The 576,716-nt window shown below is 40.9% G+C and overlaps 11 protein-coding genes, 1 long non-coding RNA gene and 1 other non-coding gene across 22 annotated transcripts in view; 3 read left to right on the forward strand and 10 right to left on the reverse strand.

Moving 5' to 3' along the window:
• Positions 1-837: 837 nt before the first annotated feature.
• LOC141465882 (uncharacterized) lies at positions 838-7,102 on the reverse strand. Its single transcript, XM_074149567.1, has 7 exons — positions 6,862-7,102; positions 5,982-6,246; positions 5,194-5,609; positions 4,956-5,002; positions 1,366-1,385; positions 1,242-1,265; positions 838-1,029 (listed from the first exon to the last, which is right to left on the reverse strand). Exons 1-7 carry the CDS (start codon positions 7,089-7,091, stop codon positions 838-840), a joined length of 1,194 nt encoding a protein of 397 aa, XP_074005668.1. The 5' UTR covers positions 7,092-7,102.
• A 3,360-nt stretch (positions 7,103-10,462) lies between these two features.
• On the reverse strand, positions 10,463-16,925 carry LOC141465883 (uncharacterized). Its single transcript, XM_074149568.1, has 7 exons — positions 16,787-16,925; positions 16,384-16,574; positions 15,504-15,768; positions 14,788-15,131; positions 13,097-13,157; positions 10,867-10,890; positions 10,463-10,654 (listed from the first exon to the last, which is right to left on the reverse strand). Exons 1-7 carry the CDS (start codon positions 16,919-16,921, stop codon positions 10,463-10,465), a joined length of 1,212 nt encoding a protein of 403 aa, XP_074005669.1. The 5' UTR covers positions 16,922-16,925.
• A 3,059-nt stretch (positions 16,926-19,984) lies between these two features.
• LOC141465884 (uncharacterized) lies at positions 19,985-28,444 on the reverse strand. The gene is made up of 11 exons (XM_074149569.1): positions 28,314-28,444; positions 27,386-28,121; positions 26,871-27,031; positions 26,306-26,449; positions 25,903-26,093; positions 25,023-25,287; positions 24,307-24,650; positions 24,073-24,119; positions 20,513-20,532; positions 20,389-20,412; positions 19,985-20,176 (listed from the first exon to the last, which is right to left on the reverse strand). The coding sequence occupies exons 4-11, from the start codon at positions 26,438-26,440 to the stop codon at positions 19,985-19,987; spliced, it is 1,218 nt and encodes a 405-aa protein (XP_074005670.1). The 5' UTR covers positions 26,441-26,449; positions 26,871-27,031; positions 27,386-28,121; positions 28,314-28,444.
• A 3,992-nt stretch (positions 28,445-32,436) lies between these two features.
• LOC141465885 (uncharacterized) lies at positions 32,437-37,996 on the reverse strand. Its single transcript, XM_074149571.1, has 9 exons — positions 37,866-37,996; positions 36,938-37,673; positions 36,423-36,583; positions 35,858-36,001; positions 35,455-35,645; positions 34,575-34,839; positions 33,859-34,202; positions 33,621-33,667; positions 32,437-32,609 (listed from the first exon to the last, which is right to left on the reverse strand). Exons 4-9 carry the CDS (start codon positions 35,990-35,992, stop codon positions 32,437-32,439), a joined length of 1,155 nt encoding a protein of 384 aa, XP_074005672.1. The 5' UTR covers positions 35,993-36,001; positions 36,423-36,583; positions 36,938-37,673; positions 37,866-37,996.
• A 3,991-nt stretch (positions 37,997-41,987) lies between these two features.
• LOC141465886 (uncharacterized) lies at positions 41,988-47,546 on the reverse strand. The gene is made up of 9 exons (XM_074149572.1): positions 47,416-47,546; positions 46,488-47,223; positions 45,974-46,134; positions 45,409-45,552; positions 45,006-45,196; positions 44,126-44,390; positions 43,410-43,753; positions 43,172-43,218; positions 41,988-42,160 (listed from the first exon to the last, which is right to left on the reverse strand). The coding sequence occupies exons 4-9, from the start codon at positions 45,541-45,543 to the stop codon at positions 41,988-41,990; spliced, it is 1,155 nt and encodes a 384-aa protein (XP_074005673.1). The 5' UTR covers positions 45,544-45,552; positions 45,974-46,134; positions 46,488-47,223; positions 47,416-47,546.
• A 4,003-nt stretch (positions 47,547-51,549) lies between these two features.
• LOC141465887 (uncharacterized) lies at positions 51,550-57,074 on the reverse strand. Its single transcript, XM_074149573.1, has 9 exons — positions 56,944-57,074; positions 56,016-56,751; positions 55,501-55,661; positions 54,936-55,079; positions 54,533-54,723; positions 53,653-53,917; positions 52,937-53,280; positions 52,703-52,749; positions 51,550-51,722 (listed from the first exon to the last, which is right to left on the reverse strand). The coding sequence occupies exons 4-9, from the start codon at positions 55,068-55,070 to the stop codon at positions 51,550-51,552; spliced, it is 1,155 nt and encodes a 384-aa protein (XP_074005674.1). The 5' UTR covers positions 55,071-55,079; positions 55,501-55,661; positions 56,016-56,751; positions 56,944-57,074.
• Positions 57,075-61,064: 3,990 nt separating this feature from the next.
• LOC141465888 (uncharacterized) lies at positions 61,065-67,067 on the reverse strand. Its single transcript, XM_074149574.1, has 9 exons — positions 66,493-67,067; positions 65,565-66,300; positions 65,051-65,211; positions 64,486-64,629; positions 64,083-64,273; positions 63,203-63,467; positions 62,487-62,830; positions 62,249-62,295; positions 61,065-61,237 (listed from the first exon to the last, which is right to left on the reverse strand). The coding sequence occupies exons 4-9, from the start codon at positions 64,618-64,620 to the stop codon at positions 61,065-61,067; spliced, it is 1,155 nt and encodes a 384-aa protein (XP_074005675.1). The 5' UTR covers positions 64,621-64,629; positions 65,051-65,211; positions 65,565-66,300; positions 66,493-67,067.
• A 6,474-nt stretch (positions 67,068-73,541) lies between these two features.
• GPHN (gephyrin) lies at positions 73,542-361,100 on the reverse strand. Of its 8 annotated transcripts, XM_074149774.1 has the most exons (25): positions 361,016-361,079; positions 270,552-270,630; positions 237,186-237,243; positions 209,074-209,166; positions 198,820-198,858; positions 182,501-182,595; positions 178,202-178,268; positions 175,454-175,726; positions 168,617-168,751; positions 148,375-148,431; positions 126,531-126,593; positions 124,134-124,176; positions 122,164-122,301; positions 118,766-118,858; positions 115,293-115,348; positions 110,148-110,267; positions 105,817-105,875; positions 105,444-105,597; positions 103,346-103,467; positions 84,088-84,175; positions 81,930-82,003; positions 79,159-79,223; positions 77,770-77,873; positions 76,497-76,593; positions 73,542-74,555 (listed from the first exon to the last, which is right to left on the reverse strand). In XM_074149774.1, the coding sequence occupies exons 1-25, from the start codon at positions 361,077-361,079 to the stop codon at positions 74,422-74,424; spliced, it is 2,370 nt and encodes a 789-aa protein (XP_074005875.1). In that variant the 3' UTR covers positions 73,542-74,421. The 8 variants fall into 8 exon arrangements, with proteins under 8 accessions (XP_074005875.1, XP_074005877.1, XP_074005876.1 ...); XM_074149776.1 differs by lacking the exon at positions 198,820-198,858; XM_074149775.1 differs by lacking the exons at positions 126,531-126,593; positions 198,820-198,858 and adding an exon at positions 146,274-146,345.
• Positions 361,101-379,594: 18,494 nt separating this feature from the next.
• On the forward strand, positions 379,595-388,274 carry LOC141466132 (uncharacterized). The gene is made up of 3 exons (XR_012463291.1): positions 379,595-379,827; positions 383,894-384,082; positions 384,566-388,274. It is a non-coding gene; the product is annotated as an uncharacterized lncRNA (long non-coding RNA).
• Positions 388,275-464,656: 76,382 nt separating this feature from the next.
• BMF (Bcl2 modifying factor) lies at positions 464,657-479,373 on the forward strand. 2 transcript variants are annotated; one of them, XM_074149724.1, is made up of 3 exons: positions 464,657-464,972; positions 465,929-466,092; positions 479,272-479,373. In XM_074149724.1, exons 1-3 carry the CDS (start codon positions 464,657-464,659, stop codon positions 479,371-479,373), a joined length of 582 nt encoding a protein of 193 aa, XP_074005825.1. The 2 variants fall into 2 exon arrangements, with proteins under 2 accessions (XP_074005825.1, XP_074005826.1); XM_074149725.1 differs by having other exon boundaries at positions 464,657-464,747.
• A 40,409-nt stretch (positions 479,374-519,782) lies between these two features.
• On the reverse strand, positions 519,783-519,898 carry LOC141466265 (U6atac minor spliceosomal RNA). The gene has a single exon (XR_012463301.1). It is a non-coding gene; the product is annotated as a U6atac minor spliceosomal RNA (small nuclear RNA).
• Positions 519,899-539,031: 19,133 nt separating this feature from the next.
• Positions 539,032-548,845, forward strand: SRP14 (signal recognition particle 14). Of its 2 annotated transcripts, XR_012463289.1 has the most exons (6): positions 539,190-539,232; positions 539,734-539,806; positions 540,426-540,538; positions 542,336-542,368; positions 542,721-542,863; positions 547,725-548,845. XR_012463289.1 is itself a non-coding variant. In XM_074149834.1 (5 exons), the coding sequence occupies exons 1-5, from the start codon at positions 539,209-539,211 to the stop codon at positions 542,808-542,810; spliced, it is 333 nt and encodes a 110-aa protein (XP_074005935.1). In that variant the 5' UTR covers positions 539,032-539,208; the 3' UTR covers positions 542,811-548,845. The 2 variants fall into 2 exon arrangements, 1 of the variants encoding a protein (XP_074005935.1); XM_074149834.1 differs by having other exon boundaries at positions 539,032-539,232; positions 542,721-548,845.
• EIF2AK4 (eukaryotic translation initiation factor 2 alpha kinase 4) overlaps positions 544,360-576,716 on the reverse strand; it is a 41,673-nt gene continuing 9,316 nt past the window's right edge. Inside the window, exons 7-39 of the mRNA XM_074149833.1 lie at positions 575,515-575,630; positions 574,337-574,494; positions 573,362-573,897; positions 572,871-572,980; positions 572,150-572,307; positions 571,396-571,808; positions 570,628-570,697; positions 569,467-569,550; positions 568,331-568,453; positions 567,755-567,859; positions 567,477-567,534; positions 566,690-566,769; positions 565,886-565,987; positions 565,334-565,384; positions 564,111-564,347; positions 563,409-563,484; positions 561,649-561,770; positions 560,445-560,494; positions 560,183-560,351; positions 559,589-559,705; positions 558,825-558,890; positions 558,111-558,281; positions 557,381-557,515; positions 557,143-557,250; positions 556,258-556,386; positions 554,580-554,666; positions 552,310-552,422; positions 550,676-550,734; positions 548,992-549,089; positions 547,689-547,757; positions 547,031-547,075; positions 546,166-546,290; positions 544,360-544,951 (exon numbers count right to left, since the gene is read on the reverse strand). Coding sequence (XP_074005934.1) covers positions 544,897-544,951; positions 546,166-546,290; positions 547,031-547,075; positions 547,689-547,757; positions 548,992-549,089; positions 550,676-550,734; positions 552,310-552,422; positions 554,580-554,666; positions 556,258-556,386; positions 557,143-557,250; positions 557,381-557,515; positions 558,111-558,281; positions 558,825-558,890; positions 559,589-559,705; positions 560,183-560,351; positions 560,445-560,494; positions 561,649-561,770; positions 563,409-563,484; positions 564,111-564,347; positions 565,334-565,384; positions 565,886-565,987; positions 566,690-566,769; positions 567,477-567,534; positions 567,755-567,859; positions 568,331-568,453; positions 569,467-569,550; positions 570,628-570,697; positions 571,396-571,808; positions 572,150-572,307; positions 572,871-572,980; positions 573,362-573,897; positions 574,337-574,494; positions 575,515-575,630 — 4,195 coding nt within the window. The 3' untranslated portion in view covers positions 544,360-544,896. The remainder of the gene's footprint in view (positions 544,952-546,165; positions 546,291-547,030; positions 547,076-547,688; positions 547,758-548,991; positions 549,090-550,675; positions 550,735-552,309; positions 552,423-554,579; positions 554,667-556,257; positions 556,387-557,142; positions 557,251-557,380; positions 557,516-558,110; positions 558,282-558,824; positions 558,891-559,588; positions 559,706-560,182; positions 560,352-560,444; positions 560,495-561,648; positions 561,771-563,408; positions 563,485-564,110; positions 564,348-565,333; positions 565,385-565,885; positions 565,988-566,689; positions 566,770-567,476; positions 567,535-567,754; positions 567,860-568,330; positions 568,454-569,466; positions 569,551-570,627; positions 570,698-571,395; positions 571,809-572,149; positions 572,308-572,870; positions 572,981-573,361; positions 573,898-574,336; positions 574,495-575,514; positions 575,631-576,716) is intronic.

Below are 576,716 nucleotides of genomic sequence, written 5' to 3' on the forward strand. Positions count from 1 at the left end.
TGGGGTTTTTCTGGTGACTGTTCCCGTTTCTCTCTCACAGAGACCAGAGTATGTCTCTACCAGTCTCTTTCTTTCTTACGCTCCCTGCCGACGCTCCGTAGCCTTTCTGCTTCCTCTTTCAGCTCTGCCAACAGGCCGAGTAGATGACCCACCTGCTCACTCCTCACACAGCTGTCCACAGCTGTGGACAGAGAGCTCCACAAACTCCAAGGGGAGGACCCTGTAAAAAACCAAGGGAAACTCACGATTGAGCACAAGCGAGGGAGATTCCTCTCACAGGAGAACTTGTGTCTGTCAGACCTACAGACAGAGCAAGAGTACACGTGAGAAACCGGACTGGGAAGCAGCTGCCGAGCGGATCTGGACACTCTTCTTCCGAGCGCCTCTAGCCGCTTGTGGAAGAAACGCTGGGCAGCAGCGCACAGAACGGAGGCCGAGGAAGTCGGCCTCTCTACGGTGCCTTTATTCCACTGCCTTATTCCCCAACAATCCTGCACCCGCAAGCTTCTTACCGGCTTCCTGCTTCTGCTCTGGTGTTTAGAAAAAGGGTTATTAAGCATTCCTAGTTATCCTCTATCTATACGCCTGTGCGCAGCGGTGGTGGCCCGAAGCCGTGGCCGGAGTGGGACCTGAAGGGGTGTACTTCCACTGAAGGCATTCTCCTACCTTTGCCGTGCTAGTGCTGGGACAAAAAGTCAGTGCAAATACGAGGTCTCTTAATATTAAAAGTGACCCCCAAAAGGAGGAGAACGCTATATGGAAACGGGAAAGACTATTTCCTATTTCGTACTTACTCTCCAAAGAAATAGTTAGCCCCTCTCAGAGTTAACTGACCTGCTAAGTTCTAGCTGTTGAGATGGCTGCTCTGAGAGACGCTGGAAGTTTGCCGTCGTTTCCTGTGGGCACACGGGCACCTCGCGGGCTACCAGCATTGATTGCACTGGGCACTTCTGAACCGACAGCACAGATGCCGATGGTCACGCAGCTGGCTCGGTTATGGACAGAAATTGGATCTCCTCTTTCATTAACCTGGACGACAACAACAAAAAGCCCCGTCAACACTCCCATTTGCCGTACGATCTCTCCGAGAATATGCTACCAGTACATTTCATGCTCGTCTGGCTTGGGGGCCCTACGGCTTAGGTACTGCGTTGTGGCATAACCATTATCCCACTGTGAATGTGCATGAATACCTGTTGAGCTGAGGGAGCAAAAAAAACCAAAAAGGAATGACTTCTTACCTCGACAAACTTGCTCTCAAAGACCTGAGCAGAGGCAAAAGGAGGATATTCTCCTTGCCGAAGAAATCTCTGCAGATCACCCTCAACGGGTGCCTGACTCGAACAGACGCTCTTAAAATCGCACTTGGGATTCATTTTGCCTATCTACAACATAGATAAATCAATAAAAAACGAATTAAAGGGCGTAGATGCTTAAAAGGCTGATACGTTTAAAAAACCCAACTAACCAGCCAACCCCTGGTGATTACGAAAAGAAGCAAACATCATCCTTCCCGGTAGGTTTTATTATTCTGCTAAAGAGCAGAGTATCTCCCCCCCCCAGAACAGACGTCTTTAACAACATGCGCTCTCAGGTGCAAAGGGGAACCTAGTAAGGCTCTCTCACAGCTCTTGACTCCCTTTTTACTATTTCTTTAAGGAAAAGGGGCCTGTGAATCCATAAACGCTAGCTTTTCTCTACTTCAGTCTGTTCTGTGTCACCCACAACTACAACCCGCTGCTTCTTCCTCGCGGAGGTGGGTGTTAAAATGAGGGTAGCCCTTTCTGGTCCTGGCAACTCCTCGGGTGTAGCCAGACCCTCCTCCCCATCACCCGTGAGCTGGCCTACCTCCTCAAGAGCCTCATGCCTATCGTACAGAGGCACCCGCTGAGGGGAGGCGGGCAAGGAGGGCGTTCGCGTGCTGCCCCTCGCAGGGACTTGTCTCCACTCAAAGCTCTCCTTTTGGCCACTGCCCTCAGCCTGGCAGGCTTTAACTTGGGGTTTTTCTGGTGACTGTTCCCGTTTCTCTCTCACAGAGACCAGAGTATGACTCTACCAGTCTCTTTCTTTCTTACGCTCCCTGCCGACGCTCCGTAGCCTTTCTGCTTCCTCTTTCAGCTCTGCCAACAGGCCGAGTAGATGACCCACCTGCTCACTCCTCACACAGCTGTCACCCCTCCTGCCATCCCTCAGGGGCTGTGCCACTCCCTGCAGCCGGAGACCCGGGTGGCCGCACGTTTCCCCGGGGAGCTCTCTCCGTGTGCTTACCCCCGCTCCGGCCAGCGCAGAGCACGCAGCTTTCTGCCGGGCACAGGCCGCGGCTGAGGCCCCTCTCACCGGCTGAGCTCCTCTGGAGAGCTTCCCGCGCGCCCTTCCCGCGCGCCTATTCCGCGCGCGCAGCCGCGCCACGCCCCCTTCGCCCGTCCCGCTCGCTCGCTCGCTCGCGCTCCCTGGGGCCGCCCGTTAAAGGGGCGGGGTGGGGCTGCTGGCGGCCCCGCCCCCTCAGCCGCCCTCGCGTCAGCTGCCGGCTCCCTCACGGTCCCCGCCCCGCCCGGGCCTTCCCCCGCCTCAGAAAAGTCGGGGAAAAAGCCTTTTTTCGCCGTTCAGTAGCCGAAGCAGAAGTCCAGTTTGAACAAAAGCCACCAAAAGTTCCATAGAAGAAAACAGGGGAGAAACAACCCTGTGGATTTCTTCACTCTGAGCCGAGAAGGGCGCCCAACCCCTTCAGGAGCGACAGTTATTAGCGATCATGCTCTTCATCATGAGGTTAAGGCACTTCATGGCAACATACTACCCAAACACTGCTACGGGAAACTGTACCTCGTCTCTGTTCAACAGCTTGCTGCTTTAACCATCATCAGCTCCCGCAACCGTTCCCCCACTGCAAATCCTTTTTTTTTTTTTTTTTTAAATCAATACCTTGGCCACCCTGTCGGCCTTTACTGGAAACGTCTCTGCTTTCTTTGACAACATGCATAAATGCCCTTCCCTGTCTCGCCCGTTCTGCTAAAATTCATCCCTTTCATGGGAACGCCAGCTGACTTTAGCTTCAGGAAGGAGACTACCTCTGGACAACAGCACATCATAAAGCGTGTATCATTCAAGTACTCACTGTCCCTGGAGCGGAAAATACGCTGGACAAACATCTTCTCAGGGACGACGGAGTCTCATCCTTGTGCAACAAGGGTGTCCTGTCAAAAATACCGCTCCCTATCCCAAGAGGACAGCAAGGCTCACAGTGTCTACATAGTAACAACAGTAACACAACAATGCCAAACCCTCAGATAGAGGGCCTCATGAGGACAGGGCAAGGCAAATGTCAAGAGAGGGCTGGCTGCCCTCCTTCTACCAATGAAGTGGCTGAGGAACGAAAGGAAAAAGGATTTGCCCACATTCACCTAGAAGTTCACTGGCAGAAATAAAACCTGTGCTAGTACGATTCTGTGCCCGCTCCATTACACCGCTCTCTACCCCTTGTTCCCCTGCAACGTTCTCCAAGCTGCTTGCACCAGCAGCTTTCCTGACCCACCCCCTAGAAAAGCGTAAGCCACACCTGGGCATTATAGCCTTCATTTCCAGCGTATTTCTTTGCCTTCTGCTGCAAACTACCAGCCCTCTCCCTGAAGAGTTGCGTTGCCTCAGTCACCCAAGAAAAATGTAGATTCGGCTGCCCAGGATCAACATTTAGTTGTTGTTGCCAGTTGTGAGCGAACACAGAGGAATACGCTTTGTCTTTCAGTAGAATTTAATTCATTTTACAAGAGGAGGAGGCTACGAACAGAACTTAAGCCAGCGGGGTAGCCTCTTCTGCCGCGTGTCCGTCTTCTCCTTGTCCACCTGCACCTGAGGACCGGGATCCTTGGCTTTCTTTTCTTTCCTTCCTTCCCACCGACGAATCACCGGGGACAGTATCCGAAGCAGCCTACTGCCGCTCTTGCCATCTCCTGAAAAGGACCGTGATGAGCATGAGGCAAAGAGCGCGGGAAAGCAGGGAATGAAAAGAAGCACAAGGCATCAGAGAGAGAAGGGGACACAGAAGACAAACAGACACCAAGAACCACAAAGGAAGAAACAGCGACCAGAGGGAACCGATTTGCCTTGGTGGGGAATTCACCAGACTTTGTGCTCTGTAGTCCCAACTGGCCTTTCCCCAGTCTCTCCCACGCTCTTCTCCTCCGGTCCCTCTTCCAAGCTGTCTCACCTACTCAGACTCACAGCAGAAATCATCTTTAGTCCCTGCAGAACACCTGAGAGCTCTTGAGCACATACTAATTCACATCTCCTCACAGCCCACCGCTCTCTGCCCATCCCCCCCATTTCTAAAGGAATGGCTGTTAGGAGAGGAAGAGAGTGAAAAAGAACGTACCAAGGGCATATCAAAAAGGATTCACGTACCAAAGCGCCCACAGAGCAAGGGGCAAAAAGCCTTTCAGACAGACAGCCTGGCTACAACCAGAGTTGTTTCTTACCAGGCAGCCGGTCGGTATCTTCCGAGCAGAGACCAAAAATTGTCTCTTGCTGAATTCCGACCAGTGTCATTTCGTTCTGCAGTAGGAGAGCTCCCAGCCCTGCCTTCGACGATTCCCCCTTTGGACTAACGAGTGTCTAGTCTCATTTTGTTTGTTGGTCTGCTTTGGCAGTGAAGTTGCCAAATTGGTCTGATTGTTGGTCTGATTTTGCAAGGGCTGCCATCAGCCAAACAGGTCCAACATCAATACCTTTTCCAGAAGGAAGCTAACACCGAACCCTGGAAGCTGGGACGTGATCACAGCAGGGAACGGGCACAGGATACACGCTCGTAACCTGGCCATACAAGTGCTGATCTATCAGCAACGTGGGCATAGGAACATCTGTTCTAAAGAACTCCCCGGGCATTGGGTTTCAGCTTCTGCCATCAGTTACTGAAGCAGGACTAGCGATGGGGAAGCCGGTCACTATGAGAAAAACCCTCATACCTGAACTCTGCGGTTTTTCTTCATTTTTTTGCTTCATCGTAGTTTTCCTAAAAAAACAAAAAAGTTCAGGAAAAAACCATTATGCCACCAAACTCAGGAAAACGTCTTCCCTTTCACAGTAATGCTGAAAAGGGGTTGCAGGAATCTATTATCCAAGGACAAAAAAAAGGACACATTTTCCTTCTCAAATCAGCAGTGGAAACCGAGTCTATCCGATTTGTTTTCCAAACAGACTTACCTAGTCTTGCTCTCCCCTTTCCTTTTTTCTGTCCTCGGACTTTTTTCCTTGTTGGGACTTTTGTCCGTCCTCGGACTTTTCTCCTTCTTTGGACTTTTGTCCGTCCGCAGAGTTTTGTCCTTCTTTGGACTTTTTTCTGTCCTCGGATTTTTCTCTTTCTTTGGACTTTTGTCCTTCCTTGGACTTTTGGCTGTCCTCGGACTTTTCCCCTTCTTTGTGTCCCCTGGACGTTCTTTCTTTGGCTGCTTGGTGTTAACTTCCCTGGCTGGTTTTGGGAAGTTGTGGGAGTCTTCGCTCTTCCTTCCCCTCTCTTCTGTGGGACTCCCTGTTTGTGAGAGGGGACCTTGGTGGGAGGAGGTGTGTTTTGTACATTCTTCCTCTTGTTTGGGGTTTGGCGCATCTTCTGGGTTGTTGCCCTTGAAGGAAAGAGAAGAAAGGTGAGCAACGGCCATTAAAAAGAGCTCTGCACAGGGCTGATCAGCACAACTGGAAATGTCGATCATTTCCTATGTAGCAGCGCCCGATACACTGAACGTTGCCTATCAAGTGTCGTCACAGATCACCCACAAGAAACGTCAGCTATTTAGCTAGGAGACCACTGTTGCTCCTGCATTATCAACCTGTTGGCGACTGTTGGCCTAGAGCTTTGGCTAGAGCAGACTAGGCAGTCCCTCCAGGGATCACAGGTCCCAAAGCTTTGACTTGAGAGACAGTAAAGGACATTGGGACAAGTGATCCTTTTGGACTGGTCAGCTTCAACTTTTCATATCCGTTTGCTAAAGACTCACTTTTTCAGGTGGGGCGTTTGGGCTGGGAGCTCTCTTGCGATCCACGCCGGAATCCCTGTATTTCACAGCGCCTCCAGTATTGCTGGTCTTCTCCGGGTCTTCCAGGAGAGAGATGAGCTGCTGCCACTGAAGGAACTGGTGGTCTTGCCGTTCCGGTGGGGCACAGAGCTCCAGGTAATAGCAGCGGCCACTTGCTAATTTTAACTGGAGGTGGTGCTTCTCTGTGCTGTGGACAGAGAGCTCCACAAACTCCAAGGGGAGGACCCTGTAAAAAACCAAGAGAAACTCACGATTGAGCACAAGCGAGGGAGATTCCTCTCACAGGAGAACTTGTGTCTGTCAGACCTACAGACAGAGCAAGAGTACACGTGAGAAACCGGACTGGGAAACAGCTGCCGAGCGGATCTGGACACTCTTCTTCCGAGCGCCTCTAGCCGCTTGTGGAAGAAACGCTGGGCAGCAGCGCACAGAACGGAGGCCGAGGAAGTCGGCCTCTTTACGGTGGCCTTTATTCCACTGCCTTATTCCCCAACAATCCTGCACCCGCAAGCTTCTTACCGGCTTCCTGCTTCTGCTCTGGTGTTTAGAAAAAGGGTTATTAAGCATTCCTAGTTATCCTCTATCTATACGCCTGTGCGCAGCGGTGGTGGCCCGAAGCCGTGGCCGGAGCGGGGCCTGAAGGGGTGTACTTCCACTGAAGGCATTCTCCTACCTTTGCCGTGCTAGTGCTGGGACAAAAAGTCAGTGCAAATACGAGGTCTCTTAATATTAAAAGTGACCCCCAAAAGGAGGAGAACGCTATATGGAAACGGGAAAGACTATTTCCTATTTCGTACTTACTCTCCAAAGAAATAGTTAGCCCCTCTCAGAGTTAACTGACCTGCTAAGTTCTAGCTGTTGAGATGGCTGCTCTGAGAGACGCTGGAAGTTTGCCGTCGTTTCCTGTGGGCACACGGGCACCTCACGGGCTACCAGCATTGCACTGGGCACTTCTGAACCGACAGCACAGATGCCGATGGTCACGCAGCTGGCTCGGTTATGGACAGAAATTGGATCTCCTCTTTCATTAACCTGGACGACAACAACAAAAAGCCCCATCAACACTCCCATTTGCCGTACAATCTCTCCGAGAATATGCTACCAGTACATTTCATGCTCGTCTGGCTTGGGGGCCCTACGGCTTAGGTACTGCGTTGTGGCATAACCATTATCCCACTGTGAATGTGCATGAATACCTGTTGAGCTGAGGGAGCAAAAAAAACCAAAAAGGAATGACTTCTTACCTCGACAAACTTGCTCTCAAAGACCTGAGCAGAGGCAAAAGGAGGATATTCTCCTTGCCGAAGAAATCTCTGCAGATCACCCTCAACGGGTGCCTGACTCGAACAGACGCTCTTAAAATCACACTTGGGATTCATTTTGCCTATCTACAACATAGATAAATCAATAAAAAACGAATTAAAGGGTGTAGATGCTTAAAAGGCTGATACGTTTAAAAAACCCAACTAACCAGCCAACCCCTGGTTTGCTTCTTTTCGTAATCACATCATCCTTCCCGGTAGGTTTTATTATTCTGCTAAAGAGCAGAGCATCTCCCCCCCGAAACACACGTCTTTAACAACATGCGCTCTCAGGTGCAAAGGGGAACCTAGTAAGGCTCTCTCACGGCTCTTGACTCCCTTTTTACTATTTCTTTAAGGAAAAGGGGCCTGTGAATCCATAAACGCTAGCTTTTCTCTACTTCAGTCTGTTCTTCTTCTTGATAAGGACTCTTGTACATCTTTGCCAACGCTAAGATAATATTGGTTTACTGGTGTACTTTTCACCCGAGCCTAGTGACATACTTACCGGGCAAGTAAGAGCAGAACCCCTTGGGCTGGCCTCAGTGCTGGATGGTGACTTCTATCTTTGTCTCTCTTGCCTCAGGAGTCAAGAGGAGGACAGCACTTGGGAGACCTTCCGAAGTAACAAGTCTCCAGCAGGAGAGCAGGCTGACTTTCACACCAAAGCTGAGGAGAAGTAACATAGGATTGATTCATTCAGCGATGGGAAGAAAAAAATCAAGGCTGCTCATTAATTACATTTCGTAAGTCTTCACTACACAGACCTCATTTCTGTTAACCCAAGTAGGGACCAAAGTCAGATGATTTGTTCACAGTTGCTTGCTAAGTCTCTTCTTCTAAGAAGAAGAGAAATACCCTGCTGCTGGGTGTATTAAAAAAAAAACCCCACAAACCCACAACAAAGCACCCACCGATGCAGCAAACTTCTACTTCCCATTCCTAGCTTGCTTCCCTTCGGTCAGTCCATTTCCTACAGAGGAGCACGGCGAAGGAAAGGGGGGACACGAGTGCGCTAGTACCTTGTGTGGAGCCCGCTGGAATTCTCCTGGCACAGTCTTGGCGATAGGGTTTCCCTGCTCGTGTTCTCTCCAAGGAGCGCTAACACGAAGAGGAGCCGCTCGCAAACACACACACACACGTGAGGCAGCAAGCGGTTTTATAGCAGGCGGGCAGGGTGGTCCGGCAGAACTCAGCCTCATCACTGCTGACATCACAATGGTCACCTGCTTTGTGCTCTCACCACGCCTGGCAACGATTCCGTTGCTCGGCTGCACCGGGGCACGGTGGAAACAGGCAACATGGATTCACCTGTGAGGCAAGCACACAAAGGGCACGACAACTTGTGAGATTTGTGCACAGGTAGCGTCCCCGCGGCGCAGGCTGCCAGGGAACAGCAACATTCCGTCTGCTCCACGAGGGATGATGAGCTGGGAGCCAGGGATGACCTCGGCAGAGGCATCGCCTTCAACAGCCAAGGCCTAGGCCTTCTGCCCTGCACGAGTCCAAGCAAATGGGCTGAGCACGATGGCGGTAACAGGGCCCCCTGGCAGGCACAGGCAAGAAAAGGTGCAGCTCTGGATTCCATGCTGAGACTCTGTTCCAGGAGTTTGATTCCAGGAGACGATTCCCCCTTTGGACCAACGTACGTCTAGTCTAATTTTGTGTGTTGGTCTGATTTGGCAGTGAAGTTGCAATGGCTGCCATCAGCCAAACAGGTCCAGTTATTCTTCACCTTGTTCTTTCCTCGTAGTTGTTCTAAAAACCAAAAAAGTTCAGGAAAAAACCATTATGCCACCAAACTCAGGAAAACGTCTTCCCTTTCACAGTAATGCTAAAAAGGGGTTGCAGGAATCTATTCTCCAAAGACAAAAAAAAAAGGACACATTTTCCTTTTCAAATCAGCAGTGGAAACAGAGTCTATCCGATTTGTTTTTCAAACAGACTTACCTAGTTTTTCTCTCCCCTTTCCTTCTGTCCGTCCGCAGAGTTTTCCCCTTCTTTGGGATTTTGTCCGTCCGCGGACTTTTCCCCTTCTTTGGCCTTTCGTCTGCCCGCGGACTTGTCCCCTTCTTTGTGTCCCCTGGATGTTCGTTCCTTGGCTGCTGGGCGTTTCCTTCCCAGGCTGGTTTTGGGAAGTTGTGGGAGGCTTCGCTCTTCCCTCCCCTCTCTTCTGTGGGACTCCCTGTTTGTGAGAGGGGACCTTGGTGGGAGGAGGTGTGTTCGCTTGCTGCCCCTCGCAGGGACTTGTCTCCACTCAAAGCTCTCCTTTTGGCCACTGCCCTCAGCCTGGCAGGCTTTAACTGGGGTTTTTCTGGTGACTGTTCCCGTTTCTCTCTCACAGAGACCAGAGTATGTCTCTACCAGTCTCTTTCTTTCTTACGCTCCCTGCCGACGCTCCGTAGCCTTTCTGCTTCCTCTTTCAGCTCTGCCAACAGGCCGAGTAGATGACCCACCTGCTCACTCCTCACACAGCTGTCCACAGCTGTGGACAGAGAGCTCCACAAACTCCAAGGGGAGGACCCTGTAAAAAACCAAGGGAAACTCACGATTGAGCACAAGCGAGGGAGATTCCTCTCACAGGAGAACTTGTGTCTGTCAGACCTACAGACAGAGCAAGAGTACACGTGAGAAACCGGACTGGGAAGCAGCTGCCGAGCGGATCTGGACACTCTTCTTCCGAGCGCCTCTAGCCGCTTGTGGAAGAAACGCTGGGCAGCAGCGCACAGAACGGAGGCCGAGGAAGTCGGCCTCTCTACGGTGCCTTTATTCCACTGCCTTATTCCCCAACAATCCTGCACCCGCAAGCTTCTTACCGGCTTCCTGCTTCTGCTCTGGTGTTTAGAAAAAGGGTTATTAAGCATTCCTAGTTATCCTCTATCTATACGCCTGTGCGCAGCGGTGGTGGCCCGAAGCCGTGGCCGGAGTGGGACCTGAAGGGGTGTACTTCCACTGAAGGCATTCTCCTACCTTTGCCGTGCTAGTGCTGGGACAAAAAGTCAGTGCAAATACGAGGTCTCTTAATATTAAAAGTGACCCCCAAAAGGAGGAGAACGCTATATGGAAACGGGAAAGACTATTTCCTATTTCGTACTTACTCTCCAAAGAAATAGTTAGCCCCTCTCAGAGTTAACTGACCTGCTAAGTTCTAGCTGTTGAGATGGCTGCTCTGAGAGACGCTGGAAGTTTGCCGTCGTTTCCTGTGGGCACACGGGCACCTCGCGGGCTACCAGCATTGATTGCACTGGGCACTTCTGAACCGACAGCACAGATGCCGATGGTCACGCAGCTGGCTCGGTTATGGACAGAAATTGGATCCCCTCTTTCATTAACCTGGACGACAACAACAAAAAGCCCCGTCAACACTCCCATTTGCCGTACGATCTCTCCGAGAATATGCTACCAGTACATTTCATGCTCGTCTGGCTTGGGGGCCCTACGGCTTAGGTACTGCGTTGTGGCATAACCATTATCCCACTGTGAATGTGCATGAATACCTGTTGAGCTGAGGGAGCAAAAAAAACCAAAAAGGAATGACTTCTTACCTCGACAAACTTGCTCTCAAAGACCTGAGCAGAGGCAAAAGGAGGATATTCTCCTTGCCGAAGAAATCTCTGCAGATCACCCTCAACGGGTGCCTGACTCGAACAGACGCTCTTAAAATCGCACTTGGGATTCATTTTGCCTATCTACAACATAGATAAATCAATAAAAAACGAATTAAAGGGCGTAGATGCTTAAAAGGCTGATACGTTTAAAAAACCCAACTAACCAGCCAACCCCTGGTGATTACGAAAAGAAGCAAACATCATCCTTCCCGGTAGGTTTTATTATTCTGCTAAAGAGCAGAGTATCTCCCCCCCCCAGAACAGACGTCTTTAACAACATGCGCTCTCAGGTGCAAAGGGGAACCTAGTAAGGCTCTCTCACAGCTCTTGACTCCCTTTTTACTATTTCTTTAAGGAAAAGGGGCCTGTGAATCCATAAACGCTAGCTTTTCTCTACTTCAGTCTGTTCTGTGTCACCCACAACTACAACCCGCTGCTTCTTCCTCGCGGAGGTGGGTGTTAAAATGAGGGTAGCCCTTTCTGGTCCTGGCAACTCCTCGGGTGTAGCCAGACCCTCTTCCCCATCACCCGTGAGCTGGCCTACCTCCTCAAGAGCCTCATGCCTATCGTACAGAGGCACCCGCTGAGGGGAGGCGGGCAAGGAGGGCGTTCGCTTGCTGCCCCTCGCAGGGACTTGTCTCCACTCAAAGCTCTCCTTTTGGCCACTGCCCTCAGCCTGGCAGGCTTTAACTTGGGGTTTTTCTGGTGACTGTTCCCGTTTCTCTCTCACAGAGACCAGAGTATGACTCTACCAGTCTCTTTCTTTCTTACGCTCCCTGCCGACGCTCCGTAGCCTTTCTGCTTCCTCTTTCAGCTCTGCCAACAGGCCGAGTAGATGACCCACCTGCTCACTCCTCACACAGCTGTCACCCCTCCTGCCATCCCTCAGGGGCTGTGCCACTCCCTGCAGCCGGAGACCCGGGTGGCCGCACGTTTCCCCGGGGAGCTCTCTCCGTGTGCTTACCCCCGCTCCGGCCAGCGCAGAGCACGCAGCTTTCTGCCGGGCACAGGCCGCGGCTGAGGCCCCTCTCACCGGCTGAGCTCCTCTGGAGAGCTTCCCGCGCGCCCTTCCCGCGCGCCTATTCCGCGCGCGCAGCCGCGCCACGCCCCCTTCGCCCGTCCCGCTCGCTCGCTCGCTCGCGCTCCCTGGGGCCGCCCGTTAAAGGGGCGGGGTGGGGCTGCTGGCGGCCCCGCCCCCTCAGCCGCCCTCGCGTCAGCTGCCGGCTCCCTCACGGTCCCCGCCCCGCCCGGGCCTTCCCCCGCCTCAGAAAAGTCGGGGAAAAAGCCTTTTTTCGCCGTTCAGTAGCCGAAGCAGAAGTCCAGTTTGAACAAAAGCCACCAAAAGTTCCATAGAAGAAAACAGGGGAGAAACAACCCTGTGGATTTCTTCACTCTGAGCCGAGAAGGGCGCCCAACCCCTTCAGGAGCGACAGTTATTAGCGATCATGCTCTTCATCATGAGGTTAAGGCACTTCATGGCAACATACTACCCAAACACTGCTACGGGAAACTGTACCTCGTCTCTGTTCAACAGCTTGCTGCTTTAACCATCATCAGCTCCCGCAACCGTTCCCCCACTGCAAATCCTTTTTTTTTTTTTTTTTTAAATCAATACCTTGGCCACCCTGTCGGCCTTTACTGGAAACGTCTCTGCTTTCTTTGACAACATGCATAAATGCCCTTCCCTGTCTCGCCCGTTCTGCTAAAATTCATCCCTTTCATGGGAACGCCAGCTGACTTTAGCTTCAGGAAGGAGACTACCTCTGGACAACAGCACATCATAAAGCGTGTATCATTCAAGTACTCACTGTCCCTGGAGCGGAAAATACGCTGGACAAACATCTTCTCAGGGACGACGGAGTCTCATCCTTGTGCAACAAGGGTGTCCTGTCAAAAATACCGCTCCCTATCCCAAGAGGACAGCAAGGCTCACAGTGTCTACATAGTAACAACAGTAACACAACAATGCCAAACCCTCAGATAGAGGGCCTCATGAGGACAGGGCAAGGCAAATGTCAAGAGAGGGCTGGCTGCCCTCCTTCTACCAATGAAGTGGCTGAGGAACGAAAGGAAAAAGGATTTGCCCACATTCACCTAGAAGTTCACTGGCAGAAATAAAACCTGTGCTAGTACGATTCTGTGCCCGCTCCATTACACCGCTCTCTACCCCTTGTTCCCCTGCAACGTTCTCCAAGCTGCTTGCACCAGCAGCTTTCCTGACCCACCCCCTAGAAAAGCGTAAGCCACACCTGGGCATTATAGCCTTCATTTCCAGCGTATTTCTTTGCCTTCTGCTGCAAACTACCAGCCCTCTCCCTGAAGAGTTGCGTTGCCTCAGTCACCCAAGAAAAATGTAGATTCGGCTGCCCAGGATCAACATTTAGTTGTTGTTGCCAGTTGTGAGCGAACACAGAGGAATACGCTTTGTCTTTCAGTAGAATTTAATTCATTTTACAAGAGGAGGAGGCTACGAACAGAACTTAAGCCAGCGGGGTAGCCTCTTCTGCCGCGTGTCCGTCTTCTCCTTGTCCGCCTGCACCTGAGGACCGGGATCCTTGGCTTTCTTTTCTTTCCTTCCTTCCCACCGACGAATCACCGGGGACAGTATCCGAAGCAGCCTACTGCCGCTCTTGCCATCTCCTGAAAAGGACCGTGATGAGCATGAGGCAAAGAGCGCGGGAAAGCAGGGAATGAAAAGAAGCACAAGGCATCAGAGAGAGAAGGGGACACAGAAGACAAACAGACACCAAGAACCACAAAGGAAGAAACAGCGACCAGAGGGAACCGATTTGCCTTGGTGGGGAATTCACCAGACTTTGTGCTCTGTAGTCCCAACTGGCCTTTCCCCAGTCTCTCCCACGCTCTTCTCCTCCGGTCCCTCTTCCAAGCTGTCTCACCTACTCAGACTCACAGCAGAAATCATCTTTAGTCCCTGCAGAACACCTGAGAGCTCTTGAGCACATACTAATTCACATCTCCTCACAGCCCACCGCTCTCTGCCCATCCCCCCCATTTCTAAAGGAATGGCTGTTAGGAGAGGAAGAGAGTGAAAAAGAACGTACCAAGGGCATATCAAAAAGGATTCACGTACCAAAGCGCCCACAGAGCAAGGGGCAAAAAGCCTTTCAGACAGACAGCCTGGCTACAACCAGAGTTGTTTCTTACCAGGCAGCCGGTCGGTATCTTCCGAGCAGAGACCAAAAATTGTCTCTTGCTGAATTCCGACCAGTGTCATTTCGTTCTGCAGTAGGAGAGCTCCCAGCCCTGCCTTCGACGATTCCCCCTTTGGACTAACGAGTGTCTAGTCTCATTTTGTTTGTTGGTCTGCTTTGGCAGTGAAGTTGCAATGGCTGCCGTCAGCCAAACAGGTCCAACATCAATACCTTTTCCAGAAGGAAGCTGACACCGAACCCTGGAAGCTGGGACGTGATCACAGCAGGGAACGGGCACAGGATACACGCTCGTAACCTGGCCATACAAGTGCTGATCTATCAGCAACGTGGGCATAGGAACATCTGTTCTAAAGAACTCCCCGGGCATTGGGTTTCAGCTTCTGCCATCAGTTACTGAAGCAGGACTAGCGATGGGGAAGCCGGTCACTATGAGAAAAACCCTCATACCTGAACTCTGCGGTTTTTCTTCATTTTTTTGCTTCATCGTAGTTTTCCTAAAAAAACAAAAAAGTTCAGGAAAAAACCATTATGCCACCAAACTCAGGAAAACGTCTTCCCTTTCACAGTAATGCTGAAAAGGGGTTGCAGGAATCTATTATCCAAGGACAAAAAAAAGGACACATTTTCCTTCTCAAATCAGCAGTGGAAACCGAGTCTATCCGATTTGTTTTCCAAACAGACTTACCTAGTCTTGCTCTCCCCTTTCCTTTTTTCTGTCCTCGGACTTTTTTCCTTGTTGGGACTTTTGTCCATCCTCGGATTTTTCTCTTTCTTTGGACTTTTGTCCTTCCTTGGACTTTTGGCTGTCCTCGGACTTTTCCCCTTCTTTGTGTCCCCTGGACGTTCTTTCTTTGGCTGCTTGGTGTTAACTTCCCTGGCTGGTTTTGGGAAGTTGTGGGAGTCTTCGCTCTTCCTTCCCCTCTCTTCTGTGGGACTCCCTGTTTGTGAGAGGGGACCTTGGTGGGAGGAGGTGTGTTTTGTACATTCTTCCTCTTGTTTGGGGTTTGGCGCATCTTCTGGGTTGTTGCCCTTGAAGGAAAGAGAAGAAAGGTGAGCAACGGCCATTAAAAAGAGCTCTGCACAGGGCTGATCAGCACAACTGGAAATGTCGATCATTTCCTATGTAGCAGCGCCCGATACACTGAACGTTGCCTATCAAGTGTCATCACAGATCACCCACAAGAAACGTCAGCTATTTAGCTAGGAGACCACTGTTGCTCCTGCATTATCAACCTGTTGGCGACTGTTGGCCTAGAGCTTTGGCTAGAGCAGACTAGGCAGTCCCTCCAGGGATCACAGGTCCCAAAGCTTTGACTTGAGAGACAGTAAAGGACATTGGGACAAGTGATCCTTTTGGACTGGTCAGCTTCAACTTTTCATATCCGTTTGCTAAAGACTCACTTTTTCAGGTGGGGCGTTTGGGCTGGGAGCTCTCTTGCGATCCACGCCGGAATCCCTGTATTTCACAGCGCCTCCAGTATTGCTGGTCTTCTCCGGGTCTTCCAGGAGAGAGATGAGCTGCTGCCACTGAAGGAACTGGTGGTCTTGCCGTTCCGGTGGGGCACAGAGCTCCAGGTAATAGCAGCGGCCACTTGCTAATTTTAACTGGAGGTGGTGCTTCTCTGTGCTGTGGACAGAGAGCTCCACAAACTCCAAGGGGAGGACCCTGTAAAAAACCAAGAGAAACTCACGATTGAGCACAAGCGAGGGAGATTCCTCTCACAGGAGAACTTGTGTCTGTCAGACCTACAGACAGAGCAAGAGTACACGTGAGAAACCGGACTGGGAAACAGCTGCCGAGCGGATCTGGACACTCTTCTTCCGAGCGCCTCTAGCCGCTTGTGGAAGAAACGCTGGGCAGCAGCGCACAGAACGGAGGCCGAGGAAGTCGGCCTCTTTACGGTGGCCTTTATTCCACTGCCTTATTCCCCAACAATCCTGCACCCGCAAGCTTCTTACCGGCTTCCTGCTTCTGCTCTGGTGTTTAGAAAAAGGGTTATTAAGCATTCCTAGTTATCCTCTATCTATACGCCTGTGCGCAGCGGTGGTGGCCCGAAGCCGTGGCCGGAGCGGGGCCTGAAGGGGTGTACTTCCACTGAAGGCATTCTCCTACCTTTGCCGTGCTAGTGCTGGGACAAAAAGTCAGTGCAAATACGAGGTCTCTTAATATTAAAAGTGACCCCCAAAAGGAGGAGAACGCTATATGGAAACGGGAAAGACTATTTCCTATTTCGTACTTACTCTCCAAAGAAATAGTTAGCCCCTCTCAGAGTTAACTGACCTGCTAAGTTCTAGCTGTTGAGATGGCTGCTCTGAGAGACGCTGGAAGTTTGCCGTCGTTTCCTGTGGGCACACGGGCACCTCGCGGGCTACCAGCATTGCACTGGGCACTTCTGAACCGACAGCACAGATGCCGATGGTCACGCAGCTGGCTCGGTTATGGACAGAAATTGGATCTCCTCTTTCATTAACCTGGACGACAACAACAAAAAGCCCCATCAACACTCCCATTTGCCGTACGATCTCTCCGAGAATATGCTACCAGTACATTTCATGCTCGTCTGGCTTGGGGGCCCTACGGCTTAGGTACTGCGTTGTGGCATAACCATTATCCCACTGTGAATGTGCATGAATACCTGTTGAGCTGAGGGAGCAAAAAAAACCAAAAAGGAATGACTTCTTACCTCGACAAACTTGCTCTCAAAGACCTGAGCAGAGGCAAAAGGAGGATATTCTCCTTGCCGAAGAAATCTCTGCAGATCACCCTCAACGGGTGCCTGACTCGAACAGACGCTCTTAAAATCACACTTGGGATTCATTTTGCCTATCTACAACATAGATAAATCAATAAAAAACGAATTAAAGGGTGTAGATGCTTAAAAGGCTGATACGTTTAAAAAACCCAACTAACCAGCCAACCCCTGGTTTGCTTCTTTTCGTAATCACATCATCCTTCCCGGTAGGTTTTATTATTCTGCTAAAGAGCAGAGCATCTCCCCCCCGAAACACACGTCTTTAACAACATGCGCTCTCAGGTGCAAAGGGGAACCTAGTAAGGCTCTCTCACGGCTCTTGACTCCCTTTTTACTATTTCTTTAAGGAAAAGGGGCCTGTGAATCCATAAACGCTAGCTTTTCTCTACTTCAGTCTGTTCTTCTTCTTGATAAGGACTCTTGTACATCTTTGCCAACGCTAAGATAATATTGGTTTACTGGTGTACTTTTCACCCGAGCCTAGTGACATACTTACCGGGCAAGTAAGAGCAGAACCCCTTGGGCTGGCCTCAGTGCTGGATGGTGACTTCTATCTTTGTCTCTCTTGCCTCAGGAGTCAAGAGGAGGACAGCACTTGGGAGACCTTCCGAAGTAACAAGTCTCCAGCAGGAGAGCAGGCTGACTTTCACACCAAAGCTGAGGAGAAGTAACATAGGATTGATTCATTCAGCGATGGGAAGAAAAAAATCAAGGCTGCTCATTAATTACATTTCGTAAGTCTTCACTACACAGACCTCATTTCTGTTAACCCAAGTAGGGACCAAAGTCAGATGATTTGTTCACAGTTGCTTGCTAAGTCTCTTCTTCTAAGAAGAAGAGAAATACCCCGCTGCTGGGTGTATTAAAAAAAAAACCCCACAAACCCACAACAAAGCACCCACCGATGCAGCAAACTTCTACTTCCCATTCCTAGCTTGCTTCCCTTCGGTCAGTCCATTTCCTACAGAGGAGCACGGCGAAGGAAAGGGGGGACACGAGTGCGCTAGTACCTTGTGTGGAGCCCGCTGGAATTCTCCTGGCACAGTCTTGGCGATAGGGTTTCCCTGCTCGTGTTCTCTCCAAGGAGCGCTAACACGAAGAGGAGCCGCTCGCAAACACACACACACACGTGAGGCAGCAAGCGGTTTTATAGCAGGCGGGCAGGGTGGTCCGGCAGAACTCAGCCTCATCACTGCTGACATCACAATGGTCACCTGCTTTGTGCTCTCACCACGCCTGGCAACGATTCCGTTGCTCGGCTGCACCGGGGCACGGTGGAAACAGGCAACATGGATTCACCTGTGAGGCAAGCACACAAAGGGCACGACAACTTGTGAGATTTGTGCACAGGTAGCGTCCCCGCGGCGCAGGCTGCCAGGGAACAGCAACATTCCGTCTGCTCCACGAGGGATGATGAGCTGGGAGCCAGGGATGACCTCGGCAGAGGCATCGCCTTCAACAGCCAAGGCCTAGGCCTTCTGCCCTGCACGAGTCCAAGCAAATGGGCTGAGCACGATGGCGGTAACAGGGCCCCCTGGCAGGCACAGGCAAGAAAAGGTGCAGCTCTGGATTCCATGCTGAGACTCTGTTCCAGGAGTTTGATTCCAGGAGACGATTCCCCCTTTGGACCAACGTACGTCTAGTCTAATTTTGTGTGTTGGTCTGATTTGGCAGTGAAGTTGCAATGGCTGCCATCAGCCAAACAGGTCCAGTTATTCTTCACCTTGTTCTTTCCTCGTAGTTGTTCTAAAAACCAAAAAAGTTCAGGAAAAAACCATTATGCCACCAAACTCAGGAAAACGTCTTCCCTTTCACAGTAATGCTGAAAAGGGGTTGCAGGAATCTATTCTCCAAAGACAAAAAAAAAAGGACACATTTTCCTTTTCAAATCAGCAGTGGAAACAGAGTCTATCCGATTTGTTTTTCAAACAGACTTACCTAGTTTTTCTCTCCCCTTTCCTTCTGTCCGTCCGCAGAGTTTTCCCCTTCTTTGGGATTTTGTCCGTCCGCGGACTTTTCCCCTTCTTTGGCCTTTCGTCTGCCCGCGGACTTGTCCCCTTCTTTGTGTCCCCTGGATGTTCGTTCCTTGGCTGCTGGGCGTTTCCTTCCCAGGCTGGTTTTGGGAAGTTGTGGGAGGCTTCGCTCTTCCCTCCCCTCTCTTCTGTGGGACTCCCTGTTTGTGAGAGGGGACCTTGGTGGGAGGAGGTGTGTTCGCTTGCTGCCCCTCGCAGGGACTTGTCTCCACTCAAAGCTCTCCTTTTGGCCACTGCCCTCAGCCTGGCAGGCTTTAACTGGGGTTTTTCTGGTGACTGTTCCCGTTTCTCTCTCACAGAGACCAGAGTATGTCTCTACCAGTCTCTTTCTTTCTTACGCTCCCTGCCGACGCTCCGTAGCCTTTCTGCTTCCTCTTTCAGCTCTGCCAACAGGCCGAGTAGATGACCCACCTGCTCACTCCTCACACAGCTGTCCACAGCTGTGGACAGAGAGCTCCACAAACTCCAAGGGGAGGACCCTGTAAAAAACCAAGGGAAACTCACGATTGAGCACAAGCGAGGGAGATTCCTCTCACAGGAGAACTTGTGTCTGTCAGACCTACAGACAGAGCAAGAGTACACGTGAGAAACCGGACTGGGAAGCAGCTGCCGAGCGGATCTGGACACTCTTCTTCCGAGCGCCTCTAGCCGCTTGTGGAAGAAACGCTGGGCAGCAGCGCACAGAACGGAGGCCGAGGAAGTCGGCCTCTCTACGGTGCCTTTATTCCACTGCCTTATTCCCCAACAATCCTGCACCCGCAAGCTTCTTACCGGCTTCCTGCTTCTGCTCTGGTGTTTAGAAAAAGGGTTATTAAGCATTCCTAGTTATCCTCTATCTATACGCCTGTGCGCAGCGGTGGTGGCCCGAAGCCGTGGCCGGAGTGGGACCTGAAGGGGTGTACTTCCACTGAAGGCATTCTCCTACCTTTGCCGTGCTAGTGCTGGGACAAAAAGTCAGTGCAAATACGAGGTCTCTTAATATTAAAAGTGACCCCCAAAAGGAGGAGAACGCTATATGGAAACGGGAAAGACTATTTCCTATTTCGTACTTACTCTCCAAAGAAATAGTTAGCCCCTCTCAGAGTTAACTGACCTGCTAAGTTCTAGCTGTTGAGATGGCTGCTCTGAGAGACGCTGGAAGTTTGCCGTCGTTTCCTGTGGGCACACGGGCACCTCGCGGGCTACCAGCATTGATTGCACTGGGCACTTCTGAACCGACAGCACAGATGCCGATGGTCATGCAGCTGGCTCGGTTATGGACAGAAATTGGATCCCCTCTTTCATTAACCTGGACGACAACAACAAAAAGCCCCGTCAACACTCCCATTTGCCGTACGATCTCTCCGAGAATATGCTACCAGTACATTTCATGCTCGTCTGGCTTGGGGGCCCTACGGCTTAGGTACTGCGTTGTGGCATAACCATTATCCCACTGTGAATGTGCATGAATACCTGTTGAGCTGAGGGAGCAAAAAAAACCAAAAAGGAATGACTTCTTACCTCGACAAACTTGCTCTCAAAGACCTGAGCAGAGGCAAAAGGAGGATATTCTCCTTGCCGAAGAAATCTCTGCAGATCACCCTCAACGGGTGCCTGACTCGAACAGACGCTCTTAAAATCGCACTTGGGATTCATTTTGCCTATCTACAACATAGATAAATCAATAAAAAACGAATTAAAGGGCGTAGATGCTTAAAAGGCTGATACGTTTAAAAAACCCAACTAACCAGCCAACCCCTGGTGATTACGAAAAGAAGCAAACATCATCCTTCCCGGTAGGTTTTATTATTCTGCTAAAGAGCAGAGTATCTCCCCCCCCCAGAACAGACGTCTTTAACAACATGCGCTCTCAGGTGCAAAGGGGAACCTAGTAAGGCTCTCTCACAGCTCTTGACTCCCTTTTTACTATTTCTTTAAGGAAAAGGGGCCTGTGAATCCATAAACGCTAGCTTTTCTCTACTTCAGTCTGTTCTGTGTCACCCACAACTACAACCCGCTGCTTCTTCCTCGCGGAGGTGGGTGTTAAAATGAGGGTAGCCCTTTCTGGTCCTGGCAACTCCTCGGGTGTAGCCAGACCCTCTTCCCCATCACCCGTGAGCTGGCCTACCTCCTCAAGAGCCTCATGCCTATCGTACAGAGGCACCCGCTGAGGGGAGGCGGGCAAGGAGGGCGTTCGCTTGCTGCCCCTCGCAGGGACTTGTCTCCACTCAAAGCTCTCCTTTTGGCCACTGCCCTCAGCCTGGCAGGCTTTAACTTGGGGTTTTTCTGGTGACTGTTCCCGTTTCTCTCTCACAGAGACCAGAGTATGACTCTACCAGTCTCTTTCTTTCTTACGCTCCCTGCCGACGCTCCGTAGCCTTTCTGCTTCCTCTTTCAGCTCTGCCAACAGGCCGAGTAGATGACCCACCTGCTCACTCCTCACACAGCTGTCACCCCTCCTGCCATCCCTCAGGGGCTGTGCCACTCCCTGCAGCCGGAGACCCGGGTGGCCGCACGTTTCCCCGGGGAGCTCTCTCCGTGTGCTTACCCCCGCTCCGGCCAGCGCAGAGCACGCAGCTTTCTGCCGGGCACAGGCCGCGGCTGAGGCCCCTCTCACCGGCTGAGCTCCTCTGGAGAGCTTCCCGCGCGCCCTTCCCGCGCGCCTATTCCGCGCGCGCAGCCGCGCCACGCCCCCTTCGCCCGTCCCGCTCGCTCGCTCGCTCGCGCTCCCTGGGGCCGCCCGTTAAAGGGGCGGGGTGGGGCTGCTGGCGGCCCCGCCCCCTCAGCCGCCCTCGCGTCAGCTGCCGGCTCCCTCACGGTCCCCGCCCCGCCCGGGCCTTCCCCCGCCTCAGAAAAGTCGGGGAAAAAGCCTTTTTTCGCCGTTCAGTAGCCGAAGCAGAAGTCCAGTTTGAACAAAAGCCACCAAAAGTTCCATAGAAGAAAACAGGGGAGAAACAACCCTGTGGATTTCTTCACTCTGAGCCGAGAAGGGCGCCCAACCCCTTCAGGAGCGACAGTTATTAGCGATCATGCTCTTCATCATGAGGTTAAGGCACTTCATGGCAACATACTACCCAAACACTGCTACGGGAAACTGTACCTCGTCTCTGTTCAACAGCTTGCTGCTTTAACCATCATCAGCTCCCGCAACCGTTCCCCCACTGCAAATCCTTTTTTTTTTTTTTTTTTAAATCAATACCTTGGCCACCCTGTCGGCCTTTACTGGAAACGTCTCTGCTTTCTTTGACAACATGCATAAATGCCCTTCCCTGTCTCGCCCGTTCTGCTAAAATTCATCCCTTTCATGGGAACGCCAGCTGACTTTAGCTTCAGGAAGGAGACTACCTCTGGACAACAGCACGTCATAAAGCGTGTATCATTCAAGTACTCACTGTCCCTGGAGCGGAAAATACGCTGGACAAACATCTTCTCAGGGACGACGGAGTCTCATCCTTGTGCAACAAGGGTGTCCTGTCAAAAATACCGCTCCCTATCCCAAGAGGACAGCAAGGCTCACAGTGTCTACATAGTAACAACAGTAACACAACAATGCCAAACCCTCAGATAGAGGGCCTCATGAGGACAGGGCAAGGCAAATGTCAAGAGAGGGCTGGCTGCCCTCCTTCTACCAATGAAGTGGCTGAGGAACGAAAAGGAAAAAGGATTTGCCCACATTCACCTAGAAGTTCACTGGCAGAAATAAAACCTGTGCTAGTACGATTCTGTGCCCGCTCCATTACACCGCTCTCTACCCCTTGTTCCCCTGCAACGTTCTCCAAGCTGCTTGCACCAGCAGCTTTCCTGACCCACCCCCTAGAAAAGCGTAAGCCACACCTGGGCATTATAGCCTTCATTTCCAGCGTATTTCTTTGCCTTCTGCTGCAAACTACCAGCCCTCTCCCTGAAGAGTTGCGTTGCCTCAGTCACCCAAGAAAAATGTAGATTCGGCTGCCCAGGATCAACATTTAGTCGTTGTTGCCAGTTGTGAGCGAACACAGAGGAATACGCTTTGTCTTTCAGTAGAATTTAATTCATTTTACAAGAGGAGGAGGCTACGAACAGAACTTAAGCCAGCGGGGTAGCCTCTTCTGCCGTGTGTCCGTCTTCTCCTTGTCCGCCTGCACCTGAGGACCGGGATCCTTGGCTTTCTTTTCTTTCCTTCCTTCCCACCGACGAATCACCGGGGACAGTATCCGAAGCAGCCTACTGCCGCTCTTGCCATCTCCTGAAAAGGACCGTGATGAGCATGAGGCAAAGAGCGCGGGAAAGCAGGGAATGAAAAGAAGCACAAGGCATCAGAGAGAGAAGGGGACACAGAAGACAAACAGACACCAAGAACCACAAAGGAAGAAACAGCGACCAGAGGGAACCGATTTGCCTTGGTGGGGAATTCACCAGACTTTGTGCTCTGTAGTCCCAACTGGCCTTTCCCCAGTCTCTCCCACGCTCTTCTCCTCCGGTCCCTCTTCCAAGCTGTCTCACCTACTCAGACTCACAGCAGAAATCATCTTTAGTCCCTGCAGAACACCTGAGAGCTCTTGAGCACATACTAATTCACATCTCCTCACAGCCCACCGCTCTCTGCCCATCCCCCCCATTTCTAAAGGAATGGCTGTTAGGAGAGGAAGAGAGTGAAAAAGAACGTACCAAGGGCATATCAAAAAGGATTCACGTACCAAAGCGCCCACAGAGCAAGGGGCAAAAAGCCTTTCAGACAGACAGCCTGGCTACAACCAGAGTTGTTTCTTACCAGGCAGCCGGTCGGTATCTTCCGAGCAGAGACCAAAAATTGTCTCTTGCTGAATTCCGACCAGTGTCATTTCGTTCTGCAGTAGGAGAGCTCCCAGCCCTGCCTTCGACGATTCCCCCTTTGGACTAACGAGTGTCTAGTCTCATTTTGTTTGTTGGTCTGCTTTGGCAGTGAAGTTGCAATGGCTGCCGTCAGCCAAACAGGTCCAACATCAATACCTTTTCCAGAAGGAAGCTGACACCGAACCCTGGAAGCTGGGACGTGATCACAGCAGGGAACGGGCACAGGATACACGCTCGTAACCTGGCCATACAAGTGCTGATCTATCAGCAACATGGGCATAGGAACATCTGTTCTAAAGAACTCCCCGGGCATTGGGTTTCAGCTTCTGCCATCAGTTACTGAAGCAGGACTAGCGATGGGGAAGCCGGTCACTATGAGAAAAACCCTCATACCTGAACTCTGTGGTTTTTCTTCACTTTTTTGTTTCATCGTAGTTGTCCTAAAAAAACAAAGTTCAGGAAAAAACCATTATGCCACCAAAGTCAGGAAAACGTCTTCCCTTTCACAGTAATGCTGAAAAGGGGTTGCAGGAATCTATTTTCCAAAGACCAAAAAAGGACACATTTTCCTTCTCAAATCAGCAGTGGAAACTGAATCTATCCGATTTGTTTTCCAAACAGACTTACCTAGTCTTGCTCTCCCCTTTCCTTTTTTCTGTCCTCGGACTTTTTTCCTTGTTGGGACTTTTGTCCGTCCTCGGATTTTTCTCTTTCTTTGGACTTTTGTCCTTCCTTGGACTTTTGGCTGTCCTCGGACTTTTCCCCTTCTTTGTGTCCCCTGGACGTTCTTTCTTTGGCTGCTTGGTGTTAACTTCCCTGGCTGGTTTTGGGAAGTTGTGGGAGTCTTCGCTCTTCCTTCCCCTCTCTTCTGTGGGACTCCCTGTTTGTGAGAGGGGACCTTGGTGGGAGGAGGTGTGTTTTGTACATTCTTCCTCTTGTTTGGGGTTTGGCGCATCTTCTGGGTTGTTGCCCTTGAAGGAAAGAGAAGAAAGGTGAGCAACGGCCATTAAAAAGAGCTCTGCACAGGGCTGATCAGCACAACTGGAAATGTCGATCATTTCCTATGTAGCAGCGCCCGATACACTGAACGTTGCCTATCAAGTGTCGTCACAGATCACCCACAAGAAACGTCAGCTATTTAGCTAGGAGACCACTGTTGCTCCTGCATTATCAACCTGTTGGCGACTGTTGGCCTAGAGCTTTGGCTAGAGCAGACTAGGCAGTCCCTCCAGGGATCACAGGTCCCAAAGCTTTGACTTGGGAGACAGTAAAGGACATTGGGACAAGTGATCCTTTTGGACTGGTCAGCTTCAACTTTTCATATCCGTTTGCTAAAGACTCACTTTTTCAGGTGGGGCGTTTGGGCTGGGAGCTCTCTTGCGATCCACGCCGGAATCCCTGTATTTCACAGCGCCTCCAGTATTGCTGGTCTTCTCCGGGTCTTCCAGGAGAGAGATGAGCTGCTGCCACTGAAGGAACTGGTGGTCTTGCCGTTCCGGTGGGGCACAGAGCTCCAGGTAATAGCAACGGCCACTTGCTAATTTTAACTGGAGGTGGTGCTTCTCTGTGCTGTGGACGGAGAGCTCCACAAACTCCAAGGGGAGGACCCTGTAAAAAACCAAGAGAAACTCACGATTGAGCACAAGCGAGGGAGATTCCTCTCACAGGAGAACTTGTGTCTGTCAGACCTACAGACAGAGCAAGAGTACACGTGAGAAACCGGACTGGGAAGCAGCTGCCGAGCGGATCTGGACACTCTTCTTCCGAGCGCCTCTAGCCGCTTGTGGAAGAAACGCTGGGCAGCAGCGCACAGAACGGAGGCCGAGGAAGTCGGCCTCTTTACGGTGGCCTTTATTCCACTGCCTTATTCCCCAACAATCCTGCACCCGCAAGCTTCTTACCGGCTTCCTGCTTCTGCTCTGGTGTTTAGAAAAAGGGTTATTAAGCATTCCTAGTTATCCTCTATCTATACGCCTGTGCGCAGCGGTGGTGGCCCGAAGCCGTGGCCGGAGTGGGGCCTGAAGGGGTGTACTTCCACTGAAGGCATTCTCCTACCTTTGCCGTGCTAGTGCTGGGACAAAAAGTCAGTGCAAATACGAGGTCTCTTAATATTAAAAGTGACCCCCAAAAGGAGGAGAACGCTATATGGAAACGGGAAAGACTATTTCCTATTTCGTACTTACTCTCCAAAGAAATAGTTAGCCCCTCTCAGAGTTAACTGACCTGCTAAGTTCTAGCTGTTGAGATGGCTGCTCTGAGAGACGCTGGAAGTTTGCCGTCGTTTCCTGTGGGCACACGGGCACCTCGCGGGCTACCAGCATTGCACTGGGCACTTCTGAACCGACAGCACAGATGCCGATGGTCACGCAGCTGGCTCGGTTATGGACAGAAATTGGATCTCCTCTTTCATTAACCTGGACGACAACAACAAAAAGCCCCATCAACACTCCCATTTGCCGTACGATCTCTCCGAGAATATGCTACCAGTACATTTCATGCTCGTCTGGCTTGGGGGCCCTACGGCTTAGGTACTGCGTTGTGGCATAACCATTATCCCACTGTGAATGTGCATGAATACCTGTTGAGCTGAGGGAGCAAAAAAAACCAAAAAGGAATGACTTCTTACCTCGACAAACTTGCTCTCAAAGACCTGAGCAGAGGCAAAAGGAGGATATTCTCCTTGCCGAAGAAATCTCTGCAGATCACCCTCAACGGGTGCCTGACTCGAACAGACGCTCTTAAAATCACACTTGGGATTCATTTTGCCTATCTACAACATAGATAAATCAATAAAAAACGAATTAAAGGGCGTAGATGCTTAAAAGGCTGATACGTTTAAAAAACCCAACTAACCAGCCAACCCCTGGTTTGCTTCTTTTCGTAATCACATCATCCTTCCCGGTAGGTTTTATTATTCTGCTAAAGAGCAGAGCATCTCCCCCCCGAAACACACGTCTTTAACAACATGCGCTCTCAGGTGCAAAGGGGAACCTAGTAAGGCTCTCTCACGGCTCTTGACTCCCTTTTTACTATTTCTTTAAGGAAAAGGGGCCTGTGAATCCATAAACGCTAGCTTTTCTCTACTTCAGTCTGTTCTTCTTCTTGATAAGGACTCTTGTACATCTTTGCCAACGCTAAGATAATATTGGTTTACTGGTGTACTTTTCACCCGAGCCTAGTGACATACTTACCGGGCAAGTAAGAGCAGAACCCCTTGGGCTGGCCTCAGTGCTGGATGGTGACTTCTATCTTTGTCTCTCTTGCCTCAGGAGTCAAGAGGAGGACAGCACTTGGGAGACCTTCCGAAGTAACAAGTCTCCAGCAGGAGAGCAGGCTGACTTTCACACCAAAGCTGAGGAGAAGTAACATACGATTGATTCATTCAGCGATGGGAAGAAAAAAAATCAAGGCTGCTCATTAATTACATTTCGTAAGTCTTCACTACACAGACCTCATTTCTGTTAACCCAAGTAGGGACCAAAGTCAGATGATTTGTTCACAGTTGCTTGCTAAGTCTCTTCTTCTAAGAAGAAGAGAAATACCCCGCTGCTGGGTGTATTAAAAAAAAAACCCCACAAACCCACAACAAAGCACCCACCGATGCAGCAAACTTCTACTTCCCATTCCTAGCTTGCTTCCCTTCGGTCAGTCCATTTCCTACAGAGGAGCACGGCGAAGGAAAGGGGGGACACGAGTGCGCTAGTACCTTGTGTGGAGCCCGCTGGAATTCTCCTGGCACAGTCTTGGCGATAGGGTTTCCCTGCTCGTGTTCTCTCCAAGGAGCGCTAACACGAAGAGGAGCCGCTCGCGAACACACACACACACGTGAGGCAGCAAGCGGTTTTATAGCAGGCGGGCAGGGTGGTCCGGCAGAACTCAGCCTCATCACTGCTGACATCACAATGGTCACCTGCTTTGTGCTCTCACCACGCCTGGCAACGATTCCGTTGCTCGGCTGCACCGGGGCACGGTGGAAACAGGCAACATGGATTCACCTGTGAGGCAAGCACACAAAGGGCACGACAACTTGTGAGATTTGTGCACAGGTAGCGTCCCCGCGGCGCAGGCTGCCAGGGAACAGCAACATTCCGTCTGCTCCACGAGGGATGATGAGCTGGGAGCCAGGGATGACCTCGGCAGAGGCATCGCCTTCAACAGCCAAGGCCTAGGCCTTCTGCCCTGCACGAGTCCAAGCAAATGGGCTGAGCACGATGGCGGTAACAGGGCCCCCTGACAGGCACAGGCAAGAAAAGGTGCAGCTCTGGATTCCATGCTGAGACTCTGTTCCAGGAGTTTGATTCCAGGAGACGATTCCCCCTTTGGACCAACGTACGTCTAGTCTAATTTTGTGTGTTGGTCTGATTTGGCAGTGAAGTTGCAATGGCTGCCATCAGCCAAACAGGTCCAGTTATTCTTCACCTTGTTCTTTCCTCGTAGTTGTTCTAAAAACCAAAAAAGTTCAGGAAAAAACCATTATGCCACCAAACTCAGGAAAACGTCTTCCCTTTCACAGTAATGCTAAAAAGGGGTTGCAGGAATCTATTCTCCAAAGACAAAAAAAAAAGGACACATTTTCCTTTTCAAATCAGCAGTGGAAACAGAGTCTATCCGATTTGTTTTTCAAACAGACTTACCTAGTTTTTCTCTCCCCTTTCCTTCTGTCCGTCCGCAGAGTTTTCCCCTTCTTTGGGATTTTGTCCGTCCGCGGACTTTTCCCCTTCTTTGGCCTTTCGTCTGCCCGCGGACTTGTCCCCTTCTTTGTGTCCCCTGGATGTTCGTTCCTTGGCTGCTGGGCGTTTCCTTCCCAGGCTGGTTTTGGGAAGTTGTGGGAGGCTTCGCTCTTCCCTCCCCTCTCTTCTGTGGGACTCCCTGTTTGTGAGAGGGGACCTTGGTGGGAGGAGGTGTGTTCGCTTGCTGCCCCTCGCAGGGACTTGTCTCCACTCAAAGCTCTCCTTTTGGCCACTGCCCTCAGCCTGGCAGGCTTTAACTGGGGTTTTTCTGGTGACTGTTCCCGTTTCTCTCTCACAGAGACCAGAGTATGTCTCTACCAGTCTCTTTCTTTCTTACGCTCCCTGCCGACGCTCCGTAGCCTTTCTGCTTCCTCTTTCAGCTCTGCCAACAGGCCGAGTAGATGACCCAACCTGCTCACTCCTCACACAGCTGTCCACAGCTGTGGACAGAGAGCTCCACAAACTCCAAGGGGAGGACCCTGTAAAAAACCAAGGGAAACTCACGATTGAGCACAAGCGAGGGAGATTCCTCTCACAGGAGAACTTGTGTCTGTCAGACCTACAGACAGAGCAAGAGTACACGTGAGAAACCGGACTGGGAAGCAGCTGCCGAGCGGATCTGGACACTCTTCTTCCGAGCGCCTCTAGCCGCTTGTGGAAGAAACGCTGGGCAGCAGCGCACAGAACGGAGGCCGAGGAAGTCGGCCTCTCTACGGTGCCTTTATTCCACTGCCTTATTCCCCAACAATCCTGCACCCGCAAGCTTCTTACCGGCTTCCTGCTTCTGCTCTGGTGTTTAGAAAAAGGGTTATTAAGTATTCCTAGTTATCCTCTATCTATACGCCTGTGCGCAGCGGTGGTGGCCCGAAGCCGTGGCCGGAGTGGGACCTGAAGGGGTGTACTTCCACTGAAGGCATTCTCCTACCTTTGCCGTGCTAGTGCTGGGACAAAAAGTCAGTGCAAATACGAGGTCTCTTAATATTAAAAGTGACCCCCAAAAGGAGGAGAACGCTATATGGAAACGGGAAAGACTATTTCCTATTTCGTACTTACTCTCCAAAGAAATAGTTAGCCCCTCTCAGAGTTAACTGACCTGCTAAGTTCTAGCTGTTGAGATGGCTGCTCTGAGAGACGCTGGAAGTTTGCCGTCGTTTCCTGTGGGCACACGGGCACCTCGCGGGCTACCAGCATTGCACTGGGCACTTCTGAACCGACAGCACAGATGCCGATGGTCACGCAGCTGGCTCGGTTATGGACAGAAATTGGATCCCCTCTTTCATTAACCTGGACGACAACAACAAAAAGCCCCGTCAACACTCCCATTTGCCGTACGATCTCTCCGAGAATATGCTACCAGTACATTTCATGCTCGTCTGGCTTGGGGGCCCTACGGCTTAGGTACTGCGTTGTGGCATAACCATTATCCCACTGTGAATGTGCATGAATACCTGTTGAGCTGAGGGAGCAAAAAAACCAAAAAGGAATGACTTCTTACCTCGACAAACTTGCTCTCAAAGACCTGAGCAGAGGCAAAAGGAGGATATTCTCCTTGCCGAAGAAAATCTCTGCAGATCACCCTCAACGGGTGCCTGACTCGAACAGACGCTCTTAAAATCGCACTTGGGATTCATTTTGCCTATCTACAACATAGATAAATCAATAAAAAACGAATTAAAGGGCGTAGATGCTTAAAAGGCTGATACGTTTAAAAAACCCAACTAACCAGCCAACCCCTGGTGATTACGAAAAGAAGCAAACATCATCCTTCCCGGTAGGTTTTATTATTCTGCTAAAGAGCAGAGTATCTCCCCCCCCCAGAACAGACGTCTTTAACAACATGCGCTCTCAGGTGCAAAGGGGAACCTAGTAAGGCTCTCTCACAGCTCTTGACTCCCTTTTTACTATTTCTTTAAGGAAAAGGGGCCTGTGAATCCATAAACGCTAGCTTTTCTCTACTTCAGTCTGTTCTGTGTCACCCACAACTACAACCCGCTGCTTCTTCCTCGCGGAGGTGGGTGTTAAAATGAGGGTAGCCCTTTCTGGTCCTGGCAACTCCTCGGGTGTAGCCAGACCCTCTTCCCCATCACCCGTGAGCTGGCCTACCTCCTCAAGAGCCTCATGCCTATCGTACAGAGGCACCCGCTGAGGGGAGGCGGGCAAGGAGGGCGTTCGCTTGCTGCCCCTCGCAGGGACTTGTCTCCACTCAAAGCTCTCCTTTTGGCCACTGCCCTCAGCCTGGCAGGCTTTAACTTGGGGTTTTTCTGGTGACTGTTCCCGTTTCTCTCTCACAGAGACCAGAGTATGACTCTACCAGTCTCTTTCTTTCTTACGCTCCCTGCCGACGCTCCGTAGCCTTTCTGCTTCCTCTTTCAGCTCTGCCAACAGGCCGAGTAGATGACCCACCTGCTCACTCCTCACACAGCTGTCACCCCTCCTGCCATCCCTCAGGGGCTGTGCCACTCCCTGCAGCCGGAGACCCGGGTGGCCGCACGTTTCCCCGGGGAGCTCTCTCCGTGTGCTTACCCCCGCTCCGGCCAGCGCAGAGCACGCAGCTTTCTGCCGGGCACAGGCCGCGGCTGAGGCCCCTCTCACCGGCTGAGCTCCTCTGGAGAGCTTCCCGCGCGCCTATTCCGCGCGCGCAGCCGCGCCACGCCCCCTTCGCCCGTCCCGCTCGCTCGCTCGCGCTCCCTGGGGCCGCCCGTTAAAGGGGCGGGGTGGGGCTGCTGGCGGCCCCGCCCCCTCAGCCGCCCTCGCGTCAGCTGCCGGCTCCCTCACGGTCCCCGCCCCGCCCGGGCCTTCCCCCGCCTCAGAAAAGTCGGGGAAAAACCCTTTTTTCGCCGTTCAGTAGCCGAAGCAGAAGTCCAGTTTGAACAAAAGCCACCAAAAGTTCCATAGAAGAAAACAGGGGAGAAACAACCCTGTGGATTTCTTCACTCTGAGCCGAGAAGGGCGCCCAACCCCTTCAGGAGCGACAGTTATTAGCGATCATGCTCTTCATCATGAGGTTAAGGCACTTCATGGCAACATACTACCCAAACACTGCTACGGGAAACTGTACCTCGTCTCTGTTCAACAGCTTGCTGCTTTAACCATCATCAGCTCCCGCAACCGTTCCCCCACTGCAAATCCTTTTTTTTTTTTTTTTTTTTTTTTTTTTTTTTTTTAAATCAATACCTTGGCCACCCTGTCGGCCTTTACTGGAAACGTCTCTGCTTTCTTTGACAACATGCATAAATGCCCTTCCCTGTCTCGCCCGTTCTGCTAAAATTCATCCCTTTCATGGGAACGCCAGCTGACTTTAGCTTCAGGAAGGAGACTACCTCTGGACAACAGCACGTCATAAAGCGTGTATCATTCAAGTACTCACTGTCCCTGGAGCGGAAAATACGCTGGACAAACATCTTCTCAGGGACGACGGAGTCTCATCCTTGTGCAACAAGGGTGTCCTGTCAAAAATACCGCTCCCTATCCCAAGAGGACAGCAAGGCTCACAGTGTCTACATAGTAACAACAGTAACACAACAATGCCAAACCCTCAGATAGAGGGCCTCATGAGGACAGGGCAAGGCAAATGTCAAGAGAGGGCTGGCTGCCCTCCTTCTACCAATGAAGTGGCTGAGGAACGAAAAGGAAAAAGGATTTGCCCACATTCACCTAGAAGTTCACTGGCAGAAATAAAACCTGTGCTAGTACGATTCTGTGCCCGCTCCATTACACCGCTCTCTACCCCTTGTTCCCCTGCAACGTTCTCCAAGCTGCTTGCACCAGCAGCTTTCCTGACCCACCCCCTAGAAAAGCGTAAGCCACACCTGGGCATTATAGCCTTCATTTCCAGCGTATTTCTTTGCCTTCTGCTGCAAACTACCAGCCCTCTCCCTGAAGAGTTGCGTTGCCTCAGTCACCCAAGAAAAATGTAGATTCGGCTGCCCAGGATCAACATTTAGTTGTTGTTGCCAGTTGTGAGCGAACACAGAGGAATACGCTTTGTCTTTCAGTAGAATTTAATTCATTTTACAAGAGGAGGAGGCTACGAACAGAACTTAAGCCAGCGGGGTAGCCTCTTCTGCCGCGTGTCCGTCTTCTCCTTGTCCGCCTGCACCTGAGGACCGGGATCCTTGGCTTTCTTTTCTTTCCTTCCTTCCCACCGACGAATCACCGGGGACAGTATCCGAAGCAGCCTACTGCCGCTCTTGCCATCTCCTGAAAAGGACCGTGATGAGCATGAGGCAAAGAGCGCGGGAAAGCAGGGAATGAAAAGAAGCACAAGGCATCAGAGAGAGAAGGGGACACAGAAGACAAACAGACACCAAGAACCACAAAGGAAGAAACAGCGACCAGAGGGAACCGATTTGCCTTGGTGGGGAATTCACCAGACTTTGCGCTCTGTAGTCCCAACTGGCCTTTCCCCAGTCTCTCCCACGCTCTTCTCCTCCGGTCCCTCTTCCAAGCTGTCTCACCTACTCAGACTCACAGCAGAAATCATCTTTAGTCCCTGCAGAACACCTGAGAGCTCTTGAGCACATACTAATTCACATCTCCTCACAGCCCACCGCTCTCTGCCCATCCCCCCCATTTCTAAAGGAATGGCTGTTAGGAGAGGAAGAGAGTGAAAAAGAACGTACCAAGGGCATATCAAAAAGGATTCACGTACCAAAGCGCCCACAGAGCAAGGGGCAAAAAGCCTTTCAGACAGACAGCCTGGCTACAACCAGAGTTGTTTCTTACCAGGCAGCCGGTCGGTATCTTCCGAGCAGAGACCAAAAATTGTCTCTTGCTGAATTCCGACCAGTGTCATTTCGTTCTGCAGTAGGAGAGCTCCCAGCCCTGCCTTCGACGATTCCCCCTTTGGACTAACGAGTGTCTAGTCTCATTTTGTTTGTTGGTCTGCTTTGGCAGTGAAGTTGCCAAATTGGTCTGATTGTTGGTCTGATTTTGCAAGGGCTGCCATCAGCCAAACAGGTCCAACATCAATACCTTTTCCAGAAGGAAGCTGACACCGAACCCTGGAAGCTGGGACGTGATCACAGCAGGGAACGGGCACAGGATACACGCTCGTAACCTGGCCATACAAGTGCTGATCTATCAGCAACGTGGGCATAGGAACATCTGTTCTAAAGAACTCCCCGGGCATTGGGTTTCAGCTTCTGCCATCAGTTACTGAAGCAGGACTAGCGATGGGGAAGCCGGTCACTATGAGAAAAACCCTCATACCTGAACTCTGCGGTTTTTCTTCACTTTTTTGCTTCATCGTAGTTGTCCTAAAAAAACAAAAAAGTTCAGGAAAAAACCATTATGCCACCAAAGTCAGGAAAACGTCTTCCCTTTCACAGTAATGCTGAAAAGGGGTTGCAGGAATCTATTATCCAAGGACAAAAAAAAGGACACATTTTCCTTCTCAAATCAGCAGTGGAAACCGAGTCTATCCGATTTGTTTTCCAAACAGACTTACCTAGTCTTGCTCTCCCCTTTCCTTTTTTCTGTCCTCGGACTTTTTTCCTTGTTGGGACTTTTGTCCGTCCTCGGATTTTTCTCTTTCTTTGGACTTTTGTCCTTCCTTGGACTTTTGGCTGTCCTCGGACTTTTCCCCTTCTTTGTGTCCCCTGGACGTTCTTTCTTTGGCTGCTTGGTGTTAACTTCCCTGGCTGGTTTTGGGAAGTTGTGGGAGTCTTCGCTCTTCCTTCCCCTCTCTTCTGTGGGACTCCCTGTTTGTGAGAGGGGACCTTGGTGGGAGGAGGTGTGTTTTGTACATTCTTCCTCTTGTTTGGGGTTTGGCGCATCTTCTGGGTTGTTGCCCTTGAAGGAAAGAGAAGAAAGGTGAGCAACGGCCATTAAAAAGAGCTCTGCACAGGGCTGATCAGCACAACTGGAAATGTCGATCATTTCCTATGTAGCAGCGCCCGATACACTGAACGTTGCCTATCAAGTGTCGTCACAGATCACCCACAAGAAACGTCAGCTATTTAGCTAGGAGACCACTGTTGCTCCTGCATTATCAACCTGTTGGTGACTGTTGGCCTAGAGCTTTGGCTAGAGCAGACTAGGCAGTCCCTCCAGGGATCACAGGTCCCAAAGCTTTGACTTGGGAGACAGTAAAGGACATTGGGACAAGTGATCCTTTTGGACTGGTCAGCTTCAACTTTTCATATCCGTTTGCTAAAGACTCACTTTTTCAGGTGGGGCGTTTGGGCTGGGAGCTCTCTTGCGATCCACGCCGGAATCCCTGTATTTCACAGCGCCTCCAGTATTGCTGGTCTTCTCCGGGTCTTCCAGGAGAGAGATGAGCTGCTGCCACTGAAGGAACTGGTGGTCTTGCCGTTCCGGTGGGGCACAGAGCTCCAGGTAATAGCAACGGCCACTTGCTAATTTTAACTGGAGGTGGTGCTTCTCTGTGCTGTGGACGGAGAGCTCCACAAACTCCAAGGGGAGGACCCTGTAAAAAACCAAGAGAAACTCACGATTGAGCACAAGCGAGGGAGATTCCTCTCACAGGAGAACTTGTGTCTGTCAGACCTACAGACAGAGCAAGAGTACACGTGAGAAACCGGACTGGGAAGCAGCTGCCGAGCGGATCTGGACACTCTTCTTCCGAGCGCCTCTAGCCGCTTGTGGAAGAAACGCTGGGCAGCAGCGCACAGAACGGAGGCCGAGGAAGTCGGCCTCTTTACGGTGGCCTTTATTCCACTGCCTTATTCCCCAACAATCCTGCACCCGCAAGCTTCTTACCGGCTTCCTGCTTCTGCTCTGGTGTTTAGAAAAAGGGTTATTAAGCATTCCTAGTTATCCTCTATCTATACGCCTGTGCGCAGCGGTGGTGGCCCGAAGCCGTGGCCGGAGTGGGGCCTGAAGGGGTGTACTTCCACTGAAGGCATTCTCCTACCTTTGCCGTGCTAGTGCTGGGACAAAAAGTCAGTGCAAATACGAGGTCTCTTAATATTAAAAGTGACCCCCAAAAGGAGGAGAACGCTATATGGAAACGGGAAAGACTATTTCCTATTTCGTACTTACTCTCCAAAGAAATAGTTAGCCCCTCTCAGAGTTAACTGACCTGCTAAGTTCTAGCTGTTGAGATGGCTGCTCTGAGAGACGCTGGAAGTTTGCCGTCGTTTCCTGTGGGCACACGGGCACCTCGCGGGCTACCAGCATTGCACTGGGCACTTCTGAACCGACAGCACAGATGCCGATGGTCACGCAGCTGGCTCGGTTATGGACAGAAATTGGATCTCCTCTTTCATTAACCTGGACGACAACAACAAAAAGCCCCATCAACACTCCCATTTGCCGTACGATCTCTCCGAGAATATGCTACCAGTACATTTCATGCTCGTCTGGCTTGGGGGCCCTACGGCTTAGGTACTGCGTTGTGGCATAACCATTATCCCACTGTGAATGTGCATGAATACCTGTTGAGCTGAGGGAGCAAAAAAAACCAAAAAGGAATGACTTCTTACCTCGACAAACTTGCTCTCAAAGACCTGAGCAGAGGCAAAAGGAGGATATTCTCCTTGCCGAAGAAATCTCTGCAGATCACCCTCAACGGGTGCCTGACTCGAACAGACGCTCTTAAAATCACACTTGGGATTCATTTTGCCTATCTACAACATAGATAAATCAATAAAAAACGAATTAAAGGGCGTAGATGCTTAAAAGGCTGATACGTTTAAAAAACCCAACTAACCAGCCAACCCCTGGTTTGCTTCTTTTCGTAATCACATCATCCTTCCCGGTAGGTTTTATTATTCTGCTAAAGAGCAGAGCATCTCCCCCCCGAAACACACGTCTTTAACAACATGCGCTCTCAGGTGCAAAGGGGAACCTAGTAAGGCTCTCTCACGGCTCTTGACTCCCTTTTTACTATTTCTTTAAGGAAAAGGGGCCTGTGAATCCATAAACGCTAGCTTTTCTCTACTTCAGTCTGTTCTTCTTCTTGATAAGGACTCTTGTACATCTTTGCCAACGCTAAGATAATATTGGTTTACTGGTGTACTTTTCACCCGAGCCTAGTGACATACTTACCGGGCAAGTAAGAGCAGAACCCCTTGGGCTGGCCTCAGTGCTGGATGGTGACTTCTATCTTTGTCTCTCTTGCCTCAGGAGTCAAGAGGAGGACAGCACTTGGGAGACCTTCCGAAGTAACAAGTCTCCAGCAGGAGAGCAGGCTGACTTTCACACCAAAGCTGAGGAGAAGTAACATACGATTGATTCATTCAGCGATGGGAAGAAAAAAAATCAAGGCTGCTCATTAATTACATTTCGTAAGTCTTCACTACACAGACCTCATTTCTGTTAACCCAAGTAGGGACCAAAGTCAGATGATTTGTTCACAGTTGCTTGCTAAGTCTCTTCTTCTAAGAAGAAGAGAAATACCCCGCTGCTGGGTGTATTAAAAAAAAAACCCCACAAACCCACAACAAAGCACCCACCGATGCAGCAAACTTCTACTTCCCATTCCTAGCTTGCTTCCCTTCGGTCAGTCCATTTCCTACAGAGGAGCACGGCGAAGGAAAGGGGGGACACGAGTGCGCTAGTACCTTGTGTGGAGCCCGCTGGAATTCTCCTGGCACAGTCTTGGCGATAGGGTTTCCCTGCTCGTGTTCTCTCCAAGGAGCGCTAACACGAAGAGGAGCCGCTCGCGAACACACACACACACGTGAGGCAGCAAGCGGTTTTATAGCAGGCGGGCAGGGTGGTCCGGCAGAACTCAGCCTCATCACTGCTGACATCACAATGGTCACCTGCTTTGTGCTCTCACCACGCCTGGCAACGATTCCGTTGCTCGGCTGCACCGGGGCACGGTGGAAACAGGCAACATGGATTCACCTGTGAGGCAAGCACACAAAGGGCACGACAACTTGTGAGATTTGTGCACAGGTAGCGTCCCCGCGGCGCAGGCTGCCAGGGAACAGCAACATTCCGTCTGCTCCACGAGGGATGATGAGCTGGGAGCCAGGGATGACCTCGGCAGAGGCATCGCCTTCAACAGCCAAGGCCTAGGCCTTCTGCCCTGCACGAGTCCAAGCAAATGGGCTGAGCACGATGGCGGTAACAGGGCCCCCTGACAGGCACAGGCAAGAAAAGGTGCAGCTCTGGATTCCATGCTGAGACTCTGTTCCAGGAGTTTGATTCCAGGAGACGATTCCCCCTTTGGACCAACGTACGTCTAGTCTAATTTTGTGTGTTGGTCTGATTTGGCAGTGAAGTTGCAATGGCTGCCATCAGCCAAACAGGTCCAGTTATTCTTCACCTTGTTCTTTCCTCGTAGTTGTTCTAAAAACCAAAAAAGTTCAGGAAAAAACCATTATGCCACCAAACTCAGGAAAACGTCTTCCCTTTCACAGTAATGCTAAAAAGGGGTTGCAGGAATCTATTCTCCAAAGACAAAAAAAAAAGGACACATTTTCCTTTTCAAATCAGCAGTGGAAACAGAGTCTATCCGATTTGTTTTTCAAACAGACTTACCTAGTTTTTCTCTCCCCTTTCCTTCTGTCCGTCCGCAGAGTTTTCCCCTTCTTTGGGATTTTGTCCGTCCGCGGACTTTTCCCCTTCTTTGGCCTTTCGTCTGCCCGCGGACTTGTCCCCTTCTTTGTGTCCCCTGGATGTTCGTTCCTTGGCTGCTGGGCGTTTCCTTCCCAGGCTGGTTTTGGGAAGTTGTGGGAGGCTTCGCTCTTCCCTCCCCTCTCTTCTGTGGGACTCCCTGTTTGTGAGAGGGGACCTTGGTGGGAGGAGGTGTGTTCGCTTGCTGCCCCTCGCAGGGACTTGTCTCCACTCAAAGCTCTCCTTTTGGCCACTGCCCTCAGCCTGGCAGGCTTTAACTGGGGTTTTTCTGGTGACTGTTCCCGTTTCTCTCTCACAGAGACCAGAGTATGTCTCTACCAGTCTCTTTCTTTCTTACGCTCCCTGCCGACGCTCCGTAGCCTTTCTGCTTCCTCTTTCAGCTCTGCCAACAGGCCGAGTAGATGACCCAACCTGCTCACTCCTCACACAGCTGTCCACAGCTGTGGACAGAGAGCTCCACAAACTCCAAGGGGAGGACCCTGTAAAAAACCAAGGGAAACTCACGATTGAGCACAAGCGAGGGAGATTCCTCTCACAGGAGAACTTGTGTCTGTCAGACCTACAGACAGAGCAAGAGTACACGTGAGAAACCGGACTGGGAAGCAGCTGCCGAGCGGATCTGGACACTCTTCTTCCGAGCGCCTCTAGCCGCTTGTGGAAGAAACGCTGGGCAGCAGCGCACAGAACGGAGGCCGAGGAAGTCGGCCTCTCTACGGTGCCTTTATTCCACTGCCTTATTCCCCAACAATCCTGCACCCGCAAGCTTCTTACCGGCTTCCTGCTTCTGCTCTGGTGTTTAGAAAAAGGGTTATTAAGTATTCCTAGTTATCCTCTATCTATACGCCTGTGCGCAGCGGTGGTGGCCCGAAGCCGTGGCCGGAGTGGGACCTGAAGGGGTGTACTTCCACTGAAGGCATTCTCCTACCTTTGCCGTGCTAGTGCTGGGACAAAAAGTCAGTGCAAATACGAGGTCTCTTAATATTAAAAGTGACCCCCAAAAGGAGGAGAACGCTATATGGAAACGGGAAAGACTATTTCCTATTTCGTACTTACTCTCCAAAGAAATAGTTAGCCCCTCTCAGAGTTAACTGACCTGCTAAGTTCTAGCTGTTGAGATGGCTGCTCTGAGAGACGCTGGAAGTTTGCCGTCGTTTCCTGTGGGCACACGGGCACCTCGCGGGCTACCAGCATTGCACTGGGCACTTCTGAACCGACAGCACAGATGCCGATGGTCACGCAGCTGGCTCGGTTATGGACAGAAATTGGATCCCCTCTTTCATTAACCTGGACGACAACAACAAAAAGCCCCGTCAACACTCCCATTTGCCGTACGATCTCTCCGAGAATATGCTACCAGTACATTTCATGCTCGTCTGGCTTGGGGGCCCTACGGCTTAGGTACTGCGTTGTGGCATAACCATTATCCCACTGTGAATGTGCATGAATACCTGTTGAGCTGAGGGAGCAAAAAAAACCAAAAAGGAATGACTTCTTACCTCGACAAACTTGCTCTCAAAGACCTGAGCAGAGGCAAAAGGAGGATATTCTCCTTGCCGAAGAAATCTCTGCAGATCACCCTCAACGGGTGCCTGACTCGAACAGACGCTCTTAAAATCGCACTTGGGATTCATTTTGCCTATCTACAACATAGATAAATCAATAAAAAACGAATTAAAGGGCGTAGATGCTTAAAAGGCTGATACGTTTAAAAAACCCAACTAACCAGCCAACCCCTGGTGATTACGAAAAGAAGCAAACATCATCCTTCCCGGTAGGTTTTATTATTCTGCTAAAGAGCAGAGTATCTCCCCCCCCCAGAACAGACGTCTTTAACAACATGCGCTCTCAGGTGCAAAGGGGAACCTAGTAAGGCTCTCTCACAGCTCTTGACTCCCTTTTTACTATTTCTTTAAGGAAAAGGGGCCTGTGAATCCATAAACGCTAGCTTTTCTCTACTTCAGTCTGTTCTGTGTCACCCACAACTACAACCCGCTGCTTCTTCCTCGCGGAGGTGGGTGTTAAAATGAGGGTAGCCCTTTCTGGTCCTGGCAACTCCTCGGGTGTAGCCAGACCCTCTTCCCCATCACCCGTGAGCTGGCCTACCTCCTCAAGAGCCTCATGCCTATCGTACAGAGGCACCCGCTGAGGGGAGGCGGGCAAGGAGGGCGTTCGCTTGCTGCCCCTCGCAGGGACTTGTCTCCACTCAAAGCTCTCCTTTTGGCCACTGCCCTCAGCCTGGCAGGCTTTAACTTGGGGTTTTTCTGGTGACTGTTCCCGTTTCTCTCTCACAGAGACCAGAGTATGACTCTACCAGTCTCTTTCTTTCTTACGCTCCCTGCCGACGCTCCGTAGCCTTTCTGCTTCCTCTTTCAGCTCTGCCAACAGGCCGAGTAGATGACCCACCTGCTCACTCCTCACACAGCTGTCACCCCTCCTGCCATCCCTCAGGGGCTGTGCCACTCCCTGCAGCCGGAGACCCGGGTGGCCGCACGTTTCCCCGGGGAGCTCTCTCCGTGTGCTTACCCCCGCTCCGGCCAGCGCAGAGCACGCAGCTTTCTGCCGGGCACAGGCCGCGGCTGAGGCCCCTCTCACCGGCTGAGCTCCTCTGGAGAGCTTCCCGCGCGCCTATTCCGCGCGCGCAGCCGCGCCACGCCCCCTTCGCCCGTCCCGCTCGCTCGCTCGCGCTCCCTGGGGCCGCCCGTTAAAGGGGCGGGGTGGGGCTGCTGGCGGCCCCGCCCCCTCAGCCGCCCTCGCGTCAGCTGCCGGCTCCCTCACGGTCCCCGCCCCGCCCGGGCCTTCCCCCGCCTCAGAAAAGTCGGGGAAAAACCCTTTTTTCGCCGTTCAGTAGCCGAAGCAGAAGTCCAGTTTGAACAAAAGCCACCAAAAGTTCCATAGAAGAAAACAGGGGAGAAACAACCCTGTGGATTTCTTCACTCTGAGCCGAGAAGGGCGCCCAACCCCTTCAGGAGCGACAGTTATTAGCGATCATGCTCTTCATCATGAGGTTAAGGCACTTCATGGCAACATACTACCCAAACACTGCTACGGGAAACTGTACCTCGTCTCTGTTCAACAGCTTGCTGCTTTAACCATCATCAGCTCCCGCAACCGTTCCCCCACTGCAAATCCTTTTTTTTTTTTTTTTTTTTTTTTTTTTTTTTTTAAATCAATACCTTGGCCACCCTGTCGGCCTTTACTGGAAACGTCTCTGCTTTCTTTGACAACATGCATAAATGCCCTTCCCTGTCTCGCCCGTTCTGCTAAAATTCATCCCTTTCATGGGAACGCCAGCTGACTTTAGCTTCAGGAAGGAGACTACCTCTGGACAACAGCACGTCATAAAGCGTGTATCATTCAAGTACTCACTGTCCCTGGAGCGGAAAATACGCTGGACAAACATCTTCTCAGGGACGACGGAGTCTCATCCTTGTGCAACAAGGGTGTCCTGTCAAAAATACCGCTCCCTATCCCAAGAGGACAGCAAGGCTCACAGTGTCTACATAGTAACAACAGTAACACAACAATGCCAAACCCTCAGATAGAGGGCCTCATGAGGACAGGGCAAGGCAAATGTCAAGAGAGGGCTGGCTGCCCTCCTTCTACCAATGAAGTGGCTGAGGAACGAAAAGGAAAAAGGATTTGCCCACATTCACCTAGAAGTTCACTGGCAGAAATAAAACCTGTGCTAGTACGATTCTGTGCCCGCTCCATTACACCGCTCTCTACCCCTTGTTCCCCTGCAACGTTCTCCAAGCTGCTTGCACCAGCAGCTTTCCTGACCCACCCCCTAGAAAAGCGTAAGCCACACCTGGGCATTATAGCCTTCATTTCCAGCGTATTTCTTTGCCTTCTGCTGCAAACTACCAGCCCTCTCCCTGAAGAGTTGCGTTGCCTCAGTCACCCAAGAAAAATGTAGATTCGGCTGCCCAGGATCAACATTTAGTCGTTGTTGCCAGTTGTGAGCGAACACAGAGGAATACGCTTTGTCTTTCAGTAGAATTTAATTCATTTTACAAGAGGAGGAGGCTACGAACAGAACTTAAGCCAGCGGGGTAGCCTCTTCTGCCGCGTGTCCGTCTTCTCCTTGTCCGCCTGCACCTGAGGACCGGGATCCTTGGCTTTCTTTTCTTTCCTTCCTTCCCACCGACGAATCACCGGGGACAGTATCCGAAGCAGCCTACTGCCGCTCTTGCCATCTCCTGAAAAGGACCGTGATGAGCATGAGGCAAAGAGCGCGGGAAAGCAGGGAATGAAAAGAAGCACAAGGCATCAGAGAGAGAAGGGGACACAGAAGACAAACAGACACCAAGAACCACAAAGGAAGAAACAGCGACCAGAGGGAACCGATTTGCCTTGGTGGGGAATTCACCAGACTTTGCGCTCTGTAGTCCCAACTGGCCTTTCCCCAGTCTCTCCCACGCTCTTCTCCTCCGGTCCCTCTTCCAAGCTGTCTCACCTACTCAGACTCACAGCAGAAATCATCTTTAGTCCCTGCAGAACACCTGAGAGCTCTTGAGCACATACTAATTCACATCTCCTCACAGCCCACCGCTCTCTGCCCATCCCCCCCATTTCTAAAGGAATGGCTGTTAGGAGAGGAAGAGAGTGAAAAAGAACGTACCAAGGGCATATCAAAAAGGATTCACGTACCAAAGCGCCCACAGAGCAAGGGGCAAAAAGCCTTTCAGACAGACAGCCTGGCTACAACCAGAGTTGTTTCTTACCAGGCAGCCGGTCGGTATCTTCCGAGCAGAGACCAAAAATTGTCTCTTGCTGAATTCCGACCAGTGTCATTTCGTTCTGCAGTAGGAGAGCTCCCAGCCCTGCCTTCGACGATTCCCCCTTTGGACTAACGAGTGTCTAGTCTCATTTTGTTTGTTGGTCTGCTTTGGCAGTGAAGTTGCCAAATTGGTCTGATTGTTGGTCTGATTTTGCAAGGGCTGCCATCAGCCAAACAGGTCCAACATCAATACCTTTTCCAGAAGGAAGCTGACACCGAACCCTGGAAGCTGGGACGTGATCACAGCAGGGAACGGGCACAGGATACACGCTCGTAACCTGGCCATACAAGTGCTGATCTATCAGCAACGTGGGCATAGGAACATCTGTTCTAAAGAACTCCCCGGGCATTGGGTTTCAGCTTCTGCCATCAGTTACTGAAGCAGGACTAGCGATGGGGAAGCCGGTCACTATGAGAAAAACCCTCATACCTGAACTCTGCGGTTTTTCTTCACTTTTTTGCTTCATCGTAGTTGTCCTAAAAAAACAAAAAAGTTCAGGAAAAAACCATTATGCCACCAAAGTCAGGAAAACGTCTTCCCTTTCACAGTAATGCTGAAAAGGGGTTGCAGGAATCTATTATCCAAGGACAAAAAAAAGGACACATTTTCCTTCTCAAATCAGCAGTGGAAACCGAGTCTATCCGATTTGTTTTCCAAACAGACTTACCTAGTCTTGCTCTCCCCTTTCCTTTTTTCTGTCCTCGGACTTTTTTCCTTGTTGGGACTTTTGTCCGTCCTCGGATTTTTCTCTTTCTTTGGACTTTTGTCCTTCCTTGGACTTTTGGCTGTCCTCGGACTTTTCCCCTTCTTTGTGTCCCCTGGACGTTCTTTCTTTGGCTGCTTGGTGTTAACTTCCCTGGCTGGTTTTGGGAAGTTGTGGGAGTCTTCGCTCTTCCTTCCCCTCTCTTCTGTGGGACTCCCTGTTTGTGAGAGGGGACCTTGGTGGGAGGAGGTGTGTTTTGTACATTCTTCCTCTTGTTTGGGGTTTGGCGCATCTTCTGGGTTGTTGCCCTTGAAGGAAAGAGAAGAAAGGTGAGCAACGGCCATTAAAAAGAGCTCTGCACAGGGCTGATCAGCACAACTGGAAATGTCGATCATTTCCTATGTAGCAGCGCCCGATACACTGAACGTTGCCTATCAAGTGTCGTCACAGATCACCCACAAGAAACGTCAGCTATTTAGCTAGGAGACCACTGTTGCTCCTGCATTATCAACCTGTTGGTGACTGTTGGCCTAGAGCTTTGGCTAGAGCAGACTAGGCAGTCCCTCCAGGGATCACAGGTCCCAAAGCTTTGACTTGGGAGACAGTAAAGGACATTGGGACAAGTGATCCTTTTGGACTGGTCAGCTTCAACTTTTCATATCCGTTTGCTAAAGACTCACTTTTTCAGGTGGGGCGTTTGGGCTGGGAGCTCTCTTGCGATCCACGCCGGAATCCCTGTATTTCACAGCGCCTCCAGTATTGCTGGTCTTCTCCGGGTCTTCCAGGAGAGAGATGAGCTGCTGCCACTGAAGGAACTGGTGGTCTTGCCGTTCCGGTGGGGCACAGAGCTCCAGGTAATAGCAACGGCCACTTGCTAATTTTAACTGGAGGTGGTGCTTCTCTGTGCTGTGGACGGAGAGCTCCACAAACTCCAAGGGGAGGACCCTGTAAAAAACCAAGAGAAACTCACGATTGAGCACAAGCGAGGGAGATTCCTCTCACAGGAGAACTTGTGTCTGTCAGACCTACAGACAGAGCAAGAGTACACGTGAGAAACCGGACTGGGAAGCAGCTGCCGAGCGGATCTGGACACTCTTCTTCCGAGCGCCTCTAGCCGCTTGTGGAAGAAACGCTGGGCAGCAGCGCACAGAACGGAGGCCGAGGAAGTCGGCCTCTTTACGGTGGCCTTTATTCCACTGCCTTATTCCCCAACAATCCTGCACCCGCAAGCTTCTTACCGGCTTCCTGCTTCTGCTCTGGTGTTTAGAAAAAGGGTTATTAAGCATTCCTAGTTATCCTCTATCTATACGCCTGTGCGCAGCGGTGGTGGCCCGAAGCCGTGGCCGGAGTGGGACCTGAAGGGGTGTACTTCCACTGAAGGCATTCTCCTACCTTTGCCGTGCTAGTGCTGGGACAAAAAGTCAGTGCAAATACGAGGTCTCTTAATATTAAAAGTGACCCCCAAAAGGAGGAGAACGCTATATGGAAACGGGAAAGACTATTTCCTATTTCGTACTTACTCTCCAAAGAAATAGTTAGCCCCTCTCAGAGTTAACTGACCTGCTAAGTTCTAGCTGTTGAGATGGCTGCTCTGAGAGACGCTGGAAGTTTGCCGTCGTTTCCTGTGGGCACACGGGCACCTCGCGGGCTACCAGCATTGCACTGGGCACTTCTGAACCGACAGCACAGATGCCGATGGTCACGCAGCTGGCTCGGTTATGGACAGAAATTGGATCTCCTCTTTCATTAACCTGGACGACAACAACAAAAAGCCCCATCAACACTCCCATTTGCCGTACGATCTCTCCGAGAATATGCTACCAGTACATTTCATGCTCGTCTGGCTTGGGGGCCCTACGGCTTAGGTACTGCGTTGTGGCATAACCATTATCCCACTGTGAATGTGCATGAATACCTGTTGAGCTGAGGGAGCAAAAAAAACCAAAAAGGAATGACTTCTTACCTCGACAAACTTGCTCTCAAAGACCTGAGCAGAGGCAAAAGGAGGATATTCTCCTTGCCGAAGAAATCTCTGCAGATCACCCTCAACGGGTGCCTGACTCGAACAGACGCTCTTAAAATCACACTTGGGATTCATTTTGCCTATCTACAACATAGATAAATCAATAAAAAACGAATTAAAGGGCGTAGATGCTTAAAAGGCTGATACGTTTAAAAAACCCAACTAACCAGCCAACCCCTGGTTTGCTTCTTTTCGTAATCACATCATCCTTCCCGGTAGGTTTTATTATTCTGCTAAAGAGCAGAGCATCTCCCCCCCGAAACACACGTCTTTAACAACATGCGCTCTCAGGTGCAAAGGGGAACCTAGTAAGGCTCTCTCACGGCTCTTGACTCCCTTTTTACTATTTCTTTAAGGAAAAGGGGCCTGTGAATCCATAAACGCTAGCTTTTCTCTACTTCAGTCTGTTCTTCTTCTTGATAAGGACTCTTGTACATCTTTGCCAACGCTAAGATAATATTGGTTTACTGGTGTACTTTTCACCCGAGCCTAGTGACATACTTACCGGGCAAGTAAGAGCAGAACCCCTTGGGCTGGCCTCAGTGCTGGATGGTGACTTCTATCTTTGTCTCTCTTGCCTCAGGAGTCAAGAGGAGGACAGCACTTGGGAGACCTTCCGAAGTAACAAGTCTCCAGCAGGAGAGCAGGCTGACTTTCACACCAAAGCTGAGGAGAAGTAACATACGATTGATTCATTCAGCGATGGGAAGAAAAAAATCAAGGCTGCTCATTAATTACATTTCGTAAGTCTTCACTACACAGACCTCATTTCTGTTAACCCAAGTAGGGACCAAAGTCAGATGATTTGTTCACAGTTGCTTGCTAAGTCTCTTCTTCTAAGAAGAAGAGAAATACCCCGCTGCTGGGTGTATTAAAAAAAAAACCCCACAAACCCACAACAAAGCACCCACCGATGCAGCAAACTTCTACTTCCCATTCCTAGCTTGCTTCCCTTCGGTCAGTCCATTTCCTACAGAGGAGCACGGCGAAGGAAAGGGGGGACACGAGTGCGCTAGTACCTTGTGTGGAGCCCGCTGGAATTCTCCTGGCACAGTCTTGGCGATAGGGTTTCCCTGCTCGTGTTCTCTCCAAGGAGCGCTAACACGAAGAGGAGCCGCTCGCGAACACACACACACACGTGAGGCAGCAAGCGGTTTTATAGCAGGCGGGCAGGGTGGTCCGGCAGAACTCAGCCTCATCACTGCTGACATCACAATGGTCACCTGCTTTGTGCTCTCACCACGCCTGGCAACGATTCCGTTGCTCGGCTGCACCGGGGCACGGTGGAAACAGGCAACATGGATTCACCTGTGAGGCAAGCACACAAAGGGCACGACAACTTGTGAGATTTGTGCACAGGTAGCGTCCCCGCGGCGCAGGCTGCCAGGGAACAGCAACATTCCGTCTGCTCCACGAGGGATGATGAGCTGGGAGCCAGGGATGACCTCGGCAGAGGCATCGCCTTCAACAGCCAAGGCCTAGGCCTTCTGCCCTGCACGAGTCCAAGCAAATGGGCTGAGCACGATGGCGGTAACAGGGCCCCCTGACAGGCACAGGCAAGAAAAGGTGCAGCTCTGGATTCCATGCTGAGACTCTGTTCCAGGAGTTTGATTCCAGGAGACGATTCCCCCTTTGGACCAACGTACGTCTAGTCTAATTTTGTGTGTTGGTCTGATTTGGCAGTGAAGTTGCAATGGCTGCCATCAGCCAAACAGGTCCAGTTATTCTTCACCTTGTTCTTTCCTCGTAGTTGTTCTAAAAACCAAAAAAGTTCAGGAAAAAACCATTATGCCACCAAACTCAGGAAAACGTCTTCCCTTTCACAGTAATGCTAAAAAGGGGTTGCAGGAATCTATTCTCCAAAGACAAAAAAAAAAGGACACATTTTCCTTTTCAAATCAGCAGTGGAAACAGAGTCTATCCGATTTGTTTTTCAAACAGACTTACCTAGTTTTTCTCTCCCCTTTCCTTCTGTCCGTCCGCAGAGTTTTCCCCTTCTTTGGGATTTTGTCCGTCCGCGGACTTTTCCCCTTCTTTGGCCTTTCGTCTGCCCGCGGACTTGTCCCCTTCTTTGTGTCCCCTGGATGTTCGTTCCTTGGCTGCTGGGCGTTTCCTTCCCAGGCTGGTTTTGGGAAGTTGTGGGAGGCTTCGCTCTTCCCTCCCCTCTCTTCTGTGGGACTCCCTGTTTGTGAGAGGGGACCTTGGTGGGAGGAGGTGTGTTCGCTTGCTGCCCCTCGCAGGGACTTGTCTCCACTCAAAGCTCTCCTTTTGGCCACTGCCCTCAGCCTGGCAGGCTTTAACTGGGGTTTTTCTGGTGACTGTTCCCGTTTCTCTCTCACAGAGACCAGAGTATGTCTCTACCAGTCTCTTTCTTTCTTACGCTCCCTGCCGACGCTCCGTAGCCTTTCTGCTTCCTCTTTCAGCTCTGCCAACAGGCCGAGTAGATGACCCAACCTGCTCACTCCTCACACAGCTGTCCACAGCTGTGGACAGAGAGCTCCACAAACTCCAAGGGGAGGACCCTGTAAAAAACCAAGGGAAACTCACGATTGAGCACAAGCGAGGGAGATTCCTCTCACAGGAGAACTTGTGTCTGTCAGACCTACAGACAGAGCAAGAGTACACGTGAGAAACCGGACTGGGAAGCAGCTGCCGAGCGGATCTGGACACTCTTCTTCCGAGCGCCTCTAGCCGCTTGTGGAAGAAACGCTGGGCAGCAGCGCACAGAACGGAGGCCGAGGAAGTCGGCCTCTCTACGGTGCCTTTATTCCACTGCCTTATTCCCCAACAATCCTGCACCCGCAAGCTTCTTACCGGCTTCCTGCTTCTGCTCTGGTGTTTAGAAAAAGGGTTATTAAGCATTCCTAGTTATCCTCTATCTATACGCCTGTGCGCAGCGGTGGTGGCCCGAAGCCGTGGCCGGAGTGGGACCTGAAGGGGTGTACTTCCACTGAAGGCATTCTCCTACCTTTGCCGTGCTAGTGCTGGGACAAAAAGTCAGTGCAAATACGAGGTCTCTTAATATTAAAAGTGACCCCCAAAAGGAGGAGAACGCTATATGGAAACGGGAAAGACTATTTCCTATTTCGTACTTACTCTCCAAAGAAATAGTTAGCCCCTCTCAGAGTTAACTGACCTGCTAAGTTCTAGCTGTTGAGATGGCTGCTCTGAGAGACGCTGGAAGTTTGCCGTCGTTTCCTGTGGGCACACGGGCACCTCGCGGGCTACCAGCATTGCACTGGGCACTTCTGAACCGACAGCACAGATGCCGATGGTCACGCAGCTGGCTCGGTTATGGACAGAAATTGGATCCCCTCTTTCATTAACCTGGACGACAACAACAAAAAGCCCCGTCAACACTCCCATTTGCCGTACGATCTCTCCGAGAATATGCTACCAGTACATTTCATGCTCGTCTGGCTTGGGGGCCCTACGGCTTAGGTACTGCGTTGTGGCATAACCATTATCCCACTGTGAATGTGCATGAATACCTGTTGAGCTGAGGGAGCAAAAAAAACCAAAAAGGAATGACTTCTTACCTCGACAAACTTGCTCTCAAAGACCTGAGCAGAGGCAAAAGGAGGATATTCTCCTTGCCGAAGAAATCTCTGCAGATCACCCTCAACGGGTGCCTGACTCGAACAGACGCTCTTAAAATCGCACTTGGGATTCATTTTGCCTATCTACAACATAGATAAATCAATAAAAAACGAATTAAAGGGCGTAGATGCTTAAAAGGCTGATACGTTTAAAAAACCCAACTAACCAGCCAACCCCTGGTGATTACGAAAAGAAGCAAACATCATCCTTCCCGGTAGGTTTTATTATTCTGCTAAAGAGCAGAGTATCTCCCCCCCCCAGAACAGACGTCTTTAACAACATGCGCTCTCAGGTGCAAAGGGGAACCTAGTAAGGCTCTCTCACAGCTCTTGACTCCCTTTTTACTATTTCTTTAAGGAAAAGGGGCCTGTGAATCCATAAACGCTAGCTTTTCTCTACTTCAGTCTGTTCTGTGTCACCCACAACTACAACCCGCTGCTTCTTCCTCGCGGAGGTGGGTGTTAAAATGAGGGTAGCCCTTTCTGGTCCTGGCAACTCCTCGGGTGTAGCCAGACCCTCTTCCCCATCACCCGTGAGCTGGCCTACCTCCTCAAGAGCCTCATGCCTATCGTACAGAGGCACCCGCTGAGGGGAGGCGGGCAAGGAGGGCGTTCGCTTGCTGCCCCTCGCAGGGACTTGTCTCCACTCAAAGCTCTCCTTTTGGCCACTGCCCTCAGCCTGGCAGGCTTTAACTTGGGGTTTTTCTGGTGACTGTTCCCGTTTCTCTCTCACAGAGACCAGAGTATGACTCTACCAGTCTCTTTCTTTCTTACGCTCCCTGCCGACGCTCCGTAGCCTTTCTGCTTCCTCTTTCAGCTCTGCCAACAGGCCGAGTAGATGACCCACCTGCTCACTCCTCACACAGCTGTCACCCCTCCTGCCATCCCTCAGGGGCTGTGCCACTCCCTGCAGCCGGAGACCCGGGTGGCCGCACGTTTCCCCGGGGAGCTCTCTCCGTGTGCTTACCCCCGCTCCGGCCAGCGCAGAGCACGCAGCTTTCTGCCGGGCACAGGCCGCGGCTGAGGCCCCTCTCACCGGCTGAGCTCCTCTGGAGAGCTTCCCGCGCGCCCTTCCCGCGCGCCTATTCCGCGCGCGCAGCCGCGCCACGCCCCCTTCGCCCGTCCCGCTCGCTCGCTCGCGCTCCCTGGGGCCGCCCGTTAAAGGGGCGGGGTGGGGCTGCTGGCGGCCCCGCCCCCTCAGCCGCCCTCGCGTCAGCTGCCGGCTCCCTCACGGTCCCCGCCCCGCCCGGGCCTTCCCCCGCCTCAGAAAAGTCGGGGAAAAACCCTTTTTTCGCCGTTCAGTAGCCGAAGCAGAAGTCCAGTTTGAACAAAAGCCACCAAAAGTTCCATAGAAGAAAACAGGGGAGAAACAACCCTGTGGATTTCTTCACTCTGAGCCGAGAAGGGCGCCCAACCCCTTCAGGAGCGACAGTTATTAGCGATCATGCTCTTCATCATGAGGTTAAGGCACTTCATGGCAACATACTACCCAAACACTGCTACGGGAAACTGTACCTCGTCTCTGTTCAACAGCTTGCTGCTTTAACCATCATCAGCTCCCGCAACCGTTCCCCCACTGCAAATCCTTTTTTTTTTTTTTTTTTTTTTTTTTTTTTTTTAAATCAATACCTTGGCCACCCTGTCGGCCTTTACTGGAAACGTCTCTGCTTTCTTTGACAACATGCATAAATGCCCTTCCCTGTCTCGCCCGTTCTGCTAAAATTCATCCCTTTCATGGGAACGCCAGCTGACTTTAGCTTCAGGAAGGAGACTACCTCTGGACAACAGCACGTCATAAAGCGTGTATCATTCAAGTACTCACTGTCCCTGGAGCGGAAAATACGCTGGACAAACATCTTCTCAGGGACGACGGAGTCTCATCCTTGTGCAACAAGGGTGTCCTGTCAAAAATACCGCTCCCTATCCCAAGAGGACAGCAAGGCTCACAGTGTCTACATAGTAACAACAGTAACACAACAATGCCAAACCCTCAGATAGAGGGCCTCATGAGGACAGGGCAAGGCAAATGTCAAGAGAGGGCTGGCTGCCCTCCTTCTACCAATGAAGTGGCTGAGGAACGAAAAGGAAAAAGGATTTGCCCACATTCACCTAGAAGTTCACTGGCAGAAATAAAACCTGTGCTAGTACGATTCTGTGCCCGCTCCATTACACCGCTCTCTACCCCTTGTTCCCCTGCAACGTTCTCCAAGCTGCTTGCACCAGCAGCTTTCCTGACCCACCCCCTAGAAAAGCGTAAGCCACACCTGGGCATTATAGCCTTCATTTCCAGCGTATTTCTTTGCCTTCTGCTGCAAACTACCAGCCCTCTCCCTGAAGAGTTGCGTTGCCTCAGTCACCCAAGAAAAATGTAGATTCGGCTGCCCAGGATCAACATTTAGTCGTTGTTGCCAGTTGTGAGCGAACACAGAGGAATACGCTTTGTCTTTCAGTAGAATTTAATTCATTTTACAAGAGGAGGAGGCTACGAACAGAACTTAAGCCAGCGGGGTAGCCTCTTCTGCCGCGTGTCCGTCTTCTCCTTGTCCGCCTGCACCTGAGGACCGGGATCCTTGGCTTTCTTTTCTTTCCTTCCTTCCCACCGACGAATCACCGGGGACAGTATCCGAAGCAGCCTACTGCCGCTCTTGCCATCTCCTGAAAAGGACCGTGATGAGCATGAGGCAAAGAGCGCGGGAAAGCAGGGAATGAAAAGAAGCACAAGGCATCAGAGAGAGAAGGGGACACAGAAGACAAACAGACACCAAGAACCACAAAGGAAGAAACAGCGACCAGAGGGAACCGATTTGCCTTGGTGGGGAATTCACCAGACTTTGCGCTCTGTAGTCCCAACTGGCCTTTCCCCAGTCTCTCCCACGCTCTTCTCCTCCGGTCCCTCTTCCAAGCTGTCTCACCTACTCAGACTCACAGCAGAAATCATCTTTAGTCCCTGCAGAACACCTGAGAGCTCTTGAGCACATACTAATTCACATCTCCTCACAGCCCACCGCTCTCTGCCCATCCCCCCCATTTCTAAAGGAATGGCTGTTAGGAGAGGAAGAGAGTGAAAAAGAACGTACCAAGGGCATATCAAAAAGGATTCACGTACCAAAGCGCCCACAGAGCAAGGGGCAAAAAGCCTTTCAGACAGACAGCCTGGCTACAACCAGAGTTGTTTCTTACCAGGCAGCCGGTCGGTATCTTCCGAGCAGAGACCAAAAATTGTCTCTTGCTGAATTCCGACCAGTGTCATTTCGTTCTGCAGTAGGAGAGCTCCCAGCCCTGCCTTCGACGATTCCCCCTTTGGACTAACGAGTGTCTAGTCTCATTTTGTTTGTTGGTCTGCTTTGGCAGTGAAGTTGCAATGGCTGCCGTCAGCCAAACAGGTCCAACATCAATACCTTTTCCAGAAGGAAGCTGACACCGAACCCTGGAAGCTGGGACGTGATCACAGCAGGGAACGGGCACAGGATACACGCTCGTAACCTGGCCATACAAGTGCTGATCTATCAGCAACGTGGGCATAGGAACATCTGTTCTAAAGAACTCCCCGGGCATTGGGTTTCAGCTTCTGCCATCAGTTACTGAAGCAGGACTAGCGATGGGGAAGCCGGTCACTATGAGAAAAACCCTCATACCTGAACTCTGTGGTTTTTCTTCACTTTTTTGTTTCATCGTAGTTGTCCTAAAAAAACAAAGTTCAGGAAAAAACCATTATGCCACCAAAGTCAGGAAAACGTCTTCCCTTTCACAGTAATGCTGAAAAGGGGTTGCAGGAATCTATTTTCCAAAGACCAAAAAAGGACACATTTTCCTTCTCAAATCAGCAGTGGAAACTGAATCTATCCGATTTGTTTTCCAAACAGACTTACCTAGTCTTGCTCTCCCCTTTCCTTTTTTCTGTCCTCGGACTTTTTTCCTTGTTGGGACTTTTGTCCGTCCTCGGATTTTTCTCTTTCTTTGGACTTTTGTCCTTCCTTGGACTTTTGGCTGTCCTCGGACTTTTCCCCTTCTTTGTGTCCCCTGGACGTTCTTTCTTTGGCTGCTTGGTGTTAACTTCCCTGGCTGGTTTTGGGAAGTTGTGGGAGTCTTCGCTCTTCCTTCCCCTCTCTTCTGTGGGACTCCCTGTTTGTGAGAGGGGACCTTGGTGGGAGGAGGTGTGTTTTGTACATTCTTCCTCTTGTTTGGGGTTTGGCGCATCTTCTGGGTTGTTGCCCTTGAAGGAAAGAGAAGAAAGGTGAGCAACGGCCATTAAAAAGAGCTCTGCACAGGGCTGATCAGCACAACTGGAAATGTCGATCATTTCCTATGTAGCAGCGCCCGATACACTGAACGTTGCCTATCAAGTGTCGTCACAGATCACCCACAAGAAACGTCAGCTATTTAGCTAGGAGACCACTGTTGCTCCTGCATTATCAACCTGTTGGCGACTGTTGGCCTAGAGCTTTGGCTAGAGCAGACTAGGCAGTCCCTCCAGGGATCACAGGTCCCAAAGCTTTGACTTGAGAGACAGTAAAGGACATTGGGACAAGTGATCCTTTTGGACTGGTCAGCTTCAACTTTTCATATCCGTTTGCTAAAGACTCACTTTTTCAGGTGGGGCGTTTGGGCTGGGAGCTCTCTTGCGATCCACGCCGGAATCCCTGTATTTCACAGCGCCTCCAGTATTGCTGGTCTTCTCCGGGTCTTCCAGGAGAGAGATGAGCTGCTGCCACTGAAGGAACTGGTGGTCTTGCCGTTCCGGTGGGGCACAGAGCTCCAGGTAATAGCAACGGCCACTTGCTAATTTTAACTGGAGGTGGTGCTTCTCTGTGCTGTGGACGGAGAGCTCCACAAACTCCAAGGGGAGGACCCTGTAAAAAACCAAGAGAAACTCACGATTGAGCACAAGCGAGGGAGATTCCTCTCACAGGAGAACTTGTGTCTGTCAGACCTACAGACAGAGCAAGAGTACACGTGAGAAACCGGACTGGGAAGCAGCTGCCGAGCGGATCTGGACACTCTTCTTCCGAGCGCCTCTAGCCGCTTGTGGAAGAAACGCTGGGCAGCAGCGCACAGAACGGAGGCCGAGGAAGTCGGCCTCTTTACGGTGGCCTTTATTCCACTGCCTTATTCCCCAACAATCCTGCACCCGCAAGCTTCTTACCGGCTTCCTGCTTCTGCTCTGGTGTTTAGAAAAAGGGTTATTAAGCATTCCTAGTTATCCTCTATCTATACGCCTGTGCGCAGCGGTGGTGGCCCGAAGCCGTGGCCGGAGTGGGGCCTGAAGGGGTGTACTTCCACTGAAGGCATTCTCCTACCTTTGCCGTGCTAGTGCTGGGACAAAAAGTCAGTGCAAATACGAGGTCTCTTAATATTAAAAGTGACCCCCAAAAGGAGGAGAACGCTATATGGAAACGGGAAAGACTATTTCCTATTTCGTACTTACTCTCCAAAGAAATAGTTAGCCCCTCTCAGAGTTAACTGACCTGCTAAGTTCTAGCTGTTGAGATGGCTGCTCTGAGAGACGCTGGAAGTTTGCCGTCGTTTCCTGTGGGCACACGGGCACCTCGCGGGCTACCAGCATTGCACTGGGCACTTCTGAACCGACAGCACAGATGCCGATGGTCACGCAGCTGGCTCGGTTATGGACAGAAATTGGATCTCCTCTTTCATTAACCTGGACGACAACAACAAAAAGCCCCATCAACACTCCCATTTGCCGTACGATCTCTCCGAGAATATGCTACCAGTACATTTCATGCTCGTCTGGCTTGGGGGCCCTACGGCTTAGGTACTGCGTTGTGGCATAACCATTATCCCACTGTGAATGTGCATGAATACCTGTTGAGCTGAGGGAGCAAAAAAAACCAAAAAGGAATGACTTCTTACCTCGACAAACTTGCTCTCAAAGACCTGAGCAGAGGCAAAAGGAGGATATTCTCCTTGCCGAAGAAATCTCTGCAGATCACCCTCAACGGGTGCCTGACTCGAACAGACGCTCTTAAAATCACACTTGGGATTCATTTTGCCTATCTACAACATAGATAAATCAATAAAAAACGAATTAAAGGGCGTAGATGCTTAAAAGGCTGATACGTTTAAAAAACCCAACTAACCAGCCAACCCCTGGTTTGCTTCTTTTCGTAATCACATCATCCTTCCCGGTAGGTTTTATTATTCTGCTAAAGAGCAGAGCATCTCCCCCCCGAAACACACGTCTTTAACAACATGCGCTCTCAGGTGCAAAGGGGAACCTAGTAAGGCTCTCTCACGGCTCTTGACTCCCTTTTTACTATTTCTTTAAGGAAAAGGGGCCTGTGAATCCATAAACGCTAGCTTTTCTCTACTTCAGTCTGTTCTTCTTCTTGATAAGGACTCTTGTACATCTTTGCCAACGCTAAGATAATATTGGTTTACTGGTGTACTTTTCACCCGAGCCTAGTGACATACTTACCGGGCAAGTAAGAGCAGAACCCCTTGGGCTGGCCTCAGTGCTGGATGGTGACTTCTATCTTTGTCTCTCTTGCCTCAGGAGTCAAGAGGAGGACAGCACTTGGGAGACCTTCCGAAGTAACAAGTCTCCAGCAGGAGAGCAGGCTGACTTTCACACCAAAGCTGAGGAGAAGTAACATACGATTGATTCATTCAGCGATGGGAAGAAAAAAAATCAAGGCTGCTCATTAATTACATTTCGTAAGTCTTCACTACACAGACCTCATTTCTGTTAACCCAAGTAGGGACCAAAGTCAGATGATTTGTTCACAGTTGCTTGCTAAGTCTCTTCTTCTAAGAAGAAGAGAAATACCCCGCTGCTGGGTGTATTAAAAAAAAAACCCCACAAACCCACAACAAAGCACCCACCGATGCAGCAAACTTCTACTTCCCATTCCTAGCTTGCTTCCCTTCGGTCAGTCCATTTCCTACAGAGGAGCACGGCGAAGGAAAGGGGGGACACGAGTGCGCTAGTACCTTGTGTGGAGCCCGCTGGAATTCTCCTGGCACAGTCTTGGCGATAGGGTTTCCCTGCTCGTGTTCTCTCCAAGGAGCGCTAACACGAAGAGGAGCCGCTCGCGAACACACACACACACGTGAGGCAGCAAGCGGTTTTATAGCAGGCGGGCAGGGTGGTCCGGCAGAACTCAGCCTCATCACTGCTGACATCACAATGGTCACCTGCTTTGTGCTCTCACCACGCCTGGCAACGATTCCGTTGCTCGGCTGCACCGGGGCACGGTGGAAACAGGCAACATGGATTCACCTGTGAGGCAAGCACACAAAGGGCACGACAACTTGTGAGATTTGTGCACAGGTAGCGTCCCCGCGGCGCAGGCTGCCAGGGAACAGCAACATTCCGTCTGCTCCACGAGGGATGATGAGCTGGGAGCCAGGGATGACCTCGGCAGAGGCATCGCCTTCAACAGCCAAGGCCTAGGCCTTCTGCCCTGCACGAGTCCAAGCAAATGGGCTGAGCACGATGGCGGTAACAGGGCCCCCTGACAGGCACAGGCAAGAAAAGGTGCAGCTCTGGATTCCATGCTGAGACTCTGTTCCAGGAGTTTGATTCCAGGAGACGATTCCCCCTTTGGACCAACGTACGTCTAGTCTAATTTTGTGTGTTGGTCTGATTTGGCAGTGAAGTTGCAATGGCTGCCATCAGCCAAACAGGTCCAGTTATTCTTCACCTTGTTCTTTCCTCGTAGTTGTTCTAAAAACCAAAAAAGTTCAGGAAAAAACCATTATGCCACCAAACTCAGGAAAACGTCTTCCCTTTCACAGTAATGCTAAAAAGGGGTTGCAGGAATCTATTCTCCAAAGACAAAAAAAAAAGGACACATTTTCCTTTTCAAATCAGCAGTGGAAACAGAGTCTATCCGATTTGTTTTTCAAACAGACTTACCTAGTTTTTCTCTCCCCTTTCCTTCTGTCCGTCCGCAGAGTTTTCCCCTTCTTTGGGATTTTGTCCGTCCGCGGACTTTTCCCCTTCTTTGGCCTTTCGTCTGCCCGCGGACTTGTCCCCTTCTTTGTGTCCCCTGGATGTTCGTTCCTTGGCTGCTGGGCGTTTCCTTCCCAGGCTGGTTTTGGGAAGTTGTGGGAGGCTTCGCTCTTCCCTCCCCTCTCTTCTGTGGGACTCCCTGTTTGTGAGAGGGGACCTTGGTGGGAGGAGGTGTGTTCGCTTGCTGCCCCTCGCAGGGACTTGTCTCCACTCAAAGCTCTCCTTTTGGCCACTGCCCTCAGCCTGGCAGGCTTTAACTGGGGTTTTTCTGGTGACTGTTCCCGTTTCTCTCTCACAGAGACCAGAGTATGTCTCTACCAGTCTCTTTCTTTCTTACGCTCCCTGCCGACGCTCCGTAGCCTTTCTGCTTCCTCTTTCAGCTCTGCCAACAGGCCGAGTAGATGACCCAACCTGCTCACTCCTCACACAGCTGTCCACAGCTGTGGACAGAGAGCTCCACAAACTCCAAGGGGAGGACCCTGTAAAAAACCAAGGGAAACTCACGATTGAGCACAAGCGAGGGAGATTCCTCTCACAGGAGAACTTGTGTCTGTCAGACCTACAGACAGAGCAAGAGTACACGTGAGAAACCGGACTGGGAAGCAGCTGCCGAGCGGATCTGGACACTCTTCTTCCGAGCGCCTCTAGCCGCTTGTGGAAGAAACGCTGGGCAGCAGCGCACAGAACGGAGGCCGAGGAAGTCGGCCTCTCTACGGTGCCTTTATTCCACTGCCTTATTCCCCAACAATCCTGCACCCGCAAGCTTCTTACCGGCTTCCTGCTTCTGCTCTGGTGTTTAGAAAAAGGGTTATTAAGCATTCCTAGTTATCCTCTATCTATACGCCTGTGCGCAGCGGTGGTGGCCCGAAGCCGTGGCCGGAGTGGGACCTGAAGGGGTGTACTTCCACTGAAGGCATTCTCCTACCTTTGCCGTGCTAGTGCTGGGACAAAAAGTCAGTGCAAATACGAGGTCTCTTAATATTAAAAGTGACCCCCAAAAGGAGGAGAACGCTATATGGAAACGGGAAAGACTATTTCCTATTTCGTACTTACTCTCCAAAGAAATAGTTAGCCCCTCTCAGAGTTAACTGACCTGCTAAGTTCTAGCTGTTGAGATGGCTGCTCTGAGAGACGCTGGAAGTTTGCCGTCGTTTCCTGTGGGCACACGGGCACCTCGCGGGCTACCAGCATTGCACTGGGCACTTCTGAACCGACAGCACAGATGCCGATGGTCACGCAGCTGGCTCGGTTATGGACAGAAATTGGATCCCCTCTTTCATTAACCTGGACGACAACAACAAAAAGCCCCATCAACACTCCCATTTGCCGTACGATCTCTCCGAGAATATGCTACCAGTACATTTCATGCTCGTCTGGCTTGGGGGCCCTACGGCTTAGGTACTGCGTTGTGGCATAACCATTATCCCACTGTGAATGTGCATGAATACCTGTTGAGCTGAGGGAGCAAAAAAAACCAAAAAGGAATGACTTCTTACCTCGACAAACTTGCTCTCAAAGACCTGAGCAGAGGCAAAAGGAGGATATTCTCCTTGCCGAAGAAATCTCTGCAGATCACCCTCAACGGGTGCCTGACTCGAACAGACGCTCTTAAAATCGCACTTGGGATTCATTTTGCCTATCTACAACATAGATAAATCAATAAAAAACGAATTAAAGGGCGTAGATGCTTAAAAGGCTGATACGTTTAAAAAACCCAACTAACCAGCCAACCCCTGGTGATTACGAAAAGAAGCAAACATCATCCTTCCCGGTAGGTTTTATTATTCTGCTAAAGAGCAGAGTATCTCCCCCCCCCAGAACAGACGTCTTTAACAACATGCGCTCTCAGGTGCAAAGGGGAACCTAGTAAGGCTCTCTCACAGCTCTTGACTCCCTTTTTACTATTTCTTTAAGGAAAAGGGGCCTGTGAATCCATAAACGCTAGCTTTTCTCTACTTCAGTCTGTTCTGTGTCACCCACAACTACAACCCGCTGCTTCTTCCTCGCGGAGGTGGGTGTTAAAATGAGGGTAGCCCTTTCTGGTCCTGGCAACTCCTCGGGTGTAGCCAGACCCTCTTCCCCATCACCCGTGAGCTGGCCTACCTCCTCAAGAGCCTCATGCCTATCGTACAGAGGCACCCGCTGAGGGGAGGCGGGCAAGGAGGGCGTTCGCTTGCTGCCCCTCGCAGGGACTTGTCTCCACTCAAAGCTCTCCTTTTGGCCACTGCCCTCAGCCTGGCAGGCTTTAACTTGGGGTTTTTCTGGTGACTGTTCCCGTTTCTCTCTCACAGAGACCAGAGTATGACTCTACCAGTCTCTTTCTTTCTTACGCTCCCTGCCGACGCTCCGTAGCCTTTCTGCTTCCTCTTTCAGCTCTGCCAACAGGCCGAGTAGATGACCCACCTGCTCACTCCTCACACAGCTGTCACCCCTCCTGCCATCCCTCAGGGGCTGTGCCACTCCCTGCAGCCGGAGACCCGGGTGGCCGCACGTTTCCCCGGGGAGCTCTCTCCGTGTGCTTACCCCCGCTCCGGCCAGCGCAGAGCACGCAGCTTTCTGCCGGGCACAGGCCGCGGCTGAGGCCCCTCTCACCGGCTGAGCTCCTCTGGAGAGCTTCCCGCGCGCCTATTCCGCGCGCGCAGCCGCGCCACGCCCCCTTCGCCCGTCCCGCTCGCTCGCTCGCGCTCCCTGGGGCCGCCCGTTAAAGGGGCGGGGTGGGGCTGCTGGCGGCCCCGCCCCCTCAGCCGCCCTCGCGTCAGCTGCCGGCTCCCTCACGGTCCCCGCCCCGCCCGGGCCTTCCCCCGCCTCAGAAAAGTCGGGGAAAAACCCTTTTTTCGCCGTTCAGTAGCCGAAGCAGAAGTCCAGTTTGAACAAAAGCCACCAAAAGTTCCATAGAAGAAAACAGGGGAGAAACAACCCTGTGGATTTCTTCACTCTGAGCCGAGAAGGGCGCCCAACCCCTTCAGGAGCGACAGTTATTAGCGATCATGCTCTTCATCATGAGGTTAAGGCACTTCATGGCAACATACTACCCAAACACTGCTACGGGAAACTGTACCTCGTCTCTGTTCAACAGCTTGCTGCTTTAACCATCATCAGCTCCCGCAACCGTTCCCCCACTGCAAATCCTTTTTTTTTTTTTTTTTTTTTTTTTTTTTTTTTAAATCAATACCTTGGCCACCCTGTCGGCCTTTACTGGAAACGTCTCTGCTTTCTTTGACAACATGCATAAATGCCCTTCCCTGTCTCGCCCGTTCTGCTAAAATTCATCCCTTTCATGGGAACGCCAGCTGACTTTAGCTTCAGGAAGGAGACTACCTCTGGACAACAGCACGTCATAAAGCGTGTATCATTCAAGTACTCACTGTCCCTGGAGCGGAAAATACGCTGGACAAACATCTTCTCAGGGACGACGGAGTCTCATCCTTGTGCAACAAGGGTGTCCTGTCAAAAATACCGCTCCCTATCCCAAGAGGACAGCAAGGCTCACAGTGTCTACATAGTAACAACAGTAACACAACAATGCCAAACCCTCAGATAGAGGGCCTCATGAGGACAGGGCAAGGCAAATGTCAAGAGAGGGCTGGCTGCCCTCCTTCTACCAATGAAGTGGCTGAGGAACGAAAAGGAAAAAGGATTTGCCCACATTCACCTAGAAGTTCACTGGCAGAAATAAAACCTGTGCTAGTACGATTCTGTGCCCGCTCCATTACACCGCTCTCTACCCCTTGTTCCCCTGCAACGTTCTCCAAGCTGCTTGCACCAGCAGCTTTCCTGACCCACCCCCTAGAAAAGCGTAAGCCACACCTGGGCATTATAGCCTTCATTTCCAGCGTATTTCTTTGCCTTCTGCTGCAAACTACCAGCCCTCTCCCTGAAGAGTTGCGTTGCCTCAGTCACCCAAGAAAAATGTAGATTCGGCTGCCCAGGATCAACATTTAGTCGTTGTTGCCAGTTGTGAGCGAACACAGAGGAATACGCTTTGTCTTTCAGTAGAATTTAATTCATTTTACAAGAGGAGGAGGCTACGAACAGAACTTAAGCCAGCGGGGTAGCCTCTTCTGCCGCGTGTCCGTCTTCTCCTTGTCCGCCTGCACCTGAGGACCGGGATCCTTGGCTTTCTTTTCTTTCCTTCCTTCCCACCGACGAATCACCGGGGACAGTATCCGAAGCAGCCTACTGCCGCTCTTGCCATCTCCTGAAAAGGACCGTGATGAGCATGAGGCAAAGAGCGCGGGAAAGCAGGGAATGAAAAGAAGCACAAGGCATCAGAGAGAGAAGGGGACACAGAAGACAAACAGACACCAAGAACCACAAAGGAAGAAACAGCGACCAGAGGGAACCGATTTGCCTTGGTGGGGAATTCACCAGACTTTGCGCTCTGTAGTCCCAACTGGCCTTTCCCCAGTCTCTCCCACGCTCTTCTCCTCCGGTCCCTCTTCCAAGCTGTCTCACCTACTCAGACTCACAGCAGAAATCATCTTTAGTCCCTGCAGAACACCTGAGAGCTCTTGAGCACATACTAATTCACATCTCCTCACAGCCCACCGCTCTCTGCCCATCCCCCCCATTTCTAAAGGAATGGCTGTTAGGAGAGGAAGAGAGTGAAAAAGAACGTACCAAGGGCATATCAAAAAGGATTCACGTACCAAAGCGCCCACAGAGCAAGGGGCAAAAAGCCTTTCAGACAGACAGCCTGGCTACAACCAGAGTTGTTTCTTACCAGGCAGCCGGTCGGTATCTTCCGAGCAGAGACCAAAAATTGTCTCTTGCTGAATTCCGACCAGTGTCATTTCGTTCTGCAGTAGGAGAGCTCCCAGCCCTGCCTTCGACGATTCCCCCTTTGGACTAACGAGTGTCTAGTCTCATTTTGTTTGTTGGTCTGCTTTGGCAGTGAAGTTGCCAAATTGGTCTGATTGTTGGTCTGATTTTGCAAGGGCTGCCATCAGCCAAACAGGTCCAACATCAATACCTTTTCCAGAAGGAAGCTGACACCGAACCCTGGAAGCTGGGACGTGATCACAGCAGGGAACGGGCACAGGATACACGCTCGTAACCTGGCCATACAAGTGCTGATCTATCAGCAACGTGGGCATAGGAACATCTGTTCTAAAGAACTCCCCGGGCATTGGGTTTCAGCTTCTGCCATCAGTTACTGAAGCAGGACTAGCGATGGGGAAGCCGGTCACTATGAGAAAAACCCTCATACCTGAACTCTGCGGTTTTTCTTCACTTTTTTGCTTCATCGTAGTTTTCCTAAAAAAACAAAAAAGTTCAGGAAAAAACCATTATGCCACCAAAGTCAGGAAAACGTCTTCCCTTTCACAGTAATGCTGAAAAGGGGTTGCAGGAATCTATTATCCAAGGACAAAAAAAAGGACACATTTTCCTTCTCAAATCAGCAGTGGAAACCGAGTCTATCCGATTTGTTTTCCAAACAGACTTACCTAGTCTTGCTCTCCCCTTTCCTTTTTTCTGTCCTCGGACTTTTTTCCTTGTTGGGACTTTTGTCCGTCCTCGGATTTTTCTCTTTCTTTGGACTTTTGTCCTTCCTTGGACTTTTGGCTGTCCTCGGACTTTTCCCCTTCTTTGTGTCCCCTGGACGTTCTTTCTTTGGCTGCTTGGTGTTAACTTCCCTGGCTGGTTTTGGGAAGTTGTGGGAGTCTTCGCTCTTCCTTCCCCTCTCTTCTGTGGGACTCCCTGTTTGTGAGAGGGGACCTTGGTGGGAGGAGGTGTGTTTTGTACATTCTTCCTCTTGTTTGGGGTTTGGCGCATCTTCTGGGTTGTTGCCCTTGAAGGAAAGAGAAGAAAGGTGAGCAACGGCCATTAAAAAGAGCTCTGCACAGGGCTGATCAGCACAACTGGAAATGTCGATCATTTCCTATGTAGCAGCGCCCGATACACTGAACGTTGCCTATCAAGTGTCGTCACAGATCACCCACAAGAAACGTCAGCTATTTAGCTAGGAGACCACTGTTGCTCCTGCATTATCAACCTGTTGGTGACTGTTGGCCTAGAGCTTTGGCTAGAGCAGACTAGGCAGTCCCTCCAGGGATCACAGGTCCCAAAGCTTTGACTTGGGAGACAGTAAAGGACATTGGGACAAGTGATCCTTTTGGACTGGTCAGCTTCAACTTTTCATATCCGTTTGCTAAAGACTCACTTTTTCAGGTGGGGCGTTTGGGCTGGGAGCTCTCTTGCGATCCACGCCGGAATCCCTGTATTTCACAGCGCCTCCAGTATTGCTGGTCTTCTCCGGGTCTTCCAGGAGAGAGATGAGCTGCTGCCACTGAAGGAACTGGTGGTCTTGCCGTTCCGGTGGGGCACAGAGCTCCAGGTAATAGCAACGGCCACTTGCTAATTTTAACTGGAGGTGGTGCTTCTCTGTGCTGTGGACGGAGAGCTCCACAAACTCCAAGGGGAGGACCCTGTAAAAAACCAAGAGAAACTCACGATTGAGCACAAGCGAGGGAGATTCCTCTCACAGGAGAACTTGTGTCTGTCAGACCTACAGACAGAGCAAGAGTACACGTGAGAAACCGGACTGGGAAGCAGCTGCCGAGCGGATCTGGACACTCTTCTTCCGAGCGCCTCTAGCCGCTTGTGGAAGAAACGCTGGGCAGCAGCGCACAGAACGGAGGCCGAGGAAGTCGGCCTCTTTACGGTGGCCTTTATTCCACTGCCTTATTCCCCAACAATCCTGCACCCGCAAGCTTCTTACCGGCTTCCTGCTTCTGCTCTGGTGTTTAGAAAAAGGGTTATTAAGCATTCCTAGTTATCCTCTATCTATACGCCTGTGCGCAGCGGTGGTGGCCCGAAGCCGTGGCCGGAGTGGGACCTGAAGGGGTGTACTTCCACTGAAGGCATTCTCCTACCTTTGCCGTGCTAGTGCTGGGACAAAAAGTCAGTGCAAATACGAGGTCTCTTAATATTAAAAGTGACCCCCAAAAGGAGGAGAACGCTATATGGAAACGGGAAAGACTATTTCCTATTTCGTACTTACTCTCCAAAGAAATAGTTAGCCCCTCTCAGAGTTAACTGACCTGCTAAGTTCTAGCTGTTGAGATGGCTGCTCTGAGAGACGCTGGAAGTTTGCCGTCGTTTCCTGTGGGCACACGGGCACCTCGCGGGCTACCAGCATTGCACTGGGCACTTCTGAACCGACAGCACAGATGCCGATGGTCACGCAGCTGGCTCGGTTATGGACAGAAATTGGATCTCCTCTTTCATTAACCTGGACGACAACAACAAAAAGCCCCATCAACACTCCCATTTGCCGTACGATCTCTCCGAGAATATGCTACCAGTACATTTCATGCTCGTCTGGCTTGGGGGCCCTACGGCTTAGGTACTGCGTTGTGGCATAACCATTATCCCACTGTGAATGTGCATGAATACCTGTTGAGCTGAGGGAGCAAAAAAAACCAAAAAGGAATGACTTCTTACCTCGACAAACTTGCTCTCAAAGACCTGAGCAGAGGCAAAAGGAGGATATTCTCCTTGCCGAAGAAATCTCTGCAGATCACCCTCAACGGGTGCCTGACTCGAACAGACGCTCTTAAAATCACACTTGGGATTCATTTTGCCTATCTACAACATAGATAAATCAATAAAAAACGAATTAAAGGGCGTAGATGCTTAAAAGGCTGATACGTTTAAAAAACCCAACTAACCAGCCAACCCCTGGTTTGCTTCTTTTCGTAATCACATCATCCTTCCCGGTAGGTTTTATTATTCTGCTAAAGAGCAGAGCATCTCCCCCCCGAAACACACGTCTTTAACAACATGCGCTCTCAGGTGCAAAGGGGAACCTAGTAAGGCTCTCTCACGGCTCTTGACTCCCTTTTTACTATTTCTTTAAGGAAAAGGGGCCTGTGAATCCATAAACGCTAGCTTTTCTCTACTTCAGTCTGTTCTTCTTCTTGATAAGGACTCTTGTACATCTTTGCCAACGCTAAGATAATATTGGTTTACTGGTGTACTTTTCACCCGAGCCTAGTGACATACTTACCGGGCAAGTAAGAGCAGAACCCCTTGGGCTGGCCTCAGTGCTGGATGGTGACTTCTATCTTTGTCTCTCTTGCCTCAGGAGTCAAGAGGAGGACAGCACTTGGGAGACCTTCCGAAGTAACAAGTCTCCAGCAGGAGAGCAGGCTGACTTTCACACCAAAGCTGAGGAGAAGTAACATACGATTGATTCATTCAGCGATGGGAAGAAAAAAATCAAGGCTGCTCATTAATTACATTTCGTAAGTCTTCACTACACAGACCTCATTTCTGTTAACCCAAGTAGGGACCAAAGTCAGATGATTTGTTCACAGTTGCTTGCTAAGTCTCTTCTTCTAAGAAGAAGAGAAATACCCCGCTGCTGGGTGTATTAAAAAAAAAACCCCACAAACCCACAACAAAGCACCCACCGATGCAGCAAACTTCTACTTCCCATTCCTAGCTTGCTTCCCTTCGGTCAGTCCATTTCCTACAGAGGAGCACGGCGAAGGAAAGGGGGGACACGAGTGCGCTAGTACCTTGTGTGGAGCCCGCTGGAATTCTCCTGGCACAGTCTTGGCGATAGGGTTTCCCTGCTCGTGTTCTCTCCAAGGAGCGCTAACACGAAGAGGAGCCGCTCGCGAACACACACACACACGTGAGGCAGCAAGCGGTTTTATAGCAGGCGGGCAGGGTGGTCCGGCAGAACTCAGCCTCATCACTGCTGACATCACAATGGTCACCTGCTTTGTGCTCTCACCACGCCTGGCAACGATTCCGTTGCTCGGCTGCACCGGGGCACGGTGGAAACAGGCAACATGGATTCACCTGTGAGGCAAGCACACAAAGGGCACGACAACTTGTGAGATTTGTGCACAGGTAGCGTCCCCGCGGCGCAGGCTGCCAGGGAACAGCAACATTCCGTCTGCTCCACGAGGGATGATGAGCTGGGAGCCAGGGATGACCTCGGCAGAGGCATCGCCTTCAACAGCCAAGGCCTAGGCCTTCTGCCCTGCACGAGTCCAAGCAAATGGGCTGAGCACGATGGCGGTAACAGGGCCCCCTGACAGGCACAGGCAAGAAAAGGTGCAGCTCTGGATTCCATGCTGAGACTCTGTTCCAGGAGTTTGATTCCAGGAGACGATTCCCCCTTTGGACCAACGTACGTCTAGTCTAATTTTGTGTGTTGGTCTGATTTGGCAGTGAAGTTGCAATGGCTGCCATCAGCCAAACAGGTCCAGTTATTCTTCACCTTGTTCTTTCCTCGTAGTTGTTCTAAAAACCAAAAAAGTTCAGGAAAAAACCATTATGCCACCAAACTCAGGAAAACGTCTTCCCTTTCACAGTAATGCTAAAAAGGGGTTGCAGGAATCTATTCTCCAAAGACAAAAAAAAAAGGACACATTTTCCTTTTCAAATCAGCAGTGGAAACAGAGTCTATCCGATTTGTTTTTCAAACAGACTTACCTAGTTTTTCTCTCCCCTTTCCTTCTGTCCGTCCGCAGAGTTTTCCCCTTCTTTGGGATTTTGTCCGTCCGCGGACTTTTCCCCTTCTTTGGCCTTTCGTCTGCCCGCGGACTTGTCCCCTTCTTTGTGTCCCCTGGATGTTCGTTCCTTGGCTGCTGGGCGTTTCCTTCCCAGGCTGGTTTTGGGAAGTTGTGGGAGGCTTCGCTCTTCCCTCCCCTCTCTTCTGTGGGACTCCCTGTTTGTGAGAGGGGACCTTGGTGGGAGGAGGTGTGTTCGCTTGCTGCCCCTCGCAGGGACTTGTCTCCACTCAAAGCTCTCCTTTTGGCCACTGCCCTCAGCCTGGCAGGCTTTAACTGGGGTTTTTCTGGTGACTGTTCCCGTTTCTCTCTCACAGAGACCAGAGTATGTCTCTACCAGTCTCTTTCTTTCTTACGCTCCCTGCCGACGCTCCGTAGCCTTTCTGCTTCCTCTTTCAGCTCTGCCAACAGGCCGAGTAGATGACCCAACCTGCTCACTCCTCACACAGCTGTCCACAGCTGTGGACAGAGAGCTCCACAAACTCCAAGGGGAGGACCCTGTAAAAAACCAAGGGAAACTCACGATTGAGCACAAGCGAGGGAGATTCCTCTCACAGGAGAACTTGTGTCTGTCAGACCTACAGACAGAGCAAGAGTACACGTGAGAAACCGGACTGGGAAGCAGCTGCCGAGCGGATCTGGACACTCTTCTTCCGAGCGCCTCTAGCCGCTTGTGGAAGAAACGCTGGGCAGCAGCGCACAGAACGGAGGCCGAGGAAGTCGGCCTCTCTACGGTGCCTTTATTCCACTGCCTTATTCCCCAACAATCCTGCACCCGCAAGCTTCTTACCGGCTTCCTGCTTCTGCTCTGGTGTTTAGAAAAAGGGTTATTAAGCATTCCTAGTTATCCTCTATCTATACGCCTGTGCGCAGCGGTGGTGGCCCGAAGCCGTGGCCGGAGTGGGACCTGAAGGGGTGTACTTCCACTGAAGGCATTCTCCTACCTTTGCCGTGCTAGTGCTGGGACAAAAAGTCAGTGCAAATACGAGGTCTCTTAATATTAAAAGTGACCCCCAAAAGGAGGAGAACGCTATATGGAAACGGGAAAGACTATTTCCTATTTCGTACTTACTCTCCAAAGAAATAGTTAGCCCCTCTCAGAGTTAACTGACCTGCTAAGTTCTAGCTGTTGAGATGGCTGCTCTGAGAGACGCTGGAAGTTTGCCGTCGTTTCCTGTGGGCACACGGGCACCTCGCGGGCTACCAGCATTGATTGCACTGGGCACTTCTGAACCGACAGCACAGATGCCGATGGTCACGCAGCTGGCTCGGTTATGGACAGAAATTGGATCCCCTCTTTCATTAACCTGGACGACAACAACAAAAAGCCCCGTCAACACTCCCATTTGCCGTACGATCTCTCCGAGAATATGCTACCAGTACATTTCATGCTCGTCTGGCTTGGGGGCCCTACGGCTTAGGTACTGCGTTGTGGCATAACCATTATCCCACTGTGAATGTGCATGAATACCTGTTGAGCTGAGGGAGCAAAAAAAACCAAAAAGGAATGACTTCTTACCTCGACAAACTTGCTCTCAAAGACCTGAGCAGAGGCAAAAGGAGGATATTCTCCTTGCCGAAGAAATCTCTGCAGATCACCCTCAACGGGTGCCTGACTCGAACAGACGCTCTTAAAATCGCACTTGGGATTCATTTTGCCTATCTACAACATAGATAAATCAATAAAAAACGAATTAAAGGGCGTAGATGCTTAAAAGGCTGATACGTTTAAAAAACCCAACTAACCAGCCAACCCCTGGTGATTACGAAAAGAAGCAAACATCATCCTTCCCGGTAGGTTTTATTATTCTGCTAAAGAGCAGAGTATCTCCCCCCCCCAGAACAGACGTCTTTAACAACATGCGCTCTCAGGTGCAAAGGGGAACCTAGTAAGGCTCTCTCACAGCTCTTGACTCCCTTTTTACTATTTCTTTAAGGAAAAGGGGCCTGTGAATCCATAAACGCTAGCTTTTCTCTACTTCAGTCTGTTCTGTGTCACCCACAACTACAACCCGCTGCTTCTTCCTCGCGGAGGTGGGTGTTAAAATGAGGGTAGCCCTTTCTGGTCCTGGCAACTCCTCGGGTGTAGCCAGACCCTCTTCCCCATCACCCGTGAGCTGGCCTACCTCCTCAAGAGCCTCATGCCTATCGTACAGAGGCACCCGCTGAGGGGAGGCGGGCAAGGAGGGCGTTCGCTTGCTGCCCCTCGCAGGGACTTGTCTCCACTCAAAGCTCTCCTTTTGGCCACTGCCCTCAGCCTGGCAGGCTTTAACTTGGGGTTTTTCTGGTGACTGTTCCCGTTTCTCTCTCACAGAGACCAGAGTATGACTCTACCAGTCTCTTTCTTTCTTACGCTCCCTGCCGACGCTCCGTAGCCTTTCTGCTTCCTCTTTCAGCTCTGCCAACAGGCCGAGTAGATGACCCACCTGCTCACTCCTCACACAGCTGTCACCCCTCCTGCCATCCCTCAGGGGCTGTGCCACTCCCTGCAGCCGGAGACCCGGGTGGCCGCACGTTTCCCCGGGGAGCTCTCTCCGTGTGCTTACCCCCGCTCCGGCCAGCGCAGAGCACGCAGCTTTCTGCCGGGCACAGGCCGCGGCTGAGGCCCCTCTCACCGGCTGAGCTCCTCTGGAGAGCTTCCCGCGCGCCTATTCCGCGCGCGCAGCCGCGCCACGCCCCCTTCGCCCGTCCCGCTCGCTCGCTCGCTCGCGCTCCCTGGGGCCGCCCGTTAAAGGGGCGGGGTGGGGCTGCTGGCGGCCCCGCCCCCTCAGCCGCCCTCGCGTCAGCTGCCGGCTCCCTCACGGTCCCCGCCCCGCCCGGGCCTTCCCCCGCCTCAGAAAAGTCGGGGAAAAACCCTTTTTTCGCCGTTCAGTAGCCGAAGCAGAAGTCCAGTTTGAACAAAAGCCACCAAAAGTTCCATAGAAGAAAACAGGGGAGAAACAACCCTGTGGATTTCTTCACTCTGAGCCGAGAAGGAAGTTCAGGTGCTGACAGTAGCGTGTACAAGAGGTAACAACGGCTGCGTATTGCCTTCTGACACTGGCTTGGATGTCTTCACTCTGAGCCGAGAAGGGCGCCCAACCCCTTCAGGAGCGACAGTTATTAGCGATCATGTTCTTCATAATGAGGTTAAGGCACTTAATTGCAATGTACTACCCAAATAGTGCTACAGGAAACGATACCTTGTCTCTGTTCAACAGCTTGCTGCTTTAACCATCATCAGCTCCTGCAACCATTCTCCCCACTGCAAATCCTTTCTTTTTTTTACATCGATACTTTGGCCACCTTGTTGGCCTTTACTAGAAATATCTCTGCTTTCTTTGACAACATGCATAAATACCTTTCCCTGTCTTGCCTGCTGTGCTAAATTTCATCTTTTTCATAGGAACACCAGGTGACTTTAGCTTCAGAAAGGAGACTACCATAGATATAAAACATTTAAGCAAATAGTTTCCTACCTGGAATTTTAGGAAATGCGTAAAATAACTTCACAAAAATATATTAGCTTGGAAATATATTCCTGAATTTGTCTGGGATAAAAGTCTATTAAAAACGTTTGGAAAGCATCAGCATAAATGACAATTTTTATGCTTTTTTCTCTGATATTAAAACGAGTTTCAATTTTTCAGCTTAGGAAAAACAGTTTTTGGTAAAATTTTTGCTTGAGCATTTCAACATCTTCCCTTTTCCTTCTTCTTCTTGTCAGGTAAAAGGAAGAGTATAAGGATCATTGCATGTCAGCCCACTCTACTGCTCGATAACGTAGCCTGAGTAGGGCTCCAGCTCCTCATTTGATGCTCTTACACTCTCCCAGCTAGTTCGTCAGGGGAAGTACAAAACTATGTATCCAAATATATGAAATAAATGCATCCAAGAAGTAGACTGTATTTAAAACAACTATTGAACTTGATTGCTGATGAATATTTATGCACTTCCTGAGAGACGCATCTTCAGCATTAATTGATATTTATGGGTTTTTGCCATCTAGCCCTTACTTTGCTTGTCTCCTCTTTGTCAACTGCAAATACCAGTACCTGGACTCAACTCGGTGCTGTTATTGTGCAAGAGAACAAAACTGTGATATGTTCTTTTTGTTTTAATGTGTATTTTTCTTATCTAAAACAAACTCTGGCAAACAGTGCAGGTGATGGTGCTATTTTTGAGAAGCTGAGTATTGGAACATAATTGAGAGCCATGGGAAGTGCTGGGCCGTCTTAGCCTGGCATCTGCTTTCCAAAATAAGATGTCCCACTGCAGCCTCAACTCTCAGCCATAGCTCCTGCTGGCAGAGGTGTCAGCCTGAGGAGCTTTCCTGAGCATGACTTGAGGCAGGCCCTGGACGCGGCTGCCAAAGGAAAGCAACGAGACTGGCATGCGCCATCCCAACACTGACAAACTTGGAACCAAGGCACCTGGAAGGAAAAGGTGGATCCAGTCACTGTACTGGGCACTGCTGTGGTCAGTGCAGGGTATGTGCAGACTGCCTGTGGCCTGAAGACCATCTTTACCAGGCACGAGGCAAGTAGCACGTCTTCTGGACTGAGACACGTCAAAGAAGACAACCTTTAGCTCTTGGTGCAGCACAGCAGGCTGGGGAGGACAAAGATAAAATCTGCAGGGTGATTCCAGTTGTGTATTGTCCTTAAGCAGTATCCATGTTGTAATATGCTCTAAGTACAACCCTTCAGCTCAAGAATCAAAAAGGCTAAGGGCTCCATGTTAATTAATAATCTCTGGAGTCATACAGATCGGTAATAACTACCTACTGATCAAAGACATTTCATGATTATCATATTTTAATATCAAGATAGAATTAACATTGTAAGTTCTGTAATTAAAGTCTTAGTATTTAGTTAGTTAGTATTTGGAAGAGGCCAGTGTATTCTTCTATTTATCTGATTGAATACAGCCCAATTTTGAATGATGTTTCACATCCAGGTGTACAATCAAGGTTTTGGTACCAGGTAGCCAGGATACAAACGTTGCTGTGTGATTTGCAGGTCACTGTAGGATTATCCCAGCTGGATGAATGGGACTCGGAAGGCCCACTGTGAATGATCACTCCTGTGTACGGGTGCGGAAGAAAACGCTGTGAAAAGATGATGACTACAAATGTTGGAATACCAATTTTATCTTCAGTCATTGCTTCTTGTTGTTAAGTAAGTTACTATTTTGGTTGTATTAAAACCTTATCTAGAGAAGTAAAAATAGGGAAAATATTCCTTAAAATGTTTCCGTTTGCAAGTCTCAGTCCTCGAACTAAAGTAACCACATACTTGAAGATCCTTTTGTCCTTGATTTCTTTTCTGAAGCTTCCAACCTTCTCTGGAACCGTCAGTTGTGAATGTCAAAAATAAAAAAGTGACTTGAATTTATCTATTTATATCACATTTATATCCATTTATATGACAACAACCAAGGCAAATTCTTCAGATTTTAGGCTTGATAATTGAGACACAGTTGTAATAATGATTTATTATACTCCTCCCAGAGTTTCCTCTCCAACATGTTGCTACGGCTTTCAGTGTTAACGAAGGCTGGGCTGTGAGCGTCCCTTTCAGAAACTGCAAAGCTTATTTTCTTGCATAAAACTCTGAGCACTGGGCAGAGAGGAGTGCAAAAGACAGTAGAGTGGCTAAAGCAATTTATATTATTGGTGATTTGGAAAAAAATTTATCTTGATTAACCTCTAAATGCTTCATGCGTTACAATGGTAGTTAAGTGTTATGATGTCGAGATACGGTTTACACAGAGCCATGCATTATACACAGCATTTTGCCAACTCTTCTCTGCCACATTTGTTTTGAATAATGGTTTTAATGTAAACGAGACCCAAGATATTTCTGGCTGGGTTTCCTCACATCTCTTTTATCTTTCTCTAGTATCTCCAATTGTATGAACAATCTTCCCTGAGGTTGTTGTTACTCGTGTCCTTTATAAATTTCCAATTTTCCTTACATGCGCTGCCTGTAATAACTCTTAACTATATAATAATCCTTTGGATTATAAAAGGCAGTGTTCTACATTATTTCTCAGAGATGAGTTAACTCTCCTTGCTCTTCTTTCTTCTGTGGTTTACAATATTTGTACAATAAATGCAGGCATTCACGAATTTATTTTGGCACCATCCTGCTGCTACACAGAGAGATCACAAATGTGGACCTGCAGTCCAGAACAAAGAAATATGATTGACAAGTTGTGTTACTATTTTTCTGAAAGATCAGCTCCAGGAGTGCCTTTGAACATGGTGTGTGCCCACCTGCCTTCAACCTTGGCAATGGCTCCTGTGGGGAGTATTCAGGCTGTTGCACAGCAAACAAAGAGTTTGGGCTTAAAACCAGCCTCAGGGATGCCATCTGTGGTTATCACAGAACTACAGCTCTGGTCCACTATGGCAGTCAGGACTTAAACCCAGTTTTCTGTGTCCTCCCTGATTAAGTCTTCAAAAAATACTATAGACAAATGCTCTGGCTTCATGAATGTAGTTGATGGGGTAGAATTTTTAACATGACTCCATGAAGCAAGGTGGTTTAGGGCACTGCTATGGTCTTAATCCCAGATGAAATATAAAATTACCAAAATACATAATCTGATGAGGGTTGAATAGTCCCAGTATCAAAAACAGAATCTCATGAAAAAAAATAATGAATGCTCTATGAAATTCCACACAGTGCAGCACAAGGGCTGTTTGCAACTGCTATGTAATTTAGATGGGAAAAAAAGGTATTCTCCAACTTTGACTAGTCCAATTGTAAACCTCCTACAAATGCTGCTTCCATTTTGTCCCTTGGGAGATAAGTGAAAGAGAGGTCAGTCTGTATTTTCAGTTCACTTGTGATACTGTACATAACGGAAGGCCCTAGATTCCATATACTATTTTCCCTTCCTTCCTGTCCTCTTCCCCCCCCCCCCCCCCCCAATACCCTTTTAAACCACTATTTCTTTTGGTTCAAACAACAAGGCTGAACAGGTGAAATTTTAAATAATGATTGAGGATTTTTTTTATTCATTTAAGTTTCAATATCATTACAGAAAATGTTATGGTACAGAGTTGTTTAACATTAGTTTTATTTCTTTGCTCATTTAATTTCCACACGAATGCTGGTAACACTAATATCTGTACAAGATCAGTCTTTGATTTTTTTTAGTTTTTAGTTCTGTACATTTTTAAATGTATTGGTTAAAAAGGCTGTCAGCACTTAAGGAAGCAATTTTTTTGTTTGTTGAAATAAAAGGTATCCAGTTACTGCCCAAGAGTACTGAGCTGGGTGGCTGCTGGGACAAGAGAGATCCCTGAATGCGCAGCGAGGTGAGGAAACCTCGGGGCTTCATTGGGTTCCCAGTGCAGCCACTCTGCTTTTGGCACTGTGCACATCAACACGAGATACAAGATAAAGAACAAGCAGAAGCTCTCTGTGAAGCGGTTATGAAGCATACTAATAAGGGAAATCCAAGTGTTGTCTACGCTAGTATAAATAAGCAGACAGCCTTGTTTTAAGAGCGTAAGTAGTCGTATCTTAAAGATGAGAAAAAACACAAGTTCTGCAGGCACCTACTGCTGTCTACTAAAAGCTACCGCTATTAGAACTAGCATTGAACACACAAAGCAATTGCAAGGAAAGGAAAAAGTTGCTTTGATATAATCAGAATAAATTTCTTTGTTAAGATTTGTTTTAAAGTTTTTTTTTTTTAAAAGGTATTTATTTAAATTCCATTTGAAATATAATTCAAGATGTTGACTATACTGATCAACTTTTATCCAAATCAGAAAAACTAGCTGTGCCGTTGCATATTACAGGATACAGTCAATGATATGTGGACATGCATCAAAGCTTCGTTCTTGCTGGTGACATCATAGCCTTCCAATGACCATGACATCCACCACCTCCCCCTTGTGAAGCTCCACATACTGCTCTGTCTTTGGAGGTAGCATCAACAGTCCATTGGCACTGCGCATACTCATCAGACGACTGCTCATCTGATTCCCTGTGGGAGAGCGAGAGAAAAATTTCAGTAAGTTTTCAGTTAGTTTCAAATGTTGCAACGCACCATGCGGGAAACACGAGCTGTTCTTACGAAGATGTTCATGTTGTTAACTTATTCATAGAGTTGGGATCTCGCTGTTCCATGGTGGATGGAAACAGAACTCTGTAGAGAATTAGTCAGCCTCTCATTGCTCTGGCTCTCAAAACTCTCATTCCCTTCATTGCTAGCCTTCCTATTCAGCTTTCCACATTATCTGCACCTCATGTCTTGTCATGGTAAGTTGCTTTTCTGTTGGAACTTCTAATCCTATCAAAATTACTTTATTTTTCAATTTGTATACCTAATTCTGATTGTACAAAGGCTAAAACCAGCACAGTCTAGAATGTTTTTAAGATATTGTTATAGAATAAGTTTGATTAACAGTATTCTTCTCTCTGAATAGTCTTGTTTAGCATTAGTAGCTTAGCATTAGTAGCTAAAGTAGACAAAGTCTTAGGCCGCAAGAGCTGATGGAGGCTAAACTTTTTGATAAAAATAATGCTGCTAACACAGAACTAGCTGAATCCGGCAGATGTGAGCAAAATGAAGAAGGACCAAGGAAACAATTCCAAGAGCATGAAGTAACTTCAGAAGGTGGCCAGCCAAGTGACAAAGAAAACCACTAAGAAATCAAGAGACCACCAACCACAATTATATGATTGGACTTGGGAATTGGGTGCTGGGTGCTACAGTTATAATTGGAGGGTGCCGTCTCGGGTAAGAGTCCCTCTCCAGAGGCACCCACATCGAGCTGCAACCTGAGAACTAATAAAAGAGGAACTAGAAACCTTCACTCAGACTTTACATTTTTCAGTAGGAACCTAGGGTCAGACCCTGTTACGGTGGCTGGCTGAGTAAATCTGTAACGTATACCACCTCAAAAGAATGGGTTTCTTTGGGACACTGAGCTTCACAACACATCCTGAAGATAAAGAGTATTCTATTACTAGTACTGATAAAAAAAATGAAAATGCGATGAAAAGTCACGGCCTTTAGCATCTTTTTTTTCAAATTTCCAGATTGACAGAGAAATCATTCCAGGCAGTCTGCTTGCATACGGAAAGAAGTGGTGCACAACAAAACAGAATTAAACCAAATACAGCATTATAGATGTAAGTAATACCTTGACTTACACCTGGAAATACATCAGAGGCTGCGGGATCTTGCGAGTCAATGGTAAGAACTTTCTCTGAGTAAACAATGAAGAGGCATTTGAACAAATGTTTTCCCTGTGGAGACTTGTATATAATGCTTTGTAGTAAACAATTTGGATGTAGCAAAATGACAATTAGTTATTTCAGGGCATGAACCTCTTGAGAAACTGGCAGAATTGGCCTGCTGGCAGTCTACAGCTAAAAAAGTATTCAAATATAATATTTACCTCAACTGCAGCTATGTATCCAGAAGTATCCCTAGGTGGCAAACATGACTAATTAAAGTCTTAGTCTGCTTTAAGAGAACATATAGAGGCTTTGCTATCTCTTCTACTTTTCCAGTTCAGCTAGAATCACACTTCTTTTATTTGTATTGTTCCTACCTATTACCTATTTGTTTAGTAAATGCACAAGAGCAAAAGCAAGCAAATGTGCCTGTGAGTGCAAGTAAGCATGGGTGGATGTTTCTAAAAGGGAATGTGTGCACATACACAACCATACAAGTGTATTTTGCGTGTTTGTGTATAAAGGCAGGCTATTCAGATAAAGGAAGTTTTAATGGTTACGTTGGTAAGTCATGACTGAATTTTATACTAATGTACATGTATGCATGTCCACAAATATGTCAGCAAATCAGTCTGCATAAGGAAGGTTATATAAAAAAAGTGCACATGCTTTTTAGACATCTATGTAGGAAGGCAAGGATGTGTGTGAGTGTGTCTGCCAGTCTGTGTGACAGGGCACTAACCTGTACTCTGTGCCCAAGGTAGTGGTTCTTGGTGATGCCAAGTCAGTATGCACCGATGATATTCTGGGCGGGGGTCCAATTTTACATCACATGATAACTGTAGAAGAAGCAAAGAAAGGATGTCACACATTCAGATTGCACTAAGACAATGGAATCGTCTGCGCAGTTGTTTTTCCGTACAGTCTTTTAAAAACTTGCATTTTGAGGTCTGATGGTGTCTAGTGCAAGATCAAAAGCTGTAGAAGGTAGAGGCTGCAGTATTTAAGGGAAATACAACTGTGATTATAATATCAAAGTGTATGATGGAGTCTATATGCATTAAGTGGAATATTCCAAAGCTGTTCTTTTACTGGAAGTTTAAAGATAGTATTTCTCTGGAAAAAAGCTTTATCGTTTCTGGTCTCTGGATTACGCTGCATAAAAATAAAAATTTTATTAGCATTCAAAATCCTGCTAACTCTGGTAAAAGGGAAATGGCCAGTCTTTGAAATGAAAAGACATATAGGGGATGACTCAAAATGGAATTCAATGGAACACACTGGAAAATTCATGCAGAAGTGAGGGTCACTAAAATTGCTCTCTGTTTTAAAATATTTTAGTTGTGAGATAAAGAAAAATCTAGATGCCTGAGGAAGTGTGAAAGAGTGACACAGGATGAGCAGTAAGAGAAAAGTGCATAGCCAAGAACACAAGGAAAACTATAAAAGGTGTTGTGTTCCTTGGTACTCTATTTGAATCAAAAATGGAAGAGTAATACATTAAAATAACAGGACTTGAATCAATATTAAACAGTTACAACATCCATGATTTCTTATAAGAGTGAAATTAACAGTTTAAGGGATTTATATTGCTTAGTGTGGTCATGTGGGTTACTTATATAAATAACTCAAGAACAGAAAAAGCTTTAAGGTTTGTATTTTCTATTGCTAATACAGAATTATCCAACTCTTTAGGTATTCCCAGATTACTCCGCATTTTTTACCACAGGTTAAAACACGAAAGGTCCTTTCTGCCTGCCTGGCAAATGGCTGCCTCTGCATCTGTATATCTTGCTCCATTAGATGGCTGCTGGCTATCTAACTCTTAGAAGTTATAGCACTGAATATTACTATTAACAGAGATCGAGAATGTACCTCTGTTTTGTGTGAGCTTCCTTCAACTTGCCAGAATTAGTCTAGGGTTCAGATTCCCCAAACAAGACAGCCTTTCATGCCCAAAGCACTGTGCTTCAACATCTTGAGAGAGTTTTTTTAATAGAGGACAAGCTTCTTACCCTGGCTTTGATGATGGTGGGCCGAGGATCCAGGATACCCTGCATTTTCCTCAGTGCAGGAACAACAAAGAGATTGCAGGTGACAACAGCTGATACAGGGTTGCCTGTAGGACAAATAACAGCTGGTGGTGACTCCCTCTTGATTTACTCTGTGAAATTCTGAAAGTGATCTCATGTTTTTATAGGAATTGCACCCTAAAGAACTCTTTAGAGTTTTTCATGCTATGTACTGGAAACACTTCACTTAAGATTGGAGTGGCATGTGGCAAGTATACCTGTTGCAAGCTACAGTCTCTGCCAGATGGTGTGCTGAAATCCTACTCTGGCCAGAACTGCCCCATATTCTTCAGTCACCACCATTTGCCTCAGTTCCTCTATTGCCTTTTGTCTTACACCTAGATTTGTCTGGGGCTAGGGCACAGTTTATTGTGCACAGGTATAGGTCCTAGCTGATAGGGCTCTTGATTCATGATTAAGGTTTCCAAGACCTATGGAAAAATAACTTTCAATTCCCTAACAGAGTGGCAAAATGCTTTAGTACAAATTCTGAGGAGAATTCTACCGCTTTATACTTTTTCTGTTGACTCACAAAAGTGTGTTTGACAGCTGTTGGTCATACACCCAGTTGTCTTACACATCTGGACTTCTCTAGAGGACAGTTTTTAAATAAATACTACGATCAGACAGACATTCCATTGATCTCTCCCCTGAAAGAAAATGTACAGCAGCAACTAAAACAAGAGAGAAAAAAAGTACTAGATATACATCTGAAAACCATCAGCTTATTAAGAACAGGATTCCTTCTGTAGTCAGAAATCCATGTAAAGCCAGAGCAATAAGAATAAAATAAATTCCTCCTGATTTGGAAGGATGGAGATTTGTAGCCAGATCCCTAAGGAAATGTTTATTCCGAACTCGGTGATTTCCCACGGTGATGCAGGCTGCAGGAGGTGCAGTGATACTGCCCTCTTTTGGTTCCATGGTACAATCATGATAAAAAAAAAAATTCCGTGACATGTTCCTTAGCACTTCCTCGTTTTTGTCTCCATTCTCAGTACTTCAGAGTGGATGCACAGAATATTTACTGTGAAAACAGGGAGCTGCAGGAAGAAAACACCCCTATATAGTACCACTTACAAAACCCAAGAAAATTGTTGGATGGAAGAAACCATAAGGCTTCTACACTGGCAAATTCTGAGGACAAGAGCAAGAAAGAACTCCTTAGTATATCCCTATAAGTCTGTCTCTTCTGGAAATTTCTGGGAGAACTTTACAGGTACCTTCCTTAGGGATGCCAACACCAGACATAGGTGCTGTGAAACGCCACTTTTCTATTTCATGTCTGTCATCTATGCACAGCAACAAAAGTTAATCCACAAAACATCTTACCTGGGAGCGCAAAGATTATTTTTCTTACGCCATCAATATCCAGAGTTGCAAAAGTTGTTGGCAGGCTATGGAAAAGGAAAGCTCATTAATATCCGCACTAGATTTTGACTGAACATTATTATATTATTATTTAAAACATTTGGAAAAGAAAACAAAACAGGATCTCTCTCAGCACTTCATTAGCACCTGCTGCTTATTCCATACTGGGGGTATAATCCTCTCTTTGTGATGACAGAACAATTAGTTTTTCTTGGTATTCAGCTATGAAGTTTTAAGAGACAATTTTCGTTCTGGTGAAGAAACATCTAAGAGCAGATGAACTCATAATCAAAAATCTAAATCCTGTCTTCATGCTAGAAGCCAGTTAACAAAGAAGAAATACTGAAATTATGCAATTACAGAGCTGTATTTGTTTTTCATATAAGGCTCTCCAAATTTTTTGTAACAATAGCGACCCCAATTTCCCTTACTTCATTGTCTAGTGATAGTGACAATGCAGAGCAGCCAATGCTGGCAGGTCTGCAGATGAACAAATACAGATACACAGGCAGAGAGCTGTAGTCAGGTAAGACATAGGTCTATCAGTAAAGAGCTCTCTCTGCCTTTCAGAGCTGCTCCTGAGTGATCTTTAGTGACTTCTTATCAGGGCTATTACAGTTACACAAATAGGACAGTAACATGACAGCTCAAGAATGTGGCTGGCAAAGAAAAGGGACTCATCTATTAAAAAAAGTTTTCTGTACACCTATGTTAATATCATCCTTTTAAACATTAGAAATGATACTTTATAGGAGCAATACTTACACTGAGTTCCTTGGCTTCATCTTGAGCTAACAACTATCAACTGGTCAGCAGATGATAGTTGCTGACCAGCAGCAACTTTGGAGATTCGCCACACTTTGATCATTACTACCTAGTTTTGTATCTGCTATGACTACTCAATATCCTGTTTTACCAGGGGAAGTTGGTGTTGGAAGTTTCTCTTTTAAAATTTCTCTAACATAGTGGGAACTATGTGCCAGATCTCCAAATCTTATCTCAGCGAACAAACTGAGGTACAAAAAATCAACTTACTAATTCACCATCTAAACACCATCATTGGTAAAGTCTTCCAGTACTTTCTTCTGGCAGAGCTGCTAGACAAGATACATCCTTACACTAGCTCAGCAACTTTCAGATCAAGTGGAGGAATGGTAAATCCTGGGCATCACTGCAGTCATACAGCACACCAAAATACAGGCATACAAAGCAAATTCTGGCTTCACTCTTGGAACTTACTCATGGGAATTTTTCCCAATATAGTAATCACAATTCATATCTAAGACCTTTTATTTTATTATTTTTTTATTATTATATTATATATTATATATATAATTTTTTTATTATTAATAAAAACTAAGACACAATATTTGCTATTGCATTACAGCCAATAAAAATGAGAGTGCTTACATTCTCAGTAAGATTAGATTACAAAATGGTTTGGTAGCAGTAAGAAATATCTTTCTTACAGCATAAAATGAAACTGAATGTTTTGGGAAAATAAAAATTCTTACACCTTTTCTGGCTGGTTATTAAAAGCTTATTGCTGCAAGTCTACAGAGGGATCACCAGAAGAAAGAATTACATTCACTTTCAGATAAGCTGGAACCAGAATCTAATATTATGAATTCTCTAAATCAGGGTATCCATTCTTGTCAGCAGCAGAGGCTGGAGTGCAGATCCCACTTTTGGGACTTCCTCACATGGGTTGTAGCAGTATGACAGAAGCAGTGAGCAATTTCCATGCCTGGGCTACATCCAGCACAGGAGGAAACATGCTTGCAGCTCACTTGTTCCTTTTATGGAAGGGAGATGGTGGTAGTAGCAGCACAAGCACCAAACCCACATGTAGTTCTTTACTGGATTGTATACAGAGACAGTAAAAGTATTTGTCTGTTTTCACTGCAAACACCCACTTTCTGTTCTGCTCCCTGGCAACAGTTACAGGCTAGAGGGAACCATTCCTCAAAGTTGTACGTGGCCTTGTGTTACTGGACTGTGCCAAACTGGCCTGCAAACAAACTGCACTCCATGGCTAGCGAGGGAGAGCTGTAGACATCTTTCCACTACTGTACTGTGAAAGGGAACTCCCTATTTTCAGTACACATAGTTTTTGTTTTCTCTACAAAGCACACTTCCTGACTCATTAATTAGCAGAGCTGCAGCAAAGGAAAGCAATGCTGAAACAGTTTTCTGAGGCAAATTAAACACATAAAGGATTGTGTTTACTTTAAAATTACTATGCTCAATATGCCAATCAGATAAAACTTCGTAAATTAGCTGTCATTCCACCTCTCTCAAGAAATTGCTTGTTTGTAGGAATATGACTTATGCAAATTTTGAAGTGAAATGAGATGCTTATTAAGCAAACCAGCACTTAAATGACATTATACTTCCTGGTTATTTCATAACAATGTCAATATCTGAGCTCTGTGATCACAGTGAAGACTGTGGCCATGTTTATACCATGCTGGTTTCCTCCCAGTCCCCAAACCTGATTTGCAACAGTTATCAGAGAAAGACCTCCTCCTGATAAAGAGTAATCTCTGTTCCGCTTTATTTCACCCATAAAGATGACAACTAATCTGAATAGGACTGATTTTTCTTCTTTTCCCATATATATCTACCATGTGGTTTATAGTATATTTGGAAAACTGAAATCTACTGAAACACTTATCTTGGGTATATAGCCAATATAGCCTCCATCTATGCTAAATAGAAAGATTTCTTACCCTGGTTTCATAAAAACTCTGCCAAAGTGAATCTGTGCGTGAAGATCAATATCCAGCACCTGTTTAAGATAGTCCTGTTTAAATTCAAAAAAGAAAATCGATTAAGTAACATCAAAGTGGCTTACATCATAAGCATTCAAAGCAATTAATTAATGTTAAGTGAAGATGAAAGACTTTTCATGTCCCAAAAGTGCTACAGTCCAGTGGGGAATTTCCAGTATTTGAAAGAAAGTATTTTCAAAAAGAATAGGTGAAGAACAGACTCATTTTAGGTGCCAAACTTGACTCTATGAGGACATAGTAACATATTTACTTAAAAGTCAGCTGCAGCATCAGAATCTTAGAGGACCCCACAAATACCTACTACTAAAACATTCTCTATGTCAAAGATGGAAAAAAAAGCTTTTATGGTTCAAAGTTAAGACTTAAAATCCTCAAATTATTTAACTTCTGCCATGGAAGATATCTAACAGTAGATTTATAGGTCTCCTAGTACTTTTAAAATCAATACTGTAGAAATCATAGTTTTCCAGGATACTGTAATTACTGTAATTCCTGGGGACACGGTCTAATTCACAGTGGTTGGGTTTAACAGTCCTTAGAAAGGAAAAACTGTGGGTGGCTTCTGCGTTAGTTCAAATTCAATGATTTTGCATAAACAAAATCGATCCAGTTATTAAAACAAATTTAATTACTTGTTTAGTCTTTATTGAAAATTGCTGTGCTCAAAGATGTAGTATACTGTCTGTTGTGTTTAGTGAGACTAAAGACACAGGACATAACAGTTACCTGTGAAATGAGACTATGGAAGCAGTAAATCTGAAGCTCTCTTGCAGTTTTCCCATCTTTCTCTCTCTCTCTTTTTTTTTTTTTTTTTTGGTGTGTTCAAATACTTGGAAAGCATCAACTTCTTTCAGCCAGGCATAAATTCTAAATTATTGGTTGCATTAACCCCATTCTTACTTTCTATTTACTTTTTTGAGGTTCACAGTTATTTCATTAAAACAGTTGAAAGCTAGTGTCAGAGGGCTAACCACCAGTGGAATATAGAGCCTGTTGACTTTATTGCCTCAAATTCAGACTGGGGAGAAATTAGCCAGAAGGCATAAATGCCTGTAAGACCCTTCAGCAGTCTGGTCACGTCCTAGTGTTCCTGTGTCTGCACTATGTTGCCACGTTCCCAATTTACAGACCAGCACTTGTCCTTGATTATTTTTCAAGGAATACCGAGGACAATAATGGGATTGAAAGTAATTGGCACTGGTGTGACTAGTTATCCATTTTCACGATGTATCCAACAATATGATTTCTACTCAGAAAAGTAACAAAACCAGCACTCATGTTTGCCATCTCCTAATGACTGTCTTTGGTGTCTGTTAGTTAAAAGGAGAGATGTTTCTTTTACCTGCCAAACTCACAGATTCAGCCTGGGATCAAAAAGTAATCTGAGTTTTCCTTCGCGTAAGTCATGATTAATAAATGTCCTGCAGGTTCATCTGTGCCCCACCAGCATCTGTGTATCCCTATTTTCTTTGATGGTTTTGGCACAGGGGTTACCAACAGGAACTCAATCAACTCAATCAATTCTGTTAACGATTCAAAAGGCAAATATATCAGCTCACTGTGTCTTGTATGTATTGCTAATAGTCTGTAGGACTATCAGGCGCAAAATGTGATAAAACTATTTTTGTAACAGATACAGCTTTGGTATATTCAGGAAACAGATCTGCTGAGTAAGAAAGAGCTATTTATATACTCGGGTTGCTTTTTGAAGTACTTTCAAAGTAGCTTTATTCTATCTACATTTTACCTGCTCTAAGAATAAAAGGTCTGGTGCCTCCATGTGCTATTAATCAAGCACCTTTCTCATCATAAGTACATAAATCATTCCTTAAATAAAAACAGATTTGCAAATCACTCACATCAAGAATTAAAATCTTCCCTGTTGTACTGTGTCTACCATAGTACAGTAATAAGAACGAAGGGAATGAGGATAGCATTAAAGACTATTTTCTTAATGAATTCACATTTAAGTGTTCCAAAAAAAAGTAAGATCCCTTTTTAGTAAACATTGATACAAAGGTAGAAGCTCTGATGACAGACTCTGGCTTGAAATTCTTACATACATTGTAGGAAGTCATACTTAAATTTAGCATACCTTTTCCCCCATAGATACACCTCCTGATGTAATGATCACATCAGCACGGCTGATACCCTCATTCAGTGCGTTCAGTAAATCATCTGGGCTACAGAAAAGAACAGGCAAGCAGATTAGTGGCATGGAACTATTATGAACTGTAGTGTAAGTCGGTGTCTGTGTGCACACATACAGATGCATATACACACATGTATTTTAAGAAAGAGATACAGCTCTAGAATAATACAAGATCTTTTCCTTCCTAAGACTCCATACTGCTCTTTTCAAGTCAAGAACTGCAATCTCATTAAGTGAACACCACACTTTGTAGGTGTTTGGCACCTTTCTGTCTAAGCTTTGCAACAGCAACAGTGGGATACTTTAGGTTGGGACTGAAGAACATTAATAAAGGTGTCCAAAAGTATGTAATTTGCACAGTAGGTAGCAATACAAATTATGATTTAGATGAACTGACAGGGCTATATAAAGGGATCTGACACATGACAATTACTGGCCACCAAGCAGGCTGCAGTACTACCTGTCTAGCTTATCTGATGTGTGCAAAAATGGGGGTAAGGCTCCATTTCAAACTTTCATCAGTGAAAAATGGGAGTAAATCTTATGTTTATCTTCTCCATTAGAGGGCTCTGCAGCAAATCCAGCTGTACATCCATTTTGCCTTGAAAAAACACAATCCATCCTGTTCAAGTGTTCACCAGAAACAGGGAGCTGTGGTGTTTGTACTCCATACAAAGAGTATAACTGCAAAGGTGAAGGATAGAAGCTGAGTATATTTCAGTTTTGGCGTCTTAACTCTCTTCTATTTTTTTTTTTTAAGATCTAAACTGGAAACTTTGAAGTAGGAATTAGCTATCTAACAGCAGTATTGATGCTAGGACAGTGCTTCAAGGCATGCAGTGGAGAAACTCACATAAGACTAAAGGAATTCAAAAGAATTTCTAATATATTAAATGCATACTTAGCATTTAACGTTTGTGAACTGACCAGAAGCAGACCAATTGCTACAACTGTATGTAATGTTCCTTCAACAGTATGTTTTTACTTTAGTGATCCTGAAAGATTTTCATGGGAGGCTGTTCCTTCCTAGAATGCAATTGAACAAATGGGCAATATACTAGTGGCCGTATAAAGGACTTCACCTGGAATACAGCACCTCAGCTAAATGCCACACTACAACTACAAAACGCCATTATGGGTTATCAAGGCTTTGCAGGCTGCAAACGGCACGTGAGCTATCCTTTGGGAACTCTGACTATATTTCACTACCAGACAGAATCACTGCAGTTTCTCTGGGGTTCAAACTGGAAACAGGAAAACTAGAAATACTAAGCAAGTCCTGGTTGACCTTTCAGAGACTAAAAGAAACTGTATTTCAAAAGGTCTCACAAAGAAAAATTCTTTCCTCTGAGCATCCTGTCTTTGCCCATGTTTAGTGAAATACAAGCAGCAGTTAGCACTACATGGTGCTGTGTGTACTAGAATTTGTGACACAAGACTGCACTCCCTCGCTGAGTAGTCAAGTGCATGCAACCCTGCACGCTCCTCATCTCCTCACCAGATAGCCCTCAAGTGTCCTCTACCCTGGTTAAGACTTACAGGCAGAAAGACTCAAGACCCTTTCTCTACCATGTCCAGTGACTGATGCAGCATCTTCTTTTCCATCACAGTGGGGTTATCCTGCAAAAATTTTCTATTTGTGTTGGGTTACATCCACTCTTTAGGGTCATATTGTTTTGTAAGAGGTAGTCAACAAACTACAGCAGAGAAGGGCAAGATTGCTGGTGCCACAGAGGAGGCTGTAATCCATCAGATAGAATTACACAGTACCGCTTTTTTAAAGGGAACAGTGGCTGCAGGTAACGCGGCATGCCTCCAGAACTGTTGTTTAGGGTACTGGGTGTCTTGGATACTCTAAATTGCCTATAATGAATGGCTGAACTCTTGTTTTCTTTGGGAGAAAATATAAAACATATGGACTCAAGCAAAACCATCTCCTTCTTTGTTCTTTAGGAAACAGAGACATTTTCTCAGTTCGCCCTTCTGAAATCTTAGGATCATTTTATACAAAAACCAGCACAAGTCTTCACTAGTTGTTGCAGGCAAGAGCAAAGAAGGAAGTTTTGTTTTGGCTACTGTCAATGTCTTTTTCAGAACCAACTGTTTCACATTGATTGTCTAAGTAGTAATCTGTATGTAGTAAGATATTGATTATTAGAGAGATTGTAACAGGAAAAGTCTCTCAAGATCTAAGTATTCCTTAATCCTTGCTAATGAGGGTGCAGATTGGAATGCAGCAAGGAATACATATTCATTACACAGGTTGATATAGGCCTTCCTGAAGCTCGATGGCAGTCACTCATGCCACTATTATTAGGCTAAGACTGCTCTCAGTATATTTTCCTCATTAGGTTGTGATGCAGCTAAGGACCTTATCTGGAGCTTGCTCCAGGCTGTTTATTTTGTCTTGCTTAATTATTTAAAAGTTATTGATAGGAAGCAAGACCACCTGTCTGGGAAATTCCTAGTTCTGGATTATGAAGTGTGCTTGCTTTTGGTTGTGGTTTGAGAATAATGGAAGGAACGGTAAAAAGCAAATGAGTCTATTTTTAACTGTTAAACAGAATGAAAGTGCTCCTCCTTACATACAGCATATATGTATGAGTGTGTTTACATATAAAATTACTTAACAAAGGAAAAAAATCCCCAAACCTCAAATAAACCCAAACTCAAACCAGGTGAGGTCTCAGTTCACACCTTTGTTTATGAGGGTAGCATACCACTGAAGTAGATCATTATACAGCTTTTTCATTACATGTTGTATAAAAGGTTGGAGGATTACTGGACTTGGTGCATTTTTTTTTTAGCATTTCCAGCTTTTTTTTTTTTTACCATCTGTATAATGCATGGCATTTAAGAAGTCTACCACAAAAACTTTATCTAACCAATAGCACTGCATATCATCTTTAGATGGTTGCAAAATACATTGAATGAAAGATGTGATAGATATTTTATTGTAATAAGATGAATGATTATGCTAGATTGGATTTTATTCTGAAGAAAGGAGATATTTACAGAATTCGCTCCCTTGCCTTTGCAGAAGGTTTCTCTCTTATCTTGCCTTATTTGGCACATTTCTTTTTGTCACTCAGGTCTGTCTAACTTTCTATCCTACTTCAGGCTGGTAGTTCTATGACTCTACAATTAACACAAAAAAACCTCCTTACAGGAGTTGCCTGCTTTAATCTTCAATCAACACTGTAGCAAACATTTTCCTTGCCTTTAGTGGATTTAATGCAGAGAGTTATCATTCAAATTGAATATTAACACATATTTGACATAATCAGATAATAAGATGCTGCTTCTTGTTTCATTTGTTGCATAACAATGAGCAGCTTCTCCTTTGGATTGATATGGAAAGGGAATAAATAATTGAAGTCTATTAACTTCTGAAAGAATAGACAAAATAACTTTGGCATCTGAGCATAACAGGACAAGATTGTTCTAAAAGGCCTGTGACAAATCACCACGAAGCTGAGAAATAACACTCACTGCCTGAGCAGGTACAAATCAGAAGCTATATTCTGAAGCTCTGGCCATTACTAGGATACTGGATTAGACTAGACTAATGATCTAATTTACTATGATAAATCCTTTAAAATGTCTCGGGAAAGTGCTATTCTTGAGGTAGTTTTTTTTTTCCTTCAGGGACAGAACTGTAACAGGTGCTCAAACATAATGGTGAATACCTTAATCAATGTAAAGTAGATTTTGATGGGAAGTCTCATTTCCAGATGGCAAAACTATTCTGTTTTCATTTGGTGATTTTCAAAGTCAGAGTGACATTGCGCACAAGGATGGAGTGGGCTTTTCTATCAGGCTGCAGTTGATTAAAAAATTATACTCTACGTTTCAGAACACATCCTAGCATCATCTGTAAATATAACTAAGAAAATTTGTTATGTAAGGATTACATAGTTTACGAAAGTATTCATGTAGGTAAGTAAGCAAAAATTTAAACTTTCTCTCAACTGTAGAAATCCCCATCTACAGCAGATTGTGTCTGCACAAATATTATGTGTATTCTACATACATTTTTGAAGCTGCAGACATAATGCTTTGTATAAAGAGTTCATGTACTTTTAAATATATCTTTATATTCCCTGCTAATTTTACCAGTCTGATAAACAGAGCGTCTACTTTACTACCTCAATTTTCTGACCCTCTTTATGAAGTTTCATGGAACAGAACGAGCAGCACAGCCTGGAAATCAGTTGGAGGGGATCTCTCTGCTCTGTACATAGAACCCAGTTGGCAGATGCCTGACATTGTAGTTGACGTGCCCCTTGATTTCATTAATTTGGAGAGGGCTTGCAGGATGGCAGGACAGCACAATATGAACACCTTCTGGATTAATGAAAAATTCTGATTATCAAAGCTAGTTTGTGGAAACCTGTAATGCAGCACTTGATTACTGAACTGTCTTTGAACTGAAAAGATACAGAGGAGCTTGAGAGCTTGAACAAGAAAATGATGCAAAACTCATGAAAATAGACATCAGCCACATAGAAGAGTTTTTTCCTTTCTCTCTCTCAAAAGAAATAGCTACAGGACAGTCAAGACCAAAGGATCCTCTATGTTTTCTGTGCCATTTTGAAATACCCTAAATTACAGTGTCATTTTCTCTTTCAAATAGAAATCAATGCCTGTTAATTCACTTCTGATGATCCTAATAGTGTGCTTCACTGTCATTAATTATAAATCTGTCAGCCTTTTCTGTGGTACAACCCTTAACACCAGCAGTTTGATACATGCAATTAAACTGCTCAGTTTTACAACTTAGAAAACAAATAACAACAAACGGTGATCTGCATGACCTAACACTCTGCAGTAAAATATGGGATCCCTGGAAAATTTAGTTTGGACTGACTTATCAAGCCATTGTCACAGTACAACATCCATAGTTCATTACTCATTTCTAGAACCATTTCCACCAAGTCCTTTGCCACAGTAGTCTCATTCATACAGATTAACCTCGTGACCTGACAGTCATTTTCAGTCCTTGTTGTTCATTGCCATAGACAGCTATTACTCTTGGGTGACTGATAGAAACACTTGTGATTGTTGTACTCTTCTGTGCATCAGCCCAGGCTTTTAGAAACCCAGCTCTTCTCTAAATCTGTACTTGCAACAGTCGTGCATGCAAACCATGACAGTTAGCACCTGAAACCTGCATGCTTTACAGATCTATTGGACACAGGTACAGACACACACCCCAGAATGCACCAAACGCATGCAAAAGGGTTTGCTGCCAGTACAAAAGCAGAGCTGGGTAACCTCTATGGCCAACTGCTTTACTGTATTTCAAAGCATCTCAAGTAGTTCAGCATTTTCTATGCTGAAATAATTACCCCTTCACATGGGATTCCTCACAGTGTCAGAGGAACTACAGATTCCTGGACACACAGGGAAAACCCAAGTGCCAGCAGCGATCCTACACCAGCTCCGCTCCAGACCAAAGTAGAGCAGCTCCTCCTCTAAACTACAGCAGTGGACGGTGACCTGTAAAGGCTGTGCCTTCATAGGTACCCTGAGTTTAGCATAGACGGCCATGCCCACACAAACCGGGCACACTACTCTCTGCTCATTTTGCATCTTAGGAGGTCTCTCTCTGCTAAACACATCTCCCAGAAGAAAAGATTTAACTAAGGTACAAGGACCTGCTACAAAGTCCCCTTGGATACAAAGATCCCAATTAAGCTTCTAGTTCTGCATCAGAAAAAAAAAAAGAAGAAACACCTCCAAAACAACCAAGAATTTCCCAAAGCAAAACTTTAATCAAAATCTAAGAGACTGTACTTACTGTTCTCAGAGATCTCATCAAGTTCAATGACATTTCTGTTTGAGGAAAGATGGGATATGGATTTGATCCATTATGATTAACTCTCATTTTTCTTCTTGTGCTCATTCAGTTGAGGTGACAGATTTCAAAATGAATAGATAAATGCAGCTGGGCATAAAGACAAAGTCTGTCACCCACTTCTCACCTCATGGCCAAGAGGAGTATTTTGCATATCAGTAATTTGCAGGATGCAGAATAGTGAATAGATGCCCTGTTAGGTTTAGCCAACTAAACCCCATCTTCTGTAGAATGTAATATGGAATGTAATTCATTGAATGTATTTCAATGAATTTCAATGAATGTAATAGGAATTCTGCGTTTTGACAAGTATGGCTTTCTAAAGCAGAAGATGATCTGAGTTTGATGATGTATGTAGGAACATATGGGCACTCTTCTGAAGCCGTATTTGTTTCAAAATTCTCCAGTGTATTTCATCATGTTCTCGTAATGTTTCTTCCTTCTACCTTCTGTGGTATTTCCCTGGACCACTTTGCACAGATGCAATATGCTTTCCCTAAGAATATAGGCCAGCTTGTGAGGAAAGCTGGAATAATTACAGTAGCTTTTGGCTTGTTCAACGTGGCTATGCAAGTTTTGTCTATCTGATAACAATATAAAAGTATCTCTTTGTTACTTTTTGCTGCTCCTTTAATTGATTCTGCTGCAAATAAGAACACTATTTTAGAGAGTATTCTTTTTCATGTTACATCTATGAAGTCAGAGACTTTGATTAGAAGAACTCTTTTGCTGAAGTTACCATGAGATCTGCCTAATGCCTTCAACTTTTTCTCTGTATCATGGTTCATGAAAACAGTTTCTCCACTGTTTTCATGAACCGTTTCAGACGACTTTCACTCATACATATGCCAGGATGACAAAAGACCAGAGAGGTAAGAAAAACAGATAGGCATGGGAGTGCAACCGGAAAAGGTCCCATGTTGTATAAGCCAGGTGCTTTTGTACCATGGAGCACATTCTACATGAAGGCATGACATTGTTGATGTATCCCATCTTCTGTGCTGTATGTATGTAGGTATGACGGTCCTGTATCATATTCTTCTCTGCTCCTTCTGTACAATCATCTCTAAGCATTTGCATCTGAATTCTAGTGATTTTTTTCATCAGCGCTGAAAGAACAGGACCAAAGCTTTGATAACAGTTGTTTTCAGGTGCTGTGCCACTGTATTAACCTGGGAGCGCTATCCACTCTAAATCCAGGCTAGTCTGTGTCCACTGAAGAAGCAGCCTTAGAAAGGCTGGTTTCCATTAATTAATAAATTATCCCTGGTTATTTTACTGGCTGAGGACAATGAACCTTATCCCAATACTTACCAGAAATCCATTAGTTTTTCCAATAAGTTGGATGGAATTTCACTGGTAAAGATAATAGATTCTATTTTATCTTCCTTCTTATGAAGGAAGTGAATCTATATGGATTCCCTGGGAAGTTTTCACTTTTGGAGTGGAAAATATTCAACAGTTGTAGCTGGGTTGAAATAATATGACTGAAAATTACCCCACACAAATAATCAATGCCAAAGACATTGCTCATCAGTAGAGATGACAGTGCACTGGTAAGTCTGAAGGGTAAACATGGTTCTGCAGTTATTTCTTTCAGAGCACTCATGAAATATGAGAACTGGCTTATACTGACATAACTGAAAGTAAAACATTACGATTGGTGTAATTAGTGCCAGTTGCTTATATAAAGCAAATAGTATTACAAAATCTCACATGTGGTGACTTGGTATTGTTATCACAGAATTTCTTACCTTTTCATTTTGCTTTAGCTTCAATTTTAAGTAAGAGAAAATTTTAAATAAATTTAAAGTGAATTTTAAGGAAATTCATCCCCTTGTAAACTGGTGTAACTGCTATTGAAGTACAGTACAGATGTCTCTATGACACGTAAAAATGCAGTCCCTAAAGGCAGTGGCTCACAATGAAGGTTTTCTCTGTAAAGCTCCACCTTTTACAGAATCATAACTTAGTCACTTGCAAAAATGTCTGCCTCCAGAAGAAAAATGACTTGGAAGCCACAGGTCAGAGGCAATATAAAATGGCCTTTTAAAATTCCCTGTCATCAGCTATGTCTTAAAACAAATAGTTATTTTTTAGAAAATGTTAAATGAAATATGACATCAATTTTTGTTTACTAAAACATAATACAAATTCTCCAAGAAGACTAAAGTACAGTTTATTAGAAACAAGGAAAGAGAAGGAACAGAAAGAGAAATTTATCTTGTTTGGTACCAGCAATTGAATTTTTTGACAGCTGTTAGTCAATGGAAAGAACTAGAACTTCATTTGTCTCTACAATACTAGACTATATTCCTTCAAGCACAAAGATGTTTTTAATTAAGAAATGCCCACTGCATTTTTACTGCTTCTGGGGGCAGAAGCATTTTCTGGCATTTGCTCATGCTTTGGGTAGCAAGGCTTTATTCTAGGGGCTGTTTTTGGTTGATGTTTGCCCCAGTGCTGCTTAGAAGATCCCAAAGGCTCATTTAACGTGTCCTCTAGATTTAGGCTGTTAGCAATGACTTGTATGAGGTATTCCAAAATGATCACCTGCTGATCACCAAGTTCATTCCAGTTCCTAAGCAATTTCTGATAAAGCGGACAGTCTATATCATGTTCTTCACATTAATCTAAAATGTTTTAAAGATTGCAGGCTCTTGTAAGATAATTGCAGTTAAGTTTTTTGGGATGTGCAAAGTATAGGGTAAGATTCTAGTGGAATTATCTCTTTAGTCAATTTAATGAGGAAAACCTAGATTAATGACAACCTGGCTTCAGCATGAACAACCAATTGCTAAACAAGAACAAGTCTTTTGAAGGCTAAGGATATGGCAGATTGATTCAGTAATGAGTACAGAAACTTGTTTTTCCAGTATACAAAGGGAACATTAAGCTATAACTCAATCCTCCAATCTTTTTTTATAAAAATAGGCCCATTAACCTCAGTGAGGATCCTCACATGACTTAAGTTTTCAGGTACTAGCCTTCAACAGGTTTTTAATTATTTTTCTGCCTATTTTTAATTACTACAAAAATCAAACTGTAGAAACGAATTTTTCTTTTAATGGAGAAAATGACAGGTGGTTTACTCTCCCTGTGTTATAACTCCTGCCCATTAGGCCTGTCTGTGATAGGAGTCAAGTTCTGTAAATTAGTCCATATTATTAAGCCATCCCCCTAAATGAGACCTAGTATCTAATTGTACATGTATTTTGGAAAAAAAATGTGGTGGATAGTTTAGAGATTCCATGAACATTCCACTTGGCCTGCTTTAGAGATGATCAGCATGGTAATGGAGAAACAAGTATGCAGGTATGACTGACGAGTCATAACAGTGACTTTCCTGGAGTTGTACTCTGCTACTACCTTCAAGAAATTTTCTTCCTCATTTGTTCTGTTTTTAGAAGGGAAAAGCCTTGGAGGATAAAGATGTTTGCTGCTACTGATGAGTAATGTCAACATTCTTGGTATTAACAGAATTTTAATTTTATCAACGTTGTGGAGCCATGTATGTCGACAGTGCACCGGTGCATAAGAACTTAACTGACAAGGCAGCGTTATTTAATGGACATAAAAAACCACCATTTGCTTGTATATGTCAAGCATCAGTAGAATCTGTGCTCAAACTCTGCACTGACAGACACCTAGTCAAGCCTGCCTGTGAGCATGCACGTGCCTCAATGTCCCAAGTGTTTTAAAAACAGTGCTCACCAATCTGGGAGGCCTGTCTCCGCAGTGTTCTGGAAGCTCTGTGTCCCTTCTTCTTTAAAAACATCTGGCTTCCTGAGGGCAAAGGAAGCAGAAGGGGTATAATAAAGAGCCAGGGAAGGAGAGAGGCTCCTGGGGTGAAAGGGATGCTCTGTGCCCAGCTGTGTCCCCCTTGGCGGCTCTGAATATTCAAAATCATCATGGAAAATGCTTCCTCCCTGCAGGGCCAGACAACGGGAAAGAAAGGGAGTGCAGGGGAACACCCTTCTGTTATAGCTTGGACAGGCTTCTCACAAAGATGAAGAGTGAAGTTATGAGGGATTCAGGCTCAACTGGGCATGCCAACAATGCGTAGTTCATCTTTCCTTGCAGAGCCTATAAAGAAACTTCTTTACTTTTGACTTCCAGACGAAGCAAAATGACGCATTAAATACCTTGACATTTTGGAAGGAGGACCACAGATAATGAGAAAATACTTGGAGATGGGCCCCACTGAAACATTTTTATTCATACTTTCTATCTTCTTATTTGGGAAATGGGTCTCAAGGCATATTAAATGTCACCTTCTTGACTACAAGGGGGAAACGGCTGTATTTATCCTAATTTTATATCTCCATAGTCAATAAAGATGCCACTTCATTCATGAGAAGCTTCATACCCAGCTGCCCTGCTCCAAGAGGCAGGATTAGAAAAAATGTCCAAAACTGAGAATGTTACTGCTATCAGGACCTTATTTAAAACAATTAATATTTTGCTATGAATTCCTATTTTATGAAGACAGCATTTCCTTTTACATATACTTATTCCAAGTCAGTTTCACTGGGAAGAAATAATTTTTAGATAGTGTCCTTTGTAACAGAAATATGAAATAAGCTGAAATGTGTTTTTATACTCTTAAATGTAGGACAATTAAATGTAAAAAAATCTTCATTTGACATGAAGATTTGTAAATATCTCTCTTAAAAAAGACTGAAATAAGATGTTCAAGGTTGAAATGGACCAGGTCATGAATCATCATTGTGCAACCTTTGAGCTCTTTCTTCTTTTCAGCCGGCTGGACTGTTAAAAATTACAAAGTCAACCTCCCTCCCCAGATTGCTCAGTCGATCTTGCATGTAGCAGCTGCACTCTATCACTGCAAAGGTCACTTCTGGGCACACATGGATCCTGCCTGACTGAGGAAAGTGAGAAGACCGGGCCAGTGCACCTGCACTATTGTTATACCGTTACTCATGCACACAGACACTGCTAGCGTGAAATCTAAAATCCTCTTTATCACCCTGTAAATCCATGCCTGGGTTTTCCTCATAGGTCATCACAGAAAGGGTCTGTCAGATCAGATGCATACTGATGTTGTTTGAAAGTCATGGAAAAATACTAAAACTATTCAGGTTGTAAGTTTAGATGTCCATTTCTTTCTGGCAGTTTTCCCAAGATAGCCATTTCCTAAAATGGCTTCAGTCCCTCATTTGTTCTTCTTTTCGTTACCAGAGAACAAAGTCAGTCTTTGCTGAAACAGGGTCATTGTGTCAGGAAGTGACATACAAAAGACTTTCAGATTTCGTTAAGTGATCCCAGCTTCTGGTTTACTCATCAACCTTGCAGACGGCAGTCTCAAAAACCGAGAACTTTTTCCAGCAAGGTTCTAAACTCTGAGAGTACTCTCGCTCCCACAGCATTCTCCTCCAAGAAGGCAGACTGAAACTACAGATTTTTCTAAATGACACAATGAGTTACAGAGGTAAGGAAATCAAAAGCATCTTGTTGAAATTTCCAGAAAGTTTCAAATTCATTTGAGCATCACATATTAAAATAGTCAAAGCTCTGATTGGCATTCTGTCTTTATAGGTCACTGTTGCTGTGTTATTTCTGCTGGTAATGGTCTTCTGAGTTTGTGCTTCTACTACACATTGTCCATTAATATAACTTCTCTGAAGTAAGAGTTAAGAGATTATTTTGACCAGGAGAAATAATTTTGGTAATTTTGTCTGATTTCGTATCTAATAGTCTGGGAACCTCCCTAAGCTTGCTTCTGTTTAACTGTAGATCACATTTAAATAAATATCCAATCTTGCTTTGAAATGAGTATCTATCAAAGCATTTGATATGGTTTTCTAATGACAATTACTTTCACTGCTAAAATTATGTCTTATTTACAGTTTGAATTAGTCTAACTTTAATATCTAGCCATTGCTGCTGAAATAGGAGCTTTATTCAAAGTTTATTCTCCGGTATTATTGGAATGTAATCAAGTCATCTTGTAAGAATATCTTTGTTGAACTAAACAGCATGAATTCTGATACAGTTGGAGTATATGGTCCATCTTTCAACCACTTAAAAAATTTAATGGTTCTCCTCTGAATTCTCTACAATATACTGTTCATGTCTTGTCCTGGGAATATAAAGGTAAGGTCAAAAATAACCTTCTAATTTTACAGGAGACTTAGCCCTTTATAAATATGCTAGAACTTGTATTTAGCAGATTACTCACTGATTCTCAAATCTTCTCCTAAATCTTTACTTCTCAAGATATAATCCTCCATCGTGTAAATTTTACTTACATTCTTTAGTCCTAGATATGTCAATTCATACTTGGCTGTATTAATAATATACTAATAACCAGTTTTCTAAATGATTCATATTGTTGACACAATGACCCATCTTCAACATTCACCTCTTCTTTCATCTTTCTGTATCTACTGCCTTTATTAGTTCTAATTATTTTCTTCTAGGGTATTAATAGTAAAATTTCAATCCTCAAAAATTTCTCAGTGACCTGGGAACCCAAATTCCTATATATGATCTAGATATGAAGGAGGCTGAAAGTAATTTCACTGAGTATTTTGGCTCCTAGAGGGTGAAGTTCTCTTGTAAACAGAACTTATGTCTCCAAGTATTTTTTAAAAAGTTAACACATGCCTCAATAATAGACTACAGTAGTTTTTATTTCCCTCCAAGAAATACTCTGTTTTGAAATATAGGAGGACTTTCATAATATTCTGTTCTCTTTATTATTTGCTGCTTAGTGTCATGTTCTACTACTGGGCTGTGATTCTATAAATGCTAATTCAGGAAGAAGTCCATACTTGTGTTGAGGACAATTATGAGAATGACACACTGTTGTGCATTAGCTTTGCACCTGTCACCTCTGCAGCATGAAATTTTATTACCTGTCACACTATGTAGTTTGCTACTGGTACAGAAGATCCCCTGGGACTTGCACTGTCCTGCTTCCCAAGTTCTTTTTTTCACCTCTGTTTTGGCTCAAGTGTTTCTGTGTGTTTTCTGAATATGTGCATTAGATGAGATGACTTGTCACATAGGACAACTTATCTGAAGTTTGCCCTAATGATTATCAAGAGTTGTGACAGATATTAAACATTTCTGCTTGAAAGGAGAATATTATTCTTGACAAGGCGCAATGAAAGAGAGGACCTCCATATCTGACTCACCTTCAAACCGTTACCCAGTGTCCCTGGATTCATTAGCCTATGATCACATCTTATAACACCATCATTCTTTGAGCAGGTCTAGAACTGAAGTTACTTTAGCAAAAAACTATTTGATTTTGATAGCTATTGATAAGGCCTTTTCTCTAACAAGCCTTTTTTGTCCGTCACTTGTTAAATGATACTACTACTACTAATTCTGTCCACAGTGTATTTGACTGTACCCAAGTCAGACATTAAACTGGTGCAGGGAGAGGCAAGGATTCTGTGGCTGAATTCTGCCTGTACCTCATATTCTAACTCATATGATGACATATGTCAAGTTGATATTGCATGAGAAATTTTAGAGTTTGAGCAGATTCCCTGGGTCTTCTCCCGCCACTCCAGATGTTCCATCTGAATTATAATACCGATAATTACATGTAACCCACACAAGTTCAAAAGATATAAACCTCTTTTTGGGTGGCAAACATAGAATTCAAGCAGACTAAATCCTTGAAAAAGATCTTGGTATCTCTTCCAAGACATGAAGAACCTTTCAAAACCTTTATTTTCAGGATATATCATACAGTAATGCTCTCACAATAGCAAAGGTGATTTCTAATAGGTTTGTCCAATGTTTGACATAGGAGCTCCGTCAAACAATATGTCATAAAAGACAGGTATAGAAATGAGAAAGTATCACTTCTAATGTAGAAGAGCTCTTAATATGCTGCTGATTTTATAAATATTCTGATAAATTTTTGAAGCAACTGAACAGATAAGGTGAATTTCCTAGATTTTTCTCTGAAATACAGAGAGATTCTTTTTCTCTTCCTTATAAAATCACAGGCTCATAAATGAAAATGCAGCTGGAAGCAAGTAATATTATACATGTCTGAGAAAAATGATAAGGTAGTTAGAAAATAGGGAAAATAATGCAGAGAAGGGGAAAATGCACTCATGTAAACAAAAGAAAAAACAGAGGAAATTGAATTAATTACATATGTGATCAAAATTCTTTAGAAAGTTTAATAAGGGAGTCTCTCATAGAAGGAGAACTGTCAAAATGGAAGATGGCTTTCTAAAACAGAGGCCCAAGCTATAGCAGATTTTCCTAGGGCTAAATTTTACAGCCTTAAATAAACACTGGATACAAAGAACAACACAAATGAAAATCAGACACAAAAATATCCTGATAACTAAATTAATAGAGTTCTACAGATAAGATCAGAAATATAACTCTTGTTTTTATCAATGGTTTCCAAAGGACCAAATAATTTCACAGATTATAAACAAAGGAAATGAAATTAGAAGCCTTTTAAATGTGGTCTTATTGTATGAGACAACACGCAAAAGTACACTGGAATACCAGTTTTAACTGGCCAGTTTTTGCAATTTTTTAGCAAATGATTCTGTGATTCAGACAAAGATGTAAGACACAACAAAAAGAACAACATCAGAAGGGTTCTTCCTTTTTTTTTTTTTGTTTTGCATTTGTTTCTCATGTTTGGAGTAATTCTGGAAATGGGGTACCTTCCATTTCTACCCAGAGATTTGTGCTTTTCAAACAGCTTGGTTTTTACATGCTAAGAACACAAAGAGAGAAAATCTTGGTTTCTAGCCAGACATAACTTCAGCTGTATCACGTTTTCCAGATTTGTTCTTTTCTCCTATTGCTTGCTTGCTTCTAGGATTTTAACTGTAGATTTTATCTATGCGTTTTGGATTTGCTGTCTTTCATGTGAATATTAAGTCATATATAAAATTTGTGAATATAGAAACAAACAATGACAATCTCAGAAATTGTTAAAATGCTCCAAAAAGAAATAAAATACAAATATAGGCTAAGTGAGACTTGAGTGGCCAGTTCAAAATGTAACTTCATGGATGATCAATATGCAAAGGCATTTTTAAAGTGCCTGCTACTACTCTGCAGACATCCACAGACATTCCACATACTTCCCCATCCTTTCACATTCTCTGTTGGGATGTGTTTACGTGTATCACAGTCCTGGGCTTTGAAGCAGCTGGACAAGCTATTTTCTTACTTAAACATCCCTGAGTGATCCACGTACTGAAATGAAATATAGGAATACTTATTTCTAAGTTTGTCTTTGAAAATACTACTCTAAAACAATTCTCATGCCTGAATATTAGCTCTGTATATATGACTGCCAGAATTTCCATGCTTGTTACAAAAACTTGACTCGCTACAGCAACAGTAATACTCAGCTGTGCTCCCCATTAGCTGCTCTCTCAAACTCCATTCAGTGCTTCTGGTATACAGCAAGTGACACTCCCAGTAAAATGGAGCAAAAATTTACCCAATGTAAAATGTATAAACAAAAAGAAATAGGAAAAAAAAAGAATACAAACCCTAAATACAAAGTATGAGAAGGAGAAATATGTTACAATGATGCCTTCAAAGAAAAAGTTACAAGTTTGTAATTCTCTATTCTGAAGAGTATTGTTTGCCAGTATTTTTATTACATCTGTAGGTATTGCAGGCATATAAAATCTTTCCCTTTTTCAATGTCTAGATGCATATTATAGACACAAAATAAACTGCACATATACATGAGCACACACAAACACACAAAATCTATGGTTTAACTCTAGTAAACCATATAACAGACACTGAAGGGTGATTCATCTTTTCTATAAACACATTAACTAAAACATCAAAATTGTACCCTAAGATATCTCTCGTAAGTCTCTTGCATTTGTTCAAGTACCATGGTATTCCATCAAATCAGTCATGTTAGTTTGAAAGATCTATACTGAAATATCCACATGGCAACATTCTCTTTGTAGCTTTATTACATAATTAAATAATACCATACCTATTATCAAACTAATTTACATAATCTGATTTCCCCTTTGACTGAAACAGAACTGCAGATGCATTTTGTTGTAAATATATAGATTGGGCATGTGAGTGTAAGAAGAATGGCAGAAGACTTGCTCAGACAGAATCCTGATATCAGGTGGGGAAGATTCTTGGCTAAGTCAACAGTACTGAATTATTCTTTCAAAACTTACTGCAAAGTACAAAATCACTCTACAGTTGGAGGCTCATTATTTCTATTCTATGAGCTAAAGTAACTACCCTCTGCAGAAATGACTCCCCAAGCATGAAACCGAAAGTTTAAAAAGAACTCTTATTTCCTTTGCCAAGGTAATGCTATCTCAAGACACACAGAACATTTTAATAGTGAGGATTCAGAAGTATCAATCTCTTATAACTGAAAGCAAAGCTTCGGACACCTGTCTACTTTTGACTGATATATATGTGTGCTGCCTGGTTCTCAGCTAGCATCCAACAAGAAAAAAAGGGTCACAAAACATATTTGTAAAAAATATAGAAAAGTAAAATGTAGAAAAGTAAAAAAATTCTCTTAGGCCTTAAACCTCCCCAGAAAGACACTGAGCTGCTGGAGTGTGTCCAGAGAAGGGCAACGAAGGTGAAGGGTCTGGAGAACAAGTCTTGTGAGGAGCGGCTGAGGGAACTGGGGTTATTCAGCCTGGAGAAAAGGAGGCTGAGGGACTTTATCACTCTACAACTACCTGAAAGGAGGCTGTAGCAAGGCAGGGGTTGGTCTCTTTTCGCAAGTAACAAGTGACAGGATGAGAGGAAATGGCCTAAAGTTGTGCCAGGGATTTAGGATGGATATCAGGACAAATTTCTTCACCAAAAGGGGTGTCAAGGATTGGAAGAGGCGGCCCAGGGAAGTGGTTGAGTCACCATCCCTGGAGGTATTTAAAGGATGTGTAGATGTGGTGCTTAGGGACATGGTTTACTGGTGGACTTGACAGTGTTAGGTTTACAGACTCGATGATCTTAAAGGTCTTTTCCAACCTAAATGATTCTATGATTCTAAAATTGTTTACTATTTATTACTGAGAGCTTTCAAGATTAATTATCTTCACAGACACTCCATCCCCAGGAGGTCACAGAAAAAATTCCTGAAGGCAATGGACTACATAGTTACTAGTTTTGCACGGTGACCTTAAGTTAAACTCTCCATTTGATGGTGTTGACTTTACAGCAAATTTGAGACTATACCTATTTGGTTAAGGCAAGGCCATAAAGAACAAACAAGCTTTACACTCTCATTCTGCCAGAGAGGCTACCAGAAAGATGTTTAGGGAAAGGATCTCTTCCATTGGATTAACCCACTGTAAATGACAGTATGTAGGTTGATGTTGACAGTAACACTGATGACAGTATCAGTAACTTTCGGCCATGCAGACGGCAAAAAGTTCCACCTCCAATATTTTGTTGGAGAAAAACCCTGCCAACCCTTCTTTTATATAGAGATGGCTTTCAGGAGCTGATAGCCTTTTTGTGGATGTTTTTTTTTTTTTTCCTCAGATACATAAATCTATGACCTGATCTCTGGATATAATAGTTTTATTTGAGAACTTCACTACCTGTGTTTTAAAGTCTAAAAAGGTCCTTATAATATAGAAAACATTCTAGAGATCCAGGATTTATTTAGATACCATTCCTGGAATGGTCTCATGAGTTTAGACTCTGTTTGCATGAAATCTCCACGTGAAATTGGAAGCATTCCTGGGCAGGTTTTTGATATTTATTGCTATTTGGAACACCAATGGAGTTTCACTAGGCCAGAGAAGCAAAAAGGATGCCTGGATACAGAGAGAGTATCCAGAAGGGTTTGCTTTCCCTAAGATCACAACAACCACTGCATTTCCTGGAGCCACCATTCAGGTTGGTTCACATATTGTAGAACCACGCAGTGGCTGGCCCATTCATATACTTTCTGTCAAGCTAGTGATGTTTTGTATTGAATCCTGCACTAGGGAAGATGGGTTTTGAAATGAGCTATTCCCTAGCAGTAACCTTGTTTCCCTGCTTGGGAATTTTGTCATCAATCCATGTGAAATGTGGGTGCTGAAATCCACTATTTCCTTTTTTTTTTCTTTTTTATCTGGCCTCACTTTTACCTACCCACGAGGAATACCCTTTTTCTCAAACAGGTGGAGGTGAATTTGAACAACTCCCTATCAAACCAAGTCTGTCAGATGGTTTGATACCCAAAATGAGAAACAAGAAAGCCTGTTCGAAGCCTTTGGAGCTCAATAAGCTGAAGAAATATGTTACGCTGAGAAACTCAGGGCATGGATGACAGGCATTGCACTGTCTTACAAAGGACAAAAGACTGAACCCTTCAATCACTTATTCTAGAGCTCTCAACAGGAGACGTGACTTCACTGCCACTGGGAAACAAGAAGCAATCACTGTCAGATGAACAGAAAGACTGATCACAGGGTACTACTCTGTGGCAATCAAATAGGGAGACCAGTAACGGAAACGAAAATAAATTGATTCTTTTAAATTCTTTGACATATTTCTGGAAATGTTGAGCAATATCTAGCAGTCAGGCCTTCCCCAAAAGACTGTCACTTAGAATCTGACAAAACTCTATATTCTAAATTAACTTTAGCATGGAAAATAAACTCTGAGAGAAACTTCTCCCTTTATTGAGTTAGAAAAAAGTATAGTTGCTGTAGAATTGTCTCCTCTTACATAGAATCATAGAATGGTTAGAGTTGGAAGGGACCTTAAAGATCATCGAGTTCCAACCCCCCAACACCTCCCACTAGAGCAGGTTGCTCAAAGCCCCATCCAGCCTGGCCTTAAACACTTCCAGGGATGGGGCATCCACAGCTTCCCTGGGCAACCTGTTCCCGTGCCTCACCACCCTCACAGTAAAGAATTTCTTTCTGGTATCTAATCTAAATCTCCCCTCTTCCAATTTAAAACCATTACCCCTTGTCCTGTCACTACAATTCCTGACAAAGAGTCCTTCTCTGGCTCTCCTGTAGGCTCCCTTCAGATATTGGAGGGCTGACGTATTAAATACGGTGCTTGTGATGATACTGTAGCAATAAATTCAATTTGCAGCAGTAACAATGTTTCAACAAACAGAAGGCAAAACAAAATAAATGCCATTCAATAAAAATTTTATCAAATGATTCCTCTTAATATTAGAATAGACTTATTTAATTTTCTAATGAAAAGGGTAAAATACCTTCTCCAAGATATGCCCTGTCACAACACTCTGACACTTGCACTGAGTGACATTTTCTCTGGTATTTCTTTTTTCCATGGATGCCATAAAGTGCACCGCATGAATATGAAGTGACATCTTTACTAACATGTGGTACTTACTTATCTCCCACAATTCCCAAGTTGATTGTTGGATAGCCATGTTCTTGGATTGTAGCTAGAAGAGTTGAACGGTTACTGTCCCGAATCTTTCCTGGCAAGAGGTCATCTTCAGGATTCAGTAGCTATAAAACCGGAAACACTCTCAGTTAGTCTCCTTGGAATACTGTGCCTTCACACAAGTGTGAATTTTATTCTTCAGACTGGACAGGATATTCTCAGACAACTATCATAAAATATATGTGTAAAGTGATATAGTAAATTTAAATTAATAAGGTATGTAATGTGCTTGTTTAGTGCAATCTCCATGTTGCTTAATTTGTTTCTATTGGTTGATGTCTGCAAAAACCTTCTTTCTCCTTATGAGAGCCTGGCTTCTAATCTCAAACATTAGAAACCAAAACACATTTAAGTTTCCAAGTTATTGCTTCTATTTAAATGGTTTTAAAGGAACTTCATTGATGTTGCTAACCAGATTTAAAGGAATTAAAAGAAATTTTGAAGTTCATTGCCTACTTACCAATAAAGATGTTTTTTAAATACAACAATCTGTATCGGAATAATAGACAGAAGCTTAAAGCTTGGTTCTTGTATCAGTTAGTGTTTTGGATGAAAAAACATTTCTCTAAAGATAGTATCATGGCAATTGCCTTATATGTGTTACGTATTTTGGAAGTTAAACTACACTACATACATATGTAAACATATATTTTACATATATTAGGAATTATTTTCTAGTAGGACACAGAAGGACACCACATTATTGACAGGTGATTAATAATAATATTGATGATGATAAGTATCTGTCAAAATTACAGCGATAGGGTTAGGTAGTAAGGTAAGAATAACCAAAAGTGGAGCATGGCTAAATTTTGATGCTTTGGGTAGCAGCTCTATTTCTGTGAAGATTCCTACAGGATGATTCAGAAACCCACTGTGCAGGATCTTTTTTAACACGATACAAAAGAGAGTGCCCACATCAATAAAGGGCCCTTTAGTGACACCCAAGAACATTCAGTCACATGGAAGACACTATTCAGAAAATCATCACCTGAAATCCCCCTAGCTCTTTAGATTTGTTCTTTGGTTAGCCGTATGTTTCCTGCATGACAGACCTTGTCTATGTTATGAAATCTGGGAAGATTCTGTCCCAGCAAGGCCAGCCTCAGCCAGCAGTCATAGAGTAACTTTCACTGGGGTTGTGGAAGTTGTAAAGACACCGCCAGATGACAAAATTCAACATATTACAGATTTTCAAAATCTTTCAAAATTCAACATATTCAAGCTGTATGAGAATACAGCTATTGGGTTTATGTTTGTGTCTGGAATTCAAAAAGTTTGTCTCAAAGGACAGTCAAAATTATAGGTCAAACTTCACGCTGTCTTTGAACTTCAAACTGACTTTTTCTCAACCCACAAGTTCTTTTGCTCTTCCTGTTCTCTCTCTCTCCCCCTGCAGGAGGGAATGAGTGAGCAGCTGTGTGGGTGCTCAGTTGCTGGCCAGGGTCAACCCACAACATATGTAAAATTAGTAAATTAAATTAATCTAGAACCTCCTTTTTCTGATGTTAAGATAAAGCAATTAGGAAGCTGGTCTGGAGTTCTACCAACAGGAGATTGTCTGGATTTCAACATGTGCTACTAACAAAAAAATACTAAGGCACAATACTACAGCAAGGCATTTGGCAGTACTGTTCAGTTTTCAAAGACGGATTATCTGCCATTTGCACAATAGCTTCAGAGGAGTGGTGCTCAAAAGAAATTACTCTTCCAGTCATGACTGGCAGCATGAATTACAATCCTGACTACCCCACAGGTCCTCCCTGGCTGGCAAGAGGAAAGGAGCTGGCACATGGTCGGATACATTACCAAAATTTTGGCAAAGACAGTGTGTGAGACTTGTGAGAGAGCCCTTGAGGGAGAAAACACAAGCAGCTGATTATGGGTTGATCACTCACAAAAATACCTCATGTCAGCATGAGCTACAGCGCAAAAAGTGAGTCTACTTGGGAATGTGGTGGAAGTCAGTATCCAAAACACTTTACCTGTCCTGAAGAAGATATAGTAATTCAAACCTTGATTCTAAACCTACTTTTCTTACCTCATTCCCTGTTGACATGACTGCAACCACTGGAAACTTGTTAACTTCTACTTCAGTTACTCCAACAGTTGCTAAAAGACCAATCTCAGATGGGCCCATGTGGGTTCCTTTAGCGAGCACACATTCACCTCTTTTAATGTCGTGTCCTATAGGTCTGAAAATTGTAGCACAGAAAGAAAATGAAATAAAAACAGAATGAGATTGAAAGTATCTCTCCTTGATTGGTCCCACTTCAGGTAAGCAGTGTCCAGGGATGTTCAGATTGTCAAAATGTCAGTACTACTTATGGTCAAACAATGACTATAAAAAATCACCAGCCCTTCTATTCCTTACAGAGATATTTTACTGTTTATAAAGTAGGCTGTTTACAGACCTGATATCTTGGCCTGGTCGAGCCTGCACCAGGATTCGAACCTCTAGTTCTTCAGTGCCCTACAAAAACAAGGAGATTAAATATGGTCAGCTGGGCTATTCAAAAAAGATTAATCAGTTTTAATTTCTCAGAAGTCTTCATGGCCTGCAGTACCGATTACACTGAGACATCAGGGTTTAAGAATTATCATTGTTCTCCTGATCTGTGTGTCAAGATTGTAATACGACGTGTGCTAAAACTGAACAGCTTTATAACAAATTCTGTCTTTGATGAGCTCACGAGGGAAGGACAAGCACTGAATGCATCGTCTTACCTTCCTTTTTTTTTTATTATCCCTACATTTCTGTATCTGTCCTATGCTACGTCCTATGTTTGTCTGTTGATCTAGATACTGAGTGGATTCTTTCTACCCCTCTCAGCCAACTTGATCTGCTTGAACAATTTCAAAGATGGCATTTCAAAAAGAACATTAGTCTGACAGACAATATGCCACTACATCCACAGAAAGGCGGGAAGAAGCTGTATGCTCTGTTTCAGGATTTTCATGGTGATTCTGGTAGTGGAAACTCCTACTTGAGAGCTTTGTACATGTCATAAAGAGGCTTATTCACCATATTTACTTACTGTCAACAAGAGACAGTCGCCTGAAAAGTCCAATGCCTACTTTAATATTTGTGTTTACTTTTTCAGAATTTCAATGGTTTGGTGATTCATTCAGTGTCAATAAATGGCGCATGACTTACATTGTTAATATTAAATTTATAAGCCCTGCAAGCGGGTTGATGATATATACACTCAGCTTTGAGATAGTGCCAGCCTGTCAGTACCACTAAATCTACAATGGAACAGATCTTGCTTTTATGTTATCATGTAGCGCTTCATACTTTTAAGTACCTCAAAGTTATAAAAGGGACACTAATATTACAAGACAAACAAGGCATGTCATTGTCATTTGGAATTTTTACAGGAATGATAGTTCTGTATAGAACACTGGGACTTGTCTCTTTTCTTAAAGGCAGTATGGACCGCATTTTCTGAGTTCAAACTAAGTGCTTTAAACTAAAGGCCCCAAACTGAAAGTTAATGAACATGTTGTTACAGACTGTGATCCAGTTGACCTTCTGTGAAAATGGATAAATTTAAACCCTTGAAAAGCAGGAAATGAACAAAAACATCAACCCTGAAAAAACTAATTTCTTACTTTATCGCAGTATTTTCAAAATATGCTGTTAATGCAAATTCTGTTTCTTTTATACCTGCTCCTCTTATATAAAAGGCGAAACTGTTTTTGGCTGCTGGTGTCCAAAGTGGCTGCACTGGTGCCTAGGATGTCCTTTTATCTCCCTTATCCCCATCTGAAGCTGTAAAAGACACCTTAGGCTTGTGATGAAAATCTGGGGCCACAGTTAGTCTAAGAATTATTTTATTTTGATGACACTCTGGGGATGGTTGGCCACTCATGAAGATTTTAATTTTCCACGTATTTGATAACATTTAGAGATAGCTAGGAAGTTTCTAGGGAATGATACATCTGAGTAATAGGAAAGGTCCTATTTAGGAGTCCTGGATTAGGGGAAACGAGGAAAAAGGCTTTTGAGGAATTTGGTAATCCCAGGTTTGAAAAGCACTGTGGGAATTGTGACTGTGAACAGCATGGTGATGTGCAGAGATAGTTATTTATGGAATTGACGGATATCCCCGAACACTTTAGGAATACAAGATAATTCAAGGTGCTAGAGGTGGGGCTTGCAGGGAGGTATGGCATTATGCCAAGAACATCTTCTGTTTGGTGTGTATCAGGCAGTATTCTTCTTGCTATGTATTAATATATTTTGAACTATGTCTGAGTGGATTACTCTGATGGTTGTAACAGCCAGCATCCATACTGATACACTGATGCTTGGTCTTGATGTAGGATCTAACTCTTGTTTTGGATGATCACATCCTTGTTCCTACAAGGTGACATAAAAACTCAAAATGAAAAGGAGGTAGACATGTTTTTGCAAGCATCAGTTTTCCAATGACTGGGTATTTGGCAAGCTGATGAGAATTTTTCTTCCTGCTGGATAGATGTGATTTCTTTCAGGCCTGTGACGACTACAGTCATTTGGGGAATGCTTGCTATGATATTGAAGTACTGCTATCACAACTAGAGGTCAAGGAGCTCCTTTTAAAAGTACTCTCTGTCTTTTCAGAAGAACATATTTCAGATGTTAGAGATTTCATTTCGGTTAAATCCGAGCCCTGAAGGAATTCTTAACACTAAGAAGAAAAATATTCTTGAAATACGTAACCACCCGGGCATGAAAGAGGAGAGAAAAATAACACATTAATTAAACTATACTAATTATTCATGTACAGGACTAGCAGAGTGGCATATTGCAGGACAAGCAGAGACTGAAGAGTTCTAGCTCGCACATATAGGCAGGAAAAGGAAACTGAAGGTGGCTGACCACTCGCTAAAAAATTCAGAGTTTAAGCACATAGCCAAATAATCTGTTCTCATGTGCACAGGAGAACACGCACAGAAAAAGTAGAATCCAGGAAGACAGTCATCCAAAATAGAAGTAGAAAAAAACAGGCTATCATGTATGTTGCTCTGCAATGTGATAGTCCTGTCATGATGAGGTGAGCAATGGCCACAGAAAACTTACTCAGTAAGGCTAATGGAATGATTAACTACAGTGAAGGCAACAGTGTATTTTAAGGGAACATGTAATCTACACGTACACGTCTGTAACCTCAAAGCAGGACTGACTCAACAAATTCTCTGTTAGGAAGAAGGCCAGCCGACACAGCTTGCTGACTTCATCAGATGTAAAAATCTGTGCATTTACAATAATAAGGCATGAGAAAGGATCATGAGAGTATGTTTCTGTTTTTGCTGTCTTCGTCAGCTTTGAACACTAGAATTCATCTGCTTACACCCCAGCTGCAGTGGCAATGCTAGCACGGAGCTGTGGGGAAGTGGAACAGCTTGTCAGAACAGCAGCAGAGGAGCAACGGCTAATTTGAGCAGAGAACCATGTACACACTTCATTCCAAAACTGAACTTGGAAGGTGTGTCAATAAGAGATGTATCTCCTGCCTTAAAGTCTGTCAGATGATGGCAAACGTGATGATGGTGTCCTGAAATCACAGCTGGGTAAGTGAAGGTAATGATTCAGAAGGAATTCTCTGAACACAAAGGAAGAGAGAACAATATTTAGGAAGTCTAAGGTGGACTCTTTGGAATACAATTGTCTACAGACAGCTCCTGTGCTTCATCAAAAACCACGTATTGCTTTGTTAAGACAATTGTGAATATAGAATTAGTACTACAGTACTAATTTTTCCTGTGGTGTTTGGCAGCATCTATTTGATAGGGTGCTAATATGATTTATAGGTATACTGAAAAATCTGTTCAAATTAAACAGAGTTAAGACTATGTTCTGGGGGAAGGTGCACCTTATCCATTTCCTGGCTTTCAGAGGTCTTGAATTCAGTAATCTTCTCATTTTAAAGGAGCACAGAGGTCTATTGAAGAAACTTAGTTGTGGTTTCAAAAATTTTGGGGGGAACTTACTTCCTCTGTTACATAATAAAACCCCTTACTCTAAACATGCATTTATTGCATATTCTCCAAAATCCACCAAATTCACCTTTGCTGAAATGAGATCAACTCTGATAATGCAGAACCATCTTCACAGCATAATCCAAGTCATCCCATAGATTTTGCAGCACTTAAAACTGTTCACTTTCCCATAGAAAATCATATTCAGCTTTAATTACATCAGCAATAATGTTGCACTACAATATTTCTACGTATTATTCTGGGATCACTGTATCTTAAGAATACTTTTCCCCTTCTTACGTGGTGAGTTTAGGAGAACTTTGAAAGTCCTCATCTTGCTGAGTTTCAGGATAATCCTGAAATATGAAGAAAATTGCTCTACTGCTAAATGTGAACTCAGTAGAAAAGAAGGAAATACGATGTCTGATTACCACTACTCTGTATTTTAAAAATGTCCATACTCTAGGCACTGAAATTAGACTGTAGTTATGGATCTCCAGGAGGCATTTGCCTTTCACTCAATCACACTCCCAAATAGTTTGGTGTCAGCATTCAACAACTGTGATGAAAAATCAATGGCAGGACACGTAGGTCTGTGGTACTATTATCACAGCTGAAAAAGCGACTAGAATTGCCACTAGGAACTGACGCAAAAATTCTCAAACTTCTGAGATAACAGAAGCTTCTCTGTAGGACTATCTTTCATATTTACGGGATTGTGTCATGAGCCATTTTCTGCTGCACACAAAAGAAAAATGAGTTTTAACTTGTGACTCACATCATCTGATTCCCTGATGAGCTCTGTATCTTCCACTTGCACCACTGCGTCAGCACCACATGGAATTGGAGCACCAGTTGTAACGCGCATTACCTGACCAGGCATCACAGTCTGAGTCGGCTGAAAAAGAAACAAACAAAAATTAATTTACTAGAAAAGAAAAATCTCAAAACCATTTGAACATTATGGAATTAATCTGAAAGACAAATATTCTTATCTGTGGCATGACTCTTGATATGCTGCTAGTGATATCAACAGGTATAAACTCCAATGTATTTAAAGAGCATTAGGTCATTGCTTCAGATCTGGCATTTCTATATGGTCACAGTGGGTGGCTTCAGATTTTCCCCCATAGATTTCTATCATAAGAATAACTTTCAGGAAAAGCAATACACTGATACTCAGGTCGGCTCAGAAAAATAAGTGACTTAGAAACATAGCAGCGACCTTCTAGAATCTTACATGAGCAAAAATCTAGTAGTTCTCTGTACATAAATATTGTTGCAGAGTACTCTGGTTCCCAGAGTAAAAAAATTCTGTGCTTTGGTTTGATTGGATTTTTATTCTGGTTTTGTTTTAACAGCACACTATATATGGAAAACCAGCAGCTTGTAAGTGAAGTAACGTAACCAGCTGCCTCATTTTTAAGCAGATTTCCTCACAGTGACAGACAGCTCAAGACTAGTTTATCTATCTTTGTGAGCGTCGGTTTAGCAAAGCCTAAAACTGATAATATTCTACAATTCTGTAAAGTCACAGTACGTTACAAAGTTTCAGCAGAAGCAATACAAAGCATAGAAAAAAATCAGAACAACATGATAAAACAAATGACAACTGTTTTAATAAAATTTCTCACCAGGCAGCCTATTTTAATACACATTTTTCAAAATCCAGAGTAAAATTGTAATTTGACCATAACACTTAAGAAATAAATAACTAAAAGAAAAAAATCTTTCTTAAAAAATGGAACTAAAAGAAGCTAGTGTGATGATTGAGATTTCATTGCTGGAATACGAGTGCTTGCTGCCTGCAGCATCCAGTAAGGCCAGCCCATGTAGGCTGCTGGTGAGCATGTGCTACACACAGATCTACACAGCTGTGAACAGACCAACATATTCTGTACGTCACATGTATAGTTCATATGCAGATTGTCTCTATATTCCATATGCAGCATTGGAGTATGTTCAGGACCTCTCAGACTGCGGTTAGCAGGTATGTGACAGTGACCCGCAAGCAGCACTGCCCAAGCACTATGGGCTGCTCCCGCCCGGCCGTCACTTACTCCGTGACTTTTCACTGAATTTCACTGAATTTTTGGCAGGAGGCTGTTTGACTTCTGCAAATTCCAGACCAGCGGCCAACGTTTGAGCTGTGCAGAGCTGTGATTGCCTTGCCCGCTCTTCTACTCTATTTCAGCACGGTCACAACCTCCAAAATGCGAGTATTCCTTCGAAATGTGTGTACTTCAAAGGTGGCTCATTGGGACAGAAGCCCCACGAAGAGTCTGGAAATGGTTTACCACAATATCCCAGTGACCTACGTATCCCAGGAAACAACTGAGCCTGGAGTTGATTGAATCCTGACCCTTTAATAAGGGTAAGAGAAATGTAACTTCCTTTGAGAAGAACATAAACAAAATGCTAAAATAAATTAAAAAAACAGATCACACTTGCCATATGTCGTGGTTAGTGTGTTTTTGGGACAAGATTCATATTATCCTAAAGTAGGTATCTAAACCAGATGACATAAAAGTAATTATTTTTTTACAAAATGTTGTTTATTTCTCACCGCAGACTATGTAAGAAGCTGTGGATGAATAGCTGAGATGCTGCCATTTATACTGAAGATGCTTAAAAGTGAAAATAATCTTGTCTAGTCTGTTATTTTATTTTTATGAAAACAAATATTGCAAAAGGCAAAGCTTATGCGTTGGATTATGTGAGCTCTTTTGCATATTGTTGTAGATATAGTCTATAGGTGCATTACAAATAGGTAATATTGTTCTGAACTCACTAAAGTATTTATGTCTTTAGTGACAATTTTTAGGAGAAATATATTGCATAAAAAAATTCTCCCATTTAAAATGCATTTTTTGGGCCTCAAGAACCACAAAGAATATAAAAAGTCTAGGACTGTGCCAGAAATCAGTACCTACGGTGATAAAATGCACTGTAACTATCCATGCTTTTGGAGTTTAGTACTAGATGAGTTAATTTTTTGAGGTGTAATGATGTGAAACATTTAACAAATTTATGATACGATAACAATTGCTTTTAGAATTGATTGCTCGTATATTTAATTTCCTTTTTGTCCTTTGAGAATTTGATCAGATTAACTTTACGAACAAAAGTCAACTGCCAGATTTGTGTGTGAATCTCCAGGGCTGTGTTCTTCTGTGCTACAGGCTATGAAGAGAAAGAAATTATTCCTTCTCAGAAAGCATATTTATGTACAATGATTTCACAGAAGCTCTTTTAAAGGCCTTTGAGATCTCACACTTACCTGGAATAGGGCAGTACTGGGTTCTGTCCTTTGCCTCCATCACTGATAATCTATCTAATGTTAGTCACTGAATAAAAACCAGAAATAATCTACTGAGCACAGCCCCCATCTCTGGTATTTTCTCTTTCACGTGATTACATCTCTCCTGTGTGACTTACAATGACCCACGCTCCTTTCTGTAAAAAGGCCCAAGTTAATGGAAAAGTGAAAAATGTCTGGTTTCCATCCTATATTACAGGTGGTTAGCCACAGTGCCTCTTAGAAACGCCTTTAGAAAGTCTTCCAGGAAACGCTAAGCTCCAGCTATGCAAGTCTATAGGAAGAAAATCATTGCTCCCCATGGCTGAGTTTTTCATGCAGAGGCCACGTGGATGGCTCAGGACTAGTGCTCTCAAATGTGACTTCACCTCTCCAAAGCAGGATAGTGTCTGAAAGTTTTCCTCAATACAAAAGAAAAAATGGTTGTTAACATAAACATGACCATTGGGAAGTGAAAATCAGAAAATAAACCACAATTTACAAACTGATACAGAAATGTCCAGCTTGGCTATATGGCCTCTGCAATTCTCAGTCCCATTTTCTTCCTCTCTGTGTAGCACTTACATAACCTTTTTCCCTACAGGAGGAGCCAAATCTAAACTTATTTTGAACTCCCTGCTGTGAATCATTCTGTTAATTGGTCTGTAACATGAAAAGCAGAATGCTGCTGCTGAGAGTGACTGAAGGGTGAAATGAGACTGAGGAGCCTTCCAAGGCTATAAATAATTTCTTGGGAAGGAGATGAACCTGAAGATATGTTGGCCCGAGAAAAAAACTTTGACCAATTATTCAGAGGTCAACAGCCTCATTTTTCTAACTCGTCGCTGGTATTTCCAGAATTACTCTCTCACTGCGTGCCTCCTCCCACCCAATTTTTCTTCCTTGCCAGAGAGGTTTCCCATTCCCATTAATCTGGGAGGACAGACTGTCCCTGCAGAGAGACATTTGGGAGCTCTTGTATTTTGTAGGAGGGAAGCAAGGTTCCATTTGCCCTTTTATCCTTTGTACGAACCTGCTGAACCGACTAGGACACTGAAACCCTTTAGACCTGTGGGCAGTCCTCCCCATTAGACACAGCTTCAACAGTACTGTTTTTAAGCATTGCCGTCCTGTAGGATTTTTTAATTTGCAAAACAATGATATTGATGCCAGGTGAATAATGATAGGAGTGATAATTCAGCAGGCTGCTCTGTTGGTTCTTGTTATTTTATAGGGTCCATAAAATGGGATGTAGAAATAGTTGTCAGTCTTTTGGATTCTGGACTAATACTTGAAAATGCAGACAGAAGGGCTGAAAATCCAAGGCAGGTGAAATTCATTAGTTTACTTCCTTTAGTATTTTAATTAATTTTACATATTTTGTGTAACAGTCATTGATCTGAGTTCATGTGAATATCAGTATTGAGATGTCTACTGTACCAAAATACAATTCATGATGATGGATGAGAACTACTGCAAAAATTATTTTCCTAGTTGTCTGTATCTATCATGGTTAGCCAAATTAAATGTCTATTATACGTTTAGAGGCAATTCAACTCCATTTTTTAAAAAATGGAACAATCCTGCAACTGGTGATACTTCTAAAACCTGAAACAACTTTTGAAATGCATCTATTTTATTTGAGACTTTTTTGTTTAGCGGTCAAAATGGCGACACTATAAAATCTTCATTAAAACCGATCAATCCTTTGTTTTGCTAGCTACTTATTCCATTTCTGCATCACTTCCCACACAATACACAGAATTATAAACTGGAACTTGAAATAGCTGGAGAGACATTTTGGATTAACCCATGCTCTCCTGAAAAGAAGGTAGCAGGTACAATTAAATTGACAGAATAAAAAAAGTAGTTGAACACAACTGATTTTTTTCCTATCACCGTAGTATTAGCACAGGAACTTTATCAAATGTACTCTTGAGTTTAAGAGGAAATCCCAAATAGTGTCCATTCACTAATATTTATACAGCGCAGCAGGTCATGAATCGGTGCTGCCCCAACTTGCTCTTAAACACGATCCACGTATCTACTATAAAACACTGTTTTGATTTAACAAACAGAAAAGGGGAAATACTGCAAACTAGGCTGCTGCCAGGCTTCCTCAAGATTGTTCCCATCATTGCCGACCTTTAAAGGCTTCATACAAAATTCTTACGCTTTGTTTTGCAGGTACCAGTGTCAAATATCAAGCAGCTTATAGAAACAGTTATTGGGCTGACGTCCCTTTTAAAAATCTGTCAGCAAGAAGGGGTTACATCTTGCTTTTCTCTGTTTATGAATTGCAATGCCACTAGAAAGCTTAAGTCCTCTAACATTGTACTAGGGCAGACATTACTGTATGCATCCTATTGGACACGTCAGCACAACGCCCTGAAGTATTTTGGGAAATCCTTGTTAGTTCCTTATGTAACCGCACGACCTCGCTTTCTGAAATCACGTCCCCACGGCACACAGCGGGAGGGTAGGTACGGCTGTGCCCTACTTCACGCCACCTCCAAGAATATTCAGTTTTGGAGCACTGGGAAGGCTTGTAAAAATACAAAGCATTATCTTACCAAAAAATACATTAAAAAAAAAAAAAAGAAAGAGAAGATAAATTGTGCTCACCTGCTCACCAGCCTGGGATTCCCCTATGATGAATCGATCTCCTGGGCCATCAGCAGCTGTTAAGGCAGACAATACAAGTGGTAAAGGCTGAACCAAAACAAATGATGGCATTAGAAATTAAGAACAGGAGAACCAAAGACTGACCTAAGATTCAGTTCTTCAGTGTCAACATGACAAACGTTATAGAAGTTTTGCAAAAATTTTAGGTCCTTTTAAGCTGTATTTATTATTTTGAAAATTACAGGTTCTGTAGTACTTTAAACTGAAAATTTTGGGGCAATATGGGAGCAAGTAGAAGATTAGGAGGAATTATGTTAATAACAAAGATTTAAGAGTGTTCATGAGATTATTTTTATAAAAATGTCCACCACGAGCAAATCTATCACATGAAACTAACACAGGAGAATCACATATTTTGTAAGTGTATTACATACCTTTTTACTAGACACCAATGGAATATTGACATTTCTAGACTCTGTCTCTGCCTTTGGAGGCAAATGTGGACAATTGCGTGCAGCGGTTACAGACTGCGTAGATGACCATAGCGGTTTGACATTTTCTGAAGAGCACTAGGGCCGAGATAATGCAGTTTGGACTGCCACGTTAAAAGTCTGGGTTCTGTTCCTTTTTGTAATTTTAGGAGGTAGTACCGAACTAGTTACCTTATACATTTCACTGGAGCCATTCTGAAAATTAAAAGTCAGAGATCATGGATTTAACAAACTCAAAGTCTCCAGGACTTGTCATTTAGCCAAATCTGTATTTTCACAGGGACAGCAAAGGCACCATTACTAATGAAGTTTAAGCTTCTGCCTGCCTCAAAGGTCTTCTGGCAAGTTGCACTAGTGGTACCATAGGCTCTACCATGGTGTAACGCATGTATGGAGGGCAAACAACTCTGCCTGTCCCAGCACCCCAGGCATGCTGTCCAGAGTACTCAGACAAACTGGATCACATTTAATACGTCTTTTTATATTTTTAAATTTGTAACTATCAAAAGCTGATTTCCCAGAAATAAAGTCTAATCAGTGACAATCTTTATCTTAATACCGTCTGTTTTATTTCAAAAGTTCTGAATATACAGCTAGATAACCTCATCACATTGAGAAGAATTGCTTTCAGGAAGGATGCCCATTCAGTCTCTCTAATGATTTATCACATTTGTACTCATATATCAGCTGCAACTCTGCAGATGATGATCTATGGTACTTAGTTATGTTTGAAAATTAATGATTAACTTAACTTTAAAAGCCAACCAAACAGCATCATCCATGATCTTAAGAACAAACTCTAAAATAAGAAAGTGGAAAAGGACTCTTGAACTACTTGTCTTTGAATAATGCATATAATACTACTGAATACAGTTGTCAGTCCTTCACTGAAAAAAAATGCACTGGGATGATCCCGCAAAAGAGGAGAAAAAATCCCTAATGGCTAAATTATTTTAAACCTGATAAAATGCTACAGAATTAATTTTATTCTCCCATTAATAATGATATGAAGACAAAGGTTATAGGTGATGTACAACTGATATAGCTTGAAAAGGTGGACAAGGTTTTGGGCAGACACGTTTATGTGACTGAAAGCTAATCCTTTATTTTTTTGTAAAAGGTATCTGCTAATGTAGTCAATATAATCTCTGCCTACAAGCTTTGTTTCTCATACCCTGAGACAACAGCTCTACAAGAATAATTTAGAACAGAATAGACTAGACTAGACTAGACTAGACTATTTGAGTTGGAAGGGACCTACAACGATTATCTAGTTCAACAGCCTGACCACTTCAGGGCTGACTCAAAAGTTAAAGCAAATTATTAAGCAAGTGCCTCTTAAACACCAAGAGGCTTAGGACATCAACCACCTCTCTAGGAAACTTCTTCCAGTGTTTGACCACCCTCTCAGTAAAGAAATGCTTCCTAATGTCCAATCTAAACCTCCCCCGGTGCAACTTTGAACCATTCCCACGTGTCCTATCCCTGGATACCAGGGAGAAGAGCTCAGCACCTCCCTCTCCTCTTCCCCTCCTCAGCAATAAGGTCACCCCTCAGCCTCCTTTTCTCCAAACTAGAGAAGCCCAAAGTCCTTAGCCACTCCGTATAGGACATTCCTTCTGGCCCTTTCACCAGCCTTGTTGCTCTCCTCTGCACACATTCAAGTACCTTACTGTTACTCTATTTGAATCCACCACCAAAATTAGAGTCCTGTGTGTTGGTTCTGACAGAAATTGTTGAAGACAGCGTTAATGATCATTCTGTTCATTCTGTGTGTTTACTGATATTGCACTTGTGCTTTCCCTTCCCTTGTAGCAACCAGGTAGCACGTGCTTAATCCCAAGGCCCTTGTCAGTCAGCATTCTACTCAGAGCTTCCCCTCTCAGCTTTTCTCAGCTTACGTTACCTGTATTTCTCTGGCTACATCTACGCTCCCTTGCCACTATTACTGGTCATTTTGGTCTGCCTGCCTCTTGCACACATAGATGACAGACAGCTGCAGTGAAGCTCCTCTTGTAGACCTGGAAGTTTATTTTTATATCAAATCCGTGAGAAAACTATTGGACTACATTCATTGCCTGGGTTTGCAGACAGTCTATTTCATGGACAGTTGCTTTCCATTGTTTCAGCTGCCAGTAACAAAAAAGATACTTTAATGTCCCTAGAAGAAAATTGGCTATTGTGTCCAAGTTTCAACATGGTCTTATGATGATTCGACTCTTACCACAATGAAATCACTACTAGCATAATGTTCAATCATATATATTTTCATTTTCCACCATAGATATCTGATGTGAATATGATTAGTCTTTACAAAGGGAAAAACTGATGCACAGAGAAGCAACTTGCTCGAAATCATGCAGCACCTAGTGGCAAAGTAGAGGATGGATTCAGGTCTCCTGCGAAACCACTCACTGCTTGCTCCATAAAGTCATGCTTATACATGACTTTTTATATACAGCAACTGCAATATTTTCAAAATAAAAATGAGTTTTTCTTTTGAGGTGTGTCCACAAGAGTACATTCTGATATGTATTTTTGAAAATTCGTTAATGCAATCATAAAATAATTCACAAGTAGGATGCTGGATCTGTGACAATTCAACAAAGTAACAAGTATGTAAGAAATTCCTGATTAAATCAACAACAGAGGAATAGAATTTCTGTCATTCAGAAGCAGATGTTCTGTTACTCTCTTGAACTCTTTATGTTTCCAAGAAACTCACTAGCAACAGAGGTGCATCTCTATGAGCACACATGGATGTACATTCGCTCATGTACGTATGTATCCAGTCAAAAGATCTGAATTAAACTTTATGATCTTCCTTCAAGTCAGCTGCATTCTACATAACTGTGACTTCAGCAATGATCTGAATCACATCTCAACCAAAATAACCACTATCGGATCCAAAATAGGTGACCTAACAGGCTATAAAGTGGTTTTACAGACACTATACTGCATGTCTACAAAGTGAGTGTTTACCTCTGACAGCGTAGCCGTCTTTTACTGATGCTGGAAATGGTGGTAGATTATCTTTTGCATATACATCTTGAGCAAGGACTCGGCCCATTCCATCTAGAAAAGAGAAAAAAGATGATGCTCCGTGTCATTACAGCTAGTGAAAGGGAAAAAGAAGTGAACAGCAGTGTGCTCCGATAGATGAAGTGTATGTGTATGTGACATGAATAGATCTCTCAGATTTTTGATTTCTGCCTCTACATAAATGAAAAAAGATTGGAGTCGGAAAGTATTGATAAAAGATTTGGTTTTCTCCTGAAATCTCTTAAAAATACATGCTCTCCTGTATTTCAATTTAAAAAAAAATTCTTTTTAAAAAAACTTTTAAAATAACATTTCAAAAGTGTGCAAAAGGTGAGAGTTGATGGATTGAGCCTAGAGGGCTAGAGAAGTTTTGCAATAGATTAGCTTTGCCTAATTGCTGAGAGAATTTCTGCTTAATGGAGGGTGAGTGCACATAAGTGTCAGGATTATTTATGTAAATTTACGCTGTTATAGTTCTAAATATTTTAATAGCTGTTTCAAACATACTCTTTCCCTTCACTTAGCAACTATAACTGATGAGCTGTAATTTGGCTCAGCCTCCCTGTAGAGCCTGGTATGAATTACTTCACCCTCAGTCGAGTGAGTGCTACTGGTTTGCTTTTACGGCACCAGCAAAAGTTTGTTTTTAGTATGATGTGGAACAGAGTGGAACATACGTATCTTATCCCTTCATACAGTGGCAGAGTGAGAAAGATGATTTATTACACGTGTGATTAGATGGACTGCGAAGGAGAACATGGGTCAGAACTACTGAGATCGGATTGATTCCAGTATGTCTAAGTAGAAGAAGAGGAGCTCATCTCCTAATAGAGGCCACCGCTCTTAGGGGTGCATTGTGGCACAGGAAGGCAATATCCAGCTGGAATTATGAAGGAATGAGAGGATGCGTGACTACTTCTGCCAGAAGAATGTGCATGGATATGCACTTTATAGATTATGATCTTTCAGATCAAAAAAGAGAGACGCACATAAAGTGTGTTTCTTGTTTTACAGATAGGGAAATCAATGTGGTTCTGGATTTGCTGGGAAGGCAGAAGACCTAACGTTGCACGCTAAATGGATGGGATGTTAAAAAGTGCACCTGCTTGATTTGAAAATGTTCAGCTCCAGTGAAGTGGTATTATAACTGAGATTATATTTTACTTATTAGCACAAAGTGATTTAGTTAGTAATTAATTATAATAACTATAATAACATTGTGCTCACATCCATATGTATAAAATTTCAGCCTGAGATGAACACTTACGTTGTATTTCTGAAATAGGTCTTGCCATGAAAATACTGATAAAACCTGTTAAAGCAACTTGAAAAGCACCTTTGTGATGGCTATTTATGTCTGCGCATCACTGCCTATCACTGTGATACACAATATAGAAGTTATTAGAAAGCTCATGAAAGCTTGTACACTTGCACTGAAAAAAAGACCGCAGACACAGACATTTAAATTATAGCATAGAAAAAGCAGCTATCAAAGGCCTAGTAAAAACACCCTCTGTTCATAGACGCACAAAATCTCATACAAAAGCAATGCTTCTAATTTTAGCAGGCGTGTTGTGTCTTCATTTTACTTCTTGTCTGCATGCAAAATCACACCAATTAGAGCGCAGTTGAACAGTATGTTCCTGGCATTCTGCCATGCAATATCTGAAGGGAATATACGGCCAGCCAGTAGCAGGAATGAATTTCATTACGGGGAGAAAAATGTAAGAATTATTTGCTGAAGCCTTAGGCATGTAAAATGAAGCAAGTCAGCAACCAAAGGACAATCTGAAGTACTTCTGTACTCTCCCTTATTTGAGCAATTATTTTAGAAATGCACTGTTTGATTAATTGTAATTCAAAAAAGATGTTCTGAAATATTTTGATGTCATCAATCTGCCCCTTGTGATAGCCATAGCTTTCTCATTCTAACACAAAGTGGAGAATTACATTAAACTCACTTTTCAAATTTGGCTATTTTCTAAGGCTGAGCTGGTGAAACTGGTACAGTTCTGTGAAGAATTTTGATTTCTCAGGGTATTAGTACTGGGATGTGAGACAGGTATTGTACTAGAAGTGATGGATTTGCTCCCATTTTGAAAATATTGCCCTGGTGGCACTTCACTGTGCTATGAAAGGGCAATGCTATCAAAATAATCAGCTAGTTCAAAATGAATAAGCAGTGGAAAAAAAAGTCCAATCTCTACAGAAGTTACAGGGCTCTTGGACTAGATCAGAAAAACTGCTCTGTTCTCACGAAGTGTGGATTGATTACTCTGCGTACCTTTAGTATCAATTAAACTTCTGCCTCTACTTAGTTTCAGAGAATTATCATTATCATGCTGTCTAAAAACTTAACCTTATATATCCAGTGAGCAATGTTCAGGTAACTGCATTTAGCTGGAACAGAAGGCTAATTGGGGGCTTCATTCCAGATATTGATGATGGCAGGTGGGAAAGATGCTTCACATGCCTTTGGTTTATGACACTTCTCTAAAAGGTTGTAGGACTTTCCTTTTTTTTTGTTATTTAATATGGAAGAGGCTAAATGATCTATACATTCTAAAAAGGAAAAATAATGCTATAGTACCTTAACAGTACCTTATATAGCAAAATAAACATATGCTGTGCTTATTTTTCAGGGAGGTACATGCTGGAGTTTCATCCTTTATTTCAGGAGGTCAGTGTTGTACACATAGCATCTATTTGGACTAACCGCACCTAACACTGCGGCACAAAGGGCTGTCTTAGCAAAGACATTTAACTGACAGCATTTATGAGAAGAGGAGGCAAATTCTGGAATGACTAGTAGGCCAAGCAGGATCTGGGAAAACAGACTGAGATGAACTCTTAAAGATACGGACATTGAGAAAAGTGACCTGGAATCGATAATCACTTTGATTTGATCATTAATCTCAGATTGGAAAGGGGGTTTAGTGAGAATCTCCCACAGTAAGAGAACAGAGTAAACGGTCACAGTACAACTTGGAGATACTTGGCATCTACAAAAGTCCAGTGTTAAATTAACCACTGAGGCAAATTGCGGTTTCTAAGTTCTAGCTTTGTTGCATATAACACAGATCATAAGAAAATTCATTTATATTTTCAATTAGAGTTCCATTACAGATTCCTTCAGGGAGCAGCACTGAGCTCAACTGACATTCTCCTGACTTTGAAAGGAGACTTCTGCTCCTATTACTGGCATTTCCTAAAGCAGTTTCACCTGGAGAAGGTACTGTCTCAGACACCTCATAACATAAATAAAAGAGCAAGTGCTTAAGGTTGTAAAATAAAGAAGTAATTACTGTAATCCTCAAAAAGAATCCAACTTAAAATACCTCTGTAATTGATGATTTCTGTTCCAAGCACTGGGGTCATCTCCAGAACTGTGATGAAGGCTTTGTCCATAGATGTCAATGGGAATGGAGACATGCGGTGTCTTCTTGCTACCTTGGTAATGTCAACAGCACTGTGACCTGCAACAAGAAAGCACCAAGTTTATGAATGCTACAATGTGTAGATGGCACTTTGGGGCAAGTTAAATTAGTCATCACTTTCGAGCATTTATGTCAGACACTGGGAAGACACTGTATTCAACTAGAATCAAAAGATAGATTTAAAACAAAATGCAGTTTACAGTTGAAAAAGTTCACAAACGGGCATATCCTTACTTGTCATGAAAAACAGACCAGAAATCTTGATGAGCATAAAAGGATCAGTTAAACCCTGCTTAGTAGCACCATAATTCCTGCAGGTCCAGCAGACTCCATACAATGTATGCTAAAGACTTTTTCCTGACACTGTAAATTAAGAAACTATTTTCTTAAAAGGAAAGGTTGGAATAAAATGAAGGAAGATGCTAGGGAAAAATATGTCACAACAGTGAAAGGTGGGGGAACTGTGCGGCAGCAAACAACCTTTATGCTACAGCCAATGCTACAGCCGTTAGATGCTTTTATGTTTGTTTTACTGCTACCTAAAACTCAGTTAGCTACTTCAGAAACCAGTATTTCACATCTTCAACCCTTAAAATGTGAATGAATTCAGAGGCTTTGAATGGTGCCCAGAGTACTATCTTCAGATTTGGAAGTCTGTGTCCACTACACGTCATTTGCTTAAGTCAAAGGCTCTGTTAAAATCTACTGATAAATATGTTTGTCAACATAGTTTTTTGAAAATAGATAAAAATCCCCTAATCTCTGACAATTTTGTTCCAACACCAAAAGTAACACCCATTATTCTGCAAGAGAAGCCAAGAAAATACATACTCAAAAACAGAGCTCCTTCAGCTTTAACACTAGCATGAATAAACTTAATGAATAAAGGAAGAAAGATGCATGTGTAACCACTAACCCTTCTCCCTCCCTATTTCTTCCTACAAACAGATGCTAACTCTTCTTTTAGAGGTATCATATATTTAAACAGACCTGGAGACAAACTAATAATGATTTTTTTTAATTCTAGAATTACTAAGTGGCACTTTTTAATTACAAGTAAACGACATTAAACAACAACTCAGACTTTCCCAAGTTGTCTTTCACTGATGTCAAATGTCAGGTGGCTCTAAAAATAACTATTTACATTAAGCAAAATTTTGTATGATAAAATAATCCTCTAGCTTTGAAACAGGTAAGTCAATTGGTTGCATAGGGCAGAAAATTCCTGACAGCCTTCTCTCTTATCACCAAAACAACTTCCTGTTGCTATATATATAAATATATATATATATATATACACATACACACACACACATAGGGTGGATCAAATTAAAATTTGAGGACTAGGAAAGACTGACATAAAACAAAGGAAAGGCATTGTGCAAATTAAAGAACGGGTCATTTGGATTAAATCTGAATTCTTAACCTTTGCATTTTTGCATTTTTTGCTTTGGTTTGATGTACCCCAACATTCAATTTCACGTTCAGGTATGACAATAAAAATCATATATATTCAACTCGAGAATTTCCATTTTCATTGCCTTCAAGTATTGATTCTTTTTGCCCATAAAACTTGCACACACATGATTACTTCCAACAATACATCACCACAGACAACCTGACCTCCATGTCATTAGAAGAACAACTTGGAAGAAAAAATTAATAATCAACTATACATTAATACATGAACACTATGAGCTATTTACACTTTTATTTTCTCTTTGGACTGAATTTAATTGTCTTCATTTATTAAATTTCTTCTGCAAACCACTTATGTCCCAACCATATCCTTCTCTTCTTGTCCGACTATTGTTTGCTGTCTTCTGAGCAGTCTTAGTTTCTCAATAGAGCTATGAAGTTTCAGTACTTACTTGCTCTGAGGATGTTCTCCTTGCTGCTGCACCTAGACTGGACCTGCAGAGAGAGCACAAAGTCTGTAAGCTACAGAAGTTAACAAGAATGCAAAATAGAGAGATATAATGGGCAAGCTCCTGGGATCTAAGACAGAGGCTATACATGTTTTCAGCAACATTTTTACATACTCTACATGAGGTAAGTGTATTTAAGCAGAAGGGTAGTAGCTGATGGTCAGAATCTGATTCAAGCAACTTGATTCCACACCTCCCCAATAAGAAACAAGATGGCCTAAGGACAGTAATAGAGTGAAAATCAAAGAACACAGTGGTTAAAATCACATGTTAAGCTCCGTTTTTTAAACAGAAACCCCACATTTTCTTATATAATTGTAATTACAGTTACTCTGAATCTAGGTCCTGTTTTATGATTACAAAAAATACTAACATAACTATATTATCATGACTTGCTTTAAAATTCTACTATTGATATTTTCAGATATTATAGAAAGAATTTAAAATACTAAATTTAGATTGTGTTGATTCTGAAGATATTTAATAATAAGACTTCTTTGCAATTGTATAAACAACTCACAATTATATAACCAGCTCCTGGCTGGAGCCAGATAAATTTACTCAGTTGTTTCTGTTTGGTTAAAAGAAATGCTGTGTTCTGTATGAATTTTACATTGCAATTCTACTTTATAAAGTGTGTGAGAATGACAACTGGTTTCTCAACAAACCCTCTTCCTAGATGCTTAGCTGCCACTGTATTATTCCAGAAATATTAGTCTGACCCCAGGGAAACTGGAGGATTCACACTGGTCTAATATTCTAGTAACACTGGGTATTTAGAGTTCCGTCTGTTTACCATGTAGATTTAAAAAAGAATTGTTTTTCAGAAGAGTATCAGTCCTGTAAACACAACACAGTTTAAACTTTATTTATACTGACGCATCAGCTCTTGTTAATTCTTCTCAGGTTTGAAAAGGCAGTACATCATCTGGTAACACTGAAGCTCTAAGTTTTTAGGTGAAATAATTTGAAAAGCAGTCAGTCTATCTTCTGGCAGTTCTGACTGAACTGGTAACATTTGAATAAAAATCTTTTTGTGTGGACAAAACCCCAGCTAAAGTAAACTTCACAGGAAGACGAACCTCTGAGAGAGTATAAATGGAATTCTTTTCTTTTTAACTTTAGTGACAGATGTATTGCTAAATTTCAGCTAGAGGACTAATAAGGTAAAACCGTGTACATGTGGTGAAAGACGTGGAATAGCACAGGTGACGCTGAGGACGTAAGTTCCCTGCAGAACATTAATCTCTGCTGAAAAAGTGGAATGAATCCAGATTATCTTTCAGACTACAGTTTCAATTTGCAGTCACAGAAAAATTGCCTAGAAAGTGAATATGTATGATCTAACAATTGATGAAGAATAATACACACTCAACCTGTCTTCAGAAAGAACAACCATTTAAAGCTGAAAACAACTGTGCCCCAACTTCTAAACCTCTTTCTTCTGTTCCACAGCAGCTTGCCCCAAATGTATATTCACATAAAAAAATTGGATTCTACAGCGCGACACAGTCTACTTATAGTAATGGAATAACTTATGGAAAGTAATGTTGCAACTTAGAGTGGGTTATGGTGTCCTTCCCTGAAAAAAACTGTTGTTTAAAAAAAAACAAACAGAAAAACCCCAAACCCTCCCTCCTTCCCACCAAAAGTACTATACAAGAAATCTGCAAACAAAATATTAATGATGCCCGAATTTGGCCCAGAGTTGTTTTACCAGATTTCAAAGGCATGACAGGAACTCTCTTTGGAATAAGTAAGTATTTTCCTATAATTTACCAAAGGACAATTCTGGACCAAAAATATGGTATAATGGTAGGAAAGAAAGCACAAAAGAGAGAGAGGCACAGATTGAGAGAGAGAAGCAGGATGGACGTGGCAAGGCAGAAGATGGTGTGTGCAAAAAGAGACATGGGCCTATGTGTGTAAGACTACTGTTTAAATGGAAGAGGCTCTCTTATTTCTCACTGAAAACCATATGAAAAGAGAAAATGAGGAATGGGCCTGCTGCAAAATAACCAAGCGATTCAGCAAACTGTGGAATGAAACTCAGTGAGATAACGTAGTCCTAAAGAAAAAGGCAAAAAACCAAAAATACAAAACACAAACATCTGAAACAATCTACTAAAACAAACTAAGTAAAATATGTGATCCAAAGGACACAGATAAAAGCTACTAGAGAAGGAGGAAAAATGTTAGCAGACAAAGACAGTGCTAAAGAAGTAAAATGGAAGTCAAGAGAGAGTCTTCAACAAAGTGGAGGAACAGAAGGAGCCCAAACCCATAGCGCAAAGCAATGTTTGCGAATGGAAAACAGCTCCTTTGAGCAGTAATAGTTACTCTCGAGTTGTAGCCTCTATTCCTCCTCAGTTCATCTTTAAGCCCTTCCAACCTATAGTGGAGCTAGTGTATGGACAAAAACAAGAGATTTATAATGAACAGAGCAGCTGAGATTTGCAGATCAAATCTTCTAATATAAAAAACGTGCTGACAAAGTTTTGCTCTTACAGCATCCAAATGACAATGGTAACAAAAGACAGCTGGCTTCACACACAGCCTCTCACAGGTCAATTTTTTAATTCTGTGCACACAGAGGACTTTAAAGATACTTTTTGATTTCTTACACCCAGCCTATATTTTCCATATTATCACTCACCTGATGGGCAACATATGCAGTATGAGAAATAATTTGCTTCCCACAAATTTTAAAAGCAGCTGTGAAAGAGGAATCCACGCTAATAAAATAAAAGGCTTGATCAGCTAGGCTTGATCTTTTCCCAACCTATGCTCACAGCTGCAGAATACAAACCATGTTTTAACATAGCTGACATCAAAATTATTACATAATACTTCTCTTTGTTTAATATGAATTGCACATTGATACCCTAAATGTTATTTTTAAACAAAATTGCGGTATATGATTTTGAATAAAACCCACCAGTTTTCTAACACATGCAGTTTTAGCAGCAATGGAACTATGTATAAATGGGTCATGTGCTTTAAGTGCCTTTTATCATATTCATTGTTTGTCATATTAATGTTTTACTACTTTGTTATTTATGACGTTTATGAAAAATCTCTATTCTTTTCACAGCTACTGCTAAGTAAAGAATCCATATTACAATGCATATAGTACCACGACTGAGCGGGGCGAGTGATTAGTTCTTTAGTGATTAGATCTTCTCTTACTATAATTCTTCTCATTCACAGGTTGTTACAGAAATAACAACCTATGTCTGTCTCTCCTTTCACAGGGAAAGCATAGATTTATTGTTTGTCCATTCTACAGCCTCTTGGCTCACAATATACCTTGGCAGAAGATACAGCGGGCTACCAGCCAGTACCATTCCCCTGCGTAGTTCAGGCAGAATGTAACCAAACCCAAAGCATTCAATTCACATTATTCTGTTTTTTAAGCAAAGTGGATTTTATGTTCTTTAAGATACAATTTCATCACGCTGGAATGCAGAGTAAGCTTTTCTCCCATAAGCTGAAGCAGTAAATATAATGTGAAATAAAGTACTCAAAAATAAATTACGGGAATGGTAAAATAAAAAGTCCTGCTGCCAATTTCTAACTATCAATCGTGACTGGTCTGAAAAATGAAATACATGACTGTACTAAATTTGATTTATTTAAATCTATATGATATGTTTTGCTGCAAATAAAAATCAGTCCACAAAAAATTTTTTACAAGAAAAATAGAAAAAGACACAAAGAATAGTTCATGCTCCAAGAGAAAAATTAATGTGAAAAATAAAGACAAAAAAAAAATTGAAAATCCCTTTAACACTTCACAATGACTTTTAGGAATGGTTAGAGAAATTACTTACCTTTTCAAAGTCATAACAAGATTAGCACAGAGTATTAAGTCAGCTCTTCATTATGGGAGGTACAATTAAAAGCCACTGGTTATAATAAAACAAATTGCTACACAGAGATGAAGAGGTTCCAGCCCAATATGAAAAGCTAACTCTTACGGGAGTACGTTTCCACTCAATTTTACAACATGAAGAACAATTCAGAACAATGACATCAAAACATGAGTTATCACCAATGGAAAGAGCCCATTTCTCAGGAACGCAGAGCCTGTAGGAGGCTAACCCATAATCTTTGCCATTTATGGGAAAGCACATTGCTCCGCTTTTAGGAAGGCATGCAGAATGTGGAACCACCAGCAGAAACCCAAACATACATACAGACACAGAGGACTAAGGTACAGCAAAGGGAATGAGTTCGCCAAGCTGTAATGAAGGAAGCAGGGTATGCAAAGCACAGCAGCCGTTAACAATTTAAGAACTCTCTTCCTCTACCTGTCTCATAAACACTGGGCAGGACGGCTTATGAGGTATCGCACCCACTACAACTTACTGTGGGTGAGAAAGTGCATAACTCATATAATATCTCCTTGAAACTTCAGCAGTTTTATGAAGACAATTTATTCTGTGTGATGTGGGAAAGTGTGATGCTGCCGCCGCTTTTTTCTACTTATGATTTATTAGTAATTACGTGATCTGAGTTCTGAACAATACACTCTGTGCACAGGAATGGTTTCTGAAATACCTGCCTGGTTTAACTAGATTTCAAGTCACACGCAGTCGGATTTATAACTGTAGGGGCTTGCACGGTGTTTCTTGCCTAAACTACTTCCCCCCCCCCGAGTGCAACATACATTAATCAGTATCTGTAAAGAAATACATAAATTAAAACTAAACCATGAATAACAATGTCTCAAGCTGGTGTAATAATTGTGTAAAAACTGATTTGGCCTGTTATTCTAAGCAATATACATAAGGTTAAACTAGGAGCAAATTGAAAAAGGTAATGAAATGCATTGGTTGGTTTCATTAAAAAAAATGTAAATCTAATCTGAAGAACAGAGACTATTGCTTTGATTGAATTAATATGGAATGTAAAAATGAGATTGTTAAAGAAATTTCAAGGAAAAGTATATCTGGAATTGTGTACTTCACAAAACATTTAACAAACTATTTGAGGACTAAATAATCCTATTGCAAGATGCAATCTTCCTATTTCAGGAACGCACTCTTATTCAAACAGCACTTTTACGCTAAGCTAAATGTGCAAGGTTTGGCCATCGGGATTATGACTAAAGTCAGTTCAAAACTACAGAATAATTTTTTCTTGTACCAGGAACACCTCTGAAAGGGAAAGGAAAGTGAGTTCAAGGAATTCGACAGCAGCAGACATTACACATAAACACATTTTTAAAAAGGAGTAGCACTGTTGGTGGGATTCATCTCACCAAAATTTAAATTTGAATAATGTAGTAGTCTACACACAGAATTACTCATCTGGAGTCAGTGGGAAGAAATAAGCATAAAATCATTTGAAGTCAAAATAATTTTAGGAGCAGATTTTTACCACTTAATCAGTTCCTTTTACAGGAGCAGTATAAAAAAAAAAAAAAAAAAAAAAAAAAAAAGAGATATCACCCAATATTTGGAACAAAATGAAATGAAAAGGCAAAGGGCAGTTTTCTGGGATGCAAATAAGATGCCTTAAGTCATTGTTTCCCAGTGGAAATTGACGTTGTCCTGGAGATACAAAATCAATAAGTTTACCGCCAGAAGAGGGTTCAAACAAAATCTTACACATCAACTAAACTCGCTAACTGAACACCTCGCTGAATGAGAAAAGAGGAAGAACGATGATGTGCAGCAAAAAAGGAGATAAAATAGTAAATCACTGGTCAGAAAGCTAATGGGAAAGCAAACTTGCTACTACAAACTGGCAGCGTAGGCTTGATAGTTGAGAATAAAAAGAGGCAAAGAGAAAAGAAGTGGGTTTTATTTCATCACGGAATTTTAATGAAATGCTTACATTTGTATGAGGAAAAAAATTAGCTGGATTTTGTGTTCTTAAGAGTATGAGACAGCATACAGATATCCCATATGAGTAACACTGGAAAGATGGCAGGTTTCTGTGATATTTTAAGGGCAGTTCAGGGCTTATTCAAGATCATACTGGGATCGTTCAGAGGAGTATTAATTATAATACCCCAATATCGAGAAGACACACATCTTGTGTAAGCTAAAGCACTTATTAAATTAAGACATAAAAAATATTGCCAAATAATTTGTGCACAAGCTCCAACAGATATTTCTAACCTGTGCTAACAGAATCCAATTGGGATTTGTAAGACAAAAGAAATCTCTAGGAACACTGCACTTGGGAAAATCAAAAGTTCTACTACTTATATTATTAGCTGTGAACAAGATCCTTTGTTTGAATAAAAATCTTAATCAATCCCCAAATATCCTGGAAATATTCTCCAGCTTTAGGAGTAGATAGTGTAAACAAAGGCAGAGAGAATGAATTTTCTTTCCAAAGAGATTCCTGGATTCCTGTTGTCCTTGTCGTTTGCCACAGAAATGGGATTTATTTGCCTATTTTCATACAATCTCATACCCCAGTAATTTGACTGTTGGATCACCCTTATAAATATATGCTAGATGCCTGAGTTATATCCTATCTGACCAGCACTAAGACTTTTTAATCTTGTAGTCCATTCCAGCTCCACCAGCTTTGTAAGCTGCTGTCAATCAGATGGACTAAAAATACGTAAGTGATGTATAGAAATTCTTGTCCCCAAGTACATCTCTAACCCTTGATGTATACTAATAAGGCTGACTTTTTAAAATGTTTCATTTCTATTCTAAGTATTTTGCTTTTAAATGAAATTTCAACTATTTTCATATTTTTATTTCTTGACACCCCAACAGCCAATTTCAATGCAGCATTAAAACAACAAAATTTGCACATTACTGCCAAAAATGGAAACTATTTTTCTTGAATGGTGCAACCCTCAAAATCAGATTTTTTAAAATAAATTCTTCATTCAAATATAGTCAAGCAAAATTAGGACACTGAAGTGAAACACAACATTTAGGAAATATCAGATCAATGTTATGTGTGCAACTCTTATTTTTCCTTTGACATGGAAGTATCATGATTTCATCATAATTATTTTCAGCAGGGCTTCTGCATGAGACAAGATAAGGCTATTTCATTTTAATCTCCCCGTTGAAAAACTAGCTTCACATTTTACTTACTAAACATTATTCAAACTCTCCTGAATGACGAATTATTTAGTTCTTTATAGATTTCTCTGTTGTGTTCGGTTCTGCAACATAAAACGTCCTAATACACATGAAGGAATTTTATTTTTACAAAATCTTTGTGAAGCAAAGGGACGAGTTGACTATAGTCACTGATGTACACAGTATTCAGGCAAAATCTCAGACTTCTACACTTTCAAGTATAAAAATGAATACAGCTCTTTTGAGTTAAGATTCAAACTACGGAGCAACAACTAGAAGGAAAATAAAGCTTCAGTCCGTGAATCCATCTGAGCAGTAAATATCTGTATGGTGAACTTACAGTATGAAGAACTAGGTTTCTGCCTTTGAGTTGGGGCATTTGAGCTGTTATGTTACTGATACTGACACTGCTGTGTAGATTTAATTTGTTTTCCATGTGTTAAAACAGACACTGTCCACTAGAGATACATGCAAATTAGACCACACGTATAGCATTTTACATCGATTACTCCAAAAGCCATAAGAGCAGTGTAATAGAAGCTTTGCTCTACTTTAATTTATTACTATTTCAGACTCTAGACTAATTTTCCACAGATACTATTAGTGAAGCTGACTCTGAAGAGTTAGATTGCTTTGGGAGCTGAACCTAGCGAGCAATTGCACTGTGTGTTATTACTAGTGTAACAGAATAAAACTAATGTCTGGTTTCTCAAACAAACTGATTTAAGTAGGAAAACCCAAACAGACACTAAACATTGTACGCTGGTGAGCAGCTTGCTAATGGATTTAAAAAGAAAGCAGTGGTTGTCTAGAAATCTCATGGTTATATCTAATCAAGACAGTTTTGATGCCAGGCAGTCCAAGGTATGGTGCAGCACAAGTAAATGGAAAAAAACCTTTGCTTAAATGATGTAATTCCAGAGAAATGACAAGACTGATTTTGGAAAATGTAAATGTAGATTAAATACATGAGTCTAAACTATAATCAATCAAAAGGAAAATGACATTCATAGCTCTCTGATGTGATCTAATTTGTTTCGTAAAGGATTGCACATCTCTACCATAAGGCAGGGTGAAATGTCTCCCTGTTTTGTGGAAGAAGAAGAAAGGGAAAAATTCAGAGACGGGCATTTAAAATTGAAACAAAAAGACTTGTCTTGAAACAGAAAGCAAAGAACTTTAAAGTTCCAAATGGGGAAGGATAGAAATTACTCTGAATTACTTGATTTTTTAGAACACAGAAAGATATATAACATTATCTGGAAAATAGCTGCAATTTTATCATTCAATTTCTTAGTGCCTATGCTCCTAATAGACACTCCGAATTTTATTTATTCTCTCTCTAATAAATGCAGAGCTGGGAAGTATTTTACCATAATAAAAATCAAGAAAAAATGTATTACAATTTTGATAAGTTGAATAGATAAGATTTAACCCAAAAACTCTGTTATGAAATGAGATGCTATTCAAAATGCCAGTTTTTACCACTCTTCTGAATGATAAGTAGTTCTTCGTAAATCAACCTAGTGCTTGAGCTGAACTTATTAGTAGAGAAAAGAATAAGTGCAAAACATTAATATGAAGGGATAATTTTATTTGACAGAAGTCACAAGGTGAGTACCATACACAGAGAAATTGTAGGATTAAGTAAAATTTTTCTTCTATTTTGAATGTATGAACTAATAACGGATCTAATTTAAGATTTAGTAGTGGGTAAACAAATAAATGGTATGTAAACTACAAATATAGTAACATTTCTTAATGAATTTTTTAAAAATAATTTTATTGTGAATATCTAAGATGTCATTCATCAAAGATATTAATGTATACTGTGATCAGATTATTGCAATAATGCACTCTCCTTCCTGATGTAACTTGAAGTTTTGCCATACTTTCACTCAAGAGCTGTCATGCCTTTCTTGATCTGACATGTAGCTCTTATAGCAAGACCAGTTCTCTGTTCTGGTACGGCAGAGACAATGTTACAGAAGAGACCCTGCAGCTACTAATACCAGTAACAAGAATGAATATAAAGCAAAGCGATTTTCTACAAATAAGAAAACTAGATCACTGAGTTTTCATAAATGTTTGCATTTTAATGTGCACCGAGGGAACCACGTTTCTCTAAAAGATAGAATTTTAATGAATTCATTTTTCTTAAGCCTAGAGTAAGGCAGTACTACTAGCAAAGCAAAATCTGACAGAAAACATTTAATTCTTTAAATGGCAATTGCCAAATAGAAAGCTTTGACCTCTTGTTCATTTCTGAAAGAGAATTTTCTACAAATTCTAATTTTACTTAAAACCTCATTGTTCTATTAGCAACTGCAAAAAAACAACAAAGAAAACCAGTAGGTTGTACCAATATGGTTGGACAAAATCCAAACGATTAGTGGATGCTTACTGGCTCTGTTGTGTTCATTTATTTCTGAACTGTAGATATTACAGATACATAAAGACATTTATTTCTTTTAATCAAGATATTTTTCTGTTTTCAAGCTGAGAAACTTGTTAAGGACATACCTGGCAAGTTAGTTAAAGCCACGTCCATAAGCAATATGAAAACTCCAGCATTCCCTCTTATGGAAAGACACTATTTCAAATTTCAAAGACCATCTCTACAAAGCACATGGAGTTCATAAGGCAATGAAATAGGAAATCTCAATTCAATGTGGCTATTTTTCTTCAATGGATCCATATATTTATGTCAGATGTAAAGAACCAAATTCTCTATCTGCTGGACTTCTGCTTAAAAACAGAGAAGAGAATGGTGAGAAACTGCTTACATTTACTTCATTTTGTCTCTCTAACCAAGGCACAACCTTAATTGCAAAAACTGTAAAAAACAGCAATCGCTGTTTATGCCATGGGAGTGATCTTATGTTAAAGAAAATAAATGCACAGGTCCGCTCTTATTGGTCACGGTCTTCCATCTCCTGAAACACTTTTTCACTTGAATTATGTCACCCTGTGATTTTAAGGGTTGAATGAAACTCTGTATTATAAAAGAAATATCTCCAGATGATATATAGACTGAAAAGTTTACAAAAGAAAAAGTAAAGAAAAAGGAAATCCTGTTCCAGAAATAACTATCTGTGACTAATTTAGTTTGTGCTTTCCCTATTTATGGGATATATTCATATTACAGAAGTGGAAGTTAATTCAGGTAACAAAACATAAACTTTGTACCACTCTAATCAAGTTCGTGCCTAATGTTTTAAAAAATGTACAAGTCAAGGGCATAAATAGTCAGTACAAGACCAGCCCAATAATCTGACCAATAACAAAACCATATAATTCACTCATTATACCTGAAAGTCTAAAGACCACCTACGGTATTTCAAATCTATTTACATTTCTTAGAATCATGTCACACTTTTCTTGCTGTTATTCTAATGATCTTTCAAAACAGTGCTAGAGACAGACCTTTAATAATATGCAATTCAAGTTTCAGACATTGTATATCGATATTCACTTAGGATTTTCCTTTTTACTAAAATACTTCCAATTTCCATAATTATGAAAAACCATACTGACATTAAAGCGTTCTGGGGTGCCCAAGAATTTACTGAAGACCTTTTCATTATTTGATAATTGCGCAGTCAATCATCATGATTAAATTAATTTTTCTAAATTTTTTATCTGGCAAACTGCTTCTGGAAAGTTTTAAGTTACAGTATCAGAATAAACTCACTCAAAATTGCATTAATTGGCCCACTGGTTAGAAATCTAGGGAGAAATACTTCAGATAAAAGAGTAAGAAACCCAATTTAAAAAAAAGATGACAAAGTATAGGGGGTTGCCACATTCTTAAGCCAGCTGGCATACCTTCTTGGAGCCAGAAAATCCTTCTGGAAGTCCTGGATGCAGAATTTGCAGGTAGGTAGCAAATGTTGGGCTTACTGTGCACACATTAAGAATGCTCTTGAATCTGACTGTCAAAAGTAGTCAACAACAACTATCTACAACAAATATCAACAGTGAACTTAACAGCCTGTTCCTAAAATGGAATTCTAGATTCTATGCTGGTGGTAAATACCTGGAAGTTAGAGTAGCAGTTCCCAGTGTTTCAGCACTACCTTCTGTTAACACTAGCCTAAGTAGGAGAAACAGTCTCTTACCTGGCTTTGTTCTAAAGAACAAGATTCAGTTATTTACAAAATTTTGTAATGTATACTATATACAATACTTTAACCTAGAGCACTTAAAAATCTTCCTGCAGTCTCTGAATGGGCTTCTGCAGTCAACTACCTGCAACAGGAAACAGTATTTCCTCTTGTTCTCTGAATACTGCTGATACTTAATTCCCTGTACTGGTCCCTCTGCTCTGTATTATCAGGTCAGATAATACAACTCTTTGTTGTTTTATTAACAATGCTAATTATACAACCAAATCTCACCAATCTGTATGCAGCCAATACATATTCCAAAATGATTTTTACAGAAATAATGTAACTTGTGGAAGAGAAAACTAACATAGAACTTTGCTGATCTTTGATAACACAAGGCATCATGTTCTAACCACTCAATGAGGCTAAATAAAACATATGAAAAGCTACAGACCTCAGTGTCTCCCTCTTTGGAAAATTTTATTTACTTTTTTTAAAAGCAGGAGATAGCACTGCAGTAAACATTTTGCTGCCACTATACTTTCAACAAGCAGATCAACAGGTTTCCTTCATTACGCTTTTAGCCAAACACATAGCGCATGCAGAAGCCAGAGGAGAGGCAGATAAAAAGAGAGAGAGAGAGATTGATGCTGGTAATAAAACGTCTGAGATACAAATGAGGATAAAAAATGGGGCCATTGCATAATACTACCTAAGTGTAATTTTATAAATTAGGAGAATATGGACCTTCATTGGTCAATCCATTAGTTTTATGTTTTGTACAGTATTTTTAAGGCACAAGCTCAAGTCAGAGTGCTTCTAAAAATAACCATCTGATTTAATAACTTCTTCAGTGAAATACTGTTATTAAAAATAAATTACTATGTTTTGTGACAATTGGATAATAAGTAAATTATAGATATATTACACACATACTATACTGCATAACTGCTAAGTCAGCATAATACTGAATTAATATTTCTTCATTCCTAATTAATATTTCTACTTTTAGAAAAATCATTTTAGGAGTCCTGCTAACATTTACAAAAATTACAGGCATGAAGCTAACTGGTTCTCGTAAAGGGGGAAAAACTTTATTGCATATTGTGAAATTCAAAGAGAATATGAATTTATATTTTATTACTATACCATTTTAGAACATTCAAGCTTGACTTCTCTTGCCACAAGGGAATAAATTTTAAAGAAACTCACTTTGATTTCATTTAACTGCAAAGAACCAAAGGCAGCACCTCATTCTAGACAAGTGGAATTGTTAAGGTGCTGACTGGGCCTAAGTAGGTACATCCTACTACTACTCTATAACACTTGGAATTCAACAAACTATGAAAACCTTTCTGTAACTTAAGTAAGTAGAAGTTTTTAAAAACTTTCTGCCCATTCCTCTCACATAGGCATCAGTTCACCACATCCAGTTTCACCAGTGCAATTGGTGACAATAAAAACGAACAGGTGAAAAGAAGCTTTTCCTAATTACCGGACTCTTGAGATGAAAAATAGCCTCGACAAGGAAGTTTTCTATGAAAACAAACAAGCAGCAAATTCTATCTCACATTCTCCACAATGCAGAATACATAGATCCCAAGTTTCTCTTGGAAGATTTTTACTTCTTCAATCAAAGACCTTCCATGTAACAGCGGAAAAAAATCCTTGATAGTACACTCACTTTCCTTTTTGGCAATCTTAGCTCTAGGAGTGCCAATTAATCCAATTCCAGAGCTTTCATCAACAATTAAAATGTTAAAGAAATTTCTTATGATGAATCTACAATTTCTCTTTCTGAAAAACAGATTTCAGAAATTGTATCAGGTTATCTTTCTTGTATCTTTTTTGTACCTTTGTCAGAAGGCATATTCAGCTGGCTTCCCACAGCATTGATTCCATTTCTCTTGTCTCTGTGTTCCTGGTGTCTTCTGAAGATCCAAAGCTATTTGGTGATGATTTGGACATATAAAATTAAGAAGCTCTGAACTCGGTGCTTGAGAATCAGCTTGAGAAAAATATTTTTCTTGGAATAAGAACCACAGAAATAGGTGTAGACACAAGAAATAACCTTGAGATCCTATCAAAAGTGTCCTCTTTTCCCCCAGGATATAAGACATTATGCAATACAACATTACTCCTTTTATTCACCTTGATCAAAACTAATGGCAGGCTTTTGGACTTGATTTAACAATACCTCAGTTTGTGAGATTTTCTGTCATATCATTTAGAGACTAGGATGTTTTTTACTCATAGCAGCCTTTCTCATTTTCCAAACAATAGCAGATGACATTGAGCGTTGCTGGACATGCATCCTAACATTAAGCTGCATTCCTGAATGAAGAGTTTCTTACAAAGTTAAAAACCACATCACAAATGCTTTTTGGACCCCAGAGAATCTCCAATTCCTTGCCTCTTCAAATAGCTACAATTGCAACAGATCTTCAGTTTCAATTGAATTGTCCCTTTGGATCTATCATTGACTCAAGCGGTCTGTTCAAAAATACTCAGGGTGCTATCCTGCCACCAGAGGAGAACGTATCCATATTTTTTTTACACTTTCAGTTTCCAGTTTAAAAGAGGGCAGTCTAGGTCTTGCACTGTATGTTTCATAAGCATGAAATTCTTATCAGCTGGAAATTTTTTAACTGCATCACAAGATCCGGTTCCCCAGGCAGCCAGGTTATCCACATTTCAGATATGAAGATCTTCCCTTCAGATGGAGAATAAAGGACAAATTCCTTGTACAGTCTTGCAGTGCCACATTGATACTTCAGCTAGCAGATTCTGTACTACAAATTGCAAAGCCATCCTTTGTGGATAGTGTTCACTAAGTTTTCATGCACTTAACACTCCAATTTTGTTCGTCAACTGCAGTAGAATCTAACCATCCCAATACCACTAATGGGTACTACAGCCTGATAGCTTTGAAGAAGGCAAAATAGTTTTTGGAATCTGATCAAGCAGGGGACCCATCCATGTTGACCAGTCACCAGCCACAATACCTTGGTTTGTACTTGTTTTGAAGACAATGACCCCTCCAGAACGTGATAAGCATAAATAGCTGAAGTTGCGGGCAAAGCAAGAAGGATCCAGTTTCGCTGCAAGTGACTGACTGACTTCATCATCCGTAAGAGCATGCTCACCATTTTTGCTGATGTGAACTCTCACAGTTGGATTCTTTGGAAACAGTGTGTCATCAAGATGAAATGCCTGTTAATCCAGTGCTTTTTCTTGATTTCATAGAGATCATTCAGAACAATGACTGGTTGAGGGAGGATGGCATTTGTCTTATCTGCAAGCACTAAACCTAATATCTTGCTCCTATATTAGCTTACAAAAAAGTGTCTTTGTATGTGTATGAGTACAGTATTACTAATTTAATCCATATTGATTTTTTGTTGATAAGCATGATAATAAACAGTGGCACTTTCATATAATACAGTAACGAGGCACAACAAATTGCAGAATATATATCAGGTGCTTTTAAGAACACATACTTGATTATCTTTAAAATTACTTGTCTCCTCGTTGAGCCAGACAGCAACTGTTCATCTATGACAGAAAAACAGGTAAGCCTCTTTCTTCTTAAAAACTTTATTAGATCTTTTGCCTAATCATACACTGAAAATGGAAAAAACCCTTTCTATTACTAAGGATAAGGAAGTGCTAGGAATGATTGCTTGAGAAGCTGAAGCTTTTGAGAACAAATTAGGGACAAATCAGCAAGGTATTGCTTACACACAGATCTTCCTGATTAGGGACAAAGTGACTGAGTAGGTGAGCTCCTTATGTTTGCATTTTGTATGGTGCTCATTAATAGAATGTTCACATCCGGTCTAGAACTTGGCCCACAGTGTGAGATAGAGCAAACTCATTTTTCTAAGAGATCTTGTTAACTTTAAGAGATTCTTTTAAAATACAGAATAAATAACTGTATGTGCTCAAGATAGATTCAGTATTGCAGAAAACCTCAAGCCCATCTTTTTAAGTCATCCATTAATCAATTATAATAATATGCTGAAGCCTAATCGTTACATAGTGGGGCATTTGTCAGTATTTTATAAATTCTGTTTTTATCCCATGATGTAGTGAATTCTAGTTTATCTTAACATCTTTCTCCTTTTTTTTCCCCATCCCAATTACAACTGAACGTATTTTCTCAATTCTTGCTAAGATGGTACTATACCTTATTACAGAAGATTATCATGAAGCTGATAGGAAAGTATTTACAACAGTATATGCATTTTGGCAGATCAGAGCTTTGGGAATTAATGAACTTCAGATATCATAAAACAACTTGTATCTACACAGGTAATTAGTAATCATAATGTGATGGCCATCTTTACAGAGTCTTTCCAGTTTCACTGGCTGGAAATGGGTCAGACTAACCAATGAAGCACTTTGCAGCCTGGACAACTGTAAGTTTTTTGTAAGTAATTATTTTTATTTTATTGTAAGAGATAAATAAGGATGCTTTTATTCTATAATTTATGCTCATATGTTATGTAGCAGTTGCCTAACTACACTACACATCATGGTGGTCCCAGACTGGTACAGTGATTTTAAAACCATGCTGAACATGGCTGCAGATTGATCATGCAAAATCTGCCCCCCCCAGCTGATTTTGCCCCACTTGTGCACAGTGCAATGAAAAAAAAAAAAAAAAGTAAATAAAACCAAAAAAGTGTGATGGGCAAGCGGGTCGACTGTGTGAGAGAACACGTGCAAAGTATACCTCAGAAACACTATAGGTGGATGAGCACGAAGGGAGCCGAGCCTGGTTGTGCAGTGGGGAAAAGAAAACATTGTTAAAAAAGAAATGGTGGCACAGTAAGGGTCTCAGAAGGTTTTCTGTATAGGTGGTTCCAGCACTGAGGTAATAGCAGGGGGTTCATTATGTTTCCATGACCAGCTATTTCAGGAAATCCAAATTTATGCCTTTTAAGGTGGAAGCTTCTTAAAAGGAAAAAAAAAGAGTACTCTAATTATAAAATAATTAAAACTAGTGGTGAATCTATCACTCTATCAATCCTCCCTCCTCTAAATAACTGACAACAGTATCCTTAGGACAATAAGGAATTCTAGGATGAAGCTTTAGCAATCTCTTTCATTTACAACTATTAGTTTTATTTTAACTCTGCAAAGGGTACAATGTGAAAAGCCATTAGAGGCCCTATTCTTCCCTATATCACCTTCATGTTTTCAGATGCTCAGAACCAGCATTTTTGACAACGGAGGTTTTTCTTCAACCTCACTGCCCCAAAAACCAGAATAACCTGCCAAGGTAAATGACTAATGGCCAGATATAGGTCAGTAGAAATCTGCAGATTATGTCCCTAAGCAATGTAAAGTGCTGTGATTCTTGAGGGACACTGCTGTTGAAAGCTTTCAGCACAAGCACAAGTTAGTTGGTAACACTACAGTTTTACTTATTGCTTAAACCCTTTTTTACAAGATACCCATTTTTCTATACTATTAATCACTCGGACACAACTATTTATAGTTATTTATAGGATTTCTTTTCTTAACAAATCTGAAAATCCTTTCTTTGGTTGAAAACATTTCAACCAATTGTTTGAAACATTTCATGTTTCAATTATAAAGAGTAGTCTGAGTTCTGTCTTGCCCCTCCCCCCCTTAACTTTGTTAGATTAATAATGATCTGATGACAACTGGCTGTGAAGAAAGAGTAAAAGCAGCCTAATAAATGAAAATTTAAAAGACATGGTTCTTATAAATGCATTAAAAATCTCCTCTTGATTTTTTCTAGTGGTGGAGAAATGAATTCTCAGAAGCCCCAGCAAAACTTCCTTAGAATTCAACCAAATTAGTATCTGTACAGCAGTTTGGATACATTTGTGGTAAAGATGAACCCAGTAAGAATTTCAACATAAATTATTAGTGACCACTTGCTGACTTAGGTATTATGATGGACTGAGCAGAGAACATGGTATTCATAAAAAGTCTTTCATGAATATTCTTCAATCTCAAATGTGTATTTCATAATTCTTCATTGAAATATGAAATATCACTTCCAGGAAAATCTAACAGTCAGATTTCTCTGTGTTCATTTATGTCTCCATTATATACTTCTATAGTCCTGTTCTTTCTTCACGGAAAATTTTTTAATACTCTGAAAATATTTGTGTTCCTTTCTGGCATTGCTCTTCTAGATGACATTACTAAAGAAATCTGAATCACTTCACAACCTCTTAAGTGTTTGCGCACACTCAGCACTTTCTTCACCAGATTAAATGTTTTCTTATAGTGAGATGATTTGCAGAAGGATTAAGTCAAAAATAGAAAATTCCTTCAAATAGAAAGAGTAGAAAATGCAGTTTTAAGAAATCAAGTATTATTCTTAAATAGTCTATTTTGTTAAAAAAAAAAAAGGAAAAAGAAAAAAAGAAAAAAAAGAGAAACCCCCTTCTGAGAGCAAAATCTGTTTCTAGAAACATCACTTTGAAAGCTTTCTAAGAAAGATAAAGTGTGCTGTTGCTCTGAATAGGGGTTCTGCTATTCACCTAAGACTTTCGGATGAGTCTGTAATCAAGATTCTCATAAATAATACCAAACCATTGTTCCCATGGCTTGTCTTGCAACAGCGTGGAAAAAGAAGAACCATTAGCTTCAGTTTTGCAGGTGAGGACCCAAAGAATGCAGTAACAGCAAGAAATATCACAGCAGCAGCTTTTTAAGTATCAGCAACTAAATAAATAGAAACAACGAGGAGGAGGTTTGGAATTGTACTTCACAAAGTTTTGAAGAACGTGGCTCATCTTGTCTACTCCTCACACTAATTTACAAGGGGAATGGCAGACACATGTACTTCTTTAATCTTTTCTTATACAACTAGTGTAAGTAGAATGCTATTACTTTCCTTGTCAAATTATCCTGTGATCTAATTATCCATATTTTCATTAATATCTAAGCTTAACTTACCATTTAACTTCAGCCTTATTCCTATTAGTATGTAATCACTTTAAATAATATTGTATTTTCTTTTTCATAGTTCCAGTTGTACAGAAGCAAATGATAATATTCCCTTCAATAAGATACCTGTATATTTTATTTCTCCCTATGCTCACACACATACAATTTTCCTTAATCTCTTAATTTCACTCACTCCAAATTCTTTTTTTTGTTATTCATACCTGCATAGACTCTCAATTTACCTACGTCATTTTCTCATAATGATGAAATTGAAGGTATGCTCAAGTGTTCCAGTCTCAAGATTATTAATGTTCTTGAAGAAATGACTATACTTATACCGCACTTCTGTACATAGTGATTGCTCTTCGTTTTATTTTCAATAGGATCATGCAATGAGACTGTTTAATCTGCTGCACGCTTACAATTTCCTCATCATTTCTATGTCATTGCTTTCTTGCTAACTAGTCTCCATTTTTGAGCATCTGCCCGATTTCAGCATTTTGTAAGTGTATTGCCTCTGCTTTATTAAGTGTAAATACTTTTCCAAGCTCCTTTGATGATTCTGCAATCTATCACCTATTCTGCTTACAATTTGTTATATGAACTCCAGTGATCGTTTCTTCCAGTTGGAGAGAGGGGGCAGGTATGTGCTACCTGACAACCCCTATATACCTATATTACGTTAGGAGAAGCTAATGTGCTAACATTTGAGCTCTTGGGCTCTTTTCCCCCATGAACATTAATGTTAAGGGCCCATATTGTCAGTCACAGAAATTCCCCACTGTGAGAAAAATTTTAGAAGAGCTATGCCCATTTACACCAACTGCGAATCTCATTCAAAGGCTGCAAGAGCAATTTGTTGTTAGTCTCAGGGCCTCACTGGCTTGACTCAGATCTTTAATAATGGAATATCAAGACCAGGAATAAAAGTCCCGCAAATGTAATCCTTCATCATGATCAAAGGTGGCAGGTACTTAAAGTAAGACAGAACACTGCATGCAGGAGGCTGTAGACTCTGAGAGATCCAGCTCTGTATGAGAAATTATAATCCCACTTTCATTAAACATCATCTATTTGGCATCATTTGGCCTCTGCCATGAATTCTGAGAACATTTTTCTTGAACAAACCCAGAACCTTGGATTTGGAACTATGCTGGTCAAAAGCCACACAAAAATTGTTTTGCATATTACTTGCGAAATCTATACTTAGATTTTATTTTTTTTTTTCTGATGGGCTTTCCTTAGCACTTTTCTGCAGGATTTAAACTTGCATTTAAAATTCTTAGCCTGCACAATTACAAAACAAATGTATCTTCAGAACACAGATTGAAGCAGTATTATTCCGTTGAATCTCAACTGAATTCCACGCTTTCAGGAAGGTATCCATTTTAGCAGGTATTACGAGTTCTAAAATATAAACCAGTCAGCTGTTTCACTGTTGCTCATCTCAGTAGCCAATGCACTTATTTCCTACTCCTGCATTAATCTGAACAGCAGGTGAATGCTAACATGTCCAAGTGATAGAAGACTAATTTTTCTAAAGAATATTTAAATTCAGCTTCAACCACAGGTCCCTGGGAGACATCAAAGAATTAAGCCATGAAAAGAACTGGAATAGCTGCAAGGAAGATGAATGAAGATCTCAAGAAGAAATGGAAAAACAAATCTCAGGTCAGGATAACTTTTATGTAAATGGTTATGCGTTACTGCTGATATTAAAAGTAGTGTTTTAAAATGAAAACTCAAAACCCCAACTGCTTAATAAACTCAATTTTTCATACCTGTTTTCAGGGCAATTTCATTTTAAATATCTGTCAGGCTTTCTAAACTGTTGGTGGAATCTGGGATATTCTGCAGAGTTCCAATGTTCCTACATATTTCCAATGGCCTTTGAATTTAATCTGGAAAGCATGTCTTTGCAATTCATTCTGGAACGAAGGTTCCACCTTAATAGTATACACAATTGTGCAACAGCATTTTATTTTCATTAATGGGGCTGGCCATCAGATACCATATGCTCCCCACCCCACACCATTCAATGCATTTGCCACTTTATAGGAGTATTAACAACGTACATCTAAACCCCTTTCCAAAAGCAGTATGGAAGAGATGAAAATTATTGTAAAGATGAACTTTTAACAGATCCCTCATTATTTTCTTCCCAATTTTCCACTATTTAGTAAGGGTTTTTTCCGTTATTTGATCAGTCATTTGTATATTTTCTTTAAAAATGTTAATTTATCTAAAACATCCATTTTTACAGCAAGAATCAGAGCAGCAGTGACAAAGCAGCAGATTTGTTATCTGTTATTATACTTGCAATGTGTCCTACTTGTTTTAAGAAACTTAAAGGGCATATGCAAAATTTCTTAGTTCACAATCTGACTTCCTTACATTGTGTAAGGTACGGCCACGAAATAACAGATAAAGTGGCACAGAGAAGCAGGACAATTTCATTACAACTAATTTGTGATGGCTAATGTGGTCACAGCTTTTCATTTGAAACCTTTCCTTGTGTGACATTCTGTGAAATAATGTATGATTAGAACACCTTTTTTGTAGTACAAAGTTTCACAGCATCATTTTTTTCTGGCTTTGCATTTATTCACTAGTATTAAATCATGAATTTAAGAGTGAGGAGTCTAAAATGAAGGAACTTGCTTTGTCTTGAATATGACTAATAAATTTGAGATAGCACCAAAACCTGATATATTTTTTTAAAGATTTGCCAGGGAAAAGATACAGTCCTTTAATCAAATTTATTTTATAGAAAGCTGCAATATATTAGCAGCTCAATTTCCTTGTATTTGACCTGCAAAAGATTATAAACTCAGAGACTTCTATTTGACAATGAGCAGAAATCAACTTTATGTCAGATACATAGCTGGATATGCAAACACATCCAAAAGGAGTAATGATCAAATCGTTATCATTACCAAAACTATCTTGCACTATATAACCATAGTGGATTATGCATTAGAATGACAGTGCTGAGAATGATAACAGTCATAGTGTATGGAAGACACAAACAGGACATGAATCTAAATAAATTACTCTGAGAATCTTCACTGGATGGATGTGCAAAGAGATAAGTGGTTACTAACTTTCACATCTACTATGCTCACAACTGTCCCTTTTTTCTAATTTTCATTATACACTAAATTACGCAGCTTCAATTTACTTCTGCAGAAATAATTGCCGAAAAATTGGTCTTAATTTATGAGGTGAACTACTACACATAAGGTATTGCTGCCTGTATTGTTATGTTGGATTTTACTTGCTTTATTAAATAGCTCTGTGAAAAATGGGACAACTTTTTGGGGTGTCATGACTGACATGCTAGATCCTAATCCTTTTCTCAAGATATGTTATTTTCATTAAAGAACAAATCTAATGCATAAGAACTATGCTGCAGAATTTTTTATATTATCCTGCTAAAAAAACAAGCAACAAAATTTGCATAGGTGGCATTCAACCAAGTATTAACCTATTTTCTAGGTACCCAAACAGATTAAAGGCAAATACAGAGGTACATGTGAACCTATATACTTTTGGGTTACCTTATATCAGCCATAGTTTTCAGTTCAGGTAAGGCTATCAATCACTGGCAGAAGATATTTTTATCCTTTAAATTAAGGATATCTATTTTATTTGTTGCTAAGTTTAAAGTTCAGGAACCTTTTAGATATGTAACCTCAATTTTGGAAAGGAATTTTTTTTAGTTGCTGTAAAGCCAAGAAATTTGATTAGCATTCATTAAAATGTAGTAGGATATTCTTTTAAACAAAATCTATCAATTAGGTCAGGTTTCTCAGACACATTAAAATGAAACCCCAGCTAGAAAAGAAAGAAAACACAAAGGGAGAAAGAGAGAGAGAAAGGAAAAAGACGGGGATGAGAGGACAAACCAATCAGATTTGGTGTTACCAGCCAGCGGAAGTTTTAAAAAAACAGATCACCGAGTGAAATCGTACATTTACTCGGAGAGAGCATCCTTTGACATTGCCTTCTAGGTGATCTCTGAGCTCCTCCAGCTTTCGATGGAGCTACATGTAAACATCAGAAAATGAATTGAAAAAGCAACCTGTTCTCTTGTCACACTTTTTTTTTTTTTCTTTTGTTCTTTGTTTTTCTGGTTTTGGGTTTTTTTTAATAAATCATAGCATAACACATTTCTCACTGCCTCTGGCAAAACATTTCAAGACATCAAAGTGCTTTGAATGACATGACACACAAACTCACTAAACTTGGAAACTGGAAATAAGATATTTCTGCTTGATTAATATGGCTCTTTTTTGAATACAGGGAAAAACACTGAAAAATCAACAGACAGATCATTCTAAATCAAATGAATCTCTGCTACATTGTTAATTTATTTATTTATTTGCTTGCTTATTGGCAAGGCTGTGTTCTAGAATTTATTTCCATCAAAAAAAGCTTTTTTGAGGTAAGTTTCCATGTTTGGGAACATCAATTATGATTTCCCATTCATATAAGATTTTGTGTCTAAACATGTATTTTGTACTGTGAAATTAAATCCTAGGCACTCAGACACAGAAATAATAACCCTAAATCAGGTGTCAGTGGATGTTCATAAAAAAAATGGGCATCTATTCATAAAAATGAATCCCGGCACCTAAACAAGCTACATCTTCTGCATATGTATATGCATTATGCATCTAAAATTGTACGTGATGACTCATTAAAATGCACAGGTCACAGTAACTACATACACAATTTTCAAAAACAGCATAGAAACTGTGGCTGTCTTGTATTTTCCTCCATGTGAATTCAGTGGTCCTGAATGTCTCCCACTGCAACAGTGTCTCATTCATGTACAGTGCTCTTCTCATCTCCACTGTAACTAAAACCTCTGCCCAAAACACAAGATTAAAAGATAAAGCCTCACAGACAGTGAGGAATGCTACAGATGCCTCTAGATATAATTTGTATAAACAAATAGCAACTGGCTTCTTTTTCTACACTGGGATCAATTTAAATGGTGGTGTTACTGGAAAGAGGTGCATAACTGATCCTTCCCCTCCCCTTTATGCTCAGTGAAATCACATTTTCACAAAGAGCAGCTGTAGAGCAGTGTTAAAGAACAGAGAGGATGGCTTGTCCTGGAACAAAGGCAATACACTCACATAAAAAACCAGAACAAAAGATCAAAAACCAAGAAGGCAGGAAAGGCAAGAAGAGTGCACAAGAAAAATTAAATAATTAGTGCTTGAGAAAGTGTTAAAAGGAAATAAAGTGGAAAAAAAGTGAAAAACTGGATGGCTGAAAAAGAGGCAACTGTTGACATGGAACCTTAACAGAATAGCCTGGACTGCACATGATCAGCATCTTGGTATAGATTATGTCCCGTGTTTTAAACCATTTATTAGAGTATAACACTATGCATGTGGGTACTGATTTAGACATCTACTTGTTCTGTTAAGTGCTCTATATGTTTTAGTATGTTTGTACAAACATAAAAAAGGCAGAAGGAACTAATGATTACCAAAACAGTGGCTCCATTCTTATAAGCCTCACATGAATCTCTCTCTCATTTCCCCTTTTATTTACTTTGATTTTTTCTGATTTAAAGGCTAGATATACATGAAATAGTCAACTCCCTTGTAATGGTCTTTTACAGAATTAAATGCAAAAAGTGTGAGCACTATAAAAGTTTAATTATGTTTCAAGATGAGAAACAGTAGTCTGAAGATGAGTAAGTCACTTCTCCATGTAACAGGCAGTTAAGAGACAACAAAAAAAACATAGATCAGAGAAGTGGTTTAATCATGATCACCAAATTACAGGCACTTCAAGAAAGCTGTTACTATCACCACTATTTGTGGTGACATTGAAAGCTAACTAACTGGCAGCCTGCCCTCAGTAGGTTGTTCTATGTGTAGCACAGAAACAAACAAAATGTGACCCAACAGCAATAAGAATACTAAAATAAAAATGATGGGATGGTGAGAAATGGAAAAGCCCCTTCCCTCCCTCCCCTCACCTCCCCCTTCAACAGGACAAGTGTAGGCTATAGAAGAAAACTTGCAAAATAAATGTTAGAAACATATTTACTTTGAGGGATCCAACTCTACTAGCAACTCCTTTGCTTTCATCCGGCCGTCTAATTTGCTACAATGGGGGAAGATGGGTAAAAAAGACAGAAGATAAAGAAAAAGTGAACTTAAAAAAATTTCCACACAATCAGTTAGCAGTACATGCAAGACATCAATTTGACTCTCTGAGACACCTCTAGAGGACAAAGACACAGACTCTAATTTCTGGAATAAATGATGCTTTATCACAGCATTTTAAACTTGCTTTGTTGATCATTTTTATTGCAATATATTACCAATCTGGCACAACATGTTGCATGCTGAATTCACTAACATTTTTTAAAGAATAAAAGTTACTTATCTGATTTGGATATGAAGAATAATGAAGTCCTAAAACTCTAACTGAATTAAAAAGCACCCTATACCTTCTACAAATTGTATGATCATAGTATGCTATAACTGGGAGAATCAGGCCTGGCAAGTATCATGATTGATACGTGACAGAATGCAATACAGATTCCTATTGACCCAGGCCTAGAGATTTTAGCCACTGCTATCAAAATTCCCAGTTAAGAATTATGCTGCCCAACCAGAAAATTTTAATGCCAGACCAACATTAGATTTTTATTTTAAATATATCATATATATAACCTCTCCCCAACATCTCCTACCTGATTACTTTTCCTTTATTATATATGTTTTTTTCCTAGATGATGCAGAGGATGAAAGAAACAAATGAAGTAGCTGCTCAAAAGGCTTCATACTGTTAGAAGCACGTAAAATAAAACATTCATTTACAGGAAAAATTCTTTTCAGAATTGCTGAATCCAGTAAATAAACCTATTTTATTGATAAATTAAACTTGTGTCATGTAATTTGAAGTAGAAAGGAAGAACACAATAAAAATGACTTTAGTGATATCCTTCTAGTCTGAGCCAAGACTGAATTGAAAGTTTTTATTATCTGATGGTTGCTTCACAGGTTGTGTAAAACAAAGTCCCATAGAACTGAGGTGAACCCTTTCAAAACACATTGTCTTTTTTAAAAGAAATCTCAGCAAGGAAGCCAAAGACTTAATGAACCATGGAAATCCAACTATGCTTTATGTTCTCTGGAGCACACTCACAAAAGTCCAAGTTAGATTGCCGCTGTTTTGTTTTCACCTGACCCATGGAAAATAGAGAAATTCATATTAAAACACAGTCAACTGAATGTGTTTTTTGTTTTTTTTTTAACTTGTACTAGGTTCTCAAGGAAGTCATGCAACCAAGCAATATATTAAAAATCTAAATATTTAGTTCTGATAGGATGTCCACTAGCAAAATACACTGGAAACATTTATGTAAATTATCGCTTTCCTTCCCTGGTCTTATGGCATGAAAATAGTGTCTATTTTGAACTCTCAAGTGAACCACCCACATTACTACTTTGATGGGACACCAAGAAAACCTCCAAGCAATTATACTATACTGCTCAAGAGAAAACTGTCATTATGAAATAAAATGCCTCCTTTAGAAGACAGATTCAATTAAAATATATGCAGTTTTAACCCAGTTGCTATATTTTTCCTAACAAAAAAAAAAGAAAAAAAAAAAGAAAAAAAAAAAAAAGGAAGCTTCAAGAGGGAAGAAAGGTCCTTATTTGAAAAGAAAACAAAATGAGTTAGAGCAAAGATACTTGGCCCAATACCCTGGTTGACATATTACCAGTCCCAGACAATAAGACATAATCAAGTAGAACCCCAATTCATGTTATTAATTTGAAACTTTTTTTCAAAAATAATATATTCAATTTTGTTTTGAAAAATGAGAAATAAGAAAAAATAAATGCTGATAATCTCACATAATGACATGGAACTAGGACATTCAGGAAACTGCTACATACCACAGAAACTTGGGGAGAAGTTGTGACAGCAGTATGCATCCACCTTCAAGGAAAAAGCTTTCCTTCTATTACTTCCCTATGTGGGTATTGTGGCTGCTCAAGTTATGCTGAAGGTTTTGGATTCAGTCAGAAATGAGATCAGAGGTGCATATAACTGACATTATTTACTCTTTCTTTCTTCAAAAAATATAGATGAATACATATGCAATGCATACATTGCGAGCAATGAAATTATAAATGCTTGAAAATATAAATTACAAGGAGATAACCTAAGGTCAACTCGTTTTGCACCCATAGCACAGTTAATATACATGATAACTTGTTTTCCACAGGAACCTTGCAGAATGCAACTTGGATGCTTCTCAAGGGATGAATAAGAATGATATGAGTATTGTATCAACTATACTGCAGCTGTTCTGGCAATTAATAGGATATTACCAAGAAGGCAAGGGACAGCAGGATTAAAAAATCCATTTTTTTCATAGTCAATGCCACAGAAATGAATTCAGGTATAATCCTTATCTCTCTGGTCAACTCCCATATGATGTTCTAGAAGTTGCCTGATAAACTAACATTTCAGAAAATAGCATGGATTATACGATCCTTGTTTTTCAGAAACTCAGCTAGACACAAGAACCCCATCTAGATGAACACTTGTAGCTAGAAAAGATTAGAAAGGTGTGCACAATCTATCCCCATTGGTCACTTGTGTGATCTATAAATGAGTTCTTTGATTTTTCTATTACCCATTTATAAAATGAAAACAATACTTCCTTCTAAGCAAAACAGGGCTAATAAAAAGAGCCTGAACAGTGAAAATGAAAAAACCCACACGTTGTGCCTCAGGTTTTATGACTTTTTTTAATACCATAACACAAGCTGAATGAGTGGACTAAGAGATGAGGCAGGAGAAACACTAAGTAGTTACTAGCAAAATGTTATCTGAAAGACCTGAGGATACACGTTGTGCCTCAGGTTTTATGACTTTTTTTAATACCATAACACAAGCTGAATGAGTGGACTAAGAGATGAGGCAGGAGAAACACTAAGTAGTTACTAGCAAAATGTTATCTGAAAGACCTGAGGATTTTGGAACATTCTGAAGGAGGAGAATTAAGATATTCAATGTAATGAAGCAAGAAGAGTGTTGTGTAGGGAACATTTCAGGAAACTGTCAGGGTATAATGCACTGACAGTTAAGATAAATGCATTATATTTATATCCCTTTCTTATTCACAAGGGAATAATAGTAGGAGTTAAAAGCTGAAGATTAGCCACAGGTGTTCCTATTCTGATATCTGAAGAACAAGGTGCAGTTACAATGGGAGTAGAATGAGATAGGAAGGATGTGGAAGAAAACTTAGGAAGCAGGGAAACCAGAACCAAACAGTGAGCAATAAGGAGTGCTCAGGTATGCTTAATGGACTTGTTAGAAGATGAATGAAAGGCTTGGGTACCAAAGAACAGACCCTTAATGGTTTCTAAGCAGAAGTCTCCCATGTGGTTTCATTATTATTCCTCTACCTTCCAACAGAGGCCATAAGAAATGTACCTGTTTCAAACCTGATTTTACTCCAGAAAAAAATAATTTAGAAGACCTCACCTTAAAGGTATATAAACCAGCAGTTACACTCATCATAAAGAAAGAACAGCTCTGAAAAACTGGCAAATTTGAGATTCTGGCTTCAGTTGAATTTATTTAAAGGAAGAGATCCACAACAGGAAATAGCCTCAAATACTTAACACCATCCATCTTGAACTCCTTCCCCTTTCTCATGGTTTCAGCTGGGATGGAGTTAACTTTTTTGCTAGCAGCTGGTGTAGTGCTATGTTTTAGATTTGGGATGAGAAATACTGTTGATAGCGCACTGGTGGTTTTAATTTGTTGCTGAATAGTCAAGGCCTTTTCTGCTCCTCTCACTGCTCCACCAGTGAGCAAGATGGGGATGCACAAGAAGTTGGGAGAGGACACAGCTGGGACAGCTGACCCCAGCTGACCAAAGGGATATTCCATGCCATGTGGCATTGCGCTCAGCAATATAAAGCCAGAGGAAGAAGGGGTGGATGTTCAGAGTGATGGTGTTTGTCTTCCCAAGTAATTGTTACACGTGATGGAGCCCTGCTTTCCTGGAGATGGCTGACCACCTGCCTGTCCATGGGAAGCAGTGAATGAATTCCTCGTTTTGCCTTGCTCGCATGCTTGGCTTTTGCTCTACCTATTAAACCATCTTTATCTCAACCCATGAGTTTCTTTTCACTTTTACTCTTCTGATTCTCTCCCCCACTGCAAATGGGGGGAGTGAGCGAGCAGCTGTGTGGTTCTAGCTGCTGGCTGGGCTTAAAACATGACAGTCTTTCTGATAATATACCCTGTTCTTGCTACTCTAAAGTTTCCCTGCTTACTGCTTCTGACAATGAAATTGGAATTTTGCAGGACCTAAAGCTTTCAGAAATGTATTTTCACTTCTACATTCACCAAAAAGCCAAACGTCTGTCGGACTTTTTTCTAAAATCCTGGCTAATACGTACATACAATATATACATATATACAATACATACATACAAGCCTTTTTAATATGATCAAATTACTTAATTCTGAAACTGAGTAAATGCAACACTAACAATGGGAACTCTCTACAGTACTGATTTGAAAAGATGTTAAGTTGGCCTGGGCATGCAGTGTTGGAATCTTGTAAATCAAAAGCAAGAGATTATACTACACATCATCCAAATCAAGTTCAGATTATTTGCTGTACACATAAGAAAAACATAACTGTTCTCCCACTTGACCACTACTGCAGAGATCAATGATGAATAAAACTATTAATATTACTTGCAGAACACCACATCACTCAGTCTGCAAATAAATGTTTTTGCATTTGTGATATGTGTTACCCCACATATCCCTGACAACTGTGCCAACAAACGTGTTCTGTTTTCTTAGACAATAATAGAACAGTTAGTTTCTAGCCATGGCTTCTTGTCATTGCACCTAACTAAAAGTTCCCTTGTGCTCCTGACCTAGTTGCCTCAGGGCATGTGAAGTTAAATGGTGTGAATAACCTCTACTGAATCCTAAATCATGAAACTTGACTGCATCATATTTGTCAATGTTACTACACATTCTGTTAAATGTTTATTGAGTTGTTCCTTTTTAAAGCAGGTTTTGGCTGTGAAACAATGATATTCACAAGTTTGTACATGCTATGGGAAAAGAAGACCTCCCTTGTTTTTCCAGTTTTACCTGTCATTACTTCCTTCCTGTTACTGTTTCATCCCAAAGTGCAAGGCATCATGGTAAGAAAGGGATTATCAGTTTTGGAAATCTAGAGCAACACTGTGCATATGATGCTCCTACTTCGGACCGCTTCCTTCAGCAGAATTCTATAATATACTCCAAATCTAGTCCCCTTCGCCCCACCCCTCAATGGCTGTTCAACCAATCAAGGCAAAATATGGAAGAAGAACAATGGGATAAACCTCTCTCCAATTCAATGTAGCTTAAAGAGATGTTCTGCGAGTCAGTGAAAAGGTAAATGGATGTATAAAAACAACATTTAAATGATCTTAAAGATAAATGTATTGAGAAGACAAAAACATTAAAAGCTTAGAGAAGAGAAACTAAATATAAATCATAATATATTCAAACAGCTCCCACATAACGGGTCTTTGAGAGAATACAATATATTAAGTACAAGGATATTTAGAAGCCATCAGCAATTTGTTATCAAAAGCTTGGAGATTCATCAAGTTGATATAGCGCATTCAACTAAAGAAGAAGGGGATCCAGTTCATGAAGAGAAACCGCCAAAGCCATACTATTCATATTATCACACCATTCTGTTCCAGAAAAATGTTCTTGAAATCTCCAAAGACAATCTCACACAGTTCATATTAACAGATAAATGTATCTCAAAAGTATAAGCCAACTGGCAACGATTTTACATCAGTTGGCCAGGAACAAAAAACTTTATATTGACCAGATCACTAAAGGGAAGTGAATCCAAAGGAGGTTAAATCTTATGATGACGAAAAATGTTTTTTTCTGACCGTCAGCAACATTTGTCAAAGTTCACCGTATAAAACAAACTGGAGACAAGTGAAGGACACTGACATCCAGAAAAAAGGAATAAACTGTAAATATTCTGTGGCTGGCAAGAAGTAATTTAAATTAGTGAAGTAATTACATACTGCTTGTCAACAAATTTGACGCTGGGGACTGTGACTGCCAACTTCCAAATATTATACAATAAAATACTGATACAGGTGATATTTTTACAACCCTTACTTGCCTGATCAACAGTGGAAAATTCTGACACAGAAAACTGAAATCCAACTACAATTCTTTTCTCTAATAAGAACAATGCTCTACATCAAGTGAGCAGTTTCTACTGCAAACAAAAAGCTTAATATATTTTTAATATTGCAGCAAATCAATTTATTTTAAGTTAATAATGCATTATGTATAACTTCTACATTCATGCATGAAAAATATATTTGCGCTTGAAAGTATTTTTACTTCTGCAGTTTTAGGCCAGACAAACACCAATTAGATGGGGCTTCCTCAATACATGAGGAGTATTTTCAAACAAAGGGAATACAAGCTCCTCTAACAAAGACATACATTCTCAACCAATAAACATGCATGCCTATGCATTCTACTGCAGTATGGCATGAATGTTTTATTAGGGTTGCTGCACTTCTTGAAAATGGTAAACCTACAAAAGCATAATGTACATGAATGCTAATGAATGCCAATAAAACATTGTTATCATACCATCATATTTTTTGTTCACACTACCCATTTTTTAATTTTTTTAAATTTTTTTTTTAAAATGGGCAATACTACTCACACTCTTCCATGTGCAGATGAAGGAATAAACACAGTGCAGGTGGACCAATCAGTGGTAAAAAGTAACGCAATTTTCTTGTAGTTTTGGAGTTTAGTACATTAATATCATCACCAGATCAGTGTTCTGTTAACACATGTAATGACAGAGATAATGTAACCATGTCCTTATACAGGAGAGTTTGTAATACACTGGTTATTTTACACCAACATGAGGTAGCCTAGTTCTCCAAAAATATCTGTTGGCTTCTGTAAATTTTAATGGTCAGAAATTAAATCTAAAAGTTGGTAGGTAAAATGCACAGCCAGGGCAAAACAGACTATAATAAATACAAACATTACATATTATGCCATTATTCTTAGTGACTTCCTGTCCTAAATCTCATTTAAACTGGAGCTCTGGGCATATGAGTGTTGGATCCCTACTTTCACTGTACAATTAACAAAATAAACAGGCTTTATGATTCCCAAAATGTGAAGAGATTATAAATGATGAGTAACAAAACCAAATGGCTACTCTTGTCACAGGCATGCCCAGCCCAACAGGGATGGTATGGAAATCACACAAAGAGCTCCCACTGATTGTAAAGAATGCTGGCGATCAGAAGGCTTAATTAGCCTGCACAGAGCTGTGTGCTACTGAGACCAGACTGCTCCAAGCAAACTGATTGAGAACAAGTTCAAATACTTTCTGCTTAACTTTATTCCACAGGGGACACATATGCACAAACATATAGGGACCAAGCTTTACAGTAGGGTTTCCAGACCCAACTTGTCCCAGAGCTTTGAGTCACACAACCCTCCTGTCACACGGTTGAAGTTCCCCAAACCCTTCTACCCACACAAGGCTACCTTTCTGCCAGTCCTTTCTTTTCTAATAAAGCTACGGCTGCCTCCTGCCTCCAAGCTACTTCCTACTCTTCTCCAAACCACTCTGTCCTGGTTTCAGGTGGGATAGAGTTAATTTTCTTTCTAGTGGTTGCTGTGTTTCAGATTTGGTATGAAAGGAATGTCAATAATGCATATTGTTTCAGTTGTTCCTAGGTGATGTTCATACTATTCAAGGAGTTTTTTCAGCTTCCTATAGAAGCTGAGAAGCATAACAGAACAATGGAATAGCCAGTGCAATATTCCATACCATAGGCGTCATGCTCGATATATAAATGGTGGTTGGCCAGGGGTGGGAATCCACGATCACTGCTCAGGACGAGCTGTGCAACCAATTCACTGGGTGGTAAGAGTGCCTTGTGTTGTACTACTTCATCTTGTATATTGTTTTACCATTATTATTATTATTATTATTTTCCTTTTTCTGTTATTTTCTATTAAACGTTCTCTCAACCCACAAGTTTTTTTCCCCTATTTTCCTTTCCCCTCCTCTTCTCCCTCTTCTCCGACCCTTCTGGGAGGCGAAGGGGGAGAACTACCCAGAGTGGCTGCGTGGGCCTGGCTGCCAGCTGGGGTTAAACCACGACACACTCTAAGCCTTGAAGCCTCATCACTCAAGAGCCACAAATACTGCTCTGGTCTATACCAGACCTCTACCACTCAACCTTTAAATCCGATTTCTTCTCAATTCAATACTTTCAGTCCTCTCATTTCAGCCCCACTAGGAACATTTTTTCACTGGCTGCCAGCACATTTTGCCACCCCCTTAGGCCTACAGGCTCATTTATTCTCTGGCTTTCCCCACTAAGGAAAGCAGAATTTGCACCTCACGCTGCTGGTAGAGCTTTTAAAAAAACAAACACCTGTTGCATATATCAAAAATCTGTCTTGGCAAGCAGAGTAGTAGTTCATATTTAAGCAAAAAATAAGAACAGGTTAAGTCCTAGGTGGTGACGTTTTCAAATTTTTGTATATACCTTTCCCAAACTGACAATTCAGTTCTGAATGTGCTGCTCTTTTGCCCTGTTGTCCTAAGCTGAAGTACTAAAAGCTGCTGCATATACAAGGGCTGTTCATATTTCAGTGGAGGACAGTGTCCTTTAAATATTTTTAGACGCTAAGCTAGCTCCTATCGAAGACACCTCAGTGGTCACAGTGAAAGCTGTCGCATCAATGAAGTCACTTAGAAGCGACCTGATGGTGTGACATGTAGGTTTATAAAGAACACCAGCTAAGAGATTTGCTCTCTTTGAGCACTTCTAGCAGCAAAATTAGGGGAGAGATACTTGCATTGGGGCTCAGTGTAACAAGAAAGACCACATGTTTCTGGAAACAGATGGAGCGGTGGGACTTCAAAGGAAAGAGTAAACATCTTTGAGGACAAGTGCATTTAAGGTTTGTTCTCAAGTATTTGTAATATCCTACTTTATCCTTTTGACTAGGCAGGGCTGTGTTTGGAAAATCTGTGTAAAGCTTCTTGTCACATGTATTTCCTCACATCTATGCATCCTGAAGAGTTCAACTGTGAAAAAGAAGTGGAAGGGTCAGTAAGGATACTGGGAAAGGGTGTATCCACTGAAGTTATAGGAAATATAATTAAAGCAGTCAGACAATAACCTCAGAAGATGAAGATAAGGTAGAAAGACCCAAGATTCAATTCACTCTGCAGAAGCTTAAAACAATAGACCTTTAAGTGGCTAGATACTAACAATAACCTGGGAAGTGGCCACGGTCAATCTTTGTCCACGCTGATGGTGCTGTTGAATGAAACCATTGTCCAAGGAAGCTGCCTGTGAACTTCATAAAGCAAACAAAAGTGTTGCAAAGAACCACCATGCCGCTGCATAGAACTCCTTGCTCAAAGGCATTCCTCACATTTTGAAAACTATTTTTAAAAGAAAAAAAAGCAGTCTTAACAAATAAACTGTAATAAATGGTGCAAATTTGAAAGAGAGATTGCCAACCGTTGGTTTGAAATCTTGCCATACTTGTTACTGGTTTTTATGGGATGATTTCTACTGTAGGGCATTCAAGTGGGAGGCCCAGTTTCCAACATAGTCATTGGAGAGAAATATGTTCCAAATGCAAGTGCTTTGAATTTCTCACCTTAAGGATCCCTAATTTGTCATAGATTTTTCCTGTAAATACATTCCCACAGTCATCGCTATTGCTGGTATAAACAAAAAGCTCTTTACTGAAATATATGCAGGTTTCAGTAAATGTAAATATCAATAAATGCCTACAGAAATTCTTGTCCAAGGATATGCAATGCTACTGTGGAAGTGATCAGAAATAGATAAATACCCACTTCCTTTTCTTTCAAACAAGCAAATATACTGTTGAAGCCTAAGTGAAGAAATCAAATTCTGCCTTATTCATAAATGCCCCTTTTAAAGAGATAATATTGTCTTTTTAAATGAAACTAAATTGGTAAGCAAAATAGAGGCAATTCATTTCAGACACTAAAGATAAATTTTGAGTGTAACAAATATGGGGATTCATTTGAATCATTGTCATCACTTTTAATCATATGAACATATTCTATCACCTCATCTTGAGGCATCTGCGAATGGCACAGTATCTTCATGGTCACACAATTTTGAAGTCACATTTTAACAAGTCATCAGAATATTGTCATGATTTGTGCTGCTACAGTTCATTAATTTTACAAATACAGAAATGTAGAAAAAAATAATACTATTTTCTTACACAATGTTATGGTTTGAGGAACTCACAACAATTTATTGTTATTATTCTCTCACCTGATGATCCCTTTCCACCTGGGAAGAGGAATCAGGGAAAAAAACAAAGAAACCCTAGGGTTGAAATATAAACAAATTTAATTAATGTTAATGATCTAGCCTTATTCTATTAAACTAAAGAGCCAATATTGATGTCAATACCAATATAAATTATACAAGGATTGTATTCAGCCAAAAGTGGAACCACACCAAAAGAGCAAGTAAAGCAGCACCGACATAGTGCATGCATCCTCCTCTAGTATGGTTGCACAGCACCTAGGCTCAGCTGTGATAAAAGATTATGCATACACACATACGCACAGATCATTTTTTTTAAAAACAAATCATCCTGAGGAATAGAGAGGCACAGAATGAGGACTACACACATCAATAGGTATAAGTGAGAGCATTAGGCCACATACTAAGCAGGATGAATGTTCTCCTTTTCCAGCCAGAAAATAACACATGGGAACTTGGCAGAAGAACGCTAAAGCATCTTGTACCTTTGTCTCAAAACCTTTGGGGGAAATACTTGCTAAAAACAGCTACAGTTTAAAAACTTGGGTAATAAGTATAATGTAAGAAACTACTTAATGAATTAAACTCTCAAATTCTGATAGCAATTGCTCAGGCTAAGTCCTAAAAGACAACATCTTGTCTTTTCTTTCTTGGAAAGACAAATAGATGAATAACTATACTCATATTTGATGCGTTGCTGTGCTGACCTAGAAATGCAAGGGTAACATGATTCTTTTTGTAAGAGAAAGCCTATCTGCTTGGGCAAAACAGATACCAGAAACAAGACTTTGATATAAAAGAGTTATTACAAAAAATTGTCAAAAGTGAGATATGGTCTATGTCTCCTATGCATTGTAAAAGGTATCTTTTAAGATCCATGCAAAACCAGATAACGACACACACATTCTAGAGCAAATGGTCGATTATGAGCCTTGCATTCAGGCTCAATCTATTTTTTTAGATAACTAACTGACTAACTTCTTGGATAGCTGTTTTTGTTACCACATCAGATCAAGAATGACTTCACAGTTTTATACTATAATGAAATTGCCTAACTGCTTGACTAAATGAAGATAGATTTGCTCTCAAATGAGAAGTATTTTTAATATGGATGCAATAAATCCAAAGTGAACAGGTACTCAATCCAAATAAGACTGATCTTGAAAATTATACTTTTGTGTATCAACAGACAACAGTTCTATCCACCAAGGGAGACCACCTTTCATCAGCCTTTTGCAAAAGTACCATTCTAACTGAAGATACTTCGACAGACTGCCAAAATAAATTCTTGAAATATTTGGCCCTGTTTTGAGTGCAGAAGAACAAAGAACATAAAAGATACTATTTTGTCTAATCTAGAAACTGTTAAATACAAAATGCAGTTAAAGGAATTTGAAATAAGGAGGAAAAGATTCCTTAAACATACAAAGAGAAAAAGAGAAAGTAGAAATGCTATCATTTGATGTTGTGAAGATACCAATGGTAAACTTGGCAATGAAAAATAATTCCTTGCCTGAATTTTGGTTAAGGTTGATAATACATGGTATAGGAACAAAGGCAAAGTAACCAATAAGAATTAGTATAAAGCTGTATTATTCTTGATGAGGCAACTGCTCTTATAAACAGATGAAATGTAGCTCAGGACATACAGAAGTAGAATCACAGGAACATTCATGCCTTGAAATAGCTTTCCTGGTCTAAATTTCAGTTTCAGCTCCTGCAAACACATAACTGCTTGCTGCTGCTAGACTACCACCACTTTTTACAGCACTTCAGGTTGCATGTGCACATGAAATGGAACATTATTATACTGCATACCTGTAGAAACACAATATATTAGGATGTGATATGCAAGTAGCTTGCTTCAATAGCAAGCTAATATAGACTTCTGCATAAGAATACTCCTTGAATATCAGATATATTAAGAGTGGTAGAGAAAAAATGGAAATGTATGGATGTGGAAGCACCAGAAAGCATAGCAGAAGGGATATAAGAAAAATACATTGATGGCACACAAATTAGTAGTTCATTTAGTTCACAGCACTTCATGCAGCTTCTAGGGATACCCAATCAGTAAAACTAGACAACCTAAAATGACTTACAGACCAAAACAAAGAGTTGAGCCACTAGATGAGATATGATGTTGGAATAATAAAAAGTAGGCTTAGATAAGGAGAACACAGGACGGTGAGCGAATCTTACATATTCAAGAGGTAGGACCAGATAGAGAGACAAATATCCCCTTTAACTGTCAGCTCCTGAAGAGTATAAAAGGTACATCCAAACACTGACTTAGTGGATACCAGCGTAAGAAGAAAATTAGTGAAGTTGTAGAGGACTTGATAGCTGGTGCCCCATGTCCTATACATCATTTCAAGGAATCCTGACCAGACCAGGTGGGTACACATATATGGATGCCTTGCTGGACAGACTACTGAATGCATGTATCTTTGTGCTCTTTAGCATGTAGGTATGAAAGTGCAAAGGAAACCGAAACCCATTTTGTTTTAAAATAACATCACCTACCTCTCCTACAATACCTGGCATTGAAATTTTCCACACCATTTTCCACACATAAATTATTTACCATAATAAGAAAGAAACAACTAGAAGAAAGAGGAACATTGTCTATTCTTGCAAATACGTTTTTGAGATTTCTGATCCTTTTATCAAAAAAAGAACACAGCAGTAAGCGATGAGGATTGTTTATTGTGTCAATAATCAGTGAAGGAACAGAAGCAAGCCTGCCCATACCTGAGCTGTTGATTAAGATCAGGTTAATGTACGAATTGCTGAAATTACAGATTAGCAGCAACTGAGATACTAAAATAGAGAGGCAGCGGAAAAACAAATTCCTACAAACAAAACATATAGCTGTATGAAAATTCAGCACATAGATGCAACCATATTTCAAGAAGGAACAAAAACAAATCAGTTGGCACAGGTAATAACAAGTAATATTCCCAGGGAAAAAGGAATGAATGGAGATGGGAAGTCAATATTGCTCCAAGAGGCCAAATCCAGCAGAACATCAAAATGATCACCAGGTACCAACAGTCTCAACAAGCATCAGTGACTAGAGCAGAACTAGATATATTGAGCCAGCAAATTTCTAAATGAAGAAACTGAATGAAAGACAAATGTAACTACATTGCTGTTTGGAAAGACACAAACCAAAAGAAAACCCAAACCCTTCATCTTGTCATGCATCAGAATTCAAACTAGAGATTTATTCTGGATAGGAACTGAAAAGGTACGGATAAGGAAACTAATGTGATCTTTTCTTCTTCTTAAAGTAATGTCAAACTGAAGTTACCACAATTTGAAAGAAAAATTTCAAGAGGAAGTGGTAAGATGATGCAGCATACACATACATAGATCAGAATTCATGCAATGCCTGTGTGAGCTAGGATGTCTGTACTGGAAGATCATTCTCTTCTGGAGGGATACACATGCAGAATAGTTACAATTTGAAAAACTAATTATTTTCAGGAAAAGACTGAGAATCTTATTTTTTACATGTTTGAGAGTTTCACTGGACTCAGGAAAAAAATGGAATTCTGTAGCTTAATAAAACACTAATAGGTTACTAAGAAAGAGAAATGTAGGGAAATTTTGGACATTAGAGCTTCTTCATATTATTCAGTATATAACAGGTCTGAAAAGTATCTGATTCTATGAATTCAATAATTGTTCTGGATGCTTTGGATTGCTATAGGTAGCAAATTCACAACTACTCTAACATCCTTCTTTAGCCCTGCTATAAACAGTTCTTGGGCATAAGACAAGGAAGGGAACTGGATTTTGGCACTGCTGTACTATTTAATACGGGTTCCAGTTACCAATGAATATGGTACGACTTCTAAAACAGATATTCAATAAATAAAATTAAGTCAAATAAGTACCTCTACTGAAATTAAATGTTCAGCTTAAACTTGGCAACAAAAGTCTTTATTCCAGAGACTTGTTGATGAGTCTAAAAACAAACCCCCAAACCCTACCCCTATATTTTTCAACCTTCCTAAAAAGTGAATTTTCCATTTTAGAAAGGATTTTAGAAAACTTTGCTGTTATTATTTACAATGTTTTTGTGTTTTTTTGATATCCCAAGCATACCAAGCTGCTTCTTTCTTAGTTGCAACATCTCACTTCTTAAGCTGTGTCATTTAGTGTTTTTAACTAACAACAATCAGGGTTTTTAACCAAAATGTAAATTAAAAATAAGACTTCTTAGGACTCAGTCATCCACATGTTTTGCCAGGACAATACACTTTAAACAATGAGGATAAAAGGCAATGGTTATAAGGAAAATATTATAGTATCTTAATTAGTAATTGATTTTAAAACCACTGCTACACTTTATTGAGGAGAACCTGGGAGGATACAGTAGACTGACGTACATTAGTAAGCAGGATTCCTCATCTTAAGGCAACCTTTTCTACTTCCTACTCCAATGTACATTCTCTCAGCAACTATTTTCACTAAATACAACCTGGAAACCCTGGGAAGTTCACTGAAAAAAGTTAAGAGGAAATAAAACCCAGAAGTAATCAAGAAAACACTGGAATTTTTAGCAGGATTAAATATGTAACTAAGCCCACGTGGCTACAAACAGCTACCTGTTTTACAACAAAAAGCAAGAAGCCCTTGCAGTGCTCAGAGTGTGATTTCACCCACCTAGATCATCCTAACAATTTAAAACATCCTGTCCACTTTTCCATGCTCTTCAAACATATCACAGCTAAATAGTTGTGCCAAAGCGCTTGCTCATTCCTCAAGCAAGTTCCTAGGTAGAAAAAACTATAGCATATGCAAACTTAATAAATAAATAAGAAAAAAAAAACTTTGCTTGGGAACTTAGTGTATGCATACAAACTTTAAAATACATTCATTTGCTTGCCATATTGTTTTTACTTTAAGAAAGTAAAATGACTACCTTAAGAAGGAATAGTAGGAATCAGGAAAACAAATATAAAATTCAACGCACTCCACGTACACAAAATATCTATCCTATGGACCGAACTACAGTTTGCCAAATCCCCAACAGAATCTTATTATTAACTAAGAATTTCTGGTAAGAAACCTGATCTTTCTTCTACTGATAAATACTGAATATTTCTACTGAAAAACTTGTAACAGTAATTGATACAAAAGCATCTTCCCTAGCCTACCTGCTCCCATCTGCTAATGTCATTACTTCACATAGTAGTTGTATATAAAATGTAACACCACTAGACTGAAAACATAAATCATAATTAGATTTCGTATTAATTTGTAACTCACTAAACCTTGCACTAATATGCACATTCAGTATTAAAGCTATGGTTTATGACAGAAGGTGTTCAAAGCATCATTTTTCATTGGTAGCAAGCATGAGAGATGACTGAGATAAAAAAATATTTTTTGCCAAAGAAATAATTCTCATTAGCCTTTTATTTTTTTCTTAAATAATGTATTTTTCTGGGCTTTTTCAATTCAGAAATTCTCTGCAATTGAAACATTTACATAAATTTCAAGTATACGCTTTACATCAGGAATATTACATCTTTAGGTGAATGTCAACATATGAATAATAAAGATAACACTTCTCAATAGGAGACAGCTATAGAAAGTTACAGAAAGTGATCAACTAGCAGAACTAAATGTACTATGGTACAAAGAAGGTGTGGATGGAGCAGCGGTGGATGGAGGACCGTTTTGCTAGAATCTGAAAAAATTGAAAAGTAGCCTTGCTTGCTCATTTTAGCTGCGAGATAGAGCCTATATACTTTTCTCACGTATGAATTAAAAGCTATCTATCACAACTACAAATATGTAAGGATGTAACACCACCACCAAGGCTTTTGTCTGATTCAGTGTAACTAAAAAATGGTAGCCAGGGAAAGGACAGATAACCAGCATGTAAATTTTCTTACACAGAATACAAGAGTGTCAGGAATGAAGTAACAAGATGGAAAAAGAAAAAAACACTCTCATCTTATAAGTACTATAATTAAGTTCCTTAGGAATCTTCATGATCAAAGATAACACTGAAAGAAACATCGCACATTGAAGTGGAAGAACTGAATATCAATGAGACTTATGATCTTGCAAAGTGAAATACTTTGAACACCTCTTGTCAGTGAAATGTATTCCTGGTGATAATTTAAAACCTGTCCTTGGTCTTCTATATCTGCTTCATTTGACTTTGACACACAACATTGCCAAAAATTAAATATTGATTACGTCATTTATGTATGGGAGAAGTGAAGACTTCAACTTGAAAGCTGTAATTTTCTTTTATACTAATATGATCTCCCTAAGAGTAGAACAAAATTAGAAGTTTGAAGGACTGACTCAGTCATTTGCACTGGATATATTCTTTTAAGTTATCTGAAGTTATAGGACCAAAATTTTATACTGTAAGTTTAACAAAACCCCCAAGCTTCAACATTAATGCAAACATAAAAAAAATTCTACATATTTGTAAAAGGTGTTTTATACTATGTAGTGTATTACTTTTGTACCTGAAAAGAACTTAATGAAAATGCCAACCACAAACATACACAAAAATATAGTAACATCTTAGAATCTGAGCAGCTACTGGAAATGACAAGAAAAACTTGCAAGCCACATTGTGTCACCCTAAACTTTTGTCATGCGAGTATTCAGCAAATTCATCTAACCTTGTTGAGAAAGCAGTAAAACTTTAAAAAGACCAAAACTATACTGTAGAAGATAAAAACATCTGTCACAATCACTATCAACTTTATGGTTGAATCACTGAAAAAAGGAGGACTGTTAGTGCAGTTTTCCCATGAGTAAAACTTAGATTGCCTCTATATCTGAATCCATCTACTATAAATGTGGTTTAAATGCTCTTTGAGCCACAGTCGATCTTGCTTGAAACTCAAGTGCAATTTTAAAACAAGGAAAGATGCTCTACAGAGATTTATTAAAAGCTAACAAAAGCAAGTTTCTGTAGTTTTGGGGATCTACCTAATGATAGACAGAGTAGTCCTAATGGAAATCTGTCTTGAGAAGTTCTGACCTCCCAAGGGGCTACAGCGAAAAATATAATTAGCTCCTTTAGCAGGAAATTAAACTTTTGAGGACTGATTGAAATATACAGGTTCAAACTCAGTATTCATCATTTACTACTTTGTTAGAAACAAAGATTTTCAGAAAATGTGGAAGATAAACATAAACAGTAAGCAAATTTAAAATTAAATGTTGTATTTTGTCTACATGATCTGTCTGTGTATATAAACAACATTAGGTTTTCCAAAATATAATTATGAAAAGGTAAAGAATTCTCCTAGCATATCAATCAGGAGTATTAGTAATGCACTCTCACATACCATCTCTCCAATACCCCCACCACGCGTTAGTAACCTCCTACGTACATTCATTCAATAGAGATGCTCCCGTCATTGCAGAAGCTTGATTTTTTTTTCTGAGATACACACACAACTTTCTGCTATTCAGCAAATTCAGTAAGAGAAATGTAAGGGTTTATGTACATTTAGGACAAAAAAAATGCAACAAGAAAATGATACAACAAAGTAAACTGGAATACGTAGTTGACAAAGAAATACAGTGCTACTAGGTCTACGGCTAGACCACCACTCCAAACAACATGAATAATCAAAGAAAACAAAATCTTTTTTTTTGCTGAAACTTCCTCTCCTTTGTTTCATTTCATATATACATGTTTTGGAGCCCTGAAATGAGTTCTTAAACCAGCAAATGAGAACATTGAAGAAATATACACTTGCAGATTAACGAAAGAAAAAAAACCCACCCTGAAACTGGATGCTGAAGTACAATTTAACTTTATTCTCACTACTGTGCAGACCAAGGGGTGCAGTGTAAATTTAATTCATACTGCAATATTAGAAAGCCAGGATCCAGAAGGAAAAACACAGAAAGTGAAGACGTTTACACATATTGACAATCTTGAAGAATATGGATGAATCGTATTTCTTGACAAATTCAGATGATGTTTGAGAATTTAAGGGTCCTGAAAAGGACTGAACAAAAAGATAATGAGTACATTTTTTTTGTTCTGTTTTATTTTTTAATTTTTTTTTTAAAGTAGTAAGTAAAATGAACTAAGAGTTCTGTAAGTGGCAAAGAAGTTTATACTTTTGTGCAAAATCCAACCTTTAGGTAACAGGAACAGGTAAGACCACCCTTCAAGTTTATTTTCCAGTTGAGCTTTCCTAGATCTTCCCTATATCGGCTTGTACCACCTACTTTTGAAAGATAGCATGGAAAAACTAGACTAGCTAGATGTCAGTTCCTGTTGTAAAAGTGGTGTGATCTCACACATTGTGAACAAAATCTGATTTAGCAGTAATACATGAAAAACAGGGCTTAACATGAAATACCAAAGCATGATCCAATTATGATAAGAGCTCATCTCAACTAATTTCCCAAAGAAGAGTTTCAGATTTTTAATCTGTTCCAAAGTTCTTATAGTTTTCTTCTGTAATCTCTGAATCTTTGAAGTCTAGAGGAGTGCTTTCTGCTTCACAACAGATGAGCTTTACTCCTTTCCATTTTGATAACCTTCCTGAAAATATATAGGCTTCATCTAGAGCTATTTCTTAGCAGTGCTGTCTCTGTTTTTATACCTGGTCTCCTTTGGTTTTCTTTGGACTCTCTTCTTTTGTCAACAGGCATAAAACTCAGTGCAGTTTCTCTGTTTTGTATTGCTCTTCTGCCTAATGAAATAACTCCAACTTGTTATATTTTGAAACCAGAGGAGTGACAATTTTTTAGCAAAAAAATGAAGGAAATGCTTGCAGGTAGAATTCACTGAACATTTTCTTAAGAAAAGTAGACAATATATTGAAGTTGAGTATGCTGTCCATCAGAATAATCTATCACAGCGAAGGTGAGAACTGCATAAAACAATGCCATAGCCTAATCAAAACATTTCTATTGGTGGTTGCCAATAAATCTTGTTTGCTGACAGAAAAGAATGAGACAGCAGGAAAGAAGAAGTAGCAGATGCTGGCAATCACTTTAGCAAGCAGAAAAATCTTCAAGGATCATGAATTAGATGAGGAAGGATGCTATTCTTTGCCATCTGCTACAGGTCTATTAGTATGTCAGCATCTGGTGCCACAGAAAGATCTTTGTGATGTGAACGCACAAAGTGAATTCAGAAAAAGTTCTCTTCTGCTGAAAGGAACCCTGCGGAACGTAAACATTACAGGCCTTGCCACTGGTCAATTCACTTAGTTTTTGATGTATGCTATTTAAAGTTTGATAAAAAAAGAACATAATAGAGTTCACCTCAATGATTAAATAGTACAGCATAATCAGTAAGAACTGAATAATAAACCCACAAGGTTGGCATTAAAACTTTCTTTCTATTCAATTTAGGCTGGTTTTTGTTTACAAATGTCAGGCAGCAAATATCTAAGTTTGAGCAAAACCAGTTGGTTTGAAAGTGTCTTAAACTGAACAATAATAAAGTGGGGCACAGAACTGCCCCAGCCCAGGCTGGTAATTTGCACATACATTTTGTTGACAAAATACTACTTGCTTAATGGTGTTATTCAGTGGCAGGATTATCTATGTTCCTTGGGATTATTAAAGACATTCAATGTGTTAACAACTTCATATTCATGATTGATATTGCAAGAGATAACAAGAAACGTCAGTAACCATAATGTGTTGGTGGACCCACATATTAAATTGTGCAACAGAACACATGGAATGAACTATACTGTCTTGAATTTTATTTATTTTTATATTATTTACTTGCATCTATTACTTAGAATGATACAACCTTTGCATGCGAAACAACCTTGTTCATCAGAGGCAATACATTACTCTGATAGATTATATGTCTGAGCATGGAGCTTGCAAGGCATAAATGTACTTACTTTTGGTGTTGGGCAGGATGCAGTGGAGAGACGAGAGGTGGCCTGGGCACGAGGAGATTCTGAAGGAGTAGTACTGAGGGAGGCTGTATCACGTGGGAGCACCTGAACACCACGAGAGATGATGGAATCTGGAATCTTAAAAAGAAGAGAGATAGAATTAATAATAAAAAAAATACTGTATTTAAAACTTACTCAAAACCTTACAAAACTGTAGGAATATCCCACTACTCAGTCTGCATACCTCCTCACTGCAGTGCTGGCAGTGGTTAATGGCATGTTCTCATCATTTCAGTAATACATGCCGACCAAATACATAAAGCCATATTCTTAATGAAGTAGCATAGAACACACTATTAGTCCTGAAAAACCCATGAATCTGACATACTATGACAGGAAATAATAAGAAAGTAGCATTTTTCCTCTTAAGCCTCTGTCTCAAACCTAACAATGACCAACAGGGATTTCTACTGTGGCCTGAAAGGAGGCAGGCTTCTCATTCTCTAACTAGGCAACAATATTCTGAACAGAAAACCATTTATTAGCAACGACTGAAACCCTCTGAAGAAATGTCATGCAGTGAGAAAACTTCTTTTAAGAAATGTCATGCAGTGAATAAATACTCTTTATTACATGTACTGAAGACAATTTCAGCTACAAAAATTCTCGACGCAAGGTTTGTGCTGCAAAAGCTACAGGCCTCTCCATAGGGAGTACAGGCAAAAGCACTAGAAACCACCATCCAAAGCCAGCACTTGGTTAAAAATGCATTCTGAAGGGAAAAATAAAAATTCAATCTTTTCTTTTTTTTCCCCACATAATGTATTAAGCAGCCAGCTAGGAAAGCAACCCCTCCACCCCCCCACACCCCCCTGACGAACATGACTGGTGAACTGGTAACAACAGACGAGAAGAAAACTAAAGTAGTCAACAACTTTTTTGCCTCAGTTGTCACTGGCAACCTCTTTCCCCACACTTCTCAAATTGATGGACCTCACGGCAGGGACTGGGGGAGCAAAGTCTCTCGCATTGTAAGAGAAGATCAGGTTTGTGACCACCTGGGGAACCTGAAAATACGTAAGTCTATGGGACCTGACAAGATGCATCCCAGAGTCCTGCTAGTTTAATGATTAATTTTTTTGGTTTTTTTTTTTTTTTTTTTTTGTGTAAAATGGTAAGACACATGGTATATAAACGGTATACAAATGATAAACACCTCAGACAATAGAGAACTGAATTCTAACATTAGTTCTACAACACAAAATGCAGCAGATATTCTGCTGTAACATACACTCTACAAAAGCTTATTCTGATTTTATTTTCATGATTTTAACCTCTTCCTTTTTCAGAGGAAAAAGATTTTGAGATCAGATTGCTCTTACTTCCTGCAATTCACTTTTCTATCACAACAGACAAGAAAATGTAGGAATTCAGATCTTTGAAGGAATACATATACACATATTTTAACATCTTTCTCCTCCTTAAGAATTTTTTTGTTCAGCCTGATGTTCAAGTTCCAAGAGAAGCACCAAAAGTACCCCAATGTTTGGGGGAAATGGCATTCGCAGACAATAAAAGGAAGCAAAAAATGAAGATCCAGTGATAAGCCAAACCACTAACACTGGACATTTCCTTTTTTTTTTTTTTTAAATGGAGATGCTGTACCGAGTCTGCATCTAGGCATTTTGAGCATTCTTGCCTAGTAAGGCTCTAGGGCAACCACAAGCTACTGGAAAGTAACTCCTGGCAATAATAAGCTTGAATCCTAGCTTTTAAAATCTGTTGCATCCCTAGGACCAGTGTCAGGATATTAAGACAGCTTTGTTGCTTGTCTGTGTGCAGTTAAAATGACCAATTTTAAGACTCAAGTCTTAAAAAGATCATCGAGTTCCAACCCTCTTGCCATGGGCAGGGACACCTCCCACTAGACCAGGTTGCTCAAAGCCCCATCCAACCTGGCCTTGAACACCTCCAGGGATGAGGCATCCACAGCTTCTCTGGGCAGCCTGTTCCAGTGTCTCACCACCTGCACAGGAAAGAATTTCTTCATAATATCTAATCTAAGTCTACCCTCTTTCAGTTTAAAACCGTTACCTCTCATCCTATTGCTCCACTCCCTGATAAAGAATCCCTCCCCATCTCTCCTGTAGGCCCCCTTCAGGTACTGGAAGGCCATTATAAGGTCTCCCTGGAACCTTCCCTTCTCCAGGCTGAACAACCCCAATTCTCTCAGTGTTCATAGGAGAGGTGCTCCAGCCCCCCTATCATCTTTGTGGCCTTCCTCTGGACTTGCTCCAATGGGTCCATGTCAGAAGCAGCACCATTTCCCTTCCGTTCTCTTTTTCTCCTGAAATCCCGTCATAAATATGTTAAACAAAAAAAGGCTGACATCCTTAAGTTTTATATTGGCACAGCTCCAATACTACCTACAAGTTTTAATACTTCATTTTAATCTACATGACTAAGGACAATACAGTAGAATATTACATTTTGACAAAGTCATAAAATTAAAAAAAACCCCACAATAAAAGAAAGAATAGTTTTAAGGCTTCAAATAAGACACCTTTTCTTTCCCCTCCTCTAATAAAAATCTGCACACATCTTGATATGGTTGTGTATGGGTCCATTACCTCTTTTATATACTCCAAAATCCCACAATACAATACAATATTGCTTTGGTCATGATCCAGTTCTCCCTGGGTTTACTCTGGTTACTCTAGAATAAACAGATATGACATATTGTCTCGTCCCCTTCAGGCAAATATTTGTTTTGGCGATTGGTTTGGTTTTTTCCTATCCACCATATCCATCAATCATTGCTTCTAAAAATTTATCCAATATCACCTTTTTCAGAACAAAAAACTCTTAGTGCAACAAAGTGACTGAGACAATTCCAGTCTCCCTTGAACTGCATGTTAAGTACTAATTTTTTCCTGTGAGAAAAATTAAAATATAAGTAAAACCTCAGCCAGGACATTAATCAGAAAAGAAAGCTGAAGATAAAGGGAAAAGATGGTTACAGGCATTTCATTTCAATGAGAATAATTTCCTAATTACTACTTTTGCAGAAAATACAATAGCCATAAAACAATCCATATATAAACCTATCTAGAACTCTAAGTTTCAGCTTGCTAGCTTTCACAGACACAAAATCTCACTGAGAGAATTAAGTTAGTTCACAGTTACGAATTTTGCTCTTAAGAGGTTTATTTCTCTAACATGACAGCAGAGTGTGTTGTATTGCTAAAACCAGCATTAATATTCTCTTTAAACCCCTACAACCTGCTGATTTCAGAGAAGGTATTAATATGCATACTGCATAAACATAAAAATATAAAAAATATAATGGATATATACTGTTCGTTAAAGTGAAAGGGACAAGAGAATATGATTGGTATTTCTATGCATATATGTTACGTGATATAAAGGTCTCATTTTACTCATTTATATTTATTTTCCTTTTAAAATTAAATTTTGGCAATCTATGTCTCTAATCAAGGCAACTTCTTTAGCAGGGTTAACAAGAAGTTGCTAAACTCATGAGAAATTTCTGTGTTTCCTGGAGCCTGGAAATCTGGAAGGGCAGGAATATTATTGTGTTTTGGATAGATTTATTTTTTTAAACTTTCACAAATTCACACTCTGAGTACTTATGATGTCTCCCCCTAAAATTTTTCAAGTCACTTGCCAGTTTCAAACAAATTTAATAGAGGGTAGACATCTCAAAACTCTAAATGGGGTACAATAAAACTCTAAGTTTGGTGAAAATAGTTTCTGTTTGTACTAGCTGGAGTGGAAAACCTGTTGTAACATACTGTTGGAGAAAGAAATGAATGAGAAATGAATGAAGTGATGGAGGAAGATATCCACCATATCCATCAGTCATTGCTTCTACAAATTTTTATCTGATATGACCTTTTCCAGAAGCACTTTTATATTGGTTTAAATATTTGTGTTTCAGACTAGAGAACTAAGTGCTGACAAGATTCTATGATTCTATGATAAGAAGGAGAAAAAGAAAAATATATGAGCTCTTTATTCTCTTTTGCCCAGGACTGGAACAAAGATTGACAGTGCTGGTGAGGTAGTAAGAAAACAAGTTGTAGATAGTAATAACTATGATTGTTATACATGAGCAAAAATATCTTAAAAACATAGAGAAAGGACAGCTTAAAAAAAAACAACAACTTTTTGAAAAACTAGCCACTTCCTGCTGAGTTTGAAGATCTGATTTGGATTATAGAATGCACAAAGAAATAGCTCAACAGTAATTTACAAAAGGGCATAGAAACCTGGATGACAGCTTAACAGCATGCTTCAGAGAGGCTGAATTCACTGTTTTAATGATACTGAAGAATATGGTGCCAATTCTAGTTTAGCAATCTCAGCTCAAAAAAATTAAACTACTGAAATAAATGTGTGTGTATGTATGTATGTACACATATATAGCTTTATCATCAGGTGTATGAACTTTAAAACCTTCACATTTCCTAAGTGACTTTTCAAGAGACGTGGGCATCATGTTTTAAATACAGAGATGTTAATGCTATTTGATTGATGGCTTACATGACTATTTGCCTAAGGGAACAAGAAATTGCAGCCTCTGGTCATCAAATCTAGTGACATATTTTCCCAAGAACTTACACTCATGTTTGTGGGCTGACAGAATGAATGGGTCAGGCAGCACAGAAGGCCAACTGCCTTCCTCAGGTTTCTCTAACCTACAGTTACGAATACAGTAAATTAAGTTTATTCCTGATGATACTGTAGCCACTATTCTATCTTGATTCAAGCCTAGACTAAACCTTTGGGAGATGGAAAATAAAGCACAGTATTTTCTTAGAGCCCAAGTTATAACCTCTGTGTTATAATAAATGAAGTCCTTTCTACTGTTCATTGAAATAGTTGCCTACTATTCATTAAAATCCAGTAATTTATAGTAAGTCCACTGTATCCTGACTCCTCAAGTCTTTTCTTCTGTTTCTGAGAAATTCTATTTCTAAACAGAATACAAAAATAAGAGAGAAACTGCAAGTGATGAAAGCAAACTATGAACACCAAGGGCAAATGCTGTATTATGTTGACAAACAAACTTGACAGAAAGCAGCAAAGCAAGGCAAATGAAGGGGGAAGAGTTACCAAAATATCATAGCTCTAAAGCAATAATTTTAGGAGATCTTTTTAATTATATTCAATTATTGAGTATATTAGATGATAAAGCTGATGACTAATCAGAGACAGGCTTTATAGCAACGATTATCTCAGCAGTCAAATGATTCAAACTGACAACACACAAACTTTACCTTGTTTAGCCCTTTATCTGTTTTCTGTAGCATGTTCTCTAAAAGCATGTTCTTTGTTAGAAGAAAATAAGTAATACTGTCTGCTCACACAGGAGACTAGGAGGCAGGCAGTGTATTTTTAGCTACTGTTAGTGCAAAAGCCTCTTGGAAGTGTCTCTTACCGGTTCTCCTGCACTGCCTGCTGCGTGATGGCAATAACTGATGAGACCGGGGATGGGCTGTTCACCTTTTGCCATGATAACAGCTGAACTGGTGTAGGGTGGATGCTTCTAATGCACAACACATAACAGCTATGAATACAGTGACAGGAAAACATGAAACTATACAAGCACGTGAGCGAAAGGGAATGAGGTGAAAACAGGCATGACACTGAAACGCCAAGCTCATATGAACACAGCCAGTTTAGATCTCAGGTATTTTCTGCCTTTAAAAATTGCACGTATTATTTATCTTTGCCTATATCAAAATAAATTAATTAATTTAAAATTTGCATTAATAAAAACTGAAACTTGCAAGTCATAATTACCTTAATTCATCCCTGTAAAGATATATGTAATCAGGATTTTCTGCACAAGAGGAGATGATCTCCAGCTGCAGCTGTCTTAGAAATGTCAAGATGTCTCAGAGCTGAATTCACACTTCTGGAGTTAGAATGTTGCTGCTTTGCTTTAGAAATTGTTTAATATAATTTTGAGTTACTTAGACTTTCAATTTGCATAATAAGACCTAAAAGCACAATTTGTGGAGTAAATATAGAACAAAGCAGTTTGGAAAAAAGCCTTTCCAACACATAGGAATACATTGCCTTTCCATTTGAAAACTGAAGACATAAAACTGACGTAAATATTTATATATTGCTTCAAATAACATGATATTTCTTTGGAAAACATTTAAAATTTGAACTGAAAGAATTTGCAAGTGTTATCTAATTTTTTCCTTTTGTAGCCTCAAATTTCTTATTTTGGTTTGAGTAATGTTGATCTATGATTACTGATTAAAGCAAGGCTATAAAGAAAATGTGATGACATTTAGTTTTGCGGCAGAATTTCACATCTCTTATTGCATAAGAAATGCACACTGGAATACAGTAGTCTGGATAGCTTATTACTTAACCTGCTACCTATCTGTCATACTTTTTATCAATATTTTTAGAAACCAACATTTTCCTTTCAAAATAGATATTATGGCTTAGAAAATTTTGTTCCGATTCCTTAATATGCCACCTACTGGACTTCGCATGCTCAGGCGTGTGAGTACTTTGAATTAAAAAAAAAAAAAGCTAAAAATTTCCGTCACATAGAACAGTATCATAAAAATGCATGTTATCATCAAGATAATAAACAATCTCCCACTGAAATTTGAGATCACCTATGGAAACAGGATTAATATATTTTCATGAAGTTACATTTCTACAAAATGTATCTAAAATACATCTGTTTGATGACACAATGCATAGTCTTCACATGCAAATGAACATTGGTGGAAAGTACCTGAGATAGAAACTAAAGGGTCTCTTAGGGAAACAAGCCAGACTCACCTTAGCTGCAATGGCTGCTGCCGTTATATGTGAAGAAGAACTGTCCTCTGTTGAGGCAACTCCACTATCCTTCTTCTCTTCCTCCTCTTCCTCACACTGTACTCCTTTGTCTTCTGTCTGCTTGTGAGGGCTGGTGGTTGGAGGAGGAGAAAGAGGAGGTGGTGGTGAAGGTAGATCTTCAAGCTCGTCATGTACCTCCTTTACTTTTACAATGGCATCCCGCAAAAGATCAATGGCGTGAGGTAGGGCTGGCAGTATAAACTGAAAGCATTCCTATGCACAACAAGAAGAGAAATGACTATGAAAAGTCACCTGCAGAAGTAAATAGGGATTTTTCAGATTTACTCTTAAAAGATATTCAGGATTTAGATACATCTTTTCACCCGACAATAAATAAAACCTTAAATGCCTTACGCTCACAGAACGTAGAAAAACAAACTCAGAACTATAACTGGGGACTATACATTTTTTTCATGCAAATATAGGAAGTTGTACAACAGGGCTACTGTAATTAAGTTAATATTGGACTAAAACTTCAGGAAACAAGAGTTAAATTTTAACGAATACATAATACGGAAACCATTTCACAGCAGTTGGCAGAATGCTACAAAATGCAGAATAAAAACATTAACTCTATCCCTACAGGCATATTAGCTTCAAGTCATTCCTACTGTGTTCCTTCAAAATTAGAGAACAATTCATAAAGGTTTCCATAATTATACTTTTATATAATTATATCCTTTTTTATTCATGGACTTATCCTGTATACTGTAAGAATCACAAACTACATGGAATTCATGATAATTTTATGTAACTCAAAGTTTTTTTCATAAATAATCTATTTTTCAATCCTCTCCTTTCTCTATGATCTTAAAAACAATTGGAAACCTTATGTTATGTGGCTGGAGAAAGCAAAAATGCAGACACCATGTAACTGTTCTTGTTCCATAATGGGCATACACATACATAGCTAACTCTGCTGCTAAAATATGCTAGTATTTCATCAAATGAAAGAGGAACCTAAGGATGTCACACAGTGCAGGCTCCTGCTCAGATCAAGGTCAGTGTGAAATTCAGACAGGTTTCTTTTGTTCAGTAAAGTCTTGAAAAAATCCAAGAACAGAGACTTCACAAATCTTCTTGACAATTACCCTCGAAGTGATTTTTTTTTTTTCTTTTCTCTTTATCCAGCTGGAAGCTACTCTCTTCAATTTATAACTACTGTCTCTCATTCTTCTTGCAGGCACCTCAATAATGTCATTTAAGCAGAATGCATATAAATAATAAATTATTGGAAAATGATGGCAGGGTCAGAAGACTGAATTGAGGAACCTGGTCTAGTAGGAGGTATCTCTGCCCATGGCAGGGGGGTTGGAACTCGATGATCTTTAAGGTCCCTTCCAACTCTAACCATTCTAGGATTCTATGTACATACATATGACTTCCCACTCATAAGTGGAAGACTTTCAAGTAGGTATATTCCTGCCCCACCATCCTCCAATGCTTGTTGCATGTTTTGAAGGCTTTCAAACTTTTCAATTACAGACTCTCTCTCATTAGATTTTCTAAAAAGGCTCGAAGGAATGGCAGAATCATAGAAGGGCTGAGTCCATGAACTGAAACACACAGACAATGTACCTGAAAACCTGGCTGCTTAAGATAATGGTATTCAAAACATTTCCTCTTCAACTTCCAGGTGACAGCCCACATAAACATTCTTTATTTATCTCCAGACATAAGTCTTTCAAGCAACAGTGACTTCAGGGCTGTGCTGCCAAACACATTAGTACTGTCTCCTCTGTGATCAGGTACTACTGGTTCAGAAGACGCTCATAAACCACCAGGTATGCATTTGTTAGAGGCCAGAGGTAAAGATATTTTTTAACAAGGCCACTGACATAGTCTGAGCCTGGAGAAGTACATTCTCGTGATGGATGGGGGATCTACTTTGGCAGCTTTGTATCAGGTTGTACAGCCCACTATTCGCTTAGCATTATTTATGTGGAGAAGGCTGCTTTTCTGGATCTATCAGCCAACTGCACAGAAAGAGTGAGCACTGGAAAGATCCAGCCTTACTAACACAAACACACACACACACACACACACACACACACACACAAAAATCCTCCTGATGTTTAATTGTGTTTCTCTCAGCTCTACCATCAGGCTTTATGTTTCTATTAATGCTTGCTTTCTGACTTCCCTGTCAAAACTGAGTAAAATGCAGGAAGAAAAAAAATGTCTAAAGGGTGAAAACTCTGATACTCATAACCAAAAGATTTAAAAAATCCTCAAACTCTTAAGAATTATGTTCCTTTTTTTACCTCTTTACCAAAAATTGGGAATAGTCTTCATACTCTATGAAGTTCTACCACACACTAGGCCTTCCTATTACTTCTGTGTGAAAAAGAATTCTTTCTTGGAAGTTGTAGGCAACACAGGGATGAGGTACAAGCTGACCAGAGAGGAAGGAGGAAGTGTAAGAGACCATTAGACTCTTCATTTGCTCTGCCTACTACAGTGAGGGCTCTCTTGCATCACATGTAATTCTGTCCTGGTCACACAGTACTTTCAATCAGATGGGAACTGTATCACCCCCAACTGAGAGTGATGGTGTGTTCAGTTATATGAATATGCATTTCAATTCACTTTTGTAAAATTTGTTGTAGTGGGTACTTTCTACGTTCAGAACAAAGGGAGGTACTCATCACGGGTCCTCAGTAGCAGATCAGTAAGAACATTTCTTACCTGTGACCCTTTCTTGCTACCTGGCAGATTAATTATGAGAGTTTTCCCTCTGATTCCACACACAGGTCTGAAAAGAAAGAAACCCAGAGTGAATATTCTTGCATGCAACCTTCTCCAGTGTAGAAACAAGAACAGAGCATTTAAGATAAATTCTATTATTTATCAGAATTTAAGCTCAATTTCCAACATCTAAAAAGATTTGCTGATTATGTTCTCATATAACAGGTCAGCAGAAGCTGAGCTGACAGAGCCTAACATTTAATTGATAGCATAAACATTGGCTAGATTTCCATCTTTTTAGATCTGTATAGGTTCCTTCATACTATTATTTACTTCCATCCACATAGTCCCTATTTGCTCATACACATAGTTCCTTTGTAATGTAATTGATGGTGTCAAACACTATTTCCCTTGCCAGGTAAAAATAATAAGTCATGCTGGTTGCATTAATTCTAATATGTCGTCTTTTTTTTTTTTTTAAAGATGCAACATAAGAAAAGCACAGAGGGAAGTAATTCTCAAGTGAAAATTGCACTTAAGCAATTCATATCCAATTCTTCCTAACAGTCTTTCCTTCCCCCTCAAAAAGAGACGAAACCAACTATCAAAGATGGAAGATTTGATTTTATTTTTTGTTTTTAGGGAACTCCTTTGGTCTTGATGCAGGGCTGAACTTAGATACCCAAGCATTGAATGCTTTCTGTTGTTCAGAGTTTGTCTCTTCCTCCTTTTAGCTAAATATTTTTAAAGAAAAAAATTTAAAATTACTGGATTTTGGTTTGAGGTTGTAAAGAGTGTCTCCTGCTTTTCTCCACTGTTTGTGAAATTAGTGGTGAAACCCCAGGGCTGGGATACAGGGATAAGAAAAAAGTAAAAGGATGAAACCAAACCATAAAGATACAGAGCTACAGCTGAAAGAAATTGTGTAACAATCTCTTTATCAAACAAAAACATGAGCCATAAGTGAAGACACAATAGACAAAAAAAAAAAATTTCTTGATAGGGCATTACCAAAAATTTTGAGCCATAGGACAGAGTTTGTGGGGCTGCCCACTCCCCTGGATTTCTTCTTATAGAAATAATTCTCAGTGATGAATGTCATTTATTGGTATCATGGCATTTTCTAGCAGGGCAGCAAGTATTCTAGTCACAGTTGTCATAATGCTCAAAATTAAATAGCACAGAGACTGTTTTTGTGCCACAAAACGAACTTCTGACATCACAGTCAAGCCAGTCCAAAGAGAAGTCTTTTCAACCAGCAGCCTGAATCACAGAATCACAGAATGATAATGGTTGGAAGGGACCTTTGGAGGTCATCTAGTCGAACACCCCTACCAGAGTAGGTTCACCTAGAGCAGGTTGCACAGGCTGGCATCCACGTGGGTTTTGAATGTCTCCAGAGAAGGATACTCCACCACCTCTCTGGGCAGCCTGTTCCAGTGCTCTGCCACCCTCAAAGTAAAGAAGTTCCTCATGTTTAGATGGAACTTCCTATGTTCAAGTTTGTGCCCATTACCTCTTGTCCTGTCACTAGGCACCACTGAAAAAAGACTGGTCCTATCCTCCTGACACCCACCCGTTAAGTATTTATAGGCATTGATCAGATCCCCCCTCAGCCTTCTCTTCTCCAGACTACGAAGATGCAAGTCCCTCAGCCTTTCCTCGTAAGAGAGATGTTATAGGCCCCTGATCATCTTTGTAGCCCTTTGTAGTACCCTCTCCAGTAGTTCCCTGTCCTTCTTGGACTGCGGGGCCCAGAACTGGACACAGTACTCCAAATGCAGAGTATTTTCCGACTCCTATTCTGTCTGACAGAATATTGTCTGACTCCTGGCCTCTGTTTTCCCATATTCACTTCTTGCACACTGTATAACCTCAGTTAAGAAAGAATTCCAGGTAGCTGAGGAACGCTGTACTGCGACACAAAGATGAAGAGCCTGAGTAAAAGAAATATGCTCATTTACTCTTGTTGCAGTAGTCAAATGTGCAGACTACAAACTCAATCCAGCAAATCCCATGCATGGGATACAGTTTATGACAGATTCAAAATAAAAGAAATAGGAATTATCCACACACGAATTAAAATGAGGTGGAATTGTATTTGGCAGATAGCTCCTTTAATGATCTTCTCCTCGGTTCTTTTATTCTGCTTTAAATAATTTTAAGCTAAACGATCAGTTCAAGCAACCAATAATAAAAAAGGACTAAACCAGCAGCCATTCTCCTGAAAGCTACAAGATTCAGCTGCCAATAATGACATCTTGTAGCTCAAGCCAGAAATGGAGCTGCCAAAAATTTCTCAAGAGAGCATGCAAAAGTAAGTAAAAGCACCTAAGAGCTGCTTGAAACACTTTCAGGAAACACATAAAAAGGTCTATGATGCTCTAAGATACTTCCTGCTAGATCTTGGGACTGAATCCAAACTATGAGAGTCTCACTGCCCCTCATTTGCCCATAAGTATCTGTGAATCCAGTCTACAAAATAACTCACCATTTCTTAATGCTGGCCCATAGTCAGGAAGACAGCCTGTAACTTACAACAATTTTTAAAAGTTCATGTGATAAAATTCAACACGATTGACCTAACATTTCCAAACCTGCAGGTGATTTTACTGAAGTGTCAGCTTAATGTTGCATAATGGAACTTCTGTTTTTGTTTTTTTAAGAAGTCAGATAAATTACATGCTAAAGTATCCATCAGAACTTTATTTCAAAATTAAGTCAATGAGAGGTAAGCTTAGGATGTGACATTTAATGTTACATACTTTGAAAAACTAGTATCTACACTTCTCAAACTGTGTATCTAAAATTAGTGTATATTTTTGACTTCTCTTAATGTGTGCCTTAGTTCTCATTGTAAGGGGGGATAACAACACTACCATAATGTACAGAATTTTCTGTGAAAATATATTCACAATTTGTGTCTTGGAATAACAAATGATGTAAGAAAAAATGGACTTTCGCATGCTAATAAATTTTAGGCCTGAAGTAAAGGCCTGAATTCTTAAAAGACCTAATTTGATTGGATGCATAATCTTTGTAATGTTATCTCCCATCATTGTTGTCAATTATTACTGAAAGTGGATGTAGTTTAAGGGACATTTTCTTCCTATACATACAGAAGACTAAGGTTGCAATCCATTACTACTATTACAACATCCTTTCTGCTATCCTGATCACACCACATCCTAAATCAAACTTGGATGGTCATCTAAATGGCTATCTTTTCTTGATCAGAAACAGAACAGTTAAATTAACCTTTTCTCTCCTTATGGTAGCATTCTGTTATCCTTTCCCTTCAGATAAACACAAAACTATGACATAAAAAATGATATCAGATAAAAACTTGCTAATTTGGACAGAATCTGAAGGTGTTAACTTTTTTATGTTGCCCTTTCAGATATGTGATACGTGATATGAAAAGTTTTAAAATACTCTATCGAATCACTAAACCCCTCATTGAAATGTCCTTTAAAAACACAAGTATATGAATACAAAGTTGCAGATTTGAAAGTTCCTTCTTCACTTCTTATATTATTATTTTCTTGTTATATCCCCATTATGCAATGAGAAATCAAAATCAGTGACAGTCATTGTTTCTTATTTACCTTGAAATAATGTGCAAACACAAGCTAACTTATGAAAGGTATTCATATTACTAAGTCTATCTTGGGTAAAATGAGATAAACTGAAGGAATAAAATAAAAATCAACTCCAAAAAGAAACCAGATAACAAGAGGATAACAAGAGATATAACTATAAAAAAGAAATACCAACAGGCAGAGGAACAGGTACTAATTGTTTAGTAGGAAATACCAAACTCCAGGATTTAAAGTACTGTATTTGAAAGCATGTGACAAAATACCATCTAACTTACTCAGAGAGCGTTTGCTGATACTGCAATAAAAGCAGTATCAAAACAATACACTTGTACTTATCAAGGGGTTTTTTTTGTGAAACAAAACATTTTTAGTAGTCAATGAACAACACAGAAGAATTCTTCACTCATCAGCGAAATGCCACAGCTCTCGATGAAAAGACAGCTGTTTAACAGCATGCATCAATATTACAAATAAACTGGCACAAAAAATGAAGGAGGATCCACTGTCTAATGGAGACAACAAAGGGAATTAAACGAGATAATGCAATTACCATTCCTGGAATTTGGCCACTTCTCTCAAGTTAAGACTTCTAGTCTTGATAAGAATGGCACTTGTCAGTTATTTCTGTATAGTCATTTCATGACTGTTTATTTCTAAGGAAATAGTCCACCTCATATTTTGAAGGAAATAGTCTTACCTAGAGAGCATGCCCAGAGGAGTAACATTAAGTGATCCCATCAGCATTGCCAGGGCCATCCCTGGAGCTTCTCGCTCTATTACTTCTTTAGTGGCCTGCAAGCAAAGATTAAATAGCAAAGTGAGTGAAGAAGTACAAGGACAAGAAAAATATGAAACCAGCTAAAATTTGGGTAAGAATATCTCCTTTTTTTATTTCTGCCAAGAGACGTCCTTGCTAAATTCTCAACACTGAACTATGTTAAAGAATTTTCTCTTTGTTGTGTAAAATAGGGAAAGACAACGAGTTGGGAAAAAGCACTGTCAGCTGTACTGTAAAGACTCCTACAGAAAATATTAAAAGTCAGGACTATATATATAGGAAATGTTAACCAACACTACATAAATAACAACAACTCCCTCAAACATAAAGGAAAGAATATTTGGGTATAAGCAAAGAAAAGACCAAATGTAACTGCCTTGTTTTCCTCATCAATCTTGTGCATTTTCCCGTGGATATTTTCCCAGGCATGAGAAGGGTGAATCGGTCTGCACAGAAGACAGAAGGAAAAAAAAAACTTGCAAAGGGAAGCCCATGTAGCAGGCAGGCAGGAAAATAGTAAAATGGTAATGATAATGGCCAGAGGCTGAGGCCTTCCCTTTTGATCATGTCAGCAAAACAGCAGTTCAAAATAGACGGGTGGCTTTTATTCACAAGCGGTCCATATGCAATGGGCATCGAGAAGCCTGGAAGCAGAGTCTGAAAATTGTTGCCTTTTTAGTCCTTTCTCTACACAGGGAATCAGATTGAAAATTTTTTTTTTGGGACGGGCACAACCGTGCATTCTTACTTCCTAACACAAATTTTCTCAAACACACAATCCATCCAGTCTCCCAACCTCTAACTTTAGTTAAAATATAACACCTCAAAGGCAGGTTACAGCCCTACCCTTTCTTTATTTCCCTCACAGTAGTTGCTGTTCAGTGGTTCATCTTGTTTCATGTTCTGAAACAAGATTTAAAGTTATTTGGCAGAACTAAAATGTTAGCAATACTCAAAAAACTGAAATTTATTGTAAAACATCCAGCCAAACTACAACACTTCGATGGTACAGCTATCAAAACAGAAATAGAAAAGCACATCTTAACTATAAGACATTCTGAATAAGCTAAATTTTCTTGGCAGTTTGATATAGCAAAAGAACAAAATGGAAGAAAACCAGACAGATTATTCTGTGGGAAAGATTAAATTATAAATCATATCCTTGTAATTCTGTAAGATCCTAGTTTACAAATAGAATAGCAAAGTCATAGAGAAAGAAAACAACAGAATTAACCCAATGGCATCCCTATGAGAAGGATCCAGGAGTCCTCTACTAGCTAAAACACTTAAAGGAAGCAATAAATAAAACCAAAAAGGAATATCCCTGAACAGTACAGATATTCAAGTGGTCATATTCTCAAACTTTGCCACTAACAGTAAACATGTTTTAAAGGAATAAATCAGTATCAGAAGACATTAGGCACAGCTACCAAGTAAACCTTCAGATCTTCTATTAATAAGCAAACTTGGTATGTGCTCAGTTATGGGAAGCAAGAACTTTGGTTTATACAAAACCAAGCAATTTTAATTCAGTAGCTGACACCACAGCCTCTTTTATATCAAGCACAGCATGTTGGTTTTAGTATCTGCTATTCCCTGGTCAGAAACAGAAAAGGCATATAAATACAACCCAGTGTCTGCATTTCAACACAGGGGAAATGAGAAGGAGCACGCTAGGAATAATGTAGACAAAACTCAAAACTCTCCACTGAGACAGATTGCCTAAGATACCTGCTGAGGTATTAAATTATCAAATCACATAAAAAACTCTTAAGACTATCCACAGACCTGATGATTTTTGTATTATAGTAGAAAAAGGCACTGCAGTGGTGAAGGGACACTTTGCTGACAATGAAAAAGTTGGTGAAACATGGAATTCTCTGTGTGTGCGTACACAGTAAGTCTGTATTTATGCATTTTTTCAGCTAATACCATGCTTCAAAGACAGTCAAAACCAGTTTTAAAATAAAGTGCATTTTGAGATTTCTTTTTTGCCCTTGAGCACTTTGAAGATATCATTAGTTAAAATTCTAAAGAGGCTTCAAAAGTAGTACAAGATGCAAAAGATTTCCATAAACAATGATCCTGCAGCTCAGGGAGTCCTTCAATGAAATTCAAGTCCATTCTCCAACTTCACAAGAAAAATGACCTTCACAAAATGTCACTGCTAGCAGGCAACGTGATTATTAAAAATGTATAGACTAAGCAAGAAAATCTGAAAGGGCAGAAAGTCCAAACAGCAGTACAGCCCTCAATAGAAGTTTCTAAAAATACTTGTTTCAAAATATATATGCTTATATTTATTACTGCAGGCAGACTTCCACAAACAGGGGAATGTTTCCTGGTTTCATATTTGCAGCCTGACTGGATGGATGCAACCAAAAAAGGCTGCTGCTAAGTAAACAACTTTTACAGTGACATCTGCTCTTGAAATCAACCACTGGAAAGTCCACTCTTGGGATGTCCTCAAATAACACCACTTAAAATGTGCAGTGTACAGGAACTGAAATCACCATCACGCTGGGAAGCACACTCTTAATTAGCTATACGTATATGAATGAATATAGCGGTGCTGCAGTGATCTGAAGATACTTTGTGTCTATCTGTAACTACTCTTTGTTTCACCTAACAATGTACCGAAGTGCCAGGTTTTCTAATACTTATTTCAGGTTTGAAGGAAGGTGGGAGAGAGATGGCAAAACTAGACTTTCAACTGTGTCCAGCTCAGGACTTAACTGTCTGGTACCAACACCTACCTGCATGCAAACTGCTAAAGAATTAGCAACTCGGCACCTTCACGTTTTACCAGCACTTTAGCAAGCCTGAATTAAGATTGTTAAACTGTTCCATGGGTAATTTTTTCTTAATATTCTCACCATCAGCCAGCTTTCGCCTGCTGCAGGGGGCCATACTGTTGGCACAAAATGAATCACTAATCAAGGCTGTTGCCCCTGGCTCTCTTACAACAGCGATGACGACACTACTACGTGGGCAGAAGCAGGACAAAACGATGAGATTTCATTCAGAGCTGTCACACTGATGCCTTCATCAGGACTGAAGCTGTACACCGATTTCTCAAACCTGAAGCTGATGACTATATAAATTTGCATAAAATACCAAAATGACAGCAAGGAAGTATACCCACTTTCTCCCACATAAGGTGGTAGTGCAAAGAAGACAGATGCATACGAAGTGGAGGTGGAAGACAGGGGTTCCACAGCAGCGGAAGCACTCGAAGGTGAAAGCAAGAGTTTAGGAGAGAGACAGGAAGGCCAGTCTGGAGGTTGCAAAGAAAGGAGAGGTTTGTAGTTTAGATGGGAGAAAGGAAAGTGGGAAGAAGGAAGCCTAAGTAGAAAGGAAGAGTTGCTGAGAGGAACCCTGCAGCAGGATTGTCTGAAGGGCAGAGATGAGAAGAGCGAGGGCAAGTGAATGAAGTGAGTGGGATGGAAATAAGACTGCACAAGGTGGCTTGGATGGACAATACGTGAAGGAGAAATTCAGGAGAAGCAAAAAGGAAGACAGGACATGATAGAAGTGTCAGGCTGTGGGGGGACCAGGGAGAGAGACAATGGGACAGAAATAAAACAGCAGTTTCTACTCCAGAGAGAAGTACAGACTGACAATTAAATAATTATTTCATGGAACTATTCAGGAGAATAGACTCAGTCTCATAGACAATTACTAACAATGTCTATGAGAGCAGTTCTTAAATTTCATTGCTATATGAATAAACACCATTTATTTTAAAACACATTTTTGATTGTTTTCAAAGTGCCTTTTTATTGGAGCTAGGGCATTATGTTCCCAAATCAAGTGATGTATTTTTAGATATCTTTGACGTAGTTGTGGTTGCTTAACAGATGGCTCACTGCCAATTGGTTTCACAGAGTTCTCTGCTGCTTCACTGCCTTTCTTTGCCTCCAAATAAATTAAGTTAGTTCAATTCCTAACCTGTGGAAGCCCTCCCAGGCAGCTTCTGGAGGATATACCCACTGCAGCCCGATTTAAAAGACCTAGGACTACTCCTCTTCAAATGCTCAGAAACTCCTTATCTTTGTCTTTCACATCTTAAGCATAGTAAAGTTTGACCTCTTAATAGCAAGCAATGATCTGAGACATTTCATAGACTCTTCAGCAGTTTTGGGATGGTAATATAGTTTTATCTCTTCAACTAAAATGCAAATATGAGACTGGAAAGTCATAATAAATTTGATTAAATTAAGATGACTGAGACTGCCTCTGTTGAAAACATTATTTCAGCTGAAAAAGTTAAAATCTATGACTCTGTATAGCATATCCTAAAGCTATTTATGTAAATTAATGGACACATTTGCAGATAATTTATATTTAACAGACTACAGAATTTGCATAGATAAAATTTTATTACCTATTTGAGGTTTCCATTGAAAGCAGAAGTCTTGGAAGGGCCTCACCAACTAAATACCTATATACCCTCTGCAACAGAGCTCACAGACCACAGTCAAAACTCAGAAGACCGGACAAAGAACTACAGAGACAGATCAGTCAAATACGAAATAAAAATGTCAGTCAGGTCTGTCAATCAGTTATGTAAGAAGTGTATACTTTAGGAACAAAACCTGCATCTCTCAGCTTGGATATGAGATACCTTCTTCAAGATTATTCGGTATACCTCTGCTGGAGTGAACACGTGTACCTGTAATTTCTATTCACAAGTCAGCTATTTCAGCTTATTCTCTACTTCCCTACTCTTATTTTGCAGGGAAGAAAATAGAGCTTACACGGAGCACAGCTGATCAGAGCTTCTCGCCTAAAAATCACTTATCTATTTCTTCTCCTAGTACAATAAGAAATACAGATTGCAGCAGTTGGTTTCTTTCAATACACTGAAAAGTTTTTGGATAAGAATCAGCTTTCAGTCACTCATTCTCACAACCATATTCTTCCTTGAATTTTTCTTATTCCCTGCCCTCAATAACCTGTTTGATGATATTCTCTGTCTTTTTTATGGATGGATGGCTTGACCAGAACCATGCTCTCTGATGTTCTCCAAAATCAAATTTCTTTGGCTAATTGCTCAGTTAATTTGACAAAAGGATAAAACCTATCACATTTCCTGTTGCTGCAAAGCAACCAAAGTCAAGCAGGTTTGTGAAAGTCTTACAATTTGTCATCAAAGTTAATAACTTTCTAACAATATAGCGGCTCTAACACATCATTGGGGTGCTGCTGCCAGAGATACACCATGCAATGTATCTTTCACATGTATGCATTTATGATTATCATTGAATTCTCAATGTCAAATTAGTTGTTACAGATCCATGTGAGTCAAGAATGGCCTGCATCCAGAGGGCTTCTGGACAGGGTGGATCCCAGAAGTAGGTATTTTCTGTCATTCTAGAGCTTTTAACAGATTCATACCCACACCAACAAATCTGGCCATGTGCACCTTAAAAGTAATAGCCTGACAGTCATCCCTTCCTCAACAATAAGCTATTCATGAGAACTAATGTTGTGGGCCTGTAAAAACCCATGAAGTGTTTCATAGTCGCAGAGTTGTGGAGAATAACTGATGTAAGGCTAAACTAAGCACCAATCGCTATGCTTGGGCTCAGAAGAAGGACTGGTGTTGGCTAGGCAGACACTAGGCTAGCGCTGCCCCTGACGCGTGTGTTTATTCCTCCTCATGAAGTGACCACCCAGGCTTCTGTCAATTTTACTGTACAGTAGGAAACTCAGCCTGAGTCAGAGAAGTCTCCATTTTGATGTTCCTGTTAGGTCTTTTTGATGTTAAATGCTGCTGCCAGGCTTTTATAGAATTATTTTGCATAAAATAAAACAAAACAAAACATGTCTAAACATAGTAGGGTGACTTACTCTACTGCCTTTCCCTCTTATCAATGGTGAGCTCGGTACATATTTTTCCAGTAACTGACCTAATAATGTTCTTTTTCTTCTTCTTCTCCCAACGCAAATCTACAAACAGCTAAAGGTGGATGAAACCTTGATTAATGTAGCCAACTAAAAATGAACTCTACAAACTGGTGTATCTGCATGCATCAATAACGCATTTCCACTGACAATAATTCTGCGGCCCAAGAATACTGATTTGAAATTTGCTTGCGCTCTCAGCATATCCACAGTGACTCTACTGCCACCAAGATCCCAAATACCACAGGATGACCCTACAGAATTTATCTGGCTGAGGAACAAAAGCGTCACAGTAATAACTGCGGTTAGGTTAGATTAGATTGAATACAGACTCCATTTTCTCTGTTTCTCCCCATATCCGGGATTCCCACTGCCTGCAACTTGCCCCCTCCAAATCACCTCATTTTCTTCACTGGGATCCATTGTACCACCCTACCTAACGCCGATAGCATGAGACCCAGAGGCCAGGAGCTAATTCAATGTCCTCCTTGTTAATAAAACAATATTAGCAAACGATTCTATCAGTACAATTCCACTGTGTATATGACCAGAGAAAGCAACTGGCTGGTAGAGGTATCTCTGACAATACTCAATGAGTTATGCACGACCAAGCCATGAATATATTTAACTTTTAATAGTTCGACTCCAACGATAGTTATTTTTGTAAACAAAGAAATACCTAAATGTATATTAGTTACTAAAGATTCTAGTATTTATTGTAACTTTCCTTAAACAACCTTGTTTTCTTCAACTGAAATCAAACTAATCAAAAGATTTACTTTATAACAGTTTCATTCTTACAGCTTTCTTTTTGGGAAAATGCTTCACATTTTTATACACAATAAAGAAGCTGAAAATTTAAATGAATATATTAGAGAAATCAACACTGTGGAATTTGTAACTTGTTCCTGCACCTCAGTAGGTTTGTATCTTAAGTTTTGAGCTAAACCTGGTTGCATATGATTTCCACAAACTTCATAGATCAGTGATATGCCTGCCCCATTTGTGTAATAGAAATGTTAATGAAATTGGTGCATGTAGGCAACCAAACCATGTGCATCTTCCAAATATCACCTCTAATATGTATTAAGCGCTAATAATAATTTTGTAATCCTGACTGCTAAACAAGTTTTAAGAAAGTAAATGTGTATAAAATATTTATGCCAGACAAACGGATCTTTATTTTATGATACTGCCCACCCCTGTACGTTGTCATAAAACCATGAGAACAATCATTTTCAGAAACAATTAATTAAACAAAGAAATTGCTTACTAAATGCCTTTCTGCACTGCAAGGAAAACATTTAGGTTCTACGAAGTTGCCTGCTGCCTATCAGACGCAGTACACTACAGGCTGTACAATGATGTGTGTTAAGCCAGTGTCAAAAGGCAGACCACTTGCAAAGGGGGAGAGGTCAGGATGATTAGCTTGTTCACCCTCTTCTTCAGGTGCAAATTGCTGTGCTTTCCACTTCATCTAAGAATAAATCCCTTGCTGTTCAATAAAAGTAGTAGAGCCAAAGACTTGCTGGTAAAGATAGTGACACCGTTCTGCTATTACAAAAACACTGTTAAGACTTTATCTATAATGAATATATTTAAATTTATCTATTATAATATATTATTCTTTTAAGTCTTCCCTCAGTTACTTCGAACTGTTTTATATCTAATATAAAATATAAAAATCTACACAATCCATCACAACTTCTGCAAAATTCTTCAAAAATTGAAGAAGTGGAACAAAACCTGAGAAGTGAAAAATTTTGTTCTCTGCAAATCACAGAATCGTACAGCAGAAATGAGAGAAATGAATATCAATAAGAGTATCTACAATATCTCAATAGGAGTACCAATAAGAATTCTACCATTAATGCAACTGACAATGTCATGAGCTTTAACTAACAGTTTAAATTGGAGAGACATGGATTTGATCGATGGACCAACTGGTGGATAAGGAATTGGCTGGATGGCCACACTCAAAGAGTCGCAGTCAAAGGCTTGATGTCCAAGTGGCAGGCAGTGACGAGTGGTATTCTTCAGGGGTCAGTACTGGGACCAGTGCTGTTTAACATCTTTGTAGGCGACAGCGACAGTGGGATTGAGTGCACTGTCAGCAAGTTTGCTGACAACACCAAGATCGGTGGCATGGTCGACATGCTGGATGGAAGGGATGTCATCCAGAAGGACCTGGACAGGCTTGAGAGGCAGGCCCGTGTGAACCTCATGATGTTCAACAAGACCAAGTGCAAGAACCTTCATGTGGGTCAGTGCAATCCCAGGCACAAATAAAGGCTGGGCAGAGAACGGACTGAGAGCAGCCCTGAGGAGAAGGACTTGGGGATGTCGGTGCATGAGAAGCTCAGCATGACCCAGCAATGTGTGCTGGCAGCCCAGAAAGCCAACTATATCCTGGGCTGCATCAAAAGAAGCGCGGCCAGCAGGTCGAGGGAGGTGATTCTGCCCCTCTACTCCGATCCCACCTGGAATACTGTGGCCAGCTTTGGAATCCTCAGTTCAGGAAGGACATGGAACTGTTGGACACGGGTCAGATGAAGGCCACAAAGATGATAGGAGGGCTGGAGCACCTTTCTTATGAGGAATGGCTGAGAGAGTTGGGGTTGTTCAACTTGGAGAAAAGGAGGCTCCAGGGAGACCTTATAACGGCCTTCCAGTACCTGAAGAGGGCCCACAAGAGAGATAAGGAGGGACTCTTTATGAAGGAGTGTAGTGATACGATGAGTAGTTAACAGTTTTAAACTGAGAGAGGGTAGATTTGAATTAGATATTAGGAAGAAATTCTTTACTGTGAGTGTGGCGAAGCACTGGAACAGGTTGCCCAGAGAAGTTGTGGATGCCCCATCCCTGGAAGGCCAGGCTGGATGGGGCTTTGAGCAACCTGGTCTAGTGGGAGGTGTCCCTGCCCATGGCAGGGAGGGTTGGAACTTGATGATCTTTAATAAGGTCCTTTCCAACTCTAACCATTCTAGGATTCTATAATGACTAGGGAGCACTGTCTCATTAAAAAAATACTCTATATAGTGCTTCTGGTTATGCATACTATCTTCTAGACTACATACCTACACCAAAGGGGAATCACGATGCAGTTAGCTACATTTCATACAGAAGTAGTGCCAAAATTAGATTCTTTATACATAGGAGGGGAAAAACAGAAGTATATTAACTAGAACTACATAAGAGAAACAAACTTGTCACTTTTGCTTAGTTGTGATATTAGTATCACAGGAAAAGAATAGACTCTATTCTTGAGAGATACTCTTCAGTACACAAAGAATGAGACCACCAGGTAGAAATGTACACTGCTTTCTCTTAAGAACTGGCCTAATCTCTTGGGCAGTGAAAGAACCAAAAGTTTTTACTTGTAATTTCACTTCTCTAAATAAATAATTTTGCAATGCTTTAGCTCCAACACATTTGCTACTGAGATTGAGATGTGGAACTCTTTTGAGAATGTTGTCTGTTGTTTCCTATTATTTGCTACCTTCTGCCAAGAACAAATATTGCATATAAAATACTTGTACTTCCGAAACTCCAGTCAGCTTCTGCCACAGGCAAAGTAGCACTTCCAAACAATTTCAGATCTCAAATCATCAATGTTGAAGATGAAAAGAAAAATCCTTCCTAAAATACACTACAAAGGATGGACACTATAGAGAGACAATTTTTCAAGAATGTACCGTGTCAATTAAAGAATTACAAAAAAGTACGGTATTTTCTCTTAAAATTCCCTTACACGGTACCTTTACTACCCAAGTAAATAATAAAGTATGTCTAACAACAACAGCTTTAAAGTACTTCTGCTGTAACCTAAAAACTCATGGAAAAGATTCTTCAGTGAGATCCAGTGATGCAATTCATGTGTTCAGAGTCTGAACAGTTGTCGATTTAGGTACACGTGAATGATGCACTCATTGGAACTGAACAGATTTTGAAAGCCAAAGTGACCTACTGTGCCTTCTGTCAAACAATTTCCTATATAGGACTATTTAACTCCTGGCACAAAACACATTTCTTCCTTCAAGATTCTCATGAAAACAATTGGATGAAAAGGTTTCCCAAAGAAAAGATGTAAAGTACTTTGTTGAGATTGCTGCAGCACAGAACACTGAAATAGAAGACAGCAGAATTCCTAATCTACACCAAATGAAGAATATTAAATATATCAAGTTTACCTTTTCCTCTGGAATTTGATTTTACTATTTAATTAATGGTTTACAATACTTAATAATAATATTTAACAATATAACAAAATACAGTATATTTTCCCTTTATTTCACTGTTCCTAAGATCTTTTCTATACCCATTTCTGTATGCAAAACACCAGTTTCTTCCAGTTTTAGAAAACGTTACAGTATCTTTCATGCACTAGCTACAACCAGTTCAACCATTTATTGACACTCCTCAGCTGTGACAGAGTAATGCTTTCACATTAATGCCACTTTGCATTGTGTAGACTTACTTCCTAACTGCCCAACTCTTAACTTCGAAAGTCTGGAGTTCTTACAACGTAGACACCTTTTCATTAATATAGACATTGCAACAGAGGTATATAAGCACCTCCCCTCACATACACTTCTGCTCTGTTTGAAGCAGCAGACCACATTGTGCAGAAAAAACTTTTGCTTTTTAATAAAATCCACTCTGTGTCCAAACTTTTTCAGCAGATTGAAATTTATACTATCAGTGTGTAAAAGTGGAACACTGAGAAAAGTGGTAGCTTTTAACAACTGCTAAGACAGAGGATATTCTTAGATAGGCACAGGGAACAAGTTCGCTGTTCCTCTGTGTACTTGAAACGTTCACAGGACTGGACTCTTGCAATAAACACTAAGTGGCTTACTCCTGCAGCAATGGTAGTGGTTCAGAGAACAGCAACTACAAACATCATAGCTCAGCAGATTAACTTAAATAAAAAATCAGACAGCAGTATTTCTATATAAGGTACATAGACAATGAAAGACAGTAATTCAGAATAACATAGAAAGGAAATCATATGCACCTAAGGTGAGCTGCCTGATACTATGTGTCTGATTAAATGAGTTAAATTTTAAAAAATCCCCATTAAAAAAAAAAAGTTAACAAGGAAAAGAAACAAAGACACAAATATTTCTGGGGGAAATATTAAACTGTCTTAACAATGTGACAAGCTGTTAACTGAGAAAAACCCACAAGTTCCAACTAGGTTAGTAAATCCATCTTTGTTATGCTTAAAAAAGCCAGAGACTCCCTCTTGCTCGCAAAGAGTGAGGATGAGTTAATAGCAGCCTCTCATTAAGATACTGCAAACAAAAACCCTAGGAGACAAAGGCATGTAAAAGAACTCTCTGCCTTTCTCTGTTATTCTCATGCCAGGAACTACCAATATTGAAGAGCAGAAATCAGTAAAACTTGCATGAATTGTAGAAGAGTTGGAAAGAGACCACAGTTATAGGCCTTACTGTTCATGGATTAATTCTGTGTGCCACTGCATATGTAAGGACTGTTTAGTTTAAAGGAAAGAACTGGCCTGCTTGCAGAACGAAGTGGCAATAACCCAATCGTTTTTCACTCTTGAAAAGGGAGCTGTAACCAAAAAACTCAGGCAAAAAAAATGGTGCCATGTGTAGGTTTCATTCAGCTTTAAAATCTGCAAAATCTGCCACTTGAGCGATGTACATGGTTGCAACACTACACAAAATAAAGCTTATTTCATAATGTCCATCTACAGTCTATTTGCAAAAAGATTAGAAGAAAAGCCTAATTAAGGTGTACAAATATTTCATGAAAGCAAACAGCAAGGGTGGAAAAGGTTATTTAGTGTTGCTATGATGTACTATGGGAGCAGTAAAGGACTAATCAAACAAAAGTTTAGGTGCAGTCTCAGATAAAATTTCTGAACGATAAAACTCCCAAGTGAAGTGAAAGAAGCTCCAACAAATTCAAAATCTAAAATCTGGCTCAGCAAAAAACCAGAAAAACGTACTGGGGGGAACAATTCTGTGACAGTCATTGAAGGATGGATGACTGGGTCCTCTTCCATGCATAAACTCAGTGAATATATCAGTTTAATTTACTAAGGATATTCACTAACTATAAGTCATGGATATTATTTTAACAAGGAATCAGTTAAAACTGTATTATAACCATGTAAACACCTTTTCCTAGCCTGTACTCTAAATGACATTTTAAGAAAAGGGAACCCAGAGGATGGAGTGTTTAAATCTCACCAAATATATGCAACAGAATAAGCGAAAAAATCCTGGGTTACAAATTGTGATGCTCAGAAATAATCGTGTAGAAATAGTACCATCTTGCTTTTTACATCTGCTTTGTGTATCTATCTCCTCATTTTTCTCTCTACCAAAAGCTATTTACACACTAAGTAAAGAGGTAGCAGTAGACGCTGAAACTTACTCAGTATCAATACACCTTCAGCAAATTCTTACACGAGTTATGACAGCAAAAGCCTTCACCAGTGATGACAATGCATGAACCAAAAGGCATAGGTTATTTAGCATAACACTTATCATCTGAGGCATTCTTGTCTAAAACTAAAGAATTAGTTTTTTTCAAACTAAATCTAGAAGCAAGATATAGACATAATAAAATCTGAATTCCAAGTTGATATTAGTCACTGTCAGACAAAGTATTCTTAGAAGAATGGAAAACTTCAACTGAAACCGAAAGCAGCAATTAAATAGATCAGGGCAGTGGAACACCTTCTGGAAATCACAAGCTTAACAAAATAATTATATACCTGTCTTTTTGAGAGCAAAAGACCTGTATTAGTTAGGAATTTGTTTTCTTTTCAGAAACGACTGAAGAAATCAGCTGCTTAGATGCTACAATACTGACTATCATCAGAAATTACACCTTTGGAAAGCAGAGAAGAATAAGGACAGTAAACTGTAAAAATTTTAACGGAATTTAAATACTGCATTGAAGCGAGAAGAGGATATATGGAAAACACTCTCCTGACAAATAATTTGTAAGGTTTAGACATAGCAAATCAGGAAATGACTATAAGAAATGTAACAAGCTTTTTTATTAGAGATAACAAGGAAGGAAGAGAGTCTAACATGAGGAAACAGAAATGAGATACAATTAGGCTGATAACAGGAAATTTAATTATCCTGAAATGGGAAGCTCTATAAGCTGCAAAGACTTGTAACTCTTCACGACTGTTCCAGAAGCTAATTTTTTGTTGAAAAGTGGACTGGATAAACTATAGAATACCTTAATAAAAACAAAACAAAAACCTAACAAAAAGATCCATAAAAAAAAAAAAAAAAAGAAAAAAGAAAAAAAGACAAAATAATGTTGTAGTTCATTCCAGTAGTTCCAGGGATTCAATAGATAAGATGTTATTCCCATGGCTTTGTGTGCAAATTTTTCATTGTTTCTTTAATCATATTTTGACTCATTTATAGGACAAAAAGTGGAATGTATTCTTTCAACTTAAAATAGATTTAACCTATTAAAATATTTTTACTATAACTTGATCACTGCAGATGGAAAAATTATTTACCTGGATATTTTCAGTGAAGCCACCTGAGACAGCACTGCATCAATTCTCCAGTAGGTATTATTTTCCAACAAGAAAAGTACATACATACAAGAAAAAGCATTGTGTTTATTTTCCTTCAGTTTCAGATGCTTTTGCACATTTTGTTTAAATTTTATATAATCTGCATATCATCTGAAAACCAGTTGTTTTGCTGTGGTAATATTATTTTTTTTAAAAACTGTATTAAAATAACTAAAATGGTATCTGGAAAAATGACTTATGGTTCTTGGGATAAGTGAGCTCTAGCAGCATCCTGCAGCGCTAGAGCAAATATTCCTCCTTCCTTCCAGCACCTGATGTCACTTCTCAAACAACAGTTTAGGGAAGCAGAAAAGTAACACTGGGAGTTAAAGCTCGGAAAAACAGAATTGCCACCAAAATCTGTTCTTGTCACCAGACCCCTCAACAGCACGAAGCTGGTGGGAAGTGTGATACTGCCAGCCGACTGTCTTTAAGAGTTCGCAAAGTTGTGAAAAAAAATACGCCTGGCAGAGCAGGGGAGAGTTGGAAAGGCTGAGAAGAGAGAGGACAGGGGAGCCTAGGAGACCGATGGGATTAAAGGCGGATGTTCATGTCTCCGGTTCCTTGGAGGAGAATACAAGTTTACTGGATTTCTAGAGGTTACTGCAAAGACTGGGATAAAGTTCCTACTGGCTTGGAACGTTGCTTGCTGTACTGGGAGCTATTCTCTACAGGGACAAGCTGGTGTTGGGAGCATGAAAGCAAGGTGCTCTCCCACAGTGTCTCTCTCCAATTCCACAGCTGGTCTCGCACGGGTGAAAGAGGCTACTGATTGACAGGATGCTGTCCTGCCTGTACAGTTACACATCATTTTGCATATTTAGGGTAACTCTGAATATAGGAAAAGTAGTAATATTATATCTGGAGGGATTAAAAGCTGAAGTTAAAAGAATATTACACACAATTACTTAAAGTGTAGGAAGAATTTATTACAAAATTATGACAGGGTTCATTATGACAGAATATTCTGTCCAGTTCCTAGTTGGTACTGGATTCAAAAGCGTAATTAAAGCCACAAACATTCATAATAAGCTAGAAACTGTGGCAGACCTAGGAAAAGGGAGCTCTAGCGAGTTGAATTAAAAGAAAAGAGGCAGGAAATCCTGCTTCTTACTCTAAGCTGTGACAGTGATTTATTCACTTAGTATGAACCTTAGAGATGTCAGCAAGTCCTTGTTCTTAATCTGAGAGTGACAAAAGATTTCTGTAAACTGGCAAATGACCATTCTCCCAGTACACAAAGTAGGAAGAAGCAACTAGGACACACTGCAGTTTGCTAATACTGTAGTGATCCGATGGCTTTTTTAGATTAGCTGTAACCTTGTTTTTTAAGTTGAGACCTGTAAAATTTCCTACTTAGCTCCTTTGATCCACTGTATTTACTGAACACAGCTCTACGTTCAAACCTTACAATCTGTTGCTGAGGCTCAGATAAGATTTTTTTTTCTCCCTTGTTATTACCTACCTTCCATGGACTCTGAGAATTACCATAGGTAATAGTGACGTGTTTTAGTACTTAATTACAACTGAATTTAATACTAAATACAGTATTACCAAACAGTAATACACCTATCAAATAAAGTGATGGAAGCAAAGACTAAATACAATTTAGCTTTTTTTCCTTTTTTTTTGGTAAGGAGGGAAAGAGTTTTGAGCAGTTCTATGAAAAAGCTGGACACTGGTACTGAGATCAGTTTTTGGCCGGTATGTTGAACTGAATCAGATCATGAAGGAGCCAGACAATTTTTCCTTACAATTCCTCTTAATTTTTTCAGACTGGTGCATATTTAGAAATAAAATCTAGGCAGGTGGGCAGGACAATATGATAGAACGGCCAGGCACAAAAGCAAGTGGACAGGACAGCAAAAGAGCAAGTATCAGTGAGTAAGCAGACTCAAAGAGCAGCGAGGGAACACTGTAATCAAGAAGCAGGTGAAAAGGCAGGAGGAAAATGCCAGACATTCAGCAAGTCGATAAAGCAGTACCAAACAGCAGGTGTGCCAAGCAGCAGAAGGGCAATTCCGCAAAGTCAGCAGATGCACTCAGCAGGAAGGTGATGCCAGGCACTCGGAGCGGGAGACAGGGCAGCAGAAGGCCAATGCCCATGTGCAATCAGATCGAAAGGACAATAAGGAGGCGATACATGCCGTTCAACAGATGGACATGGCAGTAGGTAGTCAGTGTCAAGCAATTAGCTGGTCAAGAGGTGATGCCAGACAGTCAGGCAAAGGGCCAAGATTTCAGGAGGACAAGGCCAGACAGCCAGCAGGTAGAGAGAATAAAAGAGAGTTGCAAATGCCAGGCAGTCCCCGGACAGGCAAGGCAGTAAAAGACCAAAGCCCATGAATAATCAGACGCAACTGTCAGCAAGGACAAAACATACTGCCAACCGATTGACAGGGCAGCAGGGTGGCAGTGCTTTTTCAGTAACTTAGGATACCATGAGTGAAACAGTTTCAAGAATCTAGATGCTCACCCTCTGGTAATATCATTAGATCAGAGTGAACCATGAAAACCCACAGGAGAATAGCACACAAATGGAAACAGCAGATGAGTCTGACCCTAGCACTTGGGGAGGCCATGGGACCTTCCTATAAAACAAAAATATGAGAATCCACAAGAAAATCAAACAAAAGGGAAAAATGTGTCTAAAAACTGTTTCTGATGATGATTAAAAAAGCAAAAAAATACTAGCAAAGAATTAGTTCAGAAATGATTGGGTGGGATTGAAGATGTTGCTTACCCCTCTCTGGAGCCCACATAATGGGAATGTTGGGAATTTCTGCAGCAGAAAAACAGAAGAGAAAAGGGATTTCTGACTCCCAGTTCAAGGAAAGCATGTCAATTTAGGTCTGGGTAACCTCTTTGGGCAAAAAATAAGAACTCAACTGAATCTTTGCCCATCCCCAGATACATGCCTTTACTGAGGTTTGCAAAAAATTTAAGAAGCCCACATCACTTTCATCTCATGACATCCCACCCTTATTCCCCGCAACCACACTTACCTCTAGCACAAGGTGTGTAAGAGGGGAAAGGGGATGATCTTGTGAGCTCATTCTCATATCCACTGCAAAATAGCTTGTGAAGATGAACAGGAGTACCCATTAGCCACTGCTGGCCATTTGTGAGATAAACTGAACAAGTCATTAACTGTTACTCATCACTAGTGTAGGCTGGTGTTTGAATATGGCTTTGAAACACCCACACTCTAATGAGAAGAATTAGTCTCATGAGTCTTGTGGGGCAACCCTCTTTTATGGCAGGAGTTGCAAAAGTACAAAACTTATCAACACCTTTTTTTTTACCTCGAATCTCTTCTCTTTAACTTAAGCACTCTGTTCTTTAACATGGTTGGTTTTTTAAATAAATCAAACCATGTTTCAGAAATCGTAGCTTCTGCTCTACTTCAGAAACACGTCATGAACTCTGGAATGTAAGAACTGAGAAAATCCCAGCAGTAATAAAGTTCAGTAATTTAACTCATCTGTCATTTCAGTCATGAGTCTTTTTAATCAGTAAGTACCTTCCTAGTAACTAAAAGTCAACCAACCAGGAATCAAACTTCACTATTTCTGTCCTCTTAGAAGTCCATATTGCATGTGTACTTATCTGCCTGCACGTTAACTTCTTACTGGTAACACTGAAAACCTACATCTCACTGATAAGGCAATAATATTCAACAAGAATCCAACTCTTCTCTTGCGAACTGTAGAGAACCTTACACACAATAAAGGAATCATTAATTCTGCTGTGCGCTACTGAATTAGCATTTGGAAAGGTCACAGAAACAGAACCCATAACAATTTGCCATGTATACTCATATGCAACAAAGCTTTTAAGGAATACAGTACTAATAGGCTAGGCTGAGGGAACATTATTTATACTGATCCTCTCGGTATCAGCCACTCATTCTCCTTCTAGCTGAGCAAGGCACAGGAATAATAGAGGCTAATATAACTTCAAATTTAGAAACTGGGGTCATGGAATAGGAATTTCTTCCACATCCAAACTTTCCTGTATCAAACACTACTATTCGGGCTTAGAACAGAACGACAAGAAATTTAGGCAGAGGAGACCAAGTGATTTCCACTGTATGATTAGTAATGGCATAAACCATCCAGGAATAGCATACACTGACGGAACCAGAGTAGATATTAATACTATAGAGTACGAGGTACTTAGAGCATGCATTGGCAGCTTTATCAAATCCTGTGATTATGTGGCCAGCAGCAGCTACAGTTAGCTGCACCACATCAAGAACAAAATTGCTAGCACCTTCTCTCCAACAGGAGATCTTTCAAGGCTCAATGAAAATGAACTATGACAAACTGATCTCAGCAAACCATAAGAAAATGTTTATTTGTGAAAGAAAAGACAGACTTTTTAAATCTAGTGAAAGTTCAAATGTCAATAATAAATAACCAACAGTAGATTATGCACCTCACTATTATTTTGGTTATTCTCATTACAAAATAATTGGGAAAAAGAATATATGCACAAAGCAACAAGAATTTAGATCATATCTATGAGTGGTCTAAATTAAGGTTAAAAAGTAATTATTTTCTTGTCCCTAATTGATAAGACTTTCATGCCTGAGTGTGACAATAGTAATTTTGGTTTTCTTTTCTAGTATTAAAGCATCACTGCTCCACGTGGTAGCAATTAGGAGAAGCAGGCAAAGGACCACTGCTGAAGCCAGCTGCTTTCCAAGACTCTTCAAGCTTCTTTCCACTTAGTGGCTGGAAGTGCTCCTACACAGCAGGAAAGGAGCAAATGAGAAATTCTCTACTCTTTAATAAGTATTAGTTTTAATGATCAACTATTTTAATAGTGAGTCATCTTGCTATTCTGGTGCGTCTCATGTCAAAAGGACTAACTCACTCAATTTTTGAAACATCTTAAATCCAAACTAGTATTTGCCCTCTAGTTATCATTTCTTTACGCCTATACATTTTTTTGTTAATTTTCTGTGTATTAAGCTTTTATTAAACTCTTTGTAATAGACCACGACCAGAAAAAAATGACACATTAAGGGCAAGACTTGCATAATTACAGGCCTGACAATGTTTTCAAGATTATTTTGCCTTAACCTGATGTTTAATTTTGTTCAGTTTCCTATTATCTGCTATGAAGAGATGTTTTAATGGAAACTATTTTTAGAAATGCCTAAAAGGGAAAAAATTCCAGAAGTTCCAAATTGAAAATTTAATTATGCAGAAGTCTGATGGCAGGCATATTTTCTCCCCCAGTTACAGAAAGGGCTGCAAAATCTATCTACTGTCGCAGCTACACTGCAAACAGGAGCCAAGCCAGTTAATTTGAACTATCAGAGATGACTGTATGAGCTGTGGTCCCTACAGTGAATACATGGCAGACATCAGTAATGCCTAGAGGAGGAGAACCCTTCTCTTTACCCTGATAAAAAGTAAATTGTAATCATATTGTTCTTCTGGGTGTATTTTTGAAAGTATTTGGGATCACTGGGATATGAAACATTTGTCCACCCACAGGATATGCTGAGTCTTCTTCCAACTTCCATCCTTAAACTACCTTGGAATAAAAAAAATAATTGCAAAATTTAAGATAAAAAAAGTGAGATTTCCTGTTCATTACTGTGGCTTTGCTTCTCATTCTATGAAACGTTCAAATCCCTTACTGCTGTTTTACTGGTTTTTTTCTTTTCAACAGAGATAGCAAAAATTTCATACATGTTTGAAAGACAGAAAACAGAACTTCTATTTGCTATTTGAGAGTATTAAAGGAAAGTTAAAATAAAGCAAATAAAAGTTGATCCTCAAATGGGCAAAAATAACCAGCTGCTAAACAGGAATTCTATTAGTTTTATCTTTAGGATATGGTGATCAGACGACTTTACACAGAAGGCTGATACATCAGTTAAATAATTTAAAAGATATTTACCCCAGCTCCCTCAGCCAATATTATCAGAGTTTTGCATTTTCAGAAACGAGACAGAGAAGCACTTCATGTAATCCTTTTGGACACAGGAAACAAAATTTCTTATTTATTAATTTCAGGATCCATTCGATTCAAACTATCTTCTTATTTAGAATCTAGAAGGCTAGAATCTAGTTTGGCCTTCCACACAGGATAACTCATTAAACATCATCCATGACTTCTGTCAGGAGTACAAGATAACTTGAGTTTTGTAAGACAATCAATCACTTTTGATTTGACAGGATTAAAATGGAGAATACAGCTCTTCTTTAGGGATTATTGTTTGTGTGATTAATCTCTCATTGTTAAACAAACCAACCAACCCAAACACATAAAAACCTTCTACTATGATGATTTTCTTATTAGATTTTTCTGGCTCACGCTTCTTATCACCAGCTATTGTTACAATTTTCTTAAGTAGACTAAGCAAGCCATTGGTACCTTACATTATTATTTCAGCAAAAAATACAGTGTTTTAATAATAGTAATACGTTATATACCTTACATTATTATTTCCCAAAGAAAGTACAGGTGAAAACCAAGTTATTTCTCAGTGTTCTTTATGATAAACTAAACAGACTGAGTTGTGTAACTCTCACAGAAAGCATCTCTCCTGGCCATCATATATTTTTTTGACCTTTTTCTATATCCACGGTGACATTTGAAACTTTTCAAAAAGGGAATGTCAGAAAAATATGCAGCTTTCCATTTAAATACATCAATCATCTCATACACAGAGACAAAAGTAGCCTCTATATTCCTATTCCTTTTTTTCCCCACCATCTTCATACTTGTCTATGTTGGGAAATCTAGAGAGAAACTGGATTGAAAGAACGTATGTCTCTCAGCTTGTATCTCAGCTGGACACACAGACAAGGAAACACATTCCAAACTGCTGTTTATGTAGCAGAATATCAAGAATTTACCAAGCTGGTTTTATTTATCAAAATTAGCATTCTTCAGGATGCTCTCTCTGCATATATTTCCTCCTTCCGTTGTTTTTTTGTTTGTTTGTTTTTTCTTTTCAATTGGGGGTTTAGGGTGGGGTTAGTGGGGTCTTTTTCTAATGTAACTTCTGATATTCAAGTAAATGGAGCTGAAATGGAATCTGGTTTCCTTCCCTCTCACATTTCTCACTATAGCTGTCCTGGCAGCTCGCAGGTGTTTCCATGCAGTGACTGCAGTTGGTGATAGCACAACCAAGCTCTTCAGTGATGCTGGCATGTTACCAAGTTTTCCTGAGAAACTCAAACAAGAGAGGAGAAAGCGCACTTTTTAGCACATCATGTCAGCTAAATCAGTTTGGAATTTCACAAGAAATTCCCAGGTACTTCTGCAAGCTGATGGTGCACTGTCTAGCGCAAATAACCTGCATACTGCTGCTTCTTGAAGAAATCGGTAATAGTTGTTTAGTGAAAAATGTTCTGCAACTAAATGTATCAATTCTGCTATAACACCAGGCCTTCCAAATACAAGATTCAGAATCTAATTATAAAATTTTTAATTAAATGAATAAGACACATAAATATATTTGGATTTTTATAACACCAAATACTGTGTTTCAAATAATAAATTTTATTGAAAAATTAAAGCAAACTGGATAAAGACCATATAGGCTAGGAACTGTCTGGAGAACTAAGAAAAAGGGAATGGTACCTTACAGAGATGCTGATAAACTTCTAACAGAGTAGCACAGAATTTGGAAGGAGCCTGTAACAGAGCAGTCTGTTCCATTTAAGCGTATTTGTTGCCTGGATGCACCTGGCAAGGTTTCATAATTCAGACCTTTTAGGATCGAGCTAGGTTGGAAAAATAACTTTCTAAGAAATATGGAGAAAAATAGTTCTCAAAAGGTCTGATGGCAAGTTACAGGACCAGATATCATACATACACAGCACATTTCATCTTAAAATAGCTCTACACCAAAATCAAACTTAACAGGGAGTGAGACCTCCATTAAGAGATACAGAAAACTACAGTCTTAAAATAGACTATTTTAGAATAGAAAATATTCTATTTAGAATATTTTATTCTATATTTATAGAAATATTTAGAATTATAGAAATATTAGAAATATAGACATATATTGATAGAAAATATTTCTATTTTAGAATAGAAAATAAATGCTGAAAAAGGTTATTAAATTGGAGGGTACCTTGAATATTGAAAGGTGAAAAACTGAAACAACAGCCTGGTTAATTAAAGGTTGTACGATTTCATAGTATTCCTACCACAAAATAACTAATGTCACATGTGAGAAGATAACTTCATTCCTCCTCACTACGGAGCGTTCCTGAAGTGACAGTTTGTAAAAAGAAAATTAGTTTCCTTTGGCCTAGTGATACTAGAAGAGCTGAATACTACTGAAGAAGAACAGAAGTACTCCCATACCCACAACAAATAATACTAGAAATCCTGCTGCTCTGCAAAGGCACTATTTGAACCAGGGAGGATGAAAAAGCTACGTATTATTTCATTAAATTATTGCCTACTAAATGGAAGTTGCTATTTGAAATGTCTCCGAGTACTTGGGCTAATGTGGGGGAACATGCGCTGCTGTGAGAGTATGGCCATAGCATGACATACTCTGTTGTGTCACAAGCACCTTATTTCATTAGTAAAGTAGAAGGCAAAGCAAACAAACAGACAGAACACATGAAAATTACAAATAGAGATCAGGAGGATTGTCAACACTACTTGGGACAGAAATGGAAGGATACAGACATTAAAATAGTCTGTAGAAATAAAACAGAATTTGAAGAAAAATTCACACTAAATTCTAGCAAGAAACTTTGAAATCAGCGATAGTGAAAGATACCTTAGGGAACTAGGAAAAGCCAAGTGACAGAAAATTTGCAATTGGTAACAATCATAAAAATGCTGGTGTAATTTTGAATTGAACATACAAAGACTTTATATTACAGCAGAATAAAGAATTTCTTCTCTCGAGACATGGCATTTGCGTGGCCATTTTATTCATTCTAAGCATGCTTTTTTTCAGAAAAATGCTGGAGGTCCAGAGAACCACAATTTCTTTTCATGGAGTAGGGAACTTTGATGAAAGAATAAACAAATATGTATATATACTCAGATTAAATGAAAACAAGTATGTGTCTAATACATTTTAAAATAGTCCATAAATTTTGAAGAATATAATCAGCAAGAACCAAAAGGAACAGAGCATTGGAAAAGGAGGAAGACTGTAAGGAAACATCTGCCTGGCTTTACATGATGGAAAAGAACTCTTCTATGCTTCTTCTGAAACCTTATCTTAAAATTTCAGGGTTGACAATTACCTGAAGTGTGGCTGAACTATTTGTGAATAGACATAGCCACACAGCTCAAGGATGTCTAGCATCAGTTGAGGCACAGTAAGTTGACTTCTATTGCTATTATCGAAGTATATAAAATTAGTCTCGCAGGGGGGCAAACAAGACTTGTGAGCCACACTAGAGACGAAGGATAAGAAAACAGCTAGATGACTCTGTTAGGGGCAGACAGGTAAATTTTTTTGGTGCACGATTTTGCAAAAGAATTTCTATTTATGCAAAAATAGATAAGACCGGAGACAGAAAACTGCACAGAACACCTGTATACATGAGATTTTTTCCTTTCTCCCTTGTATTGATCAACAGCAACAGAGAAAATATATACCTAGTGATAAATAAAAAAGCTTCCACATTATTTAAATATTTTCACAAAATAGAATGTATATTATCATTAGCACTCTGTGAGAACTCTATCTGTCTACGACTCAAGTATTGTAGTTTCAAGGAAGAATGTTTGCCTTTGGAAATACAAATCAAAAGTTCCCTGAATAACTTAACTTTAGCCATCTGTCCAGAAACAAACACTTTGAAAGTCCACAAGCAGACTGTATTAGCATTTCCAGTATGGACTTAAACACTATTCTCATAAATTATAGGCAAAATAAGTTGGTAAAAATAAAGTGGCTCTATCTTCAAAATTAAGCCTACAGTTTGGCTTTATTCCAAATGCGAACTACCATCAACTACCATAATAGGTGAAGACCTGCAGCATCCACTAAAAACACCTACAAGACAATTTCCTTCAAATTCAGCTGTCCATTGGGTGTATTTTGTTTTTAAAACATCCGCATGCATTTGATCACTTCTAGTCACATAGACAAGAAGGCAAAGGATATTCACACTGCTTAACTCAACTGACCCTCACCCCTCAAAATGCAAATCATAGTAACTAATTTAAAAGCTTCTTCCCACCCACTGACTAGACTGAGACTATAAATTTAGGGACCAGAGATAGGTAAGGAAAATCAGATATTGTGAATACTCATAAAATGATCTATTCCATTAGAAGAAAAAAAGTCATTACACATCATTGAAACAACTGCAATAACCTGGTATGATTCTGACACAGTGTTCAAAAGGCAAAGTGAGTGGGGAAACTGAGCAATTTTTTTTTTTGAAACTTAATCATAAATTTCTGAAGTTTCAAGAAGTTATTTTTAATAGATACATTATGCTAGGCACTGGATTTCAATTTAATCAATAAATACAAAATTCAATTAATTTGTTGGGCGATAAATACTCTCAGGAACTAGCTTTATCTTGTACAGTACAATAGCAATTATGTATCTATGCTTAGAAAAGAAAGCAGAAAAACATGTTTTCTAATCAAAAGTATGGGAGGATTAAAGAGAAACAGGACTGCATCATTCCAGCTTAAATATGACCCAAGGGACTACTCTCCCTGCTCTCAGGAAAAATGCTGAAATGTCTTCCAGTATCAGATTCAATTATTGCCAGTTTTAAGATCACGTGTTAAAGATGCCATCTCAATAGCACAATGCCATGATCACGTAATTTCATTACCAGCTCAGTAATGAGAGGAGAGCACGCTGGACGAACACCATACATGGAAGAGAATACAACCATTTCCTGTACCAATGCAAGCTTTCCTGAAGGCTTGCTATTGCATATTTCATGTTGACATAATGAATTTTCCATTTTGAATTGGTTCTCTCATTGACCCAAAAGACATAAAACATGGGGCCAAAGCTTAAGCTTCTTCGTATGTTTTTGTTATGACACATACTGGCAAACTAATTTTCTCCCCTTAAAAACATTTGTTGGAATGAATGATCTAATAAGGTTTGTTCTTATGATAGGGTTTATCATTACCACTTTGTAATAAAAACTGGGATTCAGTCTCTCCACTGTGATTTAAGTTTAGTCTTGCAAGTTAATCTAACTTAAATGAACGAAAAGTGACTAAATACCGTCCTATATAAATTCTTATTAAGTATGGGAATAATTCAACAGTCAGAACACTTAATTCTGTTATAACCAACTGAAGTCTTGCATACCTATTATGTTTAAAAATAATGTATTTTTTCTTCAGTACAAATTATTAATGATTTCTAGATCAATGTCTTTTTATTATATAGTCTAGAGACACTCCAAAAACTCAGATAATTTTAAAAATGGCTCACTGTGACACCTAAACTAATCAAACCAATCATTACCACTTGTCCTAAATAATTAGTTTGAGTAACAACAATGAAGCAATGTAAGGAAAATACTTGGTGTTTATATGCAGAGTTCTCATTTGTTTATTTCTTGTCCAAATGCTGCTTGAGAATCTGTGGCTAATTTTTGGCACTGGCTGCAATGCTTCCTCTAGCACTACTGCCTAGGCTTGACCCTGCATAAAGGCAATAAATCAGGAAAACCGAAGCAGAAATTCAGCCCTCCTTTTACACAGTGCTTGGAATGCAACCTTCAAAACCATTGAGCTACTTTGCAAATAAGAGACCAATTCAACCAACACACTTTTCATTTTTGTGTTGCTTTAGGACAGCAAATCATCTGCAAATTCAGTTTCACTAGCTGGCACACTGTGGTCATCTTATACTGTTCCCATTTTCTGATACACAGACCCTTAGGTTTTAGTTACCTACAATTTCTGGTATATAAACTAAAAACATCAGAAGTAATGTGCAGGAGCATTTTCTTTACATGTTTGTTTGGTTACACAGATATTATACAATAAATTATAGAATATTTTTAGATTCCCAATGGAAAAAAGTTAAACTGCAGCCATGGTTGACAGAACACATTTGTAAGTAAAAAGCATTGTAGGCATGTTATAATGAACTCAAATCAACTCTAAGTTGAAAGACTAAGCAATTGAAAACTGATATGAGTACTTAAGAGAAATCTAAATAGGTTAAATTATGGAAATACACACTTCAGGTACTCAATCTTAATTCTGCCCTTTAGTGAACATAAGCAAACAAAAAAAAGCATGTGATTTTAAAAGTTCATATTAATCTAATTTGGAACCATAAATACCAAAATACTTCAACAGCAATCACACAGTCATTTCATATTACAAACCTGGCAATGAGGGTATCAGGCTAGGTTTCCTTCTTTTTCCTTACCTTAGCTCCTTATAAATGGAATGTAACCAGATTTCCTGTGCAACATTTTACTGGTGCAGGTTACCTCCATCTATGTGCCTACTGGTCAGCTTTTTTTGACAATGTGGTGTCAAGCAAAGCAATAGCAGCTTTGCACAGAATTTCCCCCCTCCATTGTCTGCCCCTCACACACTAAACTATAATGCAGCAGTTGTCAATGCAGTAGCCTGCATGGGAGAATTAAAGGATCTCTCTTATCCCACTTTTCCTTGCGCAGGACACCACAGAAGCCACACAAGTTTTTTTTTAGCAGTGTTGTACTGCAGTCCTAAGGAAAATTATGCCAAAAAGCCATTAGAATTTTTTTTTGTAAGGGGACAAGAAATCTATTATATTATGCTACATTTTAGTTTGAAAATCGTTTTGGGTCAGAACCCAAGGTCAGAGTAATTCTCTTGTGCTGTATTGCCATATTCCCTATTGCTTTTTCTGCTTCCAAGTTGTGTATCACTTGACCTGTCCAGAGATACTGCAAAGTAAAGTTACAGAGGAAATTTCAAAAAAATATCACTCCCCTCCCCTAGATTCATACATTTCTACATCAAAGGGCAGATTTTTCTTATTCTAGGACTATCTCACCTCTGGAGTGACATCTCGTGGTGCAAACCCTGTTCCTCCAGTTGTTAAAATCAAATTAAGTTCCTTTTCATCACACCAATCTATCAGCGTCTCCTGAAAGAGAACATGAATCCTGTCAGATTTAACAAGTTAAATTAACAAGTTAACTGTAGGATACAGTTATCTCAGAAAGCACCTGAACATGTGAATTGTCTTAAAACCAGACACACACACACACAGAGTAAGTACAGGGAACTGTAAAATTGCTCATCACTTTTTATACAAAGACTTTAAACCGCTATTTATAACCAACACATAACAGAATAATTGAAGTATCCATCATAATATTTTTGGAAATGGAAACTGAAATTCTGTTCTCCATCTCTTGACCTGAAATGGAAAACAAGAATTCACAGTTATTAATTTATATCAGTTTATTTTGATTTTTAGATATAAATATAATGCTTTGACACGTTATTAGAGTATGTGCATTTAATTCAGATTACGTAGTTGATTCTCATTACAGTAACTTTGGTCTATGTGCTCCACTTTTCAATAGCCTGAAAAAAGTAAGAACCACATATTTTTAAGCTTATCTACTAAAAGATGCAATAATACACCTGACGCAGCAACACAAAAGATTATCTATAACCAACTTTTCTACATTCCCTACAACATCTCAACAGGACTGTGTATACCAATTCCAAGGCTGGACTAAGAAAGCTTAATAAATCTACCACATAAAATCAATGACTTACAATACTGCAGAACTCATGATACTAGTGTTTAAATTGATTTGCATTCATTTTTAAAACGATATTTTAAACTAGTTTTGAGATGGTGATAAAAATTTAACATAAGCAGAAAATTTATTTAGCCTCAATATGATTATAGCACTTCTCCTTCATACTCTATTGTGGGCTAGCACAGGAGCAGAATGTCCGCTTGGAGCTCAAAATTAGCTGTGTTACATGAAGTAAACTCATGTGTTACTCAGTAAAGTATCCATCTGCAGAAATCAGATCAATTACTTCGCTATCCTTGTTTTAGCAAAGAAACTTCATTCTTTGAAAAAGTTTAGGGCACATTTATGTTTCTGGACTATTATACTGGGGGGGTATGAACTGCTTTGATGACTGTTGGCTAGAAGCTTATTATTTAACGTAAAATTAGATCTGAGCAATATATTGATTAAAAAAAAAGCTTAAACATATTTTGATGGTCATAAAACTGTCCAGAACATTTAAAAAAATACTACTAATTTAAATTAAACCTTAGGTGTATGTTCCACAGGCTTAGCACTGTAACTTCCAATTAAGAGAAAGGTCATATACAGCCTCTTCCAAATTGCAGGTAGAATAAACTTGTGTCTGCCTGCGAGCCCCATCATGCAAGTGTATCCAAGGATTACTTGAAGAAGTGGAAAAGCCAAAGGTCTTTATTTCTCCTTTCTTTACACATTCCTTCTGCTTCCCCTTTTGTGTTCTTTCTTGTCTTTATTAAATCACATTCATCTTTCTACTGCCCCCTTTTGGAGGACAGCACTCTACTTAGCTCGGCTGTAAATTACCAGAAGTTTCTGGTCATATGAACATTACAAATAAGCTCTAGAAAAGAACACACATCATGTCTTAGACAGATACATAAATGAACTATTAAGTCTGACTTTTGACTTATTTTTTGAAAAAAAATTAATTACAGTTGGAAAAAGCATTTTAAGTCTTAAAATTGTTTGTTTCAATAATATAGATATGCATCAGAAAAAAATATTTTAAAGAGATGGCATCTTCTCTGTTTTATCATCTAGAAACATATTTGTCTTGACTTCGAACAGCTACAAATTTCAGATAATACCTTAGAGAAGTTCAGTGTAAAAATTGTGTTTGTTGTGTTTCTAGTAACTCTTTCTTACTAATAATTTCTATGGGATAATGCCCTCCTCCCCCATGATACGTAAGAAACCTACTCACAGAATGCACAATGGTAATAGTTAGCAAAGCAGGGTATTTTGTAACTCCATTAATGTACCATCCTCTAATCTCTGCAAGTCAGTGAACAGGAGAAACAAAGAGAGACTCCTTTCTGGAATGAAAGAACAGTTCCCTGATCTTTGGAGATAACTGAAGTTTGTGGGTTACTTATCTTAGTAAATTTTTGAAGTCTTTTGCAATAAAGCCTTGTTACAATCATGGGCACTCTATGCTTCTGCCCTTGATTGCTGCTTCACTTAAATAATGGAGCAGAGCAGTCCTACATATGTAATTAATTATTTCCTTTTCAGAGTGACAGAGACATCCAGGAATTTAAACTCGCGAAAGGTTGCAAGACTCTTCCAGTCCTCTTACTGCTACTGTACACTGCGCTTCCACATAGATTCTGAGACTGAGTAATGCTCTCAACTGGAGCAGAGCTACCACAAAGCACACAAAAACAGTCACCGTGGATCAGCCTAAATGCCGACACAGAAGAGCTGAGGTCTTGAGGACTGTTCCTTTCCCATGATGCTACAGCCCTATGGTATCTCTTGTCTTTCTTTTTGTCTATTTTTGCCATCACTTTGCTGTGAGAGTGGGATAACAGTCCCACATGTTTATGCTTATGAAATTATTACAATACGTTCCTTCAAATCAATATTATGGTGCTTATTCCTGGGATTAACATATATACCTTTTTTCTTATGAATACATAATTTACTTCATAATATAAGGATTGTAAAGATATTTCTCAATACATATGTATACTTTTCACACACGTTAACCATTGCAAGGCATGTACATGTACACTGTTACCATTTAAAGCATTCATTAGGGAAGAATAGGGAAATGCTAGAAAGAATATAAACAGGCAGGTTTTCATAAAGAATCTATACAGAATTCTTCCATTCTATATTCAGTATTGAAACTGGTTAAGCAGTTCTATAGTTAACAAAGGTGTTTGATATTTTGGCAAACGCTAGATTTTTCTAGCACAGTGCAAACTTGAAGTTATTTTGCCTTATATGAAACACTAATCACATATGAAGGACCATTTAAAAATGTAAAAATTTAACATCGATATTTGTTCAGCAATTTCAATTAAATATGAAATTTAATTATGAAACTATACATTTATTTACATTGGACTTTGAAGCAGAAGTTAGTATAAGCTGTTTTACAGACATGCATACTATCCAGAAGTTTTCAAAACAACTTTATGTGACTAAGAAGATCGTTGTGGCTTCTGGAAAAAACTACTGATAGTGCTTAGGAATGCAGAAGTCTGTGTTCTGCAGCACAGATCTTCTCAAAACTACAAGCTTTGTAAAATTATATCACTTCCATAATTGCGAATAAATCTTGTTTACTCTAGGACAGTATGTTTCAGAATGCAAGGAGAAAACATAATACGTTCTTAAAGCTATAATGATAACTTTCCTTAGCATTCCAAGTCAAATGAGAAGAATTCTAAGAATTCTTGTATGAAAAGCCATATTAAATATCAATTTAATTTTCTTTCACACTGTATGCTCTCATGCTAAAAGAGCTAAAAGTGTGTCTGAGATCATTTTCATTTATGATTATCTAACACCATCATAATGAAGAAGTTATAGTGAATGAGAATACGGAAAAATACATCAAAGAAGAGAAAGTCTGCATAGTTACAGATTTGCTAAGAAAATTGGGTGTCATTTTGACCATTGAGTTTCAGGAATGCAGAACCAGGACTTTAAGATCTCGTAACAACCTTTACTTAGTCATGTGGCTTGAACTACTCCAGACCCTAGCTCACTAAAGATAAACCCTGATAGTACGGCATCACAGGGCATACATAGCTGCATGAATCAGAAACTCACGTCACAGCACACAAATACAAAGCAGGAAAAAAGAAAAAGAAAAGGTAAAAGTAACCCAATTGTTCCTTATTGTTGCATTATCTAGAGTTTGAATCTTCTCTATTCAGCTGACCGTGGCTTGTCTATTAATTTAAAAGGGAAAATCAAGTACTGCGGACCATGTAAGAACATGAACACCCATAGAGCAAAGGCACTGAAGGAAAGATAAAGAGCCAAGTTCAACTTTCAGTTTGAAAAAGAGGGAAGGCCTTAGAAATGTTTATCTATTATTGGAATTAATTTCATATTTTTTGCCCTATTTCTTGTGAAGGCTTTATTTCTTATGCTCACAATCTTTCTCTTACTCCTTGAAAGCTTCGCTGAAATGTAGAGGCATGAAAATATTCTTATGTGTGGAGCAAAACTTTGCAAACAATCAATCTGAAAATGATTTCAGAATATGAGAAAATGAAATACTAAACCACCATGAAAATACACTTGACGTTTTCTATTGCCTCCACCCTTTTCTTCCTTCCCCCACAAACAAAAGGCAGAAAGTAAGAGAAGTGTTAGGATTATGTTCAGAGCGTAAACACTGTAGTCAAGAGACTTGGATTAAATGCAAGTATGTATCTCAATGTGTCTAAATAGACCTTTTCATCTTAGGTTTTACAGAACAGTTAGTAGTCTTTTGAAGATTCTGCAGATATATTTGCCGTTTTCAGCATCACAGTAATTTTGCATTCTTGTTTTTCTAAATACTATGTTAATGTATTAAGAGAAGTCATAAAATCCCAGCTATTCTACTGAAATGCAAAACTAAAGGAAGAAAGTAATAAAAATATATTCTATAAATGGCTTACTTTTTAAATGGAAATTTAATTATAGGCATTTTCCATTTGAAATAAATTGCAGCTATCAAATATTTGAAGGTTCAACACAGTTATGCAGCCTGGAACGTAATCTTTTTTAAAAAAGTACTTCATATCTTCTAAAAGCTACCATTCATGATAATTATCCATAAAACAGGAGAAAAAAAGTAGGCACTGAAGTGAATGCTCAACACAGTTCATCTGTGCACATAAGTAGGGAAAGTCAAGTAGGAAGATGTGCAAACACTGAAGTATTTGCTGGTCAAACCACCAGGACTGGGAGTGCCAACACTGAAGTAGTTTGCTTTTTAAGGGCTGATACTGGCAAAAAAATTTTTAAGTATCACGCTGTAGAAAGTTAAAGACAGTATAGATTGACTCCACAAAATAAAAGCACAGTTTTAAATGTCCTGTGCAGATTTCCTCTCATAAAGACAAAGGAGGGATTCTTAATTCAAGCTAATTACCTTGACTTATTAGTTTTAGTATAAACAAGAAAAGTTATTATTTTATTTTATGATTTAACAAATTAAATCTACAAGGGAGTCTAGACCAGATGCAAACCATGAGTCTCTATGCGCAGCAAGGCACAAGACTGGTTTCCTTCTGTAACAAAATCTGTTCCCATCTACTGTTAGTACCACTGGCATCCTCCCAGCATGCATGCTGAGGTCTTGAAATCACAGCTACTCATTGGAAAGGATTGGTCACTCCAGCATAACAGTTTTCCTCAGATGCCTGGAGGAAGGGATGGAACTTAAAGCTGTCAGAAGAGCCAGAATTAGGTATTTCCCAAACGTGTGTTCCTTGAAACAACTTTCCTGTCCACTCTGGATTTGGCAGAGATGTACATGTGTGCAGGCATATATATGCACACATGCTCATCTTTACATAATAAAAATGTACTAGCAAAAGCACCAATGTGTCTCATTTCTGGCATGTATAAAAGACCTCTCTCTAAAATACAATGTTTTCTTACTAAAATAAATATTACAGTAGTTATAAAAACTCTTATGTTTTTCTTAAGAATTTGAAACCAATTAAAAATTAAATAAAAGAAAAATATAATGCCTCCTTGCCAGTATTACTTTTCCCAGTGAGAATCTTGATGTTTAATATATATTCCTCTGATTATTCGTACAACACCACAAGCTAAAATAGCAATTAGAATGGAAAGGAAAAAAAGCATAAAACCAACTAAATTAATCCAATACTGCTCACTAATAATAAATAAACAGAAATTTTCTCCCTTCATTTATTTAAAATTAAAGCAGCACTTCAAAGACCATTATCACAAGATAGAAAGGCTTTGTTTTGGAGCCATAAATTTCAGATTAATTGTGCAAAACAAGGTGGCTTTTCCTCCATTGTCTTCCCCTTTGCATACATTAATGCTCCTCTTAGGTTGTTTCAAAGACTGTTTACTTTCAGTTTTCTTCTCAGAATGTGAAAAGGTAGCTTGATACTACACACAAGCCAGTAACTTTCTAAAACTAGAGTTCTTTACAATATTTTATCTACATGTATCCACGTCTACAGCACATATATCTTACGCACCACAGATCAGAAGTTTCACCGAACTTTGCTGGCTGTAACTAACCCCAGATAAGCTACATCTGAATCTTATGGAAAACATAGAAATGGCAAAGCCACAGAAGAACAACTGTAAATTTCTTTGAGCTGCCAAGACAACACCAACTGCTTTAACTCTAAGAAATTGGTAAGAGCATGTGCGTCATATAGGCAAAGGCGATATGTCTCAGAGAACTCCAAGTATAAACACATAAGAATCATATTCCCGTAATGGCCCTCAACTCACATAACTTGCACTTCTTAGAAAGTATACTTGAAAATTTGCATGTATGTATTTGCATGCAGAGACAACTATATCTCCCTTTTAAGTCACATTATACCTTGTGTCTACTTGTTCTGTTTAATAGGCAGGAAGTGCCGTGGATTAAAAATGACTACAAGGCTTCTGTGATTAAAAAAAAAAACCAACACGAGGAACCCAGCTGTGGAAAAAATGTTTTAACTCAAATGTTTGCTTTTCTGTAACTATGAAGTTTTAAAAAACAATATAATTGTGAATATATCATTAATTCTTACAGAACCCAGTTCAGTTTCCAGCTTAATTTTCTAATAATAAATACAGTCTTACATGCCACTTCATACACTTAGCTACAGTTGTGGGAGACACCGTCTCCTTTTACTTTTTAAATAATATTACAGTTTATGTAATTTCAATTTTTGTTGTAGCTCTCAATGGAAATGGCAAATTTAATTGAGTGAAAATATTCAGATATCTAAAAAAGATTAGAATGGGAAGGGAGGAAGGGAGGATAAGAGATGAAACCAGTAGAGACACAGGGAGCTACTCAGTGTAATGCAGTTTGTGGTATAAATTCCCCCAAGTGTGTATTGTTCACACATATCATCCATAGAGTAAATGAATGGAATTGTTTAAAATCTACTGCTTTACCTGTGAAAATACAGTAAAGAAAATTTACCTACCAACGAACGGCTGCTGTACTTTGAGACATTTAGTCCATACATATACTCTAAGAGTGGGTGGGCTGGTGGCCTGCCCTGGAGTGTCCCAGGAGGGGTGCTCTACCTCCTCCCCTCTTCCTGCTTCAGGCATGACATACAGGGCAGAGTGCATCCGCCACCACGTCAGTTCCTCTTAAATGCACAATCAAACCTGAAAGAGATTCAGAAAGAGGGGAAAGGCAGGTAGGAGACTAATGTACATGCAGACTATACCTCTCAAAGAACACCAGTTACTGACCAGTAACCTTTCTTCTTTGAGTCTGCATGTACATTCCCGCAACGACTCACTCTGAACAGTTACCCTTGCCTTTTACCACCCAGGAGAAGGCCTGAGGACTCCCACAAACAACTGCAGCACCACTCCACTGAAGGCTGAAAACAGCCCTGGATACTATTAGACCAACATAATGCCAGCTCAAACCAAAGACAGAACTCCAGGTGGCCTTCGGCAAATATCTAAATACTATACAGTACTCATACTAAGTTCACCCTGAAATCTAGTAAAGTTTGCTTTGGCCTTGGGGGAGAAGTTCCTTGAGTCCACACAGAGCTGGAAAGCCACTTGAACAATTGTTGTGTGAAGTCAGCTGAACTTCTAGATATTCCCACAGTGCAACAAGCAAAGAAACAAACTAAAAGACTTGGACCTGTGAAGAGAAATTATGAAGTCCTTTTGAAATCAAGAATATGTAGTATGAAATTCAATCAAAGAAACGTAAGATCTGGAGATGAGTACTGGAGGACTAATTGTCTAGTTACTCTAGAACTTTGGCAACACTTAAAGAAGGAATTATAGATGACTGAAGAACAGGTGCTCTTCCCTCATAAAGGTAGTTTGTAAAATGGCAGCCATAAGGACCCCTATACTTCAGCGGGTGAGCAAGAAAACTGTCACTGAATGTGCTAAGCGGTGTGGCTGACATCCTTGAGGGACAGGACGCCATCCAGAGGGACCTGGACAGGCTCCAGGGCCCACGTGAACTTCACAAGGTTCAACAAGGCCAAGTGCAAGGTCCTGCACCTGGGTTGGGGCAACTCCCATATCAATACAGGCTGGAGGATGAAAGGATTGAGAGCAGCCCTGAAGAGAAGGGCTTGGGGATATTGGTGGATGAAAAGCTCAATGCACAAATAAGGAACAAATTACAAAGTACCATTTTCAGATGGTAAATGATCTCCCAGGTCTAATAATCAATGCCAGATTTAGCTTCCAGAACATAATGAACCATCAGGAAGAAAGCCCATTCATGCAAAACTGAGCAATGTCCTTTATTTCTCCAAATATAAGGAAGGAATGGACATTGTGCTCTGATATTTCTTGTGATAGCAATACACAAACAACAAAAAGAAAGGTATATGCAAGAAAGGAAAGAAGATTGGAGTATTCTGGAACTGATTATACTGTCTGTACTTCTCCATTATCTGTTTACTAGGAGTAATCTTGGAGACCTTGCAAATCGTCTTCAAAAGGGATAAGGAAAGGATAAAAATCAATGTTCATTGATTTTTATTTTATTTTTAAAATTATAAAAAATTATAAAAAAAAAAAATTAAAAAAAAAATAATTCATTGACGGTTCTTAATGCAAACAACACGTTGACAGCTGTTGAAGGCAACAAAAAATAAATAACTGTGATTGTTATAGAAAAAAAAGTCTTTTCCCTACAAGCCCTTGCTTTTTTCCTCTAGAGACAGAGCGCAATAGAAGAATAATAGAATGAACTAGTAATAGCCTGCCTTGCTGATTAGGTTATTGTTTATTCCCAAACTCCGGAGTATAAGCATCCAAAGGCTAAAATGCAGTGAAGGAACCTTTTGGCACTTATAAGATAATCCATTATTGAACAAAAAAGGCCATTCTCTTCAAAGGGAAGACCTTTTCAGGACTCAGTCTATGCAGAATCTCTCTTACAGGCCCAAAGGATTATAGCTATTACACAATACTGGGTGAAAGTTGTTACCATAGTACTTGATGAGCTATCTTGTGTTTCCATTACAGCTTGCAGAGGTGTCTTAGCATTAGCTGATCCCACTGCAATCAAAGTTTTCAACTGATTATTATACTTAGGAGAAAACGCATGCAGAACAACTCACATTAGAAAGACTTCTTTCCCTAAGAGCTGATACTTTCTGGTCATTTCTCTTTTGCAATGTTTTTAAAAGATGTTAATTTTTTCCTGATACATACTAACAACAAAATTACTTGGAGTCAGGTGGTAATAAAAGCATTTTGAAATCACCTTCCAACTGTTTCTGCAGCTGCTATAAATTAAGCTAAAATCTGCTAGGATACTAAGGTTGTTCAAACATGCCCTTATGGATATTGGAAATCTCTCAGATAAAAAAATAAGCAGAACGTCAAACAATCTACAGCATTTTTGCAGAATTCTTTGTATTGTAATCTCCATTGTTTCTAAGGTCCTACGGTCTTGGAAATTATTTTGTGCTATACAGAAAGATATGATAACACTTTGTTATATGACAAGGATTATATATATAAAATAAAAAATGTATATCTTTCTGAACTGAGGTGGAGACAAATTTCTAAAAAGTCTACCTAATTTGATAAAGTTGCTGCAAATGGCACAAACAGAAGCTTAATAAAACAGCTGCTTCATAGAGGTGGTGTAACTCAATCTAGTCTCAAAATATTAACAAAACCATAAAGGTTAACTAGGACATGAACAAAGTTCAAAGCAATACACGAAAACAGCTGGAAAGGATGATTCTAAGCAGAATCACTTGTCATCTCTTGTTTTCGTAAAGACATCAAACTTCATTTGCTAAAATTTAAGAATCATAAAGGAACTATAAATCAGTACTATCAGAATAAGAAAAGTATAGAATGGTTTCTGCTAAAGGAAGAGCCATCTTTAGAAATGCTTGCAGCAATCATATTGAGTCTCTTGACTGCTGCAGAGAAAGTCTTGGTATATTCAGAAATGCTTTCCAGTACCACAATTTCCAACATGCTGGTTTTATATGCAACTCTTGGTTCTGTGACTGAGAGTTTTCAAACAAACACTACTAATTCCAGTGTAAGAAACACTTGCACTAAGCACGTCATCTATACTGGTACTCTTAACCTTAATCTTGAATGAATGATGGCTTAATTAATTAAGTGTTCTGGCAATGAATATATTTGTACCATATGCTTCAGTTGCGAAATCAAGATCTGTGCCAGAACCAAAAGCTGCAGCACTGAGGGAATAGTCGTTGACAAGCGATGCCCTTACAATGTCTGCTTCAAGAGGAATTAATGATTCATGAACTCTAACTGCTTAGCACAAGACAAATCAAATCTTAGTGTCCTTTTTACTAAAAGGTTTTTTTACAATTTAAGTTCTAAACCTCAAATGATTTCTAATGTGCTAATCTTAGCAGACATTTCTCACCATAAGTAATCCCTTTGAAATACGCATTTCAGAAAGTACTTTTCCAATTTATTTTGAAATTCCTTTCACTTACTTTAACTGAAATTTATATTAAACTTTTGGAACTATCTAGAATATGACATTATTTTAAACTTTACAATTAACATACAGATATGGCAATTGTTCATTATACTTTCATAAATGGGTATTTCATGCCTCTCTCCTCCTGTTTCCCTTGAAAAAGAACAGAGACAGAATATGTACACACTTTTTGGCGGAGAAGTTTTCCAAAAGGATAAGCAGGGACACCCAGTAATTATGGAAATGTTTAAGGAACACAGTTGTAGGTACAGCAGGTTCTAGTGAAAAAAGTGCATTTCCATTGTTACCGATGCACCCGAAACAGATAGATTCGGAGGTTATGCATATGAAATGTCTGCTGCTTCACAGGAACAGAACCCTCCTTGCTAAAGCATGAGTCATTTCTAGAGTTGTGAAACCATGGAAAGCCCTCTGGACTAGGAAGTACTTGTTTGTTATTTTAAAGATTTAAGAAGACACACATGGTAACCTTTACGAGAATCCCGAGTTATTTATATACTTTAAAAAAAATGTTGCATAAGAAATAATGAGTCTTTTTGACTGTGTACCACCTGCTTTATATACTATTATTGTAACATATGGTCTGTTACGTGAAAATGTTTATATAAGTAAATTTTGTTTTTTTAATTGCAAAACTTACCTTTCTGGACATGTTGAAATCACATTATAGTCATCTGCTCAATGCAATTTAGAATAAAGGCATCATCTCAATAAGTTATACCCTTTCAAAGAGTTGTATCATCTCCTATACATTCTGCTTTGAGGATTACGATACATGCAGTGTAGGTTATCCCTGGACTATTGCTCTCCCTTGTAGAGACAATTGCCACTTTAGTGCTGGAGAGTGATGAAGAGCCTATACAGGCAGCAGAGTAATTCAGCTAATATTTTCAGTAAGAGAGAGTAGGTGGAATTGGTGGATGAAGAAGACTATGCAATAAATTTTATCTGCAAGCAAGAACTGGGAAATGCCTGGGAAATTAAGGACCACACAATGTTCTATTTATATTGTTTCTAATATTGTAGTGATCCTGATCATGAGACCGTTGTACATCAAGGAGGTAGTGAGCCACATAACAGTTCCCCTGAAGCTCCAAGAGCAGGCTGTGCTGTGTTCCACATCCAGCATGGCCTTCAGGCCTGTGTCAAACCCCCCAGCCAAAGGATAAACTCCTCCACCTCATTGTAACGGGGGAGCCTGTAGGCAGCTCCCACTCAGTACTGATTATGCCACCAGCATGGCCTTGCCTTTAGTTAAAAGTGCAGCAAGAATCTCTCATGAGTGGAGATATCCATCCAGGGATTGATCCAATGCTCCACGAACACACGGTTCCCAGCATCTGAAGTGAGTAAGATCTGTTTGCTACTTATATTCCTCCTCTTATTCTGCCTTATTAAAGCAGATATTTTATTAAGCTATTTGTTGTCAGGCCTTTCTTACTGAGATCCAGAAAGAACCTGGCACTGTTCCATTCTCTCCCGCCCCAGTGCAGAACACACACACACACACAGAACTCCCTTTTAACTTCAACACTCATCACTACTGACTCTACGGAAGGAGAAGCGCTTGCTTTTTTCTTGCAATTACTGAGCAAGTCTTTCTGTCCTGCAAGAATTCTCTCCACAGCCCTGGTAATATCTGTGATATTTGGAGACATTAAAAAGAGATCAAAGATTTTTTTTTTCTTCTGCTAAGAGCTATAAATTTGTGGTTAAAGACCAGGTCTACCAGGAATCCAACAATCCTATAGCAGCATTATTTGAAAAGCTTTTTACATTTGTACCCATGAATTTAAGCACAGTATTTGACACTTTGTCCACTTCGCAGTTTTGGTTGTGGAGCTGTAACCATCCATACGGTTCAACTCTAAAAAATGAAGCCAATTTCCAAGCCACAATTGCTATTCCTTCCTAAATGTCACAGATCATTTAGTAGTCCATTAAGTCCCTTGCTGCTATTTCTGGTTTCACTTCTAACTCCAAAAGCAGAGATATTTTTAGTGGGAAACTCTTAAGCATTTTTTGTCTGTCACCCAAACTTCAAAATATCTCCAAGAAAACATTCTAAGAGCATTGGCTACAGCGAATATATTTCATTGGAATGAGCAGCATACAGCTCTCTACACAAAAAACAACTGCACAGATGAAAACATTTTTTGTCAGACAGCTCCTTTTCTGTCCTATTCTTTGATTTCAGGAAATGTGAGTTTCATGTATTTTTGAACCTTTAGAAAAAACTCTGATAACAATTATGATAAAACTGAGGCACAGAAAAGCAGAGTACCACTTCATTTAAATATACTCAATTGAAGGTCATAACTAGCAAGTTAACATCTGGCCATCCTCATTTACAGTACTGACAAGAGAATCCTATTTTGCTTAGGAAATAATTGCAGGTCAAGAGAATAAACAGACTTTACCCCTTTAGGCTCCTTTTATTATAATGATGTTTTTGTAGAGAGATACTCAAATTCTTACTGACCTACTTAGAGAAAAATTTCCATCAGTAATGACTGTTCTTTGGATATATTTCAGTGTCTTTTGTGGACTCTCTACTTTGGATGTTACCTTCAGTTCCCCGCAGATAATCTAAGATGGAGGAGGGAGGTAAATCAGATTGTCACAGGGAATTTGCTGTAAGAGAAACAGCAACAATCTCAAGAACCACTTTAAGTCAACCTTTCCTAGAAGGGACAGCAGAAAGATTGTTTATACCACAGTTTCCGTTGTAAATTCATTTTGTTATGTTTGGGTTTTTTTTATTGGCATTGGTAAGCTAGTATCCATGCTATTTGTAAAATAAACTCAATATTTGGACACTATTTGTTCATGAGCTTGATGCATTGCATCTTATTCCTGATTTTGAAAGGTGCAGTCAGAGAAAAACTTGTGCCCAATTTGTTAATTTTGAAGAATCAGGTAGGCACTGTTGATGATATAACAGATTCTTAATTAAGACCACAAAAAGGGATAAAAGCTGAAGATAGTTCATCACGTGTTCATTCCAAACGTACTTGAAATAGCTAATTATAAGGATAGTTAGAAAGAATATTTCCTTTGGTTTTCTTTCCCTATTATTTAGCCATCCTCAGAAGGCAATGTAAGTGCTCAAACATGTCCAGTATTGTTTTCATCGGTGGAAATCTAGTGGAGTGAATTTAAAAATCTTTTCAACAAAAGCTAGTCTGAATTTAGCTATTTATTCCACCACAGAGAAAATCCCCTATTTTTCCCTTTGATTTTAGTATGTATATTATGAGATTGCCACGGTTTTAGGTAGGTGAACTGAAATATAACTAGCTCACTTTTTGCTGTTGTCAAGGCTATGTCTCTGCTAAAATACTATTTGTCCAAATACAGGATTGTTTTTTTAAAGAGTTTAAGGTACTGAAATTGTACCAAAAAATATTGAAATACAAAATATACTGAACACACATGAAAATTATATTAAAATCCATATGTTACTTCATATAAAGTATTTAAAAATAAAAATACATTGTAAAAGTGCTTAGGTACCCAAATATGTGAGGTCTATCTCCATTGTTTTACTTAAAGTAAATTGGGAAATGTAGGGAACTGTGCCACTATGATAAAACTTCATGCCCATACATCAACTATTGGCTAAACAGAACGTGTGTATTAAGTACTTTCCATAGTTAGGTCTGCAGAAAAGGCTTAATCACAGAAAACCTCATAATTTCCCTTTCTGTGCACTTCTATTGCTTATTTCTTTTGCTGGGTCTCTCAGAAGTCAACTCAGCAAGGATATCGTGCATGTAAAAGCTTTAATTACACTTAGAGCATAATATTTCACTAACACCCATTTTTTCATTTTTGAAACACAACCATCCCTCTGGTTTTCTCACCTACAGAGGCATTAGGAGTTTTTGTATGTAAAGCAGTTCTTTACAGTTCCCTGATTTTAAACTTAGACATCTTTCCTAAAACCAGCCTGAGGATAGTTGTCTGTTGTCTTTTACAGCCTCAAGGTACTCTGTAAAACTAAAGTGTTAACTTCAGTGTCCCAAGTAACACTCAGCTTTAATTTTTTTTTTTAATTTTTTTTTTTTTTTTTTTTACACACTGCCTTTTTTATATAGCATTATTCCCTAGAAATTTTAATTAAAATATAGAACACATTCCCTGCTCCAAATACATAAAGAATGGTTGTTATCCGTTTTATCAAAGAAGGACAAGAATTTTAAAACATCTTAACGCTATGCTCTTATCTTCATAAGGTATCCTCAGATACCTAGCTTCATTTTCAAGAAATTTTCAAGGAAAGTACTTCTCCCTTATTTTAAGTTATGTTCAACTACCAAGACCACTTCACTAGTAAGAATGCAGAAGAGCCCTTTAAAAAGACAGGACTGAGCAGTATCAATTTCCATAGGGGATTAGTCTATTTGTTAATAGAGATATTTATGTCATTATGCTACTGAACCAACACAGTGAAACTGTTACAATATTTGTAATTTTAAAATACAAGGCTATTTTGATAGACCATAACAACAGTAACAATGTGGATGATAAACAATAAGAGAAAATAGAAATGTCAGTCTATGCAGAAAAGGCGAAAGTGAATATACGTGTCACCTTTGCAGTCTTAACATTCCACCTAATCTTGTCAGAATAATGAAGCAGCTGGAATTGAACGCAAATGTTTGTGACGGATCAATCCTAGAAATCCTTGTGTATTTTTTATAAGAGAATATTTTAAAAAGTAGAATTCTGCAACCACTGCACCTTTACTGAACTCTGATGATTCAGTGGCATTCTCTCCCTTATACATTTTTCTGAGGGCAATTAATCACATCATTTCTTAAATCCTACTGTAATCGTAAGGTACAGAAACAGTGTTACAGTACATAAAATCAAAATGCTAGCTACTTTATCATGGGGTTTTCCAGAAAAGAACATATCAAAACTACAGGGATAATGAAAAAGAGAAACATTAATCTTATATCAGTGTCTAACTTGAAAATAATTCATGCTAGGAGACACTTCCACGGGGAGCTCAAAGATATTCCAGAATAGCAAATACAGCGACTTCTTCAGCCCAGCAAATTACGTGTATTGTAATATCAAAACATTGTTTAATAAACTACTTAATCTTGCACTCAAATACATAGTACTACTGTTGTCCCATCAAACACATAATCAGTGTTGTCTCCACGCACCATGGCAAAAATAAATGGCTTTTGTCACAGCCATAGCTGAGATAATTTGTCCATATCAATCCCACTTCCTTAGGAATCTGATGCCTGCACCCAAGATGGACCCACTTCATTCAGGGGACACTTGCACCCTGCACTCATGTTTATCTTCTCCTCACCCTGTGGCATCACTCCTCAGCTCCTTTATGTAAAAGCCATGAAAAGAAATAGTTCCATAAACTACTGCTCACACAAAATAAACAACCAGATAAAATATGGTGGTTATCAATGCAAATTAACACACTAAGACTTTTTATCTTGGAAAAAAAATGAAGGAAGCTCTTGGGAAAGCTTTTTTCTCCTGTATGCTTGTGCTACAGGAGCAGACTTCAGCAGCAGAATTCCTTTCAGCCCGGTAAAATAGCTGCTGGGCTTTCTTACTTAAAACTGTTGCTATATAGTCCTTTTTAATGTGGAATAGGTCTCTCCCTGCAGTTTTTTTCTGGATCCTTTTAAGAATCTACTGTCAAGAGGATTTTCATTAAGATACTAATGTGTTCAAGTAACATTTCCGTGGTTTTTTGCAAGTTTTTAAACACCTCAGATGAAATTTTGAATGCTGGGTGATTTTCAGTAAACTATGACAGACACAGAAGTAAAATAACAACTTGACTCTAACCCAAACTTACGTAATCCGAAAGTGGGAGAATTCAAAATGCCTCTTAAGAATTCTGTTATCTGTGATTAGTACTGAGCAATCTAGAAACCAGCTGATCAGGGCTGTTTTTCATTACTAGTGTTGTGATGCTACCTGAACCAGTAAATCATTTCAATAGACTAGACCAGTGGTCTCCAAACTGGGGTGCATGCAAGGGTATGACTGACCTGATCTCCTCTATGACAAGGCGACCCACTTAGTGGATGAGGGAAAGGCCTCTGGATGTTGTTTACCTAACCTTTAGTAAAGTCTTTGACACTGTTTCTCACAGCATTCTCCTGGAGAAACCAGCTGCTCATGGCTTGGATGGGCGTACACGTTGCTGGGTAAAAATGGATGGCCAGGCCCAGAGCTGTGGTGAATGGAGTGAAATCCAGTTGGCAGTTAGTCACATGTGGTGTTCTCCAGAGCTCAGTACTAGGGCCTGTTCTCCATAACATATTTACCAATGATCTGGATGAGGGAATTGAATGCACCCTCAGTAAGTTTGCAGATGACATCAAGCTGGGTGGGAGTATTGATCTGCTTGAGGGTAGGAAGAATCTGCAGAGGGATCTGGACAGGCTGGATCGATGGGCTGAGGCCAAGGGTATGAGGTTCAACAAGGCCAAGTGCCGGGTCTTGCACTTGGGTCACAACAACCCCATGCAGCGATACAGCTTCAGAGAAGAGTGGCTGGAGAGCTGCCTGATGGAAAAGGACCTGGGGGTGTTGGTCGACTGTCGGCTGAATATGAGCCAGCAGTGTGCCCAGGTGGCCAAGGTGGCCAACAGCATCCTGGCCTGTATCAGGAATAGTGTGGCCAGCAGGACTAAGGAAGTGATTGTCCCCCTGTACTCGGCACTGGTGAGGCCCCACATTGAATACTGTGTTCAGTTTTCGGTCCCTCACTATCTACAAGAAAAACATTGAGGTGCTGGAGCACTTCCAATGAAAAGCAACAAAGCTGGTGAAGGGTCTGGAGCACAAGTCTTATGAGGAAAGGTTGAGGGAGCTGGGGTTGTTTAGCCTGGAGAAAAAGAGGTTGAGGGGAGCCCTTATTGCTCTCTACAACTACCTGAAAGGAATTATAGCAAGGTGGGGGTCGGCCTCCTCTCTCAAGTAACAAGCACTAAGATGAGAGAAAATGGCCTCAAGTTGCACCAGGGGAGGTTTAGGATGGATATTAGGAAAAATGTCTTCACTGAAAGGGTTGTCAAGCATTGGAACAGGCTGCCTGGAGAAGTGGTTGAATAACCATCTCAGGAGGTATTTGAAAGACATGTAGGTGTGGCACTCACAGACATAATTTAATGGTGGACGTGGCAGTGTTAAGTTTACAGTTGGAGTCGATGATCTTAAAGGCCTTTTTCAAATGAAATGATTCTATGAGTCTATGATCCACTGGGGTGCAGGGAGAAAATATCAGAATATCCATATACTGGGTGGTGCATGCTCAAATTTTTTTTACTGATGGGATGCACAACTAAAAAAAATTTGGAGACCACTGGTCTAGACCATCTGGCGTTTTATAATAATGTGCCATTATGGTTGGGCACTTTAGAAGTTCTTAGCTCAGACAACAGTGTTTGATTGGTAATGATGGTACTATATTATAAATTTCAAATTATTTGTAACCTTGATATATTGTGGTATGAGAATATATGTGCTAGAGGTCGGGTACACATCTACCATAGCCTGTTCATTCAAAACAGCAGTGCACTTTTGACAGTGCTCTGATTATCAGACTTTGGTTCATATCACAAAAGTAGTTAATCTTTAAGCATATGAACTGGAATCCTTTCAGGTAAAACTTATTTGGAAGATGGACTCCAGCAGCACATGTAATCCATTCCAGCTGTTAACAAGCACACAGTTCACAGAATCATACTAGAAGTAGTTTGAAATAAAACGTACCAAAGAACATACGATGTGGATGCTGAATCTCCAGCACCAAATGCATTACTTCATAGTTAGATGCACTCCACTGGTTTGCATGACTTGGTAACATAGACGTGGTTCGAGATAAACGTTCAGTTCTTGGCACTGGAGATGCAGTGGCTAAGGAAGGCATTTTTAACTTGGTCTCCACATGCTTTGCTCTGATTTTGTTTAGCTAGAAGATATCAATTTGTGGAAGACTTTAGGACATCAGTTAAGCCAACAGTCCAGCTCTATGCACTGTTAGAGATGAGATGAGCCACTTACCCAACATAGTCAATAAAACATAGAATTCACTTAAAACTTTCTGTTTCACATTCCATTTACTGTGCTCAGATACAGCTCATCAGTATGAAATTTCATCTAGATGTATCTTGTGCATCAGATAAAAAAAAGCATCTGAGCAAACAAAATGCCTCTAGCCACATGGTTCAACATGTCTGTTAATACTGTTTTACAACATTCCTTTATGATATTTCCTTGAAAGAACGTTTTCACTGGTTTTCTGTTAAAGCCATTTCACGTTTCCTATTCCGTTTTAGACAATAGACCTTACACATGATAGGGTAACTAACAGGATTAGGGCACCACATAAAATTTTAATTATCTTAGAAGTTTAATTAGGTGCAAGTGCTAAGCATTGCTCTATTAATACAGTTTACAAGCTTGCATACCGCAGGAAGGCATGTGTAGTTTTGCTGTCTTCCTACTGTGTTTTTGCAATCAAGCCATTAAAATGCAACATAAAAAAGCAACTAGATAGAAAACATACTATGAAAGCAAAATAAGCTACACTGTTTTAGCAGAATTATCTGCAGTCTACTACTTACAAATCTTTTTCAGAAAATACTATGTATTGAACCGGTTTCCGATGAAGAGATGACTGCTGTGTTATAACCAGATGCGGTTTCAGCTTCAGCAGTTTTAAGTGAATGCTTTCTGTTACTAGGATCTCCCTTTTTTTTTTTTTTCCTTGGGTTTTTTTTTTTTTTTTTTTCCCCCCTTACAATCAGTAATTATCAACCAATAGAAGACATATAGTCAAAGCTTCAGCACCTGCTTTCAGGCAGTCTTACAATTTGCATAAATTAAGCATGAGAGTCAATTTTAAAAGTGCAGTAGAAATAAGGAAGAACATTGCTGAAATGCAACCAAATGTGCTACCTGTGGATGTTTCTGTCTCAATCCCTTTATCTCTTCCTCCTATGGAAGTGCTTGACTCTTTTTCAGCCCTACTATGTCATTTTAGTGATTAGAGGATCAGCCCTTCACACGCTGTTGTATATGGTGGGGCACCAGAGGCTCATACATAACAGAAAAGGTCTTGGATTCTGGTCTTGGTTCCTTTCCTAATAATGCCTCATGGTCTTCAGCTCCCCGTCCGCGGCTTCAGTTGCTTCTGAACACTTCTCAGACCTCATTCTTCAATCACAATAGTCAGATTAGAGGCCCCTGTTTTATATACAAATTTAGGATTTTCTCACACCTCCCATACACATTACTTAACATTTACCTCCATTGAATTTCATCAGATCACTTGTCACCCAATTGCTCAGTACTTCAATGTCCTTATTTGCCATTATACTTCGTTTCTCTACAAATAATAATTTTCACAATTCACTATGACGCTACCTGTAAATAGCTGTAGAATCTGAAGGTTTTTTAAAAAAAACGCAACTGATCTCCTTTTTTCCCGGTATATACAGTAACAGTATTCATGTATTTTGACAATCATAAAAAGAAAGAACTTTCAGAAATCTATTTACCACAAGAAAAGATCATACTGTAGATCTCCCTCAAACTCAGTTAAGCCCCTAACTAATTATGACATTATCAGTTATGATAGGACAACATTAAGTTTCCTTCACAAATCTCAAAAAAGAGTCACTAGAATATATTCTTATAGGATAAATATAACCAAACAAAAACTTAGTGTAACAGGTCACATAGAAAATAATTAGGGCTTTTACATAAACTCAATTTACTTATCTACTTGTCAAAAGCTATTTGCTGCTTAATGAAGCTGAGCTATGTTTTCTCCTCTCATTCAGGCTAAGTGAGATTCCATTTAAGAACTGACTTTTCCAGTGAGAATGGAAGCCACTGAAAACATTGCCCAGAACACCAGGTCAGATGAAAAGCACAGGAACTGTGTTAGAGCAAGTAAGAAAATGCCCCGAGACCTAACTAGGCTTCAGGTGATAACTGCTACTGAGATATGTATTTAGCAAAAATGGAAAGTGAAAGAAAGCAAGAGAAAATTTGTTACTATAGCCACAGAGAGAAGGAGAGATTTTTTTTTATGCTGGAAAACAAGAGATCTGAAATCTCTTGTTGTTTGTTTCTAATGTATTTAGTGAAGAAAGATTTAATAGACAAACAAGACTGTGGTAATGAAAAATCTGATACACATTAATCTCTCCTCCTAAGGGCAAGAGCACCAAGAATGCTTAAATACTGGATAACCAGAAAGGCTTGAATGATCAACAATATAGTGGTTTGTTTTGTAAATTAACTTCCAGCTATTTTTCTCTTTTCATCCTACAGAGTATTCTGTCTCTGCAGGAGAACTACAGAACTATTTTGTTTGCTTTGGAAAGTAAATAATAATATTACTAAAATGATTTTATGTCATTGAAGTGGGATTTCAACTTAAATGGATGCATTATCTTCCTGCCCTTCCCTTCCCCATGCTGCAGTATTTCATGATCTGCAAAACACAGGCTAAACTTGTTTTGGATGTTCATAAGACCAAATTTACCAATAAAATATAAAATTCATTAGTTTAAATCCTTCTCACATTAGAACAGGAATTACTAACAATGTTTCAGTGTCTTCTATATTCAAGACAGCTTGTAAGAGGAAGGTAGCTTGGTGAGGTGGTCTCCTCTTTCATTTCTGGAGCCATGCAGTCTTGGAGGCCACAGAGCCTATGAAATGTAAGATGGACGACAGCAGGAAAACAAGAAGGGATAATTCCTATTTTCATGTGGAAAGTTAGCGAGTATACCTTTTCATCCAGAGCATCTAGACATTTGATGTCCTTGCCAGGAAAGCAGAAGAGTCCTTGCAATACACTCAGAGGTCCTAATAGTAATCAGAGTTTGATCACTAACAGATGTAAAGAAATTTGGGCCACCCCCAGATACTTGCCAGCATCTCTTCCAAATGAAAAAAAAAGTCAGTCGACCTTTTCAGTGCCAGATGTCAAAAAGAGTGGACACCCAGCTTCCTACACCCCCGTTGCTTGGTTTACATCATGCGCATCTCTCAAAACAGCATAGAAGCAGCAAAGCAGAGAGGAAAAATGGAGTATACCTGTAATACCAGTAATGGCAGCAACTGCCTGGGCCCAAAAGAAATACCATCAATTGCCAGGGAACATCCACAAAGGCAGGACTGAATCCTGTTGTTCAATGATCAGGGAACAGCAATACAGACACTTTGGCCATCTCTCATTCTACATTCTTTTCGAAGAGATATTTTTTTTGGTTGAGAGGTCTGTGATTGCAGTGAGTATCCATCATCCACAGAAGATGAGAGAAACAGATGAAAAGGCCCCTTCAGTGAGTACTCCCTAAGGAGTTTCTATACAAAAAATTGAGACAGCGACAGCAATAGCTATAGCATGGAGAACACTCATGTCCTTCAAGCAAAATGAGTCTCAAAAACCAGAGAAGAAACAATCCAAGAGTCAAAACCAAAATCCTCAACAACTACTGGCTTCATGGGTGCAGAAAAAAATTTCGCACAACAGAAAAGGCATTCCTATGAAACAGTCCTATTTCACTGGTGTGAGTGTGCCTGGACAGTGGTTCAGGCTTGCAAACCCCAGATTCTAAGCCAGAACTCAGTGTAATACAGACTGTGCTTTCCAGAAAAAGGAGAAAAATCAGTTTTAGAAGAAGTAAAACTAACTTAAAACAACAAAAGACTAATGAGAAGAAAAACTGACATAACGCAACAGGTAATGAAATCACAGTCAACTAGACACAATGTAATATAATATGATACAACATAATGTAAATAATCAGCTGTTGACAAGAACTAAAAGAACAGAGCACAAATACCTCTAATCTGAGGTAGAAGGAAAACACTGGTAGAAAAACTGAGAAACAGAATTGTCCCTCCTACAAGGTTAATAAAGCTTCTTGGTGCTTTGTGTTTCTCAGTAATAGGATTGGTGGGACTGCATACTTTAAACAGCTTGAGCCACTTCAAAAAACTCTTATTCTGAAAGGTCACTGCAGGGAAACCTATTTTTCATTTGTGCTGGATCCAAACAGACACACAGAGCGATAACCTCAGCGTTATCACCAAATTGTGATGCCTCCCATCGCAAACCTTGGGGAAACTTTTTGTGGAGACCCTCGGCAAATGCTGATACACTTAGCAGATGAACATGAGTACAATGATGAAATAAACCAGATCCAGGACTTACTGTGCAAAACTGTGATGACAGCACATCTCTTTATGTAATGCATTGTTCATTCTATAGAAGATGTAGGAAATATTTAAATGCTCTACTGCCCACTATTGAGATACAAAGCCAGTTTTGTGAAGTCTGAATACTTTGAATCACAGTTCTGTTCTTATGCACTATCCACCACAGTATTAATGACCACCCTTCTATCATTCGTGGGTTTTTGACACAGGACTAAAACCGGCACTTGCTGAGAAATGGCTACTTATTTTTTTCCACACATTGATAAACATGAAAATGCTTTGAAGGATCAAGGTCAGTGTCTCTTGGCTGCACACAGAGGTAGCATGAGTTATCTCTGCTGGCATAAAGAACAGATTCTGGCATACAGTATTAGGTAGGTGTATGACACCACAAGGTTTACAAACCAGATGATCTCTGAGAAAGTCTCAGAATAGACTGATGTATATTTTTGATGACAGAGAGTCCGGCTTTGCTCTGAAATGAAGCTCACTGATACTGAAATCAGCTACTTTGTTCATAAGATGTTCCTAAATACGATTGTACGGAAAAGTTAAAATCTCATGAATTCCTAAGTCACACAGAGCAACTGACCTCTAAGAAGACACAATTTTCCCCATTTTTCTTCTGGATGCTACCCCCTCTCTCACATTTTTTTATAATTTTCTACTCTTGGATCTTTATCACTGGAGTTTGTTGCCTCACAGACTGAAGACAGTCTGACAGGAATGTGTTTCACCTATTCATGAAAAGGATTTTCATATATTAAACTATTAAGTGAACATATACTTCTAAAGAAAAAAAAAAAAAGAGAGCTATCCTGTCATTATTCAGGGGAAAAGGTCTGTAATCTTAAAGGCAGCCCTTAGTACTTTATGCATATGTGCTTTCATTTAAAGAATATCTGTAGAAGAATTAGGCGTATTCTTCGAGGAGCATAAAATATGTTTCTGTGTGAAAGGGTGGATAATAGAACTAAAAAAATTCCGTGTCTTCCTCCATCTAAATCTACATTAGTGCTTTACATCTTAATTTAGAAATTTACAGCCAGTACTAAGAAAAATTTCTAGCAAGATTTCTTAAAATTAACTACCAGAGGAGGTAACCATTTAACCTTGTTCTCTACACTGGAATATCTGTCTCATACCACAAGTATTACAGGAATGAAATACAATGGCAATGTCTTTCTTGTGGATATTACTTTTATGAATTGAACACCTGCTGCGAAATTCATTTCTGGTCTTGAGATGATGACATATGCCTACATGAAAAGCACATGGGTAAGAACAATTAAATTCTTTTTTGCTGTTGACTTGCAAATCCTAGCAAATCAAGTATTTTTTTTCAAATCTGTTAATGAGTGGTCTTCTTATTCACAGTCTTCCTCTAGAATAACAATCCGTCACAACATCATGTATTTCTTTTGTAATGACAGAATGCTGCAATGAAAGAGAGCATCTCATAGTATTATAAGCCATAAGATGCTACTGTTGTCATATAAAACTACCTACAGGCGCATCACACAAACTTTCCCTCATCGGTAATAGTCAAAAATTGCTCTTTACTCTTGAGGCAAACTGCATATTGTAAACGAAATTGTATTTTGTCACGAATGTCATTAACTAGACATAAAGAAATGTTAAGTTCACTGCTATTCTTTTCCTCTCAAATGCAATTGCTTTAATTTCCAACCAGAAGATGTTCTTCAAAACCAGCGTTGCCTGATACGCTCACCAGTTGCTATGCACAAGGAATTATTTGGCTTGAAAGACCTCACCTTTTGGCATAACATACTACAGCAGTGGACAAGGAGCAAAGCCGAAATATGCCAATGTGTTTTTTGCAAGTTTGAAAAGCTACTTGCTTACAGGATGAATAATTCTGATGTGAAAAGACCAGAGAAAGTCAAAACAGTGATACTTTCTCAGAAGTATGGTGTAACTCCTATATTTACTGTCTTCAACAGTTCCCGCAGAACTTTAAAACCAGCAGGTACTGAAAATGAAGTGCCATTGCTTTAAACGGTGTAAAGAAATGACAGGAATGCAGATGGCAGTACATCCATTTATGCATTCACTCACATTTTCCTCCTCTGAAAGCTTCTTTTATTGAAACATTGGTCCTGAAAATCCTGTGACAGAATACATTTTTACCTTCTAGAAAAGTTTTCAGGGGAGAAACCCGTGATGGTATCTTCACATAGTTACTTGTTGAGTGCTCTCACTTTGGGAACCTAAACACTTATGACAAAAGTCTAGGGAAGGTAAGTTGCAACCATTTCAGACTGATGCAGATGCTGAGGAACTGTAATGGTGATTGGTTCCACACAATTATTCCTAAACTTGGTACAGTGCATGAGGGTAGTTAGGGCACATGCTCTCACTTCTGCCATAAATACTTCTAATCATATGCCTATAAGCACGTCAGACACTACTTAATTTTGGTAATCGGGATACGCTGCTTCAATTATACCCACCAATGACCATACACAATCATTCAAAGAAAGTCACACATATGTACAGGCAATATTCTAGATACATAAACCATGATCTCACAGTATAGATATACATATTGTAAAATCACACTCACATGCAAGGGTAAATATATTCCAAATAGTCCAGAATGGAAACATTATAGACACATGTTAAAATTTGCCAAGTATTGCAATATGGACAAATAAATTATCATATATATATATTATACGGGTTATTTTTGAAATTCCTAATGCATTTAGAAACATGCATTTCATTAATCTTCTAAAGATACTTTTTCATCAGCAGGTATATTACAGCTTACAGAGTTTTTCCTCTTCCATAAAATAAGAGATAGTCTCTGCTTACAATGGTGTTCTACCTAAGATGTAATTACATGAATTAGCAAAATCAATACATCTGTTTTCCTCATTAATTATTTTGAGCTGTAATAGAGGTTCATCTACCACCTTTTCCAGAATATATGGAATCACTGTCAAAGAGACTTCTTATTTATTTGTCATAGTAATTATTGTTCTCTCTGTGATAAAGTACCCTCCTTTGCTATTGAAACAAGCAGTTTACTTTGTAAGGCCTATCAGAAAACATGAATATTCCAACTCCCGTGAATGTAATTCAGCAACCTGTCAAGTTAAATCATATATCAAAACCAGAGCTATTCTTCTTGCATATTTCATTAAATTAAACCCCTTAATATTTCATGTTTAAGTAGGGGAGGGATAGTTGTGAGGCAAAATAACTCTGAACTACTGTGCATGGAAGAAGATTCTGTCCTGTCTAGAAGTTACATTCCAATATTCTCATTTGCTTTCTCTTATTTCCTCCTCTCTCCTTTTTCTACTCAAATCCGCTTGGAGAACCTTTCAGAAGTTAAGACTCCCCCTATATTTACTGCAAGGATATTCAGTCTCCCTGTTTGCCAGCTGCTATTCAAAATACATATATACAGAAGAGTAATTTTCCATATATGATATAGATTTGTCCATTATACTCACTGCTAGTGTGCCTTAGCATCTTCCAGTAGTGCCTTATTTCATATGACTAACACCTATTATATTACAGCTTGACAAGTTCAATCACTTATGTGTGAGAGGTCAGCTGACTTCAGTCAAAACGTAAAAAAACCCATTACCTCAACAAGACAAGACAGCTACCAAAAACAAATAAAGGAAGTGATTTTTTCCACTTTAAATGGCTCAGACTCAGAACAATACAATCCTACTTACATGCTGGCACAACTGAGATCAATAAGTAACCCAGCCTTTGCTGTTTCCTCACATCTCAAGCATTTAAACACCAGCTGAGTGAGAAAGAGCCGAAAAATCAGAACAGGCCTCCTTCACAGGTGGGGGAAAAATCCATTCCTGTGACTACTGATCTTGGCTAATGCAGTAAGTTCCCAAGATTAAAATTATTTCATATTTCCTAGCATTCCATTTTAATTTGTTCACTGAACTCAGTTTGCACAACAAAGCCAGAAATACCAGCTTCTTTTTCTCCATCTTCAACATTAGCAAAATGTCAGTGGGTTTTGACTTCTTATATTAAAGAAGAAATATTATGGTTTAGTGTTTTAGTCATTTTTGGTTATATAGTTTTGGTGCAGTTCTCTGAACATCATGTAAATATTACATAACACTAATAAGTTTTGAAAACCTTCTTTGTTTCTAATATCAAAGTCTAAACATTGGATCTACCCTAATAAACCATGCTCTGCTTGATAATTCAGGACAGAGGACTCCATGAATCTCAGAGGAGAGAAAAAAAAGACTCGGCTAAAGTGAATTTTGTTATAGAGCACACTGCATTAGAGGCAGACTTCAGTGTTGATTGTTGTCACTCCCATAATCAAAGAGCTTTTAAGGACTTTGAGTATCAATGACTTCATACTACCCTCTTCTGAAGAGCGATAATACTGAAAAAAATGGATGTGCTTTTGATCTCAAAAGCAAAAGGACACTACATTTATATTTATTTTTTGTTATGAAAATATAACTCAATGTTCACAGCAGTCCTGCATCTGTCCTCAGGTAACAAAACAGAAATATGTTGAATTACACAAGCTTTTGGCATAAAACAAACCCAACTGAAGTCAACTTAAGCTGAAGATAAACTGTACTTGTAAAAATAACAAAAATTCTATTTTAGATGCTTAAATTTGGATCTAATAATTTTACTTTAGACACTTTCACCCCCCCGATAGATTAGAATTGAGTAGACAATAAAATGTTCCAGCAGCTTCAATACATTCATCATTTAATAAATCAGAAAGAAAGTATTCTTAACAGTTTTTTACTACTGAATAATTTTAAGATTTCAACAGAGTTTTTAATATTTTGTACGTTTAAAGAAATACCAAGATGAATACCTACAGAAAATATATTTTATCAATCAAAAGAGGAACTTAAAATGCCTGGAAAGGATAAGGGTTGAATTTTAGTTTCAATTCAATTGAAATCAATTCTTCAATTTTTAGTTTAAGATATATTTCCAGATAGGTAATCAATTTATATAATCAACACCAATAATAATTCTTTTTTTCTGTATTCAGAATTTACTGAACAGGACAGTAAAGAAAGCCTATATACTTTTTGTGCACTTCAAAGCAAGAAAGAACACAGCTTTTTAATTTAATATTTCTGTAATTCTCCAAGCAAAGAAACTCAGTGTTGAAAGGCAGTAATACTGTACCTTGATTTCTTCTATTTCGTCTGGCACTATCTTGTATGCAGATATAGTCCCACCCAACCTGAAATCAGGAGAAGAAAAATATTCTCTGAAATCAGAAGAAAAATATTCTCAAAAGCACAGCATGTTAACGGTGTCATGACTTGTTCCCAAACACAAATATCCCTCCTATCAATTTAGAGGTAAAAAATCATCAAGCCCCAAAACAAGAGCAAAACCACCCCTTTCCTTTCTTTATCCAAAGAAAACTCTTCATGTGATTAACATAAACATTGGAAACAAGGTGTCCTTCATCACCCTGAAAGATGAAAATCAGGTCAACTAAGCAGTTGCCATCACCAGGATGTTATTCTTTACATTAATGGCCATCAGTCATCATATTCTATGATTTCTTGTTTGTAGTCTAAGCCATATGGGTGAGTTTAAATATTTGAAGCTTGGTGTGCTTTGTCCTCAGTATTTCACTAAGCTGCTATACGGTCTTAAATGTAACCAAATGCAATTCTAGAAATTGAAGTTTTTTAATTAGATGTGCACGTACAGACCTCACAAACCACAGAGACTCTATGGCTTCCATGTTTGAAAAGTCTCTGGAGTTCATGATTGGTAATAAAAAGTGGGTGATGTGCAATAGTCGGCACTGATATAGAAAAATAGGGAGTTTTGTTCCACATTGAACTTACTGAATTTACTTGTCTATATCTTGCAAAAGTTATGGTAAAGAATAGTTTACATACTGAAGATGCATGAAAAGCTTGTAGTATAAACGGTGGTAAATATTACATTTTCCCCAGACACATACAGACATAGCTTCTTTTATTTCATGAAGCAGTATCATTGATAGTGACAATTCAGACCTAAAAATATAACTGCACTAATGACCTCCCTGCTAGCTCTGCACAGCAACACTAGTCATTTTCAGGGTCCTACAGAAATGGAAATCACATGAGAAACTATTTATTGTAAAGCAGTAGACAGCTATCAAATGTGTATTTGTATTATCTCCCTACTATTGGAAGTTTCCCTTCCAATTGTCAGCATTTCTATACAAACGTATTCCCTTATATTCAATCTTGACATTACTACTCATATTTTTTATTCAACCTAAAAAGAGGAAAAGAGAGTAACACAGAAAATACATTAAGATTTTCCCCATAAGTCCTGTCTTTCCACATCTCTACAAGTCAGTCACTCTCAGAAATGAATGGTTTGAAGACTTTAGACAGAAAATGAAGTCTGCATGGAAAAGTCAAATCTGAAGTCCATCGCTGCTCCAAGTAACATCAACTATGATTTCCGAGGTAGAGCCAGGGTCCAGACATTACAGCCTTCAAATTCTCCATGAACAATTAGAGTGTAGCAATTCCTCTCTTATTTCCTCTGCAACTTCCATTGCTGCTAATCATCAAGGGAGTTGAAAGTTGGAGAGAACTGAAACATTTATTTTGCCTCTGCAAGTGCAAACATGAGCTTTTACTCTTCACTATATCTGACCTTTGTTCAAATGGTGTTTCCAGGGTGTTTCCAGCTATAAGAAATCAGTTTTAACATCATGATGAAGGTTTGCCTCATTACATCAGATGGCTCAGATCAGTGTGTGTTGTCATTGCACATGACCAGTCCTATTGCTACTGGATGTAGTCCGTAGGAAAATAGTCTTGATTCAGTTCTTCCAGATCCATTCCTGTCCGCACTCTGGAGTACCCAAAAAATAATGTCATCGACTTTCTAACCCCTGGCAGAAGGGAAGGACAGAGCCTCTGCTGCCAGCACTCCACCAGCAGGGAATTCCACATGGCAGTTTTCTTTATTGGCCACCTTTGGCACAACTATTAAGCATTTTCTTGGAATAAATCAGAAAAAACTTTTATAAATCAAAGTAATTGACTCAGTAAACTCAGCTGGCTTGCTTAAACCATTAATTAGCATCATTTTCTGCAAATACTTTTGCAAAGTTGTGTGTCAAGAGTTTAACATATTCTCAGTCTGCCAAGTTGCAGTCCAAATGGTAGCACATCTTAAGTTACGCATTCCTGAAATGGACATTTTCCTTTACAAATACACATATGCAATGTCATTGAAAGTGTCAGTTATCACAGCTCTGCATTTTTGGAAGAGAAAGATACATTAGAAGTTATGTTACTGTTTAAATAAACAATCTCTCACTTATAGCTCCAGCTCACCATAACTATCTTACATTTTCAATTCTAAGGTGACATCTTTAGCTTGAAATACGTCAATATTTAAATACTACTATATTTATATATATATATATACACAATAATACTACTACACATTTCAGAAGATTAGATTTCACTCCATCTTACAACTCCTGGAAGAGAGATCCACAACAGTAGATTGCCAGTTGAATCTGGTACAACAGAGGACAGTAAGAAAGACATTTGACTTTGTGTATAAAGTTTGGTTGTGAGTTTTACAGAAGTTTAAAAGCATCACATGCACTGGGAGGATCCAGTTAACACAGCCTGAACTCTTCTACTCGTCCCAAGTATGATATATGTGAGGAACAGAGTTCTTGTTTTTACTATATAATAATATATCTGTGAGAAAAAAGGATTTAAGCTGCCTATTTGAAAGCCTGTGAGTAGTTAACAATAACACATAGATAAAATGTAAAAACAGTCTGTCTGCTTTTTTTCTGGCAAAGTGTCTTGATTAGTGTCAATTTCATGCACAAAACATTATGCCATACAATTCACTTGCCAAATGAACTTAAGAGACAGAACCAGTTGTGAAACACACTGCATACTCTCCTCTCAAAAATCATAAATCCCAGTTCATTCCTACGTCATGGTAAACGCTCTGAAAAGAAATCTGAAAGCACTTAGTTGGGTGTTACCAAATCGCTGTTACAAATCTCCCACAGTCAGGTAAGTCCACAGGGTTACACAATGACACACACAAAGTTACTGAGAAAAACAAAAAACAGTGTGATGAAAGAACAGTAAAATCAGGGCAAACTGAAAATCAATGCATTAATCGGTATGTCCAAGTCAAGGAAAATTTTATATATTGAATATTTCTCTGACCAACATTTAAGTGTCACTATGAACTGTGACCAGTCCGGATTTGATCACTGGCACCAGAAAGAACAGAGACCAGACAATTACACACTGGTGACTTCAGTACAGGATGATACACAGTCTGTGACAGAGGCCTTGCACACGGCATAGGCTTCTTCATTTTCCTGGGAGCAAGCTCTCTCTGCAGGTTGATTTTGTTGGAACATTTGACAGTAACTTTTTTGATCAGCATTTTAAGAACCAAATACATTCCAATCAGTGAAGCAAAGGATTGGTGGGCTTTGCATGCTAGAATATAATGCAGCAAAGAACATGTTAGAAGGGCCAGAATTAAGTGAGGGACTCAATTTTTGTGCAAATTCACTCTTTATCTTTCACACATTTTAGTTTTTATTATAGATTTTATTATATTTTTCTGCAGTTGAACAACACAACAACCAGCATCATACAATACAAAGGGCATTTTCTCTCAGAACAAAATACACAACCAACCAAAAGCAAAGCTAAAGGTACAGACAGCTACTTCCAACAAGCTGAAAAGACGATTGGAAACACCATCTAGAGAGACCTACTGCGCAAAGTCTTCCTCTTCCAAACGGCAGTATTTTCACACTATATTATTTAATAGTGAAATTATTTTAAACACTAGTTAACTTTAATTTTTCACATGTATATATGTAACTGATCATTTCTGAAAGGTCTCACAATTTATATCCAAATTTCAATAGACATCAGTCTCATCAGGTCTGTATCACACCAGGCATGTAATACAGACAACCCAGGTCTCTAATCCTTTTGCAGAAGTGAAATTATTCCTAGATTTAGTAATTACAGCTAACACAATAAAAATTAAGAACCACACTTTATATTAGGCTAAACTGATAAAGGTCTTTGAGGAGCGAATCAGAAAAGATACTACAGAAATTCCATAAAAATAATTATGAAATAATAAAGCTCATAGGACTATTTGCACAAGAGTTTTTGAAAGAATAGAAACTTTGTTTCTTTTTTAGGGAAGCTATTTTAGGAAAAAAGTGCATCTCAGGTTGACATATAATGCATAGACTGGGTTCGCAGGAAATTCACAAAAGGATTCAGGAGAATGTTGAAAGCAAGGTTTCTATAGCAACCTAAGAAATTAGCAAAATACAGGAAATAAACTGAAGTGAAGCCAATACAGTTGTATTGGAACAGATGGGAGCTTTACTATTTCACAAATTAAACCAGAATATCACTGAAGAGGGAAAACCTGAATTTCATCCAAGTTAAGGGAAAGTTAAAAAGCAGGAGGAACTGTGCTCAAATGGAGGCAAGAAACAATGAACCACAACCCAAATGGGAAGAGAATTTGAGAAGACAAACTTAAAGAAAACTAAATTGCGACTCTTAATGATAAACTATCCATTACTTTAATAAGTTAGCCTTTTATGACCTGTTTGCTGTATGTTTCAATACTCTATTTAAAACAGCAACTGAATTTCTCATTTAAAAAACATTTATTCTCGATATAAGGTTAAAATTATCACCATGTTATTTTCCATATAGTTGCAAGTTGGATTTCTGAATGGTTTTCCTGTGACCCTGTACATATGCATGTGCCGATGGGCTCGCTGGATTGTTACTGCACAGTCACATCATGAGCAAGACACTTGTGCTCTTGGAGTGAATCAATACTGGCCAGCTTTTATAATTTGAATTCTGACCAAAGATATGAACACAGTCTTTATATACAGTTCCACATTCAGTGACTGCCATAAGAAGCTGAGCTATTGATTCATCCGTTAACTTAATAAATGAGTCATACTGAATGCTATGAAGTCAATTTTCTAAAAATAGCTTGTAGCCAGCTTGGCTGCTGTCATCCGCTGAAGCTCTCCAATGCCACTTTAATTAACATTAATCTTTTTTCAGATAGATCACTCTGTCTAGATGATATCAACCTGTCACTAAAACTCCCAGTGAAACTCTGCTTCAGCTTTAAACGAAAGCAAAACTCAAAAACCTCTGCTTGTTTTTTTTTTCCAGATACATCTTAAATGTACTTATTATCTACCATCGTAATATTCTACCTTTTGACTGATTTATGAACCAAGCAGAACATTCAAGAGAGATTGTGCTTGTGAGCAGATCAAGTGACTGGGAGCCAGACTAGCTATTTCTAATTCTAAGGACATGTTCATTTTATCACAGGCTACTGAATGAATACATATTACAATACTACTCCTGCCAGAGCAAACTGACCAAGGAAATGTTTTCAGCATACCCAACTGGGCTACCTTAATGTTCACCTGCGAGACATCAGCAAATCATCTTGCCTTGGATCCTCTCATACAGCTAAAACTTCAGAGCGTTCAGGGAAAGAGGTAGCAGAATTGCATGTCAAAGTTACTTTGTTCTCCACTACCTGTAAAAGCATACATTAAAAGCAGACACAAACCTACTTTAATTGATACTAGTTGCCACTGACCTTTGAGAAACTGTTAAAGAACCCTGAAGGGAGGTAGTAGGAACATGCTATTTTGGGCTCACTTCCTACACAAGAGAACACTGGCAGCTAGAGCAAGCCGGGCTGCAGCTCCTGTTGCTGGCTACACGCCAGCAATGAATTGTGCACAAAGCAGCTTGCAAACTGCTTCCTGAAGACAGTTTTACTTACTCTAAGGTGTAGAATTACATGATAAAGACCCAGCCCGTGTGTTTTAGTTTTTTTGTTTAATGGATCCAATAATTACATCCTTGAAAACTTACGCACACCCATCTTAGGCTAACTGCAACATGCTGTGATCAAAGACCTCACAGAAATAAAATGATTGCAGACAGCCCCTCTGTCAGTTCATGTCTCTCACAAACAACAGCTCTGGGACTAAGGTGTCAAAATCACCTCTGTCTCACCATGTTTCAAAGATTTACTGCAAATGCTAAAAATGAAAAAAAAAAAAGGGGGGGGGGGATAAATTAACACAACGTTTTAAAATTTTAATTCCCTACCTTATCACTGTTTTAAGAGTAACAAAAGTATAAGAACACATTTTTCACTGCTTTCTGGCTTTTTTTTTTTCTAAACACAAAAAACGAACTACATAAAAACATTTTTAAGGAGGGAAAAAAAAAAAAGTTATTTCTCTCTTTCACCCTTCAAAGTTTTGGGTTTTTTTTAAACTTTACCATAGGAAAATGGGCACAAGTTGGAACATAGGATGTTCCACTCGAATACGAGAAAGAATTTCTTCACGGTGAGGGTGACAGAGCCCTGGAACAGGCTGCCCAGGGAGGTTGTGGAGTCCCCTTCTTTGGAGATTTTCAAGACCCGCCTGGATGCAGTCCTGAGTAGCATTCTCTAAGCAATCCTGCTTCAGCAGGACAGTTGGACTAGATGATCTATATGGTCCCTTCGAACTCTAAAAAAATTCAGTGAAATTCAGTGAAAAGCAAGAATAAATTATAAAAGGCCAATTTTTCAGGCACCCTCAGTAGGAAATACTGTCACCTCAACAATCTGCTATTGCAAAAGAAAGCAACAGGGATCTTTATCCCCGACACATCAGAAACTACGGACGAGGTCGTATGTGCATCATGTGGCAATCATATGACCAGGAGCTACTCTCCCTTTTTAGTAGAATGATTTATTTTTGGGGAGGAAAATTGGAACTGTTATGACATAAAGTATATGAACTTAAATACACCTCTATATAGTTATCAAAACTGACATCAGTTCAGGGCTTAGTGAAGTTTTCTAAGGGGTTTCTTTGGTTTAACTCAGTGCACGGGGCACACATATAAGACAGTTCAGAGTATTCCTGTTGCCAGCCAAAAGACAGATCAATAGACTGCCTCCTCTTGAAAACTGTTTACTTACAGCTGATTTGTTTACTTGCTGCCTAATAAAGACACAGAAGGGGAGCAGGGAAGGCAACATCCCCAAGAAATTTTGGGCTTCCAGGCACTGGCTCCCAAAAGAAACAAAATGGAAGGTCAAGGACAACTCCCACTAGACCAGGTTGCACTAAGCCCCATCCAGCCTAGCCTTGAACAACCTGCTCTAGTGGAAGGTGTCCCTGTCCATGGCAGGGGGGTTGGAATAAGATGATCTTTAAGGTCCCTTCCAACCTAAACCATTCTATGACTCTATCTAAGGTTTGATTTTCACTAAACAAATTCATTAACAACTGTTCAAAAGTTCTATCATTAATACTCGTATGTTTCACAGCAAAGGTATGAAGCACGCAGACAGCAAACATTTAAGATCTTTGAATAGAATGAAATGAAATACAAACAATATAAACTTTTTTAGGACTTTAGCGTTTAATTGCATCAGACTGTAGCATGCAGAACACTACATCAAATATTTCATGGTTTGTAATAACCTAGTTCTACCAGATTGTAACAAGAGAGAGGTGCTGCATCTGAAATGGGTTGAGAATAAAATACTGAAGACTAATTCTGTACTCAGATTTTTCATTACAAGTTCAAAATTTTATTTCTAACTAAAACTGACTTTTAAAGACTTCCCAAACACCAGCAGAATCTGAAAACAGTCTTGCCATGTTGATGAACAGCAAAAGGCCCACTTCTGTGCAGGACGCATGCGTGTTCACAGGGCAGAGGAATGATTGTACTAAGCTCCACCTGATTGGTAATTTAACTATGGAAATCATACATTAAATCGAACAGACAGAAATGTCAGCTAGATTTAAGTAAAACTGTGTTCAGTGACTTTGAAAGTTCCCACCGGGGCATCAGATGCTTGACCAGCCAACTCATTAAACAACATGAGCAAGATTTGAAATTTCCTGAGAGGAAAAAATATGCAGAAGCAGACAAAAATCATTATCACGAAAACAGTTGAATTCTCACCATTTAGACAATGAAATATATCTTTAATATCCATGTTGGGATTTAATTGGTAGACTGAGGACTTTAAAACAGTGTATGAAGAGAACTATTTATAGTAAGGGACAAGACAATAATAAATGTTGATCTTACTTTGTCCTATAGGAAATACTGTGGTAGGGCAAAGAATGCATTTGCATTTTTTCCAGCAAGTACATACCTAGGAGAGATACAGAGCATTTGCATATATATTGCTAGCAATTGCCTGTCACAAAATCCTCATCTACCTCAACTGAAAGCAAATTTTTTGGGTGCCTGAGAGTGACCTTTTGCCTACCTTGAAAGGCACGACAAGTTAAAGGATTTAGGCAATATGATAAGGATTGCAATGATCTGCCTGGAAATGAAAGATTCCACTGGTAAATTACCATAAGAATTTTTAGGAACCTATACAGGAGGGATAAAGCTATTTTTGCTGACATTCCTATCATTTCAGTTCTGCAGTATTTGCTTCTACCCAAATGTAAAAGAGAGATTGTCTCTTTTATGAAATTTTAAGAAACAGATGATTCCTCCTAGGAAAATCAATAGACCCACAACTACTAGAAACAGTAAGGCTTATTTTCTTATAAATTAATACTGGCCACCTGCTCCACAGGTTTTTAGTATCCAACAACAAATGGCTTTAAAAAATATGGCCCTCCACCATGAACCCTTCTTTTTCACCATGTTTATGTTTCTCACACAATACCATAATTTTCTTCCCAATAACTTTATTGTATATTTTTCCTTCCATTTCTTAGATGCTCAAGCATGTCCACATGCTTGACACACATTTGTGAAGCATGCTTAGACATAAAAAGTCCATCTGAACACTTGTGCTATAATAAATAGGCTTAAAAATATTACATGCTATTAAATATTAAATGTTTATTTTAAAAAGAAAGGAAGTTTGGCTGAGATATAGAATAATGGAAACACAGGGATCTTGGTGCTGGAGAAAAAGCTGGAATGAATTTCAGACCACAAGGTGAAAAGAGCAATCAGAGTACTTTCCACAAACAGGCAAAAAGGCATCCAGAAAATCTCTTCATTCCAAAAAATACCAACAAGGACTAACAGTGAGAACAGGAGGACTCAAATTCAGGAAGAATAAAATGTGAAGAATACATGGAAATTATTTGATCATTCCAGATTCTAGATCATATTGGTTCTTTACAGTTTAAAACATGGGGCTTGTGGAAGACTGTCAGAACTTTTAAATAACTCGTTTTAAAAAAAAATCCTACAATTCTGAAATTTCAAGAATGATAGAAGAGTCTCAGAGACAAGCGACATCCAGAAGGGCTACCTACACTAGTTCACACAATACTTCACCTTTCCAAAGCTCCAAAGCTCTACTGTCCCATTTTTCTCCACTACATTCCAGAGAGATACGAAGCATGAATGCAATCCAGTATACAAATAGTGGCAGTCTTGTTATGTCTATATTTCTCAAAACAGTTAAATTCAGAGGCAGAATTTGCTGTTAATTTTCTTTTTCCTTAATACATTAGTGTGTTTGCGTATGCGTACATATATTGTCACGTGTGGCCTAAATGGGAGAACTAGCTTGTGCTTAGAATAGTGACCTGACTCAACTGGGGTTTTTTTTAGTGTATGCTATGTGTTGGGGAATGTGAAAGGAAAAAAAAATACATAAAAAAAAATCTGTTCAGTCACAGAATGGAGTCATATGAATAAACTCCATATTTGATCCATCCCTCTTCACACCTAGGAGGAAGTTTCTACAGGCAAATAACATTACTGATAGAGCTGAAAGTGAGATTTTATTGCATGTCTCAGTTATCTCCATTCTAGATAATTTACAGTTATTTTTTAAGCCATCATCCATACTTTACAGCTGCTTGTAAAATATTTCTGTAATGTTCAAACTCAAGTTATTGAAAAATATTTTTGCTTTTCATATATTATCGGCTATAAGTGTTTTTCAGCACTTATTTTTGTTTTCTGTAGTTGTCATTCCCTTTTTCCTTTGCATCTGATCATTTAAATGTCAACACAATGTTTCTAGATGAATTTAAAAACTACTGATGTATTGTCTCTGCTATAAATGTCACTATTCATCACAACCTGACTCTCTCAGTACTCAGAAACATGGTAGGCAGGGGACATGCAAATCTTAAGACAACTTAAGAGGTCTTTGACTAAATGTGGATTTGTGCATTTTGTTTCCTTCAGGTCCTAAAAAAAATTACTGCTTTTAATTTCTAAATAGCTTGCATAAACATAATCCACTAGCAAAAACGTAACTATTAACTTCTTACTTGCACCTTTCAGTCACCTTGCAAGTCATTATCAGCTGTGTTCTCCTGCCATCTATTTTGTATGATGTTCCCTTAAAAGTAAAAATAATAGTTAGATAGAACATTCCCACCCGGTTCCATTTTGCCAAAGTCCTTCTCTTATTCTTTATTACTGTGCCCCCTATAAGTATGATATTTAGACAGAAGAGTAACCCACCTCACAGTAACTTAAGATTATTTTTTTTTAATTTTTTTTTTAAGACATGCCTCCAGCCTTCCCCAAGCTGAAGAACAGAGATGAGGAAGAGATTTGATCTCTTCCTCAGTTCCTGCTTCAGCACAGGTGAGTAGGAGTGAAAATAGGTAAGGTGAATAATGGAGTTTATATTTCTGTAAAATAAGTAACTTTCTTATCTGCTGTCATGTATATTCCATGTCAGTAAGCCCTGGTCAAGTTCCCTAGATTAAAAAAAAAAAAAAAAAAAGCAAAAGTGATAGGAGGGTACCTCTTCCAAAGAGAAATTTAGTCTAGAATTCTCTGCCATATAACAGTGTATTCAGAAATGACAACTGCACACAGGTTTTAAAAAAAATTTAAAAGCAGTAGAGACTTCCCATTTTCCAGCATGCCCTTGCTGGTCTCCCTTTTCTCACTAACAATCAATTTCATAGACCTGGGCAATAGTCTTGAAAAACACTCAACTGCAGTCCTACTGGCAAATACCACAGAGAGCTTGAACGTGTTTCTAGGCATTGGAAATAGCCAATGCTAACTGCGATCATAGATTCACATTGGAAAAGATTAAGCACCGTAGATTTTCCTTCCACTGTACTCCTAGAACCACCTTATATTAATTAGAAGGCTAAATACCTGACTATTGCTAGACAAATGACTAACATGACTAATGCTAACATTGCGGATACTTCTCACGGTACTTCCAGAGCCATGATGCAGAAACGAAATCAAAGATGGTCAGGACAACTCTACCTGCAGACAGGTACTGAGGACAGTACAGCATGTGCATGACCCTCCCAGACATTGATACCAAAAAAAAATATGAGGTTTGTGTACAGAGATACCTGGGCTTTATGAATAGACCACTGTAAGAAACTGTCATTTTCTTCCCAAATCACTTTTTTTTTCCCCCAATGACTTGTGAAAGTTAAAAAAAAAAAAAAAAAGGCAGCATGGCAAGCACGAAGAATAGAAACTGAGCAGCAGAACAGAGCATCAGAGAAAAATAGCTCAAAGGATGATCAGAAACTGGAATAAAAGGCAAAACAGCTCTCTGTTTTTTCACTGGACCCTGAAGCATTCCTGGATTTACTTGGTCCTCTCTGTCCTCTAATACCCTTTACACTTTCTGCTTGTTCATCGTTTTTTTTGCTGTCTTTGCATGGGAACAGTTTCTGCTTTATAGAAACCTACAGAAACTCTCAAACCAAATTCTAATGCATATAAACTATTCACAAAGAAAAGAAGTTACAAAAACCTCACTGTGGCTACAGATCAGATAACATTTCAGAATTGTTTACATAAAATTGACCAATATTGTAATACTGATATTTAAAGATGCTTATGCACTAAACCCAGCAAAATAAAACACTAAATACATTAATTTATAAATAGGCTTTAATATATAATGTTTCGTGCTTACAATCTATTTACGTGGTCTAATAATTTAAAATTTTAACAAAGCAAAAAAATTGCTGGAACAGCAAATTCAACTAAAATAAAAATTTTGGCTCTACTGAAATAAATGCAAAAGTTCCCAACTGACTTCCAAAAAAAATAAACAAATTTGACAAAAAGTCAAATTCAACTTAAAACATATCAGTAACTTACAGGTCCCGCAGATTTTAGTTAGCACCTTGTATTTCACACACCCCATTTATTTATGACCTGAACAATATTGACTCTTTTCTTGAAACAAAGCAAGTATAAGAGGAAATAAATCATGAAGAAAAAAAAAAAAGTAGTATGTGACAATATTCTTTGACCTTAACAGTTTAAAGATATCAAAAGATATCAGTACCCATAAATCCAATAATAATTTATGCTTGGTTTCAAACATATTCTTAATTCTGGACATTTTAAGGTCCATAAAAAAATACATATATATACACATTTAACAAGACTGTCTTCATTACATGTAATTTCTAGAAGTATTTAAAACAAAAATTGTGATGTTAATGCACATTTTTTAATTCATAGTGTACCTTAAAGCCTTTAATAAGAATCTGAAAACACATGGCCCTCAAAAACTCTAGAAGAGTAACAATCCAAATTTGTTTACTGTTGTCCTATTGCTATAATTTCTATCCATTTAAGAAATACTAGGTTACTGTATGCATTTCCCTTGAAGTCAGAATGCGTATCCTTAGATGGTAACATTTTTAGAGAATTTTGTTTAGTGTCGCGTCCTGAAGAAACAATACTATTTTAACTTAAAAAATAATTCTGAACTATGAAAAATAACAGATTCTAGAGTTATGAACACATGGCCATTCTCTCCTCTCATTTGCAAGCCTGACGTTGACATCAGCCCTTATTGTTCAGTTTCAAATTTTTCATGAGCCCCTTTTTTTCCCCCCAACTCTCTCTACTGATCACCACCTCTTTCCACAGAGCTCTAATCACAGAATAATGTAGGTTGGAAAGGACCTCTGCAGATCATCTAAGCCTACCCCCTTCCTCAAAGCAGGTCCAATTAGGTTAGGCTGCTCAGGGACTTGCCCATCTGAGACTTGAATGCCTCCAAGGATGGAGATTCCACAACCTTTCTGGGAAACCTGTTCCAGTGTTTGAGCAACTTCATGGTTAAAAAAGAATATAAAATTCCTCATATTTAGTCAGAGATTCTCATGTTCCAACTTGTGCCTATTGCCCCTCATCCCATTACTGAGCATCTCTGAGAAGAGTCTGGTTCCATCTTCTGGCTCTGATAAGACAGAGATAGGGATTGGGAAGTGGTTGAGGCACCATCCCTGGAGGTATTCAAAAGATGGGTTGACATAGCACTTAGTGACACAGTTTAGTGATGCGGTTTTTTGTTTGTGGGGGGTTTTTTTTGGGGGGGGGACGGGGGACAACAGGGGGGTTGTTGTTTGTTTTGCTTTTGTTTTTGTTTTTTTTTTAATCAGTGTTAGGTTGATGGTTGGACTAGATGATCTTAAAGGTCCCTTCCAACCTAGACAATTCTATGATTCTATGATTCCCCTGAACCTTCTCTTCTCCAGGCTGAACAAACTCAGTTACTTGGACCTGCTGGCTAAACATTGAGAATGCTGTTGGCCACCTTACTACTAGGGCACAAAACTGACTCATGTTCAACTTGCCCAAGAGGACACTCCTGGCTCCTTTTCTGCAGAGCTGCTTCCTCTGTTGGCCTGTCCTCTATTTCTACACAGAATTATTCCATCCCAGATGCAAGACACTGCATTTGCTTCTGTTGACCTTTATGTGTGCCCTTTTCTTCTAGGGGATTCTTTTTTAAAAATACTAATATATTAATATATGATATATATAAATATATTAATAATTTAAATATTTGGACTTTCACAGTAGATTTTTTTTTAAATGAAGACATTACATCCAAATTAGTAAGAAAAAGTTTTGCTACGTTACAGGCAACAGTATAAATTCTACATATTTCGCTTGTATACTTGGAACAGATATTTGTCTGTCTGTAATCATGGAGTCGTGCACATGTTGGTATACAGAATTTAATATTTGTTCCAAGTTTATGTTAAGAATCACAGCCCCAAGTCCCCTCAGTTTTTTCCCCACAATAAGATGACATAGCAGAATTAAAAAGGAATGATAGAGGAAAAAGAATATGATTTTACTCCAAACAAGCAACTGTGATTATGCAACCTACCTTCTCCTTCCAGCACTAGCATTAACACCCTCAGCCTTTAGAAAGTAACAGTAGTAACTACAAAAACCTAATTATAAGAGCCCAGAAATAATCCAAGTCTATACTAAAATGAATCTCAGTAGTACCTAAACTTTGGAACGGAGCTAAACTGCAGCATTACATTAAGAGAGAACACTTAAAGAACTGACAGAGAAACCACCGTAGATAGTGTCAGTAGCATACATTTTAGGACCTTAACATCCAGTAAAATTGCAAAATCATTATGTTGACAATGTAACAACTTAATTGCTCTACAAGGTTTTGTTCTATTTTGGATTTGCATTTGTGATCAAAAAGTTTACAGGTTCAGCTTACCATCAGGTCAAGCGATGAAAGAATGAAAAGCCTATCCTGAGAAGGTGTCTCAGTACATATCCATCAAATCAAATAAAATTAAACTAACAGGACCATCTCTTCTATTTAAAACCTAAAAGGTGGATTAGGTGGACCAAAGACTATTTACAAATGAAGAGAAAACCCCAGATTATGTATAAGATATCCCCCTCTTCATCCCGTTCCATCCCCATCCTCCCCAGCAGAATACCATGGGTAGATTTTACTAGCTTATTTTAACATAAGCTGTATTGTCACCTACATTTTCATCTAAAACATGTCAGGAAAAATAGTTGTGCGATTCCTCCACAACAGCAGTCAACCCTTTAGCTCCTATTTCCTCCAGCCATATCACCTGACTTTAAATGTTCATTGATGCATAATGCTACCCTAGATAAGTGTCAAGATACGTTTCCCAGCTGCAGTGCCTGCATACCTTAAGCTGCTAAGAAGGCATGCTTCTCCACATTCAGTAGTGCTCTTCAAAGCTGAGAAACATGGTTACCAGTGCACATTTAGTTGTCTTCTTAAATCTGGCAATAATTATAGCAAATGGCTTTTTTTAAGAAATAGAATTCTCATGCTGTGAAGCTTAGATTACGGATGTTTTTCTATGAAGAACAGAATAGCTTCTTTCATCTTGATTAAGGAAAAATAAATATTCAGTAAAAGTATCCTCTCACAATTTGTTTCACCACTGTTAAGACTGTCTTGTATAATAATTTGTCTAAAACCTACTTGCACGGAATTCAAAAACATTTGTAATGAATAAATAAAATGTGGCAGAAGCCTTTTACAAATGAAAGAAAGTCAAAGTTGAGTACCTAATATCTAAAAATGCTCGTTCCAAGGTTATCTTTCTGTCACGTCTTTGATTAACTCACAGTTCAGCTCATCTTTACTCCACAGGGCCAATTCTTTACAGCAGAGCATGGTGACTCCAATTCTGCCATATATGTCATTAAGACATAAACTCTGCAGTTGGATTTTTAAATTTCAAGTTGAGTTTACATTGATAGCAAATAAATTTTTATTTGTAAAATGAACTGTGTATTAAAATAAAAAGATGGAGAAACCAAATAATACATAGATACTGTCGATAATATAACATTATGATTGCTCAGTCAAATAAGGCGGCAGTGGTATATGGTTGGTTGGAACGTACTTATTTTTGCTTTAAAATACTGTTGGTTTTAAAACTTTTGCCCACACAGGCACACATATAATATGAGTTAAGGACTAACTGGTGATTTTTGCTGATTAACAGAATGGCCTAAGGTTGAATAGGTCATGAAAACCAAAGTAGGCCGAAGATACGGTACACATCAAAGCCAAAGCACACAGACAGCCTCTTCAATCATTTGCGGCATATAGCTGGCCCATAGGGAACCGCCAAGAGGTCCATTAACAGGGAAACATCATGCAACTGAGATGCATTCTTTTCTGGAGAAAAGAGGTGAAGGGAGAAATAGAAGCAAAGCATCAGATATTTCCCACCTCTGTGGCCTTAGCTGTAATTGCCCTCCTCCAAAATCATTTCCAACTGTGAACTCTGAAATTCTCCCCCTAGTACTTACTGCAGTCAGGCAGTACCTACAAAACTTCTGTCCCAGAAAAAAAAATTATCTGCAATTTGCCACCTTCAGCTTCTACAGCTGGATACTTCATACAAATTGTAACTTTGTTGGCCCTTCTGCTCTTGCCCCAGCTCAATTTCATACTCAGAACTGCAGTGATACATGCATGAAGCACAAACACAGAACAAAGGCTTTTCTAGCCCACTCATTTTTTTTTTCCCCAATCTTTCCCCCTTCTAAAACTAGCTGAGTAAGTAGCTATAATAGAGAAATACTTCAGGGAGCTTGCTATTATTGGAGAGTTCTGTTTTACAGAGCAATTCAGTCTATGACACAGTTCTGCACTAAATTATTTTAAAGCAAATATAAACCACTAGCAGTCTTCTCATTAAAATGAATTAAAATAATAATCCTAACTCTGAACAATTGCTAGTGACAGATACTTGAATGATACATTGTAATGAAAGCTTGCTACTCGTTTTTTAAAATGTTTATTACCTCTTCTGGTAGAATTCTCAAAGCTTTTATTAACTACTGAACTATTAAACTTAGGATATGAAGAAAGAAAAAAAACCTTGGGTTGGTCTATCTGCTATTTTCAGAGAGCTATACCAGCATCCCACATCAGATCACAGCCAACTCCGTACCACAGTCACAGTGGCACTGAGCCACAGCTAATAAACCATGCTGAGAGGGAAAGCATGTTGGCTTGTACTCAGCACTGTGCTACAGACATCTACATTACAACCAGCCAGCTCAGAGTAGAGAGTGTTTGCTTGTCCTTATTTGTAAAAAAGCTATTAACAAGGCAGTATGTAATTTATAGGAACTATATAACTTAAATATAAAATTTATAAAATATGCTGCATGCTATAACAGTGTAATTAGAACCAGTGTGCTGTTCCATGAGAATGATTTAAATGAATAGTTGTTAGCAGCAAATATGACTCATTTATACCAGTTTGAGATCTTTCATATAAAACTTGGTTAAGAGTTACTTGATAATTTTCCAGTGAAGCTTTTTCACCAAAACATGTAATTCAGTTAAAATGAAAATAGTTGTTCCTCAGTGAAAGGTTTTATGAACACTTTGACATGAAATCAAATATTATGGTTTTTGGTTTGCCAGTTTAATTTCATTTTCAAAATTTCACTCTTTTTTACTGGCCAAGTACAAAATATTTATTGCTTATTTCATCTGCTTTCCTATTCCTCGTGGACTTACAGCTTGCTTGTTTTTCCTCAGTACTTTTAGTCCTACTGGCATATTAAATTTAACACATTATCCATTCAGTATTTCTCCCTTAATCACAAGCATCATTGAATGCACACGTGTGAGTGCACACACACACCCCCCCCCATTAGACTTCTATATTAATAGAAGTTGTAAACAAAATTTTGTCTTACTCCATGACGTACCTTTCCTTTTACAAACTCATCAACAGTACCAGACAGTTTCATTTTCTACTACATGAAAACACGAACTATAGCTGTGAAACTGAATGTTTAGAAAGGCTCTTAATTATTAGATTCTGGTCAGCGTGACTCACGTTTAGCAATTTCCCCAAGACCAATCTCTCTCCCCTGCCCAGCACAAACCCCTTCATCTTCCTTTTCTCAAGGCTAAGGAACATACAGTAGGATCATTTCCTCCAGTGACTGTGATACTTTCTTCCTGAAGCTTGCTGATACAGGAGGTGGCTTATTTTCTCCCATTACATTGTTACAAGAGCACCCTCAAAAGAAGGAAAGGAAGCTGACCTGCTGCTGAGCTGAACACAGTAACAGTAACGCCTCCAGGCTAATGATCAATAATTTCAGCTAGTATTTTCTTCCATGTGTTTTTAAATGAAGCAGATGTAAAATCTGAATAGTACAGATATATATGAATGAATGATTTGATCATTCACTTCTGTTCCAGAATAATTGAATGTCAAAAGATTTTCTGATAAAGTCTTTCCTCAAGAGCAGCTTTTACTGAGATAGAAAGGACATGTACCAGTATGGGGTCCCACTTTGCTGAAGGAAGGGACATCACTGGAAGCAGTCAAATGTATACAAACCTCCTTGTCATAAAGGTGCCTGTGGTCTGATCTTTCCCAGTACTCGGTAATCCTGTGTCCTAAGAAACATATATTGCTTTGTGAAACTGTAATTGTAGAAACTGCATATGCCTGCTTCTTTGTGGATATACTTACAGTCACAGTGTTTCAAAACTTGACCTTAGTAAGTGCATGAATAATTTTTGATTAACGATTACCGAAGTTTGAGCAATCTCTTCTTGCTTCTCCAACACAGATCTTCTGTAAACCAGCTGAATAGCATTACAGAGGACAAGGCAACACGAAAGCTTGCTATTAGGGTAACTAATCATCTGGGAAACTAAGCTCTATTAAAAATATTCAGCTAGTGTCCTGTCTTGTGCAGAAGAACAGAAATAGCACAAAGAAACCACCACTTTGTATGCCAAAGTAGCACCAAAAATTTATGGTCTTCAGAAAGTGGTGTATATATACAGAGCCACCTCAAATGAAGAGGAAGACCGAGGGAGAGACAGACAGAAAGGAAAGATCCAAAGAATAAAGATCCCTCTGATAAATTAAGGAACTCTCAATCAATATGGGTGGGCAGCTCTCACTAGCCTGTCTTTCCACAGAAAATGAGGTTTTGGTCAGAAACAGTTCTAACTCATCTGAAATTAAAGAGTATTAAGACCTTGTTAAAAATGGAAGTGCAAATCAGTTCTTTGTTGGGAAATGAAAGTGATTGCAATCTTCAGCTAAGACGCCACTGAAACAAATTTTAAGAGAAGCCATTACTGCATTAGAGAAATGAAAAAATCATTTTTAAGCACTGCTAGCTTTCTAGCTCTGAAACAGATTACTTGTATCCCTTCACAATATGTCAGTGTATTAAGCTATGCTGAAATATCCAAGCTGGTGAGCTGATGAAAAGCTTGGATACTGGCAACAGTGCAGCCATGGTGAGACTGAAATCAAAAGCTATGACAAAAACTTCCTGAGAAGCTGGATATTCATTCAGCCAGCCTATACACTAAGCTCTGGGCTGCTATAACCCCATGACAACTATCAGTATTTTCAAAAAAGCTTGTGTATATCTACACATGCTGCAGTCTTCGCAGTGTTCACATAATGTTTGTTCCCTCATTTACACAATGAAAATAATAGCACCAAATCAAAGGTAATAAAAACTAGTGACTGGAAAAAAGGGGTTTCGATCAAAGACAATTTTATCTTGAGCATGGTAGGCATTCACAAGCTCCACAAAAAACATAATCAAACCCCTTTGTTTAGCACAAACAATAAATTGGCTAAAGAAATTAAAGATGTGCAGGAGAAGGAACAAAGACAAATCCAAAAAAACAACCTGCCTAAACGTAGAATTCACTGCTATTGCTGGGGATTCGGAGCAAAACTTTGAGATAGCGTCTTTTTCTACTAGGTTCAGGAAAAACTTGGGGGTATTTTTGTTTCACATAAGTATCTTAAAAATGTTCTGCTCAACCCTGCAGGCAGAAGCAGGCACACTTCTCACTGTGTCTGAGACACTAGCAAAAAGGGGAGAAGCTTTCCCAGTTTTCATTTCTTAAAAGCACACTTCACAAAATTCTTTCACAATATAAAACTGAATTATCTGTATAAATACAAAATATTAGAATTTAAAATCTGAAATTGTTCTGAAATCTCCAAATCTTTACTAATAAATCTATTACTAATGCCTATATAAGCATTAGCAAATAATGAAGTACACAGATAGTTAGATACTCCATCTATTTGAACACAAACATAATCTTTAATTCTTACTTAGCCTTTGGTCACAAATTCATTCCTTGAGGATGTATTTTTAACACTGTTAGCTTTTGAAGAACAATATAGAGCACGCTGTTAAAAATATGAATCAATCTGTCAAGTGTGTTGCTTCATTCCCCAACATGTAGAATGGCCCTTGAGAAGCTATCATGTGCCTAAGGCTCATGGCAGGCAGCATTCATTCCTAAGCCGGTGTCTTGGTTTCAGCTGGGATAGAGTTAATTTTCTTTCTATTGGTTGCTGTGTTTCAGATTTAGTATGAAAGGAATGTCAATAATGCATATTGTTTCAATTGTTGCTAGGTGATGTTCATACTATTCAAGGAATTTTTTCAGCTTCCCATAGAAGCTGAGAAGGAGCATAGATAGAACAAAGGCATGGCCAATGCAATATTCTGTATCACAGATGTCATGCTTGATATATAAATGGGGGTTGGCCGGAGGCGGAAATCCGCAATCACTGCTCCGGTTGGGCTAGGCAACCAATTCACCAGGCAGTGAGAGTGACTTCTGTCTTGAATATTCTTTTACCATTATTATTTTCCTTATTATTCAATTAAAGTGTCTCAACTCACAAATCTCACTTCCCCTTTCCCTTCCTTTTCTCCCTCTTCTCCCTACCCTTCTGCTGGGGGGAAGGAGGAGTGAGCGAGTGGCCACATGGTCCTAGTTGCTGGCTGGAGTTAAACCACAACAGCTGGAACAGGTATAAAAAAATAAGTGAATGTGTTAACTATATTTCTTTGCATTTTTCTGGCAGATTCCTGTTTTCAGAAGGGATTCTGTGCTGAAAGATCCTAAGATAATACATTTTAAAGCCAACTGTATCCAAAGAATACTATCTGAATACAGTACAATTAACTTTCTTATAAACTTAGAATATTTTATTGTCACTATGCTTCTAATGTCAATTTTGAAAGTAAAGATCCTGAGAACCTTTTTAGATAGGTTTTGGGTAGGGGTATTTATTGTAGGTTGGTGGAAACCAAAGTATGCAGTTGCTTATACTCACGAAGCCAAGATGACCCATCAGTGGATAGGGAGGGCTGAATGGTTGCCACTCAGGATGAGCATTTTCTGGGGTTTGTTGCTTGTTCTGTGAAAACTGTTTGATCTCAAAGTTTTAATGTTTCAAGATTATTGACAACTCAAATACATTATTGAATTTTTTCTGAGTGGTTTGTAATCTGCAAAAGAAATCTGAAATATGATAGCATGACACTCCTGAAGCCTCTAATTTTCCCCTGAATTTCATGCAGGTTTAGATGAAAATAAGGTTCTAATGGATATGGAACTGTTATGATAGGCTGAATTAAAATTTATTCAAATCTTGCTCTATAACTTTCAGAACATTGCAAATGCAGTAGAGTAGACACAAGAAAGGAAATGCTGACAATGCAGGTACAGCTAGAGCTCCAGGCACAAAACAGACACAACAGCTGCTCGTGGTACCACACGATACTTCTCAGTCCTGAACCATGCAGCGATCCCAGAACTACAGTGGTAAAATTCTCTCAATCACATTGCCCTGTGTACTTTTTATCTGTATATGAAACCCAAAACAAAATTACATATTAATGTATTTCCTGGAATATTAGCAATCTTATAATAAATGGTTTTCCAGGCTGTTAGAAAAGTGGTTCTATGTTAGCAGAAAAAAAGGAAAGGATCCACTAACGGTATCTTCACTTTAGAAGCACATTTGTATCTTCTAGTGCATTCTTTTGGAAAAATGGAACACAGTAGACTAAAACACACCACCTAATAAGTAATTCTATTAAAAAAAAAAAAAAAAAAAAATCACAGGAACAAATGAAATATGCTTTGTTAAAATGGAGAAGAAAAGACATTGCAGTTTTGCATTCCCACATTTAAGAGTCCCTCTATCATCTACTCTGTAGTTGAACACTTGCTATCGAACATTTCCACATACTGTACTGAGCTACAGAGCACATTCTTTGTGCAGAAGGTGTGTGACAATGAGAGAAACAAACTGAATCAAGAGAGGTTGAGGGAGAAAAATATCTCTAACGTATTTTTAAATAGGTAATTCAATCATGTCAGTCAAATGACATTCCAGAGTGTCCTGTATTTTCTAAAACAATCACCTATATGAAAATGATACCAGTAAGAAATTTCACAGAAACACTGTACTTCTAACCAAAAACACCATGTAATAGATTAGATACATTCTCATATCTGAAACTAAATAACCATCAGAAGATATACGAGAATTATATGAGAATGCAAATTTCTATCAGAATACAATGAAGCAGATGAAACTGGAGGTAAGAAGAGAGCTGCTGTAGCTAAAGAAAAAGCAAAAAGCTTAAAACAGAATTAGTAACTGTGTAAAGGGAAGCGTTCAGTGTTGTAGTATAACTGTGTGTCTTTGAAACAACTGTCTGCGGAAAATCACTTGAGGTAATTTTTGAACCCTTGATCTGTCAGTTTTGAACTTCAAGGCTGTCATCATCCATAGAAAATATACTTACGTCCTGGTTACGTTCTAGTGATGTTTATATGTTAGCACGGATAAAAGGGAAAAGCACAAGAAGAATCCATGGTAAAATTTAAGCTATAGTGAAAGAAGGTGAGAAAAACGTACATGAAAACAACACAAGAATCATCATGGGATAACTATATTTTTTCCTTCTTAAGTCACTATCTGTATAGATTTCTGCTGCTCAGTGCTAAAAAAAAAGTGACTTTGAAGAGTCCCCCAGAACAAGTGACAGCAGGACAATTCTTTCTAATTAAGAAAGCAATCTAGAATTTAAATACAGTGAGCAGTACTGCATAAAAGCATGAAAACATCTCTGAGTAGCAATTTTCTGTATCTCAATGTCAGAATCATTCCTAAGATGTACGGCACAGGCTTCCTTTACACCTGAAGCTAGGTGTTTTATTATAATCTTTCAGTAGTAGATTATCTGTTTCCCCTGCTAACTTAACCTATACTGCAAGTAAGTACATAAATTTCATAGAAGCCTTCTCTAAATAAGGCCCTCTTTAAAGTATTTATAGCTTTGACAAAACGTATCCCCTCCTACAAAGACTCATGTCTGGGCATCAGCTCAGAATTGATTTTCAGAAGAAAGATCATTTCAGAAGAGCATTTAGTAATCTTTAATAGTGAAATTAGAGGAGAGAAAATTTTTCCCGTGTAATAAATTATTACAACGCCTGTGTTGAGAGGCTTTTGTTCCTCCATTACTAGGAGTTCCAAACTTCAGCCATGTCAGGGAAGTCCACTCTACTTTCAAGGACAAGTGTTTGCTGACCCCATGCAAAAATGTCTCAAGTTCCTGTGTGCTCCACTATTTATGAAAGTACTGTTCCTGAAAGCAGCATATAAAAATTGCCATACCAGATCCGTCTAAAGGTCCACACAACTCAGCATGATGTTTCTGGTGTTGAGAAACAAATGCTTAGGGAATAAACATATGACATAGAGCATGATTTGTCCTCTGGTACACACTGCCTATTGTCATCTTCAGTTCAGGAGCTTTGCTGACCTAGATGCTGCATGCACATCATCAGCTCTAACAGCCATAGTAGGTCCATCAGTCTAATTCCTTTTTTTAGATCTATCATTTACACTCCAGGCTTCCACATGATGTTACATCAATTATGAAATATTCAGTTCTGCTACACTTGAATAAGTATGTACTTTTATTCATTTTAAACCTGCTGTCTGAATTTTTCTTGTCACAATTTCTGATCCGTGAAAAACAGTGAATAATTGCCTCTGACTTTTTTTTTTTAATCCTATTCATTCTGTGTACCTCCACCATATGTTGTTTCTTGGTTAAAGTGAAAAGTTCTAGTCTATTTAATTTCTCTTTGTGTGGAAGCTGTTCCAAAACTCTGCTTAGTCTCATGATCCATACCACACACCTTTTACAAGTTACAGCAGTGAAGATGTGAGCACATCCCAGGTTTATACAGTTATATAAATAGGTCTTCCATTTTGTTCTTGATTTTTTTAGTAAGTCCTCATATCTTATCTTTTCTGAAAATACAGAAACACACATAATACACTGCTGAGTATTAAGAGGGTCTTCTCAGAGAACCATCCGCCGATGCAGAATAACCAAAGATCAGCACTGGACTACCTTGGTCCTGTAGACATACAGAGTATTTTTCTTTCCAATACACAGACACTATGGAGAAGACAGCCCCTTTAAATACCCAGAAAAGACAAGGATATAAACAGAAGCAAAAGTAAGACAGAGCAAAAAGGACAGAGCTTTTCTTCTGAACCTTTAAAAAAAATATTTTCTAGCATTTTAATTTATCGAAAGTTTAAGTACATCTAATAAAAATAACATAAAATTCAGCCCTGAAAATGAAGGATCTAGTAAACCTTCAATAACCAATGATGATGTTTATTATTCCAACAAACATCATATATTACTTTATAACTGTTAGTTACAGAAGAAGCCAGAGAAAAAAAGTATTTCTTTAGACACTTCCATAAAAGACTGCATTTCAAACACATTAAATTTAAAACTTCTTCTAAAAAGGAGAATCCCTGGTTACAGATCCCATAAGTATAGAAGTTCCCTGAACATGTTTGGATAGAGGTTCCTGGCTAACAGACTTCAAGCAGTGCATCCCTGCACCACACAGAAGTACTAGAACTGAAACTAGTACTAGAAGTGAAAAGCCCCATGGAGCACCCAAGGTACAGCTGCCACGCAAGCAAACAACCCTTTCCCCTCAGCAACACTTATCGGTCCAGACACAGCGCTGGGGCTGCACAGCCTCTAGTTCCAGACCAACTTTTTCAGTTACTTGATTAGCTCCTAAATTTCTTAAAGGCTGCCACAGGACACTGCAAGAGCAAAAGGAAGAAAATTCCGTCTAAGAATTTGGAAATCGTATGATGAGACAAGTTTGTTCTGAATGTAATTGCTATCAGTAGATAAAGCTGACATAGAGCTTTAAAGAGGTTACAGGAGACTGCTTTGGGCCAACAAGTAAAAAATTATTAGTGTTGAAAGTTACTAAGTACTTAAGACAGACATTTTTTCTTATGTTCTGCTTTGCCACAGACTGCTGCTAAGGTTTTGCTTCAGATAGATGAAGCTGTTCCTACAGGTTTATGAGTCTTTAAGCCTAAACAACCAAAGAAAAATGCATGCAATATTAGCAATTTTTGCTACAAACTGCCAGGGAATCTTGTATATTGAGAAAATTCTTCTCTTGAAGCGCAAGTAATGGAGGTCCTCAATGAATCTGAAAAGTAGATTTCCCTCAAATAATCAGTATACCTACACAGAGAGCCCCTTACAAAATGTCTGTAGATAACATTTAGGAACTTACTCATATGACAGGAGGTAAAAATTATTTGGCACAGGAACTACAGAACAATCTCTGTGATATGCTTGAAGGAGTCTGATTGAACTATGGAGAAGGCAAGCAAGGAAACTGGCCTGAGAAGAAACCCTGGCCACTTAAGGTAAGCATGTTTTAATTATCTCGAAGGGAGGGCAAATACAATTTTTTTCAGGCGCATGCAAACTCTGATTGCAGCTGAAGCAGATAAAGCCTTGTCTCACTCATTCCCCCAGACTGGTCAGAAACCATCAGGATAGCATTAGGCCAATTCTATTTATATCAATTTTAAGAAGTGCTTATTAGATTAGACTCATCATCATCAGTTGCTTTAGGTAGGTGTCAGATCTTTGGAAGTTTGCCAAGTACAGCTTCTTCATTAGATGCCATACCTAAAATAGGCCGCACTTCTGTTACACCTCAGTACTGCTCCTTGGCATAACAAAGCTCTCTGGGCTACCATACAAGTCCTCCAGTTGTCCTGACAAAGATCATCTGATGAAATCACTTGATGCTTACAGATAACCTCACTAACAGGAGACAAGAGAGGCAAGACAAGTATTTCTGTAAGCCAGGCCTGGTTAGGGAAAACATGTGCTAATATAGTCAAATAATGCACAAACAACCAAGCATGAACTCCCACTAGAATGCTGCTGCCAAACAAGGTAACAGTGGACAGGATTAGAGAAGAAATGTTTCCTCTCTATGCTGCATTACTGAGACTGGCAGTTAAATAAAAGAAACAGGCATGACATTCATGTATTATAACATTCACTAAAAAACTAGAAAGGCTGCACAAAGGGGAGAGGAAGAGAACTGGCATAATCATAACGTGCGATTGGTAACCTTCAGCAAGACAGAGAATGCTACTGATTTTCAAATTACAAGTAAAACCCAGAAAGAATGAACTACAATACTTCCAGTTATCCTCAACAACTGCTAGACAGGTTTCCCCAAGTGAAATGAACTTTACATCCACAGGCTTGATGTTGTATTTATCAGGTCTTAATCCTACAGTATAGTTTGTGTCCTCAGTAAGACAAAAAAAAATAAAATTTAAAAAAAAAAAAAATCAGAGCTCCTCAAGAATTCCTTCATCATCTTCAGTCCTTTAGATTAAGTGACAAATTCTAAAGTTCTCAACTACTTCCCGGAAAAAGTAACTCCTCCTTCTAAGGTTGTAAAACACAGTAAGGCAGTGACAAAGATGACTTCTGATGGAATCCAAAGTTCATCCAGGAGTTTCTAACACACACCTGTTATACTTGTGGATTATGAATTAACATTTTGGTTGTCTTTCTAGTACAATTACATGGAAGATAAATAACATTTTCTTTTCACAACATTTAACAACAACGAAAAACAAAAGTTCTGTAGTACATAGGTATTAAAACAACTTCCGATTTTCTGTCAAAAGTTACCTGCTCTTCCCTTTTAGATTTATCTACCTTCTCTTAATTGAAGATTGAAGTTAGATAATCTGAAGGAGTTATGAAATGCAATTTAGATGTGACATGATTTTGCCTAGAAGTTATTCAGAATCTCTTGGATCTTGCTATCTCCAAGAGGCTCTCAAGATGTTTCCAAAACAAATGCATATCATAGAATCATAGAATCATTCAGGTTGGAAAAGACCCTTGGGATCATCGAGTCCAACCATCCACCCAACTCTACAAAGTTTTTCCCTACACCATATCTCCCAACACCGCATCTAAATGACTCTTAAACTCATCCAAGGATGGTGACTCAACCACCTCCCTGGACAGCCTATTCCAGTGTCTGACCACTCTTTCTGTGAAGAATTTCTTCCTAATGTCCAGTCTAAACCTACCCTGTTGCAACTTGAAGCCATTCCCTCTTGTTCTATCGTTATTTCCTTGTGAGAAGAGACCAGCACCAACCTCTCTACAATGTCCTTTCAAGTAGTTATAGGGAGTGATGAGGTCTCCCCTCAGTCTCCTCTTCCTCAAACTGAACAGTCCCAGCTCCCTCAATCGTTCTTCGTACGATTTATGCTCCAGGCCCTTCACCAGCTTCATTGCCCTCCTCTGTACCCGCTCCAGCGCCTCGAGATCTCTCTTGTATTGAGGTGCCCAAAACTGGACACAATACTCAAGGTGTGGCCTCACCAGTGCTGAGTACAGGGGGACAAACACCTCCCTACGTCTGCTGGTCACACTATTTCTAATACAAGACAGGATGCCATTGGCTTTCTTGGCCACCTAAGCGCACTGCTGGCTCATATTCAGCCGCTTGTCTATTAGAACCCCCAGGTCCTTTTCCGCCAGGCAGCTTTCCAGCCACACTTCCGCAGGCCTGTACCGATGCATGGGATTGTTGTGGCCCAAGTGCATGACCTGGCACTTGATCTTGTTGAAGCTCATAGCATTAATGTTGGCCCATCGATCCAACCTATCTAGGTCTCTCTGTAGAGCCTCCCTGTCCACATGCAGATCAACACTCCCGCTTAACTTGGTGTCATCTGCGAACTTACAGATGATACACTCTATGTCATTATCAAGATCATCAATGAAGATGTTAAACAGAAATGGCCCCAACACTGAGCCCTGGGGAACATCACTTGTGACCAGCCGCCAGCTGGATTTAACTCCACTGAGCACCAGTCTTTGGGACCGTCCAGACAGCCAGTGCTTGATCCAGCAGATCGTATGCTCGCCCAGGCCACATGCAGCTAGTTTTTCCACTAGAATTCTATGGGGAACAGTGTCTAATGCTTTTTGAAAGTCCAGGTAGATAATATCCACAGCCTTTCCTTCATCCAATAATCAGGTCATCTTGTCATAGAAGGAGATCAGGTTCGTCTGGCAGGACCTGACTTTCATAAACCCATGCTGACTAGGCCTGATCCCCTGGTTGCTCATTATATGGTTTGTGACAGCACTCAAGATGACCTGCTCCATGACCTTCCCTGGTATCGAGGTCAGGCTGACAGGTCTATAGTTTCCTGGATCCTCCTTTTTGCCTTTCTTGTAGATGGGTGTTACATTTGCCACCTTCCAGTCCATTGGGACCTCCCCAGTTAGCCATGACTTCATATAAATAATGGAAAGCGGTTTGGCGAGCACGTCTGCCAACTCTTTCAGCACTCTTGGGTGTAGCCCATCTGGTCCCATAGACTTGTGTGCATCCAGATGGCGCAGCAGGTCACTGATCTCTTCCTCTTTAATTGTCATGCCCTCATTCTGCTTTCCCTCCCTGTCTCCTAGCTCATGAGGCTGGGTGTCCAGGGAACAGCTAGTTCCACTGCTAAAGACTGAGGCAAAGTAGGCGTTGAGCACCTCAACCTTTTCCTCGTCCTTGGTGACTATGTTTCCCTCTGCATCCGATAAAGGAGGGAGATTTTCCCTAATCCTCCTTTTGTTGTTAATGAATTTATAGAAACATTTTTTATTATCCTTAACAGCTGTAGCTAGGTTGAGCTCTAGCTGCGCTTTGGCTCTCCTAATTTTCTCCCTGCATAGTGTCACTACCTCTTTATAGTTTTCGTGAGAGGCCTGCCCCCTCTTCCAAAGGTTGTAGACTCTCCTTTTGTTTCTGAGATCCAGCAAAAGGTCCCTATTTAGCCAGGCTGGTCTCCTTCCTCTCCTTCCTCGCCTACACACTACCATGTGTTTTTCGGCACATGGGGACAGCCTGCTCCTGTGCCTTTAAGACTTCTTTCTTGAAGTATGTCCATCCTTCCTGGACTCCTATATCCTTCAGGGCAGCCTTCCAAGGGATTTTGTCTAGCAGTCTTCTGAATAGGTCAAAGTTTGCCCTCCGGAAGTCTAAGGTGGCAGTTTTAGTAATCACTCTCCTTGTTTCTCCAAGGATCGAGAACTCAATCATCTCATGATCACTGCGCCCTAGACAGCCTCCAACCTTTACTTCCCCAACTTCTTTCCTGTTCACAAGGAGCAGGTCCAGGATCGTATCAGTGACTATATGCAGCTGCTGCTACTGAATTGCACAGAGATTAAAAGCATCCTCCTTTCTGTCTAGACAAGCATTTTGCAAACTTTATGTCTATATACAGGCTACAGCTGAAAGTAACATCTTATAAAGTGATGGTAAGAGCTAAAACTTGGGAATGGCTACACATAGAACTTATGCTTGAAGTAGGAGGAGTTATACCTAACCCTCTAACACTTCAGAGGTGTATTTAAATAGCTTACAGTTAGAATAAATTCAGCTGTAAAGAACCTAGGAGGAGTTTCAGGTGATAGCCATATTGAATTCCATCTAACACTTTTCTCTTCTAAGCACAGATTGGGTATTGAGGGTGGAGAAGGAGGGGGAGAAAGAGGGTAGCATACAGTGCTCTTGAGTGAAGAGTCAAATGAACTGATCAATCTTCTGTCTTTCCTTGAGCACCAGCTTTAGAAATTTTGCCTTGCTACAGAGCCTCAAGGCTTTCCCCACAAAAGCAGGACTTCCCTAGCATCTTAAATTGTTCCACTGCCTTTTACCTCAGCTGAACAGAGTCTGAAGAACATCCACACCACCATGTAAGAATCACCAGTCTAGTTCCTCCAATTACACCTGCTCTCTGCAGCTCTGCTGTTTAGGACAGACACCTATAAAGACACCAATAGTCTTCTCACATAGACAAATCTTCTCTGTAGAATGCAAAATTTTAAATATTTTTTATGTGTTGCTGGCATGACAGGCAGGGCTGGAGGGGGCGCATGATCTAAACCAAATCATAGCATTTGAATATTCATAGCCACATTAAGTTACCTATATAGTAATCAAAATAACTTTCATCTGTTTTTTGGTGATATTAACTATGCTGATGCTAAACTGCCAGAATGCTTACCTTTCACATATAAGAAAAGAAAACAGAAAAAAAAAGTTTGCTCTTCCAGCTCCCTACACCTACACAGGATCAAATATACATACACTGTAATCTGCAGAGCTCTTCCCGACGTTCTTAGAAATAGATTTGTTTCTTTATCACACTGACATTTAGAATTTTTTCCAACTACCCAAACAACCTCATCTGCTATAAATTGAACTAATTCTTTCTCATCAGCCAAAAAGAACAATCCCTTTAATAATCTTTTATATACTGTAGGCGACTCATACTTCCTCTCTTCCACTGCTATTTTCTAAATTAAGTAACACCTGTCATGCATTGCACTTTCTAACCGCCTTCTCCTCTTGCCGTTCTCCTACATGCCTCTATATCAGTAAGTTGTGTGTCCAAAACTGGACATTGTATACAGCAAAGACATCATGGGGCTCTGAGCAACCTGATCTAGTTGATTGCTCATTGCAGGAGGGTAGGACTAGATGACCTTTAAAGTTCCCTTCCAACCCAAACCATTCTATGATCAGTTGCAATGAATACAGAACAGCAGTTAACTCTCAAACCACCTTTTCAGTTGAACTTCTAATCAACTTTTTGTTCAAATTCAACTTTTCTGTAATTAACTACACAATGAGATTTAATTGTAAAGTTGTTGCATGCTTCCTTCTCCCACAGTCAGTCACTAACTCCTCACTTCTGTTTATTTGATATGCTTGGGTTTTTTCTTAAAGCAGGATTTCTATTTTCATCAACAAAGTAAAGCACATACAAATAGAAAGAGAGGATCAAACTCCTGACATGAGGAGCAGAGCTTTTATTACTAATGTTGAGAGAACTGAAAGTAGCTCAAGTTTACAGAGTCCAGACTGCTCTAGCTGGGAAATCAATTGGGGAAAAAAGACTACCCTGACAATTAGGCACACTTGATATAAATCAGACACTAATAAGAAAAAAACCTACAATGCTGTCTTTATAGAGTTTCATTTCAAGGTAAAGACACACTTTCAGCCTTCCAGAGAAAGCCTTCGGCAATAACAAAAGAGAAGTTGTCTGTGATGGAGCTAAGAGCGGCAAACAACAAGGGAGATGCCAACGTAGCTTAGAAAGCTGTACGAAGTAGCTAAGTCTCACAAGAAACAGGCAGCATTCAAAATGCATTTTACATAATGTATCAAATGATCCTAATCTAAAACTACTTAAACTTTTTTTTTTAATATACTATCCTCTTGGAGTATTATACTCCATTTCTACCCCTGCTGCTAACCATCATCTGCTAGTAATGCGAGTGCCTATTAAAAGTATACATTATTATCTATTTATATGCTAATGAACCTAAAAATCTCTTGTACTCTTTTTGTTAAACTATTTTATTTGTGTCATGCATTACAAATGCACCACAAACCTTTAGAGTGACAGAGCCACTTGCAGAGAAAGCATCCAAATTTTTAATGTGACTCTGATGTTGGTATCTGATATTAGATTACATAGAAAAGAGGTGGTTGGTCTACAGTCAAAGCGAACAAGCACCAAATAAATACTAAACCATAAATATTAAAACTGGTAAGAGGATGAATCAAATGTTATTTTGCTATTTCAGGTATCATTATAGGTGAAAATCTTAGCCAAATACTTTAAATATTTTAATTAAACTTTATTCTTATTTCAAAAAAAGGTTAAAACATCTATTTGGCTGGCATTCTTCGACCCAATGCTGTCCTTTGCATTTCTCTTTGCATAATAAAGAATTCAGATGCCATGGCACCTTAGAATCACCTACAGAAGGCCGGACTGAACAATAGCCTTAGATCAGTCTTTCATTTTGGAGATCCACTCACACTATTACACATTTTGCAAGAACTCCTAAGAGGCGCTCAGTCATAAAACCGCAAGAATATAAATTTGGAAAGACAAAACAAAGTCTATACATTCCTATCATTAGGCAGGAAGAAGCAGACTTTCCTTGCACTATAATCTGTCATACAATAGAAGTGTCATGAACAGTCCTTGAGACCTAACAGATGCTTTGAGACTCTATTCAATCTTTCAAAGTGATAAAAATGACTACACTGCAGTCACACTTCTGATGCCATAAGCAATAGAAATCCATTTCATTTATTTTGCAGATTACAATAATTTATTACAATCATCTTCATGTAAGTTACGGTCAGGGAAGGAAACTAGAAGTTTTCATCACTCTTGGTAAACAGCAAGGAAAACAATCATTCAACAACAAAGGCAATTAACCCTTTCTGAAAGTAAATGGCAAATTTTGGTTGAAAATTAAGATCTTTGAAATCACCTTGACTTTAACACTCAGGTAATAATTATTCAAAATTTACCTACTGCATTCATTCTGTGGCTCTCAAGCAACTACTATACCTGTCCCCTGTACCTCTATCATTTCAGAAGTATAAATTATCAAATACTACATACATTATGTCAAAATTTCCCAAGAATGCATCCATATACGCATATGTCATTTACCTGTAGCAACATGACAAAACAAATTCTGCATCTACTTCATTACTAAAAACCCCCTGTAACTGAAATAAGATGTCAAATATACCTTACTTTCCACTACTTCCCAACCAATACTAAAAGTGTGCTCTGCCAGTGAAAAGGTTCATCACATTAGGACCCACTGTGGAATGCACTATCATTCATGTTAAAAAGATGTGAATTTTTCCCCTCTCTCCCTTCCCTCATAACATGTGGTACACTTGTGCACACTAACACAAACATTTTCAGCTAGTACTGAAGTTAACTGAAGAGAAAAAAGAAAAAAAAGGTTTCGATATAATTTCAAGTCTGGCTCAGAGCTCATGAGGTTGACTTTAATTTTAGAGGAAAATACAACACAGATTAAGACCGCTAGTCTTGCCATGAGGTAAAAGTTAAATCATTTGCTCATACACTTGAATTAAAGCAGCTAGTTGAGGAAGAAATAAATATCAGGTGTATGAAATCAGATACAAAGAAAAAAGATTCTACATCTTAAGATAACTGACAATAACACAATTATCCAGTAATCGCCTAATTATTAGTGCAGTTCCTCCTTAAACAAGGAAGGGTGACATTGTGCACACAACTCCTCCATAGAAATACCAGCACGCACAATCTTACCTCTGATGACTGCTCTTGTACCTCTTACTGTATGTGCTCACTGGATGTTAGTTCATAGACAGAAGTAGGTAAAAAACAACGTGGTTTTAATAATATTTGTCTGTAGTAAAGACTAACAACTTGGGAAGCGTATTACCACTAAAGCACAAAGTGTACTTCATCATATTACTACTTTAAATAATTACAAAACTACTCACGAGGATATCATGAAGAAGCTTTTCTTTGCTTAGCAATAAGAGCCAGATACTCACAAAGAAGGGTCTTGGACCAGATCTTTAAGGTTTATCCCACTACGATCCTCGGCAAGGTTCCTGAAGCAACTGTCACTCACTAAAAAAAATAGAAATAAAATTAAAACAAAACAAAAACAGAGAAACAAAAGAGGTGAAAATTTAAGGACAGAATGCAGTTCCTTTGATTAACTAGAAATGCTTTTTGGTGTTGGCAGTAATTTGAACGTTCATATATAAAGTCTGATTTTCAGTAAGGTTTCACCTAATTTCAAAATAAGTCAACTCAACAGAAAGTGATAAACACTGTATCACATATTACACGAAACAATCAGTTTCAGCTGATGTCCTTACTGCTTCTCTACCTGTGGCTACAGAAAGCCTCAAACACAAACACTGGATGCACAAGTATACACAGATATCCATACACTTATCAGTAGAATCCTTAATCATGCACCGGTCAGTATTCTTTACCTAATCAGAAACAGTGAGTTGTTATGTAGTTCACAGTTGGTCATGGGTTAGCAAAGGTGTTTAATATTAACAATAGCCAAAACAAACAATTAAGAGCAAAAATTTATTGCAACAGCTTATAATTAACTTATAAAGTGCACATAAAGCAGCTAGTTACTTTCATAATTGAAATTACAACACAGTAAATTTCACAGAAGTTTAAAAAAGTATTAGTGTGTTTTCATTTTCTTTACTACAGTATAAAAAAAAAACAAAACACCACAACATGCAACATGATTTAAACCAGAAACTCCAAATCTGTTCTCTTGGCTAATTCTCTCAGCACATGCACCCCATTCCCACAATTAGGCTCATTTCTCTTAAACACCACAGTCAATTTGAAAGGAAGATAAAAAGTAGAGGCACAAATGCTTTTAAGAAGTCATCATCAGTTCAAAGGAATTACAGTTATTTCTGACTACAGCAAACTTTCTGAAGGATACAGAGGCTGTGATATGGCAAAATCAGTGTAAGGACCAATTTGCCATAACTAGCAAGGTAATCTGCCAGACAGAGGAGAGCTTATGAAGAAACGCATTACTGCTCATCTTCCAACACAGAACGCAGCCTCTCATTTGGTGAAAGGGGATGCGTTTAAAATCATCTGCAAAAGCAAGTATTCCTACTTCTTTCCCTCTAAATGCAAGATATTCTTTTTAACTTACATCTATAAGTATTCATGTGCATCTCCAGCATCGAAAAAATGCAAATAATTCTCAAAATATGTTATTTTCACAGATTATGATACATACTGTGACAGACCTATCTAACACACTGCAAAACTGCAAAATGTTTCTACTAGTACTCCTCATTGCCAATGCATCTCACAAGCGTGAAGCCTGTTAGTCTGCTGTGAAAGACAAGTACTGGAAGAAGGGGTCGCAGAAGAAGGGGCTGGGGTAGCTGACGGAACAGGTACTGGCCCCGGCTCTCACACAGAGCCTGAAGGCGAATAGTATACGACAACAGCAGCAGTATTTGTCAAGTATTGATAACATTAAGAGTTTACCTCAACACTGTAATAACCAGTTGATATCCTAAGCTTCTCTTGCTTGCTGTCTCTGAAAACGCTACCTGACAGTTGTTCCTCACATGCGACCCCAGAAAGCCAGGCAGTGTATCACAAGACTCTTATCTTTGAAATAACTGCCAGAGATCTTCAGATTAAAGAGCAGCAACTTGTGCTACCAAAGTCCAGAACTCCTGGCTTGTTCCTCCTGAGACAGTTTAATCATTGTCTCCATACTGAATTGAAAGTTACCTGTACTGAGTTCGGAAGAGCTACCTCTACCTCGCCAGGGGAAGCTCACCTTGAACACCCTGAGCCTTCAGAAATTTTGCATTTCCATGCCCATCTATTGCACTGAGGCCAAGACCCGTGAATTTACAAAGTCTCTAATTCCCAAGTTAAAGGGTTAATTCCCAGATCAGCAAATTCGCAAACAACCTACACTCTAAATTTTACAGATTAAAAAAATCCCAGCTAAATTGATATTTGATAGTTTGCATTTGCCTCTTGTCAAAGTTGGCAACAAAACAGTAAACAGAACATTTTACATACTGTCTTTTCATAAATCCTACACTAGTGATGCATCGATGTATCTCCTATGTCAACACTATACATCATGAATAAAAAAGATGGTTGATAATGATGTTTTTTCACTACTGACATGTCAAATATTTATTAAGCATTAAATATTTAATCTAAACATGCTATATTTTTCTGCTATATTCTCCAATCTCCTCATCCAAAGTAATCACAATTATAATTGAGGAAACTACTGTGACTGTTCTTATACTTTTTTAAAGGGAAAATGAAAAACAACATAAAATTATCTTATCAGTAAAACTAACCATAGTTTGTCTGTAATTCAAAGTTTATGAAACAAAATATGTTTGAAATAAACACTTAAAATGAAAGCCTAGATTTGCCAGAGACTGTCTTTGCCTCACTTGTCTTAAGATAACTCTTATATTGTAATACCCTTTTTATGAATGACGTTGAAAACTGCAAGCCTTCCCTCTCATTAGCAGAGCTGGGCAATACAAGCTTTTGCTAAAAAGACGAACTCAACAACATTGAAATACCCACAAACACTGGGAAGCTGCAAATTTGCAAGCAAGCTTCTTCTTAGGTTACTGTTCTAGCCAGATTCAGAAAAAAGATGCCTCAGATAAATGTGAAAAATTTCAAACCCACTTTTAACAACCAAGAATTCCCACAGTTCAGTTAACATTCACCAAAATCACATTTCTGATAACTAACATTTGACTATAATTGCCAACTAAATTACTAGCATTGATAGCAACAGAAGAGCTTCCAGTGAGAAGAAATAATTCAGTGGAATGGGCTGGAAAATGACCTCTTACAGGAAGACTTCAGCACACTTTACTGACCCGCATACAAGCACAGCCACACTCCCCTCACATCCTTACAAACCCTAACACAGGAAAGAAAACAAATGTTGAGCTGTAAAGACAGGGTGGAAGCAGTCAAGCAGGGTAGGTAGTACAGTTCTCGTGTCTTAGAAAGCTGTAAATCAAAACTGCATGCATTTTTAAAAATGGTATACTCTGATTGAAATGCAAGCTATTTATTCCAAACAGGACATAGGGTGAAACCGTGTTTGATGGTATGGCAGAAAGATCAGGATGATCAGTGGTGCTTTAAGGTTTGAGGGAAGAAAAGGCAGAAGAAAACTTTGCATCACAGCCACGAATTGTGCTACATGTACAAAGGCCATGACTAACTTTTTGTTTTTAAAGCACAACCAAAGGAGACTTCTGTATAGGACACCTGTACAAACACACTCCCCATGCAGGGTTTTATTGTTTTGTTTCAAAATTATTTTTTTTTAACCTCCCTAAATTTATAAAAGCAAGTATTTTAAAGTGTTGAGTGCATGATTTTTGAAGAGATAAAGAATTGTTAGCCGCTCCCCTCTATGTATACACTAAGTGGCTGGGCCTCTGATCTGTATTACATCCCCCACATATACTTCCTTATAGACAAGGAGAATCGCAAAAAAAAAAAAAAAAAAAAAAGTCCCTAAACCACATTTGCTCCATGGTACTAAAAATATTTTTTAAGAAATTAAATAGTGGCACAAATTTCACTGACATAGACTGAACCCACTCCTACCACAGAAACACATAATCTGAAAAACATCACACTAAGGAGAAATCCCTAGACATCCATGAAACAGTTTGACTTCCAAGTGAACTGTTAGATGTATCAAAAGTGAAGAGGTTTTAGCAATAGCTCCAATTCTCTCAACCTTCTTACTTTCGGCTCCTTACTGACATTCTGCTTCTGACCCCCGTCCAGTCTTATGCCTAAGAAATAACAGAGATGGGAAGCCAGTGAGGGAATATAGTTCTCACCTGTCAACTACACAGCATACAAAATTCCTTATGAAAAGGTTAAAATCAGCATTCACACTCCAATGTGCAAACATCCAGTTTACAATGGTTGTGAAGCCTTCCCACTTGGCATTTGTGAACTTCTAGATCTGTCCATATGAATTTTTTTTCCCTTTGCTTTAGTAGAGCATTAAATGACACCATACTGAAGGAAAATGGATTATTAGCCTGTTGATTTCCAAAATGAGAAGCAGAAGTTCTTCAATTCTGAAGGTAAACTAATATTTTCTTCAAGTAGAGGCAGGATATAATCTGTTGTGAACCTCACCCTTTTTTAAAAAAAAATTTTTTAAAGGTCCTACAACTTGAAAACAATATAGCCCTTTAAAACTGTCACTTAACCTCTCATCTCACAGTGTATTCCCAGTAAACCAAAGTCCTCTTTAGATCAAAGCACTTCAAATTCTACAACTGTTAATCATCATTTTCATATCATATGCTTTAGAAAAAATGCAATTGTTACCCTCAAAAAATGAAGGGCTATATATAGTTTGGTTAAGAAAAATGAATAATAATGTTTAGCTCCCCAGTACCAAAATATGCAGGTTCAGAAAACTGTAAACTACTATTACCTGCCAGATTTCCCTCCTGGTTCTCAGAATTCAGAACTGCTTTTAGACTAGTTGTGATTACCTATTGATAAAAACCATTCTAACAACAAGAACACTGCACTCAAAAGATAGTCATTGGTAAGTGTGATGCACTATTAGTTTGAAAATACACGGACTACTACAACATCAAACAGTATGTACTGAAGTACAAGATGTCAATTTCTTACATTTTTGTCTTTTAGTGAGAACATCTCCTATGATCAGTTCTTTTCTCAGAACTTCTTCATCTGTCTGTAGTATTTCTGGCATGCTTTCCATAGCAGATCTCTCTTCCTTACCTCTCTTTTTATAGGATCATTCATACGTTTAGGTTTTTATACCAGATTCATTCAGCAGCTGATAAATACAAAAAATATTTAATACACTTGGGATTCTCTGGAAAGTACTGATCTGGCACAGTGCTGCATTCTAGTCTGCTTTTGCTTGCAGTAGCATTATTCTCATTTCAGATCCATGGTGGTCCTGCTCCATGCACTGCATGCCAACGTAGCAGGATTCAAGTATTTTGTTTTTATAGGCCCAACCTTATACACATTGCAGCAAGCACCCACTTCTACCTATTGTAATTGTCCACATTGTTGACTTCAAGATATAACAAACACTACTATGGAAGCTTAGGTTTTAGGATATAAGAAAGTAACAGAACTTTTTCCTCGTATCTCAAAACATCTCTCTTCAAAAGTCTGTTTTCCTGCAGACACAGAATACCTGTCCAATAGGCATACTTTAGAGAAGGCAAAGGAATGGGATCGTACCAGAATGTAAAGATTGATTCTCTTAGTATTAAAATGATTTTAAGGTATTTTGCCTTTATTTGGTTACTGTCCCATGAACAGTAACATCAGAGATAAATATCCTGCCTCTGCTACCGCTGTATTCTTCAAGTGACTGCATATCAACCAGAAAACATCCATAAAACAGACAGCATATTACAGAAGTCTTGTAGCACCTTCATCAGATCTATTCCAGAAGACAGTAAATTAATTACGAGATGCACTTCTGCTATTTGCATATCTGCACACAAATCTCTGACATATTTACAGAACAAAAAGAACTAGTAGTCTGCATGCAAATTGCAAATGTTTACAACTGCTAAGAAAGTGTGTCATCTGTGACTAGCAGAAATCATGCAGGCTTGCTTCCCAAAAACTTTTGATCTTTGTTGCCTAAATATCATTCGCTATCACCATAATAAATCCAGATTCCCTTTGACACCAACACAAGGAAGAGAGCTAAAGCTAATACAAAGCCATGCGTGTGAAAGCACCCATTGATACCAATCTGTCTTCTCTTGGGGGTAATAATCTGAGTTTCCTCTTTGCCTGGCTGCTAATTTTAACTTAATTTATAAATAACAGTATCCTTAAAAATTCTCCTTTTTGGCACACCGCAGTTACTTTTCTGTTATCCTGATATCACTACTTTTTCATGCATAGGTTAAACAGGTTTAAAAGGGAACCTGAAAGACCAATGAGAAGACTGAAGTATGATGTTGTCTATCTTTTGATCACGTAAACCTTGTTTTCCCATGGCAGTTAATCTAAAAGCCATTTTCAAAATTGCCAGGTATCAATGCACCCCAAATTTCAAGTTTCCTTCCCTTTTCGTTTCTATTTTAAAGTTCATTCTGCTAAAAATTAACATAGGAGAATGAAATAATAAAATGGCAACACTTTCAGTTTTAACCCACAACTATTTAACAAAAGTAGTTGCAGCACCTTAACACAGTTACTAATAGTAGGTTGTGCTGTATCTGGGCGAAAATGTCACAGTGGAAAAAAAAAATAAAACTGAGTTAAAGCATGGCAGTATTTAGAGCATACAAATAAACAGCACTCAAAAGATTTGCTTAGGCTTGAGCATGGCCAGGTGACAGAAAACATACCACCCCCTCCACAGGTTCACATATTCTGACCTGAGAGCTATGACTAAAAAAAGGTAATAAAACACTTTATTTAAATGAAGCATTAAAAGATCTGAAATAGTCACATGAAGAAAGGAGTCTCTCTTTTACATGGATTGTATTTTTTTTCTTTTTTAATTATAAAACTAATTAAATTAGTGACAAATAATAGTAGCAAGCTCAAAACACTGTGTTGCTGAAATTGTGTACAGGATATGCAGTATCAGAGATGGTTAATACTCTTTGTATAAGCCCAGATGTAAACTATTTTTTCGCCCCATGAGGACAAAGAATTGCATTCCAAGAGTAAGCAGGGCCTTTTTAAGTCTGTGTTGTATCCTTTCCATTTACATAACCACTTAATTTCTAATGCCAAAGAACGTTACATGAACAGGAACAGTTCCAGAGAAGTGAAAGTAGCTGAGAAGGTCCTGATCTCATTGCCGTTAGAGCTCATTTTCCCTTTTATGTTTGAAAAGTTTATGCGGAGGTCAAGGTACAACAGCTTGGAACAAGTTACAGAATGTATGCACTGGTGGAAATTTTTATTGTAAGAAGGAATGTGAAAATATGATAGGAAAACAAAGGAAGACAAAGTCTGCTTCTGCAAGCTGTCAGCCAAAGCCTGCAGATGAAAGAAAGCAAGATTAACCTGTTTGCAGTAAAAGAGCAAACCAGCAACTTCAAGATTAACCTGTTTGCAGTAAAAGTGCAAATCAGTAACTTCAACTTACTTACTAAAATTTATTTTCACTGGGCATTCAGAACTAGTCGCAGTAGCAAGACTGGCTGTAGTTTCAATTCATGTATTCATTCAGTTTCAATTCACTCCCCAAATATAAGTTCTCAGCAGACAAGAGCAAGAACACATTTATTTTATTCTGATTATTTCAATTCACCAAAACCCCATAGGTCGCTTTTTCTGGGTGGGTGAGAAAGAGGCTTTCTCGTGCTTTCTCTGCCACATCAATAAGCACCAGTACAATGTATTTGTCCCTATTTTCTCTGACCAGGTAAAGGTTGACACAGCAGACAATCTATCAGTTGCATTTTCATAGATCTTAAAGACAGGACTGCAGCGATTAGTTTGACTCCCTGTATACATCTGCCCCTTGCACCCGATGAATGTTTCTGTCATCTGCTTTGTTTTTCACACAGTTTTTGTCATACACTAAAATATAGGGAAATTCTAAGTATATTTTCTCAAGACAACAGAATTTAACATCCGCCTTTAAGACCATCCCATAGCAAGCTCTTCGAACTGTGCTTTACTGGATCTCAGAGCAGAGCAAGTTTTCTTCAGATTAAGTGCTACGAAGTGCCAGAATGGTATCCTCCAAGATTGACAAAGTACTACTATAAAAAAAATAAGCTAATCTACTGTAAAAACAGGACAAGAGAAAGGTCCAGGTGACCTAGTGAAAAATGGGGTGATCATAAACCAGATATACAAGTTAGACGTGAATCTATGACTTTTTCTAGAAAACACAGGGAAGCAGTAATGCCACCTGTAAACCATATGCAAAGGGAGCTAATTGCAGTGCTAAAGAAAAGTAAGACATCTCAGAGGAGGTAAAAGAGCTCTCTTGATTAACTGAGCAAAAAGAAACCATCAGATGGTTGCTGCTCACGTGTTTATATAAATACACCACCAAAACAAACCTCAGAGGGAGAAGAGATGAAGAATAGTGCTGCACAAGAAAAATAACTATGAGAAAACCATAAGAAATAGAGAGCAAATTTTCCAAGAGCTATAAGGGTGAAAACTCACAAATCATCTTTCTGTAAGAACAGTGAGGGCAAGGAAGGTGCATAGGCTGGTTCTCGACAGATTTAAGAATAGATTAAATGACACAGGAATTGTTCTTAAAAAACAGGAGGCCTTCTGTGCTACTAATGCTGTAAAATTTATATTAGAGCTTCTCTGAAGGCTATGAACTTCTAAACCCCCCAAGGTTTCTCACAGTTTCTAACAGCAATTAAATGAGCCATTTTTTTCTGAGTATCCATTAGTCTAGAGGGTTATGCCTCTTTCAAATGATTTATCATTTAAATTTTACAATATTTGTGTGGCCTTAGGCTACAAATTCTGTACTGAGTTTTAATCTAATATTCTAACAAGCTTGAGTTGCAATTCAATCACACTGTCAGTGTGTGTGTCAGTGTGATCACTGCAGTGATCAGGTGAACTTCAGAAGAAAAATACCAAGCCATTAAAGACATTCAAATCTTTGGAGATGTAGCATTGTCAATATTTCTAATTGTTTGTATCCGATAAAAAAAAAATCTAATTCCTTAAAGCTACAAATACTAAATGTTTGATGGAATGTTTCCTTTGGACTCTTGTTACTTTCACTAGAAATAAATAATTTTGGTTTTTTGGTTTGTTGGATTTTTTCCATCGAATATTTCCAATAAGTAGTTTTTGTTGCACCTCCTTTTGGTGTAAAACTGTAAAAAATTCTAGGATGGGAAGGAAAAGGGTAGACGGTAAGCACATCTAAGAGAGGGGAAGAGAAGAGTTAAAACAACAACAAAAAAGCTAAGTACTTTTGAAGAGTAATACTTGCTTTTAGACTTCTTCGAAATTTTTAGTTCTGTCACAGATTAGGACAGCTGTACTTACAGCAGATACGAAGAACCATTCCTTTAAAGGACAGTCTCTACAAGGTCTTGATTTTCAGCTTTGCTTATTTCTTTAGGGAATGTCTGAGAGTTTTTTCTATTTGTCTGAACAGCCAATATTCTTATCCTTAATCCTAGTTTTCTCGCATTTTATGTAGTTCAGGGAAAGAATATATTTAGTTTCTTAGTTAATGCCATCTGAAACAATTCACAACACTTTACACAGGCCTGGTTTAACATCTTAAATGGATTCTTGGTTGCAATATACACTAATCAAGTCTACAATCAATCTCACCTAGATGCACTTTTAAATATGATAAAGTATGCCTATGCTAGATGCTAACACATTCCACATCTTAATTAAGCTGGCAGATAAGAAAGACAAGCATCACAAGAAAAAATATAGTCCACTTTCCCAATGACACTTTCTATCTATAAACATTGCATGCCTTATGTAAACCCCTCCAGTGACCTCTCCACTTCCTCTGCCCCCAAAAAACCAAACGTCCTATCACGGACCTGTGAAGCCCGAGTATGCACGATCAATTAATGACAGGATTTAAGAAACCACGCTTCACTTTGTGGCATGCAGCAACACCTCTCTTTGCATTGCTGCACAGCTAAATGCATACAGACCTGATGATACTTAGAAAATCTTCCAGGACCAACCCACAGGCCACAAGGCCTCAGCGTCTTGTCTTCCCTCTGCTCACGTCTCATACGGCCCCAGACACCAGAAATCAGGTAACTAGTCATCCTCAAGGAACTTGAGGTATTTTCCGCACAGTTCAACATAATCTGCCAAATTCTGTTAAAAGAAACCACCTCAAAAACACATAGTACAACAGGACAGGAAAAAAAGCGCTACTTTGTTTGGTGTTACTCAGGTCATTGTCCAGCACCCAAAATACCTAAACTCTATCATAGCAGAAGGTGACAACTCCAAACTTGAGGATTCCTCTAGTCATCGTATCTATGGTTTGAGAGGATGCCTTCCCTGAATCCAGACCTACAACCACACACTATGGAAATTCCAAGGAAGGACAGTATGAATTTTAGATTACAGGAAGGGGCAGGAGAAACACAAAGACAAGGCATGGATCTGGAGGAGATATAGAATCAGACCACAAAGCCAGATGGCTTACTATTTTGGGTTCATCTTCTGAATTCAAGTGAAAGCAAATAAAGCTCATCCACAGCACTGGACCAGGGGAATGACACAAACTGAGATTAACAAAAACGAGGAGGAAGCAGAGCCGACAATACTAAATGTGTTAAGGAGCTAATAACACTGCAGAAATCCCAAGTGCAACTACAGCCTGAATTAAGAGTGTTAACTCGTATGCAGCTGTAAGATTTCAAAGGCTGAAGGTGTAATCATCGCAAAATAATGCCAGTCAGCACAAACCAGGATGTAAATACAAACTGTGGACAAACTCCACTACAGGCAAGGACTTGAAGACATTCCCTCCTTTCTTGTCTAGGCAAAATTAACACATGGGCTCAGTCTGGTGTGCCTGCCTAACGGACCACCTGGGATAGAAGAGTCTTCTGTAAGCAAGCACACAACAACAATTGATTTAGCAGAGCTCTGTATGCAAAGCTCTGAACTGAGGCCCCACAAGCACCTTACTGAGCTACAAAAAGGCATCATTTTCTTATGGTAGCAAAGATGATGAAAAGATTTTCCGATTGAAATTCAGTGGTAGCTGTCTACTTTATTGGATATAAGGATGTCCATTCACACAAAGGAATCTTTAAACTATTCTACTTAATCATTAGAAGATTAAATCTTTAAACAAATCCGTATAATTTAATAATGTAAAATGAGGATATGAGTTAAAATAAAATTTAATAAAAATACACATATATTTAGTATAAATACATTAGCATCTAAATAGTACTCAACTACTTTACATTAGCTACTTTTCTCCAAATCTAATTTTTATGAAGTAAATTATATCCATATGCTTACAAATTTCAATTCACTGAATGCAGATTCTTAAGAGTTTAGGCAAAATTCTTTATGTAAGTGGGAAAAACATTTTTAGCAAAAGTGCCTGCATTGAACCTTAAAAATAGGACAATTCCTCTTTGTCCAAAACATGAGTATTTTCTTTAGATATCTTCTTTGTATTAGTACTCTTAAGCCAAAAACCCAAATAAAAACAATAGCAGAAGTCGTCAAGAAAAGCAAAGTGCATTAATCCTACAGCTTGTTTAAGAAGTTTTATTTTTACAACCAACTTTCCATTACCAAAAGTAAAAGATTACATCAGGTAATAGAGGAAAAAGCCTTGGCAGAAATTATTACTGAGCATGCAAGTGTTAACACACTAAATGACACAGCCCATTTGGGTTTACTGGGTTCAACCCAGGCTATCGCACACTGTTTCTCGTAGGTCTTACTTGCCCAGATGCAGCACTGCACATGGACTTATTTAATCTATTTGGCAAGAGCTCAGTTTGAACTCACAAGCCCTGCTAAACCCATAACATAAGGCAGAGACACCACATTAGCACCAGCGGCGCCGGCTCAGATACAGCAGGACTAGCACTGAGGCACATATTTTAAATCCTGATGAGCCTTCACTGACTTTATAGTCTCTAATGACACTATAGGTTAGGAAACACCAACACAGATACACCTAAGCTAACTTTACATGGTGCCAACTAAGCCATGGCAGGGTTTATTAGTCAGATTTGCAGTGGGGTAAAGGCATCTTAAGTACCCTCAAGCTCTTGGAAGGAATATAGTCACATTCACACAAAGCTGATCTAGTCACGCCATTTCAGAGTTTTGCTGGCCTCCCAGGGCTCTGCATTTATCACGAGCAGTGGGAAGCTCTGTTTCCTCACGATGGCATGGAAATGTACCGCAGGTCTTTACAGAACGCTGAGCTGCCATCCTGGAGCAGGTAAGAGATCCTGCTATATCCATCCCTGAACAACTGCTGATATCAATTCCTACAGAGGAAAAGTGCAGATTCTAAAAAACATGACTTTCACTATTGTTTACAGTGAGTTCACTTCTGTCTCTGCTGGTGGCAGTGGTGAAGATCTCAGTGAAGCAAGTTCCACTTAGGTGCCACAGAAAGGGAGGATATCTCACCAGAAAGCCTATATTTTATGCAATAATTCTAAAGAAAACAAAGATTTATTCCTTACAATTCCTTTCAATCTCTAACTCAAAGAAAATGAAAGATTTTAAAGTTTTTCCCAATGTTTCATTTATTCTAACATAATGTGTATACGCTGTGCTTATTCTATACAGCTCTGGAGGAAACCATTTTTCACTGAACTGGTATCTAGAACTGACATTGACTCCTTCGTCCCATTATTTGTTTCCATGTGTCTATTCCTAACAGTTATGAATAAACTTTGAAACCGTGAACGAATACCTCTTGTAATTTCTTCCAACTGGGAGGATCCTGAAAAAGCTTTAAATATTTGGAACTGAGCCATTTATCAGTGAGCTGTGAGAAACCTGAAAAATCAGTTAAAAAGCTAAGCTTTTATAGCTTTACCACCCATCACTCACTCATTCAATTAACTATCAAAATTACAATCTTAAATGATTCCAGAGTACTAGAAGCCATGCTTCATATACCATTTGAAACATATGCTCCACCAAACCTGACATATAAAAAAGAAAAAGATGGAGTCTAAAAATATACGAAGAAATTATAACAGGAATAAGCTTTATAATTGTGTACCTTTGTTTGTATTTACTTATTGAGTTGCAACATTCAAGGCTCTTTATGGAGTCCTGATTGCCAGTCCCTAACTTCACTTCCTGATTACGGGGAGAAAATACAAGGGTTATTTCAGTTTACTGTCCATTCCCTTTCTGGAATCTCGCTATGCTCTTGCGGTCAGATACAAAAACCAACAATTTTAACAGATAAATTGTGAATTGCATAGAAGATATTTTATTAGTTTAAAATTTTCTTACTTTAATTGTAGGTCTTCAGCCCAATGCATGAGAGTAAAAAGGAGTGCTTTATAGCCCTGTACAACCCTCATCTGACAAGATTCCCGAGAGCTGTAGTCCGATGTTTCTCCCTATGAATGTTCCTTCATGCTTTTGAGCATGTTCACTCCTAACTTTCTATTTGTACTGCATTCTTTTTGAGCTACGGTATTTTAGCCATGCTTAAAATTGCATTTCTTACTAGTTAGAATGAAATTAGAATCACTAATGCGGTAAGTAGCCTAGATTATTTCTCCTGTTTGTTTTAGCTACCTAAACATGATTTTTGTCATAATCATGTTACTCATTTACCTAACTTATTTTGTCTCCTTTTAGGGACTCACAGTCATTTCTATTCCTAAACACCTTTGCAATGTACAAATGTCGTCTTACTACTGTCCCTATTTGTGTAAGATGAATAAATGCAACATTGTTTTTCCCCCAAACAGAAAAAAATTACATCCTCTGGAGATAATCTTGTCACACTGATATTTGACTGCTTACTCTTAACGATTAAGTTCCTCTCTTGGTCAATTCCAAATCTTTAACAATATTTAACTCTAAGCCTACAGCAAGCAACAAAATGGGAAAAGTCTTTAAAGCCTATACAGCCTGTCATCTCTCATATGTTTGCTTATACAGGCAATGAATCAAATCAATCAATCAGCTGTCAGGACCATACCAAGACATTCTGGCATCTGTAGGAGAATGACACCCCATGTGAACACATGCTCCTCTCCATTTAAATTTCTTGCAGCTCAAAAGAAACCCAGCAGTCGCCACATTTGTAACATGGCAACGTGGAGCATCCTGCCAAGGGTTCCCCCTCACCAGCTTCTGTCTTACGTGCCCAGCCAAGGCAACAGTCCTGGAACTGAGACAAAGAGCAGCAGAAGAATACTGGGAGGTTCCCGTCGACAGAGCCTGCAGAGACAATATGACCTGGCAATCACAGACCCCTCCTGCCTGACTTAGTGGGTTTGGTGTCTCTGCCGGCTGGCACGCTACGGCACTGGCATTACAGGCTCAGACATACATCCTCAGGCTCGACCGTGTGTGTATGATTACCTCAGTTAGGAAGGATAAATAGGTTATGATCCATAGTCTGGGCTCATTTCTTGCCACTTTTATAGCTCTTTCAAGAATAACATGTTCTTATGGCCATCCTGAAACTCCAAGTCATACATGTATACTGGTTTTCCGTATTTGTTCTGAGTCCTCCCTGCTTTATCAACAATGAAGAGAAGAATGAGAATGATATGATCATAAAAAAAAGTCTTAAAATTTATAGATGTGCATGTTTGGTATGCACATTTCCTGAATTCCACTATTGACTTCTGTGTATTTACAGAAGAATATTAAGAAATCGTAACAGATACTATGAATCAATTGTGCTGAATTTTCGTGAATTACTCTCATTCTCCTCTCAAGTAACCATTAATACTTCTCGTCACTGGGGAAAAAATTTTTTTTTTTTGGTACTGTTGACCGCAGAAATCCTAAAATAGTGATTATATCTCACAGTTATAAATAAATCCTAATTGAACTTTTTCCACAAAATAATCACTTTTCCAAAGAAAGATCTTTGTATTCTATCCTTTTTTCTTTAAAGTTATATTATATACACACATATCAATTATATATATAAATTGTATATTGTGTATAAATTTTTTATATGTAAGGCTATAAATTGTATTTCTACATATCCATAAATATTTATCTTTTTTTATATATATATAAATTTTTGTTTCAGTCAAATACTGGAAAATGTTGCTCAGCAAGGTTGTGAACTCCCCATTGCTGGTGGTGTTCAAGACTCTGGAGGTCTCCCTAACAAGCTGATCTTATTAGACTTGGTTGTCTAGTTGACCTTCACACCTTCACAGCCCCCCTTCCCAACTAAATTATTCTGTGATTCTATAAAAAGGCTTCTGTTTTATATTTTTAAATTTTACTTCCTGTGGTTTTAATGTAAAAACTTGGCTTCCAAAACAGAGAGAAGGCAGCCATTAACATTAGGTGCCATTAACATCAGTAGCCTCTAGTTACATTTTGCAAGAGAAGCAGCAAGCTGAAAACTCATACGACTGTCCTATTAAAATAATTTGTGAGACCTGCCTTGCATTTAGAAGTGCTGGCAGAAGCACTGCCTTCCTTTCAGGTTGTTCTTTTTAGGCAATCATCACATTTCATAGTGCTGCAGTGTCACAAACCACACAGGAAGGCCTACAGAATGAAAACATGGAAATACTGCCAGATGTTAAAAACAGGTGAATGGTAAACTGCCACATAAATTAAGATCCTATAAATAGTAACGCTTTTATCAGAATACATAAGAAAACATCCTTGATGTACTTTGCCACAAATGGGATGCCTTAACATTATTTTCTGAAGCATCTTAGTCAGTAAATCTATTTAAAATAATTACTGGTCAAAAACTCTTGTATAGGGCGCCAGAAAGTTCAGCACTGTTGAGAATTCTCCAGTGACTGGACTGCCCATCACTGGAAAGACTTTCAAACACCAAAATATTTTCATTTTTCAGACTTTTCTACTGAAAAAGTAATTGAAGATCTTGATAATAAAGTGAGTAACTCTTCTCTTGAACACTCCTTGCTCATTAGGCCTTCCCTGCCATTTTGTGTCATCTACTGCATTTTCTCCCTCACATTTTAAGCGTTTCAAAGGCATCTATGGAGAGAAATGAAACCGGTATATAAGAACTTAGTTCGAGGCTTCTCATTTCCCATTATCACCAGCTTGGAGGGTCTTGTCTTTAGTCTACCTGTTCAGTTTTGTGTCCTGCCCTCGAGGCAAGAAGAGCAAACAAACATCAGCACAGGCCGGGCACGGCCACTGCTCAGGGCGGCACGGAGGGGTCCGGCTGTGAAACGCTCTCCTCTGAAGAGGCAGAGTCAGGCTGGCAAATGTTTTAAAGGAGCACCTAAACTCTTCCTGCACAGCTGGGCAAACACCCTTTTGCTATCCTGTAGCTTGCAAAGATGTTAAAACATTTGAAATTATTTTTGTTGCGACGAAATGGCACTTCGTGGCATTGCTGTTTAATTTGCTAACCTTTCACGAGGCAGAAAGGTATCATTTCTGCTCTGCACGGTGCAGAACGGCTCTAAATGCATCAACACACCATAGTCAGCTGGCACTATGAGGCTTTCTCACTACAAAAACAATGATGTCAACAACAAAGATGTGCATTGTATCGCTTTATGATCAATATTTTGACATATTTTGTGTTTTCTGCTGAAGCCTACTTGCAACACCCTAAACCGTGAGCAGGGATTCCCTGCTCTGGAAGTCGGTAAGGCACAGAGAGCTGACGGGCAGGGCCATCAGCTCATACACGCAGCGTATCTGATGAAGCACCAAAGAGAAGACAGCACTGCACTGAGAATGCACAAATGTCTAGATTCAAAAAGGACGATGAAAAATACTGGGGACTGAGAGGGTGATAGGCTACAACCGTCTCAGCTGAGCCGTCCCTCCTTTCTCAACAGTAAAACCTCTAATTGCTTTAACTATGCATAAGCACACAGAAAATTGTATCAATTCTGAAGTTTGCAGATTCATAAAAACATTACCATGGTGGCTCACACTGGTCACCTATCCAGGCAAAACCCTGTTTCCAGCAGCAGATTGTGCAAGACAATGGAGAAAAAAGGTGCAGGATGAGGCTTTAAAATAATCTGCCCCATGTGAAAGCTGCATCTCAGTTTCTACTAGTTAAATATTATCCTAATGGAAGCATTTTTAAGTTTGCTGATATCTGCTTAGAGTCAGCTATAAGATGTTAAGATTTCAGAGTTGCATACAAATACCAAAGCTCTCTTCAAATTTTGCTAGATTCCAGACTATCCCTGCAGAGACACTGCCTCACTGCTCCACAGGCCACCTCATATGCAATTATCTCATGATGCCACTCAACAAAGATGGACTAGCACAGAATATGGTGGTCCTGGCATCTGAGGGAGATGAGTCAGGGAACAGAGGAGCTGGGCAAGATGCCTTCCAGAGGTCCCTTCCAACCTCAACCTTTCTGTGACAATGTGAGCAGCATCACTTGCAGCCAGTTATTCTGGCTGACACGTTTTTTTAGGACATGTGCTTATATACAAGACACTGCTCATTAGTTCTCAATACCAACAGTTTGAATGGATTCATGGGAGTCAACAGAACTCTCTGCAGAATTTCTGTAATGCAGTTATACTTATGAGCAACTAAATCCTTCCTACGTTCTCATTTTGTCTTGAAGAGTTTGAAATCTGAACAACTTCATATTTTTTCCCCAAATTAGCTCTTACCTATTCTGGCATGGAAAGTCTATGAAATTCCATCTAACCAGATAAGATGGCATTACAACTGAGAAGGAGAAAAAAATAAAAGAAAAAAACCATACATTTGAACGGCAGTGATACAGAATGCTGTTTTTTGTGTTCCCATGAAATGCTCGGCTAAAATTGGAATTTTTCCTCTAGTCTTGAGGAATACAGGTTTGAGGAAAACAAAGAAAATAGTAATGAAAAAAACCCCAAAACTACACTATGAAGATGTGTGCAGAGAGACCTAATTCTTTTAATACACCGAGGCAATCACCTTTAAATTTAGAAAGAAAATGTTCCTAAATTTCTTTAAAAAAAAAAAAAGTCTTAACGCCTTAGTTAAAACTTTCAACATAATCACTATTGAACAACTGAAGCCCACATCCGCAACGTCACCACTTCAGTGAGAAGAGCCATTCTGCTCCTCCAAAAAACTGTTCCATGAGAAGGTATGGAGCAGGTAAGCAACTAAACTTGTAAAAGCACCAACATTTATAAATTTAACAAGTGCATAAAGCTTTCAGGATTTCTGTGACAGAAAATATCTGACTGCCAGACATACTAAACACAACAGCTTTTGAATTCTTCAGTAAAGATTCCTGCTTTTTCTTATGGAAATTACTTAAATGCTGTCCATCCATCTCACTGTGCCAATCTCCCTTTTCCCCTTCCCTCAGATTTCCTTTCAAATACTGTTTTTTAACCTGATGACCAACTTTAAGCGAATTTTACAAAATTAGAGATGTCAAAGCTCATCGGTCATTACAGAAAATTAGAGACATCAAAGATAGTAAGATAGAAAGCATGGGAAAATCAATGGTTGGAGAGAGGAGAGGCAAATTAGTGCCCTTATGAAGATAAGGCTCTTACCCATTCTAGCCCATCAGCAGCCAGTCAATCAAGCAACATACAGAGCCTTGAATCACAGTGAACATAGGATTAATCTGGAATTACCTACCGTGTGACTGTGTGATACTGCTTTTCAGCTTGCTAGTGTATTTAAGTTAGTATTTGACTAGTTCCAAATGAAGTAATACTTAGAACAATGCAAAACAATTAAGCAAACAGGAAACACAGAAAACCAAGAATTATTTCTGATGTTCAACATCCCAAAACATGTTGGCATAATTATGAATGTCAATATTGGTGTTAAACTGTTTAATGTATGAAAATTCAGTAATGTATTAAAAAAATCAGTATTGCAATGAATTTCATTCAAAGGGAAGTTAAAATGTATTATGGATAATAAGGAAAACTCTCAACCGAGAGACAAGCAGCGCTATTTTGGGAAGTGAACAGATGGCTATAGAAAAGCAGACCCAGAAATCAAGAACAATATAGGGAGTCAGAGTAAGGGGGCTGGAATGTGTTATAACTGGAGAACTCACTTTTCTTATTTTACTGCAAACACTTTTTGATAAAGCTTGAGATACTACAAATTTACAATAGAAAAGATACGAATTACAGTTCCAGTTATATTAGTGACTTGCAGAGCAGTTTTGGCTATTGTTTTTACCTCTCTGTACACACAAGCATTCATATGCAACCATTTAGAAAATCTCACTACTTTGCAAAGCTTCATATACTTTTTCTATGATGCCAGAAGTAACACGGAAAATAAAAATTAGTGTCTAAAATGTGTCTTATTTGCTTTACAAGTTTTCTATATACATATTTGTATTACAAACTTAAAGAATTTGCTAAAGCCAAAACAGTATATACAACATTTTTAAAGTACACCAAATTTTTGGCCCACTGTCACATCTGTAATTGTAGACCTTTACAATTCTTAAAAGCTAGGAAAATCAATGAAATGTGCAGAAAACGTATCTCAATAATCTCATCTCACATTTCCAAGAAAAAAAGGCAGCACCTCCTCTTCTTCCCAAATATGCGATGCAGCCATGACTTCAGCTTTAGAAGGTCTCAATAGATTTAATTTAAAATCCCATTAATTCAAAGTTACTTTTCCCTGGGAAAGGTAACAATCTTTGTTGTTTTGTGTTGGTTATTACTGTAACCTTAACAATAATTTCTTTGTTCATACCTGAAAAATTGAAACAAGGATTATTTTAAGAGTTGTATTAAGATGTAGAAAGTTATTACCCAAAACCAGTAGGTTTTGGCTTCGGAGACAAGTTGGATGGATTATTTCTCCAGCCTGTCAAGGTCCCTCTGGATGGCAGCACAACCCTCTAACATCAGCCACTCATCCCAATTTTGTGTTATCTGCATACCTGCTGCCATCATCCAGATCATTAATGAAGACGTTGAACAGGACTGGACCCTGGCATACATTGCTATTCACTGGACTCCAACTAGACTACCCTCTGGACCCAGCCATTCAGCCAGTAATTTCCATATATTAAGGACATTCGCTTCTGTGTTTCCATTTTAAGTTTGGGTGAGGAGAGATTATACAAACCTTCAGATGTCTTCTAAAAGGCCTTATTTATTTTCTTTCTATTTTAAAAAGAACAGGAACAAACAAGAGAAAATGGCTGTTGTTAAAATCTGCCTATAACTTCAGCAAAGAATGGAAGAGACGTTAGAAATTTATTCAAACAAATGTTTTTAGGTGACTAAGTGGAAAATTGCTTCGGGTACAGAGATCCAAAATCGCTAATCCAAATCCGTGGCTCACAATCAGTAAATAATAGAACTAATTTATAATCTGGAAAAGAGACAGTCAAAGCTCTGTGTGAGGCAGAAGCAGGTTTGAAGCCTATTTACTTCTTGAAAGATGCCTTCTGAAACCACTGACAATCTACAGTGTATTACACACTCTTGAGAGTTTTCCCTTACGATTCTGAAGTTTTATCACTAAAAAAAGAAGAGCTTGTAGTGACATATTAAATAAAAGATTACATTTTTGCACTGATACACTCTGCAGTTTTAGATCAGTGCATAAAGGATTAAACCAGCTCCCTGCTGATAATTTAAAATTCAAACAGAAAATATTAACAAATGTACGCAAACACCTATACAAATACGATTTACTCATAATTTGAACTGTCTGGACATAAACCAGAGCTCCTCCAAAAGCCAGGCAGCTCCACTGAAGCAGTGCTATGACTGAGCTGAGCTGACAGGTCTGCCAAGGTCAGCTCTAGAACTGAACTACCACGTTGAAATGGCTTCTAGATCTGATATCAGCTACCCAGACTGAAGTATGAGCAAAACAAATCAGGTATGTCTATAAATAAAAACCTAAATATATCCAGTACGAATATTCAGAATTAGAGTGACACTAATCGGATACCTGTTTCATAGTCCTGAAGCAACAAAGTCCTGTATTTTTGCCATCCAGTAATTTTCTTGCTCAACAAAGCATTTCTCTTTGTAGAAACAAACAATATGTTTATCTCAGCCTCGTGATTTCAGTGGCATATCTATACTTGGAAAGAATGAAAACCACTTCTACTTATTATCTGCCTATACATTTTCAGAGTTTTATGGGTTTCCTGACTACTAGCCTGTTTCCCTTGTTTTTACAGTACAGTACAAAGATGAAAGAAAAAAAAATATTTACTTCATCAGAATAGTTATCCGAATTACCATGCTCTCAACACTTTTTGATGCTGTGGTTTGCTTGAAAAGCCAACACTATACAGGACGAGTAATTAAAAAGCTCTTCTAGCAGGTATTGGCAGGCAGTTCTGAGGGAGACAGCTGTGCTCATGTCCCAGCTGATGCTCCGAAGCAGAAGGCAGCAGACAGTGGCTGCCAGAGGAAGCTCTTGCTGGAGAGAGACCATTCTGAGACCAAACCCAACAAAATTCTGCTATTAAGCAGAACTAAAAGAAAATGCTAAGCTAAGGAGACAGCTTCTGGCTTTTCCCATTTATTTTTGGAGGGCTCCCTCCGCCTTTAGGGCCAAAGGCAAGGTGATTGCAGCATGCTGTGAAGCCAGACACCCTAGGAAGCCTGAAATCATTAAAACACTCATTTAGACAGGAAGAGAAAAGATGAGTGAGTACAAATTCTAAGCTGGGAAAAAAAACCAAACCCCTCTTTTTATAACATCTCGATTACTGTAACACCTGGTCACCTTCCAAAAGTCAATTAAGTGACATGCTTTAGATGCTTTCTCTTTTAATCCACATTTCCTTTTTTCTCCTCAGACATTATGTGGTTTCTACGATTTTTTAAGGCCACCATGCTCCTTGTACTCCTCATTACGAAAGAAAGAAAAATATCTTCCAGTTGAAATCAAAGAACGGAGATGTTCATCTTTGTTGCTTTCTCATCTGAGATTCTGCTTCAAGCGAGACAGAGAAAAGCCTGTGTCTGCAAATAGAGTTTATCCTTGCTGTAGGCACTCCACTGTGTCTAAGAATCGGTTGTCAAACACATACATTACCTCTAAACTTCAGGTGACAAGCTAGGTATGCTGAGCTCACTCCATCTAGCACCTTCAAGTTGTTAACACCTTGAAATTGATTTTTTATTTGGTGTCGTGTATAGAGAATAGACAGAAAAGAACGACTGTCCCTAAAAGCCTTCACAGCATTACTGAAATTCTTTAAAGCAAACTTTCTTAAGGGCTTATGTCTAACTTGCCCGGGTTATTATTAATGCAATCTTGTTACTTTGCTGAAAGTTAATGAATTCCACAAAAGCCACGTCACTGGTTGCCAGGTCTAAGCAGTCTTCTTACCAGTGGGATATGCTAGACAACATTAAAGGGAGATAACAGAATAGATTTCACTAATAAGAATTTCTAATACTTCCAACCTCGAACGCTTAAAAGTTCTGTATGTAGAATTCAATCAATAGCACCTCTGTCCAAGATGCTGGCTCCCAAAAGTTTTTGCCTCTGTCACCTTTTATATCACCACCTTTTATGCACTGTTTCAACCTGCTGCTGGTTTTCTGTAATCTGATCTCCACCATAATGAACTGGCTGTTTTCTAAAAATTGAGGTAAAAAGGAGGAGGAATACCAGAGATCAGTGCCACGACACTGAAATAGTTGCATGACACAGAAAAAAAGCCACAGCAGTGGCTTCAATTTGATAGGTATGCTTCAGAAATACATTTAATAAATTATTTTTGCAAGGACTGAACCACAGAATTTTAAATAGGATATATGTTTATATAAGCTATATGATTTAAAATATATACAGTTTAATATATCATTTGCTGGATCCTCCTGTATTATGGAAAAAATAGTTTTTAAAAATTCTAACAATGAATATAGTGAGGTGGGAAACAGCACTTAGTACAATCACTCTAGAATAATAAGGCATTAAGTTAAATGTTCATTAAAAGCATAAAAAATAAAAATTACACTAAAATTGTGTTTTGCTAAAAGACAGCCTTGCAATGATATTCAACTGTTAATTAAATGCAAGTCCAAAGTCATCACATAACTCAACAATTCACAAAAAATATAAATTCTGCCAAGATACATCGACAATGAATAATTAAAGGATAGATCCAAGCCAGCACTGTAACGCATCACAGCCAGAATTCCAACAGGCACTCGGTCCTCCTCCTGTAAAGCCACATGTTGCAAATGGCTACTCTCACTATCCAGTGTAAACAAAATTTTGAGAGTAATCTGAAAGATATATTAAACTCTGAAATCAAGTTGTTTATTCAATCCTCTGCAACTAATTTGCAGACAATTAGTGATTACAAACAAATTTAGTTTTCTTAACTTAAGAATGCTCATCAGAAAAGCCCCGTGACCTACCATTATAGCAAAAAATCTAAAATATAGCAGAAGGGAGGAATCAGCACCTTTGTTTAATTATAACAGGAGATTTGAATACGTCACCAAAGAAAAATAATTTCAGTAGAGCAGCAGTTGTAAGAGTAAAGGGCACATCTCAGATTAGAGTTTCAGGATTTATAGGCTCTTCTAGAACTAAGCTGTTAATGCAAACATTGCACATTCAAATCTGACAGAAGTGAAACGTGCAACCAGAACTATGGTTACAACCTGTGTCATGAAAGACACAGGAATACAATTTCCAGGAAAATAATCAATACTTATACAATGTATCTTACCCATACATCTTATTTATACAATACTTACTCAATACATCCTTTAAGCTGGTAAAAGGGTAAAAAAAAAAAAAAAAATCAAAAGGAAAAACAGTGGCAGTAAGCAAGTTCCTAAAAAAACATTCCAATAAGAAGAGACGGAGATAGAGGAGAGGCAGGAAAAAGTAGTAAAAAGTGGTTAAATCAACACCAGAGGCTGTTTTTGCAGAGAAAATTCTCCTTTCTAAACCTCCTCATCTTAAAATAACATCAGAGCTATTTTTCTCACTCATACCGTATATAAATGACAACACTTATAATCTTCCTTTACATGAACTACACCACTGAAGTCAATGGTAACTGCTCTATTCCACTCTGTAAGATGACTCATAAAACCCAATAATACAGGTTGATATTTAAGATTGCTCAAAAAGGGATTAAGGATTCACACAGACACACATTCACCAATGCTCTATATACGAAAGGGCTGCACCTCTGTAGTATATTTCTCTTCTAATTTTACAGTCTTCATTTCTCAGAACTTGGCAGGAAAAAAGGGGCGGAGGTTTCCAGTCTCTCATTTGGTTACAGTCAGTGCATGCTACATCCATAATCATACTGCTGGGTGACTGCTCAGCCTGTTTCCACCCAGGCAGTAGGTATTGTCCTCCATTAAACATCCTGAACGACAGAATAACTCAGAAGCATTCAGCCAAAGCCTGAAATAATGGTAACAACATGTAATTTTTCTTAAGGCATGACTAAAATAACATAAGATTGGTTCAGAAGCAGAAGGTAACTCAATTTAAGATGAAGCATAAACGTAAAATAAAATACTGGATAAATTATCAGGAAAAAAGGATTCTGACTGCATTGATAGTTGTCTGGTAAAACTGGAATGTATTAAGAAGTCTGAGCTACTGGCATGCAGTAATGTCAGCCAAAAACTACAATAAATACTGCAGGCAAAGTCAATCCTGCCTATTTGTTCCAAAAAAAGAAGAAAAAGCTTCTTTCAGGAATTCCATTCCTTTCTTGTCCCCCACCCACCCACCGCCAATTGCTGCTTCTTCTGGTACTATCTTGCCTTAGAGGGATCACAAAAAGAGCGAAGGAATGAATACGTTTGGATCCACTCCCCAAATAACCCATCAAAATCCTGACTGTGTACACTAAGGCAGCTTGCTTCACACTGTGGAGTGACTCCCAGGCCACAGGTTGTTCAGTTTGAACTCATGTGAAAGGCAGGATAGTTTGCATTAGCGATAGAATAACAGCCCAACAGTAATCCCAGCAGACACAAGGCTAGTGATGCAGCCCCTAAGCACTTAGTTATTCAAAATTATTCAAACCAGCTATTCTTAATCCTTTTTTTTTTTTTTTTGGTTAATTACAAATAAATTTCCTTGGGTTTTGAGCCCTTTGGGCTTTGTATTTCAATTTTTTTTCTTCATAATACTAATGGCTAGAAACACTGCAACTTTACATATTTCCCCGTAATAACACAACTTCAGATGTAGGTAGTTAGAGAAGGAAATTCCAGTATTTCAACAGTTTATTGCACTAATACCCATTGTCTAGCTTTTGGTGCAGTAACACAACCAGAAAGACAACTCAATCAATCCAAGATTTAATAAACTTATGCTTATTTAATTTAAAATGATTCAGCATCTGTCTTCCTGTTTTCAATCTTTTCATATAAGCCTCAACAATTAACCAATCAGGAAAGCAATTTATCAGACCCAGATTTTGGCTCCCATAGCATCATCTCCAAAATACAGTCAAATCAATGTCTCTACAACAAACAGAAAGCAAAGAAAATACACAAGGAACTGTTTTAGCTCCTCTGCAGTTTTCAGTGTTTCATAATGAAAATGTTTGCATCTTTTGCTATCAGCGTACAGACTGAAGGCTATCTCCACCTCAATTTTGTCTTTCAAAAGAGAACAACAGCTACCTTTATTGACTATAATCTTTTGAATAGTGATACTAACTCCCTAAAAGTTATTAAGATTAGCAGGTAAGTTATTAAGAGGTAAACTTATTAAGAGTAACAGTTATTAAAGCTAATAGATATATCAGACTCTCTCCAACTATCTAATAAAATTACTCAGATAGCAAGGGTTAAAAACAAGCAGTCTACAAATCAAAGTAATAAAAACACGGTTACTGCTCAGTGGAAGTTAACTGTTTACTTATTTCAGCTTTACTGTAAACATAGTTTTGTAAGTACACGTTTCTAATACACTAATTTGAAACACTGTTTGTAATACCAAGTTTTTTCCAATTTCAGTATCTGCAATATATCTTTATTATTAAAAATGCTCTGCTGTTCCTAGCAAAGTATTTGTAAGGACTGGCACAAATAAATTCTCTGCAGGAATGAGAGACAAAGCAAGAAGCAGAGTTTGATTTATGGAGTTCCTATCAAAATTGGAGATAAGAACTCTGTCTAATCATGGCAACTTTATGCGCACTGTTTAGTGGTGGTAAGAAACATAGCTGATTCTCATAACCTTGTCTATAATTAGGCATCTGATGATTTCATATTTAAACTAAGGTTTAAAGAAAAAACATTAGTTGTATAAAAAAAGACACTTTCATATAAGAGTCTTAAAAATTTTAACAGGTAACCAAAGATTATATAAGAATGCAGGTTGAATGCAGAAGTACATCACAGAAAAGAAACCTCCAACATACAGCTTTTTCAGTTCCTGTTGTTGTAACTTCAGGTATATCCTAAACTTTGAGCAATACAAACATGCATTATGAGGAAAGGAAGTGCAAAAGCAACAGAAGTTCAACACATTTCTTTGTTTCAATGGCAACAGTAGATAATTGTCACTGCAAGTCCTTTACTCACAAGCTCATAAACATCACTGTGAATTCAAGCTATTCAGCGTTTCACAGAGTACTCAGAAAAGTGTACTAAAATTTGATTTCGATGAAATTAACTCATTTTTCCAAGCTTTGTCAAAATTCATCCTTTTGATTTACACTAGGGTACAAACTTGAAAAGAGTAAGAAGCCTGTTGCACAATATTGTGAAAAAACTTCTGCAAGAGCAAGATATTTAAGTGTATTACTGCATACATCTCTGTCTCTCTTACTATAAAGCCTACTTCATTATGTATGACAGTTATTCTGCAAGAAACAACAAGAGGAAATTATTTCAGATACATATTCCATGTCTAACAATCATCCCAGAAGAGAGCATACAGCTATGAGAGCTATGTTAGGAAAGTAAAAGTGAGAGCTTCCTCCTCTGCCCTTAAAATACAAAATGTTCCTACAGTTTAACAGGATTGACTGACAAAGTTCACATCTTCCAGACAGTTATTCATCTCAGTCTCCCTCTTAATCTTTGCTTGCCAGAGATTATTTTGTGTAAATGGTAGCAGCCACAATGTGCTAGCACTTTCCAGACATGGAAGAAGGGATGGTCCATGCCCCAGGGAGCTCAAACTCTGAAGACAGGCAGGTGGGTAGACAGAAGTCAGGGAAAAGAAAATTAAAAGTCAAACAAAACAACTAGATCCACTATCATGGCAAATAATTGACCTGTAAGCTGCGAACGTGACAAGCTAAAAGGGTGATGGCTGGAGGGAAAGAACCAGCAGATGAATTCTTGTGTGTTGTGCCACGCACTGATGCTGTAGAGTAGAAAGCAAAATTGAGTATGAAAAAAGCAAACAAGTACGAAGCTTGACAAGAAAAACCTAAGCAGAAAGTGATAATTATATATTGTCTTTCATGTTCTAGTTTAACTTCTGTCATTTCTTAGCTTCTAAGTAATTCCTTTTATTATGCTACTAGAGCTTTTCTAATCAAATCACTTGGGCTCTGTCAGCATTCTCAAAACATTAGTTTTTACATTTCACCCACACAAAAAAATGGTTATTTCAACAGAAAGGCCATTCTGTTTCCTTCATTGAGGATAACCTCCGAAGAATGTGCTGGACTTTAAAAGCAGTCCTTGCTGTGAGACTGGAAATGCAAATTAAATTTGTATCTTATTTTTATCCACTGTTTTTTGCAAGTTTAATAGGTTGAGTGTTACATAAGCAGTTATAATTTTACACATAAGGTTTTCACAAAGCAAAACAACTGTCCAAGACCCTAGAGAACCATCAGAAAGGAGCTGCATGAATACCAGCTTTGTATCACAAGTAAAGACTCCCTATTTCTGTCCTTAATTTCTCCTCCTTGCTTGCTTGGCACATTTTTGCTTTCATGAAATCTGTAAAGCTAAGCAATTAACTCACCAGAAATATCTAAAGTGGCTCCAGACACCTTTAAAACTTTATTTTTAAGTAAGATCCAAGGCTCTGATCCAAATATCTCTAAAAGCTGTCCATATTTCCATAGAATTAAAAATGTTGTAAGAACTTCCTATTTGAATGAACAAGAAAAATAGCTCATAACAATGAAAAGCCAATTACAGAAGATTATATTATATCATAGAATCACAGAATGTCTGAGACCAGAAGGGACCTTTGGAGGTCATCTGGTCCAATCCCTTGCTCAAGCAAGGCCACCTAGAGCCGGTTGCCCAGGACCATGCCCAGATGGCTTTTGACTCCCTTCACAACCTCCCTGGGCAACCTGTGCCAATGCTCAGTCCTCCTCACAGTGAAAAAGTGTTTGTGTTTCCTCATGTTCAGATGACACCTCCTGTGTTTCAGTGTGTGCCCATTGCCTCTGGTCCTGTCACTGGGCATCAATGAAAAGAGCCTGGCTTGGACTTCTTTGCACAGTCCCTTTAGATATTTATATACATTGAGCCTTCTCTTCTCCAGGTTATATATTCCCAGCTCTCTTAGCCTTTCCTCACATAAGAGATGCTCCACTCCTGTAATCATTTTCATGGCCCTGTGTTGGACTCCCTCCAGTATGTCCATATGTCTCCTTGTACTAGGGAGCCCAGAACTGGAAAACTCACACCATGTGTGGCTTCACCATTGCTGAGTAGAGGAGAAGGATCACCTCCCTCGACCTGCTGGCAATACTTTGCCCAATACAGCCCAGGGTACCATTAACCTTCTTTGTCACAAGGACACACTGCTGGCTCATTTCAACTTGGTGTCCACCAGGACAAAGTTGCTTTCCAACTGGGTGGCCCTGAGCACTTCCTGGTGCCTGGGGTTGTTTCTCCCCAGCTGCAGGACTTTGCACTTCCCCTTGTTGAACTTCATGAGGTTCCTGTGTGCCCCTTTCTCCAATGGAGATCCCTCTGGATGGCAGCGTGACTGTTTGGTGTATCAGCCACTCACCCCAGTTTTATGTAATCTGCAAACTTGCTGATGGTATACTCTGTCCCATCATCCAGATCATTGATAAAAATGTTAAAAAGGACTTAACCCAGTATCGACCTCTGAGGTACACTGCTAATTACTGGCCTCCAACTAGACTTCATGCCACCGATCACCGGCGGTTCTACCAGTTTTCAAACCAGTCATTTCATCATAGAAATTTATCATTGGTCAAGCATGACTTCGCCTTGGTGAATCCATGCTGACTATTCCTGATGACTTTCTTGTCCTTCATATGCCTGGAAATTTCAACTAAACCTTCTTTACAGATCCCCTTCCAAGAAGTCAATGCAGTTTGAATACTAATGTACAATATATACCTGTGAAGCTCTATCTTTAGAGCAGCCAAGTGAAAGAAGCATCATGCACTGGGATGCAGTGAGCAATCCTAACAACATGGTCTGAATTTTAAAGGACAACATTTGGCAACAGGTGGCTGAGCTGCAGTATTTGTTCAAAGCCAATCAACGTGTAAGGATTAGAGACTTCTAACCAAGATTAGAAGTAAATGGGTATGTTCATATTCAAGAAATCCTTCTTCCAAAGGCAGTGAGTTACCATGAGGTGCTGTTAGGGAAGAGCATGCTTCTATATGAAAAGGAAGTTAGGCCCTTTATGGAGACTTAGGTCTCTTTTGTTGGCTGTACCTCAGGAGTAATAAGCCATTTCCTTGCTCTCTGTCTTGACTTCCTGCACCCTACTCCTTCCATTCTATCTATTTTCAACATGAGCTCTTCCAGCAGATCATGTGCCACGAAAGTTCATTCCTGATCTTAATTTGAACCACTAGGTGCTGCTGCAACACAAACAACAAATAAGTACAGCATAAACTGTTCCATAAAATTATCTGAGATCTACACTGCACGTGATAAGACTGACCTTAGGACAGTACCTGAGAACTCTTGGTAATGTCATCCTTTGCCATTCTGCGATAGAAAATGAGCAATTTTCAGCCAGAGGAGTGATCTTCTGTTTGTCTTGGACTACAAGCCTTATTCACTGATCTGTGATTCAAAAGCCACACATGAAAATCGAGCATAGATCAGTCTGTCTGCCGTTGTGCTCTCCTTCTAAGCTAAGTATATAATGGCGCAAAACATACCAATGCTCACTCTCAGAATTAAAGTTTCCAGCAGAGCATGTAGCAAGAAACAGGTTGCACACTTGCTTGCCAAGGTAAAACACTGGTAGCCTGGTCACCACCCAGGACCCTTCCTTTGGATCTCCAGTCTCTGAGAAAGGCTGGCTATCTCAACTCTTCCCCAACAGAACATTTATGAGTATTATTAGCTAACAAAGTTCCCAGGATGAGGAGTTTTATTTGCATTTCCTTGGGCATCAGGTATATCTAATTTTTAGCAAGTTTAAAAATCAATTAACAAATGGAGACTGGGCTGCCACTACTGACTGCCACTACTGACCGAGAAACTGATATTTGACAGAAATGTTATGACACTACTATAACAGGTATGTAAATGATATTTGTGAAAAACAAATATAGTTGTAATTGTAAGACTCTGCTCACGCTAGTTTTTAATTTATGATTCCCTTTTTGCTAGAGGAGCTGTATTCTGAACTGAATTTGAAATAAACTGTGGGAGACAAATTACAGATTTTAAGTTGACTCCTTCAGTTCCACAATACATAGTGCTGACACTTTTCAGAGGTCTGTTCTTCTCCAAACAAAAAAGCCAAGAAAGTGAATATACAGATTTCCATTCTATATAGTGAATCATATTATCACCTCTTTTTAGGATGACAAATATAACACCATCATTAACTGTAAAAGCTGTTATCTTAAACAATCACAAATATTTCTAATGTTTTAAATAGTCGTCTGGGAGCATATAAACAGCATACAGAAAATGCCCACCATACTCTAGCTGAGAGTCACCAGTGTTAAATTCCTTTTATCATCAAATTTTGATTGGATCCCTGAAGGTCCAGGATGAAACAGTTCTTTAACCTAAATGTGGGTAGGAGTACTCTTAGTTTCCTCCTAACATCACGGACTAAATTAATTTCCTTTTTAGGAGGGAATAAACTTTTCACTGCTGCTACTGAGAAACTCACGATCATTCTTGAAGGAAAGGGAAAACACTAGTGGATTTTGCTTTGAAACCTTCTCTTGTATCACAGTGGAAAATTCCCATAACCACATTGTCAAAGACCTTGCCAGTCTCCCTACAAGGAAGGGGAGGTAGGAAAACCATTAGTTAGAAGTAGTTGATGGACTACACTCAGGTGCTGCATAAACCTTTGGGTTTAGGTGATGGCTGAAACATCTCTGATCTTTCCTGCTTCCAGCAGAAATTATTCTGCACAGGAAGACTTGAAGTCAATTGTCATTTTTGACTCTTTATCAATTTGTATCATCTAGTTTGATCATTTTATGATACAGTCCAAACAATCTCACCCAGTAATTCAATTCATCTGTCAGCAGGGATCAATCGACCAGTCTGCAGAATCTGTACACAGCTTTCTTCCCAGAACAGACAGGGAACAGTTGTTTCAACAATGACAGATGTAGCCTGAACAAATGCAAATTTCCTCCTGCATCCTCAGTCTGGCTCTTATGGCTGCTAGAGAAGGACTATACGTTCAGTGGAGATACCTACCTGTTTCTTGGGAGTTCTCGCAAAAGTGAGTTTTTTCAACTGCCAACTATTCTAAGTCTTCAGCATCTCATTCCTGATACAAATTTGTCTTACATTGACATATGTAGACTCCTGATCCACAGTGTATATCTTCTAAAGGAATCCTGGAAAGAAATTTGGAAATACTGATCCAGGAGGACTTGACTACCATGCTCAGTATAACCGCCAACTGACTGGTTTGGGGTTTGGATTTGGGCTTTTTCCTGCCAAGACTCTGGGACAAAACAAACAGCGGTGACCTGAAGCAGAAACTATTTCCCAAGGCTTTAAAAAAAAAATAGGCTTAAAACACCCTAATATTTCAAGCTTCTTTTTCTTAGAAAAAGAAACATCACATTGACAGTCTGCAGTTATCTCGCAATCAACATGTACTTCTCAGTCTCACTCTTCTCCACCATTTTCAGCTGACAGAAGAAATTCTTTGCCACATTTTTCTAAACATGAAGTACATAAACTAACATTCTGCATTGTAACTCCTTAACCTTTCTGTTTGTCCAGGAGGACTCACTTTCTTTTACATAATACTCTGACCTAGATCAGTGATGTTTCCCAGCTATTATTGCCCCAATAACAATACTATTATTAGGCAGAACTAGAAGGATATTCTTCCAATGTTCCAATAAGTCTGTTCTCTTCTACTTGTGTCATGTTTATATAGTTCTCTACAGGACAAGATAACTCTTACAAACACATTCAGTCATCATATGAACTTTAAGTTTTGCATTTAACCATCATAAGACACTGTAACCGAGGAGTTCTGTAGGATAAAGTGGTCTAAACCTGATCAATTTAAATAAGTTCCCGTGTACTACCATTGCTACTTATTTCCCTGAAGATCAGCCAAATTAAATCTAGATTTACTTGCAGGAAAAAGAAAATCCAGTCTACTTAACGAAATAAAGTTTAACCTTAACAAAATCTACTTGTCAATGCTGAATTTCACGCTACTTTTTGTTTGCCTCGCTATTTTGAATTATTCTTGCATTAACATTTAAAGACTACAGCCCTTTAGTCAGACTAAAATGTCTGGTAATTCCACCCTTACCTAAAGATAGGCATAAAAATTTGCTATTTTGTAGTTATATGGCAGTCTGCCCAACTTATTTAAAATCCCTGTTACCTACTTACAAGACTGAACTATGCAGAAAAAGGATTCTTTCTGTACTCCACTTCAAAAGAAACTCCTGGGCTAAAATTCATATGCTTAGGCTGCAGGCTGCAATCAACATTTGGATCTTAAGTGTTTCTTTCATTACCTTCTTTACTTTTGTCTAAAATGGTAAGCTTCTAAATGTGAATCAACAACACTTCAATAGTGCGGAAGAGGTCTCTTGGATCTGAGAGGAATTTGCTTCCTTGGAGCATCTGTTTCTATCCTGGCCACCAACATGCTACATCAGTCACTGGGCCAATTCTCTTTCGCATGTGGTGCCTGACACGGGCATCCCTGTGAAACAGTCCTAAATGGCCGTGCACTTCCAACAGCTACAGTCATCAAAGCACACTGAAAACATGAAATATGCAATTAATGTGAAGAATTTAGAAAACTAGGCGGGGTCTCAAAGCAGACATCGAAATAATGTGACACTTTTGGTTGGATAAACTTTAAATCTCCATTCCTCCATTTGCCATTTGTGGAAAGGAATAATACTTCCCCACATCAGAGAAGATAAATAAATTCCACTTTCAGTCACACTGATATGCCAAGATGACAAATTACAGAAAACCTGCAGCAAAATTAGTTACTTTTTATCCATTGTACTCCTGGGATGGTAAAGAAGGCTTACTGCTCACAAAAAATTATGAAGTCATAAAGAAATGCATAGCTACATATTTCCAGCATTGATGCATGAAGCTCCCCATAGGAAAGGAAAAGTTTGATGACTACAGACTAACATGATGTTCAGGCTTAAGGAGACAGACATTTTAAATCCAGGCTCTTACTAAATTTGATGTGCTGAGATTTATAACCTCTACAACATTTAACATAGTTTTTAAAAGCATAATTAAAGGCTGAATAAGGTCTCTAGATTCAGTAATACTTGGTAGAAGTGCACGTACTTTTACAAGTTTTACAGCAAAATTTAATTCTAATTAATTACAGCAATATACTCTGCATTACCTTTTGAGATTATAAATGGAAAGGAATCCCAAGAAGCCTTACTGGTTTTGACTAACATTCTTATAGGTAAATATATTTCTGGCACCTACCATAATTTACTTTCATGGATACTCCTTGTGAGATGTTCCATAGCAACAGACACTTTCATTTTTTCCTGAAGAAAATTTGAATTTAATATTCAGCTTCACATTATCTGTTAGAATTGGATTATCCTTTAGAAATCAACTAACTAACTTTTGGAGAGGAAGGAGAACAAGACTGTGGGTAGCCTTACAAAAAAATCCCATTCACAGATTACAAAAGGAAAATGAATGAATAGCAAAGGTGAAAAAAAAAAAAGGACTAAATGAAAAGTGCTTGCTAAATGCCTGTTATCTATCACCATACTATTATTTTCCCCATATGCCCTACATATCTATTAGAACAATAATTAAAAATATTAATTTCCTGAAGCACAAGTTTTCTAAGTAGCTATCCATATCTTAAAAGAGATGTTCATATCACAAGAACAACAATTAAAAGCTATTGTTACAAACAGGCAAAAACATGTTCCCTATTATCTTCCTAAATGCCTAAGAGCCTTCCTAAAAGCAACCACCAGAATCTTTTGTTTCACAGAGAACTCTACTTATCAGCTCCATCAGTCTCACTAGCAACTTTGTGCAGCTCTACTTTTACCTCATGCACACAGCCCTGGGGAACGGTGCTGCAAGGGCAAACACTGCAAGAGCAGTGCAGTATTTTTGTTTTAAGGACTGCCATATCAGGATGTCCCACAAACAAAACATTGTCCTGTCTGAAAACATTCTCAATACAAGTCAAAGTAAACCATTTACTTGCAATATTCCAAATACTAATATCCCCAATCCCAAGGGTTACAGAGAGATTAACAGAAATTCTAAAAAGATGTTCACATCTCTGACGTAAAGTCGGATTTAAGACTGCTCTTAATCTTACAGTAAGTCCCATTCTCTGCACAATGAGTCAGCCATCAAGATGCTCCCCGTCCGTGGAACCCATGAGCCTTTCTTATGCAAGACTTGCACCTTACATTAGCTGAGAAAAGGATTTGGGGGATTGTGATAAACACACACACAAGCTTCTCTTCTGTTTCATTTGGATTCAAACCCTCATTCTCTTTGTTCCCTCAAGATTACTGATCACCAGTTTTTTTAGAAAGCCGTTTCAAAACTCCTCTTCTGGACTACTGAGTGACTCCATTGTTCGGGAAATAATAATTACCTTTTGGAAATCTAAACGCAGTTGCCTCCTGTCCCAGCATCCATTAGAGCCTTTTAATAAATGTCTTGACACTCACCTAGACACAACTACAAGCAATTAAAGTGAAAGGAAAAGGTTTCCTTGTCTACTATGGCAATACTTAAATCTCAGAGCAAAGTTTCTCAATGTTACACTTCCTAAATTTTGATATATTTCATATTTGTGTTTCATATAAAACCTTGCATGTCATGCAAATTAACAGCCACACTTTAAACAAACCTACAGTTGGGATTAACATATGCAATTTATCACTGGATTTTGATTTAGGCCAATTACAACCAAAATCCATAACTTTTGATTGGTAAAGGGGAAATAGGTCTGAGTTGATGGACTCTGAGGGATACTATAACAGGCATTACCATCTACCTTTGAAAGAAAATAAGAGAGCACTAGAAATCTCTTTTATCTGAAATCATCTGTGTATTTTGAAAACGCTTTACTAAAAATAAATAAGTAAATCACAGGCCCACATAAAAACTCTCTCACACTGAAAATTTAAAATTCTATTCAGCAATTCTGAAGAGTCTGAGATATGAAAATTGCTATAACCAGTTATTGAGTCTTCCAAAAAATGCAAGAGAATAATGTCTTATTCAGTTGAGTTATGAGGTAGCTAAAGCCCTAGAAAATGTTCCATCCCAGACTTCATTGAGTCCTTGCAGTTACAGACGTGAACACATTTGGTGACTTGGACATACACATACATATTTTCTTCTAAATAATACAGAAAAGTGTTGTGATCACTGAAGGGAAGAAAAAAAAAAGTATCACCCCGAGAATTTCAAATACATAGCGAAGATAAAGAAATGGTAAGAGAAGCCTGAGTTACCTCTGCAGATTGTCAGAATTTAAGAAATGACTCCATCACCTTGCTCTTCATCGATACTTTAACACTGCACAAGTATGTATGAGTGGAGTCAGCCAAACTACGTGTGTGCTGTGTGTGTTGACTAGACGAAACAGAAGGCCATTGCATTTTGATGTTTCCTATCCATTAAGAGTACTTCAGAATAATGACTTGTTTGCAAAGGGTTCAGCTATGTTCACAATACATTTTATTTCTCTTTGCTGCACGAACAAAAAGAAAACAGCAAAGCTGTTAACTAGGATCAGAAATATTAACATGGCTTTACCCATTCTTCCATAGTCTGACTAGTGTTCCTCCTACCTGAGGGAAAACTACTTAAAATTAAATCAATGAAAATTAATTTTAAAGCCTACAAGTCAGCTTGAGGAGTATATGAATCCTAGAACGCTCAAAGAAACACCATATTTTTACAACCACTTCACAGCTCTGACACAGGAAGAAAGCAATTGTAGGAGGTTCAACTTATCTTACCCCTTCACTCTGGAAGATGCTGTTTACGATCCTGAAGGGAATCCTTGTTGACACAGCAGAGGTATACACCTTTCCCACTGCATGAGATGGATCAGGGTTGCCACTTACTGGAACTTCCATCAGATTCATCTCTTGGTGACACTATGCTAAAAGGTCAGATTCTGCCTATGAAAGGATTCTAGAAAGGATTCTGCAGTGACAGGATGAATATCTGAAATACTTCATTATGAATGTTGACATTCTCCTTTCCAGTTATGTACCTGCTCAGGTACTCTTCAAACACCTAATAAATATATATAAATATTGTGTACTTGAAGTCCTCCTCTTGGCTTTACTAACTGATCAGGAAGAAGGAGATGGCATCTTGAAAATTACAACTTCCCACTGACCAGACACCACAGGCTGCAGAGCTTGCTCCCCAAACTAGGACAGCTGGATATACTACCCTTTAGCTTTACCCTTTACTAGCCTGTTAGCTCTCCCATTAGAAGCATACAGTTTTGTGCTAGTGGTTAAATATTTGTCGGGGCACAGGCTGAGAGAGGCTAACTAAAGGCAATCCCTCCTATCCCGAGTAAGACACTCGACACTAAACTGCCAGTCCCCATTCCAAGTACTTATTTTCACAAAACAAACTTTTACGTATAAAAATAAATAATTCTTTAAATTATATCTATATAATTTTATTTTATTTTATAGATGTTATGCATATATTTATTTATATATAATTCCAAAATTCCAAGAAGCACAGTTCAATTGTAATATATACATATTAGTTCCCAAGACCTTAACTGAACACTACAACTATAAAACAGTATCTAGAATAAAATCAGCTCCTCTAAACAGTATTTTGGGGTTTTTTTCCCCCACAACTGAATAGTTTTTTCAATTCTAGAGACTTCTGTTTTAGCACAAAGGCTCTTCCTCACCATCACATCCTCCCAGCTTCCAGTCTTTTCAATATGGAAGACAAAACCAATAATTAGATCTCTACGAAAATGTCATGGTTTAAAAAGTTAACACAATTACAGAATCACTAATAGGTATTTATTGAAGCTGAATGACAATACTTTTTTTTAAATAATTTGCTGAATGTTTGGAAGTGAAATACCCAAAAAACCTAAACATAAAAGCCACACAGACTTGAAAATTCTCATTCACTCTCTTTCTAGAGCACATCTTAAATGCAAATAATATATTAAACCAATTTCAAACTCAGACAAGTCAAGCAATTTAAGAAACAGGAAAAAGAAACGAGAACGTGGGTTTTGATAAAGCAGCTGGCATTTGCTTCAGAAATAGCAAAACTATGCGTAGGGAAACAAAATTAACTTTGTTACTCAAAATAGCCTACTGCTATCAGATAGGTAGATCATAATGTACAACACATAAAACATTCTAGATGGGAAAGAACACAGGAAGATTTTACAAAAACAGTTATTTCCCCCCCCCCCACTGTATTTGCTGAATCCAGGAAAGGGTACATGTGCTGGGGAGAGATATCAGCTTTCCAAATTGATAAATGATTTAAAAACCAAAAGAGACAAACAAATACTATATAGCCAGTAACTAAGATTTAACTAGTTTATTAGGTTTTTTTTCTAAATGCTAAATAAAAGTTGGACATACTAGTTATTAAACCCAGACTGGTTATAATTGGCTTTTCAGTAGTCTAAGCATAGCTGTGTGCCAAATTCAGTTTTAGCTACCTTAAAATAATAGATTAAGGGCACGATCCCTCCCTTGAATTACCCAAGCAGAGTTAGCTCTTTCTACGTTTAAGTTTATGTAAATAGCACATCAGCTATACACAACTGTTTCTTCTGGGTAGGTCAAACCTTAAAGGACAAAGCAGAAAAAGGGAAAACATGGATTTCAAATGAAAAACTACATTGTTGGGAGCATATTTCAAGAAGAATCAAGTTACACTTCAGCAAATGGACCTGTATCTTCACTGTAAGTTGACTGAAGATTTTGTACCCTTTTTGCATTCATCTTCTTTATTATGGCTTGTTCTTGCTTTTCAAATGTTTGGTCATGTAAACCAGACACATTTGTAGGAGCAGAGCAAAAGTATACTAATATTTACTTCTGATGGAGACCAGTTATCTTAAAACAAGCACTGCGTCATTTGTGCCTTGTTCTTGTACCTATTACTCCAGCCAAGAAATTGTTTAAGTAACGGTTTACTTTTTAATTTAAAAATGTTAAGATTTTTAACACTTCAAGGACAGAAATCCTTGTGGAAAAAAGCACTGCAAGAAAAAAAATAATCCCCATAAACGATCAGGAAGAATGTGAAGTAGCTCCCTAGCTAATCCTGCATGTCACCTCTGCGTTTGCTGTCAGTGTTGTAACTGAACAGAATGAAGGATCATTACCTGCTAGTCACAGGGGAAAAAAAAAAAATTCAATTGCTGTTGCTAAATGAACTGTACTGAGAATAGTATGATAATGACAGCGATAACTTTTTGTAATTTTTCTTTAACGTCAGATCAAGAACGTTCTGTAACATCAATGCCACCACTGTTCCCCATGTATTTAAATAACGCTACATTAAGAACACAAGAGTGATTGCGCTGGGTCAGACAAATATCTGTTGAGCTCAGGCTCTCTTACAGGGGCAAACAGAAGACACCTAAGAGGCATTAAGCCAAGCATGTAGTGATATTTCTACAAAACCCTGTCAGGCCCCAGCTTTTCAGACTTCAAAGACCTGAAGCAGTATTTATCCTTATTTTCCTCTTTCATTAAGTTCATGAACGTAAAACATCTAGTATCCACAACATTGTATAGCAAGAAGTTCCATACTATACTGTACATAGAGAACCATCTCCATTTGTTTGAGCATGCTAAATACTAATTTTATTTGATGGTCCCTACTTCTTGAAGTGAAAGAGGTCTTGCAAGTCAAGCAGGGCGATGACCTCCCCAACACAGGGCGCAGTCCTGTAGTACCCAAGTTAGAGCAGAGAATGCCTGTTGACAGCAGCCAGGCTCAGCCACAATCCAGCGACCTGTATCTAGCCCAGCTGGCCTTGAGCCTTGACCACAGGCAGCTGGGCCTGGAGTGGGTGCAGAAGTGGTTGCAGGACCTGTTCTTACAGCCAGGGCTCCAGCACTAGAAGGAGCAGCAAGATCACTTTCCTGAGTCACTGAGAGATCATCAGGAAACAGTATAATAAATTGGCAGCCTGTAATAAAATTATCATAGTCCAAAGGAGCCAGGAGAACATAATTAGTATGCATTGGTTTTACTGCTGAAGTAAAAGAGTGGTTATTTAAACACTGGAAATCACAATTTCTTTTATTGATTTATTTAAAATAAAACTTGCATCTTCTGTAAGAGTTAAAGAGTAGAAACTCTCATATAGATGACCCAAATATGTTTTCCAAACACGGGAAATGGAGACCTGAGACATCTGGTAGAAGACTGAGCATCTTCTAGGAAAACTAGAAGATAATTAATCCTCATAGTTAGAACCCATGATAGGAAAAAGCAAAAACTCCCTGAGACCCCAGATATGCAGAGGGCTAGGCACCATGGTTAGGGATCCTGTTGAAACACCCAAGACAGAGCAACACACATCATAGACGGAGCAGCATCCCTTAAACACCTTCTCCTTTGACTCATCTAAACCACAAATTTACTCCTGGTAACAGCATCATCAAAGAACAAACTGCAGGTAAGAAAACTACTAGGTGAATAAGATGCAACACAAGATTACATTCAGTCCACGTGTCTTATGATCCCCTTCAACACATCACTTCCCAGCAACAAGGCTAAAGCAAGCATATGCAGCAAATCCATGATAGGAAGCTTTTTTATTCCCCAGAAGGAAATCACTTCATTGCTTACAATATTTCAAAAGCATTAGCATTTTTTTTAAGTCCTTCCAATATTCATCTCCATACAGTAAGGAAAGCTAGCCTACAGAAACGGGAAAAATAAAGCTAAAAATATCCTGTTTGAATTGTAAAGTCAGGAACAAAACTGGAGGAAGTATTTGACATCACCCAACAAAATCTAAGAAGTTTTCACTTAAACCAAAGCAGTATTCTGAGCTTCAGAAATTCAACTTCAATTTTTAAAGAGGAATTTTAAGAAGTAAAGACAATGACTAGGTTTTCCTCCCATGCATAACTGGCAGCAGATAAATATATAAAGGTGTTGGAGAGAGAATCTGACAGTTGAGTAGTAAAAAACTGGTAAGGTGGCACAGACAACATGGGAGTCAGTATCAGAGCAAATTACAACTTAAGGGGGTAGAAACTCCAAATCTATTATGAAAGAATATGTAAATGAGATTTTTTCACTTATACAATGATATGCTTCAGAAATGTTTGTTTTCCTCAACATAATACGTTTGAAAGTCTGATTATCTTTTTTGGCTAGATATTACAAAAAGTATAACAATTAGCTGGAAACAGTCTGCTTTAATTTTAGAAATTTATAATGTGAGCTGCACTTACTGTTTCTGCTTAAGTAACCTGTGACTTTTTGTAACCATTTCAGTGAAACTGGTCATCAGTCAAGCCTAGCAACAGTAACATGTTAATTAAATATTATCTAACCTCTCTCTTGCCTGTCACACCTTAGGCATGTGTTTAAAATGATGACTGGACAGCCACAGAGATTTTAGAGACACTGGGTTATTAGTTTAGATGAAGGAGTCAGTTTGTCAGTAGTGAACTGTTTTAAAAACACAAAGATAATAGATACAGATAATTATTTGAACATCCTCCCTTCTATTGCCTAAGAACAGACCTTGTAAAGAGGAAAAAAATGGAAAGAAGGGAATACAAACCCAGGGAAGATGTAAATTACACCAAAAATCACCTGCAATCATTTTAAGTAGAAGAGAATCACAAAAACAAAGAAAAGGCAGGAGTTCAGAAAGCAGAAAATTATCAAAGTTATCAGAATCAGAGAGCTCAGAAACAAGAAAGGGCTTGAAATTTCACAGAAAAGAGGACAGTGTTTGAGCAAATTATTTTGCAGAATTTCTTTCAGAATTTGCAATACCTAAACAATTGCTAGTGCAATTTTGCAGGATAATTGACTGATTTTTGATTAGTTAAAAAGGTAAATGAATGAAGTAAATTCCGGCTTTCATTTTCCTCTTTCACATAAAGGAGTAGAGCAGTACATCTAGGAGTTTTACAAAGATACTGAATAGCAAAGCCTCAAGTATAAAGTAATTTATAAACTTAGGACTATGTGACTCTTCTTACTTATCCTCTAGGGAAAGGAAAAAAGTATGAAAGGATGAGAGAAGGTGAACAACTGAGTTTCCTTAATGAAGAATACTAAGCATTATGGTATTTTTTTCCTCTAAAATGCAAACAGTTATGACATTCCAACACACCAGCCACTAAGAAGAGTTTCATAGCATACACTTTTTCCTGGCGTGAATAGGTAGTAGTGTGGTTTGCAACTGCCATGCTGTGCTAGAAAACATACCAAGCTTGTATACAGTTATATCAGCAAAACTGTGCTTCTGCCAACACAGTGAAATTTATTTTACAAAAGTAAATGAGCAAAATTGTTTAGGTAGTATAAAATGCATCAATACTGGGAGAATTTTCCTCTTGCAATCTATCATCAAAGTCGTACTGTTTTTTCTACAACTGTAATACCACAAAGGAAATTCAGATCAAATCTACTGAACCTGATATACATTCCCTAAGCTGAAGAAAAGTAAAACAGAAAAAGATATAACATATAACAACTCAAGCAATGACAGAAAAGCAAAATAACAGAATAGTTCTGCAATGATATACATTGCAGAGTTTGCTTAATGTCCACAGTTTATCACTTCTTTGTTGCTATGATGCTTTAATACAAGACATTTCTTTATATGCTATTTATGAACAGGCAGCTGTTAGGCGAAATTTTAATTCTTAACTCACTTTTGAGAGAAACACAGTTAAAGAGGTTCTGCCCTGAAACAACTGTGCTTCTCATTACAATCAGGAAGTGAGTTGGTCACATTGAAACATATAAATCATTTGTTCTGAAGTCCGGTACTTGCCAAGCCAACTCTCACCAGTGCTACCCCAGCCTAAAAATGAGGGGCACACAACTTTTTGCCACGCCAAATGTTTGAAAGCACATACCTGGCACACCCATTACATATGGTCTGACATGCAAGAAGCCCTGGAAGGGGTTAGTCTCCTCATAGGCAAATTCTCTCATACAATAAGGACCTAAACTTACTTCAGCTGAACAAGTGAAGACAGAGGTTGTTCACCCCCAAACTATCTCGAGTGCTCAATCCACTCGGCAGTTCTGGGCACAAATCTCAGTCATGCTATTTCTGGACACACACACAATGAAGAGAAGTACGTGGTATAAATATTATGTTAGTTGTAATTACTATTTCTAAATGGAAAGAGTCACATTAAAAGACATAACCTCAAGTGCTCCTGGACAAATGAGTAAATAATACTCTGCAATGTAGGACAAGAACAGGCTGTAGGAAGGTAACAGGCTGCAGTTTGAACTGAAGTCTGCAACAGGAACCAATGGCAGACAGCACTGTTCCTTCCTTCACGTTATTCTTCATGTCATCCCCTATCTCCGTCTTGCCTTTTTAGTCAAGAGCTGCTAAATGCATATGAAAGATTTCTGCCTTTACTAACAAGGCAGAGCATCTGCTGCTACAAGAGATTCCTTACCCTGCAGTGAAATTTTAAAGATTTTCTTCTTCAAAAACAGCAAGATGACTAATTAGCAAACTTCTCAGTAGAAAAGCTGAACAGAAAATGTTTACACTGTTACAATGGCTAATGTTTCTCTCCCAATAGGGTGTAAAAAAAAAAAAAAAAACCAAAAATCAGTTCAACAGATGTTAGATGGATCATCTCTGCTTATGACACAGCTGTGAGTTTTAGCAACTAAGTTACACAACAAATGTATACTGGAGTTTTGTTCCAGGCCCTGAAGGTTTGAGAGAGGCAGCTGTTCACCAAGACAGCAACCACACCATCCAAAGAAATCCAACTAACTAAAGCTAAGGTACACAACAGGGTTATATATGATGTCCATGACAAACACATGCAAAAAAACTTGGATAGTGACTAGACTTGGAATCTAGTTGAGATTAAATCCTCTTTAAAAATAGACAGGAATGCACAATTCGAGATTTTCAACATTCGTTACTCTAAATCTGATAAAAAAGCCTCTGAACTCTGATGGCAGGACCACAAGTCAGTCAACTCTTTGAGACATAACCTTCTGAATTTTCTCCTTGAAATGAGAACAACAAAACCACAGCAAGAGCTCTGCATCTCTAAAGCTTTCTTTTTTTAAGAAAACAAACTCTAACAAGGAAACTTTTAAATACAGAAACTCTGATTAAAAGCAAAGGGTTTGAAAACAAAACCATAGCCTTTGCCTTTGAGGGGATAGGATCTTCCTTTCAGACTTTCTCTCCGTTTGACAACTTCATCCACTTCCTGGACTGAAGCAAGTATCACACGGTTCTCTGAGATGTTCCAGAAATTCACTGTGTCTTAGCGGCCAAGTGAAGATTTAAGGTATTTTTCTGAGCCACACCAGCAGTCACTCATAAGCGTGAAACTGTTCACTGCAAAAAATAAAATGCTATTGGCATTCTCAGATCTCCTGCAGCAAGTATGCAAACAGCCCATACGTTGCTGGATTCTGAGCTACACATTTATGAGGCTATCCTTCCATTTCAATCCAGCACAGCAAGACCCACTTCAATTCCACAAAAATCCAGATGGAGCACTTAAGGACTTGAAAACAAACTATTTTGGTAATAAATAAAAACATACAGACACAGCATCTTCCCACAATCAGCAAATTTCATCTAGGCATGAGGGGAGTCAAAACAAACGAGAATATAATTATTCCTTAACTTTTTTATAAGCTACTATTAATAGGATAAAGCATTTCAACAGAGATCATAAAAATTAATAAGGCATAAACACTGTTAACATTAATATGCAGAATAGCAGGATTTACTTCATCATTATTCTTTTCATGAGATGTTGGTAACCTACCACTGATGACCATAAACTTGTTACTCAGAATTCATAGTTCACAGCACTAAAACATCATTTGTCCTCTCCACCTCAAAAACAATTTATTAGCACTACAGAAATACTACAAAAAGCTTTCTGCAGGCGCTGATAAGAGTTAAAATAAATAAACAAAAAAAAAAAATCCCTTTGATTTTCCCTCTTAAATGTCACCATAACTAAAACAGCTCTCAAGTTGACAGAACTGTTATAATTCTTAATCAAATATTGAAGTGTTTTCCAAATGTCAAAGTTTCAACTAGTCAAACAAACAAACAAAAAACCCCCACAACTCAGCACAAAATAAAACCATGCCCATAAGAGGCTTCCTTTTTCTCTTCATGGGGATTTCTTTTCTTTCCCCCTATACTTTCAGTAAAATTTTTTGAACACATTAAAACCAATATAAAAGGACAATGCCAGGATTTATTCGTTGGAAAACAATATACTAACTTGTCCCCCATAATAAAGTCACTAGTCAAGATTGCATTTTTTAGAAACTCTATTATTTCCACTATCATTTCCTTGTGATAAATTTTTTTTATCTGCTGACCTCGCTGTCCAAAAGTTTTGCTGAAAAGTTATGCCTAAAATCTGATCCACCTTCTACATGATTAAAACAGCTATATTCCGTAAGTGACCACTGTATGATGCTCAACTTGCATTTCAAACACAAAATCATACCTGTTAAGTTGAAGAAATCTGCAAATCAGTAGGCTTGCTTTCTAAATCCTGACATAATTTTTAGTTATTAGGGCTCATGTATCATTTGCGCTCTAGGCATGGGAGGCAATTGATAAAGCCAAAGGAAAGATTTAGATTTTTTTCTTCAAAGATCAGCTAGCACTAGAGTAAAGGTTTAAGTCAGTTCATATTTCTGCTATCATCCCTTCCCAAATATTTGAATAGCCTGAAGAAGAAACTACATTATGCATTTTTCAAGACATACAAACTTTGATGAAATTCCATGCATAAGTGATATTTATTATCAGAATTATCATTATTCTTACTGGAATCCCCTCCTATTCCATGTTATTGTTGCCGCGTATGATTGAGAGGTCTGCCTTCCTGCTCTTTTCCCCACAAAGTACATAAAAGCAAGGAGCATGAGAGAGCATATCTGGAAGGCACATTCACTGACAGTCTGGTGCTCTGAATAAAATATTGAATTATAGGGTGCAATAGAAACATTAAAATAGTTTCTTTTACTGTCCAGACATGAACACTTGCAACTCCACCTGATCTTAAAATTATTTTCTTTGGTCACAGTTTACTCCAGCTGTCTACACTGTATATTTTGTTTAAAATATTGCATAATTGACAAGGTGGTTGTATGTTTACCATGTCTTGGCTGCTGCACTCTTGCCCTTGGAGAGGCTGGAACTGAGCCCTCAGGCCTAGTAAAGCTCTGCAGGACCTTCTCAGTTGGAGAGGAGAGCTGCAAGGCAGCTAGGAGAGTGTCTATGTGGCGGCAAGGAGCCGAGCAGGGAGCCTGCAGCAGGTAGGCAGACTGGAAGACTTGCGAGAAGAGGAGAAGGCTGTTCAGCAACGGCCCAAAAGCATACTGAATTTAAGTGGTCATGCAACCATAGCCTCCGGCTTCCATCACAGCATGATTTCTTCACTGAGAACAGCTCTAGCGGTCAGAAAAAAGGCCTGTCTGTGATTCCGTGTGATTGTATGGCTCCTCAGACCCCCACCAATAACAAACAGCTACGAAGGTGGGAAGAGAGAAGCCATACAGACCTTTCAAGGGTACTCCTTGAAGGCAAATGGCCAGGCCACTGACTAGGCCCAGTGAGCTTAAGCTAACAGAGCAGGACACAAGAAACCGCTGGATGTGACAGATAATGTGAGAAGTGACAGAAATCATGAACAGCTGGATTTCACAGCCAGTTACGTGAGAAACAACCAAACTTCACAGGTAACTGAGGGGGAGTACTGGGCACCTTATGAGGAGCAGGATCTCGCCAGACCAGCAATTAATAGCATTATTAATACTATATAAATATGAACTTCCCTTGGCAACAGTATCAGAAATACCTATTTGGGTACCCATGGAACAAAACCAATGAGGAGAAAGTAATTAGGGGTGGATTGTTGACTTGGAAGAAGAGTGGGATAGAGAAATAGAGGTACAAGGAAGGGAAGTGGATAGAAGACAGGAAAAGCTGTATCACTGTATGTAAATTACATGATCACTGGTCTCTGGCAACATATGCTGGGTGACTCCACACTTGAACACCACAGGCTCAATCCGGACAAACCACACCTGTTGTCCTGACTATACCAAACATGAAACTTGCTTCTGTGGTCGGGAAGGAGGGAACAGGAGCTTTCCCTGGCTGGCAGGTGGATCAAGCATCTCAGCATCACTGTGTCAGTCTCTGTGCCATACCTGGTGGCATGAAGTGACTACCCACCATGTCCTAATGCTTCCAAGAACACTCTCCCAGCTTCCTAACCTTCTGGTTTAAGGAACTCCTGAGCAAGAAGAGGCACCTATGAATTTAACAGCACTCAGGGATTTTTCTTCCATGAATTTGTCTGATGAGTCACATAAGATATCAGCAGTTGCAACATCTCATAAAAAATACCAGGAACTAAATCACGAGATCTACAAAAGCATCCTAAAACTCCAAGCAAGCAAGGTGAAACCAGCATCAGTGCTGATGAGTGCAATGCATTATCCATATAGAAGACAGTCTGAGAGAATACTTTGTCCTTCTAAACTGTACAAATGCCAAGCCTACTTAAGAAACACGTTACCAGATTCCATGTATCTGCTGTTGATAATCGTCTGTGGCAACTGACAACTGGTCTCCTGGGAATGCCAGTCCTACAGTAGTGGAAATATAAATTCTCCTTATCTGTTTTACATTCCACCTCTGCTAAACTCTTCCTCCACAGAAAAATGGATATAAATATAACCTTTTAAAAATTATTTCCCCTAAAAATAGTTATGAATATTTATCTACAGATTGGTGAAACAGCCCAGCTGTATAGTCCAGCCTGCAAAAATAACTTCTGGTATGGTTTGAAGAATCTTGAATAGTAAGTGAAAATAGAAGTATGATATTTAGAAACTAAGAATTCTGTTTTTCTGAGCAATATGGACTGACTTCAGATTTTAGAAATTGCAAATTGCTAGGCAGCCAGCTAAGGCCTGAAAATATGCATAGCCCGGGTAACTGGAATAAACATGAAGAAAAGAGAATGGTTGTCCTTGATTTCACAAGTATTAAAACTAGGGTGACCATATCCTCTACTAAGCATCAAAAAAAGATTTGAAATTCCCCTATTAGTTTCCCTCCCTAGCCCCCCAACCTCCTCTCCTAATCAATTAATGACATTACCAGTGAAATTATGAACTTTGCATGCAATAACTAGTCACTTGCAGGTCCAACAAATTTACACAGAGTACTGTGGGTCAGCTTTTAGTCACACCAGCAAGGATGAAAACAGGCAAATGCCATGAAAGAATCAGAGAACTCAAGCAATCATTCAAATGCTCTAATACAATGCCATTAAGATTCATGATTTCAGTTTCCCATTAATCATGCCAATCAACAAGATGTGAGAATGAGTGCTCTCCCTCTCAACTCACCATGAATTTCACATTTAATTCGCTGCGTATTGTCACTATTCATCTCCATGGAAACAGTTGTGATGGGAAAAATCTCATTGGTATATTGTATCACTGAGTGAATCAGACAAGAAGACTCTAATTAAAGAAGACTCTTTCTAAATATACACACAGCCTGCAAATCAGCAATACTAATAAAATATGTTTAAATGGTCTTAAAATATAGGCAGAGTTTTATTAAAACTATTAAGACAGTCTCATGTACAGATGTACAGGTTTACAGTAGAGAGTACACCGATCAAACACCTCCTTTACTTGAACCAAAACAGTTCAAAAATTCTTGCTGACACAATGTCTGTTATATATAATTTTAAATGACAGCTGGCAAGCAATACCAATTAACCACTGCAAGTTTGTAAATAATTATGCATACAGCGTACCATGCAAACTTTCCACATACAATGAGACTCCTACTTTTTTTCCAATGCTTGCAGACATCCATGACATTTACCGCTAATAAAAGTTGGAACTATACCATAGAAACACAATCATGAACAGGAAATAGGCCCTCTGGGTACCTCTGTGTAATTACAAGAGAGTACTGCCATGAAGTGTCCTCCATGCAGCCAGCCTAGCTTTTCTCTTAGGTACTTCCACAGCTACCTGACTCCTCTTTAAGCCATTCACTTACCACCCCCTGTGGTATTCATATACATTCATAAAACTCACCAAATATGAAAGAGCTTGAACTAAGCCCAGAAATCCACTATGGAATTCTCCTACCACTGTATCTGATTTTCAGTCTGTCACTGTAGATATTAAGGGTTTACTTAAGGATTAAAAGTATTGCAGATTTCAGGCTGACAACCAATTCCCAAATAGCTCCATAAGCAATTGTTTCCATGTTAATTAGTATAAATTTATAAAACATATAAATTATATATTTTATATTTTCTTTAATGGATATGAACATTCATGTAGAGCAAGAGAAAAGATCTGAAAATGACATTACATGGCATTTCAAGGTTCAAAAAATAACGTATGAAGTTAGGAGAGAGGGAAGGTGTCATACAGAAAGAACCCCTACAGATGTGGCTTATTCCTTGGATGCAGCAGGACTTTGTCAAACACAAGCTGTTACCTCTTCTGGAAAGGGCTTCCTACCTCAGGCACAGAGCCCCTCTAATGCAGTTCTACTGTTCCCAGGTCTGGTGCTCGCTTGGGCTCTGCTCTTCTGCCAATTTCTGCACCATACTTCATTGCACAACATAAACACATCCTTACATGACTACAGTAATTTTTAGACATGCTCTGAGAAAACCAAGTATTTTAGATCAATGCATTCATAGTAGCAAAATCAAAAGCCAACTCCAATTCAAATTATGTGCTATCAAAAATTCACTGATGGGGTTTCTATCAATAAAGATGATACCACAGGATGTAGTAATTATTGACAAATTTATAGCATTTGGAATCTGACATATTAGTTTGATGCAAGATGCTAAATTTTCATATGTAAACACGATACAAATCAAGTGTAAATGTAAGCAGGTTGTTCAAATAATAAACATGGTTCAGATTTGACAACCAGAAGAAAAGACTACCAGGAGGAAAGATCCTTTTTTCCTGCTACTGTGTCAGAAGGGATTTTAACCTTTTTCTGCATGACTCTTCTTCATTCAAAATTTTTAATTCCACTAATTTAAAGGGGTTATTTTTATCAGCTCAAAAGTATGCACTCTTTACAAATAATGTAATGTACATACCGTTATGCAAAGTTTAAAAAAAAGCTGATTTCCTAACTTAAGTAAAATTCAAAGCAATTACCAATGACAGGTACAACTATTTTGTTGCAACACCAGCATAAACTTGTCCCTTTTAGATGCTTCTTAAAAAGTTATGCAACGGTTATGCAAAAATGTGTCCAAAATATCACAAAGATATAATAGTTACTGAAAAGAAAACTAATAAACCTGAATATGAATAAACAGAGAACAGAGTAACTCTCAGGTGTTTTCCAACTATTGAAAAACAAGACATAAGATATATTCAGGTGGACAGAAAATTCATGCAATATGATGTGTGGAAGCTATCACAGCAAGGCACCGCTAACCAAAAAGAAAAGCAATTCAGAAGTGGTTTGTTTCTCTTGCAACATCCAGTCTCAAAATTAACACAAGTAATTTTGATACTGAGAACTTCAAAATACATGACAATGTCCTATGAAAAGATCAAGTTTGTGAAGAACTGAGGAAGTAAACAACTTTCCTGTTTTGGAAAACTTCTCAGACACTTGTAATTAGTCACTTTCAGGATCAGGACAATAAAGTAGAAAGATGTAAGATTTGGTAAAATATGGCAATTCTATGTTCCTATTTAATATCAAATTGTGACTGACTGACAGTAGTTTGGCATCACTAACAAAAGTAGCTCATTTAATTCTGACTTGTAATACTTGACTGCTTTGATGTTAATACATTGAATTTTCTAAAAAATATTTTATGACTTTGTTTCATTAAGCATTTACGTACAGTGTTATGAAGCACACAGCAGGGAAGTTTATTCCAGAAGTAGGCAAGCTTTACTACAACCTATGTATTTTTTTTATTCTCTATATTTTTTAACTTTTCTAACATTAAACATTACACAGATTTATTACGCACTACAATTCAACAGAAATGCATGATTCAAAAGAGTTGGCCTGTATTGTTACAAACAAGGTTCTTGAAGATTATTTCATTTCACAAAGAAATACGAGCACATTAAAAAAAAACACCACCACAACAGTAAGCTGTTTATGTGTTTATGACTTTGCTATCCTACCAGAAGTAACTTATTTCAGGATGCTTATGCATATGCATCATATTTTTAAGAAAACACATTAAAAACACTAACAACATAAGAGCCACCTTTTGCTTGACAGGAAGTATGAATTCTTATTAAAATTAAAGAACTTTTGCTTTACAATCCTAATGTTTATTTTTTCCAATTAGCTTGAGCATTTTGACAGGAAATTCTCCTTGCAAAAAATTTTCAATTATTTTATATACCTTAAATGCTGATTCTCAAAAAACCCAAAAACTACCCACAAACAAAAAAACCCAATTACATTATTACAAGCCGTGCATAATATACTGTAATGATGCATCACTGTAGCTTTAATAATGAGTGTCATCAACAGTTGCACTTGTAATGTCTTTTTAGCTGTTCAGCAGGATTTCTGTGGAGTTCCATTTTTGGTAAACACTTGCATAAATAAACACATCAAAAATCAGAAGCCTAAGGAAGAAGAGTGGCAAATTCTAATCAACTGCATGTGAAAAGATTTTTTAAAAAAAATCACTTCCTGCACATTCAGAAGTTTGAGAAATACTACTATAATCCTCAAACCAAGCAGCTAATTTAGAACACACAACAGTGATTTTCAAGGCAAAGAACCATGGACAGCCAGTGAAGCCTTTCCTTCTCTCTACTGGAAAAATCTTGTATTAGTTTACCCACATAAGAAGTAGGCCCTAGGAAATTAACAATTATAGTAGGCCACTGCAATTTCACAGTAAGCAAGTTATCAACAGCACCAGTTTTCAAGAATTCTCTCCATGCTAAAATTCTAACATCTGACATACCTCCAGCTTAATTAAAATAAACAAACAAAATATAATTATTTATCTATGTGTACACACAGAGAACCATCACAATAATACTTTACAAGAAAACAAATTTAATGATCTACAATCAGCTAAAGGATTTCGGTTATTTCAAAATGCAACTAAAGCTCTCTCAGTCACTTCTCAAAAATGCATAGATGCACACACATAAAAATAGGTAACTTTACTCTTAACAAGTAATCCATTTTTCAAATATAGTAAACTGTGTATATTTTCCATAATTTATCAGCAGCTCTGGCCAACCGGGGAGGTCCCAGTTGACTGGAGGTTAGCAAATGTGATGCCCATCCACAGGATGGGCCAGAAGGAGGACCCAGGGAACTACAGAGCTGTCAGTCTGACATCCGTGCCTGGGAGGGTTATGGAGCAGATCATCTGGAGTGCTATTACACGGCACATGTAGGACAACCAGGTGATCAGGCCCAGTGACCATGGGTTCATGAGATGCAGGTCTTGCTTGACAAACCTGATCTCCTTCTCTGATAAGGTGATCTACTTAGTGGATGAGGGAAAGGCGGTGGATGTTGTTTACCTGGACTTTAGTAAGGCCTTTGACACGGTTTCCCACAGCATTCTCCGGGAGAAACTGGCTGCTCATGGCTTGGATGGGCATACGCTTCGCTGGGTAAAAAACCGGATGGAAGGGCCAGGCCCAAAGGGTTGTGGTGAACGGAATTAAATCCACATTTGACATTACATATGTCAGTCAGGGTAATACATACCATCACTAAATACCTCAACAATGTAAAATGCTTATTTTTGCTGATGCCAACATATGTATTGCTTGCCTAAAACAATTTTGCATATTACAGGGCAGTAAAGATGGATGATTAAGAGGCTTATAGCAAGGAAAGAAAAAATTCACGGCAGTAAGTAAATTAGATAGGAAATAAGACTGATTTATAATCCCCCTCAATCCCAGTTCTGAACTGTTTAAAGTGAAGGAAATTATATTATCTTCCTCTTGAGACCACCCACTCCAAAAAACTGCCAGTTGATGAACCCCTATTATGGCCATAGAATGGAGAAAAAATGCTGCCCCTTTAGCAGATGGGTGGTTTTGGTAGTACTCAGCAACAAGGATTTCATTTCCCTCATTCTTATAAAACAAGTGCTACCAAACTGAAAGAGCCTTTCAGTTCTAGGGTCAGAGAGGTTTAGGAAAACAAAGCAATGATGAAAACTAGACATATTCTGGAAAAAAAATAACGTAACGTAATGAAATTCATTTTCCTCAGGGAAGCCTTTGAGCAAGGCAAAAGATTAAAAAAATCCCCTGGTTTTGGGGACACGGACAAAGCAGAGAAGTCATGAAGAATACAAACACATAACTTCCACTCACAACATTAGGCCATGCCACATGAGGAAAGAGGGAAAGGGGACATCCACAATTCTCTGAACACACAGATAAAACAGTTTCTAGAATGCCAGACTAAAAAGGCCTAAAAAGTAAATATAGAGGAGTAGAAAGGAAATATCTTAATATCAAAAAGCTTTCATGAGATATGAAGGGAAACACACGTGGGCAGCTATCTTGTTCTTTGGCAGATGTTCTCAAACATCAAGACACAAATAAAGTATTTGAAGTGTTCTGTGCAAAACCCATTGAACACAAGCTTCTGTCAGCAACCATTTGGCAAAACCCAATTCATTTGTAATGTATTTATTGTAGCTTGTTTCTGATAAAAAGCCCTCAGATCCAGTAAGCTTAATTACATGGAATATATATCCTTGAAATAATCACTAAGTACCCACAGCTTACAGACAAGCGTGTTCAGCAACTACCTACACTTGTATCCAACAGAAGAGAACAGCTTATATATTTTTTTCCCACCTACGGTTCAGAGATGGCTTACCTTTGCTGGTCAGCAGATCTACTGCTTTAGGACATTTTCTGGAGAAAAAAGGGAAAGGATTGCAAGTGCCGTTTTAATATAGACAAACAAAATTTGGCACACACTGTGAGATTCTTAAACACCAAAAATGTTCTCAGAATACACCATCATTAATGAATTCCTGGACATTATTCTACAGTGGACATTTTCAAATTAAAAGAATAATCTCAAGAGAGACTTGATTTGTCTCTAGTTCAGACCTAAGAGGGAGACAAAGCACCGTATATTTAGACTAGGTTTTAGAAGTTTACATTTCCAAAATAAGCTTCTCAATGTGTAATTGAGTTTCTTTAACAATCTCAGTCCAACTTTCAAGTTCAGTCCTATTGCACTATGGCTAATTATTTAGCTATTTTATTTACCATTTGCTATTTACTTTTTATTTACTATTTTATTGAGACTTACTTCTTGAAATTAAGGTGTAAAAGCATTAAGCATTCCCAAAGGGAAGATAAGAAACCTTCAAAAGCTATTATAGCTTCTGAATAAGCAGTTTGTTTTAAACATATTTTCTATTATTGTACTTCTACCCATTGTATGTAGCTCTGATAAACTGACAGAAGCCTATAGGTGTCATGATCACACTTCTTCCACACGAAAAGGGAAGAAAGCAGTGGGGGAAAAAAATCCATTATCCACTAAGACAGGCAACAGCCACTACAGCCCAAGTCATGTAATGAAGCATCAGTTATTAGCACCACTCAAGGAGCAATTTTGATGGATCCTGGGACTGCTAGTGTAATTCCAGGGGACATTTACAACAGCCAGACATTGCTAGGACACAATGATCTCAGGCATATACTTCAAATACACAGAGAGAAAAGTAGGAAGTAGAGACTCTGTTCTTTTAGAACAGAAGGAACTTCCTACAAGGAGGTTCTCTCTTCCTATCAGATAATGCATCTTCTAACAGCTTTGCCACGGTACCTACCTGGCAGGATGGAAGGGATACAAGCATTCCAAACACAGAGACACTCTTCTTGACGTGCTGTTCATGTCAACATTAACAAGCAAGATTCAGCTCTCAGATTAAGGGATTCACAGTGGTCAGATTGACACGAAACTTCATATCACACACATACCACAAAAGTCCAATAATTTTCACTCAGGATATGTGAAGAAAAATGTCTTTCAAAATTTGATGAGATGAAGTAAATACTATGGTGTGTTAGGGTTTCTGGGGAGAGTTTTTTGTTTGTTTGAAGTAATGGCTTTGAAAGCCGAAGGACACAGTCATAAGTGCACTATGTAATTTAACAGAAATATCAGTTTACCATTTCAAATTCCTGCCTCTTGCTCCCACCCTAACTGTCCCTACAGAACGATTCTGCAGCAATGTTATGAACAATCAATAAGCCAAACCCAGTCACTAAAGCACCAAAAAAAAAAAAAAAAAAATCAGAAACAGTAAATGAATCCAACTTGGAGTACATCTCCACAAACCACTGTGCTGGCACAGACAAGGGGTGGCCCTCGTAGGAAATAAACTTCTTATGTCATAGTTTCATGTTCAGTCTTCCCAGACAATGCCAATCTATCTTCTGAGACAACTCCTTATCAAATTGCAAGCAAGAAAGGATACATTTTAATGAAATAAGTAATACAGGATACAGTCAATAGTCAATAATCCTTGTAATTAAAAAGAGGAAGAATATGGAGTTCCTAAGCTGAATTTACCCACTGTGGGATGTGAGAAGCAGGGTTTATTATTAAAATATGACTCAATGACCCAGGGGATATTCTGGATAAGATATGTCATGTATGCTTGGAAATTCAGAGCAGAAATACTTATCTCTGTACTAACATTCACTGAGCGTGGTTCACATCCCCGTTGTGTGATTTCTAGTAGCGTTGCCATTAAAAAATTAGTCATGTCACTGGAACAGTTTGCAGGCTGTGAAGCCTAATTTACTAGCTGTAATTAGAGCTTTGCCCATGTTAGTCAAGATGTAACACCAGACATTGGAAAATGATCCTGGAATAGAAAGCTTTACAAGTCTCTATCTCTGGAATAAAAAGATCCACTTTGAATATTACATAAGAGAAAGCAGCATCTGTAAAAACTGTATTCACTTCAGGGAGGGAAAAAAAAAAAAAAAAAAAAATCAATCTGAACAAGCCAGAGAAAGCAGCAAAGGCTGCTCCGGACGCTCAAAAGCTCCCTTGAGAGTCTGGCATCCAACAGCCACTCCTGTCTCTGCTCCTACCTTAAAAAAAAAACTTCCAAAATAATGCTCCACAGATCAGAAGTCCATTTCTGTCCTTGCCAACCATTCCAATGAATGAAAAAGCAAACTATCTGAACTGGTTACTTCTTTATTTTAACATTAGAAATGGAGAAATAGACCTAAGGGAGTCTGTCTGCTGCAGAAGGCAAGTCTGGGAATTGCAATGTTTTAAGTATATAAGAACAGTACAAGACACGGAAGCAGAACATTGCAAAAATAAAAATGTTAGAAACATGTCAAAAAAAAATGGAGTTATTTGACAGCGGGGGAAAAAAAAAAAATCTTTACTCAAAATTATTTATATCTTGCAGGCAAGTGCATCTGTAACTGCAGATCATCTAATTACATACTATTAAAAATAAGACTTTATCAGTAGGAATCAAGTTGTCTGACCACCAAACATTCCAGTTTTTAAAGAATACTTTCCCAATTGTCATTAAATAGCTATTCAGTATAACAAGCTCATTTTACAACTGATTTAAGAACCTCATTACAGCAAAATAACTCCCTGAAAGTAATTTTTTCTTTCACTTAGCATAATAGAAAGTAAAATTCTCTCAAAGCCTGTCCCTTGAGGGCTCCATATATGGCTGTCTTTCATACATACATGAAAGAACTTTTCAACTCAAGAAGTAGATATTTTATTTTTCTCACACAAAAAGTTATACAGGTATCACCAGTGGGATTTAAGCAGTAAAGTATACTAAGGAAGGCAAAATTCAACATAAATTCTATGTTAAGAAAAAAGGACTACTACTACCACTGATGACTGAAAAGTTATGCTTAAATAACCCCTCTGCTGGAAAGAAGATCAAAGAAGTTCCGTTGTTAGTATTGTTTTTGAAGACAGCGCATTTTTAGCACTCTTAATTTTCTCCCATGTAATACATATTCTGGCCATGTAAATACCACGGCTCCTAGAAACCCAGACCAATTTCTAGCTGGGCAGACCTCCTTTTTATCTCTCTGAAATATATCCATTCCTCTGAGACCTCCTTGTCCATTCCTGGTAGACAGCACAAAACAAATAGAAGAGCTTCAGCTTGGTCCAGTGAAAGTTTTTAGCGTTCGCACATCCAAAGTATGCTTGTATGCAAAGTACACTTCAGGCAAGGACAGGTAGTAAGCAATATCCATAGCAGGAACACAAAGTCCACTTTGGAAAACAAACATCTGGTTGCCTACTGTTATAGGCAGTTGTTGTAGAAAGACAATTCAATACTAAGTATTCCATTTTTTTTTAAAGGATAGGTAACAGTCATGTAGGGGGAGAGTTCATGCTTTTAAGATCACACATTTTCTTTCTCAGAAAGATTGACTACTGAAGCAAATGATCCTGCAATAGGATCCAACCGTCAAACAAAGAATACTTAGATTTTATTAACAGGCATTAATACATTGTCACTTAAAGCTGAAAGGCTCTCCTTGATTTTTCTCAAATACCCTGTTTTAAAGTCTAATGGTTACTGGTACTGCTCAGCTCAAACAGTAAATTCAGATTTCTCCTGGTTAGAAGAGGTAAAACGATGCCTATGGCTGATGAGAAACACAAAAGTAGAAAACTGCTTAAAACATGCTTTCCAAGCCATGCACATCGATATGAGTAGTATGTTTTATTGGAGATACATTTTTGAATCCCTTTTACTTTGTCACATCTCATTTAATTATAGACAAGCAAAATAAAAATGCTATGCCAATAACAGTTCCATTAAGGAAGCATATGCTAAAAACATTCTCTCCTCAGCTCTTCACATCCATTTCAAATCTACTTGTCCATATAGTTAAGGATAGGATGCTCTCTCTCTACAAGTTGGTAAGAGTGGGAACATACAAACAGAACCAAGAACAGGCAACAAAGGAGGGGAATAAAAGCAACACTCAGTGACAAGAATCAGGGAAGGAGTTAGGAAGACTTTTGTTTTTCTGGACATAAATAGCGACAAGAAAAGATTCTACAGGTATTTTTAGTGCAAAAGGAAGTTGAGGAAAACGAGTCTTCTGGTGAATGGGTAAAGACAACTCAGTGACAGGTGATACAGAAAAGACTGAAATACTCGATGCTTTTCTTACCCTTTTCCACACAGGCAAAGCTGGCTCGCAGACAACTGCAGGTACCAACCGGGTTTGGGAAAGGGTGGGAAAACCAAGAGTATGGGACAAACAGTTTAGGAATGCTTAGTGAAGCTGCATTCAAATCTTTCGGGCTAGATGGCACTCACCTAAGGAAGCTGAAAAGGTTGGTCAATATGATTATGAGATTGCTATCAGCTATGAAAAATTCTAACAGTTGAGAGTGTTAGAGGGGGCCAAAAGATTAGGAAAAGGCTAATCCCTAAGAAAGACACAGAGAAGAGACTCATGGAATAGCAGACCAGACAATCTGAACTATAAAGTACCAGAGAAGATCATGGAGCATGTCCTCCTAGAGTCCATGTCCAAACACATGATGGACAAGAAAGTAACTAGAAACAGCCAACGTGGTTTTACCAAGGACAAATTACGCTTGCCCAACCTGATTGCCTACTTCAGTGACATGACTGCTTAGGTAAGGGAAAGCTATGGATTTAATGTAACCGGATTTTATTGAAGTTTTTGGCATCATCTTACACAGCATTGTCTGGAAGCTCAGAAGCATGGGCTGGAAGAATGAACTGTTAGGTAGACTGAAAATTAGACAGGCCACCTAGATCAAAAAGTAACAGTAAACGACTCAACATTCACTTGGCAGCATAAAGACAAGAATACCAAAGGGATCGATATTGCGGTACAGATAGTTTGAGGTTTTTAGTTGTTGGTTTTGATCGGGTTTTTGTTTGTTTGGGGTTCTTTAATTAAAATCAACAACCTGAATGATTAGACAGCCTACACTCCAGGCAATGTATGGAGGGCATTAAATTGGAGGGAGTAGCTGAACTGAGGAATGTCAAAGATTTAACCCAGAGACCTTGAGAAACTTGAGGACTGGGCAAAATTAGAAGGGTGCTCAGCACATCCAGGGAAGTTACTGTTCCTCTCTACTCAGCATTCGTGACCCTGCATCTGAAACAGTGCGTTCTATTTTGGATCCCCTAACTTAAGAGAAATGTTGAAAAATTAGAGAGAGTCCACCAGAGAGCACCAAGACAGTGAGGGGCCGAGAGCACAATCACAAAGAGAATGGATTGAGAGAACTGAGCTTATTCAGTGGGAAAGAGGAAACTAAGGTGTTACACAATAGCAATTTACAGCTATTTGAAAGGGAATTATAAATTTCATTGGGCAATGGCAATAAAAATGTGGCTTGGCTGTTCAGGTTGAACATAAGACGTCCAGAGGTTCTATTCAAACAATTTCGATGATTCCATAGGACAGCTCATTGTTCTACAAAATACGGAGACAACGACAATTCATTCTTTAAGGGAGGCAAGATTTTTGCCTCTACAAATATTTACTGGTGTATAAGTTACTTAAAAAATGCATCCATTGTTAAGGAACTCAGTCATCCTAGGTAAATATGTTAACAAGACTTGAGCTCGTGAGACTGCAAAGATTTTTTTAAAAGCCAAAAAGCATTTTTGTTACTCTTTTCTTGTTAAGAGTCATCATGTGGTACTTCATCAGAGACTTCCAAGTCTGAGATCTGTAGGAAGTATGAGGATTTTGTTTTACAGCATGAACAAATTCCTTTGAGACCATTGCGTAAACATTGACCTTAAAATGACTTTCAAACATGCAAAGCCACGTTGTAGCAAAAAAATAACTTCATTAACAACACAGAAGAGGTACTCAGCACATTTAGACAGGCTTTTCCATAATTTATAGCAATCAACTGTTACCCCTAATGTTTTTTTACAAGAATTTGCTTACAGTTAAATAACTGGTGAGTATTGTGTCAACTGGTCAGAGGGACAACAATCAACAGGTTTGAGCAAAAATTCAGCACTACTGCGTTACTGGAGCAACACACACGCTCCTTGCCCTGAAAAGCTACTGAAAATAGCATGCAGTTCTACCTTCAAAAACTCTAAGAAAAGGTGAAGGAATAAAGTAAGAGAAATAAACAACTATAATCTGTTCTTTCTTATAGACAATATTACACTTCTGTGTCTTGTCACCTGTAGACTGTTTTGATAATATTTCATATTATATACAAATGCATTGCAAAGTGCCTGCTTACTTATAAAGCTTTTTTCCAAAAATTACCACTTCAAAAATTTAAAACATGCCAAAGGCATGCTTAGCATTGTAAGGAAAAGTTTTACCTTTCACACATGCACATCTCAAAACTCTCTTTTGATTATCACCTCTCAGACTAACTGTAAAATTCTGAGCAGAAAATGAGCAGAACAAGAGGTGGTGTTTTTTTTTAAACCCATGCCCTTCATCACCTGTAGAACACAGAGCCTAAAATAATTCTCACAAAAAGCACCACAAGCTAGTTACAGTGTCTAAACTGTCTTTCATGAAACATGAACACATTTTTGAGGTCAAGAAAGCATAGGTGATTCTCTGACTGTATATACACTAGACCTGTTCTGTGTATTAAAGATCTCCATGGTAGCACTATCCCACACTGGTAACAAACTGCTAAATAAACCCAAACCTTCCAAAAGTAGGTTATAAAGCAAAATAAACCCAATTTATTCAGTCACTCTCTTGCATAGAACTGCAAGCTGCAACTCCTATTGGGGGGGGGAATCTCTTTCACAAAACTACCCATACCCTGACAAATTTAAAATGGCAAAATTTTTTACAGAGTAAGACCCAGACCAACTTTGTTATCTCTGAAGGGAAAACCATACCTTGACAAGTAATATGAATTGATGGGGTTTTGGAGATTGTTGTTCAAGGAAAAAATGCTGGAGTTTTTTTGATAAAGTGTTTATTTCCAAAATACTTAAACCTGTTGCCCATTGAATAATTGCCATCTACCCTAAAAATTTTTTTCCCATGCCTAGAGACCAAACTGTTGTAAAATAATGGCTATATACAGCATGGGAAGCTTATATTGCCAAAATCTCAAGGCCAAGATTGAAGCAGGAAAATGGGCATCAACAATAGTGCCAAGCCTTCTATCCATCTATTACTAAACTGGCAAGAATTTCTACTACTTGATGAAAATAAAACTGAACTCTTCTACCTCCTTGCCAAAATTAGGGTGAAGTCTGTAGCAGAAGGCAAGAAGCCAGTGTTTACAGATGGTTAACATGCTGTGCAACCCGGTTCTGGTTAAGATTTTCATTTTCATACACAATCATATGAAAGAATGATGCTACAAATGAACTGCCATGAGCCAAGGTCTACCCTAGAGTTCTAAAATGCAGTTAAAGCAAATACAGTAGTCCAGGTTATAATTTATTTACAGGCATTTCAGACGACATGAAACCTATAACAGGTCTGAGATTGCTAAATACACACACCAGGCTACAACACAGGTCTTTCACCAGATAAGATATTTAATGCAGTTAAATTTCTTACCAGCATTTCATACCTGAAAGCACCAACCTATTTAATTGAAGTTAACCAGCAAATTCACAACACAATGTTAAATGTCTGTAAGTATTAAGTCTTCACAAAGCTCCTCCACGCCTAAATTTAGAAACATTTAAGCAGCATTTTTTCTAGTGTAAATACAGTTATAACAGTATTTAAGCATCTTTAAAACAAATTAGACAGTGAAAGTGCTTCCTGATTCTAAATATGACTTGCATGGCAATAGCAGTTGGTGGTCCCAAGTTAGATTAGGATTTGTGATCTAAAAAACCGACAAGACATAGACAGACAATTAAGCAAAGAGGGCTGTATTACATAAATAAGACTGAATAATGAATGTGATGGTTTGCATTCATATTAACTCCAATTTGGGGAAAGTAACAGTTGGCGTTTATTAGGAGATCCTTCTACATGGAACCTAGAAAGCAGCATAATAACACTCACCATTCAATTCCTCCCAAGTCCTTACATTCTATTTCTGTCTTTGACTGGCACCAAGTATGCAGCCCATTCTTACACAGAATTACGTCCAGCTATTTGGACAATCCTAGGAAAGCGAAACACATCCACAACCAAAGACAAAAACAGTCCAACTGTTTTTAATCTAATCTGTAAGAATTCAGGTTCCTTCCAGACCCCCAATAACTAACCCTGGGCTTAAAACTAGGACTACCAGTAAGGCTACAGAGCTTTTGGAATCATTAATAACAATGGGAAATTCTCAGTTTTAGTGGCAATCAATACCAACCAAGTATATTTTACAGACTAAGAAAGTGTTTTTCAAGATCTCAAAAGAAACCAGTACAATCTCTAAATATTTGCCATTTGCTGACATTTTTTTTTCATGCCTTGGCAAATATAGGCACTAATTTCTATAAAATGATGTAAAAATATAAAAGGCACATGCTACCTTGACTCAAAATGGCAAGCAAAGTCTTTTGATACCTACTGTAAAAAAATTACTTGATCTCTACTGCATACTATTACTACAGAGACTAAAAGTACAAATTTTATCTGAGGTAGTGAACTTTGAAGCCATTGTAATGATATGTATAATTAAAACTCCTAACTCGTCATTTCATTTATGCCTCCTACTATTTGCAATTTGAGAATAGTACAGAAGCTGTTTGTATTCTCTTATGTTAACCATGACAGCTTGCAGTGGAGATCCCTACATGGTTCTGCCTCTGCAGAGAAGTCTGACAATTTATTCCTACACTTTTCTAGTTATTAACCAACTATTAAAAAGTGGAAGGACTTTCCTTCTTATTGCAGGATAGCTATATTTCTTTAAGAGTGTTTTGAATCATTTTGAAATTGTAAATTTATTATATCACACCACTCATATTGAAGGCATTGTGAGGTGTTTCAAAAACCCTCCAGTAGACTGAACAGAATTAACCTCAGGTAAAGCCGATTCAACTCTTCCCCAATATACCAGTAGATATGCTGAAAACACAGTAGTGTCTGCTACAGCTTCTGAAGCGTGCTCAATGCAGAATCCAGATCTCCTACTCTGAAGTTGCTAGAATGACCACATATATTCCCTTAAAAAAAAGGCTAAGCAACAATCCCTTTCAGAGTTCTGTTGCTTCAGAGTTAGTGACTTCTGCTAAAAAATTTCAATGTGAGATTCACGCGTTTAAAAAAACAAACAAACCAACCAACCCACCCCAAACACACACTTTACTATGGTAAGCTCCTTCATCCTCTCCGTACAGAGCACTAGTGCAATGAATACATTTAACGTTTACACGATGGTTTTGTTTTCCTCAACTGCTCCTTTTATGTCTTGATCATCTACTGCCTCCAATAACACTGATAAACTTTCTGCTCCCCGATATACACAAAAGATGGTTATTATTAGGCATTATGCCTTCAGTAAGTTGATTCTCAAAAGCCTTTTTGGGTTTGCCTTATTCAGTTTTGCATTTAACTTGACAGCATCTCTGATCTATTTTCCCCTTTTGCATTACATCTTTTTATTACTAATAACTTCCTTCTCCTGAAGTTTCAACATGTCATCTTTCATTTTTTGGTCTTCTGATACTGCATGAAAACCTGGGAAAACAGAAGAGTACTCTACAGTTCTCAGAAGTGGCTACTTACCAGTTCCATACTGGGGGAAACACAAGACCACAGCACACCTTCACAGCTTGGTTTCCATAATGGAAATAAAGGTACACAGGCTGAATGGAAGGTGCAAGGCACTGTAACAATCTTCTGATCTACATAAAATTGAGACTAACACACTGCACCATTCAAAGTAGCTAGAGGTCAGCTAATTGAAGCCTTTTTATTCGCAGTAGGTTTCAGTTCCAAGTTGAATACAATGACTTTAAACAGATTGCACAGCATCACAAACCATTCAGCTGCTCTTTCCGACTTTCCTTTAGCTAGTTGTCTCACTTTTATATATTCTCGCTCTGATTTTTTTGGTTCTATCCCCTTTTTTGCAAGTTGAACTTGATTCTCTATGGTAAAAATTTCAAAGTAAGTTTTCTGTAGTTAGCAAATCCTAAATGAAAAGTTGTTCTTCCTCCTACAGTTTGTCAAACTATTTTTTCCTAGAAGCACTCACTATAGCATCTAGAATTTTGGTCTTTGCATTCTGCACCAATGTAATCTTAACTCAGACTGCATGGGAGTAATCCAATTTCCTTTTACAGCTGCTTTTTCTGCATTTTTGCCCCAAGAGTAATTGCAGTGGGGGAGGAAGAGGATGTAAGTGAAATGGCACATTATTGCTGAGGTTGGGTGAGGGAGAGAATAACAGATGTGAGCATGGGAGTGATTGGGAGAAGGTATTACAATAAGGTAAGACAGAAGAAAAGCAAGATAAAAGCCCGATGTTGATATAACTTGAATACAGTAGAAAACATTATCACTCCTGTTTAATGTTATGAAATAACTATAACACTTTCTAGAATACAGAGGGATTTTTAGAACATCATCTATAGAGAATATGACATTATGAATTGCATAAGCATCTCTGACACCTGCCAGCTGCCATTCAGTCTTTAACTAATTTTTGACCATGGACATTGTATGGCAAATAAATTTTAAGACTGTTGGTTATAAAAATAAAATCTACGTTTGCCATAGTAACAAAAACAGTAAATTAAGTAAGTCAGACAAACCTGGAGTCACTACTTTGTCTAACTTTTAAAGTACAACATATTGGGAAGGAAAATGTGTCAGTTCCATATTTAGGCAACTTCATGAAAAACTCATGAATAACTAGTTGTGCAAGGAGAGACAAGAGCTGGAACACACAAAGTATAATCCTGTACTTGCTCATTTAGCCTCCTTAAATTAATAAGAGTATGCAATCCTGGTTTATAATCCTTTACTGCAAAACCATAGATCAAACCTGACATTTAGTTTTGGAAAAAAAAAAAAGTTTAACTGCTTACTTTCAGCTGTCTTGCACTTGAATACTGAATGAAATTTTTAATAGGAACCTTTTTTCTTTTTTTAACATTAAGTCTCACCACTTGTGCAGTGACTTCGTTGCCTCTTGCTTCATGCTCTTCATTTACAACCCATTTTCATTTCTCATTCTATGGTGCAAACTAACAAAATGCATTCAGTCTCAGTCATGTATCTTTTGACAGCATTGCATCTTGCAACTCAGCATCCTGTTCCCAAAAACTCATTGACAGAATGTGGCACAGAGATCAAGAGCTTAGCAGGACCGAAAGGTGCAAGCCATTAGGATGAATAACGGGAGGAAAACTATATCAAATACTGCATGCACACACACCCTGCACTAATCTACTGTCTGTACTCCAGAAGAATACTTCCCCTGTAGGTGAACCAGCAGTTACTTTGTAACTTTTTCTATTGGCCACTGTCAACAACTAAATCATTAAAAAAATTATATAGCTTACATGATGTCCTAACAAGAAGCAATAAGATGACACTCAAAAAATATATATTTTAATCATCTGTGTTTCTACATTCAATTCTGTTCATTTACTAAACAGAATTTCCACGAGCGATGGATCTAACGAAGTGTGATTTCCAGGTACCTTTACTGCAATTTGCTGCTGCCTGAGAAGGGGTGAACTCACACAGAAGCCTCTTCCTCCATGGGCATTTCTTCTACTAAGCAAGATGTTTTATAGGTGCCCAAAATTTTCAATACTGCTATCCCTCTATAAAATTTCACTGAAAATAACCAAAAGGCTAAAAAATAAGGTGACAGTTCCTGAATGCATAAGACACTTTGCCATAGGAAACACAAAGAAGAAGGGAAGACATGTTGCTAAGTAGATATATAGCAAGATTATTTTTTTTGATATATGCATAAATATATACATTTGAGGCCTCCTAATTGATCAAAACATTACCTTCGAAACACCAGAAAATGGAATGATGGCCATAAATGAGTTAAATTATATCAAACTATAAATGCAACACCTAAATCTTAATTGTAAGACTCTAATCCATAAATATTTGTGCAGTTTTACCAGAACAAAAACTTTCTACATGGTACCACACATAACAGAAACAACCTGTTTGTAGAAGTTAGCATATAATATACGTGCTGAAGGCTTCTGTAATAATTTCCAGGTTAAACTCTATAGAAAAAAAAAAATTAAATACTAATTCAGGTTTCTTTACAAATAACACTTACGTGATATTTTCTAATAAAAGGTTATGAAGAAACATCAAATTAAGGGCAATAACAGAACTACTGCATTTGTCTAAAAAATTCCATAAAATATGTCATTTGTGTTTCAATAAGAAGTTAACCTGACATGCAAGAACAAGAAAAATAAAAATACTAAGTAACTAACCTTAATGCCTATTACAACATGATATTACACCACATGGATTCCAGTCTGAGACAGTACTGAAATTACATTTTCCTACTGAACACAAAGAGAGGAAAAAATTAAGTATTCCCACCTGTGGATATTAGGTTTATTTTTCTAGTCTAAGTAAAGAAATAGAAAATGTGTCACACGCACGTTAAACTATACCAGGACCACCCGATTAGATTACTTATATTATACACTTTACAAATGGTAGGCTGGAAAATATGAAGCTTATCCTATTTGTGGAAACTGAACTAGTAAGTTGAAATGTATGCCCAAATTCTTTTCAAATAAAAGTGAGACTTGTCAGAAGGCAATATTCTTTTTCACATTAAAAAACGGTAAATTTAACAGCATTGACTTATGACAATTTTTTATTAGTATGAAATACGCTGCTAGAAGATACTCATGTTCTTCATAAATTTAATGAGCCAGTATTTTCATTTTAACCCCTCAAGTGAGTCCAAGCCCAGAATGTATCTACTGAAAAAAACCCAAAACAAACCATTAAAGCACACTGGTTTTTTTCTTGTTATGCAACTACATACATTTCAAACAAAAATACAATGGATTCAAAATACATTAGTACATGAGGAAATCTCATAAGGCCGGTCAGCTACCTTTGCAGTATAACATGAACAAAGTTCAGAAGCTGTGTAAGTGAAATAAAAGAAACCTCAACCCACTTATGCAGGGTCATTAAGGAGTTACCAACCTAAAAAAAGATACTGAAAGATACTGCTAATTTAATTTAAAATTTCTTAATCTCACGAAGTCTTGTGCTATAAGAACTTCTCTTTAAGTGTGCAGAACTTATACACAGGACTTTGTCAGACTGTGGGCTAATAATAGAATAAAAAGCAGAAAAGTCATATAGAACTGCAAATACCAACACCTCTTTATATTACGAACATTTGTTCCTCAATGTTTCAAACACATTCTAAGAACAAACTTTCTTTTAAAGTAAGTTTAACGAGTATCTGAAGTTCAGGAAACTTAGGCATTATGTCAAGTGGAATGAAGAGTAGCAGTGAACAAATTTCCCTTCAAAGAACCACACATAACCCATGAAAAACCTGGGAATGGATACAGACAAAAGGCAAAATTTTGCCCCCATCTGTCATTTCAGGAGGCCGCACACAGCTATGCAAGTAGAAACCTCCTTTTGGGATGCTCTATATCTCTACTAGGGGTTCCTAGCTGTGCCCTCGAGGCAACTGTGGCATGGTTATTTGCTCTTTATCAATCCACTTTCTCTTCAAATAGAACTGATCATTTATTACTTTACAGTAGAGAACTTCGATTGATTAATTCTAAAGAAAAACCTCATAAAAAACCCAAGCAGACTACAGAAAATGCTGATAAATTACATTCTCAAGACTGAATTCCCAGTATTCCAAGTCTCGAAAACTAGAAGTTGAGCAAAACATTTAATAAATAAAAAAATCTTAATGTAGCTATGGAGATATATTAACTCATACAGACTTTTCTTGATTTATAATTTTTTTCTGACTTATCAGCAAAGTAGCCTATACTGCAACCACAACACAGCTGACCTGAATTAGCTGAATAATTTAAAAAAAAACTTATTAGAACATTTTTCTAAACAAATTATAAATGCCTTTAATTAAAAATGAGACCGTTATGGACTACTGCACTATGTGACTTCTATTGCCAATAGCATACATTTTAACTGACTGAAGCTCACCTTCAGAATTTTTAAGCTTACATCTCCTAAATCAAGTTAGCTTCAAAAAAAATTAAATAAGTTTCTATAGACAGCATTTACAAAAGAGTAACAGCAACATAAATATTGCAAAAGAAACTCAGGAACACAGAAGAAAGTAAGAAACTCTGAAATAAAGTGGACTAAACGGGGCATGGCTTGACTGAGATGCCACAGAATCGGGAAACATTACTGTTCACTCACATTTCAGGCAACCAATTCACCAGGCACAGGTTACCAAGTTGACCTCATAAGGACTGAGCAGCTCAGAAAGGTCCCATTTCAAACTACAGTCCATCACACAATGCTCAGATTCATCTGAAGCTGAGCTTCAGAAATGTACACACACCCCCCAGAGTCAGCAAACATGCGAAGTTCCTAAACTACATTGGTACTGAAGAGCAAAACAGTGACATTTCCATCCCTCAATGGATCAACTGCTTAATAGAACAAAACCCAGTATCAAGCACATTAAGTAAAGCAACTTATTTCACTTATAGCATTTCTTGAAAAACTATCTCAAGTATGCTTTCATTTTTGTTCAGTTCACATGAAATTCTCTGTCAGTCATGAAGGAAATGGTTTTCTTCATGCTTTTTCTTTTTGGTTTTTCCCCTGTGAAGCAAGTACTCTGTGTACAAAACATCTTTCAATAGAAACCCAAGAATTATCCTGTAGGCTACCTGCTCACAAAAAATAAACATGATCAAAATACCATACTATTTGGAAACCCATAAGAAACTGCATCTTCTGAGTAATTTTGAATTCCGTGATTGGATTTAAATCGGTACGCTACCTACACTAGAATTATTCTTCAAAAGCTAAGCCTGCTGCTAGGAAGGACCTTGACAAAAACACTCCTTCTCTGTAAAATGAAGAATTCCAGTACTTACACAGGGATGACTGCATTATTTTATGATCTTCATGTATAGAACAGAATGCTTTGCCAAAGCAGCATATCAACTTCCAACCGGAGAAAGACCTCAGTTTTACCCACAGCAGATCCCCATTAATTAAACCTTAAAAACATAACACTGCTCTGTAGGTCAAATTTATATAGGAAGAATCTGTGTTTCTCAAAATCTAGGTTTTTTTCATATATCAAAGCCTGGAAGACTCTGATACTTTCGGGTAATAGCCTTTTAAACTTATCATAGCAAGTTATTTAATCATGCAATTCTAGCTACAGACATATTCACTGCACTCATTCATTAAACAATGTCCTAATTTTGTAACACAAGACTGCAGAGACCTCAAGATTTCTTACCTACACTTTGTTAATGCAAAAATAAGCAAGCTAGGTGAAGTCAATCCCCTCTGTGCTCCATTTCCCAAGTTCCGATTATTCCCATGGGCCAGTCAAGAGTGATGTGTTAATAGCCCGCTGGAATTAAGTTACATTCAGACAATGGGAAGCTCATAGGAAAGCAGCACAGAAAGAAGGTAAAAATACTCTAGTCTACCAGAAAACGTTATGGCTCATGACTTAAAATATTTAGCTTAGTACTAGGCTTTTCTTCTTGTATTAGTACTAATCTGTATTATGGTAGTGCACAGCTGTGCTGTTTAATATGTGCAATATAAAGCTGTAACAAAAGGTTTTCTGCACTCAAATAATTTACAATGTATGTATCTGAGTGCTTTATAGCTTGAGTTAAAATACAGCTGATCTGAACTAACAGGTTTAGAAAAAACTGTACTCACCTTATTAAGGTCAAGTCAACAAACATTAATTGCACAGGGTATCTTCAAACACTTTCAGGACCCTTACTTTTGGGGAAAATACAGAGCTATCCAGAGTACATCAGTATTTGCGCCATCATGAAGAGTTTTCATCTTAAGACTTGCCCCTTACAATCATTGTGCCTCAAATGTACTACATTTTCTTGACAAATTAAAATTAGCATCAAAATAGGAATCTTTAGCAAAGAGATCAGATGCTCTGCTATTCAGAAGTTTTGATCATAAATTTCCAAAACATATGCTGCAATTTCTAACAGCCATTACAGTGTTAATCTAAAAAGTCTCTGAAAGTTCTGCATAAGAAGGAGGGCCACATGTTTCTTTGAGGAAGTCTTTAGTGTTTCTTCTGTTGTACAAATCTGTTACATGGACAAATGTATAGACAAATAAGAAAAAGAGATTATGTTGTTTTCTTTTTCTCCTGCTAAGTTTTTTTTATTATACAGATTAAATAATTATTTTTCCATCAGTTCTCTTTTGATCACCAGAACGTCATTACTTTGTAGACTTTCTTCACTCCGATCCAGTATTTTTGAGCACAAGATTAATTATAAGAAAGTGCTTCTGTTATTTCTTAAAATAGATTCTGAGTGGGAGCACATGCCATCATGATGCTGTAACTCATCAGGAAATTATGACGTAGTACTGTCTTATTCTATAGGCACCTGCTAGCTAAGATATGGCCAAGGTCATACCAGCAATTCTTATGTTTGTCAGGACTTTTCTTATCAGATTAAAAGAAATCCTGCAAACACATTGGTTTTTCAAGAGGAAAAAACAACAAACTTGGAACCAATCGCTTTTAGTAACTTCAATTTCAATTTTGCATAGAGAGCCACTACCAAAATAATTAAAATACTATTTTCACAATTATCATTTTGTAAGTGTAACTAATTTTAAAATGCAGAAACCTAGGTTTTATTTGTCAAGTAAAGCAAAAAACTGAGGTGAGGAAAACAGAATTCATATTTTATTTCTTTATTGCTTTTTAAGTTATATGGCATATAAATAAGGGCTTGGGGAAGGCGGCTCGGGAGAGCTCCCCCAAACTTTTTCCCTGCTTGTTACAATCTTCTTGAAGCCTACACAGATCAATTTTGATATGGGAAGACACAGAACAAGATTACATACGAGAAACCATGGAAGTAAAACGTTCCTAAGTAAAACAGGCAGTTATTTTTCATTTCTTTAAAAAAAAAAATTGTTATTATTTAACCTTAACAACTGAAAGGAAAACCTGATTGTCCAGTAAATTCATCCCATCAGTTGTGCTAATAAAGCTTTCAATCTGGGTGATCCCAGAACTTTCTGAATGCTAGGATATTTTCGTTTAAATGGCAACAAAAACCAGTGATCTTGCTGTTAACAGTCTTCAAATACTTCATAAACATTCTTGATATTGTCTCCTCATCTGCATGGCTTCTGAATCCATGGTACCATGAAATAAATGCATTTTTGCATACAAGTAAAATCCAGGCCCTCAAGTCCTACATGAAGCAATTCAACAAACACCATGAGATTTCCCTAGAAATAGAGATAATATATGCACTGAATTTTTCTGGTGGAAACTTTCTAGAAGATGAAAGCTCCGCAAAGACATATGGTAAGAGACTCAAACACAAGGTAACACAGAGGTGACACCTGAGGCAGCACACACGCACCCTGTGAAGGGACAGTAGAAGATGCTGTGTAAGAGCAGGGTACACAAGGGTCTACAAAAGGCTTAGGACTACCAAGTCAGAACTCTTCCTGTAGATCCATACTGGATTCCAGCAAATACCACAGAGGCGAGGAACTTGAATTTAATTCCCCACTAGCCTATGGCGATTCAAACACACTCATTTATTTCCCAGAAGAGTGCTTTACTTAAGAAACTAAATCAGCAACAAGGACCACGCTGTACCCTAATAGCTGAGGCACTCAACTGGGAAAGAAGACCTAGATTCTAGTCCCTGCTCCATGGACTATTTCTGTTTTGCTACTTGCCCTCTAACAGAAAAGAAAATGCAACAATCGTTGAAAATGCAAAGATTTGAACCCTGTTCTCTTCCCTCCCACTGCATGGTCCAAACTGCTAATTTTAAAATACTGTAACATCACCACATCTATGTCTCTTTTTGGATGTAGTCTATGAAGTGCTACAGAGACTTGTTTGATGGACTATTTATATCTCTCTTCAGAAATACAAGACTACTTAGAATTTGGGCACCTCTTCGGCCATTAAGCTTTTTTAATTTCAGAAGCACCATGGCTAGGTATGTAGCTCTTTACAGCACTGCTCCACAGCGAGAATAAAGGCAACACATTCCATTTTAAAGAATATTTAAAGCTGCTTCTACTTTTAACGCAGCATTCACTGGAGCAATGATAATATCCTCAAATAAGTATTTGCAGGACTGGAGCAACAGAATAGTCTCTGCTTTCCAGAGCACATAAACTCTAGTAAATCCACCTCACAATTCTAAAACAATGAATCAACCCCTTTCTCTGCCCCCAACATCCATCACCACATTATATGTTAACACTAATTATCTTGTGTCAATGGCAGCTTTTTTTTTCCCAGCTTACATCTTTTGGATCATGTACTATTTTTTCCCTCCATCCAAAATATATCCAAAAAACTTCAATCCACCCTTAAAACACACAAGAAAGACAATGTTCACATAGGTGGACCAATATGATAAATTAAGTATGAAGTATTTGTTCATTCTTTTAGAAACTGTTCTATGCTTTCGAATACACGTCAAGTTAAAACTACTAATCGTGCTTTGCATCTTAAACTTCCCATCTCAAATTCTTATTCCCTGGAGCAAGAAGGGATGCAGTCAGAAGTAAAACCTCAGATGTAAGAGGAAGGCAAAAATATATCGCTCCATGTATGTCATTTCCAGTGGATTAGCAGTGCATTAGATTAGTAGTGCATCAGTACATTAGATGTTTGCAAACCTTAATTATTAAAGAAATATATAGTTATTACTCTTAGAATACTATTTTTACTTCAAGTCTGTCCTTTAGTTTAGTGACTGCACTTTAGCCCTCATCCAGAAAGGTAAAACTTTGGTGATATTGATCATGACAGGCTATGAAGAAAATCAAAAGCCTCTTGACTCCGTTAGAGCAGAGTATACAAAAGGAATATACATTTGATACTTCTAATATACAGAATTGTACTCCTCTGAATTAGGTAATTTGAACAGACTGCTGAACTGATACAGACTGTTCACTACAGAAATGACAACCTATTTCTACAGAATTTTAGCTATCCCGCTAACAAATTCCATACTAAAGTATTCTGTTAAAAAAGCAAGGAACAAAAGAAAATGAGACCAAGGACAAAGCTGTATCCACATAATGCTTTCAAGACATTTGATCCTGGTTACTTAATGCGAAAAGGCTTGGTAAGAAACAATATTCAAGCACATAAAAATCCTAAAACAACACTCACTGTCTTTCAACAAAGAAAATCTGAAGTGAGATAAAATTATTATGTGTTCTAAGAACATCTCTCAACTGCTAAATTTTTTTTTAAAAGTGTCCTGTAGCCCCTTCATGCAGGGACTGTTATATAAATATTTAATAAATTACGTCTCACTTAATACTCAAATTGACTGTGACCTCTAGGAATCTCCAACATATATTACATTATAATAGATCTGTAACTATTTCTTAAACAACCAACAAAAGCATTTTAGCAGTAAGCCATATTTTGAAAGTCAGGCTGGAGTAGCCAAAGCTAACTGAAAGAGTGAATCCAAGCTAATATAAGAATCCAGGTTTATTCAAGAACCTCACGTATCAGTTTAGCATTGGTTCTTGTCCTCAGACACTTAAAAAAGCATATTTTATTTAGCATGTATGCTACCCGGCATATAAATTTCAAGACTTCCTTTTTACCTGCAAATTTGCAAAGTATTTACTTACATAAAAGAAATCTGTGAAATATATAAGTAAAAAATAATGTACACTGGCAGAAAGAAATTCATACAGATTTACACAGTGAGCAATGCTATCAGTCACAATCCAATATCTGAAATTACATCCAATATAGAACAAATCATAGAACAGTGACAAGCCATGCCGTACTGTGAGCTTTAAATGTCTTTAAACCACGTCCTTACTCAAATGATCTCATCTGGGCACCCAATAAAAGGATTTTCTTCAATTACATTCACATAATATGGTTAAAACCCCAGTCTGTATCTTAAGATGCATCATCAATGCAAAGTAATTGACATTAGATAGCTGTGTAACAGCCCAGAGGAACATCGCAGATGTATTACATTGACTTAAATGGAACTAACATAGTTAAAATGTATACTTCTTTTTTTCCTATAAAGGAAACTCCTTGAAAGTATGGAAGCTGAATTTCAATTTCTGATTCCATTGAAGGGACAAGAAAAGGAGATGAATCTCCAAAGGCTCCTAAACAGTTATGAAAAGCTAACACATGTGAGAAGTAAAAATGCTACTCACAAATTGTAGGAAAACAATTAGTCAACAACATAAACAGACAATAGATGTCCTAGAGAGACCATACAGGTTGTGTACCAGACTCTATGGTAAAGCCATACAGCGGGACATTGTTTCCTTGCACTGATCTATAAAATGCCTGTATTTCTGAAAAAAAGGAGTAGACAGGTAAGTGGAACGAGCTATCAAATGTCCTATAGGTGCTTTTTGCCTGGCAGAAGGCCACATACCAAGGCAAACTATACTTTTCTGCCTGTCTCACTAACAGGTAGATAAAAAGTGCAGCAGAACACCGAGCCCAGCCTAACAAAATCTACATTTCACAAGAGAAATGACTGGGAGAGCAGTGCCTACCTTGACCCTCAGTAAGGTACACACAGCTTTGCTTCACTTATTATACTGTCTGTATCTGAACCCACGAGTTTTAACACTTTCGCCTTTTTGATTCTCTCCCTCATCTTGAGTCAGGGCAGTGAGCAAGTGTCTGGGTGGGGGCGTAGCTCCTGGACAGGGTCAACCCACCACAACCACCATCAGTGATTTCTTTCAGTAACTTCCTTTGTACTGCATTAAAGCAGTACACACTCAAGATATATCCTCCCGGACAACAGACTACTTAAAGTTCACTGGCTGCAAAATGAAAGAAGCACAAGAATAAAAATGAAGTCTTGAAAGAATCCACATTAATACCACGGTCAAAAGTGGTAACACACAGTTATATATGGAAAACATATTCTTCTCAGAGCTACACTAAGAAAGGAAAGAGAGAGTGGGGGAAACAAAAGTATTTCATCAAGTTGCCTAAGAAGTCATTCAGGAATGCAAGGCAAAGTGAAAGAGAAGCCTTGGCATCTGTCAGATTTATAAATAAATAATTAAAATAAATGGAGATAAGAAAACAAACACAATTATGAATATTGACCTGATAAAGAAATCTTAAGATTCCAGGAGACACCAACTCAAAGCAGTTCCAAACAAAAAAAAAGTTCCATGAACATGAACACTTGATATTTTGCTGAAATTCTTTACAAAAACTCTCCATCTAGTTGCATTCAAGAGGTTGGCTTTTTCACCTAACACCAAAAATAATCTGAATAAGACATATCATATATTTTATTAACAAACTTTATATCAATGCACATACACCTAAAGGATAAAAAAAAAAATTAAAAAGTAAACAATACTTCTAAGAAAGACTTAAGTATAACTTGTCACATTACAGGCAAAAGAAATACTAGTGTCACTCCCAAAGGAAGTATGCCTTTGTCAATTCACAAAGAACAACTGTTACAAAAGAACAGAAATAACAGTAACTGAAAAGTATTTTCAATACAAAAATAGCAGAAAAGCACTGAAAAGCCATTTCCAGTATTTAGCCAGCACAATTTAAACCAAATGCAAAGATGATAAGTCAGGCATGGAAGAAGATGACTAAAGGAATACGTTGGCCTTACTTCTTTATTTTCCATTATTTTTAAAGAAGAGCTAAGGGTTTTTTTAACGCTTTATTCTCTTGCAAGCATTAAGAAAGTAGTGAGCTCAAGCATTTTGCTTAATGGTGACGAAGTGAAAGGAGAGAGGAACTGTTGAAAATCTTGGGAGGGAACTGTTGAAAAACTTGGGAGTATGTTTTTTAATTTCCTCCTCCTTTTTTCAAAACTTTTTTTTTTTATCTCAGTTGTAATAGGAGCCATAATTACATTCTGAAACATCACCATATACCCAATAATTTTATACAGGTTAATAAAGAAAAGTAATTAAAATATACAGAATCTAATGTTCTCCTGAAAGAAGACAAGACCTTAATAAAGTAGGAGCAGATTCACAGATCAACCGGAGATCACCAGAAATAGCACAATCACTTCAAAAACAGGAAACTAATCATTTAGTATCCAAGAGAAAGAGAAATATCCCACAAACAAACAACATACACCTCTGTGAGCACAACTAAGTGAATGGAAGGCAACTGAGTTTTGGGCCACTACATGTAGCCTTAGGTCACTGACTCTCAAACTGCAATCAGTGGACAATGGGTGGTGCACATGGCTACCAGATGTGATCACATCCATTCAGTCCTTCAAAAGGAGTGTAACTTCTGATTTTTCCAACTAAAGTTTGACAAAAGTGTGTTGTAGTAATTATACAAGTTTTGAGGCCAGACAACAGTATATTCCCTAAGAACATTGGGTACTAATGCCTTGGCCAACGACCAGTTTCTCTCATGCATTTTTACCAAAAGGAAAAATCCCAACTTCATTCTACTGGCAGCAATTTGTTTCCATCTCTACTGTGTGGGCACAAGCATTTACTCATAGGAAACCAAGAAAAATTGATTGAAAAGTAGCTTGACAAAATACTATCATCTGGATCAGTTCAAATTTCATTCACCATATATATGAACAATTTTGCTGGGATAAATGAGAGCTAATGGACAGGATTACTTCTCTATGTACGATTAATTTCACCATTATTAAAATGAAGTAAAAGAAGAATTTATCATAAAAAAATGCTAGAAGATGCAATACTTGTCAACTTTGAATAAGGCTCAATGAGGTATTTTTAAGGAGAGACTATTAGGATTACAAGCATTTGGTGTATTTGGTTTATTTCTCTATTCTTTTTTATAAAATTTTATAAACATTTCCTCATTTTGCTCTTGTTAAGCAATGTGTTAAGCTTTTCTAATGAATGGCACACTTGAAGATACCTATACAGAGGCATAATCATTAACCACGCAAATCTTTTTCCCTGTTTAGCTAGTCTGCTTTCCATTAACAGCCTTCACACCTCATTTGTATAACCTCAACCTCTATGTTCTTTGCTAGAAGCTATACTTCATGATGTGTTTTTGATTTATATAATGTGGCTATCAGTCTCCTCTAGACTTTCTTTTTCTCCCACTTCCCACAAAATTCCATTTTTATTGTTAATCTTTACCTTTTTCTTCTAGAAGGAGTGGATTTTAGCGTTAGGATTGCTTTTTCAGTGACTACAGCATTTCAGTACTTCATGCTATTTTAAAAATCACACTTCCACTGTAGATGTATCTTAATAATGGAGACGCTACTCACATTGCAACTTGCAAAACTCAGTTTAGGTAGCTACCTTTATCTCCAAGCACTGTATTTGGATGCCAAAACCATGGTCAATACATCATTAGTAGCCACGGAGAACATGGAAACATACAATATTGGGCAAACGCATGGACCAGCAGGCTTCTGATTTTCAATGAAATAAGGCCTTAAATAAATACATATAGTCCACTGACCACAATTACATAACTAAACTATCTGTCCTTCTTCATCCCAGTCCCTCCCCCTTCTTAAGAAAATATCAAGAGTCCCAAAGCCTGAGTCACCCAACCAGCTGATGCCTGTGACTGGTTGTTCCAGTTACCTCCGTCATATGGACAACAGTCCACTCAAGAAAAAGGTAATGATTCTGTTCAGTTCAGCAAGAAGGTATGCAGGACAAAAGTCGAATTAGAAAATGATTTTGCATGCAGATATTTTAAATAGTTGGTGTACAGACAGGTGTCCAACAAAAGAAAAATAAGTCAATAGCATATCAACTGTCATTTAGTACATATCAGGTTAGCATCCTCAAAGTTAGTGTATTCGCTAATTTGACTGGTAAAGACATGCTTAGAAAAACTATATGAGTGTAAGTAATACGACAGATTGAATGGTGCCAAAGTCGTTCCCCAAGCAGAAGGCAAATGAGACCTGGTAGAAATGGGTAATTTTTCATATATATATATATAAATTTTAATTATTATTTGATATATAATAAATGTTTATATGCATATATAATATGTATACAGTCTTCAAATTACTTCTGTCAGGCACACTATAGTCAAGATAATAAGTTACAAAAAGTAACTGTTAGAAGTTTTGACTATTAAAAATTAACACATTAATAAAAAGAGACCCTACTTGCCTGTAAATGTGTAACATAGTGTTCACCTTTTCCCAAATGTAACTCTACAGAAGTCAGACGATCAGCTCTTCTAGTTACCTAACCTATGCAAGTTACCAAATGTTCCACTCTTTGTTAAGCACAAATGCCTAGCATAGCATTCATACTCACCTAGCCATTACTCATACACATCAAAAAAGTTTACATACAAAATGGGAAAATATATCTTGACTTACCCCTTCCTCAAAATAATTTCCTATAATGGGCGAATCCTTCTCTTCCTTCACTATACCTTGCCTGACAAGGCAACACTTGCAAGACAGGAGACAACACTTAATTAGATAAAGGAGCGTCAAGACTATCTTCTGCATTAATGCAAGTGAACTACACAAAACCAACACAAGATTACACCTGTTTGAGCTGTGGACAGAAAGCTCAAGTCCCATCTCCCACCCTTACCTATCCCACCTGTGCAATCCAGCCCCTCCCTCACACCAGCACTCCTGAGGTCACTCACTGAGTTGATTCAATTTATTCAGGCTGCAGAAAACTAATCTCTCAAAAAGAAGAGTAGTTTTCCATTAAGTTAGCCTGTTAAATTTGTTTTGCACAGAGTGAAAAATAGCGGGATAGAAGAGTAGTAAAGAAAGAACAGAGTTTAAAAAATTTGACAGTTAGAGGTAAAAAATTGCCAGCCTTGCTCACTATTCACCTACTGGAGCAGAAGTCTCCAGAGCTCAGTGCTGAACTACAGCACACAGCTGATTCAGCTAGAAATCATCCCTTTTTTCTAGCAGGTTGAGTTTCAGCTGTTTCAGTTCCCTGCCTGCACAGCCACACAACAGGTTATGCCAGCACAGCACAGCACAGGAGTGAACAAGCAGCAGTGACGACAGAATCATGCCCAAAATTCCATGGACAGAATCCGGTTGGGCTCTTAAGCAGTGACCAGTTATAGCAGACTGCATGGTACACCAGAAGAAAATAACCTCCGAGTAACACAGCTTGAGATATAGTGAATGCTGGAAGATAAAATCCCTGACAAAGTGCTACATGTATTTCCCCAACAGACAAGCCAGCTAGGTAGAGGCAGGAGGCCTGTTCAAACTAAGTATTAGTGTGAACATGTTTTTTCTGCCTTTTCTTCATCTATAGCTTTTATAAAAATTTTTAATTGTGTGGATTATTTTGGACGTTTGAAATACTTTTACTTAATAGTGTATTTTACTTTAGACTACCTTAAATTAAGAGTAATTTCAAGGCTAGTTAACAAAAGGCATTTCTTACACCTCTTCAGGTACTTTCTCCAGAGTATCCAGAGGATATGCCCTCACCCACATCACCATCACAAAATGCACAGGAACAGTCCAAGAGTCAGTATCTTTCCAGACACTTTCCACCATCAGGAAAGTCTCCTCAGTGCTACCCACCAGAAGACACACACAAGAATTGTATGAGGCACACATGATCCTGTGGAGGCAAAACTAATAAATAGTGTGTCTATATTAGTGTTTCTGTTTGGTTCAAGAGTGTGGCTTTCAAGCTATCTCCTGACGGTCCCCAATCACCATTTTTTGGCTCACACTGCAGAGAACGATCAAAGCACAAAAGCTAAATTAATTTTGGACAAAACGAAACGGGATGTACTCCAAGAGCACACCTACTGCACTCAAACCATTACCTAGAGCTCACTCCACGGGTTTTCAGCAAACATGAAGCAAAACATTGTGAACTATGTGGATGTGGAGCCCCCAGTACTAAGTGGTTTGCTCTACAAATGTGCTTCTCTTAGGCGGCACTACTTGTTAACACAGAGTTTACTTAAATTGAATGAAATCACAAAAGGTAAGTTAACTTACTGAATTACAGTGAAAAGACTTTTATAGGTACAACACGAAAGCAAAGATCTTTTTAAAAAATTATCTACTTACCGTTGTGGAATTGTGTGCACTAATTATCCAAATATAAAGAATTTCTGCATTTGCCTGTCTTTTTCCTGCAATGGTTGCTAGTTGGCATCTCAGCATCTAGGGGTTTGAGTTTAAATTTATGCTTTGAATGAATTATAATACATATTTTGCCATTGCCTCAAATGGCTACAGGCTGATGTTTTCACAGTATCTTAAACATAGAGGAAGCTCTTGAATGTGCCCTAATAATTAGATACTTTCTAGATGCTAATGAGATCTCAACCATTCATTTTAAAGTGGTTTTTGTCTGCATATTTTTCATATGCACAGCTCAATTTACCTTCTAGAGGCTGAAGTACAGGTAGGACGTTTCTATCAGGTGTCTGTTCAATGCAGAAAAAACTGGGAACAATCTGAATATGAAGACTTGTTAAAATTATTGGGGAGGGTACCAGAAGCTGCTACTATTCTGGTAAGACATACTGAAAATTATTACTATTTCACATCTAAAATCTCCCTTATGATTTGATGAGCCCTCACAGCATCTTACACATAACAATAACCAAATATAAGACAAGGTCTCAAGGAATTAAAGATTTTTCTAATATTAAGGATAATCCATGATGTCCCAGTTTAACGCTATACAGAAATTTGCCTCAGATGCCTTTTCCAGAAAGATGTTCAGTTCATCAAAGAACTCAAAAAAGTCTACTTGAACCCTTTTCTGACAAAACAATGGTGAAATGACAACTAGCATTTTCACTAATTCTCTTTGATCAACTGCCAAGCCAAAGAGAAAAGTCATGTACTGAAACCATTGTGCATAAACTAGAGCTACACTCTTTGGAATAAAGAAATAGGAACAGGCAGGTGAGCATCCTTGAAGCTTAACGATCACAGGAAATTCTTCAGCAGTTAACTTTTTTCAGCAGTTGCTTTTAACATGAACTTTAGAATTTCCATTTTGATCTTTGATGCTTAGAAAAGAAGCCTGAGTCTCACTCAGATAAGAAGGTCCTGCACACTGGAGACACTAGTAATAGTTTTAATTCTTACCCCGCTGGAATTCAACTGGCAAGATTAGACCTTAAGGTTTTACAGCTTACCTCCCTACTGCGGAACAGAGCGTGTCCCTAAAAAACAGATTCCAGAATGGCATTAGGTTCTGGAGCAGTTTAAGTATATGCAACTTGAACCACATACATCTTATCAACATGACCAATCCCAACTTCTTGAAGTTCTGTACCTTGCCTTCTGTCCAAAGAATTATGCCATAAGTGCTATCCTGTAGTCACACTTATTTGATAAAGTTTTAAGATTTCTCTCAAAAATCTCAACTCCCTTTTAAGTCTCCTGGTTTATTCTACATACCTTTCACTGGTTTCTTCTTTTATTTATTTTATTTTATTTTTATTTATTTTGCTAAATAAATGCCAGAACAAATGTCTGCATGTCCACAATGGTTTGGAATCCCTCGCAATGGGAGGCTGGGTGAGAAGGAAATTCCCGTCCCCAACTTTTCAGTCTGTTCGATTAAAGCCATCATTTAAAAAGCCTACCATCAAGTACATTCTACAATAACTAGAAGTATTTTCATTTAGATTTAGCTAAAGCTAGTAGCTAGGGAACTAGACCTCACTGATCAAGGCAAAGGAACATCATTAGAGTGACTATCTAAGAAGGAATTCTTTCAGGACACTGTAACGACAGTAGGAGAAAAAGCTGGAGATTACAAAAACATTCCCCCAAAACTCTGCCTTATATACCATTTGTTCTAAAATATTCTCAAAATTTTCTTGAAGTACTAAATCAGAGCATAACAGCAATGCTGAAGTTTTAAGCAGAGGGAATTGCACACACGTGAGCATCTGTTGCAACTTTTTCCCAGCATCTCTGGAGTTTTCTGAGTATTATCTACAGAAACACTTTGTCCCTGCACTATCTTTTAAAGATACGTTTCACAACAGTTCTCCTCAATATGCTTAATTTACAGCTTATTTTTCCAAGAATTTTGAGGTGCCTTGAATTGCTGTAGGCTTATTTAATGTCTCCCCTTGAGTATTCAGACAACTAAAAATGAAAACTAAGCTAAAAAAAAAAAAAAGAGGAAATGAGAAGTACCTATTCCCTTTAATCTTTGGGTTTTTTCTGCAAACTACAAGCATTTTTCTCACCAGATATGTACTTACTTTTAGGCATCTTGCCGCTTTCTCCTGATTTTTTTTCCCCAAGATGAAGATTCTGACAGGGAGTACACAGTAAACCTTTGGCTTCTTACCATCTACGCTGCTTTGCCACTACGCTACAGCATATGAAAGAATCACGTCAGTGGGAAACTACCTAATACCTGTTCGAATTCCTGGAAATGTTCTTCTTCCAGAAACATACACTGCCACCCAAACTTCCCTAAGACAAGATTTGCAAGTACCTAGGTAAAAGGATACATACTTGCCTGACACCAACATCTCTTTTACAGTCTGGTCTGTCTTCATAATCCCATGAAAATTGTTTCAGGAGGGGGTAAGAAATATCAGAATAGAAGTGTCTTGGTTTGCCAAGTTCCTAAATTGGTTTGCCAATTCATTCAGCACCTCTTCAAGAATTGCTGGATGAAGGCTCTACAGACTTCATCTCAGGCCTTGCTATCAATCCCTCCCTAAATTCCCCATCCCAGGGCAAATAAAGCAGTTTTTTTAATGGCAATCTCTGCCTATTCCATCATTTCCAGAAATTTTAGGAACCTTCCACTTCTGAGTCAGATCTGCAGGATACTTCACTGCAATTCATTTTAATTCCTGAGGAATGCATATTGTTCTTCATCCATACAAATTCCCATAAAATAATTCTGGATAACAGCTCACTTCCTAGATTTCAGTATGAATTTAAATCCCCCTCCAGCATACATTAGGAAAAAAAAAATAAAACAAATAACAAACAAAACAAAACAACAACAACAACAAAACCACAAAAAACCAAACCAAAACAAAAAAAACCCCACAACCAAACAAATAAACAAAAAAACCCCACCAAAATCCAAAAAGCCCCAAAACACCAGCAAAAACCAACCAAACAAAAGCACACCATATACTTAAATTTCTGCTTCCCACTTTTAGGTCTCAAAAGTCACACATGATATAGAGCAAAACCAACAAAGTAAATACAAGAAGGATTTTTCAGATGAAAAATATTCCACATAGATTTTAAATTCCCTACAATATACAGTACAATGAAGAAAACTAAGAATTTCATAACCACACAGTAAGTACTCAAAAGCCCAAACTATATTATAGTTCAAAGCCCACATGCTTTCTGCTTCCTCACTCATTATATAAATGATATAATTTAATTAGAAAAGGAAAAAGTATATCTGAGAAACATGTAATTTCTATAGTTGCGGTCCTAAATATGTATGTAATACTTAATACAATTTATATGTTGAATACAAAATGAAATGTCATATTAAGTATAAAACTATTAAAGATTACTGTTCTAGGTAACTTACTTGCATATGAAGCTAAATTAACATTGAGTCAGTTCTTTCATGTTTTGGTATACATCAAAAAACACTTTACAGCTCAAAAATAGATTTTGTAATATATAGCTATTCTCTAAATCACTGAAGTCAGCCAGTGGAAGTTCTGCTATTTATCTCATAGTACAAGGAACAGACAAGGCATTTTATTTGTTACAAAATACCTTTAATATCATTCACCCACCTTGTAACAGCAGGATAGAGTCCTGTTTTGCAGGATTTTGCAAAAAGAACATAGAAGAAGATTATTCTTGAGGGTTTATGCTAATTTTTTTCCACTTGACAACTAAGCTAGGCACAAAATGGACCTCAGTAAATTAGTATGAAAACAAAGCAAATAAGCAAAATATCACATAAAAATCTCTCACTTGCAAAATGAGATATTTTTTAAGATAACTGCCTAATTAAGCCCATTTTCCCCAAGCACTTTTTTATGCAATTACTGTTCCTTGTAAACCTCAACCTACTTTTCACAATTGTTTTGTGATTTAAAAAAACCCCACCCTAAAAGGCCATGTTACTTTTTTATTAATTAAAAACACCGCACATAAAAAAGGCTGCTACCTGCTCATTTCCCATATGGTTGTTTATTACCCTCTCATTCTCCAAGAACAGCTTTTTCAGGCATTCTGCTAAACTTTTAAGAAGAATTCTGTCACAGTTAAGACTACTAATATAAGACCATTTCAACACAAGAAGAGTTGCATACTACATTTACACATAGGAACAATGCAAATTATTTCTTTTATTTAATACACACTTCAAGACCTTATAAATATTCTAAGAAGAGCTAAAATTTGATCTCATTTTTAGTTATCATGTCCTCCTGTTGCATAATATCAATCTCCAATGAATTGCAGACAACAAAACCAATACTTATCTCCAAAAAAACCAATTTTTAAACCCTATCAGCAAACCTGTTTCAACCACTGGAATAAGAAAAAATTTTTTTTTCCCACATATTCAAAATAAGCATTTTTAGCTAGAACAAGTGAAAAAGAAAGGTGAAAAGCTTAACTTTCACTTCACAAAGGCACTGCACAGCAAACCTCTTCCCTTTTAAAGGGTGATAAATTTCAAGATAAAAATTTTCAGAAAAGTTACGGGTGAAATCCTAATATGATATAAAAGTACCTCTCAACAAAGGTGCTCTACTCTCTTATGTGAAAAAAAACCAAACAAGCAAACAGACAGATATGGTTAAATCAACATTAAAGATGAGAAATTCTGTGTCTGCGTATCAGGCTTTTGTATGCTACACTCTCCAAAGCATGGACTGATGATCATATATTCTGTTATTGTCCAGTTAACAAAGCCAGCAAACCAACCAAAGGTTATCCCAGAACTAAGCCAGTTCTCATGAAATCCACAATAGCTACTTTTTAAGGTAAGCAGCACAGAACATTTTCCCACAGTACTGAAAAAAGGGACAAATATAAACCTAGAAAAGTAAACAAAAGCATAGTATAATGGCTAAGCTCTGTATTGCTGAATATGAACTACAGACCACGGAGCACAGGTGAAGATGGAAGTCTTTCAACTGTATTTGGGTAAGTAAACTCCAAATCGAGAAACACTGATTAGACAAGATTTCTCACTCCTGCTCTATAAGAACACATAAACCTCCAAATTAATGGCCATTTCTCACATAAGTAGGTATTAATTAAAACATCGATGTATAGTTGGGAAATAATCTCTTGCTTACATGCTTTTTAACTTCAGTGTTTCTAATTCTTTCAGTTCAAAAGAAACAGTATCATAGCAAGCAAATAAAACTGTAAGCAAAAGAGTCTGCTTTATCAGCGAGATTCCAGTCACCAATTTTTGTTCCACACTGCACATTAAAACAGGGCGGGGGGGGAATCCAGGACTTTCTTCCTCTTTAACTATAAAAGTTAAAGGCTCCTATTCAGCACTGTTAAACTATAAAAAGGAAACTGGACAATTGTATGGATCACTCACTAAACATAAAAGCTTATCATCATAGCCATATCAAAAATCAGAAGGAAATGCTTTTGTGAAGACAGCTACAAATGACAAGGAGCGAGATCTCCTAGATTCTATGGATAAACTCAACATTGTGACAGCCTTACAGTTGGAAAAGGCAAAAATCAATGTTTCTCAGAGTCTAGAATGTTTTATTTTTAATGGAAGTACAGCATTTCTCTACTTCTAGAATTCACTCACTGAACTAAGCTTTTGAAAGAAAACTCAGGCTCCCAGGAAAAGCTACTGACTTGACTCTTATGTTTTGAAGATGAGTGCCCAATAAAATGTAGGCTTTGAGAGAAAGGCAGATCACAAGCAAATAGCTAACCAACTTCAATTTAAACAATTAGGGCAATGTGACAATAAGTGCTAGCAAACTTATGTCAGTCCTTACCCTCCTACCCGCACCTCTGTAAGAAAGTTTACTGTAACTTCCAATGCATGTCAAAAACATGACTAGCATCATCCCTGAGAAAAGATCTTGCAACTTGCATGCTATTAAGGAAAAGTCTTAGAGGAAAGTCGTGAGAAGGTACCTCATAAAGTAGGAGAGAGGCATATAAATTTTTGTTGGAAAACCGACAGCATATCTATTTCTAAAACAGTCTGACCAAATACCCACACCCAAAGCATTTTGTTCGCCACATTTCTCTAAGGTAATTTTTACAAAACTTTTACATCAGTGAACTTCAGATCTGCTCAGGTTTGTTTAGACCATGTTCTCAAGTAGACAACACCCTCACTACCTGAGAAGAATGCTTGCTTTGAAGTTACAAATTCAGACACAATGTGTACATGCTGTGTTATTTCAACAAACCAAATGGTCTCAGACACAAAGATGCTGGTATAATCTTTCACACTACAGTGTTAAGAGGCTAAACAAGGTCTGAGGTTACGCATTCAGAAACCTTTGTCTGCTTTATCATGTAGGCCCATGGCAACAACTATCATTCAAAAATGTTTTAATCTTTACTTAGAGGAAGAAAGGAAGAATAAAGTACTTGAAGAAATCACTAGTGAAGGGTTGCATTTTTCCAAAACCCCTTACTCCCTTTAATTGTAAAAATGTTTCATGAAGGTGAAAAGCTATATTACCACTTCTTAAGCAATACTAAATAAGGTAAAACTATCCTGAAAAAGAAAGTTAGTCTGAGATTATTTTTTTTAAATGAGCAAGAAACAATACAAAAAGAGAGGCAAAGACAGAAAATGCTGGCTTTGTCTGGTGATAACTTTCTCACAGATCTACTTCGAGCAGACAAACACCAAATGAAGCTTTATTAGCCAACCCCAAATTTGACGATTTTTTTATCTGAATATTCTGAAATAGAACATGTAACAAAACATCACGTTTTGAACATCTACACTAGATGCCTACTGGACAGAAAACAAGAAGGGAGGTAAATAAGAAGAAAACAGTGATGGAGAGGAAAAAGGATAAAATAAAAGAATAACCAGAGAGAAACAGGTTTTTTCTATCGGGCTAGTGGAGATGGCAACATCATTTAGATCTCTCTGGACGGTTCTAGTCAAGGGTCTGATTAGTCCCTCACAGAACAAGAAAGATCGCAGATTATGTAACTTTTACCAGCATCACCACCAGTGAAGGATGACCTAATATTGATTCAACTCTGGGCACTGCACACATTTTCGTCCCTTTTCTAGCCAACTTAAGCATTACAAAAGTCTGTACTTACTAATCCAGGTTCAATATCCTGACAGCAATGGTAACTGGTTAACAACCATTCTGTTAAATATAACCCAAACACTTACAAGGGGCAACCAGAATAATTCTATATCAAAGTTTGTATTTTACTAAGGAAGTACTGGTGCACAAGACTGCAGACAGAGCATGCATATAATCCAACCTTTACCATAAATGTAGACATTTTTCTACCTTTTTTTTTTTTTTCCTTTATCTACTCCACACTTCTTGTTTCTCTGTGCAAGTCTCCTTTTTAAAAAAGATATCTGGAACACTTAAATGACAAAGCTTTGGCCATTGTTAGCCCGACTCTGCTATTTCAGGCTCCATCATAAGTATCTCCCAATCTGACAGCATCACGGTCCTTCTAAAATGTATTGTATTTTACCATAAGAGTAACCTCATGACAATATAAGACTGAAGATCTGTTATTACTTCATGTGCCTGCACTACATACCAATTGTAGAAGACAGAAAACCTATGTTTGGAACTTAAGTGAGCAGTATCTTTAATCTGAACACTTCATTAAGTACTGGGGCTGAATATGACATGGTTGCATTCTTTTCACATGTTGCAAAATGTCTTGAAATGGTAACGCACAAAGATTAGAATTAAATTTTCTATCCACAAACTACCTATTCACATAAAACATAACCCTCTAGTTTACAAGTTTCACAGTTGTGTAATCTGTTGTTGTTTATATTTCCTCCTGTTTCTGTAAATAAGCTTAACTCTACAACTTTCTGTATAGAGACTCAAAAACAAACATGAATGGCATCTGCACGTTAACAGATGCTGTATACATGAAAGTATGTTTCCAGACCTCAGGAAGACATTGTTTAACGTTGAGAAAGTGTCCGAATTATGGACTCCATTCTTCTCGTTGACTCTTAACTAAAAGACCTTGATACTTTGTATATGAGAGATTAACAAGCAATTAAAAAAAAAAAAACAAAAACAAAAACAAAAAAACCCACCCAACCAAACCAAAACAAACAAAAAAAAACCCACAAAAAAACCCACAACACAACAAGGTGCTGCATTCTGCATAATTTTGCATTTGAACTCAATAAGTTAGTTTGGCTAAACAATAAGCAAACTTTCTATTTCTCTAATCCATTGTGCCTGTCTTAATTTGTCACAAATGAAGACATATGTTTATTTCTAGACAGAAAACTAGCAAATCACACAAACACAAATGTCTACTAAGCAAAACTAAATACGGTAACTTACTAAAACCAAAATTGAATGCAATGGAACTAAGCTACACAACAAACATTATTCACTCCATATTAATATAGTCTGTGTAGCCATATGCATCAACCTTGACAACAGACAAGACTACCAAGATGCCCAAATAATTTTTTTATGTTCTCATTTGAAAGTTAACATACGACTTTGTTCCAAATTAATTCAAGGGATTTACTCCTAAGTGAATTTAAATTCCTTCTGAATACTACCATAAGGTGCAATAATGGTAATTTCTAAACTGCGTATATGAGGTCTAATAGGAACATAAATCTATATGCCTGTGCTGATAGCCCACAAATATAAACTGCTAACAAAACAAACATATGGCTATGTTCTTAATTAGAAAAGCTAAAGAAGTCGTGTTATGTTAATTATCTAATTTCTGATCACTGAGCTATTCTAAATGATTAAACCAAAAAGTAGTGCTCATACCTAACCTTTCCATTGCTACACATTCCCTCATACACCAGCCAAGAAGCAATTATTAGTTCATTTCTAGAGGAAAAATTCAGAAGAGTGAATTTTTAAATCTGCTGTTTCCACAGCAGAAACAGCAGAAACAATGGAATTGTAAATTATGAAACAAAGTTACAAGAGTTTAATTGTGCTCAAACACGATTTATAGTACAAAATAAAAACCTATGTGTTTTGAAAGATTATATGAATCTATTATGGGACTTAATAATTATTTAAATTACTGTGACACCATATTCTGGAAACATTTACAGGTGAAAGTTATTACAACTCACTGATCTACAGAAAATAATAATCCAAGTTCCACAGCAGGAAGCTGCACAGACATCGCCTTCTCACTTTAACTTTTACAATAACACGTAATTGCACGCATGGCCTAGCTTTCAGGAACAAAAGCTACAAACTCCCCCACTTTGACTTCTGCATCTGGTCAAACCTGCTCTGTCTTTATCAAGGATATGGCTGCCCGAAATTTGAAAGCAAGGCTAAGGATTTCCACTTCTCTTACACCGTGCTTTTCTAGCGCTTTACCGTCAAAATAACCTCGCAGCCAAACGCTTCTCGGGAAGGGCGACTCCGGCGGCAGCCCAGCCCCGCCGGCGGGGGTTCAGCACCCGGCCGGGGGACAGCGCCGGCCGCGACGGGGCTCCCGACACCCCGCCGGGGGCTCCCGGGCTCCCCCCGCCCCGCCGTGGGCTCCCACAGCCGGGCTCCATCCCCCCGCCGCCCCGCCGCTGCCCGCGGGCAGGGACCCGTTTCTGAACGAGGCGTGAGACGGAGGCGTTCGGGCTAAATATGGCTGGGTTTAATAAATAACTTTCGGGTTAACTCCAGGCCTCCTCTCCAACGAACGTATCCCCTTTCACTCCGAACATTTCCGACTCCTAAGCGTGCTCACAATGCTGCTTTCCATGAACAGTCATGTCTCCCCAGGCTCCCGGTAACAGCTACTAAGCTCGACGCGCAAAAATTTCACTAAAATCTTCTCGCCCCTTCCTTCACCAGAAACGCTATTTACGCCCGTATACACTCGAAGCCCTCGGGGCTCCATTTCTGGGCGTACCGCGCTCCCACCGGAGTGCCGAGCGGCACGGTACACCGGCATAACTGCAAAGGCCCCCCCCAAAGGCCGAAGAAACCCCGAAGCCCGAAACACACCTACCGGCTACGGCCCTGGGAACCATCCTGTGCAGCCATCGCGTGTCATGTGCCAGAGGCTTATTAAAGGATGCTCCATGCGCTGCGAGCAGTACCATCATACGTGCCCTCCTCCCCCTCCCCGCAGAAAGCACACAGGCAACACGCATCCCCCCCTCCCCCCAAAAGTAAGGGCCGGGGAGGGGGAAGGGAAGGAGTCATCCTAAAGGTGTCTGCCGTGCCACGCTCAAAGGCATCTTCGGGGGCAGGGAGCTCAGGCCGCCTCCCGCCGCCGCCGCCCGGGGAAGGCAGGCCCGGCTCCCGCCGGCCCGCAGCCTGCGCCGGCCGCAGGCTCCCCTCCTTCTCAAACGCCTTCGCCCCCACGGCTCCGCCGCGTTTGGAGGAACCCTGGCGTCCCCTCGACTCCCCGTCCCCTTCGGCAGACGCCCACCCCCGCGCTCCGTCCCCTCCAGGCGGGTTACTCCCGGGCCAGTCCCTCGAGCTGCGGTGCCCAGCAAGCCCGCTCGCTCCCTCGCTCGCCCGCCTGCGGCAGCGGCGCCCAGCGCCGCCCGGCCTCCCACACACGCTCCCCGCCGCGGCCCCGGCGGTCGGAGCGCCGCCGCCCCCACCTCCCCGTGCCCGGGCCCGGGCCTCGGCCTCGGCTCCCGCAGGCACGGCGGAGCAGCGGCTCCCTGCGCAGCGGCGGCGGCGCCACAGGAGACGGCCGCCGGGGCAACCCGCCGGACGGCCTGAGGGCGCGCACCGACCCGCCGCCTCCCGCCTCCCCTCCCCCGCGCCATCGCCGGCCGCGGTCCGTTACCTGTGAGGACCCCGACGCGGATTTGGTGGTCGTGGTTCGTTAAAATCATCCCCTCCGACGCCATGTTTCCCGGCGCAGCCACCGCACTGACAGGGAACGCGCGGGGGGGGGGGGGGGGGGGAGAGGAGAGGAGGGGGTAGGAGCGCGAGAGCGGCGCGAGCGCAAAGGGGGCGGGGCCGGAGAGGGAGGGGGCGGGGCCAACCCGAGGAGGGGCAGGGCGAGAGCCAGCCCGGACCCAGCAGATACAACCGTGCAGGGAGGGGCTAAGGGAAGGGCGTGGCGCGCCAGCCAGCGGGCGCGAGTCTGGCGTGCTGCGCGCGGCCCAGGCAGCACCAATCTAGTGCCGAGAGCGCCGGGCCTGGCCCCAGTTGCCGCCGGTCGCGGCGGGGGGCGGCCGGGCCAGGCCGGGGCCGCCTTCGGTTGTGTAGCCCGTGCGGTGCATCTGCCCTTTACGGCCCCTTTGGCAGGCTGCCAGCCCTCCCCCCGAGGTGGCGTTTCATCTCACACCCCACAGCCCCGGTACCGGGGGTGCTGGCACGGGGTCGGCCCCGGTCACCCCGCCCCGGCGCCGCGGGGAGCGAGGCGGCCGCCGGGCAGCCGGCCCCGCTGTCTGACCCAACGGCAAGCTGACCCCCAACCGGCTCCCGGGGAGATGGGCAGCTCAGCCAGTGCGCTGGACGAAGGTCAGCCGCTCCCCGCCAGCCTTCTCAAGGCCAAGTGCAAGGTCCTGCACATGGGTCACAGGCACAAATACAGGTTGGGAGGAGAATGGATTTGGAGCAGCCCTGAGGAGAAGGACTTGGGGGTGTTGGTGGATGAGAAGCTCAACATGAGCCGGCAAGGTGCACTGGCAGCCCAGAAAGCCAACCACATCCTGGGCTGCATCAAGTGTGGCCAGCAGGTCGAGGGAGGTGATTATGCCCCTCTACTCCACTCTGGTGAGACCCCACCTGGGGTACTGTGGCCAGCTTTGGAGTCCTCAGCACAGGAAGGACATGGACCTGTTGGAACAGGTCCAGCACAGCGCCATGAAGATGATCAGAGGGGTGGAACACCTCTCCTACGAGGACAGGCTGAGAGAGTTGGGTTGTTCAGCCTGGAGAAGAGATGGATCCAGTGAGTCCTTGTAGTGGCTCTCTAGTATCTGAAGGGGGACTAAAAGAAAGCTGGAGAGGGACTTTTTACAAGGGCATGCAGTGATAGGATGAGGGGTAATGGCTTCACACTGAAAGAGGTACCAAAAAGCACTCTGAGGCAGGAAGAGGGCAGGGCTTCCCAGCCCAGTGAATGTGCAGATTTGGGTTGGCCCAAACCAGTTGTGAAAATACATGGTCAGTTGCTTTTCCAGTCACCTATCTGGATTTGAACTCTCAGCCAAATTGCTCTTCGTCCCCAGAATCCAAAGTTGTTTTCATTGTCTGGTTACACTGGTTTAACAGTTCGGTTCTTCAGACCTCTGGTAATGGGAAAAGATAGATAGCAAGGATGGTAATCACCCTTTTTTTTCTGTTAGCATGAAATAGAGATACAAAAAGTTTCCCAACAACTTTTGAGTCCCCAGGGCTCAGCAAGGTGTCTTTGCAGTCTTCCCAGGCCTGTTCCCTTCTCTTCCCTCCGAGCCCTTCCCCTCTCCTCTGAGATTAAAACCGCTGTTACACAGCCTTTAGATAAAGCAACTTAGTATCATAACAACTATCTTCACTTTGTCTTACTTGAACTACATGATCTGGGAAACGGCTGGAAGCAAATATTTAAACCATTTTGACTGAATATGAAGGCAAATGTCTTCCACATTAAATAGCAACATCATCAACTGCAAACAATAACCCATTGCCAAGGTTCAAGCCCTCTGACTCCAGCGGATATTTGTGTTTTCAGATGTTCTTGTTGAGGTTTCAGTACTCTATGCTAGTAGCAGACTCTGGATTATTCTCCTTTTGACTGTGTACTAACGAGCAATTATTGAAAGCATTTGTAATGTGCATAGACATTAATGAACCATTTCAGGAGCTTCCTCTTTAGCATATCATTTTCTTAGATGGACTACTAGCGCAAAACCAGAGGCCTGAAGAAATAGCCTGTCTCTGTGAAAGTCACACTAGTAGCACTTTGATGGGGTGGTGCACCAGCACACGTATCAGTATTTCTACATTGGCACAGCAGTTGCAGTGCGTGCAGCCATAGAGACTGAGAATTCAGGCTCCAGAGATCTCTGGTTATGCAATGGTATAATACAACATATGTGGGTGGGTGTAAGCCTGAACCCAAAACAGCATGGTTACTGAAGATATACTGCATCGTTGGTGCTCATACGGCTGTTCCCTCACGGGTTCAGTCACTATGTGTTGAATATTCTGCTGTAGACACGGCAAAAAGATTTTTTTTTCTCAAACGTATCTGAAATTATCTAAAATACAAGCAAGTAGCTTGACATTTTGTAGCTTCCTGCAGAGGATTCTCACACCCTACACTAAAAACAGTATTGTTTATTCAGAGCATCTCACAGTCTCCCTGTGTAGCCTGTTGATTTGTTGCTCTTGTGGATGGTAAGAAGGAGGGGCAGAATTCAGATTTCACTGGCAACATTAGCTTTAGTATTTCCTGGCTTTAAGTGCCTACTAGTGGGGTTTGTGTGGGATTTTCTGTATAGAAATGTAGTAGAGGATTGTATGCATGTAACAAAATAGTGTAAGTTTACAAATTTTTAAAAGCCTGAGTCAAGGAGAAGCTGAAATCAGTAGAAGGGTTTTTATTACCACGGTATGAAAGTCCTTGTAAACTAGATTGTTAATATAATGGTAGATCCATAATAGCTCAAGAGAAGGTTGTAAATGGGATGATGTCCTTCAGTGAAGTTTTCAACAGAGTAAGGGAACAAGTGTGTGTGAGAAAAAAACCTTTTACTGCAGGGAGACATTCTAGGAAATACGCTGGCAGCCCATACCAGAGTTCATGTTGACCATCCAGAGAAAAGCAAGTTTTCGTCATCAAAATAAATACAAAACTGATAGTCACATTTTGTCCTGGTCATGTCAGCACTGAAGGATAACTATACTTAGTAACCACTCAGGAAAGTTTTTACATTTCTTTGTCTGCCAGCTGTTAATTATCAATACCTGTCCATTAACAAAGCACCACCCCTTCATTAAGCTGGCTCTTCCAGCCATGTTTGTTCTGTGTAGTCTTAAATCTGCTGGCCAACACAGTACGCTTTCTTATTTTATCATAAGCAATACAGGATGGTATATTTTAATTGCTTATTTGGGTGAAAGAGTTTGAGAGTACAGGAAGTACTTGTTAAGTTACCTGTACAAATCTTGATTAAAAAAACCAGGAGACTTCAGTATGATTACAGGAAGATACCAGTTTGTTCTGTCAATTACCATGTGGGCAAGGATGATTTAAAAACTCATTGAAAGTTATCAGAGAGGCTTCCTATTTAGAATAGATGTTCCATGTAATTTCTACAATTTTGTTGCCAGATAGGTCTGATTTTTTTTCCCAGTGGCTCCTTAAATGTAATTTCTTAACTCTGATCATTTTTATTTTTAATTGGTTGGCTAGAAGGATCAGCAGCCCTTCAAGTGTGTGCCATTGGTACAGATCCAGCTAAAGTTATGAAATAGCTGGCTTAATGAATCATTAATAGAATTCAGAACATTTTATTTCTATGCCACTGGTGCAAATCCAAGTAAGGTCAAGAGACTAGCTGGCTCAGTGGTTCAGTAATAGGAAGCAGACTTCTACCTCCAGCGTATTGATGTGAGTCTGTAAGGGGTCAGGTTTTGAGACATTAAAATACAAAGCTTTTCCAATGCAGCCATTGGTTTAAAGTCAGTCTATTATACATTATTACTCTCTGTTTCAATAGTCTGTATTGATCTATAAATTTTGAAAAGGATACTATAAACATTTTCTGTGTAGCTGCTGATACAGCACAATATTCCTCACTCTAAAAGGTACAAGAGGTGATTTCTCCAAACAGTCCTTTCCCTTAGGCAAGCATCTAGGGAAAAGATGGAACGTGCACCACATTTTAGCTATGTAAGGCTAGCAAACCATCTGAATGTCCTAGTGGCTTGTACCGTAGTCCATCGTTGCTACGCTATCTTTGCCAGAGGCCTCCTGAGAACACTCCCTGGGTTTACACTTCCAGTCAGGAGTAAGAGCCCAGCTTCAGTGACTGTCCTAACTACTAGTCGGAGGGAAAATGTGTTTTGCTTAGGGTAAAACTGCATTGCTCCTTGTACTGCACCAACATTTGCAAGGTCAGATTTGTCTGTTAAGCAAATAGCCTATGTTTGTGAGATTACGCAATGAGAGAAGCTGTTAACTCTTCCACTTGGTAACAAAATGTATCACGACTTAGATCATGCCTAATTGTGATGTGGGCATTTGCAGCAATGACAGGCGCATGGAAAACTCCGAAGGAAAGGTGGCCCTGACAGACATCTATGCATACAGCCTCTTTCCCTCACTGCCTCCTCCTACTCAGCTACCTACTGTGGTGTAACTTCTGAAATGGCACCATATGCTCAAGGATACAACCTCACATATATTCTCAGAAACAACAACATCTGGAAAAGTGAAGTTTACTGAGCTTGTATGGTATGACTTTGACAGCTCTGTGATAGTGACAACCATGTGAGTCGTCTCCTCTTCAGTTCCCTTGCAGTCCTGTTTTTTTTTATTCTCATATTCTGGTCAGACCATAAAAGCTAAAGTTCTTCCTTCTCCATCATTCTGCCTAGGAAGAAGGTTATAGTGAACCCACATCTTCTAATTATTTAGTGCATAAAGCAGGTCTATACAGCCTGTCTCTTCTTTATCTGAGATTTCAGATGTTGCCATTTTGCTGCTCGGTTGAATAAAAGTTTCTGTCTCTATGAGGCTTTGGAAATGAATGTTCTGTAGGTCTCTGTCCAGGGCACGTTGGACCAATGTGTTTGTGCTGCATTACGCAGACATACATTTCTGCTGTTCAGGCTTCCCCAGACAGGATTCAAGAAGTGCCAGGCAGGGAAGTTCCAAATAGAAGTATACCCTCAGCTTGGTGCCAAGGGTTTGAATCCGTCACTTATGAGCAGTGAAGCTCCTGAAGATCCCGTACAAAGGATTATCTTTTGGTTCATCATTATTATCTTTTTGTCCATCATCCACTGAGGTGGTCCTACTACAAGTCTTATTTCTCTATACCACTCTAAAGAAGATACACCTGATATTTTGCTGTAGCTATTCTAAACTGCCAAAGTAGGTCTTTCTTGAAGAACAGCACACTGAACAAGGGCTCCCACTCTTTTGGAATAATCTGGAAATTGTGTCAGTCAGAGGTAATCTTTAGGGACTTCTGCAGGGATAATGAGAAGATTGACACTTCCTGGTATCAATTCTTCTGGGTCACCACAGCCCTTAGTGACAGCCCTCCAGCACACAACTTGTCTGAGAGCAGAACCAGGATCTTTGACATGGGTATGCTATATGTGTGACATCTGAGTACAAATGCAGATCAGTTGATTCACTACTAGTATGGGTGCCTGACAAAAAGAAATGAATCTTAGCGTGACTCCACATGAGTGGTGTTGACACATTCAATTGTCTGTGCTTCATTTGCTGCAAAACAGTAGCTATTTTAGAGAAGCAGTTGATGAGTTTAGCATACACAAAGAGTAGACAGATTTAAAAGACCTCTTACTGGAACATTCTATTTTTGAAATTTCACTTTGACAAAACTGCCTCATTAAGAACTTGGATATGAAAAGCAGGAAAATGCTTTTGGATCTCATGTAAACTAAATTCAGAATTCTGATGAGCTGAATCAGTTCTTTCCATACATTATCTTCCTTTATCTGTATTTCCCCTTGTTTCCATGTAAGAGATAAAATGAAACTTTAAGAAATCTTGGTCTTGATTAATAAGCAAGACAACTCCAAACTGTATGAAATAAGGCAAAAAGAGGAAAGAGAAAATAAGTATTTTGAACCCAGAACAAGTTTTAATATCTCAGAATGAATTACCCACAAATGATCATCACACATTGTGGCCAAAAGTGAACAAATGAATACTTGCTTCTGCAGGAAACCTTGTTATGTCGTTTGCTTTGACTTAATAGAGGCATTAAACATACTAGATCCTCTAAGAGGAGGGTACTGTATGGAGAAGGGCAGCCACAACCTCCTGCCAGTTTGACTGGAGGCAAATGATCCAACATTCACTAAGAATATTGTGTTTCAGCTCTGAACTACATCCTAGTGGATTTCAAAGGGTTTCTCAGCCTTCAGACATAAGCAGCTATATCAACAAATAAAATTCAGGCAAAAAGCAAGTAGCCATGCCTTCCCCAGACATACTTTTTGTTATGATGTATAGACTATGCCTATAAAAATAGTAGTGTGTACTATCTTTGATGCCTAGTCAGCGATGATGTAAGGTTTGGTCTCTCTTCATGCGTTTGCTTGGTTTTCTGCTCCTCAAAAATAAAATCAGTAACTTATTTGCTGTTTCTGCTTATACATCTTTGTATTGTAGATCAGTAAATGAGGCTTGCCACCTGTGCATGTAGAAGATTACCAGATGACCCAAATGACATGGCACATTTCAGAGCCATTGTATGTAGTCATATTAAATGCAAGAGGTTTTTAATACACAGTCCTTGTGTATTATTAGGTCTTCATATATTTTTGATTTAGAGAAGACTAAAATTTGTTGGATACACTTCATAGTAGCTTATTTAGTCTTGCTCCAGAACTCTTTGTTACCTCGGCTTCATCTCAGATATTTCTTTAACTCCCAATATTGTCAGGCTGTTGGTATGAAAAATCTAGCTCTTCTACAGTTAATCAAGGCTCAAGCAGAAAAACACACAGGAAAACAAGCTTTCCAGTAGAAGACCTTTCTTTATGTCTTTTCATTTTCATGACACTCTTTAGTCCTGTATAGGCTTAGCTTCCAGCTGTCCTTCTGCACTGCCTATTTAAAGTGCTAATGTAACAGCTATTGCCTTAGTATCCAAGTATATTACAATGCCTTAGTATCCAAGTATATCACAATCAATTTATTTATCCTGACAAAGTCTGAAAGCTAAGCCACCATTACTCCGGTTCTAGAGAGAGGGGGGTAACTGCATTACACTGACTTGCTGATGGATGCTGTAGTATTATGGTTTCTTGATTAAGGGTCTGTCACAGCCTCCTTGGCTCCTGCTGAAGCAGCATATGGGCACACACTTGGGTCCCACCTCAATAGAAAGACAAACCTGGACAGAGCATTCAGCTGGGACCTGAAAGTTCAAAAGTACTTCAGATCTCCAGTTAAATACTGGCCTGAAATCTGGATTTAAATCTACACCTCTGAGTGTGCTAAACAGCAAGCTGTCAGCTATTCTGGATGGGTTAAGGCTTCCAAGTGCCTCTTGTTTACAGGGTTTGTACTTTGAGTAAATAAATAATTTCCCTTTTCCCTTTTTAATCCACCTGTCAATACTGAAGTTTGAAGTCCAACTTACATAAATAAATTTACTCACACTACATCTTATTGTCATTAATGAAGACAGTTAAATAAATGCATTCTCACAGTATCAATCCCATTGAAAAAATTGGGGTTTAGTTTTCTGGCCAAACAGAAAAGGTTTTACTAGCTTATTGGACCAATGCAGAAGTTTCTAGGCAATACTAAAAAGGAAATACTAGGAAATACTAAAAAGTTATTTTGTACTGAACATTCAGGTCAACCCCCAAAGAATTATTATTTCCCTCTTTGATTTTAATTTAGGTCTTATTTGATTTTATGAAGCCATAGTGGAAATTTCCAAAGAGAAAAAAAATTGGGCTGAAAAGAAAAATTAAAAAGTCTTTTGAAACTGTGTTTCAGGTCCTACTGTTGCTGTACTGAGACAGTGGATTTAAAGTTGCAGGTTCATCACTGCATCATCCTACTCCACTCTTCTCACCTCTCACACCCTCTCTCCACACCTGATCCTTACTCCTCCCTGGCGCTGCACCCGTCAGAGTCCTCCATCAGCCAATGCATTTCACTCCTACAGCAGAAATCTGTGTAGGATTTTAATATGGTCTGGCAGGAAACTCACTCACAGATGGGTCTGAGAAGTGCCAGAGACAGCACAGCAATTAGTGTGAGTGGGAGACAGGGGTCAGTGGAAACTTGGAAAGGTGGGAAAGGACCTTCCTCTGTCTTCTCTTTTATTGGCTTACCACACCTTATGGAGCAGCATTCCAAAAGAGACCAATTCCGGAAAAAAAGGTGGTATTCCTGACTACACCAACAGTTTGCATGGTCAAATTCTTGTTCCTTTGAGCCAATTTTATTCAAAAACCAGGTATTTTACCACTTTTTACAAACCTTGCCTCATATTTAATTGTAATATTTCTAAATATTTGTCTCTTTTTTCTGTAGCTGTAATTACTCATCAAATTTGAAACCCAGGGATCATTTGAAATTTTATTTTCCATCAAGTGACTTATTCTCCAAGAAGTTTCATCTGGAAACAGGAGTGAAGTTAGTTAACAATGTGAACATTTATCTTTATAATAATATTGTATAATTCTGATATATTGCTTTTGGCCTGTATGTTTTGAAATAATTAGAAATGAATTAAGAATTGTTACGCATCTTTCTAAGATTAGGAAACTGAGTCAAAACCACACATGTCCAGAAATCTTCAATCCCAGTCCAGCAGATATTTATGCAAGCTGATTCTTATATGCCACTTACAGAAGCTCAGAAAAACACATATGGTAGCCCCTGAATATAATTATAGGTTCACATGGTCAAAGGATCTGGAACAAACATCTTGCATATATACAGTTGTCATAATGTCTCCCTGTATGGTACTGGTAGTAATCCCTATTTTACCATTTTCCTGGGGTCTACCATTCTCTTTAGTGTACCTAAATTTGTGAGGCTGAATATTGCTCCGTGCTCAGGCATGGACTCACCACTCTGCTGTATAAAGGACTGTTCATCCAGACGGTAGCATACTGATTTGGTATGTATCCAGTAACTCCTGCTCATTTTACAGAACTACTTGAGTGAGAAAACAAGGTAATTGGTAATTTTATTCCATCAGGTTTCCAGTAACTCTGTTTAGAATAGATGGCATGAAGATATTCTTGAAGTAACTTTAGATCAGTGTTTAAAATTTATAACTTAGTAGCACAAATACAATTTTACCAAACTTGTAACTAATAAAAGTATTTTTGTATTATTTACATCCTTCTTCTAGCATATCAACTACACTGCTTACTCTGCCTCAGTAAAATATGCCAACCAGTGACAGACTAGCAATGACAGTGATATGGTTATTGATGATATTGGATAACACCATTTCTCTCGTGTTCTACCGTTAACTGCTGGTAACTGTTGTTAACTTGATTTCTTTTTATTCAAACACATAATTTTTTCAATGCATAGCTTGTAAGCAGGCAATACATTGGTACTAAGAGCACCTTAATGAATATTTTAGTACATTGTCTCTCTGAAACCAAAGAAACTGTAGTGTCATCAGTTTCCATTTTGGCTAAAAATAATTTATTAGGACACTCACATACTATCAAAATAAAGCATTTTCTTATTTCTCAACAGCAGAAAGCTCAGCCTGTCTTACAACTTTGGTCCTGCAATTTCAAAGTGCTCACTCTGTAGCAGTGTACTCAGCTTCTGCTGGGTAGCCTCCTCTCTGATTACAGTATTAGCATCCCAACACCCATCAATATAGCAGATTAGTCTCCTAGAGCAAGAAATTTCCTTCACTTTATTTCTATCTCGAACATGGGCCTTCTTATTCTCTAAAAGAGCTCTGCAGGGGCTCTGTTTAATGAGTTCAGTGTTATTTCTAAACTGTTGCAGGTCCTGAATTGTCATCACAAAAAAACCCATTCACAGATTCCCATTCACATGGCACTGCATTTTTTATGTTCACGGCTTACGACACACGATCTTGGATGTCCTAAATTTGGATGCCACAAAGAAATGTGTCACACTGTTTGACAACTACTTAGAAAGCCCCTTTTTTTCTAGCTGCCCTTTCAAAGTTTGTCATAGCTGGCAAACAAACTTGTTGTGGGAGCATGGTATCCTTTTACTTTCGTTGCTGTTCTTAGCATGTACTCAGATTTCAAGTGTCATTAATTTCAAGGGTGACATTATCTGAAGCAGTAACCCAGATGTTTTCTCCCAACTATAACAAAAATACCGTCTTACTTTTTTATATGACAGCCATTTCATGAAATATGAAATACTATGTTGAGGGCTTAAATCTCATTTTCAGTTAGAACAGTGTCTCTGTCTCTGCGTAGATGTGTCTAAAAGCATGGCTGGCCATGTGCATGTGTGTGTATTCCACTTTTATTTTTTTTTCATTTCTGTTACTGCTTATTGTACAAATAGAGAATCTGAGGAGTCAGGAGCTGTGGTCAAAATTTCCACTGTTGCCAATTTTAATGCAAGCTTATCACCCTGAAACATAAGCGACTTTATGAGATTTTGCGCATCCACCTATCAAATGTGTAAATCCATGTCTGGCTTTGAGGCTCCCAGTATCAGCAGACATATTTAGAAACTGTGAGTTGCCCAAGATCACTTAATATTTTAGAGCAGGAAGCAGGATAAGCATTCTGATCTTCTGATGTCTGTGATTTGTTTCAGCCTTTTACACAATACTGTCCATTTTAGTCAAACAGATAATCCCTAGCTACATTTAGTACAGAATTTTCCACTTATTTATCTGAGATGTATTAATTTCTCTTTGTATATTAGTTGAGTAGTGATTTTTCAGGGAACCAACTGGAAAACTTTCTGCAGATATATTAGAATTTCCTCCTTTCCACCAGTAAGTAAAGCCAGTTGACCTACAGCTTTGAATTCAGTATTTAAATCTAGTCAGGTAGTACAGATTTGTTTTACCTAGGGTCCCACCTCACTATTTGAAAACATGCTTTTCTTAAGTGTGACCTGAGTGTAGTTCTTTCCTGTGTTTACTTTTGGAAGAGGTTGTTTACTATTAATTTTCTGTATATGTATTGCAAGAGAACATCTTCAGATCTCTGGAAGTCCTTTTCTGTCTCCAGTGGTCAGGCTACAGTATAACTTAAAAAGCTGTTCAGTATAGAAAAATATCTGTTTAGTAGGTGAGACCTCTGAAGGATTTTCAGGTTAGCTTTGTAGAAGCAAACTGACTTTTTTTTTTTTTTTTCTCATTACTGTTATAATGCTAGGAATAAGGGAGGTAGTCTTTCAGGTAGAAAAAAAATGCCTGGTATTTCCTCTCTGTATCACCAGTTTTACAAATAAGATCCCTGTAGAGATGCTCGCATAAGACACCCTCGAAATATACTCCGTATATTGATACTAAGTGTAACTAATACTAGAATTCAAGTGAAGTTTTTTAAGCTCATGTTTAATCTGACACAACAGGTTCTGGTGAGGGCAAATACTGTATAGGATCTTGAGTTTCAGCAATTATGAAACTTTGGATATATTGATTGTTTTGTGCCATCAACTTGTGTTATATTTATCCAATGCTGTTCTTGATTGTGGAATGGATTTTTGTAACAACGAGTTGATATTTGCAACAGTTTGGAAGTACTTTTGGCTCTTCATTGCCTAGGGCCTTTAGGCAAGCTCTAAGTCTTGGTAGATACTGTCAGTGAACCTATTGCATGGTGTGGAGTAGAGCATACTGCCTCAGGGTGTGTGGCAGTACTGCAGCCAAGCTGCCTGATTACACCAATAACTTGCTCATAGTCAAGAGTATTTAAAATAACATTTTCTTTTTCATGTCTAATAAATTTCACTGGCATCCAATTGAGCGTATGGATGATTCTACTTCTTTCACCCCTCACAGCTCTGTTTCCCCATCCCCTCTCTTACATTGGCTCTAGCAACTGCATGTCCACAGGGAGCATCAAAGTCACCAATCGGCACCAATGGACTAATATTTTTTCCTTTGGTCATTCAATATTCTGTCGTATCAGTGAGTTGATCTAATTCATGACTACAGTCATTAGGAAATGAGTGGATAGAAAGAAAGAAAAAGGTGTTGAGAGGGGAGGAAGAATAGGCTTGTCCCCTTCACTGGCAGCACAATGTGAAACTTTACCTCTAAGCAGACCTTGTGATAGTGGTGTTATTTTTAATCTAAGGCCTGTGAGAGAATTATTGCTGCAGTGTGAAACTGCACTCTTGCTGTGTCCTGCCAAGCATACAGTCCCCATGATCCTTTTTGGTTGAATCCCTTTCTCTCTTAAGTGCCCACTTTTCCTTGGTTGTGGGACTTTTAACTTACTTTTGTTATGACTTCCAAGCTCTAATTCCCTTTTAACTCCACAGACCCTGTAAATGGAGGATCTTTGCAAGCACTTGGCCTCCTTACTCTCCCTTAATTCAAATTCTAAAATGAGATTCTTTACACTTTTGAGCAGAACAGTCACCATCTGCCTTTCTAAATCAGTAATGTTCACTTCAGTGAACTAGAATAGTGTATTCCACTATTCTGACTCCTGGAACCACAGAAAAGTTGAAGTTGGAAGGGGTCTGCCCTGTCCACTGCAGAGGGGTTAAAACTAGATTATCTTTAAGGTCCCTTCCAACTCACACAATTCTATGAGTTTATGATCTCTGGAGATATCAGGTCCAACTTCCCAGGTCAAAGCAAGGTCAACTAGGGCAGGACGCTCCAGGAGGTATGCAGTCAGAATTTGAGTATCTCCAAGGATGGAGACTCCATAACCTCCCTGGCCAACCTCTTCCAGTGCTCAGTCACCCTCACAGTAAAACATCTTTGTCTTATGTTCAATCATCCTGTACTTCAATTTGTGTCCATTGCTTCTTGTCCTTTCACTGGGTACCACTGAGAAGAGTCTGGCTCTATCTTCTTAACAACATCCCATCTCCCCCATATGAGAGATGCTTCAGTCCTTTAATGATCTTCATGGTCCTGTGCTGCACCCTCCAGTATGTCCACATCTGTCTTGTACAGGGGAGCCCAGAACTGGACACAGAACTCCAGGTGTGTCTCACAAGTGCTGAGGAGACGGAAAGGATCACCTCCCTCAGCCTGCTGGTGATGCTCAGCCTAGTGCAGCCCAGGGTGCTGTTGCCCTTCTGTGCTGCAAGGGTGTATTGCTGACTGTGTTCATCTACATGTGCCTCAGGTCTCCTAAGGTTTTTTTCTGCCAAGCTGCTTTCTAGCCACTCAGCTCCCAGCCTGTCCTGGTGCCTGGGGCTAGCTGAAAGCCCCAGGCAAGTCTTTATTTTAAAGATAATGTCAAATATCTAACAATTAAGTTAAGGGTTTTTTCCTTCTTGTTCCTTGTGTTGTCAAAATAGAGTTACAAGAATGATGATGATACTCAGGAGGCAAATGCCTATTTCTATAAATACTCAAAAGTTACACTGAAAAGCAGACTAACAGCAGCAGTTAGCTGTTCTGTGTCTCAGAACTTAGCTATTTCTCACAAAAATTATTCATTAAATCCATTTTGAAATTTATGTAAGTTCTAGAGGCTTTTTAGGCAAGAATGTTTTCTGCCTAATAAACTATTCAATAGCACTTTGTATTTCTTGAGCTGGCAAATAGATACAAATACGCTTGGTCTCAGAGGGAAAGCCTGTCTGATATGTATACGTTGTAGAGGATCAGGAACACTTTCATGAATAATCCAACTGATCTCAACACAGTAATTCACATAAATAAATGCTATTCAGTTTCAGGGAAGACTGTAGAGCACCAGAGATGGCAATCATGGTTGTTTCATCACAAATCTTGTGATATTTGATATTTTATTAGATTCCCAGCTCCTGGAAACAGAATCTCAGTTTTACTTCCAGCATTCTTGGCTGGAAAAAAAAAATGAAACATTGAAATGACATTTTTAAAACTTAACCAAAAGACAAAAGCAGCTTCATTTTCCCTTCAAGGTGTCCAAGCCAAACTATCTCTCAGATCTTGATTTCTTAGCTTTGAAATATTCAGACTGGTACTACTGGAATCATATTGAAATGTTACCTCTGCCCAGTTCTGTAGGACCATCCACAATGGCACACTGTGGCCAAATTTCCTGATCCTGGACAGCACCGCAGGAATGCTTTAACTGTCGTGATGTATAATGTATAATATCTTCCATGTGTTAGGCCTGGCACACTAGTCTCAGCACTCCTTGGATCCCACCTCTGAGAGCATTCTTGTGTAGTACTGCAAGAGCCAGTCTGTTGGTCAGCAAACCCAGAGGAATGGGTGCCATGCAGGAGCAGAGTGTGGCATTCTAATCTGCCCATGGAGATGAGCGTGCCTTTGAGAGCATACTTTTTGTAAGGTGACCTGCAACATGCATATCTATGAATAGAGGTTGTTGTCACAGCTTAAAAGAGAAACGCTTGGAGCAAGCAAGCAAAACTGTGTTATAAACCCAAAAGAATCAAATAACAGGGCCAGTACCTCCAGTCAGGGAAGTGGGATGGCAGGAAGCACTGCCAAGGAGGGTGCTGGGTTCCTCACCTTGGGTTTATTCTAGAGTTCAGGTAAAGTTAGGCTTATGGCTCTGAGAATGAGAAGTGGGACACATATGGCAAATAAGAAGGGGCTTTAGAAGAAGCTGCCAAAGACAGACAAGGACTGCTGCTGGAGTTCTTCCCCGAGCAGACCTTAGCCAGGGTGCTCCTACTGTCCTGTGGTATAAATCTCAGTCTGGGGATGGAGTTAGGGCTGGGATCAGAGTAGCCTGAGACACAGAGTAAGAATGGGGCTCAATGGGGATCGCACATTTATTTCAGGGGACTTCTCCCCACAGCACTAGCTGGCCTGTATGGCAGAGTGGTATGTGGTCGAGTGGTCTTGGGCTCAGTGTACATTAACAGTCAAGATTAAGATTATGGCTCTTAGGAAAGGAAATCTAGGATATGCAGTAACACTGGTGCTCAGAAGAGGTTGCAGCATAATTTAAAATAAGGTTGAAAGCAAAATAAACTTATTGTTTCTTAAAGCTGCACTTAGTGTTTTCACAAGATTGCTGGTTGGCAGATCTTTTATTTTTGCATTTTCTTCCATGCTTTGCATTACATATCCATATATGTTAAGTTAATGGTTGGACTCAATGATCTGAAAGGTCCCTTCCAACCTAGACAATTCTATGATTCTATGATAGTGCATGACTTTTTTTTTTTTTTTTCAGTCATGAAACTCACATGAGTCACGGTTCTGCTAGATCTCAAACAAAGGACCTAGTGTGTGAGGACTGAGAAGCTAAATCCATCTTGCTTCTCTCAGGTGGGTAAAAGAAATTCCACATCACCAATTCTTCTTTTTTATGCAAAGTCTCAAAGAGTTGCGTGAACTTTAGGTACAGAGACTTCACCTACCCCTAAGTGTTAGGTCCAGCTGATAAAACAATTGAAGGAAGATGAAGCAGAATTTTTCATAGAAATTTTGAAATGTTAGCATTTTCTGGTCATCTCAAATGTCAGCAAGCCGTATTCATTTAATTTTACAGTTGAGGAAACTAGGAAGAGAAAGATCATGTGACTTATTCAAGGACATAGAAATGAAGAACTTCAGAACCGGCTGAATATGCTCAAAACTCTTCTATTCCATTCTCTTGCCTATCAACTGTTTCTACAGACAGTAGAAATATTTCACATTGATTAAACACCATGTTTTTTAAATATGCCCTATAGTCTTAAAGAAGAAGGGGCTTCCCAAATCAGAACTTGAATTGAATGGATTTGGGTAATGCAGGCAAATGAATAGGTTGATTATATGTCCCACAAAGATGTAGGATGTGCTTTCCCTCCAGTGTTATAACATAGGTTAGTTTTTTCTGACTATTTTTACTCATCTCAATAGCAGAGGGAGATAGTGGAATGGCTGCTTCTTTCTCTCATCCATTCAAGCACAGCACAGCACTGCATAAGGAAGCAAGACTAGTTCCAAGCACTTCTATATTTTTATTTTTATTTTCTAGGTATTCGAGTTCTTCTTCAGCAGACTTTCCCTTCAGGTTTGCCTGGAGAATTATGCTCGCTGGTTAAGATTTCAAAGTTTTGTGTCTCCAAACTAATTAGACTAATGACATTTTTAATTTTTTCCCCAGAATGTTACAGATCACGGGGAATTAGAACTGAGGAAACAGACCATATGCTTTGTGTATCCCAAAGGAGGAGATGGGTAGCCATGGAAGATAAGAGGAGTTATGAGATGATTGCTCTGTAATAATGCAACCTGTGATCTGGTTGAAGGTAGGAAGAAAAGAAACAGAGGAGGAGAGGATTAAGAATGAGTGAGAGGAAAGAAAGTAGCGAGGATAGTATAGAGATAGTGTAGTCTGACAGTGAAAAGACTGAGCAAGGGAAAAAGACAGCTATATCACAACTGAAAACTGGAGCGAAGGGAGAGGTGGAAGGACGGAGAAGGGGTGGAAGTGGAGAGTTCTTCTATCACCTTCTGGCCAGAACATAATGCAAAAGGGAAGCAGACAAAGAAAGAGGATTAAAATCTAGGAAGGATTTGAAATTGTAAAAGAGGCTACTGTGGCTGAAGACACAGGAACCTTGTCAGAACAGTAATTTTAACTTTGGCCTTGCAAGTTGTAAATAATATATATTGCTATGTATTGTAAATATATATATTATTGCAAATAATATATATATAGTGAGTGAAAGTATATTGTTTCCTATTGATGGCATAGGGAATCTGCTTCTGCACTCACGACAGAATTATATGAGTAGTAGTTTTATAAGTTATCCCTTCTCTTTGTTATGCTCTGCCTCTTTTTAACATTTACAATTTTAAAGATGTAGGCATCCATTTGACACAGTAAAGGAAAAAGACATACACAAGAATTCATACCTCACTGAGTCCAAGAATTTTTATGGATTTGTCTTTGTTAAGAAAAACCCTTGTTAGAGCATTTTAGATAGAAGTATATGGATGCTATTTTGTAGTGATTAAACCATGCCTGTCAGCTAAGAAAAGCCTCTTTAACTGATGTAGCATAGGTCATTTTGCCTGTAATTTACAGAAAGAAACAGATTATACAATCCATTTAGTGCTCTGTTTATCTTTAGAAGAGGAATTTGTAACAACTCTCTGGTGTGGAGAACTGTTTGCTGTACAAAGAAGTAAAGTCAGAGGGTGTTTGACACTGGAAACTAGTTTTGTTCTAAGGCATAAAATCAAAATCATGATAAAGAGAGGAAGTCCCTACCTTAGCACAGCATATATAGAGCATGCACCCGGATCCTGGATCAGAAGCAAGTAATTATAAATATGGGTGATTTTTGATGAAAGAAATACTCTGAAACAGCTAGCAGTGTTCAAAGTGCAGACTATTTAGAAAGTCCAAACAGTTCCTACACAGAACGGCAGCTTTGATCTTTAATGATGTCCCTGTTTCACAGTTCTGTATTCAATAACCAGGAACCTGATCACTCAGTCCCTAAACAGCGTATTTTCTACACAAGCCTGTGTCAGGCGAAGCTGCCCATTGCAGAGATGAGGTTTCTACTCCCTCTAGTGCAGCAAATGCACATTCAGGCACTGTCTGATGGTGCTTTAAAAGAAGAGCTCAGTGATCTTAAAGAAGTTAAGGAGAAACAATTTTCGTGGAAGAAGTGGAATTAGTTTGTGCATTGATTTACCAAGAATTCAGGAAAGCTGTCTTAAGAGCAACATTTTTAAATTGTCAAGTGATTTGACTGCTGTGTGAATTAAAGATTGACACAGGCCTAAGAAGTGAGGCATTGTCCTGGCTAAAAGCCAGATCTGAATAGCAGTGAGGGGCTGGAAGTTAGAAGTTGTGTTTCTAGGGTGCTGTATCTTGGTAATTACAAGTCAGATGTAGATGCCTTAATCCTCTGCATGGAAAGTACATGAGAGACCAAAGATGCAGTGGCTGGAGTGGGGCACTGCCTGCAGGTAGCCAATATGGATTTGGACTTTTAGGAAGGAGAAAAGGCACTCTATGCCTAGCCTTAGCTCCTGTCTTTCGCTTCCCTGGGCCTGTGCCGGCATCACTTGCATAAGTGGAGCTGGAGCATTTCTACACGCACATGAGTAAATCTGTTCTCCTAGTCCTTTCTGGAGCATGAGTGCCTGACTCAAGTGCCTACGAGTTGATTCAGAGAATGAATGGTTAAAGGTCGTTAGTGTAGATTTAGTACAGCTTGGCAAAGAACAGAGCTCAGGAGCCCAGCATTCCAAGATAAGGAGCTGGCCTTGTGTATAAGATAGCAGGAACAGCCTGCATGCTAAGGAGGAACCTAACTGTCTGGGTAAAGCGTCCATCTGGTCGGGACCAGTTTCGTGGTTTGGGGTCCAGCCAGCCCAGCATTCTAAGCCAAAGGTAAAAGTACACGGTGAAGAAGACTATGAGCCTTCCTCCAGAAGACCCCGGCCCACGACCACCAGGCGACAGTACGCATGCGGCAAGGGGAGGAGACTTATGATAATGAGTTCCTAGAAATAATTACAATAGTAATGCCTTTTCTTAGAATTAATTATAATAACCCAGCCCACATTAATGAATATGTATGCTTTTTTATCATAAATAGATGCTTGTTTTACGAGCCGGTGTGCAAGTTAGGAGGAGAAATCCCCCTTGCACCCGGCGCCGCAATAAACATACCTGCTTTATAACTCTATTCGAGTTGTAGGGTTTGTTTCCGCGTGTCAATTTGGCACCCCAGATGGGACCCCCCCTGTCTGGCTGCGGGACCTGCTGAGGACGGGACTCCTCTGGGTACCCCCGACCCCCATTCATCCAGATCACTGCGGGGACAGACAAGGACCATCCACTGCGGACCAGGTATGTTTAGGGTTTTCTTAAGGGGGACCTGTAAGTCGTGAGGAGACGTCCTACGCGTGGTAAAGAGTCGGCGTACTCGCCCCAGGGTATGCTCAAGCTTGGGCTAACGGTTGGGTTATGCTTGTGTGGGATCCCTCAGTTTTGGTTTTTGTGTTAGTGTGTGGAATTGTAATACTGTTTGTTACTTGTTGTATTTGTCATAAGGTACCACTACCGTGCTATTGTCTAATATAAGGTGGAAATTATTGTATGAGTGAAATGAGTGATTGAGACGCGGCACTGCTGCGGAGCGAGTGTGGAGTTCTGATCCGCGGTTCCGTGTTCTCCGTGAGGAGAGCGGCCAGAGATGAACGAAGCGTATGACAGACTGTAAAGAAACATTGTGTGAACCAAATATTGAGGATATTGAGTGGCAGTGTCTTGGACATTCGGATAACGTTTGTGATCCTATTTTTATCTTAAAGTGCTTTGCTTGTAATACGGAGGTTTGGGTAGATCAGGAGGACGATTTTTGGTGTCCACAGTGTGGTAGCTGGACTGAGTGGGAAAAAATCGAGCGGGCGGGAGAGTTGAAACAAGTAATCTGTGGAGACATAGCCTACCCCTGGAGATAAAGGTAGCGACAGGGATATAGCTGTACCATTTCCCGGGAGGGAAACAGGAATAACACCCAGGTGACACATGGAGATCAGGGTCACCTCTTAACCAAGGGGGTAGGGAGGACATAAAATGGTCAATAATCAAGGAGGCGAGATACTGAAAAAGAGTCCCCTAGGGTGTATTTTAGCACACTGGAAGGAGATCGGAGGCTCACCGGGTGGCAGCGTGGACAAGAAAACCTTAATTAAATATTGTAATCAATGGTGGCCCCTTTACAAGTTAGATGATCGAGAGAAATGGCCCTTTAACAGGACCCTTAATTACAATACTATATTACAATTAATGCTATTCCTTAGAAGGGAAGGAAAGTGGGATGAAGTCACATATGCGGACATGTTTTTCACCCTTCGGAACCACCCAGAGTACCAACGGGACTGCGGGCTATTACCTCCACAAGACCCGATGGTATTAGCCTTAGAGAAAGAAAAAAGGAAAGAAATGAAGGCAAATATAAAAAGATGTTGTTCGGCCTGTAGCATAGGGCAGAGATGCACAAAGCCTAGAAAGATTCAGGGTTTTAAAGAAGAGGATTTACTTGAAACTTACTTACCGCTGGTTAAGGTAATGGGAGACGAAAATGTTTCCCAAGGAGATAGAGAAACTGATTCCGGAACCCCACCTGATAGCCCGGTATCGTCCCATACCCAAAAGGGAACAGGGCGAGCATTGATTCAGGCACCCTTAAGGGAAGCCGTGGGTCCGGAAGGACCTCTATTGATAAGAGTCCCTTTTTCCTCATTTGATTTAGAAACCTGGAAAAACGTGGCGAAGAATTATCGGAATGATCCTGTAGGGGTCACTAAACATTTTCAGTTTCTGGTAAAGCAGCACAATCCTGACTGGGGTGATATCCAGTTATTATTAGATCACCTGACAGAAACTGAGAAACAACTGGTTTTGAAAGCTGCTCAAGATATAGCCATGGACCACCTGAGAGATTCAGGAAGAGACATTAAAGACTATTTCCCCTTGTAGGACCCTCACTGGGACCCAAATAGGAACATTCACTTGGAGGCATTACACAGTTATAGAGATTGGGTTGTAAGAGGGATGGAGAGAGCTATCCTGAAAGCCATTAACTGGTCAGTGCTATATGCTGTAAGACAAGGGCCGAAGGAGACTCCCTCGGAGTTCTTGGACAAATTACGAGATGCAATGAGACGCTACACCCCCTTGGACCCTGGATCAGAGATAGGAATCCAGCAGTTAGTGTCTCTCTTTATAGGGAAGTCCGCTAGTGATATCCGGAGGAAGCTGCAAAAACTAAGAACAACTGAAAGTAGAAATCTAGAGACTCTGTTAGATGAGGCATGGAGAGTATTTAGCAACCGAGAAGAAGAGGATAGGAGAAAGGACAAATGGGCGCTGGTAGCAGGACTACAAGAGGGAGGGGAAATAAGAAATGGGAACTTTAGGAAACCATTAGAAAGAGATCAATGCGCATGGTGTAAGCAGAAAGGACACTGGAAGAATGAATGTCCAAAGAGACGAAAAGAAAAAATTCAGGCCCATTTTAAATGAGATTGACGGGGACCTGGGGAATCTACCCTAGCAGATCCACTGGTTACTCTAAGGCTAGGGAAAAAGCAACAAGAAATAGAATTTTTGGTAGATACAGGAGCAACGTTCTCGGTCTTGAATCAAGCCCTGACCCCTATTGATACTGATTTTGTAACAGTAAAGGGAGCCACTGGCCGGAGTGAAAAGGCATATTTTCTCAAACCTCTTAGGTTCAAATTGGGAAAACAATTGGGGATACACAAATTCTTATATATGCCAAGCTCCCCGAAAGCCCTGCTAGGGCGAGATTTATTAGAACAATTGGGAGCAGAAATTAAATTCAAAAAAGGAAAAATTGAACTTCGGATAAGAGAAGATCAACTAATTGAAGTACTAAGTTTGGCCCTGATAGGAACTCCCATTACTCCAGGAGTGCCTGAGGAGATTAGAGACCAAATTTATCCGGGGGTATGGGCCTCGGGAGTGCCAGGGAGAGCAAAAAGTGCTTCCCCAATAGTGATAAAACCCAAACAAGGAGCACGACCGGTGAGAGTCTGTCCCGGTTTGAAGTAAAACCGAACCAATTTTCTGTTCTGTAACTTTACATCCTAGCTAGGCCTCCTCTAACTCTCTGAAATTAACGGCATATTGTGGAGAAAACTGCTCATTCTCAGAGTGATAAGACCAATGTTTGTGCTCCATGCCAAGGCATGGTATGCAGGGAGGCCCTTGCTTATACTTATTGCTATAACAACCAAGGTCAGCCAATTTCGTTATTTGCCCCCTTAGAGGGTCGGAAACGGAAAAAACGTAGAGGGGTCACATCGGTGGGGAGGAGTGGACAGGACAGGTGACCCAAACCTGACCAACTAGGGTATTCCATCCCATCTGCCCCATGCTCAGTATAAAGGCTGAGGGATCAAAGGGTCAGCCCCTTTCCTGCGATGGCCGACATCCAGAGAGGACTCTGTCTGTTCATCTGCCTTTGATCCCGATCCGTGTGTTCCTGACTCCAGAGCTGGAATCCAGTTCGCATTCGTCACTGAGTCCAGTCTGGGACTTCCCCAGTGCCTGTCAGTGACGGGACTGTCATCCTGGGAGCTTGATACGGTTTTGTATATATTGTATCTATTTCATTATTTTCTTCTTTATTTTTATTTTAATATTAATTCTTCATTAAAGTAGTTTAGTTCATTCTAAACTTCTGAATCTCCTTATCTCTTTCTCCTCCTCTCTCCTCTTTTAGGGGGGGGGGGAAGGGGGGGGAAGGGCCATCTGCCGGTCCGGTTTTGGTAAATTCAGCCAAAACCACGACAGAGTCAAACAGTATCCCCTCAGGATAGAGAATAGGAAGGGGATCCGACAAACTATAGACCAGTTCATCGAGTATGGGCTGCTGAAAGAATGTGAATCTGAGTATAACACTCCAATATTACCTGTCAAAAAGCCGGATGGTAGCTATCGCATAGTACAGGATCTCAGGGCCATCAACAAAATTGTTGAGGATTTACATCCGGTAGTAGCAAATCCAGACACTCTCCTAACTAAATTGGTACCTGAATTGGCATGGTTTACTGTCTTGGACCTAAAGGATGCCTTTTTCTGCTTGCCTCTGAGCCCAGAGAGCTAACTTTTATTTGCATTCGAATGGGAAAACCCAGAATCTGGAAGGAAAACACAGCTTACATGGACTGTGCTACCACAGGGCTTTAAAAATAGTCCAACACTTTTTGGAAATCAGCTAGCCAAAGATTTAGAACAGTGGAAACACCCACCTGGGACAGGTGTGGTATTGCAGTATGTGGATGATATATTACTCGCCACTGACACCAGAGAAACATGCATAGAATGGACTGTGAGCCTGCTAAATTTTCTTGGACTTAATGGCTATAAAATTTCTCCACAGAAGGCACAGATAGCCCAGCAGCAAGTGACCTATCTGGGATATGAAATAACCGCAGGCCAACGGACACTAGGGAAGGAGAGGAAAGAGGCCATTTGCCAGACACCTCGACCACAAACGCCTAAGGAACTTCAGACCTTTCTAGGAATGACAGGATGGTGTCGTCTCTGGATATATAACTACGGACTCTTGGTAAAGCCGCTATACGAATTATTAAAATCTAACTCAATAATATTGTATGGAATAAGGAAGCGGACAGAGCCTTCCATCAGTTAAAAAAGAGGTTAATGGAAGCACCTGCCCTGGGATTACCCGATACTACTAAACCTTTCTGGTTGTTTTCCTATGAAAAGCAAGGAATGGCCTTAGGAGTCCTGGCTCAGAATCTGGGACCCTATCGAAGGGCGGTGGCATACTTCTCTAAACAGCTCGATGGAGTAAGTAAAGGGTGGCCTAGCTGTCTCCGAGCAGTGGCAGCAGTGGTAATAAACATCCAAGAGGCCCATAAGTTCACCCTAGGCCAGAAAATCACAGTTATGGTATCACATATCGACTCAGCAGTACTGGAAGTAAAAGGGGGGCATTGGCTTTCACCTCAGAGGTTTCTTAAGTACCAGGCTATCCTGATAGAGCAAGATGATGTAGAAATAACAGTAACTAATATTGTCAATCCAGCCTCTTTCCTCAGCAGAACCGAAGGAGAATCAGTGACCCATGACTGCTTGGAAACAATCGAGGCTGTGTACTCCAGTCGACCAGATCTGAAAGAAGAACCATTGGAATATGCAGAGGATTCCTGGTTCACTGACGGGAGCAGCTTCATTCAACAGGGGATACGCAAAGCTGGCTATGCGGTAACCACCACAGAGAAGCTAATAGAGTCCAAAGCCCTGGCCCCAAATACATCAGCTCAAAAGGCTGAGATAATAGCACTAACCCGAGCACTGGAATTAGCCAAAGGGAAATGAATAAATATCTGGACAGACTCTAAATATGCTTTTGGGGTGGTGCATGCTCACGGGGCGGTCTGGAGAGAAAGAGGACTCTTATCTACACAAGGGAAACACTTAAAACATGCTGAAGAAATTCTCAAGCTCTATAGATGCAGTATTACTGCCTACCAAAGTGGCTATCATGCACTGCAAAGCTCACCAAAAAGGGAACACTGCTATGGAATTGGGCAACGCACTGGCGGACCGAGAAGCCAAAAGAGCAGCAGAGATGGGTAATGCAGAGGTACAATCCTTGGTCCCAGATGGTAAGATACAAATTGACGATGAACCTAGATATTCTAGGGACGATCACAAATTGATCAAAGACTTAAATGGGAAAATTGAATGGAAATGGGCCAGAACCCCACAAGGAAAAATAATAGTGCCTTTCTCGTTATTATGGGCTGTAGTCATGGCAGAACATAAGAAATCCCATTGGGGAACAGAAGCACTTTACAGATACCTGAGTAGGCTAATATGTGCTCGGAATCTATATGCCACTGTCAAACAAGTCACTCAGCAGTGTGAGGTATGTTTACAGAACAACCCTAGGACAGGTCCCAGAGTCCAGTTTGGCCAAATAGGGAAGGGAAAGTATCCGGGACAACAGTGGGAAATTGATTTTTCAGAACTTCCAAGAAAAGGGGGGTTTCGATACCTATTGGTATTAACTGATACCTTTTCAGGATGGCCAGAGGCGTTTCCCTGCCAAACCAATAAAACAAGAGAAGTGGTTAAAACATTGTTGCAAGAAATTATACCAAGATTTGGGGTTCCCGCAGTGATTTCCTCGGACCGAGGATCTCATTTCACTGCAAAGGTTGTTTCAAAAGTAAGCAGATTATTGGGTATAGATTGGCAACTTCACACCCCATACAACCCACGATCGAGTGGTCAGGTAGAAAAGATGAATCATTGTGAAGCTAGGCCAGGAAGCTAACTTGGCCTGGCCTCAGTCATTACCATTAGCCCTTCTCAGGATAAGAACAAAACCCAGAACCAAAGAAGGTTTGAGCCCCTTTGAAATACTATATGGGAGACCATATAGTGTACAAGACGGGACATCCACAGAGTTGGGGAATGAAATATTGACAGATTACATGATAAATTTACAAAAACAGCTCCGAGGGGTAGAAAAACTGGTTCTGGGAACAAGAGCTCGTGGGCTGGATGGACCAGTACACGAGATTGAACCTGGGGATTATAGATTCATAGATTGGTCCAGGCCGGAAGGGACCTCCAAAGGTCATCTAGTCCGACCTCCTCGCAGTCAGCAGGGACACCCCCAACTAGACCAGGTTGCCCAGGGCCTCGTCAAGCTTCACCTTGAATATCTCAAGGGAAGGGGCCTCAACCACCTCCCTGGGCAACCTGTTCCAGTGTTCCACCACCCTCATGGTAAAGAACTTTTTCCTAATATCCAATCTAAATCTCCCCTTCTCCAGCTTAAAACCATTGCCCCTCGTCCTGTCACTGCAGGCCTTTGTAAACAGACCCTCCCCAGCCTCAGGTACTGGAAGGCCGCTATGAGGTCTCCCCAGAGCCTCCTCTTCTCCAAGCTAAACAACCCCAGCTCCCTCAGTCTGTCCTCATAGGAGAGGTGCTCCAGCCCCCTGATCATTTTGGTGGCCCTCCTCTGGACCCGCTCCATCAGGTCCATGTCCTTTCTATATTGAGGGCTCCAGACCTGCACACAGTACTCCAGGTGAGGTCTCACCAGAGCAGAGTAAAGTGGCAGAATCACCTCTCTGGGTCTGCTGGCAACAATTCTTTTGATGCAGCCCAGGATGTGATTGGCCTTCTGGGCTGCGAGAGCACATTGCCTGCTCATGTCCAGCTTCTCGTCCATCAGCACCCCCAAGTCCCTTTCCTCAGGGCTGCGAGGACATATACATTATGTATATGTCAAGTCTTTTACAGATTCACCACTGAAGCCAAAGTGGGAAGGTCCCTTCCAGGTACTGCTGACCACTCATACAGCCATAAAGATTAAGGAACAAGCCACTTGGATCCATTGGACTCGAGTCAAGAGAGCTCCAGAACCCCAATGGACATCAATGCAGGCCGGACCCCTGAAACTTCGCCTCCAACGAAAAGATGGACGCTAATGACATTAATAGTCATCAACATGCCAGGACTTTGTATTTCAGGGGGAGGGACATGGGATATGAATACATATTCACGAAATCTGGAAACATTAGTAAGGGCTACTAATCTGTCAGAATGCTGGGTATGTACTACTCTACCCAAAGGAGAAATGAAATTGCCTCTATATGGGGTGGCAGCAAGCAACTGGAACTGTGCCAACGGAACCTGGCCCAAATTTTGGGCAAGAGGGGGAAATGAGTTGAATGGGTGAGTACGATGATAATATCTACCCCTTAGGACCCAGATTTGATTTACAAGTGTTGAAAGAAGAGCTTGTTGTGTTAATTAGCAGTAACAATTGTACCTGGGAACATGGGGAATATAGACGCAGGGGGCCGGTGAATAGGACAATAGCCTGGGGATGGAGCAAGTTCATAGCTAAAACTCAGATTTTGCATCAGACTGCGCAAGATGACACCACATTCAGGTTTTCAGATCTTTGGGAAAAGTTAACCTCGTGGTTACCTAACCTGGCTTGGCTTAAACAACTGTTTATCCTTCTAGTAGCAATACTTGTGTTAGGAATTTTAGTGTGTGCATTAGCTAGATGTCTTATGTGTTGTACCAGGGGGGCCAAAGATGAATACATTCAATGGAAGAAGCATCAGCTCCGTGAACGAGTGGAGTCAGGGAAGTATTTTAGAAATCAGATGGAGAAGGAAAGTGTGTTATGGGCAATTGTAAAAGAATTTACAAAGGTGAAAGAAAAGGGGGGACTTGATTCAGAGAATGAATGGTTAAAGGTCGTTAGTGTAGATTTAGTACAGCTTGGCAAAGAACAGAGCTCAGGAGCCCAGCATTCCAAGATAAGGAGCTGGCCTTGTGTATAAGATAGCAGGAACAGCCTGCATGCTAAGGAGGAACCTAACTGTCTGGGTAAAGCGTCCATCTGGTCGGGACCAGTTTCGTGGTTTGGGGTCCAGCCAGCCCAGCATTCTAAGCCAAAGGTAAAAGTACACGGTGAAGAAGACTATGAGCCTTCCTCCAGAAGACCCCGGCCCACGACCACCAGGCAACAGTACGCATGCGGCAAGGGGAGGAGACTTATGATAATGAGTTCCTAGAAATAATTACAATAGTAATGCCTTTTCTTAGAATTAATTATAATAACCCAGCCCACATTAATGAATATGTATGCTTTTTTATCATAAATAGATGCTTGTTTTACGAGCCGGTGTGCAAGTTAGGAGGAGAAATCCCCCTTGCACCCGGCACCGCAATAAACATACCTGCTTTATAACTCTATTCGAGTTGTAGGGTTTGTTTCTGCGCGTCAGAGTGTTCTTTACATTAACAAAGCAGAGACCCCCATTTACTTTTAACATGCAGTAGGTGGTGAACAGAGACCAGAAATGTTTCTCTCCTTCCCTTTGCCCTATCACTAGGCTAAGTGCTCATTCAATCCTTGTTACGTTCCTCTTTTCAGCAGAAGTGGAAGGAGATCCAGAATTGTTAGGGAATTGTCCTGGAAGGTAGGAGCTGGTGGTTTGAATCCCTGCAGGTTGAAGAGTATAAAACTCTTGCTTCTTGGGTGAGTGTTTTAGTCACTTGATTAAATATATAAAAATTGGGCACACCGTTACTGCTTTGACTGAAGACTCTGAGTGGGCCAGTCATCTAAAAGCGTGTGAAGCATACCTTAGGCACACTAGAGACTCCTTGAGACATAAGTGATGCTCTGCCTGGTTTCTGGACTGCAACAGGCTTAGATGAGAACTAGACAAGTTATTTGAGCTGGAGCAGTTCTGAGCACGCTGAAAAGCAGAACTGCAGCCACCTAAGGAGTGTTCAGGATAAAAAGGAAGCACCCACAGAGCCAGTGCAGCTGCAGACTGTAGTTTTCATCTTAAGCCATGATTTCTCTTTGGATTTGTCTTTTAATTATTCTTTATTATATTTTTATCTCCTAAAAATAACTTTTGCTTTCCAGGTAAAAAATGCTTGCTTTTTTTATTTCATGCGAGAGATGGCTGTAGTATTTCACAAAGAGGTGAACTGCATCTTGATTCTGCAATGCTAATGCAATTAGCAGTTGAATACAATGTAATCAGTCCACTGAACTGGAACCAATTATATGTCACTATGCAAAATTACTTGAAAGCTCTAGAACAGGAATTTTAAAAGAGGCTACTGACTGTTTCATGCAAAGCGGTGGGGTTTTGGCTAAGTTTGGCTAAGTTTTTTGGCTAAGTTTTTCTGAAATTGCCAGCCCACTTTGCTTGCAAATAGCAGCGCAAGATTTTAATGGAACACGTGGACTATTTTTCTGCAGAAGCTTTACTACACTCTACACTTCAGAGATTAGCACATATCACAAGCCTGTGGTAACTACCCACACAGAAAATATTGCAGATCGGGGCCTCTTATACAAAAATCTCAAAATGCAGTGGGGTCTCATGCTAATCATCCCTTCCCAAAATGAAGAAAATGCCCAGCATTGAAAGTAACTTTGGAGAAGGTCAGGATGCTAATTTAAAACAGTTTCTAAAAGATGATACAAGTTGATATAAGTGCCTGGTTGTGGCTCTTAATCCCCGATCCATTCAGTCCTTTGAAGACTCTGATTGTTCTCTGTTAGTGCTACTACCAATACCTTCCCTTTCCATAGCACCTACAATCCTAAAGAAGCCCAAAAAGTGGTGGTGTGACAGTGGGCTGCAGAACAGCCTAGAGATCACTGGGAAAACCATTTCTTTTCTTTACATTCTGGTCATACAGTACATATGGACAAATAGAAGAGTTATATCAGAAAATATTGATACCTCTGAACTGTCAGAAATATTTTGCATTTCAAATAAAATCAGTCTAATGTTATCATCATCTTTCATTTCCTTAAGTTATTTCTTGTGCACCTCTCTAAAATTTTGTTCCAATCAAATCTTTTTTTCTGCTCCCCACCAAACTCCAGTGTCTGGTGGCTGGCAGCTGTGGACATAGCAGAGGCAGACAGTTCTTGTTTTGACATTAGCTGTGACCTTAAGGGTGATTACATTTTCTTTCCTTTCTAATTTTAAATTATCCCTTATCAGAGGGTTTCTGTAATTTATATATCTAATCCCTTCTTAGATATCTATTTCTGACTGCTTAATATCATATAAGACATTTTAAACATACATTGTTAAATTAATGATCTACCAGTTTTCTGCAAAGATCACACATTATGCATTAGCAATACAGATGATGTAATTGTTACAAGATGTGAACTTGTGAAGAGAGAGAATAGCTTTTATTAGATCATGTGAGATAGCTGGAAAAAACAGATGGGCTTTAGACCACAAAATTTAGTAATTAGAAGCCTCATTTTGGGAACCATTTCACAAATTTTGGACCCAAACATTACAAAGTAAAGAAAGCTAGAAAATTAAATGAGAGCTTCAGTTTAGCAGCCATGTTCCTTTCCAGCTGCTTAGCCTCTCCCCAAGAATTCCTGATGTGTGCTTCAGGTCTTCTCCAAGTGAGGGGCTGTTCGCAGCAACACCACATCGTCAAAGTTTTTAATTTCAGTTCTTAATAACTTCCACTTCAGTTTGTGGAGTCAGGCTTTGAAAAACAAATGCAAATTACCTAGATCACTGTACCTGAAGCCAGGAACCTGGACTGATTCCTCTCTCCAGATCCCTCTTACTCAGACATGAATATGTCAGCTATGCCAGTGACAAAGATGGTTCTCATCGCTGTCAAGAAGAGTTGGAACTGAGCAAAACGATTGCATAGAATCATAGAATCATTCAGGTTGGAGAAGACCCTTGGGATCATCGAGTCCAACTATCAACCCTACTCTACAAAGTTCTCCCCTACACCATATCTCCCAACACCACATCTAAACGACTCTTAGACACATTCATGGATGGTGACTCAACCACCTCCCTGGACAGCCTATTCCAGTGTCTGATCACTCTTACTGTGAAGAATTGTTTCCTAATGTCTAGTCTAAACCTACCCTGTTGCAACTTGAAGCCATTCCCTCTTGTTCTATCGCTAATTACCTGTGAGAAGAGACCAGCACCAACCTCTCTACAATGTCCTTTCAAGTAGTTATAGAGAGTGATGAGGTCACCCCTCAGTCTCCTCTTCCTCAAACTAAACAGTCCCAGCTCCCTCAGTTGGTCTTCATAAGATTTATGCTCCAGGCCCTTCACCAGCTTCGTTGCCCTCCTCTGCACTCACTCCAGCACCTTGATATCTCTCTTGTATTGAGGTGCCCAAAACTGGACACAATACTCAAGGTGTGGCCTCACCAGTGCTGAGTACAGGGGGACAAACACCTCCCTACTTCTGCTGGTTACACTATTTCTAATACAAGACAGGATGCCATTGGCTTTCTTGGCCACCTGGGCACACTGCTGGCTCATATTCAGCCGCTTGTCAATTAGAACCCCCAGGTCCTTTTCTGCCAGGCAGCTTTCCAGCCACACTTCCCCAAGCCTGTACCAATGCATGGGGTTGTTGTGGCTCAAGTGCAGGACCTGGCACTTGATCTTGTTGAAGCTCATACCATTAACGTTGGCCCATCGATCCAATCTATCCAAGACTCTCTGTAGAGCCTCCCTATCCTTATGCAGATCAACACTCCCACTTAACTTGGTGTCATCTGTGAACTTACTGATGATGCACTCTATGTCCTTATCAAGATTATCAATAAAGATGTTACACATATGTGCAGGCAAATAGAATCATAGAGTTATTTAAGTTAGAAAAGACCTTTAAGATCTAGTCCAACCGTAAACCTAACACTGCCAAAACCACCACTAAACCATGTCTCTAAGCATCACATCTACATGTCCTTTAAATACCTCCAGGGATGGTGACTTAACCACTTCCCTGGGCAGCCTGTTCCAATGCTTGACAACCCTTTCAGTGAGGAAATTTTTCCTAATATCCAATCTAAACCTCCCCTGTCACAACTTGAGGCCATTTCCTCTTGTCTTAGCGCTTGTTACTTAGGAAAAGAGACTGACCCCCACCTTCCTACAACCTCATTTCAGGTAGTTGTAGAGAGTGATAAGGTCTTCCCTCAGCCTCCTCTTCTCCAGGCTGAACAACCCCAGCTCCCTCAGCTGCTCCTTAAAGAATTTGTTCTCTAAGCCCTTCAACACTTTCATTGCTCTTCTTTGGACGTGCTCCAGCACCTCATTGTGTTTCTTGTAGTGAAAAGAAATATTTAAGCAGATAAAGAGATTGTCTTGGTGTAAGCAGTCAGGTAGAAGGGGCAGGAGGGCTAGCCACTGTCACAAGTTGCTAGTTTTTGTCTAGATCCTTTTTCTGATTTGACTAAGCTCAACGTTGCATCTGGGTGATGAGAAGAATTGACTGGAGAAATTGTTCCTTTTTAGCAAGACCGGATTTTTTCCTGTTTAGTCATGGCCTCAGGAGTCTGGCGCAAGGTGAGCGTAAGATAGAAATCGGTCTGTTCGGTCCTTAAATGCTTTCATTGAGACTGCCATAAAAAGTGGACAATAAATGCCAACATTTTAGTAATCTTGGCAGTCTTTTTTACATTATCACTATTTTTCCAGTAACTAGTTAGATGTTAACAAGTCATTGAGTAGAAGTCCCCAAAATTTATCAGATGAAAGTTGTTTTGTTACTTTCTAAAAAAATACCTTTCCTCAACTAACTGAAGCCCAGTACATATTCTACATTTCTTTTTTTCAAGTTCATATGCCATTTAAGTGGTTAGCAGGGAAAGGAAGGTTGTTAGAATATCTGAATTCTTTGTATGGTAGGTATCATCTAACTTGTCCAATGACTTGGTCTAAATACACTATTTAGATGGTTTGTCTTGAGCTGGTACCACCCCAGCAAAACACAGGCAGTAACTCTGGGCTGTTCTTTAGATCCATTACACATTTTCTTCCTTGCCATGCTCATTAGGTTCATCTTTTTTTTTTAATGCCTGAAAAATATCAGAAATCTTATAAAGTTCTGTATAACGTGTCATTCATTTCATTGTCCCTGCATTAAGACTGTGGTCAGATATTTAAAATGAAAGGGATACTGTGCCTCTACAATTTCCAGGTGTCCCCAGAAGCTACAGGTACTTAACTTCTCAAAAGCCTGGGCCATGATTTCTGTATTTATGAGATTCAAAATTCTGAGTTTTTAACAAAACTAAATTGTGTTGTGCTGCTATCAGAATCCACTGTGATAAAGCAAGATCTGATAAAGCACTAGGAAGTTTTCTCTTTGTGTATAAATATTTATGTATGTAAACAGGTGTATGATTAATTATAACTGACAAGAAGAGACTGACACAAGCTCAGATCCTCTGTCCCCACGGAGAGATACAACTCGCTTGTTGAAGTGTTGTGGCAGATCTCATGGGCTGTGTACTGAATCATTGATTAAATGCCGCAGCATCTGGATAGCTAAAATGCCAGTGACTATTGAAGAGGGAGGAAGGAATGTGCACTGAATAAGAACACAGAGAGATCATCTGGTCTATTTTTCTTGATATTTCAATAAATCAGTCAAGAGCTGAACTGTTTGGTTTTGCTTTCCCTTTACATTTTACTAGACTGGACTGAAATCTTCCTTACTGAAGACTGCACAGGCTGTCTAGCTCACACATGCACACAGAATAGAGTCCCTCACCCTGGAAAGAGTTAGAAAAGAATAAGAAGATAGGACAAGCTGCGCTTGACAGGCATAGGGCAGTCTGAAAACAACCCCTGCAATTGACCGCTTCAGCATAGGCAGACTCCCTGAATCTTCTGTTATATTTGGAAAAGGTTTGCATGTAGCTAACATTTTTGAATGAGGTTTGAATATTTGTTGTTTTCTGGTTTTTTTGCCTTCTGTTATTTTTGCTACTGTGCGCTTTGTTTGCAGGTAAGTTATTGTCTCTTCTGCCAGGTACATCAAAAGGAGAATTCCATTTTACTTCTGCTTTTACTTACAATGCTACCTGAAGGGAAATAAACTTATTTAACTCCAAAAATATATCTATTTAGTATCAATATGAGTAAATGTGTAAAGATGTGTAGCTGAAAAGGCAGAACACTTCTGCATGACATTTTTGGGACATGGGGGAGAGGTATTTCCCTTTAGTAGTTTGACTTGCTCTCCCAGCATGGCATCACACACTGTGCATTCCTTGAAATAGTAATGTTTTTACGCACGCTACATTTTTTTTCATTGCATATTTTTGTCATTGCATGATGAAAGGCTGCATGATTTCTAAAGTGACAGTAAGAGAAGAGACACTATCATCATTACACAAGTTTTCTTCAAGACATTCCTTTATTAGACTAAGGCTGTTACTGATGTTGGCATTTCTGGACTATCAGTGTGCCATATGGTCTATTCCTGTTTTGGAGAGGAGTCTCAGCAGTCTTTGAAACCCTGCTTCAAGGAAATGTGGAGGAAAAACATCCTGCCAAAACACATGCTCACATGAAGTTTACTCTGGATCTAAACCCATGAAACTATTTTGAAATGCATTGTTCAACAAATGTACTGTGTGTGTAGTGTAAGGGAGTGTAAGGAACCTGGCAGGTGCTTTGCCTTAAGGCTTATCTTCCAAGTGGAAGAGAGACAGCTAATGACCAAGTTCATGGCACTTTCCCCTACCTTTCCCCGTAGATTTTTCTGCTTATTATTTCTATGTGTGGCGAAAGACAGACTCAGCAATGAATTCTCTGAGAAAAAAAAAAAATAGATCTAGAAGACCTCATGCTACAAAGTCAGCTATTGCTCTTACGGATCCAACATTTTGTTTATACTGGGTTAACAACCTACATGCTCTCAGGAACAAGGAAATTGGTACCCAAGTGCTGACAAATCACAGGAGTGCCTGACGGGAAAGAGAAAAGCATTACACTGCAGTCATTGTTCATGCTTTGTGGCTGCCTTCTCCCATTTCTTTTTATTTTGAACCTTCTCTCCCTTTCTCAGTGTTACAGTCACTAACTAGAAATATGCCTTATACAAATTTTCTCATGACACTTTTCCCTTTCTTTCTCTTCTTCCTCTCCAGTTTATTGGCAGGTATATTCCCTTATTGCAAAGGCGATGTTAATAAGTTCTTTCTTACTCCAGTGGGAGGCCTATGTATACCAGCTTACACCTTCACACTTTGCCCAAACCCTAATGGGCCTAGAGAGGCAGAGTAACTCTAGTATTACACTCCTGCAAAATTCACTCTTCATAAAGCCAAACAGGTACTTTATGCTAAAAAGTATTTGCAAGGATGATGCAAGTGCAGCTGGCTTTGTGGCCCCTATTCCAAAGCCTCTCTTTTTGCAACCTGTACTTCTCACTGCACATTTCATGTAAACTGGGACATCAGTCTGTCTTTTTTTGTGTCCTTCCTGAAAGATTTTGATGTGCTGGGTTCAGAAGTTACTAATACAAATTTCAACCTTGAATGACTCCTTTAGGTATGGTGATTTTCAAGGCAATCTCCTATTTGTGTTATTACTGTTAATGGGGGATTTGCTGTCATTCCTTAACTGCCGCCTTCTCTTGTTAACTTTTTATAGTCCTATCAGCCTTATTTCTTTGTACCCTTCTATTACAAGCCAATTGATGGCAAAAGTTTTTTCTTTTCTTTCTAGTCCTTGCCTTCATACTCTTTTGCGTATAACCTGTCTGCTTCTGTTACATAGCTGTCTTCTAGAGCTTAGACTCTTCTGCTATCTTTAATGTGTAGCTATTTCATATGACCTGCATTCCATTGCAACTTGGGTATTACACTGTTGTGTTATGGGGCTTTAATGAGCTCATCAAGTTATATTTTCTTGTGTGCAGTTTATTTAAATTGGAATCCATGAGAGGAGATGCACACAGGGTGGTTCACGTTTATTTTTCTGTTGACTTTGAAGCCTCCATTTGCAATCTACATCATTGTTCCTTTTGTATACAACAGTCTTGCAGAAACTTATAGACTAGGTATAGCCAAAAGGCCTTATGAATCTTACGCGTTTTAGGAAGTTGCATTAAAATACTGGTATGGAAAATTAGAAATAATTTTCTAGTGTAGAAGACAGTGCAAAACTATTTCAAGCCCTCATTGTGCATCAGCCTCAACTTCTAAATCTCACAAAACTGGCTCTTCTTTGCCATGTACAAATCCTTCACTGGTCTTTATAGGTCCAGCTGTGAAATGCATGTATGAATGTTACTGACTAAATTTCCTAATAGCTTTAGGTGGTTTTTAGAACAGTTGCAAATTACCGCTTAAGATAAAAAGAGATTAAGGCTTAGACTCATGGAGTAAAATCATTAAGATTGCGGTAACTGATAGACTTGACGTGTAGAAACCCAAATTCAATACTGTTTTGACTGCAGATTCAGGATTGCAATATGTAACATCTATGAAAGGAGAGGGGCTGCCTAAATTAACAACTAAAAGTTTCTGCTACCACAAATCTTGAATAATGGAGAATATTGCAAGTTAGGATTGAGGTTTATTATCAGAATATGGTCTATGATTTCTACAGTGAGTAAGCGTAGACGGGACAGAGAAGCATTGGCAAGTCTGGAGACACCAGAACTTGATGAGCAGAAGGCAGCGGCTGTGAACTGAAGCAGCACAGCAGAGATGCATGAGGAAGAGCACTGGGCAGCATAGCTGCGAGGAGCCTCAGGAGGAAGACCACAGGTTGCTGCAAGTTTAAGAAGCACTAACAGAAAGTGCAATTTTGTGATGTCTGCAGGTGAGAAGTAATGGCTGCTATAGGTTACATTTAAACTTTCAAATGTAAGGTTTTTTAATCCATCCTTTGTGACCAAAGAGAAGGTAATCTCAGTCTCAAAATGGCTGAACTAGTTGTTGCTGCTCTTTCTTGTCTAGTAAGAACAATGGGATACAGGATCTTATAAAGTCTTACATGTTTTTATAGAGCTGCCTAAAAATAGTAGAAAACCTAACTTTAGCTTTCACTCTCCCTATTTGGAAAGTTTGGTCAAAGGCCTATGGCAGAACTGTGTAATGCCCACTGAACCGAAATAGCTGTCAGTCAGAATGCTTAAACAATTCCTTTCTCTTACAGAAGTACCTGCTATATGGTTTACATATGCTTAGTATCCATCAGCAGTAAAACCATCCATGTATTTTAAAAACAAAACCTGGTATTAGCAGTAAAGCAAGTGGCAAGACATTTTGACATACATTTGATATAATAAGATTTAAGCTTCTCTTTGACTTCATTCCAGAACAAAACATATGGAAAAGATTTTTTTTTTCATTATTATTTTTAAAACACACCATTTTTACCACATTTATCAGTCTACTTTTTTGGTGGGGATGTGTTTATAAAATGTGTTGTAAATGATGCAGGATAATAGAGTTTGTTTAAATTCACCAGTATTGCTCCACAATCTTCTATTTTATACTCTGGATATTGTAAGACAATTATCAAATAAGTCACTTCACAAGACCAAAAGGATTCTGTAGTTTGCTTATGTGTGAAGTCTGTAAGTGGTTCTGTTGCTGCCAGACTGGCCAACTATTAGATTTCAAACAGTGTAAAGGATCTTGTCTCAGCTGTTTTGTGAAAGCCAATTCAGTTGTGGTAATAGCGTTCAAGATTTTTTCAAAGCAGAAGGAAACAGCCTCTTCCTCGCTGGCTATGCAGTTCTCTCACTAAAGTAGTAACTTAGGACAGACAGTACCACCTTGGATATTAATGGATGCTAGTCAACTACATAAAATGAGATAAGCTTATCTTTTATAATGATCTTTAGATCACCTAATGTTTCAGTTTAAATCCATTACACAAGTGAAATGCTGATTCTTATACTTAATCCCATGACACTTTCTGCAAGAATTAGATCAAATAAAAAGCCATTTCTAGGGTAGTTAGCGCATTCGTTTCTTTCGTCTGCTCACAAAATGCTCAGGAATTTCTCACATTATTTTACTGTATGTATTGGTGAATTTATTTGGAAAATGTTTTCACTTTATGATTATCTTGTGAACAGTTTGTTGTGAATATTTATTGTCTAACTTCTACATTAATTCAGTGTTGGGTAGTCATTTGAGTGATACAGTTTCTGTACCCAGTTACTTTTGCATCTTACAAATACATTTCATATTTAAAGTCAATCAAACTCAACATATATTTTGCTACTACTTAAGCTTTTGCTTAAATTCACTACTGCAAGTGAAAGTGAACCTTGATGGTTTTCGAGCTCAGATGAATATTAGTGGGATTTTTCCCATTGCTCAGTCAGCTCAAGTAATTGCATTCTCCTGACCCAGATTGTCCCTGCAGACTCAGGTCAATACAGCCTTCTTCACCTCATCTTTTACACTGTTGTGTAAGGTCCCTATGGGCAATGAAGCAGTTGTCATGGTCCACCCCAGAAATGGCTTCATTGCAGTGAAATGCATTCATTAAATCCTTTGGGATCCTTCAACGTAGGGCTCTGAGATGTAAAATTTCTTTCATGTGCTTTGCAATTAAAGAATACAATCAATCACTATTAAAGCTAAAAAGCTATTTCTTAAACTCAGGCATTTACTTCTGTATTTATATGGTCAAGTAGAATAGTTTTATTTCTCAAACCTTCTGGTCATCTTCCGGTTTCTGTAAAGTCAATGACAGACATATCCTTAACACTTACTGAAATAAACAGGGCTTCAAATTGCTGTATTTAGGCATTCATGCTTGAAATTTTGGTTCTAGCTTATCAGTGCCCGTGTTTGCCTAATTGTAAATACTATATTTCTTTCATTATAAGGTGCTGGAGAGTTACATAACTGTTTATAAAGTGCTTTAAGATAATCAAGGGAAAGACAGTTACAGGAGTGCAAGGCATTTGAACGTGCTTTCTCTAAATATTGACCATGGGCAGAGACTGTGTTCTAATTTTTCATGGACAGTGTCTTTAATAAACTTTAATTGAATTGTTAGTATCTGGAAAAAAATTTTTTCCTAGGGATTACAGATGGGAAAAGCAGCATGGTGGTACTCAGGTATCTGGGAATGTTTTCCACTTAAGGCATTACAGAACAACAGACTTTCTAGTTATGAACTGTCTTCCTTCCCAGGTGACCGAAGCCCTTACTGCTACCCAGAACTGCTAGTTTAATCCATCTCTGCGCAGTTAAGATACCCATTTTTTAGTGTGGGAAATTGAAATTAGTAAGATCTTGAGGGTGTTCTCCAGCCATTGGAGGAACCAGTATGGAGGGAAGAGGGAAAAAAAAAAAGGGGAGAGAGCAGAGTAGTGAAGGAGAGGAAAAATCTGGTGTTTGCAGTTTAAATGGAAGGCTTCCGTGAAAGCATAACTGGGACGGAGAAAGAGAGCTTGGGATTTGAAGTCTAAAGTATCTCAGGATACAGAAGAGTGTTCAGGCACCAAGAACAAATTTTTCCCCTGCATAATGTAATCCGGAGTTATTGATTACTCCACATCTGAAATTTTGTCAGCAAAAACATCAGAGAGTAAATATTATCAGCACTGTTGTAGAGTCACTAAATATTTTGTATTTGTGAATAAAGTCTCTTCTGACATTCTCAGTTGACATATTCATTGCCTTTTCTTGTCATATAGGAGGATTATGCCATTTTGATGAAAAATCCATTTATGAATCAGTCTGCATCTCATACATCTACAGGAGATCAGAGCATCTTGCCAGGATTGTTTTTTTTCCCCACACATACAAATGTGTGATTTCACTCCTTTTGGTTGTCTCACTATTTATTTCACAACTGTAGCAGCAATTTTTCTCTCTAACATACTTTTTATCTATAACAGTTGGGAATTCTCCTCCTGGACATTGCTGCCTCTGCCAGGTCTTTGCTGATGACACCCTCCTGCACTCACCCAGAAACAGAGCCAAGCTCACTGCGAGGATGTCACAGTGCCTAAAAAGAACAGTCCTGGGAGGAAAAGCAGCTGACTCCAGTTCAGCATGGGCAAGACTGAGTTGTTACTAACCACTATCTACGTTTCTTTTCCTAGAAAATATTTTTCCTTCCTCTTAGCCAAGGAACTGACTGGTAATCCACAAACCGATCACCTTCAGGCCACATTAGAAAAGCCTAACCTCTAAGGATTTTTCACACCATAGACAATTTGGCAGAAAAAAGCATGGGAGAAAAGGGCTACACAAAGAAACACAATTCATCATCACTTACATGACCAAACATCATCTCCCCTGCCAGAACATTCACACTGAATAAAACACTAAGCCACGAGTCTGCCACGTACACCAAAGCTGCTTAGTGTTCTGAAGAGAGACTGCTGAAGACACCAGAGCGAGTTATGTTGTCATGACAGAATTTTTCTGTATGAGGACATCCATGGCCCTTTCAAGAAGTTATTCAGGTAGCTCATTTTATTGGGTAGATAGAGAATAATGTGGTGAAAATTTCTAATGACATTTTTGAGTATTAAGACTTTCACTATAAGTCATTCTGTGACCCTGCAGCTTCTCCCCAGATATTTCTCCATGCCCTCACGTCCAAATCTGAGTGCAATGTTGTGGGGAAGTTCAAGAAACATCCTCATGAGGAACTGACATCCAGAAGCTGACTCTCCAGATACTAAACACTAATACACAGTGTTCAAAACATCTATAGCTAATTTATAAAGCATTTGTATACTACTACTTATACTTTATCCAACATTGCTCTGATGTCACTACTTCCAGTGCTGCCTCAAATCCAGTTCTGAATGCCTGAGTCCTAGCCAATATACTGCTTTGAAGGACAAATGCAAAAATGTGTAGTTCTCAGTGCTTGATAGCTTTTCCTACACACAGCTATGTTTCCATTTTGTTTTCCTTCACGCAATTTAATTCCCTTATTACTAATACCAGGTTTTCCCTGCCTTTTTGTTTCTCCATATACAGAAATTCAAATACTAGAACAACTGCAGCAGCCTCCTGATTCACTTTGTCCTGGGAAAATCCTATCCAAATGCTTGATATTGCCAGGCACTTTGGGATTGTAATTTGAGAGAACAACCCTCACATTTCTTGAGTGGATGAGGAGATGCATCAGACCTTCCCCCATCAGCTTCTATGTGAGAGGTAAACCCAGATTAGAAGGAAAAAAGCTACCAGCTGAATTAGCGAATCTTGTCAAGTTACTCTGTTGGACTCGATCAATGCCAGCTGGTGCATAGACACAAAAGCTACTCAGCAAATTAAATTTACAAAAGTAAAGAGGCACAGTTAACCTCCTAACCCTACTGTTCCTTGTTTTTGGGTCAGTCTGCTTTGGACCAAGCTCAGCATCATTTTTCAATAAGATTACCATTGACTGAACAGACATGTAGTTTATGAAGTTAAGAAAAATAATTGAGATGAAGATTAAAGGAAACGGTACAAGAGCTGCAAGTAGTGCAAACATTACAAGTAGGAAAAAGCAGAAGAGCAAAACTAAAAAGAAAATAAAAGAAAATAGAAACAAGATACACATGCCACTCATTTTCTGCTTCTATACCTTATAGCTTTCCCTTGCTCCTTTATTTTTGTTTACAGAACAGCAGTCCATCTGGCAGAGAGGTGTATCTTCTTCTTTTGTGACTGATGTAGTATGAAAAAATATCCTAAGCCAACATCAATATTTTACAAAGTTGAACTAAGACAGCACTTGCCCCCACAGCTTACAGCATAAACTCTTGTCATTTTTACCAGAATATGAATAAGTTATTTTAGAATGTTTTATGGCCAGTGATTCTATTTAAATAACAGCCTGTGCAGTTATTGATGCTTGGCCTGAGCTGTACAGGGTTCACAGGAACTGCGTGTTCATTGAAGGGGAGAGCAGACTGGCAGCTGTTGGCAATCAAACAGAAGCAAGGAATCCTTTTCAGATTGTTAACTCTACAGATCACATCCATTCCGGTGCTCCATCTTAACTATTGCCCCTGGATGACAGCAGCAAATGTTCAGCAAAGGGTGAAAAAGACCCTCATTTCACCCTCTGGAGGCTGTGCCCATCATATAGCCAACTGCTCTGGGGATGGAGACAGAGCAGCTATATATAGGTGTGGCCTGGGGCATGCAGGGGGACATCACGCAGGCGCAGTGATGCTCCTCAGAAGCCAGATAAAGCTGCTGCCTGCATGAATCAGCTGGTGAGTCAGCAAAGCCTTTGCCAGGAGAGCAGCAGGCACAGCTGTGGCTGAGGTACCACGGCTACAGCAGAGCAAAAGGGACACTAATTGGGTTTCCTAAGAATTACCTTTTTGTTGCGCCTTTTGGGTCACAGAAAGAGAAAAAAACACGCTTTGTTGTTTCACAGAGAAAATTCACATCTGATCTGGCAAATTCTTTGGAAAAAATCGAGGAAGAAAGGAAAACTGAAAAATGTTGCAGTGCTGTTAGACTGTCTGAAGCATTACTCCTGCATTTGAATGGTGTCAGGCATGCAAGGTTAGAAGGGTTTGAGTTTTGAAATTTGGAACTGCTGGCAGAGACATGGGAGAATCAGCTGGGATGCTCTGAGAGTATCTATATCCAGGGCAGATGAGAGAGACTGACAGCTAAGAGATTTAGCAGAGGAAGATTGTTTTGGGGAAAGGAACATTGTTCCTGCAGAGAGATAGTCCTGATGCTGGCTTTTATTAATGGACAGCTGGTCATGGCACAGGGCCAGCAACGCTCACCAAGTAGTTGTGCCTGGGTTTGACAGATGCAGGAGAAGTGGAGGAGCTTGCCTTGGCACTTGTGAGGTAAGGAAGGAGGAAGCGAGGCTGGGTTTGCAGGACATGGCAGCCTCTGCAGCCATGGTGGGATGAACAGGAGGTGCACAGCTCGCAGGGGAGCACAGCAAAGGGGAAGCGAGGAAGCCTATAGGTTTGAAGCAGGATTAGAACCATAACCGAGGAAGAAACACTGATGTGAATGACTTGATTCCTCAACACATCTGTGAGAGTAAGGAAACACTGGCTCGCTCTCTCATGCACACATCTCCCCAGTGCATCCCATGCACCTCTCTGCATGGAATAAAAACATACCAAAAGACAAACCAAAACAGCACTATGCATCACCTGAACCGTGCTTGCTCAGTCTTCTGACTTGATGGTACATATGCAATTCCTTTGCAACATGGCTAAGGACCTTTGTTCTCTTGAGTCTAGCAATACTGAAATAATTTCCCAGCTGTACCCTTCTGTCTTCTGCTTACTGGAAGCTTGCTTTACCTCAGCTGCTGAGCAGTGGAAGTGATATTAATAACCCATATTCACCTCATTGGGAAAAAGCATAAGAGCACAAAAGTAGAGCCGTTCCCCCTATAAACATCTGCCATTCTAGCATAGCTCTCATCTGTTTTGCCCTCACAGCTTTGATCCTAACAGAAACCAGGAAATAAAAAATGTAGAATTCATTTCCATGGTGATTTGCAGAGATAATAAAGTAAGAGCTGTTGTGTTGTACTTAGATGTTTGACCACAAGAGCTGTTCTGCCCTGCCGAGGGAGCTCAGTCTAGATCCTGTGGCCAAAACCAGTCAGCAGAACAATTCCCCTGGCCCTATGGTCCCTTTTCCCCTCTCTTTGCTATTGCTAGGGAAGTGGCTAGAGAGCAGGTGATTGTGGCTGGTGGTGGCAGCCAGCTCCCAGCTATTATTTTGCCAGGATGCCCAGATGCTTTCCCCAGCACATTGGACTCACTGCACATGAGCACTGCAGCACACGGGCACAGCTTGGCCTCCACGTCCCAGATCAGAGAGTGGCCAAGAATTGGCCACAAAGGACAAAGATTTATGAGACTTCCTCTTGCACCTCTTTCCCCTGGACTGGGCAGGGATTTGTTGAGCACATGCATAGTCATGGTCACACATACAAAAAGCAGTAGATATAGTACCTATAGGGCAAACTCAGGCACATGGTAGCTGGGTAATAACCACAAGGCCCATGGCCCATCCTGCTGGATAAATAGAGGCAACATAGGTTAACAGAAAGCTGATCATTTTGCTTGTCCTGGGACTTCAGGAAGATGGAATTGGCTTGCTTGTGAGTTGTGTCATTAGCAAGTAACTGAGTGTTAGCAACCATGTACTGGGAACCTTCCCAAGCTCATTAAACTAGACCTAGGACTTGCATAAACATTTAGATTCACTGGAAAGTATGTGTGTTTTAGTTGACTGGAAAGTGGTAAATTAATCCAGAGCTGGAACCACTTTTCAGCTGCAGACATTGTCATTTGCATCTGAAAATAACATTGTAAATAACACTGTTCCAATGTTCCTTAAGAGCAAATGTATGATATTACTTCAACTGAAAATTTGGGAAGCCTGCCTAACGTGAAGCAGCAAACCATTTCTGCCTGAAATAGATTGTTCTTTAAAGTTCCAAAGATTGGAAAGAGATTTATTTTCGCTTGGACAGCTGGTACTAACTACATGGACTTCTTTATTTTTAGCAGAAAATGATTACTAAATAGTCTGAAGACTTGAAAAAATAGCACTGAGGTCCCAAAATGTTTGAATTCTCTGACCCGAGTTATATTATTCCTCTTAATTCTGGTACAAAGTTTTAACAGCATCATTATTATTTAAACAAAATGCATAATAGTTTGAGGTTCTCCTGCCTACTGACTTGTAAAAGGAATGATATTTTATTTGGCTTAGAGATTTTAAATAACACAAAAAATCCTTGGGCAAATTTTGCAGAACAATAGGGAGATACCTAAGCCTGAACTTGAAAAGGGTGTGAAAAGTGGATGACAGTTAACAAACAGGTCTTAATCGTTAGTTTATATGAGCAAGTAGAAAAGAGCAGTTAAAGGGAGTGGGGGATTGTAGCAGAGAGTGGAAAGTAGGAGAGGTCTGAGAAAATGGACATGTATATGGGAATACTAACAATAGATACTCAAGCTGTTCCTCATCCCTGGACTAGAGGTTCAGTTGTCAGCTGTTCATGGGCAGTTTACCTGAACTGCCGATTAAACTGTGGATTCCAAGGCACCATAGCTGACTCCAGGCAGAGCCAGCCCAGGTCCACAGTGTCAGGCAGCTCCACATAAACACACACAGCTGTGGCCCACACTCCAGTGTTTGAGGAGTACCACTTAGTGACTATGGCAGAGATTAAATCCATTTCTCCAGCATAACATACAACTGCCTAAACATGGGGCTGTATTTATTTCATCTTATTTCTATCAGCCTTTCTCTCAGAAGGCAGGCACACTGTCCCCCAGACAGTGCTCCCTCCACTATATAACTGCATCATCTCTAGAGCAGAAGTGCCCTGGGAGGGAAAACTAGGCATAAATTAATTTTATGCATTTTATTTTGCAGATGTGTGTCTGCATGTTTTATGTATAGCTGAAGTGAACTTTATTATGGATTTAATCTAATTGCCCATGGCCGAGTTCTTGGAAAAATCTGAACTGACTGGCTGAAGCCTGGATTCAGGATCTGTGTTTACGATGTTTGCAGTTTAAGGCTGGCCTCAGCCATATCTGGAGAACAGCATGTGTTCCAGACACAGTCAAAGGCAGCAAACTGCTGAAAATATCCTGCCAAAGCAACAGCTGAAGCAATGAGAGCTTTCAGTTTCTTACAACTCCATTTAACTGTGTGCTTAGGAGCAACTCATTAAGTAGCAAGCAACCATGCAAAGGATGCCAAGGATTAAAGGAATCCTGTCGTGAGATAGCGGTGACATTCGCCTGCTGCCTTCCAAGTGACAGCGCTTGCCAACCCTGGGGGAAGTCAGTGACAGCACCGCAGAAGCAGCAGCAATTTAACCAGCAGATTGGCAGGAACAGGGCCTGCTTTGAATAGAAGACTGTTCTAGCCATACTCATGGGCAAGCCCCATTTGTGAATCCTGTCAGGGGAAAGACTATTCTAGAAATCAATGATCTTCCTACACACATTTGTATGTGTGTGTACACATTCAGATAGTTCTAGCTCATGCATTTACAAGTCTCTTGAGCTGGCATGGCAGCCCCTGTAGCGGCAGGCACAAGTGACAGAGGTTGTTGTGCTGCTGATTGTCTCAGAAGTGAACACAGGCAGCAGCTCTTTGGCACTTCACAAGTTCCTGATGACTGTTGTGACCTGATGGAAACAGGGAACAGCTCTGAATTTCTCACCTGCAGGAGGTCAGAAGGCATCCAGTGCTCCAGACACCAGCAGGCTCATCAGGCCTCCAGCTGGTTTCCCCAAACTCATTTCCCCAAGCTCTCTGCACCCCAGGATTTACAGGCTTCACTGCCTCTTCATCTGTGTGGCTGCACTGGACCATACCAAGGTCTATGGCATCTGTTGGCTGCTCTAATAACCCAGCATGCATGGTAGTCAGCTCTCATCCAGGATGAGAGTGTGAGAGCAGTGAAATGGGACTTCATTGCAATGATGAAAACTTTGCAAGAGGGTTTTTTTTTTGTGATTGTTTTTCCTTAAGTACTACATAGAAAAACCTGGCTGAATTTATGAACAATATGCCTTACTGCTGTTCCTTATAGTTAGCCTCAGGAAAGCAAAGCTTTTTTGTGTGTTCTTATTGAGAAATACTGCTCCAGAGAAACAACCTGGGAAGGCCACGAATGTCAGGCAGCTGCTCATATCAAGGGACAGCACTTCGATTCATAAATCCCTAATTCTATATCTATATTCTATAATATCTCTAATAATTTTCCCACATTCTATCTCACAACAGAGGAGCTAGCTCCTCCATTGATCTCAATCTAGATATACCAGTATCTATATTAATATTCTATATCTATATTCTATAATCTCTCTAATATTCTAATATCTTCTATATTCTATAATATCTCTAGTTCTAATCTTTCCAGCATTCACAGTACTCCCAGCCTTCTGCTCCAGTCATTGTTCTTAGGTACTCAGTTATTTTTAGGGATTTCCAATGCTCAGTCCCAAGGTCCTAACATTTTGAAAAAGGCCCTTGTTAACTAGGGGTTCTTGCTCTGTACAGTAGAAGGCATTAATTTAGCTCAGAGCAAGAAAACTTGCAGAGAATTGTAGGCTGGAAAATAAAACTGAACTGCATAGTTACTCTGGAAAGGTTAACAAAAATCTTTAGAGATTATATCAAGACCTAGAGATTAAAGGCAGCTACTCAAAACGAGGTGGCCATAGCAGGACTGAAAACAGTGTTCTCGTATTTCTTTCCTGATTCCTATTTTTCTTTAACTTCCCCGTGCTGTTTCTTACATCTTGGCTTTGGATTTTCAAGGTAAAATGTGTCCCATGCACCACTGGATGGTAATCCATAACTAGGGTAATCACTAGAGAACTAGCAGGTGGAGCTAGTTCCCAACTTCCACAGCTCTTTCTGTTCTGAGGTCTCTAGAACCCTTGTTTTACTTTTTTCAGCTGGTTGAAACAGATGTCTTGAGCATCAGTTAGATTTTTCTGTATATATAAAACAGAGATAAGAAGAAAACACATTTTTCCTTTAAGAGCAAGAAAGAACTTTCTCTTCCTCTGTAGCAGCACTAGCATAGATAAGTACTTAAGTATTAAAGAAGCTCCTGAGTATTGATTTGCTCACTCCGATAAGAACAATTTGTCCCCTCCTAATAACAAAAATCAACTTACAGTGATTAGTGATCTAGAGAGCACTGTCTTCTGGAATTAGGAGACAACGCATCTTCTGGATGAGTTGAAACCACTATGGCTTCTAGACTAAGAATAACTAAGAATTCCCTTATCTGTTATGTAAAATAAAAGGCAGTTTGTGGTTTGTTTCTCCATTTGTCAAGAATTTCATTTGATTGAGAATGGTTCTTTGTTATTTGTCCTGAGGTAGCACTGTATTTGTATAGTTACACACAATGGCATTCCCACTGACAAATGGAAGCTGTATTTCAGCTGCACTTCATTTATTCCCATTCAGGAATTAACCCCATCTGTCTTCATGCAGCACTTCAGTCAGCGCACAAGATGACTGCAGGATGAAGACAAATACCCTGTACATCCAATCCCTTTTCAGACCCTTCTGAGTGCAATTCCAACACATCCATCTTTGCTTGCAAATTCACAAGGCAGGTATCTCAACACACACAATGGCAAGCACATACATTTTTTCAATAGTGTTGTGCATACCTGTAATGTAGACAAATTGGTCCAGCCTTACTTTAGACTCAGGTAACTTTTTATGATGAAGGCACAGTAACACGGTTGGGCTTATTTCAGTCACTTAATCTATCGACCATATTTCCAGTAAACAGGGAATGATTATGAGGTTTGTTATGGTTTGCTCAGCAGGTTCAAGATTGCAGTGCCTAGTGATTATATTACACAGATAAAGAGCTGAAAATTGCTCCTTAACATGAGCTTCTAGATCTTTTTAGCTTCAAATACTCTCATACCTAAAGTTTGCCACAGTCACAAGCTGCTGTTGTTTATAAAATTAGGCCATTTTGAGAAGTAAAGCACGGTTATGAAATAAAACAGATTTGGAGGCAAGAATTGCTTTCTAATCCTGTCCTCAGTTCATCCAAAGAAAAATCTTTTTCTGCCTATCCTAAGTAATTATCTCTGATGTGAAAGGGAGCTTGTACTGGATGAACAGTAGATGAATCCTGTCAAAAATATCAAGAAAGAGACAGAAAATGACCTGAAACTGAACTCTTCAAGTGAGAAGCAAAACAATCTTTTAGATGCCAAGGAGAAGCCTGCATGGAGTCAGTAGTTCATTTGTCTTCTGTGCCGCTCATTCAGGATAGGAAAAACGGGATCTCAGCAACCAGCACTTTCACAGCATAAGAACAGATACAAAGCTAGAAATGTTCTTACTTGCCACACAAGTGGAGACTCTCCATCATTTATTTCATCTTCAGACCTCAGACATAATGGGGTCATGTCTGAAACTCATACTCACCCAGGTGTTTGACCTCATTATTTTTCATTTCTGTTATGAACTCCTAGAAAAACTTTGACAAGCAAGTTTTGCCAAGTTCTGTAATCCTGGGATCTGAAGGGCTTCAGAAGGCCTGGTGCCTTTAACTCTGTGCTACATCTTATACTCCTGAATTGTGCTACTGAGTCTGTACCAGGTCCAGTGACCTTTGTGCCTTTCTAGTATGCACAGTTGTTCATCTCATTCTAGTATCCTACAGGCTTACACCTAACTTCACTACTGATCTACATGCAGCTCCCAACACCAGATACTCAATACCCTCCTTTTCTGCCCATTTATCAAGTTCCCTCTGCCTTAACACGACTGCAGTCCCAACTTGCACACCAGCATTTCCCATTGCTTTTGGTATAGGCAGCATGGATTACACCTAGCTCCATGCACCACCAGTATCAACCTTTGTGTCAAGCGGGACTTAAATTAGCTCAAGTAGCCCCCCAAATACTACCTCACTGTGGTCTATTCCAGTCAACTTTTCTCCCTCCCTCAGCCCAGATTATTCCTTATTATTTAACTTGCTTTCTTTAAAATATACATGTAAGTACAAATCCATGAACACATACAAGACTAGCATTAAGCTGCAGAGCAGTATGGCTGCATGTTAATAAGCAATCACACCTTCCATTGGGGAGAAGCAGCTGGGACAAATTTAATGTTTGATCAGATTTATAAGCTTTCACCTTGGGCTAGTGGCAGTCTATTTTGTAGTATCAGAAGTAAGCTTACAGGAAGGGCACACCTAAAAAGGGAGGAAGTGTAATGAAATTGTAAATGTTATTTTAAGTACAGACCCAAAGAAGTCCCTCTGAAACACATCTGAAGCTTTGCTTTGAAGGTGTTTGGACCTTTGGGGCCTAAGAAAGAGTGGGACACAGCAAAAAGCAATCATTATGCAATCTGACATGCCTAATGGGCAAGTTTGTGGAGAATAATTTGTTTCTGACAAGCTCAGCAATAAAGCATGGAAATGACATCAAATTGGGTCCCTGCAGATGGCAGCAGTACTTCAAATTTCAATGCCACAGCACTGGATGTGGTAGAAGATTCCCATAGTGAAGGTACTGTTGACTGTCAGACTCTTGAAGTGATATGTGTTGCTACTCCTCAGCAGGTTATGATGGTTTTTTTCAGTTGTAAGGGGAAAATTTTAATATTTGCCAAGTAGCAGAAAGATGTTTGTGAGCCTTGTGGAATCCCTCTTGGTTCCCAGTGTAATCAGCTCTTGCCCTGCTTTATCTCAAGTACTGCAGGTGTTATTTTCAAACTAATTTACATTCTCCAGGCTTGCAACAGTATTTGACTTTGTTGGCTTGGAGGAGCACAGCACAGTAATACTTCAATAGCAAATACAGTTATAGCAAGACATTAATGATTGCTTTAAAAAAAGAGAAGTCTTTTCAGTGGTAGACAGCTAGTCCTAAAAACTGCACAAGAGGCAGAATGATCAAACAGACCAAAATACCTCTTTATCCATAGCAAAGAAACAGGTCTGAAGTGCTATAATTCACCCATCTGGAATTTTCTGTGCTCTGCACACTTTGGCTCTGCATGGATCCTAAAGGGTCTGAGTTTACATCTAAACACACCCACCCCCCCCACACACCCCCGCCGATTAATTTTCACATTAACAATTTTCAGCATAAGCATCCAACTAATAATAGATTGGAGTTTGAGTAATGGAAAACGTTTGAGTAGAGCAATACTCTTCTCCCCTGCCAGCAGAAGCAGAAGGAGGACCAGCAGAACCTACTGGGATATCCCTTTTGGCAAGGTCCAAAGCAGGCATCCAGTCACATGTTTGCCGAGTTGTTCAGAGAGAAGGTCAAGAGGAGAACTGTACTCTCCCTACAAAGCCGGGAAGCCTGTTGCCTAAAAATTCTCAACCTGTCTAAAGTACTACTAGGCATTGCTCAGCTCCACCCCTGACAGCTGAACATCTAAACCTGAGAAAGAGTCTGACTCCCAGCCTTGCTACTTCCCAGTAACACGTAGAGACCTCACCCGAACAACATGGTCCTCAGCCACAGGAGTCTGTCAGAAAGAGACCTAACATCTTTGTCCATGTGCCCAGCCTGACTGCCTGTAAACAGAAAGACACCAGCAGAGATAATGCCAATTTCTGCAATGGTTCTGAAGGACAAAGAACTCCCATATGAATTACCTATAAGGCATGATTTGAAAAACAGTTCAAATGACCTGAAGTTAGTGGTCATTATCCATATATACAAGCTTTCCAAGTCCCAGCAGCCAGTGACACGCATCTTTGAAACAACCATTTCAGTCTCCTAAACTGCCATGAGCAGCTTTCACGGCTGTCTGTTGCTATTAGAATAGACTAATTCAGCTGGAAGTGACCTACAATGATATCAGCTCTCATTCAGCTACAGATAAAGGAGACCTTGTAGAACAGTACAAAACAGAGGAAATCAGGGTATCAAGACTCTGCACCCCTGACAAAATATCCTCACTTATCTAGTTGAATACAAAGTAGTTTCACTTTTTTTCTAGCTCTGTTGACCTAAGCTGACATCTTACATGGGCTCTTCTTTGCTGTTATGCCTCTCTCCTTTTTGTCCTTTTATCTCACTAGCAATAATGTATCTGTAGTTTTTATTTCCTTACTTTTACCTCTTTAGTTTCTAACACTAGATTTTACTAGCTACAAACAATTCAGAAGTATAATGAGCAACCAACCTCATAAGTAAATCTATTCAGGCAACCTTACAATTTATTTAATTTCATTCAATCCTCTACCTTTAAGGTAAGGATTAGGACCTAATTACATGTAGCATTTTTTCTAGTTAAGATTTTGGCTTTAAGTTTTTGTTTTCCTTCTCTCTCTGCTACCAGTAGTAGTGAGCTACTCTTTTCACTAGCATTGCTTTATGCACCTACTTATATTGTAATGTATCTAGGGCAAGGCTAGTGCCTTTTTATTTTAGGCATGAAGTCTTTGCACAGCAAGCAGGATGGCATGGTTGATCCTTAGTGGATAGTTGTCTGTTTCAACATTGTTACCAGGGTTCATGCCATTTCCCAAATGAAATCAAAGAGACAACACAAATGCAATAAATAACAAATCATTTACTAGCAGGCTAAGTAGAACATGGACTGTGAAGTCTGAACTTTTGATCAATGTGTGGATTTCTTTAGGGCAATTTCAAAACTGGATAGGACAAATTTGTTGGGTTATTCAGATTTGTGTCCGAGGCTGTAAACTTTTACCCACTGCTAAGACCCGTTCAATAAACAAATGTCTGCTAGCTTAGTTTGGACTCAGCATTTTTGTATTCCATCCCCTGCCCTGTGCTATTTATAGTGTTGCCAGGTGCTTTTAAAGACTGTGCTTCAATAGTAGGGGAAACTATCCCCATAAAGCCTTGGGATTTGTCAAGATGAATGGTGCTGTGTAAGTTGCTACCAGTTTTGCTGTTTAATATACCGTGAACTGATGAAAGACAGCAAGGGAGTGATGAGTACCTATCAACATAATGTAAAATTTGCCTTAGGTGGGAACACTGTTTACTGAACACTTCATTCACCCACAGTGGAAAACCAATGATGGCATTTGCTGTTTTCTTAACAACCCAGGAGAACGCCGACTCTGACAGGCTGCTACCCCCTGATGGCTAAATAACTAAGGAAAAGTAATGTGAGAAACAACTCTGCTGAAAATAACTCCAGCCATCATCACTGAAGCACATGGACTCACTCCTGCCATACGCCTGTTTCCCCTGCAGCAAAACCCAAAACCCCTTTGACTCCCCTCCTATAGTGGTAGATTGCTCCTCAGGCTCTCTTTAGCATTGCCACTTTTTTTCAATTGTGTAAACCACAGGAGAAAAAGGAAGGGAGGAGTTGCTGCTGCTGAACTACTGAGAAAAGGGGATCTTAATAAAGAAAAATGAAGCTTAGGTGCCTAGATGTTCTGGGAAACAGGTTCAGAACACTGTTTCCAGTCTATTTTCATTCTGGAAGTCTGTGAGAGAGAACTGCAAGTGACTACCTACTGCGATGGAAAGTCAGGCAGAAACAAATGAACAAAAGCAAGAACAAAAATAACACTGGAAAGCTACATGGGACTAGTAGTACAACCCAACAGAAGACCTCATCAATATTCACGTGCAACAGCTAATTCCAGGCAGACCTCTGTACTGTCTGCACTAGTCAGTCTGCAAGTATAGAACTAGATGAACCACAAAATCCAGGACCTCCTGCAAAGTACAACTGCTGTGATGAAGAAACCTCACAACAGCTGCCAGAGCTGAAAATTTGTCCCACTAAAGGCAAAGTCCTTTTCAGTCAACAAGGATGGAATAGACAGGGTACTTAGACTGGGTAGCTCTACATTGGTTATTACATTGTGGAAGTGAGTAGTCTTGGGTATTAAGAGTAATAAGAAATTCCCAATGCATCAAAACAAGACTCATAAGAGGAAACCAAAACAGCTTCCCCTGTCTCTGAACAGTTTTACTTAATTCTGAGAGAATAAAAAAAAAACTGGCAAGCATGCCCAATAGCAATGCAAGATCTGAAGGTATTCCTGTGAAACCAGCTGTCAGTGATTAAACACAGCAAGGTCTGAGACAGGCTTTTCAAGAACCTCAGCAGCCAAATTTTGCAGCCTAGTATATAATTGCAATAACCGCATATACACACGTATTATCCTGACTGGTACTCACCATAGAACAGCTTGGAGTAGTCCTAAAAGGTACTGCACTCGGATGGAGTCAAGAAATATAGCAGAACAGGGCTGTACTTCAGGGCACAGTTTTCTACTTGACATTTTCAGAATTTTTAGAAGAGCCTCCTTATGCTCAAATTATAATTGTTTCTCTAGTTGAGTAGCATGAATTAATGTCTTTTGCCACAGTTATTTTGAAAATTATTCATGGGAGGGAAGTAGTAATACAGGTGGATTGGTTAGGGTTTCTTTTTAAATGAGTATTAAAAATTTATTTTGCTTGGTGCAGAGCCTGTATGTAGAATTATATTTTGGGGGGTGAGTTAGTCCAGGAACCGAACTTACAGCCCAAGGACAACCTAATTTAGGAATAAGAAAGAAAAATACCTTGATTAAGTTGTTTACAGTGTACATTTCCAAGCCAAGAAACACAGATGAGCCTGATACAGGCCATCTGGTATGCTACAAGAATTGCAAACATCATTAAAGAAAACTGTGCATCTGGGGGACAGTTAAACCTTCTGAAGGGGCAGATGGCTTCCCACCAAGTACAGAGTTAAAAATCCCATTGCTGGATTGTTGGCCCCATCCCCACTTGAATTTTCTCAAAGTTGATGGGCTTAAGGCTGCAGAATGAACCCACATTCATCAAAACAGAAGCAGATTAAAATTTGAATTCAAGTGCTTTCCAGGTGTGATAATGGTCAAAGTTGGAAATCTGACAGAGACCCAGCTTGTGTTTTTGAAGCTGTTATCTATCAAACCTGAGGCAGCAGGGTTTGTCTGAACAACACAGAAAAACTGCTACTCTCACCCAATACTAAGTATTCAATTTTTCCATACCTTCCTTGCAACAGCAATGCTAGGATTCCCAAATACTTCACACTAAGAGAAACAATATACATGTTCTGCCATCTTCTCTGAAGAGAAAGAAATAAGGGCATGTAGAAAAGAGTGAAAAGGTTGGGAAGTAATTTGAGTGACTGAACAGAAATAATTCCCAAGGAAAAGCACTCAGCATGCCAAAGTGACAGCTAGTATCTAATCAGTCTGAAAGTTATTTAAGACTAATCTGGTGGTGGTGGTCACAGGGAGGCTGCAGCATGTCTGACAAATATGCTGTTGCTGGGGATTTCTCAGGGAGAAGCTACTACTACACAACTAGAGGCAGGGGGCTTGAGTCACTTCTGTCTCGCACAAAGTATAATCAGTTAAATTTACACAGGCACGTACAAATGGGTTTTAAATACTGCAATTCTGTGCCTTACATCAACATAACCCTACATAAGGGGAACTGAGAAGGTGGTCTGGTGCAGTGCAGGCACAGATGCGCTGCTAGAGAGCTGCTGAGAATGGAGCAGGGAACAGAGTCAGGAAAGTTGGCGAAAGACTGGGAGGGGAGGCAGTGCTGAGAAAGCTCTGGCCAGACAGCACAGGAGCTGTAGAAGTCTGAGACCCCTGGGAGCTCCACTGCTAACTGCTGCAAACTGCACAGGTTGGAAGGGACCTCTGGAGATCATCTAGTCCAACCCCAAACTTGCTGAGGGTACACTCTGTCCCCTCATTGGGGTCACTGATGAATATATTGAACAAGACTGGATCCAGTACAGACCCCCGGGGAACGCTGGTAGTTACAGGCTTCTAACTAGACTCTGCACCACTGATCACAGCTCTCTGAGCTCTGCCATTCAAGCCAGTTCTCAACCCAGCTCACTCTCCACTCATCTAACCCACACTTCCTAAGCTTATCTATGAGGATATTATGGGAGACAGTGTGAAAAGCCTTGCTAAAGTCAAGGTAGACATCCTCATTTACCCAGCCAGTCATGCCATCATAAAAGGCAATCGTTCTTGACCAACCTGATTTCCCCTTGGTGAGTCCATGTTGACCATTCCCAATGATTTTTTCCTCTACATGCTTAGAGAGGAACATCCAGAACAAGCTGTTCCATCACCTTTCCAGGGATGGAGGTGAAGCTGACTGGCCTGTAGTTTCCTGGGTCCTCCTTCTTTCCCTTTTTGAAGGCTAGACTGACATTGGCTTTCCTCCAGTCTTCGGGCACCTCTCCTGTTCTCCAGGACCTTTCAAAGATGAAGAGCATTAGCAATAGCACCCACCAGCTCCCTCAGCGCTCATGGGTGCATCCCATCAGGGCCCATGGATTTGTAAGTGTCAAATTTGCCTAAATGATCTCTAACCTGATTCTCCCCAGTCAAGGGGAAGTCTTTCTTTTTCCAGACTTTTTCTCTTGCCTCCAGAGTCTGGGATTCTTGAGGGCCAGCCTTAGCAGTAAAGACTGAAGCAAAGAAGGCATTCATTAACTCCACCTTCCCTGTATCCTCTGTCACCAGGACACCCACCTCATCCAGTAGCAGGCCCTACATTTCAGTAGCAGAACCCCTGGGTTCTGGATTTTGCTGCCACCTAGACCTTTCTTCTCTCTAATTACCAATTTCTGGGGTATCTCACAAAAGCTTCCTGGGTCCCTTCTGAAATTCTGATTGGGTCTATTCAGTCCCATCTTATTATTTCACTCATCCTTCTGAGATCTGAGCCACATACTAACAGCCTGCCTTCTTGTGAACTAGTCAGAGCTTTGCATCCTATTGCAGTTGTGTTAGAGGACTACACACAAATATACAGACAATAAATATGTAGCCGCTTCTAGTTATTTGAACTTCTGTTCTCCTCAGTGGTAGGTTGTCAGTGTTCATTCCTCTAACAAAATCTGCCTTGACTCCAAGCAACAAGAATGCTGTAGAGGCCATCCACATCAAGCAGCATTTGCTGAAGTTTCCTCCCCATGCTAAGGGCTTGTCTATGAGTGGCAGTGTACCACACTTGTACATTCTGAAATGGCTCTTGGTGTGAATTTAAGCTTGTAATAGCCCCAGGCATATACCAAAACAGTTATTTCCTACTGCCTGTCCTGATTATTTTAAGTACAGATGAACTGTAGCAGTAGCTCAGCCAGGAGCAGCAGTGAACATGCTGGAGTAAACAGGGTGCTGACAGCTGCTGGTGTTTTATATAGGAGGTCACAGAGCCCTACTTTGAGCTGGAGTGCTTTAAATGTTAGTTGCTGCCTGGAGCACTATTTACAGTAATGCTCCCTCCTCTGAGGTGAACTGCTGTTAGCAACAATGGAAAATTCTAGTTGAGAAAAATTAAATATCATTAGACACAGCTAAAGAAAAGCTGTTCAAGGAAATTACAGTAGCACTTTCACTTCTAGAGAAACACCATTACTTGGCAGTGATATTTGTACAGATTAGTAAGTATTTAATTCAGTTATGTAACCTCAACTATTGTTTCAAGGGCAAGAATAATCTCCAAATTTAGCTTATCTACATATATGTTCAAAACAACATTTACCTGGTGTAAGTGGTACCTCTAACAGCTTTTTACTAGTCTGTCCACATAGACATCAAGTTAGAAAATGGGGCAAAGTCCAGATGCCTTCTCAGCAGGGCAAGGCTGCTAACCTGAAGGCAAAAACCATGTCCCTGAAGTCCTGCCACTGAGCTTTCCACCTCCCAGAGCTCCAGACTCAAGGGGTAAAAACTCATCTGGGCCCCTCAAGCAGCCAGTGGCTGCCAATGGACCAGATTATCACATGTAACATTTCAGAATTTGTTTTCTTCAGATACACATACTGAGAATCTCATAACCTTCTCCATGAACAGGTGGGCTTGCCCTGCAACTGAACTTCCTTTGCCTTGTGATGCCAGGCTTAGTTGTGGCCCTCAGACACAATTGCAGCTCTGCTGTCCCTCAATGCTTACCACAGTACTTGCTGTGCCCCCATGCTGAATGCTGTAGTGAACAGATACTTTTCTAGGTTTATTGCAACAGGTCAGTCCTGAAGAGGTGGAGTTTCAAAGTATTTAAGTACAAAGCCTTCTCATTTCATCTGAGCTTTAAATAAAGAAACATACCTCAGAATATGAGCCAAAGAAGAAAGTTGTGCTTCTACATGAAGAAAAGGACTACAAGGTTATACCTAAAAACTGGGAGCCAGAAACAAAGGACTTTGGAGGTCCACGATGCAATTTGGAGGATTCATAAGACGACGACTGTGTCTTATGATGGACAATAATCACACCGCATTTGGATATAGGTTGTGCAATTACAACTGGCTTTCTTACTATAGGAGTTCCTCAAGCCACAAACACTTAAAGACTGCAACAGTGTGTTCACAGGAGTCAGTAACACCCAAGGACCTGGAGGTTTTTTTTCTTGCTTTACTAGTAGTAATTTTTAATAAATAAATTCAAGTATATACTTATGATTATTTACTTATAAGGCATGCATATACATTATTTTGATGTGTTGTGGTGCAACACAAACTGCTCCCAGAAGTGGGGCTAGCTGATGATAGGAAAGTGTCTCCATGGATAACTGACATCAGAGTCCATAGTCAGCCAGGTACCCTTGGTGAGAGTCTGGTTTGTCCAGAAGATCACACAGAGAAGCTTATCTTGGATAAATAACAAGTTATATCTACACCAAAGACAAAAATAAGTGTGTAGGACACCAGCTCCCAAAGCATTTGTTACCAGCTTCTGCTTTCCTGGAAGATCAGTTTATTATCACAGTTTTTGTTCTGTGTTTATCAAAGACATCTCTGCTCCCAGCTAAGCTCAACAGGGATATCTCAGGCTCCCAGATGAGTAGATACCCTTCTTTGTCAGCATGTTTCCATCGTGACTGGGTCACCTTCATGGCTGCTCCATCATAAGTAAAAGCCATATGGGACAGAATGAACTCATCATGCTACTTTGTACATGCAAATTCCTATTGAAGCTTTTTTGCCGAAGCCCTTGGCTATGTGCCACTAGCTGGAGTCTCAAACTCATAGTTACAAAAGATTAGTCTCTGCCTAGAAGCTGTTTGGTGCCAATAGTAGGACACTTATACCTTGTACTGTCATGTGTTATCTGAGTGCACTGACTTCCTTTCAGTTTCAACATCAAGAAATTTTAATGCAAGAATACAGTTTAAAACCATGCAGATCTCCTATGAGGAGAAAATCTTGTCCACAAACTATTAGTCAAAGTAAGCACGTTCCTGCACAACATGAACCTCTGTAGTCACTGCCACCGAATGCTCTTTTATTCCGACAGCGGAGATTCAGATTCCTATATATTTAGTGTCAGAGGAAAGTATTTATCTGCTTTCTTACTACCTTTAAGGATTCCTGGAAGACACAATCAATACAGACTGATTGCTGTCCTAATCTCTTGACAATTTGATCAGGGTGGAAATGTGAGAAGCATCTATTGACAAATTGTGTTAATGTTCTATCACTCAAAAGTGTCAAATGTATAATCCAAGAGTTATAAAATATATTATTGTTTCTGATTTCATGGGAGAGACTTCCAATTTGAAATAATCCAACATCACCCAGGTTTGTTCTGACATTTCAAGTCTTTACCCCATTTACTCTTCCCCTTATTGGTCAGCCACGATTTTTGCTACTTTCCTCCTAGAACTCCTACACCGCAGAGTAGGAAGTTACCTTGCAATAGTAATGACACTGGAGAAAGTGGAGAATGTCTGCTGTGTTGTTCTTCATTCAGCAGCTGATATGGGTTCACTGAAACAGATACGGTCCTGATACAGCCTGGCTTCCCATCTGAGAGTTCAGAGATGAGACAGGTGGCTAATAACAGGACAGCAAGCTAGGAAAGAACATCACCTTTCCCACCCTACACTCAAGTCACAGAGCAAATATGAAACAGCCTCTTCTGCACAAAGGAAACCTAACTGAGAAAAGCCACCCTAGTGTCCCAGTTTGAAGTAAAACTGAACTGGTTTTCTGTTCTGTAACTTTACATCCTAGCTAGGCCTCCTCTAACTCTCTGAAATTAACGGCATGTTGTGGAGAAAACTGCTCGTTCTCAGAATGATAAGACCCATGTTTGGGCTACATGCCAAGGAATGGTATGCAAGGAGGCCCTTGCTTATACTTATTGCTATAACAACCAAGGTCAGCCAATTTTGTTATTTGCCCCGCTAGAGGGTTGGAAACAGAAAAACATAGAGGGGTCACATCAGTGGGAAGGAGTGGACAGGACAGGTGACCCAAACCTGACCAACCGGGGTATTCCATCCCATCTGCCCCATGCTCAGTATAAAAGCTGAGGGATCAAAGGGTCAACTCCCTTCCTGCGATGGCCGACGTCCAGAGAGGACTCTGTCTGTTCATCTGCCTTTGATCCCGATCCGTGTGTTCCTGACTCCAGAGCTGGAATCCAGTTCCCATTCGTCACTGAGTCCAGTCTGGGACTTCCCCAGTGCCTGCCAGTGACGGGACTGTCATCCTGGGAGCTTGATACGGTTTTGTATATATTGTATCTATTTCATTTCATTATTTTCTTCTTTATTTTTATTTTAATATTAATTCTTCATTAAAGTAGTTTAGTTCATTCTAAACTTCTGAATCTCCTTATCTCTTTCTCCTCCTCTCTCCCCTTTTCGGCCGGGGAGAAGGGCCATCTGTCAGTCTGGTTTTGGTAAATTCGGCCGAAACCACGACAGATTGAGTGGCACCCAACATGGGACACGACGACTGTGGTCTGGTAAGATTGCCTGAATAGTCTGAATTCCAGCTTGCTTAAGGAGAACCGACAGCTTACACCATGTCATACCTACAGAATATTGTATATGATATTTTTAGAGAGCTTTGTATGAAGTTGATTGATGTAGTGGTGCTTAACTGGTCGAACATATTGACTTGTTTTATTGAGATGGGTTTATATTGGTTCTGTGTTTGGATGCAGTGGCCTAGGCGTGCTTTGTTGGTGTGGGCTGGTGCTCAGGTGTATAATCTGAGATCTGCGATTGGCAAGGTATCTTCATGTTTCGGGCATCATATAATAGATCCTGTCCCTAATTACACTTTTGATCTTTCGATTTTACCTGGGGAAAGTTTACTTTGCCTGTTCATGATTATTTCAAAGTGATACCAATGGAATTAAGGGGTGAAAAACCTTCAGGCTGGTCAGAGAATGATTGTTACGATTGTCTCTGTCATGTGGGCTTGATTTTGATGCTTATGACACTGAATGCGCTGCAGGCGTTAGATGTTATTAGATAGGAGGAGTATCAGAATGCATATCACACAATGCTCAATCTTGCTACTCAGACAACGGAGACACAAACAGTTACTCCCCCTGCCCCAGCGACAGTCACAGCAGGGACACAAACAGAACCAGCCCCAGCCCCGGTTCCGGCTCCAGCCCGAGCCTCGGCCTAAGCCAAGCCGGCAGCACCGGCCAAGGCCACACCGACACCGGTGCCAACGGCATCAGCTGCCCCAGGGGTGGAAACACAGCCCTACTATTTGCCATGGACTGATCCAGACTACACTGGAGAAGGGTGGAGCTCCAGAACACCTGCAATACATTGATGACATCATTGTGTGGGGTAATACAGCAAAGGAAGTTTTCAAGAAAGGTAAGAAAGTAATTGAGATTCTTCTGGAAGCAGGTTTTGCTGTGAAAAGAGGTAAGGTCAAGGGACCTGCATGAAACATCCAATTCTTGGGAATTAAATGGCAAGATGGTCGTCGCCAGATCCCAATGGAGGTGATTAACAAAATAACAGCTATGTCCCCACCTACTAACAAAAAGGAAACACAAGCCTTCTTAGGCATTGTGGGTTTCTGGAGAATGCATATTCCAGGTTATAGTCAGCTTGTGAAACCTCTCTATGAAGTGACTGAAAGAAAAATGAGTTTGTGTGGGGTCCTGAGCAACGACAAGCCTTTGCTCAAATTAAACAAGAGATTGTGCATGCAGTAGCACTTGGACCAGTCTGAAAAGGACAGGACATTAAAAATGTGCTGTACACTGCAGCTGGAGATAATGGCCCTACCTGGAGCCTATGGCAGAAAGGACCAGGGGAAACTTGAGGACGACCCCTGGGATTTTGGAGTCGAGGCTATAAAGGCTCCGAGGCCAACGATACTCCAACTGAGAAAGAAATCTTGGCAGCATATGAAGGAGTTAGAGCTGCTTCAGAAGTAATTGGTACTGAAGTACAGCTCCTCCTGGCGCCCCAATTGCCAGTGTTGCATTGGATGTTCAAAGGTAAAGTTCCTTCTACACATCATGCCACTGATGCTACCTGGAGTAAGTGAGTTGCCTTAATCACACAGCGAGCTTGAATAGGAAATCCAAATCATCCAGGAATTGTAGAAGTGATCACAAACTGGCCCGGAGGCAAAGATTTCACAATGCCACCAGAGGAGGTGGTAACACATGCTGAGGAAGCCCCACCATATAATGAACTCTCAGATAATGAGAAATGGTATGTTTTGTTCACTGATGGATCTTGTCGTATTGTAGGAAAGCATCGAAGATGGAAAGCTGCTGTATGGAGTCCTACACGATGAGTTGCAGAAGCTACTGAAGGAGAAGGTGAATCAAGTCAATTTGCAGAGGTAAAAGCTATCCAGCTGGCCCTAGACATTCCGAACAAGAGAAGTGGCCAATACTCCATCTTTATACTGACTCATGGACGGTGGCAAATGCTCTGTGGGGATGGTTAAAACAATGGAAGCAGAGCAACTGGCAGCGCAAGGGTAAACCCATTTGGGCTGCTGAATTATGGCAAGATATTGCTGACCGGCTAGAGAAACTAGTTGTGAAAGTACGCCATGTAGATGCCCACGTACCTATGAGTCGAGCCACTGAGGAACATCAAAACAATCAGCAAGTGGACCGAGCAGCTAAGATTTTCCAGACAGATTTAGACTGGGAACATAAAGGTGAATTGTTCTTAGCTCAGTGGGCCCATGACACTTCAGGTCATCAAGGAGGAGATGCAACATACAGATGGGCTCGTGACTGAGGGGTGGATTTAACCATGGACACTATTGCGCAGGTTATCCACGATTGTGAAACATACACCAAAATCAAGAAAGCTAAAAGGTTAAAACCTTTGTGGCATGGAGGTCGGTGGTTGAAATATAAGTAGCTGGGCAAAAGAACACGGTATTAAGTGGATATATCATATTCCCTACCATGCACCAGCTTCTGGAAAAATTGAACAATACAATGGATTGTTAAAAACTATCCTAAAAGCGATGGGTGGTGGATCCTTTAAAAACTGGGACAAGCATTTAGCTCAAGCGACTTGGTTAGTTAATACCAGGGGATCCATCAATCGAGGTGGTCCTGCTCAATCAGACCTTTTACATATTGTAGAAGGGGATAAAGTCCCTGTGGTGCATGAAAGGAATATGCTAGGGAAAACTGTATGGGTACAGGGATGCCTGGAAGAAGAGACGTAAAGTCTCCAGAGTTGGTGTCCTGTAGAGAGTTTGTTTTCCTCTGGACAACATCCTCAGATGGATTGTTTTGGACCTCTTCTGTTCCCAGGATTTCCTCCCAGTACAAAGTGTGATCTTTATCACAGAAACCAGAGAAAGTCAAGACCTATTTAACTACCCAGTTTTGCACCCGCAGTAGTGAGCTATTGTTCCCTACCATAATTTTTACAATTTTTGTCTTACTCTATGTTTTGGGTGACTTAAACTCCTATTTCTGAGGGAAAACTCCATTTTCACTAATTAAACCATTAAGACACTTACCTATGTAAGAAATACAAGTTGTCCTACTATTTTTAACGTTTTTCACTATTCACAAATATTGAACAAACTCCAGAACAAGACCTCCTAATAAATGCAGAATTTAGCTTTAACTTCTAACATCTCTGAAGACAGGTTAAGCAAATTCAAGCCAAGAACCTGCACACTTATACAAAGCAGAAAAAAAATAATTCAATATTCCTCAATTTGGATATTAAATACCATAGACCTTGAGTGTTTCTCATTCTTGCCCTGCGCTGCAAAGTCTCTAGTAAGTAACATAGATCAATCCTACAGAATTACCCTAGACACGTAAAGTGCAAGTTTCCATATTTGAACAGAGAGCTCTTCTAGAGTTAGATAAGGAATGTGCAGAAGTACAAGTAGCCTACAAGTTGCTCATGCTTAAACTACCCCCTGAGGATGAGGTTTGGCATCTCTTTTGCCCTTTAATTACAGAACAGTGGAAACAGCATTTCTGTGGCTCTATAAAGCCTTAAGTTGTTTGTTAATGCCTGACCTGTTCTCAGCTGCTGACCTTATCTGGCAGTATAAATTTAACCCCAATAGGTCAAATTATACTTGTGCCAGCTCTGTACTGTTTGATGGCTTTGCTATTATTAGAGCACTACATCATCTGATCTGGCAGGTATTTGCTGAAGTAAGTAAAATCTAAGCCAGAAGGATGAGTTGGAGAGGCTTAGCTGCAGTGAACCAAGGCTGCAGTCATAACTTGCTCCAGTTGCAGCTGAAGCTGCCTCAGTCTGCCTTTAACTGCTTGGAGCTTCACTTCCCAAGCTGCAAGAGACTACCAACCCTTCTGATGTGCCAAAGCCACACCTGTATTTTCCTCATAGCCTGGTCCAACTGATCTAATGTTAAACGTATTTATGCTAGCCCAGATCATTTTGGCTGAAGTGAGTGAGGGAAGCAGTAGCATGGGTAGATATCAAGAGAAAATAAGGATAGAAAAATAAATGTAAAACTGCAGTATTTATGTTTAACTGAAACCTAATGTGATACATAGAAAAGGAGCTGCTGAAACATTAAGAAAAACAAAAAGAATTGCTGAGGGATTTTGCAGGGCCTAAGTGGTGTTGCAGAGTGAAAGCGCAAGACTTAATATGACTATTAATTTACACCTACTTTTATTTAAGATTGACAGATCACTTGCATCTTAGCTATGGAGTCTAAAGGAAAAAACAAAATTACAGTTATAAAAGGTTACAGAAAACAAAGTTGTGACATTGCAAGTTATAGGGACCGGGAAATTCTACAGTTTCCTGGATCTCCCAGTAAATAGTATCCTCTTGTACTCAAAATTGAACACAGTTATACAGAGGATAGTAAGCCTTCAACCCCAAGAGGCAGGATGTACTACTGGAATGGGTAAAAGCTATTTTGGAAAATGGACCCTGAACTCAAGGTTGTATGGAATTACCCAAAGGAGACCAGACATAACTGTGGACCACCCAACATGATTATGGTGTTGTTATTACCACAAAACAGGCACAAGAAAATAAAAACATAAAAACATAAAAACAGTTGTCAGTTAGGGCAACAGGTCTCTTCCAGTTATCAGACAATGCTGTAACAAAGACAGAAATTAGAGTCAACACAGCAGATTCCTCTCATCTGAATTCTTTAAATCAAGACAAGATCTTTTTGTGGAAGGTATGCCAAGTCCTGGTAGAAGCTGTAGGTTTTCCAGAGGAATTGACTAATAAGAGGCAGGGAAGGCTTTAACTGCAGCGCCACAGACCATCTCTATTTGTATAGAAACCACTAGATGCCACAGCCCTGTGGACTTGCTTTACATAACGCATGCATATCAGATAAACCACCTAGAGGTACCTGTCTCTGAAAGAGAACCAAGAATATTGATTGAATTAGCATTTACACTACCCTTAAAGAAATTAGATAAGGAAGACAAGGCCTGCCCTCATCACAGCCCAGCATCTAAATACAAACCACTGAGGCAAGGCACACAAGACAATCTTGTTGCAACACGTTTGCTCAGAATCCACACAGAGCATTTTTACCTATTTGAGCAAGTAGACAGGAAATAGTACTAAGTGAGACGCCATGCCCTTCTTTGGGCTTAAACACCCATTTCACACTGAGTTCCCTTCCAGTTGCAATCACCACAGCAATTAGCACAAATCAGGCCCTTTTTCAGCAAGGGACCAACGACCCAAATTGATACAAAACTGATATTACATTTTCATAGCAGCAGCTCAGGTCTGTTTTGATAGGAAACTCACATTCCCTGCCCAGGAACAGCAGCAGACCGAGTAGCAACAAGGCAGAGACACCCCACCACCCCCACACAGGACCACAATCACACAGTACCTGAACAAGAAGAGCCAGGGTAACCACAGCCCACAACCACATCAGTAGAAATGAGGCAGGTCCAAGAGCAAAGCAGCATCAGGAACACCTAATGCCTAGACACAGCACACACAGACACTACAGCTCCAGCAAGAGTGGAGCCCCAGGCCCGGGTTTAAATGCAGCTCCAGGGCTGCATGGGTGGGTGGTGCGTGAGTGGAGGCCTCATGTGGGGCTCATCAGGGTAATTAACACCTGCTGGCCTGCGCAGGCCCCTGACAGGGCCACGCACCAGCCCTCTGGCTTCTGTGGGGAGGAAAGTGTGCATATAGGTCTGGAAGGAGCTAATGCAACATGCTCATGCTTTAGTGCAGCTTTGGCACAGTTGACATTTTTGAGATATTCCTATATAAATATACTCTAGGATGTTATTGGTGTGCTGAACCTCACAAGTGAGGAAAAATAGGAAATTAATGCCACATTTGAAAGCTGAAAATATTTAGACATCCCTTTTCTTTTACTGACTGTGGTCGTCACATACCTGTCTCCCTGGTCTAGGTTATAATCTGCCACAGGCACAGAAAATACTAAGCCCAGGGGAAAAAATGTCGTCTGGAGATAGACAGCTATCTATCTGAGACGTGAAGGGTGACAGTTGCTATCTGCCTATATATTATCAGATTCTCCAGACCTTTCAGAAGCCGTCCAGCTCTGAAGAGCATGTGTTGGTGCTTGTGCAGCATTCAGCACACAACTGCTTGATGATAAAATGTTTGGAAAAAAAAAAAAAAATCAGAGATTTATCTGTTTTACCTGTTTAGTCGTAACTCGCTTGGAAAAGGAATTGCAGTCCTGTGTGATGTACTGTGTTGATTTTTCTGGTTCAGACTTTATTGACCGAGTGCTCTTCTTGGCTGAAATACTGCTGCTCTTGACTTGAAACATAGCCTTGGTAACCTCAAGGGAATTTGCTGCAGCTTGTAGCAGCTAATATTTGTTCACTGCTTTGAATAGGATTGTGAACACCAGCTGACCCTTGTTTTCTGCCTTAGAGACAGCTGCTGGTCAGTAATGCTTTATGGGATTTGCTGTGGTGTATTACATAGTATTGCTGATAAAAATGTACAGCCCCTAAAATACATATAACAAATAATTATGCAAGCAATAACAGAGAACAGATAAATTTCAATAAAACAGAGATAAATAATAAAGTTATGTAATCATGTATAATATATACTTATTCAGATATCTCTGATGATGTATACCTGGGTAATAACAACATAGATCAATAACACTAGTCTATATAATAATATATATAAAATACTGATAATCTCTATAGAGATCTATTTTATATTTAGATAGAGAGAGAGCTAAAGATCTCTATAGCAAGAGAGATACAGATCTATATATACAAAAATTGTAATAAATTCTGTTTGGAAGCTTCTTCAGAGCAGTGGTTGGCAGCTTGAAGTGAGAATGCTACAGAAAATATCCTGTATACAAGAATTTCTACCTTTTTTTATCTGCCTGGATCCTCTATTGTCTGCACCTATGCAAATAACTAGAAATTACTCATTTTTTTTTCTTCACTGAAACTGTTTACACTACTGAGCTCATCCTATATTATTTGGATGATCTACTAAACCATCATTTTGTAAGACCTGTGTTCTGAGTAAGAAAGTCGGGAAGCTGCTGGGTGATGGGTTTTATAGATTCTAGCAGCTGATGCACCTTTAGTCCTTCAAACTCTGGTAAAGTCACTGTATAACCAAGAGTCTGAAGAGGAATGACATATCACACTACTTTGGCAATTCTACCTTGGGCAATGGCAGTCATGTGTCTTGTGCCGTTTAAAATTATCTAGAAAGTCTTGTAAAGACTGATAGGAAATTTTATGCTCTTACTGGCTTGTCTATTTTATCAAGTAAAATGATCCAAGCTAGATTTGAACCACCTTGTGCTTGCAAGGCACTATGTCTAATAATCTAGCTGGGGGCATAATATTAACTACAAGACAACTTTGAGACAGTCATGAAACATCATAAAGGATGTTGAAAGACTTCATGTCAGGACTGACACATCATCTCTGACTTATCAGAAACCTTTTTAAATTTGAGTGTATAGGAGGCTGTGGCTCCATCTCTGGGGGAAACTGGAATATCTGAACCTCTCTCCTCCAGCATTTTGCTTGCAAAGGAGGTAACAGGATTGCAAGAAACTGTGTTGCACTGACTAAGTCTTATTAAGACTGTCAAGAAAGACTGGCAAGCAAGGCAAACTTCAGTTTCTTGTGCACAGCAAGAAATGTCTTATGCCGCGAAGTCACTGTCCTGATTTCAGGTATCAATTGCTAGAAAATGAATTGGCTTTTGACAGCTTCCCTTCATCTGAGCAAGTGATGGCTTGGGTTGCTCTGAGGTGAAGGCAGCTTGCTAATTGCCTGCTCACAAGGCTGTCTGGCAAACCTGCGCTGTCTTTGTGTCAGCAATGAAAGCGTCAGGCAGAATAGCAGCGTCTTGGCTCTGTCTTTGAAGCAAGTTATGTACAGGTGACAGAATCTCAAAATGCTATTTTTCTGAGTTAGCAGGCAGGTGAGAATTCCTGGTAACATTTTTCCTAATAAAAGAAGCACGATCCAAGGAAGGATGTAAGACAGGCTTGCACAGACAGCAAGTTCCTGTTCGTTATTAAATGTTTTTATAGCATTAATTCAAAGTAACCTCAGTCAAGAGAAGAACACCCTTCTTTTAGACGTGCAGGCGTGCTCCTGGAATTAATGATCTGAATTAGAGATGTCAAGTGACTGAATGGCTCATAGACTGGATATTGTGTACTTGGGATGTTTAAATAGCCTGTATAGCATACTCAGAATTTCATTTAAAAGAATTTTTTTTTTTGGGTCACTGGAAAGATAATCTTTCAGATATACACTCATTGAAAAGTGGCACAGTAGTCCCTTCCCAAAGCTGCAAATTGGATGAAATAGGGACTGAAAACTGTGAATCTCTTATCCCCTATTTAGATAATTGTGTTATAGCTGTAGGTGTATATATCCATCTACATATATGACTCTTCAATATGGATTAAAAAACCTGCATGGCTTCAAAGTTCAGATCTCAAATCTTAGGATATTTGTGAATTCAAGCTGCATATGCAACTCTGATTTAACACTGGTGCATATGCATTATGATACAGATGTGACAATGCACAGTTATCTGACCTCATGGGCTTTTCTCAGAACACTGGCCTTTTCTGACCCTAAAAGGAACTTGTCTTTCTACTGAATGACGCTGAGTAACATCGTGCTTAGTAAAAATACTGTTGAAAATGTTATTAGTGTGGGTAAAGTATGTCTATTCTTGCTTCTCCCTGATTTTGAGTGTGATGGGAGAACATAGCAAATTGCTACTGCAACTTGCATCATCCCTAACATCAGGTTAAACAACCATTACAGTCTGGTTTAAATACCTACTCTAAGAGAGAAATTTAGAAGAGATCCTTAATGAGAACCAATTAATCAGGTATCTCTGATGAGCTTCACTAACACCCTAAGAGTTATAAAGGCCTACTATCCCATGGGAAATGAGATAGAGAAGAATCCTTTGGCCAAGCATAAATCTCATTTTAAATGAGATTATAAACATGCTGACTAGCTGACCCAATTTTACTGCTGGATATAATACCATATGGTGTTCCTTGCTTAGAAAATTGTAACTCCTATTGATGTCAGCAATAGCAGTAGTTATTTTATTTTTAAAGCAACAAAAGCCCTTTCTCTACCACTGTTGCAAGAGAGCTCCACAGGATAATATGACCATAATTAAAATAATAATAAATCTTCCAACAATTTAAATCAAGCAACTCACCCTTCACAAAAAAAAAAGGGAGGAATATAATGTGTAGGGAATAAACACTTCAGATGTAGGTAAAATGTTCCACAATTTAATCAGTCAGGTCTGCACATCTGCATGGAAAACACAGCTTTTAACCCGTACTCTGTGGGAACCAGAAGGGGAGGCCAGAAAGGAGAAGCTTAAAATTGCCAGATGGGAATTGCCTTAGGGAAATTCAACATTGCATTCATTCATTTACCTTTTTTTCAAGGTTTCATCTTCAAACTATGGTTGGTTTTTTTATACTTTTAAAAAGCTTAGAAATTTCCATTTTTGTGATAATATAATTTGTACTTTTTCAGATTAGAATTTTACCTGTTATACTTTTTTCCTGCCTTTTCCATGCTTTTATCTTATTTATTACTCAAATATTTTCTATCCTCCTTATCTGCTTGCCTCTCATCCCTTGCTTCCTTTTCTAAGTGAAAACAGACTCAATATGTCTTAGCTTGATGATCATTTATAATTTCCACCCTTCGTTTTCTGCGCTTTGAGCTAGCAATTATTGGATGAATAAGAACCTGCCTGTAGAATTATGTCATTTAATTAACAAAGAAGGTTACAAAATTCCCAATGTGATTGGAAAAGACAGGGAAAGACTGAAAAAAGTTAAAATAAAAGTCTTGTAGGAAGCAGTATAGCACTAGTGAGATATTTTTATCTGAACTGGTGACATGCCCTCTCGTGGTCATACTGCTACAAGAAAAATTCCTTATTTTAATTGAGGGCAGGCTACTGTTCAGCTAGTACTTAAGCATTTTAAGTTGATAAAACTGGTTTTAAAGCACGTGTCAGAGCCCTAAAGTGTGAGTTTGGTGGGCAGAAGCATGCTACAGGGAGAGAAATATCTGTTAGGAAAAAGTGAAATCACGCGTTGAACTGTCCCCACAGTTTTGGGGTATAGTTTTTGTGGTGGTATCCTGGAAATACAGATCAACATTCCCTATTCAGAAATAAAAGGGACTTCATCAGATGGCTTGTATATATGATATACTTCCTACAGACTCATGTCATACATTGAGTGCTAAAGCTAAATAAGCAGACTTGGAAGACCTAAGATATAATGACAAGACCAAATGTCAGATGCCATTTCTGATCTGCAGTTGAATATAGATCAGAAATACAGATTTAGTCTGCAGGTAAATATTGTCGATTAGTTCCATGATTGATTCTTATTGAAAATAGCAAGGTATACTTGTTTTCTAGGATAAAGTACTCTGATTTAATTAGGAATACGCAGTTATGTTCTTCTTGGGTTTGAATGGATAGTACACCAATTTTAGTGACTGAATTCAAACTCATTCACATGAGATCAATCAGCCGTCTTCATTAATATTCAATTTGAGTTACGCATCACATCTTTGAGTAATTGTAATTTCTGCCAGAATTGAAGCCCTTTAGTGCTCTAGCCACAAGTGTGCTGAATGGTGCAGAAAGCAGAATTACATCTGCTGTTACACCACTCATTAAAATATATTTTAATCCCCTAAAAACACCATAACACCATTTTCATTCTCTATACTTACACATACACACGTAACAGAAGAAAGTTTTATTTGCAACTTAAAATTTCTGAAAGTGATGACTATGGTGTACACAATTTCACAGAACATCTTTGGTGCCCATTATTCAGGAACTTGGCCTCCATGGCAGATGCAGTCACGTGGCATCGATAAAGAAGGATGCATCGGTTGAAATCTAACGGCCTTTACACTAGCAAGTGTGCTAAAGGTTATTAAATAACAAATACCTAGATGTTCACAAAACACAAGTCAGAAACTGTAACTTCCTTTTTGTCCCTCCCTTGTGGATTCTTCCAGGAGATCCATGGATTTTTTGTCAAGAGTGTCCCAGTCTGGACACAAGAACAGTAGTCCCACTGAAATCTTCATGTTAGTATGAGGGCAATATAGCAGCAAGACTTCCATTCAGTGTTAAATCCACAACAGCACAATGCCATTTTCTGCCTATTATTACCCCAGTTGTATTTTTATGTTTCATTATTCTTCCTTGAGTTTTTCAGCCAGTGTTTGTCAGATTTCTCTCAAATATTTTTCCAGAGATTATCTCCAATCTGCAAAAAGTTCTTGATTTCTGATTTTGTCATCCAGTGTGTATTTTTTTCCCAGCTGGGTTTCAGCTGGTTCATTGCATCAACCCATGTACCATCTCCATGTAAATTTATATTAAAGCATTCAAAATTACTCCTGTCTGGAGAACTCCTAGCCTAGTGCTGGAGGTGATGACCTGATTGTCTCAATTCAGTAGGACTTCTCGAGTTAGAGTCTAACTGTGGGCCTTTTTGTTCTCTTAGAAGCATGTTTTCTTCAGGCTGGTTTACTCCTCCTAGCTTATTGCTGTCCATATATTCACCATATGTGCACCAGTGGTACCACCTTGCTCTAACAGTAGCCCAGTGACACAGAAGCTAAGGGATTCCTGTCTACATTTCCTGGGTCCCAATTGCTTTCCCTGCTAGCAGCGTGAAGGGCAGGGGAGAAAGGTCTAATGCATGTTTTTCCATTTCAGTGCTCCCAGAAAATGTCCCCAAACAGTCCTATGGCTAGTTATACCAGCTATGGAGCTTCTTTCTCTTTACAGGACAAGACAGCAAAGCAACAATTTCAGAATAAGTTCAAGTCTGAAGTTAGAAAAATCATCATAATGCAAATTGTCTATTGAATTAAGCTTCTGTGTTTTTCATACATTTGTCAGTACAGCAGCCTGCTGTCAGTGGCTGGATAACCACAATTACTGAATATATCCAAAGAAAAATGTCCTTCTATAGTTTTATTACTATGGGTACTTTCTCAGATAAAATACAACAACTTAGTCTTTCAAAATATCCAAAAATATTTAAATTGATAGACTTTAAATAAGACTGGAAAATAGGTGAACAAAACTGCTCTGAAAAATCTGGGCCATAGTTCATATAGCTTTGATTATGCACTTGTAAAGAAGGGAAATGCTCATTGAAGTTAATGAATATTTTGGTTCCCTATCAACTTGAGGATCAGAGCCTTGATATAAACACAGCTGGTGTGTGTTCAACCACATCTTCTACTACTCTGTAAGTTATAGTATGCCATTTAATCAGGAGGTCTTGTGAGGATGTTTATCAAGTTAGCTTGAGTTTGGCAGAAGCAGATGATTTAAGCACTTTACAATAGAAACAGACATAAAATATGCCTAAAGCTTTTAAACCACCCCCCCCCCCAACCAATTTAAACACAAGTTGTAGATTACACATGGCATAAAACATCATACTTATAAATTGTATGTGAAATTTGTGGGAAATAGTTAATCTGTTGACAAAGAAATAACTAAAATTTTTATTTACTTTCACATTATAGTGTATTTGTTTTATTCTAAAATTCTGTTACTGCAGATTAAAATTTGATGTCTATCTGAGCTTTCCATGTGTAACTTCTATGGGAACAGTGGCCCTGCCTAAGATATTGCCATGCTGTACCATGTGCTACAGTGAATGGGATGTCTTACCCAAAATAGTTCAATGATGTTTCAAAAGAAAAGCAATTATCTATTACTCTTGTTTATGGAATTTCTCCCCAAAATCTGGAATTTGGTCGATCTCAAGGTTAGCCTACATCAGAAGAGATATGAAAAAGATCTTGGATTGGAGTTCAAGTGGGTGCAGTTCTGGTTTCTCAGTTGTCACCTCTGGGTAAATACCAGTTTCCTTCTTGTCTACAATTCTGTTTTCCTTTCAAAGAAAACCCAGACACCTGGGACAATGATGTACTGTTTGGCCTCCGTCTCTGTGTTCAACACAGAATTACTGCAAGACAATAGCACAGTCAGAAACTGACCATGGGGGACACCAAGCATCTCCATACCTTGCAGCCACAAGCACTTGAAAGATGCAAGAATTTTGTTGTTGTTTAGCAACACTTGCATTGGACACCCAAGCTGTGATGCAGCTAAAGTAGAATTCACTAAAGGAGCAAACAAACAGCAGAAGGCTGTCTAGCCAGCCTAATGAGAAGCAGTGAAGAGAGAAATAAAGTTTAGACTCTGTTCTCATCCCTCAGGAGTAATTGGGGGTGAGCATTTGCTCTATATTCTGGATACAAATTTCTCTAGAATTTAATCAAACCTGATCATCCCTTTTTCCTTGAAGAGCTTTGCATACCGAGCATGTGTTTTCATTATAATGCCATCCCGGTTGCCAGGAGCCAGCCTGCTTTTTAATTTAATCAGTAGAATTTCATACAAGTTGGTAGAGTAACTCCTGATTTTATTTACATTCCCAGCCCTGAGACTGAGAGCTCCCTTATGGTTAAGAGTTCCCTGTGTTGGATCAAAGACTGTAAATCATTCCTATTGACTTTAAAAATGACAATGCTGAGACAGAAATAGATAGCGTCTAAAATGAGCGGTGTATTATGAAAGAAGATTTAAGTTGAACTACATTTTATATGGTGGTTTTGTTGTACATCCTGAGTTTGTATGATTATTATACCAATACCAGATTGTGGCTGAGACAAAACCACTGTGATTATCTCATCTCACAAAATACACAAACTAAATATCTGTGTAACTGATAGGGATTGTCTATGGAAATTGATAGCCCATGGGAAGTCTTACAGTAGTAAATGTGATCTTTGGTTTAGTTCCCTCTACTACAGCATTATAATTCATTACAATCTATGTAAATGAAGCTACTTTTTATTGTACATTAAAAATGGCAAAAATGCACCCCAATCAGCTTAAAATCTCATGTCACGTTAAATGTGTTAACACATATGTGTACCTACACACACCTAACACCTACAGATATATCCCATAAGTGTGTTTATTCAAGATCTATACACAAATGTTTCTGTCTAGCTTTTGTGAATCAGTCATCAGTTGTATAGTGGATTATTGCTATTTGCAAGCAAAATATAGCGTAGAAAAGGAAAATTAAGATAACTTTTTTAGGAATCCAAGTTTGACAGTTTAATTAGTGAGCATTTCGTGACATTTATTAGTGAGTTAAGCCTTTGATACAGTGTCTTGCACTATTTGAAAAAGCTTCGTTGGGAGGCCAGAATACTAATTCATACATGATGGATGAGCGGTGCCTGGTACTGTGATCCTTGCTGCTGGGGTTTTTTCCTAGTACATATATTTGAGTCCAGCAGGCTCCCTGACTTACGATATAGCATTCATAAGGATCCTAAAATAACTTCTGTCCCCCATTTGATATTTATTTTAGGAGCAAAGGATAGGGAAAGCTGCCACTGGTGGTATCAGCAGAAGTTAGAATTTTCCTGTCCCTAGGGTTCATGGCATCTCATATAAACCTGCGTCCTGTCACCTTGATGCTTCCTCACACAAGGCTTGTCTACTTAATTATAGTTAGTAAAGTTAAGGTGAAGGAACTAATGCATCAAACGTGATGAACATTAAATAAAACCTCTCCAGATGCTCTAATGCAATGGCTTGGGGGAAAAAAAGAGAAAGTTTAGGGCTAACTGATATGTCAAGTGAAGAGCTAAGGCCACTTCTGCCAGGAGCGCTAATTTTATTCTCTGTTTATTTCTGAGCCTAATATGCTGATCTTCATGTACTTCATGTGTCTAGGTGAATTGACTAAACCCCCTGTTTATTCCCACAGCCCTTGTAATACAAATAAGGAGAACTTCAGTTGAAATCTCTGGCATTGCCTGAATGCAAAAACTAGCATTAGAAGAGAATAGCTATTTTTGTAATGGCCAAGAGACAGTATCAAATTATCTTTAATATTACAAGTGGCAGGTAGTGTTGGTTCTGATCATCTGAACGAGAGCTTTGACTTCCAGGGGAACAGAGTAAGGCTGTGTTGCGTGTGTTTGGAAATTCTGCTGAAGATGTGCCTGCTCAGAATGAGGAATGGTTTGTATTTATTCTGTATCTCTGCTCCTGCATTGCTCTCTTCTCTGGAAATGCAGCTCCAGTTACGTTGCCAAGTTCCTACAAATCTGGACTGGAAGTGATGTTTATAAAGAAAATTAATATGTCACAATCCATAATTAAGTCTCCTTTAAGAAAACATTGCATGGTCTCAGTATGGTAAACACACATTGTAGCTGTTCTGTTTTCTACTGTCCTCTGCAACCGTCTGAGAAACCACTAGTGAATGACTCAGAAAAGAAAAAATCCAAGTTTTATCATAGTAAATATGAGGTAAAATAGGCAAAACATTTAAATAAAGCGGTATTCCCTTAGCAACTTCTAGGCTTTTCCGTCCAATGCAGAGAACCAAAGTGATAGTTAACGGCATGTGGACGGGAAGGCATATGGGGTGAAATAGAAAACAGGCACAGATACAGCCTTATTTTAACATTTCCTTTTAATCGTTCTTATATGTGTAATAACTCCTTTTTTTCTCGGAGCCGAACAGCTGACTAAAGGTTGCTCATTTGCTTCTGCAGTCACGAGTTTTACTTTCTCTTTGCGGGAAACCCTTGCTGAGGTGGTGAAGTTTCCCCTCTGGCCACTAGATGCTAGCACAGCACAGCGCTGGCCACCCGCAGCTGCCGGGCAAGGAGGGGCCAGCCGGCTGCCACCATCCCGGGAAGGCTCTCAGCGCCGCAGGAACCGGAGGGCTTTAGATCCATTAAGAGGCTGGCAGTTGCCCCCATGTGAAAATGCAGCTCAGTGGCACCTTGTACTTCTTCAGAAAGACCATTATATTAATAGTGATAATTGGCGCTCGAGGAAAAGAACGAAAACGTGTAAGATGGTTTGAGCAGCAGCTGATCGACTACAACTATTCTACTAGAGGGACAGGGGTTTATCGCATTATGAAATAACATACCTTACGAAATGAATAAAAACCCAACGATGCCAATTGCAAAACAACACCTTGAGGATTTTAGAAGACCAGATTCAGCCATCAAAATGAAGCAAATACTAGGGAAAAGAAGCTTAAAAAGATTTTTCTGGAGTGAAGAGAGAAGTGAAGCATCATATATATATGTATATGAGGTGCATATCTTAGACAAGCTTGAGTCATTAGAAATTCTGCTTTTCAGAAAGTGTTTGGTAATGGTATTGGTATTTCTTTAATATTATTGGTTTTTCTTGAACAGTTGTGATTTCAGGTATTTTTGAGAATAAATAATAAGTAAACAATAAATAAAATGTATTATTTATAAGTGTAGGGCTTTTTTACACTAAAGATAAAAACTTAAGCTAGAAGAATACCAGAAAACTTGCAGATTCAAAAACTTGAAAGTCAAGAATTTCCAGAAACAAGGTGTGTATGTTATCTTGGTTTGGTCCATGTGTGCATACATGATGACAGTTATTAAAATAATAACCATACTGTGCTTTTTCTAAAGACTGGAGACCTCATTTAGGGCACAAGAAATGGTAGGTTTCTTGTTTATTCTAGTTTATTAGTTACTTTTCTCCACTTCACCACCTATATACCCCTCTGCGTTCTTTACGATACAAACCATACAAGCTCTGCTTTCAATATAGAATTATTGTTTATCTCTTCATAGCATCCTCTTTGTTCACAGTACCCTCATTTTCTATCTGTGGTTAATGAACTTTGAGCTTTTCTGTATGGCACCTAGAAAGCCAGATGATCATATTCTTATCTAGTGGATAAGAGGCTGAGCCACAGAGGGTAAACCCAGCATTATTCCATGAAATTAATTATTCTCCTACCCTGTACAAGAAACCAGTTCTACAAATTGTGGTGGCTCTTGAGCATCTTGTAATGCATTTTATGTTCAAAGCCCAAACTGGCTTCGGTTACTGTAAGTGCTTACTGCCTTTGCAGGATGCATCCCAGGTTTGGGAGCCAGAAGAAACATTAACTTTTGTCCCTGCATGATGATGAACAGATAGGGTGGAATCCATCTCCAAAGCAGCCCTCAGCTGCCTTGGGCTGTCCCTTATTGCCTTTCTTGTCACCGCTGGCCTATCCTGTCTGTTTGGGCCCTTCTGCAACAAAGAAAGTATATGACACATTCCTGACGCAAAGACTGCCTTTCTTACCTAATTTCGAGTTCTTGCTCCAAACCAGCACTAATAAAGCAAGTGCAGATTCAGCCCTATGCTACACCACGATCACATCACCGAGGGGCACTGTTGTCTTTGCTTAAAGTACCAGCCCTGGACAACGATGGTTCGGTGGGTAAAGGATCTCTGTGCCCAGCCCTGGCACTACCCAAACAAGCTGCCCTGCTCCATCAAGATTGCCCTACCCTGACATGTAGGGATATTTAAGAATTAGAAAGGAAAAAGAGACCCTGTTGCCTGGTACTTGGGCTTTTTGTTGAGATTATGTCTTACTACCAGACATGAAATTACCTTGGAGATTTACCCACTGGGAACTAAAACAGACCGAGTCATTTTGCATTCAGGCAGTCACTACTCAGTGTGATTCAACTGATCTCAATTAAGGTAGAGGCAGCAAGCAGCACCTCATTTCCAGGCTCTTGTTCATTCATTTCTCAAAGAGACCCCAAACTTCAAATTTAACAAAACTGATTTATTTGTTTCGTTTCAAGCTCCTTCCATGAACGCTGCAGACAACCTAAGGCATCAGTTCCTGATCTCGGTTGCTGTGAATGTGGAGTAAAAAAACACCAGTAGCTTCAACAGATTCATATTAGATTGGTTCCATTTGTGCTGAACTACCACAAAACTGTTTTAGCCTTGGAACTGGCAGCTTAGTTACATTACTGTAAAGGTCCCGGTCACTCCACCAGAGATAAGATTACAGAAGGCTTTTCCTTTTAACGGCATTTCTGCCAGCTTGTACTTCTGTCATGAATATTCTTTTAAAATAGCCCTCCGAAGGCAATTAAGAAAAACAAAAAAATAAGGAGAACAAAGAGACTGTCATTAGTAATCCAAGTAGGGTTTCGTTTCTGAGAAAGGATTAACAATGAAGACAAAGAGCAGAATGAGAAGGCAATTGATGTTGTCATTATCAGCAATTTCTTCAAATTAAGTTGGCAAGTCTTGTATTCAGCATGCAATATTCATTGTGGATTGGCATTTGAAAAGATTTGTAAGAATTAAAAATAAGTCTTTAGAGCAGGGTGGCAGGAATATGGTCTGGATTGGGACCTTGGGTAAATTCCATCAGGACTCCACTGCAGCTCTAGCCATGCAATATGTCACTTGGTTCTGGGGAGATCCTGTATTTTTTCACTATTCTCTGGATCTCTCAGGGAAAAGTTAAGGACATGAAGTTTTTGGCAGACTAGCCAAAACTGGAGTGTATGCATTGCTTTCTGCTTTGCAGATCTATGTAGAAACTGTGTAGCAGACATCAGCAAATTTAAATGAGTAGCCTAGAGTGAAGGAGACATTAATAATATTACGGTGAAAGAAATTGAGCCGGGAATTTCCTTCTTTGCAAGTGTGAAGAGCTTCGCTATGTAACTAATGGTGAGTTTCAGTAGAGTATGTGGTAGGGACGGCTAAAGAACCTCAGTTAATTTATAACGTGATAGGATTTGCTTGGTGAGGAGCTCACACCAGTGAGAGGAATGCCATGTCACTGAACATGTGGAATTTCAGAACAAAAAATAGTAGCCAATGAACTACTGGGTGATATTAACACTGGCAATTTCCTTTAGCTCGTATCATCAAGCCAATATCATCAAGAAGATGGGAAATGTCTGGTTGATGCCTGTGCCTATCCTTCAGGTTCTAAGGTACTGCCTTGAAACACTGGGCTGGTGGCTTCTTGACTCTGCCTGTCCCTGGCTTTGTCAAGCAATGCATTGAAATACCTTGATTTCATCCTGATGCAGAATGAGAAAACCACACGAAGTGTCTTAGGATGAGAGATTTGTTCAAATAATGTCATCAACAAATCTGATGTCTCTGTCCTTTAATATCTTCTAGTTTTGCTTATCTAAGGCCACCGAGTTCACAAAACCAAAAGAGACCTTGCTATTGCCATTCAACCCTGCACACTTGCTCCTTGCAGTGCTTCCCTCTGCATTTCCCACCATTCTTTCCTGTCCTGCGTCTCTGCTGCTCCTGCCTCTCTTCCCCTCTGCTTTCCCTGCTTTCTCTCCTGCTTTTGTCTGCTGCTCCCCACTGTGCCTCTCTTACTCCTTTTGTTGTGTCCCTTGTGCCGGTGCGTGCACCGCTCCTCCTTCGGCCTCCCCTGCTCCTCCTGCTTCTTCTCCCTGTGCATCCAGCCACTTCCCCTCGTATATCTGCCGCTCTGCCACGCACAGCTGCTGCTCTTCTCCCCACCTCCACCACTCCCGCTGCTGCTGCTGCTCCAAAAAACAGTTTTGACCAGCTCTACTTCCAAACAATGAGGCTTTGACCTCTTTCCCCTGGGAGAAGATTTCACAGCCAAACACGTCTCACTGGCAGGAGCTTTTCCTGATATTCAGCCTGTTTCCTTCTCCCATTGCTCCAACTTAAATCTCTTTATATTGAACTAACAGCTCACGCTCCGGGCTAGGTGTTTTACCCTTCCTTTTCTGCCTATTGCAGAGAAGGGCTGGATACAGCTAGCGAGGCCAAAATGAACAGGGACACCCTCATAATACACGGGCACTGTGCATCCAAGTCAGCAAGCTCCTGTCGTACCCAGAAGGAGCAGAACAAACACACTTACCATAATGAAAAATAGGCCACATGCCTTACAAAAATTCACCAAGGGCCAAATCTTGATCAGTTTTTATCCATCTGAAGGAAAGACAGTCGTACGGACAGCTGTGTCAACAGCCTGTGAGCCAAGGGCTGAGTGAATCTGAGCTCCTGGAGGGGGGGCAGTGATCTGAAATAGGTGAATAAGGCCCAAACTGAATAAGTTTGGATGCAGAGGGAGAGGTTTGAACCCAGGAGGAAGAGGAGAAAAACATCGAGCTCACACAGAGTGCAAAAGCAGGAGAGACCAAGTTTAGGTAGCGCAAAAGAAAGGGAAGAAATACGACAGACCATATGGAAGGGAGAGGGGCGGGAGGGGGGTTTGAGCAGCTGGAGGTGAGCTGAGGTGCATTAGGTGACCTGTGGTGGGATGACATGGGCTGAGTGGGGCCAAAGGCGAGTGCATCTCCCACACAGTCAGGTCAACAAACTATGGAAGTGACTGAAGCCACCTGTGAAGAGACTTGTGTTTTAAGGGCAAAAACTGTCTTTTGACTAAGTATCAGAAAATTGTTCAGCAGAAGAGGATATTAAGACTGATACTAAAACTTCATTTCCAATTTACAGTTTCTGAGGCAGCCAGCTGATGTCTGTATACATGTCTCAATGGCTGATGTGAAACTGGTCATCTACCCACCCAGTCACTTAGACTCCTCCTTGCTAGGCTCAGCACAGCTGCCAAGGATAGAGACTGGAGTTTAACCAGGGAGGGTAACTGAACTGCTGAAGAAAGGCTGTTCCTTCTTAGCTTGTTTCCCAGCCACATCTTCCTGCTACTTACTTGGCTCTGGCACTTGTTCGCACCCTTCCATTAGCTGATCCAACTCACTAAACCACCACAAATGTATCAATTTCTTTTTTTGTGATCAGTTTCCTGCTGGTTTAGTGAATTGGTTCATAGAAAGGCTCCAGAGAGCATCAGTTTTAAAGCAGGGAGCAGGATCGTACAGCCGGGCACAGGATAGTGGAGCATGATTTCTCCTTGTCAGAGCCAAGACTTTAACCTACCTCAGTGGACAAGGCACTACACCCTGAGTGACCTTCTTCTTCCTTTGCTCTGGTGTTTTAAAATGTGCTAACCAATACGTACCATTAGCACATTGTCAGGGCTGCTCATTTTCCTAGTCTAGACAGGCCTTTCAAGCAGACGTGCAGATCTGCCTTCGGGCATTTTGTCAGGGCAGTCCTCAAAAGTACCTTTCAGAGACTCAAAAGACAACTTCAGATGGCAATTTGGAATCTTATTCTTAGTGATTAAAATAGCTTATTTTGGCCAGTCCAAAAGCTAAATTATTAATACCAGCTGAATTAATAGCAGTGAAAACCGCTCATTAGAAATTATAATGGCACTGAACACCATAACAGATCCCCTATAGTGTAAATCAACCTAGCCCCATTTATTTAATGAAGCTACAGTTGCTTACAGCAGCCAAGGACCTGCCCTAACATTTTCTTGCTTTTGTATGTACCTAACATAACATCACAACCTTCTTGCTCAATTTTTCTGCCATTCTTATAATTTTTCCCTTAGAGGGCTTCTTTAGACATAGCAAAGACTGCTTGGTAATTTTTATGTCTAGCCTCCTATTTCCCTTGCTGCTCCCCCATGCAGTAATTTGTGTGGGGAAAAGGTAAATCAGAGCCACATGTTCCCTTTATAAGCCTGAGATAAAGGGCAGCAGCGGTATCGTTTGCTGTGGATTCACCGGGATTAGTCAAAATGCTGTTAACTATGGAGAAGATCACAGTATCAGCATGCTTCCTCTGTTTTGCACGTTACTCTGTTAGGATGAGCTTAGTTTCTTCTATCAGTGTAAGTGGCAGCTGAGGGTGGTAAAACACATCCCAGGGATGTTCCTAGGCAGAGGGCTCTCCCCGTCACAAGCTGGCACAATTAGATATGCCGTGCTTAGGCAACATGCTGTACCTGATGAAATGTAGGCATTAGCTGAAGGCTTGAAGAACATACAAATATTTTAAAAGTCTTAGTTACTGCCATCATGAAAAGAACTAGTCAAAATCAGGTTTTAGTTCCTTGGTGGAAAAACAGAAGAGGTGGATAACAGAGATTTTTTTCCAAGAAAACTATAATATTCAGGTAAATAAGAAAATGCAACATTTTTATTTTGAAACATCACTATTGGTGTGTGTGTATGTTTCTAATAGTTCTTCTCTCCTGTATCAGGGAGGGAAATGTGCATCCCTTGCATCACTGGTTACATCCCACCATGGGAGATATGGTCCAACCAGTTTCTACAGCTCTAGAACAAAGACTAGCATTCTTACTAGATCAAAGAAAAAACTGTTACTAATATCATGCCTAGAGACTGACAGTCCACTGAGCCACAGCACTCTGAACTGTGATCTACTCCAATGAAGTCAAGAGCATCACTGTGGAATTACACTTACCTGAATGGAGACTAAATCTCTTGGTCTTATTCTGGCTCTCGTATCTGTTCCCAGTTATGCCAATTAGCATTTCCCTGAAGACTGACCATTAATCCACCTGTTGAAGAATTGAAGAGTGCAATGCTGACTATTTGAGCAGGTATTTAATTCTTCCCACCAGATATTTTTAGGAACTACTTGTTTCATCCCACATTTCCTTAGTTTTGCATCTTCATTTGAGATTACATATGTACAAAAACATACGTGTGTCCTGTGCTGACACCTACACTGAAAATAAGTTAATTCCATTGATCATTTTAGCACTTCAGATAATGCTCTTGCACTAGGCCAGTGCTTGTTTTTAACACATTTGCTTAAAATCAGTGCTTTCCAGAGCATTTAAAAAACCAGTTATCAATAACTTTAAATGAACACTTGCTCGACATGCACTCAACAGTTCTGAACTACTCAATCATATCACCTGTGGCCACATGGCTTCAAAGATCAGTCTTTTCTTCTGCCAAACTGAGAGTGTTGGAGGGACTTGGACATTGTTGCCACTGGTACTGGAACATTTTTTCCCAAATCAACGCTGTTACTCATCTCGGGCTGAAAGACCCTGGGTATTTTCTCCCACTTCATTTTAGGCCCTGAGACCTGCAGCGCTTTCCTGAAGCTACCAGCACTGATTCTCAGTGAATGATGCCTGGATGGCTCTGCTTTGAAGACAGAAGCTCTTGCAGTCATACAGTGGGACCTCCTAATACTTCTGTAGGACGTGCCCATCACCTGGTCCAAATTTTGCACAGAGCCACCATGCATTGCAGTAGGCCTCATTTGACAGGAGATACTGCACCTGAGGTGTAGAATAAAGCTCATCAACATAATATATAACGTGTTATATGATATAACATAACATATACACCTTTCAGCAGAATACTAACCGTGACTGCAGTGTAAAACCCCAGCCAATATTTTAACCAGCTCTCTGATGTAAATAAGGATGGGAACACACCAGCTTCCAACGTGATGAACTTGGCTATGAACCGGCTGGCACCAGCACCAGCTTACCTGATAAGCAGTCGCCCAGCACGGCCCAACATGAAGGTGATGTGGCTGTCTCTCCTCCTCCTGAGGTGGCTGTCTCTCCTCCTCCCAGGACCAAACAGTCTCAGGTTACTCCATGCTCGCTGTGGGTAGGAGCGGAGCGTGCCTCTGCACTGGAAGTTTCACAGCCTTTGATGATTTAATGTGTCTGTACCCTGAGGACAGGACTAAGTATTCCCGGTTTTCAGTCACAACCTCCCATCTTTTTAAAACTTGCTTAGCTCTTCTTTACTCATTTCCTTTCCACTTTGCTGGCTTAGCCCAGGCTTTGGTCAGGTGAGATGGCTCTGGGAAGCTTTCCCACTGTGGAGATAGCTACTCCGTTACCTCTGTTACTGTACATTTGTTTAATTAATTGCTCATTTTGTTCCTGAGCTGTTGTGCTGGCCCAGTGCATTTACAGTATGCATGAGTGCCTAAAAGGTGACGAGGCTCCTCGGGATGACTCTGTCCCTTTCATTTATTTATAGAAGTTGAGCACATGATCCCTTATTAATTGCAGGCACCGTTGGCTCAGCCTGACTGGAGATAAAGTGGCACAGGCTCCAGCCCCTCTCAGCTGCCACTGACGGCCAGCGAGGCAGCGAGGGCTATGCTGCAGAGAGTGGGACTGATCAGTCTAGATCAGGAAAGCAATTAAACTTTATGTGGCATTTGAACTGTGGACCTGGAGGTGCACAAAATAGCCTTTGGCCACTCTAAGATCTTTAAGTGCTGTGACTATTTAACAGAGGTAATTGTAAGAGCATAAATCAAGGGTTCTGTTATTCCTCGGGAGGCCAACATTTATCACAGCAGACCTTGAAATGAATTTGAAGCATAGAAATTATGAGAATTTACATAGCAAATGGCTTACTGTCAACAGGCCACGTAGCAGAAGCTTCAACAACAGCGGCTGAGACAAGCAGCCTCATCAGTATATGGGCTTGTATTTAAGCACTGAACTATGGCAAAAGTTGACAAATGTTTCTTCCCATAGGATTGCTAGCTTAAACAGCCCAAAACGCCTGTTCTTGTCCCTCTTTCAGATGTGCCGTGGAGTGAACCAGGGCCACTTGGTCAGTCTGGGTCACCATCCAACCCCACAAACAGCTGCAATGGCAAACCGAGGAGGGGGTGGCAGAGGGTGGGAAGGGGAAAGGGTGTGAGGGCTGCTTGAGCCAGCACTGCTGCTAAAGGCCATCCTTGTCAGACTAGGTCCCAGCAGTCTGAGGTCCTGGGATCTTGCTCCTTTCTACTTCTTTCTTGAAGCTTGCTCGAGTGTCAGGCTGAGGATTTCCAGGTGCACTTCGTCCACCTTCCTAGTCCCTGGTGGTTGTGCCGGGAGTGGGTACAGTGGGGTGTTGTGGGGCAGGGATGTGCTGCACCGGGGTAAAACATAGTCAATAGAGGTTTCGCCAGTGAATGCTTGGAGAGCAGGGGATGAGAGGAGGTGACAAGCAGTTGTCCTCCATAGTAGATCTGTGGGTTGAGGGAGTCCACTGAAGTGTAAAACCTTCCTTGCCAGGCTACCTCAGGTCCAGCGCAGAGAATTTATTGTCCTGGATCCAGGCCCAAGGACTCCAGCTCTGGCTCTGCTGCTATCTGAGTAGTCTGGGACCAACATTTTACCTGTAGCTCACTTTTCGCCATCTGTTAAACATCTTAAGACATTTGTGCTGAACGTCAAACATGCTGAGTTCTGTATCAACTGGGTTATAATTAATGAGTGGTTATGATGTGGCTGTTGGAAGGCTTCCACAGAAAGTGGAGCTTCTTTTATCTGCAGCAGCTCGGCTCCCCCTATTCATCCTCTGTACATTCCCTGTGGGTGTGTGTAGCTGAATCACACAGTACTGATCTGGATTTCCTTGTTCTTAAGCACTGCTTTTTTTCCAATACAAAAAGGAGATGCCAAAGAAGGTTGTTGACTTCGTGTAATTTCTCTGAGGTGCTCAGATACCGAGCTGCTGAGCATACTCTTGATAGATGAGATTAGATAAAGAAGGAGTGAGATCAAATAGCAGTTTTCTGTTACTGCCTTCCAGACAGTTGAGATGGAGCTCAGATACTAATGCGATGGGCATCCTAGAAACACCTAAGAAAGATAGGTCATTGAGAAGCAACTAAATAAACCATTCTCTCCCCCTACAACTGTGGCTATACAGACGCTTTCCCCCAGTCCATTAAACTCTTCTCTATTCCCAAGAGGCAGCAGTCTGGGTCTCTATAGGTATAATATTTCTGGCTGTTTTTGTCTGCCTCCAGTGACTGTTGGAAAACTGGGTTTAAAGAGGAGCATGTAGTGAAATGCACATTTGTACATATGAAACTTCAAAAATTCATTATCAAAAATGTTATTCCTTTTTAAAATTAGCAAGGATGATGATTCTAATTCCCATAATGTTTGATTAGAGAGCTAGGAAGTTTGCAAAGTATACTTCTGCTAACAGATTGAACTTGGCAATGTTTTGTGAACTAAACCCATGCCTTGGAATGGCTTTGACATATATTTTGTCTCAGTGAGTGGATTCCACAGAACACAAGTAGTCAGTAGCCTGTTAGCATTGATTAAGTTCAGAAGAGTGCTGCTCTACTGGGATTTAAATCTTTCTCTCAGTGGTAATACTTGCCATCTAGTTTTGATCAATAGTTAGAAAAGCATAACTAGCTTCCAGGAAAACTTTCACAGAAGCTGTCATGGGAATTATTTTTTTGCTCAAACGCTTGGAAGCGTTTTTGGGAGAGATGTGGGGAAAAGATGGAGAATCAAATCTTCCCACACAAAGACACAATATTAAAGAAGAATTCCAAGCACTTTCATCCAGACACATCCCAGGTCATCATCCTCCTCTGTCCTGTTCCCCTTGTATTCTGACAGACCATTCACACTCCCTCTAGCAAAATATGTAGAGGGTTTGGGACTATGGGATCCATGTAAATACAGTTTCCATGGCCTTCCTGGGACTACTTTCCTCCTGGTCTTCTACCCCCACTGGATCGGAGACTCTTCTTATGATGAGAAATGTGAGAAGAGTTTTGTGCTTTGGTTCTGAGATCAGTACATTTGAGAGATCAGGCATTTCAACTATGATGCCGGAAATTTAGCAACCAGGGTTGTGCTCTGGGTGTGTGAGGCAAACTGCCCCGTGTTCAGCTCAGAATCTAGGCTACTGAGCATGCCTGCAGAAGGACAGCATTTGCAGAAGAAGGTGCTTACAGAGGCTTCCACTGTTTTCTTGAACAAGAAGGACACCTTGTGCACCACAAACTTCTCCTGGAGTTCCTTCTTGACACGAGTCTCTCCGCCTTGGAGGTCAGAACAATATAGAGGCAATGCCCGTAGTGGAGTGAAGAAACATCCCCCCATGCTGAGCCAGCACAGTAGCAATGCCATTAGTTACATGAAGAAATCGTCAGCCAATGTAGCCGTATGTCTCTAGACTGTGACACTGATGAGGCTGTATTGCTGTCTGTACCATTTAGAGCTGCAGTGCCAAAGAATGAAAGTATTTCTAGTATCATGTCAGCCAGCTCTGCTCAGGGATGTTCAACACTGAAGTGAGTAAGAGGAGATTTCTAGAGAGTCTCATCTCCTATGGCATCACTGTCTTAGAAATCCTAGCATCCTTTCCTCAGGAGGAAGCTTCTGGCTGCCCCTGGCATCACTGAATGATCTCTTTGCGAGCTTGCATTTAGGTCCTGGATCAGTGCCTGGTTTTCAAATCCCATACACTTTGTGTTACGAGGGGTGCCCCTTCTGACCCTGGCATCTCTGTTCCATGTCAGGCTGAGACTACAGAGGTTTGGGCCAGCAACTTCTCCATTACCTCTCTGGTAAGAGTCAGTTCTTCCGACGAGACGTGGTCTCCAGAAGTCCCCGGCGCGGCGGTGTGCATTCCAGATTCCACTTCAATTATTCACACGCGGCTGTAGTGTGCTACCTGCCACTCAGACAGCCTCTCTCTCTCACTTTTCTTTTAAATAAGACGTGGTCTCCTCTAACCACAGAGAAAGGTCTCGAGAGCTGACATGTATTTACTCTAAGTGGGGTTCTTGATCCAACCCTTTGTAAAGGAGATCTCCTGTAAGGTATCAGCAGCAATCTCAAAGACAGTTTTGGTGAAGAATATTAGGAGAGACTTGCACCATTTGAATTCATTTGGCAATTAAACAAGAGCGAATCTCCAAGTCTCTGTCCCTAAAGCTTTGGAGACTTGGGGCCTGCGCCCGAGCTTTGAGGCACTGATGTTCTGTAGGTTTAAAATACTGTGCTTTCTATTTTAAAAACACAAGAACCCTGTACCTGTAAAGCTGCTTTTTGTGCTGAAGGATTTGCTCTCCTTCACCCTGAGAATCCAAACCGAACTGCTCAAAGCCTGGTCTTGGGGATGCTGTTGGTTGCTTGTGACCTGTTGGAAGCACTTTGTTCTCATGCTCACACACCTCAGAGAAGACCAACAATTGGCATCACCGCACTGGAACCCAGAGAGCAGCAGCCCACTCTGTGCAGCACAGCTGGCGGGCCACGTCTGGGGTTTCTAAATATACAAATGGTCAGACAGGAGAGTCTTTCTGGACTACTAGGAATTATGTGATAGACTAATTAGAGATGACATTTAGAATGGGATTTTCCATTGTAGTCCCAGAAAGTCTCGGATTTCACCTACAAATGGGGTGCTCTGACTGGCAGCCCAAGGGCCAGGCTTTGCCCACAGAAAATTCCTTTGCTTTGCTGGAAATGGGGAACAGCTGCTAGGACTGCACACAAGGCCCGGCAGCTGAATGACCCCTATGGTGCCTGTACATAATCAATTATTAAGAGTCAGGACCTGCCACTGTTGCATCCACATGACCTGCAAGGCAGGTTGTGGGGAGAGGGCTGCAGAGGGATTTAGCCAGGATCACCTGGAAAGGCTGCATTGTCCTACTCACGGCCAGCGTGTGTGGGGGAGCATGCAGTTTGTTTTACACCAGACTGCTAGGTCAGACAGGGTCAGCAAGACAGTAGATCATACAGCTTTTAGCTGTGTTCAAATTCTACAGAGCTTTGTAGGATAAAAAAGGGTGGGCTGGCATCAGCTATTCCACTGCTAATAGCGTTGGCTGGGTTTCTTCTGTGAAGTAAAGTATTGTTTGTACTGTCTAAGAGCAGGTACTATGCATTAGCTGAAAATAGGTGCATTTTTCTATACCAAGGCCAAGACATGGTAAGACGTTTTGCCAAACATCTCCACAGCTGCTTTATAGGCACTTGCTTTTGAGTTCATGAGCCGCTATTAGACAACCAACACCCTGGAGCAGCCAGTATCAGGAGTGGGATGTACAGCAGCCAGGGTGCTGAGAGAGGGAACACTGAAGGAAATCAGGAAGGCTGGGCATGTGTGGAGCCTCACTCCTCCCTAGGACTTAGGTATTTACCTGTGGCCTTGAGTTGGTACCTGTGTGCAATGGGGATTCACAGCCCCCGGGTTATTTCCTAAGAGTAGTCATCCCTTTGGACATAAGTAACTGGCTCATCGGGCATGTGCTTGTTGTTGTAACCAACTTAACTATTAGGGCAAGGCACAAAACACGGCAGCTGTAAGTAAACACTTCCATTCGAAAGCAAGGCTGGGAGAGACAGCCACGTGCCTCCTGTCTCATGGCTGGTGGCTAGCTCCCACAGCAAGGAAATGTCAAGAAAGAGAGCAGTGTCCTTGAATACTGGTCCTGCACGTTTGCTTCACAGCTCCTGCAAAGTATATATGTTAACCACGGTGTAGCACAAGCCTGGCAGTAATGCAGAGTGTGTGGAAGACATCATGCCTTGCAGTCAGTCAGGCTGTGCGAAGCCCATATTCACATCCCTTCCAGGACACCTGTACGTAGATCCCACTTTGAATAAAGGCACATAGAAGAAAAATGGAACTCTTAGAGCAACTTTTCCTAAATTTCCAGCTCTTCCAAGTCTGTGTGCCCAGTCAGCCTTGTTTAGGTTTTACATAAATAGTATAGACTCCCTTGTAACACTTTGTATTCATGTCCTGCACACCTATCTGACCACATAACCTCACCGTCTCTCTCTGGCCATCTCCTGGTGTTCCAGTTGAAGCACAGTACCAGCTTCACTACCAGTATGTTTTTGCTGTGGTTGTGCACAGGAGCATCAGTATTAGCAACACCAAATACCTGGCAATCATGAACCAAGCCACGAAAAGGCAAGAGTTTGCTTTAAAAAACATGTGTTTTTAAGAAGTGTGTAGGTTTCATTCTACCTGACTCCTTGCATTTCAGTATTGTGACTTTTCTCCTCCATCACCATGGCTAGAGATAATATTTTGGTCCATGAGCTGGGCGTGCCAGAAACCACTAGATATCTTGAGGCTCACAATGAATTGTTTGAATTGACAATGTTGTTCAGCTGTTTATAAGACTAACTGGCATTTAAACCCGGAGCACAAAAAAATCTGAAGTGGCTAGAAAATGTTGTTGGACTGGAAGGGTAGCTGACTCTGCAAAGGTGTAAAGGGCGGTGAAGGATGAGCGGTGCCAGCTGCCTACATGGTCCCTTGCCTGCCACGGACTTCACGTCTGGCCTTGGGCACATTGCTGGGCTTCCCTGGGCCTCAGCTTCTTGCTATCGTGAAAGGTGGGGTATCTCCTCACCGCACATTGGTGCTGGGGAGACAGGTATGCTACGAGGGAGATGGGATAGGGCAGTAAGTTTCCTAAGATTTGTTCTACAAGATCAGAGTAATAGAGAATTAGGGTTAGCCTGGATTCAGAAATGGAAATGGTTTATTATGTTAAAACTGTTTCATGAGACAAAGATATTAAGTAAAATATTTCTCCCCCCCCCAAACCCTATAACTGGATTCTGCTACAACAGCCTGTTAAAAAAATCTCTCTTGTCTTTCTTCTTCAGCTGTTCTGAAATATGAGTGGTTTTTTCTCATTTTATTCTGAAATTAAAGCTGCATGAGCATCTTCATCTAGGTATAAAACAAAGCTGCTTGGTTAACATTAATTGGTGGGCCTTCAGGTTAGTTCTCAGTTATCTCTCTCAAGGACAGCAATGAAAAAGTTTAAAAAGGTACTGCTGAGTGGGATACAAAGAGGAGCTTGGATTCAGAATTTATTAGTGGGAAGATCCCTTCAGGTCTTTACACTTCAACACAAGTAGCTCTGCATGTCTGTGGTCTACAGCATCACCTAAATTCAGATGAGATGTTTTAGTGATGCCTTCAAACAGTCTGTCCGATCTCCTTGCAGAAAAGAGCAGACGGGCTTCCCCAGAGAGACTCTGCCTTGCAAACCTCACCTTAAGCGGCTCCATCTGAACCGAGCCGGGGACCCCGTGCCTCATACACCACTCTGCGTTCGGCTGCCTCGGAGCTTGCTGCAGCTCCCTTCAGCCTCCTTCGCTTTTCCCCATGGGGCTGCAGTGAAGCTGAGTTGTGACCACAATAAAGATGTACCTAAAGGAGAACTAGACCATGTTTTTTAATCAACCCTCCAAAGCTTTTGTGGGTTAGCAACACGGTTCCACTTTTGATTCATCTCTAGAAATGAACTTCCTTTCTTTCTGCCAAAAAAGGTGACCTGCCAGCCAGTCTGACGCAAGGTAATTTGTCCTGTTTATCCGATGGCTTTGATAAGGTGTAGAGATTACTGCTCTTCCTTCATACTAAAGTACCAGTTTGTTTATACGCTATAATCCCGAGTGGCTTTTTTTACCGTGAGAGCTTGAATGTGACAATAATTTGAAGAGAAATCTTGGTTGTAAAACTCAAAAAGCACTTTAAATATACTCTTGGTGTCTTTTCTTCCAGCTTGCACGTTATCCCTAGTCCTGGCCCCTCTCAGCAGTCACGAGATAAGCTTCGAAGAAACAAGGCCGTTGATTGACAGCTCATTAGAAGTTGCAAGAGCAGCAGAAGGGAGCCTGCCAGGAGCCGGGGCTCGCTGCCTGCCTGGCCGGGAGCCGCTGGTCAGCACTGGCCTGAGAGGAACAAAGACCGCGGGAGACACTGGAGGAAAACAACATGAAATTTTCATGGTGCGCGAGAAAGGCCAGGTGTAATGGATCAGGGCCAAAGCTTCCCCTGCCCCCACTGCCCCCGCCGCATAGATCTACTTTCTATATATAGGCACAAACGCAGAGTATAAGTTGTGCCATGCAGCACGTACACGTGCGCACAAATTCAGGGAATCCAGACTGAATTTATCTGTCGATCCATTTATAAATGAAAGGCTCCAAGTACGTACAGTGTTAATATTCGTACATATTAGATGTCACGGCTCCAGCCTTAGATAAGGTCACACGCTGAGCCAAACTCACCCCTGCGGTGTAAGCCAGGCAAGGTTTACTAGGAATGAATTTGGCTTAATGTGCCGGCCTGTAGTTATGTTTGTTTTTACAAATCCTGTTTATCCCTCGTGTAAGCATATTCCTCGTCGTTAGAAGACTTCTACCAGGCACATGCCAATCCACCTTCAACCCACGAACCTGGGATGTCTGTTTCTTTAGCTTCCCTCAGGGGTCTTTCAAGCCCCCTGGTTCATGCTGGAGGGCGCTGGCTCGTCAGACATCAAAGCCCCTTCTCACCGTGCAGGGCTGGAGACAGCCCTCCCTCAGTCCCGTGAGTGCTAAACAGTAGAGAGGCGGTCATAACAAATTAATGCAAGGAAAATTAGCCTTTGCCCTTCGTATACAATGTCATCTGACAATAGCTACAAGTGATTTTTAGTTGAAATTTTCCAATTCAAATTTTTCAATTTTCCATTGAAGTGATTTTTAGTTGAAATTTTCCAATAGTCTTTTTTTCCTCAAGTTCTCTCTTTTCCATGCTGAGGAGTATTCTGTTTAACGTGTAAGAAGGTGTGCTTAATGTCGAAGATTGTATTAGTTCTATTCCTGTAGGTGATCTAGTCAGACTTCTTGTGTAAGTACTCAGAAGAACACAGTTATCTGTCTTATCTAGTAGTTATCTAACTTCTAGTCATTATCTAACTTCTAGTTATCCTCTGGCTATCTACTTTTCATGAATAGTCAAATACAAGGGCTTCAAATTTATCTTTTTAAACTTTCGTACCAGTAGAAATTCACTATACAAGTGGACCAGCATGGCTGGATTATGTTTATTTTGACATTTTAATACGTTAAATACGTGCAGGATCTTTTATAGGATGCTTCTAAATCTGGGACACCCTGGAGAAAACACTAGACTTCAACAGAAAATTTCTAAAAGAGGAATGAGGTGGGCTGCAACAGCTGCTGTTAGACTGTTTAAGCTTAGAAACTCCCATATCCTGCTGGAATTTAGGCAACATTTCTATTTGCATAAAGACTTTACAGGTTGAGGAAAGACAGTATTTTGTGAAATGGATAAACTTAGACCATAGACATTATTATGGCATGGAATTTAAGTCCATTAACTCCATTCTTCACTAAGCATAGCTTAATATTAAATTAACTTAAGTTAGTAGTGTTACATGGGCATAAAACTGGGGTAAACAAGCATATAATCTAGAACTCATTTTCAAACTGAGAAAAGTTATCTTTCCTATAATACTTTAATAATATTTTTCACTTCTTTAATGTGCTTTCTCTTCAGATCTCAGAGTTATAAAGGCAATGCATAAAATTATATCTTTATTTTAGGAATAGAAACTCTGGGTCCTGAACCAGGCAAGGTGATTTGCCTAAAATGCCCTACAGATTCATTTCAAGCCATCTTTCATTCCATTGTTCTGCCTTCTGCTCATGCCAGACTTAATTTGACTTTCACTGAACCACTGAATTTACTTGCAGTTCTCCAGAAAAACTTCTCAAGTGCTGTAAAACATGACAAATTAATAAGGACCGGAGCTTGCATACAGAAATCAGCTGATTCCAGTAGAAGTTTGGGGATGGGGAACTCTCAGAGAACCACCAAACGCACAGCCATAGCAGAAAGCCCGTGTGTGCATGTGGAGGCAAAGACCCTTTCAAAAATTGCTGCCGCAGCACAGCGATGCACAAAAAGGCACGAGACGTAACCTTTCTCCTATATTGTAATCCAGCCCTTCCCTAAGTGGCTGCAGTGAATTGAAAGGAAATATTGAAGCAAGCGGCTCATTCTTCTGGTGTGGCGCTGCGTGGGCTTCCTTGAGCCTCGCGCCACACAAAGGCGAGCACCGTTCTGCAGGGACCCGGCTGTCCCGGGGGGCCCCGCGCAGGACCTGCCATATCCCTCCATTGTGATTTCCCTTCGAAAATAGTCTCGTGCTTTACAAAAAGCCCAAAACACAATAGTGTGACTCAGCAGTTTGGATCTGCAGGCTACCAAGCCAGCTCTGTGAAGCTGCCATTGCTGATGACCGAAAGAGGGGTGATTCCTGTGCCGTCTGCTTTTGAACCTCGCTTCACAGCCAGCTGCCAGTAAAGGAGTCCAACGATCTCATGTCCATGCTGCCACCGAGCTGCTGGATGTCCCTGAGCAGCCGTATCAGCTAGTGTGAGATGCTGAAAGAGCAGGCCTTGAAGGAAAGCATACATAGAAATAACATAATGGTCAAACCTGCCTTGTGATTTTGGGAGGCCAACTATTATCTCTGATTGGACACCAAAAATCATTAGGCCGGCAGATGAGGGCAGCTATCTCAGCTTCCCTGTCAATGAATCAGGAGGGACACTGGCTTGTCTGCCTCTCTGTTACAATAACAATACCATTTGTAAAGTGCTTTGACAACAGAAAGCACCAACTACAGCTAGTAACACTCCGCAGCAGTGCTGGGAACCGGAGTCACCGGTCCCCTTCCTTGACAGGAGAGAATAAGAGAAAGACAACTGAAAGAAAAGTGAGACCAGGTGGTAGAAAGCAAGGGGAGTGGCGGAGCAGCAAAGGAGATGGAAGACAAGAGCGGGGACAGCCTTAGGGAAGAGAAGCTGAGATGTGAGAAAGAAAAAGTAGCAGAAAACCGTAATGAAAGAGAAGGAAAGGGGAAAAAGAATATGAAAGTTGATTTGACCAGAAAGAGTCCTTCTGGTTAGTCCCCCAGAAAGGGGAGGGATGAGTCAGGTCAGGTGTGAGGCTGCGCAGCACCCGGGGGGAGGCAGGGTGCTTCCCCAAGGGGAACCAACCAGCCCTGAGTCATAAATGCAGAGAGGGAGGGCGCTGCCTCTCCATGGCCCCACAGCTCTCTGTGCCCCATGGTGACAGCGCTGAGAGGTGGGACCCACAGCTCTCAGCCAGCCGCCTGGCTCTGCTGGCCCTGGCTTCTTCTCTCTTCTCCACTCTCTCCTCCTGCCCCTCCTCTGAAACCAGCAGTTAGCCTGCTGTCTATGTGAAACCCTTGAGAAAGCTTCCATTGCCCCAGGTTCGTGGGTACCCCACTGGCTTTCAACCTTCCCATTTTGGTTTCCCCACTTTGATTTCCCCCTAAGTTTTCCTCCAGCCTGAAGTTCAGATTTTAAAATCTGTGGCAAGGCTCAGGTGTGACTTCTGTACCTGAGGTACACCTGGACATTTGAAAAGATGGCCATTTGCGGTTTGATACTTTCCAATAAAACGGCTCTTTGAAATGAAGTGTGATATTTATTCAATTGCAAACTGCTTTTTCTATGGAATTTTTTGGAGCCATTATGTTTATGTCTCCCTTTAAAAAGGAGACAACTCTTGTGCTTCGCTGGGGTTTTTGTTCCAGACTGCTCCATTTTCAGTGAGCAGCGCCCAAATTTGTCTTTTCTTTTCATAAAAATAAATCATTAAAAACATTGGAAGCAAATAATGAAAACCGGTCCAGAGAGTTTCATGTTCTGTTATGAGTTTTCCACGTGTGTCAATCTGTTCTGCCTCTGCACACCCTCAGCACCAGAAGACGGGAGTTTGAAGGAAGACAACCTGCCTTTAGCAGAATGGACAAATTACTACTTTCCACCTGCTGGCACCTTTTGAAGGGGCTCAGTATGTTTTCCACCAGAATATTCTCCATACCATACACCTGTAGAACCTGAAGCACAAACCAAGTGAGTGGATCCCACTGTGCCTGTGGCAGAACCAGGATGCAGGTGTCACCTCCTGACTTCCCTGCCCTATGCAGCTCTTCCTGCCCTTTCAGTCCTGGCCATGGGTGACCTGCTGGGTTTTGGTGAGGTGTCCATAAAAATGAAACAGAGATGGTAAGAAAGAAAGAGCAAACATCTCTCCAGATTTAAGGAGAGACTTCACTGTAGTTTTGTAAGAGGATCTCATCTATCTCTTTAATAAGTAAAGAATTTGGGTGACACAGGACCTTCTTGTCTCCAGTGGAGGACATTTTTTCCCCGGGGAACCTGAAGCTCAGTTATTAAAAATGAAAATCTGTCTCAGCCTTTCAACTCAGTTCTTGGAAACACCAGCTGTTAAAAAGGGGAGAGTTAAAAAGGAGCCAAAACGAGGGACCCTTTTCAGATAAAGCTCTCCTGCGATCTTGGTACCAGGACGGCTGCATCCGACTGCCCGGAGGAGGAGAGGTGAGCTATGATGCTTGTTACAGATCAGCAGCAAATGCTGCATTTCCTCTCAGCCGCTGCCTGCCGGGAGTGCTGGGCTGCACAGCTCAAACCCAAAGAAAACTGCCCAAAACTGCCTGATGTGACTCCCCAGGCTGGTGTGGGAAACGGGTTTGCACAAGTGTTAGAGGTACTGGGATGAACTGGTGAATCGTTAGTTGCAAACATTCTTTCAGGAAAATTGTAAGGCGTCTCCTGTTCTGCCAAATTATTTTCAGGGATTTCCAGGGTTTGAGATTTTTCAGAAAGTTGTTTGGTTTTTCCTACCCAAGCTGTAAAATCTATCCTTTCTAGTCTTACTGGAATCTGGAGATGATTTGCCACTGGATTTACTGGGAGAAGAATAAGGTCCTCAGTTTTCTGTTAGTCCTCATGAGTATACATAAAAAAATACTACATCTACAATGAATACTGTGCGAACAAAAAGTCAAGGAAGCAAAAGGAAATTTTTCTACAAAAAGTGGACTTATTTTGCCTTCATAGCAATTTTTAACTTCTGTTTTATAAAAAAAAACTTGTCATACAAGGAGAGTTTACTAATATAATTAGCTGAAGATAATAAAGACAAACATCAAAAAGTACTGTAAGAATATTCTGTGGGTGGTGAAATAGAGGGCATACATAGATTTACTACAAAAATGGAATTTACAAACAACAGAGCCCCCAGCCAGAGACTCTGCTTGAAGGTATTCTGAGCGGATTGAATATTCAACATCCCGTAAGCCCTTTATGAAATTGTTAGGAAAACCTATGACTGGAGAAACAAAATTAAGTTCTTTTTATATTTTTATATCCTATATTTTCAATATTTTTAAAATATATTTTTAATAAATTAGTAAAAATGTGAAGCACTCAGCAGCTTCAAGCACTAGGTGTTCCTTTTGAACTATTGGCAGAATTAAGCAATTCTGCTTTTATTCCTACTTTTACTTTCTAACTTCAGTTTAAATTTTATTGTGCCCAGGACTTAAAGCTCCACTGTGCTGAACACCCTCAACAGTCCTGTATTGCAACAGAGAACATAAACGCTCAGAGCTAGGGGTCAAGTTTCTCTGCTTTATCCCCACATTCAGGATAGTCAAGCTCTATTTTTTCCACCATTTTCAATCCCAATATGAATGTTTTTGAGGTCAAACCTTAAGAAGTAATGCTGAGCACTTACCAAAATAAATGCAATATTTTCTGCTGGTTCCAGCCAAAGGTCCACGTAGCCCAATGTGCCATCTTTGGCAGTTCTTTGCCAAAACACATGACTCACTACTGTGATGTTCCTCTTCTGTAAGATGGGAACGGTAACACATCTGTATTCTGCTGGGAGCACACGCAATGTACTTTTTTAGGACCTGATTCTGCAAGGACTTCTCTATTTTACATCCTCTGAATAGCACTGAGAATAATAAAAGATCAGAGAATTTAGAATCTGTGTATGTGCTCTAAGATAGGGTTGATTATTGTCATTAGTTTAAAAAGAAATGGGAAAAATAGACTGAGGGATTTTTCACAAATGTAATTAAAAGGTATCACTTTGATTTTTTGAACTTGTTATTTCAAAAAAATTTTCCACCCAAGCTGATTCACACTGGCACAGGTTGCCCAGGGAGGCTGTGGAGTCTCCATCCTTGGGTATACTCAAAAGTTGTCTGGACACGGTCCTGGGCAACCTGCTTGAGGTTGCCTGGGTGGCCCTGCTTGAGCAGAGGGGTTGGACCAGATGACCTCCAGAGGTCCCACCCAGCCTCAGCCACACTGTGATTCTGTGATAACAGAGTTCCAGAAGCAAATAGTCTTATACGAGCAGGGAGCCCTTGCAGGCAGTGAAGAGCACGGTGACAAGCCCCGAGGTTACACATTAGCCAGCTGTGACATTTAACAGCACCATTAACTTTTTATGCAGTGATATAGGGGAAAGCCCTAATTCTGCCCAGCACTGAGTACATCTGGTGAGTCCTGAGGATCTTCTGTGTCTGTAACCAGTCACACTCAAGAATGTTCTTGGTATTTTAGAGTCAGATCTCATCCCTCTGAAGTCAGTTTTCCTTTGCCTTTGGCAAGGAGTGGATCGGGCCTTTACAGAATGAGGCTGCAACTCTGTAAACGTTGTATACAGATTTTGCTTTAATACCTAACACAGTCCCCTTACGAAAGCAGCCGAGTCAAACATCTGAGGGAGTTTATGCTGCAGGAGCTGGTCCAGAATACAAGAGGGAAACAGATGACAAAGGAAGGAGAAGCTAACTCGTAAGAATGAGATGGGAAAAACCAGAAGAGAGAGGGTAGGAGTACTGAATCAGGAGGAAAAGCCAGGCAATGGAAGAAACCCAGACATAAGAAAAAAAAAATCAAGTTAATTTAACACTACCAATAAAATGCATTAGAACAGTTTTTGTTTTTTGGTCTTTCTTTTTTTTCTTTTTAATAGAAGGGAAGAGAAATCTTCGTGGGAGCTTTTCCCTAAATCATTACCATGCTGTAGAAATTCTGTTCTGTGCAAGATCTGTAGAACTGGACAATTCCTTAGAGAAAGTGAAATTGTATAGGAAGTCTTTGTGAGAGGAGGGGACAGAAAGAAAGAAAGAAAGAAAGAAAAGGCAGGGAGAAAGAAAGGCAGGGAGGAAAAATGCAGTATCACCCCAGCATACAAGAGCAGGTTCAGCGACAGACAGAAATGTGCACACCTTGAGCTCCTTCAGTCCGTTGCCTCTAAGGCCACAAGTGAATTTGCAGGGCTGAGTAGAAATGCTGACTGGAAAATGCAAACTCCCATCTTCAGCATCTGCAGTAGGAATCAAGCACAGCACCCCGAGGGAGGATGAAACATCTTCCCAAGGCGGTACCATTATCTGGGGAGAAAAGAGTGTTTCCATTTGGGTTTCAGAAAAGTGAAAATGAGCAACCCCAGCGAGCCTTCTTAAAATTTGCTCCCTTCAGAAGAAAACCCCAAAAGCAGTATCCTCTCACTATTATTTATAGTCAGAAAGTGATCCTGCTCCCAAATACAAATACTTTTAAAATGCACAACACTTTCTCCCACCAGCACTGGACGCTGAACCTTCTGTCAGGACGGAGGCCGCCTCTTCCGCAAGGACTGCTCATGTGAGCGATGCGCAAGGATGGCCAAAACCTGAAATTCAAGCTGGGCTTTTTCTGCCTCACACAGTGACAGCAAAATGTGGCCCAACACAGTTAGCAGGTCTGTTGATATGTGTCAGGGCAGAAGACGGTACTTTCCACTCCTCGGCACTCAGACTGAGCCCCCCGAAAAGTCATCAAATTGACCAAGTGTCCTTAAGATAACAAAATAAACAGAATCAGCCCTGAGCGTTTTTCTTGTTTGTCCTTAGCTCTGTGATCCAGGAGGCTACCCTTAATTTCCCCATTCCAACCATGAGAGCTAGAAAAATAGAAAAATAGAAATGAAAACTGAGCTCACGAGACAAGGCTACCCCCACCAAAGTGAAGTTGGCCCTGTGTGGGTTTCGGAGCCCACCCAGGCAGAGCAGCTCGCAAGACCCATGCCTGAGATCACAATGCACTCTGCAATTACAGCACTGTGCTGACAATAGCATTTTGTCAGTAAAATAAGAAGAAATAGTTCTGAAGACACATCGGGGATATGGGGGCGGGGGGGACAACTAAATAAAGAAGCAATTTTGTTCACTATTTTTTTGAGCAGTAGAGCAGGCTGACAGAAGGGTTATAGGATGGCACGGTATTTCCCTCCACAGATGTCACCGGGACACTACCGCACGTGATTTAAGATTAATCTCTTGAATCAAAATGCCACTATGTACACTAATGAGCAAAAACTCTCTGGCAGAGTACCTGTCCCTGGGGCTCCCGCTCCCAGGTAAGAAGCTTGTCTCCATGCTATTGTAGAAACTCTCTCAGCAGAGTGCGGTGAGGTTGGTGGTATAACTTGCCCCCAGTTCACAATTTTCCATTTCAGACTCGCTGTCTCTGTCTTGGTTTCGGTCTATTTACTCGGAGCCATTTCTTAACAATGTCTAATTTCCTCAAGGAATCCCTCTGAGTCCCCTCTCTTAGAAAGGCTGCCATATCTTTTTTTTTAATCACTGAAAGGCACAAATATCCTTCCTGAGCTCCCTTACCATCCAGCCTGATTATATACATAGATTTCAGTTTCCATACATTTTCTACACAGTAGGAGTTCCCACAACACAGCCTCTGGGGATATAAAGTGTGGCCCCAACTGCGGCTCAATGAGATGAAAACAAAGCCGATCAGGTACTGTTTTTACTGTTAATGAGCCTAACCAGCAGGCAGTTATTACTCAGTCTGGAAGACATAAGTGGTTGGAATTGTAGTGCATTCATTTTTTATTTATAGCGATGCACGTTCAAATTAGAAGTAGCCCTCCAGCAGCTGGCATTTTGCCAGGGCCTGACCATCAGTGTGATAAAATTTGAACATCTTGAAGATATAGGATGCCTTTTGTTGCTTTTATTTTTTTTTTAATATTATTCTCCCCTCCTACTCTCAACTCCCTTGACTAGCAAAAATGGACAACGAGGCTTAATTAATTTAGGATCCTGGCTCTTGCTGAAAATTAACAAAATTGGTCCTTTTTCACTTAGTGGTGAGGTACAAGTCAGGCATGTGCTGATCTTCTCGTAACAAAGCAAAGGCTCAAACCTTCTGGCAAATAAAAGAGTAGAATTGAACCCTTGGACAAGAACCATAAAGAAATAGGCTCTTGGAAAGGATACATGTTATTAGCCTGTTGATCTATTAATGGCAACTGTAAATACCTCACCCAAAATCACAGTGACTCTGAAGCATTTAACTGGAGAGGCTCACAGAGCCTGGCCAGGAGAATGTGATATGAGGAACTTGCAGTAATTCGCCTCACCTTGCTAAATCATCGGCTCCCAATCTAACCCCTCCCCTGAGTTTAAGTTACAAACCTCAATAACTGAGTGGCAGACTTGACAGCAATTAACATTACTCAGCTGCCAGCTGGATTTTAAAATCTCCCTTCCAAGTGATCTTGTTACGTAGGTTTTAAAAACAGCCTGACAGGGTGCTGCTCTGTGCTGAGGAGCTGCGATCTGCGACTCAACCAGATTTTGCTATTGATTTCAGGGGGAGCTGATAAATCAGCGATAGGGTAAGGGTAAACGGCACTGAGCTGTTTTTTGGAGTGTGAGGTTTGTTTTATCTTAATCTTCTCAGTGAGGGGGCTTTACAGAACGCACTATTGAGAATTTATCCTTATTAGCTTAGTTCTGTAGTCCTGCGTATTACTCATACACAGGAACGAGCATGACATGCTGCAGAGTGCTCCTTGACCCTCACACCTCAGTGTTCAGGCTTTAAAAGCCAATGAGAAGCTTCTAAGTCATTTAAAGCCAAGGAATAAGAGTTTTGTTTGAAAATGACTAGCTGGAGTCAAACTCTGACCACTTTTAAACCTAGCCCAGCTGCCTGGGTAGCTCAGCTCTTGGCTTGGGATGATTGCTGTGGCAGTGGCTCCGGGTGGGCCTGGTCCCAGCAGCGAGTCCCGCTGAGGGCTGACAGACAAAGAGGCTTATTCCCTCCTTGCTGCCACCTGAAACAGGCCAGAACAACTTATTTTCCCACAAATACTAGGGACGGAAAAGCAGTTTTTAAGTGAAGGCCGCTTTCCTCGTTGCGCAGCCCTGTCTCTGGGCCGCAGGCCGGGCTGGGCCCTCTCCTCCGCCTCCCTCCCACACCCGCCACCCATGAGGAGAGCGGACAGGCGAGGACCCGGGGTTTCCCCTACAACGCTCGCCCGCCCGCCCGGCGTCTGCGAGCGGCGAGTTGGCGGGGTGACACACGGCAACGCCGGCCGCGCCCCCAAGGGGGCCGGGCCAGGGCGGTGAGGCGACTCCCTCCCTGCCCGCCCCTCGCCCCTCAGCCGCTCCGCGCCACCGTCCGGCCCGGCCTCCACCGCCCCCCTCACGGCAGCGGCGGTTTCCCCTCGCGGCGCGCCCCGCCCCGCCCTTCTCCGCCCATTGGCCGGGGGGCGGGGGCGGGGCGCGGCGCGGCGGGGGCGGGGCCGCCGTCAGCTGTTCGCGGCCCGCCCGGCGGCGGCGGCGGCAGTTTGGCGGTGGGGAGGTGCGGTGGCGGCGGCGGTTCCCGGGACGCCCCGTCCCCGCGGGACGTTTGTCCCGCTTCTCGGTGAGTGCCAGGGGAGCCCTTTCGGCACGGAGGGTCCGGCCCCTCTGAGACAGGTCTCCGGTCAGGGCGGCGCCGAGCCCGGGCGCGATCGTGACAGGGAAGGGGGGGTCGCCCCGGGGCAGCTCCGGCGCGGAGCGGCTACAGCCCGGGGTCCCGCGGTGTCCTGGCGGGCGGGCGGGTTGGTGACGAGCCCGGTGGGCACCGAGAAGGCAGCGATTTGCTGATGTCAGCTGATCGCTGGTAGCCAGCGCTGCCCCTCCCGGGCCGCCCCGACGGGCTGGGGTCTCTCGTCCCCCGGCGCTGCCCGGAGAAGCCGCGTTTAAACCCCGGGTCCGGGGGTAGATCTGCGGGGTGGGAGGCCGGGAAGGGCAGGGTTGAGAGCGGCTGGCGGCGGCGGAGCGAGGGCCGTCCAGCTTTGTTTTGGGAAGCTGGCAGGCACGTGTGCGCTGAGCCCTCCCTCCGGCCGCCGGCCTGTCAGGGCGGGCGGCTGCGGCGCGGCGGGGCCGGGCTTCGCGGCGGCTGCGGCGGGCCTGAGGGTTCGGTGGGTTTCTCCCGTGGGTCGGGCAGGGCGCTGGAGAGGCGAGGGCTCCGCGTCCGTGTGCCAGGAGGGACGCCTGGCAGAGCCCGCCGAGCCGCTCTCCCGGGCGAGACCGGGCGGCTCTCGGTGCCTGCGGCTCCCAGCGTGAGCTGCCTTCCAGGGCTGCGGAAGGAACTTCAGCCAGTTGCAGGGCGAGTTATCCTTTGCGCCGCTTCGGCGTCCTCTCTTCAGCGTTTCCTGAGAGCTCTGCAAAAAAAGCCGGACCGTATCGCGGGAGGTCGAGTAAAACTTCTTGCTTTCTAGACCCTCTTTTGTTCAGGGTTTGGTCAGCCGGCTGGCTTGTGCCTTTGTTGCACTTTCTTGCGCTGAATGCCCGTGTCCCAGTGGGGCTCTGACGGATGAGATCTGGCAAACCTTGCTGAAAAGACAAAATCCGTTATCGCCCTGCCTTTCTGTCAGGTGATGGCGATCCAACAGCAGGGCTGGCAGGAGATCTGTCTGTGTTGGCATCTCAGGACCTGTAACTCCTTTCGGTGTGCTACTTTATGCCATAGACAAGCATGTTACGAGTGCCGTGCCAAAACAGCACTGCTGTCATCCAGCAGAGCTGGACCAGCTGTGGGGCTGGGACCTGTTCTGCTCTTCACACTCTTCTTCGGGAGCTGTGGCTGGGATGAACAAACTGCTGAGATGCAACAACTTAAATAACTGTTGTGGCCCTGAGTTAGAGCCCTGCACAAGTAGTTCTTGCACTGCTCTGTCCCTTTGTCTCCTCTAGCATGTTGGTGTGGTGAGTGCTGCTCACCTGGGGGGAGATGGGACCACCAAGGGGACCACTGAACACATCTTTATGAAATTATTATTAATGTCTCCTTCAGGCCTGAAATTCCTCTTGCTAGTCTTCCATTCTGTTAAATGCTTCGCAAACCAGAGCAAAGGAAGAGACATGAAGAGTTGAATTTCACTGCCTTGTTTGGAACTGGGTGGAAATCCTGGAGATGGATCTCTTAGGAGACTGTCTTCCAATTGGGTTAGATGCACAGGTAACGGTAAAGGGACTTGTGGCTTTTTTTTTTTTTCTTTTTTAAATCTGCTGCTAATTACTATATGTTTGCAAAGAGCTCTGAAATAGTGATCTAGGGTTTATTGGTGTTTTTTTTTCCTCCACTATCTTTGTCCAGCTTTGTGCTGCAACAGAGCTCAGGAGCGTTGACTATGGCAGCTACAGAAGTCCTGCGTTAAACACTGACACCAGCAATGTTTTTTCTTTAGTAGCAGGATGAACTAATGCACTGACAGTGCGTGTAGGCTTTAGGGCGAGAGGGATAATGAAGTGACTACATTGCCACGTTTGGGACATGTCTTACGTTGAGCTGAGGGAAGAAATGAGAAGTTGAAAGGAAAGTTGGCCCTTACAGGAGAAGTTAGGGAGAGCTTCACAGAAATGGCTTTCCCAGCTCACGACTTTTGCAACCACCGGGGTTTCTTAAAAGTCCAGCCTTGCAGCCTTGTGATTAAAAGAGCTTTATTTCCTCAATAAGTAATAGATGGGAAAAAGTAAGTGGGGCATACCGTAAAGTTCAGATATGGCAGGTCAAAGCAAAGCAGACACCCAAAGAAGCTTGCTGACCACAGGGCAATTTGAAGGATTGGGGTTGCTTTTTAAAATGATGTCTTTCCAGTTTCTGTGGGCTGAGGTTATGGGTTGGCTCCCTCCTTGTGACCAGTTGTGGAATTGGAGCCAAGGGTGGACTCTTAGACACATGTGAACCGTGTCTCCCTCTGGTCCAGCACTCGAGGACTTTCCACAGAGCCCAGACCTTCACCACTGAGTCACTCGCCTCTCCTGCCCGTGCAGATGGGCAGCATTGGGAGGAAGAGAGGGAGGCAGGCATGGAAAAAAAGGGTTGTGCTGTATTGGTGGAGCAGAAGGCATTCTCTCCTGGACAATGTTCTTGTTGTGTCTTAGCTGTTTCCTCAAATGTCCCTTTATTGCAGGAGCAATGGATCGCCCCAGCTACCTGGAAGAGGACTATTCTAGCCTGGATGGGCTGGACGATGACGTGTTTCACTCTGATGACTTTGGACTTGCAGGTCAGCCTGGTGAGATGACTGCAACTGGCATTTTCACACAGAACCAGTCGTACAGCTGCCTTCTGGGGAGGTTTCAACTATTCCCCCTCACACACTGCTGTGGTCCCGGTATCAGGCATCCTGAGCAGCAGGACAAGGCAACTCAAACACTCAGCCCGTCCTCTTCCAGTCAGGATGTTATGTTGCCTTGTGGAGTCACTGAAGAGCCCCGGAGACTCTTCTATGGTAAGAGCACTCCAGTGTCACCAGCTTTGCAGCAAGGGAACTGTCCCTTTAGCACTTCCCCAGTCAAATAAGGTTTCTTTCAGTAAGGGGTTTTATTAAAGGACTGAAAATTATTTTGCTTTGGTCCTGCTCCCTCAGGAAAGACAGCTTGTATTTTCTTACCCTTGCTTGTCCACTGCAGGAGCCAAGCACTTGCTCATTGCTTCCGCTGTCCTTGATATTCCCACTCTTTTTCTTTTTGGGTTTGTTCTGTCACGTTTTATTTTACTGCTAGATGTTTAAGTGCTCACTGTACCTCGTATCCTATGATTTGCCTACATTTTTTAACTTCTAGTGCTGTATCATCCACATAAGAAGACTCCTAGAAGTTTTCAGTGGAGAGAGAGAAATGCAAAAATTTACACTTGGTGGGACAGCTTTTAGGCTTTCTACTGGAGTTAAAGTTGTTGAATAAGTAGCATGTCCATCCAGTATTCTACTAGTAACTGATGGGACACCACTCAGCTTTGTGTATTTGATTCAACTTTAATTCAAGTCAGTCCCACTAAATTCCAGAGAACTGAGAAAAGTCTGGTGGAAAAGATACAGCAACCTTTAATGGGAGACAACTTGAGGCACAGATCTTGTAAAACTGCAAAATTATTATTGAAAAAAAAAAATCAACATTTGGCTGAACTATAGACAAGCAAAAGGAACCAAGTGTAAGATCCTGACAGTCGTTTGATTATGGGAAGCAACACAATGCTCTGCTTAATTGATATAAATCTACTTAAAAGCTGAGCAAATGTTTTACTGCATGCTTACGGTACACAGTCACTGTTTGGGTTTCAGGAACTGGACTTTAACATGAGTCAAAAATTGAGGATTATGTGTAGCTCTTTACTCTGTAAAGTGTACTGAGTGGAAGAGCTATTCTTTGCGCTGGAAGAATGACTCTTCTGATGTCTGTTTTGTAGGGAATGCTGGTTACCGTTTACACGTCCCTCCGGTTGGCTTTGCATTGGATCCGCACCTCCAAGAGGAGCCTCAGGAAGGTCAGCGGGAAGCACGTGCCGAGGTGCAGATCGCACGGAAGTTGCAGTGCATTGCCGACCAGTTCCACCGGCTCCACATACAGAGGGTAAGGTGCCTCTGGAGGGGAAAGTGGGGGTTTAGCTATCCAAGAATGGTGCTCTGGAAGACCAGATCCAGGCGTCAGCTAAGCAGGCAGTTGTCTAAGGTGGCAGACTAACATCAGTGATAAAATGGCAGGGGTATCCTGATGAATTTTGCTTATGCTAGATTGCTGGCTTTTCCTAAAGATTGGCAGGTAGAGGGAAGAGAATGCATGGGATTGCATTTACTGCCTGGGAAGGTAGCTGTTCTGCGTTGGCTGCTGCTATTCCAGCTCTTCCAGTTCATCAGCAACAGGGTCACTAAGGCTTTCACCAGGGATGTCCCCCTTGCTTTTTATTACAGCTTTTACTCTTCTCCACTCTCCTCACCACCAGTGTCTTTTCTTCTGTGGCACAAGTTGCTATCTGTGGCTTACATCAGCTCCTCATGTTGGAGATGACAACAAGCCTGGAGTCTGTTCTGACACTCGTTGTTGTCTAGGGTAGTTGTCTGAAATGTTGTGGAGTATATTTAGATCATGCTACACTTGCTAGCAACTCCTCCGTCAGACAGTCCTAGCTAGTGTCTGAGACTTGTGACTAACTTCCTCACAACAAAAGACAGCTGTTAGATGCCATCAGGTTTGAAAACCACACTCCAGAATCTTGATTTTGTTTTCTTTAAAAAAAAAAAGAAAAGAAGATACCCTGCTCTTCAAAGAAACAAAATAAAAACCAGCACCCCTAAGCCCCCTGATTCTTTCTTCTTTGCCCTCCTTCCCCTCTTGAGTAGGGATGAAATAGAAATCCCAGCCCATGCAGAGTTTGTCAGAGGTGGCAAAGATTTGGCGACAGGCAGCACTTTGCCACTTCTGTGGAAGCCCAACAAGGAGAGTGTGTATCTGCTTGCATATGAAGAAGCTGATGCTCATGATGACTTCAGGGTGGGACAGAAAGCTTCTCTCACTCCAAGTGAGTTGGTGCTCTGTTAACTGTGGGATCTGTGGCAATTCTTCTCAAAGGTAAGTGAGGATTTCTGTTCTGGACAGAGAACATGGCTTGTGACTGCGAAAAGGTTTGGTCCTGTCTGTGTCATGAGACAGATAAGGGAATTCTGGGACTCTTCATCTCCAGATAGCAGGAGGATTAAAGAAGCTGTAACAGGAAGATGGCCTGTAGAAGTGTAGATGGGGCTATGAATGTCATGTAGCAAATTGCAAGAGTAACGAGCTACCAGGAGGTTTTAAACAGGTGTTGTGTGTAATTGAATGGGGTGTTCCCCAGTGCCACCTTTTCGCCATGGACAGCTGAGGACCCCACTCTCTCTAGCCAGATTCTCACAGGAAAGGGAAGGTTAACCATCTTGGTGGAGGAGCCCTGGAGTGAAGTGGTGGAACTGGTTGTAACTTGAGCTCTTTCATCTTGGGACCGTACCTATCTGATGTCTGTGCCTTGGAAACCCATCCAGGAATGCCCACCCAAGCCGGCCCTGCTAAAGCTGCCCTGGGTCGGGCTCTCTGTTGTCCCCTGGCCTGGGGCGAGCTGCCAGGCATGGGGGCTCCTGGTGCCACGCACCGGATGGCAGCCAGGGCAGCCAGGGCTGCCGGCCGGGGCGAGCTGCTTGTCAGCCAAGCATGTGGGAGAGTTAGTAAACAAAAGCGTCCGCCTGCGCTACCCGACTGCGCAGCCAGCAGAGGAGGAGCTCTGCTGTCTTTGTTTGAACTGGAAGAGCAACAAGTTGTAAAAGGAGGGGGGGGGGGAAGAGCCGTTCAGCCATTTAAATTTGAAAACAAAACAAAAAAAAACAAAACCAACCAACCCGAAAACTTAACCCAAGGATGGAATGGTTCAGCCAGTGGTTCTCCACAGCCTGACCCTGGGATAGGCCTTGGCATTTGGATCTGCTGAGGGATTCTTTCTTGTTTGTCAGGAAAACTGAGTACTGAGCCACATATTAGTGTCCAAGGCACTGTTCCCTGTGGAGTGTTTTGTTGTCATGCCCAATCCCTTCCCTCCCAGCCCTGCATGGAGGATTTCCTTTGGCTTTTGGCACAGATCTCCCATGCAGAAGCCCCTCTGTCCTGTGTGTGCAATGACTCTTCCCAGCCTGTTGCTGAAGAAGCAAGCAGTCTGCCCCTGGAGACACGTGAACTGGTTCACAATGTGTTGTGGTTTGGAAGGGGCAGTCTCTGAGACATGGAAAACTGGGCTGTCGTTTATCTTGCTGTGAAACTAATCCCTGATTTGGATGCCCCGTTCCAGCTTGTCTCAAACATTTGGTCAAAACCAACTTTCCAGAGTGGTCTCTTGAACCAGATTTAGAACACCACAAAGTTAGTCACACCAATGTGGTCTTGTGAAGTCCTGAGAGAGAGCAAGCCTGGTTTTCAACAAGCTGTGCCTCTTTTTGGAGCCTACAAAACATCTTATCTGTGAACCTGTGAAAAGAAAACATGCCCTTTCAGTGAGAGTTAGGAAAGGCTTTCAGTGTTGTAGTGCATCCAGGTTGCTCAAGAGTTGCCCTCTCATGGCTCTTGAGTTCTGCGAGGCTCTCCAGCAGTTCAGGTATGGCTCCCATTCTGCTGCCGCAGCAGCAAGACTGTGTTGACACAAAGGCCACTGGTTAATGTACATCCCTGGCTGAGAGAGAAACTGAGCAGGCAATAGCTGCTGAGGTTGACGTCACTGAGTTGTCACTGGACTCAGCTGCATGCACGGTCTAACCCCATCCCACACTGGGAACCCTGGAGAGTCACTGTTATCTCTTCCCTGGGCTCCCGGAGCTATGTGGTATTTATTTTGTGGTTCTTGGCTATAGAAAAGATTTTTGGGTATGCATCTCGTAAGAATAAGAAAGTTGGCCGCACCTATGCTTGCTTTTGGCATGTACACCATTTTCAGGGTTTCATTTCCTATTAATATATTAAACAGAATACAGTAGTTTAAAACCTGGCTTTTTCATCCTTAGAACAGCGCTAGAGCAATAACGCAACATTCCCTAGAACTCTGTGGCTTTCATCTCCTTAAAATGCTGAATTTATTATAGGAAGGACTTGAGCAACACTCCGTGTTCTGTAGTAGCAGGGCCTGCTACAGGTTGATCCAGTTTGCAAAGCGCTCTGCAGAATGACATGTGACATCCATCTATGTTTTCTCAACATAGTACCTTAGAACCATAGTTCTCTTTAGTACCTCTTACTTGCCTGAGGCTGTGTAGCTTCTGGCAATGTTCCCTCTGTTGCACTTTTCTCACCCTGCCCCTGGAAAACAAAGGTAGAGCCAAGCCATGCTTTCTGCAGGAGAACCCAGTACCTGCCACCGCCTCCTTGCCACCTCCACCTGCCTTTGCCATGGGATCTGTGAAACTGCTTGCTGTAGCTCAGCTACAGGCTGAATGTGGTTATGGAGAACAGAGCTGAGCTTAGAGGTCTGACTGGTAGGTTGGCTGGGATGTCCTCCCTATACCCCACATGTCCGGGCCATGGCAACAAACGCTTGGGCTCTGCTTTAGGTCCTGAGTGCACTTGAGTTCCCTTGCCTTGAGAAGCAGTTTCAACCTGTGCTGAACTGACAGTGTGTTTCATGACGTGACGAGCTGCTAGATGGGGTGGGAGTAGACAACCAGAGGTGGCGGCAGCAGCAGCGTGGGGCCGCCCCTATAGGAGCCTGCGGTTATACAGGAGTGGGGTGGATGACACTGTATATCAGTATCACACCCCTTCGGTTTGATTCGGCTCCATTGAGACACTGTAACGCTATGGCTTTTTCCAAATAAAATAACTCTTTCTAAGCAGGCTGAAGCTTTGAGGGGACTGTTTTTATCACATCTCTTCTTGAGATGTGATAAGATCACTTCACAGGGGATAAAATTGTCTCTTTAAGAGCCAAGGAGTGGTAGCCTTGAACGGTTCTGGGCTCGGGTCCAAGCAGAGCCACTGACTTGCTGTATGACCTCAGACAAGTCTCTTGACCTCCTTGTGCTTCAGTCAACCCATCTGGGAAGCTCAGTTTAAAAAAAGCTGAGCCTCAATGAGAACCAGATGCTGAATCAGAGCTAAGCTTTCTTGAGTAAATAAGTGCATTACAAACAACAACAAAGCCCCTTTCCAACACATCAGGAATCCTGCAGTTGATTTAGATATGCTGACCATGCTCAAAAAGCCTCCGTAGCTCTAGCCATAGAAAACTTTGTTTCTCTAAATTCTCCACTTGGTTCAGCAAGTAACTCTTCTTGTCACTGCAACAGGCTCACGCAGCCTGTGGAGCCCAAATGCCAGTATCCATGTCCGCTGCAGACAGATGGCTGGGCATGTACCTGTTTGCCTCAAGTTAATGACGCTGAAAATGTCCAGGAGGAAATGTTGTTTTCCTTTGAAAGTGAAACTTGTTACATTTTGCATATTTTTTCCCCTCTGTCTCTCATGAGAGTTATCGAGGCCTCCTCTGAGACACTTCTGCTTATGCAACAGGGAGCCCATGTCTCTTGTCGGAAACTTATCGGCGTGAGAGAGTGGGCGTACAGTGCTACGTGTGCATCATTTATACCAAAAGCCACCAGGCTTCTCTCCATCATTTATTTAGGACAGTCAGGGAACTTTTAACAGTTGCTTTTTTTTAAACTGGAATTGTTTGCAGGAAACTGTCCTTTATGATGACTTTACATTTTAGGAAAAATGTTCAGAAAAGTTTCATAATGTAATGCAGAGACTCTCAAACTGACCTGCAGCTGAGCCTGTAGCACCGGCAGCTCCTTACTTTACTTGTACCTGCAGTCTCTTTGAGACTTGGGGTAAGTGCTTTCATTCATTTGTTTCCCAAGTAGGTCAGTACGTTTCAGGATCTTCTCTGCTGGCCAGTGCTTGCTGGCAAAAGACAATGAAGGTGGAGGTGGGCTTGGAAGTGCACCTTCCTCTGTACATGCAAGTGACACAGCAACCTGTTGCCCCTTGCCTAGCATTCTGGAATCCTGCCACTTGTGGAGCTGATTACTTGACATTTAGGTTAACAGAAACTTGCTGGACCCTTTCACATCTAATCTGAAATAATATTCTTTGGTATGTTAAGAAAATAAGCTGAGAACAAGAACATAGTTATGCCACTGTATAAATCCGTGTTTCTCCCGTATCTTGAATGTTACATACAGTTCTGGTTTACTTCTTCCAAAAATGATGCAGCAGAACTGGAAAACATTCAGAGAAAGGCAAGAAGAATGATGAAACTCCCATATGACCAAAAAAAAAAAAAAAGTGGGGCTAGGACTGCTAAGCCTGAAAAAGACACAAAGCAAGGGGGTAGCAACATTAAACAGAAATCAAGAGTGACATGAAGGAGATGGATAGACTAATTTCTCCCAGTACAAGAACTAGGCAAAATCAAGTCAGGCTAGTAGGAGCCAGCTCAAAGTAAATGAGGTAGTTTTTCATGCAATAGGTAGCTCTGTGGAACTTCTTGTCAAGGCATATTGTGCATCCCAGCACTTTACCTGGGTTCAAGGGGAATTGGGACAAGTTTATGGCCATTGAAGGAGACATTAAATAAACAGAAACCAGATCTGACTCGGGAAGTCCTAAGCTCAAACTAGTTAGGTTGCTGGAAGAGTATTAGGGGGAGCTATTGCATGTACTTGCCCTCTGCTTTTCCTCAGGCAGCCACATAAGGCTGCTGTTGGAGGCTGGGCTATACGAGCTCTCTGCAAGAGTCACACAAACGTTGTGTAATGGTTTAATAAAAAACACAAAACTTTTGCATCAGCCTAATCTATCCTTCTTCTCTATGCTTTCAGCTGACAAAAGATTTAAATGTATCATGATTTTGTTCCTGCTTAAAATAGGGGATAATGTTAAAAAGCAAAACTTCCTGACTGGGTCTGGTAGAGGAAGTGGGCAGAGGATAAGGGAGCCTGGTGACAAGAGAGCAGTGTGAGCTCTTTGCAAGTCTGCCGTGAGTCCTTCACCCCGGACACAGGACTGCGAGTGCCTTAAGGCAGTGGGGCCATAACCTTAAAACACCAAGATTGCCCACATTAAAGAACACAAAATAATTTTTTGGGACGGTACAAGTGAATTGTTTTATGGTATTTCTAACATCAGCTGCAGTATCGGTGTGTGATTTAAATAGTGTACAGTGCTGCTGCTTCTCCTGTACAACCCCCGTGGTCTCCACAGGCTCTTCTGCATTTCCTCGGCTGGGACAGTGGCAACATGCTTTCTGCTTGTAGCAGTGTGACAGCTGAGAAATTATTTTTCAATTAAGAAATAATTGCGGTAATATCCCACTTCTTTTTTAATGTGGGGGACTAGGAAATGCAGGTTGTAACTTGTCTGAGATCATGCAGGGATCGCTGATTGGAACCCAGTTGTTCTGCCTCCAGTCCTCTGCTTAGGTTGGTTGATCTTATTAAGATACTGCCATCTCTGAGGGGGATGATGAGATGTTTGGATTGATTATTTATGGTGAGGAGCGTGCTTGTTTGTATTTAACTCAATTAAATTTTATGGTGGAAAGGCAGGAAAGCAAGTGCCCCACTGCAGAGTCCTCCTTTGTTTCAAGCCATTGAGGAGGAATGTCCCGCTAGCCTTTTATAGTCTCTGTTTTAGGGATTTTTTTTGTTTCTCCCTGGTAGCTACCCTTGCCAATGGCAAAGGAATCTTTCTGAAGACCGTGCCACAGCAGAAAGAATAGCGATCTAAAAATAAAAGCAGTGAGGCAACTTCTGTTAACCCCAGTTAGTTTTTCCTGAGGTAACGCCTGAGGCGGCGCTGGCGATGGGGGCTGCGGCCGCTTGCCGAGGAGACCCCAAAGGGCCCGCGGAGCCCGGCCGGCGGGCGAGGAGGAGCGGGTCCTGCGTGAGAGCGGCTCTGCCGGGCAGCGTTTGCTCTGTGGCTGCTGTGTTTATATCCCTCTCTAAATTTAGCCTCTGAGTCATCAGAACTGCTGACGAGAGGCTGCTCTGCCCGCAGGCTCCGGGGCTGCACCTGCCCGCCTGCTCCCCTCGCAGCGGGGCAGCCCTGCGGACACACCCCCCTTGCCCTCCCCCCAAAAAAATATTTTCCTGCAAAAGCTTGCAAAATGGTATTTTAATCAAAAACCCCGAGGTACGCTTTAATCACTAGGGGGTGTCTCCCATGCAGTTTTGGGAGCACCTCCCTTCTTCTGGTGGGGAGGGAGTCGGTGCGAAGTAAAGGCCGCTGTGTCCCACAGCCTGTGCGGGTTCGGTGATAAACAGGGTAAAGCTGTGAAACGGCTCTGTCGGTTCACACCCGGGGTCTCAGTGACTAGCTCTGCCCCCGGCTGTGGCTGTGGGAGGAGGTGGAGGTCTTCTCCTGGGTGCCGAGGAGGTCTGGTGTCGTGGTTTGGGCTGGAGTGGCCACTGAAAGTGCACCTCTTCCTGCACCCTTGTCCCTGCTTCCAGCATGGGGGCAAATCCAGCCCCCACCGGAGCCTGTGCTGCAGGTAGAGAGCAGCAGTATCAGGTGCAGCTCTATGGAAATGCAAGAAAGACCCTTATTTACTGTATTTACAAAAAATAAGCCGGTGTGCCCCCCGGGGGTGCAGGAGGGGAAGGCTGGGGGCCTGGGAACGCGCTGGCCGGTGGTTGCCCTTCCCAGCTTGCCGTCAGCTGGCTGTTGCCATGGCGTCTGTCTGCTTCCCCTTCCTGCCCGCTCTGGAGAGGAAGGCGCGAGTGGCTGCGTGTTTGTTTTTGAACTACCAGAAAGCTGAGAAAGGGCTCACCTGCGCAGCTGTGCCTGCAGCAGGTTTGGGGCAGTGAACGTCGCCGTCTGCTGCTCGGACCAGTGCCACCCCCCTTGCTCGGGCTGGGCAGCCCATAAGTGGGTTTTGGGGGTTTCCTGCACCCCACACCCCTCCTGCTGTGCCCACTCCTGTGTATCCTCTCTCCATAAATATGTGTGTTGCTTATCTTGCCTGGCAAAGCCTGACGGAGGCTTTGGGAAAGCAAGCAGTACTTAAAATGATGCCTCCTTCTACCACAAGTTTAGTCCCACTTAGTCTGCAAGCCAGAAGGATGCAGATCCCCAAGGAAGATCCTCGTCCTCATCTGTGTGTCACCATGAGAAATCATGCCGCTAAGCTCCTTTTTTGTTTTTTCTCTGTTACTATCTCCTTTTTTTTTCCCTGCTGCTTTTACACATGCATTATTCTTTGGTCATTAGGAATCACAGCTGGAAAGATTTGTATTTGACTTCCATCGGCCTGCATTTCTCTCTCCAGCGGGGGACACCTTCTGTAACCTCTGTTGCCTTGGGGACTGTGACTTTCTAGTCTTTCTAAGCTAAAGCATATTTTGTGGTAGCACAATATGCCTCCAGCCACCTGGCAGCCAAAACAGCCTTCAGCGATGAGTCAGCAACTGCTCCCGGTGTGCAAGTATTTTTGTTTTCAGTGAATAAATAAAATCCCAACAACTTATTGCTAATACTTGTATTAGTCATTAAAGGAAGAATGATGTTTTTATGTGCACATATGCCATTATTCTTCGTTTGCTATAATAGTGCCATTTACGGCCGTATTTTAATCCCTGTAGTTAAGATGGGATCAGAACTTGACCCTTAACCATCTGGAAGCCATGAAGCAAAGTCAAAAGTTGCCCATGAGATAAAGAAGGTAGACAGGTGTACCCTTCAGTATATGTGATAGGAATGTACTGACGCGCGGAAAACAGACCTACATATGACATGTGATGAACATATTCTTTATTTTTTTTAAGGAGGGATATTAATGGCACACATGTATCAGATGGAAAAGTGATTCCTATTCATCTGTTAAAAATTTGTGCTCAAGAATTCAAGGAACTGTGTCAGAGGAACAGCATTTTCTTTAAGGTGTATTACCCTTATTATATTACCTGTACTGATCTTCCCTTGGTCACCCCATGCAAGGGCTTGGTAGAAGTAAAAAGCTTTTGACATCTGAGGTGCTCTTTGACAGATACATAGCTGTATACTTACAGGTGTGAAACATGCATTAGGAATATTATGGGGAGGGAATAAACGTTGGGTCAATCCTGTCCTTCTTTCATTTGCTTCCAGTAAAAGTCTTGCTGTTTTTTTGGCGTTTGTTTACCAGTATTCTGGCTTTTAGTTCAGTACAGTTCATGGAATAGGCTTCACTAATGTACTGTTGCTGCAGAGGACAGTTTTCCAGTAAAATGGCCTTTCCTTGTGACTCATTGAAGCATTCATGCTAACGCCTCAGACAGTCTCTTAAGGATATCCCCTTTAAAAAGCAGCAGCTGCAATAGGAAATGGTTTTATGTGTTTCCAGCTTTATGTTGACTTACTGTATTCACAAGTCTAGTCTTTTTTAGTTACAGTTAGTGTAGAGGGCAAAAGAGGCTTCTTGCCATCTTGGGAAAAGAGCTTCAAAATGTTCATTGTGTTGCTACCACATGGAGGTGGCAAAGTGCTCATCCTTGATACTTTTGTGCAGTAGCGACTCTGAGGATTGCATTGTTTTGGTGAGGGACAAATGGGCATAGTGAAGCTTAGGAAAGTTATAAACCTGTGCTGCAATAGTTATGAGCCTTAGAAGACTGTAAGAATTGACTTGAAATGTGTCACATCTTAAAAAATTTTATGCCAAATTCACATGGAGTCACTCGCCTGGGTTTTCTGTCCTTCCTGGCAGCTAAATTATACCACACCAAAAAACCCTCAGTCATGAAATATTTGAGTATTTTGGTCTCAGCAGAGGTGTATCTAGGAAAACCTACTGAAACTTGTGAAAAGGGCATTTTTTAGGCTGGGACAGTCCTTTCCATAAATTGTTTACTCTACTGCAAAGCATATCTGCCATTTCCATTCTGTGGCTCTTGTCCCACGGTGTATTAGTATCCCAGAAAGTGGATCAGCCCAGAAATTAAGCCATAACTCTGTAAACCCCGTTAGCTGGGCTTGCCCTGAAGGAGCCAGTCAACTTGCTCCTCTTCTCGGGACATCTTTCTGTTGTGCTGGCACAAGCGTCAGCTTGTCTACCTGATGCCATGGATCAGATAGGTTAGGATGACCTGATCAATGCTAAAGGCAACTTCTTTGCCAGATTAGTTCTGGCCTTGATCATTGTCCTGCTCTAGTTCACTTTCCTGCAGTAGTGTGAGGAGAGGACAGTGTGAGTGGGCTGCTTCAGTACACAAGCCAGGGAATGTGTGTGTGGGACTACACCACTGTGGAAGGAAATGCTGGCTGAATACGGACCCAGGGAAATGCAAGTCCTAGGTCTAGCAATAAAACCTGGAAAGCTGCCCTCAGCCTAGTGCTCTATTTTTTCACTTCAAAACAAAATTAATGGTGTCAGTGTCCTTCATAAAGCGATTTGAGGTCTTATGCTTCTTATAAGGAGGGGACACAAGGGTAAAATAATTCCTATTCTCTTCTTGCATGGAAATCTCCTTGGGTGTCTCAGGCGAATGTCTCAGTGGGAAACATTTTTAACTGGAGGACAAAAATGCTCTACCAAAAAAGTGGCTTCAAGAGGCAGTGGAATAAACACAATAGAATATAAACCAAAAACAGTGTTAGAGTTTTTCTCAGTATTTGTGATACCACATCCCACTGGTTCTCTTGCAGGTCTGTAACCCTTCTGAAGGTAGAGCTCTAAACCTCTTATTTACCAAATAAAATCAAACCTCAATACCTTCCTCAAAAAGCTCCCTCCCACTTCAAAAAAAAAAAAGAGGAGGATGAGCTCGATCCTTCCGCTGTTTTTCCTTGCACATGGCCTCCTTTACCTATCGCTACAAGGAACAAATAATCCTTTTCTTCTGAGGTGACATGAAAAACTTCAGGAGGAGGCAGAATATTTAGAAACCTGTTATGGCATTTGAGAAGTATAAAGTGGCCTCCTACATGAAGCAGGACATTAATACAGGGATTCTTACATGTGTTTGTCCTCCTGACAGTGTGGAATAGTTGAAATTGCACGTGCCAGATCAGCACACCTTCTCTTGTCTGCCCCCAAATTAACCTGCTTGATAACATTTCATGCAAGTTTCCACTAAAGAGGGTCCACCTGTGAAGCTGAGATATATTTCAAGTTTAGGATTTTGATACCAATTTTTAAACATCCTTTTGCATTTCCCATACTAAGTTCCTATAAGACATTTCTTTACCCTCTTGACTGCCAATAGAATAAAATAATCTGCCAAAGCAGATTGTCTTGTGAGCATCTATAGTTTGTCCACCGTGCACTCCTAGCATAGTTTCCTACTTGTGGAAACTGCAGAAGTTGGCATTGTGCTCGCATGCCACTTCATTGACATGCTACCCGAAGGTCTCTGTTTAAGGAGCAGTCCGCTTAAGCTGTAATAGCTTGATAAAAACATGGACATTGTGGTTCCACGCACATGTTTGAGCAGGTTTGGGAGTGTGACTCTATGGAGGAGGGTGAGAAGAATCTCTGGAGTTTGATCAGGAAGGACAAGCCTGGTCAAACTGAGAGGTGAGTAACAAAACAAAAAGCATCTTGCTTTTTGAGACCAAATTATGTGCTTGTAACCCAGCCCTAGGGGATAGTTTATAAAAGATTCTTTTCACCTGTAAACCTAGCAGTGCCTGGATCAGTATGGGCTGAACCCAGGGCTGGTTACTTTGAAATAAATGATACCAGGCTCTAGAGTCAGTGTCTGTGGGTTATGCTCCAAACACAATGGTGTTGAAATGTGTGATGGGGTCTATGTGAACTCTTCTAAATCCGGAAGACAACTGTTAAGTCTTGAGGGTAAGATGAATGACCCACTGCTCAGATGCGAGATGAATGCAGGTTTTCTGAAGCATGTTTTGTGTGTACTTGTGATTCAAATGGCACAAATCTACTCATGATGAAATACGAACATAATTTAATGACTGTCTGGGAGGGCTTTGAAGAGCTGTCTAATGACACATCTCCAATACACCAACTCTGGTTGCAACTCTCTCTTATTTGTGATTATGTAAAGAATGCCTTGCAACCGTGTTGTTCTGCCCTGTTGGGCTAATCTGAGTTGAAACATCTTGTTCATATAATGTGCTTCAGTGCTCTTTTATGAACTCCTGTGTACTGAGGCAAAGTTGTTGGAAGCCAGTCTTCTGTTTCCTTGTCTGCTGGGGATTGGGGGGAGGCAGGGGGGGATTGAGGCTGGTTTGTTTTGTTTTCCAGAAATGATCAGTCCTGCTTAGCAAATATGGAATTCTGGATGAGAAAACAAAGACTGACTTCTAATAGAGGGTCGGTTATTGAGGTGAAATAGTATCCCAGGCTGGGCAATGTAAAGAGAAACCCACCTGTTTGTATGAGATGCCATTAAAGTGCGGGAAGGTGGGGGTATAATCGGAGCCACTTTTGCAGGGGTGATTACATATAACAAAAGAAGGAACAGTGTCCCTGCCCCAAAGCTGCATTATGTTGTCTGGTGTCCCCCTGAAACTCAACTCCCATGTTTCTTCCTTGACAATGGGACCTGAAATAACCTCTTGGTTTTGGTTTTTTGTGTGTTTTCAAGTATGTTCTTGCTTAAGGTTTAATTGGCTCCAGTCAGTAGGAAAGGGCTCCAAGGCTGATTATTTATGGCTTACTGTCAAAAGTGGCTATAAAAAGGGCAGTATTATCTTGGAGATGCTGGGAAGGAAAATGTGGTGGGGGGAGGGTGGGGGAGTGTGTGTGTGCACGAATGTGTTTTCTTGTACTAGATGAAATCAGAGTTTTGCTGTCTCAGCAGTGTGGTTTAAATTGAAGATTAACCCTTTGACCTTCACGGTGTCAAATCACTTACAGATGGATCACCAGTTATATTTTTTTCTTTTTTTTTACTTTTGGGGTGAAGGGGGGCCTTTTTTTTTTTAAAAAAAAAAAAAAAAAGGTTGTTTGTTCATGCAGCTGGGGCTTTTGAAAGGCTCAGAAGCCAATCTGATTAAAAACAGCACTTGGCTAAACTCTGCAAAATCCTACAAGCAAAAAAAAAAAGTTTAATCCTCTTGTGCACAATGCATAAAGGGTCTGCTCTTTTCTTTTTGTAATGTTAGAGCTACAATTATTTCTGGAGAACTTATCATTTCCCTCTCTCCCCTCATCCCTTGCTGCACCCCCTTGTTATGCTGATGGGATTAAAGTATCTGCTCTTGAAAAGTGTAACTGAGTTGTTATTGGAAAAGAGAAGTGGTATGTTGCAATTTTAGAAATATAAATAACCTTGCTTCAACTGTTCTCCTCTACAGCATCAGCAGAACAGAAATCAAGTGTGGTGGCAGCTTTTTCTCTTCCTACACAACTTGGCCTTAAACGCGGAGGCGAACAGGAACCACACTGGGCAGAGGTGAGCTTCGCCCGCCTGTTTCAGGCCGCATCCAGTCTGCAGGGAGCACTGAACAAACACTGGTTCGGGGGCGAGACATTGCACACCGCCGGCCGGATGTGAGGACTCTGAATTTCTGATACTCGTCTTCATATTTGGGGGTTTTTACGGACTCTTCTTTGCCGCTGCCTGCCTCACGAGGCAGGGAGCTCTTGTCCAACACTGTCGAAGGAAAGCCAGAATGTGGGTGTGTTTGGTAAAGCTTGCTGCTGGTTCCCCGTGCCGGTGACCTCTGTGCAAGGGAGGCAGGTATTAAACTAACGCCTTCCTCTGCCCTGTGTGTTAGTCAGTGGTAGAGTGCAGGAGTGTCATTTTGGCTGCTCGTTAAAAAGGATGTCTGGGATTGATGAGTCTAAACATACTTTGGGTATCTTCCAGAGCAGAGATGCTTGATTCCTCCAGAAACAAAGTTCTTCTTAGCAATGAAAACATTCAAGTAGCTTATATCCATCAGGTTACTTGTTTTCTGCATGGGTTACTGTTTAGTTCCTTGCACCCTGTGTGAGAGAAAATCACAAAGAAATCTGATCTCTGCAATCTTTCCATTGGGCACCAGTTGCAGCTCTCTCACATGAAGTTGCTCTTTGTCGTTGCCATCAACAGGCAAAATCATTTCAGCAGAACAGTCTTAAAATTAAACCTTTTTGGGGTTGCTGGTGGCTATTCATTTCTGCCACTGTTTGCTTCCAGTTCAGTGTTCACAGTGCCCATGAGCCAGCATGAAGCCAAAACCCATGGAATATGACACAAACGTCATTCTTCTAGAATGCTAATGTATATGTCTTTATTAGTTTTGTGATGGGTGTTTATTTTGTTTTGTTTTTCTCTTACTATAATGTGGTTGGTCAGGAAGGCTTAGGTCCCAGGCATCCGATAGCTTTGCTTCAGGATTTGACAGGGAAATTAATTAGCAACTAGTCTGACATGTACACTGTACAAGCAGTCTGTCCGTTACTCTAGTATGTAATGTTTGGAGGCTGCTGCATATATTGACTAGCAGCAGTAATATTACTTCAAGGGAGATCTTCTAACAGTTCCCGGTTTGTATGCACTCAGAAGTTTGTCCATATGACTGACACTATTGGACCAGCACAGGGAAATTACCCTACCAAAAGGAAGTAGCCTTAAATATCGATGGCCACTTCTCTGTAGCCTTAAATATCGTTAGTTCGCAAACCCAGTAACAACTAGGGTAAAACACGAACAGAAAAGCAATACAGACTTTATTTTCTTCAGACCATTTCCCTATTGCCATTGCACCTTGTTGTATCAGCCAGCGTGAGGAAGAGCTGTCCAGAGAATTGCTCTTCAGTCCTGTTACAAATGTTGACTTCAGGTGTTGAGGAATTTGGAGTTATTCTGCTCGTGGTCCACTCTGAAAAATAAGCATTACCGTACAGGAAGAGTAGTTTACTTGCACATACGCTTTCTCCTCCACCCTTCTCTGCATATCCTTCTCCGATTCATGCTTTCTCTGGTATTTGTATAATCTCATCATTGCACTGTAGTGTCTGGTAACAATTTGCTGAACACAGTTAAATTTGGACTTTCTCCCTCTCTTCCAGCCCTATTCTATTGATTTGCACCCTGCTCTACTGTGACAAAATGTGCTTTAGCTCCCTGAAAAAGGTCCCCAAGCCTTTTTCACTTTCATATATTCACAGTCACTCTCTTTCAACATAAGGAGAGTTTATACGAGAAAAGCTTTTTTTCCTCTTCTTATGTTATTTTCCTAGCTAGAGCTAGAGTAATATGTTTGTCCATGATGGTTAATAATTCATATAAATGAATCTCAAGTAATATTTTGGGGGGTGGGTTTTATGGAGAGGGAGGGTGGGAGGGTTTTTTTAGGAGGGGGGATTGTTTTGTTTTTGTGTTGTTTCTTTAAGCATGTGCACTACAGAGTTACCCAGAGGGATACCAGTGGTGGCTGTTGCTGACTGTGCTGCAGGAGTACGGGAAGCCACTCTCTGCCCATGTTGACAGAGGTGAGGCTTTCTATGCTTTGCTTTGCACAGTCTGCTTGGAGTAAGCCCTGGTCATTGGAGGATGAAGACTTAAATGGGGGTAGGGAGGAAACCTGAGGGGTAGTGCAAGCAAAGATTGAACTGAGGACCCCTGAGAAGCTGGATGTTAAGGAGAAGACTCTTAAGTAAGAAGCTTTTAAAAGAGGCAGGAGTGGAAGTGCGAAGGCTCAGGAAGCAATGCAGCAATGCTGCCTGCCCGCACGGCGTGTGCTAGGATGTGACGCTTGCATTTTCCCACCATCAGGAACATTCAAAGCTACATTATAACATCCCTTCAAACTACAAAAAATTCAACAAGCGCATCTGACACTTAAAAACCATCATGGGCTTTCCCCTTCCTCTCTGCCTTGACTTGAATGCCAAACAGACCAATAAGGCCTGTTCTCTGGATGCATAAGCTGGAAAGATAGGTCTGGTACTGGCGCTTTCTGGTGTTGCCACCCAACCAGTTTTACCAACCAGAGTAAGACTCTTCTTAACATGGAGAAACAAGTACCTGAGACCGTTCCTCAGTCAGGCTGCCTGCCTCAATAGAGTCATTTGGCTCAGGGAAAGACACATCTTTGCCAGTCTGTATTTCCCGCTATAACAACAGACTTATCAAAATTGGTCATGCCAGGGTCTCAAGTTAAAATCTCTTTGAACAACAATGCTTCGTTGGAGACGTAGAGCTAATGCTAGACAAAGGCTGACTTCCTGCAGTATGTGTGTTGATTACTGGTGCCAGAGATTTACAACCACTGATAATATATTTTAATTATATTCCATATCTGCATATCTTGGAGAAAGGAAATACGTTCTGTCAACCCAAAAGTCTTATTTTGCTTCGTATAGATTTGGTGGGGCAGGCTGGTTATTCACTTAGGGAAAAGCAGCTACTTCATACTTACAGTCTCACCTACATGAGGAAATGGTAGGAAGATTTCACGTTTGTCAACAAATACACAGATGCACAGCACCCATGTATTTGTCACCCATTCCATGTTAGTAAGGCCCCTTGAGCACGCACTGAGGAGATCTTCCCTGCAGAGTAGCTATTGCAGTGTGACCACGGACATCTGTCAATTGCTTGGGGAATCCAAAACAATTGGATAGTTTCCAGTTCCAAGGAACATGGTTTAAGTCCTGTTGGTGAAGGAGCATGCTTGGGTTTTTAGATATTAGTTTGTCTTGGTGAAAGGAATGGGACACTGTTTCCCTCTATGTTGTAAAACTACAGTCTAACAATTTAGAAAGAACAGTCAGATCTTTCTCCTAAAACAAATTTCTGGTTTTAACGAGCAGTTCTTAAGAAGAGCTTGAGCTGCTGCTGATGGTACCAGCAGCCTTGAAGCATCTTACTTACCTTCCCCAGATCTCCAAAATGGCTTCAGACCTCAGCTCTCTTTCCTTGGGGGTCAGAGTTCTTCCTATCTCTTCCCAACTTCCCACCCTTTCAAATATCTTGTAACCTTCCCATCCTTGGATCCAGCAAGCTTGGTGCTAGTAGGGAATAGTTAGTTTTACTTTTGTTTCCTGCAGTTCTTGAAAGCTGAGCCAGTAGTCACAAAGTGACTGCCCAGGGATAGCTGCAAACTGCCGTAAATAGAATACAGCAAAGGCAAGGGAGAGGATGAATTTGCATGGAAAGGGTTGCCATTGGATCTGTGTGTGGGACTGCAGCCTTCTCCCAAGGTGCTGATAATCCCTGGTAGCACTGAATTCCTGCATAACTGATCACATATCTCAGTTTAAATAGTTCGTTGTTACTAAATGTTTGTTGGCTAAACTCTTGTTAGAGCGAGTCCTGAAAGAAACTTCCTTATCAGCCTTTGGTTTGGAGCTGTGTATCAACAAGGGAATAGAAGCGAGGAACCCAGTCCTTCTTGATGTAGAAAGGGTGATTGCAAAGAAATCTTTCTTTCTACTGGCCGTTTACTTTGTCCCCTCAAACCTGGATTAAAGGTATAGGCGATTTGCGCATGTGAGCTTACTACAGTCCTGGAGTGGCTCCATGGCAGTCACTGGAGCTGTACCCAAGGTTGAACTTCATTCAGTGTGGGGCTTGGCACGCTTCCGGGAAACGGCAGATTCTGCTCATTAGTAGACTAGGGAGAAGGGTTGGTGTTTTTTTATAAGAAAAAGCAAAATTACTTGAGGCAGTTGTTGCAATGTGACCCCATCAACTCCACAATGAATTTCACCCTTCCACTGCTGGTCCTGACCCATATATCTGCTGACACGGTGGGAATGGTGAGACTGTGACATGCTGAATGGTGTGCTATTGAAGGTATTTTTAAAGGGAAAAATAGCATATGTGCTAGGATCAAACAAGAATCCAGATATGTGGAGGTCTTGCCTTGTTTTACCAGCAATATTTACTGCAGGATTACAAGTAAAAGGACCATGGAATGCCTGTTCATATTCATGGGAGCTCTGCACATGGACCAAGCACTATCAAGTATTAGCATAATTTGACAACAAAGGTTTTTAATAATGTCCTTCAAAAAGTCTGTCTTTCAAACTGGCATTTGTGATCATTTGCAAAAATGCCTACCTGTTGCCTTTGATTGTTTTAGCAAGAAGAAATACCTCAAGGAATTGATAAAAGATCCTAGGACAATCTTTTACAGTTCCTAAAGACTTCAGTGGTCTCTGTTTCTTTGGTTTGCATGTGTTCACGCAGGTGTTACACAGCTCGGTTCTTCTCCACCAGGAAAAGCAGAAAAGACCAAACACATCAAATGCACTGGAATGTAATTGTGTGTGTGTGCGTGTGTGTGTGTGCATGTGTGTTCTTAAACTGAATGCAGTCTGACATCCCCTACCCCTTCTTTCTTCCACGTGCCTCACCTTCCCCCTTAGCCACAGAAAGGAGGGTCTCTTCCTGCGAATCCCATGCTGGAAGTTGGTTTCTGGGAAGCGAAACCTTATGTCTGTGGGCTGTTTTTTAAAGCCATGTTTCAGTTCTGTCTTCAGACTCTTTGCTGCCTTTGGGGAACGGAGGGGTGGGAAGGGTAGATTCTTAAACTGTTTTTAAAATCTATTATGGAAATTTTGCATGTATAAAGTTATTCTTAAATCTAAAGGAGTCTCCCTGATTTGTGGACACAGCTCCAGGAGAGCATCGTACAGATTCCTCAGCTCCGGTTTACATCAGACTATTCTGAAAGGAAAATTTGATGACAAAAGGGGGAGAGAGTGGTGTGATGGAAAGACGACATTGTCAGTATCTCCTTAAATAAATGACAGAAATTAGGCTTATAAAAAGGAAATTGCAAAACAGTCCAAGGGATTTGTATGTCTGTTTCCACTGGGTGCATTTGAAAATCCTGCCACTAAATTTGAGGTTGGGTATCTAGACTGTTGGGGGTTTTTTTTTGGTAAAACTAATCATGTATCTCTTCTTCTGTTCTCTTCAATGGTATGTAGTACAGTCTCCCACATTTCTAGGTAAAATTCACTGATGAGAGTACTGTGGAATGTGGATTCACATTTCCCCCCTCCCTTCCCGCATGACTTTTCTACTTTGGTGGAATACTATTTTTTTTTTTTTTTCCCTTTTTAAAACTTCAGAGTCCTTCATCTGGAAAACAAAGAGTGAGGTGAGCTGGAGTTTGCAATTTACTTAATAAACTGTCTCTCAGTGGAGGGTTTCCCCATAAGTTCTGATATTCACCAGAATATGATACTGTCCTGCTGCAGAAGTAAACCCGATGCTCTCCTGTGAGATTTCTGTCTGGATTAGTCTTGAAGTGCACACACCTTCTTTGCCATGGACTGAGACCCAGTGAGAATGTAGCATTTTGTTTATCCTGGTTGTGTGCCTCCAGGACTCCTGCCTATACCAATGGTGACTGGGCAGAGCTCCTTTTTTTTGTATCTGTGCAGTATATTTGCTTTGTGCTTTCTTTCTTTGGTGCTTTTTAATACTTTAATACTTGGATTTTTTTTCTAATAACTGGTACAATTTTTAATAAAATTGTTAAATTCTTTCTCTGTGTTCTTTGTTTTATTTTTTAAGGGATGGAGGGCATTTACACAGCTGGTCTGTTCTGGAGTTACCCAAATCAGTGATACAATTTCTGTTGTTCAACTTTGAAAATAACTGGTAGATCCTTTCATGTGCACCCTAATACCAGGCCTTGCAACAAAGACAAGATTTTCTTTCCAGATTGGACTGCTCTCCTTGGGCATAATTTAATTTATGAAATAGTCTTTCAAGGAGGTATATACCCCTGCTTGGATAGAGAACTGCTGCTACTTGGAGCTGCACGGTTAACTTGCTGCTTCAAATCAGGAAGTTCTCTTAAGAGGTATGTGGGATGCATCCTCCAAATTTGCAAAATGTCACCTTTGATTGATGGCTGCTTATCTACTGCCTGTGCAAGCACCTTCAAAGGCATTTGGGCCTTGAGGATACAGACTCACTGCTTGGTAATCCTACCAGGGAAATATGGTTCTCACTGGTCTTCTGACATAAAGGCGGCAGAGGAAGGTGGCTGTGCCTTTCAGAGGACTTGTAAAGTGGTGATGACTCCTCAAACAAAGACATGAGAATGGCCATCCCAAGCAACAGCGAGACATGTTTTGGTAGTCATCAGGCCTGTCCTTAAGTTTTACTCTGTTCCTGTAGGGAAAAACAACCTCCATTAAGTAATGATAGTTAACATGGCTGGAGCAGAAATGGTGATGTGCATATCGCAAATTATTTATAATATAACCGGTCAAATTCCTTCAACCACACATTCCTCCTCCAGTGTGATGCTGCTCATACAGTGTTCATGGTAGGCTTTAGGGAACCCAGTTAACAATCCTGCCCGATGTTAAGTTGCCTCGACTGGTGTGTGCATGTTACAAAAGGGCTTTTCATTCCAAGAACACATGATGTGTGTGGTATGAAAAGCCACATGTGCATCTAAGACCACAGGGGGAAAAAGACAGTTTTTCTTTTCATTGTATTAGATCTAGTGAGAAGTGTGTCCCCTGGCCAGCCTCATGTGACTGTGAAAGAGCCTGTTGTAACACACTGATACGAGGGGACAGAAGTGAGATTGACTTAGATGGGAGGGTTGGCTCTGAATTTCCTCATTTTCATGTGGTTAAATTCTCACTGTTAATTAAATTCTCACTTTTACAAGCATTAATAATTCTTTAATAACTCATGTATCAAAGAGAAGAATGGCTTTTAAAAATGAATGGTTTGTAATACTACCCCGGAAACGTTTGCCAAAACAGTAGGATGCCTTGCACCTTGCTCAAAGCAAAGGCAAGTGCACAGATGTATGGATGGCCTCCCTTCCTCCCAGATCTGGATTAATCTTGGCTCTTTGGTTTGGCTCTGTTATGACCTGCTATCTGTCACCTGGCCACAGCAAAGTAGACTCAGGGTGTATGGAAACATTGACAGGGGTAGGCATCAGGACCAAACAGTACAGGCTGGAACATTCCTATTACAACGAACATTAGTACATTATTTTTTTGTAGTTTGAAAGAAACTGAATATTCCAGAATATCTTCAGAAGAGCTTTCTTCTTAAAATACTGCATACTAACAGGGTATTTTCAATCTATTTCCAGCCACAGCTGCTTTCATGGCAATCACAAGAAGTCCCTCACTTTCTGTACTAACATGACTAGCACTTTAAGGGAAAATGAGTTTTGTTATTAAGTTCCTAGCGGTATGCTGTTGGGACAAGGTAAAAAGTTTAAGTAGGATTACTGCTTCAAGGAAAAAATGTTTATCAAGTAGTGCTCAGCCTGTCTCGTTAAAAATAATAAAGCACTCTAAGGACGAGAAAGTTCTTTGGTTGCGCAAGCTACTGCACAAAGCACTCTATTTTCATGGCTCTGACTGCTGAAGTTTAGAAGCCACTATAGTATATGGATTGAGGAATATTTCTCATGCACTCATAACATTGTTTTACAGTGCAGTAAATGTGCCGGTCCTTAGTCTCTGCAGTGCATGTGCAGACTTGGAAGCAGCTCTAGTAACCGGCTTTCTCCTTGTGCTCTCATACCTGAGTAATTCAGAAATAATCCAACCCCATTTCTTCCTTTTGCCCCCCTCCTCCCCCTCTTTCTATTTATGGAGAGATGGGGTTTGGGAAGGAAAAAGTGTCCTGAAAGCAACTTTTGGCAATTTTGGGAGATTGTTGTTAAAATGCAAGAGCTGCAGTTGCTTCCTTGTGCATATCACTAGTTCCCATTGAAATGCTTGAACTGAAAGAAACCCGTTTCCAACAGGAATCTAACAAAGAGCGGATGATAATTTCTGGCAGCAAGTTGTCTTCCACCTGACATGATGCGTGGTACCCTGACACACGTACAGAGCCCAGCAACAAACCACCAGGCGTGACACGCTGACGTCAGTATTCATATTCCTCTCTATAAGTCCTTTAAATCTTGATTTCTCTTAAATGAATTATGTTCTCTGTAACGTTCATAATGGACTCTTTTCTTTCTCCATTAAAGTCTGTGTCAGCATTCTCCTTCTCTGTGTTTTGCCTCAGGGCTCTTGATGTATACAAAGGCTCCTCTGTTTTCTGCTCTTAGTCACACGGTTTCACTCTTAACCTCAGTGCTATAAACTAAACATCCACCCGCCATGGCTGGAGATGACCCTGTTTACGTCTGCTGCTCAAATCACGACAGCACCAGTCATGAAACTATGTTTTCATGGAGACAGTTAGCTCTTAATAAGAGGACAATGAGGCTTGACTTCTTACAACTCTATGAGTTTTTGCAAAAATGTCAACAGAAATAAATAGCCGGGAAAAGTTAATGGAATCTGTAAAGAAATGGCTTGTTTAAATCATTTTACTTCACCACATTTTTAAATTACTGTAGATGATTTGTTGTAGCAGTCCACTGTGGTACTGGGATGTGCCAACTCAATCCAAGACAGCAAGGGCACAGGTAGGGGAGTGGGGCTTATGTTAACATTTCAGCGCAGGCCATGGTGATCAGCCCGGAGCATAACTCTTTGCTATGCCACCAACAGATGTAGAACAGCAGAATCACCCACACCTCTGAGAAATTCCCATTTTTGGATGCCTTTGCTATCAGTCTTACTGCCACAACTCCTAAGCCAGAGGCTGATTGAAAAGATGGCTCTTCCTAAGGAGACCACCAGCCCACAGGAAGCAGGGTGGGCAGCGATGAGCTTGGGAAAATGAGGGAAAGGGGCAGGAACACTGTTAACAACTCACAGTGTGGGACAACTTCTTTTGTTGGCAGTTGAAACAGGCTGCTAAGCTGGAGCCAGGTTTATTTCTCTGCAAGCGTGGCCAGCTGAAGAGTGCACCAGGAGCGAGGTCCATTTCTCCATGTGGGGCTGCTGCTCTCCTGGCCAGGTCTCAACAGGTGCTGTTGGAGGCAGAGCATCCCTGGAGGACCAGCCTGTTGCTCTGACCCCCTGCCTCACCCATAGTCACCTGCCGCGCTCCCCCTTCCTTTTCATCATTTGGCAAGAAGTTGCTGAGATGCTGATTTCAGCGTCTTGCTGACAAGTCTTCTCTGCGACCTTGCCCGTCATGTCCAGTGCCGGGGCAGCAGCTTGCCGGCACTCCTCGCACCACTCCCCTGCACACAGGGAAGCGCAGGGCTCTGCAGCCAGCAGCCAGCTTGCTCCGTCCCCCCGGCGCTCCTACACAGCCCTCCTCCGACAGGACGGGGTCGCAGAGCTCATTTTGCCTGTCAGTGCAAACATGCTCCCCATAGAATATTTCCTGGCACTTTCATTACTCTAATTTTAAATATCCCAAGTGAATGCCTTTCCACTATTTCCCTTGGGAGGCTGCTGTACCTACTAATAAATCTCACTGACAAAAGGTTTTCCCCTATATCCATCCTAACTTCCTCCTCTCTTAATTATATTCCAATACCCTAGTTGTATGTCCTTGTGTCACTTTGCAAGGAAACCTTACCAAAGTCATTTCTATAACTAATGCACCCCAGAGCTCACTCAACTCCTTCACAAAAGCTCCTGCTGACTTCAGTGCACTTGCAACTGGCTTCTAGGGAAAGATCTGCTTTCCATCACACTGTAAGCCTATATCCCTGGAGCCAGAATGGTGTGGCAAAGCACGGTAAGGCTTGGTTAGTGTTGCCACGCAGCCCGTTCACTGCTGCCCTCATCCCCTTTCTGCCTGGGACCACCAAAGACTTCAGTGAGGGTCCGAGAATGGAAAACATATTTTTCAGGCTTTTAGAGGTGCCCAGCACCCCTGCCTGCTGGCACTGGCTCCCCCAGAGGGACTGGTAGCCTGTGGGATTTGAGGCCAAAGCTCCAGCAGGATGGTTTGGCACATATATCCTGGGAGCAGCTCACCTGGGAGCAGCAACCTCGCTCCACCGCCCGAGTACCACTGGTCTGGCAGCCACGGCTGTGTCCCTGCATAGCAATAACCCTGCCTGGGGTTACACTAGTAACAAAACCATGACATTTGTTGCTGCAAAGTCAGATGTAGTAAAGCATTTCCCTTAATTTCCTTCCCTGTACAAGTGTAAGTCATGCTTCCTGGGAGCAGACAACTGGGGAAACCAAACAGTGCCTCGAGTTGTGCCCAAACATGAACAAATACTTAATCAATCAGGGATTTATAAGAAAAATAAATGTTTAGTGACATAAGCTGTTATTTGGAGTTGACATTATGTGGTCCTTATGCCTCCACCTGAACTAAGCACTTTTCCTGCAGGTGGCCTCACCCATAGAGACAAACCCATCCTCACTCCCACCGTAGTAGTTCACTTGCCCCTTTGGAAAAGAAGAACCAAAGCAGAGCACCTGGCTTTGCACTGACCGCCCGTGAAGTTGCCTTGGGTGAGTCTCCCTTGCTTGAGGAGGTTCACCACAGCCATATCTACAGCAGGTCTCTCCTTGACGTGGTAGATATGGCTTGCAATTCCTAATATCTGACTGTGTTGTGATCTTTAGTTAAAGGTGCTTAGAGTCAGTCAACCAATTTGGTACTTTATCAGAGTGAATAAACTCTCCTTATTTCCTTTGTGCCTCAGTGACCCTCCCAGCTGTCTCCCCACTGAGGACACCAGTCTGAGTGGCCTCCTCTCCTAGACATCTACTGCTTCTTAGGTTGCTTGAGGAGCAGCTCAGGTGCCTGGTTCGGGACAGTGGAGCTGATGGAGGGGCTAGGCACCCAAAAGTTGGATGTTGCAGAGTTCAGAGTTAAGATGTTAACTTCCCTTTGTCTTTGTGCTTCTACTTACTCATCACTGTGTGAAACAGGGCAGTGCATTTTGTTAATCTCAGAATAGACACAGTTCTATAATGGGACATTACTTCTGTGCACTGCACTTCTTTGTCTGCGATAAGATATGGTTTCTAATGTCTCTTTTTTTTTTGAGTTGGTACTTGTCCAGAGCACTTCTTCATCTTGCCAACTAGTCATTAATTGGCTGTACTGAAAGGTTCAACACTCTTCTGTACGTTTACCAGAGGAGGTAGAGGAATGTGTGCTCTATATAGAGTAAAAGCACGGCCTAAGTGGGTTTAAAATCGGGTCATCACTTGCTCATTTTAGAATTTGTGCCCTTAAAACACATAAGGAAGTGTGCCCTACCTTTTTGGTACCATTTTTTAAGATTTAATGATGAGTGGGAATCTCAGTGGAAAGTTCAGAGACTTCTGTTTATCTTCAAGTAAACAGTACAGACGACTCAAGCACAAACCTCCTTGTCCTACTCCAATGTTGTCAGCTGTCATAAAGAATGTGGTCTTGCCCCTTGCTGCAGGAATTTCCATGATGATGATACAAATTTTTACCTCCTGACAGTTCAGGGAGAAAAAAATTATTGAAAGAGATTGGCCTAGGCAGAGCCTTGTCAGCCGTAGTTTCAGTTACAGTACCTATGCTGACCGAGATGTCTTTCAGCATGCTGAGCTATATATTAAGGCTTCGGAGGGTTAATGGTCCACTTCACAGGAAGGAGACTCGAGAACACTTTGAGCAAAGCTTGGAACAGGACCCAGTCCTCTGATTCACAGAACTGCATCTCAGCTACTTGCTACATAGCCTCTTAAAAGGAAATCCCAAATTAGGACCTTCTACAATTCTTGTTGTCACCCTTTTGCAAGAGAAGTTCGTGAAGCAATTTGACCTTGGTCCTACTTCTGTGTTAGCATCTTATTCGTTAGCCCTAAGGTTGGAAATTCATGCTCTTGCAACCAGACATCCATGGTTCACATCTTGCAGATGACCCAAACATGGGTGTGTTTCAGCTGGCCATGATGCTTGTAACCACTAGACCACAATCTTCTCTCAGAGCCAAGAATAGCAGGAAGATTTCTGATGTTCAACTTTCAACAAAGCTGTCTCACTTGGAGTCTTGGCAATGTTAGTAAACTGACAGGGACCCTAGGAGTGGGCAGGTAGAATTGGAAATGGAAAGGCAGGACAAAGAAGAAAAAGGATTTTTTAAGGTATTTACTAAGCTTGGTTTTTAGTGTAGAGTTTTTTGGGGGGTTGTTTTGGTGTTTTTTTGGGGTTTTTTTTGAGCCTGACTCACAGTTTTTAAATTTGTGGTAGGTTATAGTGTTGCCAAACCTAATATATCTTATCCTTTATCTAATCCTGTCTCCAAAGTTTTCATGCTTATTCAGTCCTTGATCTGTCTTTTGGGATGGCTTCTAAGGATACCAACCAGTAGCAGATGTGATACAGGTTTTTTGTATTGTGGATATCTCCTGAAAGAATTGTAGCAAAATAACAAAACACCAACAGCTTTTGGAGCTACCAAACACCCTCCAGACAGTCACTACTTTCGGTCATTGCCAGCCTAAGTTGATTTGAACAGGGAACTGATAAAGAAGTGCTGTCAAGCCCAGGCAAGTTATGTTTCTGCTTCTCCATCTGAATCATTTCTTGACTGCTTGTTGAATGCTTGAGAGCAAGTTGGGTGCCTTCCAAAACAAAGCAAAGATAGCCTCCCTGTCCCAGAGAGGTTACAGTGCAAACAGAGACTACCCATAGCAATCTTCTGTGCATATGGGAAGCAACGGAGGCAATTGATCATATGGATTGTGTAGCCAGGACCTAAAGACGAATGTGAGGCCATATAAGTTGCTTGTCTGTGTTATCATCTTGTTGGAGGTCCCCAGTGCACGGTCCTGGTGCCCCCAGGCAAAGGAAGGTGAGTCTTGGAGGATGTGCTGGCCAGCCCTGGGGCCAGCCTGGCGGCCTCGCTGCCTGCAGCTTCTCTCCTGCCCTCCTGCAGGGGATGTGGGGCAGAAAAGAGCATAAGGCTCCTTTGCATGCACTGCTTGTCCCAAGGGCAGGGGTTTTAGGCAGCCCGAGCCTGGGCTGAATTGAGGCTACCTTGGACACTAGGTACTGTGGGGAGGAACCTGGGAGCACTTCATGTCAGGGACAGAAGGGACGCAGCCCAGGACAGGTCACTGAGCCAAGACATGTCCAACTGGTTGCAATATACACATACGTAATGTTTTAAACTGAGCTTAGTAAAAGGATTTGCATGGATATCCCACATGATTCAAGTGACCAAGGTTTAGTTACCAAGCTTTTCAACAGGAAAGGAGGCTTTTGGATCAGAAATTATAATGTTTCAGCATACATAAATTACAGGTTCATCTCTCTATGTACTGACAGTTATAAACAACTCTTTCTTGGCCCTAGGTCAGATGTATGGCTTTAACCATAATTACGTTCTTTGTAGATAACTTATTTTTGTTTTGGGTACCAGAGCTTTTGTAATGGACCTGGCCTTTGCATTGCTGTTTGTGTCTCCTGCTCCCTTTTTCTGCCACAACTGCCACCTCCTGCCATCACCAGCATCTGGGGGCTCAGGACACAGGACGTGCAGCACGGGTCACCAGCAAGGGGAGGGGAGGTCTGAGTTTTGAGCAGGACCTGTGATGGCAGCCTAGTGAGAAGCCCTGGCATGGTGGTGTGTGGTGAAGGGGGCTTGCCCTGTCTGCCTTCCTGCCTGCCGGAGGAGGAAGCAGTGTTCTTTATCACTCTTGTTTCCCTCTGTCCTGCAGTCAGGTTTTCTGCTTGTTTTTCATTGTGCCCTTCATGTGTTTTCCATCTCTCCAGAAATCACTAGCTTTGTTTAAAATAGACTGGGAGTGGCTGCCAAGACTTTATCCAGAGAGAGAGAGAAAAGCGCACGGACGCCAAGTTCCTATAGAGTTATCAAAAGCTTTCGCTCCCCATCAAGATCTCTGAATATACCAGAAACCTGGTCTTCTCAGGAAGAGCTCTACATAGTCACTGTAGCTCTTCCTGCAAGAGCTGCCAAAGCATTTCTGCCCAGGAGGGTGCACCTCAGCTCCCAGTGGTGTCTCCCGAGATCTGCTTGTAAGTGCCCTCACAAGTCTCTTATATACTGGGATTTTGGTCTTTGCAGTGCACTGAATATATACAGAAAATTCACGAAGTTAGAGGGAAATGGCTTAAGGGTATTTGACTCAGAAACATTAAAAGGTACTATGCTCATAAAGTAATAGATTTCATCAGAGCACAGCTTTGTGTTGTAGGCTTATAGCCAAGGCCGATTCACCTTGGGGGCCTTTGCTGCGCATGTTTGCCTTCTCTTTATGCTTTACCACCTTTTTCTAACCCAACCCTAAAGGGATTTCCTGCTTTGTCTGCGAAAGGAGATGCTATTGCTAAGTAATTCCCGGCAGGGAGCTCAGCATCTCCTTCTCTCTGCAACAGTTCATGTCAGCAAGATGATAAGTACATGCAAAATTGAAAACAGAATCAGCTCCTTCATCACCAGAGCAAAAGATAACCAAATGGGAACAAAAAGGAATGTCCTTTGCTTTTAGGTAGAGCAGTTTGATTTACCTCTGGCTTTTGGACCTGTTTTCTAATATTTCTTGGTCAGAAAAGCTTACTGGAAATACTTGAGATGGCTGGTGGGGAACAGAAGCAGCTCTTTCCGATATAAAGTAAACAAGCCTGGAGCAGGCTTTATGAGCACCACTCCTCCCACCAGCAGTGAAAACACAACAGCTGAAAGCCAGCAGCTCTGAAGTTCCAGTTGCTAGAACAAGCTGTGATGCACATCCAAAAGACACCAGGAGCAAAGGGGTGCTCCTTGCTCCCTTTGGTTCCAAAGGGGCAGCCAGGTCTCATTTTGACAGGGGCACTCTGCTGTCTCTTGCCAGCTGCTCTTTCACCTCGCAGTACAGCATCAGGGAGGGAAAGCTGCCTTCTCTGAAGGGACCATGTGGTGATGCCAGACTCTTTTAATGTTTAAAGGAAGGGGAGAGTTGCAATTTTAGACAAAGTGTAAAAATTACAATCTCCTGTTTCTCCTCCTATTGTTCATTTCCCTGTTTCCCTTAAAGGGTGTCCTCTTCTCTCGGCTCTTATCACAGGCAATCTTGGTTTGGTGCAGCTGGTTATGTTACCTTCCTCCTCGTACTTTTCCTAGGAAAATAACTGTCTTGCCACTATTTTTCCCTGCACGCTGAAAGAGACTGATACAAGCAAAGTCTTCTACAAGTCCTGGCTGCAGGTTGCATTAGTGAGGGCAGCGCAGGCCTTCTGTGAGGCCTGGGGGAGATGGATGCCAAGGTCCTTCTCAGCTCCACCACTGGCATGGGTACAGCATTTTCAGGGAAATGGGGGTGTCTTTGCCTATGCCTCCCATGTATGTGTATGTATCCTTACTGTGATTAAATCTGCAATTATGGTAAGCATATGGAGAACTCAATGCACAAACTATGAACTCGTTGTTTTGAAAGTCTGGGCAATAACATCTTGATGACTCACTTTATCTCTGTAAATAATGGCTGGAAAATACTAATTTCTTCATAGTATTGTGAAGATTCAGAATACTTCAGAAAGTGTTTTGGGGGAAATTGCTGCTCCTAGTACTATTATAAATTAAATCTTTGGTCATTCACCTCATTCATGGTGTTAATGCTCCCTAAGAAAGGAAAGCTACTTTCAGTGCTTTTTTCCTAATACTGTTTTCCTGCCATTTCCTGCATAAGCAGGGAATAGTCGTGTAGCCCCCAAAAATCTTCAGTCACAAAACATCTTTCTATTTAACCTGATGCATTGAATACCTAATTCAGCACTGAGATAGGTGGTGATCGGTTCTCCCAGAAAGCTTGGCATCTGTTTCAGGAATTAGCCTTAAGTGTTGATGAGACACACACACTTATATTGGGGAGGGGGGAAGGAAGTTAAGAGACAGAGTAACACAAAAATGCTGGTGCTGTGAAAAACAGAGTGAGGCGTAAGAGAGATGTGACACCCTGAGTAACCAGCAAGAACAAAGCCCAAATTAAGCTTTTGCACAGCAAACAGAAATTTATAAAAGGCGTCAGACCAGGATGCTGCTTCTTTAGTTCTTTTTGAACTTTTAAACAGTTCTGAAAATGAAGTGAATTAATAGTTTCCAAACCTAGCAGGTAAATTTGCAGCAAGCAGAAACATGAGAATAAAGAGGGTGGTAAAGCAATATTAAAAAAGAAGATTACAGACTGGAAATTGGGCTCAGTGCAAAATCTTTTTTCTGTCTTTTTTTTTTTTTTTTAGTTACTGTAACTATAAGCAAGAAACGCGTGCCAGAGGAAATGAGAATTTAAGAAAATATAGACAGCTTGGCAGGGCCACAAAATGAAAGCTTTAAGGAAAGAAAATTTAGAGAACAGAGGAAATATTAGTTGGAGAAATGATAGCAGTACAGAAACATCAACTTTTCAAAGAAATAATCTTGCACCCAAATTTTTAACATCAAAGTTCTTTACTGTATCAAAATGATAAATTTTGTCATATTGATCCTGGGTGGGGGGGAAATTACATGCATGCTTTTTTTTTAACCTGTTGGGAGCAAAAAAGGCACACACAAAGGCAGGGAAAGAGGAAACAGATTCCAGCAATTGAATAGTTAAGCTGTTGGAATAGTTACCAGACACTGTTTCTGTAGGAATGATGAAGCTGAGATTTAGAAGACGTTGAAAGAATTGTGATTCCGAATGGCCAAATACACATTAGTGCCCCCACCTTGACACAAATAAACCACAGCTGCCTGGACAGCATAATTCCCTTTTGGCTTGAAACTGTATATGTTATTTAGAAGGCTCTTTGAGAATAGAAGTAGCCCAGTGAGAGATTCATAAAGAAGCCAGGGATCTAAAGCTGACCCAGCAAATAACTGCTTCTCGCTGCCTGTGCAAGAAAACTGAGGCAGTTGGATCCTCAGCAAAGGTGGCTGGAGATACAGAAAAATAAGCCCCAATCCTTTCCTCTAAGAAGATAACAAAGCAACAGCAGGTGCTCAGAGGCCACTGTGGAAGGCCTGGTGTTGAATCCCTACTAGCGTGAAGTCTGCGCTGCCATGTTGGCCTTTGGTTGGTTGTCAGCAAGACGCGGTATCCTCCTCATTCTGTAATGTGTAATTTTTAGTCTCTCCAATACATGAAGTCACCGAACGTTCTGACCTGTTCACTCAGTGCTTCCAGAGGCCGTTCGTTTCCAAACATTATCGTGTTACAGGTACTTGGAGTCCCCAGTTCAACCTTTTATAGTAGTTATTTATTACTTTGGTTTGGTCTGTGAATGCTGAAGCAGCAGATTTTTCCTCACCAACTGTGCCACTGCAGAGCTGCACCCTCTGCCTTGCTACCTGCAACACCCTGGTCCTTGTGCAAGAGCTGCTTTGGCAATTCATTCAGCCAGGCGGTGCTGGGTCCACAACCCCTTAGCCTGCGCATGCATCTGCAAACAACATGTTGGCCACTCATGCAGAACCCATGGAAGGCACCAGATGCGTCACGCCAGAGGCAGAGACATCAAATTATCCAGAAGGCCAAGGATGGAAAGTGCAGCCTGCCTGTGGTCGCCTTTCATGAAACTTCACCCAAGGTTCTTATGGAGCGTACTCAGGAAAAAAAGGGATAATGGGAAGGTGGCATGGTGGGACTTTTGGGTTGCTTTGTACTTGTTCCCACAGTATACCAGCTTCCAATCGTTGATCTAGAAGTGAAAGGCTGAGCATCCTTTCTGTTGCAGGAAGACGGTGGAGTACAGCTTGTTTAGGCAGGGGCTGCCAGAAGCAGAAGGCTACCTGTAGCGATGTGAGACAGCCTAGGATGGAAAACTGGCCTGAGAAAGCTAAATATTTGAGCAGCTAATCTGTGCTACATTATCAGTACCTGAGCCAGGTAATTTAAGCTAGCTCTTGCGCAGCTACAACGTCTTTGGTCATGCCTTTAGGTGCAGTGTAGGCATACCTCTGGTGTCTGAGACAATTTGCTGCAAGCCTCCCTTTGTACTTTGTACTATTTAATATGCTAAATGGATTGTATGGTGGGGTTCAGGGATATCTAGTCAGACACAAATATCCCTGATGGAGACCACTCCTTGATGCAAATCGCTGCTGTTCATGCTTTGGGATATTATGCTCCAAGATGCTGCACTGTGCTGGAACGGGCAGGTCACTGCTTCCCAGAAGGAAGCAACCACTAATGCACTGTACACTCAGTTTCTCCCTTTCTTTTGCCCTTCAGCCTGCCAAGTGCTTTGGTAGCCTCACAACTGCAGACCTCATGTGAGCAAATCTTTGGATGTTTGCTCCTATCAGTTCTGGTGGTTAAATATTTGGGCAAGCTGGCTATACCATGCAGCTCACTGAAATGCAGGAGGGATCCCAAAGAGTTTTACAAATATAATTTAATGCACAAGTCATCCCATCTAATTTAAGGAGTTCAGCTGGAACACTTAAATTGAAGCTTTGGCACTTTGGTTTAGTTCCTATCATCCAGAGCAAGTTGTCTAGCTCCTAGTGATCCCTCACCCACTACTGGATTGCTGCTTCCCCAGCCTGAAAGACCACCTCTGTCCTGTTCGAAGCTGCTGGCGACCTGGAGATGTCTTTGTCCCACTGGGAATTCCCCTGCTTGCAGTGGGGTGAGTGGAGGTAGGAAGTGTTGTCTCATGGAGTGCCCAGGATATGGGCAAACCCCTCTGCTGGCCTTGACTGCTTCACGTCCCTGTCAGGTATGATCTAACACACAACAGTGTATGTTCCCCTGAAATGGCCATTTTTACAGCTGGAAACACCCTGGGATGTTGGTTTGCTTCGCCAAAGCTGGGAGAAGTACATTGCTCCTTCGCAGGAGGCCAGGGAAACCCCTGACTGCAGAGCGAAGGCTCGGAGGTGCTGCTGGTGGAAGGCACGGAGATGAGCCTGGGCCAGGTAAACCCACTGGCCTATGCAGGAAGGTTAGCAAAATGAGTCAGGAAGGGAGGAACATGCTTCAGAGCCCATGTATCTGTGGGACCAGTGTACAGAAAAGCTCTGTGATTCATAGGACAAGCTATGAACTGCTAGGAAAGGGTCCTGGACCCTCTCCTTCTTCCTGAGGCCAGCTCGGAGCTTGTTCAGCAGTGCAGAGGAGACAAGATGGGGAAATGCTGGTGGTGCTCACTACTCTTGCCAAGGTCTACATATTGTGCTATTGAGGGGAAGGATTACTTGTTTTAGGGTCCTGGGAAAAGTCTGCATGTTATGTGCTGTACCCAGTGTGTGCTCTGTGAAGGTTTAAACCGTTCCCTGATGCAAGCTTGGGTGTGCTGGAGCTGCTGTGGGTCTCTCAAGAGTTGGACTCATCGTTGGAGCTTAGCGCAGCTGGATGTGTCAGCTTTTCTGCCTGTGAGAGGGGAAGGGAAAACTGAAGGAAGACACAGTGCTGTAGCCCATTTAAATCCCAGGATTCGTAAATTTAGTGGATTATGGACCAACACAGTCACCAGGCCCCCTTCTGGTCTTACTGCAGTGGCAGCGTGCACCAAGCACACCTTGCTCAAGAGGAGAAGTGAGTCCTCTGTGCTCTTTTACAAGGAGCTTGACGGATGCTTTGAAAATGCCAATCTTGGTGGGGACATGAGGGATGCCCTGTGCTTTCTGACCCAACTGGTGTAGTAAAATGCTTGTGTCTTGGCATTGTGAGTGTATACATCTCAGGAGGGATGGTGGTGACTTTGCTCCCTTCGGTGCTGTGGTGGCAGTCCATCTTCACCACTCTGCTGCTGGTGCAGTGATATGCCAGGCCATCTAAGCACTGCCTTTATTTTTCAGATGCAGTATGTAATTAATCAGTAGGACGCACTGCCACATCACTGCGTCCAAGTGTGACTAAATGAAGCTAGACGGTTCTGTGCAAGAACATTGACTTTCAACATTAAATTAAAGAAGAGATGTGATATGAAGAACATAAATCAAACTCTTGCTATTGGCAACAGAGAAGCAGTTTTCCCCAGGACGTATTATTGCAGAAGATTTCTTGCATCTTCTGGAAAAAGAAATGTTGGCTGCTGCCAGAGAGATGATACCAGAACAAACAGACTGCGTGTAGATATGACATTTCAGGTCCATGAGTGAATGGGCCACAGTGGCAACAAACGGCTGTCACCCACTGCACTGCTAAACATGTTTCCTGAAGTGAGGACAAAATACTGTTGCCTGTGTCACCAAACTTGGAGGTAATAAAGATCAGTTGGCCATGTGAAAAGCCACCCTTGCTTTTTCCCTCCCCTATCTGCAGCAAACATCCTGGGCCACTCGCAGGGGAGGGCAGTGAGCCCCCCTGCTCCCCCCCATGGCTGCCCCAGCTCCCCTTGCTCCCCAGGTCACCTTCCACCCCCTCCGCGGGGCTGCCTTCACCACCCTGGCGGGGAGGGTTAAGCTCAGCTGCCTGTAATCTTTAATGTGATACACGCACAGGCTCTTCTTGTTACGCTCGGGCTCAGTTAGCAGGTACAAGCAGTGAAGGTGAATATTAAAAGCTGCTTAGAGGATTGATTTTTCATTAAGATGAATCTGTTGTAATTAAGCCTAACAGAGATGTTCGTGCTAATGCTGTGTTATTTATTGCCTGAATGCAATTTTTCTTTTTTTTTTTTTTAAAGCACATGAAGTTTCTTTACCTTTCTTTCTTTTTCTTTCAGTCTTGTACTATTCCTGCTTCTCCCTCTAGAATATGTTGGTGTGCCTTTTCTTCTTTCAGTGTCTGTTTTCTCTCAAGACCAATTTTTTTTCTGTTGTATTTAATTGTTTTTCTCCTGATTTATTGTTCCAAGCCCATGCTAGGCAGTCTGTTTATTTATAATTTGGACTATTTTAAAATGGATCCAGAGCTCTAGGTCAGTGTTTAAAAATTAACTAATAAAATACACAAATGAGGCCCAATGGTCAACATAAGATTACACATCCTCTAGGATTCGCATGCTACTCCAAATAAACCACTGGGGAATACCAGCCCCAGGCCCCGAAAGAATGGAAAAGTCACTAATCTGGACTGAAATGGGCTGGTATGGAAAATATATATGGGGACCCTTCTCTGATAGTACCAGGCCACTCTTATTCTGATTGAGCCAGCAGGTGTTAGTGTGAGCGCTTGGGAGGAGACAGGGTGAAGGTGGGTTATGGCAGGGAAATGCTGGGCTCTGCCCAGCCCACGTGTCCACCTCCCCAGAACTGATCCTCTCACCTCTAGGTGTCTTGGGAGAAGGCAGCTCAAAGGATAATAAGTAATAAGTATAACCTGCTCCACACAACACAAGTCAGGAGACCAGAGCATCCCAAACTTCTGCTGCACCTTCCCCCTTCCACCATACAGGCTGCTGGTTCCCACTGAAAAGGAAAACCAGTGGGAGGCAGCATGTGCCGTTCTCCACAGAGACACAAACCCACTCATCATCTCCCCTCCACTGTTTTGGCACTACCCCACCCATGGCGCCCTGACGGTTATATCCCTCTCTTCACACTCCGTTGCAAAACCTCTCCAGTAAACAAACAAGTGGTATCAGCCGCTGTGCACATTTGGAGAGGCAGCTTTGCCTCGTGGAGGAGGACGGGCAGGAGCAGCAGACCTGGGGAGGGAGCGGGTTGTGGAAACAGCCCTGCTGGCAGCAGGCTGAAGGGACGGCCGTGCCACAGCCCGGCTCAGCCACTTGTGGTATGGCAGGGCAGTGGGACCAAGCCAGCCCACCACCAGCCATCGCGGTGGTCAGCTGGCAGCCACAGACACCACCTCCACACACCCCCTGGCAAGCGTGGTGTCCCATGGCTGGTGCATCAACGCTATGAGGTCGATTGTCCTCAAAACAATAAAATGTGTGTGTGGGCTGGGGGCTGGCTGGGGGCAGCGGGGAGGAGGCAGTGTCCTTGTTCAGGCTCAGAGATGCCTTGCTGGACAGGCCAAAGAGAAATGCACACAGGCTTTGGCACACTGGCTTGACAACTGGGCACATTTAGTTAGTTTGCATGAATGCATGAAGCAGTAGCATGGGGTGGCCAGTGCAGAGTGTCCCGCTCGCCTCCCTGAAGAGGTGGGGAACGTCCAGCAAAGGTAAGAAAACTTCTGGAGCTGCAGGAACTAAATCCACCTGCTCCATCAGTCCCGGCCTGGCTTGCTGCAGCCCTGAAGACATATGGATCTTTCACATTGGTGCAAAGTGGGAGGAAAACATCCCCCGGTGGTTGTCTGTATGGTGTCCCCAGACAGAGGTACGGCCAGTGTGGGGAGATGCTGATGCTGGACACGGGAACCAGCACCACTCCCACTGCGGACAGAAGGGCGTTTTAGCAGTTGCCCCAGTGAAAACAAGATCAGGCTTTTTAGTGCGGTGTTAACAGCTATGTTAAAATCCTCACACTTTCCAACAAAAGAAAGGCCCTCAGAGAAACCCAAACAAACACTCACACAAGCAACACTGGAAGTTGGCTTGAGTTACAAACACAGGAAATTAAATACAAAACCATGTTACAATAGCATTGAGGATCTGACTTAAAACAAGCCAGACAAGAGTATGCACTGTTCAGATTGCTGTATTTTTTCCCTACCCCCACTCCCAGGGGGATTGTCTCTATAAATACACACATGCATGTAAGTAGTGTATGTTTGTATACACACATACATGCATGCACAATTTCTACCACATTAAATAAACCAGTAGAATTAAAATGATACAGTAGCCTTTCTCTGGACTGAGCTTACCCAGTATACGTCTAGATGAAGGTGCTTTAGCCAGGACCGCACATGTCCTGTTATGCGGAAAAAGCTTGTTGTTGTTTGAAAAAGATTTCTTCTTTCCTATACTGAGATCCTTGCAAAGATTCAGTCTACAGCACAGTTTCACAACAAATGAAGGTGCAACTGAGAACAGTGCAAAGGTGAGAGCAAGGACAAGAAGGCAGGAGTTCCTTAAATAGGTTTTATTGCTGAAGAAAACATAATATTTAATCTTCAGCTTCAATTGGATTAGCAGAAGGCACCTTGACTCCAACAGAAGCGCACACCAAGGGTTATGCCAGTACAGCAGCAGCATTGCCTAGGAAAAAAATGCTCTCCTGATGGACAAAGCTTGACTGGGCTTTACAACTGGGCTTTACAACTGGTCTTGTGCACCCTTTCATATCACAGCCAGCGTGCTGCCATCAGGTGACATTACATGCCCTCTGCAGAAGCCTCTTCCCACCTCCCATCTCAGCCTCAAGCTGCTGGAGGTCAGTGGAAAGGGGAGGGTGGCCTCAGGTTAACATGTCTTGACTTGTCCATTTCTTTAGGCAAAGTCCTTTCCCTTTGCTGCAAATTCCTATCTCGTGGCCTCAGTCCTAGGGTACGCGCTTGTTTTTCTCCTTTTATCTTCAAAACACTCACAAGTGTATTTCAAATGAGAACTCTATTATGTTTTCCTTTCCTTTATTACACTTTGCTACAGTTTGTCAATACTGGCTACCGGTGTTATTTGAGGCCACACTTAGGAAAAAAAAAAAGGTCCTTCCCGAGCTCTGAACATTTATCTGAAGTTCTGCATAAGGTCACATGTCTCCTCCAGCAGAAGGTCTTGCAAAGTTAAACAAAGTCCCCTCGCTTGCTCTGTCTGAGTAAATACAGACCATATTGGAGTAAATAAACAGCCAGGCAGTGTCCCAGACAATGGGCCTTGGCGATGAATTAATAAACTCTGCCTCTCGCATTAGCAGAGTGTGACTGGAACTGGCAGGAGGCCCTGGCGGGACTCCAGAAACGATTATTACTAGACAGAGCCAAAGGAGACTTGGCACGGCGCGGAGCCCACAGCTGGAGATTAGGTAACAGAGCCGGAGCGCGCGGAGCTGCCAGGGCGTTGGTTACCCTGCCTGAGGAGAGGGTCAGGACTCTGTTTTTGTAGCTCTTATTCACGTAGGGTGCCTATCTCCACAACTCACGCTGCTCCGGTTTGTAATCCATAGATTTATTCCACAGGATCAAATTGCCATCCCAAACTGAGGCAGCCGACCAGAACGCCTGTCTGAGTGAAACGACAGGGGACAAGTGTGCACCGTCCCTGTCCTCTCCACCACCCAGAGACTCTGGTCTCCTTGGGTGGAATGGGGCTTGGTGGTACTGCAAAGGGGCCAGCCAGGCCATGCAGTGGGGCAGTGCTGCTTTGGGTGAGGGAGCAAGATTTGCTTCTGTAAAGAAAAGCTTTGTCTGGGCTTGTCTTCTGAGCTGGGGGTTGAATCCAGAGGCAGGAGGTCTGCTGCAGAAGGAAAGCCCTCCTAACAGCTTGCACTGGGGGTCGGCTGACACCTGTGGGGACCTACTGCTAAGCCAGCCTCTTCCCGAGCCGGATAAAGGTTGTCACTCAGACACATTAATGAAGGAGGTGTAAATAGGAAGGGACTGTGGACAGCTGGTAGAAGTCATCGCCCCAGTTCCCACATGGAAAGAAATGGTGTCTGCATTTCTCATGGACTGTGGTGCAGCAGCCCCTGAGCTCTCTCCCAGACCAGAGGAACTATTACCTTGGAGCTTGGAAGCCCAGCAGCCATGCTGGATGAGTGCTGCTGCAACTTCAGGTAGCAGGTTTATCAGCTGGGCTACCTCCAGCGAGGATAGATACTCTGCTGACACAGCTGTCCTGCTTCCAAGAGCCGAGCTACTCTCTTCACCCGGTGTTGTACTGGTTTATTTAGACCTGCTTCTTGGATCTCTGACATGGGTCTGCTCATTGCCATGCACAGACATGCCTGTTTGCAACTCACATCCCCACAATAAGCTATAAACATGTTAGCAACCTCAGGTGGGCTTGTCACTTGCGTGCCAGAGTATAGGTGGAGGGGGAAGTGATACCTACTCCAGCTGTGAAGCATTTTGAGAAGTATGAATGAAAAACTCAAGCTTTTTCAGCGTCTGCTGAAGAAGGGAGGCTGTATGCTAAACCACTCTCTTCTCATTCATACATGGTGAGAATACTGTGGGCTGAGCTCTGTCCCTGAGGGGCCCCCACACCATTTTGATGGCTGTAACTGCAGCAACATCTCTGTTTGGAGCCCATGTCTTTTACATCTCAAAGACTGCAACGCTGGAAACGAAAGAGGGGAAGAAAACAGTCTTTCTTAGTGCCATTACCATGAATGGAACTACCTGGACTTCTTCGAGAACAGACTTTACCAAATATACGGTGGTCACTAAAGTTACCAAAATGAAGGGAAAGAAGCGTTTTATTTCACGTATATGCTATAGCAAATGGCATTTCTTATCCTCATTTACTGCTGAATCCCCAACCTGTCCTGGACTGAATGCTCCCAAAGAAAAACAATAATAGTTTCCAACTCTGAATACTGCCTTTTGTCATCAGGTTTGAAAGCCCTTCACAAAGGAGAGGAATCTCATTTTCTTTGTTTTTCCACGGGGAGAAAGGGGGTCACGCAGGCATAGCCCAAGCCCCCCAAGTCCCGCTCTGCTCAGTGCCAGCTGATGGCCCCGCCAGGTCCTCAGGACACGGCTGCGCCCTCACCAGCCCAACTTGCTCCACAGAGGCCAAAATGCTGAATTCAACTTGTGTGGACTTGTCCTGTAAACATTGGTTATCTATGCATGAGACAGCAAATGCTCCAGGCGTGAGGAGCTGATGGTTGGGTCAAATGGAGGAATCTTCCAGTTAATGCTGACCAGGCTAAGGTAAAACTGACTCCGCAGCCTTTTTGCTCACTCCCTGAGCTCCTTCTTCCTCAGCAATCAACTGGGTTTTTTCTTTCATAACAAAATTTGAAGCAAAGAATTGCTTTCCATCAGCCAAGGCGCAGATTTTGTTCTTCTCCTTAAATCACCTTCAGCTTGATGAGCGTGGGCACTCCTTGCTGGTGCCTCTAAACATTGCCTGGAGAGAAAACCTCTGCGGAAAGTGAAATTCAGAAGAGCTAATAAAACATTTTCTGAAGGGTTTGAATCTCTCATTCCAAAGAAAACAAAGAGGTCGGCTGACCTTTCAACCTGACCCTTTTCTTTTTTTTCTTAGGCATTAAGAAAAACATTCTGCAAACAATGAGTGCTCGTGGTAATTGTCCCTCCCCTGTGCCCCAGTTCTTGCCAAAAGCAACATTTCAATGGCTATGGGGGGTGGAGGTTGAAAGCAAATGAGCGAGCAAGCAAATGCTGGCTTTCACACATCAGTGGCTAGCTACGCCCTGACCACATCCAAGGAGGTTCAAGGTGAGGGAGTCAAGCTCTCAGGCTGTTCCTCGCCGAGTTTTACAGTTGCAGGTATCTGAAATATTGCAGTCCAAGTATGGAAATCTGTGTCGGAAGCATTCAGAAAGCCAGTCAAAGGGTAAGGAAAAGGGTCACACAGTGGTAAAGTGAAGTATAATTTAGATCAACATCTCTCCAATCGACTGCTGAATTCCACCTTCGCGTCACATGCCACATCCACTCATCCCTCAGCCTGTCGCAGTCCTTCTCCTAGTGTCAGGGAGAGGCCTGGTGTGAAAACAATTTCACCTCAGGAAAAAAAAAAAACCCACGCTGTTTTTATATGAGAAAAACCTTCTTGTATGGTTTATCTCCATTGTTTCCAGCACTAGGACCTGCAGACGATCCTGCTGTGACATGTTTCCAGCTGCAAAAGGAATCAAAAGATTTAGGGTTGAGTTCCCTCCTGATTCTGGAACATGTTCCACTGTGCAATCTTTTGTAATATCTCTCTGCAATAAAAGCACTAATGCTCTCCAAGAGGCCTCCCCCTTTCACTTTCCTCATAAGAGGTGATGACAAGCTCCCAGCCCAATTGTCTACACACATCCTTAACTGTAGGGAGCCAGAGATTTAGCTACCTTTCCTGGTTCTGACACTAACCTGTATGCTGGTCAAGGGCAAATCGCATAAACTTTACCCCATCCGGACAGAACTTTTGTAGAAATCCCTTCTTGCTACTACCGGAACAGCAGTGTTAGCATTGCTGGGAGATGGCTGTAGGCAGGGGGGCTTTCAGCTGTCTTTGGGACTCTGCTGCCAGAAAAGGAGACCTGCCTATGCCAGGTCTTGTCTTGCTAACTCTGGGGCAGCTGAATCAGTTTGGTAGGAGCACACTGGTACAGTCAAGGTCCTGCCTTTGAACGTGTTTCTCCAGCTGTAAAATGTGGATAGAAACACCGAGCCAGCTCTGTAAAGGTCTGCTGAGATTTAAGCTATGTTGGCATCCTCCTCCTCAATGTCAGTAGAGCTGGCAGACACAAGGAGAGCGCAGGAGGGTTTCTACTTTTCTTTGAATCATACTGTAAAACCCCACAGCCCTGAGAACAGACCTCGTAATTCCCAACAAGCACACAAGTGGGTTTAGGTGCTCGTGTGGGAGGGAAAGAAGAGGTTCAGGGGGGTTAAGTAAACAGTGCATCCAGAATCTTTTTGTTACCCTCCAGATTTACTTCTCTTCAACAGGAGTTTGTACAGCAAAGTACAATTTTGTGGCTCTTCTTCAAGACCATTAACTCAATATAAAAATATCAGCACTGTTTTCATTATCTGAAAAAAAAGAGCTCGGAGCTGAGTTTTTGTGAGCAATGCTCGGTTCATTAAACAATGAGTCAGAGTAGGTTTTGTGGTGGAGGATTCAGCTTTTCCTTAGTGGTGGGATCAAGATGTCCTGTTTTCATGATAACCTACCTTTCATCTCTCTCACGTTGCAAAATTCATTTTTACCTTGATCCCACACGAACCTCTTCATTTCTTGCTTTTGTTATTGTAAATTATTTACTTTAGAAATGCTGAATCATTACATTGAGGTTAGAGAAAATTGCACTTGTATTTAAAGTAAGGATTGTTCCCACATCTTCTGAAGTTTCCTGGACTATTATTTTTGTGTGTCCTTACATGTTATGGCTTAAAAAAGTTCAAGTGGCACTTGGTTTGGCCCTCCTCAGAGGGGTCTGAACCTGGACCTTTTACTCTGGAGGTATTTAATTCTAGCAAATGATGCCTGCTGACACTATGTGGGAGGAACTGTGCCTAGACAACGGAGAGCTGTGTGGGCAGTGACGGTACTGGCTTCCCTCAGACCGCCCCAGAGCATGTCTGCCTGCGCTGCTGCCGGCTGACCTCCTGGAAGCCTGGGGAGGCAGAGAACCGATGGCTCTTAGGCTGCAGCTCCACAGGCTCATGGTGTTGGTGAATGGCGAGGCATGCATCGTAAGAGAAGCAGGCTGCAATTCAGAAAAGCTCTCCAGAGTTTCTGTGAACACCTGAAGCTTATGTTAACACCTTGGGCTTACAAAAATTGGGCTGGAAATCTCCTGAAAAGGTTATTTGTAGTTCCCAGTTCTGATTTGACCAGAAACACTAGGAGAGGGAGCTGGAGCCCCAGCCCCAGGTGTGCACCGCAGCCTGCCAAACAGCTTGGGAACACCAGTAAACCATGGTCTGGGCCCACAGTTTGGTTATTACTCAGCTCCAACACTGGCCCACCAGTATACGGGCTACCTCCTGCCTACACTCCTCACCATAAGCTATGCCCTGGCAGCTGAATCGCATCTCCTGCAACTGAAGACACGCACTGGTTACCCATCACCTACCGACAGGCAGTTCCCAAGGCTCCCTCCATATGCAGTCACAAATTAAACTAATAACTTGTTTGTGTGTCAGAGGGGTAAAGAGAATGTGAAAGCTGAGACAGGGTGACCTGCAAGGTGGTGTGTGCAATACAGCGGCGAGTGGCTACTACGGATAAAAATACATCTGAGCCTGGTATCATTTTTTAAAAAAATGTTTTTGAAGCTTCTTATGAATGCAAAGATGATATGCAGTAGGGCAGCTATAAGGATGCACCTGAAAAAGCCATAATTTACACTCTCCTGTGCTATATCCACTTACAAGTGCCAGTTTTACCATCCTGCGCACTGCCTATGGGATCACTGCAAAACCAGCACTACTGTGAGAGCAAAGCAAATCAGGAGATGACCAGCAGGTCGGTGTGCACAGCTCCTGTGGCCTCTTGTCTAAGGCAGGCAGTAGCCCACTGCAACTAACAGCGGCGGCCACTCGCCTGCTGCATCTCTGCTCCATTGAGCAACCTCCGACACGCAGAGAGGCAGATAGAGGCCACCTCGTTAGTCATTTAATGAGTAAACAAACCATTTCTTCAGCATTATCCAGGATCATTCAGCCTGAGCCGGAATGCCAGTCTGGCAGAAAAGGGGCTCATGGCCTGTCCCCCCCTCCGCAGCAGCCAGTGAGGGGCTTGTCCCTTGAAGAAGAAAGGGGCTGCCACCATCTACAAAGCCCATGGGACAACCTGTGCCAATGACATTTTCCAGAAGCCACCTCAACCCACATCAGTCAGTCCATGATTTCTGTGCATTAGATCCCAAGTTCTTTTGTATTACCACCAATAGCTGAATTTTCCATTTTAGTGGCTCTCATCTTCTGGAGATGTCAGCAGTGCTCTGTGTAATTGTGAATTATTTAAGCCTCAGCACATCTTTAAGGCAGGTTTTATACCCCTAATTTACAGAAAAGCTGGGTGAGGCCAGGCAGCCGTTGGAGGGTATGTGCCAAGCTGCATCACGGCCAGGGATAAAGCCTCATTTTCCTCTGTTTGTTTCTGCAATGAGACATTGTCTGTTTAATCCAGGCAACTGTCAAGGGATGGGGTTTCCCAGCAGGACAGCGTGATGGTTTGTGTGTGTGTGAGAGCCCAAGCAGAAGCCCAAACGAGTGCTGAAGTGCTGCTGGCTTCTCCAGTGGCAAAGTAACTATTTTGCCTGTTAGTTGCCCTGCATTTTACAGCTCTTCCCATCCTGCCATGACCTGACTCCTTCATGGATAGGCTCTCAGGTAGCATTAGCCTGCTGACAGCTACAGGGCAGCCACTAATTTAACTCAGGCTGTGAGGAGAGATGTTGGAGTGCAGAGCTGTGAGGAGCCATAGGACAGCGGTGACGCTGCCGGTCTTCTTTTCTCCCAGGCTTTATCGGGACACCATGCACGCATTTGGTGCTTGTTCCTGCTCCACATGTGAGTCTTCACCACCCTGTCAAGGAGCTGCACAGTGCTGTTCCTGCCAGCCGCGGGGCAGCGATGCAGGCAGGCAGACCTCCACCACCTCGCTGCCTGCACCCCACAGTGGCAGTGAGGGGAGAAGGGTGGGCTGGAGGATCTTGAAGCAATGGAGGACTCAGGGGGCGAGAGTGCAGGACCCATGAAGCAGGAACCTTTGGGTCGTGTGTTAGCACGAGAAACCTGCCAGAAACGGGACAAATGCAGGAGTGCAATTAGTGAACTGTATTCCCGGCTGTTTCCAGAGAGCGTGCGTTCCCCCTTCCCAGCTGTGCTGGGGTGGAGGTGAATTTCCAGTGCAGCGGGAGCACTAACAAGTTAATGTTTAACATTATTATTACCTCATCTTCCAGAGGCTCCTTCTAAACATAACAATTGACGACAGGCTCCTGATAGTTTGGAGGAGACCGACCTCAGCCCTAAGACTATGATGAATACGATTTCCCTTCCCCCTCTGTTTTGATTTTCTGCTCTGTTACTCCAGAGCATTGGCTGGCCATGACCCCTGGCTGCTTTTTCTGTAATTACCAGCTCCTGCCAGATTTACTGTGGAAGTTAATGTCTGTTCCAGCCAAGTCAGCCCCACTGTTATATTGTACGAGACAGTAACCCCTTCAGTACAGGCAGAGCTTTAGCGAAACAAAACAAAGAGTCGGGGAAGGGACTTCTCAAGGCCCTGGGGAAAGCCTCACGTGCTTGATGAAGGTGCCACATTAACACTAGTGCTTTCATTACGCAGAGGCAGGCCACAAAAATCTTCCTCAGGGTCTTTCAAATGCTGCAGAGCACACGGGGTGTGCGGTGAGGAAGGAGCAAGAAAGTGACTCTTACAAGAGCTCTGACAAACTCTCAGGCTTTGCTCTCAGTCCACTGTGCTCCTCTGGGCCTTCTCTTCAGGGCCCGTGCATGGTCTGGTGGGACTTTCTTTAATAAATTAACATTCTGGATGGTTACCCTTAAAATTGGAAGGATTTTTTTTTTCAGATGTTTTTGCAAGCAATTTTTTACATGCTCAAATGAAGCCTGCTAAAAAGGGCAAGATTGAGACTCAGATGACTATCCAGTAGAGGCACATGTCTCAGCTTCAGTCCAGCCATCAGACGCACCTCGTCTTGCATCCACACATTCTGCCCGGCTGATGAGAGCAGCTCCTGGGCTGTGCGCAGTGCGCAAACACAAGAGTATTTTAAAGGTCTGTAGAAGATGAAACATACTTGAAACATAGTCAAGGGCTAAATGTAGTTACAGTGAAGGCCAGATTCTGATGAAAATTATATTCAGCTATACCTGGAATAATTCCATCTAAGGCATTAGAGCTGTGGGGTGCAAGTCCCGTGCCGTGGTGTCACGGGGAAATTAGATGAGTAGCTTGGGTATGGTGTGCTCCACATGAGCACAAACGGCCACAACAGCAGCGAGCAGTGGCAGAAACTTCTGCTTTAGGTACAGCTGGGAGATAATCATGAGGAATCCAAGAGATCATACAAGTACCAACTTGTTAATGTGACCCATTACTATGGATGGGAAGACACTAAGAATAGACCAAGTAGGCTTGAGTAACACATTTGCAGCAAATTCTCCTCTAGAGCTCCCATAAGTCTGTTTGAGTTTTTGCAAAGGGATACACAATAAGTCCATGGTGGAAGTAAGTCTGGTGCTTCCAGGAAGTATCATCAGATGTGCTCCATGTGCCCTGTACAGTTATTCTTTGCATTTTAGATTGATATTTAGATATATCAGGCACTACACACGTGGTAGGCCTGTGCATCGGACTTACTTCATGCGGCTGGTTTGGCACAGTGTGTGCACGACAGCATGAGTTGGGGTGCTGCCTGTCCCAGATACCCCAGGGTGACTCCTGGGCACCTTTCTAAGACTCTGAGACATGCTGCAGCATAGCAAGGGTCTTTTGACCTGGTGGACCAATCAGATATTCAGAAAACCGTGAGAAATCTATAAAGCATAAAAAAAAATCCATAGAAACCCAACTGGAGATATTTATGTGTGGAAAAAGAGGACATATCTGAAAATGTAGATGTATGGGCAGCCCTAGTCTTCACCACAATTTGAATCTGTGGTTCGTGGCAGATAGCCCACTCTTCAGGAAAAAACAGCACTCTCTTCTTCACCAAGGCAATCAGAGCCAACTTTTGGGTTTGTGGGGCTGCGAGTGGGACTGGGCGCTTGGAAGGAAAGGCTCTGTGTTTTTTCCCACTGTGGAAGGTGGGACTGGAGACATGCCAGGACAGTGGGGCTGGAAGTAGCAGTTTGACATATGGGGACTCACACACAACCCAGCTTTCGGGTAAAAGACTTTCGGACCAGCCAGCGACTACGGACACCCCTCAGGCGTGAAGAACTGCTGGCTTTCTGCATCCAGATTTGGCAGGAGCTCACCCGTACCGATGTCCCCGTGGGTGGGTCAGCGTGGGTGCAGGGCTCTGTGGGGCTGCATGCCTTTCTGCACTGACGGGGAACAGGAAGGCAACATCTCTGCCCTGGCAACGCTGGCGGCGGGCTGCAAAACACACAAACAAGAGTAAACACAGAGTATCCCCATCAGAAAGGAGGGGAGATGAAGAGCTGAAGTCATCTGCAGTGCTCTGGGCACCAACTCTGGACCAAAACCAGGAGGAAGCTCACCTGCCAGCCCCTCTAAGCCCCAGGCTGGGCGAGGACAGCAGAGGGGACCCCGCACGGGCCTCTCAGTGATGAGGCAGACCTCTCAAATCTTTCCTAGCGTGTGAGACAACCCAGTGGCCTGTCACGCGACGGGGGGACGTGTCTGGCAGGCTGGCCCTGCGAGATGCAGGGGCTGTGGCAGGAGGCCACGGCCGCCTGGCCGCCGGCCAGCCTGTGAGGTTCTCCTCCTCCAGCAACCTGCCAATCTGCCGCCCCTGGACGTGGCGTCGGGGAGCGGGAGAGCAGCCTGGCCGCGCGCTGCGCTCCAGGGGGAGGCATTTGTTATCCCCACAGCGGGGAGGCGTGAGGTGGGAGAGGGATCTGTGAGGAACACAAGGGGCTGGCTGTGCCCGTGGGAATGCCTTGAGCTGGGGGCAGGAGGGTGCCACGGGAGCCATGGCACTGCGGGTGGAGATCTCTGTCTTCTTGAGGTGCGCCAGGGTGCCACAGGTGCTGCTTGTTGAAAGTCGGCTAAAGTAATCCCCGCCAGCCTGGGGCGGGAGCGTTGCCCTCTCCCTGCGCTGCCTGGGATGACATCTCAGCCCGGTTCCCAGGACATCTCCCCACGGCTCCCGCCCTCTGCCCCCAGGCTGGCGGGGTCTGCAGCACTGGAGGCAATATGCCGTACGGACTGTGCTGGGCACACTCGGGCATGCTCGCCTGCCCTCTGGGTGCCACCACAGGTTTTTGGGAGCAACCCAGGCTGCAGGTGTGGAGAGATGCCGATGAGTGTCCCAGGGTGAATCACGAGCAGGGTCATGCTCCCCCTTGTCTCCCCACGCATGCTGAAGCTCTGCATAAATGCTGTTGAATAAGGCTGAGTTGTTTTAAGGCACACGTGTGAAGCATCCCACAGGGTGTCAGGGATGCCATTGCAGGGCAGACTGAGGGTGCCGTGGCTCGTAGCCACACTGTGGAGAGGAAGGATGCCCATTCCTGCGTCTGGGCAGGGAGGCAGCACTGGACTCTGTGGGCAGGAACTCCCCATCCGCACCCTGGGGTACCGTCAATCTCACGGGGCACAGGGCGATTGTCATCCTTCATCCCTTCTCCCTTTGGTACAGGGTACGTTCGTGGATGTGTGGGAAGCTGCCAGGTATTTTAACGTTAGGAATCACAGAGGATAGATAAACGTGTTATAGACCACTTGCAACATCTTTACTTTACTGAAGCAGAGTTTAAAATAGTTTCCAGCAGTTGCAGCCTGGCATCATCTTGGGTACTCAAATAAATTCAAACCTTCAGTTTCCCCATACTGAAAGAGTTGGACTGGTGAAAAATAAGATTTAGGCTTTCATAATTTTTATTTCACTCATTGTCTGTTTTTGAAAAGGTATTTCCAACCTATATTGAAAGGCAAAATATATTGTCAGCATCTTCTTAAGTGTCTTCAGGTGCAAGTAGATGTGGTGGGAAGCCCTCAAACAAGGTCAGGAGTGGGAGGTTGCCCTATCAGTCCCATTTATGATGCGGACTGGGATTTGCTGCTGAATTTGTTGACTGCAGTTTTCGTTTGATTTTTGGGGTGGGTATGTGTGTTTGAGTAACTTTTTTAATAGTTACAGCCTGGGAGAAGAGCTTTTTGTGTCTGTAAATCCGATGGTAAGGATGTGGAATTTGTCAGTTTGAAAACAGAAGGATTACACCTGTATTGGTGTGTTGATCAACAATCACCTATATGCAGACTGTTTGTTATTGGCAATTGGGGTACTGGAGAGCCCGTGTAGTGAAACGCTCCCTGTTGTAAACACGCTCAGCTGTCTGGTCATCGAGCTGCGTGTTTTTTCTTGTGGGGATGGAGGCTAACACCGAACCCAGCAACAGAACAAAAGCCTGGTCAGAGGAAAGGGGGTTTGCAGCGCATGGAGTGAGTTTTGATTCATTCCCGAGCTCAGATGTTGCTTTGGGAAATGTATTCTCTTCAGGTCTCTCGCTGTGACTCTATAAACAGAGGCAGCGACTTGCATTTGGAGGCACTAAAAGTGATTTAAATGATTCAGCCTGGGATTTTTGCCAAGCAGCACCTCCTTCTGTTTGCTGCGGGGGCTTTTCTGCCCTCCCCCTTGTCGGTGGGTTGGTTGTTGGGTTTTTTTTTTTTCCTCCTTCCATGCAAAATTTTTTGAGACTATCCTTTGAGACAGTTTCTTTCTCCTAAAAGAAGAAGAAGAAAAAAAAGTTTGCTTCTCCAGATGGACAGCTGCTCCCTGCTCCTTTTGATGTTGCTTTTATCTGCCAGGCCAGTGCTCTCTCACCCTCTCCCCTCCCCCGGAGGCAGTTTCCATGGGGGTCTCAGGGGAGCTTTGTCTCTCACATGTGTTTAAAGAGAAATGTGGAGCTGACACAAAGGCTCCACGGCTTGACCTTTCGCCCTCTGCAGTTATGAGGGCCATAAAGCTCGAGTCCCTGGTAACAGCGCCGATGACCAGGGCAGTTCTGGACACAGACGGAGCTTTTTTGGCAGAAAATTGTTTAACTAAAAATAGTTCTAGGGAGGAAAATAAAAGGTTGTGCAAACTAAGCAATGTCTTTTATTGCCTTATTTGGCTTTACTGGTAGTAGTATAAATTTCTTCAGTATGGCCAGAGGCAGATGGCTTCATTGCATTTAATATCAGATTTGAAATGCATCAGGCACAGATAAAATGTGACACCCACTGAGGTGCAGGGGAGCAAGCAGGTGATGGCCGATCTGCAGATGTAAAGGATGAAGGCTGCTGTGCTGCAGCACCTGACCTCCATCCAGGCAGAGCTCAGCGGTGGCCTGGGATGAGGCACAACCTTCAGGCACTGTGGCTTTCCTTATCAGGCAATGGGAGAGCTGCTTCTCCTTGCTGGAGAGGAGGAAGCTTAGTGTCCAGCAAAGGCATGCGCTGCCACCAAGCCAGCCACTGAGCAACCTTCAGCCTCAAGTCTCACAAAAGCACTCAAGTGCCTCAGCTCCAGAGCAGAAGAGGGTTTGTTGTTCTCTTCCCACTCACATGAGGCTCTCCTTGAGCTAGGTGTCCACGCTGGGTGTCTCCCACCATGATTTCAGTCATTAGTAGGTCAATCTTTCTCTTTTTTTAATACTTATTCAGCCTGGCTAGTAACAGATGTTGGATCCAGGTGCTCCACAGTTGATGCAAAAGGTTCACTAGCATTTGCTTTCCTGCTGAAGCTCTTGCCTTCTGCCTAAAATAGGCCAGACGTACAATGAAGGGGGAGAAAACCCCCCTGATTCTCTTGCCTCCTGCAGAGGGTATTTATTTGCAGGAGAATTGCAAGAGTGTTCAGTCCCTATGCATAAGTTACAACAAGTGGAAAAGCTTCCACAGATGAGTGACTTGCCCAGCACATTTATTAGCCTAAACAGGGACAAAGCTGCTGTTCTCAGAGGTGCCAGATACTCGAACAGAAATTCAGAGGTGGATCCTTCATTTTCTTAAGGGAAGCTCTAATGTTTGAATGCTGGGTGTGATAAAGGGCAGGTGACCATGAAGCCTTCTCCTCCAGTTTTCTTTCCTCCCAGCTGAACTTGCTGCAATGTGGCCTGGCTGTTCAGACAGCAGGGGGGCAGGGGGGAGCTGCAGCTGAGCAGGGGTTTGACTGTGTACTTGAAGACTCTGAGCAGGAGTTTCAAAGTCTTTATAGCATCTAAACATTGTGAGAAAATGACTCGCTGTCTTTGGGAGCAGGTTGTCTGGGAGTAGGGGCCACCTGTTACACATGTATTTGTGCATATATCAGCTCGATGGGGTTCTTATCAAGGCTTAGGGCTATGGCAGTAATAAGACATTTCCCAGGAATCTTTCCTTAAAATTTTGTTCTTCTAAACCAGATAAAGCAAGGGTCACTTGCTGTGCAACAGAGGAATAGGTTTTTCCTATTCACAAAAAAATCAGGAGACTTTTATTTTAGGTTAAATAAAACAAAGCCAAGAAGCAGAGGGGGAGGGGAGAAATCAAGTCTCCAAAAGAAAGAAAAACCTCAGTGATTTATGCTGAGACATTTCGTGTTTTTAACCTAAATACAGCTACTGTTAGAGCAGACAGGCAGAATTTTTACACCAAAAGGTACACATGGAAAACACAGCCAGCGTCTCTTTCCACTTACATGATCTCTCACCCTTATAGTCTTTTTCCTTGAAACGAGCAGCTTTGTGTGTGAACACGAAGTAGAACTCCCAGTGCAACCGTGCACCAACAACTGCCTGCAGTAATTCTTCATGTAGCTACGTTTGTCTGCCTGTCTTGCATGATAAGGTGCGCATATGCACTCTCATTTTCTTCCTATAAATCTCCTTTTTGTTTCACAAAGTTGTAAACCTAAAGATAACAGCACACACTCTTAAAAGCAAAGTTGACACTGAAATCCTCGGCTTAAAAATGTTGCCTGGAGGAGAAAAATCTCCATCAGCCCCAAAGCAGCAGATTTGGCTCATCTGCCAATTGTCACTCTCCCACCACACCACGGGGAACACGCTGGGGGAAGGAATGGTGCAAAAAAGGAGTGCAAAGGGCAAGCAGTCCTTTGGCTCTGGCGATCCTTCAGTGGTATATGAGCCTTAAGGGGATCACATGATGGGAATAGAGTAAAACAACCATCTAGCTCCTCTAAATCACATCACCTTGTAGAATCAGCGAACACAATCTCTTCCCTCCCATATATCACCCTCACACCAGACAGATCTCAAATGCAGAGGAGAATTGAGCATTTCTGCTCCAGAGCATGCGTCTGCAGTTAATAACAGATGATCCTAATCACCGCTGCTGGAGCCCAGGGGTAGCTGATAACTCTCTCCTCTGACTACTCACCCCCATAATCTTCTCATTCCTGAGAAGGAGCAGACATTGCAAATGATGGGCTTTAGCAATTGGGACAAAAATAGTCCTCCCTGTGCTCAAGAAATTCAGATAGCAAACTACAGGAGCAGCGGAGTGGCTGAGCAGCCAAACTACAGGGCTGGGAAAGATCTGCATCGTGTATCTGGCTCTGCCACAGGCTTGCTCTCAGTGACCTTAGGAAAATTAGTTAAGATCTCACAGCCTCATTTTCTTCCTCTGGAAAAATCAAGACAATAACAGACAGCCACTCTAGAATGGCATTGCGAGGATACATCATTAACTGGTATTTACAATATGCGTTGAATTTCCCAGAGTAAGATGGGCTATAATATTAACAGCTGAGAAAAAAAGCTTTGCTGAAACTGCTTCTTTACTCAGAGTGGTTTCACTGCTTCTGCAGCAGCCCTGGAGGCTGCATTACCACTGAAGGGTAGCCTCACCAACTCTCCATTTACACTTTAAAACCTCTACACAGGCAGCAGCAGAGTCACAGATGCAGCTGCAAGAAGAAACCACACACCACAGTTGTGCAGGTGCATGTGGGCCCCAGTGGGAAAGAATATTAACTATTTCCTGGTAATAGGGACACAGAGGTCCTTCACACGGATAAAATAATCTCAGCACAGGACACAGCCTGTGTGGGAAGCTACTACCCAAATGAATACACAACTGTGCTTAACAGATCATAGCTTAAAAGACTACAGACTAAATATTCCGAATTCTCTTTCAAATTCAGCGAAGTTTGTGCATTGTGTGCCCCATATTTTCAATGTGGCAGGGGAAGCTTTCATCCTATGACTTCCATTAATGTTAGTTTAAAGCTTTGTGTCTGGAAGGCATAGTTGATATTTCCCCCAGTATTTAAAGATCAGATCCATTTTTTTTTAACAAGGTAATCATGTTATTTGCATCTCTTCTTGACAAATAATTGCAGTAGGATCATTCTTTGTGCCCATAAGGTACCTGGGAATTATAAGAATAATTAATAATTGATACTTTTTTAGAAGTTTTATCTTTTTGCAGGAAAATTTTCTGTTTGATTCTTCTAATATATTCTTTAATTACAATTATTGTCTGAAATGGAAACTACATGATTATTTGCAAAAGTAACAAGGCAATTTTCCCTTCTCTGAAAAGACTGAAGTGAGAATCAGGCCTCCAGTATGAATGTGTACATAAACTACATTTTAAAATAATTTTCTATGAAATTGCTTCCAGTTATCTGGTTTGCTAGAATATTAAAATGCAAATCTAGGCAAAGTAGATTTTTTTTATACACTTAATATCTGTGAACCTAGTAGGATTGGCTGAGCTGAAGCTGCTGGAGATAATGTTCTGCTGAAACACAGCAACGCTTCAATAAACCCTGACGATGATAATGCATTGAAATAACAACATGTGGCATTGCAATCCACCCACACATCATCATGCATCACACCAAAAATGTCACGATGTGCTGATGGTTAAGTTTCTCTTCTAAAATCACAAAACTGGCAGTTCTAGTTGAAACGCTCACAACAAACCGTGCTTTTTCATTTCATGTCTTTGGCTGGTTTCAGTTGTACTCAGGATCTTTCTTACTTGAGATGGTGATGGTGGATGCTCCTTAAGCATTTAAAAATGGGATTCAGAAAATACTTAGCCATCCAAGTTTCCGCTCTTACAGAGCCCCACCTGAACAGCAGGAGGCTGTAAAACTAGGCAGAAAATCTAGTAAGAAAGAAGTCTGGCACCAGATTTCCATGCTTTCTTGCTTTCAAGCAGAGCAGAAAGTAGCCTCTGTCTTTCGATTCTACTTGAAATATAACTTCTGCAGGTTTTCCAAATGCCTTTACACTTACAAACGTTTGAAAGCTTAGATTTGGCACTAGTTTCAGCAAAGGTTTATGGTGGTAGTTAGTTGGAATGATGGCAGAAGTGGAATTTTATCTTCCCTCTATGTCATGATAACAACATAGTTATGAAAACTTTTTTTTTATATTTGCCGACTTGCCAGTTTGATAAATAAGACAACATGTTCACAATCACTTACCTTCAAGAGCTTCCACTTTATATACCACTGGTGGAGCTAAAGTAAAGATGAAAAAATTTAGGAAAAATTGCTTCAATGGATCGGGCTAAATCCAAAGAAGGCCTGCCTGTATTTAGGTAGGGGGCCTAGATGGAGTTTTGGTGCCTATACCCTAAATTTTAACATTGATAACCTCAGCTATTGCTTAACTCTGCAAATACCTACTTTCAATAGTTGCTTCAGCTCTTAACAGCCAAAAATCCTACTTAAGCACACTTGAAGTTCTGTATCTACACATGCTTACTAGCACTTCAGTGTTCGTAGGTTGGAGAAGTGCAGCTTCTACACCACATTGAAGGTCAATGGAGATCCCGACAGAACACATTTCTTCTCTCCTCCCTTCCCTCCTTTTCCCTGTTGGGATGGATGATGATACCTGCTGCGTTTTTTTTTTCCCCCCAAAAACAATGGTGATGATGCTAATGATCCTGTGTTTTGACACAAGAGCTTGGCAGTTGCAGCAGTCTTCCCAGGAAATACATTAGATGTCACAAAGTCAGTGACAGTCTTAAGCATGATTAAAAGTCCATTAGGATTTCTTCCATCCTAACCAAGAGGAGTGCTGTCCTGCTCTCATTTCATGTTTCCAAGGTACTGGGGAGATGGACATAATTCCCTTTTGAAGGACTTGAATTTCACCTTTCCCACCTCCCTAGAAAGTGTTACAATGATCAGGGGCGACACTGGGGTGGGGACACTTCTCCTCTTGTAGGTCTTCTACCAGGTGTCTGTCCCTGCCTCCTAGGAGGTCTGAGCCTCCTTCTGCTCCATGGGACTGAAAATTCAGCACCGCAAAGCCTGGCCCTGCAGTGACAAAGTTCCTCTTTTGGACCAAGCAAGTACTCCAGCGTGGGAGTGAAGCCTAATTATATTTTGGTACCATTCAGTCCTTGGTCTTTTAGGTAGTACTGCCAGTAATAACTGGCAGTGATGGGCATTTAGTTATGGCAGTGATATTTTGTTACGGGAACTCCCACCCACTGCCCACTGAACTGAGGCCGCAGGTTCACACACATCGCGAAGGCAAGTGAGCAGTTCCTCAGTAGTAAGAGCTTTGGATGGCTCTTGTGTGCACAGACAGGTTTAAAAACAGGGAAAGGTATTGCAGACCCCGTTACTTGTCGAGAGAGCCACCGATTCCCGCAGCATGCCCAGCACACATACATAAAAGCAAATGTGACGCAGTGCATGGTGTTCTTCGGGAAAGGACTTCGGGAACTTCCCCTACAGACGTGGGCTGTGTCTCCTCCTTGTACATACCGCAGGGGAAATGGAAGATGAGAAACACCAAGGGTGGGAATTAAGACTCTGTTTTCATTTCCTCTTTCTTGTTTGTTACTTGGTCCTTCTCTAGTAAAAGAAAAAAAAATACGACAACAAAAAACCCAGCTGCACCTGGGTTTTTACATAAATGTTCTCTTGCACTTCAACTCGTTCACCTCCTGGCAACACTGAACTCCAGAAAGTACGGTGCACTCTCTCTTTAAGAAAGACTGCTCCCTGCCCAGCTGTTGACTTGCCTGAAGGTGAGACCTCTGCTTAAATTCATGGCTCCAGCTGTCAAAAGCAAAGAAAAGCAGCTTTTCCTTGGCGGCTCTCTGCTTTGGGTAGAATTTGACATCTTCCTCAGTCAGCAGAATTTAATCAGCATCAAGTGCCCACAGCCGCTCAACTCCACCACCGCTGGGCTGGGGAGCCAGACCTGCAGAGGAGAAGAGGGGGAGAGTCCGCAAGGCAGCAGGCACAAGCAGACACAGGCACAATCGCCCGTTTCTATAAGAAATCCAAAGCTTGTCACCGTCTAGGGAGAGCCTCATTATACCCTTTGACTTAAGAATTGCTGTTATCATGCAGTAACTTAACCCGGCTTAGGCTCTGTTGCGTCCTCCTGGGCAGCTGAGAGCGGGTAAATGGAGTGAGTTATTGACAGCTGACAATGATACTGATTTCCAAAAGAAAGCTGGTGAAATGGGCTCAGGGATATGGTTTCCCAGACTAGAGCAGCGAACAAGTAAAGCCAAGGGAGCGACTCCTGAGATTGCTGTGCCCTGTTTGCCTTCCTCCTTGGGAAAAGAGTGCCTTCCGCTATTTTCACACGGATGTCAACAAACTAAATGATCCACCTCATGAAGTAAAACTGTTGAGGCAAACACCTAACCTATAAAGCCCAGCATTTGATGCATTCATGAACCTCAAATGGACAGATTGGACCAGTCATGCAGATGTAGGTACATGCAGATGTAGGTACATGCAGACTTGTTTAGGGACCCACGACAGCAGGAAGGCATCTGCTTTTATCCAGTCCTGCCATCTCCTTCCTGCCACCGAGCCCTAAAATCTGGCAGAGCGCAGTGCGCTGGGGAGAGCTCAGGCTGAGGTGGTGGGAGGCAGGGAGGTGGTGGTGTGGCAGTTCCCATTCCAGATTTCGGCCCTGCGAGGTGTGCTGGGGGGCCGTGCTGGCCGCTTCCCTCCTGCTTCCCCACGCCATCCATCGCTGGGAGCCAGCCTGGCTGCCCCGAGACATGCATTTTGGGGGGCTCGGTCAGTGCGAGATGGCTGCTGGTAGAGCAGGAGTGTGCACGGGGTGTTTTCTCAAGGAGACCTTGTATTAGTGCTTACCCATTTAAAATAACCTATTCACAGTAAATATCATCTGCCTATGTGTTTTCAACACACAGACTCCAGACGTTCCTATACATGTAGTTCATTTCTAGCACCTGCAGCTGTTACCCATTTCCTGACAATATCATCATGCCCATTGAGGAGAGGAAGGACATGTTGGGTTGTTTGCTTTTTCAAATGTTTACCTCTTCCACCTGTTTGATATTAGCCTGCATAATGGCAGGGAGTTAAAGCAAAGGAGGCAGCAAGCAGGAAGCAAAGCAATGCCCTAGGTGAGGGAGGCTGCCAAGAAACAAGAAGGCTGGGGGGGAGGGTATTGACTTGCCTCCAACCAAGGAGGGTATTTAGTTCTCCCTTGACCTAAGCTAGGTACTGGGGGGACACTAAGTTGCCAAATGCCCCCAGCTAGAGAAGAAGGGGAGTGAGGAAGAAGGAGATGCATAAAGAGAGAGATGCTGTGGTTGGAGGTGGGAGTGCAGGTAAAGGCTTGCTGCTCGGGGAGCGGGGGGAGCTCGCAGGTGCATTGCGGCCCAGGAGCTTGACAGTGATCAATGTAGAGCTCAGGCTGTGAACTGAGCTGTGAACTGAATGTGGTGGGTTTTTTTTCCCCCTGTTCCTTTGTATTTGGGGAATGAACTTCATAAAACCTGCATTCATCGCTTCTGCTCAGCCACATGACAAACTTCTACTGAACTGTGTCCTGGAGGGGTGATGCAGCCACAATAACAAGATCCCTCCTGCTCCAGTCATTAAAAACACTGCATTTCTCATTTCACAGCGCTGGGGGAGGGGACCGAGAGCAGCCGGGGAAGCAAATCCCACTGAGGATACTGTTACAATAAGAAAGAGACCATTAACCCAGTGCATTTACCTACAGAACTTATCGACAAACATCCTACCAAAAGACACACTTTTAATCTTATCCTAGTATTGCTCATCTTTCTCAACATTTACCTTCAAAAAAGCTGTTCCTGATAAGCAGAATTACAATCTTGCTTCCCTTCTTAAACTTCTTCATTTAAAACTTCGCAGTGCTAAAAGGTACAATGCTGATCTCATGTAGAGTCTGGAGTCTCCTCTTCTCAAATGATATCCCCCTTATGTGAACAGCTAACTGAAGACATCTGTTGGATGCAATTATCTGAACGTTGCATCACTTGTTTTATGCATATTATTTTCTATATTACTCAGGGATAACGTATGTAATTCTGTTTTTCTGACAGTGATGTTATTTGTGAAGGTGGTTTTCCACTGTCCACCAGGTTCGGTGAGTAGTCAAATATTTTGTCAGATTTCTAGTAAAATGTTGTTATTGATTAATGAAGTAGATGTGCATATTTTTAATTATTTTAATAATTCTTCCCAGCCCGCTGTAACAAGGAGCAGTGAAATGCACACTCAGGTGCAGATCCTTAGCTTTCATTCACTGTAACAGGTTTTCATGGCAGGGGGTGAACTCTGTTACAAGCTTTAGGATTACCTGCTGCACAGCACTCTCCTTGTGGGAAATGGGCCAACTAATAATGTTGGATTAAAGAATAGATGGAAATGACTGAAACATATTTTCTTTTGGAGCCAGAAATATTTTGCTAGAACTTCTAAAATTTTCATTAAATCTTGTGACAGGAGCTCACACTGATTATTTTATAAAGTACTAGGGAAAACACTTTCAGCAAATGTCTGCAGAAAGCTTTTCTCTACCAACTCCATTTTATCTGTTTTCTAAAAAAAAGGCCCTGTAGACTCTGACACAGCCAAGTTGCTGCGGCTTACTAAAATACCAGTGTTAGCTGAACCCTGGTAATTGTACAAACACGTGCTTTTAGCTGGGGCAAACACAAGATAAATGACATTAACTTTTCTCTGGGGTATAAACTAACATGTTTCACCTCACAGCGGGAGACGTGATTGCAGGTCAGGCAGAGCAGCCTGGCTGATGGGCAGTGACTCGCTACGCTGAGGTTAGCCTGAAGATGCGTCTCAGCCTGGTGCGAAGCCCTGGTCCTTCCCACCAAGGACAACAAGGGTCCTTCCCTCATGCCTGACCTGGTGAGCACAGAGGGAAAGCGTATTATTAGTGTTATTTAATTTGCATTACTGTGATAGTTAAGAGCTCCGGTTTGGATTAGGGCTCTGTTGTGCTGGGCGCTGTATAAACACACATGAAAGCGTGACACTGTCCTCAAGAGCTGCCTGCCTTATACAAACACACACGGGAGTCGGGTACGGTTTCACACTGAGGTTGGGCTTTGTCTTCCTTAGTGCCTTCTGCTGTGCCAAGCATGTTGTCAGCTCTTGCAGATCCTCCGTATTTAACAGCCCACACCTCAGCCTGCTCTCTGCTGAATTGGTAATTTGGCAAGTTCCCGTGTTTGTGTAGCACGCAGTAGGTTACCCAGAAGGATACTTGAGGCCAAGCTGGGACAGACCACGTGAGTCTATTTTAAGAGCAGCTACAAAAAATCCCCACGTATTGCAGTCCTGAGTGGGGAGAGCTTGAACTGGCTGAGGAAAACAAGCCACATAGCACTAGGCAAGGCGGGGGTCAGGAGGAGGCAGAGCTGAGCAGGGAGGCTTGTTGGGTCCGCTACAGGCGTGATCCACGCAGGACGACTGAGCAGCCTGAAGGGCTGCAGGGCTTGCTGTCCCATGGGAAGCATCTCCCCGTTAATGTTGAGACAGGCTGTTAATAAACAATAACAAAATTGTCTTTATACACCTCAGAGGAGGTGACTAAAGCAGGAGCAGAGAGCAGCAGTTAGTTTACTCTATGAGAAATGTTTATTCATTTTCTCCGTAGGCTGTTAATAGGACTTCTGGCTTTAGCAGAAGAAATCTCACCTTGTTCCCTAAAACTTGCTCAATAAAAATGAGTCATAAGTAATTTCCGTGTTTTGAAGCAGTGATCCTTCCTTCACCCTATGTAGGAATGGCAGGGTGACACCTGAAAAGGAACTGGATAAAAACCTGTTGGGATGATACACTGTGTTCAGTGGCCTACAGTTGCAGTTTCATGGTGGTGTACATCCAAACGGTGCTTGACATTTCTTATTTTCTAAAGGTGAGGAAGTAATCTTCTCCTAATTCCCCCTCTTCCTTTCAACGTTAAAGATCTGACTACATTACTCCTTCAAAACTCACTTAGAAAAGCTACATCCCTTTTTATAGATAGCCAGTAAGTTCAGTTGTGTTGGAAGACTGCCCTTTGGGACAGAGCTCACCAGCCTGGCTACAGCATCATTTACAGATATGTGCTGTGCTGCTGGCAACTGCAGCGTCTGGTGGGTTAAACAAGTGATGTGGGCAGATTGAGGCGGGAAAGCGTTTACATATCAAAAGGTGTAAGAATTCTCAAAACCGGTATAAACCTAATAAACAAGTCTCATCAGGTGTTGTTCAAGGCGGTTTGGTTTTGTTCGGAAGTAAGAATGCAATGCAGTCAAGGTGTTGTGGTCTGACTGATAAACCAGTTCTGGTCACGATGGGGCACAATGCCTACACCGCTCAGCTAAACCTCCCAGCGAAGTGCAGCGTCTCCCCTTTGTTTCAGTGCCTTGCACTCTGGCCCACTCACGTCATCAGTCACTCCCTATTAAAAATACACCTTTTTACTCTTGTAGACAAAATGCATAAACATTTGACCCCTGGAAAGATGATATACAGCTAAAGACAGCCTTTGAAAAACCTGGAGTATGTACCTGCATTATAAATTCCTCCTCTCTCCCAGGACCAGCACAGTAGGAAAAAAGATAATCGGTTGCGTCTCTTGGTCTCGCTCTCCACCCCGCTCCCTCATCTCCCTTGCGCTTCCCCCTCCTTTGTGCTGTGGGATGTGCCAGCACTCATCTTGGCAAAAGCCAGTCTTGGATCTTAAGACCGAAGAAAACTCCAGTGAGTTCGTGACAAGCTCAGCCTCTACCAGGACTCCTCTCCTCCCGCCCCAGCCCGCACCTCGGGATGATTACCTGGTGCTGGTGGGCTCTGGGGAGATGGAAGAGAGGGGCGTCCGCACCCAGCACCACGTGGCTGCCTGGTGAACACGTAGCTTGTGCTCTCATAAATCAGGGCTTTGCAATGTGTGTACATGCATGTGCGAAACTGCATGTGTGCAAAGTGCGTGTAAATGTGTGTGCCCCACAGGCAGACACCACCCGCAGCGGGACAACAACAGGGCACTGCCATTCAGTCTGGTCTTGGTCTGTGTTTTCAGTGGGGAAGTGAAATGAACAAGTGCTTTGCCATCAGTCACGGGGACCTCGGTCCTTCTCTGTACCCAGGGCAGGTAACATCAGCTACTCCACTGCACCCAGCTACTGCCTTGTTCGCTCTCCCTTGTCTTTGGCCTTTCTAGAAATATCTAGAAAGATCACCTGCAAGACTTCCCACTATCACCACTTTTGGTGGTGGTGATTTCATGACACAGAAGCCGCCTATTAGGAGTTGCACAGCAGCTCATTTTCCAAAGAAGCTACCAACCAACAGTCAGGAGACAAAGCACTGATTCTTCTTCAGCCACACACAGCCTGGTCTGGATTTCAACCAGGGACCGAGATATGACTGATTTCAGTTCTTACCCCCAGTACCTAATGGTATCTTGTCCCAATTGCTAAAAATTACATCACTCCATGAGTAAACACCCATGCTGTTCTTAATGCATACACATCTGTAAAGTCCACATCAGGACTTCGGATAGAAAGGGACCAACTGAGCCTTCTACATCATAAAAAGTTGTGAATCTCCATCCTAAGCTTGTTCTCTATTTTCCCTTTGTTAGATTTAATGGAATTTTTTTAATACAAGCTTGTTCTCCTAGTCATTATTTTATACCATCTTGTTCTTGTATTAAGGTCATGATTTAGTTTAAATAATTACTTTTGTCTCCCCGTTCTTTTCTCCTCTAACATATCTAAAGGCTCCTGACCCTGCTTATCCATTCTTGCTGTTTTGTTGCTCCATAAATCAGTTTATTTTATGAAATCCTTCGAGAGACTTCTCATTTTCTTGATCATCGGTTGTTCTGGTCTTTTTTTTGTAAATATGGATGATAAGTGCTGTGTATGTTGTTCTGGATGACGTTTTGATACTGCCTTTCACAATGGTGGCAATGCTTTTCTAATTAGCTAAAGTATCTTGTCTAATACATCCTGTGACTGCATTTACCTCTTCCATGGCTGTCACGCTGGTGGCTCAGTTACCCTGTAATGAATGACAATACCTTGGCCTTTCTTCACCAGTTTCTTCCAAGCGCTGTGTTCCTGCCTTTACAGCAAGAATTCCTAGATGTATGACCTTTTGCACTGTGAGTTTCTGAAGTCATCAGTTTTTTTCCTGATATTCTACTTATCCTGTCTGCTGATGAGACATCTCATCTTCAGTAAATTTCATTAGCACATTATTATTGTTATTGCTATTATTATGCCTCCATCAGCCCTGCTTAAGACAAATGATAATAAAAGCTCCTTAACATTCATGTTATGCTGTTCCTGGTGGGAACCTCATTCCTTAAGTTACAACACAAAACTTCTGTTGCAATTCCTTTTCCTCAATGACAGAAGCTACCAATGGCATCACCTTTGCCCGTCTGTTTCTGCTGGATGTTTTTCTCCAGTGCAAGAAAGGCAAGAGGAAAGCAGACTTCTTAACCACGCAGCACAGAACAGCAGCACGGCGTGGTGCGATCACCTTTGAGCAGAGCCGAGGGCGAGATCCCCAGATGTACCTGGTAAAGTAGTTGACATACCTATGGAGGGGGCCAGAAAAGGATTTCTGCTACTTGTACACTCTTCCCAACTGTGCTTTATGCCAGAGCAATCCGGGAGCCGTTGTGCACACACGTTTTACCAGGGTTCAGCAGTATCTAGCTGTGCCCTTCACTCCAAGCACAGAAGAAGCTAGAAACGCCCCCTGGTCTCAAGTTTGTGTGGCAGTTCATTGTCTTCAGTCTGGTCAGCTCCATGGGGGAAGTCTCAGGGCTTTGAGTGCAGCGTTTCCAAACATTGAGAACAAACCCTAAGCATTTGTAAAAACCGCAGAGCGTACAGTTAATACACCCAGATGTGCTGTCAGCCCCACAGCACTGCATTGGAGTGGATGGAGTGTGTAAATCTTGGAAAGGTTAAAGCTGAGAGACCAGCGATATGCATAAAGACTCGTGTTCCTTCCAGGAGGAGGAGGGGGGTGAGGTGTTATCATTCTCCATTAATCACTTACATCTCCAACCTGCCTAAATCCTCTGAAAAGAACCAGCAAAGAAAACACCAGCTGCTGTAGCTCCTACTTTTTCCTCTGTACCCTCCAGTCTCCCTCCCTCCTCCCTCCCTTCCCCAGACTGTGTTTATTTTTACTGCTCGTGAATCAGCCAGGAACTTGCTCCCTGCAACAGGATCAGCTGAGAACAAGCTGCAGATTGAATGTTCCCTGAAATCCTGGGTTTGTTTTGTAGCTTACAACCAGCAGCAAAACAGTGGAGAAAAGGGGAGAAAGTGATACACCTCTGCTTTCTCACCCGGGAAGATGGGACTTTCATTCTGCAGAGAGCGGGACTTCCCCAACTTGCTCTTTGAATGCAGGGCAGCTTTCGCTAGAGATTTTGAGCACACTTAGCTTATGAAAGTCACTTAAACTGTGAGCGCTTTGGGAAGGCAACCATTGTTTTATATAGGGGCTCCAAGCTCCTACAGTAACCTGGACCCATCGCACCAAACCACCGCACCACACCATAAGCAGCACAACAGCTCTCCCTTCGGCTGTTTCTTCTCACATCGCTGCGATGTAAGAACTGCCCTGTTTTGAACAGCAAAAGGATTCACCCACCAAGCTCCATCGTGCCATGGCTACCCCAGCTCTGGCATCAGTGCTAGGACTCACCCAGGGGGCAGGGGCAGGCAAGCCCCTGTGTTAGCCAAGTCACTGCCATGCTGAAAAGACCCTACCCCAGGGTGGCAGCCAGGTACACGACACAGGGCAGCGAAGAATGACAACTGGTGACAGAGACATGACTAATGGGGAGGAGAGAGATGAGAAGGAGGGGAACAGGAAGGGAAAGATGGAAAGGAAAAAAGGAATTGAAGCACACCCCCAAAAAAAGTGTATGTAGGAAAGCAGAAAAAGAAAAGGCAAATTATTCCTGGGAGAATGAGCATTTTCCTCAGCTGGGGTAGGGTTGTCTCTCTGGTGCCTCTCTGAACCCACACTGTCTGACCAGAGAACCCAGGAGCGCAAGACCTGTCACAGGATGCTTTCTCCAGCCACGCTGCTGTCCCGGTCTCTAGGAGGATCACACTATTGATCCCCAAGCGGTGAGAATCTGGGGAACCAGTGTTGGAGTCCTGTCCTCTACAGAGCAGGGAAATCCTTATTTACAGAGCCACCAAAATACTAGCTTTCTACAGACTATTGTGGTCAACCAGTCCAAAGGCCATCCCAACACACGCCATCCGACAAATCATTTGTCATCCAATTTACATCCAGCATTTCAACTCGTACGGCTTTGAAAGCCATGAAGTGCTACCCTTCTCACCAAGCCGAATGGCAAAGCACTCAAGTTGTGGAGAGGGGTGCGCCTCCCGCGCAGCACTGCCACGGCACGCACCGGGAGGCTGACTTGTCACTTCGGCACTGGCCTGGTGCAGAACTGCTAATCTCTTTCAGATTGAAGAGGCTGTTTGCTGCCAAGTCTTCTCTGCCAAAAGATAACTTTATAATACTGATAATCAGGCGCCCTGTGATGATAAAATGCCTGTTGCTTGCCTCTGTATGAAGAGTTTCTTGCTGACAAGCTGCTTATTATGGCAAAGCATTTGCGTTATGGAAAAAGCAGAGCCATTTACTGAAAAGTGGCAAAAAAAAAATCTTAGCTGAGAAGTGGAGAAAGTGCAATTAATTAATTTGTTTCTGAGTCTGACCTCTAGACATAATAGATTTTATAGCACAGCTATATATTGTAATTACAGGATAGAGCAAGCCTATACTGTAGCTTGTAGTTGAGCGCGTAATGAGGAGTGAAAGATTGATGTTCAGTGTGGTCAGATGACTAATACACCGGTAACAACTGAACTGGTCGAGCAAGAGTAACAGGCACCTGAGATAACATTTGATGTCTTGCTGAATAATGGTGGTTTCCTATGTTGATTATCTTCCTCTAACCTGGTAATTAACTTGTCCTAACAGCACTGAGTGCAACACAACATTGGGGATGCTGCTGCTGCTCTGTGTGTAGTTGATGTCATGTCACTGCTCATCCCTTTGTCCTCCCTCAAGAGCACTATGGGATTTTCCCAGACTGCACACAGTAACCATGGGCACATAAACACAAATGACAGATGATAGATGCCTTCTGAGAAACTTGCTTTAATGTTAATCTTCAATCTTGTCTGGGAAAACAAAGAAAGAAAAGATGAACGTGAGAGAACATCATGCCTTGATTGCAAAATAATGTTAGGTAAACCTTTAGCATAGATGAAGCCAGTTTCATCCTAGGATATGTGGGAGGGTTTTTTGGTCTTGAACATAACCTTTTTGTGATGTTCTTCATAAAGACCCAGAGGTCTCCTCCTCCAATGGGGTTCAATTGGGTTCTAGCTCTCCTGCTGTGTTCAGGTGATGATAAAACACTGTTGGGTCATTATAAGGTTGAAGCATGACAGATTCCCTACGTTACTATGTCTCACTGACTGAGCTCTATGCAAAACTCAACTGTGTTTAAATCCTGGAAATGCTACTGCTTTTACTGGCACTATAACCCAATCACAACTTGCCTGAAAAAAAAACCCAAACCAAAACCAACAGGTGGGATTCTTAGGTGAATTTTCCCTTTAAAAAAAAAAAAAAAAAGGTAAAAAATAAACAAACAAAAGAAATCTTTAGATGTAGAGGTTTCTGGCACACTATTCTGTAAACCTAGTGCAATACCTGCATGCCATATTTCAAGCAATGCCACTCCTGGACTTTAAAAGCTGTAGGACTCAATTGTCACAGGTTTTTAACGCTACAGGCAATAGCAAAGGAATTGCACTTATAATCCCTGCGTTGCTTCTGAGAATTTCCTTGGCAGGGCTGCATTTAAGGCTCCTTGAGCTTGATTGGCAATGGCTGGGTTACCTGCTACTGCAAGCAGTGGTGACTCACCTGGGATTTCTATAGCCTGAGCACTAACAAAGAGCCTGTGACTTCCAATCTGCCTGGGGCTCCTGTCTGCTGCTCTGTGTGCGTCTGAAAACAACATGTATTTGGAAACTGAGAGGGGGAGGCAGAAATGAAGGGACAGGGATAGCAACAAACTCAGATTACAGTTTGGGTACCTGCGTTTCTGAGTGGCTCCAGTCGCAGTTACAATGCTTAGTTCAATCTGCTTTACAGAGCTACCCCCTGCAACCCTTAACCTCAGAAGATGCATTTGAAAAACAAGGCCAGTAAGTGAGGTAGGATTTGGATATGAATGGGGATCATGCAAGCCAGACTCTGGCATGGTAGCAAGGGATGCTGCCTGAGTGTGTAGGCAGCAGGATGAGAGTAGGAGAGTAAAGGCACTCTGTGAGCTGATAAGGGTGGATTAAGGATTTGGCACTGAGCAAACCATTAGAGAAGGACGTTGTTAAGAAAGGCAGAGTGAGGAATCACTGCCAATGCCGATCCTGCTCTAATGAACTGACCACGGCTGGAAATGGTTATCTCAGAACGGTGCTGAAAACCATCCTCTAGGACAGATGAGATGTTTTAGGTGTTATAAGAAGGCATGAGTGACTCTTGCTGACACTGATGCTCCAGAAGCGCTGCATGTGGATCTCATTTTCTCTCTCACAGGAGGCAGGAGGAAAGACACAAACTACTAATATTCAGCTGCTATTTCAGACCCGCTGCCAAGGGGTCCAGGCTACTTGAATGGCAAGAGATACTTACGAGCCCTCCTTAATGCAGTCTTGAGTGCCTCTGCCTCCTCTCCCCTACTGCCCAGGGTGGGCACGTGAGGTGGGGGGCGGCCGGGGCAGAGGGGGGAGGCAGGCGGACAGCTCATGTAGAAAACAGTTTTGCTATGCTTAGATCCTGCAGGTTTTGCTTTCCCCCTATTGTTAAGTGGCATTGAGCACCAGCAAAACAGGAAACCGCTTCCTCCAGCCGCTGACCCAGCCATCCCAGGGCAGCTGCTGGCTGCACAGAGTGGCCTCCCCGCGCCACCCTGTTCCTAGAAAGTGTCTGGACGTTTGGAAGTGCCTTAGGGAAGAGCAAGAAATATTAGTAAAGCTTGAATAAGCAGGTACACTTGGCAGCTCTTACAAGATGGGAGTCATACTGGAAATATCTGGTGGTAATGGCCAAAGCCATCTCTGTTTTTCCAAACTTAGGGCTTATGGAAGTGACAGCAATCATGTCTAAGCCAATCTCGGTCACCTCACTCATCTGGTAACTAACTTAATTGTCTCTTTGTTGTGCCGTGCAGCTCTTGTATCAGACATCCTCACTTGGGCTGTAAAGAAACTATTGTTTTACAGGCACTGCAGCTTGTGTTGTGATCCTTAAATCTCAGAAGTCCAGCCAGGTCTCGCTTCGCTGGGCGGCCGTAGCAGAGGCAGGAAACGGTGCTGGTGAGGTGGTAGGTGACCCTGTTCTTCCTGAGAAAGCAACACCCCACGGTATCAAGAGAATATACGCTGCTTGGGTTTTTGTCCTTCTGAGGAGACTGCAAATGGAGGATAGCAAAGACCTTGTGGCTCCTTTTCTAATTGCACATCCCCTGGTGTTCTCTGATATCAAGGACAATGTCATCCTCCCTGGTGACATTCTGCTGACCTAGAATTCCCATTGACTTGTTTTGTTGTGGGTTTGTTGTTTTTTTTTTAACATGGTGTGATATTCTTCATTCTGTCTCTCAAATACTTACATAGAAAAAAATAATCCTGTAACCTCACTGGGAATGTCTGGTGGATATTTTTCACAACTGCATTTCTGTGTTCATGAAAGTAGGACACATCGACGTGAAAGAAATGATGCTCAACCCAATCTCTGTCACCTCATTACTCTTGAGCTCCAACTTAATTACCTCCCTTGATGCTTTGCACAGCTCTTAACCATTCTGCGTCTGCTTAGAAATCTGCCATGCAAAATGAAGTGATGAGTGTATACCCTCTTCCTCCTGGAGAGATGAGCTGTGGGGTTTGGTAAATATCATTTCTAGAGCACCCCGAAGGTGCATCGCATTGTACAGGCCTGATCCTGCACCACTGGAGTTCACAGATGACTTACAAAGACCCACTGGAACCACACTGAAAACTCATATCACAAAATTGGTTTAAAGATAATAGCGAAGTTTTAACCCCGATGCACTTGTGGTTTATAGTTTAGAGCTCCAAAGACAGAAGTTGGGTTAACAGCTCCCAAGTTCTGACCTCCTGTATACCCCTATGGCTGTATTGACGCCAGTGGGATTGCAAGGAAGAAGAATTTGATGGTTTATTTTCAGAAAGTCTTTCTGTCCCTCGTGTGAAAGTTCATGCCCCAAAGTGGAGGGGACATGTCTGAACGCCTTGTAAAACTCACTCCTGGTTCACACACAGACCAAGGTCTGCCATTTGAGTAGCCCTGTAACCCTCAAAAATTATGTGAGCTATACAGTGAAAATTAATTTCACATCCCTAAAAATTTAAAATACATTAGTTTTAAGAGTTAAAAATAATATGAGGTATAATTATCAAGACATTATAATTTTGGCCATGGAGAAGATAAACTGGGAGTTCAACCACAGTAAACATCGTGTTATAAGGATACGAGCACATTCTGATACATTTTTGTTGGTTTCTATATGAGTGTCTCGTTTATCTGAACTCAAACCCGATGCTAGTGTTAAGTCACTCTTCTAGAGACTCGTTCTGCCACACGGCACAGCACTCTCGGCCACGCAGTCTCCAGTTCACGTATATGTGTAGGGTGCGGTGTCTCTTCCCAGCGGCAGCAGGGAACCGGGGAGGCTGCCGGAGGAGAGCAGAGCGGGGACAGGACAGCTCAGCTGTGTCACCTCGCAGGTGCACTCCTTCAGAACAGGCTGTTCTTACACTTCCCTCCGCTCTGCTCGCAACTGAAAGTTACTGGGACAAATGTACCTTCAAAACGCGCTGTGGATGCCCATACTGCATATCTCTGATTTGTTTTGTTTCGTTTTAACTGACCGTTTTACTGCAGTGTTTTGCATTGGTTTTGGAGGTCTGTGAGACTCTGTTTTGTTTGTAGTGTTCTTTAAAAGTAAACACATCTGGCAACATGTTGCTGCTTCTCCCTAAGCCCTTCCTCATACTCGGGGAGTTAACCGAATTGCCTCTTTAATTTCACCGTTCTCAGAGGTGTGCTGTGCACTACGGCATTTTCCATGGATTCACAACATACGTGTCACTGCAGGGATGCACTCCCTCTGGTGCATTGTCCCCAGGGTGAGCTGTGCCGCAGGTTTCCCTAGAGAACACAGGTGACACCGTTAGTTGTACAGATGACCAGTTCAGCATCTGGGCTGCCATTCTTTTGGCCTTTTTTTCCCCCATTTTTTTGAGACACAGGGGCTTGTCACAAAACCATTTTGAGCACGTGTCAGACACAACAATACGGTAAATATACGTCCCTTATCTTCCCTGATAGAGAGCTTTCTAAAATTTGGACGGTACTTCAAAACCATGAAGTCCTTTTCCAACAAACAATCTTTTTGTGTCTCACTCCAGATAGGCTTTGGTTTTCACTACAATAGTAATGCCGTGCATTAGGGTTTTAAGAAACTTATCTCTATCTATTTCCTGGTCTCCCTCACAAAATATAAATCACTGTTAACGTTGCTATTACACAACGAAAGTCAGTGCCTGTAACTCAAGGTTACACTTAACCTATCTTTGAAACTCATTTTGTGTAAATAAAACATAATATTAAATAAAATAGGAGAACTTCACTAAGATGAAGAGAAATGTTTAGGAAAGAGCTCAGGTCCTAAGACATGAGAGAACACCTCCTGTTTCTTGTGGAGAGCTTCTCCTTGGAAGTTGGCCTTCTCAGCAGGGGCTCAGCAGCTTTCTGGTGGCATATCCTGGTCTCAGAATGATCTTTTTTCACATGCCTTGTTTAGTTGTCTGTCTGAATCTATACAGTATTCAGAATCTCTCTCTTTTTCATGGTTACCAGCTGATCAGGCAAAGAATACCACTTAGTGCACATATATCTGTCCTGTTCAACTGCTCTCGGATCACGGTTCTCTTGTATGTCATTTATTTCTTTTCACAAGGGACACTTAAAAAGAAGGTTAGGGCCTGATTTGGGGACTGACATTCACCTGTACCCACGCAACCCCCTAATTGCTTTGTTGGAAATCCACCTACAGCTAGAAAAACTTCACTGCCGTAGTTAGAACTTTTCTTCTTTATTTCCCTGGCAGAGAGCTTGGGGATGTTTTGGTAGCTATTCCAGGGTTAATTGTCTTTCTGCCCAACCAGCCGCTGTTAAATGTTGGCTCTGGAAGGCTTTTCCTTTGCCCATTAATCTCAGATCTGGTGAGGCCAGTAAGGCAGTGAGGTGTGCATCTCTGTTTTTACAGTGCTAATGATAGACTTGTAAAAGGGGGGGAGGCTGTGGCTGGGGTTTTGCTGTAACACTGGCTCTTTTTCCTGTGCATAGCTACACTTTGACGTGGTATGCTTGAACTTACAGATCAAAGAGAATTACCAAAATGATCCACTTGTGAATTGTGGGCCATTATCTGTTATTAACTCATCTTGAGCACTGTGGTAAGCAAACTGTAATTTACAGTATGTTATTACATTTCTGCTCACTGTGGTGTGCGGCAGCTGAGTGTGTGTGTGTGTGATAGTCCATAACGAGAAGTAATCTTTTCTAGCTAATTCAAATACATCTTTGCCAACCCCTACTAAGGTTGAATAAGAATTTAATTTACTTCTAATAATTTTGTTTTTCTGCTTCCTGCCCCTCCCACCACATTTAGGAGAGGAGAAGGTTTCACCTTCTCCCTTTCTCTCCAGTACATGCTTGCTTCCAGGAAAACTTGGAAGCGCAGCAACAACCTCCTCCAGTTCTCTGCCAGATTTCCTTCAGGACTTAATGATTCAGGTGGCTTCATTTGCTAAATTTTTGCCAAAAAAAAGTAGTTCTCTACTGACACCATATAATAAAGTTGAGCAAACAGGAGGGCTGGTAGGAGACTTATTTTTATTGCCTGGCTCTGGTCACATGACAGCTCAGGTTACAAAATACTAATACCCCTGCCAACCCTCAGGATCCACCAATTCCTCTTGCTACTGTTTTAATCCAGCCTGTCTTTTCTTTTCTTCTTTTTCTCCCCCCCCCTTTTTTTTTTCCTGAGGGCAGAGGGTGAAGGAGACGGCATTAGACTGGGACAGGAGATAGAGTGGAAAGCAAGTATATCATGATTGGGAGTATCCCTTTAGCTCCTTCACTGTTTGTTCAGCACTTTTTCGCCAGCTGAATAGCTTATTCCCTCTGAGTGTTGGCAGCCTTTGGCAGAAGTAAAGCTATGTCAGCATTCCCCTGTTCCATCTCTTTTTTGGAAAAGAATCCTTTAAAATATTCCATTTTCACCTTGTTTGCAAGTTGTGATGAAGGCTTCTCCCCCAATTAAATTGTGACATTTTGGCTTGAAAAACAACTTCAAGATCAGGAAGATAAGCTAACACACACGCACACACTCCAAAAAAAAAAAAAAAAAAAAATCCTCCTTGTGGAAAGAAATTCAGCAATTCAGTGGAGCCCCTTCTTTTGTTAGCAGTGAGACATATATTTTCAGAAAAATAGCTGATAAAACAATAGATTTGAAAAATGTAAACTTTATGCAACTCTCTGGAGTTCTTCACAGTGGTTTCCCCTTTGTCCCTTCTTCCAGCACACAGCAGTACCAGAAGCTTTGGTGCTACGGGTTCCTGCAAGGAATCCACCTAGATAGGTAGATGCCCAAGATCGTTGTGCAATCCCTGACGCTCTAGTGACGCTGCTGCTGATACCTCAGCTACTTTAAGGTGAAAACAACTGTGTCCACAGTGTACCGAAGGCACAGCTCAGCAACAGAAGTAGCTCCTAATAGTAGGTTTAGATTTTTGTGCAAAAGGAGAAAAGAACTCTATGGTGCTCATCCCACAGGCATTGATGGTTTTTGTTGTGTAAAAGGTATAGAGAATGACTATGTATCTTTCTCCACCTTTGTGAAAGAAAAGCTGTGGTACAGGTAAGTTAGGAGACTGGTTCAAGGCAACACAAGAATTCTCTGGTGAATTCAAGAGTGAGAATTCAGGTGAGAGTTGTCCCCGTGTTTCAGCTAGGAGACCACCCATCTTCTCTTTTGGCGAGCATGAGTGGAAATGCACTTCTGCCTTCTGTCTGTGACCATGATAGTTTCCAAGGGGGAGTATGTTGCAATTGTTTTACTTTTTCCATTTCTGCTTTTCTTCCACGAGTTGCCTATAAAGGTCTGCAATACTATCACACTATTGCATCGTCCTCATTCAGAGCTCTCTTGAAAACACAACCCCACTCTGATTGCTCGCAGAACAACCTCTTGTAATTAGGAGCTTGTTATGACTGCAACCGGGCAGGGTTAGAGGAAGTAGGTGTCAGCAATGACTCCTTGCATCCACCTGTCTTCACCTGTTGTGGACACTGGCTGTAAGCTTTTAGGGGCAGGGACCATCACTTTCTACAGCCTGTATAAGGCTTCGGCCTGTCAGTACTTCTGACCACAGCACTGATGATGTCCCTTTAGGATGCCCGTTTTCAGAAGACTTAAATAACACCTATTCCTCACTTCAGTTTTTATGAGTTTTGTTATGCTATGAGAACCAACGAAAATTGTTTTTCTGAAGCCTTTCCACCGTAACTGCAAATAATACAAGTGCAAGAACATCAGGAGGATAATACCATCCACAGCTAGGGAAAGGCAGTGTTGGATCTCTGCACTTGCTTTGACTCCAACATAATGGAGTTAATTTAATAAACTGATAGATTTTGATAAACCATGGCCGTGTTGTGATGACCTGCTTCTTCGGTATTTTCCTTGTTCTTTAGGCAGTTTCATTTCTGTGTGCAATCACAGCACCCTCTACTGCCTCTTGCTTAATCTGCAAAAGGATGGCAAATGATTGTAAACTCTTTTTAAAAAGGACTTTTGGAGTGACTAGACTCCCTGAAGTGTTGCTTTATATATGAAACTACGCCCCCGCCATGAGAATGGTAACGCAAGGTGTTTCAGTTCTATTTAGAAGGCACCCCTGAGTTCCTAAATGAACAGTGTGAATTCCTCAGGGGCTCCAGCACCCATAGCTTGACAGCAGGTTTCCCCTTGTATCTGTATATAAGGCATTATGTTCCACTTTTGTTAGGTCCCTGGGGAAAAAAACGAATCAATTGCCCTTGTGAGAAATGTGAAAAGGCACTAGATCAAATGCTAATTCTGTGTCTTTCCAGATCAACTAACAGCAAACTCCAACTTTCCGGAATCTGCCCCTCGGGAGCTGCACCTCTGCTGGGAGTGTGGTGTCCTCTCGCCCCACCCAGACGCTGGGTTCCTCTTTGCTGCTCCTTGTGCAAACCTCGGGGCCTCCTTCGTTTCCTCTCAAATCAGGCCCTTCTCCCTGCCAGCCTCCAGCCGGCCGCGCTCAGCCGCCGAGCCTCTTTCCACCGCCCACTCCAGCACCTCGCTGGAACCACGGCCAGCTGCAGTTCTCCGCTTGCACGGGGAGCCAACGGGCCGCCCGGGCACAGCCGGCCGCCCCCACCCGCTGCAGTGACAGGGAGTCCGAGCTGGCCGATCACCCCCGCCCCGCTCCTGCGGGGCCCAGGCCAGCGCCCCGCTCCTCGGCAGGCCGCGGCCTGCTAGCCGCCGGTCGTTCAGCCCCGTGTGCCGGCCGGCGGGTGCCGGGAGCCATGGGCCTGCCGGGGTAACGCAGCGTGTGAGGAAGGGCACGGCCGCCGTTACCGGCCCGCCGCAGGGGGGGGTATAACGGGGAGGAGGTGCGAGTTGTGTAACGGCAGCGGCTACCGCGGAAGCCCGCAGGGGCCGGCGGATCCTCCTCCCCTGGGGGCGCGCGGAGGGGCGGGGCCGGGGCCGGGGCCGGGGCGGGGCGGCTGCCGCGCGGGGCTGACGTGGCGCTCCCCGCGCTCAGCGTTCTCCGCCCGCTCCAGTCCTCCAGCCGCGTGCGTGCGTGCTTGCGTGCGCTGCGTGGGTGCGTGCGTACGCGCGAGCGCGCGTGCGTACGCGCGAGCGCGGCGTTTCCGGCGCGGCCGTGCAGGATGGTGCTGCTGGAGAGCGAGCAGGTGGGGTGGGGGGGCTGGTCCCCGGGCGGTCCCCGCCGTCGTGGCCCGTTCCCGGGGAGCCGACTGGTCACCGGCCGCCTGGCGTGTGCCCTCTGCCGGCTGCTGGTGGGGGAGGAAAGCCCCGCAAGGCCCCGCGGTGCGGCGGGCCCAACGCTGGGCCGGCTCCTCGCCTGCCCCGGCGGCGGGGGACGGGAGCGAGCATCGTTGTACCCGGTGACTTGGGGGAGGGCGGGCAGAAAGGCTGGGGCCGCGGCAGGTGTGTGTGTGGGTGCGTGTTTAGAGCTCGTTTTCCGGCTGGGCCTCGTGTGATAGAGCTCCCGCGTGGGGAAAAGCGGGAGTTCCCCGTTCCTTGGCGCTTGTTCCCGCGGAACTGGGAGAGCCCGGCCTGGGGCGGGGCCGGGGCTGCTCCCCGGGCAGCGAGCTGCTGGGCTGCACCGGGAGAAGGGAGAAAGGCCTGCGTGGTGGCCTCCAGCCAAGGATGGGGTCTCTTTTCTCTTTCAGTTCCTGACAGAGCTTACCAGGCTCTTTCAGAAGTGCAGAACTTCGGGGAGCGTTTTCATAACGCTGAAGAAATGTAAGTTTTAAGTCTGTTGCCGGATGAAAGAGGTGTTTGTCTAAATCAAACTTACAGTGTTGTTAGCATGTATTTCAAAAGATACGGTTATAATTCAGAGTATCTGAAAACCAGAGTAGTTGTATGGACGCATCAATCAGCTGCAGCACCAATAACCTTGAAGGAAGACTGTGTCTCAAACTGCGGGATATACTGGGACTTTCTAATTATTAAACAACAATTGGAGATCCTTAGGCCTCTTAAAGGAGGATTATAGTGTTGCTCTTGTGTGTGTGTGTGTGTTTCTCTGGTTTCTGGCTAGCTGGCACTACTCGAGAAGTCAAGTGTCCTCAGCTGCAGTTTGACACGCGTCTAGAACATACTGCTGCTGGAGCTGGTGGTTCAGAGCATGTCGGGGAAGGATTTACATTTTTTCCTGGCAGATGTAATTTATGGAACAGATCCTTCTGGGGTTACAGAGGAAGGGGTCTGTCAACAATTTGGCAGCAATGTCAGTTCAGGTGGCCTTAAATTCCAAGGTGTTTTACAGATCTCCTCATGAGCAATTTTTAATATCTCATCATCTCACAGGAGGCATCTTAGTGAAATATGAATAAACGTTCTGTGTCCTTCAATACAGATGATGGCCGAACAAAACCAGTCCCACGCAAAGGACACATAGAAAGTTTTGAACCAGCAGACAATAAGTGTCTTCTAAGAGCAACTGATGGAAAGAAGAAAATTAGCACAGTGGTAAGTGACAACTTCCGGTTAGAAAGATTTGTGGCCTTACTTGTCTTTTATTTCATGCCCCATATGTTAAGTGAAATTTGTCTTTACATGAATTCCATGAAGAATACCCTCTTAATTCCAGAGAAACCGTATGGTAGCTAAACGTACAGCTGCAGTTGGGATGCTGAAGTGTTATGCTTTCCTGAAGTCTGAATGTTTACATTCAGCATTACGGATGGGTCAGTAGTTTACAGTTTTGCTCTCTGTGTGCTGGATTTTGCTTCAGAATGGTATTGCAGGACAGCAGAAAAGGACCCTCCCTGTTTTCAGCAACCGTGGCTGTTTTGAGTCAAGTGAAATTGTTTGGAGGGAAGGGGAAAACTGCTTCTATTAGCATGGGCAGAAGGACACAGGGCAGACATGGAATTTGCAGAATGAGGGCAAACGGTGTGGCTCCGAGGAGAGGAAAGGTCCTGCACACCTCTAGGTTGATGGTTGGACTAGATGATCTTAAAGGTCCCTTCTAACCTAGATGATTCTATGATTCTACACCTACACTCGAACCTCAGGAGACAAAAAGGTAGTTTCTTATAGACCTCGATGGAATTACTGAAGCTTCTTATAACCCAGAAAAGAACAGGATGTTCCCAGACTGTGAAACAGTAGGAAAGGGATCCTTGTTTCCTAGCAGGAACATGTAGGTATGGGTAGACTCTTTTAAACCTTAATCTTGCTTAGCATACCTATTTTTTTTTCTCATTTACAGAGCTATTTGTATTTCGGGAAATGTTAACTAGGAGCTGAAAAGCTGATGCGTTTACTTTTCTTGTGGTTTAGCCCCAGCCGGGAGCTACGACCACGCAGCCACTTGCTCGCTCCTCCCAGATTGGATGGGGGAGAGAATTGGAAGAGTAGGAGTGAGGGAAAAAAACCAGACAGTTTAATAGGTAGAGCAAAAGCCATGCGAGCAAAGCAAAACAAGGAATTCATTCACTGCTTCCCATGGGCAGGCAGGTGTTCAGCCATCTCCAGGGAAGCAGGGCTCCATCACGTGTAACGGTTACTTGAGAAGACAAATGCCCTCACTCCGAGCATCATCCTCCCCCCTCTTCTTCTTCCCCCAGCTTTATATACTAAGCATGATGTCACACGGTATGGAATAGCCCTTTGGTCAGCTGGGGTCAGCTGTCCGGGCTGTGTCCCCTCCCAACTTCTTGTGTACCCCCAGCCTGCTCGCTGGCGGGGCAGTGAGAGGAGGAGAAAAGGCCTTGAGAGCTTAGCAACAACTAAAAACATTAGTGCACTATCAAAAGTATTTCTCATCCCAAATCCAAAACACAGCACTACACCAGCTGCTAATAAAAAACTTAACTCTGTCACAACTGAAACCATGACAACTTTGAATGAGAGACTGGGAAAGGTTTTTGCTGACTAGCTCTCCTCTGAGATGTAACCCAAGGAAAAGTGTTACTTTGAGAAATAGTTGAGAGAATCTGGGCTGCAAAGGATTTTTATGGCCCTGCAGGTAAATAAAACCTTCCTCAGAATGTTTCTTCACATTCTTCCCATTTGAAAACACACGAATTTGGGACGAATGGCCTCCAGAGGATTTTGTTAATCAAGTAGGGAGTGTGCTGTTTTCTAAGTCAGTGAAGTGCTGTGACAAGTCAGTACAGCCTGCCTGTCACGGAACAGGGTGCGTTGATCCAACTGCTGCTAAAAAGACTAGACGGTCACTGGTGGGTAAACACATACTGGTACTTGGTTTGTGATAGAAGCCAGTGTTTTCTTGGCTAACCTCCAGTATTACTTTTGTAGGTGAGCTCAAAGGAAGTAAATAAATTCCAGATGGTAAGTTTTGTATGCCTTTTATCTTCCTTTTCTGTAGGTATTGGGGAATGGTCAGTAGGAAGCACTGAGCAGTTGTGAACGCATTGATTCAGTGGGGAACCGCCAGAGAGATTAACCTTAGACTACCCACCTATCTGCATTTGTTAAAAAAAATAAATAAAAATCCCATTATATTTTATCTAATTTTCTGCATTGGTTTAGAAACAAGAGTTTCCCAGTGTAGGGTGTTAAGAGCATGATTCTCTAACAGAGAAAATGCAGATACCTATCTATTAGCAATATGTAAAATGTTACCTCTAGTGTATTGTCGTTTCCATATTTGTTCTTGTAATGGTTCCAATTATTGTTTCAGGCATATTCAAATTTGCTGAGAGCTAACATGGATGGCTTGAAGAAAAAAGACAAGAAAAGCAAAAACAAGAAGAGTAAAGCAACACAGTGACGGAGCAGTGTCCTACCATCACTATAACAGACTTGACCATTGCTCAAAGCAAAGTCCGTTTCTTTTTGAGTTACCACTTGTCTTTGGCTTTCCTTCCAGCAGGATACTGGGATGTGATCAGTACTTTTGTTTAAACTGAGAGCAGAAGGTGCTTTCTCTGGATTGTTTTATGGCAGGAGTATTTACAGGGTTATACTGAAATAGCTTTACGCTCAGCTGCCAACTAGTTTTGTACTTATACTGCTGTTTATTTTGTATTGTACAAGTGGGCAACATAAAAACCTGTTTGGGGGGTAACACAGGGTGAAGAGAAATGCCGTGCCGGGAGCAAAGTGAGACTGGAGCAGGAGTCCCAGTGACAGATGCCCAGTTTTATAGATACGCCTCAGTAGTACTAGGGAAGGTGGGTGCCAACATACTATCAGGAACAGCAGCTTTCCTGATTCTGTCTTATTTTGAAGGACGTGTCTACATGATGCAGTGTAGATAGCCCTAAGGCTTAAGCTCTTTCAAAGCCCGGCAGCTGTGCCTTCGCTCCATGCTGATCCAGCTGTGCAGCCCCTGGCTCAGGGTGGGGGGAGGGCAGGCCTCTGCATCATGTTCCCTCCAGATATGGCTTAAAAAATGCTCATGTCACCTAACCTTGTCTTTTTTAAGCTTCATCCTCTAGTATATTCAGGGATCTGAATTTCCCCATACTTCATATCTTAAAGTAGCTCCTTCATATGAGCAGATGTAAAAGATGAATACTTAATTGTTCCTATTAAACACGATGAGAAGTGGATTTGATTGTAATGACTGATGTGACTTGTCTTGGTGAGTGGCCAGGAATGGTATGGGTATCTGTGCCTTTAGGACTGACTCTCCCAATGCTGCTTTCTGTGTTGCTGTTACAACTTCCACAGTTCTTGGGTTTGTCTTTAAAGTTACCTCTTTACATATTTTAACTTTGCCCTCTTTACTATAAAAAGGTAGAAAAAGTAAGTAGGTATTTCTTAATGCAATGAGGATATAGTGCTGAAGGCAATAATTTGAGTTAAAGAAAAAAAAAAAAAACCCAGAGTAAGCTATTCAAACAGAAGGTACCAGGTGGGGAGGGAGAGAAAACACCGGTATATTTCCAGAAATGCCTAACTTTTTTTTTTTTTCTGCGATTTTAAGTAATTTGATGCGAAATATAATGCGTAGTTAACTATGGCTGCTGTAACTCATCTTCAGATTTACTCATGGGAGTTGTGTTACAGTTCAGTTTCAAGAGGATAGACAAATGACAAGACTCCCATCATTACTATGACTTTAACTTCAAACCTAATCTGACAACCTAAGTGAAGAAAGCAGGTTCAAGACTTTGATTATGCCTCTAGCACATGCATGTTACTGTTTCTCTTAGAAGTCTTAGGTTTAGGTCTGAAACATATTTTTTCCTGTATCAGGTCTTATTTCATCTCCCAGGAAGCTGCTGCTTGATTTTAATGCAAAAGTACAGGTGGGACCAGCATAAGCAGCCACGTTTGCAACAACCCTCTCGGCTTGAAAGCCACCATCTCTTATATAGAAATTAAACCAATAAGTTTATTAAAAGACAAATACAAAAGCTTGCACTACATCTTTCAAGAAGGCTCCAGTAGCCAAACATTTTATTACATAAAAACCCTTCTTCAAAAAAGTTTAAAACAGTTCGAGCTGAAGATAATGAATTAATCTTCTCTAATCCTTGAACTGAGTTTCTGATTTCAGTACTGCTGTTGCATATTGACATTAAAAAACATTTTGAAACTGTTATTTAAAAAGAAAAAGCAGTTTTACACCAGCACAGCTCTTAACTTCTCTTGTGGCATAAGGGGGCAAGAATTACATGATAATACATATCTCTGGCTGTAGTCAGACTTGCTCTTTAAGTGCCTGTAAAACATTTATTTCCACTTTTTGATGTAAATTTACAGTTTTATGTTACACATGAAATTCAATCTGGACACATAAAAAGGCATTAGTTGCCTGTCTTGCATTATTACAGCTTTTTGAAATTCCTTTGACAAAACACTGGTTGTCTCTTAGTAAAAGCATCCCATAAAAGATGCTTTAAGTACTAAAACAAAACCTTGTATTCATCTCGGTAGCTGTACAGGATAAGCACAGGAACCCTGCAGAAGGAAGGAAAAGAGAAGATTTTTTTAAACTTTGAAACTGCAGGTTTAAAAGCTAAAAAAGCTAAAAAACCTATGGCAAATTTTAGCAATGAGCTAAAAACAAAGATTCATTAGAACGGCAGTGAGTTTTAGTTCCTTTGGCTGTGGCTGCCATTTCCCCCTTCATTCTTTTTCCATTTTTCGAGCCTGTTTAGTTCTCGTTCAGTATCTGGAAGGCTTATGGCCAAGCAGTGTTTTGTGTGCAGACAGCAAAAGGAAGACTTTGTCAGGGACTGCATTACATTCACACCCAACACCGTACAGAATGTTTGTATGTAGTAATTGGGTTTTGTTGCTCACAGCCTTGCAAGCTCCAGGAAGAAAAAAAAGTTTCACTTGATACTTAGTTGCCTCAGTAAACATTAGTAAGCCTGAAGCACTTTTGGTGCACCAAAGTAAATTTTTAGTCTCATTTTAAATAGTACCTTCAAGCTGAATGTATGTTTAAGAAAATGTATGCTAAATGAAGCCCACAATTGGACATAAATACCCAGGTATCACTTAACTGTACCAGTACACGCAAGAGTTGAAAATGTTGAGGCTTAAAATCAGATGTGCCCAGACATCAGGATTCAGCCCCGCCAGAATCCAACAAGGAGTCTACAAGTTGAACATACACATTTTCATGCTTAAAACACAGAAAGGGGCTTCACACCACAGGCCAGGAGAGCATGCATCGTGTTTGCTTAAAGCTGTGCCAGATTCCCATGGCATTCCCTTACAGCAGGAGGAATTAAACGTGCTCCCGAGTTCTAAAAAGCAAGCTGAGCCCTTCCCCTGGGAAAAGAGGGTTACTGCGTAATAGCATAGCAGCGTACCTGAATGTATATAGTTGTTTGCACTTCAGTTTTATGAACAAAGTAGGAAATGAGATAATAATGGGAATACATTTTAGAATTTCTTGAAAAGGTCTATAAAAATGAAGAATTTACACGACCAAAAATTTACATTCTAACACAAGTGAGGATTAGATGACCAGTAAACTCTTCCCATTTTGTTTCATGTTAGTGAAAAAATAGTACTCAAGCACATATACACATTTCCTGAACAGCTCTTTTTTTCCTCAGGGAGAGGGAAAGAGGAGGACAAATTAAGAGCAGCTTATTTAGTAAAGTTTGAAAGCAGAAGTAATTGACCTTTTATGTACCTGTAAGAGCTTAAAAATTTACCTCTTTTCCATTTTGATGCTGTAAATTTCATCACAAATTGCTTGTAAGTATGAACATCTCTGTTTTGGCCATCGTGACATCAGTTGTCTCACAGTAGCATCGAAGGCTTGTCTATCTCCATCAAACTTGGGAAAAAAATTGACAAGGAACTATAATACAGTCTTACGTTCTCTTGTGAAGGAAATACTTCTGAGAGGATTCAGTCTCCTGAACATTGTGTAATGTCAATGCTTCTTAATTAAACAGGTTATTAAAAAGTTTTCAAACAAAACTCATATAATAACACGTGCAACTTAACTTTTTAAATTTTGTTTAATAAAAACGTATGCAGAATTTAGTGATCAGTTTCTTAACACAGATAGTTTAGCAATAAAAAGGTGTAAGCAATGAAATGGGCTCTGTCACTTGTAAAGGGTGTCAATATAATACTTATACACCCCCTTTTTATTCTGGCTTCACTAAAATGTTTCAGCTACTGTACTCGAAACAATTGCCTCTGTGTTTTGGGTCCTCTTTCTTTAATAGCTTCAAGAAACAACTTTGTTGAAACCGCTATTAGTGCTTATGGGTTTATGAAAATGAGCAGTAAGACTTAATTTCAGTTAACTATTCTTGGGGAAAACAAACAGCTTTGGATTAGGACTTCCTAATGGTGTCTTGTGTAATTTTGGCATTTGACAAAAATATTTTTCTAGCCTCAGTCAAGCTCCTTGGGTAAAAAAAAATCCTATTAAGTTTTAAAACCTAATTCAAACTCCTTACAGGAAGAAAACCACAACAGGTGAATTTTTACATTCCACCTCAGTAGGAACAGAATTTATCTTCTGCTGTTCAATAGGAGTTTCAACAGTTCTTAATTGCTTACCTTTAATGATAAGAAGGGCATCACAGTTGCTTTTGGCAGATCTACCTGTAAAAATGCCATCAAGAAATCAATACTTAACTGTTCTTCTGTTACCCGTTTGCCAACTGGAGATGAGCTGCACTGAAGGGAGTCAGACTTTTTGACTGCCAAAGAAGGACTCATGCTGATAGAATTAGGAATTTACCAAGGTTTTAAGCTTGACCTGTTCGTAACAGATTCTACTATGGAAAGTTCCAAATAGGCACAGTCAAATAGGCAATGTGTTTCCTGAAAAGCATATACCGTTTTTAAGTCCTTTGTGACATGGTCAGCAAAGTCGAAAAGCCATACACAAACAGCAGCTATGTTTCTTTAAATATAAGAGCAAATCTACAGGAACAAGTTTTTAAATCGTCCACAGTAGTTAGCATGAGTACAGCTTAAGAATTTACAACTAAATATTTGTTAAATTTTGTTCTATGCAACTGTCCAATACACACAATTTGAGATACTTTTCAAGCATGAAATAAACATGCCATGAGTCTCATTTAACCAGAAGTTTGGTTCATTTGGTATCTCTTAAGTGAGGCTACTGGTAGTAGTTTGTTCCAGACAGCAACTACATCATCCAATTCAATTAAGAATTTGAAATTAATTCAGCCTTCTGCCAAATACTTACTGCTAAAATCTCAATCTCACTTGTTTTCTGTTGCAGGCTAGAAATGAATGTCTGAAGTCTTGTTTGCACCTGCCAACAAAAGATGGGCAAAAGTAAAATACACTGCTTCTGGGACACCCATTGGAAACACTTATTTTCTGTTTCATAGATGAGAACAGAGGAAGCTGCATCTAACACAAGATGTAGAACTATGTCATATTTAAACTAAAATTCACATTTAATGTAATTTTCAGGAGCAATTGCACAATAATCCTTGACGAGCAGTCAGGCAGGAGACTGGGGCTGAGCCGCTCTTGCAGCAACAGTAAAGATGCGATAATACTGGTATTGTACTGAAGCAGATAGAACTGCGTGTTACAATGTGAATTCTCACGTATGTAGTTAAAAATTGCCTTTCTGTTTCTGGGTGTTAGATAACTTTTCAGAGGAATGTCAGAACCTGTGACTGGATACAGTGAATCATCTCTAACTGAAGAAAGAGGACCGATTTGACAGCCAAACCAAAGTACGGGTCATGCCTTGTAACACTTTTTTCCAGAGCAAGCTAGTAATCCTGCAAAGACAGCACTTCACAAATGTAGTGTCAGCCTTGCACTGTGTTGTCTTTTGTACCTTAGGAAGATGCTTTTGTATATTAAAAACCTGAAAACAGAAAGTCTGTTTAGCTCAAAGCCCAGCAAATAACATCCACTGCTTTATTTGGGTTTCCAGAACTATTTTTTGTTGCACACCCAAATTTTGACCGAAAAGGGGGTAAGATTACAGTTCTGTTTTACCATGTACTCTAAATATCTTGAGCCCGATAGTCCTAAATGAGCAAACTCTGACATTTGTTTCTAGCAGAATGTAATCTTTTCTACATTATAATATTTTAGGCAGTCTTTTTCTTTTAAATCTGCAATTTTTTTAGGCCTTTAGTTTGAGACAACATGAGATACGTAGAGTATGTGTCACAACCATATTGCAAATTAAAAGTATGCTGAACTTGCACTTTTAACACACTTCATCATTTATAAAAAAAATGGAAAATTCCAGAACCGTGTTTCCTACTAAAGTAAGATTTCTAATCTATATATTTACAATGATGGCTGAGCTACAACATTGTCACAGATAATCTCCAAGATCCAAAACATTAAAAAAAGGTGGTCTTTGCCTTCAACCTTTTGTGTTGTTTATTGTCTACTTTATGAATAAAGAACAAACAGGATGTATTTGTGTATGTTAGCTGATAGTGAAAATACGAATTCTACCATTCCTTAACCTCCAAGGATCACTTCTTAATACTTGTTTGATGTGCATGTACCTGAATTTCTTGACGACGCCTGGCACTGGCAGATAATTTTTCAGGAGCTATAACACTAACATTAGGCACTACAAGAGTTCCATGCGATTCAAACACACCTAAAATGCAAACATAGAGTTTTAGATTATATTTTTCCTTATACAAGAAGTAGCAAGAAACAGAAAATTAAAAAATATGAATAAACTAAGGTTCAAAAAGCTGCTAAAAAAACCCCAAAGTCAGTCAAGTAGATAGGATAATAAAACGTGCATGTAAGTTCTCAAATGCTCACTTGTTACTTTGAAAGACTTGTTGGTAAGAATGAGAAATCTGCTCTTTTACAGTAGCATTCCCTGAAAATAATAAAAGGTTCCAAACGGCTTTCAGAATTTTACAGAGGAATGTGGCATACATGACATCAAAAAAAGAAAAGCTATTACAAGAATGAGGCAACTATTTAATGGTCATAGCGGAGTCAATGACAAATGAAACAATAAACCCCAGCCCCCCAAAAACAAAAAAATAAAATCTGAAATGGCTTATTTTGAAATAAAAATTGCCTCTTCTGGTAATCACAGACACAAAAACCCAAATTAAGCCAACCAAATGGCCACCTATCTCCCTCACTGTTATGCAAGGGGGTGTCGTGATTTAACTTCAGCTGGCAACTAGATCCAGCAGCCACTCGTTCACACCCCGTTCCCCACCCAAGAAGGGAGAGAGAAAGAGGGGGTGAAAAAGGAAAAAAAAAACCCATCGTGGGTTGAGATAAAGACAGTTTAATAGAAACAATAATAGAAAAGGAAAAATAACAAAAATGAATTAGCACTGCCCAGATCAGTGATCGTGATCATGGATTCCCACCTCCTTAAGCCTACCCCCATTCATATACTGAGCATGATGTCCATAGTATGGAGTATTTCATTGGCCATTCCATCATTCTGTCTCTACTTCTCTGGGAAGCTGAAAAAAGTCCTTGAGCAGTGTAAATATCACTTAGCAACACCTAAAACCAGTAAGTATTATTGACATTCCTTTCACAGCAATCACTAGAAAGAAAATTAACTCCTTCCTAGCTGAAACCAGCACAGGTAGGGAAAAAAGTGTTTCTTTAAAAAAGAAAACAGCAACCACACCCCCACACTATATGAGTGCTTAATAAAATAATTATCAAAAATGCCAAACTATCCACACAAAAAGTACTTAATACTATTTTCTGTCTACAAACTCCAATTATCAGACTCAGGAGTGTGAATCTATAGCTAGAAATGTAAAGGTGTTTTCATTTGAAGAAAAAAAATCTTAGTAGAACAGTAGGTCTCAACACTGTAACAATCACAGGTCATGCCATTTTTTCCATCAAGATGACATTTAATTTCTCTTCAGCAAGGAAATGTTCGTGATTTTTATGTGGGTGTGTGTCCCTCTCCCTGAATCACTGCATCAATGAATGCTTGTATGTGGAATATTCTGCCTGTTGGCCTAAGCACTTTGTTAGCTTGGAGAAAAATTCAGTTTTAGATCACCTGGAACAACATTTGAGATTAGGAGGAAGTGTCTAACCAGAAGCATTGCTAGAAAAGATTTTCTTGCTCTGACTTTGGTAATACTCCTGAAATGTATGTTTCAGAAACATTTTCTCATAATACAGTTTCTAAGCAGAAAAAGAAATAGTTTGTATGTTCTGTAACTAGAGACTAAATACCTGAATTATTAATAAATGATCCCTTTTGATTTGGTACTGAAAGATTATCCGAGGTTTCTCTAAAAATAAACAAAGCTAGTTAGGGAAACAAATTTAAAATAATGAAGAAATACTGTAATAATACATGGTTTCAGATTATCGTACAAACATACTTATTTCATTACAACAGATAAAGAAATTTATGGAGACTTCCCAGCACATATCTGCAGATTAAATTCTATTCTGGAACAGACAGGAAATCATACAAAATTACATTACAAAATCTGATCAAGAAGCAATTTTTATGTTTCCTATGGATATGAAAAAAATATGCTCCCCATCATGCAAGACTGATTTAGATCCTCATGCTAGAATGTATTATGAGAATATTCTCTCCAAATTCTTAATTTAATCTATGATTTCCTACAGGTTTCTGTGAGATAATGCTAAAGTATCAAAGTAATATTTATAGTTAATATCACACATATTCAAAGAAGCTTTAAATTATTAGTTTGGATCCCTTTTCTTTCCACATTCAGGATTCATTAACCAAGAAATTTGCCAGTGTTTATAGTTACTGCATTTCTCTGTTTAGTAATAACAAATACAGGTTTTTCTCTATTCTGCTCTCAGGATCTAGAAATAAGGTAACTTTTAGAAAGAATGATTCCCTTTCACAGCTTCTAATAGATCCTGTAGATCTGTCACAAAACACACGAGAATCAGGTTAGTTGCAAAATTAAATGCCAAGACTGGCTGAGGCCTGAGAAAATCCACGGAAGAGGCGGGGAGCAGATGTCAGCCACTTGCACAAACTACTGCTTGAGTTAAGCATTTCCCAGCTTAATGATTTCCTTAACTGTTCATTCTATTCAGAAATCATATGGATGTAAAATCTGTTAGTTTGTGCATTCAAGTTTGTGTGAATAAACCATGTCTGTTCCTGCTGCCACTACATACATATATATGTACATACATTTAAATATATACAGATGCATGTGTAATTATATATACTTAAAAAAAGAGATAGGAGTGAATAACAGCTATGCTGCTTATGGACCCAGGACTGACTGTAGCCTCTCCTGTGATATACGTACTAACTTCTATTGGTGACAAGACATAATGATTTCAACAAAGACAGGATGATGGGGTGTTGCTGTGCACCCTGAGCCTTTGCCGGGTGTTACTTTCACTTGTAGCACACCTGTACACATTGGCTGGCACAATTACACCTTCATTTTTACAATATCTGCACTGCCTCAGAATGAAAGGGATTTGCTGCTTTAATTCTTTGATTACATGGCACATGAACGTGATGGGCAGCTGGTCAGTAACAGGGGCTTACAGGCAGCCCTGCCATACGAACCATACTGGTGTTCCAGTAGCACTTGAGCTGGATAACCTTTTAATTTATGAAGTACTATGTATGTTTGAATGTAACAACAGCTAGGGAAAATCAGTCTCATTCTTAATCTCAGTAAAATTCTCCAATCAAGCCTTTTGCATTCTTTCCCCCTCAAAAGGAATTCAACAAAGCTCTTATTCTTTATCAGATAAAATCAAGGTTTAACTGAGCATATCTTAAATTTATTTCATTAAAACAAACATACATTCACTTCTGATTTTGACTATTCACGACACATTATGCTACTTACCTACTACATCTTTCATCACAGATTTTAGTTTTCAGTTTCTGGATCAGGTGGTCTACTAAGTCAGATTCTAAAATCCTTTTCTCCGTCTGTCTGTCTTTCTCAAAGGATTTCACCTATGATGTAGTTCAGGGGTTCTTAAGATTGTTGATTCTTAAAATAGCATATGAATACACTTATCAAATTTAATCAAAGCCAAACTGGATTATTCACCCAGTAGAGGTGAAGCAGTCAAAGGTAGGAAGCTATCATTGTTACCAATCACTCACTGCCAATTCAACCTTTGATTATTTTTATATTTTTTTTTCCCAACCAACTAATTTCCTCTGCATTCCTAAAGCTTAAACTAGCTTGGCTACTTATATTTACTATGTGATAATTAATTTTTTAACAGAATGGCCTGTAGAAATAAATACCGTATTACTAGCAGCATATTTGGTTTGGAGTTTTGGTTTTGTGGGGTTTTTTTGAGTTAAGGAATTATGTTATAGTAAGGCTTGCCTTTCAGTTTGCAACAGTTAGACTCTGCTCCATCTTTACTGGGAAGTTATTAATCAGTAACACCACCATTCACTTCATTAGCATTCTCTTTGTTGGTTTTGCTTCAATAAAGCCATATTTAAAAGAACGCTTTGTAATAAGTCTTGTGGGAGACATTGATATATCGCATTCTCATCATCAAAATCTACTTGCTCATACAGTTATTGCAGTTACTTGTTATCTGTTACAATGACTGTTGAGAGATATTAGTTGTTTATCTTAAATAAGTAAATTTTAATTAGAATAAAAAATTATTTACTGTTGTAACATGGCATGATTTATGCTGTTAGCTTTACTTAGCATGAGAAGCCAGATTTGCTGAAGCCTTTAGGCCGCAATAGAGTTAATTTTCTCAGTAATTTTCCCAGCAGCTGGTACAGTGCTGTGTTTAGTCTTACAGTGTAAGAAAAATGTTGATAACACACTGATGTTTTGGTAGTGTTTTCCCTAAGTCTGCCACTTTTCAGTTCCCCATTTTCTGCCAGCAAGCCCAGAGGCACAAGAAGCATAAACCAGAAGAAAAGCAGGATACAACCATCAGCAGAGACCACAAATGAACAAGGTAAGAGCAGTGAATGGCCTACCTGGACACAGAAAAATGTTTTAGAAGACCCCAGACCAAAAATCACCATTGGACTAAAAGACACATGAACAGTGGGGTGTATAGATCGCAAGGGTATAATTGCCCAGGGATTTCTTTGTTCGAGGTCCCTCCCTTTTTGGAGGCACACAGCCCAGGCAGACCTTGCTGCCGTACCTTTCCATTAAATTACTTATTTCTATAAAATCTGATGCCTGAGACTCTGCTGTGGAAAACCTAGGGTTGAGCCTGGAAGAGGACGGAGCACGCCTGAGGGTGACGGTGTTGTGTGAGGAGTCAAAAGGGATGCCTGCTGCAAAGGGACCCTGGGCTGAGCAGCTGAACACTCGGGTGGTGTGTGTGTGACTCCTTGAATGGCGTATGAATGTTCCAGCAGCAGCTTCTCCTTTAACAAGGAGAAGGTGAGTGAATAAAGAGTGAAAAATATTTCAGTCATGCACATTGGCTAGGTATGCCAGATGCTGTCAAAGGATTACTTTTTTTTTTTTTCAGTCAAAGAATGAATCTTTTTTCAAAGAATAATGATCTTTTTTCCTAATGATCCAGAATCAAGAACATTTTAAAACTTTTAACTTCTAAAAAGGTATGCCAGAACCACAGGCTGCAGAGCACAGAAGGTGGTAATTCATGTTGTGACACAGTCCAGCCTTTCCATCTGAACCTTATCTTTCAAAAACGAGGAATGTGGTTCAGACCCTGCCTGTTTAAACTACACAGGTTATTTTTTTTAGATTTACATTTTAGTTATATTTTTTTTTGTAACATGGAAAGCTGCCAGCTGGAAAGATGACTGAGTCAACTAATTCATTTTGTAGATTCAAAGAAATCAGAGACAACAGAAACCTTTTTCCACATGAAGACACCAATGACTCAAAGTCAAGCAATGTTTGCACTGATTTTTGGACTTTCCTCAAAGAAAGGAGGTCTGTGAATAACAGTGTTACGGAGGGATAAAAAGTGGGCTCCTTCAGAAGAAATTTCTACTACTTAGCAACTGAAACTGTATTTACTTGAAATTCCATCTACTTAAATACTTCATTGAAAAGAAGTATGATCTTAAAGAAAAAAGAAATGTAGAACAACAGATTATAAATCTGATACACCGTCAAGCATCCTCTGGTCCCACACTTACCTTCACATGACTTCCTTCTTTATCTGACACAAGAGCCACATATGTTATCCCAGAGCATCTGCAATATTCCTGCAGTTCTTCCTGGGACTAAAATGGGAACAGGGGAAGGGGAATGGGACAGAAATTTGACAGATTATAAAATGATCAGTTACGTAATCAGTCTCCTACCATTAATTAAAATAAGTTGATATGCAGCAGATATACTGATCGTATAAGCTTCTGAGAGAGGAAAGCTTTAACAACAACTCCAGGAGGTGAAACTTCATTATGCATATATTTATCCCACTAATGTTCCTTAAAAATTGAAATCTAAGTCTACACTAGACAGAGAGAATGCCTAGGCCCTGCAATCCTAGTTCCCACATGGAAGGGGATAGCTGGACCTAGAAGTGCCAGATCTAGGTAATTAAAACTGTGCAATGTATCATCAAACAGTTACCGCCCCACTGCCTGCAACTTTCAGTAATAGCTCAGTCCTGGTACTCTGCCCTGAAAGCTGACTCCAGCTGGGTTTCATGTAAACCTGGGGCTGCACAACATCATCCTCAGTGCTGAGCTTACCGAAGGGCTTGCCATGCTGACTTAGCAGTGGGTTGCAGGACAGCATTAGACAGAGGCAATAACTACCTACATCTTTATTCCTTAAGAATTGCAAAAGAAGAGAACCCAGGGTGATCATAGGAAAAGCATAAAGATCTGGATTTTTTTCAATTCTGAGGGATTGAAACTGTCAGAAATGTTATGCCAAAAGACTACAAAAAAGTCAGGCAATTAAGTAAGCGAGCTCGAAACTGTCTGCTCTGCAGCACATGACTCAGAATGGACAACTGCACAGTGTTTCCTTTGTTAGTCACCAACTGGATACTTAAAGGAGAACCAGACTCATAATCCTCAGGTAACTGCCACCACTATTAAAAGGGACCTCAGTATTGCCAGGCAGCTCACTACTTGTTAGGTATTACTGGCTAAAGGTCTGCTTAGAGGTTTCAACTGGAGAAAAAAGGGCACAACTCAGCTTGCCATACTCTCTCCTTCCTATCACACATCTCTCCAGGGACTACACAGGGACCCCACAGCATATTTAGTAGCTCAGTTCACTAAGCTGTTTTTGTAACAGTAGAATGATGACAATACTCCCTCTGAACGTGACATCTTCAGCTATCTAGACATATTTAAAAGTTGATGCTACTGTTCTGTTCCTGACATGCCATTTTTTAAGGATTAACTCATGAATTCAGGGATCCTACTTGCAGCCCTTACTGAAAGGAAAATTCATTGCCCTGACTGGTACAAAATATGCTTCTGCTTTGAAGCACCCTCGCTGGAGCTAAATGGCCTCATTTTAAATTCATTATGTGACCTTCCCCCTTGATTTCAATAGGCCTTGGACTCCACACTCAGTGTATAATTGGGGAAAATCACTTAATTCCTCTGCGCTCTGAGGAGCACATAAAAATCCTCCATTGCACTTCAAAATACTCTGGGAGGAAGAGAGGAAGAACACTGCAAGGCCAGAGAGACTTTCTTAACCTTATTGTATCTGAACAGCACCCTACATGCTGAGTTTTATGAGTCTGTAACTCAACAAAAACTAGAAAAAAATGAAGAAGGATGGTCTTGGGCTGCACTAATATTGGAGAACAACAACATAGTTAACACACGGAAACAGAAATTCTACCTGGGACCAGTCATACATTATTTCAGCTGGAATTCCTGCAGTCCAAAGTTTCTGAACAATATTGATAGCTCTACCCATTGACATCTGGCCAACGCTGACAACCAGCAGGTCACATGAGCTGACAGAAACCTGAAAGGAAAGTAAAAACAAGGGAGGCAATATTAGCCACAAAACCATATTTTCGCCTTCATAAGGCAGTTAAAGTAACAAAGAAGGATAAATATACTAATGTTTTTCAAAATGCATCAAGCTGGAATAAAGGGGTTACATCAAACTCTTCAGAGACACAATCTACCTAAGCATGTCTGAGTCACTGAAGCTTTATCTTTGATGAAAAGCATCTGCACAGCCTCAGCTTGCAAAGTACCCCAGCCTATTCTCTTCTTCCCTTCCCACTCTGCCTAACAACGTTAATTTATTCTTATAAAGAAAAGTTAATAAAATTCATATTCCACAACCAAGGAAATTGTGTGACATTGTACAAATCAGTCCGTTTTCTTAAGTTTCCTTCTATCTCCACCTTCTATACTTTTATAGAGGGAGAGGTGGTAGGGGCAAAGTAACACAATAGCTAAATATCTACAGTTGTACTCTTTCATCTGAAATAATCCACAGGTTGAGAAAAATGTCCCATTTAAATTAAAAATAAAAGGGCATAAGCCTGAAGATCCTCTCTTCCCCTAATTCTTATTTTACTATACAATTCTATGTAGAGAAACACAAAAACAGCTCATCTTGATGTTTGCTGACTATTTCAGTATGGTATTATTTTGGAATACATCTGAACATTTTATTTTTTGCTCATCTGTGGCTACAATTAGGTTACTGAACTGTCAGCAGTAAACAAACAAACAAAACCCCCCACCTCCCAAAAAACAGACTTACAGACTCCTCCACACTGGAAACAGCAGCAGTTATTTTATCTATAGCTATGCTGACTCCAACGGCTGAAGGAACTGGTCCTACCATCTGTGGCCCTCTAAATTGTGGAATCTCAAAACAAAACAGAAACAAAATGGAAGACCCAAATAGTTATCTTTGCAAAATTTGAAAAAGGTTTTTAATTTTTTCATGGTTTAAAAAAAAAATAAATCTAAATTCATTAAAAGAGATGGGCACATACCAGATGATCATATCTGCCCCCCGCAGCAAGAATTTCAGGCACAGTTCTTTGTCTTCTTTTGATGTATGCTATGAACTGAAAGATAATACCATTGTGCTGCTGTATTTTGTAAACTAGTCCCAGATTTATAGAAACCTGTAAAATAAAAATACAAGACCTGTACCAACACCTGTACTAATTATATTACCAGTTAATGGTAAACTGTATGGATTGAAAACACTGTTCTCACATAAGACAGATATACAGAAACACTCGTTATCTCCAAAAATTTAAAATACAATTAAAAATAAGGAAACGATGCTTTAATCTTAAACCATCCCAAAAGACCTATAGCACAAAACCCAAAAAGCAAGCCTCAAGGAAGGTAAAGGAGGGTAGGCCTTTAGTAGTCATCAGCTTTCTGTATTTTTAAAATGTTTACAGTTTGTTTCAAAATTTAAAATTCCTTTACGCTATAGGTAATACCTTCGGTCTGTGTGTCATTAGACAGAAATTAAGCCAGAGACTTCTGACTGGAAGAGGGCTTATTCTTAAAATGTGTCTAAAAAAACAAAAAAAACCCAAACAAAGAAACAAACAAACAAAAAAAATCAATGCCAGTATTATTACTTGCCATCAAAAGACACTGATGTTCTTTTTCTGTTCTAAAATATCATTACTTTGTTTCCCGGCAAATTACAAGGCCCAGCAGCCTATAAATCCATTAACTTATTCAGAGTATTTTACAAACCTGAAGTTTTATTCCAAGTTGCTTTAACAGACCAATGATTTCCTCTAAATCCTTCATGCCATGCTTCAACAGCTGAGTGACACCTGGCTTTTGTTTTATCATCGTGTTTAAAAATGGAAATACATTACTTGCTTCTCCCTTCTGCTCAATGAATCTGTAGAGTCGAGAAAGCTAAAAACAAAAATCAAATAAAAAAACATAGGTAACACCACTGACAGCACTCACACTAGGTCACATCTAAAAAAATGAAAAATATTTGACTTGGTGTGAGTAAAATATCTGCCTTTTTTGCTTGTTTTGCCCAGCAGCCTGTTTTTACCTAGTGAGTTGAGGAAAGGAATGGACAGACACAAGTCTCATCAGGGTGTCAAGGAGTTAACCTCAATTCTTTATGCACATTCCTCAACATCTGCTGACAATACTTTTTTTTTTTTAATTTTCTCTGTTTGTTTTACTAAATAACACTGTACAGTATTCCATTTACTCTTTATTTTTTTCCACAGTCTGAAAAAATATGTTTAAAAGAAGGAACAAACTTGGACAGTTGCAATACTGACTACCAGAGAGAACAGAGAACAAAAATCAGACCACTATTGAAGAGCAGATGTAAGAGTTTATTTTTCTTACTCTGGTTGATTCAATTGCAAAGTAAATAAAATATTACTGACTTATGGCAAGGTACAGTGAAATTACCACTGAATTAAAATTACTTACACTATTTGATGTGAGAGAAAGATTACAGAATTTGGCTTCTACTTCTCTTTTGGTTAGCTTTTCAGTCTACAAAAGGAAGATTCAAACATATTCAACAAATGAATTACCAAAAAAAATAAGTTACTGTTGCCAAGAAGAATTAAAATACAACTTTCCAATACATTTAATTAAAGGCTACATTTTTAAACTGCAATAATACTGTAAAAGAACAAAACCAATAAATGACCCATTTTCCACCTATCTTGTAGTGAGGCCATATTCAGCTTGGTTTCAAACAGCAACAAAAAGTACAAAAATACCAATTTAGTTGAAAAGCACTTTTTTTTAAATACTGAAATGCTTATGTAAATTAATAAAAGAAGAATAAAATGAAAGGAAATAAAAAAGGCATTTTGTTGGGTTTTAAATGCTACTTTAATTATTCAAATGAATTTAACCTATTTTCTCTGCTTATAAGGTTGATAAAATGTATCTTAATATCATGTCGATTTTTAAGTTTTGGCCCACCAGTTCTTACACAGGTGAATAATTCTCTCATAAATATGTATTTAAAAATCATCTTAAAACATCCCAATCCAGAAGTAATAAAAAAGTAATTAACCTAAGTTTACAGTCCAAAGACAGCCAGCCTTTTTGCATGTCAACAGGATATTCCTTGTTATGCTGGCAATGTGCTGTTACTCCTCTCTAGAGGTAGCTCCACAAAATAAGATACTCTACAGTGATGATAACAAGAGTTCAGAAGTTAATAACTAATATCTTACCACAGCATCATAGAGAATGATGTAAACTTGATTGAGTTTATCCTCTGGTATCCCACAGTGCAAAAGTATAGCTTTCAGTAAGGCAGTGTGGTTTAAGTAAATACTGTAATTTCTTTCCTAACAAACAGGAAAGAAAAAAGAAAAGAAGAAAGGAAAAAAAAGAAGTTTTCCTTGCAATCCATTTTACTAAAAAGAAAAAAAAAAGTTTTTCCTAAATATTTAATAATAGTTGAAAACTAACTTCAGACCCCTCATTCCACCACCTTACCTTCCACATAGAGCTAAAGAATGGTAAGGCTTGTCCTATTCTACAATAATCATTTGTCTGACAGAGGTAGACTATTTCAATGGCACTGTAAGGATTTGATTAATATTTCCTTTGCACACAAACCTAAGCATTTTAAGTTTACCTATGAAACAAGTCTTTGATTTAAATGACAGTGTTCTATAACTGACTATTGATAAAACGTGAAAACAGTGCTGTACTTGTTAAGGTTAAAGGATCTATCCTTTTCAAACATATTAGACAAATATTTACTTAGATTAAAATTTTAGGATGGAAAAGAAAGCAAAAGGGATGATTAGAGAATCTACCTGTAGTACTGAAAACTCTTGAATGATTTCTGAAATGGCATAAATTGTTTCTGCTATAGGCAAAAAGCTATTTCCAGTAGATGTAATAATGTCAAATGCACACTCTAGGAGTTCTTTGGGATGACAGCGGTCTAACTTCCGAGGTCTGAAAACTCGCTCTATACAGTATCTAAAGGAAACATTGAAGAATGAATCAGCATCTTCAGTGGTCACTGTCATAAAGTGTGGCATCTGTGCAAAACGTTAGCTCTATGTCCTTTACCTTTTCAAGTTCGATATGTTATTTCGAGCTACAAATCTTGCAAAAGGAATCTGAAAAATAAAATAGAGGAAAATTGTTGAAACAAAACACACAGTCTGACTAGACTCTGAAACTGCGTATGAATTACTACTGTTCAGTAACACTTGTACTCTCACATGTGTAATAATGACTTAAATATTTACCATAGCCAAGTAATATTAGTCTAATCATCCTTGCTGCAAATTTTAAATAAAAACATCCTGCCCCCCAAGTTCCTAAAAGAGCTTGGAGAAGGATACAAGAACCTTTCTTAATTACCCAAACATGTGCAAAACATATCATAACTTGACTATGAGCCTATTAAAAAGTACAAACAGATATTTTGCTGCTTACATAAGGATACAAAAGAATATTTTTCAATAAATCTTTGAATTTTTTGAAACGTCTTTTCTAAAACAAGTAATTTCAATTGAAAGATCAGGTTTTTAGATCCCGCACGTTTAAATGTGAATCATACTGTATAAGAGCTTGATGTTACAAATGCAAAGGAAGCGTGAGTTAAAGTGACCTTAAATTAATGAAGCAGAATATAAAGAGTCAGGTTCCTTTACTGTCAATAATAAACAAAAAAAAATATATAACTTAAAGCATTTAGGTGTTAAATTAAATGCAAGGTAATTAACTAGGCCAACCTTGCATATAATTGGGTAGTACTGATAGAGGAATCCCAGGCAGTAAAATTTCAACTGCATAAACAGCAATTCCTCTCAAGAGTAGAATGATCCTTGACAACATCTGTTTGAGGAACATAAAACTGGGTTGTCTGTTACCCACAGACTTATAGATTAAGAAAGGGATGGGAATATTAGAATTTTCACTGCCCATTGGAAAACTTGTCTCTTATTACGTGCAGAAAAAAAACCCCCAAAAACCCAGAAGTGAGATCTATCACATTTATAATATGGCATTATTTTCACCTGTGTTTAAAAAAAAAAAAAAAAAACTTTTTAGGGAAAAAAAAGTACAGTGTATTTCTTTCCTATACAGTCAGGGCTCCAGCCATCAAGACCAGGAGTACAGCCCTAAGGGAAGACTGAAAGATACACTGCTTCAGCAGTCAGAAGTATAAGCCTCAACCAAATTTATGACTAGTGAATCAAAGGTATCTACAAACACCACAGCACTCTTCAAACGCAGCTTTGCCTGTTGAGATGATACTACTTACTCTGAGGTCATAAGGAAGCATTACTAGCATCCCACTATGATCCATAAAATACGAAGCTTCATTATGTTCATATAGTTTTTTATTTCTGGGCATTAGCAGTGGAGTATGCAGCTTGATGGCTCCTGCACAAAACCAGTAAAATACTATTATCTCTCATTTCAGAAGTGGTATCTGCTTTTTTACAAGCTCATGAACAGCCTGCCTTGCAGGGTACAGTATCTCAACCAACACATTTTAAAAAATACATTATTTTAAATATCCTTAATAGACTCTCCTCTTCCACCATTTAAAGCAAGCTATCAAACAAACTTTGATGTACTATCTTGCCACACTTCTTGGGCTCAGCAGGCAGCCCAACAGAGAACTGCCAACTCCACAGCCCCAGCAGAATCCTCACCTTGCCCTCCCTCTAAACACCGCTCTTCACAAAAGCCTGCACACGGAACAGATGAAAAACTCTACAGACACCAGTAGCACAGTTTTTGTCTAGAGGCACTTCCATACAGAATAAATACCGTTCAGGTATGTTGTATCCTGTGTCTCAAAAACATACCGGAAGTGTTTATGGTTCACTTTAAAGTCCCACAAATACCATTTTTTGCTTACCATATTTCGCAACCATCTCTCTGTATGAATCCAATCTTCATTGAAACCTTACTATTAACAATAATATCACTAATCATTGAAAAATACCTTCTTGTTCCCCTCCCGATTCTCAAACAGCTATTTTATCATAGAAGCTTTACTCACATCTCTAATTAGATTTCAACATAAACATTTAAATCAGGAAAAAAAGCAGCCCCAAATACAAGGAAATTCTTCTATCCATTACAGATGGCAGATTCAACCTAATGGAAAAAATATCTCCAAACCCCCCAATTTTTCCCAAAAGAATTAAAACATCTCTAAAATGCTGACTCTCTCCAAAGTCTGTCAAACTTTAAATGGGTGTGGAAAGCAGGGGAGCCACTTCTCCTTACTTGACTTCACATTTCTCAGTTTCTCATTCTTTTATATTGCCAAAACCTGATCATGCTTAATCATATTATATTAGGAAATCTCTCAGTTTCTATTTTAAAATTCTCTGCTTTATATAAAATTATATCATGAACACCTACAAAACAATACAATTTACAATATTTCAAATGTGACAGTGTGTGCATAAATTTTCTTCCTCTGTTAAAAACTAATTTTATGCAAATACTATTACTAATGACGGGATGCAGTCCTGGAAAGAAAAACCATAAAAGACTATTAAACACCATGATTCCAGCTCTGGCTCAGGAAGTTCCTGAACAGCAAATCATTGCTAAAAGCAGTATCACAGAAAGTACCACTATACACTTGCTCTGTTTTCAGAGCAGGTCCTGGGGCCATTCCTATTCTGGCTATGTTCAGAGAGAGGTTACTGTGCTATGTGGATCTTTCATCATAGAGCTATCCTTATATTTAAATCTAGATTTTACATTCCCTACCTCTAAAAGCTCATACAGACTTATCAGAACAACCAAATACATTCAAAGACATACTTAACGATTTTCACTGCTCTTTCTACAGAAAATTTGTATCATTCAGATCTGAAGTTAACAGCTATTACTGGGATGCCACAATAACAGCAAAAAACAACAGAAAACTTCAAATGATACACAACTACTGAACATACTGTCTGGACTCATGTGACAGCAGTAAAACCATTCCATTTTCTTAAATCTATTCAGTGACAAAAAAAGAAAGTGAACAACTGTTGTAAACACACCCACCGTGTCTTTTAAATATCCGGCTGACAATCTCACATACATGCTGCTGTATCTTGGCTGCCCAAATAGAAAAACTACCCTGAAACCATCACAAATAAAAAGTACATATATAATTTATATGCCACGAACACTCCACGTAATACAGGCAATCATTCCATGTAATATAGGCAATAAACATTCTGATATCTCGTCCCACTATAATAAATTGCAACGCTATCACAGTAAAAAATAACTACAGCTATACAAAGCATTATGGTACTGTGTTACCTTGTATTTCTGTAGATTTAGAAAGACTCAGGAGTTGAGAAACTGAGAACAATTACTTCGATTGCCACAATTAGAAAGGGAAGAAAACAGTCACAGGCAACACATTCTGTTGGCAATCAGATGCAAGTATCATCAGTTTGACAGAAATTAAGGGTGAAGAAAGTAATCATTTGGACAGAAACTTAAAGCTTCAGCTGCTACAATCAAACACTACTTGTTTCATCATTGAAGAATGAATGTAAGTTTCAAATAGGAAGTGGTAATTCAAGCCCACATAGTGCAGATCTGTAGCTTTAAATGGGAATTAACATGAAGGTTAATCTTAAGAGAATGCAATTCTCTCAAACGTGTTTTGAGTTTACCCATAGAAATTTTTTTTTTTTTTTTTTAAATCAAACACAGGAAAAAACCCCACACTTCCCCTAAACACCTACAAACCTTCAGTATATCACTGTCATAGGTATAGTCTATAGCTGGAGATATACGCTGTGAAAATATCTGACTCATCATAGTCCGGTAGGCCTTTCCATCCACGTTCGCTAAGGTATGGTGGAGCACTTCATGGAGTTCAGACTCTTCCATCTGTGGTGGTGGAAGATGTTCACTTTTTAACAGCTCCACAGCTGTTGGTCGTGCTGCAGGATCATGGTTCAGGAGCCATGTAATAACTGACCTCTACAAATTAAATAAAAATTTTATAGTTTAGAAAATTTTATATATTAGCAGTATTTACAACAAATTTCTTAGTCATATAAACTAATAAAAAATTATGAGACTCCACAGGGGACAAAAAAGAAAGCAGGATCCAAATCTTTGGGGTGAATATTCTTTGCTTATTAAATTCTAAAAATCTTTTATTGAGTTACTATCTGAATAAAATTTACTAAAACACAAAAATTATTCGAAATTTATCTCTTGGGATGACAAAACATGTAATAACCTTTTGTTGTTTTATGTTACACCAGCTCTGGCATCTCTTTATTAACAACGTTAAGAGAAAACAGAATCACAGGCACAACAAGAAAGATTTGAGAGCTACAGATATCAAAGAAGGGGAAATTTTCCTGGCATATTTCAGTAAAATGTACAAGATTGAAACATTTTTATGGTACCAGTAACAGGCAGGTTGCTGTTCCACAGGTATAACAGACAAAAAGCTAATGCTAATGGTCCATGAAAGAGTCCACTAGCACAAGGAAAAAAATTATCTAGATGGTGCAGGAAAGATTACACTGCTTTTTATCACTTCATTTCTCTGCCACAGAAGCACCCAGAGCAGCTCTTTTCAAACTCAGAGCAGCCTGTTTAGCTTGCACATCTCTTTTTGTTTAGTGACGCAGATTTCAAAAGTTTAAGTTAAGGGTTAGACAACACAGCTGCTATTTGTCTGAGCCTAAACAAATATGAAAATTGTCCCTCAGAGCTTGAAAGGTATGCCAGTGAACCCTGCATTTCCTTATGACTGCACTCAGGGCATTTTTTAGGTAAGCATAGTTCCTCATCAACTTAGTATATTCTTTTGTGGTTTTTTTTGGTACTTTGTTCTAATGTCATGTAGTAAGAACTTGGCAGAGATTACAAATTTAAAATTAAGTGGGAGAAATAATAATTAAAATTTCTTGACAGGGATTACCTAACAGTTAAAATGTCTTCAAAATTACCTGCTTTGCATTCTTGACTTCATCGAAGTCTTTAGGAAATACAATACTGGGCTATAAAAAAAACAAACAACAAAACAAACAAAACCCATATTTGAATTATAACAGACAGTCCAGCTTGCTCAGGCTAGTCTTATTTTTAAGTTCTATGTATCTAAACAGAGAAACTAAGCATTTTTATTGCCCATGACGGGGAGTAAGGTGGGGGGTAGAGGGGAGGCAGAAAACACATGGCAAATTTAGTTTGAAGAGTTAACAGGAATACGAATGTCACCAAAATGCTTTTATGATGTCTTGTAAAACGAAGATACAATCTATAATCACAGGCATTTTTCAACTACACTCACTGAGGTAATACCATTAAGAAACCCACAGTGCATTAAGGGAATGTCAGTACCAGCTCCAATTTTATTCTTCAGTATTCATTATGCACCCTATAAACTTTTTTTTTTAAAACACTTCCTGCGGAAACATTTTTGCTATGTTTTACATCCTTTTACTTCTCTTTAACAACTTCATGCACAGAATTAGTATCTTTTATATCTGTACACTTACCAGTCTTAGCTGACCAAGAACAAAGATCCTTTCTGACGCAGTGCTCATGGGATGGTAAGACATTTCAAAGAATATTATACCCAGACTGAACAGGTCCACTTTCTAAGAAAGAAAAGAAATGGAAACTTAAATGTAATACCTGTGAATTCTTTGCAGAAGATGGTAGCAGAGAGAAAAATAACCTTTTGGTTAAATTTCACAGTATATTACAGCCAGAGAGAGGGGTGGGATTTTTTTGAGGTGGGGTTTGTTGGTTGTTGGGTTTGGTTTTTTTTTGATTTTTGTTAAATAACACAATCCATTAAGGTTTGGCAGACATCACGGCACCACCATGATGTGAAGGACTCCCACTTCGAAAGCATTCTTCCTTTGAAATTCAGCTCATCTCTGCATATAAAAAGGATCCTCTGTGGATGAAAAAATGTACCCCCACCCCACAAAAATCAGTCTAGGAATCCAGGAGAGCAATATATATTTCCTAATACGACATTTTACCTTAACTAAAGACTGTAAGATTTCTATCGTATTTATTTATAAAGGTCATGATTACCAGCTCTCAACTTGAAGTCACTTGCATCTGGTCATTGTCACAGCACTGGCAGAAAAACTGACTATCCCACATCCCACATCCTTCTAACCTTGGTCTGCTCTCAGAGGAATATTTCCCTATTCCCTTACTTATGGCAGCAGTCCCACCATGCCCTGTTCCACCTTGAATTCACCTTTGTTGAGCAGGAATGACATAAATTGTAGCTGGTATCTTAGATCCCATGATACCTTTTTACTACGTCTACTTAATCATACCTGATTGTACGTAGACTTCATGCTTCCTTGGACCTCTGGGCTGACATACAGCGCGGTGCCAACCATCCCTGTCAAATTACCTACGTGCCAAAGGATGAGAGTACTAGTTTTGAGAAAGTGGGAGAAATGCAGCATCAAAGTCAAGAAAAAAACCCCTCATCTTTTATCCTCATTTCTTCTAGGTTGTTGGAATGCAGTCCTTACTGAGAGACCCCCCAGTCGAGAACAGTTTGCAGAACAGACAGTTCTTACCTTCACATGTCAAGTATCTATGTCTGTCTACAGTATCTAAACCTATTACTGCTTTACAGAATTCTAATTAGGTAAGCACAGAAGTGATACAACTAAATTTCAATTCCACTACACTCATCTTAAGACACATAACGTGGTGAAGTCTTCTCAAAATACAAAATTCAACCTGTTACGGAAGGTGTCAAAAAAACCCCAACCAACCAAAAATCCCTGAAGTCTTGAAATCATCCCATACAAGCAGGAAAAGAGGAGTGCAAATGGAACATTTAAACAGGATCTCTACATACCTCAGTATGAGAAAATCACTGATCTATGGCAGAAGGCTAGCAGTGGAAGCAAATTCATTTTTAGGTAAGTCAAAACTGCCAAATTATATGTAACATACCTACCCAAAAGTAGGTGGTTGCTTTTTCTCCCCCCAGTATAAAAAGTTTTATTTTCAAAGAACTAAAGGAAGTTCTAACAGAGTATACAAGATTGCAGAACACAAGTGTTTGCTTAAAATAATTTAGAATAAGCTACTATGTAAACTAACCTGATGGGTCAGACATAGCAAAACTGTCTGAATGATTTTCTTCTTGTTTAGAGACCACCTGAAATCATGAAAACAGACACTTGAAATGCTTCTATTGACTTTTCTTGATGCTTTGGTTGGCAGTACATGGAATAATTCTAGCACCTTCGAAATAAAAAAGTTTATGGCATTCACAATATAAAGTTCAAGGAGCACTATGTTTTTCTGTTTTGTTTTCATCTTTCATGTTAATACAACACCAAATTCAAGTTTTTTCGTTCACTTTCAACTATACTTACTGCATTTGCTGGATGATCTGTAGCTAAACCAAAATCACCGATTTTGACATGATCATCTGAATCTAAAAATATGTTCACAGGTTTCAAGTCTCTGTGGATCATTCCCTGTTACAGCAGGAGAAAAAAAAAAAAAAAAAAAAAAGACCCACAGAATATTAATCAACAAACACAATTCAAAATAAAACTCTCTTTATAATAGACTGGAAAATCATATTGCATACTTTTATCACAGTGGGAAATCTACTGCATTAAGTCACTGATGATTAATTTTGAAGTAAGACTGTAGTCTGTAGCCCAGAAGCTAGAAACAATTTTCAGTGCTACCAGATACCTAACAAAACATTTTTAAAGGTGATCAAACTTTTGTGACAAAGGGAAAAATCCAAAGTGCTGCATTATAAAAATTCAAGTTTAAAATAAAATATTCTAAATCCCTAGAACAGATTAATAATGGAAAGGGCAGGGAACAAACCTTGATAATAAATGTCCAAAAATGAATAGAATATGAAGAAACCCATACAGAAAGAGGTGGAACACAGATAGCATGGACAGGTTTTAACTGTCATATTCACTGACCTTTTCATGGATGTAAGCCAACCCATCTAAAATTTCTCGGAAAAGTCTCCAGAGCCTACTGGTGTCTTCATGTAATCCTTGGTCAATAGTATCCCTTAATGTGCTCTTTTCACAATACTCCATCTTCAGTTGTGCATATGTTGGGGACAGAAGACAGGGAAGAAACAGCAGTTTTGACAAGAAAAGAGACTATCAGAAACTTGTATCTGTGTACATATTCATGCCTGGTTCTGTAACACACAGTTCAGGAGCAAACAGCATCACCAAAACATTCAACTGTCTGGAATTCTCCTGAGGGCTGTCTTTTAGCTTGAAAACATGCGTTAACTTATATGGGTCCTATCCCACTTTCTGGGATGATACTAGCTTGTAGAGTAGCATATTCTCTAAAATAAATGTTAAAAAAAAAGGTGAAACCAGCTGAACCATAATGTCTGTTTAAACCATACGTTAAAGAATCTCTGGCTTTATTTTACTTGGAATCGTAACTGCTTATATTATGAATATGCAGAACATATGTAGACAAGCTTATTAAAATCTAATTCCATCTAATTGTATCCTTCTTCTAGAAAGTGCATACACAATACAGTGCCTTTGAAGAGAACGAGGAAGTTTTCACAACTGTGAAATACAACTTCATGTCTGGAAGTTACCACAGTACACTTCAACTCCCCATTGGGAATGAACACCATAACCAAACTCAAGAACACCAGCTACAGTGTTAGGGGGTTGGGGTGGTTATTCTAAACAAATAACAAGGACAGGGCAAAACCATGCTTTGGAAGCCACGACTCAAAAAGCTTAGTTGGGCTGTTCTAAGGCTAGGTCAGGAGTTGCTAACTTTACTTGTATGCAAGCAACAACAGTGATGCCATTACACACTACAGCACTACAAAACTTTGCTCTCTCCAGGCACCCCTACAGAGCCTCGGAAGGCACAACAAGCCACGTGTGCCACACGGAGCCTTCCACCAGCCCAGCCTTTCAGAAAACCAGTCTATTGCAGAACCAACATGGAACTTAGTCTTATTTGCATTTTTTAAAGGTCATTACTTTTCCCATGAAAACCAGCAATTAATCTCTGCAGGGTGGAATAAACAATATCTTTTTATCTGAAAATGCAAGCACATTTGTACCTGGATGTACAGGTAATGTGCTGTCTGAATGACTGGTGCCCTGTCTTCCCCTCCATGGCTATTCTTCTCATTGCCTTCTTCATCCTTTATCACAATAAAAGTAACAGAAGAGTTAGCTACAGGAAGCCATCCAGGGTTTTTCATGCATGCTACTATTTTTTAATGAGAACTCACCTTCTACAGCTAGGTTTGAATAACAGCAAAATCATATATTGACTTTTTGTGATGACACTGCTTCTAAATAAACTAGAAAAACAGATGTGACCCAACTCTGGTTTTCAAAGTGAGAACAAGTAACATTTTGCCATCATTAGACACCGGAGGGAAAACACTCCAGAAGATCTGGTTGAAACCTAAATCTCAAAGTGTATCGGGTTTAAAAAACAAACAAACAAACAAACTTTTGAAACTAAAATATACAAAGCTTACTTAATACAATCAATAACGCAAGCCCAGGCCCAACCAATAATTTTGATATAGTGTACACATATAGTGACAAAATGCACATTGGAAGCTTTTTCATGCCAACGTACATTACAACAGAAAAAGGAAGGAGATGAAGCTTTAATAAGAGGATTTTACAGTTCATCAGGATTGGCAATGACAGATTCTAGATGGTGTAGAAAACTGTGCATTAGCTTTCCAGTGATACAGTGCACTGACTGGTCACAGCAAGTGCTGTAGTACAAAATACTATAGCCAGCTAAAACCTTACACATTATCCTGACTTCCCATCTCTTTCTGACTGCTAGCGACACGTATTGTCACCACTTTCAAAAGAAGCAGCCACTAAGAGCAAATATATTGGTTTATACCATCTAAAATCAGAACAGAATTGCAACTTCCAAATGATGTAAAGCAATCCATATGGTTAACTGATAAATCGCGAACATACTGAAGTGTTAAACTTGCAATAACGAGGCTCATGACTATAAAGTGCAACTCAAGTTTAGCTCAATGTACACTGTGGGAAACAGAGTCCAGAGTAGCTGCATCAGACTATGATTTCTATGGAATGCAGCTCATGATGGCACAACGTTCACTCTGATGGAACTGGCTGGGCACTTAACACCAGCAGTGAACTAAAACTTTCCAACTGTTTGCTTGTCAAAGATTATTTTATGATCTTTTCATTTTCACTAGCTTTATCTTTATACTTACTGGAGGATGATCTTTACTGTTTTCATCCTCATTATCAAAAATTATTTCGCTGTCAGAATCTGTGGTTGGCCTGATTAAAGAGAAAGAAAAAAAAAAACAAAACATAAAAGTTTTGGTTTCCTTAAATAAATATTACCAAGAAATATTTACTAAGAAATCTGGAAACTAGTTGTGGAAAAAAAAGAAAGTCTAAGCTTCTGTTGAAGACCTTCCATATGCCTTAAACAAAAAAGCAAAACAAAACCAAACCCAAAAAAGTATCCTGCTTGCAAAACAACACTTCCTTTGACAGCCCAGTCTCTTAAAGGAAGGTATATATTTGCACCAGTAAAATTTAATTCTATATTCAATAAGCAAAACTGAGAAAAGTTTACTTACCTGCTTAGACAAAAAATCACGATGAGTGAAAGAACCTCTCCATACTCAAAGGCAGGTATGGATTATGTGTATTTCTCTGTTATTATTTATAAAAAACTTTACTCTCAAGATTGGAAAAGACAGTGCAGTAAACAGTTATGCATTCTGACACAAATGATAAGAAACTACTAGAAACCTAAATAAAAATTTTCCTCTTACACTGATGGTTCTTAGCTACAGATTTTCCTCTCCCTGGCTATCTGATTGCTGGCAAATACACTGTTACTGAACCAGGGGACGGAAATGAAAATGCAGTGAGTTACCTCTGACGAAGTGAGAATAAAAGACACAAACTTGCAAAATACAACTCTGCTCACGTTCCCTACAGCGCCAATCCTGAAGCCTACTTACAAAAGTGAATGCGAGAACACCCCATCACCATCGTCATCATCATCACTGGACTCCTGATCAGCTCCACTGAATTTGTTGCTGGAGGATCTCTCACATGAAGTACTCCACTCAACTGAACTTGTCAAAACCGGAGGAGGAGCATTAGCTTCCACATCATTTGTCTCCTCAGTCGTAACGATGAAGAGACCGGCTTTGGTGGGCATTCTTTTCTCTTCAGATGTTTCAGATGATGACACAGTGGGAACAGGACTTTCATGTTTTTCTATCCAAGCATTGTAATACCTCACAATATTCTCATGGTTCAAGCGGGAAAGTAATGTTACTTCCCCCTTGATCCTCCGAAATTGCTTGCTGGCAGGGTTTATGCGGATACGTTTCACAGCATAATAACAACCATCAAGCTTATTTCTCACCTGCAAAATTTAAATAAATCTAAAGTCAAATGCTTGTAAATGTCTTACCAAGTAGAGCCAGAAGGAGAATGATTTCATGGAAGAGAAAGTCTGCCTTCCACCAGGGAAATGACTACAACTCAAATGCAAGCTTCCCCATACCGACAGGCTTCTCCCCAGACTCCCAGCAACCCTTCGCAAAACTTATCAGCCTACTGAATTCCAGATTAAAACCACATCACAGGCACAGCACACTAGAAAATAATAAATAAAACCATGCAAACATTCAATATATTGTTCTGCTTCAAACAAACACATCCTGAAAAAGGATTCTATAGAAGGAAATCATTTTTGTACCACACCTTGATGACTGCTCCAAAAGCCCCTTTACCAAGTAATTTTAGCTCTTCAAACTCATTGTAGTAGCGTGAAAATTGTCTCTGTGTTTCTGTGAAGAATGAAGCACTGGATATCTGACTGCTGGGTACAACTGTCTCGATGCAATCTATACCTGCCGAATCTGTAATAAGGGCATCAAAATTACCACCGCTGGCAGTATGGGGGCATGGGAATAAAGCACAAGGGACTAACAAATAACCATCAGGAAGAAGATAAAAACCTAAATAACTTCAAGTGCAACTAAAACTTAAAATACAGAAGTGCTCTGGTGTGTAGGGTTAAGCTCTGGTACAAGCATAAACCTTAACACAGTTTTTAATTACAACCATTAATTATGGTAGACAAAGAAAACTGATTTAACAAGAATATGAAGAGAGAAGTCTCATCGGAACAGTACCTTCCAAGGACAAAGTCACATCTGACATTTACACCATGCAGGAGGTAGACGAATCTACAGGCTTAATTAAAGCATCAGCTTCTTCTGATGCTTTAATAGAGACAACAGCAGTCTGTCTACCCCAGCTAGTCATAGATATAAAAGCTAGTATGGTCTTTAACTTCTAGGTTAGTTAACATAAAACACTTGCGCAGTCTTGTGAAGCTCTAGCCCAGCTCACTACTTCTGTTACTGCAGGTATGTACTCCACTTATTTAGCGGAATACAGAAAGAACCAAGTTTCTTACCATCTAGATTTTCTTCACCTACAGGTATTTTCATTCGTGGAATGTTAACAAAACTATGTTGTAACAACTGCTGAGGAGTCCATCTTTCCTTATCTTCCAAGCAAACGCATCTGTTAGCAAACCAAGAAGAGAACTGTTCAAAGCTCTACTCTATATCTGGCTTAAATGTTCAAAGAGGTCTCCTAATATTTAAGAAATTATCACTTTTATCATTCAGATGGGAATCAGAAGCAAAGACAGACTAAATGACTTATCCACAGTGACACACAAAATTGGTAGCAGGGCAGAGAAGAAAGCACCAGACCTGTTCTTCCGAACCCCAGATTAGCAGCCTGAGACATGAGTAAGCTTCGCCTCTTCTCTAAAAAACTATGACTAGCAACACAGGGCAATTTAGCTGTTCTTTCGAAAAACTGTTCAAGTCTTAAAAAAAAAAAAAAAAAAAGAAGAAAAGTCAAAGACAAAAAGATAGAGGAACACAACAAACATACTTTTCCAGAAAGTCTTGGAAGTCAGCAGGTAAATTGGTAGGAACAGCAACTGGATACTCCTTGGTTACTTGGCCCTGGCTGAGTGAAAGCAGAAGCAAGCCCAGACTCCATACATCTCCTTTTTTTCCAGGTTTGCTGGGAAGACCATCCTCACTAAAACGCACTTTGGTTTGCTCAAAAACATCTGCTTTGCAGATATCAGCTAAGCGTTTGGAAATGCTGTAGTCTGTCACCTTGATGTTTCCTTCAGCATCTACCAGGATACTGGAAGCACAAAGAACTTTGTGCACTACTGAATTACTGTGCAAGTAGTCAAGAGCTGACAAGATCTGGGTCACATAATGGCGCAACTGCTCAACTGGAACTGGAGTCTCTTTGTGTAAGTATGTAGAAAGGCTGAAACCACTTATGTGCTCCACTAAAATGTCCACCACAATTGAATCGTCCCGTTCTTTAAGGTTCATACATTTATAATGTACTATGTTTGGGTGAGTTAGTTTCATCAGTGAGCTGAACTCTGTTTCTGCACCCTGAAGCTGTTAGAGAAACACAACATAACATGCATTGTGTCATATCTCATGAACACACCACAACTAAAATATATAACATATACAAAAATCCATAAAAAAATATGACATTCTCATCCTTTTCTGGAAAGGAATTATTGTACACAAGGGGTAAGAACAACATCAGTTTCTGCCAGGTAAGCTCGATTCTCTCTTTCTTCAGAATTTTAATATTTTATCATTTTATTTATGCATACTTGCAAATATACTTTCTTGCATTTCTATTATTGTAAATGAACTCCTGAATACCCCAATACACCCATCTTCTTCTGTGGTGCAGGTACTATAAATAAACACTAGCATTTTCAAGCTCATCATCACCCTCTCAAGTTTAATATAAACTAGCAGCCTCAAGAAAAGCAGTGAACCCCACCTAAGCTTTAAGCCAAACACAAAATAAGGGCATTACCTGTTTCTTACACTTCTCAATCTTTTCTATTTCATGCGATGTAAGAAACCTTCCCATCTTTTTTTGCCAGTGCAGAACCCACTCATATACTAAAGCAAAGTCTCCACTGTGAATTTCCAAGGCATTGTAGACTGATTTACCAAGCTGTTCATCCTTGCCTATATATAAAGGGAGAAGAGGAACATGGCTTCATTTTTTCTAAGGACTTGACGAGAGCTCCCGCAAATGCTAAACAAACACCAGTAAGCCTGCTTTCTACAATTTCAGAAACACAAACCTACTTACAAGTGAACAAGATGCACACATACCATGGTAGGTAAGGAAAACATCGGATATGATGAGACTGAATGCTATGTAGCAGTTGTCAAATGAAAGTAATAGCACATTGGCAAAAAACTGCTGCACATTTTAAAGAATTTCCGGTTTTAATAAACAAACACTCTTCCTGCTGAGTAAATGCCGAGCTCTACACACAGTAACATAATTGTTCATCCTCAAACTGCAAAACAGTAAAATCCTCTTTGCTCCAGAGTCTTTCAGGCTGTTCATCCTACCACTGAGGAAGTGCTATGTTGAAAACGAACACTAAAAACATTTGACGTTTTCCATTCATATGGTCACTTCATGAGGCCTTTCAGCTCTCAAAGTCTCCTATTATTGCCTGTATTTACATTTTTGCTAAAACCACTGCTTTTATGCCATTGCTATCAGCAGCAATGGAAGGACAGTAAGTATGCATTTCTAACCCTGTGCTTATCACTGGTCTCACATGTTACTGAAAACTAAATGATTTCTTGCTTGGTAGTCATGTGTATCTGACAAGCTATTTAAATTTAAAAGCAAATAGTTTTCAGTATTATTTTAGTTATGTAGAAAATATAAAATGTTGAGAAAGTGGGGATCTTTTGGTATGGCTACTGAATTATGTAACTGTATCTGGAGAAGCTTTTTTTTTTTTTTTTTTTTTTTACTTAAAACAGTCCTAAGAAAATACAAATATTTACCACAAAGTAACTTTTCCTATTACTCTCTCTACTCTCTCCCACTCGACTGTGACATTTCACACTCCACAACAATATTCTCTCCACCCTTGCTACTTTTACCTGTTAACATTAAGTTCTCCCTCTCAAAAAGAGCAACAGCTCAGTATTTCAAGCTGCAATTGTAGTTTTGCTTACCTAGACATTTTCCTTTATGGACAGTAAGTTGTCCAGAACCACTTGTGCTGAAGTTCAAAACTTCGTAATTTCCAGGGGACTCTTCCTTATTACCAACAGAAAACTGGCGTTCTCGTCTGCAATGTGAACAGAATATTTCTGTTCAAAAATACCCAAAAAGACAGTATTGTTGCAGTCCATAGCCTCCGAAGATACCAATTCTGCAAAAGGATTAGCTTTCAGAGACTTTTGCATCCAATGATAATATCCATTGATTTCAAAGACACTGAGTTAGTGCAAAGATATACATTTGACTAGAAATCCAGCATTTTAGCAGCAACCTCATGCTGCACTGGGTCTCTATATTCAAAGCCAGGAGTTGAATCCAAACCTTAACTTCTGCATCTTCGGATGACACTCACAGTAAACATACTACAGCTCTGAAAAATATGTAAGTTTGACTTGATTTGTGTTCTCTTTCAAAACACTACAAAAAGCAAATAAATGCAATTTTGGAAATTCATTCTTGCTTTAGCTTAATTATTTTTCCTAAATTAAATTGGGTTTCCCATTTGCCTCCTTCCCTACTCTAAACTCTGCCTTCAAGGAAAGAGAAGTTTTGAAAAAAACTTTCAAAGCAATTATGATTAGGGTGTTTCTTCTCCTGTACATGTGTGGAGCTGCATGTGGGATTGGAAAAGAACTCAAGACCACTAACCCAAATCAACCTCCATTACCTCTTGGTACAACCTATTTCAAAACTAATAGAAATATCACCACTGCAGGAATATTGTCCAAAATAAATGTAATCATGTATAGAGATCACAGGAGTTTAGGAAGGGTAATGTAGCAGCTCTTTCAAAAATTGAATTTATTAAAAAAAAAAAAAAACAACAAAAAAGGTAAAACGTGCTACACAGAAAGGTAAACTGTGCTACACAAGAAATTCCACAGGGAATTTCTTACAAGTTCTGTATAAAGAAAAATAGACAAAAAAAAGCATCTGGCTTTCTGAATTCAAATATTTTTTATAAAGGAAATTATTTTCTATTTTAATAATCTTCTAAAAGTTTGTGTCCTAACAGCCAAAATTTCAGGCTTCATAAACAGATAAAAATACAGCACCACCCTTCTTGTGAAAAGAGACCTCAGAAAACTAAGCAGGACTAGCTTTTGCTTAATTCTCCAAACATGGCATGATGAGAAGTTTCAACATTTCAAAA

The sequence above is a fragment of the Numenius arquata genome, chromosome 6 (genome assembly GCF_964106895.1).
Source record: "Numenius arquata chromosome 6, bNumArq3.hap1.1, whole genome shotgun sequence".
NCBI lineage: Eukaryota > Metazoa > Chordata > Aves > Charadriiformes > Scolopacidae > Numenius > Numenius arquata.

What these genes read in the sequence shown, in the direction of transcription:
- LOC141465882 (XM_074149567.1), bottom strand. Translation starts at nt 7,091, where the DNA reads ATGGGAGTGTTGATGGGGCTTTTTGTTGTTGTCGTCCAGGTTAATGAA. An exon ending in ATAGGCAAAATGAATCCCAA is followed by an intron (nt 1,266 to 1,365) that starts GTGCGATTTTAA and finishes GCCTCTGCTCAG; the next exon opens with GTCTTTGAGAGCAAGTTTGT. An exon ending in TTGAGAGCAAGTTTGTCGAG is followed by an intron (nt 1,030 to 1,241) that starts GTAAGAAGTCAT and finishes GTTGTCGTCCAG; the next exon opens with GTTAATGAAAGAGGAGATCC.
- LOC141465883 (XM_074149568.1), bottom strand. Translation starts at nt 16,921, where the DNA reads ATGAATCCCAAGTGTGATTTTAAGAGCGTCTGTTCGAGTCAGGCACCC. An exon ending in TTGAGAGCAAGTTTGTCGAG is followed by an intron (nt 16,575 to 16,786) that starts GTAAGAAGTCAT and finishes GTTGTCGTCCAG; the next exon opens with GTTAATGAAAGAGGAGATCC. An exon ending in CAACAGCTAGAACTTAGCAG is followed by an intron (nt 15,769 to 16,383) that starts GTCAGTTAACTC and finishes GGTTTTTTACAG; the next exon opens with GGTCCTCCCCTTGGAGTTTG.
- LOC141465884 (XM_074149569.1), bottom strand. Translation starts at nt 26,440, where the DNA reads ATGAATCCCAAGTGTGATTTTAAGAGCGTCTGTTCGAGTCAGGCACCC. An exon ending in CAAACGCCCCACCTGAAAAA is followed by an intron (nt 24,651 to 25,022) that starts GTGAGTCTTTAG and finishes CTTTCCTTCAAG; the next exon opens with GGCAACAACCCAGAAGATGC. An exon ending in TTGAGAGCAAGTTTGTCGAG is followed by an intron (nt 20,177 to 20,388) that starts GTAAGAAGTCAT and finishes GTTGTCGTCCAG; the next exon opens with GTTAATGAAAGAGGGGATCC.
- LOC141465885 (XM_074149571.1), bottom strand. Translation starts at nt 35,992, where the DNA reads ATGAATCCCAAGTGTGATTTTAAGAGCGTCTGTTCGAGTCAGGCACCC. An exon ending in AAAGGGGAGAGCAAGACTAG is followed by an intron (nt 33,668 to 33,858) that starts GTAAGTCTGTTT and finishes TTGTTTTTTTAG; the next exon opens with GACAACTACGATGAAGCAAA. An exon ending in AGAAAAACCGCAGAGTTCAG is followed by an intron (nt 32,610 to 33,620) that starts GTATGAGGGTTT and finishes GGTCCTTTTCAG; the next exon opens with GAGATGGCAAGAGCGGCAGT.
- LOC141465886 (XM_074149572.1), bottom strand. Translation starts at nt 45,543, where the DNA reads ATGAATCCCAAGTGTGATTTTAAGAGCGTCTGTTCGAGTCAGGCACCC. An exon ending in AAAGGGGAGAGCAAGACTAG is followed by an intron (nt 43,219 to 43,409) that starts GTAAGTCTGTTT and finishes TTGTTTTTTTAG; the next exon opens with GACAACTACGATGAAGCAAA. An exon ending in AGAAAAACCGCAGAGTTCAG is followed by an intron (nt 42,161 to 43,171) that starts GTATGAGGGTTT and finishes GGTCCTTTTCAG; the next exon opens with GAGATGGCAAGAGCGGCAGT.
- LOC141465887 (XM_074149573.1), bottom strand. Translation starts at nt 55,070, where the DNA reads ATGAATCCCAAGTGTGATTTTAAGAGCGTCTGTTCGAGTCAGGCACCC. An exon ending in TTGAGAGCAAGTTTGTCGAG is followed by an intron (nt 54,724 to 54,935) that starts GTAAGAAGTCAT and finishes GTTGTCGTCCAG; the next exon opens with GTTAATGAAAGAGGAGATCC. An exon ending in AAAGGGGAGAGCAAGACTAG is followed by an intron (nt 52,750 to 52,936) that starts GTAAGTCTGTTT and finishes TTGTTTTTTTAG; the next exon opens with GACAACTACGATGAAACAAA.
- LOC141465888 (XM_074149574.1), bottom strand. Translation starts at nt 64,620, where the DNA reads ATGAATCCCAAGTGTGATTTTAAGAGCGTCTGTTCGAGTCAGGCACCC. An exon ending in TTGAGAGCAAGTTTGTCGAG is followed by an intron (nt 64,274 to 64,485) that starts GTAAGAAGTCAT and finishes GTTGTCGTCCAG; the next exon opens with GTTAATGAAAGAGGAGATCC. An exon ending in CAAACGCCCCACCTGAAAAA is followed by an intron (nt 62,831 to 63,202) that starts GTGAGTCTTTAG and finishes CTTTCCTTCAAG; the next exon opens with GGCAACAACCCAGAAGATGC.
- GPHN (XM_074149774.1), bottom strand. Translation starts at nt 361,079, where the DNA reads ATGGCGTCGGAGGGGATGATTTTAACGAACCACGACCACCAAATCCGC. An exon ending in CCGCGTCGGGGTCCTCACAG is followed by an intron (nt 270,631 to 361,015) that starts GTAACGGACCGC and finishes TATTTTTTTTAG; the next exon opens with TGAGTGACAGTTGCTTCAGG. An exon ending in CATCCTGCCCAACACCAAAA is followed by an intron (nt 148,432 to 168,616) that starts GTAAGTACATTT and finishes CCCCCATTGTAG; the next exon opens with CAAATTAGACGGCCGGATGA.
- BMF (XM_074149724.1), top strand. Translation starts at nt 464,657, where the DNA reads ATGGATCGCCCCAGCTACCTGGAAGAGGACTATTCTAGCCTGGATGGG. An exon ending in GCCCCGGAGACTCTTCTATG is followed by an intron (nt 464,973 to 465,928) that starts GTAAGAGCACTC and finishes TCTGTTTTGTAG; the next exon opens with GGAATGCTGGTTACCGTTTA. An exon ending in ACCGGCTCCACATACAGAGG is followed by an intron (nt 466,093 to 479,271) that starts GTAAGGTGCCTC and finishes TCTCCTCTACAG; the next exon opens with CATCAGCAGAACAGAAATCA.
- SRP14 (XM_074149834.1), top strand. Translation starts at nt 539,209, where the DNA reads ATGGTGCTGCTGGAGAGCGAGCAG. An exon ending in AGAAGAAAATTAGCACAGTG is followed by an intron (nt 540,539 to 542,335) that starts GTAAGTGACAAC and finishes TTACTTTTGTAG; the next exon opens with GTGAGCTCAAAGGAAGTAAA. An exon ending in AAGTAAATAAATTCCAGATG is followed by an intron (nt 542,369 to 542,720) that starts GTAAGTTTTGTA and finishes TTATTGTTTCAG; the next exon opens with GCATATTCAAATTTGCTGAG.